The sequence below is a fragment of the Leucoraja erinacea genome, chromosome 30, assembly GCF_028641065.1.
Source record: "Leucoraja erinacea ecotype New England chromosome 30, Leri_hhj_1, whole genome shotgun sequence".
NCBI classification, from domain to species: Eukaryota; Metazoa; Chordata; class Chondrichthyes; order Rajiformes; family Rajidae; genus Leucoraja; species Leucoraja erinaceus.
Genome location: NC_073406.1, coordinates 21679306 through 22154277, shown reverse-complemented (window position 1 = coordinate 22154277; position 474972 = coordinate 21679306). Strand labels below are relative to the sequence as shown.

Sequence of the window (474972 nt, the reverse complement as noted above, 5' to 3'; positions counted from 1 at the left end):
GCTTCGCCCCCACATTCCAAAGCCTTGAAAATTCTTCCCCTTTAAGTACTTAATCGGCTCCATTTTCATCCACAGTTCATAAGTTATAGGAGCTGAATCTCAATTTATCTACTCTGCTGTAAAACTGCCATTCGTCCCATCAAGTCTACTCCCTTATCCAATCATGGCTGATCTATCTTTCCCTCTCAACCCCATTCTCCTGCCTTCTCCCCGTAACCCCTGGCACCCGTCCTAATCAAGAATCTCAACCTCCGCCTTAAAAATATCCATTAACTTAGGACGGCAACAAGGAAACACTTTTTCTCACAGAGAGTGATGAGTCTGTGGAATTCTCTGCCTCAGAGGGCGGTGGAGGCAGGTTCTCTGGATGCTTTCATGAGAGAGCTAGATAAGGCTCTTAAAAATAGCGGAGTCAGGATATATGGGGAGAAGGCAGGAATGGGGTACTGATTGGGGATGATCAGCCATGATCACAGTGAATGGCGGTGCTGGCTCAAAGGGCTGAATGGTCTACTCCTCCACCTATTGTCTATTGACTTGGCCTCCACAGTCATCTGTAGCAATGAATTCACTTAGAATCATCACCCTCTAGTTTTTCTTGGCATTTCTCATTCTTACTTCCAGAGGAGGTAGTAGAATCAGATAGAGTTTCCATGTTGAAGAAGCGTTTAGACAAACCCTCAAATAGGCAAGAGATGGAAGGATTACAGTTGTAATGTGGACCAATTGGTTTAGCGAGGATAGGCAGAGGCATGGTGAGCCAGGAAGCCCGTTTCTGTATGACTCTATAAAATTTCACAATATTAAATTTCAACTGCCTATTCCACTGATATCTGAAATACCCTTTAATTCTATTTCTGTTTTTTATTAGTTCATAAGTGATAGGAGCAGAATTCAGCCATTCGGTCTCTGAAATCGATTCGGCCATTCAATCATGGCTGATTTATCTTTCCCTCCTAACCCCATTCTCCTGCCTTCTCCCCATAACCCTTGACACCCGTACTAATCAAGAATCTATCTACCTCAGCCTTAAAGTTATCCATTGGCTTGGCCACCACTGCCTTCTGTGACAATGAATTCCCACAGATTCACCATCATCCCCCGACTAAAGAAATTCCTCCTCACCCCTTTCCTAAAGGGATGGCCTTTTATTCTGAGGCTGTGGTCTCTAATTCTAGACTCTCCCACTAAAATCAAACATCCTCTCCCCATCCACTCTATCCAGGCCTTTCTCACAATTGTCTATAACTCCAGGTTTTGTGGCATCTGCAGATTTGGAGATTATGCCTTTTATATCCAAATGGTTAATTTGTATTAAGATAAGTAGTGGGCTTGGTATTAATCCCCAGAGAATTTTACTAGACAATTTCCTTCAGGCTGAAAAACCACCTTTCAATATAACTGATCTGGTCAATTTTCTAATGACGTTACTCCAATCGCTTTTATTCCATGGTCCTCAATCTTGATGATAAACCCATGAACTGGCAATTAATGAAACGTCGTGTACAAGTTCATATATACATCAACCGTATTTACCTCATCGACCCCCACAGTTACATCATCTAAAGCTCCATCGGTGATATAATTTGGCTTTTACAGAACTGTACTAGATTTCTCTAATCAAACCACACTTGTCCAAGTGGCTGCTACATTGTCCCTGACAAACATTTCTTGATTTGTTCTCTCCACTCAGTTTGAATGGACCGGCCTGCAGTTACTAAGTTTAATCCTGCGCCCCTCTCGGAAGAAGTGCGTAACACCTGCAATTTACCTGTGTCCAAGCATCACTCCCGAATGTTTGGAGGATTGTGGCCAAATCCTCTGCAATTTCCTTCCTTCCATTCACCTTCACCAACTGGGGAGGAAGATGAACGTCAAAAACAGGAGCAGGGGTTGTCTACAAATCTCCTTGAGCCTCCTCTGCCATTCATGTCTGCTCTGATTGTACCCTCTGTTCCACACTCCCATCCACCCAGGGTGACCACCTGGTTTTACTCATCTCGATTTATCTGCTCTGCGCTAAAACTATTCAAATATACCACTTCCACTAGCCTTTGATGACGGGTTTTCCAGATAAACTTTGAGAGCATGAGATTACAAACCATGTTCTTGGGGTATCTATATCTAAATCTAAATGTTATTAGTTATTTATGTTATGACACCGGATGGAAGCTGCATACCAAATCTCGTTGCGCTTATGTGCAATGACAATAAAATATATTATTATATTATTATTATTATTATTATTATGCTCTTAAATAAAAAAAACATTTGCTGTTAAATACTGATCTTCTATTTGTGGATTCTCCCTCAAGTGTGGAAGCATCCTCTCCACATCCAGCGTGTCGAGATTTCTCAGGACTCGAAGGTCTGAGCTACAGGGAAAGTAGATCAGGCTGGGATTTTATTCCTTAGAGCGCAGAAGGATGAGGGTTGATCTTATAGAGATGTACAAAATCATGAGAGGAATAGATTGGGTAAATGCACATAGTCTTTTGCCCAGAGTAGGGGGAATCGAGAATCAGAGGACATAGGTTAAGGTGAGGGGAAAAGATTTACCTGAGGGGTAACTATTTTACACAAAGGGTGGTTTGGGTGTATGGAGCGAGCTGCCAGAGGAGGTAGTTGAGGCAGGTATGATCGCAATATTTAAGGAACATTTAGGCAGGTACAGGGATAGAATGGGTTTAGGGCCAAACGCAGGCAGGTGCGACTAGTGTTGGCCGGCGTGGGCAAGTTGGGCCCAAGGGCTGTTTCCACTCTGTATGTCTCTATAACTCTATCTCATTTCAACCATCCCATTTTAGACCAGGAGATTTAGCCACTTGAAGTACAGCTGGCTTTGCAGGTACTTTGCCATCCTGGATCTCAACCATGCCGTCCTTTGCCAAAACTCCAGCAGCATCTTCTTTGGTAAATGCCCAGCCATGTGCTCTTGCCCCACAAGCAGATTAAAAGACCATATGTGTAAGAAGGAACTGCAGATGCTGGTTTAAACCAAAGATAGACACAAAACGCTGGAGTAGCAGCGAGTCAGACAGCATCTCTGGAGAAAAGGAATATTCCTTTTCCTTTCTTATTCCTTCATCTATTCCTTTTCTCCAGCGATGCTATCTGACCCGATGTATTAAGCACATATGTTCCACTTACAAACTCCTGTCCTTCACCACACCACCACCACCACCGCCCCACCCTGCCCCAAGCGTGTACATCATTTGGGAGCGTATTCAAGTGAAGCTACAGACTGATAATGGAGTAAGGCCAAACCTACAGAGCAGGTGACGTATGCCCCTTCAAATGTGAACATTATTTATATACTAGACCAAGTGCAGACCCGTTGGGTCTGCTCCCCCAATGGTGTGATCCCCCAACCCAATATTCCACCATGCACCCGTCTCCTCCAATGGAACTGAAGCCGTTCCCAAAAATAAGATTCCAGCACTGCCCTGCCTCCCTCAGCAGTGGATTAAAAAAAAAAATCCAATGGCATCTTCCCTGCCTGCTGCAGCAGTGAAAAGTTCAGTGTTCCTGTCTTGCAACTTTGTTTCGAAGTGTGTTGGAAGCTGACATGTAAATGGAGAAGGCAGTTAATTTTGAAATATTTGGGTGTGGAGGGAGGAGGGGGGGGGGGAAGGATTTGATTAAAAACGTGCACTTCAACACGACGAAATGTAATGAGGAGCGGATACTTAGAAAGAAAAGCAAAATCTCTACCGAAATGGAAAAGATCTCGGAGATTGAGCGTCTGGATTGGGCGTGGCAATGAATCAAAGGAAGAAATGCAGCCGGCAGCCGTACATGCAAATGGATCCATTCTGATTGGACATCTGCGAGTATCAGGCACGAATCGAAAGGCAAGAAAGGCGCCGGACGGCAGTCGGTCGGATGGCCCCAGAGTTTTATAGATATACTAGACCAATTGCAGACCCGTTGGGTCTGCTCCCCCAATGGTGTGATTCCCCCAACCCAATATTCCACCATGCACCCGTCTCCTCCAATGGAACTGAAGCCGTTGCCAAATGTAAGTTTCCAGCACTCCCCTGCCTCCCTCAATTGCACCTCCCCTGCCTGCTGCAGCAGTGAAAAGTTCAGTGTTCCTGTCTTGCAACATTGTTTCGAAGTGTGTTGGAAGCTGATAGGAAGGAGCAGCCGTCAACGAATCAAAAGGCAGGAAGGGATCCGTACTGCAGGCGGACGTCGGATGGATTTGAGTTTTATATATATACTAGACCAAGTGCAGACCCGTTGGGTCTGCTCCCCCAATGGTGTGATTCCCCCAACCCAATATTCCACCATGCACCCGTCTCCTCCAATGGAATTGAAGCCGTTGCCAAATGTAAGTTTCCAGCACTCCCCTGACTCCCTCAATTGCACCTCCCCTGCCTGCTGCAGCAGTGAAAAGTTCAGTGTTCCTGTCTTGCAACTTTGTTTCGAAGTGTGTTGGAAGCTGATAGGAAGGAGCAGCCATCAACGAATCAAAAGGCAGGAAGGGATCCGTACTGCAGGCGGACGGCGGACGGATTTGAGTTTTATATATTAATAGATAGATAGATAGATAAACCTCTGTCCAACACTTCCTCCTAAATGGTAAATACAATGTACAAAGCTGCACAAACCAATGAATTCTTTCAATTTTACAGAATTTGTTTCCTAAAGCTTTGGGCATGACATTTTTTAATCCGGTGCCATGATATTCAAGATGGCGGACTGCGGGGGTGATGCGCCGTTGTGTATGGCCGCTCCTCCTGCAGTCCGTCCTTTCACCCTTATTTATTTTTATTTTTAGTCCTGTTGGAGGTCTTCTTTTATATGGTGGGTGGGGGTGGGGGAGGGGAAGGGGGAAATTATTTTTAACCCCAGTCCTACCTGGTCGGAGATGCGGTTTTTCTCCGAACCGCATCTTCGTCCTCTCTGTGCGGCCTACGAACGAACTGGAGCGGCGTTTCCTGCGGGGACTGCAGCTTCGACGGCGGTGTAGATGCTGGGACACCTACAAGGAGCGGGCGATGCCTTGCCGGGTCGCCTTGCGGTAATCTCCGGGGCACTGTTACCGCCGACAGCACCGCAGAGCCTGGGATCCGAGATCGCCAGAGTCGGAGGTTCGGCCGGCGCGGCCTGTGAACTTTGGTCGTTGCAGTCTTCGGGGGGGAAGCGGCCGCTTCAGTCCAGGCCGCTGATGGATGTTCACCGACGCCGATGGTCCAGCTTCACGGCAAGAGGGCCTGAAGACACCGGGCTGGCTGAGGAGGCCGGATATAGGCCCCGACCTCGGGTGGACTATGAGGGGGAGAACTGGTTATTTTTGGTGCCTTCCCTCACAGTGAATTCTGCTGTGGGGGGACGTTTCATGTTGATTTCTATAGTGTACTGTTTCTGTGTCTTTTTTCTTATTCTCTTTTTTCTCTTTTTTTGATTTGTATGGATTTATTGCATTGATCTGTTCAATTAATTTAATCAATCTTTGTAAAGCACTTTGGTTCAAATACTGGTTTTGTTGAAAAGTGCTATATAAATAAATATTATTATTATTATTATTATTATATGTTGCAGGAGGTTGTCCTCTTGACTAATAGAATCTTACAGCACTGAAACAGGTTCTTTGGCCCACACCGACCAACATGTCCCATCTACGCTAGTCCCACCCTGCATTTGGCCCATATCCCTCCAAACCTGCCCTATCCATGTAGCAGTCGAAATGTTTCTTAAGCATTGCAATAGTTCCTGCTTAAACGTTGCGATGGTACCTGCAAATCAGAGTTGTGATAGTGGAGATCAGCACAATCCCAGCATGGGAGGGGGGGGAGGGGGGGTGTTACCTAAATTTAATTACACAGTTAAATTCATCCCAGAATTGCACGTGAAGTAACTTGCAGAGAAACTAAAGTGAGAGGGAGTCTGAAGGATCACGCCACAAACATCACCCATTCCTTCTCTCCAGGGATGCTGCCTGTCCCGCTGAGTTACTCCAGCATTTTATATCTATCTTAAGAGAGAGAGAAAGTTAGAGATAGTGTCAGAGAGTGAGCGTCAGAGAGTAAAAGAGAGTAAAAGAAGGTGTCAGAGAGGGAGAGATAGAGTGTGTAAGTCAAAGAGAGAGAGAGAGAGAGGGAAACAGAGAGGGAGATATCACAGCCTTATCCAGCAAGGGACAACTGGGATGAAACAGTTTACAACATATTTTTAAACTTATGTGCGAGTCCATGGTTATAAAAGACTTAGAGTCACAAATGCTCAGGCCTTTTTCAAGCTATTCTGTTGCCATTTATAGAGCAACAGCTATGATTTCATCTGAGTCGGATGAAGGTTCGATTCCCACACTGGACAGACTGAAATGGATCACAGTTAGAATTGTTGCCACTAAATCCAGACCTCGGCTCAAAATTGAAGCATAATCCATAGCATTGATCGTCAGACAAACTGGGAAAGTGCCCCAGTTAATACTTATCCTTCAGAAAACCAAGATCATCTGGTCATTGTCACCCTGCTGATAGTCCCATCTTACTGTGTACTAATTGTATGTTGTCTTTCCTTCAGTGCAGCAGCTGTTTAGTTACCTAAAGTTAGAGAATTCAATGTTCATCCTCGTTATACTTTAAAAGTACCAGTGTACATGCACTCTGCTCTACAAGACCAAGGGATGAGATGCGGGAGAAGCAGGGATAGTTCTTGCTTGGCAAACACATACAATGGGAAATTGGAGCCACTCGAGTCTGTAGATCTTGGAACCTTGAGTTAAAAAAAAGTGCTGGAGGAACTCAGCAGGTCAGGCAGCATCTGTGGAGAAAACAGTGGGCGGCACGGTGGCGCAGCGGTAGAGCTACTGCCTTACAGCATCAGAGATCCGGGTTCGATCCTGACTACGGGTGCTGTCTGCACAGAGTTTGTACGTTCACCCCGTGACCTGTGCGTTTTTCTCCGAGATCTTCGGTTTCCTCCCACACACCAAAGCATAAATGTAAATTGTCCCTGGTGTGTGTAGGATAGTGTTAATGTGCAGGGATCGGTGGTTTGTGCAGACTCAGTGGGTCGAAAGGCCTATTTCCACGCTGTATTTCTATATTAAACTAAACTAAAAACCTTGTCTGTCAATTTCCCTCCATAGATGCTGCTTGATCCTCTGAATTCATCCAGCATTTTGTTTGTTTTATTCACAATGTGTCGTGGAAAGTATTTTATCAGGGTGCATCACAGCATGGTTTGGGAACAGCTCCAGGTTGAATGCAAACTTTAACTGACAAAATATTACCACGTACTATTTCAATAATTCTGCTCTGAAAACACCGTCTCCGCATGCCCACAAAGTGAATTCAGTTCAGTGGACTCTGCCTGAGAATTGATTTCCTGTTCTCCAAATGAGACTTCCTCCTGAAGAAACAAACTTCCATAAACAGTTAAGGGCCTGTCCCACTTCGCGATTTTTTTCGGCGAATGTGAACGTCAGCAACTGACGCCTGTGGTCGCCCTAAAAACCATCAAGTTGTACGACACTCGGCATCACCCGCCTTCACAACACAAGAAGGTGACACCGAAGTAAAATAATCACATTGGAAATGAACTTATCTACAATAACTAAGGACCAATAACTTTTTAAGAAGTAAATTGTTTATTTAACGTCAGCATCACCGGAGCAAGACATGATGAGACACCCGGATATCGGCTGAAGATTTTGAACATTCCAAAATCCAGGGGCGGCAGGGAGACACGGCGCGTCACTTCATGCGTCACCCCGCGTCACGCCCCGACCACACCGCGAAAACCTCTTTTCAGGTTGTCGCCGAAAATGTCGCCCAAGTAGGACAGGCCCTTTAATATTATAACAAAGTGGGTTTTAATTGACTAACTCATGAGGTGCATCAGTAACTGGAATTTCTACTCAAGTGCGCAAATAAAGACTGGATTTTGCATAGTGACAGAGACGGGAACGTCAAGTTCCTGGGCGTGTATGTCTCTGAAGATCTGTCCCGGACTCAGCACATTGATGTGATCATAAAGAAAACTCATCAACGCCTCTGCTTACTTGGAGGGTTAAGGAGATTCAGTATGTCGACAAACACTCTCTTGAACTTCTCCAGGTTCTGGTAGAGCTCATATTGAGTGGTTGCATCACGGACTGGTTCAGTAACTCAAATGCTCAGTAACAAGGGAGGTTGCACAAATGGTGAACGCTGCCCGGTCCTTCACAGGTATTGATCTTCCATCATCGAAGGGATCTACAGGACCTTCTTCAGTCTCGACCTGAAACATCAACGATTACTTCTCTCCTGCGATGCTGTCTGACCCGCTGAGTTACTCCAGCTTTTTGTGTTCATCTTTGGTTTAACCCAGCATCTGCAGTTCCTACCCACACATTTAATCTACTAGAGGAACTGAGTGTGTCAACAGCTCAACCTGCTGAGTTCCTCCAGCAGCTTGTTCACTGCTGTCACCTTCATGAATGAAGTGGTACAGGAATATACAATGATGCAGAGATCAATGCACCGAATGCTATAATTGAGGACAAGGGAACTGAATACACTGAACATTCTCAAGCAGAAAGCAAAATCTTGAAGTTAACAACCAGTCTGAAGAAACGTCTCGACCCGAAACGTCACCCATTCCTTCTCTCCATAGATGCTGCCTGTCCCGCTGAGTTACTCCAGCCTTTTGTGTCTATCTTCGGTTCAAACCAGCATCTGCAGCTCCTTCTCACACACCTGTCCTTATCAATGCAGTTTCTGCAGAAATGTTGGGTCCTTGGCATCCATACAACAGTAACCAAACTTCACACTGATGCAGCGATGAAGAGAGCAGTCATTCTTTCATCATCGTTGAAAACATTAGTGACGCAGTGGTGCTGGTTTCCAACCAGAATGGTGACGGACACACATCCACACATCTCTGTCCTCCAGTTCCTGCGGACTTCTGCCACTGGAAGTATAGGATTTGGGTGGGTGTGCTTTATCATCATTCCTTACAATGCTATTACGACAGTGACTGCAACTTCTTCAGAAGTGTGGATGGCCATTGGCTCGTTAAAAGTTCTTCCACCCTTTGACATCTGCCCTGGTCATGCTGGGGGTCCACAGCCCCCTCCTCACCTGGAAAACCAGGTTGGGGAGACAGTTTAGTCGGCAACTATCCAACCATGGAGCAGGTAGCACGGGATTACATGGTACCCGTGGCGGGGGGAACTCCCCCCCGACCTGAATATATTTACTTACTTAGTCATCTGAGGAGATCCAGCATGTCCACACGGATTCTCTAAAACATCTACAGAAAATATTCTGATTGGCTGCATCTCAGCTGGTGTGGCAACTGCTCTGCTCTTGACTGCCTAAACCTGCAGAGAGTGGTGAACACAACCCAGTCCACTACAGACTCATCATTCCCTTCCATCCAGTCCATCTTCACAGTTGTGTTGCATTAGGAAGGCTGGAAGTATCAGCAAGAATACCTGTCACAATCAAAACACCCTTGACTGTATCCACCTATCACTCGACAGGCTTTGTCCCTCCTCCCCACCTCTCTTTTCCAGCTTACCCCCCCCCCCCTCCCAACCGCGTTACTCATACAGTTATACGCCACAGCATCGGGTCTTTTGGCCTAACTTGCCCAATGTGACCAAGATGCCGCATCTATGTTCTTCCCACCTGCCCACTTCCGGGTCATTTTCCTCTAAACCTTTCCTATTCACGTACCCGTCCAAATATCTTTTAAATGTTGTTCTAGTGCCTGCCTGCCGCCTTCTCCGGCACCTCGTTCCATATACCCACCACCCTCTGGATGGAAAAGTTGCCCCTCAGGTCCCTATTGTATTGTCCCTCTCACTCCAATCAGTCTGAAGAGCCTCAAATGGAACCATCGCCTGTTGATACCCTCCCCAGATGATGCCTGACCTCCTGAGAACCTCCAGCACTTTGCTCAAGATTCCAGCATCTGCAGCCTCGTGTGTCTGCAAATTATTGACAAGGTTCAGGAATTAGCCTGGTGGTGGAACAAGGAGTGGTGGTCAATGGCCCAACACTCAAACTGACATGATTATTGGGATCCTACCATGGGGCCCCAAATGTTCATAACATTAATGTTAGCTTAGAAATGGAGGTCAGGACAAACTTGTACATGCCCAGCACAGCATAATGATAAGGAAATGGCTGGCGTGCAGTTTACCATACGAAGCTGCTGATGAGTAATGTAAACTACTTTCACTGCTATGTAGAAGTTGGTTGAGGAAGCCGAAATACACTACCCAAATTTGCAGATGACAGAGAAAAAAAAAGTTAGGACTTTGTTAACGGCGTAGTGCTGAATTTCAGAAATATTGATAGATTCAATAAATTTGCAAGGTTATGGCAAGAGTATTTCAAGTTAGGCAACTGAATCTACAAATGATTTAGTTTTTAGAGAACGTTTTATACGGTGACCAGCTGAAAGCAGCCCACACGTTTGAAGGCAGTCACTGGCATTGAATGAAGAGCGACGTTTTTGTTTGTTACTATTGTACAGTAAATCCTCACATTACACGGTGGGTGCATTCCCGGAGACCACGACATTACATAATAGTTTGTTATAGAAGTTAATTATGTGGTAACAAACATAGGGGCTCTCCAGCTAAAGCGGATAAGGTGGTTTCAGCATAGACTTATATCAGCCTGCTATTATTATATCAGCTTGCATTTATAGGGCTGTTAAGCTGCTGCAAGTAAGAATTTCATTGTTCTATTGTCGGTACAAATGACAATGAAACCCTCTTGACTTCTGTATACATAACAGGTATGGTTATGGAGAGAGCTGAGCAATATGGTGACTCCAACACTTGTTGCCTGACACTTGTCCAAAACTTCATCACGTGTGTGTGGCAAAGCAGAAGACCAAAAGCAAGTTAACTGGAGAGTTGAGACCTGCCTCCACTTTTCCTTTCCAGCTTCCCTCCCCTCCCCCACCGCACTTCTCTTCCAGCTTTCTGCCCCCCCCCCATCCCCCCCCCCCCCCCCCCCCCCCCCACCACCACAGTCAGTCTGTAGAAGGGCCCCGACCCAAAACATCGCCTATCTGCGTTCTCCAGAGATGCTGCCTGATCCGCTGAGATACTCCGTTCAGTTGAGTTTTTTCTGACCTGAAACATGAGCACCACTCAGTTGCCGCCTGCCCTGTCGATGTTTTCCAACATTTGCTGCTTCTATTACCGCGCTGATTAAGTGTTCAGATGCTGGAGCAGGCTTGAGGCCGTGAAACATTAAGTAATAATCATTATGGTTAAGCAGCCAGTTCTTGCAAAGTCTGTTCTTCAACAACACACACACACACACACACACAGCAAATACAATTACTGAACCAATGGCCAAATCACACAGCTGCATTCATTTAGATCGCTATTCAAGTGGAGTTGGCTTGTGCTAAGCTAATGAAGCAGGAAAGCTCGGGGGAATTTGGCTGTAAACATTTCTTCCCTTTTAAAACTTTGCACCATTAGGTAAGAGCAACAACAGGAACAAATTGAATAGTCAACAGGTTCAGTTGGCAAATCCCAGGTCAGGAAGTGTTTGTGACAGAGTGTCTGCATTGAACACACACTGCGAAACAGATTCACTTCAGCACGTACTGTGCTAGAAATACTCTACTGGGTCATTAGCTGTGGCAACTGTAAGGCAGCCAAGGTACTTTATAAGTGATCCCAGATCACAGTCAATAAATAGGCTGCACGCAGACTGATTTAAGAAATAAGCTTCCTCAAAAAAATTACCAGCATTTGACGGCAACAAAATATTGAAAGGAATTAGGATGGTATACTAGCATCCCTGCTGGGAATATAGGAACACATCCTTATTTTCCAATCTCTTTTCACCTTTAGTCAGAGGGTGGTGAATCTGAGGAACTCATTGCCACAGAAGGCTGTGGAGGCCAAGTCAATGGATACTGACTTCAGAATTAAGGGACAGAAGTTTAGGGGTAATATGAGGGGGAACTTCTTTACTCAGAGAGTGGGAGCGGTGTGGAATGAGCTTCCAGTGGAAGTGGTGGAGGCAGGTTCATTGGTATAATTTAAAAATAAATTGGATAGGCATATGGATGAGAAGGGAATGGAGGGTTATGGTATGAGTGCAGGCAGGTGGGACTAAGGGGAAAAACATTTGTTCGGCACGGACTTGTAGGGCCGAGATGGCCTGTTTCCGTGCTGTAATTGTTATATGGTTATATGGTTATATTTTTAAGGCAGAGATGAATGGATTCTTGCTTAGTACGGGTAGCAGGGCGTATGGGGAGAAGGCAGGAGAATGGGGCGATTGATCTGCCATGATTAAATGGTGGAGTAGACTTGATGGGCCGAATGTCCTGATTCTGGTCCTATAACTTATGACCTTAATAGAGGGATATGAATTATCAGACGGATAAGAGTTGGTCTTGTCATCATATTATTAAACAGTCATTGTGGGCAAAGGGCTTATTCTTGTGCTCTGCTGACTGACATTCTATGTTAATCAGTTGAATAGCAACTTGTGCGGAAATTGACACTTGTCCAAGGAATTGGATTTTAAAGGAGCATAAAGAACTAATTAATTAAATGATTCCTAATGAAAGTATTCCTAATACTGCAATTTTAACACACCCGCTTTTGGCCAAGTGATATTTACTTTAATTATAAACACAAAATGCTGGAGTAACTCAGCGGGACAGGCAGCATCTCTGGAGAGAAGGAATGTCCTGCTGAGTTACTCTAGCATTTTGTGTCTATCTTCAATGTAAAGCAGCATCTGCAGTTCCATCCTACACAATACTTTATTATGTTTGCAACTGCTCTTGAAAACAAATTATGAACATGTGAGCATGTCCGCTTACACATAAATAGAAGACTGGATTAAAATATGAACAAATAATTTAGTTTAGTACTTCTCTGATCAGCGGGTGCTTTGAGAATAAACCTGGCGACATTACAGCAGGCAAACTGGAACAGCAAACCTTGAAAAATCCCTAAGGATTTATTGTCACTAAAGGTAGAGTGCACTAACAAATACGGAGGAATTGTGAGAGGGATAGATAGGGTGAATGAACAGATTATTTTACCCGGGGCAGGGCGATAAACAGGGCACAGGTTTAAGGTGAGAGGGGGAAAGATTTAATAGGGACCTTGGGACAACCTTGTCAACTGGTGGTGGGTATATATGGAAGCCAGAGGAGGTCGCTGATGCAGGTATAGCAACAACATTTAAACAACATTTGGTCAGGTACATAGATAGAGAAGGTGTAGATTGATTAGGACCAAATGCGGGCAGGTGCGTAGATGGGGCATCTCGGTTTGCATGGACGAGCTTGGCCGAAGGGCCTGTTTCCGTGCTGAATGACTATGAACTGTGTAGGAAAGAACTGAAACGTCACCCATTCCTTCCCTCCGGAGATGCTGCCTGTCCCGCTGAGTTACTCTAGCATTTTGTGTCTGCCTCTATGAACTATGCATGTTTAGACATTTTGACTTAGAGATACAGCGCGGAAACAGGCCTTTCGGCCCAACCAAGTCTGCACCAATTAACCTCCAAACCTGCATGTCTTTGGAGTGTGGGAGGAAACTGGAACACCTGGAGAAAACACATGCGATCACAGGGAGAACGTACAAACTGTGTACAGACAGCACCTGTAGTCAGGATCTGTGATGCTAGTGAGGCAGCAACTCTACCACTGCGCCACTGTACTGCCCTGTGCAGTCCTTGTGCCATTTTATAATTTGTAAACTTTGTTCACAATGGCTTGATAATGCAGATTGCTAACAGACATTAAGAACATTCCAAGGATGAGAGTGGCTCAGCAGGAATGCCCCCCACCCCATTAACTCAAACACCTGATAACTATTTGTGCTGCTCACAAACTCAAACATCGAATCGTTGTGAGTGCCGTCTAATATAGTAATTAGTGGGAGTGTGGCTCACTAATAAAATACTGTTTCTGAAGCAATGCTGCCCAATGCTGCTCACTATCAAACATGGAGGCACAAGAGGCTGCAGATGCTGGAATCTGAAGCAACAAACTATCTGCAGGAGGAACTCAGAGGGTCGAGCAGCATCTGTGGAGGGAAGGAATGAGTCAAAGAGTCAGTCAGCTTGTAAACAATCTCTTCAGCCCAACTTGTCCGTGCCAACCAAGATGCCGCATCCACTATCTCACTCTAAGCCTTCCCCATCTGTATACTGTACCTGTCCAAATGTCTTGTAAATGTTATAGAACCTGCATCAAGTACCTCCTTTGGCAGCTCGTCCCATATACACTGCAAGGGCCAGGAAGCAAGCGGGTAAGATTATCTCTGACCCATCTCACCCTGGCCACAAACTCTTTGAATCACTTCCCTCTGGAAGGCGACTCCGGACTGTCAAAGCCGCCACAGCCAGATATAAACACAGCTTTTTTCCACGAGGAGTAGCCCTACTCAATGACCAAAAGTCTGTAGCCTAATTTGCTCTCTGGTATTTTATTTCATTCGCATGATTAAACTGTAATGTTTTATTATTAATGTTTAATGTTTTAGGTGTCATTCTTAATTGTTACTGTATGCCGTGTTGTTACTTGCGAGTGGAGCACCAAGGCAAATTCCTTGTATGTGTACATACTTGGCCAATAAACTTATTCTTTCATTCATTCAATCATATAACAGCTCACCTCCATGACACACTGGACAACCTGAGAAACAGGCTGGTTCCACCAAGATGCTGAACAAAACGCCACAGGAGATCCTTCTTCCGTGTGGCTATCAAAATGTACAACTCCTCCCCCTTCTGTCAATGGGGTAGACTAAGACCCCCCCCCCCCCCCTCCCGCCCCCCCCCCCCCCCCCCCCCCCCCCCCCCCCCCCCCCCCCCCCCCCCCCCCCACTCACCAATCTTTGCACATCCCCAATCCTTTCCACTCATCACTCAAATACATTTCATGTATTTTGTGTTTTATGACTGTTGGCCGATCAATTTCCCCCCTGGGCTAAATAAAGTTCTATCGTATCGTATTGTATTGTATACCCATCACCCTCGGTGTGGAAAAGATGCTCCTCAGGTTCCTATTAAATCTTTCCCCTCTCACCTTAAACCTATATCCTCTGGTTCTTGATTTATCCACTACCCTGGATAAAAGACTCTGATCTTATACGTCTCTATAATCGTATACATATACATCTCCTCATCCTCCATCACTCCATGGAATAGGCTGTCCAACCTCTCCACAAAGCTCATGCCATGTTGGTGCGTTTGGTCGATGCCCTGAGTCATTTTGGAGCTGGCTGCCCATGAAGGCAAACACTCGATTGAGAGTCAAGAGTGTTTAATATTCAAATGTCCCAGATAGAACAATGAAATTCTTATTTACAGCTGCTGCAAGTAAGAATTTCATATATATGACAATAAAACACTGTTGACACACACACACACACACACACACACACACACACACACACACACACACACACACACACACACACACACACACACACACACACACACACACACACACACACACACACACACACACACACACACACACACACACACACACACACACACACACACACACACACACACACACACACACACACACACACACACACACACACACACACACACACACACACATACACACACACATACACACACACACACACACACACACACACACACACACACATACACACACACACACACACACACACACACACACACACACACACACACACACACACACACACACACACACACACACACACACACACACACACACACACACACACACACACACACACAACAAACAATAATACTGCAATAAAACAATAATAATCACAATAACAATCTATGAAGTTCGGAGCATAGTTGCGGTTGTAGCGTTTAGTAGCTGAACATGCGACCACTGACCGCAACACTATTGCAACTTTTGCTGCTCACCAGTGCACTCACTCACATGCAGTGGTCCCCACACAGTGAGAGGGTCAATGCACACAGACTGAACGAACCCACCTCACTGTGCAGGGTCCCATGCATTACGGGGGGATTTTGCATGCCTCTGCAATGTGATTCTCTGCAGCATGAAGCCGCTGCAACTGCACACACATCAAGAAGAGAGTTGAACAATTATAGATTTTGTTGATTTATTTTGCAAAAGCAATTTTTTATTCTACAGTGCATTCAGGAAGTATTCAGCCCCTTCACTTTTTCCACATTTTGTTACGTTACAGCCTTATTCTAAAATGGATTAAATTCATTTTTTTTCATCAATCTACACACATTACCCCATAATAAAAAAGCGAAAACAGGTGATTAGAAATTTCTGCAAAGTAATTAAAAATAAATAACTGAAATATCACATTTATATAAGTATTCAGACCCTTTGCTATGACTCTCAAAATTGAGCTTAGGTTCATCCTGTTTCCATTGATTTGATAAGGTTCCACATAGGAGATTAGTGGGCAAAATTAGGGCACATGGTATTGGGGTTAGAGTGCTGACATGGATAGAGAAGTGGTTGGCAGACAGGAAACAAAGAGTAAGGATTAACGGTTACACAAAAAAGCTGGAGAAACTCAGCGGGTGCAGCAGCATCTATGGAGCGAAGGAAATAGGCAACGTTTCGGGCCGAAACCCTTCTTCAGACTGATCGGGGGCGGGGGTGGGGGGGGACAAGAAAGGGAAAAGGAGGAGTAGCCAGAAGGCTGGGGGATGGGAGGAGACAGCAGGGGGGCTGAGGAAGGGGAGGAGACAGCAAGGACTAACAAAATTGGGAGAATTCGATGTTCATGCCCCCGGGGGTGCAGACTCCCCAAACGGAATATGAGGTGCTGTTCCTCCAATTTCCGGTGCTGCTCGCTGTGGCCATGGAGGAGACCCAGGACAGAGAGGTCGGAGGCGGAGTGGGAGGGGGAGTTGAAGTGCTGAGCCACCGGGAGGTCAGCTTGGTTATTGCGGACCGAGCGGAGGTGTTCGGCGAAACGATCGCCCAACCTCCGCTTGGTCTCACCGATATAGATCTGCTGACATCTAGAGCAGCGGACGCAATAGATGAGGTTGGAAGAGATGCAGATAAACCTCTGTCGCACCTGGAACGATTGCTTGGGTCCTTGAACGGAGTTGAGGGGGGAGGTAAAGGGACAAGTGTTGCATCTCTTGCGGTTGCAAGGGAAAGTGCCCGGGGAGGGGGTGGACCGAGAGGGAAGGGAAGAATTGACAAGGGAGTTATGGAGGGAGCGGTCTTTGCGGAAGGCAGATATGGGGGGAGATGGGAAGATGTGGCGAGTAGTGGGGTCACGTTGGAGGTGGCGAAACTGACGGAGGATTACTTTTTGTATGTGACGGCTGGTGGGGTGAAAGGTGAGGACTAGGGGGACTCGGCCCTTGTTGCGAGTGCGGGGATGGGGAGAGAGAGCAGTGTTGCGGGGTATGGAAGAGACCCTGGTGCGAGCCTCATTTATGGTGGAGGAGGGGAACCCCCGTTCCCTGAATAGTGAGGACATTTCAGATGTCCTGGTGTGGAACGCCTCATCCGTGGAGCAGATGCGGCGTAGACGGAGGAATTGGGAGTAGGGGATGGAGTCCTTGCAGGAAGCAGGGTGGGAAGAAGTGTAGATTAACGTTGGGTGGCAGTGTGAACTGTGAGGAGGATGCTATGAGAATGCAGGGTGACTTGGACAGGTTGGGGGAGTGGGCAGATGCATGGCAGATGAAGTTTAATGCAGATAAATGTGAGGTTATCCACTTTGGTAACAAAAACAGGAAGGCAGATTACTATCTAAATGGCGTCAAGTTGGGAAAAGGGGAAGTACAACGGGATCTGGGGGTCCTTGTACATCAGTCTATGAAAGTAAGCATGCAGGTACAGCAGGCAGTGAAGAAAGCGAATGGCATGTTGGCCTTTATAACAAGAGGAATCGAATATAGGAGCAAAGAGGTCCTTCTGCAGTTGTACAGAGCCCTAGTGAGACCACACCTGGAGTATTGTATGCAGTTTTGGTCCCCTAATTTGAGGAAGGACATTCGTGCTATTGATTAGATTAGATTAGATTCAACTATATTGTCATTGCACGTAGTCCAAGTACAGGTCCAACGAAATGTAGTTTTGCATCGAACCAGAGTGCAAAGTAGCAAAGTGCTGATAAAGACAATATATACAAATGAGGATATATTGGTGTATGTACATAGGCATATACATATATACAGATAGTTGTTAAGGTGCAAAACATTGACATGTACTGTATTCTAGTGAGGGAGTGCAGTGCAGGTTTACAAGGTTAATTCCCGGGATGGCGGGGCTGTCATATGCTGAGAGAATGGAGTAGCTGGGCTTGTACACTCTAGCGTTTAGAAGGATGAGAGGTTATCTCATTGAAACATATAAGATTGTTAAATGTTTGGACACGCTAGAGGCAGGAAACATGTTCCCGATGTTGGGGGAGTCCAGAACCAGGGGCCACAATTTAAGAATAAGGAGTAAGCCATTTACAGCGGAGACGAGGAAACACTTTTTCTCACAGAGAGTGGCGAGTCTGTGGAATTCTCTGCCTCAGAGGGCGGTGGAGGCAGGTTCTCTGGATGCTTTCAAGAGAGAGCTAGATAGGGCTCTTAAAAATAGCGGAGTAAGGGGATATGGGGAGAAGGCAGGAACGGGGTACTGATTGGGGATGATCAGCCATGATCACATTGAATGGCGGTGCTGGCTTGAAGGGCCAAATGGCTTACTCCTGCACCTATTGTCTATTGATTATCCTTGAGATGTTTCTACAACTTGATTGGAGTCCACTAGTGGTAAATTAAATTGATTGGACATGATTTGGAAAGGCACACACCTGTCTATATAAGGTCCCTCAGTTGACAGTGCATGTCAGAGTAAAAACCAAGGCATGAAGGAATTGTCTGTAGACCTCAGAGACAGGATTGTATCGAGACGCAGATATGGGGAAGGGTATAAAACAATTTCTGCAGCATTGCAGGTCCCGAAGAGCACAGTGGCCTCCATTATTCCTAAATGGAAGAACTTTGGAACCACCAGGACTCTTCATAGAGCTGGCCGCCCGGCCAAACTGAGCAATCGGGGGAGAAGGGCCTTGGTCAGGGAGGTGACCAAGAACCCGATGGTCACTCTGACAGAGCTCCAGAGTTCCTCTGTGAAGATGGGAGAACATTCCAGAAGGACAACTATATCTGCAGCACTCCACCAATCAGGCCTTTGTGGTAGAGTGGCCAGACGGAAGCCACTCCTCAGTATAAGGCACATGACAGCCCGCTTGGAGTTTGCCAAAAGGCACCTACAGTACTCTCAGACCATGAGAAACAAGATTCTCTGGTCTGATGAAACCAAGATTGAACTCTTTGGCCTGAATGCCAAGCGTCACGTCTGGAGGAAACCAGGCACCGCTCATCACCTGGCCAATACAATACCTACGGTGAAGCATGGTGGTGGCAGCATCATGCTGTGGGGATGTCTTTCAGCGGCAGGAACTGGGAGACTAGTCAGGATCGAGGGAAAGATGAACAGAGCAAAGTACAGGGAGATCCTTGATGAAAACCTGCTCCAGAGCGTTCTGGACCTCAGACGGGGGCGGAGGTTCACCTTCCAACAGGACAACAACCCTAAGCACACAGCCACGACAACGCAGGAGTGGCTTTGTGACAAGTCTGTGAATGTCCTGGAGTGGCCCAGCCAGAGCCCAGACTTGAACCCGATCGAACATCTCTGGAGGGATCTGAAAATAGCTGTGCATCGACGCTCCCCATCCAACCTGACAGAGCTTGAGAGGATCTGCAGAGAAGAATGGGCGAAATTACCCAAATACAGGTGTACCAAGCTTGTAGCGTCATTCCCAAGAAGACTTGAGGCTGTAATCACTGCCAACGGTGCCTCAACAAAGTACTGAGTAAAGGGTCTGAATACTTATGTAAATGTGATAGTTCAGTTATTTCTTTTTAATTACTTTGCAAACATTTCTAAACACCTGTTTTTGCTTCTTCATTCCTGGGGTATTGTGTGTAGATTGATGATTAAAAAAAGAATTTAATCCATTTTAGAATAAGGCTGTAACGTAACAAAGTGTGGAAAAAGTGAAGGGGTCTGAATACGTTCTACACGCACTGTATGTTCTCCACCCCCCCCCCCCCCCCCCCCCCTCACTCATGGCGGTTCCCCCCACGCTGGCTCCACCTTTGTTCCCGGCGGCGTGACCTCTGAAAACCCGTGGCCCGTCCTCGACCGCCGGCGCGCTCATCGACCGCCATATTGATCTTCTCCACGAACGCCAACGGGTCCCTCCTGATGCCTCCGCGGCACCGACTCAGCCGCGACCTCCGCCTGCCGCCAGTCCCCGCCACCCCGCTTCTCTGCGGCCTCCTAGGGGGCATCTCAGGAGGTCGAGAGGTAACTCAGCGGGCCAGGCAGCATCTATGAAGTAAAAGGATAGGTGGCGTTCAGGGTCGTGACCCTTCTTCAGACTCACGATGGCCATGAGGATGAAAGTTTATCTGAATGTCTTTTGTTCAGAAAGATCTCTGAATGCTGGGACTTGTCGCTCTGCTGCGTCTGTTCACCATCTCTTCCTTTTGAACACAATATTATCTGGTACTCATCCAGATCTCCCATGCCCATGCCTCCCCACGTTCATGCCATCTTGAGCCCCCTCACCTAAATCTCCTCCATAAGTGTACTATGTACAACACTAACCTCATGATAATCCATCTCATTAAAGGATGGCTTTGATCACACACTCTACTCCAGCCCACACTGCCAATCCTCAAAACCCTCATCCCATCTGCTTTCAATGCCCATCTGCAAAGAATCTTGGAAAGTTCCTTACATTGAAACCTCTCTCTCTGTAAATACATTGCAGTTGAGAAGTTACAAAAGAGAAGCAGTTAGATAATTTCCCCCGTCCCATTACAAAAAATGAGCCTGTAAAACGGAAAGTACGTAAAACAACATTCACCTGGCGATTCTGCAGCGTAGCTTCCAATGTGCCTCAGTCTAAGAAAACTGGATGAAGATGAAACCCAAATATAAACTTGTTATATCAAATAAAACCATTACTTTATGTCTAAATATTTTTATTATGAAGTGATGAGTGCATTCATTTAGAAGCAGCCACATTGAGCAATAACCCTCAAACAACAGAAGCAATATCAGTATCTACACGCACCACACTATCACACACACACACCATTGATCCATTGTATGCTGTCAATATTCATCAAGTGTCACGTGGGAAGTACAAAGCAGGACACTCATGTAAAGTTGGGGCTCCAGAACCCCAACAGCTGCATTTCTAACATCTTGGATGACAAATAGTTACACTTAGTAGTTTAAACACAATGCTGGGAATCTCACTGGTCTAAGTGACTGCTCTGATTAAGAGTTGCCAGGCAAAGGGGAAAGTGACTCAGCAGCAACTTTGGTTTTGATCGCAGTTAAACGTTTCATTATTGTCACATACAATGCAAACGTTTTGTGAACATGTACACAATGGCACAAACTAAACTAATCAAGAATGAACTGTCCTTACGGAAATGAGGAAATTTTGTTTTGGGATTTTTCTTTTCTACTGCAATCAATGATTAAATCTCTGGATGACAATCAGCAGGTCGAAGTTCTGGGAAATAAAATGATTACGGTGGCAATTCCTAGCAATTCTGGTAATTTTGACTGTGGGATCAAAGTGGATAGGTGAGAAGTCGAAGTTTTTAAGGTTACTACGTGACCTTTCAGGCATAAAAGGTGATTCAACATGTTGAAAATTTAGCAGCGACCAGTAGAAGCTGACTCTTTGGACCTCTCACTAAATTGTTGGTCGTGAGAGGTCCAAAGAATTTAATCTTTCTGAATGCATTTTCTATTTGATTTTTCGGCGACTAAAGTGGCGGCAGTTTGCCTGTATGTTCAAAGTTTTACAGTACAAAGATAAGGTGGCACAGAAGCACGGTGGTAGAGTTGCTGACTTAAGGGCCTGTCCCACTTACGTGACCTTTACAGGCGACTGGCAGCACCCGACATAGGTCGCCGAAATGTTCAACACGTTGAAAATTCAGCGGCGACCAGAAAGAAGCTACGACTCTTTGGAGACCTCCCACGACCACAGGAGACCCCTCACGATCATACAGCCTTTGCAGTTCCTTCTTAAATATCTAGAACCTTGTTGTGGGTGCCTCTCTCTATTTCCTTCAGGTTCTTGAGTCATTAACAAAAATCAGAGTGAGTAGTTCTTGCTTAAGGGCCTGTCCCACTTGGTCGCCATTTGCGCATAATTTACGCGGCATCATTTACGCATCACGACGCACGACGTGATGCGCGCATGGTGCGCGATGACATAGGCAGTGACGCGCGGCCGTGCGTGGCGTCGCAGGATTTTGTGACGTACAATATCTTTGCGCGCTATCTGCGTGACGCGCAAATGATGGCCACGTGGGACAGGCCCTTTACTGTGCAAGTCCCTCTGATTTTTCTCACAGCTGTGCTTTCTATTTAGAGCCTGGACACCTATGGACTGTGTGCTCTTGAATACATTGGTGATTCACCTGGCACTCTCGAGTCCATCGCCAAACATTCTACACAACCTGGGCACCACGCACTTCCAAACATTGTTTCCTTTAAATTGTTCTTATATCAAATTGATGTGCCTGGCTATCTAACCCATGCAAAAAGGGGTCACAGGGTGGTGGCGGTGGTAGGAAGAGCTATCGATGTGAATGCTGAGAGCAAGCATATTAATGGGTCAAATAACCTCCTCCTATGTCAGATAAAAATAACTCACTTTTGACCCGAAAGTGTTCCTCAAGGGCCTGTCCCACTAGGGAATCATTTGCGCGCCACGCAGATGGAACACAAAGATTTTGTACATCCCAAAATCCTGGGGCGCCGTGCGTCGTGACACGTAAATGATGTTGCGTAAATGACGTCCAAGTGGGACAGGCCCTTCAACAACCTTCTCATCATTGACAATAACCAGAACCTTCTTGCAGATACTTCTCTCTATTTCCTTCAGGTTCTTAAGTCATTTAACAAAAAGCCACCATTCCATAAGTGAATCCCAACAACTTTCCTTTGATCCACTTTCTCCTCTGATCCCAAACAGAACCGTCAGAGAAGGTTCACTGTTGAACACTCCGTGAAACTGAGAATCGTAAAATACTTTCATTCTGAACAGTTACCTTCTCAAATGATGGAAAACTTTATTTTCGAATTGACTTGGATTTTCCTCAGATTGGTGGATGTAGAACGAGATAAAAGTTGGTCTTCTGACCTGTATCCATCTGAGCTGGCTCTCAGTGGCAACCCTTATACGTTTGATCAACGTCCGGTGGTGCAGCCGTTAGTGCTGCTGCCACACAGCTCGAGGGACTTGCGTCAAGAGTCAAGAAAGAGTCAAGAGTGTTTTATTGTCATATGTCCTGATCCCACCTCGGGTGCAGTCAGAGCAGAGCTACCAATAAGCCAGGGTACTGACATAATGAGAATCGATCACTCCCACAGGAGCTAGCATGGACATATGGGTTGAATGGCCTTCACTGCACTACTATAGTGCAGTGAAGTAGTTAACACTGCCCAGTCCATCATCGGCTCATATACCTTCCTTCCATCGAGGGGATTTATCGCAGTCGCTGCCTCAAAAAGGCTGGCAGTATCATCAAAGACCCACACCATCCTGGCCACACACTCATCTCCCTGCTACCTTCAGGTAGAAGGTACAGGAGCCTGAAGACTGCAACAACCAGGTTCAGGAATAGCTACTTCCCCACAGTCATCAGGCTATTAAACTTGGCTCGGACAAAACTCTGATTATTAATAACCCATTACCTGTTATTTGCACTTTATCAGTTTATTTATTCATGTGTGTATATATTTATATTATGGTATATGGACACACTGACCTGTTTTGTAGTAAATGCCTACTATGTTCTGTGTGCTGAAGCAAAGCAAGGATTTCATTGTCCTATACAGGGACACATGACAATAAACTCACGAACTTGAACTTATAGTTGAAATTTAGAAGCTTTTTCTAAAGCACCATATCTACCCTCCCTTTCCCACTTTCTCATTCCTTGGGATTCATGAGTTATTTGTACAATTACCCCCGTGTAATTGTTTCCTAGATATGTTTTACTTCTCTGAATCGAGCAGGAATTTAAATGCACACCTGGCCTCACCTAATTACAGCTACTGTTCCACTAAACTAATTACCCAATCTCTGCAGCCTTGTCGTCAAACAGCGCAGTTGTCCACTTTGACAAATTACACCCATGCCGTCTATCTGCGGATCCCGACATTTCACAAAAGTTGCTCAAAGAAAAACATAAAGTGTGAGAATACCACAGTAACTTTGAAGAGAAAATGATACGGGTCACGCAGGTTTGATGCTCAACCTGAGCCCAGCGGGAGTGGAACTAAAGCTGCCAGAACTAGTTGATTGTGGACAGGTTCTCTCTCATTAGTTGTTTACTCCTGAAACAAATGCTGTTGAACTACTGACCCAAAAGGGTCCTCTGAGAGTTAAGCTTCACACACACAGCTAGCCAAGTCACCCTCAGTCCTCCAAAGTGCCCACCACAAAGCTTTGTTGTGGGTGTCTACCCTTAAGTTGGCCTGTTTCTATCATCGTTACTTTTTTGCAAAATCTTTCATTCATTTGTTCTATATCTCTCTACATCAACATCTATACTTCTCGTATCCCTTTCCCGTGACTCTCAGTCTGAAGAAGAGTCTCGACTTGAAAAGTCACCTGTTCCTTTTCTCCAAAGATGCTGCATGACCCGCTGAGTTACTCCAGCTATTTGTGTCTTTATAAGGGAAATGAACAGAAAGTTTCAGGTCAGGACCCTCTTCAGATTGCAGAAGGGTCCTGACCCAAACTGTCATCTGTCCACTTCCCTCCACAGGTGCTGCCTGACCCGTTGAGTTCCTCCAGCGGTTTGTTTTTAACTGAGAACTTCAGCATCTGCAGTTTTTTTATGTCGCCGTATTCCTTTTGTTCTTTTCCCGAAATAAAAAACTTCTTCTGATTGATGGAGATTGCTGGTAGCGAAAAATTAATTCATCCATATTTTAATTAGTTATTCATGGCAATCAAAGAATTTGAAAAAAAACAGTCGACCAAATGTTTTATTTGGAGATGAAATGGTGACGTTAAAGTGGGAACCATCTGCAGAGAAATTGATGGTTTTCTCTGAAGTGGCGATTGTCAGATGGGTTGGAGCTGGTCCAGGGACACTTTGTTCAAGACACTGACATTGGGAACTTCAGTAACACAAGATCTAAGCACTGGCACTACTGAACGGATATAACATTTGGGGACACGAGAGCTGCAGATGCTGGAGCCAAATTGCTGAGCAAGGCACAGCTGGAGACACAAAGTGCTGGAGTAACTCAGTGGGTCCGGCAGCATCACTGGAGAGAAGGATGGGTGATGTTCGGTTCAGGATCCTTCTTTAGACTCTGAAGTCTGGACTGAGTTTGTACATTTTCCCCGCACCTGCTTGGGTTTTCTCTGGGATCTCTGGTTTCCTCCCACACACAAGGACGTACAGGTTTGTAGGTTAATTGGCTTGATATAATTATAAATTGCTCCTAGTGTGTGTTAGTGTCGCTGGTTGGCGTGGAATCGATGGGCTGAAGGGCCTATTTCCACGCTGTGCCTCTAAACTACACTAATGGGTCTGAAGAAGGGTCCCATCCCAAACGTCACCCATCCTTTTTCTTCAGAGATGCTGCCTGACCTGCTGAGTTACTCCGGCATTTTGAGTATCTTTGGGGCAAGAGTTGGCAAGTAATAGGCGGATACAGATAAGAAGGGGTGGGGGAGTTGATTGCCAGATGCGTCAGGTGGGGGAGAGAAGGGCGGAGAGAGTGACCGAGCTTGGAGGCGATATGTGAAGACCATTTACTGCTGGCTCCAGTCGCAAAGTGATCTGTGCAAGGCATTGATTGATGCTGGAATTCCACTGTGGAAATTGGAAAACAAATCTCTCAGAGGTTTTTTTAGAGAACTACACAGAGGAACATATACCAAGCGAGTCATCATTACGGAAAAATTATGTTGTCAGCAACTTCAACATTGTTGTGCAGAAAATTAGAGATGATGTTGCATGGAAGTAAATATGGATCTCAATAGATGAGACAACCGATGCTGTCGGGAGATATGTTGCCAATGTGGTAATCGGTAAACTGGAGGCAGGTCAACCATCAAAGGAGTATTTTTGACATCGGAAGTATTGAAGAAGTCAAACAGCTCAACTATTGTTCAGTTGTTTACATCTTCACTTGCTGTACTTTGGCCAGAAGGTAGAAAACATGTGAATGTTCTTCTGTTTGTGACTTAAAAGTTTTATTCCACAAAATGTTGCATTTGACATGTTTAGATCAAGGACTTCACAGAATTGCCAAGCACATACGTAGCTTGTTTCCAAATGTTGATCACGTAGTTTCCAATGTCAAGAAAATCTTCCTCAAAGCACCTCAAAGTATGCAGTTGTTCAAGGAAATGGCACCCGAGATTCCACTAACTCAGCCCGTTTTGACTAGGTGGGGTACATGGCTCTCTGCTGCACTCTACTATGCTGCAAATTTTGAAAAGATAAAATAAATTTTGCAAACTTCCCACAAGCTATCACTTCCCTGGAGAAACGTGGCGAAACATTCGTGAATAACTTGCAGGTTTTCAACAAAGTAACTGACGATATTCGTAAAGTTACTGGCGATGTAGGTAAAGACATACAAGGAAAATGTGAGTGGGTGATTTTAGCTAACAAAGATCTTGAAGATATACAAAACATAGCTAAAGTTCTCAAAGGTAGTTGTAATGCACAAGACATCGACATGAATATAGTCTGTAGCTTGTTTCGGGTATGCACTAGTGACCTCAGCTGAGGTAGAAAGACGTTTTTCACAACTGAAGCATATTCTGTCTGACAGACGGCAAAGTTTAACATCAGATAATTTGAAAACAATGCTCGTAATCATGTGCAACCAGGCAACTTTGGTCAATTCATGTAGTATACCTTTATATTATCATTTTCAACCATATTTTTGGTGGTGGAAAAAATACCTTTTTTGTGCCTTTTTTGTAATTTTATTATGACTTTTTGCCTGCCTATTTCAGAGTTTGTTAGTGCCTAAACACCCTGGTTCTAGTTATAGGCAAAACAAAGCATCTCACTGTACCTGGGTACATGTGACAATTAAGTAGCATCGATGTATATCTGCCGTAATGACTGGAAAGGAAGAGTGGTCGCAGAGGCAGTAAGGCTGACCGATGCTGGCTGGGACCTGCTAAGCCAGGTCCTCTTTCAGTGACAGTGAAGCAGGTGAATGGGATGGCCAGGTTTTGTACAAGGGAAGGTGGAGACAACCACCAACTGGCAGTGTGGGAGCCTGGTGTTTCTGATGAGCTGCCGTCCTGTTACACAAAACAATTAGACCGTTTATCATGCTTTCTTTAATGGCTTGATAAGGTCAATTGATTAAGCCGTGGACTGTTATTGTAACCATTACAGTAAATATTCATCTTATTTTGAAATAAAGCAGCTTAATCAAAATAAGCTTTGCATAACAGTTTAAGCCATGTCCATTTTTAGAGAAATTAATGATGCATATATCTTGTTTAAATGAGGCACGAAAAAAGTATTTTATTTCCACCACCAAAAATATGGTTGAAAATGATAATATAAAGGTATACTACATTAATTGACCAAAGTTGCCTGGTTGCACATGATTACGAGCATTGTTTTCAAATTATCTGATGTTAAACTATGCCGTCTGTCAGACAGAATATGCTTCAGTTGTGAAAAACGTCTTTCTACCTCAGCTGAGGTCACTAGTGCATACCCGAAACAAGCTACAGACTATATTCATGTCGATATCTTGTGCATTACAACTACCTTTGAGAACTTTAGCTATGTTTTGTATATCTTCAAGATCTTTGTTAGCTAAAATTACCCACTCACATTTTCCTTGTATGTCTTTACCTACATCGCCAGGAACTTTACGAATATCGTCAGTTACTTTGTTGAAATGACTAAAGGACGAGCTTACTTATATCGTCAGTTACTTTGTTTAAATGACTAGACGAGCTTTTGAACATAGGGCGACACAAAGACACAGCACTGGAGCTGCTGCCTTTCAGCGCCAGAGACCCGGGTTCGATCCTGACTGCGAGTGTTGTCTGTGTGGAGTTTGTTCGTTCTCCCTGTGGCCGATTGGGTTTCACCGGGTGCACCGGTTTCCACCAACACTCCAAAGGCATACAGATTTGTAGGTTAATTGTTTGCAGTTTAATTCGCTTCAGTAGAAACCAATTGCAAAATGCCGTTTGTATGTAGGATAGTGCTATTGTATCGTGGGTCTATGCGGACTCAGTGCTTCCGCACTGTATCTTTAAGGTCTAAAAGTAAATGTGCTTGTACAGATTCAAGGCAAATAATCGGTTGCTGGATATTAAGGGAACAAAGGGGTATGGAGTTAGCACAGAATAGTGCCATTGATGTAGGATTTCAACCTTGATCTTACCGGAAGACAGAGGTGCTCTAGGGATCAACAACCTACTCAGACTGTGACCCAACTCAATGTGCAACACCTCGAGTCATAGAGTGTGGAAACAGGCCCTTCAGCCCAACGTCCTCACCGACCAACATGTCCCATCTACACTAGTCCCACCTGCCTGCGTTTGACCCATATGCTTCTATACCTGTCTTATCCATGTAGCTGTCTAAATGTTCCCTAACCCTTGCAAAAGTACCTATTGCACTTTTCATCCTTTGAATCCCCGAGAGACACGGGTCTTTGGAATTCTCTTCCTCAATGGGTGGTGGACGCAAATTATTTTATTAAACGGCCAGAGGAAGGTGGGTTGTTGACAGAGGAGGGGGTGAAGAGATGCCAGGGAAAAGGAGAAATGCTGAGCTAAGTGTACAGGAAAATCAGCCATTAACACAGGGGAGTCTTGATCATACTGAATGGTGGAGCAGGTTCACAAGGTCAAGTGACCTTCTCCAGCTCTTCATCTGTCGTTCCTAATGTAACTATGTAATAAATATTATTGAGCTCAAAATAATGTACAAATAAGAAAAGGGTCATGAATTTAAAGTAAGAGAAAATCCGCAGGAACTCAAATTTGGTATTTAGGAAAGAGAAAACAATCAGTCTGAAGAAGGGTCTCGACCCGAAACGTCACTCATTCCTTCTTTCCAGAGATGCTGCCTGTCCAGCTGAGTTACTCCAGCTTTTTGTGTCTATCTTGCAGGAGTGCAGTAGAGGTTTACCAGGATGCTGCCTGGATTGGATGTATCAACAGAGGTTGCATAACTTGGGATTGTTTTCTCCGGTGCATCGGAGGTTGTGGGGTGACCTGATGGAGGTATATACAATTATGAGAGGCCACACAGGGTACAGAGAGAACCTTTTACCCAGGGTAGAATTGTTAAATACTAGAGTGTGTAGCCTTAAGATCAGAGGAGGGTGTACAGGAGAATGTGCAGGGCAAGTTTTTTTGATGCAGAGTGGTGGATGCCAGAAAGCAGCTACGATAGAGGCATCCAGAGATGCTGCCTGTCCTGCTGAGTTACTCCAGTATTTTGTGTCTATCTTTGGTGTAAACTAGCATTTCCCTACACACAAATTGTCACAAACTGCATCCAGTCCAAATTGCTGCCAGGGTTCTCCATGTTAATGAAGCAAGTTGCAGCAGTCAGCTGCTGATGAGATTTGATTTGGACCAAATCACCAGCCCCTCTACATCCCTGTCCCCAATGGTGTCATTACCATCCTCTGGAGAAACTAGGGAGCTTGAGCCGTGACTGGCCGAATCTCCGCAACGTCCATCAATCCCATTTGTTTCTGCTACCTTCATCTGAAAGTTTTTTTTGTTAATGTGCATCGTGACACGTTGGCAATAAATTAATACCATCTCTGAACTAGTGTCAAATAAATAAACAATAGAACTTCCTTCTTTCTTAAAGGTCAGTAGATGTGGCAATCAGAACATTTACTTGGGAGCTAACTTCACCACGACTGAAAATGTGTATAATTTAAAAGCTTGATTAATATAATTAACATTGAAGTAGTTACTATGCAATCAAAGCCCTCCTAACAAAATATACTGGCTCTCAAAATGTTTTTAAATAAATGCTTTCTTGCTCCAAATTCGTGATGATAATATTTTTTGGCAAATTATTAAAAGCAGGATGTAACATTGTTTTTCATTTGCAAAAGCAATATATTCAATTTATTTTGTTGAATATAACCAGCCCCTCTGCCCCCAAATGTCACTGAACCTTTAATGCAGATGCTGTCCCAGTACTTGGAACATAATAAATAACTTTTAAGAGACAGGAGCATTTTAATTGCCGACATCATAAACTGTATTTCTAAATTAATGAATACATCATGTATCAAACCATTTATGTGCTTTACTGTAAAGTTCAATTTTAAACACCACAAATGCAATACTGAAAAAAAAAAACATTCTTCACCACTCCCACCATATTTTGGCATTTTACATTAAAACCTTCCTTGGAATCAAACAGAATTAAAACATAGGTGTTTAAAATGCACATTCTGACTCAATCTCCAAACAAAAGAAAAATGCAATATAACAGCTTTTTGTTCAGCGAACTGCTTAAAGTCTCTCCCGCAGCTGGTAGTGAGTCTGGACACTCCCCTTGAAAGGACAGAAATAGCTGAAGTGAGTATGGTGCCGTTACCCTGAACATACACTTCATGTTCCACACCCTCACCCTGTAAGGAATTTGCTTGATCTATGGTGACCTGTACAGCACCCACCAACACAGCTTCAATAATCAGTGTGTGCTGGGAGTGGCCTTATTGTTGTTTCTCCAATACTTGATTTGACTTTACTTCACTTTATTTCCGTATATTGACCTTTTACAAGAAATGGTGCAACGGTAGAAAAAAGATTTCTTGCATTAGAGTGGCAAAATAGTTGGGGGGGGGTGTGAATATTTCAAGCAAGCCAAAATCAATGCTGACATGCACGTATTCTTCAGATCTACCCTGGTCTGCACTGCACCTAAAGTCATACCTAGAACAACACAAGCTGCAAGAACTCAGCGGGTCAGGCGGCATCTCTGGAGGAAATGGATGGCCAGATCTTTCGGGTCGTGATCTGAAACATCACCCATCCTTTTTCCCCAGAGATGCTGCCTGACCCACTGAGTTACTCCAGCACTTAGCGTCTATCTTTGGTATAAACCAGCATCTGCAGTCCCTTGTTTCTGCAAGTTATTCTAATGCAGATGTGATATTTTTAATGCACTATTTTCATTCATTGTCATTTTACAATGATAAAATCGACACTAACTTCAATTCCAGTTAGGTTTTTAGCAGGAGATAACGACACCATGTTTTGGAGCGGTTGCTATCGACGCGGACTGCTGACACGGAGAAGCTTTGTTGCTGCCACTACCTCTTTACACTGAAGTGGGGCCTGGGTTTCCTACTACGCTTTCTTGGTTGATTCTGCATCACATCAACAGCTGACTGAGTGCCGACAACACACATCGCAAGCAGGGTGTTGAATTCTGCTGGGTTGCAATCTATACAAATCAGGGAGATGGGAGCTGAGCGATGTGGGTTCAGAACCAGCGAGGCTGTACACTCTCCGTGCGATGAACCCTGACCTCGCCTGACCTGGTCAGACCTGCGATCATGTTGCCTCCACTGTGCGGTGGGGGGGTGTAACTGATCCTCACCTACGTTGCCTGGTGGTTACTTGTTTCACAGCATAATTTGTTGATTTGCAAAAACCCACTGCTCAGGATGCAATAAGCACATATTAACAGTAAATTAATGGAATTAGGGAAATTCTGTCCATGGAAGCCAAATACTGAATCACTTGTGACATTTAGTTAATGTCATTCTCATTACTGGCTCCTTCTGGACGGCGTAATTTATCCACTTGTTCATTTATCTGTCCATCGCCACCCCGCCTATCCTCTGTTTGCACGCCGAGACAATCGTCTTCATCCACGTGACTGACGTCATCATCTTCATCCTCGTCTTCATTGTCTTGTCTTCTCTCCTCTTCCCCTTGGACCTCCATCCTCACCTGACACTTCACATCCACGTCATTGCTGTTAGCAGCTACGTGGCCACTGAGACTTCCTACCTCCGGACTGTGGGTCTCGGTAGCTGGCGAGGACAAGGTCGAGGCCGACTCGATGCTGACCGGTGAGATGTCGCTGCTGCTGTTGTTGTGATTGACTGAGGTCGCAGAGGTGGCTATTGTAGACGGCTTGACAGGGATCTGCCACGGAGGAAGCTTCGGAGCTGAGGGGGAAGACGGAAACTGTCGCCTACAGTCAAAGAACAAGTTTTGAGCGTTAACGTTTGTTAGATGATTGCAACTCCATAAGCATTATTCAGGGTTTTGTACATGATTATTCCATGAGATAAAACGTTTATTTTGCCCAAAGTGACATCAGCTTTCTTCCCCATTGGGGGCCTACTGTGAATTTAAACACTACCGAGAGAGAACACATCCCTTCTAACGTCGGAAAGGTTACAATTGTGAACACTGTTTATTTCTCTCTATGGAGAACCTCCATCATAAATTATGGCGTTGAATGATTACTTTGCATCACTCACTTTTTGAGTAGGTAGAAAATGCTGAATTTTGCTGAGTCTGGAATATTTTATGTTGGATTAAAAGTTTCAGATTTTGCAAAGGCCTAATTTGACTACTATCATGAAGTTGCTTTGTGACAATTACTGGGGATAACTCTCAAAGGTGCAGCAACTACTCTAAAACCTTGGTATTGGGCTGCAGATTACTGACAAAGAACGGAGGAATGTGCTGGTGGACACATCCAGCAGGCAATAAGATAGTTATCTGGTTCAATAAGCAATTCATGACATTATTTTAGACTTCTGGAAGATATTCCTAACTGAGATGATATAAGAAAATCCATATGTGTATGCAGGATGACACTAACTAGAGTCACTTTATGTGCAAGTGACGAATAAAACTGATTGATTGATTGAATGATAGAGTGTAGAAACAGGCACTTTGGCCCAACTTGCCCACACCGGCCAACATGTCCTAGATACACTAGTTCCACCGACCTGCATTGGGGCCATATTCCTCCAAACCTGCCCTATCCATGTACCTGTCTAACTGTTTCTGAAATGTTGGGATAGTCCTTGTTCAATATTATCTAAATGGTGGCCGATTGGGAAAGGGGGAGATGCAGCGAGACCTGGGTGTCATGGTACACCAGTCATTGAAGGTAGGCATGCAGGTGCAGCAGGCAGTAAAGAAAGCGAATGGTATGTTAGCTTTCATTGCAAAAGGATTTGAGTATAGGAGCAGAGAGACCACACCTGGAGTATTGCGTACAGTTTTGGTCTCCAAATCTGAGGAAGGACATTATTGCCATAGAGGGAGTGCAGAGACGGTTCACCAGACTGATTCCTGGGATGTCAGGACTGTCTTATGAAGAAAGACTGGATAGACTTGGTTTATACTCTCTAGAATTTAGAAGATTGAGGGGGAAACTATAGAAACTTACAAAATTCTTAAGGGGTTGGACAGGCTAGATGCAGGAAGATTGTTCCCGATGTTAGGGAAGTCCAGGACAAGGGGTCACAGCTTAAGGATAAAGGGGAAATCCTTTAAAACCGAGATGAGAAGAACTTTTTTCACACAGAGAGTGGTGAATCTCTGGAATTCTCTGCCACAGAGGGTAGTTGAGGCCAGTTCATTGGCTATATTTAAGAGGGAGTTAGATGTGGCCCTTGTGGCTAAGGGGATCAGGGGGTATGGAGAGAAGGCAGGTACGGGATACTGAGTTGGATGATCAGCCATGATCATATTGAATGGCGGTGCAGGCTCGAAGGGCCGAATGGCCTACTCCTGCACCTAATTTCTATGTTTCTAACTACCTGCAGCTCGTTCCATACACCCCCAACTTTAGTGTGAAAACGTTACCCTCTCAGATTCCCATTAAATCTTTTCCCCTTCACCTTAAACCTATGTCGTCTGATCCTCGATTCCTCTACTCTGGGCAAGAGACTTTGTGCATCTACACGATCTATTCCTCTCATGATTTTGTGCACCTCTATAAGATCAGGAGGTATGTTCTTCTGAAGTTGAACCAATTGCTAGTTCTACTAGCCACACCCAAGATAAGGAAGGAAACCAAAATCAAAGTTGTAACCATTTGTGGAAAGAAGGCAAAATACAACAGTTAGTGATTTTGATGGAGAAACAGGCAGAACCTAGAGCTGTCGACTTAAGAAGAAAGCTATTCACTGGCTGATCAATACATTCACGTGGTTGTGCGATTGATTAGACGAGTTCACTAACTGGGGCTGGCGGCCCGGAGCTGATGCTGTGAGACGGCGTTCTGGCTTTCGGCGGCGGCGACATCACCACGGAGGTCCGCTGGACTGGAGGGCGGCATCTCCGGCCTGGATTGATCGCCTCAGCGCAGAGGGAGAACAAGGAGGGAAGAGACGGAGACTAAGACTTTGCCTCCATCACAGTGAGGATGTGCTTGGTGAACTCACTGTGGTGGATGTTTAATTTGTGTTTATTGTATGTTTTGTTATTATTGATTCTGTGTATGACGGCAGGCAACATAATTTCGTTCAGACCGAAAGGTCTGAATGACAATAAAGGATCTATCTATCTATCTACTAGTCCACATGTGCAAATAATATCCAACTATCATAATAAAGGAGACATGGATAGGACAGGTTTGGGGGGATATGGACCAAACGCAGGCAGGTGGGACTAGTGTAGCTGGAACATGTTGGCCGCTGTAGGCAAGTTGGGCCGAAGGGCCTGTTTCCACACTGTATCACACTATGACTCAATGTGTTGATTTATTTTGGTTCTATTGACTAACCTGCATAACATCTAGATTCTTTCTAGCTGAGAGTTACGGTAAAGGGACAGGCAAGTACCTGTGTACAGCTCTCCCACGACAGTAATTAGAAACCACTGGCATTTGCTTTGTTACAATAATGATTATCGTGTTTCCATGATGCGATAAGTTCATACAGAATAGGGGAATTACATCTTCTCAGAATCAGTCACAATATTAAAACCATCTGAGCTAGTTGGTTGAATACATTCGGGGCGGCACGGTGGTGCAGAGGTAGAGCGCTAGAGACCCTGGCTCGATCCTGACTACAGCTGCTAAATGTATGGAGCTTGTACGTTCTCCCCGTGGACGTGTGGTTTTTCTCCGGGATCTCCGGTTTTCCTCCCACACTCCAATGACGTACAGGTTTGTAGGTTAATGGGTTTTGGTTAGAATTGTAAAATTAGCTCTAGCGTGTAGGATAGTGCTAGTGTACGGGGATTGTCGGTAGGTGCAGACTAGGTGCGCCTAAAGGCCTGTTTCCCCGTTGTATCTCTAAAGATAAGATGGCAGCAATGTGTTATATCTGTGCCAGCAGATTTTTGATGGGCGGCACAGTGGCACAGCTGCTGCCTCTCAGAGACCCGGGTTCGATCCTGACCTCGGGTGCTGTCAGTGTGGTGTTTGCATGTTCTCCCTGTGACCATGTGGGTTTCTTCCTGCAGCTCTGGCTTCCTCCCCATCCCAAAAATGTTCGGGTTTGTAGGTTAAATTGGCATTTGTAAAATTGTCTCGAGGGAGTAGATGAGAAAGTAGGATAACCTAGCACTAGTGATCAATGGTTGGTGTGGACTTAGTGGGCTGAAGGGCCCGTTTCCATGCTGTATCGCTAAACTGAACTAAAAACATAGGAGTAAATTGTACGAGGGAAAGAGATTTAAGATCTCCAGTGGATTCATTTGAAAGACGGTGTCATTTTTAAATAAGTAGTCTTACACTTAATGCCGTATATTCTCCATTTCTATTTTATTTTGCGTTTACTCAATATGCTCTCTTTCCACAGTGGTCAACTTAATCCCAGTATCTTATCCGGGTTGCTACACGATGTGCAAGTCCTGATAGAGACCGTCAGGAAGATCACGTCACAACAAACAGACACCTGTGCTCTGCCGCTGTGGTCAGAGTGGAAATGTCCGAATCTTTCACTGGCCTGGACTAGTTGTGCTGTGTATGGCCAGAGTAGAGTAGGGGGCACACTGATCATTCAGGGAAGATCACCTTAAAGTTCCCCCACTTTTTCGTGCCTCCCCTTTCTTTGTGAAATAAGCACTCTCTGGACACAGTGCAAATACTAAGTATCCTCTCCCAACGCTTGCAGCCCAGTAGCAGCCCAAGGTCCACATTACCTGCTTAGGAGAAGTCCTTTCAACGAGGTGATCTCCGCTTTCAATTCATTAATGTTCTGAGTCTCCAGGAGCCAATTTGTAGACGAGGAAGCCTGAGGAAACCAAGCAGAAAGTAAGCAGAGAGCCAGGAATACATTGAAACATACTTCATTGAAAGCACAATGTATTTTCAACAGCTGTGGAATGTTAGAATTAATGCTGCTTCCTGGGATTCATGTGCAAACCTTTCTAATAGTTTACATATTTCAGCCAACACTTACGTTTTTTTTTAAATCACTTGCATCTCCTCCCAACTCACTATTGAATTTTTTATTGACCTTTGGCCTTTCTGGTCATACAATTTTCTGCCCCTCCCCCCTCCCCCCCTGCTTTCTTAGCTCAGAGATTTCTCACAATGGGGGTGGATTTACTGAGATGACCCTGCCTAATGAGGACCTGTCTGAGAGCCAGCACCTGAGAAGCTAAGAACGAGGCTCAAACTGCTGGAGTAACTCAGCGGGTCAGGCAGCATCTATGGAGAAAAAGGATGGGTCCATCTCAATGACCTGCTGCCTGACCCACCGAGTTACTCCAGCACTGTGTTTATCTTCGGTATAAAGCAACGTCTGCAGTTCCTTTCGACCTTAGAACTAAATAGCTGACCTGGCAGTGAGGGTGGGAACTGGAGGAACAAAATGGCCTTGTGTACAGTAGTCGCAACAGCAATGGGATTGACTTTTAAGTTTAATTTAGATACAACATGGAAACAGGCCCTTCGACCCACCAAGTCCACCCTAACCAACGAATACCTGTACACTAGTTCTGTCATCCCAATTTCACATCTTGCATACTAGGACCAATTTACAGAAGCTAATTAACCCACAAACCTGCACGTCTTTGGAGTGTAGGAGGAAACCGGAGCACCCGGAGAAAACCAGTACAGTCACAGGGAGAATGTACAAACTCCGTGCAGACAGCATCTGCTAGTCAGGATCGAACCCAAGTCTCTAACGCTGTGAGGCAGCAACTCTACCGCTGCACGCTGCACTCTTTGAACATGTCTCTCACATGGGGCAAGAGAGTTCGAGAGATTCTAAGCTTTGGTCGTATAAGACAGTGATCTGGCCGCGGGCAACCTGAGCCTTCAGTTGCAATTTGACTCGTGCCGTGGGAATCTCCAAAGTACAAATGTTTATCTAGTTTTGTTTTTGAAGTGTGTCTCTGTAAAATTAGAATGCGTATGCCTGACAGGTAAAATAGTTAAATCTGTGTAGCGATCATTGGCTGTTATACGCGTGTCACAGTGATGTTCCAGTTTCACGTCGATCAAAGGTGAGCTTTATACCTGCACGATATTGTTACCAGATGAATTTATTCAAGACCAGAAGATGCAGGAGGAATGGACCGCATCTTTACACTGATGTCCCAAGGGGCAACACTGTACTCCCTAGAGGAATGCAAGCGCCCAGCCTTTAATAAGAGCAAGCTTTATAAAATATAGACTGTAAGCGATTTAATAGACTAGTTATTCAATCATGTTAACTCGTCAGCTATCTAATGAGACTAATCCTAAATTAATCTCATTAATTTATCACAGTCAGATCCCAAATGTAAATTTATAATCAGCAAGCATTTAATATTAAATGACTGACAAATTAAGTTGCGTTTATAACCTCCCATTTATTTTGCAATTAACCCTATCTACTATTTAATCTAAAGTCCTGCTAACCAGGGTTCTCGAGTTAATAAACAATTGTTAGCTTATAACTTGGTTGTTTGACTTGTTTGTGCCCAGCCAGTATAGGTTAATACATTCATTTAATTAATGGCGCAGATCGCGATGTGAACTTGATACGTAGGTTTAACGCTTAGCTGATCAAAACCGGTTAAGGTCAAAGACTGCAGCTTGCCTAATGGAGGCACCAGGCAGAAGCGATGGAAACTCTGAATACGTGGTGCCACAGACAGAGTTTAGATACAGTTATACAGGAGCTGGGATTTATTATGTTATTTTTTATGAAGATTCTTCTCTTAATTCCAGTCTGTGTACTTCTAATTAGGGACTTTAGTGTAACAGTTCGCATGAGTTACTTATTACCAGTCACAAAAGCAGCATTTTGCAAATGGTGCTAATCTGAAATAAAAACAAAATGTGTTGGAAATACTCAAAGGCAGGCAGCTTCTTTGGAGAGAGAAATAGTTAGCATTAGAATTAGTTAGCATTTCAGGGCAATGACATTTCATCACAAGGGTGAGACGAGTAACAATCAAGTTTTAAGACACAGAGTAAAGGAAGGAAAGTGAAGAAAATGAAAGTGGGAGATCCAGAACAGGGTAGTGTGCATGAGAAGGTAAATGATGAGATGGACAAAAGGGGGGGCACATCACAAAATGATGTAATTCCAGAAACACATTAAAAAGAACTGCAAGAATGTCTGAATCTCATGCAATTCTTTTTTCAAGAGTTCCGACATTGAGAACGTTTTTTTATCAGATCCTGCTGTATCTATTTTCCTCTACGTTATTTTAACAGCGTACAAATTCGAAGAAACAGTTTATAGCTCATGCGATGGTTTGGGTGACACGTTCTTCCTTTCGAACGTGCCAGTAAAATGTGATGAGCATAATGTAGAAACAAGGAACTGCAGATGCTGGTTAATACACAAGAGCACTAAGTGCTGGAGTAAAATAGAAACAAAGAAACGTAGAAAATAGGTGCAGGAGGAGGCCATTCGGCCCTTCGAACCAGCACCGCCATTCTATGTTATCATGGCTGATCGTCCCCAATCAATAGCCCGTGCCTGCCTTCTCCCCAAATCCCTTGATTCCACCAGCCCCTAGAGCTCTATCTAACTCTCTCTTAAATCCATCCAATGACTTGGCCCCCACTGCCCTCTGTGGCAGGGAATTCCACAAATTTGCAACTCTCTGGGTGAAAACGTTTTTTCTCACCTCAGTCTTAAATGGCTTCCCCTTTATTCTAAGACTGTGGCCCCTGGTTCTGGACTCAGCGGGACAGGCAGCAACTCTGGAGAACATGGATAGGTGATATTTCGGTTCGAGACCCTTCTTTAGACAAGTAACGTTTTCAGTCTGAAGATGGGTCCCGACCCAAAACGTCACCTATCCACCTTCTCCTGTGAAAAGAAAGAGATTAGTTAAAACAAATGTAGGTCCCTTGCAGTCAGAAACAGGTGAGTTGATCATGGGGAACCAGGATATGGCGGACCAATTGAATAACTACTTTGGTTCCGTCTTCACTAAGGAAGACATAAATGATCTGCCGGAAATAGCAGGGGCCCGCGGGTCAAAGGAGGTGGAGGAATTGAGTGAAATCCAGGTTAGTCGGGAAGTGGTGTTGGGTAAATTGAATGGATTAAAGGCCGATAAATCCCCAGGGCCAGATAGGCTGCATCCCAGAGTACTTAAGGAAGTAGCTCCAGAAATAGTGGATGCATTAGTAATAATCTTTCAAAACTCCTTAGATTCTGGAGTAGTTCCAGAGGATTGGCGGGTAGCAAACGTAACCCCACTTTTTAAGAAGGGAGGGAGAGAGAAAACGGGGAATTACAGACCAGTTAGCCTAACATCGGTAGTGGGGAAACTGCTAGAGTCAGTTATTAAAGATGGGATAGCAGCACATTTAGAAAGTGGTGAAATCATTGGACAAAGTCAGCATGGATTTACGAAAGGTAAATCATGTCTGACGAATCTTATAGAATTTTTCGAGGATGTAACTAGTAGCGTGGATAGGGGAGAACCAGTGGATGTGGTGTATCTGGACTTCCAGAAGGCTTTCGACAAGGTCCCACATAAGAGATTAGTATACAAACTTAAAGCACATGGCATTGGGGGTTCAGTATTGATGTGGATAGAGAACTGGCTGGCAAACAGGAAGCAAAGAGTAGGAGTAAACGGGTCCTTTTCACAATGGCAGGCAGTGACTAGTGGGGTACCGCAAGGCTCAGTACTGGGACCCCAGCTATTTACAATATATATTAATGATCTGGATGAGGGAATTGAAGGCAATATCTCCAAGTTTGCGGATGACACTAAGCTGGGGGGCAGTGTTAGGTGTGAGGAGGATGCTAGGAGACTGCAAGGTGACTTGGATAGGCTGGGTGAGTGGGCAAATGTTTGGCAGATGCAGTTTAATGTGGATAAATGTGAGGTTATCCATTTTGGTGGCAAAAACGGGAAAGCAGATTATTATCTAAACGGTGGCCGATTGGGAAAGGGGGAGATGCAGCGAGACCTGGGTGTCATGGTACACCAGTCATTGAAGGTAGGCATGCAGGTGCAGCAGGCAGTAAAGAAAGCGAATGGCATGTTGGCTTTCATAGCAAGAGGATTTGAGTATAGGAGCAGGGAGGTTCTACTGCAGTTGTATAGGGTCTTGGTGAGACCACACCTGGAGTATTGCGTGCAGTTTTGGTCTCCAAATCTGAGGAAGGACATTATTGCCATAGAGGGAGTGCAGAGAAGGTTCACCAGACTGATTCCTGGGATGTCAGGACTGTCTTATGAAGAAAGACTGGATAGACTTGGTTTATACTCTCTAGAGTTTAGGAGATTGAGAGGGGATCTTATAGAAACTTACAAAATTCTTAAGGGGTTGGACAGGCTAGATGCAGGAAGATTGTTTCCGATGTTGGGGAAGTCCAGGACAAGGGGTCACAGCTTAAGGATAAGGGGGAAATCCTTAAAAACCGAGATGAGGAGAACTTTTTTCACACAGAGAGTGGTGAATCTCTGGAACTCTCTGCCACAGAGGGTAGTTGAGGCCAGTTCATTGGCTATATTTAAGAGGGAGTTAGATGTGGCCCTTGTGGCCAAGGGGATCAGAGGGTATGGAGAAAAGGCAGGTACGGGATACTGAGTTGGATGATCAGCCATGATCATATTAAATGGCGGTGCAGGCTCGAAGGGCTGAATGGCCTACTCCTGCACCTAATTTCTATGTTTCTATGCTACCTGACCCACTGAGTTGCTCCAGCACCTTATGTCAATTTGATGTGCATAATGTGTATTCCTCAGTGTAAACCGTCAAACCCATGCTACACCGATGAACATGATTACTGGTTCACTGAGGACTCAGCATGAAAAGCAGACAAACTGTTGGCAAGTCACAAACTTTCATTCAAAGGCAGCCACTCATCCTGAGCCACATTTTCACAATCACAAGGAACATGCCAGTACTTCAGCTTGTTGGCTTTCTCTACGTTCAAATTTGAGCTGAGCTTGCGTAAGTTCCGATGAAGGGTCACTGGCCTGCAGGATTGCTTCTAATTCCGTCTCCACAGCTTCTGCCTGATCTGCTGTGTATTTCCAGCATGCACACCGGCCGGCCGAGGATCGGAACTACCTGACGCCCATGGAACCAGCTTTTATCTTCAAATTTGGCAGGAGGAAAAGATGCACAACTACAGCTGAGCTTCCAAACCCACACAGTGCACAATTTCATCGGACCCAAGCGCAGGCAAGTGGGACTAGTGTAGCTGGGACATGCTGGCTGGTGTGGGCAAGTTGGGCCAAAGGGCCTGTTTCTATGACTCATAGAGTAATTGCCCCATAGAGTAAAACCAAGACCCACGGCAACTAGGTTGGTTGGATTCAGAATTGGCTCCCTCAGAGAAGACAGAGGGTTGTGGTGGAAGGGTGTTATTCTGGCTGGCGATCTGTGATCAGTAGAGATCTGCAGGTATCTGCGTTGGGACCTCCGTTGTTCGTGATATATATAAACGACTTGGACGTAAACTTAGATGGTTCAGTTAGTAAGTTTACAGACACCTCCACAAGTGCAGACATTGAGGAAGGCTGTTAAACCACACAGCAGGATATAGATCAGCTGGAGAAATGAGCGGAGAATTGGCAGACAGAGTTTAATCCGAGCAACCTTGAGGTGTTGCACTTTCGGAGGTCGAATGTAAGGGGGAAATCTACACTTAATGGCAAGATCTGTAGCAGCATTGTCATGCAGGTTTGTATGTTAATTGGCTTTGGTAAAAATTGTAAATTGTCCCTTGTGTGTAGGATAGTGTGGGGGATCACTGGTCTGGGCGGACACGGTGAGCCGAAGGGCCTGTTTCTACGCTGTCTCTCTAAGATAAACTAAAATGAAATATGTAAAATTATGAGAGGCATGCAAAGGAGAATAGTTTAACTTGGCATCATGTCTGGCCGGCGTGGGCACTTTGAGCTGAGAGACCTTTTCCTGTTCTGTACTGTTCTATGTTCCAAGGTTAATCGTTTTGACCTTCTAAACCACAACTTCAATTATACTACACAGATGATCACCAGCCAGAGTTTAAACACAACACCTGCTCAAAAACCAGGACCAAATATGCAAAGAACTTTTCCGTATTGTTGGACTGAAGTTTCGGAAGGAATTTTCAGTGCTATCACACACCCACTTGAAATGGAAATGTTAACATTCCTAGTTTAGGTAATGTTAAAACTAATAAAAGGATGGACATTCTTAACAGAATTAAATATATAGTTTGTGGAATCACTAATATCTTGGTCATATTTAAAAAAGCCACGTTTGGATTTGAATAACAAATATGAAACTGACGGGGGCACAATGAGTGTTATTGCTGGTGTAAACGATCAATAATTGTGCCATACTTTCCAAAGCGGCATGTTAAAGCTGACATCAATTTGGATTTTGACAACTGCGGTTAGGTGTTAAATGTCATTCTGCCTTCCTAATCAACATTTCCCACCTTAACCCACCCACAGTGTGACATGTATTGAACAATCTGTTTTAAACTAGAAACTGTCATGCATATTCAATGCTCATGAAATTGATTACATAAAGCCAAGCCATCCCTCTCTGCGATCCTCTTCATTGTCCAGGGAATTCAGAATATGTGTCTTTCTTTTATTGACATTTTCTATCTAAAATAAACTTAATGTCAACTTGTTTGGGTCTATATTGTGGGTGTATTGGACAAGTGAGACCCCTAAAGAAGTGTAGGAAGGAACTGCAGATGCTGGTTTAAACCGAAGATAGACACAAAAAGCTGGAGTAACTCAGCAGGGCAGGCAGCATCTCTGGAGAGAAGGAATGGGTGACGCTTTGAGTCTCGATATCACTGTCTATATCTCGTTTCCCTTTCTCCTGACTCTCAGTCTGAAGGGTCTCGACCCGAAACGTCACCTATTCCTTTTCTCCAGACATACTGCCTGTCCTGCTGAGTTACTCCAGCTTTTTGTGTCTATGCAAAAAGTAGTTCTATTTCAATTTATAACCGGAAATACATGAGGCAATTTATCAGACGAGTAGACACTCTGAATTTGATGTTGAAACTATTGGTCTTCATCATAACCAGCAGTAACCTTGGGATTTCTGTGCATCCATAATTTAACATGCAAATCCCCAAGTTCCTGTTATTGATTCAATAGACAATAGGTGCAGGAGCAGGCCATTCGGCCCTTCGAGCCAGCACCGCAACTATCCATTACAGACTGCACTATGGTTGGAAAGTTTACTTCACCACCAACTATCACGAAACATCAGTAACAACTCCAGATTGTTATAAACTTGTATCATTGTCAAGTACCTGGAAAATGTAACCATTGATTCACAATGGTGTACTGATCCAAAAAATAACCTGGTTCAAAAAATATAAATTTAAGGAGGTCGATTCTAATTCCTTCAGAGAAACACTTCAAAGCATAAGGGGAGAAAAGGAATAGGTGACGTTTCGGGTCCAGACCCTTTTTCAGACTGAAGAATTATTTAGAGATGTTTTATTTATATTTTTTAATCCATCATACTTTGTAGGGACGAACTGCTGGTTTAAACCGAGGACACACACAAAAAACTGGAATAACTCAGCGGGTCATCTCTGGAGAGAGAGATCTCCCAATCCTTTTCCTTTTCAACCTGTTCCTTTCCTCCAGGGATGCTGCCTGACCCGCTGAGTTATTCCAGTTTTTTGTGTCCATCTTTGGTTTAAACCAGCAGTTCCTCCCTACAAAGTATTATGGATTTAAAACATCTATAAATAATTTTTAGGTTAAAGCCTAATTTGTGACTATTGCTAAGGCTGTAGATTTAGACCTCATCTTTGGGAGATTTGGCAGCAATTACAATGTGAAGACTTTAGGCTGCTTTAAGTTGGACAGTAGTTTGTGAGGAAAGGGGGCTTATGAGGAGGAGTGAAATTGGTGATTATGGAATGGCACAGTTCACAGAGAGGAACATCCACTAACAGGCAGGCAGCAGAACAAGAGAGATGGGATCACAGGAGCAAGAACCGAGTCTCATGATTGAGTTTGAAGATGGTGGAATGTGGAGAAAATTAAAGCTCAGTAACAGGGAAGGAAGATTTAATTGTAGGGGGGGTTGGGAATCAAAATGAGGAACAGACATGATGATTGAGAAGAGAGTGTGAGTAAACAGATCAAGAGTTGTAGACATGATGATCAACGCTGAGGCGTTATTGGTTTAAAAGTACAACTAAGAAACACGTGGAAATGTTTTGCTCCCTGGGTACGTAGAATGAAGCAGAATTGGAAATGGTGATGTGGACCCACCAACAGGTGGTTGAAGACGGGTATCTGGGAATAGGGAAGCCTATAGGTGATGGAACATAAACCTGTAGGAGAGTTTACATTTACAATTTTTCCCAACATAACTCCCCAGTATATTTGTGTAGTTCCACACTGAACTATTTAGAAGTTTATCAATTCAGTGCATACTAATCCAGAATAACTGGATGTAAACCTTAGCTTTCCACCCCTAATGTACCATAATTACATCCGATTGAGATATATTCTTTCAGCGTAGAAGAATGGGATTGAGAGGGAAAGATAGATCATCCATGATTGAATGGCAGGGTAGATTTGATGGGCCAAATGCCAAATTCTGCTCCTATGACTTATGAACTTAAGAAACCAGAAAGGCCGGTTACTTAAATTTGTTGAAATTTGACTGCAGAATGTGCAGATGGATAAAGAACTGTTCTTCAATTTTTGCTTGGACCTTATGTTGGGTTTTATTAGAATAAAGCGAGAGGCAACAGACAGACAGGGGGGTCAGAGTAGGTGTGAGATGGAGAGATGACAGGTAGCTAGAAGCTCTGGGAAAGCCATGATATATAGAGTAATATATATATATATTTGTTCCTTTACATTATTTTAAGAGTTTGCGTGTGCTAAGAATGTGTTCGCCTCACTCAGCCAATTGTGATTGCTTAAGTAATGTTAACAGCTGAATTAGTCATAAGGCTCTAAGCCTCAGTAAGTGATTTTTCTAAATAAGAAACATGTGTTGCCGAACACTCATTGGGCACCTGGAAACCATTTCTCAGCTTTCCACAGTGGCTTTGAACTGCAAGGCCACATTTTGCAAAGGAAATTTGAATTTAATTCTGAGGACCATAATACCAGCCACCTGTTGCTCTGATGGCTTTGTTACAACTTTTGCTTTACATATGGTGAGTGTTCTCTCAGGATGGAAAATAATACTTGGCAACTTCCTACAGCATCTTCAGGAAAGGGAAATGTTCAACTTATGAATTAAATTCTGCCCAGTGCAGCTGTTCTGTTTGAAAAGTCTGATTATTCATATATCAGTTATGTTATGGCATGGGTAACCGGTTGGTATGATCTCTGGAATGCACAGACTTTGACTGCTCGTCATGTGACCGTGAATGAGTATAGTTTCATGTTTGCCTAAAACCCACAGCAAGGGTTATTTGACTGCCGGTGAAATAGTTAACACTGGAAAAGAAATAGATCTCGCCAGCTCTTTTCCTTCTTTTCAAAACTTAAAGCTGGTTTGCTGAACCGCACAAGCTCAGTTAAAATACATGTCTTGGACCATCTATGCTGGCAATGAAAATCAGCTGCCAGAAAACATACGTGTTATTCGAGATTACAACTTAATAATACAAATCCTTCATCAGTGGAACATATCTATGCAAGAATAATATGGAATAATTTCAGCACACAAGAGGAAGAATGTTCATGCTTACAGTACGATCTTTGAAGGGCGTTAACCTATAATCAGCATAATCATACTTTATTAGCCACGTTTGTTTTGCAAGATACGAGGAATTTGATTTGCCATACAGTCACACCATTAAATGCAAAACACACAAAATGCATTTTAACATGAACATTCACGACATGACTCCTCCACATTCCTCACTGTGATGGAAGGCGAAAAAAAAGTTCAATCTCTTCCCTTCTTTGTTCTCCCGCGGTCGGGGGCCTCGAGCCTTCCGTTGACGGGACAATCTTGGGTCCCGCAGCCGGCGTTCGGGCCCTCTGCGTCGGGGCGATCAAGCTCCTGCGTCAGGGGGATGTCAACTCTCTGCGCCGGGTGATTGACCCCACTTCGGAGCTGGTCGAAACCTTCTGTGACTGGAACTTCCCGACATCGGTCTCTACTCGAGACTTGAGCTCCTCGATGGTGAAATCCACAGGCCGTGGTTGGAGCGTTGATCCCTGGCAAGGGATCGGCTCCGATGGTAAGTCCACGGCCCCGCGGTGGGGCTCAAAGTCAGTGCCGAGCAAGGCCTCCAGCTCCATGATGTTAGGCTGCAGAACGACCAGAGATACGATCCTGAAAACAATAGCATCTCCGGCAAGATAAGAGATTGAAAAAAAAAAAAATTCTACTAAGCACATGCAAATAGGTGGAAGAATGAAAAGGGAAAAAAAAGTATAATATATTTATTTAGATTTTCAAATCTTTGGTATCACGTATTGCTTCTCACGTGAGCTGTGGAGAAATGCAGACATCTGTGGGTTCACAAACTATGGCAACACATCAGAGAAAATACGTGATGTTTTCTGATGATGTTGAAAAGAAGAGGGGGATACTTCCAATTCTGTAATACATTGGACTCACGAGGCTCTGAAGTTGTTTGAGTAACATACAAATAAAATGAGAGAGGCACATGTTAACCCACATCACTTTAAACAGTTTTCTAACATGGTTGTGTCCCACAGAATACTGGTTCCCATTTTCTCTGTACAAGACATTCATTGAGCGAAGCAGAACCTTTAGAAAACTTCCTCTAGTCATCCTATTTTTTTAAAGAGAAGTCAAACTATTGCTAAGCTAATCTATTTAGACACAAGCAAGGCTGTTGGCTTTATTATCAAATACTGTTCAGTATAAACTTGTTTCTTTAGGGTATCTTTTAAAAAATCATAACATCACAAGCTGCTTCATAGATTTATAATCTGTCGAGGACTGACAATGAGGAGACATCGTGAGGAGTGCCAGTCACGCTGATGCAAGCAGGATTTTCGTTACATCTGCACCACAACGTACATTGCATGTTGCAATAGACTCAAATGGACTTGACTTGTTCGCGAGGTGGATTTTAAGGAGGAATTTAAAGGGGGAGGGACATGATGAAGATGGTTTAGGCAGGGAATTCCAGACCTTAGAGTCTCAGCGAGACTTGAAGAGAGTGAAGAGAACACAATTGTGGGATCAATGCAGAGCTCAGAGGTCGTGGGGCATAAAGGAATGAGTCCGTGAAGCTGACAGTTTTCGACCTGATGGTTTCACTATGAGCAATGAACAGGCAAGACAGAGATTTGGTTCTGCTTAGCAAAGTGCTTTGGATGATTTTTGAAGGGGGATGGACTGAGTCTGATCAGGAACACAGTGAAATAGCCAAATCAGAATAGTGCTACATTTAATACAGTCTGAGGCTGAACTAAAGGTGAGCCATATGAAGGGTCCCGACCTATCCATGTCCTCCAGAGATGTTGCCTGATCCGCTGAGTTACTCCAGAACTTTGAGCCTGTTTGTCAACCGACATCTGCAGTTCCTGGTCTCTGACATCCGTATACTTGAGTTCGGCTATGTATTGTGGTGGCCACTAATTGAAGACTCCATGTCAGTCATTGACATTGGAGCATTATTTTTTTTAAAGATAAAAGTTAAAAAATGGTTGTGTCCCACAGAATACTGGTTCCCATTTTCTCTGTACAAGACATTCATTGAGCGAAGCAGAACCTTTAGAGAACTTCCTCTAGTCATCCTATTTTTTTAAAGAGAAGTCAAACTATTGCTAAGCTATTAAGATCTGTTAAGATCATTGAAAAACTAGATTAAAATTGTTTTTACAATTCTCTTTGCAATGCAAATCAGTAACTAAATTCCATTATGAATAATTTGTGACAGATCAGTGGAGTCTCTCGGGCAACTTATTCTAGTTGTGGATTTGGTATTCGCTCAGTGTGTCAGCCAACATCATTCAACATTATTTATAATCTCTAACGTCTAAACCCGTTGCTTTCATTAACTTCACCATGAACCCTGCCCTCCATTTCACCTGGACTATCTCAGACACCTCTCCCATTTTTGATCTCTGTCTCTATCACCAGGGGGACATCTACTACCCACCGACCCCCACAATTATCTGGTCTGCACCTCTGCATATCCTGTCCGTTGCCCCTAAGATGAGGCTTTTCATTCTAGGACATCTGAGATGCCCTCGTTCTTTAGTAGATATGGTTTTCTCCCTGCTGTCCCTCACCCACATCTCCTCTGTGTCCCTTAGTTCTGGTCTCACATCCCCTCAACCCAGACAGAATAAGCATAGAGTTCTCCTTGTCCTTACCTTTCACACCACCAGCCTCATCATCTGACATTTTCACTATCTTAAACCTGATCCCACTACCAGCCACATCTTCCCATTCCCACTCCTTTCTGCCTTCTGCAAGACTGCAACTTCTTGATTCACTCACCCCTTCTCACCCAACCACCCCCTCCCCAGGTACTTTCCCCAGCAACCACAAAAGATGTAACACCTGTCCTTATACCTCCTCCCTCACATCCATCCAAGATCCCCAGCAGTCCTTCCAGGAGAGACAAAGGTTCATGTACACCTCCTGTAACCTCATCTACATTATTGGTGTTCCTGGGGTGGCCTCCTTTCCATCGACGAGGCCAAGTGTAGACTCGGTGACCATTTCGCCGAACGCATGCTTGGTTTGCTAGAGCTTGCTGGGATCTCCGGGTTCCTAACCATTTTAACTCTCCTTCCCATTCTGATCTTTCTGTCCCGGGCCACCTCCATTGCCAGAGTGAGGCCACACACAAACTGGAGGAACAGCACCTAATATTCCACTTCGGTAGCTTATAACCTCATGGTGTGAATATAAAATTCTCCAATTTTTGGTAACTAACCCCCAAGCAACCACTTATTTTATCTTTTCATTCCCTCCACCCCCTCCCTCTTTCCATGTGCTTCATCTGGACAAAGGTATTTCTTCCCTTCCACCTATATTCCTTCCTCTGGCTTCACAATTCTCACCTCTTCTATTCTTACCTCACACCATTTGTCTTTTCATCTCTGGCCTTTGTCCAACTATCTGCCTATCAAAATGTCCTCACCTGTATCCATCTATCACTCACCAAGCTTTGTCCTGGCCCTCCTCTCTCCCCCCCCCCCCTCCCCCACTCAAATCAGATTTGAGGAGGATCACAAACTAAAATATCACCTGTCCATGTTCTCCAGAGATGGTGTCTGACCTGGTGTGTTACTCCAGCACTTTGTGCCTATTCAGTAACCAGCATCTACAGTTCCTTGTATCTCAGCAAAACATTCTAACTGTTATTTCTTGTCCAAAATCGAGCATAAATGCAAATAGATGTGAAATACCGAAATGCCCACTTTATTTAGCTTGTTCCCTAATTTGCCTGTCAAAACAACAGATATCACCCCACCGCTCAAGTGCCTGCAGGATCTTCCTACTTTAAAAAAAAGTTTATTAGCAAATGTCAATGTTTGCCAGAGTAGCCTGGAACCTTGAATTGGAGCTCTTCACATTCCAAGCAAGAGCCTATATTTAGTAGCAATACATTGAACACGCATCCACGATACAAAATGCCACGGTTCTTGCCTGGTCCTTGTAGTATTTTGCAAATCTTCTCTTCCTATTTCTCGTACTTCTCCCTATGTTATATGGTGGCCAATGGGAGCGGCATGGTGGCGCAGCGCTAGAGTTGCTGCCTTACAGCGCTAGAGACCCGGGTTCAATCCTGACTTCGAGTGCTGTCTGCACGGAGTTCGGACGTTCTCCCACACTCCAAAGATGTGCAGGTTTATAGGTCAAATAGCTTCTGTAAATTATCCCCAGTGTGCAGGATAGAACTAGTGTATGGGTTATTGATGGTCAGCGTGGACTCAATGGGCCCGTTTCCACGCTGTATATCTGCACGAACAACCTATTAATGCATGTCACTTCATTGACAAATGCTCTATTGGTGTGCCTTCAAACATTTTACTGAGTTAAAGGCGTTATATGTACACAAGCTGTTATCCTTTTGTTGACACTTCAAAAATAGAAAGCGATGGTGGAAATTCTTTGACATATTGAAAACCTTGGTAAAATGTGTCATGAAAACACTACCATCTACGGATTTGTCATGCATTTAGAGAGCAGAGAGAAACAAAGTTATTTTTTAATCTGTAGAACGGTCCTGAACTGAAATGTCACCAATCCATGTTCTCCAGAGATGCAGCCTGACCCGCTGAGTTACTCCAGCATTTTGTGTCTTAAATCATTTTAGTTTCCTTTGAAATATGTGGAAAGGAAAGAGCACAATGCATTATTCCCTAACCATAGCTCTTAAATGTTTAACTTGAGCTTCATTCCAGCAGAGTAAACCTGTTTGCAATCCAACAGCAAGATTAATGAAGATTAACTCATAAAATATATAGAGACAAGGAACTGCAGATGCTGGTTTACACAAAAGGAGATAAAATGCTGGAGTGACTCAGCAGGTCAGGCAGCATCCTAGAAAACATGGATCGGTGATGTTTATGGTCGGCCCCTGCTTCAGAAGTTCCACCATCGCTATCTATTTTTGAATAGTCAGCAGAAGGATGACAGCTTGTGTATATATAACGCCTTTAACTCAGCAGCAATGTCCGAAGGTACAACAGTAGAGCATTTGTCACCAAACTAAGTTGGCAACAGGAAAAATATATTGGTGCAAGGAAATTATGCAGTATCCATTGTTTGAATTTATTTCAAGGTAATAGCATTAATTCTGATGCTAGGTTCCATAGACATTTCTATAGTTTTCTGGAAACTCGTAAAATAATGTATTGCTTGCACTGGACTTTGTCTGTTAATCTTGTGATTTGAAACAATTTTAACATTTTACTGTTAACTAATAACAATACTTAGTCCTGCAAGAAACATCCATGAAGATATTGAAAGTAACTGAAAACTGTGCCCTTTTGTTGTTCCTTTCAATAAGTTTAATTGTAACTTCACTCTGTACAACAGGTTGAGGCAGGGGGTAACATGGCTAGGATAAGGCAATGGTGGCAGTGATTACCTTGGTACTAGACAGTTCTTGGGAGAGCTCCTGCAACCTCACTTGCTGCCGTTCCAGAAGCTCCTGCACCGTCACAAGATTTGTTTGTAGTTGTGCCACTATTCAAGAAAAGAAAATTAAGTTACTTGATTTTCACAGTAATTATAGTCATCACTAATTACTATGCTATGCAACAGGGCTTCCAATTTCCAACAGTAATGCAAAATCGTTTTTTCTGCATCGCTTAGCAGACGCTGAGCGCCAGTTCGCAGGCATACCACTGATACTAGCTTTCCTCCAAGCCAAGAGTTATTTTTGTTTGCAAACACATTCAGGCAGAAATACAAGTTGAAATGTAAATTCAGCAAATATTGCCGCAATTTCACACCACAAACAACAATGGGCTTGATTAGTACGGGCGTTAGGGGTTATGGGTAGAAGGCAGGAGAATGGGGTTGAGAGGGAAAGATAGATCAGACATGATTGAATGGCGAAGTAGTCTTAATGGGCCGAATGGCCTAATTGCTCCTGTCACGTATGAACATGAACTCAGCGTAGATCCCAGAGGTACTCTGTGCCTATGTGCCTATAAGAGCATTTAAAAGAAACTTGGAAAGGTACATGGATAGGAAAGGTTCAGAGGGATATATGGGCCAATGGGATGGGGCATCTCGGTTAGCATGGATGAGTTGGGCCGAAGGGCCTGGTTCTGGGCTGTTTGTCTCTGACTACCAAAACTACAGCACAAAAATAGTTATACAAGATGTCCCTCGTCAGATATAGCTGTCTACAATGGGAGTCAGCAAACAAGGATGGGGTTTAACTGCAAGGTCAGCACAGAATGTTGCTGCCATTGTCCAATACCTTAACCAAGAAATACTCACCCATCAAAACTAATATAAAGATGCTTCGCCAAAACCAACAACACACTCTGTTCACAATAAGATATTAAATTAGTTTTCTTCATTAAATCTTTGTGAAATTAGATTTTACTACATGGGATTCATCAGGAGCAGAACTCTGGACTCCTCTTAAACCAGCACACAGTGCAATTATCATAATGTTCTTATTTTAATTGCCATGGCCCGGCAATCTTGCATCTAATCAGAAGCTTTGAGGTTCAAATTTTACTCTGGTGCAGCAAAGAAACACAGGATAATGTCCCACTTATATCACTAACCATATAACCATATAACAATTACAGCACGGAAACAGGCCATCTCGGCCATACAAGTCCATGCCGAACAAATTTTTTTCCCCTTAGTCCCACCTGCCTGCACTTGTACCATAACCCCCCATTTCCTTCTCATCCATATGCCTATCCAATTTATTTTTAAATGATACCAATGAACCTGCCTACACCACTTCCACTGGGAGCTCATTCCACACCGCCACCACTCTCTGCGTAAAGAAGTTCCCCCTCATATTACCCCTAAACTTCTGTCCCTTAATTCTGAAGTCATGTCCTCTTGTTTGAATCTTCCCTATTCTCAAAGGGAAAAGCTTGTCCACATCAACTCTGTCTATCCCTCTCATCATTTTAAAGACCTCTATCAGGTCCCCCCTTAACCTTCTGCGCTCCAAAGAATAAAGCCCTAACTTGTTCAACCTTTCTCTGTAACTTAGTTGCTGAAACCCAGGCAACATTCTAGTAAATCTCCTCTGTACTCTCTCTATTTTGTTGACATCCTTCCTATAATTTGGCGACCAAAATTGTACACCATACTCCAGATTTGGCCTCACCAATGCCTTGTACAATTTTAACATTACATCCCAGCTTCTATACTCAATGCTCTGATTTATAAAGGCTAGCATACCAAAAGCTTTCTTTACCACCCTATCTATATGAGATTCCACCTTCAAGGAACTATGCACGGTTATACCCAGATCCCTCTGTTCAACTGTATTCTTCAATTCCCTACCATTTACCATGTACGTCCTATTTTGATTTGTCCTGCCAAGGTGTAGCACCTCACATTTATCAGCATTAAACTCCATCTGCCATCTTTCAGCCCATTTTTCCAAATGGCCTAAATCACTCTGTAGACTTTGGAAAACGTCTAAAAACGTCTCAAAAAGATGATCTCGTTATTTGTAATAACACAAAACTGCATATGCTGGTTCATAACAAAGTTAGACACAAGGTAGACAAAAATGCTGGAGAGACTCAGCGGGTGCAGCAGCATCTATGGAGCTAAGGAAATAGGCAACGTTTCGGGCCAAAACCCTTCTTCAAACGTCTGAGTTTCTCCAGCATTTTTGTCTACCTTCGATTTTCCAGCATCTGCAGTTCCTTCTTAAACAAAAGTTAGACACAACATGCTTCCCCCATCTAACGTGGCTGACCTCACACTCTCTCACTCTCACTCCCCCCCCCCCACGTGTTTTGTTTATAATGGATACACATTTCACAACTTATCTATTCCTGAGTTTAACAATTCACAATTCTTTATCCTATAACCATATAACCATATAATAATTACAGCACGGAAACAGGCCATCTCGACCCTTCTAGTCCGTGCCGAACACATAATCTCCCCTAGTCCCATATACCTGCGCTCAGACCATAACCCTCCATTCCCTTCCCATCCATATAACTATCCAATTTATTTTTAAATGATAAAAACGAACCTGCCTCCACCACCTTCACTTCCTTTCGATTCTTTATCCTAGCCCACGCCCGTCTCCTCATCCCTGGTCTTTGTCCACCAATCTGCCTCTCCAATAACCTCCTCACCTGCGCTCACCTATTACCGGTCATGCTTTGTCCTGTCCCTTCTCCCTCCCAGTTTTATTCCCAACTCTCCCCCCACAATACGTCTGAAGAAAGGTCCCGACCCAAAACTTTGCCTCTCCATGTTCTCCAGGGAGGTTGACTGGCCCTGCTCAGTTACTCCAGCACTTTGTGTCTATCTTATAATCATGAAAGCTTTCAGTTTATAAATTTTTAGCTTTATTTTCCATCACATCAAAGATTACACTTGAAAAAGTGTTTTATCGGCTGCAAAAAAAACAATCCCTCTAAATCCTTGATGGTGAAATATAAAATTGCTCACTGTATGATCGACGAGAGCTGAGAAATTTCACAATAGAATTTCAATGTAATGCCACAAAAATAAAACACAGCTGAACTGGCAATCGTACAGAAACAGCTTTGTTCCATAAATAGATATAATATAGATTTGAACCATTATCCATTCTGTGTTTTCCAATAAGAGGAAGTGTAACAAGGGTTCAATTGAAATTAGCTCATTTAAAATAAAATCCCATATTTTGTCATGATATTGAATGATGCTATCTAGCTATTTAACATTTCCTTAATAAAATAAATGGTCACCAAGATATAAGTTGGTAAATGTAGTGTTAAACAAAGCTTGTATCAACCACTTAACAACAAAGTGGTCTGGACCGCTAGTTTTTACCTTGACTACTTAAATATCCGGCTTAAATTGCCACATCAATTTTTGACCGTTTTATACTGACTTCAACTTGTATTGAGCATTTAGATTTGATTGTCAATTAATAATTAATGAAACTGAGAATCAAACACAGGGAACGTTCCGAATTAACGAAGATGAGTTGAAATGAGATGAGATGAGTTTATTGTCACGTATACCGAGGTGTTGTGAAAAACTTTTGTTGCATGCTAACCAGTCAGCGGAAAGACAATGCATGCTTACAGCCATCCGCAGCGTACACATGCATGATAACGGGATTAACATTTAATGCAAGATAAAGTCTGATCAAAGATAGTCCGATGGTCTCCAGTGAGGTAGATAGTAGCTCAGGACTGCTCTCCAGTTGCAGTGGGATGGTTCAGTTTCCTGATAACAGCTGGGAAGAATCTGTCCCTGAATTTGGAGGAGTGCGTTTTTACACTTCTATACCATTTGCCCGATTGGAGAGGGGAGAAGAGGGAGTGGCCAGGGTGCGACTTGTCCTTAATTATGCTGCTGGCCTTGCCGAGGCAGTGTGAGCGATAAATCGAATCCAGGGAAAAGAGGTTGGTTTGTGTGATGGTCTGGGCTGCATCCACCATTCTCTGAAATTCCTTGCAGTCTTGGATGGAGCTGTTCCCAAACCCTGCTGCGATGTATCCCGATAAAATGCTTTCTACGGCGCATCTGTAGAAATTGCGGAAAGTTGTTGGGGACATGCTGAACTGTTGGGGACATGCTGAACTTTCTAAGCCTTCTAAGGTGTGCTTTCTAGATCATTATTGCAATATGGATGGTCCAGGAGAAATAATTTGTGATATTGACTCCAGGGAATTTGAAGTTTTCAACTATTTCTACTTTGGCGGTGTCAATGCAAACTGGGTTACGTATGTGTACCCTTCACTTCCTGAATATGATCACCATCTCCGTTGTCTTGCTAACATTAAGAGAAAAGTTGTTGTTTCGACACCAGGACATGAGGTTTCTGTACTCCGTCTCATCATTATTTGATATCCGGAATCATTTGAAACTGGACGATCCACTACTGAATATTGCAGTCCATCAGCCATTCGGGGCTGACACAGCAGGTTGAGTTCCAGCAACCCGGGTACAATCGTGACCTCAGCTACCGTCTCTGCAGAGTTCTCCCTGCGACCACGAGGTCTTCCCCTGGAAGCTCCAGTTTCCTCCCAAATCCCAAAGATGCACAGGTTGGCAGGTTAATAGCTGTTGTAAATTGTTCCTGGTGTGTAGGGTGTTGGTTAGGGTAGTGGGGGGAATAACATCAGATTACTGTAAGATTAGTGTTAATGGGTGTTTGATGGACAGTGCGGATTTAATGGGCCATACTTCCGTCTGAAGAAGGGTCACGGCCCGAAACGTCACCCATTCCTTCTCTCCAGAGATGCTGCCTGACCGGCTGAGTTACTCCAGCATTTTGGGTCTATCTTCGGTGTAAACCAGCATCTGCCTTTCCTTCCTACACGTCCTGTTTATATGCTATGTAACTCTGACTCTGCACAAAAATATTTCTAGAAACGGAAGAAAACGGGATATTTTGAACATCTTTTAATCTAAGAACTGAGTTAAAATCGTTGATGATACAGTAGGTTAAAACCTGTCCATCATTTATGAATCTGCTCTAAAGCTGGTACAAATAGACATAGATTTTTTAACAGCTACTTAAAGGCCTGCATGGAAGAAGCTCGTCAGACAAATAGTTTGATGATGAGATCTCTACATGAGATGCACATTATTCGTCACTAACTGGTATCTAATTGAGTGATATCATTCAATAACTGTTAAATGAAAACAAACAGAGCCACTTGCATTCAGCTAAGGAGCAATTCTTCAAAAATGTTTTGTCATGAATTCAGTACATAAATCCTTTGAAGTAAATAGCAAGAAAATTATTTTGACAGTTGTGATATGTTTAAATCGAACTGCATACTTGATTATTTATTTATCTTGCTGCCTATGGAGATGCATTAATGAATGCAAAATCTAAATGAAGGAACACACAAGACGACTGCCAGTGAAATGCCGTGAGTTGGCCTGATTAAGACAATATACAATGCTCCACCCAACTATTCTATCACAAAATAGGATTAATGACATCTCATGAGTGTTGGGAGACTTGGGACTTGTGTGGAACAGGCACCGCTCATAAGAACTGGAGTGTGGACTTTGAAAATGGTGCCTCTTGCATGTGTGCTCAGTGAACTATATCCGTACACTTGCTAATCGGGGGTCAGGGGTGTAGCAATACTCCACTGACATGTTTCTAAGATAAATAATTTAACTATGTTAGCACTTTGCACATGTGACAATAAAACCAACATGGAACAATGATTCTTAACGGCGATATAAAGCACAGATAAACGATATAAATATATGGGTGACAGACTTCAGAAGGGAAAAGACTGATGATCAAGTGCACAGCAGTAGAAATGTAGCCGAGAGTCAGGGAAAGAATTGATGGAAGCTAGATATATCAAATGGTCCAATTTTAAAGCATTACAGAAACAGAGATAGCTGTCGATGTCTACACAATCTGTGAAGGCAGCTGAAAAACGTGTCAGGAAAGCATTTGGTATTCTTGGAATTCTAAACGCAGGCATAGAATGCAGTAGAAATGAAGTTACACTGAACTTTTATAAAATACTGATTGGAAACCAAGCTGGAGATCCGCAGCCAATTCTGGGCACGACACTTTAGTTTAGTTTATTTTAGAAATACAATGTGGAAACAGACCCTTCGTCCCATCTAGTCCACGCCAACCCCATACACTGGTACTATCCTACACACACTAGGGGCAATTTACAGAAGTCAATTAACCTACAAACCTGCATGTATTTGGAATTTGAGAGGAAACCAGAGAAAATTCATGTAGTCACAGGAAGAACGTACAAACTCTGAACAAACTGCACCCGTGGTTAGGATCAAACCCAGGTCTCTGGGGCTGTAAGACAGCAACTGTACCATTGCATCTCTGTGCTGCTTCAGGTAGAGAGTATGACAGATTGACTGGAGTAACACTAGGGATGAAACATCATCAACCTGAAACATTAATGTTGTTCCTCTCCTCGCGGAAGCTGCCAGAAACAATGACATTTCTGCCCAACAATGGAAAATTAGTCCATCCCAAGATACTTAGAAGATAAACTTCTATCGGTACAAATAAAGCTTGCACAACCAAGTAGAATCCAGAGATATTTGCTGCTAGCCACCATATTTGAGAAAGACAAGATAACAAATGTTGACTGAATATTCAATTATGGGCATCACCATGGACTTACCTGCAGGGAAATCATTAGGGAATTAAGTAAAATATGCCAACATTTCCATTCTCCTAATCCAGGCAATGACAAAGTAAACAGTACAAACCAAGATACCTGTATCATGAAACCAGATTGTTTAAGATTTCAAACCGTTAATGCGGTAGTCATTGGAGGATTAAAAGACTGTGATGTAAAGCATCAGATTATATTATTCCACCACATGCAGTTTCTTGTTACTACTTTCATGTTATTTTATTTGCAGGAATCTTCTTTAACAACTGCTTGGCACAGCAACACCTTGAAGTTGAAGGACGTATTTTTGTAGCAGTTCATACATTGTAGATTTATATCAGCCAAAGCAGGTGGGGCAATGAAGTGGAGAACGTTAGAACGTAAGAACATTTCTCAAAAAGGAGGCTAGTGCAGAAGGGATGAACAACAGGGCTGCATTCCACATCATTTACCAAACCAATTCCCCCTCATGAAAAATCCCAGTCAGGCAATTAAGATGGAAAGGAGAAGGAGATTAACTAGAAAGGGAAGTGGGGTGGAGAAGGTACAGGAAGTGCAAAGAAATGCTGTTAGGAAAACTAAAACGTTCTTGGTAAATTAGTTGAGAAGTATCCGAATTCAACTGTAACTAAAGTTCCAATGTAATCACCAAAAAATGTGTTTATAAAACCATATGTTAAGGATTTATTTTGAGGTCTGCAGCATTAAAATGTCATTGAATCCTTCATTCCACTTACTGTGATAATTAGGCCATTAATCACAAATACATCGAGAGTGTTGTCACTATTTTTGCTTTCAACGTGATTCTCCCATTTGAAATGAGAGCAAGTTGTGCATGAAATAAATGTAAGAGCTAACGTATTGCTTTATTGTTGGATTAATATTGAAAAATGTAGAAACGTATGAAAGTTCACTCCCCTTTTGATAGTTAAATAAATATTCATTTGCAATAGCCTATTAAACGCAATAATCAAAATGTCCAGAGAATTCTTGGATTTAAAATCTATGGATTGCTATATTCTTTGAATATAATTAATTGATGGTTGATCAATGTTGGTTGTGCCATCAGCCATTTTAGGTTCCAAAACCTGGATTTCCACTCGTAATTCACAATCCATCCATTAACCACTCCTCTCCATGAAGACCCCTTTTCCATAAAACCTAAATTTTAGTTAATTACATGTTATTTAATGCACATGACCCACTGAGTTACTCCAGCACTTTGTGACTTTTTTTGTAATCCAGCACCTGCTATTCATTGTTTCTATGTTTAAATTTCTAGTTGCAAGTCTTAACATCTCTGGGTTGGGTTTCAAATTTACGTTGAAATTGCTGCTACCAAGCCTTAGAAACGGGGCCTCACTTAGACTGCCCACTAAAGGCAAATTGTTCTTGTTGCAAATAGTCTTCAAAACTGCAACATCAGGGTAGCTGTCCTGTTTGATGCAAAAATAATGATGAATGATTTCAAGAAGAAAATGTTTCTATTACTTAGAGGCCAATGAATTTCTGTTTTGTTCCATGTGAAAGCTCTGTAAGCCATATTGTCCGCCTAATGCCATCATGTGCATGGAGCACCTCACCAACAGTCCACCCCAATCAGGCTGGGAAAAAGAGCTCTCATGATTTGGATGACTGGATGGAGGAAGACAATTATAATAATAATAATAATAATAATAAATTGAATTTATATAGCGCTTTTCAGGGACTCAAAGTCGCTTTACAAGGCAAGGCAAAAAACAAAAACAAAACAAACCAAAAAATGAGCAATAATTCAAACACAGATGAAATGGGAGGGGGACGTGGGGCTAAGGATAGGCAGAGGTGAAGAGATGGGTCTTGAGGCGGGACTGGAAGATGGTGAGGGACTCAGAATTGCTGATCAGTTGGGGGAGGGAGTTCCAGAGCCTGGGAGCTGCCCTGGAGAAGGCTCTGTCCCCAAAACTGCGGAGGTTGGATTTGTGGATGGAGAGGAGACCGGCTGATGTGGATCTGAGGAACCGTGAGGGTTGGTAGGGGGAGAGGAGGTCAGTGAGATATGGGGGGGCCAGATGGTGGAGGGTTTTGTAGGTGAGGACCAGGATTTTGTTGGTGATCCGGTGGGAGATGGGAAGCCAGTGAAGTTGTTTGAGGACTGGAGTGATGTGGTGCCAGGATTTGGTGTGAGTGATGAGTCGGGCGGCTGCGTTCTGGACCAGTTGGAGTCGGTTGATGTAGCTGGAGCGTGAGTTGCAGTAGTCCAGTCAGGAGGAGATGAAGGCATGGATGAGTCTTTCAGCAGTGGGGGGTGTGAGAGAGGGTCTGATTTTGATGCGGAGGTGAAAGATTTTAATGACATGGCGGATGTGAGGCTCAAGGGAGAGGGTGGAATCAAAGATCACGCCAAGGTTGCGGGCCTGGGGAGATGGGGAGACAATGGTGCCGTCGATGGTGAGAGTGGGATTATTGATTTTGCTGAGTGTGGATTTGGAGCCTATGAGGAGGAATTCTGTTTTATCGCTATTGAGTTTGAGGAAGTTATGTTGCATCCAGGTTTTTATAGCTGACAAACAGGGGTTGATATGGGAGAGGGAGGGGGGGGGGGGATTGTGGAGGGATTTGGTGCTGAGGTAGATCTGGGTGTCATCGGCATAACAGTGGAAGTCCAGGTTGAAGTGGCGGAGTATCTAACCAAGGGGGAGGATGTAGATGATGAAGAGGAGGGGGCCGAGTACGGAGCCTTGGGGAACGCCTTGAGTGACTGTGGCTGTAGCAGAGGTGTGGTTATGGAGAGAGATGAAGTGGGATCTGTTGGAAAGGTAGGAACGGAGCCAGCTGAGTGCAGTACCTTCGATACCGAGATCTTTTAGTCTGGTGAGCAGAATGTTATGGCTCACGGTATCGAAGGCTGCACTCAGGTCGAGGAGGATGAGGATGTTGAGGGAACCGGTGTCAGCAGAGGTGAGGAGGTCATTGAGGACTTTGAGGAGAGCGGTGTCTGTGCTGTGGAGAGGGCGAAAGCCAGATTGGAGGGGTTTGAATAGGCTATTGGCATGGAGATGGGCTTGAAGATGTGACGATACGCTCCAGGGTTTTAGAAAGAAAGGGGAGGTTTGAGATTGGGCGGTAGTTGTTGAGAGAGGAGGGATCCAGACCAGGTTTCTTTAAAATTGGGGTGACAGCAGCAGTTTTGAAGGCGGAGAGGACAGTTCCTTGGGACAGTGAGGAGTTGAAGAGGTTAGTGAGGTAGGGGCAGAGGACGGGGAGGCAGGACTTCAGCAGGGGAGTGGGGAGGGGGTCAAGGGAGCAGGTAGTGGGTTTGGAAGAGCTGATGAGTTTGGAGATTTCAGGAGGGGTGACCGGGTCAAACTGGGAGAGGAGGCAGTGTGGAGGAGGGGTCGGGAGGTCAGTAGAGATGGGGAGAAGAGGGGCCTTGGCAGGTGCTGGAGTAGATGCTGGGGGGGTCAGATACAGGGGATAAAGATTGATAAATGATGTTAATTTTATCAGCGAAAAAGTGGAGGAATGAGTTGCAGAGATCCGGAGTAGAGGTAGGGAGAGTGTTGGTCCGAGGCTTGAGGAGGTTGCCCACTGTGGAGAAGAGGGTTCTGGGGTTTTGGCAGGGGTCGGTGAAGATGGTGGAGAGGTAGGCAGACTTGGCAGCAATGAGGGCGTCTTTGTAGGCAGTGAGGTGGAGTTTGTAAGCTTCATGGTGGACTGTGAGAGATGATTTCTTTGTGAGTCGTTCAAGTTGGCGGCCAGTCTGTTTCAACTTACGGAGTGCAGGTGTGTACCAGGGTGAAGAGGTGTTAAAAGTTACGATTTTTGTTTTGAGGGGGGCCAGAGTGTTAAGGGAGGTAGACAAGGTGGAGTTGAGATGATTTGTGAGATCATCAGGTGAGATGGGGGTTGAGTCCAGGGGAAGAGTGGTGGAGAGCAGGTCAGAGAGATGGTGGGGATCGATGGATTTTAGATTACGGAAAGTGATTTCTCTGAGGAGGTGGGGGGTGGGGGGGGGGGGGGGGTGGGGAGAAGGGATGGTGAACCGTATGAGTTTATGATCAGAGAGGGGAAAGAGGCATGGATGGAGGTCGAGCACCAGTTGATTTGTGGAGCAGACCAGGTCGAGGATGTGTCCTTTATCATGGGTGGGGAAGGTGACATGTTGGGTGAGAGTGAAGTTGTCCAGTAAAATGGTGAATTCAGATGAGAGCTTGCAGGTGGGGGAGTCCATGTGGATATTTAAGTCACCGAGTAGCAGCAGACGTGGAGAGAGAGATGAGGCTAGTGTGAGGAGTTCAGTAAAATCGGAGAGGAAGGAGGGGTTTGGTTTAGGTGGCCGGTAAATGAGGATAACTGTCATGGAGGAAAGAGCTTTGAAAGCGAGGAATTCAAATGATGATACTGAGGGGAGGGTGAGTTCTGTGATCCGGAAGTTCTGATTGAAAATAACGGCGAGGCCACCTCCACGGCGGGAGGGGCGGGGTTTGGAGATGTAGTTAAAACCAGGGGGGGATGCTTGGTTGAGGGAGAAGAAGTCATTGGGTTGTTGCCAGGTTTCAGTGAGCAGAAGGAAGTCCAGAGTGTTGTCAAGGATTAGTTCATGGAGGGCAGGGGCTTTATTGTTGAGCGATCGGGTGTTGAGGAGGGCAAAGTTGGCATGGTGAGAGGGTGGTGGGATGGGGGCAGGCTGGAGAGATCTGAGGTTGTCCCGGTTAACAGTGCGTGTGGTCAGTGGGGAGGGGGGGTGCTGCAGTTGAGGGGGGGGCAGTGAGTGAATTTGCAAATGATTGGACAGCGGGTAGTTCAGTTTTGTTCAGAGGTGCGACAGAGTGTGCAGGTGACCAGATGGACGGAATGGATTGTCCGTGGTGGAAGTAAACAAACTTGCGGCGAGAGCCTCTGTGGGTGTAACGTAGTCGACGTAGAAGTCCGAGCTGTTTGATGACTGGGATGCAAGATGGGATGCAGTAGTAGAAGAGTTCAATCAGCTGCAAAGTTGAATATTTGAACATGATGCCTAGCGGAGGGACTGAGATCTCCGTGATAGCGGTTAGCCGTGGGCTAGGTGGAACTTGCTGCAAGATATCAGAATTCCATGTGCCAAATTGCTGTTATTGATATCCTTGTGTCAGAAAGTTTGGGGTTCTCAAGTAAACATACTGGCTGCTTTACACAACAATTATAGTCCAACAACAGAGCATAAACTTACTGAATTCCTCTGCAGCTATGCTGGGGAAAGCTGCCCGTTCAACCTACGCCAGGTTAGACATTCACTTGAATTCACAGCTATGGTTGCAAGGAAATAATGTAATACATCACTTCTTTTAAATTAGGTTGCGTTAATATTTTAAATTGTTTTAAGATAATTTTTAAATGTTTATGAATTTTGATTGCTTTTGAATATTCGGTACAAGGTTCGGTACAAGCATTGAGCACGGCGTAGTGTACTATAGTGTGCTGCAGTGTACTATGCTCTAGTATGCTTGCAGCAAGCCGACATAGGAGGACTATTAACGGCACTTCCAGGCTTCTGTGTCAATGGGGAACATGAGTGACTCACTGTTGGCAGCAAGCTCTGGCTCAACTACTGTAATGTGCAATGAAACAGCTCCTCTGTTCCTGCACCAAGCCAGCCCTCGTTATTTATTTAACCTGATGCCAAAAAGAACTAAATATCTTCCTGCCCTTCTGAAACAATGCCTTGGAAGTGTCCTTCTATAGGTTTAGGGCAGAGCTGCCACTTGGTTCTTCCAAAAAAAAAACCCACACCAAGCGCTGAAGTAACTCAGCGGATCAGGCAGCATGTCTGGAGAACATAGGTAGGTGACATTTTGGATTGGGATCCTTCCAGTCTGAAGCAAGGTCCAGACATGAAATGTTCGATAGGATAGGAGGTATACCCTTGAACTTTTCAATAGGATGTATACCCTTGAACGTTATAGGAAAGGGTACAGAGAAGTTTTACAAGAATGTTGCCAGGACTCGAGGGTCTGAGCTATGGGGAGAGGTTGTGTAGGCCGTGTGTGTAGAACATGTTACGAATGTTCTAGCTGCCAAACCCGCTGAGTTACTCCAGCACCTTTTCAAAATAAACCAGCACCTACAGTTCCTTGTGCCTATTTGGTTCTTCAATTCTCCTTCCCTTTAGCTTTAAAGAGCACTGAATGAGCATATCAACTCCTACAAGTTGAAAGAGAACCAGCGGACATAGGTTTAAGGTAAAAGATTTAATAGGAATCTGAAGGGTAACATATTCACACAAAGGGTTGTGGGTGTATGGAACAAGCTGCTAGAGGTGGGAGTTGAGGCTGGGACTATCCCAACGTTTAAGAAACAGTTAGACAAGTAGATGGATAGGACAGGTTTGGATGGATATGGACCAAGCGCAGACAAATGGGACTAGTGTAGCTGGGATATGTTGGCCGTTGTAGGCAAGTTGGGCCGAAGGGCCTGTTTCCACCCTGTATCACTCTTTGGCCTCGCAGAATGTATCAGAGGCAACCCATATCTGTTGTTGAATATTTTTAAATGAAAACTATATTTCTATGTGAATGTTCAATAATTATTTATTTTAAAGTTCACCTTGAAATGATGTAAAAAGAATCAATATTCAAACTTGCCAGAAATCAGCCTGAGAGTTAGAAAAATAAGAATGCTTCATTATAGTTAGAGGTTAAATATTAAATAAGATGCATCACTTTGGTGTGTTATTCCCAAATGTAAACTTTCCTCATCTACATTTATCCAAATCAATAATATCACATTTAGACTGCTATCACTTCAATCAATCAGAAAGAAAGGGTGGTTGTGCAGACACGGATGGGCTGTTCTTCTGTGATGTGAGCTTGCTCTGATTCTATCAGTGGCACAGCTGTTAGATCTGCTGCCTCACAGTGCATGAGACTAGGGTTCGATCCTGTCCTCCGCTGCTGGCTGTGTGGAGTTTGTCCGTTCTCCCTGTGACCGCGTGGGTTTCCTCCGAGTGCTTCAGTTTCCTCCCACATCCCCAAGACGCGCAGGTTTGTAGGTTATTCGGCTTCTGTAAATTGTCCCAAATGGGTAGGGAGCGGATGAGAAAGCGGATAACATGGAACAAGGTGAACGGGTGAAGGATAGTCGGCATGAACTCGGTGGGACACACGTCCTGACGGATGCGACCTCTGGTATCATCTCCCTTTGAGAAATGGTCGGACTTCCACTTAAATGGTGCAGAATGAGAATTCAAGTTCTAGTGCCGAGGCACTGTTCCTTCATGTTCCATCTAAAATAACACGTCCATGCTGTATCTCTAAACTAAACTTAGCATTAGATGTAAACCATAGCTCATTCAAAGTGGAGAAGCAATGCCCGTCTTTTTATAGAGGAGTAAATACACAGATGGATTTAATGGATTTAAAACAAATAGTTTTAATAAATTATCTGCTTATTTTAGATGGAACATGAAGGAACAGTGCCTCGGCACTAGAACTTGAATTCTCATTCTGCACCATTTAAGTGGAAGTCCGACCATTTCTCAAAGGGAGATGATACCAGAGGTCGCACCCGTCAGGGAACAAGGTGGGAGGAGCAGGGAAAATGTTAACTGGTGAATAAATAGAAAGGGCAGGTGGTGGAAGGTGATGTCAGAAGTACAAAGAAATGCAAATGAACACGGAAGCTAAAACTCAGTCAATTATTTGGAAGTTGAATAAGATTCAATAGTATCAAATGACGTTCCATGCCGTCCTTCAGTAAGTTCTGTTTCTATGTAATAGATGTTATGGTTTGAGCCGAATTACCAAACAGTCATATCAACAAATGTTTTTGAGTGGGGTTGTGGTGGGTTACCGACTGGTCAGCTAAAAGTGGAAACCTTTAACAATTAAATATAGGCATACACATATTTGCATAGGAGCACAAACTTCCAGATATATACGTAATGACAAGGCACTCTCGCCTGCAAGTAGCCCGACCACTTCCTATCAAAATCTTCGCAACCACAAGAGGATGAATGGTACAAATCAAGTAATAAACAGGAACCCCAGTCATTTAGTCTGTATTAAGAAATTACCGGTGAAATTTTAGGTAAATTCCAGCAACTAATCAATAAAGCTAAAACAAAGTGCAGAATCTTGAATCTCTTGCATTAGAAAGCCCTCACTTAAAATCCCCACATGCATTATAAAAATGCTTATTTTTATTCACTGCTATTGAAACCACTGCCAAATAACTACACGCAACTTCAATTTTAGTTAGCTTTTCAAGTACCTGAGGTCTTATTAGTCAAAACAAGAATTCAATAGAAATTCCCTTTTCCTTCATTAGATTTAACGCTTTGTCTCAGAGGTCTTGTATAAAATACATTTAACAGTCACTGCACCACAGTACTTGGATGACAAATATTCTAGCCTGAGCTAGCATCTGTTGCCAACTTCCATGCAGAGAATGATAGAAGATATTTTTAAACCTGTAAAATACCAAAACAGAATACCTAAACTTAATTTTTCTCATAGGCACCTTGTGTTAACAGGAGGAAATAATCTCAAATATCGGCCTGGAATCTTTACTAAGATCCAGAATAAGCTTTAAACTTGCCAACAATGGTGTGAAAGCACCTTGAGTGTACAGAGGGGAAACTTCATAAACAGGAAGGAAAAAAACCCCTCAGAAATGACACAAAATAAAAGCACACAATCACAGTATCAATACACCATGGCTCTCCATCTGGCTTCTACTATATTGTTTGAATCTCCCTTTCTAAAATTAGTCTCATTTTTAAATGTTCTCCCATCCAAGGGGCAAAAGAAATGCAAGGAAGTAAATGAGAGGCAGATCTGCACCTCCGTAGATGGCCGTGCTGGTATTAAATCCTGTTATTTGAAAATGGTCACAGGTAGCTATCGACTGAAGGAAGGAACACTTAAACCTCTAATCAAGAAGATTGGACAGAAGGTAACTGAATGCTGACAGTTAAGGTGCTACTTCACTACTGCAGCCCAGGTTTTACATTAATGAGCTTCATGGGTATCTACCTAGAATGCCAGAAACACAAAGAGCTGGTCTGTGTTTACTTCCAAGTGCATTAATTTAGTGAGGTTTAGAGATATGGCGTGGAAACAGGCCCTTCAGCCGACCGAGTCTGCACCAGCCAGCGATCACCCATACATGAGTTCTACCCGACAGACTAGGGATAATGTACAGAAGCCAATTAATCTACAAACCTGCACGTCTTTGGAATGTGAGAGAAAACCGGAGCACCCGGAGAAATCCCACGCGTTCACAGGGAGAACGTACAAACTCCGTGCAGACAGCACCCATAGTCAGGATCGAACCCGGGTCTTTGGCGATGCAAGCACTGTAAGGCAGCAGCTCTACCACTGTGCCACCATGCCGCCCCAGTAGAAATAGACTTCCTTCGAACTCAATTCCAAAACATTCAAAACTGCTATTAAAACTTTGCGTAGTCATTTCTGCCACACGGAATATTCTTAGCACCCTGAATACTTCAAAAAATCAGTTTTGCTAAACCTATATTTTGCAATGGATTTTATTCACTTCACCATGAAGGAAATTGATCAGGTGAATGTACTCAGTAGGGAAATCAAGAACCAGAGGACACAGGTGTTTTGTGAGAGGGGAAAGATTTAATAGAAACCTGAGGGGTAGGTTTTCCATTCAGAGGGTGGTGGGAATATGGAATGGGCTGCCAGACGAGGTAGTTGAGGCAGGTATAATAACAACATTTAATTGACACTTGGATAGATACATGGATTAGAAAGATTTAGAAGGATATGGACCAAATGTGACTGATGGGACCATCTTAGATGAGCATCTTGGTTGAGATAGACGAGTTGTGACGAAGGACCTGTTTCCGTGCCGTATGAATCTATGAATAAGATCAGGAAAAACAAAGTACATCTTCACAGCCAAAGGTTTAAGAAACCTGGCATGAGGCGTATCCCATGATATTGTGAATGATAGTCATTTAAGACAAGATTTATTTTGCAGAGATTTTGCAGTGGAGTTTTTAATTATTTCTACTCGCTCTAGCCATGGAATTATTTCATATTCCGCTTGGGGAGTCTGCATCCTAGGGGCATGAACATTGAATTCTCCCAATTTTGTTAGCCCTTGCTGTCTCCTCCCCTTCCTATCTCTCCCTCAGCCCTCGGGCTCCTCCTCCTCCTTTTTCCTTTCTTCTCTCCGCCCACCCCCCATCAGTCTGAAGAAGGGTTTCGGCCCAAAACGTTGCCTATTTCCTTCGTTCCATAGATGCTGCTGCACCCGCTGAGTTTCTCCAGCTTTTTTGTGTACCATTTATTTTGCAGACTTGCTTTATGACATATCCAATAGCAAGAACACCAAAGGCAAATCCTGTTAGTAAGCATTGATAACGCAAAACACAGAATTCTGTGGAAAACCGTCTTGAAGAGGGTTTGACTGACGTCTTCAAGTTCTGGTCTGCACTGAGTTTGGCCGCAGACAGGCAGTGACTCTGTAGAAACAGCTTTTGAGCCGAAGATTCCAGTTGCATTCTCAGTATAAGTGCAGATGATGACCAGTAACATTTGAGACTAAAAATCATATTATATTAACCAAATCTTTGAGTTAAAGTTGTTTGTATTATTCTGCAGATAAACATTATTATATGGGGGACAGATGGCTGACGTCATACGTCTAAGTGAAAGATCAAAAAACTACAAATGCTGAAAATCTGAAATAAAAATAGAAAATGCTGGTAAAATTCGGCATGTCAGCAAGCAAATGTGGAAAGAGAAAGCAGCAGAATGGTGTTGAGAGGGAAAGACAGATCACCTATGATTGAAATGGCAGAACACGCACACACGCACACATACACATATAGAATCATAGAGTGATACAGTGTGTAAACTGGCCCTTCGGCCCAACTTGCCCACACCGGCCTACATGTCCCAGCTACACTAGTCCCACCTGCCAGCAATTGGTCCATATCCCTCCAAACCTGTCCTATCCATGTACCTGTCTGTTTCTTAAATGTTGGGATAGTCCCAGCCTCAACTACCTCCTCTGGCAGCTTGTTCCATACATCCACCTTATGTGAACTTATGTGAAAAAGTTACCCCTCCGATTCCTATTCAATCTTTTCCCCTTCACCTTAAACCTATGTCTTCTGGTCCTCGATTCACCTACCCTAGGCAAGAGGCCCTGTGCATCTACCCAATCAATTCCTCAATTAATCGTATACACCTCTATAAGATCACCCCTCAGCCTCCTGCCCTCCAAGGAGTAGAGTCCCAGCCTACACAACCTACTTGATGGGCTGAATGGCCTAATATGGCCTGATGTCCTATAACATGAATTTATGAAAAAATCTGAAATAAAAATAGAATATGCTGGTAAAACTCAGCAGGCCAGACAGCATCTGTGGAAAGCAAAACAGTAAAAACTTTGGATGCCTGACCCTTAATTAAAACAGGAAGAAGTCGGCATAAATAAGGTTGACATTTAAATTATCGCCTCATAATATGAACAGGCTGCTGTAGTATGAGCCCATTGTTGCATGGTTCATATCATCATTCTATAATTTAAAGTATCATCTGTAATTGGCTAAATTGGAAAATAATGCCAGTTAGGCAGATTAAAATATTGCTCATTCACGACAAAGATTTTTTGACAAATAAAATGAGTACCTACAAGGTAAAAATTCCAATTTACATTAATTCCCTTTGCTAATAAAACACGATAGGAGCTTCCTTTGAGCATTTTTAATGTTACTGAGTCACCTGAGATGTGAGAAAAAATGACAAAGTCTCCAATTACTTCTGCTTTTTTTTGCCCCTTGACTGATTGAACATAATAAAGAGACTAAATTTAGAAAAAGTGATTCAAACAACATAGTAGAAGCCAGGTGGAGAGCTATGATGTCTTGATAGTGTGATGGTGTGGTTTTATTTTGTGTAATTCTGAGGGTTTTTATCCTTTCTGTTTTTGACATTTCAGCTGGTACGGCAACTGTTCTGCTCTTGGCCGCATTGAAGTTGCACTCTTTCCAGCTTAACAACATGGACATTCATTCATGGACATCACCAGTTGCTGGGTGTCTTCTCTGGCGATGCTCTGGCAGGCCTGTATTGTAGCCATCTTTAGCTTATGCTTGTTTTGTGTACTAGTCCCCTTCAGTTTTCTCTTGACCATATAAAAGGCATGCTCAAGTGGGATCAGATCAGATGAGTGACTTGACCACTCAAGAATTGTCCATTTTTTAGCTTTGAAAAACTCCTTTGTTGCTTTAGCAGTATTGTTGGGATCGTTGTCTTGCTGTAGAACTTGCTGTGTGGCTAACCAGTGGTTTGCATCTTGCAGTGTAGCCTCTGTATTTCTGTTGAAGTCTTCTGTGGACAGTGGTCATTGACAAATCCATACATGACTCCTGAAGAGTGTTTCTGATCTGTCGGACAGGTGTTTGGGGATATTTCTTTATTATAGAGAGAATTCTTCTGTCATCAGCTGTGGAGGTATTCCTTGGCCTGCCAGTCCCTTTGCAATTAGTAAGCTCACCAGTGCTCTCTTTCTTCTTAATGATGTTCCAAACAGTGGATTTTGGGAAGCATAAGGTTTGGCTGATGTCTCTGTAACAGTTTTATTCTTGTTTCTCAGTCTCATAATGGCTTCTTTGACTTTCATTCGCACAACTTTGGTCCTCATGTTGATAAACAGCAATAAAAGTTTCCAAAGGTGATGGAAAGACTGGAGGAAAGACTGGGAGCTGATAGGAGGCAATTAAACACACCTGAGCAATTACAAACACCTGTGAAGTCATGTGTCCCAAACATTATGATTGCCTGAAATGGGGGGACTATGTATAAACACAGCTGTAATTTCTACATGGTGAAACCAAAATGTATAAAAATGGCCTTTATTAAAATCTGACAATGTGCACTTTATTTTTTTTATTACAAATGTCAAATTGTGAAGTACAGAGGCAAATAAATAAATTATGTGTCTTTGTCCCAAACATTATGGAGGGCACTGCATTAGTTATGTTCCTCCAGGGCTGGATATCAGGTAACCAGTGTGATGAGTTAGAGACAAAAGGCAGGTAGTAATGTGGAGCTCAGCACCATTAGAAACACAGAAACATAGAAAATAGGTGCGGGAGTAGGCCATTCGGCCCTTCGAGCCTGCACCGCCATTCAATATGATCATGGCTGATCATCCAACTCAGTACCCTGTACCTGCCTTCTCTCCATACCCCCTGATCCCTTTAGCCACAAGGGCCACATCTAACTCCCTCTTAAATATAGCCAATGAACTGGCCTCAACTATCTTCTGTGGCAGAGAATTCCAGAGATTCACCACTCTCTGTGTGAAAAATGTTTTCCTCATCTCGGTCCTAAAAGATTTCCCCCTTATCCTTAAACTGTGACCCCTTGTTCTGGACTTCCCCAACATCAGGAACAATCTTCCTGCATCTAGCTTGTCCAACCCCTTAAAAATTTTGTAAGTTTCTATAAGATCCCCCCTCAATCTTCTAAATTCTCGCGAGTACAAGCCAAGTCTATCCAGTCTTTCTTCATGTGAAAGTCCTGACATCCCAGGAATCAGTCTGGTGAACCTTCTCTGTACTCCCTCTATGGCAAGAATGTCCTTCCTCAGATTAGGAGACCAAAACTGTACGCAATACTCCAGGTGTGGTCTCACCAAGACCCTGTACAACTGCAGTAGAACCTCCCTGCTCCTATACTCAAATCCTTTTGCTATGAATGCTAACATACCATTCGCCTTCTTCACTGCCTGCTGCACCTGCATGCCTACTTTTAATGACTGGTGTACCATGACACCCAGGTCTCGTTGCAGCTCCCCCTTTCCTAATCGACCACCATTCAGATAATAGTCTACTTTCCTGTTTTTGCCACCAAAGTGGATAACCTTACATTTATCCACATTATACTGCATCTGCCATGCATTTGCCCACTCACCTCATTAATATATATCGTAAATAGCTGGGGTCCCAGCACTGAGCCTTGCGGTACCCCACTAGTCACTATCTGCCATTGTGAAAAGGACCCGTTTACTCCTACTCTTTGCTTCCTGTCTGCCAGCCAGTTCTCTATCCACAACAATCCTGAACCCCCAATACCGTGTGCTTTAAGTTTGTATACTAATCTCTTATGTGGGACCTTGTCGAAAGCCTTCTGAAAGTCCAGATATAACACATCCATTGGTTCTCCCTTATCCACTCTACTAGATACATCCTCGAAAAATTCTATAAGATTCGCAGACATGATTTACCTTTCATAAATCCATGCTGACTTTGTCCAATGATTTCACCACTTTCCAAATGTGCTGCTATCCTACCTTTAATAACTGATTCTAGCAGTTTCCCCACTACCGACATTAGACTAACTGGTCTGTAATTCCCCGTTTTCTCTCTCCCTCCCTTTTTAAAAAGTGGGGTTACATTAGCTACCCTCCAATCCTCAGGAACTACTCCAGAATCTAAAGAGTTTTGAAAAATTATCACTAATGCATCCACTATTTCTGGGGCTACTTCCTTAAGTACTCTGGGATGCAGCCTATCTGGCCCTTGGGATTTATCAGCCTTTAATCCATTCAATTTACCTAACACCACTTCCCGGCTAACCTGGATTTCACTAAGTTCCTCCATCTCATTTGACCCCCGGTCCCCTGCTATTTCCGGCAGATTATTTATGGCTTCCTTAGTGAAGACAGAACCAAAGTAGTTATTCAATTGGTCTGCCATGTCCTTGTTCCCCATGATCAATTCACCTGTTTCTGACTGCAAGGGACCTACATTTGTTTTAACTAATCTTTTTATCTTCACATATCTATAAATTAGCATAAATGTGGGGCTGGACACGGTCTTCCAGTGGTATTACCCTGGGCTGCATCTAGGTCTAAAACAAGGGAATTCTTGGGTGTGGGATGAGGAGCCATTGCCAAAGATTCGTTGGCTGCAGCTGCATCTATAAACCAGACAAGGCAGTTCTTCCCAGCTGGAATATGGAGGAAAGGCATTGGATGTGGTCAGTTATGTTGGAGGCTCCAGATATACTGAGAAGAGCAAAGTGAGGTATTTACCATTGTGATATGTAACGTTATTTGTGGCTTCGAAAAGACTGTTTCAGAGATCAGAGGGCGAAGCCCGACCAGAAGGTTCAAACATGAAAATGCAGCAAGGAAACATATATTAGAAGGAATTGGAAGATAACACCATATTCAGGAATTGAGATGAAAGGAAATTTGGAGATAGGTGGTAGATTGCAAAAATAGGGAGAGATTTTTTATCAGGGGACACGATGGTACATAATGATTGAAGATTCAGAGCAGCTGATAGACCTACTGCCTCACAGCGGCAGAAACCCAGGCTTGATCTGTCTGTGCCTCCTGTGACTGCGTGGGTTTCCTCCGGTTGCTCCGATTTCCCCCCACATCCCAAAGATGCACGGGTTTGAAGGTCAATTGGCCTCTGTAAATTGCTCTTAGTGTGTAGGGAGTGAATGAGAAAGTTGGAGAACATAGAACTAGTGTGAATGGGTGGTCAATGGTTAAACTTAGACTCTGGTGGGCCAAAGGGACTGTTACCATGCTGTATTTTATTCAAATCGTTTGCTATGGCTCTTTAGGAAAATGGTTGTCTCTGTACTGAGAAATGACAATAGAATCTGAATCTCCAACCGGTGGGCCGAGGGCCTGTTACATGCTGTAGGGGTTAGGAAGGACTGAGAATAGACTCCAACAGAAGGTGGGTTTGAACAGAAGGTGGGTTTCAGCAGAAGATGATCTTGGGGAGACCATGAGGAGAGCTGGAATAGAAAAAGATGCGGGGTCAGGGGATACTTGGCTTGGAGAGGCCAGGAGAGCAGAGGAAAACAACAGAGGCAGTTGAGCGGGAATCTAAATGTCTGATGTGTGCCTGACTGGACTAGACTGCATGTGGGGAATTAAGCAGGTCCGATGTCAGATACTCTGGTAAACATTGGGGCTGTTTCAGGTCATGCCAGCCTGCTCAATGCATTAACAGGTCAGGCTGATTTGCTCAGTCTTACCACATGTGCTCTCTGAACTTCATTAATATAGTGTTTCATCCTCAAACAGATTAATGGCAGGTTTGATATTGTTATATTTATGATGGTTAGATCGGAGAGGGGTAAATTTATAAGCACTCAAGCTATGGCCAGGTTCAGGCTGGCTGCGGTCAGCTTGTTTTTTAATTTTAAACCCCAGCAGACCGCCAAGCTCGATAAAGGTTCTCGATCTCAGTGATAAAGAAGACCACAAGCTTCTACAGGGAAAGCTGAAGGTGGAGGCGCTAAGAGAGGTTTTAACTTGTACAGTAGAATGGTGGAGAGCACAATGTTGTTGTCTCTCAGCCCAATGGCCTGCGTTCAATCCCGACTTCCAGCACTGTATGTGATGAGTTTTCACATTCTCCCGCTCATTTAATGAGCTTCCCACAGTTTCTTCCAACAATGAAGTGAGGCATTGGGATAGAAGCCTGCATAGGCTTGACCAGCAGAATGGTTTCATTAAATATGAAATAAGAAGCCAGAGGTCATAGAGTCATACAGTGTGGAAACAGGCCCTTCGGCCGAACTCGCCCACACCGGCTAACAATGTCCCAGCTACCCTAGTCCCACTTGTCTGCGCTTGGTCCATATCCCTCCAAACCTGTACATGTACCTGTCCAACTGCTTCTTAAACGATGGGTTATTCCCAGCCTTAACTACCTCCTCTGGCAGTTTGTTCCATACACCCTTTGTGAGAAAAAGTTAATCCCTCGGATTCCTATTAAATCTTTTCCCCTTCACCTTGAACCTATGTCCTCTGGTCCTCGATTTCCCTACTCTGGGCAAAAGACTCTGTGCATCTACCTGATCTATTCCTCTCATGATTTTGTACACCTTTATAAGATCACGCATCATCCTCCTGCGCTCCATGGAATAGAGACTCAGCCTACTCAACCTCTCCCTATAGTTCACACCCTCTAGTCTTGGCAACATCCTCGTAAATCGTTTCTGAACCCTTTCCAGCTTGATAATATCTTTCTTATAACATGGAGCCCAGATCTGAACACAATATTCTAAATGTGGTCTCACCAACGTCTTTTACAACTGCAACATGACCTCCTCACATCTATACTCAATACTCTGACTGATGAAGGCCAAAATGCCAAAAGTCTTTTTGACCACCTTATCTACCTGCGACTCTACCTTCAAGGAACCATGCACGTGTACCCCTAGATCCCTCTGCTCTACAACACTACCCAGAGGCCTACCATTTACAGTGTAAGTCCTGCCCTTGTTCGACATCCCAAAATGCAACACCTCACACTTCTCTGTATCAAATTCCATCAACCATTCCTCCGCCCACCTGGCCAATCGATTCAGATCCTGCTGTAATTGTTCACAACCATCTTCACTATCTGCAAAACCACTAACTTTTGTATCATCAGCAAACTTGCTAATCTTGCCCTGTATGGGCTCATCCAAATCATTGATGAAGATGACAAACAGTAACGGGCCCAGCACCAAAACCTGAGGCACACCACTAGTTACAGGCCTCCAGTCTGAGAAGCAACCTTCCACCATCACCCACTGTTTCCTTCCATGGAGCCTATTTGCTATCCATTTGGCTATCTCTCCTTGGATCCCATGCGATCTAACCTTCCAGAGCAGCCTACAATGCAGAACCTTGTTGAATGCCTTACTGACGTCCATGTACACAACATCTACATCTCTATCTTTTACAGCAGCGAAGGATTTTAATTGACAATATACAGGTAGACCCGGATTAGGACAGGGCTATTCCTGTTCCTGAGGGCTACTCATGACGCAAACTGTTCAGAAGTCGGAAATGAATAAAAACAGTGTGTGGGAGAGGATCACAAAAACAGCTGTGACAGGAGAGAGCAGGCGAGGGAAGTGAACCACTAGCCAGCCTCACTGACTCTGAGTGACAGCCCATGATAGTTGTGACTCGGTTAGGATGGGGTGGGGGAGGGAAGGTGGGAGGAGGGAAGTGCCCTGTCCGCACCAGCAGAAGATGCCGATAGTCCCACAGCTGCTGGCAAATCCACTCCCACCCATTTCGATCATCTCTTCAATACTCGCTCGTATGTACAGGGTGTCCAAATGCGGGCACTCATAACCTGCAGGAGTAGGTGCTTTGGTGTTTTGAAATATGTAAATTTTACAAAAAAATATTTTCATAATCAAACATTCATCTAAGAGTCTGAAACCGTGTTCTTGAATTATACTCAAATTGACAATGACTGTATAAAGCATCTATTATTATAAAGTATTGTGAATAACGTTACCCACCTGACAAAACCATGTTATGCACTGAGAAAGAATGTAAAAGGAACGTTAACTTCTTTCTGCATCGCCAACTTTCACCACATCAAACATACCTAATTAGTTTAGTGGTGCTTCCAAACAAGACTCCACATGCCTCAAACATAAAGTCAAACAGCCAACCTAAACCCACATTTGTGAATTTAGAAACCTGTCAGAATTTTCTCTACCACTGAGGAGAATGTACTGTGGTGGAGGCTGGGGATTTACAAGACCCAGCCACAGCATGGCAGAGAGAGGTGGGGCCTCACTGCTCCTCGACATCCTGACCAACAGATCACAATTAGTGAGGATAGGGGACAAATCATCCTCTACGATAATCCTCAACACTGGTGCCTTGCAAAGGAAGCACCCTCAGCCCCCTTCTTTATTCCTTGTACACCCACGACTGGGCAGCCACGTACAAATCCAATTCAATCTACAAATTTGTGGATGACACCACCGTTGTGGGCCGGATATCAAATGACGAGGAGACGGAGTGCAGGAAGGAGATTGAGAACCTCGTTACCTGGTTACTCTGAATATCAGCAAGGCAAAGGAGATAGTCATCGACTACAGGAGGGGAAGTGATACACATACCACTAGTGACGAAGTGCTAGGCAGTGATGGCACTAAAGTAGAGATGGTTGGTTTCAAGTTCCTAGGAGTAAATATCACCAGCAACTTGTCCTGGACCATCCATATCCAAGCAGTAGCCAGTAAAGCACACCGACGCCTCTACTTCCTTCGAAGGCTTAGGAAGTGCAGCGTGTCCTCAACAACTCTCACCGACTTATACAGATGAGCTGTAGAAAGCATTTCATCGGGATGCATCACAGCATAGTTTGGGAATAGCTCCATCTAAGATGGCAAGCAATTGCAGAGAATTGTGGAAGCAGCCCAGTCTATCACACAAACCAACCTCTCTTCCATTGACTCCATCTACACATTACACTGCCTTGGCAAGGCCATCAGCATAATCAAGGACCAGTCTCACCCTGGTTTTAGATTAGATTAGATTAGATTAGATTCGTTTATTGTCATTCAGACCTTTCGGTCTGAACGAAATTCTGTTTCCCTGCAGTCATACATATAATTTAAAAAAATGACAAAAACACACAATCAACACAAATTTAACATCCACCACAGTGAGTTCACCAAACACCTCCTCACTGTGGTGGAAGGCAAAATCTTAAAGTCTCTGGCTCTTCCCTCTTTGTTCTCCCTCTGCGCCGAGGCGACGGTTCAAACTCCGCGGGTGGTCGCTGCCTCGCCACAGCTCAGAGGCCGAGTCAGGTCTCCGCTGCCGCCGCCGCCGCCACAGCTTCAGTGCCGAGTCAGGTCGCCGCCGCTGCTGCCGCCGAGCCAGGCCTCCGCCGCTGCCGCTCGCCACAGCTCGGTGCCGCCGCCACAGCCTCGGTGCCGGGTCAGGTCTCCGCCGCTGCTGCCGCCGCTACAGCTCCGTTGCCGCCAGCTCCGCCATTAGGCCTCGGCGCAGACGGAGACGGGGGATACGACCGAAGAAAAAGTCGCATCCCCCGAAGGAAGAGACCAAAGCATGTTTCTCCCACCCCACCCACATACATACACAACTTAATAAAACAAAATTAACTAAAACATGACAAGGAACAAAACGAAAGAAAAAAAAACAGACGGACTGCAGGTGGGCCGCAGCTGTTAAGCCAGCGCCGCCATCTTGAACGCCATCTACACATTACACTGCCTCGGCAAGGCCACCAGCATAATCAAGGACCAGTCTCACCCTGGTCACTTCCTCCTCCCCTCCTGCATCAGGCAAGAGGTACAGAAATGAGAAAACACACACCTCCAGATTCGGGGGCAGTTTCTTCCCAGCTGTTATCAGGCAACTGAACCATCCTATCAACAACTAGAGAGGGGTCCTGAGCTACTATTTACCTTATTGGAGTCTCTCAGAATATGTTTAATCGGTCTTTACTGGATTTTATCTTGCACTAAATGTTATCCCCACACTGTGGACAGCTCGATAGTAATCATGTATTGTCTTTCCGCTGACTGGTTAGCACGCAACAAAAGCTTTTCACTGTGCCTCAGTATAGGTGACAATAAACTAAACTGAACCAAACACATCCAATGTGTCTTCCATATGTCTGTCCTTTTGTTCTTTTACTATTACAAGTGGTACATAAATCAACCATATTTATCTGAATGAGCATAACTGTTACTGGAAAGGGTAATGCTCTATTCAATATTCCCATGAAAATAACATCAATAAATAATGAACCATCCTTTCTAGACCATCTCCACTGAAGCATAAATTAGATCCAAGGATCTGGAATCCTGACAAATTGTACCAACGGAAGCTGTTATTTTGACATTCATAAAACATTACATTTTGGCATTTTCACTGAAGGGGAGTTGTGAAACTGATTCATGGCCAGATTTTGTCATTCTGAAAACCTATGTGAAAAAGTATTACAATTCTTCAAAAAATAAATCTAACAGGATTGGAGTACTACAAGCAAACTGTATTTCCTGCAATCATTAACCGCGGTTAACTCGATCGTTCATCCGTTTGACTTGAACCCTATAATCAGCATTCTTTGTATTGAAGTTTTTTTTAAGGAATGTCGACTAACAATTTGTGAGCCTCAACGAGATTTTCTTTGAATTAGACATTATTTCAGAAATCTGCTACAATAGCCCCAGAACAAACTAGTTATGCCTTGTCACTTTTAGTTTCCCTGGCACAGCGAGCAAGATTGAAGTGACAAACATAACAATAATTATGTTTCACTCCAAGCAGCTTGCTACCTTGTTGAGGAAAACTTTCAAGTTGAATCAATTTCATGAAGGAGAACATCGTTTACTCAGACATTGACTGCATGCCTGCTCAAAGGGAACTGCAGGCTCTTACATTTATTTAGAAGGAGAATAAAATTACACATTCATGAAAATTATGTTAAAAGCAGCACAACAGGTGGAATTGGACAGAGTATGCCATTTTGTAGATGGCTTAAGTGTATTTTTTGCCTCAAGGACAAGGACCACAAACCTCAATACCACTATAGATCATTTCCAAGATAGCAGGATTGCTTTGACAAGGCTCTACGTACGTCAGTTTTGGCCAACTTTACACGTGAAGCTTAAGGAATAAAACATGGGAAACTCATTTTTCAGATTGATGAACATATCCAGCATTTTAACTGAGCCCTTTTTATGGATGACATTTCACAGTGACAAAGACACACCAAGTCACTGCACACAAAACGGCCTGTGTACAAAACGATGGCGCAGCGGTAGAGTTGCTGCCTTGCAGCGCCAGAGACCCGGGTTCGATCCTGACTACGGGTGGTGTCTATACAGAGTCTGTACGTTCTCTCCGTGACCTGCGTGGGTTTTCTCCGGGTGCTCCAGATTCCAATTATATTTACAAGTAAGGTATCCATGCCTGCACGTAACATGACCTGGACAACATTCAGTCACGGGGTAAAAGCCCTGTCCCACGGTACGAGTTCATTCCAAGAGCTCTCCCGAGTTTGCCCTGATTCGAACTCGGAGATTTACGGTAATGGCGCTCGTGGGTACTCGGGGCTCTCGTGGACATTTTTCAACATGTTGAAAAATCTTCACGAGTCTTCCCGTGCTTACCTGCCGTTAGCAAGTCTTCCCGAGTACCTGCCGTTAGCGTTACGAGCCTCTAAGAGACGTCCCCGAGCTCCGACGTGCCCTCTACGTTCATTCTCCTTGCTTACCACGAGTTTGATTTTTTTTAAATTCGGGAGAGCTCTTGGAATGAACTCGTACCGTGAGACAGGGCTTTTAGTAGCATGTAACATTTCTGCCACAAAAGTTCCAGATAAAAACCATCTTCAATAAGAGAGAGCCAGACTGCCTACCCTTGATAATAATAATAAATTTTATTTATGGGAGCCTTTCAAGAGTCTCAAGGACACCTTACAAAAATTTAGCAAGTAGAGGAAAAACATGTAAGCGGAATGAAATAAATAGTAGAGACATGACTAGTACACAAATTAAAGACAGAATTCAATTCAAAACATAATATGAGGCAATTCAAGCACAGATGAAAAAGGAGGGGGACGTGGGGCTAAGGATAGGCAGAGGTGAAGAGATGGGTCTTGAGGTGGGACTGGAAGATGGTGAGGGACATGGAATTGCGGATCAGTTGGGGGAGGGAGTTCCAGAGCCTGGGAGCTGCCCTGGAGAAGGCTCTGTCCCCAAAACTGCAGAGGTTGGATTTGTGGATGGAGAGGAGACCGGCTGATGTGGATCTGAGGGACCGTGAGGGTTGGTAGGGGGAGAGGAGGTCAGTGAGATATGGGGGGCCAGATGGTGGAGGGCTTTGTAGGTGAGGACCAGGGTATTGTAGGTGATCCGGTGGGAGATGGGAAGCCAGTGAAGTTGTTTGAGGACTGGAGTGATGTGATGCCAGGATTTGGTGTGAGTGATGAGTCGGGCGGCTGTGTTCTGGGCCAGTTGGTCCACTTAACACTTTCATGACTTAATCTCATTTTGGGGGAATCAACATTGACCAGAAATTCAACTGCCACAACACCACGGCTAGAGAACAGGTGAGAAGCTGGGTATTACAGTGACTGTCTCACTCTTCAAAGACCAAAGACCACCTACTAGAAATACACAAATCAGAGAGAGTACTCATTTATTTCTCATGGTACGGTACGTCCCCGAATATACTATCGAACTTCCATTGTTGTATACCAGAGACAATACCGCCTGGTTGGTGGTTTAGTAAGTCAAAAGCCCAGGAGCAAAGGGGGCTGCAGAAAGTGGTAGACAATGCCTGGCTTATAATGTGCACTGACCTCTCACCACTATAGGAGGCGCTACCTAAAGTGCCAGTTGATATCATCAAAGACCTACACCACCTTGGCCATGCTCGCATCTCGCCATTACCACCGGGAAAAAGATACATGAATCAGAGAAGTATGCCCTCAAGCTTCAAAACTGCTTCAGGCTGTTGATCTTTGCACAACACCAACTACCTCAGCAGTTATCATCTCTGATGAACTTGGCTTTGGTTACAAATGCTGGAGTAACTCAGTGGGTCAGGCAGCATCTCGGGAGAAAAGGAATAGGTGATGTTTCGTGTCGAGACCTTTCTTCAGACTATGTGCTTGGGTTTTGCACTGTTACAGTCTGGTTACCTAGTATTACTGATTATTAATTAATTGTGTGACTGGTTGTTTGTGTATAATTGCGTTAATGGGACTGTAATGCTGCAACAAGTAAGCATTTCATTGTTTGGTTGCCGGTACATGACTATTTCGCTTTCTCCCTCCCCATCCCCAGCTCTGACACAGGAGGTCATTCACCCATAGGGTCTAAGCCAGATTTTCGAGCATTCTCATCAGTCCATTCCCTCTCTCTCCCCCCATTATCTCCCTGCAACTATACATCATCTTGTCCTGATTGCCCTGTCACCTCCCTACACTAGTAGTAATTCACGGTAGTAGAACTCCACTGGCCTGGATGAGTGCAGCTCCAATTACTCTCAAGAGAGTCACATCCAGTCCACTTAATTAGCATCTCATCAACTATCCAAAACATTAATTCCATGCACTGTGGATGTAGAAGGTATCATCTGCAAACTGCTCTGCGATTATGTGCCTTCTCTACTCCACACCATCCTCAGTCTCCCACCCGCCTCCGCCCACCACTCCCAAATCCATGACATCTACTTCCAAGAAGCACAAGGGTCCAGGCATATGGGAACATCAACACATGCTGTTTCCCCAGGCTCCCCTCACCCATCAGGCAATAGGCACAGAAATGTAACAATACACGCCTCCAGATTCAGGAACAATTTCTTCCCAGCTGTAATCAGGCAACTGAATTACCCCATCACCAACTAGAATGCAGTCCTCAGATATAACCTACCTCATTGGAGACTCTGGGACTATATTTAATAAGACTTTACTGGACATTAAATGTTATTCTCTTTATCATTTATCTATACACTGTGGGTGGCTTGTTTGTAATCATGTATTGTCTTTCCACTGACTGCAACAAAAGCTTTTCATTTGCCTCAGTACACGTGACAATAAACTAAACTAAATTAAGACTTACACTTAAATTAAGTCTGAAGGAGGATTTTGACGCGAAACGTTGCCTATTTCCTTCGCTCCATAGATGCTGCCTCACCTGCTGAGTTTCTCCAGCATTTTTGTCTCAGGAAAATTCAATTGGCGAATGCTAGAAAAGGTAACCACAAAATAATGACATAGAACATGTGGCTGTAATGCTCACAACCTATCATAGTTTTCTGTCAGTGCTCTGCAGACTGTGAGTTCTAGTGTCCAAGCATGTATACATTTGAACGAGGATGTGTAAAAAGGTTGTGACCAATACCCTGCTTCTTTAGCTTTAGTTTTGGTTTTTGAGACACAGTGTGGAGACAGGCGCTTTGTCCGTGCCAACCAACATTCACCTGTACATTTGTTCTATCCTATACACTAGGGACAATTTACAGAAGCTAATTAAACTACAAACTTGCACATCTTTGGAGTGTGGGAGAACATCTGAAGAAAACCCACGCAGTCACAGGGAGAAGGTACAAACTCCGTACAGACACCACCCATAGTCAGGATTCAACCCGGGTCTCTAGCGCTGTAAGCCAGCAACTCAAACGCTCTGTGCCACCCTGTCCTCTGCAGACTCAGTCTTGGCTTTCTTAACTTAAGCAATCAATAGAGAAATCACTGATAACGTGAACTTCAACACGTTAGACACCATTCCCCCACTGTGAAAACAACTGAAAAATGTATCACAAGTGTAAATGAGTTTTTAAACAGCCTACCAATGCATAATAAATGCTGAACTGCCATGCTGAAATGGGCTGAAAGATCTTCTTGCACACTGTAAGGAAATAGATCAATAACCTCCCTGGGACAGAGAAACTCATGTTATGAGCAAGATCTATTATCTTCAAAACAATTGTTTTAAAATTCTGGGGGGTTTTTAATAGTAAGATTTAAACGAGTACTTACCAGTATGAAGTTTGATCTGTATTTTATGAGGAGTTACGGTGAGGTATTACGTGAAGATCCCAGCCCAGTGCGCAGGTGCGGCATACTTCGAAGCAGCGGTGTGAAATCACAGGATAGACACAATATTTGAAGTAAGATAGTAAAGATCATGAGACATCAGTTTATTAGTTTGATCTATATATTGAGGGTGGGAGCGGCGGGCACGTAATACCTCACCGTAACTCCTCATAAAATACAGATCAAACTTCATACTGGTAAGTACTCGTTTAATCTTACTATTTTACTTCGGAGTCACGTGAGTGATTCCGTGAAGACTTCAAAGGTCTGTGATTTCAAACCGTGTAACAGTTTTTATTTCACTCACTGCCGAAGTTTTTGAGGGAGGAAGTGTTATCGTAATCAACCAGTGGATCTGCTTTCACAAGAAACAGAAAGGTATTTGTTAACAATAACAACATAAAGAGCTCCCCTGAGCTTAAATTAATATTGCAGTTTGTAATATTCTTCCTGCAATTAAATCAGGTTTATCAACGGTTTATAATAAAAAATGTTCTGAACGTCGTTCCCTTGACCATTCTGCCGTATTGAGAATGTGGTCAACCGGGATGTCCATTCGTTCAGCCGCTGATACCAATGCTGCCCTAGTGGAATGGGATTAAAATGTATTATTGGTTGGCGGCGCGACTCACCCGTTGCAGCGGCCCCTACAGCCTGTCTGTCTTTTTTTTATTTTTTGTCTAGTTAAATGTAGTGCTTGGTGTTTTTTAATAGTATTTTTAAATGTGTGTAAATGTGGGGGGGCGGGGGGGGGGGGAGGGGGGGAACTATTTAAATCTCTTCCCTGTCCGGGAGACCCGACTTTTTCCCTGTCGGGTCTCGGCTGTCGTTGGGGCCTAGCACCATGGAGCAGCCTCCAACCTGAACGACCCGGGGGCTCCAGTCCCGGAGACTGCGGAGCTGCGGATCTGCGGACTCACCATCGTCGGGGCTGGCCGGCCTCGGAACGTGGGGAGCGGTGGTGACTCGCTGCTGCGACTCGACTCCTGGGGCTCGGAGGCTCCAGCAATGCAGCCGCAGGTCCGGTGGACTGTGACATCGGGAGCTCGCGGGTCTGGGAGGAGAGAGAGAGACCGCTTCCCGGAGCTCCCGCAACGCGACTTCTCCAGCCGGTGTCACGGGGTTGGAACAACCCGGACCGGGACAGTACACCACCTGGCACGGCTTCATGGCCGTGGGACTCACCATCGCCCGTGGGGGTTCCAACCTTGGACTTTCAGACCGGGAGCGGGGCCGTAAATCGCCCCGCGCGGCCTAAAATGGCCGTGGGACTCATCATCGCCCGCCTGGGGCTTGGACATCGGGAGAGACACGGAGAACAGGGGAGAGAAAAGACTTGCCTTCCATCACAGTGGCTTCACTGTGATGGATGTTTGTGTGAATTTAATTATGTGTATGTCTGTAAGACAGTGTCTTTGTTTGTATGGCTGTGGAAACAACATTTCGTTTGAGTCTCACTGGGGCTCAAATGATAATAAATTTGTATTGTATTGTATTGTATTGTATTATTATCTATTCCGGCAGCTTTCAGTACCTGTTTGAGCCACCTTGGAGTGGTTTGGCTCGTACCCCGTCTTGGGGTTTCTGTGGTTGACCCATAGGCTTTCCTCTCCCTCTAAGATTGTGGGTTGTGTCTATATATAGTAGTAGATGGATCACCACACTCAACCTGGACTCTGGTGAGTAGGCCCGGAATCCCACCAGTGAATTGGGCGTTCCTGGTCCATATAGCCATATAACGATTACAGCACGGAAAACACAGGCGATCTCGACCCTACTAGTCCGTGCCGAACTCATAATCTCGCCTAGTCCCATATACCTGCGAGTTAGATTTTACCAGACCTAGAATATGAACGTGATGCGTCTGGGGTAATCACCATGTTATCCAGTCTAGTCTTATGGAGTGACTGGACTCTGTGAGCGTGTACGAGAGCCATAAGCATGAGCGTTTTTAACATAGATTGAGCAAGCTGAGGGATCTGGCTGGTGCCATTCTCTGAGATATGGGATCCCATGCTCTGCTGACATGCTGTTTTAGATAAGCAGATAAGGCGCTCCATGCTGTATTTACGGCACTGTAACTCACCTTTTAGTCATGGTGTAGATGTTCCAGGAACTCCAATACGTCAGTGGTTGAATAGTTCGTTGTCCCTGCGTCGTGGCAGTATTTTACCCATGTTAGCTTTTAGTGACTGTTCGCAGGGATGCCGACATGGTGGTAATGGTTCCTTTGGATAATCCCAGTCCCTGGTAAGGTCTATTCAAAACCTGCACCCAGGAGTTTGATGTTTCCCTGACATGGGTGGCTTGTGCCTGATACTGGGTTGAATCAGCAACCATGGTCCACTAGGGAAATCCATAGGTGACTCGCCCACCATGTCGTGATGAACTGGGAACCATGGCAGTGTAGGCCGATCGGGCACGTTCAATATCCCGGAGACAGATCCCATCTGTATTGCGAAGTGCCCATCTGATGAGGCAGAAGGGAGGAAGGCAAAGCAGAAATTCCCCCTTCCAGCGTGTAGGCATCTATCGCTGCTGCCTCTAATCTGGTTCCTAAGTCACATACATAGGTTACTGGTGATTCCGTCTTGTGCAACCAAATTGATATCTGGCTTTCAAACTGCTTAATACCTTTAGCAGATATTTTGGGTTTGACATCTATTCAATGTAATCATAAATTTTACCCCGTGACATGGTGTCTCCCACTGTGTTCTAGCTTCCTAGGACATAGGCAGCTGATAGTTAAAATGTCTTTTGACACACCATTGCCAGATTTGTTTGACCAATTTGTTGCACAACAATGATTATTATGCTCCCCATATGGTTGATATAAGCCACCACCATAGTATTATCAATCCGTAACCACATATGTACGTGCTGCATTTGAAATGCATATGCTTTTTAGCCCAATAGGCGATCACCAATCCCAAGTAGTTGATGCCCGGTATGTGTAGTAACGATGTTTTGTGAATTGGTCCATCTGTTACCTGTGCTGGATATGGAGTTTAGTTGCTCCCCAGCCTAAAGTACTGGCATCGGTTTTTAATAACCAAGTTGGGATTGGTGATGATAATAGGGCTGAAAACTATGCCAAATATATGACTAGCCACCACCTTAATTGTGATATAGCTTCAGTGGGTACATTCATGATTTGATTATAGTGACCCAAGTACCTTGGCAAAGTAACAGTCATATGGACGGAATTATTATTGAAGCCCAGATAATCCTTGGTAGTTAACGCTTCAATTCTGGTTTATCTGGGCGTGGGATAAACCTCAGAGCTTTAGGGAGCTGTTTCGTAGCTAGAACTGCTGCCACAGCTAATTCCTTTGTTTCCCCAAATATGAGGATATCATCCAATATATGCCATGACTATGCTTGTTTTCTTAATATTTTCATGGCCATTTTTTAATATTTATAATAGTTTAGGGCTGAGGTTAGACCATAGGGAATGCTCTATGCTCCCATGGTTGCCCTAACCGGGATATCCATTATCCAGGTAAAAATGTTTAGGTATCTATAATGATCCTAGTGTATGGGTATAAGATAGTTAGCATCTTCCATATCAATGCTCCCCATAGGTATCCTTGGGAGATCAGATGTCTGGCAGTGACAAAAACCCGTCTCCATCTTAAAGTGTATATACTCAACAGATTTATTTAGTGATATTAGATCAATGATGATGCTACATTCACCATCTTTTGTAGTTTTGGTGAATATATTCGATACAAATTCCAATGGTTCATGTTTTACTCCCATGATCCGTTTAGTAATGAGCCTTTCTAGTTCAGCTTGACCTTCTCGCTTCTCTTTTCTTAGAGGGAGAAAATGCCCTTTGGGCGCATTGCTGAACTGGCGGTAATATGCCCAATTTGAATTCGTTTTTATCCTCTAATACTGTTGAGTATATTTTAGTTATTTGTGACAGCATCCCATGCTTTATCAACAAGTGTAAATGCCCCCCCCCCCCCGCAGTTAGTAGAACACCCTTGTTTAGTGTAAACTGGGAGGAACCAGACTACCTACCTCCATGTTTGTTGTTTTTTCATGAAGGCGTAGTTTGCTGGTATGCTGGTGCTGTCGGTGGGGCGGCGCATTTTCCCACGGCTCCGCTCTGGGCCCCTGTCTAAAAAGAACTTTGGGGGTAATGTGAAGCGGTCGCCAGGCTTTCACCAGTCCTTGTTTGATATTGCTGGTGGATGCCGAGGGGTGCTGCCAACTGGGTGTTGGATGCGATGTCCTGCTCGTTCCATGGCCTGCCCTCATGAGGCGCACAGGTTTAGCTGCCTCTCTTCCCGCAGCAACGGTTTGCATAGCCCCGTATATTTGGGGTTGCGGGCAGGTCTTATATGCACCATTGCCAGTCGAGTATCCCAAATTTGGGAACATCTTAGGCGTCAGCACCCTGGTAGTGCAACGGGATAGTCTCATTCTGGGAGAACCACCTTGGTGATCATGGCGTCTCGCCTGCCAGGTGAGTATGATCCGTGGAAAAAACGAGCAAAGGCGGTAACATCTTGACCCTTCTGTTAGGAGCTTCAGAATTCGCTGCTTGTCTGCGAGTCTGCTGACCCAGCTGCCTGCGGATTTGCCTCTAGAAAGGCCTGCTCCTGCAGGGCTTTGTTGGGAAGATGGTCGCGTGGAGGAGCCATGTAGTGGCCCACGACACCCAGTAGCTCTTCCTGATCCTGCTCCCCTGGCATACTGCTGTTCTCGTCCGCCTGCCCAGCGTTTAAGCCAGCCCAGCCCTGGCCTCCTTAGCTAGCCTCAAAAGAGGGAGCAAAAGGGTGTGCTATAAATTGGAGGAGGCATAGCTCAAACTCCGCTGTTGCATCAATCCCTCGACAAGGGAGATGGCTAGTGCAATAGCACTGGGGTAGGAGTGTCAGCTCCCTTGGCATTCAGCCAGTGCCCCTTTTTTCCTGGAGGTGAACTCCATGACTTCCTCTGGCTTGGGGAGACAGACATACTTATTTTTGCTGTCTCCAACCTGTTCCAGTTTTGGAGGAAGTTGGCTCCTGTAGAACCTGTTAAATTGGGAAGATTTTTGTCTTACCTGTATGTAGAGGCTGCCTGCCGTTTTTCAGGCGGCATTGTAGCGGTTCCCGGGCGGCGATTCTCCTTGTCAGGAGTCTGCAGGCTGCCGGTCGGGTTTTTAAATTTCCCGCCGGTCCGCTGCTGTTACCAAACAGCTGTTCAGCGGACCAGCATCAGCGCAGCTCCCTGCAGCGGTCCGCAGCCTGTGCGGTCCCGTTAGCGCCTTTCCCCCTCCACTGTCGGCTCCTTCGCTGGAGTCGAAACGGGGGCCGCTGCCTCTCTACTTTGCTCCCCCTGGAGCAAAAAACCACAAGGCCCGATTAAGGTAAGTACTTACCTCACGTCCTTGGATGCGGGAGCTGCCGACTCCCGCTGGCCGCGTTCTGCACAGCTGTGCGATTATGCCGCACATGCGCACTGGGCTGGGATCTTCACGGAATCACTCACGTGACTCCGAAGTAAAATTAAAGAACATGGTATTCCAAATGAATCCACATTGTATAACCCATTCTTTATTTCACTTCCTGAAAGATTTAAAAAAGCTTTTAACATTCTTGATTTGCAATCTGTGTGACTACTCGGCCAGCTCTGAGCCATCAGTGTTGTTGTCGAAAGCTGGAAATGAAATGAAACATCCACACCAAGCTTTGTATTCTGGTATCTTTCAGGTCTTTGGCACCAATCGGGAAACCCAACCCATTAAACTACAGGAGTTGAAATGAGTCCTTTAAGACACACAGCTAGAAATTCTCAATTGGTCTACATGTAAAATAAAGATGTTGACAGAGTTGTAGGAATAAAGATACTGAAACTATTTTTTTAAAACCCATAGAGAAAATAGTAATATTTCTGGATCCAAATGGAATGAATGGTCGTCATTCAGATTTTGGTAATCTTTCATTGATTTTCATTCCTCAATATTTGTCAATATAACAGTCAGCAAGAGATGTTAGCACACACCCCATATTGCATGTATAGAATAATGTACCATCTCTGACCTTGGTCCACCCATCTGCCAACCCTTCCCCCTCCCTTCACCTGTATCCACCTATCACTTGCCAGACTTTGTCCCGTTCTCCCTTCTCTTCCAACTTTCTTCCTCCCACTGAAATCAGTCTGAAAAAGGGTCCCGACCTGAAACGTCACCTATCCACGCTCTCCAGAGATGCTGCCTGACCGACTGAGTTACTCCAGCACTTTGTGGGTTCTTTTTTGTAAACCAGCATCTGCCATTCCTTATGTCTACAATGTACCATCTTCTGCAGGTGTACCATGAGACACACCGCTTCTCATGAGATATGGCTAATTGAAAATCAAAAAAACTGTCAAAAGGCCCATAAGAATTGAGCCAGCTTTCGAGTGAGTTAAACCTATTCGCAGACAGAGCTCCAACAATGACCTCGTTTGCACCTAGCCCACAACTTACTGTGGCCTGTTTCCTTTATCATTGTAAAGGGACTGTCCCCACGAGCATGCGACTGCATGTGGCAAGCGCGACCTAACGTGGTCGCTTGAGCCATACGGCCTTGCGGGGCCTGTCCCACTTCGATCACCAGAGCCGTATGGAGTTGTGCGGAGCTGGTCCTGACATCGCGCGGGGCTCCGAAAAACTGACCGTGTTAAAAAATTCCGCGCGGCAACGGCCTGCCGGCCCGCAGCAGCCATACGCACCGCCTCGACGGGCATACGCACCATCTCGACGCCGGACGCAGTGTCTTGACGGCATACGTCACGCGCGAACTTCCCGCGGACTTCGCTCGAACTTCACATCACTCACTCGACCTCCGCGCGGCCCCTGCTTCTGGTTTGGTCGCGCTCGCCGGATGCAGTCGCATGCTGGTGGGACCGGCCCTGTACGGGGATCACTCGACCGCGTATGCCGCATGCAGGTCGCATGCTCGTGGGACAGGCCCTTTACTTTTTTTCCTTTCTCTCATTCATTTGTTCTATATATCTCCATATCACCATCTATATCTCTCGTTTCCCTTTCCCCTGACTCTCAGTCAGAAGAAGAGTCTCGACCTAAAACGTCACCTGTTCCTTTTCTCCACAGATGCTGTCTGACTCGCTGAGTTACTCCGGCTTTTTACGTCTATCTTCACCGACAAGCTTTCCGTGTCTGATTCAAATAACAAATGAACAAGGTTCAAATAACATTGTCTCTGTATGCTGGCTCTTCCACTATAGAGACCAGCAATCAATCTTTGGTTTATATGAGCTCCAGAACGTCCCTACGTGCCAATCCAATTCCAAAGATAAATCGCATCTTAACTGATTGTTTTTCTTTTTGGAGTGAACCAAGATGATATTTTGATTCAACACCTTGTTAGCATTCTCATACATTTGATACCTGGCGATTCTTTCCACCTGTTTCCAACATTTCCCCAAAATAACCTTTGGGCTCTTGATATCGGAAAGAACGCAGGAAAGATGACTGGACACATATTGTGCTTTTGATCAAGTCCATTTGATCACCTCAAAAAAAATAGAAACCACAAAGGTAAAACCCCCTGGAGGGGCGAGGCATAATCTTGCATTACACGCATCATTATACATCCAGGTTTATCTTTGAGTGTATAAATGGTACCCAGATGGTGATATAGCTATAACTGCCCTCTACGATTTTTGAGGTACAAGAGAAGTTAAAAGTTTCCCATGGTTCTTATTCCTGGTATTATTGCTTGCTAAACGGTTCCACGTTTGACAGTTAGATGAGAACTGCATGAGGTTTAGTCAGTATGTCTTCTGAGCTCAATTAGCCTGCTAACAATTATCGCTGAGGCCCTCAGGTAAAGAGTAGTCACTTGGGCAATGTGTTGTAGAACTGGAGGTGCCCGCGGTACTGCATTGTAACGAGAAAGATACTGAGGAAATACTGCATCTGTTCACGGGTTAAACTTCTCTAACTTCCATTGGATTTTTCTTCAATGGCTATTTCGCTGCAGAACCAGAGATTGGCAATAACATGTCAGAAGCTAAGAGTTCAAAGACAATTCTCCTAGAACCAGGGAAGAAAATCTTGATTTCAGTTGCCGTTATGCTGCCTTGCTACATTCATTTTAGAACTGCTGTAAATTGATTGTTGGAAGCATAGATCTAATTTCATAAAATATCTACCCTCAAAGCAAAAACATCAATTTCTTAATATTTGCAGTAGTCTAAACAAAAAGAAAAAAATGGATGTAAAATCTTTAACAAGGCACATTCAAACTGCTCTGTGCAGAGAACACTGGTTGCTTATACGAGACAATTACTTTAAAAAGTCCAAAATAAAAGAAACTCCATTACAGAAACTGTAAACTTTTCTGCAAAATAGAAAGACTTTAAACAGTCAAGTTATCTTTTAGCAAAATAAAGAGCTACATAGTTAAATACTGCTGGAAAATTGATGGCGTGTAACATGAAACCAAAACGGAAGGAGAAGCATAGCCATAGTCAAATCATAGTTATCGAGCACGGAAACAGGCCCTTCGGCCCAACTCGTCTATGCCAACCAAGATGCTCCCTCTAAGCTAGTCCCATTTGCCCACATTTGGAGCATATCCCTCTAAACCTTTATGATCCAATTTAACTTTTGATGTAACCCTGACTTCACCAAGCTTACCTGGCAATCATGCTGCTGATTGGCAATTTCCAGATCTCAATAACCCAACACATCTGTTTTCCCACAAACATACTTTGATACCAAGAGCAATTCAACTTCCTGAGGACATGATCGTATCCAGCCCTCAAAACAGGTTTTGTGTGGAAAAAATGCTGATTGGAAATAAAAGTTAAACATTAAACCATGAATGCAACACGATTTGGTTGAACCAGTAACAAAACTTGTCATCCCCCAAAAAATCCATGGGATTGTAGGTAGAATTTGAGGGAAATTAATGGCAATGAGGGGGATACCAAGTATAATTAGTGGGGGGTGGTTGCTCTGAGAACTGGCATAGACTCGATGGGCCAAAACATCTGGTTTCAATGTGGACAAATGAAAAGTCATGAACAAGTACATCAAATCAGGGAGATACAACACAATTTGTCATTTTACCAAGATAAGGCATCGGTAGCTTTTTGTTAGAAGATAGTTGAGGCCGTGCAGACAGACGTATAGACCATTTAATTTCACAACATTTGAGTACGAGATTATTAAACATCTTTGACAGCTGAGGAAGTGTAAAGGTAAATTTATGATAGCGTTAATCTTCACCTGTCTGTGATATGGTCCCACTTAGTTCGGTTATACCCGACTCAATCCTCTGCAGATGTTTCTTGTCTTCCTTGCTGGATGCTAGAAGAGGCAAAATATATCTCTGGAATGAAACAAAAACAGGTAAAAAGATTAGCATTGGCAATATTGCAAGTATAAAACAGGAATAGGACATGCTATTTAAACAATTTAGTATATTGCATTTTCTTTTGTCTCACAAATTCAGGGGAAGACACAGTTGCACTGGAGAGTGTGCACAGTAGATTCACCAGGATGATGCCTTGGATGCAGTGTTTCATTTACGAGGAGAGAATCGATAGGCTGGGAAAAGAAGGAACTGCAGATGTTGGAATATTGAGTAAAACACACAGTGCTGGAGTTACTCAGCGGGTCAGGCAGCATCTATGGAAGGAATGGATAGGTGACATTTCAGGTTGACACCTTTCTTCAGAGCGAAGAAGGTTCCCAATCTGAAAAGCTGCTATCCAACTGATTCCACAGATGCTGACTGATTTACCGAGTTGGACAGGTGGGGATTGTTTTCCTTGCAGTGGTGCAGGCTGATGGGGATCTTGACCAAGATGTACACAATTATAAGGGGCATAGACAGGGTAGTTAGCACGAAAGCTGATGTGTCTAAAAGCTGAAGACACAGGTACCTTTTGAGGGATCTGAGGACGAGTTTCTTGTTTTTATCCAGAAGATGGCAAGAATCATGAGCACACTTCCTGAACTCTCACAACATTTGAGTATGGAGACAAGCAGTTGAACCACAAAGGCATAGAAGGCAAAAGGCCTAGTCTTTGATAGTCAGCATCAGTGAAAGGGCCTGTATGATGTCTTCATTTCCATTATCATATCTCAATTAGGACATAACATGAGAGGGGGTAAATTGGGCACAAACTGTAACAGGGCAAAATTCCAAAATTTAAACAGAAAGCGACAAACTTTCTCTCGAATCCACAATGAGTTGTCTCTCCATCTCAGTACAATTAATTGTATGCTTCCAATTTGACATTTCTACTAGGGCAGTGGCAGATACAAGCTATGCAAGAGAGGAAGGGAAGGGGGGGGTCATTTGAACTGGTTCCGCAAGGAATTACAGGATCATTCCACACTGCACACCTCTACAGCATTAACCTACAACTCCAGTGTTAGAAATGAGTGTCTGTCACAATGAATTAGACATTCCATCTAACAGACTGGAACTAAATCCTTTAAACATTAAAATAAAATTACATATTTCACAAAATGCCTCACTTTTGATATCTTCATGCAAAAATTGTAAGATCAAGTAATGCAACAATGATGAATTTAAATTATTTGAAGCTACAGAGCCAATGCACAGATGCTATATTCAGATGACTTTAACAGATCAGAGGGTTCAAGTTTAGGTTTGTTATTTGTACGTGCAGTGAAAAGCTTTGTTTTGCATGCTATCCAAGACAATCAGATAATACTATATATGCAAGTCAAACTAAAGTACAATAGATAGAGCAAAGTGCAAGGTACAACGTTCAGAATATATATAGTTCTATGCATTAATGTGCATCATTTTCATAGTCACAGACCAATGTCCACAATGGGTTTGAGATGAATCAGACATTATTCTTGTTTTTGGAAGGACCATTCAGAAGCCCGATAATAGAAGTTGATCCTGAATCTGGTGGGGCATGCTTTCAAGCTTCTGTACCTTCTGCCGGATGAGAGCAGGGAGAAGAAGGAATCAACGGGATGGGACAAGTCTTTGATCATGCTAGCTGCTTTTCGGAGGTAGAGCGAAGTGTAGATGGAGTCAATGGTGGGGAGTCTGGTCTGTGTGATGGACTGGGCTACATCTACAAATCCTCTGAAAGGTCTTGGGCAGTCTTGGGCAGTTGTTCCCAAACCATGAACAAGAACAAGAATGGGAGAAATTACCCAATACAGGTGTGCCAAGCTTGTAGCGTCATACCCAAGAAGACTTGAGGCTGTAATTGCTGCCAAAGGTGCCTCAACAAAGTGCTGAGTAAAGGGTCTGAATACTTATGTAAATGTGATATTTCAGTTATTTCTTTTTAATTACTTTACAAAAATTTCTAAACACCTGTTTTCGCTTTTTTTATTATGGGGTAATGTGTGCAGATTGATGATAAAAAAATGAATTTAATCCATTTTAGAATAAGGCTGTAATGTAACAAAATGTGGAAAAAGTGAAGGGGTCTGAATACTTTCTGAATGCATTGTAAGCAGTGACCATTTGAAACATGAGAGAATGCTCATTACACATCTGCCATGAACAACATATATCCCTGCATCACCAACACAAATTACCTGGTCATTGCACACCGTAAATTATTTTGATCTTGGATTACAGAACAATCTATTACCCACTTTTCTCTGGGGAAAGTTGAATTGCTTCTTTGCCTATTTCTGTGAATGTGTTTCTGAAAGTGATTTCACTGGACAGCGTTACGATGCAGACCCCTGTTGACTCTGTGATGTTCTTGCCTTCACACTCCAACTCCACCCTGACCTCCCATCCTAACCTAAGCTCCGTGCTGACAAATTTTAAAGCAGTGTAACAATCCCTCCAAATTCAGGGACACTTTGTCTCAGGCAATGAAAGCAAAGGGCACTTCCAACCCTTCTTCACGTTCACTGCTGCTAAGCACCCGTGTCTACTTCAAAGATGGTGCGCATTTTGCTGTAGCTTTTCAAAAATAAATAGGCATTAAATGACATTGGTGTAGGAGGATGTAGCAAACATGACTACTAATTTATAGATTTAATGGAAGAATGACGGAGTTGGTGAGCTGGATCCCTAAAATGCCAGAACAAATTCCAGAAAACCATTCAGTAAAGATGGAATGTGACTGCACGATCACTGTAAATCACTGAGCTTGATAATAGATTTTCTTATATGCACTGAAGCTATTTTATTATCAAACAATGCATCCCCTATTCACCATGTATTACACCACAGGGACATCATATGGTCTGCATCTTATGGGTCACTGTTCATGCTTTGAACAGCCAGAATCAAGGAGTTACAAGCACATTACAGTTTACAGAATTTCCTGAACAATTAGAATTAGGGTAAACCTTTGGGGCCAGACAGGAACGGAGCTCAAAAACAGACAGGCCAAATCCAATACAACATCAACCCAATATTTATGCCATGGGAAATGAGCTGGGCTTATTTTTCAAATGCAAAGACCGCAACAACACCAAATTATTTTTGTGAGGTCTTTATCGTTCCGTGAAATGTTGAAAATTTCCAATCCATTCTGTAATAATTATAGTAGTCTTACAGTTTACCTATAATATTTTAAGGTGGCCATTCCCAATTTTATAGAGCACGTAAGCTCGCAAAATGTCCCAAAGCACTTTGTAGGAATATCATCAAATTGACCTCGACATCAAACCACATAATGTCCACCTGTGAAGATGTAGGATCCAAGGCTATAGGAAGCAACCAAACATAGAGGTTTACGGAGAGAGTTCTTAGGCTTTAAGCCTCAGTAACTAAAGGCACAGCCAACAACGCTGGAGAGATGAAAACTGGGATTATAAGAATTACATTGCAGAGAAGCTGGAAAGTTGTAAGAAGTAATTCAGCTGAGAAGGACAAGGGTCGTAAATAAATTTGAAATCACGTATGAAGATTTTAAAAACAGGATGTTGCTTAACTGGCGTCTAGCATGAGGATGAAGCGGAACAGCTTCAGAGTTGGGTTCACGTGTACCTCCTCTAACCTCATCTACTGCATCCAGTGTTCCCAATGTGGGCTCCTGTACATCGGCAAGGCCAAACCTAGACTCGGTGACAGTTTCGCTGAACACTAGTGCTCAACCCCCCCCCATGGCCTACAGGATCTGCCAGTTGCCAACCATTTCAACTCTCTTTCCCATCCCCACACTGTCTTTTCTGTCCTGGGCATCTTCTATTTCCAGAGTGAGGCCAGTAGCAAATTGGAGGAACAGAACCTCATATTTTGCATGAGTAGCTTTCAACCTAGTCGAATGAACATCAAATGTTCTAATTTTAAGTAAGTTAATCTCATACTCCCCTCCTTTCCAAGCTCCCTCCTTGCTCCCTTTCTCCTCCTGGGTTGTTTTACCACAGTTCTCCACATTGCTTCTCTTGAGATCACACTGTCCCTAGCCAACAATGGACCTACCAGGCCCAGCCCTGCCTGAGGTCATTTGTGGCCGGCCCTGATTGATCCTGGTCTTTCCTCACTTCCAGCTCTTCAGCCCCCCCCCCTCCACCTTCAGTCTGAAGAGGGTCCCGACCTGAAACATCACTCATCCCTTTTCTCCAGGAATGTTGCCTGACCCGCTGAGTTACTCCAGCACTGTGTCTATCAGAGTTGGGACATGGGTAGCTGTATCTACAATAGCCTCAAGTTTATGGCGGTGTTGGATGGGAGACTGGACAGGAGTGGATTGTCCAGATACAACAGACACTGCCAGAAGCAGTTGAGCAGAGTAAGAGACAAAATTGAGCAAGATTACAGAGGTGGAAATAGGTAGTGTTACATAATTCATAAAGAAAACAGTTGTTTCATAATTTAGAGGATCAGATTCACACCATCATTGGTATTCTTCTCACATTTCTACTGCTACATCATTACAATACACTAAACATCACATCCTTTACAGGAAATAACACCCAGTTATTTTGCAGATGGTACTTCACATATTGCCTGTCCAGCAAGTGTAACCACATCTTTGCCTGTGCCATCTTTAGTACTCTTATTTCCAAAGACTCTTGACATGACTTGAGATGGTATCTTGAGACAGCGAAGATGGTTATCAAAAATTACAGCAGGATCTTGATCAGAAGAGCTGAAGAATGGCTAATGGAGTTTAATCCAGATAAGTGAGAGGTGTTCCATTTTGGGAAGTCAAACCAGGGTATGGTAGAGCCCTTGGAGTGTTTTAAATCAGGGGGTTCTGGGTACAGATACATAGTTCCTCGAAAGTGATGTCACAGGCAGATAGGCTGGTAAAGAAGGCTTTTGGTACATTGACCTTCATCAGTCAGGGCGTTTGATCTGCCTAGGCCTGCTGGATCTCCAGGTTGCTAACCATTTTAACTCCCTTTCCCATGCCATTACTGACCTTTCTGTTCCGGGCCTTCTGCATTGCAAGAATGAGAACACATGGAAATTGGAAGAACAGCATCTCATATTCCTCTAGGGTAGCTTACAAGCTAACAGTATGAATGTTGTATTTTAGATAACTACTAACTTACAAACAAACCCTCCCCTTCTCCCCTCACCTTCCCCCAAGCATTTTCTATCCTTATCACACTTTATGTCGCTTAATGTCTGGCCTTTGTCCAAGCTTCGACCAATCACCCCCCATTTCACCTGGATCTGCCAGTCATTTGCCAGACTTAGTCCTGCCCCTATCCCTCTTCAAGCTTTCCATCTCACCCTCCAACCTCAATCGGTCTCAAGAAAGGTCCTGGCCTGAAACGTCGCGCATCCATGTTCTCCAGAGATGCTGACTAACCTGCTGAGTTACTCCAGCAGATTGCGCCCTTATTGAGCATAGAAGTTGTGACATTACAGTTGTATAGTATGTTGTATAAGCATTTGGAAGACAGGATTCAGTTTTAGTCACCCGATATAGGAAAGATGCCATTTAGCTGGAAAGAGCGCAGATAACAATTACTAGGATGTTGCCATGGTTCGAGAGACTAAGCTATAGCGGAAGGATGTGCAGGCTAGGACTTTATTCCTTGGAATGCAAAATGCTGAAGGGTAATCTTGTAAAGGTCATGAGGGGAATAGATTAGGATGAAGGCACAGTCTTTTACCCAGGGTATGGCAATCAAGAACCAGAGGACATCGGTTTAAGATGAGAGGGGAAAGATTTAATAGGAACCTGATGGACAACCTTTTCACTAAACGGTGGTGGGTACATGGAACAATCTGCCAGAGTAGGTAGTTGAGGCAGCATTTTAAAGACACTTGAACAGAATATGGATAGGAAAGATTTAGAGGTACATGGGCCAAATGTAGGCAAATGGGACTAGTTTAAAAGGGACAACTTGGTTGGCATGGACTAGTTGAGCCGAAGGGCCTGTTTCCTGTTTTCTTGCTGGAGCTCCCCTTTCCTTCCATATTAGAAATTTATACCAACATCTAACCAGAACGACGACACGCCCCGGTAGGCCCAACTCGCCCCACAGCCCTCCCAGGGCACTGTGGTGAGGCCGGGTGGCAAGGCCCGTCTGGGCCGAAGGAGCCTCAGTGGTGGCGGCGATGGGAGACTCGGCAGCGGGAGCTTTAGTAGCAGTGGGGCCTCAGTGGGAATAGACAATAGGTGCAGGAGTAGGCCATTCGGCCCTTTGAGCCAGCACCGCCATTCAATGGGATCATGGCTGATCACCCCGAATCAGTACCCCGTTCCTATCCTCTCCCCATATCCCCTGACTCCGCTATCTTTTAGACCCCTATCAAGCTCTCTCTTGAAAGTATCCAGAGAACCGGCCTCCACCGCCTTCTGAGGCAGAGAATTCCACAGACTCACAACTCTCTGTGTGAAGAAGTGTTTCCTCGTCTCCGTTCTAAATGGCTTACTCCTTATTCTGAAACTATGGCTCCTGGTTCTGGACTCTCCCAACATCGGGAACATGTTTCCTGCATGTCCAAACCTTTAATAATCTTAAATGTTTCAATAAGATCTCCTCTCATCCTTCCAAACTCCAGAGTATACAAGTCCAGCTGCTCCATTCTCTCAGCATATGACAGTCCCGCCATCCCGGGAACTAACCTTGTAAACCTACGCTGCACTCCCTCAATAGCAAGAATGTCCTTCCTCAAATTAGGGGACCAAAACTGCACACAATACTCCAGGTGTGGTCTCACTAGGGCCCTATACATCTGCAGAAGGACCTCTTTGCTCCTACACTCAACTCCTCTTGTTATGAAGGCCAACATGTCATTCGCTTTCTTCACTGCCTGCTGCACCTGCATGCATGCACCTTTCATTGACTGATGAACAAGGACCCCCAGATCCCGTTGTACTTCCTCTTTTCCCAACCTGACACCATTTAGATAATAATCTGCCTTCCTGTTTTTGCTACCAAAGTGGATAACTTCACACTTATCCACATTAAACTGCATCTGCCATGCATCTTGCCCACTCACCCAACCTGCCCAAGTCACCCTGCATTCTCACAGCATCCTCCTCACAGTTCACACTGCAACCCAGCTTTGTGTCATCTGCAGATTTGTTAATGTTACTTTGATCCCTTCATCTAAATCATTGATGTATGAACGGGAGCCTCGGTGGCGGTGGGGCCTCACGGTCGATGACCATGAGGGGGGAGGGGAAGACAATGGGGACCCAGTGTAGGGGAGGGAGGCACTCTAGTTCAGAATCATCTCCCTAGGGAATAAGTCTGTGTTTGTTTGTTTGTTCGTTCATTTGTTCCGGTGAAGGCGCTGTGCTCACGGCAGCCGGCCAACAGTCGCTTGTCTTTTTCTTTTTTTGTTTTCACTTTGAATTTCAAGTTTTTGTGTACGTTGTGTGCTGTGACTGTCGGCAGACTAATTTCCCTCCGGAGATGAGTAAAGTTTTATCGTATTGTATCGTATCATAATCCCCTTTGATCCAGCCAACATCACTTAATTTATGCAGCTTTCTTTCCTGGAAAATTGGCTTTCACCCAACATTTGTAATTTGACCAAAGTGTTCATTAACCTTTGAAGTTGATCAATGCATGGCACACAACAACAAGCCGAAGGGCTATTTTTTCCACTTGCAGGTATTGCATTTGATGCCCACTCAAGTGCTGCAATTTCCTTTGGTGAAGTGATTGTGCACAATATCACTAAGGGACCTAAACAAGTCGTAAATTTGTAAACTGGTCAGCGTTAAGGCATCACAAATTCCAAATGACTCAGCAAGGTGAGAAGAATTACAGGGCACATTGTTCTCTTTGTTTTTTTACAAACACTGAGAGCAGAGGTGAGGAAGGTGGATCAACTCTTGCACATGCCTCATTCTGATCCACAAATGTTAAATAGAGACGTTAATTGCTTATATTGAAAAAATAATCTAAAAAGTGGAATAATCCCAACAACTGTTGATTTTGTCCTTTTGCTTTAAACATTGCATAACAATATAATCACAGCCATACAACACAGAAACAAGCTATTTGACCCAACCAATCCATGTCAACCAGGTTTTATCGTTGAGATAGTCCCATCTTCCTGAATTTGGCCCGTGCCCTGTCAAACATTTCCTATCCAAGCAGCACAAAGTAGCTTGTAAATTATCTGATGGTACTGAACTATTTTCTCTCTTCCTTGGTGTTAGCTTTCTTTGCTTTTCTATGCAGAAAGGCATCAAATGCCTTCTTCAATTTCCTTCCCTTGTCTATATTTCTATTGTGAAGGAAAGGGCTGCTTCCCTTCTTGTTTATTTTGCTCCCAATTCAATTCACGAGAGGCAACAGGTTAATGTCATGTCATGTGGAAGGTTGCTCCAGGCAATATTTCCAAGCTCTTTGGTGAATGCAGGGGAGGCAAGAGCAATAGTTACCACAAAGGTACCTCGGTGGCCACGGTGACTTTGATTTCCACTGAATTAGTTGAAAGATCACGGGGCGAAGAAGAGCAGTATTCGTAGCTGGACAAATTAGGTTGCCAGGAGAGAATGTGGAACAAAAGAGCAACAGAGAAACATACTGAAGGGCACAGCTGAGGGGCAGGTGCTTCATATAATTAGAACTTGTTCAGTAAACCATTGCTGCTTTGCACCATGTACCCTAACCACTTAAGGGCATTAGTAATAGAAATCAAATACTTTACTTAATGTCTGCTAAATCTCCAACGTCATTTCTCTTGGGATTTTAAATCCATTTACACACTTTAAGTATTTTTACATGGCTGTTTATACAATGAGTGCCAACAGCGTGCATAACTCAAGCAGAGTAAAACACGATGCCCCCAAAGGTACCCATGTCAAGGCAATCTCATCTTTTTATGGACGTGAAGGTTGAACAAGATGAGTGCCGTGGGTTGTGCGAATAGTGACGTGAATCAGGCTTGAGGTGCTACCTGAAGCAACACGTTCAGGTACGTGACCCTCCATCGTAGCCTGGAATGCTCCAAGATCGCATTTGATGGATGCATCAGAAACATAAGTCTGAATTCTTTCAAGTGCAACGCCAAACACTCGAAAGTGTAATATTGCAGCTCATATAGATTCTATTTTTACTCAGTTTGAAATCCAGTCTACCAGATCAAATGAAGCAGATCATCAAAGTAGAAGCATCTACCACAAACTATGAAGGGTAGAGTTTGCTTTCTGTATCTTGTTTCAGTGGAGAAATGTACAAAACAGAATTTATTTATTATGTAATATAAGGCTGATTACGACTTTAGTTGCAATAAAACATTTTGAACTCGGGTTAAATAACTGTTAACTCAGCTTAATTAATTAGCCGACAACGGGGTTATAGTGAGCACAAAACTGAGATGATAAAGTATTAAAACATAGTTTTCGTTTAGATGTAATTAGACCCTCAGAACCATTCATTGTTATTTGTGGCAATAACCTTCATTGTTTTTCCTCTTGGGTTTAAAGTACACTGTGCTTAAAAAGGAATCAGGCAATTAAATGTTCCAGCCATGAAGAGAGAAGGCATGGAATTACAGGTTTCACTACCCCTGTGATCACACAAAAGCTTGCCCCACAACAACTTCCATTTATAGAGTGTCTTCAGTGCAGCAAAATGTTCTTAGACGATTCGCAGAAGCATTTTTAAATAAGGGAGCAGGAATAGTCATTAGGCTTCTTGCGCTAATTGAGATCATAGTTGGTCGATGATCAAAATCCACACAACCCCATGTCCTTCAATATCTTTGGCTAACAAAAATCTGTCGGTCACAATTTTAGAATTACAATGGACTAGGCATGTTGCCATTTGCCGAAGTTTCCAAATTTCAACCACCTGATATGCATTTTCAACTTCATGCCCAAAAGGCTGAGCTCCAATTTAAGACAATGCTGACTGGCTCCACAATAGTTGTCCATCTATCTACCTGACCCGTTAACCTTCATACCTTGAAACCTTCAATCAAATCAAAGTTCTTGGATATTCGGCCCTTCGGTTATCTCTACATAATTTAACCCATGGTGATCAACTATCATGCTGATAAATCCAAAATGAACTCCTTCCAAGAATAATGTGTATCCTTCTTGTGTGTGATATCATATCCCTCTAAAGCTTTCCTAGTCATGTACCTGTCCAAGTGTCTTTGAAATGCTGTTATAGTAACTGCTTCAACCACCTCCTCTGGCAGCATGAAAAATGCATAGAGAGGTTGGGGATGAGAATTGAGGGGGGTGAGATTGTGAGGGTAGGAAAGGTAGTCAGGGGCAGGTAAAGGCAGAGAGGATCGTCTATTAGAGAGCTAGGGCTATAGGAAAGTGGTACAGGTAGTCCTGGAGTTAAATTACCTCTGGGGGTTGACAATTGGATTGATATTTGAGATTACCTGTCAAGGATTGATTGGGTGAGGTGCGGTGTATGTAAAAGATCTGGGCAAGTACAGACCATAAAGTGAATGGCCTTTAAGGCAGCTTCTCAGCATCTAACGCAGATCACTTTACTGTGTTAGAGAAAGCCTGCTCCTGCACGAGTGAGTGATCCACAAACAACACAGGCCATGCACACACCATTAAACATAATTCAAGGGCCTCCAACATGTATTACAATTGCAGGCCAATGGACACCAATGTGCTGTCTGGGGCTCCTCAATGCATTAGTGCATTAGAAGCACATTTGCGGCACAATGGCGCAGTGGTAGATTTGCTGCCACTGCGCCAGAGACCCGGGATCGATCCTGACTATGGGCGCTGTCTGTACAGAATTTGTACGTTCTCCCTGTGACCGTGTGGGTTTGCTCCGTGTGCTCCGGTATCCTCACACACTCCAAAGGCGTACAGGTTTGTAGGTATTCAAGAAAGAACTGCAGATGCTGGAAAATCGAAGGTACACAAAACAGCTGGAGAAGGGTTTCGGCCCGAAACGTTGCCCATTTCCTTCGCTCCATAGATGCTGCTGCACCCGCTGAGTTTCTCCAGCTGTTTTGTGTCCTCAGGTTTGTAGGTAAATTGGGCTCTGTAAATTATGAATTATCCCTAGTGTGTAGGTTAGTGTACGCGATGATCGCTGGTCAACATCGACCCGGTAAGCCAAAGGACCCGTTTCCATGCTCTATCTCTAAAGTCTAAAGAACCTGAACAAAAACAGTGGGTGTTGTACAACTTACATGCTTCTTGATTTTCAGTTTTTTTCTCCTTTTGTTGGGAGCCAGAGTGGATTATATAATGTTTAAGAAGGAACTGCAGATGCTGGAAAATATCTGCAGTTCTCGTAATCCTATTTTATAAGGGTTTCGGCCCGAAACGTTGCCTATTTCCTTTGGGTTTCGGCGCCAAATGTTGCCTATTTCCTTCACTCCATACATGCTGCCTCACCCGCTGAGGTTCTCCAGCATTTTTGTCCACCGTGGATTATATAATCTCTGGAGAACAGGCTTGATCTCAAGAGATGCTGACTGACCGGTTGACTTACTCCAGCACTTTGCGTTTTTTTTTGTTGTAAATCAGAACTTGCAGTTCTTTGAATGTATATTATATAATGCTGGGGCTGGGAACAACTATTTTAGGGAAGGATTCCCAAAGGTGAGTGTAAATCTGGGCAGGGTTTTGGAAGCTTCTCAATTCTGATGTTCACTTACATTTGATTGATCACATTGTGTGCAGAAAGTATCTCTCTCCTATCCCAACTCTCTACATCTGCTCAATTCTCTTTATGTCCAAGCGGAGACCTCACATCTGTCCGCGTTGAAATACAGTGGGTGATGGTAGCCACATGATTTTTCAGTATTCATTTCTTCAGGGAAAAGCACCAATTTATTTGGCAGTGAGAGGATGCCTTCACAACCCACGGGATTAATGAAAAGTGATATAGCAACATGCGCATGCTGTTTTGATGTTTATTTCTGTTTCACATTCAATTAGTTAAAAATAAATCTACACAGAATCGCATTGAGTGAGGGGAATATAACAAAGCCATACTGCCACGCAACAGGTGTATGGAATATAAAAGCAATAATTTACAGGGAGCCAAAGTTACAGGCAAACTATGCCGTACATCTGCAACGATTTTCACAAATCTTTCTTAATTTTCCCCCGCAAAGTAGAGTTACGGAAGATTAAAATCAGACAAAAAGTAGACACACAGAGATAGAATTGAAACTTATCAAAATGTGGAGTTAATATAAAATTCTGCAATCAGTGAATCACGGTAAAGCCATCGGGCTCAGACCCAGTTTCTTGTCTTTCTAAACGGCTCTGGTGGCAAGCAAACAGATTATTTTTTTTAGTCCAATTGCCTCATCTATGATGCCTTCAGCACAATCTGAGCCAGGCATTCTTCAATATTTGCAAGGTCATTATAACTGATAAATTAGGAGCCTTTCAGGTCCTGACAATTTGCTATCATTTCTTACAAAGAACGCTGGCTATGTTTCTTGTCCCACAGATGCTGCCTGACCTGTTGAGTATTCCCAGCAGCCTCTATTTTTATTTGATGCTATTTTGACTCTGCAACAAACCCACTGCCATAAAGGGTTTGAGAAACTGGGCGCAGGGAAGATACATTCTTCCCTGCTGAGGAATCTGGGACTGGATGCGGAGTTTCAAAATCAAGTGGAACAAAGAATCCACTGGAGGAACTCGCATCCAATAACTTGTTGCTGCCATTTGTCTCTTCAAAATAATATGTTGGGAATTTGGGATGGAAGTGGGAGAAATGTCTTCACTCAACTTTTGATATTCTCTAACACAGAGAGCTGTGGGGTCTCCGTTAACGAGTTTATTTAAAACAAAGATCAGTGGATCTTTGAATGTTACAGAAACCAAAGTGGTTTGATCAATGGTGCTGAGGTAAAAGATCAAACGTGATCTCAATGAACAGCAGTGCAGGTGTGATGATCTAGCTGGCCTACTTCTGGTCCTGTTTCTTGTGCTGTGTTGTGTTTAACCCCAAGCTATATGTGCAGCAATGCCTTTAATGCCCAGAACAAAGTGCAGGCAAGCAGCTTTATAGCCAATAACATGGTTGTACACGCACATTATTTTGGATGCCCATTGACTAAGCAGCAGGATCTCATAGATCAAAAGGAAAAATAATGCATTTAAGTAACGTTTTTCACCTCATTCAGAACACTCCAAAGCAGTGCGGCCAATCGAATTATGCAATTTCTGTTTGCACTTTAAAAGGCCTGTCCCACTTTCACAATCTTTTTTACTCCTGGACATTTTTCATCACGCTAGAAAAACGGCCCGACCTACTTGATGCCACGAGTACCTACGACCAGCATCACAACCTCCTACGAACGTAGACAAAAGTGCTGGAGAAACTCAGCGGGTGCAGCAGCATTTATGGAGCCCGAAACGTTGCCTATTTCCTTCGCTCCGTAGATGCTGCGGCACCCGCTGAGTTTCTCCAGCACTTTTGTCTACCTTTGATTTTCCAGCATCTGCAGTTCCTTCTTAAAAACCTCCTACGACCTACCTACGATTTCCTACGAGTCCGAGTCAAGGGCAAACTCGGCAGAGGTCATGAATTGGGTCGTGAAAGTGGGACAGGCCCTTAAGGAAATACAAAGACAATTTCGGCGCAGGACACTAGCACAAACAGTAATTTGATAATGACATGGTATTGTTCTTTAGCAATGTTTGGTTAACAGATAAATATAGGCCAGCACATTCGCAATAGCAATACAAGTAATTTGTCAGGCGGTGTTATTAGAGGGAGAAATGCAGGCCAGTTTATTGGGGGTTATCCAATTCCTCTTCAATGCTATGGGACCCTCGTGTTTGCATGGAAGTCATTGGGTTGGACTTTGCCACCTTTTGCCAATAATAATGCTGGGATTTCTTCCTGTTTCTCCACAGAAATCCTGGTTCTCAATGCCATTGAGGGTCGAAATGGACAGTAGCATCGTCCACCTGTTGTCTAGGCTGCCAGTTGCCCCCTCATGAAGTTTGATGCAGCAGCGTTAACATCTGCAAGCTTCTTGGCTCTCAGACTGGGAAGCCAGCCAACTGAGAAGCAAGCCAATTCCCTTTCAAATGAATGGGAGAAATCAACTGCTGGCACCATAGTGAGTGCAGCCTTTTAAACTAAAGGGCCTGTCACACTTACGTGTCCTTGGCACGCAAATTACGCGACCTCATCGTCGCGTTGAGGCGCACGGGCAATGGATGACGTTTCGGGTCAAGACCCTTCTTTCAGACTGAAGAGGGTCTCAACCCGAAACATCACCCATTGCTTCTCTCCAGAGATGCTGCCGGTCCCACTGAGTTACTACAGTATTTTGTGTCCATCTTCAAATGATGTCACGTGCTCCAGACAGCTGTGCGGACGCATGAAGTCGCGCGTGACCTCGCGGGACCGTAACGCCTCAACGCGACCACGACACCGTGTAATTAGCGTGCCAAGGACACGTAAGTGGGACAGGGGCTTAACCAAATTAAAAAATGTTTTAATTGTTTTCACTGTGTTCTCTGTCTTAATAATTAAGGTTCCTAAAAATAGTACTTTTATCCATATTTCCAAAGATTGACAGATACCAAATGTTTTGACAAAATGTTTTTCTCAACTCGGGGGGTGGTGGGTATGTGGAACGAACTGTCAGAGGAGATGGTTGAGGCAGGGACGACAACAACATTTAAAAGACACGTGGAGAGGTACATGGATAGGAGATGTTGCGAGGGATATGGACCAAATGCAGGCAAATGGAATGAAAAATAACACAAACACAATGCTGGAGTAATTCAGCGGGTTAGGCAGCATCTCTGGAGTAAATAGATGATTAAAATAAATAAATATAAAATAAAAACATTTTGGGTCAGGACTAGCTTAGATGGGTTGGCAAGGACGAGTTGGGCTGAGGGGCCTGTTTCCGTGCTGTATGAATGTCCATGAGTGCTGAAGATGTTCACAAATATTTAAGGGGACTGACTCCTTTGACAGTGTGCGAGGCTGGACGCAGAGCCTCATCAGCACATGAAGCCAATCTGGGAGTGCAACATCTGTACCAGTGCACCCTCCGTCGCGCACTTCACCACATCCAAGTGCTGGGAGCAAGGCACTTGGAAGACAACTGCACCCAGCATTACTTTGGCAGTAATCAGAGTCCCGGGACTGGAGTCCAGCAATCTCAGGTCGACAGACGTTCTGCCCCCTTGATGGGTAGAAGGAATCTTAGTGATAAAGTAGTACTCCTTAAGTATTATATATGGATGCTTGAAATCGTAAGTTAATAAATTGAACGATAAAAGCTAAAGCAGCTATGAAGTAGATGTAGCTGTCAGGAGATCACACAGCATCTGTTGAGAGAATTACAGATATGTCAGAAGGAAAGATTACAAATTAATTTTTGAGTATTTGTCATATGTTCAATATGCATGGAATTCCTTGTTGGAACAGTGACTACACAGTGTTTTGATGCCAATCTTACTTCCCAATCTCAAAATAAAAACAAATCACTGGACAAACATCCCCCAAGTACTATAGAGTTATTTGCATTTCTAATTTTTCCAATATTTCAACCTTACTTAGTTTAACATTAAAGAACACGAATGGAATTGGGAATTTAAAACTTTCAGGCAAGATCAACATTTAGTGTTTTATTTTCCTTTTTACTTCAATTAAAATTACTCAATGGCAAAGTGTTCTCAATAGAACAACAGGTCCTTTTTTAATTTAATTAAGAGATACAGCACGGAAACAGGCCCTTCGGCCCACCGAGTCCACGCCGACCAGCGATCCCCACACACTAACACAATCCTACACACACTGGGGACAATTTACAATAATACCAAGCCAATTAGCCAATAAACCTGCACGTCTTTGGAGTGTGGGAGAAAACTGGAGATCCCGGAGAAAACCCACGCAAGTCACGGGGAGAGCGTACAAACTCCACACAGACAGCACCCGTAGTCAGGATCGAATCCAGATCTCTGGCATTGTAAGGCAGCAACTCTAACGCTGTGCCACTAATATATATATTTTTTATTTTCAGCTTCATTCATATATTTAAAGATCATTGTAGCTATTTTGCAAAACAAAAACAAGGGGGCAGATTATTATCTCAATGGGGTTAGGTTAGGTAAGGGGGAGGTACAGCGAGACCTGGGTGTCCTTGTACACCAGTCACTGAAAGTTGGCGTGCAGGTACAGCAGGCAGTGAAGAAAGCTAATGGAATGTTGGCCTTCATAACAAGAGGATTTCAGTATTGGAGTAAAGAGGTTCTTCTGCAGTTGTATAGTGCTCTGGTAAGACCACATCTGGAGTATTGTGTACAGTTTTGGTTTCCCAATTTGAGGAAGGACATACTTGTGATTGAGGCAGTGCAGCGTAGGTTCACGAGATTGATCCCTGGGATGGCGGGAATGTCATATGAGGAAAGATTGAAAAGACTAGGCTTGTATTCACTGGAGTTTAGAAGGATGAGGGGTAAAGTCTTAAAGAAACATATAAAATTATAAAAGGACTGGACTAGCTAGATGCAGGAAAAATGTTTCCAATGTTGGGCGAGTCCAGAACCAGGAGCCACAGTCTTAGAATAAAGGGAGGCCATTTAAGACTGAGATGAGGAAAAACTTTTTCACCCAGAGTTGTGAATTTGTGCAATTCCCTGCCACAGAGGGCAGTGGAGGCCAAATCACTGGATGGATTTAAGAGAATGTTAGATAGAGCTCTTGGGGATAGTGGAATCAACGGATATGGGGAGAAGGCAGGCATGGGTTATTGATTGGGGACGATCAGCCATGATCACAATGAATGGTGGTGCTGGCTCGAAGGGCTGAATGGCCTCCTCCTGCACCTATTTTCTATGTTTCTATTTGGTTTTATAAAACAAGTATTGTGTTTTAGTTCCAGTGGTTGAGTTTGCTCACAGAATTGTAAGCATAAGATGACAACCTGGTGACATTAAGTGTGGTTACTAAGCGGCAGTTTACAACTAATATGACAACTGAAGCAACCAACTTCAAAAAGAAAAAGTGAAATCCAATTTAGCTGAAGTTTAATTTGCTGCACATTTGATCCACTTAATGACATCTCTGCACAGGTGCAAAAGTTAACAAATACCTTACCTCCACTTATTGAAGAACAAGCTGCATGCAAACACCTACTTGGATGAATCACAAAATATCGAATAGCTCTTCTGAACTTCATTAGTAGTCTGGTGCAGGCTTTATTTGACATCTTCAAGTCAAGTGTATTGTCATTTTCACAAGGACAGTCAGTTACAGACACAATGATATTCTTGCTTGCAGCAGCATCACAGACACATACACTCAATCAAACACACAAAGACATAACTCGTATATAAATTACAGGATGAAGCACAGCCCGGATGGTGGGGATCCTTGATGACAGATATGGCCGCCTTGTGGTGCTGCCTCACGTAGAGGCTTTCGACGGTGAGGAGGGCTTTGCTCATTATCGATCTGGCTGATTCCAACCCTCTCTGCAGCCCCCTGCATTGTTGCGCATTGGAATTGCCCTACCAGGCCATGATGCACTTGCGCCCAGAACACTTCCCACAGTACATCTGTAGAAGCTTCTGAGAGAATTCTGTGACTTGCTGAATCTCTTTAAACTTCTAAGCAAGTAGAGACGCTGGCATGCCTTCATCGTGATTACATCTATTGTGCTGGGTCACCCGAGGATTTAACACCAAGGAATTTGAAACGTCTGCTCTTCACTGCCAACCCACCAATAAAGACTGATGTGTCGTCCCAAGGTGTCCCCTTTCTGACATCAACAATTAGTTCTTTGGTCTTGTTGATGTTAAGCGAGAGGTTGTTGTTGGCGCACCGATCAATCAGATGTTCCATCTCTTCCCTGTAAGCTGTTCTTTCCAGGATGTGGCCACTTCTGGCAGAAATAATATTACTCTCAATGCTATATTATTCTTGAGTAACAGGAGTGAACAAACTTCGGCCGACTTCCTGGGGAAGGCACTCACATTGCACTATTAGACAGAATTCCAGGATGTTGGCTAGCACCATTGAAAGAACAGCCATATTTTCAGCTCGGGATGATGTGTGAACTGCAGATGTACCTGAAGTGAGCGACGTTCTCATCTGCCTCGTGCCCTGCTCCTACCAGCTGGTGGAGGCTGAGAGTTTGGGAGTTGACATCAAAGGGGTCATGGCAAGCTACACTTGCTTCCAAGATGGCACTGGAGCAAGGCGGCCCTTTGCATGCACTTTCCAGCAAAGGATCTACTACCAGCCGATATAAATAACTACTCTTTTTAAATCCTTTTCTATCTATTGTACATGGGTTTGACATGATTGTATTTATGCGTGGTATATCTAGTTTAGTTTTATTTATTGTCTTGTGTACCATGGTACAATGTAAAGTGTTAACCAGTCAGAGGAGAGTCTATACATGATTACAATCGAGCCATTCACAGTGTACAGATACACGATAAAGGGAATAGTGCTTAGTGCCAGATTTTATGGTATCATCCCCCATTGATGATAGGACCATTGAACTGGAAAATTCTCAGTTACAAGTTTCTTCGATTATTTACTGTGTTTAGTTACTATTTGGTCTTTCAGCAGATTACATTTTATCTGGTTCACCGCTACTACATCCAGTAAAGTCGACCCGAAACGTCACCCATTCCTTATCTCCAGAGATGCTGCCTGTCCTGCTGAGTTACTCCAGCTGTTTTTGCGTCTATCTCCGATTAAAGATAGTCTGAGGTAGATCGTAGCTCAGGACCCACTCTAGTTGTTGATAGGATGGTTCAGTTGCCTGAATATAGCTGGGAAGAAACTGTCCCTCGCTATGGAATCTAACCTACGTGGATAGCAGGCAAAATCAAAGCTTCTCTTGTTCTTGGTTTCTTGGTTCTTGGTTTTTTGGTCCTCCAAAATATTCCAAATGGAATTTAAACTGGAGGTGGTGAAGGGAGGGCACTGTATCTCAAAACATGTACCAATAATAATAAACCTAGAGCTGCAGCCAAGGTGTGCCATTGTTGAAAGTTCCATGTGGCAGATAAGTTCCAATCAAGGCTCTTCCTTAAAATGATGTTGAGTTTCTAGAATTACTCTCATCCAGATGAGTGGGCAGTATTTTACTGAGTTTTATTGATAGTGGAAGAGATGTATTGGTCAGGAAGCAAGACATTCATCCCATGATACCCATCCCGAGTTGTTTTTGTGTCTAGGTGATCCTTATCAATGTCTAGTTAATGGGGAAAACCCAGGAAATTGAAGGTGGGGGGTTGAGAAGTTGCAATGTTATTTGAATGCCAAGGGGAGGTACACTACCTAGCCCCTTGTTGGAGAGATTCATGGCATCATGGACATTACTGATCTCACATCCTAAAGTGTTTAAGAAGGAACTGCAGATGTTGGCAAATCGAAGGTACACAAAAAAAAGGCTGGAGAAACTCAGCGGGTGCAGCAGCATCTATGGAGCGAAGGAAATAGGCAACGTTTCGGGCGAAACATTGTCTAATTCCTTCGCTCCATAGATGCTGCTGCACCCGCTGAGTTTCTCCAGCTTTTTTTTTGTGTACCTTCACATCCTAGTGCTGCCCTCGTCCTGCTGGCATACTGCTTTATTTACTGAATTTCTGAACATTATGCCGGCATTTATAAATCAGGAATTCGGCGAACTCTAGCAATCAATCAATATCCATGACCATGAATTCCCTTAATTAGAAACATTTATGGTATCATCCCCATGCCCACAGTAGGACCATTGAACTGAGAAATTCTCCGTTACAAGTTTCTTCGACTCTATTTGCTGTGTTTAGTTACCATTTGGTTTTTCAGCATATTACATTTCATGTGGTTTTCCGCTGCTACATCCTTGCGCAAATTAATCGAATCAAACTTACACTCGGATATAACAAGTCAATATATATGTCACAGGGCTACCTTTTATCCATTATCATCGCGCCAATATGTCTTTGGTACATTATATGTCCACCACTGTTTAAGAAGGAACTGCAGATGCTGGAAAATCGAAGGTAGACATAAACGCTGGAGAAACTCAGCGGGTGCAGCAGCATCTATGGAGCAAAGGAAATAGACAACGTTTCGGGCCGATCGGGTTTCGTTTCTAAAGAAGGGTTTCGGCCTGAAATGTTGTCTATTTCCTTCGCTCCATGGATGCTGCCGCACCTGCTGAGTTTCTCCGGCATTTTTGTCTACCTTCGATATGTCCACCACTGTTCTTTATTAAGTCCTTGACAAGATATGCCATGGAATCAACCAGATTGTGACAATTTCCGAGGATTTTTCTTCTTCCCGATACCAGCTGAATTATGGTCTTGACGTGCTACATGGGCAACAGCCTGTCCTCCACATGACATCGCCCAGGCTTGCATCCGACCACACATCACCTGTAAACTAGGATGCATCACCCATGGTCAGTCATGACCGAAGGGGGCCTACCTACTCTAGCTATACAACCGACCTCAATGAGATGGTGGCCGAGCTTAGTGAGCCTCCTGCTGCCTAGAAATCATTCTTCAGGGCATCCATCGCCTGTCTTTTTTCGATCCTTCTTACTTTCCCAAATTAGCAAGGCCTCATCTCCTGGAGTCGTCTTCCTTCAGTGGCCACATCTAATTTAGTTTCTTTTATTTTATTGTCACATGTACCAAGGTGCAGTGAAAAGCTTTTGTTGCGTGCCAACCAACCAGCGGAACGACAATACACAGTTGTCATTCACAGTGTACAAATACATGATAACCGGAATTATGTGAATGACGTTTAGTGCAATATAAAGGCAGTAAAGTCCGATCAAAGATAGTCCAAGGGGGCTCCAACGAGGTAGATAGTTGTACAGGACTGCTCTCTAGTTGTGGTAGGATGGTTCAGTTGCCTGCCCATCTTCTTGTTCGATAATGATCCAGTTTCAGACCATGGCGTGACAATCCTGGATATAGATGCGAGGCTCACCCCTTTTCGTGAACTAGGTTTGTCTATTTCTGTTAGATTCGTCCATTCCCTGTCTTCTAGGTTGTTGCTGTCGAACACATACATTTTTTCTATGCAATTTTTGCATCATTCATCCAACTGAAGGCAAATTTCACAGAAATCACTGGAATTGAATACTCAAAGAATGAAAAATGAGGAGAAGACCTTTTTTCAAAGATTTATAGGGTGTCAGGAAAAATGTAAGAACAAATTGGGGGCATAAAATCGCATTGTATAACAAAAATAACAAAATCTGTTAATGATTCAATTAATTTGCACAAGGAAGTAAAGTCAATTGTACTCAACTTTCGCATGCCTTAAAGAAAATCAACGTTAAATAATTAAAATGTTTATGAAATATCTGCAGATGCTGGAAAAATCGAAGGTAGACAAAAAAAACTGGAGTAACTCAGCGGGCGAGGCAGCATCTATGGAGAGAAGGAATAGGCGACATTTCGGGTCGAGACCCTTCTTCAGACCCTTCTTCAGTCTGAAGAAGGGTCTCGACCCGAAACGTCGCCTATCTTTCTCTAGTTTCTCCAGCATTTTTTCTTCTACCTTAAATAATTAATACATATTAAATATAGTAAAAATGCACACTCTATTGTTTTCAGATGCGTTTTACTATCTGATACCCTTTACTACAAAATAAAGTTGGACGATATCAATATCAAAATAAAGTTGGACAAAGAGGGATTAAATGAGAATCAAGCTTGACATTCAACATAGTTTGGATGGGAATCAGGTCAATGCAACCACTGGTTGAGCCTCTTAAAATAATTGTATTTTGCTTAATCAGCTTAAAAAAAGTCTTGCTGGATTTCTGTTTCCAATTATATACAATGTGATTGTGAAGGGCATGCTGTCACAAGGATGCTTGTTGCACTGTTTAAAATAACAAATACAATTCATGGTGACTTACACAAATGGACAATGAAACTATTCAAAACAATTCAAATATATCGAACAGTGGCAACACAGTCATGATATTGCAAATGTTTTAATCCATTCTGTGTGGGTAAAGGTTTGTTCCAATAATAATATGTCAGAACAAATCGGGGCCAGCAACGGATAACGTCAGGAAGGGTGGAGCCCATAATGGCCCATTGTTGGCTGGTGAAGGTGTGAACAAGAGTAACTCCTGCATTCCCTCCCTCTGCTCCCCCACCCTAGTCGTCCTACCAGTTCCACGATTCTCATCCTTGTATCTCTCTTATTATCACGCATTCCCCAGCCAACAATGAACCATTATGCACTCCATCCTTCCAGGGATCATCTGTTGCCGGCCCCGAGTTAACCTAGCCTTTTCTCGCCTCCAGTTTATTCCCCCCACACCGCTTCTACTTTCAGTTAAGAAGGGTTCCGACCCAGATCGTCACCTATTTTTCCCCAGAGATGAGTTACTCCATAATCTGTGTCTATCTATAAACCAGCATCTGCAGTTCCTTCCTACACAATAATATAAGTCATTTTGAAATAATCATCCTGTTCGGCAGTCCCTTGGGAGTGAGGAGGACTTGTTTCAATGGGCTATAGGGTGACTAATGTTACCAATGTGGGATCTACACACTCTGCCACAGCTGGGGCAGGTTGGTCTCGGGCAGCATGGGTCAGTTTTGGCAGTGGTGTGCTCTTTCCACTGTTTGTGCTGCAGTTCTGTTTGTGCATTTCCCCTTGCTGGGGTTCAAGGTCCTCAATATCACCGTGAACCCAATGAATGGTCACAGGTGAAGGAGTTAGTGGGGACGTCACATTTTAAGGAGGTTTTGAGAACATCCTTGAAACTTTTCCTTTGTGCACTTGTAAATTTGTTGCTAGGAGACCTAGGAATAGAGAATCTGTTTCAGGAACCTGGTATTGAGTATTCTCTTTGGATCGTTTACCTTGTCGTGTTGAAGGGGCTTGCGTGTCCCAATGAATCCGAAAGCAATGCCGACAGAAGCACCAGTTTCTGGTAGGGTCACTATAGGTGGCCCCCATGGTGATAAGATCGAGGATGAGAGTCCAGACTAAGAACGATCCAACCTACAAGACCACAACGGCGGACCAGGCGAACAAAGTTATCTTGAACTCAACGGCTGTGAAGGCGGATGAAGGCTGCAACAGATCTATCAGCTCCAATCGTCTTGGTTCCCTTGCCACTGGAATAAGTTGATTGATTTGTGAAGGACGGTGTGCTTCTTGGAGTGCAACATCAAGTACACGTTAAACAAACACACGCACAGGCGACTTCGTTCTGTGAGGAGCTGAGAGTTCATAAAAACAACAGAAGGTAGACCATCATCCTCGATCTCGAGGGAAGGCGATGACTACGATTGAGTATTCAGATGGTTTGTATCGAACATAGACAAAATGCTGGAGTAACTCAGCGGGTTAGACATCATCTCTGGAGAATAGGAATAGATGACTTTTCGGCTCGAGACCCTTCTTCAGATGGTTTAATATGGCTGACAGGTAACAGAAGGTAAATGGGACCTTGCGGATGGTCAGGGAGACAACATTAATATTTGTTTATTCTGCTCATCCTGACTGTGAATTTAGAAAAGTTTGTGGCAAAATGTTGGTGGGCTCTCTCCAATACTTCGTTTTAAACAGATTTTAAAACAGCAGTGACCATGACAGTAATATCAAAGTGCCATCAAAGTTCAATACATAGTCAACACTGCGCCGTGTCATGCTGCAACCACCCTATGCTTCCTCCACACCAGTTCTAATCTGCTCACAGACGTAGAACTTTGCTGGGATTCTCGATCCTGGAAACACACGGCACAGCGGAGTGAAGCCTCAGTGGTGCGAGGGCATTGCCTGGTGTGCTGCAGAAGATGCATCCCTGAGAACGCACAGATAGTCTTAGACCAAAACAATAGCTGTGGCTAGAGCAGAGCTTATGTCAGAGTTGTCAAGGAACCCAACAGTTTTTAAATCTCTTTGGCATTTAGATATAGATATATATATTATATATATATATATATATATATAATATATATATACAAAACAAAGACACAACGAACTGCAGATGCCGGTTTACAAAAAAGACACAAAGTGCTGGAGTAACTCTGCGGGTCAGGCAGCATCTCTGGAAGGCACGGGTGGGTGAGGTTTCCAGTCGGGACAACTTCTTCAGCCTATTCATGTTCCCCAGAAACGTTGCCAGAGTTATTTAGGCACTTTGTGCCTTTTTTTGTAACCAGCATCTGCAGTTCCTTGTTCCTGAATCTCTGGAGAACATGGATAGACGATGTTTTAGACAATAGACAATAGGTGCAGGAGTAGGCCATTCGGCCCTTCGAGCCAGCACCGCCATTTAATGTGATCATAGGTTTTGGGTCGGGACCCTTCTTCAGACTGATTGGAGTGGGAAGGGTTAGAAAACTGGAAAGGAGTTGGGGGTAGGACAAAGCCAGGCAAGTAATAAGCAGAGAGAGAGACACAAAAAGCTGGAGTAACTCAGTGGGTCAGACAGCATCTTTGGAAAAATGGAATAGGTGATGTTTCTGGTCGAGACCCTTCTTCAGACTCAAATGGATACAGGTGAGTGCGGTTCGATTGTCAGGTGGCCAGATTTTAAAATAACACTGCTTTTTAAAGACTAATTACAGGACATGTAATTTTTTTTAAATCATTAATGTCAAAGTGAAATATGTATTATTTTAAAAATCACTTCATGTTCTAGGCTGAAAATTCTCATTGAAATTAACAGGGTCCCCAATCCTATGCCCCAGTCCACGTTATCTCTGGCCTTGATTCAGAGATTACCAGCTGATCTCTCATGACTCAGAGGCCAAAGTCAGCATGACGTGGCCCTTCAACAACTACAGCTATTGTACCTGTAAGTTTATCTATTTGCCAACTGTTTCCAGTTGCCAGTTCCAGCTCAGTACTTTTCTTAGAATGTTTGGCGCTGACAGTGGCACAGTGGGACACAGCAAGTGGAGATGCTGACTGACAACTCCGGCAATACGAGTTCAGTTCTGACCTCTGCTATTGTCTGTATGGAGGCATACAAAACTGTAAATGTTGTCATCTGGAGCAACTAACTACCTGCTGTAGAAATTCAACGGGTCGGGCAACAATTGTTGAGGGAAATGGACAGATTACCTTTGGGGTCAAGATCGCAAAGGGCGGCATGATGGTGCAGCTGGTACAGCTGCTACCTCACAGCGCCAGAGACCCAGAATCCAACCTGACCTCTGGTGGGTTACACAGAAAAGCTGGAGAAACTCAGCGGGTGCAGCAGCATCTATGGAGCGAAGGAAATAGGCAACGTTTCGGGCCGAAACCCTTCTTCAGACTGATCAGGGGTGGGGGTGGGTGGGGACAAGAAAGGGAAAAGGAGGAGTAGCCGGAAGGCTGGAGGGTGGGAGGAGACAGCAGGGGAGCTGAGGAAGGGGAGGAGACAGCAAGGACTAACAGAATTGGGAGAAGTCGATGTTCATGCCCCCGGGGTGCAGACTCCCCAAACGGAATATGAGGTGCTGTTCCTCCAATTTCCGGTGCTGCTCGCTGTGGCCATGGAGGAGACCCAGGACAGAGAGGTCGGAGACGGAGTGGGAGGGGGAGTTGAAGTGCTGAGCCACCGGGAGGTCAGCTAGGTTATTGCGGACCGAGCGGAGGTGTTCGGCGAAACGATCGCCCAACCTCCGCTTGGTCTCACCGATATAGATCTGCTGACATCTAGAGCAGCGGACGCAATAGATGAGGTTGGAAGAGATGCAGGTAAACCTCTGTCGCACCTGGAACGATTGCTTGGGTCCCTGAAAGGAGTTGAGGGGGGAGGTAAAGGGACAAGTGTTGCATCTGCTGCGGCCGCAAGGGAAAGTGCCCGGGGAGGGGGTGGACCGAGAGGGAAGGGAAGAATTGACAAGGGAGTTATGGAGGGAGCGGTCTTTGCGGAAGGCAGATATGGGGGGAGATGGGAAGATGTGGCCAGTAGTGGGGTCACGTTGGAGGTGGCGAAACTGACGGAGGATTATTTTTTGTATGTGATGGCTGGTGGGGTGAAAGGTGAGGACTAGGGGGACTCGGCCCTTGTTGCGAGTGCGGGGATGGGGAGAGAGAGCAGTGTTGCGGGGTATGGAAGAGACCCTGGTGCGAGCCTCATTTATGGTGGAGGAGGGGAACCCCCGTTCCCTGAATAGTGAGGACATTTCAGATGTCCTGGTGTGGAACGCCTCATCCGTGGAGCAGATACGGCGTAGACGGAGGAATTGGGAGTAGGGGATGGAGTCCTTACAGGAAGCAGGGTGGGAAGAAGTGTAGTCCAGATAGCCATGGGAGTCAGTGGGTTTATAGTGTATGTCGGTTAGAAGTCTATCACCTGCAATGGAGATAGTGAGGTCAAGGAATGGTAGGGAAGTGTCGGAGATGGTCCAGGTGTATTTCAGTGCCGGGTGGAAATTAGTGGTGAAGTGGATGAAGTCAGTCAGTTGTGTGCGGGTGCAGGAGGTGGCACCAAAGCAGTCGTCGATGTAGCGGAGGTAGAGGTTGGGGATGGGGCCCTGGTATGTATGGAACAAGGATTGTTCGACGTAACCTACAAATAGGCAGGCATAGCTGGGGCCCATGCGTGTGCCCATAGCTACGCCTTGTATTTGGAGGAAGTGGGAGGAGTCGAACTCGAAGTTATTGAGGGTAAGGACCAGCTCCGCTAGGCGGAGGAGAGTGTCAGTGGCTGGGTATGGGTTGCTTCTCTGGTCGAGGAAGAACCGGAGGGCTGTGAGACCATCGTGGTGGGGGATGGAGGTGTATAGTGATTGGACGTCCATGGTGAAGATGAGGGGGTGAGGGCCTAGAGAATTGAATGCGCGGAGACGACGGAGAGTGTCTGAGGTGTCTTGGACATAGGTAGGGAGGGATTTAACCAAGGGTGATAGGATGGAGTCTCTGGTGGAGTTTGCAAGTTCTACCTTTGACTGCTTGGGCTTCTTCCATGGGCTCCAGTTTCTTCCCACACTGCAAAAACATGTGGCGTTGTCTGGTACAAATTTCCCCAAGTGTGTAGGGGGTGGATGTGAAAGTGGGATAACATAGAACTGCTGTGAACAGGTGATCAATGGTACAGCAGGCAGTGAAGAAAGCTAATGGCATGTTGGCCTTCATAGCGAGAGGATTTGAGTATAGGAGCAAAGAGGTCCTTCTGCAGTTGTACAGGGCCCTGGTGAGATCACACCTGGAGTATTGTGTGCAGTTTTGGTCTTCTAATTTGGGAAAGGACATTCTTGCTATTGACGGAGTGCAGTGTAGGTTGACGAGGTTAATTCCTGGGATGGCGGGACTGCCACTAGGGGCGCCGCACTGAAGGCAGCCTCTGCCTACAGTCTGTTTGTTTTTCTATCTTTTTTAAAATTTTTAGTTAGTTTTAAGTCTGTTTCTTTAGTTTCTTTAACTTTTCTATGTGGGGGTGGGGGATAGGGTAAGGGGGAAACCGTTTCCCAGTCACTTCCTGGCGAGGACGCGACTATTCTCCAAGTTGCGTCCTCGCCTCCCTCCTCGCGGCCTACCACCTGGAGCGGCCTTTCCTGCCGGGGACCGGACTAAAGCTCCAGCAGCGGCGGCGCAGCGCTGGATTCTCCACAGAGCGGGCGATGCCTTACCTGGGATCGCCATGGAAGCTCCGGCATGTTGGGCCTGCTGCAACTACATCGGAGCTGTGGTCTGCAGAGCTTCCAGCGCAGCCGGCGCTGTCTTCAACATCGTGGAGACCTGGGACCCTTTGCCAAAGGTCGCCAGCGTTGAACCTCCGCCCGGCGCGGCTTGTGGACTTCTGGAGCCGCGGACTCTGGTAGTAGGTGTCCGTCTTTGGATGTCCAAGCCGCGGAGGATGTCCTCCAGTCCCGGGGTCGGATTTCCATCACCCCGGCGAGCGAGCCTGAACGTCGTGCCGCCCGTCGCGGCGACAACGGGGGGTTCGGGAGCCCCTCGACCACGGGAGGACAACGGAGGAGGATGACTGAATTTTGGAGTCTTCCCTCACAGTGGGAAACTTTGATCCCACTGTGTGGGGATGTCTGTGTTAAAGACTATTGTGTTCTGTGCTCTTTATTATTTGTATGGCTGTATGTTGACCACAGTGTATTTCACTGTACCAATTGGTACATGCGACAAATAAATGTATCTATCTATCTATCTATCTATCTATCTATCTATCTATCTATCTATCTATCTATCTATCTATCTATCTGTCTATCTATCTGTCTATCTGTCTATCTATCTATCTGTCTATCTGTCTATCTGTCTATCTGTCTGTCTATCTGTCTCATGATGAGAGAATGGAACGAATGAGCTTGATTTCACTGGAATTTAGGATGAGACGGGATGTTACAGAAATATATAAAATTATTAAGGGATTGGACATGCTAGATGCAGGAAACATGTTCCAGATGTTGGGGGAGTTCAGAACCAGGGGCCACAAGAATAAGGCCATTTAGAACTGAGATGAGGAAAAACATTTTCACCCAGAGAGTTGTGAAGTTGTGTAATTTTCTGCCTCAGAAGCAGTGGAGGCCGATTCACTCGATACATTCAAAAGATAGAGCACTTAGGGCTAGCGGGATCAAGGGAGCAGTGGGGGATGGGAGGAGATGAGCAGTGGGGGATGGGAGGTGGTTAGTGGTGGGAGGAGGGTGGGGACAATGGGCATATGAGGGGGAGGGGAAAGAAAGAGGATGATAGGGGCTTGGGTGGGGAGGTAATGTGAGAAGAACCTGGTAAATACAGAAACCCGGCAAAGTGTTTGGAGCAACAGCTGTATAATTATGGCTTTGATGCTAATCATGCTGGCAGTTACTGCAGTCTGCTATGGCAATTCATTTACTGTGACCTTGAAGATGCATTTTGGTGAAGCAACATTAAATATTATCTCCCACCATTCAAAATATCGATCAGAATGAACAGCCTCCAGTATATTTTTATTGGGAGGATGGTACAATTTCGTAAAGGACTGAATCTTCAAAGCATTACATTGTAAGCAGTACTGGTATGAGTGTAGTAGATGGGAGGTCATGTTGCAGTTGTACAAGACGTTGGAGAAGCCACATTTAGAATACTGTGTTCAGTTCTGGGCAACATGTTATAGGAAAGCTGTTGTCAAGCTAGAAAGGGTACAGCGAAGATTTACGAGGATGTTGCCAACACTCGGGGGCCTGAGCTATAGGGGGAGGTTGAGCAGGCTATTTCTTGGAGTGCAGCAGGATGAGGGGTGATCTTATAGAGGTGTACAAAATCATGAGTGGAATAGATCAAATAGATACAGAGTCTCTTGCCCAAAGTAGGGGAATTGAGAATCGAGGACATAGATGTAAGGGGAGCGGGGGAAAGATTTAACAGGACCTGAGGAGTAACTTTTTCACACAATGGGTGGTAGGTGTATGGACCGAGCAGCTAGAGGAGGTAGTTGAGGCAGGTACAATCTCAATGTTTAAGACTCTTTGACTATAGAAATCAGGTGCCGAGCAGAGAGTGAGTGAAGCACAGAGGGAGGGTCTGCATCATGGTGTGGATGTGGGAGGGGGGCTGTTGGGGCACAGCAGGGGGCCGGTGCAGCACAGAGAGAGATGCTAAGGCATAAACGTGGACCCTGACACAGAGGGATGGCTGTCTGACAAGGAAAGAGCGAGAGAGATAAATAAGTTGGAAAAGGAGGGAGAGAGACGGGAGCCAATTGATGGGATCCAACAACTGGTGTGGGAGACAGAAATGGTGAGGATTAACAAATGAACGAAACAGGATCAACACTAAGGGAGCGTGGAAACATGCCGGAGAAAGATGCACGTGAAAAGCAGAATAAAGGTGGATTGAGATGAGAGAGAAATGCTGAACAAGAAGATAATTCTATAAAGAAATGCAAGAGAATCCAAGAGAGAAATAAGAGGAACAAACAAGGGACGTATCAAAGCACTGAGTTAGTGAAATGTCCACGTTACAAATATTGAATTTCTGTCTTTAGACCTCCAAAGGGTCTGATTAAAATAATTGACAATCAAATATAAATGAACCTTTAAGAGTACTCATTTTTAATAAAGAACATTCCAGTGCATTTTCAAAATGGAATTTGAGGCAAAGCTGATAAAAGCACACAATACAGAGGAGCATTTTAATCAGCTCAAGGGTCCCTGTACCCCCATAAGGTAGACTGCAACGTTCATTATAATGATATCAGTAAATGAGACCTAAGCACAAGGCAGTAGCAGAAGTGCTACTTGCATGGTCATGCTTTTTGTAGCTATTGTAATTTTAGGAATGTAAGGGTGGAAAATGCATTGAAGTCTCGGTTGTTGGTCTCATTTACCCACTATAATAATTTTCTAAATGGTTACTTACAACTTAACAAATGTAAAATTAAAACTTAAATGCATAAGACACCTGTGGTTTTGGCCCCATCAAGTGAGACTAATTTTGTTCCGTCTGGTTCACAATTTGGTAATTTCTAACGTGGTTTGTAGTGGAAGTATATATTGGATCTGAAAGAAAAAAAATGTCTCACACTTCTAAACTGACCGTCTACTTTGATCCGTGTAACACACGTTCCTTTCATTGCAGCACAACAGTGTATGGCACAACAGCTGACACGGTTTACATTAATATCAGGGCATCAGTTGTCAAATAGATGAACAAAAAGCTTATAAGCTACTCAAGGGAGTTCCAAGAATTGATGTCATAGAAACTGTTCACCAAGTGTTCTCACCAGATATATTTAGTGGTTCGTACTCATACTCAAGTATTACAGAGTAAAATAATTCATTTGCTAAGCCAATACCCATTCACAGCACGTTATCTGGTTCTTGTGGATTACACTTGGGGTGTACTCACACTGCAACTGTAGCACAAAAACCTGCTCAGCACAAACACCAGGATCAAGATCCAACTGAACAGAATTGCCAGAGAAGGAATCTGCACCCACTTCAAAGCCAACCTGGACTTTGCAATGTTTCATTCATTATTTTTTAACTCAGTCATCGATCAAGTCAAAAGTGCAGCCGACAGTATTTCACCGACAGTAATACAGTTCAAAATGTTCAATAATCACAACTCAGGATTTGGCAGAGCCAACTCAATAATTGCAATATAACAATCTAATCTTACAGCTCAACTGAACACGATTTAAAATGTCTTGATTCTATGCTCAAAGCTTTGCAAAAATAAATAATTTATGTTCTTATTTCTGTGAGTTTTTTCTGTCAAAACTGGAACTGTACCTTGTAGAGTTGGTGAAAGCCAAATGCAATCCCAGCCATGATAATTGCCAAGGCACCATATTCCCGCCATCTGGAAGTGGGATCTAAAAGACATTAACATAATGCAATCAGCAGACGACAGGAAGGGCGATACACAAATGACAGAAAAAGCAAAACTCTGCTTGATTTTGAAGAATTGTTTGCATCTCACGATATCTATCTCACTTCAACGACCATCAGTCCCAAGCACAAGGTAGCATTATCTTTCAACAAGAGCAAATATATTTTTACAAACAAAAGTAGTTTGAAATGAGACTGAATTTCAATTTATTTTGTCCCATTGTCACATAGATTTAGAATTGGGAAAAGCAGCATCTCGAGTTAAATCAATCTGGGATGGCACAGTGGCCCTGCAGTAGAGTTGCTGCCGGGGACCCCGATTCGATCCTGACTATGGGTACTGTCCGTACGAAGTTTGTAAGTTCTCTTCGTGACCTGCATGGAATTTTTCTGGGAGCTCCGGTTTCCTCCCTAAGACGTACAGGTTTACAGGCTAATTGGCTTGGTGTAATTGTAAATTGTCCCTAGTATGTGTAGGATAGTGTTAGTGTGCAGGGATCACTGATCGGTATGGACTCGGTGGGCCAAAGGGACTGTTTCCGCACTGGATCTCTAAACTGAATTGAACTAAACTAAATTGCATTAACTTTGTAAAGATAAATTTTGCAAAATTTAGAAAAATGCTCAATTTGCCCAGGACCTCCTCAATAAAAGACCAACCTTTTATCACTGTCCATTTCATTGGTGGCCGAACCAACACATATGTGCAGACACACATGCAGTAACACAAAATTGAAATGTGTACCAATGTCAGCTGGATTATCTGTAATACAACTGGATTTATGCAAGGAAAAATATATTTCAGCTCTTGGACTATTACAAAATTTGCATTCTTCTATTGAAATAAAATCAGCAATGATTTTCAATGCAATGTGATAGTTAATATGTATCGTATGTTTTATTATAAAATCCTAACATTAAAATCAGTTACAATTCCAGTCAACAGTTGGTTCACCTGAAAGAAAAATATTTTCAGAAAAGCGGTATTTTCAGAGCTTTATCATTCATACGTGTTCAATTTTTATTATCAATGGCGCAGCAGTAGAGTTGCTGCCTTAAGGGCCTGTCCCACTTTCACGACCTAATTCACAACTTTTTTACTCGTGGACATTTTTCATCGAAAAAACGCCCGACCTACTTGATGCCACGAGTACCTACGACTAGCATCACGACCTGCCACGACCTACCTACGACCTCGTAACGACCATGCTGCGAGTATGAGTCACGGGCAAAATTAGGTTGTGAAAGTGGGACAGGCCCTTTACAGTGCCAGAGACCTGGGTTTGATCCTGACTACGGATGCTGTCGGTATAGAGTTTGTTTGTTTTCCCTGCGACCACGTGGGCTTTCTCCGGGTGCTCCGGTTTCATCCCACACTCCAAAGATGTGCAGGTTTGGCGATGGCAACGTGACCCACTGCCATTATTTAACAGCTGATGCTAATATTGAAGCGAGGGAACGGACGAGGCCTGTGGATTAGGAAAGGGTTTAAGGAGTGGGGATACCAGGGAAAGTGGCGGGATACCAGGGAAAGGGTTCAGGGGTTCACATGGGGATGGAGGTGTAGCAGGAATTCAGGGGGTAATGGGTTAAAGTACAGTGAAGTAAAGGTGAAGAGATGACTGTAAGGAACTGATGTAAGAGCTGGCCATGGCTACCGTGGTCCCCACAACGCAGCTCGACAGAGAACATGCCTCGCAGGTGAAGGGCACAGGAGTGTTGTACTCTGAGACATTTGCTCACATGTTCTTGGATTGGAGACAGAGCGATGAAGGGGGGACTCAGCCATGACATGTTCTCAGATTGGAGGCAACGTGGTGCAGAGGGGAATTCGGCTGTGATTGCCAACCCAATGGACACGGGACATCACAGCTGAATCTTATTGCCCCACAGTATTTAAGTGACTAACATTTGCTGATGCTTTTGCATTTCATGTTCATTTCTCTCCACTCAAAATCCTTGAGAGGGAATTTTATTCCGCATCTCTAATTTTTGGGTTGTGATTTGTGAATTCTATAAGGATGAATTTCTGTTACCCAAACTGCTGTTTTTGCACTTTTAATTTACGGTAATGCAGAGTAAAAGATTAGCACTTAGATAGAAAAAAGAATTCATCTTGTGGGTTACGGAAACGACTGAGACCTTGCATTTTTTAAAAATAAGACTTGTCTTAATTGACAAACCAGTACTTTTTGTTAGAATATGGTCTCCATTTATTGAATATTTGAAAAGGTAAACTGGTTTAACACAGAATCTGGGTTGAAACCTGAGTTTGGGACTGGATGAATAGTTACACTCCACATTTCCTGGATCTATCTCCATAATCTTGTCATTGGTTGTTTCTCTCTGCGTCTCCTTTTTTTTCTTTCTCTCTTCTTCTCTCTCTATTACTTTCTCTCATCTCTTTCTCCCTTTATCTTTACTCTTAAATAAAAAACTGAAGCCATGTAAGAAATCTGTAATTAAATTGTCACTTATTATTATTTGTACATATGCTTCTAATTAAAAAAAGAAAAATAATTCATCCAATTGAGATATTCAAATGACAGCAAAAATCAGCGCAGAATTAAAAGTTATCTGATACATTCGCCCATACACGTTGCAAACCTTACATTTCTTTAAGAATGAAGACGGAGGGTGACTCAGGGGACAGGGTGCTGCCTAAAGGGTCTGGCCCATTTATTCAGCAACAGTCACTGTCATGGCTTGACGCCGAGAAAACGGAGCCCTACGACAATGTCTACGACAGGCCACCACCTAGTCGATGTCAAGCTACAACAAGCTACGTCCCAATTCTTCACGACACGCGACGTCAACCCACGACAGCCTACAATGATATAGACGACAGCTTACGACAACCGAAGTCAACCTACGTCAGCCCGCGATAAGCTACGACAAGCTACGACCCTGACGGCATCAACTGAAGACAGGCGGAGCGATGCACTATTTTTCAAATGACACAAGGTGACTTCTTGTGACGCCGATACTGTCGCTGGTTGAGGTTGCATGATGTTGGCTGCCACCACTTGAACTCACCAAAGTCAGCACCCGGCGACAGCCAACATCAGATGGCATTAATCTGGCCTACGTCAGCCTACAACAGCACCTACACCAGGAGAAGTCACGCAAAACGTCAAGCTAACTGTCGCCGAGAGGTTTTGAACATTTCAAAACCAAGCGGCGACAAGAAAAAGGCCACGACACTTGAGGCAACAGCCCACGACAATACAGGCCTCACGCCACGTCACCCCGCCACCATGTTGCAGCAGCCTAATTTCCGGCTGTCCTCGAAAAAGTTGCCTAAGTGGGACAGGCCCTTTCCCCACTAAGTTACTCCAGCACTTTGTGTCCATCTCTGGTATAAACCAGCATCTGCAGTTCCTTTCTACACATTTCTTTAAGAATATTCATTGTCATCATGCTGCATGCTCAATTGACAGCCAAACATCAATAGCTGAAACAGGGCATGTGTGACACTGACAGGACCAAATAGATTTGTATATTGTTAAATATAATTATTTTCTGAACATAACAGTTTAAGCTATTTTATTGCAAAGCGAGTTCATATTTCTATGAGCCACAGATTAAAATTGTTTAAACAGACATTATAAGTAATTTATAACTCATTCCAAACCGAGAATTCAGTAACTGGTCAACTGCAATTATAATACAAGGCTAAATCAGACAAGATCACTTTTAGTCCTCCCAGAAAGTTTCTAGGATCTCACAATTTAGACACAGGAGATAGAGAGCTTAGCTTCGTAACGTGGTGAGTCGACACCAACCTCTCCCTTAACGTCAGCAACATGGAGGAGCTGGTCCACAACTTCAGGAGGCAGGGTGGAGGATACACCCCAGCTTCCACACCCCAGCCTACACCAATGGTGCTCGTGTGAAGATGTTCAAGAACGTCACGTTCTTACGTGTAAACATCATCGACAATTTGAACTGATCCTACCACATTGTCAATACAGCCAAAAAAAGGGGAATAGGAAAGATCTACAGATGCTGGTTTCAATCGAAGCTAGACACAAAATGCTGGAGTAACTCAATGGGAAAGCCAGCGTCTCTGGAGAGAAGGAATGGATGACGTTTCAGGTCAAGGTTTGAAAAAGGGTCTCGACCCGAAACCTCACACATTCCTTCTCTCCAGAGATACTGCCTGTCCTGCTGAGTTACTCCAGCATTTTGTGACTATCTTCAAAAAATAGGGTGATCAATAGCTCTACTACCTCAGAAGATGAAGGCAAATTGGCATGTACCCAATTACTCTTATGACTTTCTACAGATGCACAAAAGAAAGCAACCAAAGTGGACACATCATAGTTTGGTTTGGCAACTGCTCTGCCCAAGACTGCAAGACATTACAGAGTCATGGACACAGCCCAGTCCATCACTCAAACCAGCTCCCCCTGCCCCAGCCCCTCCCCATCATCACCATCTACACTTCACACCGCCTTGGAAAAGCAACCAACCGAATCAAGGACCATTCACGCCCTGGTCATTCTCTTCTTCCCTCTCCCATCGACTAGAAAATATAAAAATTTGAAAGCAGTTTGATAAAAATTTGAAGCACCAGCTTCAAGAACAGCTTCTTACTCGGTTATCATTCTTGAACGGACCTCTCATATATTTAGGATATATTTACGATCTTCCAATCTACCTCGTTAGAGTTAGGCTTTTGTTTAATCTGCACTTTCTTTGTAGATATACTGCTATATTCTGACTGTTTATTTTCTCTTTTGCACCACCTGTTGCCCTTATCTATGGAGTGATTTACCTGGATAACACACAACACAAAGTTTTTCCTCTGTAGGCGAGGACTACCAAACCAAACCAAATAATAGATTCCTTATTGGGCACAAGGAGATTTGCTCCTACTTATGATATGTTAATATTTTTTCGGAATTGATCAAAAATATAAAACATAAATGAGATCTAGAAGTGAAGAAGGGTCTCGACCCAAAATCACCAAATCCTTCTGTCCAGAGATGCTGCCTGTCCTTCTGAGTTACTCCAGCATTTTGTGTCTATCTTCAATGAAATCTAGAATTCAGTATTGGAGTCGAACACATGACAGTGTAGTACTTTTGATATGGAAATTCATTCAGAAGCATTAATGAAAGAATTGTGTAATGACAATTACACAAGCAGTTAATTTTATTTAACTGCAGAAATAAACTTCAGAAATCAAAAATAAATAGAAATTTTAAAGGAAACCAAACTATTTTTCTGAAGTAGGGATGGGAAAGCAGCACAAGGCTGGCCATCCGTAACGGACAGGCTGACAAATTGGTGTTGGTACAATGTGTTTAGATCACTGATACGCCAACAGACGGGTGTCCTTTGTCACAGATGCTGTGCTTGGTTCAGTTAACTTCAGTGGATTCTGTCTACCAGGCTACCTTTGGAAGCAATCCTGATAAATTACATCATTCCACACCACTATATTAACAGCCTGCTTTAAAACAGGCATCAAAGCTGTACTTTATTAAAAATACAGAGTACCTGAATCACCATGCTATTTCTTCAAGTGAAGATGTTAAGGCTCTTTGCCAGCTGCAATTACATAAACTTGAAACGTTGGTTTAACAAACCAAGATATGTTATTCCGCTTCTGATTCACTGCCCAGCACTGGAGGAGTTCTCTCCATAACTGTCTGCAGCCAACCAAAGGAATACTCGAGTGGCTCCTGCAGTTCCACTGAAAGCTTATTTTACATGAAGCATGGCTGAAAAATGTTTTTTTTCTCCGTTGAACTGGTCCCTGTTCATGAACAGATATGTAGAGGGAATAAAGTCTTAAGGGCACTCAGGGCTGTCAGTATCCTAGTAAGTCTGCACCCATAATGTACCTCTCTCCAAGGAGGAAGCCAACTGCACCTGAACCCATTCAGCACAGAATTTCTTTTGTTATCCATTTCTAAACACACATAGAACCAAAGATACGAGTATCTTTGCATAGAACACATTGCATCACCTATCACCCAATCCAGGTTCAATTTGTTTTGCAATTCAAATATTAGAGAGCCTTGCAAAATATACTCTCCTAAATATTCCAAATTTTACAGCAGATTGTCATGAATCCATTCAAAATCCTTACTACTTAAGCAAAAGTGCAAATATTTATTGAGAATACGCATCGGTAAACGGCCAGATTGTTCAATGTGATTTTCTGTAAAACAATTCTACACATCATAAGTTCCTTTAGATAAATAACCTAGACTAGGTGTGTTGTATTAACAGATCAGCCACTGACTTCAAAACCAATGACTTAACAATGAAGTCAATCTAATTTGCATGTAGTAAACCAAGTATTGCTACCTCTTCATACATCCGAAATGAAAAGTGGTTGGAATTTCATGGACAGATGAAGTAAAAAATTGATTAATAACAAAAGATTTTGCATAATCTTCGGGACTGTCACTACACAATTGATTCAATGGCTGGCATTTACCCTTATCATCAATTGTAAACCTGTTACCAATAGAATAATTACTTTAGATCATGGACAATTCCGGGATGCATTACTGCCAATCAAAACTGACATGTATACTTTTAATAGGGCTTCCTTATTAAGAATAACTGTTTGCAGTGTTTTGCTCACCATGGGAGGCGTTCAGTTAAGCGGCTTCTCCTCCATAACTGCCAAAATTATTTTCTGTAGGTTTCTAATTAGTAACACAAAGCAAATTAGCGAAAAAGGGTGAAACAACAGTGTTTCTTCATTTGCATCATTCGATGATCAACTGGAGAATCTTAACCCCATTGTATGTGTTTTATTCCGGCAGAAGGTTCTCCAGGGGTTAACACGGCACGGTAAGCATCCTCCAACAGTGGGCTATTACGTTAATTATGTTTTATGATTATCATAATATAACTACTTTCTTGATTAGAACCTGCAGCTTACAAAAAATCATAAATATTCATAATCATAAAGAGCTTGCATTGAGACTCTGAAAACTCCAAGTTCTAAATTCATTCACTCAAAGCCAAAAGTAATGCAGACTCCAAAGTAGTAACAACATTTTAGTTTTGATACCAAATTTTAGTGACCTACACTTAGATTTTTCAATATTTACTTGAATAAGACTTATTTTGTCACAAATATTCAACACATTATTGATTTATCAGATTTTAAGGGAGATTGTGGAACTGTTCAATTTAGTTTAGTTTAGAGACACAGCGCTGAAACAGGCCCTGCAGCCCACCGAGTCCACGCCGACCAGCGACCTTGCACACTAACGCTATCCTACACACAGTAGGGACCATTGACAATTTTACCAAGCCAATTAACCTACAAACCTGTACGTCTTTGGAGTGCGAGGGGAAACCGAAGCACCCGGAGAAAACCCATGTATGTAGTGGGGTGAACATATGAACTCTGTACAGCCAAGCATCCGTGGTCAGGATGGAACCCGGGTCTGGCAATGTAAGGCAGCAACTCTACCGCTGCGCCACCGTGTCAACTTCACAATTGAGGCACATTAATCTGGGAATTTGCACTGAGAGAGTTACACAATAAACACCATTTCCTGATGCTGTTTCCATTGTATTTCAATTGTTCAGTTGACTAACACTACATAGGGTTCTATTGAAATGGCTGTTTGATGATATTAATCTTCTGCAGTTCACTACTTAAACAATTAATTCAAATGCACCATCAGTACTTTGTATCCCCTCTGCGCTGGCTGGAGTATCACACCAATCAACAGATTGAAGGTAGATAAAAATGCTGGAGAAACTCAGCGGGTGAGGCAGCATCTATGGAGCGAAGGAATAGGTGATGTTCCAGCACCTGCAGTTCCTTCTTAAACAATCAACAGATTGATGTATCTGCTGTTTCTTTCCTTTGTTTTAGACTCCCACTTTCTGCTCCTCCCTGTACTTGGTTACTTGCAAGGTTTCACTCAAACATTTGTCAGTAAATTAATATGCTAGGCAAATGTATATCACTCAGCCAGTTGCTTTTACGCAAGATCTTCTTTTTGCTGCTTGCCTATCTAGGTAGCCACAACATTGAATGTTAACAAAGGCTTCCAATAATCCCTCAGAAACACTGAATGGCCAAGGATGGAGTGCTGCTCTTTCTCAAATACAAAACGATCAATAAATAAGTTGTAAACACCTGGCCTAGATAAATGAGAGCACTCTGTAGTGTGCTAAGCTTGCATTCACAAGAACCATTTCAACCTAATCCCGCTCTCTTTTAAATTACATCATTTTTTAGAATTATGAGTCAAAATGAACAGCACAACCATCAGTGGATGATATTATTACTCAAGTTGCCACATCAGTCAAGTCCAATCGAGTTTATTGTCGGTGCACAAGTACAGTAAGGTACAGATACCGTGAAAACCTTCATCAGTCTGAAGAAGGGTCTCGACCCGAAATGTCACCCATTCCTTCTCCCCAGAGATGTTGCCTGTCCCACTGAGTTACTCCAGCATTTTGTGCCTACCATGTAAACCTTGTTTGGAGCAGCACATAGATTCAGACAACGCACAAAAAACTAACTGTACATAAATTAGAGTGAAAAGACTGCGCAATAAACAAGACATCAGTGCAAAGCACAATTTAAAAAACGAGTCCATTGCAGTGCTAGGGGTGGCCTCTAGTGTTCGCTTGCCGAGGTAGGATTAAGGGCCTGTCAAACTTTCACAACCTAATTCACGACCATTGCCGAATTTGCATTTGACTCGTACTCGCAGCATGGTCGTCACGAGGTCGTAGGAGGTCGTAGGTAGGTCGTAGCAGGTCGTGATGCTAGTCGTAGGTACTCGTAGCATCAAGTAAGTTGGGGCATTTTTTCTAGCATGATGAAAAATATCCACGAGTAAAAAAGGTGGTGAATTAGGTCGAGAAAGTGGGACAGGCCCTTTAAGGTTGTGATGGTCAGTTGATGTAGGAAAATAGATGTTCCTAAACCCGGTGGTGTGAGATCTCAGATTTCTGTACCTCCTGTCTGACTGTAGCAGCAAGAAGAGGCATAGCCCAGAGAGTGGGCATTTTTGATGATAGATGCTACCTTCTGGAGGCAGCACCTCATGCAGATCCTTTCATTAATGGGGAGGACTTCACCATAATAACCATGCATGGAAAATTCAGGTATTCTAAACACACCTTTGTACTTTTAGTGAGTGGCATTTTTTTTTTTCCTCCACTACATTCTGTAAAGTTAATATGAAACACCACCCCATCCCCAACCCATCGGAAACACCATGTACAAACCAAATGGGTGAGCAAGCTACAACTCAGGAGACCTCAACACATATTTTCTCTTCATTTCTAGGCTAGGAGCAGAAGGGAAACTTGGTCATATCTTCTCATTCAAACATCTTAAACTTTAGTAAATGCTGCCCTGAAAGAATCAAGTTGAGGTAGGTAAATTCAAACTGGTTAAAGTGTTGAAGGTTAAAGTGTTGAAGGAAAATGTTAGGATTTGCTAAATATTTAATTTCTTTATAAAGTTCGATTAAGTACGTTTTTTGATCTCTGGCCCGAGACTGGCAAGTTTCCCCATGAATAATGTCGTGTCAAAAAGAAGGAAGGGTCCCAATCCTGTGCAGGACAAGGAACAACATGAAATACCTGCTATACAATGCTCTTGTGACACTGCGCCTTGAGTACTGTGTGCAGATCTGGTCTATTTCCTTAAGGATATTGTAGTAGCCATTTACCTTAACTCAGTATGTTATAACTATAACCAGTTACCTTTAAATGTTATCTGCCTGTAATTATGTGGGTGGGATTTATTACGTAGTCGGAGGCGTGGTTGAGGCTGGGATTTTCACACAGACGCTAGTAGTTTGAGTTTAGTCGAAGAAGCATGGGGAAGGCACAGCTTTCTACCATGCACGAGTTTGACTACGAGTAAGATCAAAATGTACTTAAACAAGAAAAAGTTTGGATCAATATTTTACTGTTTTTACTACGACAATAAAGAAACTATTAACCAAGAGACTGTGTTCTGAAGATTTATCTTTGGACGGCATTGAATGCCTCGTGGAGAGCTCGCATGCGTAACAAAACTATCTCCTTACCCCGGTCTTCAAACAGAGTGGCTAGAGGAAAAATTTCCTGAACGATATAATAATCTGCCACTACAGATATAACTTCCTTAAAGACACCACTGTAAACATTTATCAGACTGATTATAAATACAAGGGGTTGTCTCAAGAGAAATGATTGCATAGAATGAGATACTTTATATGAAGGCACACACACACACACACACGTTTCATTTCAGGACATATAACATTAAAACATTCTTGTCTCTGGATCGTGAGCCAGCCACTTGAGATGGAGATTGTGTGTATTTCTCCCACAGAGAACTGTAAATGTTTGCAATTCTATGTGAATGTGAATGTACAATTCTGTGAATGTACCTTTCAATAAGTTAAAGCCGGCACGGAAATCGCTAGCAAAACATGGAGGGGGGACACAATTTCGGGGGACAGGCAGAGTTGAACTAGATTTAGTGCTGCTTCTCTGCGCTGGCTGTGGGCCTGGGGGGCACCACTCCCGTCTGACTCCCGACGTCTCTAACCACCCCCGGGCGTGGGTGGGGCACTCGGGTGGGGACGGGGATGGTCCAGTGGCAGTTCGGTAGCGATTGCAGCGCCGGAGGCCCGGGGTCGATCCTGGCTGCGGATGAGGCGCGGGTCTGTGTCCAGGGCTGCCGAGAGTGTTTTTCACTTGTGACCCTATGACCTGGGCATGCAATTCAAGCTCCGCTCAATGATCTTTTCCCCACCAGGACGTCTCCCTCCTACAATCACCGCGCTCTATCCTCAGTCCCACCCCCTGACTTCTGCCTCTGAACGACACCTCTCTCCTCCAATTATCGTGCTGAATCATTATGTCCCGCCCCCATTGCCTGCTGACCGACGTCTCTCTCGTCCAATCGGCGCCCTCGACCATCAATCCCACTCCCACTGTCTCGCAGAAAGCGGAGATTTCACCGAGTTTTAAAACCCGGATTACAAAAAATGGGGGGGAATCGTCCCCCACCTCTCAAAACAAAGCCCACTGCAGCTCCTTTCCTTTCTATATTCTTTGCAGGGTATCGATTTCAGACCATTCAGAGAAAAATAAAGCTGGCATCCCACTTCATTGTTTAGTTTTTAGTTTAGAGATACATGTGGAAACAGGTCCTTTGGCCTACCGAGTCTACACCGACCAGCGACCCCCACACACAAACACTATCCTGCACACACTAGGCACAATTTACAATTTTACCAAGCCAATTAACCTACAAACGTCTTTGGAGTGTGGGAGGAAACAGGAGTAAAATATTGGGGAAAATTGGGTAAATTAGTTCCGAAATAATAGCCCACTTACATCCAATCAAATAAATTGGCAATCACAGCAAAAGACCATCCCGTGTCAATGACAGGCAAGTGGGTATAATTAGTCAGTTTATGAATTATACCAATTAAAGAAAAAGGTAACTAAATTGATTTTGAATCACAAGTATTTTACAAACTGCATTTTGAAATTTCTAATTTAGGACCCATGCTTTAGCTTAAAAAAAGTCTATCGACAAGCCATTCACAGCAGTTAGTAAATAATCGCATGCCAGAAAATAATCCCGCCTGTAATAAATTATAGCTACAAATAATCACAAGCTCTTCATCAATTTTATTTTCATTTCACGCAAAATGTTATTTTTTTAGGATTAATCACGAGGAAAAATCCTTTATAACATATTTCAAGCAATGCAACTCCAATAGAAAAGCCTCTCTTGTCAAAACGCAGCAATAAAAAGGAAGCAGTCAATTCAACTCCTGTCCAAAGAATCTCTTTGTCATTGTGCATTAAAATTATAACACATCTGCTTCGTCACTACCTGCCTGATGTTTACACTTTTCAGTATCTAGCATCTAAATCGTAACTAATGCAAACTGGAGAATGTATCAGCCTGGTTTCCAACACAGAAATATTGATCTTCGTCTGCCTAAAAATGTCTAAATTGCTCTTGTATGCCGCCTAGTTGTCAATTCCACATCAGCATTAGTAAATGTGATGCCGGCTCCCTGCTTTTTTTTTTATATGTTTTCGCGCCCAGAGGCCAGAAGTAGGTCAACCAAGGGAAAATTACCTTCCCACAACTGAATAAAATTTCAGGAATTCACGCAGCACTCTACAGCTCCAATCTTATTATCATAAAGGCATCGTTCAATAGATCTAAACAGCAAGTAGAAATGATGTAAAACACCGAGTCATCATTTTGAAATCAACAACCATGTAACAATCATGGGCACAGCACTCAAGTAGAATGCATCAATAACAGCAGGATTCCAGCACAGGTTCCCAGAGCCATGTTTTCTTATCTCTTCCCCTCAATTTGGATAAAGACATTCATAAATTTCAGTTCAATTCCAAACGTTAACAGTATCAGGAGCTAACATTTCCCTGTTTGCACTTTCAAGCTACCTGTCGAGTTTCTTGCCTGCTGAGAAGCCCACAGCGTGGGATGTGCTGATCATCATCGGTAGATGCTCACAATCATCTAAAGGTGAAAACTGTGTCAATGCCCGTCCCTGCACTGTCACTGAGGCTCTCAGAAATAATCCCCCAAAACACTCACCAGAGGTATAGTCCCTTGAAAAATTACAAAGTTTTACCTACAAAGTTTTACCTACAGCTGACAGCTGAACTTCCTTTGTCTATTTGGAAGTAGAATTGTTCTGTCTTGGAAAGAGACCGTGGTGCTAAACCAATGCTGGAGTAACTCAGCGGGAGAGGCAACATCTCTGGAGGGAAGGAATGGGTGACGTTTTGGGTCAAGACCCTTCTTCAGACCTTCTTCTTCAGACGTCTAGTAGTGCTAAACTGCGTTCCGTACAGTATTGCAAACTTATACAGTCAGTACATTATTGGACTGTATCAAAGACTCCACTTGGTCATAATGAACGACAACTACAGTTCAGCAGCAACTGCTTCGACTTTCTATACGTAGCTTCTTTCCTGATCCTCTTCCATGTTATTTTGGGATTTACCAATTTGCATCAAGGTCTGATCAGGCAAAGTACATTCCATGCAGCTTGAACCTTACCTTCACATGCCTCTCTTCAATCTTATTCCTGCTCCGCAGAATAATTAACTCTTAAACTTTTCTCAAGTTCCTCCTTTATTTGTCCAGTCAGTAAGATGTCATTTAGGTAAACAATAGTATCTCAGTCTGAAGAAGGATCTCAACCCGAAACGTCACCCATTCCTTCTATCCAGAGATGCTGTCTGTCCCACTGAGTTACTCCAGCATTTTGTGTCTATCTTTGATGTAAACCAGCATCTGCAGTTCTCTCCTACACAGTGTCTGGTAGACCTTGGTTGACAATGTCTATGTCCTCTGACGAGAGCCCAGAGTTGATGCTATCCCAAATAGATGTTGGTTGTACCACAGTCCAATGTGAGTATTTATCATTGAGTATCCTTCGAATCTTTCTTCTACTCAATTTGCTGATAAGCACAGGACATGTCAAAAGGTTGTGAGGATCTGTATACCTCCTAGCCGAGTAAACAAATATTAGCGATAGTTATCTAAGTTTGTTTTGTTATTGGTATTTAAGAATCTCTATAGATCCATACAGTATCATTTCATTTCACTACATGAACAGTTGCAGTTGGCCAAGCAGAAAACTCACCCAGTTTAGTGAAAGTACATCTCTTATCCAACCTCTTCCTTCATAAGGCAGGTAAAGATCATGTCTTCAAAGAACCCAATGTAACATTCAGGTAAACGTTGGCTTGCAAGACCTTGAGTGCATCATAGAACATTACAGCAAAAGAACAATGAACTTTGACCAACACTGTCTGACCATCATATGCCAAAACCATCACTGCACATAACCCATATCCCTCCATTCACTGCATAACCATGATGGTCCTATCCAAACGTATTTTAAATGCCACTAACATTTCTGCTTCAATCGCCACCCCTATGGAACACCATATGGTACTTGACAAGTGCAACTGGTCCCTCCAAAACTAGTTTTATTTTTGAAGGCCACTTCAACCAATATAACTGACTCCCTGAGATTCACAGTCCCATCTAACCAATGGTTAAATTCAGCTCACACATGATCCACATCATGGATGTGTCCATTTCCATTTGTAATTACGTTTATTTTCTCTGAGCAGCCTCCTTTGAGAGAGCACATCTTGGAATCCATGTGAAATCTGTGATAAAGTCCACAACAATTTATTCTGGATGGTAAACCAATCCATTAAAACTTACACCAGTGATCTACAGGACTGGAAGTGGGGCACTTGTGCCACCCAACTGATCCAGCCAACTCTTCAAATGCCTTATCAGATAATACAGAATCATTAAACGCAGAAATGGACCCAACCAAGTTCATATCGCATCCGTGATGCCTACCCACGCTAATGCTAATTGTCAGCATTAGGCCGTTATCCCTCTATGCCATTCTCATCTAGGTGTCTGCCCAAACATCATTTAAACATTGCAAATGAGTCTGCCTCTACCATTTCCTCAAGCAGCTCATAACACATAATCACCCCCTTCTGTGTGAAAAACCCACCTTTCAACTGTAAGTTTCTCCCTTCTTATCCTAAACTCGTGCCCTCTGGTTTAGTCATAGAGTGATACAGAGTGGAAACAGGCCCTTTGGCCCAACTTACCCATGCCAACCAATATGTCCCATCGACTAGTCTCAACTGTCAGTATTTGGCTCATATCCGTCTAAACCTATCATAGAAACATAGACATAGAAAATAGGTGCAGGATGAGGCCATTCGGCCCTTTGAGCCAGCACCGCCATTCATTGTGATCATGGCTGATCGTCCCAAATCAATAACCCGTGCCTGCCTTATCCCTGTATTTATGTAAATGTTTCTTGGTTCTCTTATTACGTGTTGGATTGCTTGTTTTAATTGTATTTATATATACACACACACACAAACACACACACACGTACACGCAAACACATATTATATATATGTATAAAATGTATATTATGCAGTGTACTATGTAGTGTAGTGTATTAGTGTAGCTACGACATGTTGGCCGGTGGGGGCAAGTTGGGCCGTAGGGCCTGATTCTACACTGTATCACTCTATGACTATATAACAAACAACCAAAAAAGTGCAGTATGTGAGTGTGTGGAAATATTATATAGAGTACTCTGTTTATGTTTGTGTTGTGCTGCTGCAAGTAAGAATTTCATTGTTCCATATTTCAGGACATATGACAATAAAACACTTTTGAATTATCTCTTGACTAGACTCCACTGCCCTGGGAAAAAGACTGGTTATCCATCCCATCTATCATCCTCATAATGTTATATCCTCTTCAGGTGTTGGAAGTTCCAATGGCACCCAAAATTGGACACAACACTCCAAATGCAATCTAATTAATAGACACAAGGTACGCAGATATTGAAATCTTGAGCAAAACACAAAGCGTAGGAGTAACTCAGAGGATCAAGCAACATCTGTGGAAAATATGGAGGGGCAATTTTTCGGGCTGGGACCCTGCTTCAAGGGACCCAAGCCAAAACGTCGCCTATGTATTTGCTCCACAAATGCTGCCTGACCCGATTAGTTACTCCAGCACTTTGTGTTTTGTGGTCTAATTAATGTTTTGTGCGTCTGCAATCTGGTGTCTCAACTCTTACACAACAATGCCTTAGCCTATGAAGGCAAGCATACCAAAATGCTGCCTTCATTATTCTAATCCACCAGTGTCACTATTTGAAGTGAGCTGGGGACTTGTACCGCAAGTTCTCTCTTTACATTCATGCTCTGAGGTCTCTGCCATTTATTCTATGTCCTTCATTGATTGAGTAAAAGAGCCACTAAGACATGTTGCAGCTTTACAGGACTTTGGTTAAGCTAGATTTGGAATACTGTATGCAGTTCTGGTCACCCCATTGCAAGAAGGATGTGAAGGCTTTTGAGATGGTGCAGGAGAGGATTACCGGAATGGTGCCTGGATTAGAGAGCATTAGCTGCAGGGAAAGGTTGGACGAACTTGGATTGTTTTCTCTGGAATGTCAAAGGTGGAGGGAAGACCTGAGAGAGGTGTATAAAATGATGAGAGGCACAGATGGAGTAGACAGTCAGAACTGTTCCCACAGGGTAGAAATGTCAAAGACTAGGGGGCTTAGCTTTAAGGAGAGAAGGGCACATTTTAAACATGATGTGAGGGGCAAGTTTTTTTTTAAAACAGAGAATCGTGGGAGCCTGACAATCTGCTGCCAAGTGATGGGTAAGCACATATGAAAAGCATTTTAATTTGGCATTATGTTCGGCAAGGACATTGGGGGCTGAAGGGCTTGTTCCTGTGCTGTACTGTTCTATGTTCTATTATCAAGATCAATGGAAAATTGCTATCTTGATCTCCCACTAATCCATGAACCAGCGTGGACCCAGGTTATACAATGCGTTTGGGTTATCGCACTTTTGAATTAAGGATTTAATCCTGTTATCTCACACACAAACTGGCCTGATATACTTCAGATCACTCTAAACTGAGAAGACGCTCAAATTTTACGTGCAATGGATCTGTAAGCTTGTGGGCATCACAAACTTGGAAAATTTGTAAATTAATCATTTTATAAATGTATTTTCCAAATACAAAACGTAGCTATGGGCACACGCATGGGCCCCAGCTATGCCTGCCTCTTTGTCGGTTACGTCGAGCAATCCTTGTTCAATACTTACCAGGGCCCCATCCCCGACCTCTACCTCCGCTACATCGACGACTGCTTTGGTGACACTTCCTGCACCCGCACACAACTGACTGACTTCATCCACTTCACCACTAACTTCCATCCGGCACTCAAATACACCTGGACCATTTCCAACACTTCCCTACCATTCCTTGACCTCACTATCTCCATCGCAGGTGATAGACTTCTGACCGACATCCACTATAAACCTACTGGCTCCCATGGCTATCTGGACTACGCTTCTTCCCACTCTACTTCCTGTAAGGACTCCATCCCCTACTCCCAATTCCTCAGTCTACGCTGCATCTGCTCCCAGGATGTTCCACACCAGGGCATCTGTTCCACACCAGGGCATCTGAAATGTCCTCATTCTTCAGGGAACGGGGTTTCCCCTCCTCCACCATAGATGAGGCTCGCACCAGGGTCTCTTCCATACCCTGCAACACTGCTCTCTCTCCGCATCCCCCCACTCGCAACAGGGCAGAGTCCCCCTAGTCCTCACCTTTCATCCCACCAGCGGTCACATACAACAAGTAATCCTCCGTCAGTTTCGCCACCTCCAACGTGACCCCACCACTCGCCACATAGAAACATAGAGAAACATAGAAATTAGGTGCAGGAGTAGGCCATTCGGCCCTTCGAGCCTGCACCGCCATTCAATATGATCATGGCTGATCATCCAACTCAGTATCCCGTACCTGCCTTCTCTCCATACCCCCTGATCCCCTTAGCCACAAGGGCCACATCTAACTCCCTCTTAAATATAGCCAATGAACTGGCCTCAACTACCCTCTGTGGCAGAGAGTTCCAGAGATTCACCACTCTCTGTGTGAAAAAAGTTCTTCTCATCTCGGTTTTTAAAGGATTTCCCCCTTATCCTTAAGCTGTGACCCCTTGTCCTGGACTTCCCCAACATCAGGAACAATCTTCCTGCATCTAGCCTGTCCAACCCCTTAAGAATTTTGTAAGTTTCTATAAGATCCCCTCTCAATCTCCTAAATTCTAGAGAGTATAAACCAAGTCTATCCAGTCTTTCTTCATAAGACAGTCCTGACATCCCAGGAATCAGTCTGGTGAACCTTCTCTGCACTACCTCTATGGCAATAATGTCCTTCCTCAGTTTTGGAGACCAAAACTGTACGCAATACTCCAGGTGTGGTCTCACCAAGACCCTGTACAACTGCAGTAGAACCTCCCTGCTCCTATACTCAAATCCTTTTGCAATGAAAGCTAACATACCATTCGCTTTCTTTACTGCCTGCTGCACCTGCATGCCTACCTTCAATGACTGGTGTACCATGACACCCAGGTCTCGCTGCATCTCCCCCTTTCCCAATCGGCCACCATTTAGATAATAGTCTGCTTTCCCGTTTTTGCCACCAAAATGGATAACCTCACATTTATCCACATTATACTGCATCTGCCAAACATTTGCCCACTCACCTAGCCTATCCAAGTCACCTTGCAGTCTCCTAGCATCCTCCTCACAGCTAACACTGCCCCCCAGCTTAGTGTCATCCGCAAACTTGGAGATATTGCCTTCAATTCCCTCATCCAGATCATTAATATATATTGTAAATAGCTGGGGTCCAGCACTGAGCCTTGCGGTACCCCACTAGTCACTGCCTGCCATTGTGAAAAGGACCCGTTTACTCCTACTCTTTGCTTCCTGTTTACCAGCCAGTTCTCTATCCACATCAATACTGAACCCCCAATGCCGTGTGCTTTAATCTTCCCATCTCCCCCCATATCTGCATTCCGCAAAGACTGATCCCTCCATAACTCCCTTGTCAATTCTTCCCTTCCCTCCCGTACCACCCCCTTCCCGGGCACTTTCCCTTGCATCCTCAAGAAATGCAACATTTGTCCCTTTACCTCCCCCCTCGACTCCATTCAAGGACCCAAGCAGTCGTTCCAGGTGCGACAGAGGTTTACCTGCATCTCCTCCAACCTCATCTATTGCATCCGCTGCTCTAGATGTCAGCAGATCTATTGGGAGAATTCAATGTTCAATGTGAGACCAAGCGGAGGTTAGGCGATCGTTTCGCCGAACACCTCCGCTCGGTCCGCAATAACCAACCTGACCTCCCGGTGGCTCAACACTTCAACTCCCCCTCCCACTCCGTATCCGACCTCTCTGTCCTGGGTCTCCTCCATGGCCAGAGCGAGCAACACCGGAAATTGGAGGAACAGCACCTCATATTCCGCTTGGAGAGTCTGCATCCTGGGGGCATGAACATTGAATTCTCCAAATTGTGTTAGTCCTTGCTGTCTCCTCCCCTTGCTCAGCCCTCCTGCTGTCTCTTCCCATCCCCCAGCCTTCGAGCTCCTCCTCCTTTTTCCTTTCTTCTCTCCGCCCCCCCACCCCTGATCAGTCTGAAGAAGGGTTTCGGCCCGAAACGTTGCCCTTTTCCTTCGCTCCATAGATGCTGCTGCACCCGCTGAATTTCTCCAACTTTTTTGTGTACAATCATTTTATAAAGATGTTTTTACAAAACCGCACACATTTACTAAAATCAAACTTTTCACGTCCACAACCTAAACCACTTATCTGCTGAAAGCACTCGTGCAAAGGGAATTATAAACTGCAATCACAATTAATGCAAAGAAATCCCATTAGTTCACCAGTCACCCTGACATCAGATTCTAGAATAGTTGAATGGTTACAGCACAAGTGACCATTCAGCCTTTGTGCCTGACTGCCACAGCATCTCACCAGCTGCCATTCACCAGTCTTTAATCTGATGTCCAAATAACTTTTCTTCGCCTATATTTATCCAACTCCCCTTTGAAGGCCACAATGGAACTTGTCTCAAAACATGTATAGAGAGTCGGCAAAATGCTGGAGTAACTCAGCAGGACAGGCAGCATCTCTGGAGAGAAGGAATGGGTGATATTTCGGGTCGAGACCTTTCTTCAGACTCAAGAGTCTCGACCAGAAACGTCTCCCATTCCTTCTCTCCAGAGATGCTGCCTGTCCCGCTGAGTTACTCCAGCATTTTGTGTCGATCTTCTATTTAAAACAGCATCTGCAGTTCTTTCCTACACATCTATGGAAAGTGCGCTTCATATTCTAACCACATGCTGGCACAAAACTCACTGCGCCAATATTTCTTTCAGAGCATTATCCTTCATTCTGCACTGCCTCTGCTCAATCTTCCTGCCAAAACACATCGACACATATTTCTCCCCATTAATTGGAACCGGCTATAGCCCACAAACCCATTCATATGCTTCTGCAACCTATCAATATCCTCACCGCAGTTCACAATACAGCCACGTTTTGTGCCACCTGCAAATTTAGAAATTGTGGTTTACACCCAAGTCCAACTCATTAATATAGATTAAAAAAAGGAAAACTACAGCTTCAACACCTACCCCTGCAGAATGTCACTATTCACCTTCCTTCAATCTAAGAACCATCATTCACCACAACTGTTGCCTGTCACAGGATTAACTTCATCCACATACTGTCAATGTCTCCCTTTTGCTTGGCACTTCAACTTTGCTGCTAAGCCCATCATATGAAACTGTATCAAAAGGTTTCTGAAATTCCACATCAACTGCATTACCCTCATCAATTCTGTCAAGGATAAGCCAAATTCCCCCAAAGCATATCCGTGCATGCCTCTCTTCACGACGTCATCTCAACTTTTGAAGTACTAAAATTGCTTTAATATAGGAAATATCGCAACCATCTGGAGCACATCAATACACAGAAATGTGACAACGGAACTAGATACGTAATCTGCCGTTACAAGTCAGACCATTGTATAAATGTTGACCCCGATATATCTACTGACAAAACTGTCCATTGAGTAAGTAGTGTTGATCTAACAATAATGGAAGCAGTTTAGCCATGTAATGGCACAGATAAGGTAGGCAGTCCGAATCTATTTCCAAGGATAGAAAAATCAATACTAGAGGGCACAGCTTTACAGTGAGAGGGGCAAAGTTTAAAGATGCTGTGCAGGGCCATTTTTGTTTACACACAGAGGGTGCTGACTGCCTGGAATGCACTGGTTGAAGCAGATACATTAGTGGAATTTAAAATATATTTAGATAGGCATATAGATATGCAGGGAATGGAGGGATATGTTATGTACAGGTAGATAAATGACGATGGGTCTCGACCCGAAACGTCATCTATTCCTTTTCACCAGAGATGCTCCCTGACCCACTGAGTTACTCCAGCTTTTTGTGTCTGTCTTCAGTAAGTGATCATCTTGACATCATGTTCAGCACAGACATTGTGGGCTGAAAAGCCGGTTCTTGTGCTGGACTGTTCTATGTTCCAAGTGGCTATTGCATGGCCAGCATTACAGCAGTGTGAATGTTTGCACCTACAAACATGGAATCACTGAATGAAACCGCTTGGGCCAAATAGCAAGACATTTCCTCAACAGAGCACATGGTAAATGTCAGTGAATGTCTCCTTCCAGCTCCCAAACGCTCATCCAATCAGTCTGGGCTGGAGTTAACTATTTCAAAGGTGAGAGGACAGTTAAATAATCCATCGTAAAACGAACATAAAGTCACTTTTCCACAGCTGTTCACAACAATAAAAATGTAAAACTCTATTTGAGTTGCTGACAAGAATAAAACAAGCTATTTTCTGTCTGTCAGATGTCTAATTAAAAGGATGACAGTTAGTAATTGCAGATAATGAACATATTAACAGGTATCTGCTGAAACAATGAAATTCATTGTATAATGAGCTAGAAAGAGTTTGGCATTAAATTAACAAGAATGTTTTGAACAAAGGCAAAGATGACAAATGGTAAAAAGTTTTATAGCTGTGAATAGGTTTCAAGAGGAATAGAATTGTAAGTCAATATCACATCAAACCATTGTTACAAATCAACAAATTAATATTAGTATTCTCACATCTTTTAGGTTTAATTAAATGCAATCTTGCCTCAAGGTCCAGAGGTTGTGAATCCTCTTAAGTTGCACATTCTGTTAGAGACATTGTCATTCAGGTGTGACATTAAGTCACGGTCCAGTTAGTGTTAACTAATATTCAATCTTCATTTATTGTAATCAACAAAAATCTAACCACGTCTCATTTCATCTCAATTGTTTGCTGATCGGAAAATTAGCTGCTTCATTTATCTCCACAAAAGGGACTTTTATTATATCTAATTGACTTCAAAGAGCATCAATACATACCTAACGCCTCCATGAGAACCAAGAGCCAGGAACTGGTCAAAAGTCCCTTAAACCAACTTCATCACCAAGGAGATTATGGATAATCTGATTTCTGGCCTTCGTCCTATGTTCCAGTTCAATTTCCAAAAGCTGTATTCCTGTATAGTCCAAACATCTATCTCAGCTTTTTCAATATCTAACTCAAACGCTAAAGCTATCTGGAACAGAAAACTGTAAAGATTTACAACTCAGAGAATAAATTCTTCCTCATTTCTCCACCAATCGCTAAATCTAAACTCTCCAACCAGAAGGAATATCTTTATAATATTCACCCTGACGAGTTCTTGCATAACCTTAAATGTTTCAATGAGATTTTGTTTCACAGCCCTAACATCCTTCATTAGTGTAATCTCATCACAGCCTATTTTAATCTGATTCAAAAACAATATCCGGGTGTCCTTACAAAATAGCAAGTTCTTCAGATTGTTCCAAAGTACTTTTCAACCAATGAACTACATATGGAAACAGGGTCAAATTGTAATGTACAAAATGTGGCATTGTACACAATAAAAACTGAAGGAAAAGCAGGAGAACACCATTCAGCCCCTTGTGACGGCTCTGCCATTCAACAAGACTATAGTTTAAATATTTACCTCAGTGCCACTGTCCTGTACTATTCCCACATCTCTCAATTCCCTTAATGCCTAACAATCCATCCATTTCTGTCTTGAATAAACTCAATGACTGAATTTCTACGGTGCTGTTGGAAAATTTGCAATTCTTTAGGTGAAAAGAAAGTTCTTCTCATCTCATTCCAAAATTCCAAACCCTTCTTTTGAAACTGTGATGTGTTGTTCAAATCGTCCCAGAGAAATCATCATCCTTTGATCCACCCTTTAAACGACTGTTAGAACTGGGAGCAAAATAATCAAAGTGCTGGAGGAACTTAGGCAGCATCCGTGGAGGGAAATGAATGAACAACGTTTTGGATCAGGACTGAAGAAGGGTACCAACATGAAACGTCATCTGTCCATATCCCTCAGCAGATGCTGCCTGGCTCACTAAGTTCCTCCAGCAGTTGTTTTTTTGGTCAAATTCCAGCATCTGTTGTCTCTTATGTCTCTGTAATACTTTAGTCTGGCTCAATGACAAAACTTCTAATTTTTCTATTTTCCACAGCATATGTTAAGTTTGCTTACACTCTCCTCATTGGACAAGCCCTCAAATTCCAGGAATCATTCCCTCCAATATAGACGGGGAATAAAATAACCCAAAACTAACAGGATTGAGACAGAAAGCCAAGTACCAGTGAGCATGTGAACGTCAGATTGTGGGAGGAGTGGTGGGGGCAGTAGAGCACTGGAGGTGCCTAGATCCCCACAGCTTCAAATCTCCATAAACAAATGATGCCACAATCAATTTTAAGCTTGTCAAATTTGTAGAAGACACTAAAATAGAAAGAGCAGCAGAGCGGAGAATACAGTTAATCATTTGCAGAAGCTTTTAGGTTATGCAAATGGTCAGGCAAATAGCTAATGAGATTCAATAATGAATGTAAAGTACTACACACAGAAGGGAAAAATGTGCAGTGGAAGTACCAGTGACTGGAATTAGCAGTGAGATTCAGATCGGACCCTGGGTGTAGAAATATACTATTGTCAATATCCAGACTAACTGGCAAGGCAGTTAAAAAAGTAAATAGATTGCTAGTATGGCATGTCAGAAGTTGAGTGGCGATTTGATAGAATATATTAAATGATGAGAGGCATCGATAGGGGAGACAGTCAGAATCTTTTTTCCCCAGGGTGGACATGTCCAACACTAAAGGGCATAGTTATAAGGTGAGAGGGGAGAAGTTTAAAGGTGGTACAGATATGGTAGTGGCATTGAAGAGGCTTTTAGGTAGGAACGTGGAAGTTCAAGGAATAGAGATCATGTACAGGCAGATGAGATCAGTTTAACTTGGCATCATGTTTTGGCGTAAACATTGTAGGCCGAAGCTGTACTGCTGTACTGTTCTACGTTCTATGTACAGTATGTGTGTGTGCATATACCGTTTATGGCAATAATCTATAATCCAGACATTACTCCCCATGTAGCATGGTGTTGTAGGTTAGTGTGGCATGAACGGCTTGCATGTACTGAGATGTCAGAGAAGGAACATGGAACCAGGAGGTGGGAGGAGAAGAACAATCATGTTCCTTGAGCCTGCTCCAGTGTTCAATGTGATCGGAGCTGCTGCAATTGTGGCTCAAAATCCACTTTTTTACTCTCCCTGCCAAGCCCCCACTCCTCTGTCGTGCAAATGCCTTGATCTCCATCGTGAGCCAACCTCAGCAGCTCTCTGACGTAGAGAAATCCAAAGAGGCAGGAGCCATGAACCTCAGGGAAGGAATTCTTCCCCACATCCACGAGCCCTTTTTCTAAAATTAACCCCTCGAGGTCTAGATACATCCAATGGGCAAAACATCATCGAAACATCAGGAAAAGCAAGAATAATTGTAAAAATTAAAGATTAAAGTATAAACAAAAGTTACTGGAGTCAAGAATATACTAAGAAGTTTGGGTGGTTCTTATGTATGCATGTAAAGTTTTAAAAAGTTTAGGTTGAGCATTTCTGAAATATTACATAAATAGAATGAGAGAATAGTTAAATAGCAATGTGAATTTGGGATGGAGGGGTGCCGAGTTAGAGGGTTAACTAAAATTTGAAAATGTAACATTCATACATTGTGTTGTAGTCTACTGAGATGAAATATGAGGTGCTGTTCCTCTAGTTTGCATATGACCTCACCCTGACAATGGAGGAAGCTGAGGACAGACAGGTAGGTGTGGGAATTGGAAGAGGAACTGAAATGACTATCAAGTGGGAACTCCAGGTGGCCATGGCAGAGGTGCTTGGCAAAGCAACCGCCTAGTCTAAGCTTAGTCTCACCAATTAGGGGCAGCACAGTTGCGCAGCGGTAGAGTTGCCGCCTTACAGCCCCAAAGACCCGAGTTTGATCCTGACTACCGGCGCTGTCTGTACGGAGTTTGTACGTTCTCCCTGTGACTGAGTAGGTTTCCTCCAGGAGCTCCGGTTTCCTCACATTCGCCAGGTTTGTACAGGTTTGTAGGTTAATTGGCTTTGGTTAAAAAAAAAATGGTAACTTATCCCTAGTATGTGGGATAGTGCTGATAGTACAGTGGTCACAAGTCGGTGCAGACTCGGTGGGCCAAAGGGACTGCTTCTGGGCTGTATCACTAAACACAAATGTAGAGGAGACCCTAGATGGTGGTGACGGCAGAAGTATATAAACAGGTGTTGCACCTCACAACAGAATCCAAAGGTATCTCAAGTCAGTGACATTTATGGTTCATATGCAGGTAGATGGCTTAACTTGAGTGTTTACTTTTTAATGAAAGTCTATATATAAACAGCAATACAGGTTAGATTATTTTCCCACTACCATTTTAGCTCGAAGCATCTTTCTAAGTAGACCCTCTATAAAGGCAATGAGAATGGGTATACAAGAGCATCAGTTTTCCAAATCAATTTTATTGCCAATATCATGAATAAATTAATAAACTCAGGTGGAGAAAAGTATCCTTTTAAATATGCAACAAAGTATGCAGACTTCAAATGCAAAGACATTTTTTTTTAAATCTTTGAATGTATTGACCTCTACTCCAGGAACTCACGTTCATCCAATGTAATTAAACAATCATTCAATCTCATACAAAGACGTTAGTTAACACTGAAACACAGAGCAGATCTCAAGGACATTCAGTTTCAGGACAACAATGTTTCAGTTCCGATTCAGATAAATTAGGAGAGATGCTTGAAAACATGGAATACAATATCTCCAATTGCTGCCGTATAATAAGACACAAAGTACTGGTTAGGCAGCATCTCTGGAGAACATGGATAAGTGACGTTTCGGGTCAGGACCCTTCTTTAGATTCCCTGTCGGAGAAGGGAAGAAAACTCTTTCAAAGTACACATACCTTGAAGAGATATCATGGTGGGTTCTGTGAGACCCTCTCTCACTGCCAGTTCTGTGAGACCCTCTCTCACTGTTCCCCCTCTATGACTCCTACTCCGACCAAAATATCACCTATCCATGTTCTCCAGAGATGCTGCCTGATCCGCTGAGTTACTCCAGCACTTGGGGATCTTTTAACCAGCATCTGCAGTTCCTTGTATCTACAACTGCCTTATAATCACCAGGAATACAATCACAAAGGAGAATTTTGCTCTCTGGTAACATTCTCAGACTACACGTTGATAAACTGTTACAAAAAAATTCACAGAACAGATTAGGCCATCCTGAATTTGGTTGAAGCCAAGTCAGGAAGATGCTGACCAGCATCACGGAAAATTCAGAATGGGCAGTAAATCCAATATCCTGTAAATTAACTTTAAAACAAAGTGATGCACTTCGTAGAAAGACGGTAGGCTTTAATTCTAAGAAGTCTAAATTCTTAAGATCACTCCCATTTTGGTATGCTGCTTTATAAAGGAAGGCAACTTTGCAGCCTGCGTCTTCAATTGCTACAGATGTTTTTGCACCTTTCGATGAGATCTTCCTACACAGAGTATCAATGCTATAACTGGATTGATGATGGCTGGAGGTTACCCTTTAGTCAGGGGAGTATTTTACTGTGTAGGAACTCTAAAATATACACAATGGAGATGAAGGCATATTTAATAAGGTTTCACACAGGTGGTTCATGGATCAATAACTAGCTTTAGGACTTGGTCATTTTAGGCATATGCTGACAAAAAGCTGAGTTTTAGTGCACTGTTCAAAGAAACCATGCAGGTTTTAACACCCAATTATCTGCTGACCAAAACGGACAGTTCTGAAGTGAACTCAAAGGTATTATTTGCTTTGAGAGGTTGATCATGGAGCAAATCAACTCCTACCTCGACAAAAACCTGGACCCACTGCAGTTCGCTTACCGCCACAACAGATGCGATCTCGCTGGCCCTCCACTCCGCTCTGGACCACTTGGACAACAAAAACTCATTTGTCAGGTCGTTATTCATCGATTACAGCTCGACATTTAATCATTGATATAATTGATATAATTTAATTGCCACACAACCAAGGTCGGTGGAATTTGGGTTGCCAGCAGCGGTACAGTAATAAAGAACACACAACCACAATAAAAATTTTACACAAACATCCACCACATTCATCACTGTGGTGGAAGGCACAGAACTTGGCCAGTCCTCCACCATTTTCCCCCGTGGTCGGGACCTCCACCCTCCACAGCCGTTGCTGCGGGCGTCCAGATGGTAAGGGACAAAGTCAAAGTCAAGGTGAGTCCAGGATCGGCTCTTTCCAACCAGAGACCGCGGCTTCAGGCTGGTGTAGGCCGCAGGCCGGCGGTCAAAGTTTTAAAGTACCTGCCGTGCCGCAGCCGGAAGCACCGCAGTCTGCAGGGCCGGCGGTCGAAGCTCCCCTCCAGGGGAGATGGTAAGTCTATACCGCGCTCGCGGTAGAACACGGCCGCGGGCCGGCGGTGGAAGCTTCTTCTTCCCCCAGGGTCCTCCACGAGGGATCCCGGGCTGTAGACGCCGCACCAGCTGGAGTTCTGCAGACCGCTGCTTCAGGCTGCCAGCTGCCGCGGGCCAGCGTAACGGAGCACTCCCCTCCGGCGAGCCCCAGCGAGGTCTCACCCGCTCCGCGTCGAGAGTCCACGCTGCGCCCACCGCTGAAGCTCCGGGCGCGTCTCCGGGAAAGGCCGCCCGATCCTCGATGTTATGCCACGGGGGAGGCGATCTGTAAAAAAGTCGCCTCTCCATGGAGGAGGCGGCCGAAACGGTTTCCCCCTCACCCCCCCCACACATAACACACAAAGAAACATCCCCTCCAAGCTGGTTACCAAACTCACAGAACTGGTTCTCTGCGCATCCCTCTGCAATTGGATCCTCGACTTCCTCATTCACAGACCACAGTGTGTTCGTATTGGTGGAAATGTGTCAGCCTCGATAACAATCAGCACGGGACCACCTCAAGGCTGCGTGCTCAGCCCCCTGCTGTACTCGCTCTATACTCATGACTGCGTAGCCGGTCACAGTGCAAACTCCATCATCAAGTTCGCTGAAGACACCACTGTTGTGGGACGTATCACTGATGGTATAGAAGAGAGATCGAGCAACTGTCCATATGGTGCCAGCGCATTAACCTGGCCCTCAACACCAGCAAAACCAAGGAACGGATTGTGGACTTTGGAAGGAGTAGAATAGGGACCCACAGCCCCGTTTATATCAACGGGTCGATGGTTGAAAGGGACAAGAGCTTCAGTTCCTGGGCGTGCACATCTCTGAAGATCTTTCCTGGTCCGAGAACACTAATGCGATTATCAAGAAAGCTCATCAGCGCCTCTACTTCCTGAGAAGATTACGGAGAGTCGGTTTGTCAAGGAGGACTCTCTCTAACTTCTACAGGTGCACAGTAGAGTTAGTTTCTACCACACAGTTTCTACCACTAGGGGCGCTGCACTACCAGCAGCCTCTACCTACAGCCTGTCTGTTATTTATATCTTTTTTTTAAATTTTCAGTTAGTCCAATGTCTGTTTTTGGGGGAAACTTTAACTTTTCTATGTGGGGGAGGGGGGCAGGGTAAGGGGGAAACCATTTCCCAGCCTCTTCCTGGCGGGGACGTGACTATTTCTCCAAGTCGCGTCCTCACCCCCCCACCTCGCGGCCTACCAGCTGGATCGGAGCGGCCTTTCCTGCCGGGGACCGAGAACCGGACCAGGGCTGCCACATCGGCGGCGCAGCGCTGGAGTCACCGCGGAGCGGGCGATGCCTACCTGGGTCGCCGTTTGGAGCTACAAAGGGTTGAGCCGTTGCTCCAACATCGTGGAGCTCTGGTGCGGAGAGCTTCCAACGCGGGCGGCGCTGACCGTCATCGTGGAGTCCTGGGGCGCCTTGCAGAGGGTCTACAGCAGCAGTCACCACCCGGCGCGGCCTGCGGACTTTGGAAGCCGCCGACTCCGGTAGGAGGGGGCCGACTCTGTGTCCACGCCGCTGAGGACGTCCCGCAGCCCCGACGTCGGACTTACAACACCCCTGCGAGCGGTCCTGAACATCGGGCCGCCCGTAGCGGTAACTGCGGAGGGCACGGGGAACAATGGAGGAAGAGACTGACTTCGGTGCCTTCCCGCACAGTGGGAAACTTTGATTCTGCTGAGTGGGGATGTTTTATGTCAAACCCTATAGTGTGTTGTGTCCCTTTTTTTATTGTATGGCTGTATGGGAATTTCATTTCCCTGTGCCATCTGGCACATGTGATGAATAAATCTATCTTGTATCTTGTATCTTGTAGAGAGCATGCTGACCGGTTGCATCGTGGCTTGGTTCAGCAACTTGAGCGCCCTGGAGAGGAAAAGACTACAAAAAGTAGTAAACACTGCCCAGTCCATCATCGGCTCTGACCTTCCTTCCTTCGAGGGGATTTATCGCAGTCGCTGCCTCAAAAAGGCTGGCAGTATCATCAAAGACCCACACCATCCTGGCCACACACTCATCTCCCTGCTACCTTCAGGTAGAAGGTACAGGAGCCTGAAGACTGCAACAACCAGGTTCAGGAATAGCTACTTCCCCACAGCCATCAGGCTATTAAACTTGGCTCAGACAAAACTCTGATTATTAATAACCCATTATCTGTTATTTGCACTTTATCAGTTTATTTATTCATGTGTGGATATATTTATATATTATAGTATATGGACACACTGATCTGTTTTGTAGTAAATGCCTACTATGTTCTGTGTGCTGAAGCAAAGCAAGAATTTCATTGTCCTATCAGGGACACATAATAATAATAATAATAAATTTTATTTGTGGGCGCCTTTCAAAAGTCTCAAGGACACCTTACAGAATTTAATAAGAGTAAAAAACATATAATCGGAGTAAAATAAATAATAAAGACATCACCAATACACAAATTAAAGACAGAATTCGATCCAAAGACAAAAAAATCAAAAACACAATGTGAAGAGAGAGCAGCGGCAGCTAAACCGCACCAGCGTACACTCTCCCTTCCGACAGCCATCTCGGACACAAACACATGACAATAAACTCACTTGAACTTGAACTATTAAGTATATAAATAACTGGTTCATACATCCAGCAACAATCTGTAGGGAAGTTTAAAAACAATTCTTCCTGAATGTCTGATGCTGATCACCACTGAAATACTTAGTATCAAGAATGCCATTGTGGAAGCCTAACCTGCACTGCACCTCTTTGACTGATTTTGACAATATTTCCATACATTTTAGAAACAGGACCTTCGGCTCATCGAGTCCGTGCTGACCGGTGACCCCCACACAACATTAACAATATCCTACACACACAAGGGACAATTTACAATTATACCAAGCTAATTAGCCTAAAAACCTGTACGCCTTTGGCATGTGGGAGGAAACAGGAGATCCTGGAGAAAACCCACACAGGTTACGGGGAGAATGTGCAAACTCAGTACAGACAAGCTCCCGTAGTCAAGATCGAACCCGGATCTCAGGCGCTGTAAGGAAGCAACTCTACCACTGTGCCACCGTGCCATCCCGTGTGAGTGTAAACACATCTACATTTTTCTAAAGCATTAATGATACTGGATATTTTAGATTTAGAGTTTACATGTATGTGTGTTCTATTCAGATAATAAATTAACCAAGCCACACTGATAATGATATAATATGGTTAGAAATTGTTAACAGCCAATTGTTTTCACCTTACTTCTTAGCCAGGTCTATGGGATGGCAGACAACTAGTTTCCATCGTGTCTCTGTGGATTTTAAGGTGACCAAGAAGGTAAATGTTCAACCACAACTCCACCAGATGCTGCATGAGAAGCTGAATCAGTTGGAGAGGCAGTAATTTATAGATGACATGTGGTTATTTACAATGGGTTTTATGTTTTCCCGTAACATGGATATGCCAACCTGAATGCCCTTCTCCATTTTGGGCCAGGAATTATAAGGAATCAATGGAGAATGTTTTTTTTTTCCCAGAATAGGTTTTCAAACAGGCAGCACAGTGACACAGCTAGTAGAGCTGCTGCCTCTCAGCTCCAGCGAGCCAGGTTTAATCTTGTCTGCAGTTTTGATCTTTTTCCTGTGTTGCATGGGAGCCACTGTAACAAAATCTGCTGTATAGAGGTCCGTTATTGCAAGGGTTTACTGTGTTGTATTTGTGGTATTTTTTCAATGCTTTGAGGTGCCTGCTACCGGTAGCCTAAGCCTTGTCTCAGAAGTATATATGAGGGTAGAGATTAATGCTGCCTGATCGACCACATGTTTGTGCCATGCGTGAGGTTTTTATCTTCAAACATCTTTATTCTCAATTGGCCAAAGGCTGCACTGGTGCACTGAAGGGGATGGTGACTATCTTCATCGATGTTCGCCTTGGCTGAGACGCGAGAGGCTTCTGTGATGTGGGGAAATAGCCCTAATTTTCCAGTTTTTCTCTGACTTTTCATGAATCATATACTTTTCTTCACTGATGTACATGAATAAGTGCGAAAATGAGCAGTAGATGATATATTAATTTAACGTCATTGGAATTTGAGATGGGCAAATGGAAATCTTATTCTATACATTATCAGTAATGTTACAGGAATAAATATTTCTAATGTTCCTTAAGTTGGCTACAGCTGTATAACGATTGGTAGCATAATTATGAGTGATACGAACAGCCTTAAGTTCCTGAATGTATATCTGAAAAATTAAATTATAAGACAACTGGCGGCATTCCATGGCTTTAAAATCAGTTGGTAGATAGGATTAAACTAGAGGAAAAATAAAACTCTTTAATATTTCAGTCCTGTTTGGACTTGTCAAGCACTTGGTCCCGACATGATCTTATTGAACAGGTGTAGTAACAGAAACCCCCGAACAACATTTGGGAACATATGTTAAGTAACTTTTTTTCTACATTGCCAAGAGAACATCTCCAACCCATTGGAGCCTCTTCAGGACAGAGGAAAAAATATAAATATTGCAGTGGTTCCTATGCAACAGACATTTAGCAGCATATGTCCTTGCTTATTGTTAAAAGAAGAATGTGGTGGGCATCAAGGCCTTAAAAAGGCATTGATAGGCAATGGTTTTATGACAAAAATAACCATGAATTAACATGGGAATTGGGACGGCAAAGTAGTATGGATACAATAAGGTACGGTTAAATAAACATTATGGGAGAATAGAATAGTGGGCAATGCAGAGAAGATTTACACGAGGAAAGGATGGAATGTGCTCCAAGCAGAGCATGTATGGATCCAAGGTAGACACAGGATGCTGGAGTCACTCAGCGGGAGAGACAGCATCTCTGGAGGGAAGGAATGTATGGATCCAAATGGGCTGCCTCTCAGCTGTGAATCCGATGAACCTGCCTTCACTCATTGTAAGCTGACCAGCTGAGTTCTAAGTGGTGAAGATGTTCTCATAGTGCGGTTGGGTTGGCAGCCTCAGTACTGCGACATAGTGATCAGGATGGATTAACTAAATGAAGACCCAATCAACTGCAGATGCTGGTTAACAAAAAAAAGCTACAAAGGACTAAAGTAACTCAGTGGGTCAGGCAGCAACTCTGGAGAAATTGGATAGGTGCATTTCGGGTCAGGACTCTTCTTCAGACAATACTCCAACACCGGAACGAAGAAGATATTTTAACGGATGACTTTGTCATTCTAGTTGATAATAATTGTGGATTTTTGTGGTGTTGATAAAAGTTTTTTGCCAACTTTGTGTGATGTTATTTATAAACGGCACACATTCTAGCCAAAATGCACACTGCCATGATATCAGTTAGACATACAAATAAGGACAGAGATGTAAGGGGGTGGAGAGAAGACAGGGGTACACAGGATGGTTGAAGTTTACATCCATTTTTGTCAGATACAACTTTACTTACCTCAAAGTTACACAGGTTTACTTTTAAAATGTAAAACATGGCATATTGAATGTCTTTGACTTAGTACAGCGCACAGCAAAAACATCATACATTGAGAAAATTACCAGGTTCCTTGTACAGAATTAGACATACCAGAAGACCTTCAAACTACTTGGAAGAAGCCGAGGGAAGACTTGATTGAAGTATATAAAACTATAATAGGGTGGACAGTCAGAGCCTTTTTACCCCCAGATTGGAATGGTCAAAGACTTAAGGGTATAGCTTTAAGATGAAAGGCGTGTGAAGTGTAAAGGAGATGTGCAGGGCCAGCTTTGTCTTTTTGCACAGAGGATGGTGGGTGCCTGGAACGTGTTGCCAGGGGTGGTGGAGGAGGCAGGTATGACAGTGGAGTACAAGATGCTTTTAGTTAGGCACATGAATATGGAGGGGTATGGAACCTGCGCAGGCCGATTAGATTAATTTAGCTTGGGGTCATGTTCGGCTCAGACATTGTGGGCCAGAGGGCCTGTTCCTGTGCTGTACTTTTCTATTATCTATTTACTCAACATAATTAGTGGAGCACTTGACCCAAACGGTAATATCATGAATTGTTTTCACACATTTGCAAGCTAGAAACTCAAACGTTAGGTGTAGGACATTTCATTGACTTGCTAGTTTAAAATCAAATAGGTGTGGAAAATATTAGCCATTGAATCTCAGTAGACTTTCTACTATTCATTTTACCAACACATTTCTATTCCAGGTTTTCTCTGGTAAACTTTCCACACCAAATTTAAGTTCATGTTCATAAGTGATAGGAGCAGAATTGGCCATTCGTCCCATCTAGTCTACTCCGCCATTCAATCATGGCTGATCTATCTCTCCCTCCTAAACCCATTCTCCTCCCTTCTCCCCATAACCCCATACCCCTACTAATCCAGAATCTGTCTATCTCTGCCGTAAAAATTTCCAATGACGTGGCCTCCACAGCCTCCCGTGAAAATGAATTCCACAGATTCACCACCCTCTGACTAAAGAAATTTCTCTTCATCTCCTCCTTGAAGGAACGTCCTTTAAATCTGAGGCAATGTCCTCTGGTCCTAAACTCTCCCATTTAAGCCGCATACATCTTGATAGCAGAGATAGACACAAAAAGCTGGGGTAACTCAGCGGGACAGGCAGCTGGAGAGAAGGAATGAGTGACATTTCGAGTTGACACCCTTCTTCAGACTTTGAGTCGGGGAAAGGGGAATGAGAGATATAGACGGCACTGAGGACAAATCGTCCCTCCCCCACCCTAGTTGTCGTACTAGTTTCACTGCCGTCCTGTTAAGATCCACTATCTGTATAACTGTGTTATCACCTATCCCATAGCCACCAATAGACCATTGTGGGCTCCACATTTCCTTGATTATCGTTGCTTTTTGCATTACTTCCATTCGACCAGAAACGTCGCCCATTCCTTTTCTCAAGAGATGCTGCCTGTCCCACTGAGTTACTCTAGCTTGTTGTGCCTATCTCCAGCTTAAACCAGCATCTGCAGTTCCTTCCTACACATCATGATAGCGTGTCTGTTCAATGTGTCTGAGAATACGTACGGTATGGCACAGCAGCAAGGTATGAAGGCTGTACCAGGTGTGGCTGGATGGCAGGTCCTATTTCCTCATCACTGCCAGTATTGGACTGCTGTAGCGCAATCTCCACTTCTTCATCTGTTAAGCCTATGGAGAAAATAAATAGAAAATTAACTTTGCACATATTCACTAATATATTTAGGCAAAGATTGAGAATTCTCACACGATTATAGAAACTAACATAAATAATTGTCTCCAAAGGAAGTTCAAGCCTATCATTGTGGGGAAATTGAAGTGAATGAACAGAGCTCGAACAATGTCACAACAACATATTTTGATTTAAACAACGATAAAAAAACCTGGCATCATTCTATTTGTTATCATAGAATTCAACTAAAGAGCAAGAGGTTCCTAATGTTTTGAAAATCCAAGCTGTTCTGAATATTCAAAAGCTAAAACAAGTTTAATCATTAAACATTCATTCCGATATTTCAGCTAATTTGTTCTATGCTGCTACCAATCATTTTTAAATTAGCTGTAACATTTCATTCCTCGAGATAAATAGAGGCAAGCAGCAGGAAATCAAATGGGTACTAAAATGGAAAGCTCACCAACCACTTATTCTAATTCATCCATATACAGTGCCCTCCATAATGTCTGGGACAAAGACACACCATTTATTTATTTGCCACTGTACTCCACAATTTTGAGATTTGTAATAGAAAAAAAATCACAGGTGGTTAAAGTGCACATTGTCAGATTTTAATAAAGGCCATTTTTATACATTTTGGTTTCACCATGTAGAAATTGCAGCAGTGTTTATACTTAGTCCCCCCCCCATTTCAGGGCACCATAATCTTTGGGACACAGCAATGTCATGTAAATGTAAGTAGTCATGTTTAGTATTTTGTTGCATATCCTCTGCATGCAATGAGACTGCTTGAAGTCTGCGATTCATGGACATCACCAGTTGCTGGGTGTCTTCTCTGGTGATGCCCTGCCAGGCCTGCATTGCAGCCAGCTTATGCTTGTTTTGGGGGCTAGTCCCCTTCAGTTTTCTCTTCAGCATATAAAAGGCATACACAATTATGTTCAGATCGGGAGATTGACTTAGCCACTCAAAAATTGACCATTTTTTTAGCTTTGAAAAATTGTTGCTTTAGCCAGTGAGTTTTGAGCCATTTGTTTGAACTTGAGCAGATAGGATGTGTCTATACACTTCAGAATTCATTACGCTGCTACCAATAGCAGTTGTATCATCAATGATGATAAGTGAGCCAGTACCTTCAGCCCAGGCCATAACACCCCCACCACCGTGTTTCACAGATGAGGTGGTATGCTTTGGATCTTGGGCAGTTCCTTCTCGACTCCATACTTTGCTCTTGCTATCACTCTGATATGTTAATCTTCATCTCATCTGTCCACAACACCTTTTTCTAGATATGTGGTTGCTCTTTTAAATTGTTCTTGGCAAACTGTAATCTGGCCATCCCATTTTTGTGGCTAACCAGTGGTTTCTATCTTGCAGTGTGGCCTCTGTATTTTTGTTCATGAAGTCTTTTGCAGACAGTGGTCATTGACAAATCCACACCTGAAGAGTGTTTCTGATCTGTCGGACAGGTGCTTGGGGATTTTTCTTTATTATAGAGGGAATTCATCTGTCAACAGCTGCTGTGATCTTCCTTGGCCTGCCAGTCCCTTTGTGATTAGTAAACTCACCAATGCTCTCTTTCTTCTTAATGATATTCCAAACAGTTGATTTTGGTAAAGTCTGGAGGAAAAACTAGGTGGAATATCATTAAGAATAGAGGGAATTCATCTGTCAACAGCTGCTGTGATCTTCCTTGGCCTGCCAGTCCCTTTGTGATTAGTAAACTCACCAATGCTCTCTTTCTTCTTAATGATATTCCAAACAGTTGATCCCAACCCGTGTTGATAACAGTTCAGAGAGTATAAACCAACTCTATCTGTGTGAAAAAGTTTCCCTTCTCTGCACCCCCTCTATGGCAATACTGTCCTTCCTCAGATTTGGAGACCAAAACTGCACGCAATACTCCAGCGTGTCCATGGAAAGTCAAATCCTCTTGCTATGAGAGGAAAAACTAGGTGCTGAGACAGCTCTCTTATACCTGCATCCCGCTGAAGGAGGCAATTTAGAAACACACCTGATTACAAACACCTGTGAAGCCATGTGTCCCAAACATTATAGTGCCCTGAAATGGGGTGGTGGGGGGCTATGTATAAACACTGCTGTAATTTCTACATGGTGAAACCAAAATGTATTAAAATGGTCTTTATTAAAATCTGACAACGTGCACTTTAACCACATGTGATTTTCTCTATTACAACTCTCAAATGGTGGAGTACAGAGACAAATAAATAGATGATGGGTGTTTGTCCCAAACATTATGGGCAATGTTTAAGGCTATAAGGCTAGGAGCAGCAGATTCACCAAGTAGCCCACATGAATGGGAGATACCTCAATGAAAACATTAAAATCATTTAAACAACAAAAATAAGAGCATTCAAGCTACAGAGTGCATTCAAGCTACAGAGTGGTAGAGGCATGGAAACAGGCCCTTTGGCCCAACTTATTCTTGCCGATCTAAGCTAGACCCATTTTTCCGTGTGGGGCACATATACTCTAAACCTTTCCTCTCCATGTGTCTTTTACATGCTGCCCACACGAATAATACTTGCACAAAACAAAATTGCAAAGTTTTAAATAAAGGAGATAAAAATATTAAAATCATGACTGTGAATTACAGCTTTATTCAATTGAAATGAAAACAGGGTGTGGGTGGGGGTGACACAGAAGAGTGTTGACTATCAATGTACTTGCAAGGGATGGACTATTGTAGATGGTTGCTACAATTTTAAGAATTTGTCTGCCTCAGTACTGTGTCTTTTCAAATTAAACCTTGCAGCTGAAGCTCCTGGCTGAGGTTTATCTTCTTTGTCCTCTCCCCGCTATTTTACACTTCTATATCCCACCATCACTCCCCCCAACCTACCTAACTTCCTCCCCGACCCACCTAACTCCCCCATTCCCCTCCCACATATTCGCCAAGTCTTTCCACGTTCCTTGCAGCCGCCCCACCCAGCACCAAGTGCAAGATTTTCCAATCAACACTGGAGCCAGGCTAACACCCTCAGAATTGTTAAGAGTGGGTTACCTCAGTCAGCGCGGCATTAAAATAAGCATGGCACATTACATTTCATGTATCTCATCACAACCTCAAATGGCAATTTGCATAAATAAACTGCAGAATTAAAATGGATACATAATTCTTAGAATAAATCAAAATGTTCCCAAATCTTTTAACAGAAGTAATAGATACCAAAGAGTAATTAGAGGACTGCAATCTCCTCAATAAGTACAGGAAGCACAACAGCTGTGATAGAAATTTATATTATACAAACAGCATAGAAAGCAAAAAAAATTGGATTTATATGGCAGTTTTCATAGGCAATGAAGTACTGTAATGTTAAATCAGTCATTGTCGCAATGTCAGAAACATAGCGACTAAATAGTGTGTATTGGCTTCCACGTGTAATAATCTGAGCACATCCGGGACATGTTTCGGAATGTCAACAAAAACTGGGCAAGAAACCGAGACTACTTTTGTGTTTTTCCAAAATAGTGCAAAATTATTCTGTGTGTTCACAGTCTAGTTAAAGTCCCTTATGGTCCAAATGTTTGCACCTCCAACACAGCAGCCCTCCCTCAGTGTCCCACTTCGAGTGCCCGCCTAGCTTTTTGCAGTCGGACCTTGCAGGGATGACAATTGAATGCATAGTCTTCTGTCACACGTCGAGGTACACCGAACATTCTGCACATGGAACATGATGAACTCATCCTAATTGTTTTCAGAAATCAAACATTTCTCAGAAATGGGAGATGATATCAGTCTTATAAAGCATTAGGTTTTTTTTTCCACTTAATTTGCAGAGCATTGCTGTTTTTTCCCTTCCCTCTCTGAGCTCAAATTTCATAGTATGCCCTGTGATCTATGTTCAACATCTCTATTGAAGGTACACCAATTGCGGCATAAACATTACAAATGCAGAGACTGATAAGTCAACCGATTACTGGGAAATAACTGCATTCGCATTACAATATAACAATGCACACTGGGAATTGAAAGAACATATAGAATTATAATTTATCCATATCTTACTTAGCACAAAGTTATCAAAATAAAAGTCCAATATAACAGTGTTATGTGACAGAAAGTAAACCCAAGGGAAAAAGCACAGGAAAGGAAGAGATCAGAAAGCAAGAAATAAGACTAGCTGAAAATCCCAAGTGGTAGTCTGAAATTTGCAACACAATATATTTTGCCATAGAAATAAATGTCATTTTGTCAAAAATCTAAATGCTCAAATTTCCAAACAGCTTTAACCTATTCACTTTAATTTATTTTTTTATACGAATTAATATAGAATTGATAGTTTATTAGCACTGGATAAAAATGTATCCATACGATTCTCATTATCCAATAACTATAAACATGTTCAACACTTACTTCAAAAAGGGAATTATTTTACATTTGTTTCATTAATTCTGTATTTTGTGCAAAATTCATTACAATGGACAATGAAATTTGATTTGTACATCACTTATCTACTGCAGCAATGATAAAATAATAACTCTTCCATCATAATCCTGCTACTTAAAGAGTCCAAGGAATATGTTACATATTTTTGGTCGTTTTGGAGCAAGGATCAGCAAAGAATCTGAATGCTCTACTTCAATCTGAATTATCCAAGCTGTGCAAAAAATGACCAGACCTTTGTAAAATGTGACGGGAATATTCATTTTTCTTAAGATATGAAAGAAAAGAGAAAAATCCTAAATTTGTGTTGTAAAAAGCATTGACCTTGCGTTAGATAATAATAGACATTTAAAGTTATTCAGCCTCCTCACACCTGCTCCGCATTAAGTAACATCAAGGCTGGTCTTTTACCTCAGTACCAGTGACGTCAATGAGTTTGCGGAAGCAGTCACGGACTTCATCGCAACAGTAACCGACAACATCGTCCCCACGGTAAGGGTAAGCACCTTTCCGAACCAAAAACCCTAGGTAGACAGGTCTATTCGTGTGGCCCTGAATGCTCGCACCACTGCCTACATCTCGGGCCTGGCATCAGGAAACATGGACGTCTACAAGGCAGAGTCCTACCGACTGCGAAGGGCGGTGAAGGACGCAAAGAGGAGGTACGGGCAGGTACGGGATACTGAGTTGGATGATCAGCCATGATCATATTGAATGGCGGTGCAGGCTCGAAGGGCCGAATGGCCTACTCCTGCACCTAATTTCTATGTACAGAGACAAGATGGAGTTACAGATGGAGCAGCAGGACACCAGAAGCCTGTGGCAGGGGCCACGGATTGTAATCAACTACCGGAGCACCCCTCCCCCATCCGCAAGTGCCGGCACCTCCCTAGCTGATGACCTGAACTCCTTTTACGCTCGTTTTGAGAGGGGCAACACCACCCCAGGTCTGCCGACTATCGACAATACCGCCAGCTACCGAAGCTGAAGGGAGGAATGTGCACACATTCTCGCTGTCCGAGCACGACGTGAGGAGGGCTCTGACACGGGTGAACACGAGAAAAGCTGCAGGCCCCGATGGCATCTCGGGGCGAGTACTCAAGTCCTGTGCTACGCAGCTAGCTCCAGTGCTCACTACATTATTCAACCTCTCCCTGGACAAGTCCGTGGTCCCTGCCTGCTTCAAAAAATCTATCATTGTACCGGTACCAAAAAATGCCTCCCCAGCCTGTCTGAATGACTACCGTCCGGTGGCCCTTACCTCGGTAGTCATGAAATGCTTTGAGAGGCTGGTGAAGAAACACATCTGCGCCTTCCTCCCTCGGAACATGGACCCGTTGCAGTTCGCATACCGTCCGAACAGATCCACGGACGATGCGGTCTCCCAGGTCTTGCACACCGCTCTCTCCCATCTGGACAGCCAGAAGGGGGGCTACGTGAGGATGCTGTTCATAGACTACAGTTCAGCCTTCAACACGATAGTCCCCACCAGACTGGCCGGGAAGCTAATGGAATTGGGGCTCAACACCTCCCTGTGTGCCTGGGTCCTGGACTTTCTCACCGCCAAGCCCCAGGTAGTCAAGATGGGAGGGAATACATCGAAGTCCCTCACCCTGAGCACAGGATCGCCCCAGGGTTGCGTCCTCAGCCCCCTATTGTACTCCCTGTACACACATGATTGTGTGGCTAGGTTCAGCTCCAACTCAATAATTAAGTTTGCTGATGACATTGTGGTGGTGGGCCTGATCTCAGACAACGATGAGAAGGCCTACCGGGAGGAGGTGGCTGGTCTAGCACTCTGGTGCCAGGATAACAGCCTCCTCTTGAACATCAAAAAAACGAAGGAGCTGATCATGGACTTTAGGAGGGCACACCATCCGAGGACGTACACTCCATTGAGGATAAATGGGGATCCTGTGGATAGGGTGAACTGTTTTAAATATCTGGGAGTCCACATCTCCGAGGATATGACATGGGCATCACACGCCTCAGCACTCGTGAGTAAGGCAAGACAGCGCCTTTACCACCTCAGGCAATTGAGGAAATTCAGAGTGTCTCCGAGGATCCTCCAGTGCTTCTACGCAGCGGCGGTGGAAAGCATCTTGTCCGGGAACATTACCATCTGGTTTGGGAATTGCTCTGCCAAGTACAAGAAGGCTCTGCAGAGAGTAGTGCGTTCGGCCGAACGCAATATGGGAACTTCACTTGCCCCCCTGCAGGAACTATACATCAGGAGGTGCAACTCCAGAGCCAACAATATCATGAGAGACCCCTTCCACCCCTGCAACGGACTGTTCCAGCTGCTACGGTCAGGCAAACGCCTCCGTTGCCATGCGGTGAGAACAGAGAGGTTGAGAAGGAGCTTCTTCCCAGAGGCCATTCGGACTGTAAATGCCTATCTCACCAGGGACTAACTCTACTGAACGTTTTTCCTTCCATTATTTATTATGTAAAGGTATATGTGTGTTATGATTGTGTTTATAGTTTGTTTGGTTGTTTGTCTTTTTGCACAAAAGTCCACGAGCATTGCCACTTTCATTTCACTGTACATCTCGTATGTGTATGTGACAAATAAACTTGACTTGACTTGACCTGCAGCAGTCACACCATACTCATAACTTCCCTTGATATTTAAAAACAAATCTACCATTACTGCTTTGAAAATATTCAGAGACTGAGCCTGCCCAGTGCTCTTGGGTTGAGAATTTCAAAATATTCATAACCCCTCAAGAAAGAGATTTCCTCTCATCTCATTCCTGAATGACCTGCCCCTTACCTTGAGACTATTCCACAGGGTCCCAACCCGAAACATCACCTAGCCATGTCCTCCAGAGATACTGCCTGACCTGCTGAGTTCCTGTAGCACGTTTTGTCTTTTTTGTTTACCACCTGCAGTTCCTTGTGTCGAATTTTTCGGATCGATTTTTTTTGTTCTGCTGCCATATCTAATGATCACTTAGACGAGTGGTTATTGTCGACCACTAATTGGGATGTTGGTGGTGAGCGACCTTCTCGAACTGTTGTAGTTCAGGTGGTGAGCGCCCTCTCTGAATCCTATTGGGGAGGGAATTCCCCAGTCGTAATTCAGTGGTGGTGAATAAGCGGGAAAATATTTCCAAGTTAGGGCAGTGTACGATTTGAAGGAAATCATGAGGTTTTGATGCACCTCCTGCTTTTGCGCTTGGAGATGACACAAGGTTTAAGTTTGGAGATGTGGTTAAAGATGTTTTGATGAGTTGCCGCAGTCATCATGAAGATTGCACATGGCTGCACCATGCCACACTAGTGGGTCTGCTGCTTCACAACTCCCACAACCTGGGTTCAATCCAGACTCACGATGCTGTGGAGTTTACATGCATCTCCTCTTCCTTCACATAGTTTCGAACCACATTCCACAGATGCGCGGGCTGGTAAATAATTTGGCCTGTATGAATTTCCCCTAATGTGTGGGCCAGTGGCAGAATCTGGATAGAAGTTGATGGATTATGGAGAGAATCAAACAGGATTAGCACAAATCATCAGTGTGGATTTGGTGAGCCAATGGGCCTGGTTCTACCCAGACTCTATGAGCGAGTCATGATGCCCCAACAATGGGTGGAGTGAATGCTGAAGGTAAAACAGAGATATCAAACGTACGACTGTTTTGCTCTGGATGCTGTCAAGCTCACTAAATATTGTTGGAGTTGTAGTAAATTAAACTAGATGTTCCGGGAAGGTTCTTCCAGGAATTTAACTCATCAATCAGACTGATGAGATGGTGTCAGTTTCCGAGTGCCGGAGAGGGGTTAACAAATCTGTCGCTGTTATTTATGAAAGCTATTCTCTGGATGAATATACATAGGAAGTTTCAGTACAAACCACTAGCCATCTATCTCCATTCAGTCTAGATCATTAGCTTGAGGTAAAATGTTTCTATTCTTACTCTGTTCAAAACACTGCTGATAGCCACTAATATAATGCAATAGATGCGTTTGTCAGCCTTCTGTCCAGCACAAATTGGACAAGAATGTTCTGAAAATGATACGCAATGACCCAAATCCTAAAGGGCCTGTCCCACTTTCACGACCTAATTCACAACCGCTGCCGAGTTTGCCCTTGATTCATACTCGCAGCATGGTCGTCACAAGGTCATAGGAGGTCGTAGGTAGGACGTAGGTAGTTCGTAGCAGGTCGTGATGCTAGTCGTAGGTACTTGTGGCATCAGGTAGGTTGGGCCGTTTTTTCAACATGATGAAAAAAGTCCACGAGTAAAAAAGGTCGTGAATTAGGTCGTGAAAGTGGGACAGCCCTTTACTTCTGTACTATGTCAGAGACAAAACCAATTTAACATGGAATATGCAGTCTGTTATTAGTGAAGCAGAATCTTTGCATTTTCCCAAAGATAAGGCCCCCATTAATTTTGCGGGTCAATGATGAACTAATACGATGCATAAACTTAGCTTGGGTCACTACTGCTCTGGCTCCCAGTCCCTGATGGAGAAGCTCACGACTGTATCTGCATTTGTTCTAGAACCAGCAACATCTTTTGCAACTCTTAATCGCTGTTTAAAGCACACTGCCCAGTTGCTGATGCTGTCGGTCCAGCAGTAAGAATTTAAAACGCAAACCTGTTTATCTTTGCATTTATCAGGGTTTGATAGTGTATTTGTGTTAGTAGGTCATGGAATCTTCAAATAAGTGAAGTTGGCCAGTATATAGTATACCCATTAAGCACTTACATTAGGGTAGAAATAATGGCCATGAACTTCATCACTATCGAGCCAATAATGACTTTGCTCTTTGCTGTTCTTTATGGGATAAACTCTACATCCCATTGCTACCTATCATGTATCACCTATTTATTCTGAAAATATTTATAATGCACTATAAACACTTAACTCACACAAATTCACTCAATAGCATCCATTAAAACTTCAACCTGAAGCACTAAGGCACTGCACCACTCAGAAAATTGACTTTCTCAATTCACTTTACAATTCATTTAAACTGATATGACAAAACCCGCCTTTCAGGCAGTGTTAACTAGAGCTGAATACTCTGTAATTTCCAGATTTATTGCCTCTAAAACGTCAAACTACCACAGATATTAATATTGTTAATTTGATGGTGGTTTTAGTTCTTTGCTACTTCTGGACAATCAGAGTAGCTATTTCTGAGTCTAGGAAATGCTATTGATAAGTTCCTCACAATGTTTCTCGTACAAACTGGATTACCTCACAAGGTGAAAACTTGAACATCCTATGCACCAAAACATCAGGGTTGGGGAAGACATGAAGCCTGCCTTTGTTCTGAAAGTCTAAGTAAACTATCTTGGTGATGGGCTAAACTGTGGTTTGAAGTTATGTTCAGGATTACACAAGGTAATGTGCGTAGCAGGAACTGCAGATGCTGGTTTAAACCGAAGACAGACAAAACTCTGGAGTAACTCAGCTGGTCAGGCAGCATCATTGGAGAGGAGGAATGGGTGACATTTCTGGTCGAGACCCTTCTTCATACTTTGAGTCAGGGTAACAAGAGATATATATAGACGGCACTCAGGACAAATCGTCCCTCCCCCACCCTAGTCGTCATACTAGTTTCACTGTGGTCCTGTTAAGATCCACTATCTGTATAACTCGTTATCACCTATCCCGCAGCCAACAATGGACCATTGTGGGCTCCACATTTCCTTGATTATTGTTGTTTGTTGCATAACTTACATTTATTTTGTTATAAGCACCATTTATATCTCTCATTCCCCTGACTCTGAATCTGAAGAAGGGTCTCAACCCGAAACGTCACCTATTCCTTTTCTCCAGAGATGCTGCTTGACCCACTGAGTTTCTCTGGCTTTTTGTGTCTGTTTTCGGTTTATACACGGTAATGCTTGATACTCTGTCCTTAAGGAAGAGCTCATAACACAGTGGAACCTTACCTTTGCATTCACAGCGGGAGAGCTGCCTCAATTAAAGTATTATACATTGGCCCCAAATATCTAGTCTTTTCATCTTCCAAGTATATTGATCTGTTTTTGGATAATGTTCTAACAAGAAACTGAATCTATCTTTCTAAAACTCCATCCTCTTTGCCACTGTATCTATTCCTCCCCATTCAAAACAAACAACTGCATCAAGAAGCACTCAACAGTTGAGTAAATATTTCAAGAATCAATGGGATGGAACGAAGCCTGCAGTGGCACAGAGTGGTGGACGGCACCAACATCGCCTGGCCAGGCCGATCCTGCAAGTCCAACACAGTGCTGCTGTCAGGCCAAGTTAGCACTACATTTTTTAACAACTTTGGACTTGAATTAAGTTGGAAACGTGGCAACTCTTGTGTATTGCCATAGTGTAAACTATGGAAATTCATCCACTCTATTCTTCCACTCTTGTACTTAAGTATCATTGTGCTTAGTATGATTTTTGCTGAACTGTTTGCAAAAAAGGAGTTTCACTGTACATGTGACATTAAAGTACCATTGAACTGTTAAAAACTTTCTGTTCACATGCTTGCATTTTGTTAAGTTTAATCACCTTATTGCTTTGACACTTTCACCAATTTGTTTAAAAGCATTTCTCGGCCCCAGCCTGTCCTGGCGTTTGACTCTGAGGGACATTGAGATGCATCTGAAGGAATCTTGACCAGGGGAATTTGTCTTCCCACTAATTCTGGTTCATAAAATTGCTGGGGGTTTCTGCCGCACTGCAGCGCGTCTGTTGATCGACAAGCATTGTTGTGAACAAATGACAAGCAACCAGGCTCTCAAATTGTCACAGTTCAAACACATGAAAGTAGATATTATTGTAGTTCAGGGCCTCATCCTGCCTATTGCACTACATCAGATACATCTTTCTACAGGGCCTGGAGAAAAAAATTGTTACTTTTTACTCGTACGAGCTGCTACGAGACATCCACGAACTCCTACGGACATCTACGAACGCTACGGACATTCTCCGAGTTCAAATCAGGGGAAAACTCGGGAGAACTCTTGAATTACCTTGTACAGTGGGACAGGCCCTTTAAACTAGCTGCTCTAATGGACATGCATATTATTTGTCCATTTTATCAATATCCTATGGCTTAACAATTAAAAGTAAACTATTCTCCCAGTGCTGTTGCATATCTTGCTCTGCTGTTGCTAAGTTAATCAATAGCACGCTGATTTATATCTAAGCATCCAGACGTTTAGAACTTCTGACAATCGAATGCAAATCCCAGTCTCGACTCGGGCTTCTGGATGAAAGTTGGGGTTGAGGAGAGAAGTTCTGTAGGCTCTTCAGGTTTAGTCGAATAATCTTCATTAGACAGGACCTGAAAAGTTCTAAATGCAGACGTTGCCACGCTCTTGTCAAACTCTCATGGCAACATCAGAGAAATGGCCTTGAGGCCGTATCGGTAAAATTATTCTCATCACGAAGATTGACATAGTTATGAGGGAGAAACCTGATAATTATTTTAAAGAGTTTCCTTTACAATGGAAATGGAGGAAATCTACCGACTGCCAGTCCACATACCTTGTGCAGCCAACAGCAACATCAAAGTGATTTACTAGAATTGAAAAACGCAGGCAGCCAAGAAAACCCTGACCTTTTAATAGAGAGGCTAAAGAAGTTGGGTTCGTATTCTTCGAAGTTTATCAGAATGTGGAAAGATTTCGTTGAAACATACAAGATCCCGAGGGCACACTGGAGGGTAGATGCTGAGACATTTTTATTAGTTGTATGAGTATCAAATGAGGGGACATCGTTTTAAGATCAGGAACAGTCATTTAAAACTAATTCATCATTCTCAAAGAGGATGGTGCATTTCTGGAATCCTATGTTGTTGTGGAGCGTTGCTCATCAGAAGCATTTAAAGTGGGGGTAAATACATTTTTGAAAGATTGGGGGGTTGAGGGCTATGGGAACCTGGCAGAGGAGGTGGTGAGGCCTGGGGTACAACAGTCCTGATCTTAAGAAATACTGGGGCAAGGTCTGGATCAGGTGATCTAAGCTTGCCTCAACTGCATTCCTGGAACTGCAGTCTAAAGAATTGTTTAAGACATATTAATAACAAATACATTTATATGATCATTAGTGCAAATATAAACTGGAATAAGCAAAAATGTCCTCAAAGTATTGAGGAAAAAATTCAACCACCATCCTGAAACATGCAGTCTTAAGGAACAGATTATGCAAACAAAGCACCATACAAAACTTTAACATTTGAAGACATGCAATATATATTTTTCAGTGCAAGTCTTTGCAGGCTTGAGAATCCAACAATTTTCAGCTTGTAACTTTCGGCATGTTGTAGCCGCATTAAGAAGCAACAGGTCACTAAACATTCAAGGAACAAAATATTTTTCATCTTATTTTCAGAAAGTTGCTGGTAATGATTTAATCCGTGGCATTATGTACCGTCAACCACGATCACATGGAAGAAATGCAACAAATGGAAATTCATCCACCCTCGTAAAATACACACTACCTAATTGGTTAGTTAAAGCACTCTTTTAAATACAGTTTAATATCCATCGGGTTAGCCTGATATGCACAACATCAAATCCAAACGCTGTGCATCCTGTAGCTCAGCCAACAGCAGGGACACTTGCTGCAATGCAAAAACAAAAGGTCAGGTTCTCCCCAAATGAGGAAAATCTATTCCACAAGGCATTCCGCATAGCAGTCTAACTAAAGACCGATGGAAAAATTACACACAAGGTTATCTAAGTGAAAGTGCCCATTAGCTAGGATTTAAAGAGCATGACGATAGTCCTCTAACCACTTCAACAGATTCCTTCAACAGAATAATTTAGTAGCTCACAGCCAGTAACGTACAATATAGAATTAAGCTTCAGTGAGAAACTGCTAGCAGACTGTGATATACTTAAGGGGCTCTGATGAGATTAAACTAATCAAAAACCCAAACCAGGAACACCCCGTCACTCATTTTATACTGAATCTTCTCATCATTTCCGAGTTCAGGTAGGCATTAACTACCATTTGTTTCACTTCCTGTTTATAGGATCTAGCTGTGCTGATTGCCCTGTCTACCTATAGAACAATGAACCAAGTTCAAATGTCAATTTATTGAAACTGAAGTACTTTGAGGAGGTGATCACTCCATGACAAAGAATATTCTGTTTAGCTGCTTCATTAGTTTGATCTAACATTCAGAAAGGTCTCGACCCAAAGCGTCACCCATTCCTTCTCTCCAGAGATGCTGCCTGTCCCGCTGAGTTACTCCAGCAGTTTGTGTCTACCTTTGATTTAAACCAGCATCTGCAGTTCTTTCCTACACATTCAAGGCTTTTCGTAAGGCGAGAAGAACCGTGACAAAATAAAGTTGTATAAAATGGGGTGGGGTGTTTTAACAGGGAGATAATCCATTGAAATTTGTTTGGAAACTCTACAGTTATTATTACCAGCTTAGCACCTCAGAAAGTCTTGAAAATAAATTGAGATATTGATTATTTTTCATGCTGGGTCCACGTTTCTAAAGGAAAATCAAAATGGGGACACAAGAGACTTATGGGCCTGTCCCACTGAGGCGACAGGAACGGTGACTGTCAGAGTGGAACACACACACCCACTCACACAAACACATCGCTTCCTTCGCCAGCCCGTTATGCAGGCGGGGGACAGGGCAAGCGGGGAGAGAGCTGTCTGAATGAAATTCGCACGGTGCAAAGCCAATGTAATACAGACACACACCTACGACGAACAGGAAGGTTGGCGCTGTAATTAATAAGCTAAAAAGCACAGTGTATGGTTTGTCCTTTAAAAGAGGAGGGGGGAGAGAGGGGGGGAGAAGGAGTGGAGATAACTTTTAAGAAGCCAGAGATACACGGCTGTGAAGCTCGGCGGACATTAACATTACCGGTCGGTATACTTGGCTCTGAAAACTACTGCTTACGTTTTTTTCCCAATGAGCCAATGAAATTTACAGGTCAGCACCGGCTACAACCTACGAGAACCTACGAGAACCTTCGACCTCCTGGCGACCCACCTATGGCACGAGAATTCTCGCTACTCTCCATGACGGCTTCATTCTAGTTGCCGCTAATTTTTCAACGTGTTGGAAAATGTGCGGCAACCATAATGAGGCCGCGACTAGTTCCCAGAATGCGGGAACTCCTCACGATCATGAAGGCGACTCCCCGGCAACCACCCATGAACATGTGGCAATCGCATAGTCTCCTGCAGTCGCCTAAAAAGTTGCCTAAGTGGGACAGGCCCATAAGGAGGGATCCTGATCTGAAACGTTGTCTGTCCATTTCCATCCTCGGATGCTACCTGACTAACTGAGTTCCTCCGACAGTTTGCGTTTTGCTCTCAAGGAAGAGAGCAGCTTGTAGGACACAGAATGATAATGCTTCTGAATTGGAAATTTTGCTTCAAGCTTTGCGTCACAACTCCATAAGTGAATACATTTTGAAGAATACTGAAAAAAAATTGATCAAATAGATGACAAAATACTTTGATTTACTTTATCAAGATGAAATAGTTATAGACATAAAAAAAACAAATGCAAGTGTCAGTTAGGTTAGTCTGAGAAATGATGGCAATAAATTGGACTTTCCTTCAAGGCCAAGACATAAAAAGATAATTTTACCAAAGGTATTAAATCTAACCAATACAGTCTAACAAAATGGATGCCATCTCTTTAATACAATGCAATTCTGCAGTTCATTATACTGCATTATTTTAGCTCTTGATATGTTAAAGGCTCTGTTTATGATCGCCTGGATCACCAAATGCAGAATCGAGGTATTCTGTGACCTTGTTCTTCTCACCGGGGCATGAAATTACAGTTGTGACACCTTGGTATTACAGTCATAAATACTGCAAACCGCATACCTAACAGCTATATATACACACTTTCTATTGTCTTCAAACATAAACCTGATCAGTATTTATTTAAAGGGGGGGGGGGGGGGGGGGGGGGGGGGGGAAAAAAACAAATTATTTATTGCCCTATTTTCTTACCTTATTCCATTCCCTCAAAAGTTATTTTTTAAATTAGCAGTGTGGTATTATACGATATCCTATTAACTCTATCCAATCCAGAATCCTAGTCACAAATATTATAATCTGCCTGAATTGTGTAAGATGCAAACCATATACTTAGGATAAATTAATTTAGGTATGAAAATTTACAACATTTGACAAATTAATTTTCTTGAAATTAATATTCTGCAAAATAACTTTTTTAATTATTGCATTTCAGAACAAGACCTCCTGCAAAGTTGAGAAATTTTCAGCTTCAGAGAACAATTTTGATAATACAGAATTATTTTGTAGAGAAGACTGATAGCACATGGAAGTCCCTACCACAAACATTGATATAAACAAAATCCATAATCCTTAAAAGGGATGCAGATAAATAATTAAAAGAGCAGGCATTCATATTTTGATAAAGGGGAGAGGCAAGCGTCTAAGGGGAAAGAGCAGAGTAACGGCATTATGTGGATAGCTCTTAAAAAGTGAACAGAGGCCCAATGGGCTAAACAGCCTTCTTTATTGTAAAATGCTAATTCAAATACTTCAGCTCAAAGGGTAATTAAACATTGAACATTAATGAGCACATTTATGCACAGACACAAATGCACACTGTATATTATTACTGAGCAAGTAAGGGGCATTACATTGTTAATTCAGTCATTACACTTGTTTTCCTGTGATATATATATGAAAGTTAAAGTCTAATCATTAACCAAAACTTTCTATTATTTGCATTTATACAGAGAAAACTCACCATTGTGCAAAAAGACTATCAACTGGTAAATTAACCAGTTGGGATATCAATGCTTGGCTGATTAAAACAAAAATTTCTTCCAATGATTTAAAATATTATTGAACCACAACTGTATATAATGCATCTTAAATCAATCTGAAGAATCGGTGTCCTATCCCAACCATTCTGGAATCCAGAATAGAATTTCTGTGCCAGAATTTACTTAGAAAAATATAAGCAGCATCCAAAAAAAGCAACTGCCATACTTTGTATATGAACCTTGTAAGGCATATCAGGAGAACTCCATCTGTGGAGCATTCATTAAAGCATAAACCCACCATTTCACAAATGTAACAACATTCACTTCTGCTGCTTTGAGGAAATAGGTAAAATGTAACAGTATTTACACCAGCCTTGTCATGCAAAAGATGACAAGTAAATTGGAACAAAACATCACAACATTGTAAACCATTTTCTTAACCAACTGATTTTTATGTTCACAAATAGAATCACTTAGTTAACATTGGAGAGTTGTTTTGAAACATATTTCAAACAATCTCTACTTAAATCTACCCAATTACTTAGAAACAAGGAACTGCAGAAGCTGGTTTACAAAAAAAAGGCACAAAGTGAAGAGTAGCTCAAGTCTGAGGATGTGAAGAAGTGTCCCTTCCCAAAATGTCTTCTTTGAGTTTATTGTCATGTGTACCGTGAAACAGGAAAAGCATTTGTTGCGTGCTACAAATATGCGACAATATGACTACAAAAATTGCAACAATATGATTACAATCGAGCCATTCAGTGTACAGATACACCATAAAGGGAATAACGTGAATAACGTTTAGTGCTAGCCATGTTTTCCAGAAACGCTCCCTGACCTGCTGAGTTACTCCAGCACTTTGTGTGTTTTTTCCCTATATATTGCACTTGCTATTTCTTTCTTATCATGCCATTTTTGCTTCTGATTGCTATTATTACATGATCTACCTCCTTAACCCGACCATTTTTTTTTAAATCTTGTGACTCGCATCATTAAAAGAAGTTACTTTGAATAGGGTAGACAATTTTTTTAATTTAAGGAAGAAAAGGACAATGTTAAGATAAAAATTATTTGGTTAGTTATTGATGTAACTGATGCTGTCCTGGCCTGGATATCTACCCTTGACCTACAACTTTAGGCTGTGCACGCCATACGCAATAAGTTATCAACGTATTGATGCATAGTATATTTATTTCAGATATGTACAGAATATCACATCACTTTAAAGTATCAATTGTAAAAAAGGGCTAAGGTGGATGTCGAGAGCTGCAAGCTCCTGGGCATAAATATCACCAAACATTTGTCTTGGTCTAACCACTCTGATGTGTAGTCAACAAAACATCAGTCTGAAGGAGGGTCTCGATCCTAAACATCACCCATTCCTTCTCTCCAGAGATGCTGCCTGTCCCACTGAGTTACTCCAGCATTTTATGCCTACCTTCAACAAAGCATGCCAATACCTCTACTTCCTCAGAAGATGAAGGAAATTCAGCATGTTTCCGACAATTCCAACCAATAAATATAGATGCGCCGCAGAAAGCATCCTGGAAGGACATTACAACTTGGTTTGGCAACTACTCTGCTCAAGACCGCAAGAAATTGCAGTGTTGTGGATGTAGCTCAATCCAGAACACAGATCACCATGAACACATCCCGCCAGTGTGAAAAAGCAGCCACTTACACCTCCCTCGTTCTCTCTCTTCCATCGGGCAGAAGATACAAAAGTTTGAAAGCATGCACTCCTAGTTTCAGGAACAGCCTTTTCTCCTCCTGTGATCAGAGTGTCTTTCATAAGCTAAGGGACCAGTCCCACTTTCCCAACCTACGTCATTGCAGCACTTTTTATTTGTTTGCCTGCACTTGTTCTCTTTTCAGGATGGCAGGCATCTTTCAGATCAACACAATGTGCTCTATGGAGTGAAATTAAAATTGCGGTGATATGGACAGAAGGGTGAGGGAATATTTGAAGTTACCATTAAGAAGACTTTCTAAAAGAAACAACTATTTTGCATAGCACCTTGCAGAATGCTGAGATTGATTTACAGTCTGTGAACTGATTTAATGGAGGAGAGGGGAACTGCAGGTGATGCTGTTCCCGTTTACACAAGGGGTCAAAAGGATAAGGGGGAAATCAGACACGAAAACTGCTGAGAGTAACTCAGTGGGGCCAGACAGCATCTGTGGCTATAGAAGGAATTAGGTGACGTTTCGGGCGGTCGAGATTGGCTTCTTAATTTCATGATTTTTTTCAGACTTTTTGCAGATTCAGAATGCTGAGATATTTTGTGAACTGATTTAATAGACAAAGGTGCTGGTTTACACCGCAACCAAAATTTGCCACAGCATTATAGAACAAACAGCAGAAATATATGGCCAGTTAATGTATTGTTAGAGTAATAAGTGCTAGCCATCAAATACTGCACTAGAATTTGATTCCAGATTGCTGGCTGGCTTCTTGAAGTTAGTTTTGAATCGTGAGGGTGAGGATAGGCCATCACCTGTGGGGTGAAACGGGGAGCTAATACACAGAGCAGAGATGAAGGACAAGAACGGTTTCCACGGTAGTGTGGGGCAATGTCATGAATCAACCTTGCAAACTGCATACAACAAAACAAACATTTAATTACATATCCTGCACCAAGTAATCAAACAATAATTGAATGGGACAAAACAAATTCTACATTATTGAACTCTAGACTGGTACGATACTAGTGTGGGTGTCAGGGGTTATGGCGAATGGGCAGAAGAATGGGGTTGAGAGGGAAAGACAGATCAGTCATGATTGAATGGCCGCATGGACTTGATGGGGCGAATGGCCTAATTTTGCTCCTATAACTTGTGAATTTATGGAACGCTTATGTCAATGAAGGAACTTGCTAATCAATAAGCCTTTGTCCCTTCAGCCTGAGAACGTACAACTGTGTACTTCATCCTCTTTCCTTATGCATTTAATTGTGGAAACAAGTGAATGTAAAATATCCTTTATGCAAAGGGAGGTGTCTTGCATTTTATTGCATGGAAAATGTGAATGTGCTTGATGCTGTATCTATATCTTTGTTCCTACTACATACATCTGCTGACTTAGAAAATGAGCCTTGAACATGTAGCTAAATTAGTGAACCAACACTGTACCCTGTTGGTCGGCAACAATGGATTTACTGACAAGATGTTAAACCACTTTATACAATGCACAATCATTTCTACTGGGGCATTCTGCAAGTAAAGCAAAACTGGTTCACGACACTTCAGCTTGCAATTTTCCGGATACATCGCTAGAGCAATTTGCTTTTATTAAAAAATTCGATTAATTTTTTTCTTTAAAGTCATCTTTACTTTGTTACTGGTGTGAGACGTAACTGACACCCATGGAGAGATTGGTTGACATCAGGTTGTTTATTTAACTAAAGGTTCGTTCGTCAAATTTGAGAGAGCGCACAAAAGGTGGACATTTGCTTTGCGGTTCAGATTTAAGTTCTCCATATTTATTATAAGATGACACCAGTATTTTCTGGTGCTCAATAGCTACATATTGGGAATGTCTTTAATGCTTTGAAAATTAACAAGAGCAGCATTCAGCTTAAAGCCAAAAGCTGTCAGTACTGATTTAAGGTTTCATGAAAGTAAATTTGATGTGAATTAGAAAAGTCTAGCCTTGTTATACGGTTAGTCACATTAGCATGGGAAGGACACAAATGTCATTTGCTGGATTTTATGAAGATTAAAAGACTGCGTGGAAATGATGCATTTAAGGCAAATATATCATAAAGGAGTCTCAAAAAAATAATTCTGTCTAATGTGCTACACTTAATTACATAGTTTCAAATACCAAAATATAATATATTCCAAAATGTTAGTTTCTAAACATTACTGTTGGGCTCTGAGCAATCTACTTTAGCCATGAATTCAAGGAGGTTTGTGCAATGCTGGATCGGTCAGCTTGGGACACAAGGGATGAAATCATATTGTTCATTGTACAATTCAGCTTTTCCCATCCTTCCAAGCTTCTTCCAACTCTGGCTCCTTGCATTCTTCATTTTCTTCATCCTATCTATGGTAACTACACTTTAGCTACTTAAATCCCAAACTGTTGAAATGATTCCCAGTAACCCTCTCTCATCCTGCCAGACATCCCCTGAAATCTCCCTCAGCTGTCTGTCTTCAGCTCAGTTCATTTTGTTCTATTACCTTGAGGAGAAGCATTTAGGGATGTTTTAATACATTAAAAGTGCCATTTAAGTTGTGGGAGTGGTTGTTATTGATTATCCTTGAGGGGAACGTCCCAGGGAGAAACTACATCATCATTTCTTCTTGGAGGTCAATGCTTGACAGGCTAGGCGTTGCTGCATGGCAAAGTTGATTGAACAAACTGCAAGAGCTTTTCTGTTAGCCCATTATAAAAGTTCAGCTAAGATTGGAGTGGAATAAGCTATTTGTAACAAATGATATAATACAAAGTCCTAATTTGATATGGCCTATTTTACCTCCTCCAGCAATTTGTTTTATGCTCCAGATTCTAGCATCTGCAGTCTCTGGCGTCCACTGATTACAATTATAATTCTTGATTACTGAAGTTGTGTTTATTTTTTTCAGTTTTAGTGGAAAATTGCCACCAACATTTCAAAAGGGATCTGATATTCTAGAGCACAGAGACGAAATAGGAGGCAGAGATTATTTACATTCTCATGATTGAAAGGAAGCCTGTAGTTTATAATTCAAGTACGAATGAGTCCAGTCCCCTCAGGTACATCAATTATCACCAATTCTCATTAAGCCAATGTGCAATTTGTTTCCAACACATTGTCTATAGTTTTCGTTATATTTAACAAAATGCTACGTCATATTGCACTAACATTTTCACGCCACTGGGCCATAGTTGTACATTTCCGGGCAGGATGCAGTATGGAAGAAAAAGAGAAATGAGTCACAAATTTTACAGGAATTATCCCAGGATTGAGTAGGAATGAGTAGGAAGAGTATGATGAGTGATTGCCGGCACTAGGCCTGAACTCACTGGAGTTTTGTAGAATGAGGGGGGACCTTATTGAAACATAGAGAATAGTGAAAGGCTTGGATAGAGTGGATGTGGAGAGGATGTTTCCACTAGTGGGAGACTCTAGGACTAGAGGTCATAGCCTCAGAATTTAAAGACGTTCTTTTAGGAAGGAGAGGAGGAGAAATGTCTTTAGTAAGAGGGTGGTGAATCTGTGGAATTCTTTGCCACGAAAGGCTGTGGAGGTCAAGTCACTGGATATTTTTAAGGCAGAGATAGGTGGATTCTTGATTAGTACAAGTGTCAGAGGCTATGGGAAGAAGGCAGGAGAATGGGGTTAGGAGAGAGAGATAGATCAGCCACGATTGAATGGTGGAGTAGACTTGATGGGCTGAATGGCCTAATTCTACTCTCATCACTTACAAAATGGATTCTGTAGTTCAGATGCTGGAGTAATTCAGCGGGTCAGACAGCATCTCTGGAGAAAAGGAATAGGTGACGTTTTGGGTCAGAACCGTTCTTCAGACTTCAGATGACTGTGAGAGCTGTTCAAATAACAACTAAAACAAAATGAACAGTTGGGTCTGCTTTGTGTTATTACTGTCCTAGAATTTAAGATGCAAGACAAAAGAAATCTTCCTGAAGTAGATACCTGTTTTGAACACAGTCCTTTTAACCCTTCCATAGACAGGTCAGTCTGACCACATGCATCAAGTTGACATTGTTAGTGCATCAATCTCTTTTGGACACTACCTTAAATGGCTATCGTGCATTCATGCTAGTTGGGAGAAATACTTTCTTTAAAGACAGTGTTAGTTTGTTAATGGGCAGCTCACGGCAGTCTATTATGACATGAAGCGTGTGGTTTCAGCCACAGCTTTATACCCCAGGTTTCCCTACACTGCAAACGCAACTCTGCCCCTGTTTACGTTGCTTCACTGCTTCAGCGATGCAATGAAGCCCACAAGCTTTAATGATTAATTAGACCCTACATACAAGCTTTTCTTCAGTAAAAGATTGTTCCGATTATTTAATTGTGCAGCTGCAAAATTAGTTGGGCCGAACACAAGACTTCAATGTCTGCTTCCGAGCTAAGTTATTAACCGTAAAAAAGGGCGATATCAAAAAGCATTTAAAAAAGGTTGTGAAGTGGCAATCAATCCCAGTTCTTATGCCCTCATGCCCTCAGTGTGGATAGTAGTTCATTTCAGCTATCTCCAGCTCTTCAACACAGAAGCTTACGGTCAGTTATGGACCTCAAGTTTGGCCTACGAAAAATAACTGCGCTATATTACAGCAGAATTTATTATAACAACAAACGATATACGTAAATAGAGCACTAAAGAGCAAGATTTGAACTGTGTCACACACATAGGGAATTTAATTGAACTGCATAACCTATCAGAAATGATTAGAGTCAAAGAAACCATAATAAACTGATGGCCTAAAGAACCCGTCTGCACAGCAAGTAATACACAAGTAGTCATTTTAGTCAATTAAAAGACTATAATTCCATTCATCTAACTTAATGTCCAGAGAACTGTATAAGCCGATTTATATGATGCTTTATAAAAATTAGATACTGTAATAAATACTGCCTCAAAAAGACAAATTTATTATGTCTACTTCGAAATATTAGGCAGAAAAAAATGCAAATGTCAAGAAAGTCAAGAGTATTTTATTGTCATATGTCCCGAAAAGGAACAATCAAATTCTTACTTGCAACAGCACAGAAGGTTTGTAAACACAGTACTAAGTGGATCCCATAATAAGCAACAGAAAGTCCAATCAATTAAAAATGACAATATAGAGCAAAATCAAAAATAAAGCTTGAGGTCCGAGTGCAAACAAGGCAGCTCGTAGTTCGGAGTTTAGTTGTAGTTCGTAGTGTTCCTAACAACGGGTCTGTCTGTACAGAGTTTGTATGTTTTCCCCATGACTGTGTGGCTTTTATCCGACTGCTCCAGTTTTCTCCCTCACTCCGAAGGCATGCAGGTTTGTAGGTGGTTTGGTTTCAGTAAAAACTGTAAATTGTCCCTACAGTATTGGATAGTGCTAGTGTGCAGGGATCGGAGGTCGGCACAGACTCGGTGGACCGAATAGCTCGTTTCCACACTGTATCTCTAAACTAAACTGAACTAATCAAAGTGCTGGCGGAACTCAGGGGGTTGGGAAGCATCTGTGGACGGAAACGAGAGATAACATTTCTGATCGGGATCCTTCTTCAGATTGATTAGAGGAGAGAAAGCTGGAAAAGATGTGGGAGAAGAACAAACCTTGGCAATTGTCTGGTGGATAAGGTGAGGAGGGTTTGATCGGCAGATGTGTGGACAAAGGCTTGAAATGAAAAGGAGACAAAAGGGTGAGGTAAGGAGAAGGTGAGTGAAATCTAAAATCAGCGGGAGGGATATAGTTGGAAGGGGATGGGCTGAGGGGGAGGAAATGAGAAACAGGATTGCAGGAGAAAATGTGTGGGCATTGGGGTGGGGTGGACACAGGAAAGTGGAGGAAGAGGGCTGATAATTAAAGTTGCCAAATTCAATGATCATACCATTGAGTTACAAGCTACCCAAACATAACATGAGGAGTGGTTCCTCTAGTTTGCTTGTGACCTCACTCTGCCAATGGGGGAAATTGGCTATTGGTAGCAAACTTTTAAATTTCATTCCCTAAATTGTTTAGCAAGGTATTAAATACTACACATTAACAGAAGCAAAACCAGTAAGGAGTGCAAGTTCTATTTAGTGAAATATGAAAGACCAATTATATCTTCAAACCTCTGATAAATTGTATTATGAGAGGCAAGAATGGGAACAGTGGCATGAGGCAAGCGCTGAGGCAAACTTCAGGCATTTCTCTGTCCACTTTAAAGAAACGGCCCTAAAGCATCAAAGGGGATGTTTTACCTCCATATGGAAAGAAATCTTTCTGAAACGCACCATGTTTTTGAAATGTGCCCCAAAGAAAGAGCAATGAGGATTGAAGAGTATCTTCAGCTCTTTAAGAAAGCGAAAGGGAGTTAACACCTATTGGAGAGAGAGAGAGAGAGCGAGGGCGAGAGAGAGAGAGAGAGAGAGAGAGAGAGAGAGAGAGAGACACACACACACACACACTAGTGAAATGACAGACAAATTCCTGACGCATTTAGTGCAGGTAAGTGTGAAGTAGTGCACTTTGGGGAAAAAACACGGAGAGGCATTCAAAGTTGTGTGAGTTATGTGAAAGAGCAGAAGAAAGTATTAGACAATTAAGAAAGCACTTTGGATAAACAGCTTTGTAAACAGATTACCAGAAAGTCACACTGAAGTTTTGCAAATCACTGCAGCGTTGTGTAAACTTCTAGGCCTCAACTTAGTAAGGATGTTAGAGGCTGAATAGGGCGCAGAGGTAGTTTGCCAGAACGATTCAAGAGATTAGTGGGTTAGTTATATGGAATCAGTGGAGGAGGTAGGATTGTTCTCTTTGGAGCAATTAGGTTAAAAGGAAAATCTAATTGGATATTTAAAGTTATGAAGAAGTTTGATATCAAGTGTAGGAAGGTGTAAAACACCTTCTCTGTTAACAACTGTGTGTCAGCTAATGAGTTTGATTCATACTGGTGCATGGCACTATAACTGTAAACTATAAATAAACAATTTGATTGTACAGTTAACATCATCAATTTACTCAAAAAATCAGTTAACTTACGAGCAGTGAAAACACAACCTATGTTTAACAATTGCAGCAATCTCCTCTATATTAAACAAGGCATTTTGACCAGATAAGCAGGGCAGTCGCAGTGGCGCAGCGGTAGAGTTGCTGCCTCAGAGCAAAATGTAGCACCGGAGATCCGGGTTTGATCCCGACCACGGATGCTGTCTGTACGGAGTTTGTACGTTCTCCCCGTGACCTGCGTGGGATTTTTCTCCGAGATCTTCGGTATCCTCCCACATTCCAAAGACATACAGGTTTGTAGCTTAATTGGCTCGATTAATTGGCTTGATAATTGAAAACATTATCCAGTATAAAATTGTCCACCGTCCAGTATCGTCCCTGGTGGACTTTTCGGAAGGTACAAGGTACAAGAGTGGAGGATAGTAATATTCACATTATGTGTTTTCATTTAATCTCAGTTATTTGCTGCAGGCTCAACAACCATGGAATTATCCATTCCCTCCTTAATGTAACCTCAAAAAAGGTTTACAAATAATTTTGAAAATCCTCAAGCACAAATTTTTGATGATCCAGGAAACATATCTGAAATCAGATTTCATTTTGACTTTCAAAAGACCTAAAGAGATCAATCCCAACCTCCACCATCCTTCTACACTCAACTCACTCATCCCTGCTTACATTCTGCAGAAGATGCCTGGATCTTGACATTCCTACCAAAATGTGGAGCCTGAATTTCAAGAGGACCCACCCACCGTTGCAAAGTATGGAGGAAAACCTAGCTGTACAAATTACACTGGACTGATTTCAGAGATCTGGAATAGACAAGACAGGCCAAATAAGTCATTTCTTATTCTAAGATGCCTTGTTGCTATTATATAGCAAATACTGTGTACTATGACTCATCAAGCTGTGAACTACATTTATGGATAGTATTTTTCCAAGGTTAATTACATGCAAATACAGTCGTTATGAATTACATGCAAATATAATTATCTACATCTTTGATGCAGATCTATGGATTTACAAAACAGTCACATAACATAATTTCGTGCTGTTCAGTTTGAGCTAAACACAGCAATGTTGGTTAAAAAAAGGTCCTCAGACTGAAGCCATGATCGCATCATTTATAAATAGCCTGCGCCATTCATATAATCTATTGCTAGAAGTTAGATAATTATCTTATATTTTTGTTAAATATCATAGGTTTGGCTGTACGGGTTGCTTGTGGAATACAAAATGTTTTCCTAATTTACAATGCAACACACGAGGGGCAATTTTCACTCAGCGGCAAAACTGGTTTATCCAGCTTTTGACATAAGATGTCGCTTTAATATGGAGGCATCAGACTAAGAAGGTTGGAAGCACGAGGAACTCAGCGGGGCAGGCAGCATCTGTGCAGGGAGATGGACAGACAACGTCTCAGGTCAGAACCCTTCTTCATACTGATTGAGTAGAGGGGAGAAACCTGGTAAAGAGAGGGGAGAGGAAAGGTTGGGGGCAGTGATAGGTGGCTACCGGTGAGGAGGGGGTGATTGGTAGATGTTGGAGATAGTAACCTTGACTGGAGGTAAAGTGGAGACAAAAAGGCACACATGTGGAATCTGATAAGGAAAGGAGATGGGCGTGAAATGGAGAACTAGAGGGAGAGATTGTGGATGAAAGAGAACTGGGGAATGGGGGGCGAGGAAAATCAGGGAATCTGGGTGGGAACAGATAAGCAAATGGAGGAGGAGAAAGAAATTGGATGATGGAGCAGGAGGAGAGGCGGGTGAGGAGAACCAGGGGAGATGGGAAGTTGATTGGGATGGGACGTTGACTTGCAAAAGGAGAATTCAATGTTCATGCGGCAGGATGTAGGCCGCCCGAGCAAAATACGAGGGGATGTTCTTCCAGTTTGCATGTGGCTTCAGTCTGGTGGTGGATGAGGCCGAGGATGGAAATGTTGGTATGGGAATGGGAAGGGAAATTAAAATGGCGAGTAACCAGGAGTTCCAGCAGGCTCTGGCAGGTGTGCGACAAAACGGTCACCTAGTTAGTATACACTTAGTCACGCCGATGTAATGGAGGCCACATCAAGAGCACTGAATACAAAAGACGAGGCTGCAGCAGGTAAATGTAAACCTCTGTCTCACCTGGAAGCCATGTTGAATAGAGGCGAGAGAGGCGGTGAAGGGACAGGTGCTACATCTCCTGCGATTGCAGAGGAAAGCGCTTGGGGGGTGAGGAAGATTGCTTGGGCTAGGATGAGTTAACAGAGCAGTTTCGGTGAGGTGACTGTGGCAAGCAGAAAGGAGTGGGGTAAGGAAGATGTGACGAGTTGTGGAATCGTGTTGAAAGTGGTGAAAATGTACTACACAATTCTACTGAACAACCCGTTGGAGTCACCAGCAGATGAAGAGTACTTGGTCAATGGCATCGTGTTAGACATCTTCTTGGGGTGGAGGAGGAATTAAGTGAAGAGACAGAGAGAGCAACTGTTGCTGAAGTGAGGATAGGAGGATGAACTGGACACCATCTCCATTATAGATTAAAGACATGTCCAGGAACCTTCATGACCTACACCATGAAATCTGGTACCATGTCCAGGAACCTTCCTTTGGTCCACTGCGCGCCTCTGTACATCAGTGGGCGTTCTCAAGGCCATTTGTAGAGCTGAATGCGCATCAAAAAACAAAAGTGTTTTTTTTAAATCAGATACCTAAACTGATAGAAGTATTGACAAACTGATAGAAGACCTGCTAAGTATTAATTCTGCAAGTATCACTTCTATCTATTTTAACCGTTTGATTCATTATGATCAAAATGTAGCCACAACACTGCATGTCCTTCAGGCAGGTATTTGAGAGCATTTAAAAAAACATCACCTTTCACAGTTTTCAGTCTTGCGCCAAATAACAATTCTAATTGTAATACTGTTGTGAATTAAAGTGTCCTCTCCCTGTAAATCACTAGTGCTATTGATGTAGTTAATTACAAACTGATGTCTCTCTGAATTTAGAGGTTGCTTGGTATGAAGCAGTGAGATTTCACATGCACTTTCAAACTTTTGAACATTGCAGCGTATAGAAATAACACGGATTTTAAGACTATTTTAACTCTTTACTAAGGCATTATGTGTAACCTGTTATTTAATACATGACCAAAGGACTCTGTACAACTGACACTCGATCTAGATTATAGAGCTTGATACAAACGTGTGAAAACGCACACCTTCAGATTCAGGAACAGTTTCTTCCCACCTGTTATCAACTGTTGGCAAGTGAATTATCCTATAAACACACCTGAGACACTATCACCTCCTTGGGGCTTTACTGGACTTTATCTTGCACTGAACATTATTCATGTCATTCCTTTTATCGTGTATCTGTGCATTGTGGATGGCTCGATTGTAATCGTGTACTGTTTTCCACTGGTTGGGTCGCACGCGACAAAAGCTTTGCACTGTACCTTGGTATACGTGACAATAAACTAAACCAAGACAAGAATGGATGTTTAATTGCAGTGTAACGTTCATCTGTATTGTTTTATTTTATATTACTACAATCAGCAGGTTGCGAAGGAAAAGGAGGCAAATCACATTACATATATTTCGAAAAGATGTTGGGAGTCAGGTGCAATCTTATTGAGTTCAAGAAGGAACTGCAGATGCTGGGAGATCGAAGGTACACAAAAAACTCAGCAGTTGCAGCAGCATCTATGGAGCGAAGGAAATAGGCGACGTTTCGGGCCGAAACCCTTCTTCAGACTGATGCAATCTTATTTATATGGAATGAAAGGAGGGCTTTAGTCATAAATGTAAATGTGGGTGATTTTATTAAAGTATTCAATGAATATTGCTGACATTACTGGGCATGACTAATGATACTAATGGAAGTGGAAATCATTTGATAATATAGCAAAAGTTGGCTGACATCAACTGAAGCCTTATTTTTGCTTCTTGAAGAACCCGATGCACACTCCCCTCTCCTGCTGGTGTTGTATGTTTCCAATAGAGTAGTGCTATTTAAAGAGTGGCTAATCTGAGTGGCTAATCTGAGGTGCAGGAAGGAACTGCAGATGCTGGTTTAATCCGATGCTGGTTTCATCCGAAGATAGACACAAAGAGCTGGTGTAACTCAGCGGGCCAGACAGCATCTCAGGAGAAAGGGAATAGGTGGCGAACAAGAGAGAATAGGAAGATGTGGTGATTCTGGCACTTCCTCCGGAAGTGGCGGCGCTGGGAACGGCTGCGGCTCGCCTGCAGTCCGTTTGTCTTTTACTTTTTTGTGTTGTTTTTTTTTTTTGTTTTGTCTAGTTATGTTTTTGGTTTTTAGGCTGTGTTTATGTGGGGAGGGGGGTCGGGGGTGAAACGGGGGCTGCTGTCACTCCCTTCGGGGGAATACGACCTTTTTGTCGTATCCCCCTTCTCTGCCTCCGTCTACGCTGAGGCCTAGCGGAGCCGGCGACCTCGGGACTCTGGAGGCAGCTGACAGGACTCGTCCTGGGCTCGCTCCCGGCCCAGCCCGGGATGGAACGTTGCTCCCGTGAGAGTGGCCTGGTGAGGGGCTGGAGTGGCCCAGCCCGAGGGAGGAATGGCACTCCCGTCGGAGTGGCCCAGTCCGAGGGAGGAACGGCATTCCCGCTGGAGTGGCCCAGCCCGAGGGTGGAACGGCACTCCCGCTGGAGAGGCCCAGCCCGAGGGAGGAACGGCACTCCCGCTGGAGTGGCCCAGCCCGAGGGTGGAACGGCACTCCCGCTGGAGTGGCCCAGCCCGAGGGTGGAACGGTACTCCCGTGAGGGCGATCCGGTACGGGGGCGATCCGGGGGGGCTGGGACGGTGCTCCAGTGGCTGGGACGGCGTTCTGGCTGCGGTGTCCAGAGTCCTGGGTTCAGCCGCGGGCCGGCGGCTGCGTGTGCTGGACTGGAGGTGCGGCGGCTTCGACCACCCCGGGCCGCAGTGTTTGAACCGGCCCGTTCGCGGGGTTCGGTGAGCTGCGGGACTGTTTGTACCATCGCCCGGTGGGGAATCGCCTCAGCGCAGAGGGAGAAGAGAGAAGAGACTGCAGCCCTAAGATTTTTGCCTCCACCACAGTGAGGAGGTGTTTGGAGGACTCACTGTGGTGGATGTTAATTTGTGTTTATTGTTGTTTATTATTGTATCATTGTATGTATGACTGCAGGCACGAAATTTCGTTCAGACCGTAAGGTCTGAATGACAATAAAGGAAATTCAATTCAATTCAGGAAAGAAATAAGCAAGAGAAAAAAATAATTTTGACCAACTGGATGAAAAAATCTGATGCGGGCTAAAAAGGAAAGTGTGACAGGCAGTGAAGAATTTAAATCCTTTGCAGGGAATGTGAAGGAAGGAAGGTGCACAGCTCTGGCTGATATTGAAAATGATGACATGTGTAAAGAGTTGCCAGAAGTTGCTGGAGGAGTTGAAGACTCAATTATAAATTAACAATGGTCAAACAATGGGCAATGAAGAAGAAAGCTGGTAGGCTATTTGGTTAGCTTTTAATATTTTTATTCTTGCTTTCAAATCCTTTCACGGTCTCGCTCCCATCTCTACAACCTCCATATGCGTTTCCATTCTCTAGGGCATATGCACTCCTATTCTGACTTTTTGAACATGTTTGAATCTAGATATATCAATGTGGACTGTGGCTTCTGTTACCATGGCTCTAAGCACTTCAGTGATTTCATGCAGCAGTTTTAACATTTCTTATGCCTTAAAGCTTTACTCTATGGTAATCTTATAGTCATCCACCCTGATGTCTTCATAAGGGTTACGTGGTATCAATTTTTTTTTTTGACACCACTCTTGTAAAGTTTTGATCCATTAAGGATACTCTCCTCATAAATGTCTTAAATGATAAGAGTAAAGTTACCCATTGCGGGCAAAATCATCTCTGACCCCTCTCACCCTGGCCACAAACTCTTTGAATCACTTCCCTCTGGAAGGCGACTCCGGACTGTCAAAGCTGCCACAGCTAGACATTTAAAACAGTTTTTATCCACGAGTAGTTGCTCTACTCAACTGTTGAAAATCTTTGGCTACCTGCTGCGATTATGACGGTTTCGGCAGTCGCCGAAAGAATCGGGTATGTGGGACAGGCCCGTAAGATTTGTTACAAACGGATGGGGGCAGCAACTAAATTGATACTTTGAAATCAATGCCTAAGTAAGAGTGACATGGTGTAGGCCAAAATCTTCTTCAGTTTACAAACTTTGGTATGCTGAATGCACAAGAAGAAAAAAATTAAAAACTTTAATTCAGATGCTCATAATTTTGGGCTGTACTGCCCAAAGGCCAAGAATAAAACGATTAAACATGTGTTGCCAAAATGTGTTTTATTAGCTTCTCAGAAAAGTTTGCAATGCAAACCTGCCCTAAAAATAATATTTTAAGCCAGTTTAAAAAGACTGACCGATTAACTTGACATTGACTGTTCAGCAGGACCATTAAATACATAACTCTCTCTGGATATGTAGCCAGTGGAGAAAAGGACATACCTTTCTTTTTTAAGAAGGACTTTCTTGTTGCTACCGGACTCTGACGAACTCTTGAGTTTTGCAAAAATTTCACTGCAGTGGCAATCTGCGGACAAAGAGAAATACAGACACTCCAGTCAGTTAGTGAAACTAAGACATGACTGTAGTTTAACATACCTATTGTTAGCAACAAACGATACAAAGTGCTGGAGTACCTCAGAGGGTCAGGCAGCATCCCTGGACAACGTGGATAGATTTGGTGTAGGAAGGAACTGCAGATGCTGGTTTAATCCGAAGATAGACACAAAGAGATGGAGTAACTCAGCGGGCCAGACAGCATCTCAGGAGAAAGGGAATAGGTGATGTTTTGGGTCGAGACCTTTCTTCAGGTTTGGCCCGTTTTGGCTCAGTATGCTTCTTCAGACTGATTGTGGTCGGGTGGAGGGGGAAGGGGAGGAACAAAGCTGGAAAAGAGGAGGGGCAAGACAAAGCCTGGTGAGTGACAGGTGGATACAGGTAAGGGGGCGGGGCTTGATAAGTAGATAGACACAAAATCCTGGAGTAATTCAGTGGGTCAGGCAGCATCTCTGGGGAACATAGGTGACGTTTCATGTCAGGGCCCTTCTTCAGTCTGAACATTTTGTGTCTATCTGTGATATGAACCCGCATCTGCAATTCCTTTTTATTACATTGACATGTAGATGGTTGGAAAAAGGCCAGAGATGAAGAGACAAAAGAATGTGTGGTTAGAATATAAGAGGTGCGAATTACTGTTCGCAACTTCATTAACAATCCAAAGCAGTAAAATAAAATGGACATTAGACAGGGCATTTTTTAATTCAAAATAAATTTGCTGTGTGCAAAACTTCTATGAGAGCATCTGCAATATCAGAATAAATTCATAGAATCAATAGAATCTTGAAGAAACAGAAAGCTATGGTGTCCTTTTGTAACAATAAATGCAGTTTATCCAATGCATCGAAGGTAGACAAAAATGCTGGAGAAACTCAACGGGTGAGGCAGCATCTACGGAGCGAAGGAAATAGACAACGTTTCGGGCCGAAACCCTTCTTCAGACCGTTTCCATATAGCCAACCTTTTATTTCTCTCTTGGCAATTTTTTTTCCAATGAATTGGAAAGGGTGGTGGGTGTATGGAACAAACTGCCAGAGGAGGTAGTTGAGGCTGGGACTATCCCATCGTTTACGAAACAGTTAGACAGGTACATGGATAGGACAGGTTTGGAGGGATATGGACCAATCACTGGCAAGTGGGGCTAGTGTAGCTGGGACATTGTTGGCCGGTGTTTGAATTGGGGGGGGGGGGGTGTGGGCGTGTTGGGCCGAAGGGCCTGTTTCCCCACTCTATGAATGTCTACCAATGAGAGGTGGGGCCGTTTATATCAAGCAGGTACCAAACCAGGGCTTTGTTCCACAGACTGAGAAGCCATCGCAATCAATTTCATGGATCTTAGATTGTGGATTGGAGGGGAAGAAAAGATGAGGTTCTGCATCCAGACCAGGCAACTATTGTGTGTTAGTCACAAAAGTGGATCTGCAATCACCTTTACAATCGCAGCAACATTTCTTACTTTATCTTGCGCTAAACATATTCATGTTATTCCCTTTATCCTGTATCTGTACACCGTGGATGGCTCGATTGTAATCGTATATTGTCTTTCTGCTGACTGGTTAGCACGGAACAAAGGCTTTTCACTGTATCTCGGTACCCGGGACAATGAACTCAACTAAAGCTCAATGCAACATCACCCCTTTGTATGTCCCATTAATAATTTTCTGTGTGGAACAATACCCTAGAATCAGTCTGGGCTCAGCTTTGATGTGTTTCTCGGAAAAATATTCAGGCATCACTTTGCCACCGTCTATCTACTTATTGTGCAACTCCAACAACAGACTTGCATTTGAAGTCTCTTTTTTTGAAAAAAAAGTCCACTTAGAGCCATATAGAATCTTTCTGACAAAGTAGATATGAGGAACTGCAGATGCTGGATAACAAAAAAAGACACAAAGTGCTGGAGTAATGCAGTGGGTCAGGCAGCATCTGTGGAGAACATGGATAGGCAATATTTTTGGTCAGAACCATTCTTCTGACTGAAGAAGGATCCTGACCTGAAACTTTGCCTATCCACGTTCTCCACAGTAGTTGCCTGACCAACTGAGTTACTTCAGCACTGTCTCTGTCTTTCTGATATGGTTAACTGTTACAGCTCATAACAGTTTTTGTTTCAACATTTTATTTTATAGTGACATTTAAATTGCCTGTGCAGTCTCTAAACTTACATCTCTCCTGTCCTGATTTATCCAAAACTCTTCACAGATTTAGCATCATGGCCTCTTTCATTAGCTTAACTCCTTAGTAAAGGGTAGCACGGTGACGCAGCGATAGAGTAGCTGCCTTACAGCGATTACAGCACCGGAGACCCGGGTTCGATCCCGACTGCGGGTTCTGTCTGCACGGAGTTTGTTCGTTCTCCCAGTGACCTGCGTGGATCTTCGGTTTCCTCCCACACTCCAAAGACGTACAGGTTTGTTGGTTTATTGGCTTAGTAAATGTAAAAATTGTCCCTAGTGGATGTAGGATAGTGTGGCCGAAAGGGCCTGTTTCCACGATGTACCTCTAAACTAAAGTAACGATCTTTAAAGGTAGACAAAAAATGCTGGAGAAACTCAGCGGTTGAGGCAGCATCTATGGAGCACATGGCGTAGACTGAAGAAGGGTCCTGACCCGAAACATCGCCTATTTCCTTCTCTCCATAGATGCTGCCTCACCCACTGTGTTTCTCCAGCATTTTTTTGTCTACCTTCGATATTTCCAGCATCTGCAGTTCTTTCTTAAAGATCTTTAAATTTCTCCAGAAAACTCCAAGCAGTTCCTTCTCTGCTCTATGTGCTTTATTGTAAAGAAAAATAGTACAATATAATATTAACACCCGTGAAATGCAGTCTAAATGTAGTTTACTTGTTTTATTGTTAAACAGCTGATAATGTCAGCATTAAACAAAGATCTGGTAGTCAAATTGGAGTGCATTGTGACATTTGACTTGCATCTCAATGAGATAGAGAGTGTATATTGACTTGATCTGACGTGATTTTTAAAGTAAGGTTTATATTACACAGTTTTGGTCAAATAACAACGAGGCATCATTTAGGATAAGTCGTCTTTGCATTAAAAGCGTTTCTCATATCCAAAAATCATTACAGCAACATGTTCAAATCTGACACCTGTGGTCAGGTGGTTCAATTGTAAAAAAATATTCTATAATTGGTTGATTCTTTGATCAGCAATATTTTTTAGAAATAGTAGATTTTTTTTTTAATGTCAAGTTTTCATTTGAAAATTCACAGTAAAGAGAAATGCATAGATAAAGGGTCTGGTTTAACTATTAATAATCAGGAACATGATCACTCTTCTTTGGAAAGAGTACCTTGCACTGAATAGTACCTTCATGTGTGTTGCAATCAATAGGTTACTCCATAATAGTGTTTCAAAATAAAATTATTTCACCACAATGATATTTAAGATGTCAAGCTTCTGGTCAGAGTCTGCCATTCATTTTTTTATTATTGTATACTTAAAATTCAAAGTCTCTAAATTCCACCCTCCCCCCCACCATTTCCCCAAACATTCTATCCCATTTAATCCACATTTGAACAAGTTTACAGATCTACTATTTGCATAGAGTTGCAGAATACTGCAGAAACAAAAGCAAGTGCAGTAACGAAGAGCATTCATGTAAATACTGTTCGGTCACCCAATCCTAAAGAAATCTCATCACGTGCATCTATCTGGGGAGAATGATTTCAGCTGATGCTTAAGTTAACAGATTCATCTGCGGTTGCATACAATTTTCTGAAGATATCATATGTCTCATCTCCAAATGTTATTGTGCAATAATTTTCTATTTGTATCATAACAAAGTACATATAAAGGCAACTGATGATGGGCTACATCCCATGAGTAATAGAAGGAAGACGTTAAGCTTTTACTTATTGTGGTGTACCATGTACTTGTCATTTTTTACTTGTTTTAAAATCAGGAGCCAGAAAAATATCATACATAAAATTCTGAATGCTTGCAGCAACAAAAAACGATCCCTAATATGCTTTGTTTCTCACAATGACATCATCCCTGACAATATGCAAACGTGTCACACTTGCATCTGATTAGTTCAAATTTCCTATTCATAAAACATCAGAAAATTACAACCAAACACTCCACACGCAAAGCCATTAACAAATAGCCAATCGGAATGAAACCTTCTTGTCACCAAGGTCAACAAATGACAAACAATTTAGGGACAACCAACTGTGGACACTAATGAACAAATGACTAAATAATTAAACTGCTATATTTGTTTTGATTAAACTAACCATTGCAGCAGCATTTGAAACGTTAGAAATGGCTCTAGAAAAGATCAATTCCTACATGAAAACATAAGCCAGCTCTCCTGGTAGAATCTGAAGAACATTAAATACCAAAAAGTTCTACTGATATACCCTGCTGTAGATAGTACTTAGTAAAGTACGATAGATGCAAGCAAAATTAAACCAACATCATATGTGTTTCTTTGCTTTCATTATACAATGGTGCACCACAAAACAGATGGGCAATAAAGGTAAAACAGCTGGTCCTTGTGTTACAAGCTCGCATCTATTTATTTATGGAGTACCAATATACAAAAATAAATGTATTAATCAACCTGCAAGGAAAACAGAATTTCTTGGATCTATTATTAAAAAAAGCTGTTTTCCCTCATTCAGCCACTTCAACTTCCCAGTATAGCAATATCCTACTCATTGGGAGAATTGTAATCATCCATACTGGTAAAATATATACCCAAATCTACATGGAGAGACGGGTGAAGGCACTATTCTAAGAGTCATTTCTTGTGGATTTGATTACGTCATCTTCATGGGAGAGACAGAATGGATCCCATCTCTTAAAGAATATTTTCTAAACTAATGGAAGAATTATTTCAAAATGAAACTTTATACTTTACACAAGTAGGAACGCAAAAGTACTTGAGAGTTTAAGAAGGAACTGCAGATGCTGGAAGATCGAAGGTACACAAAAATGCTGGAGAAACTCAGCGGGTGCAGCAGCATCCATAGATGCTGCTGCACCCGCTGAGTTTCTCCAGCATTTTTGTGAACCTACGCAAGAGTACTTAATCTTCTGCCCTCAAATGAAAAATGTGTTCACTTTTCTGAACACAGTTTCACTAAAAAATGGTATATATTCAATTTAACCATCTAGGTTCCATCAAGAATTTTACCGTAGGTAAAAGGTAATTAATTAAATTATACTTCATTTTTATATACTCTAAAGCAAGCATATAGATAATTAAAAGCTGAAATAGGTTCAATTAGCATGTCTTCATGAAGCACACTTTTATTTTTGTTCAAATCATTTAGAAACATTGGACTTACCCAGAGGGGAAAACCAACTGGTGGAACTTTAAACTATAAAAGAAGTTTAATTACTTACAATGGTCATGGTTGACAAACACAGATCTGCCCCAGGTTATTGTGCCGACATGGAAGGATATTGACCTTTGTTCATCTCTCCAGGTGCTGCTTGCTCTATTGTGTATTACCACCAATGTGTGTTATTTTTAATTTGGGATTTCCAGAATCCAGCAAGATTCTAGTACTTTACTGGTGTAATACATGACAGATTTATTTACTGCATGCTACAATAATTCATCAATACGATCCTTTAGTTAAACTAAGGCGGTTGGTTTATTCAATATCATTTTATTGACAGCAGCACCTCCAGCGTACATTAAATTAAAAAACGCTGAATGTTCGTAAGTGTTATAGTGGTGCACTGATTTTTATTTTATTTTAAAGCAGTGCACTGGGACGGCCACTTCACAAATCTACAGGAGCTTTGCCCTCATGGAGAACTACATCATCAAAACAAATTGAAGTAGCCGTTAAAAGTGATCCTTTGTATAGAATTTGCAGTGTGCAGGTTGTTAAAAAAATACACCCTCGCGTCCAAAGCACGTTCATTTAAGCTACAAATTAGTTGTAGTGGGTAAATTTAAAATAAAGATGGAATGACATAACCCCTAAATGTCCATCTGTTTGCAAATTAACAACCAAGACACACAGGGAAATGGCAAGCATTGTGCGCCCTCTAGCTGAGGTATAAGTTATTTCAAAGGAAAACATGCCAGGTGCTTTGAATCTATTGCAGCTATCAAGTTATCTTATGAAAGTGCTACTTTTTCCACTAATGGTAATGCTGCTGCAAGCCAATAATCCTGTATCACCTCAATCAATTATAACCTAATTCAGTTGTTTTTAGCTGCCTCTAGCAATGCTGCTTTAACATCCTCCTTCCTCTAAAGGGACAAGATAAGTTAACTCCCTACTAGGTTAACCCTTCATTTGCCACCTAGTTTTTATAACTTCCCAAAAATGACCTTGTCGTCAGCAGACCGCATTAATGCACAGAGCCTTTTACTTAAAGTAGTCAAGAACCAGAGGACACAGGCTTAGAGTAGAGGGGAGAGATTTAATCGGAACCAGAGGGGCAACCTTTTCACACAGAGGGTGGTGGTATATAGAATGAGCTGCTCGGGGAGGAAGTTGAGACAGGTACTATAAAAACATTTAAATAACATTTGGACGGGTACACGAATAGGACATATTTAGAGGGATATGGGGCAAATGTAGGCAGGTGGGCTGGTGTAAATGAGGTATAGGCAAGTTAGGCCGAAGGGCATGTTTCCATGTTGTAAGACCCTGATTCTAGTTTTATCCAATATCAGTTGCTCAAATGAGAAACTTAATGAACTTGTTGCCGCATTTACATAAAAAAAATTAAACAAACGTTTTTCTTAGTGTCGATTTTATGTATTTCCTTGCATTGCTTTCATCTTTAGTTTGATACAAACATGCCCATATTATATTTTCCATTACAATAGAGAAGAAATACAAGCCTCCATAACGAAGCGGGCTATCATAAAATCTCACAAAACCATGTTTAAATGGATAATTCTGGCTGCATTTCACTTCACTGGCACGCTGGTATGTCAGGATGCTTTATGAAGGCTTCTTCCTTTATTTCTTTCATACACAGAAAAAAAGTTGCTTTACTTAACGTGAACATTGGACATTCATTTGTAAATGAAACCCATATCTCATGTTCAGGCCCAATTTCACACTGGAGTAACAATCCTTGGAGATGGAATTTAAAGATCAATCCTTATTCCACTTAATATCAGGTTTGAGCTGTTACATCCTGATTACACAATATAAATGTGAAGTGGCTTCACAGTAATAGAAAACTTGTATAAATTATATATCTTGCAAAGGTGCATACAAAATATTTTCATCATAAGCAGATTTGAACAAAAAATCTCATTTATAGATTCCACATCTTTCAAAATAAAACTATTCTTTTGTCAATCTTCCATACTTGCAGTGTGGAAATAATGACAGGATGCAATGGAACTGTAACAGTTCTATTATAGAGCACAATTCACAAAACAAAGCCAACCGCATTCTTAGATCTCACTAAAGAAATGCGACCACCAAGCCTTTGAAGTAATTAGGGTCTATATTCAACTCTTCCCGACGCAAATTCTGGAAGTGATTGTGAGTGCTGTGTGGTAAATAGAGAAAAGGATGTGAAAAGTTCCAGTGCCAAAAGTACTAAGATAGAACACAACTAGGCATTTTGTACATTCTGTCTTTGTTCCCCTTTAATAAGTACAAGCAATGACTGCAAGCTTGAATCAAATCTTTATTTAGAGTTGATAGAATAGCAATACTTCCCCAAAAGTATTAACTATTAATTCAAATCTCTGCGCTTTAGGAAAAATGTTTACGACATGAAAGGATTTTCCAGAGAGAATTCAGTCACATAGAAAGACTGGAGAAGCTGTGAGAGCATGCCTTACAGCAGGTACGGTTTGGGGAGATTATGGGGAGGCAGTCACTGTGGTGCAGCAGTAGAGTGCAGCAGTAGAGTTGCTGCCTTGCAGCGAATACAGCGCTGGAGACCCAGGTTCGATCCTGACTACGGGTGCTGTCTGTATGGAGTTTGTTTGTACTTTCTCTTCATGACCTGCATGGTTTTCTCCGAGATCTTCGGTGTCCTCCCACACTCCAAAGACGTACAGGTTTGTTGGTTAATTGGCTTGGTAAATGTAAACCTTGTCCCTAGTGTGTGTAGGATAGTGTTGATGTGCGGGGATCGCTGGTTGGCGCGGACCCAGTGGGCTGAAGGGCCTGTTTCCACACTGTATCTCTAAACTAAACTGATAGAGGTGGTCATGAATGATTTTGCTAGTCAGTATGAAATTAGCAGGAAGGTCAGTAACCGGATAAGGCAGTGGTAAATGAAGCAGAGGGACGACAAGGAGAAATGATTTTATCCAATAAGATAGAACAAAATGCAGACTAGTAGATTCCACAGTAACATTCAAAAGGGAATTGGATGTTTATTTGAAATATGAAACAATGCGGAGCTAATTTTGGGCAGGGATGAAGTCAGGAGTGGGACTAATTGGATTGCTTTTTCAAATACCTGGCATCGGCACAATAAGCTAAAGAAGCTCCTTCTGTTCAACCATAAAGCTTATCTAAGTTTAACACTGGAAGTTCTTCAATCAATCCAAGTATGAGAGCACTCGGCAAGTTAAAACTTCAGTTACAATTTTCAAACATCACGATTTTAATGTTTGCCCAACATTGTATTCTACGACCTGTAGTTTCTGATAGCCAATTCCAACATTGCATTTTTAAAAATTAATCTTCCAGTTGATTTCAATTGCATTTTTGACTTACAGCACGGATGTTTGAAAATGCTATATAAATGACATTTCCAAAGCTGCAGGCTGTTTGATATATTCATTAATCAAAAAAAAATCACTTTAGATGCTATTACATAGCTGCTTCAAGTAAAAAGATAAAATCATTAACAAGAACCAAATTCAGCCTGCAGATCAATTCACTTTACACATTCATGTAAAAAATATATTTTATGCAGTAAAGGTTCATAACATGTCTAAACCTTGTTATGCCAGTCTCAGGTTCCTGTCAAACAGCGGTTTTAAAAAAATGAAGCTCTATTTTAATTAGCAAGATTCATGAGTGATTTGATAACAGCAGTAGTTGCTTGAATGCTTTCAGCTTGATGGGATATGGATACACGGAGTCTGCAGCTAGAATAGATTTGATGTAACCAGATATTTCTCTTTACTCTTCCTTGTGACATCTGATTATTGTCTATTCTACACTTCAACCTTTCTGCCCCAGGCCTATCACAATACACAGAAGATTTGTGGAGAACATTTCAACCTCCAAACAAACCTAAATGATTCTTGAAACAATTATCCAATAAAAGGCAATTCAAACGCTTTTTGTTGTTGAAAACTGTAGGTTTTTGCAATGAAATATAGACACACCATTTGAGGTACTAATATATTGACAGTGCCATATTTCAAAGGTGCAATTTGGAATAACCCAAAGATACCTGTACATTTGTGTATTACAGCGTGTACTAAGCAAGATTCCTTATCTTACCCCCACGATATTCACAACAAGAGTCCTTTGGCTATCAAACACTCCAGCTCATCTGCTCCAGGATAAAGCTGAGAGCTTCTTGGGCAACTGTTTGATCGCTGGCATTCTATTAACAATATTATAGGCCACAAAGTAGGTAACTATTTTTTATCTTGGGGATAAAGAGAGGGGGCTGGGAAGAGGAAGACACAAATGTATAAAAGCAAAAGTCAGAAAACAAAGTCACTGGCTCCATAGCAGCTCCACAAAAGAACGGGAGAATATGCCACAGATAAACTACCATCTGCTTTGATCTGAATTCAGTAAAACGCTTGCACAATTTGGTCATGTTATGGCCGATTGAAAAAAATGTGACAAATCAAAACTCGCAAACCATGACCAGCAGGTCGATTACACAATTAACACAGAAAACAAGCATACTTCTGGAAATATTCATATCCTCCCCATAGCCAGAAATATGGTTTGTATCATAAATAATGTAGGAAGAACGCGATCAATTAGTTACTTTTTTGTAGAAATGCAACATGTAAACAGGCCCTTCGGCCCACCGAGTCCGCGCCGACCATCGATCATCCATTCACACCAGTTTTATTATATTCCACCATCTCATCCACTCCCTCCACATTTGGGAAATATTTTCCAGGGGCCTACTGTCCAGCATGTCTTTGGGATGTAGGAGTAAACCTGAGCAACCAGAGGAAACCCCCACGGTCACAATGAGAACATCCAAACTCCACACAGGCAGCATCCAAGGTCAGGATCGAACCTGGGTCCCTGGAGTTGTGAGGCAACTGCTCTACCTGCTGCAACACTGTGCCAGCATTTTTTTTTTTCATATAAAAAAAACACTTAATAATCTCATCTTTTAATGCCAATTATGCACAACCCCAATAATCAATGCTCTCACTGAGAGGCCTGGGCCTGACAAGTTGGGCCTGCAAGCTATTTCCCTGTTTACATCTTACATCTATTTTACATCTATGAATTTTACATCCATGGATTGACCATCTGATCCAATAATCCACATGCAACTAATCCATCCTTGTACAGCAATTGCCACAGATCCAAGACAATGGGATTAAGGGCTCTACTGCATTAACTAATATCTTCTAGCCGCAAAGGTGATCACTGTAAATAAGTTGCCAGGATACAGGGTGAGGTAGAAACTGATTAAGACTGAGTACTGTACTAGAACAGTGGAAGTACTTAACTAAAACTAGATACGCCATTTCAGACAAAATGCATTCTAAGCCTCAAACAGAAGAAGAAATTATATTGGACTTTTGATACACAATTGTTCAGTAACAGGGGAGACATTTGTGGGCAACCGTTTAGAAATAATATCAGAGAAAATAATTCACAGCCGCTTTCAAAGTATAGACTTTCAACCCGAAATATCGCCCATTCCTTCTGTCCAGAGATGCTGCCTGACCCACTGAGCTACACCAGCATTTTGTGTCGATCTTCAGTGTAAACCAGCATCTGTAGTTCCTTGTTTAAGAAGGAACTGCAGATGCTGGAGAATCGAAGGTACACAAAAAAGCTGGAGAAACTCAGCGGGTGCAGCAGCATCTATGGAGCGAAGGAAATAGGCAATGTTTCGGGCTGAAGAAGGGTTTCGGCCCGAAACGTTGCCTACTTCCTTCGCTCCATAGATGCTGCTGCACCCGCTGAGTTTCTCCAGCTTTTTTGTGTACCATCTGTAGTTCCTTGGTTAGTAAGTAAGTAAATAAGTTTTATTTATATATCACGTTTTAAGTCAACTCGCATTGACACCAAAGTGCTTTACATAAATTAAATAATAAGTTTCCATACAAACCATAGAAAAAGGTTAAAAATAAATAAAGAAAGAAAATGGACACAACATATTATAGAGTTCCACACAAACATTCCCCCACAGCAGAATCAAAAATTTCCACTGTGGGGAAAGGCACCAGAAAGTTAGTCCTCTTCCTCTGTTCTATAAGATGGCATACTAGGGTAGCACCATTTCCCTACACGTGGCCCATAGCCCTCTCAACACTTCCGATCTATTTATCTGTCCAAATGTCTTTATGTCATAATTCTATCTTTCCTGGAAGTTCTTCCCCAACAACACTGTAGGAATACTTTCACCAGGATTCGCCACCCTCAAGGGCAAATGGGGATAGGCAATAAATGCACTGTAACACAATGACCTTGGCAACTGAATAAAACAAAGCTTTCAATACAAACTGAGGAAGCTTTTTTTTTTAATGGCTGATTATCCAGTGTCTCAAGGACCACGCTTACTAAATTACAGTGTAACGTATACACATTCAAAATTTTAAATAAATCGGTTCATTTGATGCTTGTTCCCACCTTTCAAATCAGACTGCCAAGCTAAACAGGACTGGGCTTCTTGAAGACAAAATGCCTAAATCTTCAAATAAAATCAATAGATTTCTGCAGCAATGTGGAAGAAAGCAGGATGAAGGGTTAATTTTCAGCTATGCAAGGATAACTCGTAGCATATCACATCACAAGGAAAGATAATGCAAGTTGACAGTGTCACCATTCTCATCCATCACTGAATCTTAGTCATCCCGTAATTCAGTGTGTAGTTTCTGCCACCAGTAATTCGTTAATCCATCAGATTTCCATAGAATTTCCTGCTCAATCCACAGCAAGGACTATTACCTTCATGGATTCCTACTTTAAAGAATACAGACACGCGGGTGATTGATTTGCGGGTGACAGTGGTGGATTTGCTACCTTTACAAAACCAGAGACCCAGGTTCGATCCTGACTGGGAGTGCTGCCAGTACGGAGTTTGTACATTTTTCCCCTGACCTGCGTGGCTTTTCTCCAGGTGCTCCGGTTTCCTCCCATATTCCAAAGACGTACAGGTTTGGAGGTTAATTGGCTCGGTAAAATTGGCCGGCCGAAACGACTGTTTCCGTGCTGTATCCCAAAAGTAAACTTAAACGTAGTCTGCGCAAATATCTCCATGTATGGCAAACATGAACCAGTCAGGTGAAATCAGCTCTCTGAGGTGGAGAATGCCAAAGGTTCACAAACCTCTGCGAGAAGAAGTTCCTTCTTATTTCCACCTGAAATGGGCACCATCTTGTTCGGAAACAATGACTCCTAGTTCCAGTCATTCTCAGCAGGGAAAGCATCCTGTCAGGAACCATCCAGTCAATACCTCTTGGAGTATTATATGCTTCAATAAGATCACCTCTGACTTTGCTACACTCCAAACCTGCTCAACCTCTCTTCATTCAACATCTCCTTCAGACCTGGGATCAATTTAGTTCACCGTCTCTGCAATGCATCCAATGCAAGCAAATGATTCCTTAAGCAATGAGATCAAAGTTGCCTGCATTACTTCAGGTTCAGTTTCTCTAGTAGCTTGTCAATCTGCATCAAAGCCTCTCTCCCTGTTTATTTATACCCTTATTGCAATAAACCCAAAATTTAATTTCCCATCCTAATTGCTTGATTTTTTTCAAGTTGTATGTAATGCAAGCACAAGATCGCCTTGCAACACAACTTCCTTGTGCCTTATTCTATTTTGACAATAATATGCTTTTTCATTTCTCCTTCTAAACTGGCTAAGGTCACATTTTCTTGCATTATATTCCATCTGATAAGCAGTGGATATTCCTTTGCAGGCTCTCTTGGTCCACCTCAGTTTGCTAACCCACCTATTTTTGTATCGGCAACAAATCTGGTCACAGTTCTCAGTCCTTCATTCGAAGCATCAGCTTAGCAGGAAGAGCTGCTGCCTCAGAGCCCCAGAGACCCAAGTCCAATCCTGACCTCCATCCTTCACCTTCTCAAGATTCAAGATTCAATTTAACTGTCACCAATTAAGGTACAGCAAAATATGAGTTACCATACAGCCATTCGAGTAAACAGCAAAAATACACACAGCACATGAAATAAAGTTTAACATAAACATCCACCACAGTGGAATCAACATTCTTCACTGTGATGGGAGGGAATAAAGTTCAGTCATCTTCCTCCTTTGTTTCCCCCTTGGTCGGGGCCTTTGAACGGGGCCGTTGCCGACGGTCCCTGGTTCAAGCCCTCTTGTCAGGATGATCGAAACTCCGGCGTGGGGACGGATCGGAACACTCAGGGAGCATGGAGTGACCGGAGACCACTGCTTCACAGTTTTAAAGTCCACAGGCCCCGCGGTCGGAGCTCCAACACTGGCGATCCTCGGCAAAAGTTCCCAGGCTCCGCGATGGTAAGTCCGTCTGCAGGAAAGGCCGCAGGATGGGATGGAGATGCGACACGGAGAAAATCTGCTTCTCCATCGAGGTAGGTGACTGGAAAAAGTTTCCCCCGATTTCCACCTTCTCTCCACACATACAGAAATGTGTTCTATCTCCTCCTCTCTGTACTCACTTACATGCGGAATTGGTATTAATTCAGAAATCACTACCTTTGAGGTCCTGGTTTTTAACTCTAAGGATCAAATTATAATCTAATTTCACATTTTTTACCACTCAGTGGGAAAGAAAAGTGCTCAGGTTTGTAACTGGTTGCTTGAGATCAGGAACTTCCAGGTGGAGAGACAGTGCCCCCCATAATGTTTGGGACAAAGACCCATCATTTATTTATTTGCCACTGTACTCCACAATTTGAGATTTGTAATAGAGAAAAAATCACATGTGGTTAAAGTGCACATTGTCAGATTTTATTAAAGTGTATTTTTATACATTTTGGTTTCACCATGTAGAAATTACAGCTGTGTTTATACATAGTTCCTGGCAGTCGCCTAAAGAGTCGCCTAAGTGGGACAGGCCCATTGAAAGCCATTATGAGACTGGGAAACAAGAATAAAACTGTAAGAGACATCAGTCAAACCTTAGGCTTACCAAAATCAACTGTTTGGAACATTATTAAGAAGAAAGAGAGCACTGGTGAGCTTACTAATCACAAAGGGACTGGCAGGCCAAGGAAGACCTCCACAGCTGATGACAGAAGAATTCTCTCTGTAATAAAGATAAAACTCCAAACACCTGTGCGACAGATCAGAGACACTCTCAGGTGTGGATTTGTCAATGACCACTGTCCACAGAAGACTTCATGAACAGAAATACAGAGGCTACACTGCAAGATGCAAACCACTGGTTAGCTGCAAAAATAGGATGGCCGGGATACAGTTTGCCAAGAAGAACTTAAAAGAGCAACCACAGTTCTGGAAAAAGGTCTTGTGGACAGATGAGACAAAGATTGACATATCCAAGTGTTGGCAAGAGCAAAGTATGGAGGAGAGAAGTATCTTCCCAAGATCCAAAGCATACCACCTCATCTGTGAAACATGGTGGTGGGGGTGGTATGGCTTGGGCATGTATGGCTGCTGTAGGTACTGGCTCACCTATCTTCATTGATGATACAACTGCTGATGGTAGTGGCATCATTAATTCTGAAGTGTATAGACACACCCTATCTGCTCAAGTTCAAACAAATGCCTCAAACTCATTGGCCAGCAGTTCATTCTACAGCAAGACAATGATCCCAAAACATACTGCTAAAGCATCAAAGGATTTTTTCAAATCTAAAAAATGGTCAATTCTTGAGTGGTTAAGTCAATCACCCGATCTGAACCCAACTAAGCATGCCTTTTATTTGCTAAAGAAAAAACTGAAGGGGACTCGTCCCCAAAACAAGCATAAGCTAAAGATGGCTACAATACAGGCCTGGTAGAGCATCACCAGAGAAGACACCCAGCAACTGTTGATGTCCATGAATCGTAGACTTCAAGAAGTCATTGCATGCAAAGGATATGCAACAAAATACTAAACATGACTACTTACATTTACATGACATTGCTGTGTCCCAAACATTAAGGTGCCATGAAATGGGGGGGACTAAATATAAACACTGCTGTAATTTCTACATGGTGAAACAAAAATGTGTAAAAATGGTCTTTATTTAAATCTGACAATGGAGGACACTGTAGAAGCTTCTTTGAATCTGTGTCCCCAAGCCTGTGGCATCAGATCAAACGGCAACAGATACTCAATCGCTCCGAAGAAAGCAACATTTATTGCACAATTTACGTTCCACGGGCATTTAAAAGTGAACCCTTCGTTAGTTCTGTTCAAGAAGAACAGCCAGTAAAGGGTCTCGTAGCTCAAACTGAGCAATGATAGATGAAAGGTCATCAACCTGATACATCAAATTTGTTTCATTCCCCACAGATGAGTATTGCCAATGTTTTCAATTTTAGTCCAGATTCCCAGCATCTGGAATTTTTTTGCTCTTCAAACATAAGGAAAAAAATTGAGATGCAAAGATAATATACCAATACGCATTTATTCTTTATTGCTCAGTACCAGAGGCTAAGGAGGCAAAGTGACTTGGCTGGTAGAGTTTAGCTGGTTTTCCGCGGGTGCTCTGTTTTTTTCCGATATACCAAAGACATCCATATTTATAGAATACTGTTTTACTATTGTAAGTTACTCCTACCATGTATATGTATGATAAAATCTAAGTGGGGCAGTTGATAGGAATGTGTGGAGAGAAAAATGTGTTAGGGTAGGATTAGTGTAAAATAAACGGGTGGTTAATTTTCAGAGTAGACTCGATAGGCCATAGGGCACTGATTATATGCCATGTTACTTGACAAGTCCACGGCTGTCCAATGGCTGCCTAGACTTCAGCACAAGAGAAAGGTAGAGTGAAAAGGTAAGGACACATTTAAGTGAAACCGCTATAGACACGTTATAATGAAAAGATAAAGACACATTTTAGTCTTAACATAAAACTGGGTGATTCAATCTTTAGGGAAAGTTTATATCAAGATCCAGCAACATTTTTAACTGGACTCTTAAAATAAATTCATTCCTCAATTCCTTTGTTCGGGATCCCCAATGGATTTTCATAGAATTAGAACCACTGTTAAAGAAAATTGCGTGATTTGCCTCTCAAATTCTTGTAGAGGACATAAAATTCCCAGTAAAATCAGAAAACAACTGATTTAAATGCTTTAAATGGGTTCAACCTTAATATGTGGTGAAATATTGTATACTTAACAAGGAGAGGTTCTTTTGATGGTATGCCAAATCCTTCACTAAGAGCTCAGAGGGTTTTCTACATATTTGCACATAAACATATGTGCAATAGTTACACCACTTGCATTTTCCTCGTCTTCAATATAAACCACATAAAAAGTCACCAATACATTCATAATGAAATTAGACATTTTCAAACGTTTCTTTGGGCTTCTTCCCTCAATGTTTTACTAAACATTGCATACCCAAAAATTATGATTGAGTTTCCAAATGCACGCAATGCAAAAAAATTTAACAAGTAATATTATCGAATTAACATGTCAATGCTCTTTACGCACTTCATGCAATCCTTTTATATTTGCTAATAGGTAAATTTTACGTAACTTACAAATTAAAAAGGGAAGGCCATCAAGCCCGCTCCTTCCAAACTCATTGCAGCAACACAACATGTTATGTCGATGGTGGACCAACATGCATCGACTTAAAGTGATGAATTAGAAAGGGTATGTGAAAATCTAAGAAAATATACCCTTATCCTTGCGCATTAGTGCAAAAGGATCCATCATTCTCTCATATTTCTGATCCATAATTCTTTGTATTTTGCTCAATAATCTATCAGTCATTGATCAAACTTATCATTCATTTGTGTGGTGCTTCTGACCTTGACTGAATGCCAGCTTCCAGACACTAGACGCACCTGTCTCCACATCTTTGGGATGTGCAAGGAAACCAGAGAAAACCCTCGAAGTCACAGGGCTAATATATACACTCCACACAGACACCACCTAGAGTCAGGATTGAACCAAGGTCTCTGGCATTGAGAGGCAGCAGCTCCACGAGTTACACCAGTGTGCTACCCTCTTTTTGGCGCACAGAAATATGGCCTCATATTTAAACGTTTCACAATGTGGCCATTCCATTAACACAGGGGCCTCCAAACTTTTAAGTTTGAGGGCCACATAATATATTAGGCAAATCTCGTGGCGGGCCGGATGTGGCCATAGTTTGGAGGCCCCTGCATTAACACAACACCACTGAAATCAATGAGAGAACATTGGAAAGGATGAAGATGACAGAGATGATATCCTAGAGCCAAATCTCAACTACAGAAGAGTACCAATTCAGTCAGTCCAATAGTAACTCTGAGATCCATAGATCAAATCATTAATTCAAGATACTTTCATATCTATATTACTAAAAGTCTGATCTTGACCACTTCCTGTTGTTCTGTATATTGATTTCTTAAAAAACGCTGCCACTTACTGCTGTGATTTTTGGCCATCTAACTCAGAGTCCCCCTCCGCTGCACAGGACAAGAGGATTTTTCCCATCGATGAAAAATAAAATAGTTATTAGTGTTTAAAAAATGTTGAAATTCTCTCTCCTGAAGGCCAAGCCCCTTCCAGAGGGACTATAAAACCCGGAAGTGTTGAGTGCCTCAGTCAGTCTCTGCAAGATGGGGGAGCGAGTGTGTCACATCTCTCAGTCTGAGCTGTGAATAACACTGAACACATTACTACTAAACTGTGAGTGGCTTTACTGACCTGTCAGTGCCCTTAATTGTGGTTTGAAAATATAGTTTGGAAATGCTAAAGCTGTGTTGCCTTTGGTTTGGAAATGTTAAAGCTGTGTTGCCTTTGATTTTGAAATGCTAAAGCTGTGTTGCCTAATTAAAGTTGCCTTGCTTACTAAAAGTTCCCTTGCCTTTAAAGTAGTTAAAAGTCTAATCTTGACCACTTCCTGTTTGCGCTTTATATTGATTTTAGAAAAAACGCTACCACTTACGGCTGTAATTTTTGGCCATCTTACTCATCAGGTGCCGAGGATTGTTCCCATTGATGAAAAATAAGAGTTATTAATGTTTAAAAAATGTTGAGATTCTCTCTCCTATCAATCATGCCACAAAGACCACGCCCCTTCTGGTGGGTGGGGGGGAAGGGACTATAAAACCCAGAAGTGTGGGCGTGTCTCAGTCTCTGCAACGTGGAAGAAGGAGAGGACACGACTTGCTGTCTTTAGTGGCCTTGCACCCTGCTTGAAATGGTATGAAACAGCACTTGAATTTGGTGGCCTTGCACTCTGCTGGAAGTGGTAAGAAACTGCATTTGAATTTGATGGCCTTGCACCCAATAGCCGTGAGTCAACTGCCAGCCCACCAGCCATTAGTGAGTGACTGAGCCGCCAGCCCCAAGAATCCAATATTGGAATTGGTGGAGAGGTGGAAATTGGTGGAGAGGTGGAATATTGCGTTGGGGGACCTGCCTTCCCGTGTGATGCTGGGACCCAACGGGTCCCACTTAGTCTAGTAATAATTTAAAATTCATTTGAAAAGATGTGATGGCCATCGTTTTGCCATATGCCAGAGGCATATTCTGGAGTTTAGAAGGATGAGAGGATATCTTAATGAAACATATAAGATTATTTAGGGTTTGGACATGCTAAAGGAAGGAAACCTGTTCCCGATGTTGGGAGAGTCCAGACGCAGGGGCCACAGTTTAAAAATAAGGGTGAAGCCATTTAGAACGGGGATGAGGAAACACTTTTTCACACAGGGAGTTGTGAGTATGGAATTCTCTGCCTCAGAGTGTGGTGGAGGCCAGTTCTCTGGATACTTTCAAGAGAGAGCTAAATAGGGCCCTTAAAGATAGGAGTCAGGGGATATGGGGAGAAGGCAGGAACAGGGTACTGATTGGGGATGATCAGCCATGATCACATTGAATGGCGGTCGGTGCTGGCTTGATGGGCCGAATGGCCTACTCCTGCACCCATTGTCGTAATTAATTTAATGTTATTGCAAGGCCCCGTTATTAAATACACTTTGTATTTTACAGGTCATATTAGATTCTGGCATTGTAGGAGTTGTGTTGATGGCTAATGTGACTCTGTGGGCAGCCAGCATCTGCAGTTCCTTCTTAAACAACTGTGGGCAGTTAAACAACTGTGTTTGTTTCCATGTAATTTCGAACCGTGATTCAATTATGTTCTGAGGCAGAGAATTCCATAGACTCACAACTCTCTGTGTGAAAAAGTGTTTCCTCATCTCCGTTCTAAATGGCTTACCCCTTATTTTTAAACAGTGGCCCCTGGTTCTGGACTCCCCAACATCGGAAACATGTTTCCTCCCTGTAGCGTGTCCAATCAAATAAATGAAAAGGAGAGAGAGATAAAGTGGGCGAAAGAGAATGAGCAGGTCTTGGGGAGGAAGATTAATAGTTGGAGATGTGGTGAAAATGGTTCAGGGAGTGAATCCAGGGGCAGAGAGAGCTGGTGGTCCATACGGAGAGAAATGGGAATGAATGTCACGGAGAGAAAGGAGGAGGAAGAGAAAGACAGGACCAGGCAGGGAGGTACTGAGAGAAGGCCAAAGAATGTGGAAGAGAGAGAAAGAATGGGGTGGGGGAGAAGATGGAGAGGAATTAAAAGGCCTCAGGACTTACCATCGCCCGCCGGGGGCTTTAACATCGGAGCCCCAGTTCGCCTCGACACTGCAGTTGGACTGCTGAACCACGGGAGAAGGAACAAAGGGAAGAGATAAAGACTTTGCCTTCCATCACAGTGAGGAGATGTTGGAGACTCACTGAGATGGATGTTTATGTAAACTGTGTTAAGTGTGGGTCTTGGATTGTTTTGTAATGTAAAAAAAAAACTGTAGAAATTATATTTCGTTCAAACCTAGGTTTGAATGACAATAAATTGCATTCTATTCCTATTCTATTAAAAGAGGAATGGATTGGAGAATGCTACTGTTGTAGAGAAAACGGGAAATAGACAAACTAATATATTGGAGACGGCATGTCCAACAAATCCACTTTGACTGGAATTCTGGAAAATAGTTGACATTTGGACACAAAATGTTGGAGTAACTCAGCGAGTCAAGCAGTATCTCTGTAGAGCAGGGGTCGGCAACCTACGGCCCCCGGGCCGAAATCGGCCCTTAACCCGAAATCATCCAGCCCGAAGACCGATTTTTTTCCCGGCGTAATCATCCGACCCGCCGAGCTCCCGCCTCGAACGTAGCTGAACTCTGGCTGTACCGCTTCCTGCGCAAAGCCAGCCGGCATGGCCGCGCACCTTCTGTGAACATGTTTAAGAAAGAACTGCAGATGCTGGAAAAATCAAAGGTAGACAAAAATGCTGAAGAAACTCAGCAGGTGAGACATGCAAGGATTGCATGAGGCTGCCTCACCCGCGGAGTTTCCTCAACATTTTTGTCGACCTTCTGTGAACACGTGATTTGATGCCTGCCATCCAGGGCGGGACCCATGTGTACACGTGATAGATGTGACCCAGCATCCGCTCACAGACATGCGTCCCGGCCCCTATGCAGAACAAGGTTGTCGACCCCTGCTGTAGAACATGGATAGGTGACGCTTCAGGTTGGGAACCTTCTGAAGAAGGGGCGGCACGGTGGCGAAGTGGTAGAGTTGCTGCCTCACAGCGCTGGACACCAGGGTTCGATCCCGACTACGGGTGCTTTCTGTACAGAGTTTGTACGTTCTCCCCATGGCCGCGTGGGTTTTCTCCGAGATCTTCGGTTTCCTCCTACACTCCAAAGACGTACAGGTTTGTAGGTTAATTGGCTTGCTCTAAGTGTAAATTGTCCCCAGTGTGTGTAGTGTTAACGTATGTGGGGATCGCTGATCAGCGCCGACTCATTGGGCCGAAGGGCCTAGTATCGCATTGTATCTCTCAACTAAACTAAAGGGTCCCGTCTGAGAAGAGGCCCGACCTGAAACGTCACCTATCCATGTTCTCCAGAGAAGCTGCCTGACCCGCTGAGTTATTCAGCATTTTGTGTCCTTTTGGGCCAAACCATCTGCTGTTCCTTATTTCTACATCGTATACATTTACTTCCTTCAAGCCTCCAGTAGTTTAGTTAGATCGTGGTCAACCAGTAACTCACCTCCGTCTACTCCCTTGATTTAGATTTCAGGATAACAAAATCCCACTTATCACAGTACGGATTATTCCAATTGACATAACATTCACAGACTTTTTGAAAAATTCCACCATGCTTCAAAAAAAGGGTTTCTTGATTCATCTGTCGTAGAATGGTTTTAACATGAGATGCCATGTTATCCTGACTTTGTAATCCTCACCTAAAACAGTCCAGTAGCTGTATAAACTATACATGTATGTATAAACTAAATGCACTATATCATGCATTCATGTATACATGAGGATTTATGTAGCATTGCTGAGCAAGTTCTTGTTCTTATCATTTCATGTAACCAACCTGACTAAAGTAAATGTTAAGAAATGAATATCATCATTCACTTTAATTTTCCAAAACTGCCTATCATTTAGTTTGCAGATATGATGGTTTTATGGTCAGTTTCATTAAATCATTGACAAGCTGGTCAAGTCAATTATTATTTTTTTAATAAATTGGCTTTTTGTAAGTTTGGTGGTGGCTGGTAAAACGTTCCAGCTCCTCAGCCACTTCTTGCTCCGTCAGGCATTTTAACCCAACCAATTTATAATAACTTCTCTCATCTGAGCTACTTTAAACATTTTTAATCTACAGAGATTTAACACACATTGGTAAGTGTCTTTGACGTTGTATAATTTAAACCAACATGTTTGGCAACCTAGTTCTGGCAGCAGGAGCCTCCACGTTGACACTAGTCACAACTAACAGCTGCAGAACAACCAATCCAGAACTGTTTTGTTTTTTTTGGAAGAAGAATCACAAACTTGAACCTCTCAGGATGTTAAGTTACTTTTGGGCAGACAGGTTTACTTGACTTGAGAGAAGGAATGGGTGACGTTTCGGGTCTGAAGATAGGTCTTGACCTGAAACGGCACCCTTTCCTTCTGACCAGAGATGGTGCCAGTCTCGCTGAGTTACTCCAGCATTTTTGTGTCTATCTTCGGTGTAAACCAGCATCTGCAGTTCCTTCCTACACAGCCTTAACTGGTCCTGTCATTTTTTGGTCCCAAGCTCATATGTGTCTTTTCAGCTAATGTTTTCAGTTCTTGGCTCTTCAATAGGATAGCAAATGAACTCCAGAAGCAACAAGTGAGCATAAATATTCAAGTGGCCATTTTTTTACAAGAGAACCAGGAGTAGGTAAAGGTATCATGACCATAAAAATAGAAATGCAATTAATCTAAACTGTTATATTGATTAGGAAAAAGTGAATTTAACTCTTATCTAAAAAGGGAGGGGGGAGCCAGCAAGGACGGACTACAGGACAATTAACATTTATTATCAGGATAATGTTGTAAGTATAATTACTTTATGGCAGTGTATTTGGGGGGAAATGAATCAAGGTAATCTGATAAAGTCAACATGGTTTAGTGAAAAGGAAAACATGTTTGAAGAATTTATTGGAGTTCTTTGAAATGATATGTGCTGTGGATTCCAGAAGTTTTTTTTTGATAAGGTGCAATGTCAAAGGTTATAGTGAAAAATAAATGCTTTTATTGTGCAGGAGGTGATATCTTTACATATAGAAATGATTGGCTGGCTAACAGGAAACAGGAGCCATAAATGGGTGTTATTCTGCTTGGCAAGTTTACAGACTGGTGTGCCTTGGGGATTAGTGCTGAAGTCTCACTTTATACTATTTATATCAATTACTTGGATTAATGCGCCAAGGATAAATTTGCGCTTAGCATATAGATAGGTAATACCCCACCCCGTCCTCTATTTCCTCTGCCCTCCTCACCCTCTAATTAGCGCACACCATCTCCTACCACACGTCACCTTGTCCTTTTCCCCTCCTCCGTATGCTCCTCTCCCATCGCACAGTATAATGTTCCTTTTAACTCTTCTTTCCACCCGCCAACTTTACATTTCACTCTTCTTACTTTATCTGATGCCCTTTAGTTTCTACATCTCCAGCATTTCTCACTTACTCTGCACATCTGCCAATCGCTGTCTCCGACTACATTTTATCTCTGTACTGCCCACTCCCCTGACATCAGTCTGCAGTTCTTTCTTCCTACTCTCCCTGGAGGTAAGCCCCTCAACTCTTGGCAACATCCTCATGAATCTTCTTGGCACTCTTCCTAACTTAACAACATCCCTCCTATAGAAGTGCGAACAAAAATGAACACAATACTCCAAATGATTCCCACCAACCTATTGTGCAACTGCAACGTAACATCCCAACTTCTAAATATAACACCCTGTTTGAAGAAGACCAAAACCCTTCTTTACTACCCTTTCTACCTGTGACATCACGTTCAGGGAACTATGTACCTGAATTCATGGATCCCTCTGCTCTAAAACACTTCCCATGGCCCTACCATTCACTGTCATGGTCCTGCCCTGGTTTAACTTCCCAAATTTCTATGGAGTTTAGAACAGTGAGTGGAAACATGGATGAAATGGAAGATCCTGAAAGGTCTTAGTTGGATGGCTGTGGTGAGGATGTTTCCTCCTGGGAGAATCTAGAAACTAGTTTAAAAATAAGGGATCACCCATCTGAGACAAGATCTTTTTTTTCTCTTTGAGGGTCTTAAGTCTATGGAATGGACATCCTCAATGGACAGTAAAAACAGAGTCCTTGTATTTCTTTAAGGCCAAGCTAGAGAGATACTCGGTGAGCAAGGTTAGGCAGAATACAGGTTTGAGGTTATAGTCAAATAAACCTTGCTCTTGTTGAATGGTGGAGAAAGCACAAGGGCCAAGTGACCTACTCCCACTCCTAATTCATAAATGTGTATGATTGCTGGGGACCTGTTCTCCTCTAATGATGTTGCAATAATCTGATGTACTGAAATACTCTTTTACGCCACCTGATGGTAAACAATATGGAGTATGTGTCACAAGCAGTTCAATGCTGCAAAGCACTATGTTGTGAGAAGCCTGGTAGCCATAGTTCAATTGGTTGCATTCTCATCTCTTGGTGACAATTTCACATTCACATCCCATGCTAGAAACTATAGCACAAAAATCTAAGCTAACACTCTGAGCCGAGTTTTCAGAAGTGCCGTCCTTTATAAAGCACGTGAGACTGCTGTCCCCTCTGTTCTCCAGACAGACGTACAAAAAACATGGCACAACTTTGAAGAGTGGGAGTTATCCGCAGTGTCTGGGCCAATACTCGTCTCTCAAATTAACAGAAAACCATTGGTAGATTGGCGTTTGTGAGAATTTACTGTGCATAATTTACAACCTGCATCTCCTGTATTACAACAGTTCCTACACTTTAAGATACTGCAATGGATGTGAAAGAGCTTTGGTTTCCAATGAAATTTGTAGGTGTAGGTGTGGACCATTCATTGTCATTCCAACAGAAGTAGCCAGAAAGTGAGAAGCAATACAAACTTTCTCCCTAAATCAGTAGCCAATTTAGCAGCTCTATCACCTGTTAGACAAGATTGTTGTTGTCTTCCCTAACAATCCTTCTTAGAATATTATTACATACTTCAATATAAAACATGATTAAGCATATATTAGCTGCCGGACATCCTGTTTGTTTAGAATCAATTAAAACCAATAAATCTTGGCATTGAAAGTTAATCTCAATAGAAGTGGAGACTCTTTGATCGCAGCTAAATTAAAAAAAGCTATTTTCATCAAACTTATTTTTATATTTAGCCTTCAGCCATACAGCGCAGGAACAGCCTCTCAGCCCACCTAGTCTGCGTCACACCAGCAATCACCCCGTACACTATCCTACACACTAGGGACAATTTACAATTTTTTTTACAGAAGCCAATTAACGTACAAACCTGTACGTCTTTGGAATGTGGGAGGAAACTGTAGCACCCTGGAGAAAACCCACTCGGTCGCAGGGAGAACGTACAAACTCCATGCATACAGCACCCGTCTCAGGATGGAACCCGGGCCTCTGCTGATGTAAGGCAGCAACTCTACCGTAGCGCCACTGTTACACTCTATCTTTCCCCGTTTTTGAAAGCAAATGCATACATTCCATTTCAAACACAAACTTTGTGTTAACCTTACAGTCGTTTAAACCAATAAGGGCACAGACAGTACAGTCGATGGGTTTCCCTCATTGTCACAATATCAGTTCAGTACAAAACAAAATATAGGCACTCAAAACAAGCAAGGATGTCTAACAGGAGAGTTGTTCAATGGTATGATGTCCCAATACATCCACCTAATGCTCCTACATATTAATACAGCAACGGGTGGAACATGATGCTAATGTACAGTAGGCCACTCGGAAGACAAGTTAACAATGCAGAACTGACATTATGACAAGTGGTGTAGAACAAGACTTTTAACTGGAGAGCACTGTAGTTCAAATATTATTACAACTTTATGAGCAGATTGGAATTATAGACGAACAGAAACTAATAATCTATTATCATGAGTAAAACAGTAATATACTATTTGCACTGGGAGCATTCTGTAGTCATTACTTGCAAAAACAACAAGGCTTAAAAATCTTTTATTCTGTCAACTCAGCTGAAACAGCTTATATTAAACACCGCCATAAACAGTGATGGAGAAAACAGAACACTGTGATAATAAATAATTATACTAATGAAGAACTATGTTCAAAGTTATTTCCCTCCACCCCCCCCCCCCCCCCCCCCCCCCCTTTAGCATTCCCAATCCACCTCCCTTTCCTCAGATATGTCCAGCTTTTAGTAGGCCAGGCCCATTTCTACACTGGTTTCATTGCTGCAGTCTGTGCAAGAAACAACAGCAGTTACAAAAAAGCTGGTCCACAAACCTGATATGTTTAGTTTAGTTTAGAGATACAGCATGGAAACAAGCCCTTCGACCCATCGGGTCCACGCCTAATAGCGATCCCCGAACACTATCCTACACACACAAGGGACAATTTTTACTATTATACCAAGCCTACAAACCTGTACGTCTTTGGAGTGTGGGGGGAAACCAGAGATCCCGGGAAAAACGCACATAGGTCACGGGGAGAACGTACAAAACTCCATAGACAAGCACCTGTAGTCAGGATCGAACCCGGGTGTCTGGCATTGTAGGGCAGCAACTCTACCGCTGTGCCACCGTTGCACATCCTTCCTTATGTAATCATCAGAAAGTGAAGGGCTCAAAATGCATGTTAAGACAGTTTTAAATTATTGTTCCGAGCCAGGTGACGATTGCTATCTAAATTGCAAAAATGTTTCGAGATTAATTATTTCCTATCACTTCTGTGTACCACTAACAAAATAAAACTCTGGATTCTTATTCTGAGAATGGCAGTAAAATCAAAAAAACAAATCTGAAAACAGCAGCAATTCTGGTGTTAGTACAGCCGCAAAGATTTCCCATTATAGCACAAAGCAATATCTACATATTAATTCATTGTACCGCAGGAAATGAAAAGAAAAAGAAAATCCCCAAATCACAAACTGAAAAGAGGATTTCAAAACTAAATTAAGACAAAAAAAAAGGTAATACAGGTGCACAACCTTTTATCCGAAGATCCAAATAACGAAAACATCCGAATAGCGGACTTTTTTTCGGTCCTTGAAGATAGGTCCTTGAAAACGTTCACCGAGGGCGGCCCGCAGAGGTGACAGCGGAACCTTCGGTCGGTCCTCGAAGAAAGGGGAACTAAATCCCCATTCATAAAAGAGGTGAGGGTATATTGCGCGGGAGGGTTAATAATTGACAATATGCTGCTTCCTGCCAGCTGAGTTAAAAAGTTCCCACGGTAGACTCACGATACACAGTGTATCGTGAGTCTTGCGTGGGAACTTTTTAACTCAGCGGGCAGGGAGCAGCAGATTGTCGCTCCCTTCAGTTTCACCCCACCTACACCCCTCTGCTTCCCGGCCATGTGTGTGACCCCTTCCCTCCCCTCTCCAGCTCCCCGCCCATTGCACCGGCGTGGGGGCTTTGCACTGTCTTCACGTCGGCGATGCCAGCATACAATGCCAGTGCCAGTCACCGGAGACGTCAGGACCAACGGGACACCGACCCCCAGGCCCACTGCAAGCACGGAGATCCCAGAGACCCACAGCCAGCAGCAGCCCAGCCACGTTCCAACTTCAGAGGAAAACTGCAAACTGGCCGGAGACATCAGGACCACCAGAAGCCGCTCCCCGATGGGCCGCTACGGCGACAAGTGGCAGTTCGCCCACAGCCCGAGCTGTGCCCACTCATCGGAACACCGACCCCCAGGCCCACTGCAAGCACGGAGATCCCAGATCAGCAACTCCAACCCAGCCCCGCTCCAACTCCAGAGGAACACGCCCCCCGTATGGGCAGAAGCTGATGGTGTGCAAGGTACGTCTTGTTCTTGGGGTCGCGCAGCTCGGGCTGTGGGCGAACTGCCACTTGTCGCCGTAGCGGCCCATCGGGGAGCGGATTCCTCTGGAGTTGGAGGGCGAGGGGGGTATTGTGCTGTTTGATCGCCCCCTGCTATCCCAGGGACAGGGAGACAGGACGTTCACCGAGGGCGGCCCGCAGAGGTGACAGCGGAACCTCCGGTCGGTCCTCGACGAAAGGGGAACTAAATCCCCTTCATAAAAGAGAAGTGGAGGGTATATTGCCCGGGAGGGTATATCGCCTACCTGGAAGAAACCGGACATTTTTTCCAGGATGTTGTCTGCACACCAAAGCGCACCAAAGCTCACGTTTGGCGCCAAACGCACGTCGCCTCTGCTGCACACGGATATAAGAGTGTGAAAATGTCGCCATAGGCCGCCTAAGGGCATGTAGCCCCGCTAGGGTGACATGAGTGTGAGAGGTGATTCAATGCTGCGGTCACATTTACAAATTCAGGAATTCATTCAACACACTACATTTCATACAGACATTTATTCTGCAAGAAAAAACGACATTGAAGACTCAAACTCACGACTGAGGAACTGCCGGGATCGAGGCGCAAACTCGCGACCTTGCGGATATGAGCCGAGCACTCTACCACTGAGCCAGCCATTAAAATCTACGCTAAAAAATTTCCATTCCGAAGGCCGACAAATTCCGAATTACGAAAAGTGTCTGGCCCCAAGGCTTTCGGATAAAAAGGTTGTGCACCTGTACAGAAAATCCATACCAGAGCTTCCCCCAGGGACTTTAAGGGTCTGTCCCACTAATGTGATTTTTTTCTGAGACTTGCCGGCACCCGTCATAGTCGCAGCAGGCCGCTGAAAATGTTCAACATGTTGAAAATCCAGCGGCGACCAGAAAAAGGTACAACTCCTTGGGCCACTACTCACAACCATACAGGCTTTGCGTGTTGACATGACGAGTCGCCGAACAATTTGTGTAAGTGCGACAGGCCCTTTACATTTAAAGTTGGCGTGTGAAGGAAAAGCAACATGGAATATCTTCAAACATTTTCAACGACAAAATCAAAAAGAAACAAAAATTGTAAAAACAGCCGCACCACAGTCTAGTTATGAGATTTGCTGACACACAATGTAGAGTCGATGGCTAAATAAGTATCATTATGCAAAACTTTTATAAAATGATTAACCAAGTAAACTACTGAAACCATCCCATGTGCTTTTAGTTACGCCTAACAGCTTTTTATTTTGTCAATTAGATTGCAATTCTAAGACTTTACACACCATATATTGCAAAATTAGCAGCAACACAGTCTAGTTATGAGATCTGCTGATGCACAACTGTAGGTGTGATTGCTAAATAACTATCATTATGCATCATGCACCAAACACATGAACATTAATCAGAGGCATCCCACTCACTCCATCTACACTTCATCATACTGCCTCAGGAAAGCAACCAACAGAATCAAAGATCTTCGCCCCAGCTATTCCCTCTCTTCTCCCCTTTACTGGCAGGCAGGCCACCCATAGCGGCGACTACCGAGGGCTGAGGAGGCCCCGGACCACAGGTGAACAACAGAGGAGTTGGTCTGAACTTTGGTGCCTTCCCTCACAGTGGGAAACTTTGATACCGCTGTGTGGGGATGTTTATGTTAAAGACTATCGTGTTTTGTGTTCTTTATTTTATTCATATGTCTGTATGGTGACCACAAATTTCACTGTACCAATTGGTGCATGTGACAATAAATGTCTCTTGTCTTGTCTTGAGATACAAAAGCCTGAAAGCATAGACCGCCAGATTCAGGGACAGTTTCTTCTTCCTGTTGAAACATATGCTGATAAGCAAGAGTGTAGTCCTGATCTTCCAACCTACCTCATTGCGAACCTTGGACTTTTTCCTCTGTAATTTGTAACACTCTAATGGTGCAACACGCCATTCTGCACCCTGGTATTTTTCTCTTCACACCACTTGTTGTACTTGGGTATAGCTTGATTGGACTCATGTACAGTATGGTTTGACTGGATAGCATACAAAGCTTTTCACTCTACGCAGGAATACATGGCAATAATAAATCAATACCAATACCATACTTAAAAAGTGAAATAACAACTAAGCTGTCGAAATGTTGCAAGATCACAGGAACTTTACCACTGAAGATACAGGATGCTTATTGAACATATACTTGTGCCGATCTTCAACCAGCAAATAGAATATAGAATGCAGAAAGTAGAGCAGTACAGCAAAAGAGCAGGCCCTTCGGCCCACAATGTCTGTGCCGAACATGATGCCAAGACCACCTCTCTTATCTATCTGCACATAATCCATATCCCTCCATATCCATGTGCCTATAAAAAGTGTCAAATGCCACTATCATATCTGCCTCAACTATCACCCTCTCCTCCCCCTCGATAACACATTCCAGGCACTCACCACCCTGTGTTTAAAATAAAACTTGCCCCGTGCATATCCGTTTATGATTTTTCCATCCTGAGAAAAGGTTCTAATTGTCTAGAAATATCAAAATAACACTGAAGGAAAGATCAACTTTGATTAAAATATGATACTCTTTTATAGTAAGAACAGAAAATGCTGTAAATACTCAAGTGTCTGTGGGGAAAGAAACAGTTCATGTTTCAGGTTGATCATGTTTCATCAGAGAAGGGTGTAGGGATGAAATCTGTGATCAGCTGTTCTTCTGTTCTCTCTAACCCTCACCCTTGCCTGTAATTTAAAACCTGTTTGATTTCTAATTTAATGTCGGGAGGAACTGCAGATACTGATTTAAACCTGAGACACTCACAAAAGACTGGGGTAATTCAGCGGGTCAGGCAGCATCTCTGGAGAAAAGGAATGGATGACGTTTCAGATCGAGACCCTTCTTCAGACCAAGAGTCAGGGGAAAGGGGAACAAGAGATATAGATGGTACTTAAGAGAAAAAGTACCCAAGTACCGTCTATATCTCTCGTTCCCCTTTCTCCTGACTTGGTCCGAAGATGGGTCTCGACCTGAAATGTCACGTATTCCTTTTCTCCAGAGATGCTGCCTGACCCGCTGAGTTATTCCAGCCTTTTGTGTCTATCTTTGATTTCTAAAGGGCCTGTCCCACTTGGGCGACCTAATCTGTGAGTTCTGGCGAGTTTGCCCTCGACTCATACTTGCAGCATGGTCGACACGAAGTCGTAGGAGGTCTTTGTAACTCTCCTTCATGCTCGAGAGTAGTCCCCCGTGTACTCGAGGCTCAGCTAGGTTGCGGAGGTCTTCAACATGTCATTTTTTCAAACTCTTCTAAACTCGCCAATTAGGTCGCCCAAGTGGGACAGCCCCTTAACTTTTGTCAGTTCCTTATTTCCCTCTGCACAGGTGCTGCCCAACCTGCTGATTTTGCTTTTATTTCACATTTCTAGGGCCTGCAGTTTTAGCAGATTTAATGGTATGCGGGTTAAAAAATACATTTAAAATCTAAAAAATGCTAATATATGTATTAAATATATCAAAATGCTCACTTTTAATTATGCACATTGCTATATACCCTCTTAAGACACTTATTTGCTTTTCAAGTGCAGCAGTCCAAATGTTGAAAAAAAAATGTTGTGATATAAATAGAAACAAAGGAGGAGGATGTGCAAAAAGACACACTTTTAATACGTTCACAAAGGCCTTTTCAATTTATTATAACAATAAAGATCAAATTCATTGTACTGTTAATACAACAATGGCATGAGCAACCCTTAAAAAAATTAATCACTGCTGTTCATTACAATGGGACATGCAGCTAATGCAAAATTCCAGTTCTGGGTAGTTGTGGCCACTGATTACTGTTGCACAGACTCTAGAGAGACAAGGCAGCAATAACCTACTGAAATGATTTAAAAGCAGGTAGATCCTTAAAACACTCTACCTCATTTAGTGGAACTGGGTCTGATGGGAGATGGGAGGCTACATTTCAGCGCAGATTGTAAATCTTGGCAGATTGTAAATTCTTACAGAGAAACTCGAGAACATAAGAAAATACATAGCACCCAAAGATTACAATTTCAAGCTCAATACGACATAAACTAAAATAAATGTATTTTATTTGCAAGTGCTAAGGTACTCATTTACCCAAGTTACTTTACAACTTGTCGAAAACTAAACAACTCAGGAGAGCTCCCATTGGAGTTTCAAGCTCAAATCAACAATGGTGCTCTGTGCCCAAGATGGTTCCTCATGAGACACTTTGATAACATGCCCTTGACAGAAGATCAGAAGAAATCAAGAATGACAACCAGCATGTCGTTTTAAATTACGTTGATTCATATGTGTACTGTCAATCTGAAAGCATAACATTATGAGAAAACATAACACTTCCATGCATTTTTAAAATGGGCCTACTTATTTTCACTCTGTCATCAGCAAGTGAACAAAATAACTCTGGTCTAGATGTATCAATGAGCTAATTAATTATTGCTCTATCACTTTGTCCTTATTATTTTCCAATGCTTCCGTTCAGCTCATCTCTTCTCCATCCTTAGAATGTACAGGGCTTGGAGAGCTCTGGGGGAGGGGAGGGGAGGGGGAGAAGGAGAACTTGTGGTGGATTGCTACCTAGAATGGGAGAATTTAATGTCACACCATTGCGATGTATGCTACTACTTCCACCAGTTTGTGTATGGCCCTGAATAGACAGGTCAGTATGGGAATGGGAAGTTGAAAGAGTTAGCAATGGGAGATCCAGCAGGCCTTGACGGGCTGAACATAATTGTTTGGCGAAACAGTCGCCGAGTCTAGAGTTGGTTCTCCGATGTGAAGGAGGCCATATCAGGAGCATCAAATACAGGACAGGCTGTATGTGCACCCCTCATCCTCCCCTCTCTTCCTTGTCCCTCATCTGAATGTACGCCCATTTCTCCTGCTAGCCCGTCCCCTTTCTCCTTCGACCTATATTCCTTCCTCTGGCTTCACATTTTCACCCCTCTTCTCTCCTTATCATAAGATCATAAGCGATAGGAGCAGAATTAGGCCATTTGGCCTATCAAGTCTACTCCGCCATTCAATCACGAGTGATCTATCTCTCCCTCCTAACCCCATTCTCCTGCCTTCTCCCCATAACCTCCGACACCCGTACTAATCAAGAATCTATCTATCACTGCCATACATGTATCCACTGACTTGGCCTCCACAGCCTTCTGTGGCAAAGAATTCCACAGATTCACCACCTCTGACTAAAGAAATTCTTCCTCATCTCATTTACTAAAAGAACATCCTTTAATTCTGAGATTATGACCTCTAGTCCTAGACTCTTCCACTTGTGGAAACATCCTCTCCACATCCACTCTATTCACTAAGCCTTTCACTATTCTGTACGTTTCAATGAGGGTCCCCTCTCATTCTTCTAAACTCCAGCGTGTACAGGCCCAGTGACGTCAAACACTCATCATATGTTAACCTACTCATTCCTGGGATCCTTCTTATCTCACAACGTTTTGTCTTTTCATCTCTGGCCTATTTTCCACCCATCTGCTAATCAAAACCCCTCCTTCATCTGTATCCACCTATCGTTTGCCAGGCCTTATCCCATCCCCACCTCTGTTCCAGCTTCCTCCCCCCTATTACAATTGGGCTGAAGAAGGGTCCTAACACAAAACATCACCTATCCATGATTTCCAGAGATGCTACCCGACCCACTGAGTTACTCCAACATTCTGTGTCATTCGTTTTCCACATTGTACAGTATTATTGTGATATTATTCAAGTTTTTTTTTAATTAGCCATGGGTTTTTACAAATTCCCTAAGATTTACCCTTTATTGTCCTGGAAATGACAAAATAAACAAAAGCAATACCAACATTTTATTTTGCATGGATTACAGTAAAGTTTCAATGTCATTTCAGTTTTTAATGGTGAAAAAAGGAAACTTAGTCACAAGCCTAAAATGGAGTATAGTAAGAATCTGCTTTCAGATATTAACATTATGTATAGCCCTGCCCTACTAAATGTATAGGTTGTGTATATTAATTCAGCATGTACTTAAAAGTAAATTTCCCGTTAATTCCAGTCTTAGTTAGTATTTGAGTCAATGAGCTGTATTTCTAAGATACATTTGAAAACCTCAGATTCAGAGTAGTTTATTGTTATATAAAGCAGGGTGCAATGAAATTCCTTGATTACAGGAAGCCCACCGAACACAGTTATCATAATAATGAAAACAATGATAGTGCAAAGATTGCAGTGGAGAAACTATTCAAGTGTGGCAGTCCCTGGATATTAGGCCACTCCTTGGGTCATCCCCCTCGGCACTTGAGAGACAGGGACGAGGGACTGCCCACAGGCTTCCGGTTTCTGCTCAGGGGTTTTCTGGGAGTTTTTCATCCCTTCAATAGAACTCGTTGTGAGTGGATGCTCACAACCTTCATTAACGAACCTTTGAACCTGCCTGGCATCCAACCTTTTTCTGAACTCATCCAGGCCACTACATTGGTGACCCCGACGTCAATCACGCGTCATGATCGACCAGAACGATGTTACAACCCGGTCCCGCCGACCACCACGCCATCGCGCTGAAGCTCCCGACTTTGTGGATCAAAGAGCCCGATATCTGGTTCTAGCAGGCAGAGGCACAGTTTGCTGTGCGTGGTGTGATGGTGGATGTAACTAAATACTATTACGTCATCAGCGCTCTTGACCAGGCGACTGCGAGGCGAGTAAAACCTTACCTCCGCGCCCCCCCGGCAGATAACAAATATGCGGGCCTCAAGGCCCTGCTCATCAGGAGGTTTGGCCTTAGTGAGTCCGAGCGGACAACTCTGGATTCTGCGCATGGACGGCCTCAGTGACCACTGCCCGTCGGCCCTCCTGGAGGACATGCTTGCCCTTATGGGCGACCACAGGCCCTGTTTTTTGTTTAAGCAGCTCCCACCCGACATCCGCCTGCAGCTCGTCATGAACCCCTCACAGACATGCAATAACCAAATTAATGAGGTGGAGTGAAGTGTGGGCGTATGTGGCAGGAAGGTGGTGGGAAAGAGATCTTGGTTCAGAAATCTGATAGCAGTCAGGAAGGTGTTCTCAACTCTGGACACCCAGGCTTTCAAGCACCTGTACCTTCTCCCAGAAGGTAAAAGAGAGGAAAGGGATGGCTGGTATACTTGATCTGAACTTTATAAATCAGTTGAGTGTCAAAATGCTCGATTTAGATCTGTCACTTTGTGACTGAAATATGAGATTCTGGCTGCATGTGCCAGTTGCAATGGGATGCAAACTGGGTAACTTGAAGAGGAAGGAGTTCTCCGAGTATCTTGACTTCCCTCAATCAAGGCCGCCAAAAATGATCAACTGATTTCACTCCTTTGGTGTGCTGCATCTGGCTGTTTGCCTACATAAACAGCAATGGCACTATAAATATAAATGCATTGGCTGTGAAGTGCTTTGGAATATGAAAGGCACAATATAAATGCAAACTCATTATTTATTCAAACCCCACAAGATTTCATTTAATACAAGGTTGTTACTCTGTAACTGGCTGGCATCCGACATTCTACCTTCCATGAATTTTGAGGTCAACCAACACTCCACTGCCTCTATTTTGCTTGGTCAATGATACTTGGTGCAAGCTAAAATAGAGATGGTGGAGTCTCGGTTGACTTCGAATTTATGGAAACCACCATTTTAGAAATACAGTGCGGAAACAGGCCCTTCGGCTCACCGAGCCCGCACCGACCAATGATCCCTGCACATTAACACTGTCCCACACATACTAGGGACAATTTATATTTATACCAAGCCAATTAACCTACAAACCTGTACGCCTTTGGATTGCGGGAGGAAACCGAAGATCTGCGAAAACCCACATAGGTCACGGGGAGAACTCTACCGTAATGCAGGAACTCGACCACTGCACCACCGTGCTGCTGTACAGATCCATATTCACCGCCTGCTAAACTATTGAAATTTGCATCCTTGTTTTCAAACCGCCTCTATCTCCTCCTCCCCTACAACATTCAAGATTATTGTGTTCTGATTCTGGCCTCTTAAACATTCCTTAATTTAATTACTTTCTTACTAGTGGCTGAGTTTTTTAATTGCCGAGTCACAAGCCTTGGAATTCTCTTCCTATTCCTTACCACCTCTCCTTCCTCCATTAAAATGGTTTATTAAATCTCCCACTTCTTGCCTAATCTCTCCAGTCATATTTGACAAAGCTTTTGCAGAATGCTTTTTGCCAAAAAAAACCCTACCTGGTATCCACCCCCAACAATAAAGCTGAAAATAGAGATTTGGTTTCCAGAATCTGTTCTCAGACATGCAATGCCCAACGAGCCATCCATCAGTGCATTTAAAGTCTCCAAACTGCAAAGGGTGGCCTGCTATAGGTGGCCCAGGTTTAAGAAGTATATATACGTTACTCATAAAATATATATTGACATGATATAGGAGGACACTGCACTGTTTTATGCCTTAAGCATATTATATTCACTTACTATATTTATATGTCAACAAGGCATCAATTTTCCTTTCCAACATCGATAAGCCTAAGAGGTTATTACACTGAGCCCAGCCCTCACTTTTCAGCGTTCAGTGGTATGAGGATCCTATACCGTGGCCTTTCCCCATAATGCCTTTGTGGAGGCTACACCAAGCTTCAGTGTAGAGGCTGTATGTACCAAGCTCTCAGCACGTACTCCTGCATCTTGCAAATGTGGTCGTCTGCAGCATCCCATATGGGCAGAGAGACTGCTTGGTAATGCAGACCAAAGCTCGCCTTTCATCAACCTGATGATCTTCCAGCAGCGGTCAAGGTTTGTCTCAGCGTGTGCCAGTGGGGATAGCCTACAGCCCAGTGCTATGTAGTTGCGTGGAGCAATCATCGACAAAGTCCACTATATACCTTTCCAGATCTTCCTGGTAAACACACACCAGAAGGCAATAAATGATTGCCTCATATGCACCGCAGCCACCTCAAGACAGCATGCAGTGGGAAGGAGACTACTCCTCCCGAAGATTTAAGCAGTCTTGTTGCTTGCTTGAAACTGATGGTGATAAGACATTCTGCCAAGTGACTTTAGGGTCTGGTCAGGGAAAAATCCAACAGGATCCTCCATACAATACAAAGATAGACAGAAAATGCTGGAGTAACTCAGCGGGTCAGGCAGTATCTCTTAGAGAAAAGGAATAGGTGACGTTTCGAGTCTTGGTTTTGGGTCTATTCCTTTTCTCCAGAGATACTGCCTGACCCGCTGAGTTACTCAAGTATTTTGTGTATCTTTGTGTATCTTTTTGGTATAAATCAGCATCTGCAGTTTCTTCGAACACATCCTCGGTACATGCATCCACCGACTGGTTGACTTGCAGTCAAAAGGTATTTCCCTGCAGAAACATTTCCACAAGGTGCAGGTGATAATGGAATACTCCACAACATGATCTCCAGCCTGTTATTTGCACAAACAAGGACAACAAAACACCAGCACCCAATGACCGAGTGTTTGCCCTGGGTAAATACACAGATTGCTGCAGCCACGCACATCGGGATTAAGCCCATTATCTTCATCCCCGTGGATGTGATCCATTCTGAATCTCCAGATGAATGGAAAGATGCTGGGGTAATTCTTCCCAATTACAGGAATGGTACAAGAGTCACAGCTGTGTCACGTTTAGTGACACCAAGAGCACGGTTCTTCCTTGCTATCGAGAGGGACTGCCTTGGCTACCTCTTTCAATCTGTTCCTGGTTCATTCCGATTCCATCAAACCAGGGCGGCACAGTGGCCCAGCGCCAGAGACCCGGTTTCGATCCCGACTATGGGTGCTGTCTGTATGGAGTTTATACGTTCTCCCTGCGACCACGTGGGTTTTCTCTGGGCGCTCCGGTTTTCTCCACATTCCAAAGACGTGCAGATTTGTAAATTGCCGCTAGTGTGTAGGACTAGAACTAGTGAATGGGTGATCGCTGGTCAGCGCAGACTCGGTGGGCCGAAGTGAAAAGGTTAAATGCTTTTAAATATATAAAAGACACACAGTGGAATACTCGACTAGGTTGAAGCTTATATTTCGTCTCAAGCTGGCCTTCATCCCCTTCACTTCCACCGGCAGATGATCAGTAAAGCTTGAGTTGGTCTACCGAACGTTTTTGTGACTTGTCTGTTTGCTAAGAAGTGAACCTTATCAGAAGGAACTGCTTCCACACTGTATCTCTAAACTAAACTATATTCGCAGATCCTTCAGGTCATCAGACACAATGGAACTTGTGATCCTTTCACCAGTTTCAAAAGGACACAATTGAATTTTCTGTTATGGACTCTGGCCCTGAAAGCAGTTCAAGCTCACCAATCCACAGACAAACAGCGAGATGAAGCAGAAGTCAGCTACTTCGTCCCTGAACTGGGGGGTTTTGGCTCAAGTGCCGCTGCCACCTTGGGTCACCTCGCTTATACTCGTATCCATCTTGATTGACATTGCTATTGGTTTATGGGTTTGGCACAATACACAAACAAGACAGAGGAGTCAGGCAGCCTTGCCTGACTCTACATTTGTTGGGGAAACTTTCCATATCGCACCCATTAATTTGGAATATGTTACCGACGTCTGTGTAGAGCATTTGAATCCAATTGCAGATTCCTTCCCCAAATCGCACTTTGAAGAACACACCCATCGTGGATGCGTGTAATACTTTTTTCCCAAAACCTTTCCCGATCCAATCCAAGACCAGCTGATTGTGTAGAAGCTGGAAACTCACAGTTCTGAGGAAACATCATTGAACCGTTGAATATTTCTAGCAAATGTATCAAGGTCAGTTATCTCACATCGACCCGCTGAAATATCTGGCAGCAACCCTGATTTAGCAACTGCTGCTTAACTCTCTACTAACAAATGCCTAACAGAGAAAGGAGACAAGGGTAAGCTAAGCTATTCAAACCATGTGGCATTTCAAATTGTCGTTAAGAAAATATATTACTTCTGAAGTGCAATCCCTATTAGTCTGTAGACAAAGGGCAGTCGTCAAAGTGTGCAACGATGTGTTAATGCTTGAAGCTTTCATAAGGTGAATGGGTTAAACACAGGCAAGTTATGTAGTACTGCTCCACAATTGTGTTCTAGAGACAGAACTGATACTCTATCCAAATGTATCTGACTTAAGTAGAAAGGGGACAATTCATCCAAATGAATTGCTTCTTGGGCCAATTTCACCAATGGAAGATGAATTGTATATTTTCCAATACCCGTCACAGTGCTGCTATCTTCTGACTAAAACACATTTGGTCTCATCATTTTGACTCGCTTTACAGGCACTTTTGATAACTGCTCTAGCAGCAGAGTTAAGTCGGGGTTATTGCCAGATATTTCTCTGGGTCGATGCGAGATAAGTGACCTTGATACATTTGTTATTACATCTTGTTTGCTCCAGCTTTGATCAGATGTAGCTTCAAATTAATTGTATTGGAACAAACCTTCAAAATCTTAAACCTGAAGTCACGAGGCCAGGATTTTTTAATGTTTAATCATCGGTGAGCACAATGATATTCACCACGAAACATGATAGAGTTTAGCCTCGTCTATTTTCTTCAGAAAACGCTACATTAAGACAATGAATACATATAATCCTTGACAGCTGAGAAAAAGAATGCATTCATTTTTGCAGCTAACTACAGACAAACTTCACAATCAAATTGCATTTTCTTAAATTATCATTCAATTGAACACTAAGGCACATTATGATCAAGGCTTACAGTAGAGCCCACTCATTTAAAGGTAGGATGAATTACCTTGTATACATTGTAGCATAGATGGCAAGACAATAATGAAGCTTTACAATTTTACAGAAAGTAAAGTCTGTTAGAATTTAACCCTGCAACAGCAAATGCTGCATTGGATGCATTACCCAATCATAGGAATCACTAAACTTCTAATCAATAAACTTCCAACAAAAGAATGGTCTCACAGTTTGAGAGTTGAAGTGAGCACATTGTGCTGTCATTCTTTACATTTTAGTGTTGAGACTTGAGCAATCAGTGAGAGAATAAACATCTTTATTTAGACATTATAGCACCACCAGCTGTTTCTCAACATTTTTTCCGTTAAAAATACAAAAATCGCATGCTTACAGCAGATGTCATTGTTCCTCAAATATCCAACATAAACTGGAAAAACTTTAGCAAGCAGACTTTTGATTGTGCCTTCCGATTGTGAGACACCTCGCTTACTCTTCAACAACTTTCAATTTCTCGGTCCCCATTGCCACATTTTCCCCATGGATGTCCAGTCTCTTTAAACCTCCATCCCACCCCACCAGGAAGGTCTCTAGGCTTTCTGGTTCTTTCGTGAAAAGAGACCCAATCAGTTTCTCTACACTAACATTCCTCCACCTGACGGAACTTGTCCTCACCTCACATTACTTCACCTTTGACTCATCTCACATTCTCCAAGTTAAAGGGGTAGCCATGTGCACTTGCATGGGTACCAGCTATGCCCGTCTTTTTGGTTGGTTTTGTTAAACAGTCTTTATTCCAAATGCATGCTGGCACTTTATGTTTAAGAAGGAACTGCAGATGCTGGAAAATCGAAGGTAGACAAAATTACTGGAGAAACTCAGCGGGTGAGGCAGCATCTATGGAGCGATGGAAATAGGCAACGTTTCGGGCCAAAGATTCGGGGGTGGAAGATTGCAACCTTCACGTGGTCCACCCTGTTTCGACGAATACAATCAACCCGCCGTGCACAATCAAATAGAATAAGTTGTCCTACAACATTAGGCTGTGCACGGCCATACGCAAGAAGAAGAAGAAAATAGGAAGAATTTGACATGGAAGCTCTGGCATTTTGCCTTGTAATTGCAATTATATTTTGTGACTGCTTTCATTCATATATTAGCTAACCGTCTTTCCCTCAAATGTATATTACGACTTAATCGGCAGTTCTGACATCTAGTCTTAATGACTGTTAAGGGCATGTCCCACTTGGCAATTTTTTCGCCAACATCATATCAGTGTCGCCAAAAGATTTTGAACATTTCAAAATCCAGTGGCGGCAAAATGTTGCGACACTTGAAAAAACACCGCGCGTCATAGGTCATCACGCCGCAAATTTTTCGGTGGCCTGATACATCAGTCAATGATGCCGGCAGTTGCTGGAAAAAATCACCAGTAGGACAGGCCCTTTAATCTTCCATTAGGCCCCTTACTCATTCAAGAGGCTGGCATCATCTCCGAATCTTAAGAGTCAAATTGGTAACAAGATCACACAGTATACTGCCGTGATGTTAATATAAAAACAGTCTAATTCACATAACAGAATCATTACTACATCGACAAAAGAGATGCAGCATACAAAAACTGACATGATGTAAAACGGCATGATGTTGGTAACATTTGTATTTTTCACTTTATAAAAATTCTCCACAGTACTTTTTTCATCTATCCTCTATCTCACCTCCAGCTCTTCACCCCCACCCCCTACTTTCAGTCTAAAGAAGGGTCCCGACCCAAAACATCACCTATCCTTGTCCTCCAGGGATGCTGCCTGACCCGCTGTGTTATTCCAGGACTTTGTGTCTATCTTTGGTGTAAGATTGCATCTGCAGTTCTTTGTTTCTACATATGGCAAAATCTGCTCAAGGTATGCCTAAATGAAGGTTATCTTCCTCTCTCTGATGGGAGTTCTGCAAGACCCTCTCTCACAGCTCTTTCTCACCTCTTGCTCTTCACAGCCCCCCTACTTTCAATCTGAAGAAGGGTCCCAACCCGAAACGTCACCTATCCTTTTCCTCGAGTTACTCCAGCACTTTGTGTCTATCTTTACCATAAAATACATTTTGCTAAAAATTTATATTGGTATTGGTTTGTTTAGCATTAAGGCAGTAATTTTAGAATGATGTAGATGTCAAGTGGACCGTATGACTCCAGTTCCACTTTACGTGGTTAATTCTTTGCATCCTGTTAAGCAGCTCTTCAAATAACGTACGCAATAATTGTGACAACATTCGAGGGAGAAGATATTGTAAGCAGCTTTGTTCAGCCACATGCACGTTTCTTTTTTAAAGCTTGTGGGAGAATAGAAAATCTGCCAAGAGGCGAGAGTTGGGAGTGCTTTATTATCATATGTACCAAAACGGACCAATTACATTTTAACTTGCAGCAGCACAACAGGTTTGTAACCAGTATTCAATAGACTAGAAACTGAAAAAGTTCAATAAATTAAAAAAACAATCTAGTGCAAATACAAAACAAAGCCAAGTCCCCAATACATCCCGGGCAATTTATAGTTCATGGGATTAGTTGGAGTTTGTAATGTTTAATAGCATGATGGTTGTTGGGAAGCTGCTGAACCTGAACATTAGTTTTCAGACTCCTGCACCTTCTTCCGAATGGCTGGACTGAAATGAGAGCATGGCCAGAGTGGTGTGGGTCCTTGATGACGCTGGCTGCCCTTTTGAGGCAGCACCTCCTATGGATCCCTTCAATGGTGGGGAGGTCAGAACCCATGATAAACCGGGCAGCATCCACCACTTTGTGTAATCCCCTGCTGTCCTGGGCGTTCGAGTTGCTGAACCAGGCCATGATACAAAATACCAATGTATTGATGCAAAAAAGCTGCTAAATGCGTGGAGGAGCATGTCATTCCCCACTATTCCAAATATTCTTCTACACTGTTCATATCAATTACTTTTTAGTTAGCATATTTCCTGCCTTACCGGGAAGCTAATGTGGAAGAACTAATACAGGATTATGGTCACTCAAAAAAGGCCCGTTAATCAGCATTTCAAGGGACGTTAGGATGGACAATGTAGCAGACTTGCATGCATCTTACAACTTCTGAGAACAAAGGAGCGGAACATTTGTATAATTAAATAATTTACAAGTAAACTGCTCAGGACACTGAGCAGTTTAGCTCCAGAACCCAGACACAAACCCAGCCCACGCCAAATGGATGAAAATCACTTCTATACGTTGAGGGTCAGAAATGAAAACCTATGTTACAACGATATCAACATGACAGCTTAAACTGATCAGGAAAGATTGAACAGGCTAGAATCTCTGCTGCAGGAAACAGAAAACGGTACTGAGTGAAAGCATTTGGTAGAATGCAAAAAGACAGCTACCAATTACAGATAAGGCTCAATGTGGAAGCTGTTACATTTTATGATTTATAATTAGTAACTTGGGAGAAAGTTGAGCAGAGCTTGGCTAGAATATGGATCTCACTACCCCAAAGTGAATAGTGTGGATGCATTTCTAGGGAATCTCTACTGACACACCAACAAGAAATGCAAGCCCACATTAATATGAAGAACAGCAATATGCTTATATTGAAGAAGGGTCAAGTCAAGTCAAGCATTTATTTGTCACATAGGGAATGCAGTGACTGAAAGTGGCAATGCTCGCGGAACAACAAAACAACAAACAAATGCAAGCACCATCATTAACACATATTATGAAGATAATAACAATAATATGCTTATTATCCCCTGGTGAGAAAGGCGTCAACAGTCCGAATTGCCTCTGGGAAGAAACTCCTTCTCAACCTCTCCGTCCTCACTGCATGGCAACGGAGGCGTTTGCCTGACCGTAGTGGCTGGAACAGTCCGTTGCAGGGGTGGAAGAGGTCTCTCATGATTTTGTTAAGACCCGAAACGTCACCCATTCCTTCTTTCCAGAGATGTTGCCTGTCCTGCTGAGTTACTCCAACATTTTGTGTCTGTCTTCAGTTTAAACCAGCATCTGCAGTTCGTTCCAACACCACATTAAACTTTTTAAGAAGGAACTGCAGATGCTGGAAAATCGAAGGTAGACAAAAGTGCTGGCGAAACTCAGCGGGTGCAGCAGCATCTATGGAGCGAAGGAAATAGACAACGTTTCGGGCAGAAAACCAAGGGTTGCGGCCCGAAACGTTGCCTATTTCCTTCGCTCCATAGATGCTGCTGCGCCCGCTGAGTTTCGCCAGCACTTTTGTCTACCACATTAAACTGTTGGGTTAAAAATTGTTTGTGCTGAATATACTTCAGAAGTTCAACTGAAAAGTGCGTGGACAGTTTCAATGCATTTCCATCCGCACCCGAGCATATGTCAGCATAGTGGCCAACATACTGTATTAACATCCAGAAATCTGAAGTATTAATACTGAAGCAGAAATTTAATTCCACCATGGCAGCTGAGAATTTAAATTCAAGTAATTAAATAACAGCGATGGTAGCCATGAAACTACAAAATCATTTTAAAAGCCTAAGTCACAGGAGACTACAGATATTGGAATCTCTTGCAAAAATAACAGGAGAGAAGCACGAGGGACTCAGCGGATCAAGCAGCATCTGTGGAGAGAAATGGACAGTCGATGTCTTGAGTCGGGACATTTCATCTTGACTGAAAGTGTAGAGGGGAAGGAGCCACCATAATTAGGTGGGTGGGAAGGTTAGGTGGATAAGTGTTAGGTGGATGAGGAGGAATTGAATCACAGATGGGCAGACAAGTGGGGAGAAAAAGGATAGAGACATATACAAAGGCTGGGAGGTGAGTTGGTGGCACCGTTGGTACAGTGCCAGAGACCCAGGTTCATTCCTAACCTTCGCCTCTGTCTGTACAGAGTTAGCATATTTTCCCTGGGACTGTGTGGGCTTCCTCTGGGTGTGCTGGTTTCCACCCACATTCCAAAGTCGTGCCTGTTTGTAAGATAATTGGCTTCTGTAAGTTGCCCATAATGCGTAAGGTAGAACTAGTGAACGGGTGATTGTTGGTTGCCACCGACTCTGTGGGCTGAAAGGGCTGGCTCCACACTGCATCTCTAAACTAAACCAAGTGGAAAACACAAGGCTGCGGATTCATGAATCTCGTAGGAAAGGAAGGTGAAGAATGGAACTGAATGAGGAGTTGTGTTGAAGGCAGAAGGTGATGGATGGGAAGCTGGGTGGAAGTGCGAGACAGATGAGACAGAGATTTTCCAGCCTCTCCTCCAATCTCCGATTGCACTGGGTGCTCTAATTACGGCCCTCGGTGAAACCAAAGGCAACAAAGTGTCCAAGAGTCCGTGCATCATCCGTTGTGGCCATCTGGTTCTCCTGGTTGCCAGCATTTTAATTCCCCTCCTTATTCCCCCACCAACTTGACTGCCCTCAGCTTCTTCTACTGCCGATCTAGTTTTAGGTAAACTAGAGAAACATTATCTCATGGGTAGACAAAAATGCTGGAGAAACTCAGCGGGTGAGGCATCATCTATGGAGCGAAGGAAATAGGCAACGTTTCAGGTCGAAACCCTTCTTCAGATGCCAGAAGAAAGGTCTTGATCCGAAACATTGCCTATTTCCTTCGCTCCATAGATGCTGCCTCACCCGTTGAGTTTCTCCAGCATTTCTGTCTACCTTCTATTTTCCTGCATCTGCAGTTCCTTCTTAATCATTATCTCATATCTGCCTGGGTAGGTGATAACTCGATCATTGAATTCTCCTATTTCAGGTAACCCACACCCTCTGTCCCCTTCTCTCTCCTCCCATCTACCCTGGTTCTCTCACACCCCTCCAGTCCCCTAACACCCTGTTTCTTCACCCCTTCCCACTCTCACTCTTCCCACTGGACCCCCTTCCTTCCCTTTGTTGTTCCATTCTCCCACCACCCCTCATTCAATTCCATTCTTCACCTTCCATTCATATCAGATTCCAGGATCTGCAACAATCTATTCTCCATTCACCTTCCAGCCTCTGTTACTATCTCCACTCTGCCTGACTGTTTTCTGCTGATCAATCACTCTTCATCTATATTCACCCATCATTTAATAGCTCTCAGCCCACCCAGCACCCACTTCTTTACACCGACTATTTTCCTTCTACCCTTTCACTGGGTCGCAAGCCAACGATGACTGCCCAACGATGACGTGCCGAGTTACTCCAGCTGCTCTCTTTCTTCATAAAAACCCATCTTGTTTACTGCTTTAAGGTGAGAAGGGCAAAGTTAAAGAGATGTGGGGGGCAAGTTTTTTTTTAACACAAAGGGAATAGAATTCCTGGAATGCGCTGCTGGGGGTGGTACTGGAGGCAGATATGATATTGGCACTTGAGACTTTTGATTATGCAAGGAATGGATGGATAAGTATTACATTCGCCGAGAACGAAGAGGGACTCTGGCCGGGGGGGGGGGGGGGGGGGGGCGCCTGCTGCCATGTACGGCGGCGGACAGAAGATCGGACTGTTCGGTAAACGTTCGTAACTTTGTCGGCGTCAGAAATATGACAACACGCCTACTGCCTATGTGAGGTCTCCTGCATGATTTTACCGGGTTGGATGCAAAACAGAGCATTTCACTGTACCTCAGTACATGTAACAATAAAGTATCATTGTTTCCATGCAGGCAATTTAGTATTGATCGTGGCATCATGTTCAGCACGGACATTATGGGCCGAAAGGCCTGTTCCTGTGCTGTTTTATGTTCAATGATATCACTCAGGAAGAAAATCTGCCATTCTCACCCTATGGGGCTTACATGAATCCAGAGGCTTTGCCCTGGAAACAGGCAAGCAAGGCAAACGGTTCAAGGACAAATTAGAGATAAATAATAAATACTGGCCTTGTCAGCAATGCCCACATCCTATGAATGAATAAGTAAAGCTCTGATCTATCAGATGCCAGAAAAAATTCTGGCTGCAAAAGGGACAAAATAAAGCATGTCACTAATTTTAAAGATGCAAAACTAATTAGCTCCTTGAAGCATTTACTCAATTTATGCCCCAGATTAAACCCAATCACCCTCCACAGTTCTGTGGGCATTCCTAATTTCCAATGACAATACAGGTCAAATTCACTGCAGAGTGAATTTTCAGGATTACACAGGAAATAAAAGTACTGGCAACTCACAATAGATTTTCCAATAATGTATTTCAATGGCTAGGATATCAGCCAGACTCTGACACAGATATATGATTCTCACTGTAGATTCAAGTGCTGGAAGAGAAAGTTCTGCCTAATCACACTGCTATCTTATATAGCCAGTATAGTAGCACATTGATAAGACACAAAGTGTTCGAGTAATGCCCGTCCCACTAAGGAAACCTGAACGGAAACCTCTGGAGACTTTGCGCCCCACCCAAGGTTTCCGTGCGGTTCCCGGAGGTTTTTGTCAGTCTCCCTACCTGCTTCCACTACCTGCAACCTCCGGCAACCACCTGCAACCTCCGGGAACCGCACGGAAACCTTGGGTGGGGCACAAAGTCTCCAGAGGATTCCAATCAGGTTTCTTAAGTGGGACAGGGGCATAACTCAGCGGATCAGGAAGCATCTCTGGAGAGAAAGGGTGGATGAGGTTTCGGGTCGGAACCCTTCTTCAGACTCAGACCTGAAACGTCACCCATCCTTTCTCTCCAGAGATGCTGCCTGACCCGCTGAGTTTTTCCAGCATTTTGCATCTATCTTCGGTGTAAATCAGCATCTACAGTTCCTTCCTACACAAATGAGTAGCACGTTCACCCAGTCTAAGATAATTCAGTGCCACGGTTATTTTGTTCAAAGGCAGCCTTCATGAATCGCAGAGAATGTTACCTATCAAATTCAGGAAGGATGCAAGAAAATAATTTAGATCAGAAAAGCTGTGAAGCTGGTTTTGGTTCTTTCTCCAACTTTGCAGAAGTAGTTTGCACAATATCATCTATTTGATAACCTTTTTATAACAACTAGCTGGGAGATCCATGTTTACCACATAAAACAACAGTTCTGGAAAATAACTTGCCTTTGAATTCGTACACTATGAATTGTTGCCATGACTACCTCAGTTAAAACATTCTTATTCGTATACACTTCTCCAATATCCAAAAGAGTCAAGTCAAAATTGTTTATTTGTCAGGTGGACAAAAGTGCTGGAGAAACTCAGCGGGTGCAGCAGCATCTAGGAAATAGGCAACGTTTCGGGCCGAAACCCAAAGGGTTTCGGCCCAAAACGTTGCCTATTTCCTTCACTCCATAGATGCTGCTGCACCCGCTGAGTTTCTCCAGCACTTTTGTCTACCTTCTATTTTCCAGCATCTGCAGTTCCTTCTTAAACAAGTGTTATTTGTCATATGTACCAACAACGAAACAATGACATTTTATACTTAAGTAAATATAACGCATATAAATATTCAATAAACACAAATCAACAAAAGAATAATCTCAATTCTACAGGGCAATGCAAAACAAAACCCCAAAGTCCTTAGTGCAACAAATACAGTTGACACTTTCTAGTGGAGGTTCGTGTTGTGTACTGATGCTCCCTGTTTTACGATGCTTCGACTGACTATATCTCGACTCTACGATAGTGCTAACGCTGGGCAATGGCAGCGAGCCGCACGTCACTTCCTGTCATGCAATCAAATTGTATTAAATGCGTTTTCAGCCTACGATATTTTTGATTTACAATGGGTTTAATCGGAACGTAACCCCATCGCAGGTCGAGGAGCAGCTGTAGCATTCAAGAGCCTAATGGTTGTTGGGAAAAAGCTATTCTTGAACCTGGTAGTCTTGGTTTTCAACTCCTATACCTTCTTCCCACTGATGATTGCAAAAGGAGTGTGTGGCCAGGGTGGGCGGCGTGGATCTTTGGTGGGACTGGCTGCCTTTTGGAGATCCCTTCGATGGTGTGGAGGTCAATACCTGCATTGTACCGGGCAGTGTCGTTATTATGCAAACTTACTTCTCAATATACATGCCATGTGTAGGGCAGCTCCTAAAGTTTGAAAAACATCAAAAAGATTGTTATTCCCATGAAAATAAATTTTAATATTTTTTCTTCCAGCTCCCCTTTCCCTCATCCCTTGCCATTAGTCTAATTCGCACAACTGAATTCAAAATACAGAAAACCAGGCTAGCACGCCTACCCCACCCCAAACTTCACCCCCAGCGAAATGTGTTGTGAAATTACTGGATTCCAACTCCATTTCCACATCAAATTAGATCAGTGGTCCCCAAAGTATTCCAACCCGATGGAGTTCCTCTAGCTCAGTTATCAACTACTTGGTGGATATTGATTTCCACGACGAGTCAACAACTCCATTATCATTGCACCGTGGCAACTATCAGGATAATAAAAGGCAAATTACATGGGCATTGGATTTTTTTTTGTGCCTAGTAAATCTACCTGCAACAGCATACGTAGCAAAAAGCACTTTGCTGCCAAACTGAAGTTGGAAGAGTACTTCACCTCCAGAGTATACTTACCCGGCAGTAGCTAACTCAAGGCTCCTGATGAACAAAATGCTGTTCAAATCTTAGGCACGAGAAGCCTTTTGGCTTGCAAGTCTATACCAGCCTTTTGTAGACTATCCCATTAAATCCCACTCTTTCCCCAACGCCCGTCAAATTAGTTTCAGACACTTATCCAATTTACTTTCAAAAGTTTAGATGACGTTATTAACCTGTTCTCTCAACATTTAAATTAACAATTGTCCAGTAGATCCTTTGAAAACAGCGGCAGAGACTCTGGTTCGATCCTGACTTTGGGTGCTGTGTGTATGGAGTTAGGACGTTCTCCCTGTGACCTCGTGGGTTTTCTCTGGGTGATATGGTTTCCTCCCACACTCCAAAGACGTATCGGTCTGTAGGTTAATTTGGCTGCGGTAAAAATTGTAAATTGGCCCTAGTGTGTAGGATAGTGTTAGTGTGCAGGGATCACTGATCGCGCGGACTCCGATGGGCAGAAGTGCCCGATTCCATGCAGTATCTCTAAACTAAATTAAACTAGGATATACAATAGCTAATATTATCACTCCCCTTGCGAAATACACTGCGTTTTATTCCAGAATCAGCTGTGCAACCTTAATTCAAAATTTACTTTGCCAATACAGTGCAAGTGAAATTTACTGCACCATGAATAACCTTGCAGAACAAACATGCCTTCTATTAAAATAAGTAGTCTCCGGTAGCTTGTACCAAATTCACTGTGCCAAATTAGAAACGGGTCCTAAAGTCAATGTTAAATATGAACCTGCAAGTAACTTGTTTTTGTTTGCAAGAAGTGTTCGAGTCAAAGAGTTATACAGCACAGAAGCGGCCCCTTCAATGTCCTTGCCAACCTTTTTTCCCCAGCTACCTAATCTCATTGCTCGCATTAGGCCATCCTTCTATGCCTTGCCTATTGAAGTGTGCGGCTAAATGCCTCTTAAACGTAGTCATTATATCCAATTCCGCCACCTCCTCTGGCAGCGCATTCCTGATCTGTTAATGTGAAATTCTTATCAATCGGAATTGTTCTTCACATTCCAGCTAGATAACTGCCCCAGAAATACCTAATGTGACCACTTTATTTTACCACTTATGGGATTGTTATTTTGCGAACCATATCAGTGTCCTAGAAATGTGCTTTCAGATTCAAGAACTTATTCAGACAGTGAAATAAATTAATGATAGACACAAAAAGCTGGAGTAACTCAGCATCTCTGGAGCGAAGGAAAGGGTGATTTTTCGGGACGAGACCCTTCTTCAGACATTTGAACGAGGGTCTCGACCCAAAACGTCACACATTCCTTCGCTCCAGAGATGCTGGCTGTCCCACTGAGCTACTCCAGCTTCTTGGATCTATCTTCAATTTAAATCAGCATCTGCAGTTCCTTCTTACACAAAATAAATTAATGATTCAGAGCCAGATTCATTGATTAATATGAACCTTCCTCCAAACAAAAAAAAAAATAAGAGGTCATTCTACTTTTTCATTTGAATGGTTTGGCCTTGAGTGGAGGGGAAAATCCAATATTTAAAATGGTTTAAAATTAAAGTACACAAGATTTAAATTAGCTATTTCAAATCATGCTTTATCAGCTTACCTGCAAACTTCCAAATAATCAATACCATTCAATTTGTTTTACACATGGTGCAGATGTGACCAGAGAGAGGGAGGGGGGGGGGGGGGGGGGGGGGGGGGGGGGGGGGGGGGGGGGGGGGGGGGGGGGGGGGGGTGGGGGGGGGGGGGGGGGGGGGGGGGGGGGGGGGGGGGTGGGGGGGGTGGGGGGGGGGGGGGGGGGGGGGGGGGGGGTGTGATGGTGCACCATTGCAGCTTGGAAAAGTGTGATGTGCAAACTCAACGAGTTGCATAATTTCTAGAAAAGAGCCGCCGTGGCTGTTATGAACTTCATTTTAAGTGGATATTCCCAAGCAGAGACTAACATTTTATGGCAAACAGGTCATTAATTACCATAGCAGCAAAAGAATGCACTAGGCACTGCTGAGGTCTGCATTGGCTCATGCAGCACAGTTGAAACATTAATACTGAATAAGCTTCAATTCTTTTAGGAAATATCAATTTGCTTTTAGAACTGTCTTGGGGGGATAAGAAAGAAAAACTATTTTTCTTTCACTAACTGCATAGCTTTTAAAAGATTTACTGGCAAAATAATTGGATTAATTTCCTTCACATATATCTCTGTCAATGTTCGCCTGCAACCATACGGCTGCGTCTCAACCTCGGATTTGCAACTGCAGACGCAAGTGCCAAATGCATGAAGTAAAAAACTTGCGGTATTATTTCTCATTTACAGTAATTGAACAACTAAAAGTCTTATGAGGGACCTAATGTTTGTCAAAAGGATCATATTATAAGTAATGGTCAACATGTTCTCAAGTACGCATGGTCTACTGTCCTCATTCCCAGCTCTTTCAATCACTCAAAAAATACTTGGTACTGCAACATCAACAAATGTGTTCACCCTTTTTGCAACCTCCTCTTCCAGCAGGCAACATCTAACGAGGCAAACGGTAAAGATGGAGGCATAAATAATGCGTTGAACATCATTGTGATTGACATGCTTATTTGCTTTAAGCAATTTTATAGCTCACATTTGAAATAAAATTCACGATATTCAAAACCTATACATCCATGTTCTTAGGAACAGTTTACAACACAAATCTTTAATAATAAGAACTGCGTTCACGCTTTACATTCTAAAGGGCCTGTCCGACTTTTTTTCGGCAACTGCCGGCACCCGTCATAGTCGCAAGCAGATCGCTGAAAATTTTCAACATGTTGAAAATCCAGCGGTGACCAGAAAAAGGTACGACTCTTTGGGCGACTGCTCACGACCATACAGGCGGCACCCCGCAACGCGGTATAATCAGATGCTCTGCTTCTACGAATGTTCATGGGCCTCTCAGAAGTAACAACCAAACCTACATTTTGTTTTTGCAGAATATGAGAAAGGGGTAGAAAGCGTTCTTCGTTTCCAGAGTCAAATGGTCAAAAAGGTGCAATTAATATGCACATTTCATTAGAACAGGCAAGAGAATTTTATTACCAGCTGCAGCCCTATTGACAATTATTAATTAATTACATAATATTATAATTCTCTGTTATCTTTTGAACTTTACACGTTAGGGAATTCATATTTGTTTAAATGTGACAAACTGCTTCAATGGTTTACCTATCACATATATTAATACTGACAGTTAAAATACATTAGTGCAAACCCAACCAGATTACTGATAGCTGATCTAAGGCATTTTTTTAAATTTACTGATCAATTCTGGGCACTTCTACAGTATTTATGTGCAACCAATATGGTCATATCATATTTTAAGCTGTAAGAAAAGAAATTATTCCATTCAGTACTGTAGAGTGTTTAAATTGGTTTAAAAATGCTTTCAGATTTAGTTGAATTTATTAACATATTAAAGTCATCAAATTTTTATTTTTGCCTAAATATTTAATGTTTATTTTATAAATTAGTAATTACCGTTTAAAAAGGAAATCCTTTTCAATTTAGCTGAGCAGATAAACTGGTTTTAAAACCAACCTCAGTGTGATTATCTTCTTTAACAAAATTAGCAAGATTCCTCGGGAAGTTGATTCCAAACCGTGTGATCAACAAGCATGACATAATGGGATAGAATCGGTCAGGGTATTCTTATGCTGCACATAGTTCAAGTGATCATTTCCCTCTCCCCACCCCCCCAAATAAAGGAAACACAAACTGACTATTTAACAATAAAAATCAAGCTTAGATGTCAGAGACAGTTGCTAAAACTTATAGATTATATTATTATAAAGCCATTAGATAGCAGCTTTCCAAAGAATCAACATTGAAAATTTTAACTGACAGCAAACTAAATATTTGACCATCTGAATCATCTAATGCAGGCATTTCATTGTGCTGCACACTAATTATTTCAGAGAATAATACCTTCAGCAGGGAAAAAAAGTCCAGAACCCAGGGTATTAGCAATTGGACTGATGCAGGCATGCAGTCACTCAATGCCCTACTATCTCAAGGGCAATTAAGGAAAGGCAATAAGTATTAAATCTTGTCTACAATGTTTAGAACCGCTTCCCCCCAAAAAAATAATTCCAAAAAATAATCTTTACACAAGAATTCTAAATCTGCATTCAATAACAAAGCATCAATTTGATGTTTACAAGCGTACAGTTTAGGAGATGGCCACATACCCAATTGCAAAATAAAATAAAATGATGCCGCAAATGATCCTGGGGATTAACGTATGATGAACGTTATGGCTCTGGGCCATAACTTGCAGAAGTTTAGATGGATGATGGGGGGGGGGGGGGGGGGGGGGGGGGGGGGGGGGGGGGGGGGGATTGAAACTTCCCGAATAATGAAAGGCCTGGATAGAATGGATATGGAGAGCATATTTACACTAGTGGGAGAGTTCAGGACCAGAGGGCACAGCCTCCGATTAAAAGGATGTACCTTTAAAAAGACGAGGAGGAATTTATTTAGAGGTTGGTTAGTTAGTTAGAGGATGGTGAACCAGTGGAATTTATTGCCAAGTCTTTGGGTATTTTTAAAGCAGAGACTGATAGGTTCTTGATCTGTAAATGTGTCAAAGATTATGGGGAGAAGGCAGGATGGGGTTGAGAGGGAAAGATAGATCAGCCATGATTGAATGGCAGTGTAGGCTAAATGGGGCAAATGGCCTAATTCTGCTCCTATGACTTATCAACCTGCTGAGCACATTACCCTTTTGCATTGGTTTTGACCCAAAATATCAACCATCCTTTCTTCCAGCATGGATGCCACTCGGCCCACAAATAGAAGACTGTTTGTTCTCACGTGTTCCCCTTCTGGTTTTTACGACTCAACCATTTTCCTGTCTATGTTCTCATCCTCCAATTGCTCCCAATAACTCATTGGCCAGATAACAGTGTTTTCAGTTTATACCCTTGGTCATCCTAGTTTTGCCCCATCAATGGTGTTTCCCCTACTCCCACCTTCTCAGCACTCTCTCAGCAGTCCCCTCCCCCCCCCCCCCCCCCCCCCCCCCCCCCCCCCCCCCCCCCGCCCCCCCCCCCCCCCCCCCCCCCCCCCCCCCACAATAGAGAAAAGTATCAGCGTATAGTGTTACAGAATGGTAGCATTATAGTTAGAGAAAAGTGCAAGGTCCACAATGAGGTAGATTGGAAGATCAGGACTGTACCCTGGCTTATGGGAGAACTGTTCAGTGGTCTGATAACAGCAGAGAAGAAGCTCTTCCTGAATGTAGTTGTTCATTCTTTCATGCTTTAGTACCTTCAGCCCAATATGAGAGGTGAAAACTGAGATGAGCAACACACTTGATTATGTCGCCGTCTTTTCCAAAGCAGTGCGAAGTACAGGTGGAGCCAATGATGAGGTGCGAATACTAGACTTCAAGCATCTGCAATTTTTCGATTACCAGCACCATTCCTAATTTTCACCAATAGTTGCCCAAGTCAACCCAACTCAAAGATTGCCAGTACGTTGCCATATATAATGGTTGAAGCATTCTGCCAATATTAGCATTGAAGTGAAAGATCTGCAGACAAACTAGTGTATGGTTGGTTATATTGCCAAATCCCTAAAAGCCATTGTTCAAGGCCAACAGCACTAGATCTGGAGGCATTTTTTTGTTGCAATGCTTGAATTTCTGAAATGTCACCTGGTTACATGGAAGATTTTTGTACATCGCAAAACAATCACAAACAAGTTGTTACTAAAATTATTCAAAACAAGGTCATATTTACATTGCTGAGCCTTTGCAGCACAAATGCTTTACCTTGAGGCCTCAGAAATATATCCCACAAAACTGGGCATAGATGAACTGCCCAGCAGCACAATGCAACAGATGAGAATTTAAATGGCCCCTCCAAACATCGACCATAAGGAAGAATTACTTATAGCGATTGAGCCACGTCCAAAAATGGGGAACACATTCAACCAGCTAAACCTTTCCAATAACACAGCACATTTAGTACAGAGCTACATTTTCTCGACTAGTTTTCAAATTCCCCAAATATTACTATGTATACATCAATGCAAAATGAGTACAGTAGCAAATAAGCTTATAAATTCAGGACTAATTTCACTCAGAAGATTTGGCAATATGATATATGAATAATGAAGTCAGCCTGCAGACCAATTCTAGCGGATAGTTTCCAGCTTAATACGCCCAGGCAGTTCACTGGGCTGCACGGGATATTTAATCATTCAATCCACCTATTCCACTACAGATTCAAATATTTACTGTTCATATAATTCCCCACAGAGCTCTCACAGGAACAAGATTCTATCTACCTCAATATCGTTTAGATAATGTTACGTGCAATATATTCCACCATGCAACTGTTCCCACATGTTTTGCAGCAAAAGTCTGCACTGTGTATTCAGTAATTGGTCAGGGTTTGCGAAACAATTGACATTAGGGTGGAGGATGCAGATTCAATACTAGCCTTAAGGATAGCTGGATAAATATCTGAAAAAGAAAAAAGTTATCAATATGATGAAACTGGGGAAATTAGACTAAATTAATTGCACTTTGTCTCCGCTTCACACACCCAATAACCTCCCTCAGTGCCATGTCATTCCATAATTCTTCCATCTTGGTTGATCTCACCCAGTCCATTTTATATTCAATTAAAACCCTTACACTTGTCTTTTCATATTTGTTTTATTATTTTTGTTTATTTTTTTTAAAACAGGGACAATGCATATTGATAAACATTTACATGTAAATATGCAAGATTATAGCCAGTAGCTAATTTCCATCTTTAGTCCCTTTGGCAGGTTGATGTTAAATAAACAAGTTAAACTTTGGTTTCTGCAGCCATACAACAAAAATAAACAATTTTACAAGACACACAACCAACTCAATTCACACAGACATCCATCACAGTGAATCTCCTCGTCACTTTGATGGAAGGCAAAGTCATGTCTCTACCCTGCTCGCCAACCTCAACCGATGTTAAAGCCCCCGGCGGGCGATGGTAAGTCCCGCGGCCGTTAACGCCGCGCCTGGCGATGCCAGGCCATGCTCCGGGTTTTAATGTTGGAGCCACCTGCGGGCGATGGCAAGTCCGGCGGACGTTAAAGCCGCGCCGGGTGATGTCAGGCCACACTCCGGGTCATTTTCACCCCCGCAACTCGGGCGGGAGAAGCTGCCGCCTCGGGAGCTCCGAAAAGTGGTCTCCCACTGTATATGTTAAATTATTTCCTTATTTTGGAATAAAACAGGACAGGAGATGACATCATTATGTTTAGAGCGCAATAACTGCATTATTAGTCTCCTGATGCTGTACCCTTTTCACCAACTAAAACATTGTTGGATTGAACAATGTATTCCATTGTGAAATGCATACATTGTTACACCATCTGGAATCAATGACAACAGCCTAATGGATTTAGTTAACAATGTTAAATCCATTCATGGTACTATGTTTCCAGGTGCAACTGCCCAAGCTTTTGAAAACACAATCTTAACTTGCAATTGGTATTCCTAATATCCTGGTTTTATATCGCTCTTTTTAATGTCATTCATTTGTAAAACGCAAGTAGTAAAGTACAATGCGATGGTTGGTTTTGCTCTGCATTTAACTTGTTGATTCCCTGGAGCATTGTAGCTGGCTTGCTTGGGCTTCGTTGGTCTCAAGAGTCACTTTGCATGTACCTAAATATCTTCATGGTTTATTCTATTGGAGAGACATTTTTACACAGTGCTTGCCAACTCCTGGCAGGCAACTAGAAATAGGACCATGTTTCAAAAATTCCATTGCTCTTTTTGATCTGCTAATTGAACCACGGGATATCAAATGCAAATCTGTCAGATATTGGTGCTGTTCTCTGACTAGCTCAATATAGATTTTTGTTTAAAAGCCACATTAGAACACAATCCAACTTCAATAATGAATAAGCAAGTTTCACTTTAAAAGCAGTGAAAAGTCAAAGTAATACGAAAATCATTAATTTCTTAAGCTGTAACTCTAGTTACATTTACTTGGAAAATGGCTCATAATATTCGGAAAGAAACATGAAGCACATAAAGAAAATCCATGTACCAAAATAAAGAACGATAAAGCCAAATTGTAAAGCACAACGGGAAAGAAATGGAGGGTTATGGTCTGAGTGCAGGTGGATGGGACTAGGGGAGAATAAGTGTTCGGCACGGACTAGAAGGGCCGAGATGGCCTGTTTCCGTGCTATAATTGTTGTATGGTAATATGGTTAACTGAACACAATTCACCGAGTAGATAATGTCAGAGTAAACTATTGTATGATGGTCCCGACGCATGTCACATAAGTTCCTTAAGAGGTGAAAATTTGTTACGATCTTAAATCTGAAAGGAATGGATAGGAACGGTTTGGAGAGATACGAGCCACATGCCAGGGCTAGTTTGGATGGGGCATCTTGGTTAGCATGGACAAGTTGGGCCAAAGGGCCCATTTACATGCTGAATGACTATGATTCTATCTATTACATCAGATTACTCTCTCCATCACGGAGCCCGAACACAATGCCACTAGCATAAGCACAAAGCAATGAATCAAAGATAGACACTAAATGCTGGAGGAACTCAGCGGGTCAGGCAGCATCTCTGGAGAAAAAGGATAGGTGATGTTTCGGGTCGAGAACCTTGTTCAGACTGAGAGGCAGGGAAGAGGGAAATTAGCCTGACACTCAGTCTGAAGAAGGGTCTCGCGCCAAAACATCACCTATTCCCTTTCTCCAGAGATGCTGCCTGTCTCGCTGAGTTCCTCCAGCATTTTGAGTCTATCCTCCTTGTAAACCAGCATCTGCAGTTCCTTCCTGCACAAGCAATGCCTCAACCCTGAGGCGATGGAAAAAAACTGGACGATTCCAAAGTTAGTTGGTAAACATGCATAAAAATAGAAAATAATATTTGTTTTTTTAATTTGTTGTTAATTATTGAGTTACTGTGGTTTTGTTTAAGTGATTTTATTCCTTTTGGACACGAAAGCATAACTTATTGAATAGATATCATTAACACAGCCTTCCCAGCCTTAATCATTTTTTGCTCTCACTAATAACCACCCAGGTAGTTGTTGCCATTCAAGTCAACATCTGATATGAAATAATTACAGAGTGGAGTGTTTCTGCAGCATGGTTCTAATTCACCATGGGAATCTCCAGGTATAAACAGATATCATCTACTGCAGGAGAGCATGTAAATAAATTAACATCAAAAAACTTAAGAGGCTGCCAAAACAACTTCACAACCATATCTTCCAGCCAAACACTGACTATGTCAGCAGGCACAATGATTTAAAGAAACAATTCAAAACATAAACCAAACAAGCGATCATATAATTTAAGGTTATGATTATAAAGCATCACAATAGACGAGACAAGGGAAAGATAGACGCAAAAAGTTGGTGTAACAGCGCGTCAGACAGGATCTCTAGAGAAAAGGAACAGGTGATGTTTTGGGTGGAGACCCTTCTTCAGATTGTGTGTGTCTTTGGTTTAAACCAGCATCTGCAGTTCCTTCCAACACAGAGACAGGAGGAACCCTCTTTATTAGGTATCACCAGTCATGTGAAATTTTGCCTTCCATCACAGTGGTGGATGTTTATGTTAAGTTCTATTGTGTATTGTGTCCTTTTAATTGTATGGCTGCATGGTAACTCAAATATCACTGTACCTTAATTGGTGCATGTGACAATAAATGTGAACTTGAACTTATTTTTAACTGGAAATTGGCAAAGTGGACAACCATAAACTGGGAGCTGGTTTAGCTTTTTGCCATCTCAATGGTTACCAGGAATTAAAGGAAGCATGTGGGATAAGATTTAGCTTATAAATGATAACACAAATGAAGCTCAAACCTCAAGCACCCGATTAAACATTTCTTGTTTACTATGAAATATTTATGCTGGAATCTTTGTTTATGTAAATATACTCAGAATCTATCTACAGTTGGTGGCTAATTCCAATATTTTGCAACTATCAAAAAAATAATATATTGAGAACATCAATCTACGGGCGCATGTTCGATCTTATTATTCAAAACAAATTGTAAGCCGTCATCAATTTTCTTTAATATAAATATCAAACTAAATTGAATACAGTTACATTTCTGGCTCTGCTATGCTATTGAAGTTTTACAGTACATAGCCTTCAAACGAATCACAGAAAAGTGTTCTATATCCATTAAGCTTCTGTATTTACATGTCAGGGAAAAATAATTTTGGGCTCAGAACTGAAGCATAGCGCATTTTAGATTGTTTTTTTTTATATCACATCACATCTGCTAGGATTTTACACTTGACATCATGTGTTGAAGTAAATATGCTGCTATCAAGATCCAAGTTATCACTGAATTTTAAAAGTTTATAATTTCACCCTTTCACTTTAACTGCCAGTTGCCACAGTATAGGATTCACATGGTACAACAGCAGCATCTAGTGGCAGCATTAGCACAACACGAGCTCAGGAAGACACAAGTGGAATCACGTTAGAAAGACACAAAATGCTGGAGTAACTCAGCGGGACAGGCAGCATCTCTGGATAGAAGGAATGGGTGACGTTTTGGGTCGAGACCCTTCTTCAGACTGTCAGGAGAGAGGGAAATACAGAGATAAGGAACTGTAAGGTGTGAAAACGAGATAAAGGGGATGGATAACAAGGAACATGTCAGGACAGGTGGGGAACTTGAAGGAAAAAAAACTTGTGTCCGTAATTTTATGATAAAAATATCATTAAAAATTGCAATGCATCCCAAATCAAAAGTTTGGCATAGAACAGGGAGAATATCCAAAGCAGATGGTCATTTAAAAGAAGTTTCTACCAATGCCTGCAGCTCGAGCAAAATGCTAAACAAACAAATACTGCATGTTAACAAAAGGCACAAAGTGCTGGAGTGAGTCAGGCAGCATCCTTGGAGGACATGGATAGGTGACATTTCAGGTCAGCGCCCTTCTTCAGACTAGCAAATACTACATGTTGACAGAATCTACTCAGTCCGAAATACAATTACATTCCAATTCACCAAGTAATCGTTCTGACCTATGCTTAAACTCTTCCCCCTGCTGCCAAGTCTGTCCTTTAGAAATGTTGTTCTTAACGTTGAGATGTTAATGTCATTCCTGATATGGAGCACGAGGTTATAGATAATCATAAAAATAACACTGCTTTAGTCACAGCAAAGGTCATCACAAAAGTTACATTTTAATGACATTCTAAAACTTCAGTTATCGTTAACAATGCACAAATATACATTCCACTGCACCAGTTTTGATCACATTTGCAACTCTTGCCATTTTCAAGCTCACACATGAAAGTGGTAAAGGACGTTTCACGTGGCACCTGGATTGTGGTAGACTAGGCATGAGTTATCGGATGTTAGAGAACTCAGCAAATTATTGATTAAGAAAGGAGGAACCCATCCAATTTAAGATTATGTTTACACCTAGTGAAAAGTATAGCCCAAAGCTTTAGCCAAAATTTGTTCCCTCCAGTAAGTTATCAAATTGCCATTTTAATCAATTGAGTGACGCATGTGACATCCTAATAAATAAAGCAGCAGATTTCTGCTTCCACCCTTGCCCCTCCAGCTACAAACATCCACACTGGACTGTGGCACCACGAGAAACATTTATGCAGTTCTAGCGGTGTTCAATTTATTACTATGTTGTCTGCACCACACAAGCTTTAGATGGCACTTGGCCTTGCAGCGCCAGCGACCCAGGTTTGACCCTTACTACTGTGCTGCCTGTACGAGTTTGTACATTCGCTCTGGGACCGCGTGGGTTTTCTCCAGGTGCTCTGGTTTCCTCCCACATTCCAAAGACGTACAGGTTTGTAGGTTAATTGGCTTCTGTTAATTGTAAATATTCCTTAGTGTGTAGGATAGTGCTAGTTTACGGGGTAATCGCTGGTCGGCGCAGACCCAGTGGTGCTGCAGGGCCTGTTTCCACACTATCTCTAAAATAAAATAAAATCACTTTATTTAATTTGTGATTGGCTAGAAGATGTAGTAAAACCTGTAAAACAAGTCATCTTATGCTCAATATTGTGTTTCTGAATTCAACCCACCCATCAGTTTTACACTGGTTCAGTAGCACCAGTCTAAGTTGAACACAATTCCATATAAGGGGATAAAATTCAAACAGCTATGTATTCAAACCCTAGCCCTTTGACTGGATACATAGTTAATTTGGAAAATCAAGGAACTACTCTTACCACTTTTTTAATAAACCTAATATTTATAATCCATCCACAGGGAAACTCTAAAGAAAGGCACAGTGACGCAGCTGGTAGAGTTGCTGCCTCACGGTGCCAGAGATAAGGGCTCCTGGAACAGAGAGAGGGCAGGATAAAGCCAGGCAGGTACCAGGTGAACACGGGTCAGAGGGGAATTTTGATCGGTAGATGGTTAGACAAAGTCAGAGAAGATGAAAAATCAAAAGGTGTGAATTAAGGATAAAAGAAATGAGAATGCAAAGCTAGAGGATGATATGTAGGTGAAAGAGATGGAGGAGAGGAGAAAGGGGGTGCACATCCAGGTGGCACACAGGGATTTGTGGGAGGGAGGTTTGGTTAGTTGCCTAAAATGGGAGAATTCAATGTTCACACCGTTAAGTTGTAAGATACTCAAGTGGAATATAAGGTGCTGTTCCCCCAGTTTATGTCTGGCCTCACTCTGGCAACGGTGAAGGTGCAGGACAGAAAGGTCAGCAGGGTTAGCAACCAGGAGGTCCAGCATGCCTTGGTGGACAGAGCATAAGCATTCAGGGAAACCGCTTCCGAGTATACACTTGGTCTTGCCGATGTACAAGAGGCCACATTGCGAACACAGGTGTAGTAAATGAGGTTAGAGGAGGTACACGCGGACCTCTGTCTCACGTGGAAGAACTGCTAAGTCCCTGGATTCATGCGAGTGGGAAGGGGACAGATTTTACATCTCTTGTGGTTGCAAGGGAAAGTACCTAGTGGGGGTGATTTGGGTGGGAAGGGACGAGTGAACCAAGAATTTTTGGAAGGCAGAAAGGGGTGGGGATGAGGAGGTGTGGCTGATGGTGTGATCACGTTAAAGGCGATGGAAATGTCACAGAATGATGCGTTGGATGCGGAGGCTGGTGGGGTGAAAGGTGGCGAAAGGGGAAACAATTATATTGTTCCGTCTATTGGAGAGGGGTGGGGGAGATGCGGATGAGGGATCCGTCAATGAGAGCAGGGACGAAACTATATTTACTAAAGAAAGAGAACATCTCGGATGTCCTAGAATGGGTAGCCTAATCTTGGAGGCAGATGCGGCAGAGACAGAGAAATTGAGAGTAGGGGATAGTTTCTTTAAAACTAAAAAGCATTTTTAATAAAGTATTTCATTTCGCTATAGGAGATATTTGTGCCTTCCTTCAGACACTTTATCTAGGCTTTAAAAACGTGATACTCTTGTTCAGATTGCATGCTCAACATCACAGGGTAGCTACCTTATCCATGTTTCTTCATGTTTTTGTAACAGATTTTCAATGAATTATTTTTTATGGCATTCTGCACAAACCATAATATAGTTAAATCAGTGTGGAAAACTATTAAATGCATAATAGTTATTCAAAATAATTTTGTATAGTTACCAGATAATCCTTCCACTGGCTAATTGGGATTATAGAAAACTCCTTAGTATAACATGACATTGAGGTTTCTCATGATATTACTGTTGAATACTGCTTTGGTCTGTGAATTACAGATGGTATTTTGCTCGAGTAACTTATTGAATCACATCTGCTTCACATTCATTCCTTTCACAGGATGCCAGACATTTGTGAAATATCCTATCCAAAGAAATATATAAAACTATGTGAACAGAAATATAGAGGTTGCGAATGGGTTACAATGATGAGTTCATAACATTGGTAAATTAACCAACATGCAACAAATATTTTTGTGATAACTGTGTGAAAATAAAATCTGTGAGATAATTTGCTTCAGACAAATACGACAATGGAACAAAAATATTTTTGATGAAATGCAACCTATGAAAAATGCCTCCACTATGGCGTACTGTTGCAGGAAACTGAGAATGCAAACTGCAAAATCTAGAAGGGATCAGATAGAAGCGGACCCATTATGTACCTACACTTAGGAATTCAACTGATGAGAGTAGCAGGGAGTAACTGGCTTTCAGGAGCTGATTGGGGAAGATTTGAGTGAATTTGTTGCATGTCAAATATCTGTGTAGAGGTGTTTCTCGATTTATTTACCCAGCAGCATCTCATGAGTCAGATGTAGCAGAATAATGAGTAAGGTTGGCACAACTCTTCCCTAACCCTAGGTTTGGAAATGGCCGCACAGATGTCATCACAACTTAACTGAATGGGAGCTCCTGTGCAGCTTACATTCAAAGGAACCAGAGGTAAAGTGTTATTTTATTTAGTTTAGACATACAGCATGGAAACAGGCCCTTTGCCCCACCGGGTCCACAACAATCAACACACTAGTTCCACATTATCCCACTTTAACATCCACTCCCTGTACACTTGGAGCAATTTGTAGAGACCGATTAACCCACAAACCCGCACGTCTTTGGGATGTGTTTCCTTTGGGAGGAAACCGGAGTACCCGGTGGAAACTCATGCGGTCACAGGGAGAACGTTCAAACTCCACACACACACAATTGGTAACCGCGGTCAGGATCGAACCCGGGTCTCTGGCTCTGTAAGGCAACAGCTTTACCAGCTGCGCCACCGTGCCGCTCATTCTTGTTCATTGATCAATAGACTTTCGTGGTCATAGACGAGTGCCTGTCATCCTGAATTAGTCTTGAATCCAAGTTTCAACAGGCAAAAAGACAGGGTTTAATCAATGAATCAATCATTACCTGCTCCAAACTCATTAAGACCATTACATACAATTTGCCTCGTTTGCTCCTGCCAGCCAACATAGCCAGTCAGGCAAACTGATGACATTACAGTCCCACATCATAGTCCCAATTGCAAATTCACAACTTTAATTTCAGCAGGCATTCACTAAGAAGTCTTAAAGGAGACTTACTTGAAAAAATAAATAATCGGGTTAAAATAAAATATTGCAGCGTACATTAAAATTGTTTTAGGGAAAAAGCTTCTTACAAGGATGCCAAGTATTATTGTAGGGCTGACTTCTATTTTTAGTATAGATCAGCACATATGGATCATTTGAACTTAGACAGAAGGAACATAATTTCAACATCTTGACAGGAAGAAAGAAATAAATTTGTTAAATAGCAAGAAGAGGTCTCAAAGAATTCAGAAAAACGGATGTGGTACAAATAAGTGAAAAATTAAATGGATGAGAGTTAGGGTATAATTATAAGGGGGGGGGGGGGGGGGGGGGGGGGGGGGGGGAAGAAAATAGAATACACGACCCAACCAGATCATCTAATCATTCTTACATTTGTGGGAGCCAACTTCTTTTACAAATTCACTGCTGCATTTCATTACTGCGATAACACTTTAAAAGGAACCACGCTGCTGTAAAGCAGTTTGAACAACCTGAAAGGAAAATGACATGTGCTGCTTAAATGCACTTCTATCTTTATTTATTCTGTCTTGAAATGGCAAAAGCAGGTAGATAAAGCCAACAGGTCAACAGCATTGAGTTTTATAAACTCGATTGAGTGAGGCAGCAACGACTTAAACACCAATTACACCGCTGCGCATTTCTGGCACACTTATAGAAAAGCTGTTAAAGTCGTGGGCAACTTATGTTTTAGATTTACCTCAATAATCCATCGCCGTTACCAAGAATCATGGAGTGAAAACTTATGGAGTCAAAAACCTGTCTCAATTGCACAAGAGAAGGCCAAGAAAAATGTTTACTTTTTTTTTCTATTCTCTCTGTGTGAGCAGTCCATGATAAGAGGTTTATTACAATCAAGGGAGTGAAGGGAGGGGGCTCTTTATTCAAGGATCATGACATGTTAAAAAGATTAACATTTTGAGGAAGACAAAAGGTGATCCAGGGAGATTGTGGGGCAGTGGGATAAGCATTGGTCAGTGCTCAGGAAGAGCCAAAGATGCAATATGGCAAATAGCCAACTTTTGTTTTCATTTATAATGGCTCTAGAGCATGAACAGGGTCAACGAGAAAGTTCTCCAAGCCAAATGCCAAATGAATTCGAAATTCAACAACAAATAAGAGCACAGTAGCACCAGTCAAAGCTCCTCAGGAGGTCCTAAAGGTTTAAATGGACAGCAATCACCAACTCCAAACTCACAAAGTGATTTGCTTTTACAAATAGTTATTGGAGCATTCTTTAAGTGACAAGATCTTTCTGGTAGGTTTAAAATGACGAAACAATAAAGATTTCAATAGCAGCAATTTTTATGCTGCTGTCTCAGACAGAACATTATTACTTGGCATCCATCATATAAATATACTACTCTCAGCCTCAAAGGAGGTGGTGATGATAAAAATAACTTTCACTAGTCCTGTGGCAGCTTCTTTGTAACTGTGCAAATGTGCATTACAAGATCAATTAACACCCTGCCAGCAAAATGATCTATTGCCACCTTGTCAGCCAAGTCAGTAGTAATGGCCTGGATTCTACCATTTTAATGATAGCGAACTGCCAGTGTTTGCCATCATTACTCCTTCAAATTGACAACAACATCTGGAGGATGCTCATGCGCAGTTAACCAGAAATCCAGAGGCGGCTCTCAGGAATTCCCAGCTTCCCTACGGGGTTCACTGTTTTCCAGCTTCCTCCAACATGATGAATGAACTAATGAGAACTTCAGGTGTTTACGAACTACTCTTGCAGTAAAATTAAACCGTATAAGTTTCACTTTGTGGCATTTGGTGTTAATTGGGTTTCAAAGTGTACTAAGCCAGGATAACTGGTACAGGGTGGCACAGTGGCGCAGCAGGTAGCTCTGCTGCCTCATCGCGCCGGAGATCCGGGTTTGATCCTGACATCGGGTACTTTCTGCGTAGAGTCAGCACAAAAGGAGGAAAGAAGGCATCATTTATTTGACTTCCATCACAGTGGGGAAAGAGAGGTCGCCGAAAAAACAAGATGGACCTTGCTGCCTGCACTGGTGAGGACTCGGGGAGAGTGCCGAGAGTGTAGTCTCGGTGTTTGCGGAGACATCGCTCTATGAGGACATCCCGGAGGCTGGTGCGAGTGCGGACGGCTTTCTGAATGTTCAGGCGGACAGAGACTGCAGAGAGAGTGACAGCAGTCAGTACAACTCTGGTCACATCATGGTGAAGGAGCTTGGTGTGTGGCCCGGACATTGAACTGATGGCTGTGGGTCTCCGCTTATGATGTGTGCCCTGGGGATTCTCACACGCTGCTGTGGTGCTGTTTAAGTCTAGGTTTAATCTTTATGTAGTTATGTATCTAATTGCTTTTTGAAAAATGTATGGCTATGGCAAATCAAATTTCACTGTACCTCGGTACACGCAACAATAAAGAACCATTGAACCATTAAATATTCTTGTGACCGTGTGGGTTTCCTCCAGGTGTCCGAGTGTAACTCCTACATCACAAAGTGGTGTTTGTACATTTAGTCTATGTAAATTGCCCCTCATGTGCAGGGAGTGAATGCGAAAGTTGGATAACATGGAATTAGTATGAATGGGTAATCAATGATCGGAATTGACTTGATGGGCCAAAGGGCATGTTTCCATGTATCTCTAAACTAAACTTCTTAGCAAACTTCGCTGAACACCAAAAATTGAGAGTTGGATGTTACATGTTGATTCCCTCAATTCTTTCAACAGTTGTGTTTTCTTTGATAAAACACAATTCATTTACTTAAATGATATTTCAGCTTCTACCAATCTTTTACGTATAATCCTAGTTTTTTTATTCTCACCTTGTGAAATCTGATTTTAAAATGTGCTGTTTACTTCCTGGTTTGTGGCCTGAGAATTCTGAAATGCCATTTGTTGTTTGGCCATCTCATCATCCATGCCTGCTGCTAAATATCAAGAGATTTTATCCCTTTCACTTTGCACCAGAACAATCACATTGGAAATAGACACAAAATGCTGGAGTAACTCAGCAGGGCAGGCAGTATCTCTGGATAGGAGGAATGGGTGACGTTTAGGGTCGAGACCCTTCTTCAGACTGAGAGTCCGGGGAGAAGGAGACACAGAGAGAAGGAAGTGTCAGGTGTGACAATGAGATCAAGGTGGATGCTGGTTAAGGAAAATATAGAATAGATCCGTGTTAGCTGGGAGAAGATGACAACGAAGCATACAGAGATAAAATGTAATCAGAGGGACAGTCAGACTGCTCAGAGAACTAGGGAGGGGGAGGGATGGAGCGAGAGAGAGAGAGAGAGAGAGGGAATTGGAAATTCATACCTCATCTTCAAAATCAACAACAAATGTGCTGGCTTCACAATTAACCGGCAATGTCCAAGCCAATAAATTGCAGTCACGACTTATTCAGTTTGCAAAGTTCAGCATCACATTACTGGATGTTTAATCACAAAATAAAACATCCAGGACAACAAATGAATGAACATTAAATGCTGGCCTTGATTGTGATACCTGCATCCACTGAATGTACTGTACTAAGGACTTTGAAGTTTCATAGAAAGGTATGTCAGGCAAATTCAGCGTGCTTCCTAGAATATGCCATATTTTTCAATGGATATGTTACATATGTGAAATCTAAAACCTGCAACGTAAAAAGAATGTCCAAAACAAATTAGATTGCCAGTACGTGTGGTGCTGACTCAAAGAAATGTGAGCTGTACACAGTGAACCACTTGACTGCATATTTTACAGGTTACTAAAATCTATTTCATACACTTCTTCTCAGCCACCCTCTCTGCCAGAGCAAGAGAACCTCACCTTCCACCCCATCAGTCTCCATACTCAATGAATTATCTTTTGTAACCTTTGCCAACTCCAATGCGATTCTACCACTAGACACTCTTCCTCTTCACTTTCAGTGGAACTATTCCTTCATAACTTCCTAATTCCACTCTTGCATCTCTACAAACTACCCTCCTTGTCATGACATCTTCACTCCAACTACAGGAGATGCAAGATGTGCTCTTTTATTTCATGCCATCCCATCATCCAGGTACCCAACCAGTCCTCCTCAGTGAAGCAGCAATTGACTTGCACGTTTAGTTTAGTTTAGAGATACAGAGCGGAAACAGGCCCTTCGGCCCACTGAGTTCGCACTGACCAGCGATCCCTGCGCATTAACGCAAGCCTACACACACGAGGGACAATTTACACTTATACCAAGTATACAAACTCAAGCCGATTATCCCACAAACTGTACGTCTTTGGAGCGTGGGAGGAAACCGAAGATCTCTGAGAAAACCCACGCAGTCACGGGGAGAACGTACAAACTCCATACACTTCTTCCAATTTCAATTCCAGTTTTCTCTACAATGCAAATACCTAATGCAATTTAAGCGACTGCTCTGCAGAAAGCCTCCAACAACCAGTTTACAAGGGTGGCCCTGTGCTTCCACTTGCGTCACTTAATCTCTTCAGCCCGCTCTCACTCTGACCCCTCCTTCTGTGGCATTCTGCACTGTTGCAATAAAGTCCTTTCGAAGCCCAAGGAACAGTATTTCATCTACTATCTGCGCTTATTCCAGCATTTGAGACTCAACATCAAACTGAATAATTTTAGATAACTCACTTTTCTTAATTTGTGACAAAACTGGCCATTTTAGCTGTAAATTTCTTTACCTGTAATATTACCAATTTTTCTTTTTGTACAGAACATACCCGATTATCTGGACATTGGGGTAGGCGATTGCAACCTTCACGTGGTCCACCCTGTTTCGACTAATGCAATCAACCTGACGTGCATAATCAAATAGATCAAATAGAACAAATTGACCAACAACTTTAGGCTGTGCACGCCATACGCAAGAAGATCTGGGCATTTCCAGTGTTTGCCTTTTGGTTTTAGGTTTCGGCATCACCTCGGGCTCAGACTGACATTTCAGTACATCAATATATCCCCACTCAATTTCTCTCTCTCCCCCCTAGACCCCACAGCCCCCTTCCTCATCCTGAAGCCCCCTCCCTGTACCCTCACAGCAAGCCCCCCCCCCCCCCCCCCCCCCCCCCCCCCGACTCTCTTCCTCACCCTCCCCCTGCCTTCCCCTCCCCTCTGCCCCAGTTTCACCTCCACCCGGCCCCACCCCCACCTGGCCTCTGCCACCCACTCCCCCTCCCCCACCTACTCAACTCTACTGTCCTAATCCTTCTATCACCCTCCCCAACCTATCTTCTCACTTTGTTTAAGAAGGAACTGCTGATGCTGGAAAATCCAAGATAGACAAAAATGCTGGAGAAACTCAGCGGGTGCAGCAGCATCTATGGAGCAAAGGAAATAGGCAACGTCACCTATTTCCTTCGCTCCATAGATGCTGCTGCACCCGCTGAGTTTCTCCAGCATTTTTGTCTATCTTCTCAATTTCCTATTTCTACTGAAGGGGTTTGACCAAAGACATTAACTTCTCTCTCTGCGAACGCTATTTCACCTGCTAAATGTTTCCAGCATTAGAGGTGGAATGGAGGGATGTTGAGGCTATGCGGGAGTTTAGAGAAAACAACATTAGCTGCTGTGTATAACCAAAGCCTTTTTTCATGGCATTTCAATAAAAGGGTTTTACAGCCTGGTAAGCAATTTAAACTTTTTGTGAGAGTTACTAGATTGGACTAATAAAAACTGTTCCTTCACCAAAGCCAATTATGGATTGAAGAATAAATTAGTAACGTTGTCACAGGCCTAATATTTGATATTTATGATAGCTATATTTTAAAAGGGTGACTGACCCCATGGATGAAATCACCATTTTAATCACAAGTGCCCAAATGTACTGGTTGAAATGCCTGAGCATTGCCAATGTCACATTATCCAAAGATTGGATTATACACTGGGTAACGTGATACATGAACAAAATAATCCATATGAACTTGGCCTGAACATTTCGGAAAAATATTTCCAGCCTTTTTTGTTAAGATATTTATAGAATTGTCTTTTTATGCCTCTCCTAGGACTGGTGATGAGTTGGTTGCTCACAAGATCATGGTGCTCTGTTGAATGACGATTGTATGGGCCAGCCTCAATGAACCAGCTGGTCTTCCTGCATCCATCATTAGTCTTTTAAAGTGCTTTCGAGTGGCATCTTTCAATAATAAATTTTCTTAATTGCACAAATACATGATGTTGGACAGGAAGCCGCCATATGGTTCATTCAAATACATTTCCCCCTACACTATAGGTCTGGTTTCACTTCACTGAGCACCACACTCTGCTGCTGCAAGCATTGTTCTAATTAAACTTTGTAAAATGCCACCATTTCAAGTCACCAAGGAGCATGATTAAATCTACACCAATCCACAATTGATGTTTAAAACCTCCACCTGCACTTGACGCTTTTATGGGATCAAAAACTTACTTTCAGACTCAAAACATTAATCTGAAATGTGGCCTTATATTCATATACGTAATAGTAACATGAACTGATTCTGATAACTGAAAACATATTAAGCTTGCATTCCACAAACAGTGTCACATGGCTGAGATTTATTTGCTGATCACTAAACATGTCTACAGTGATGTTATTTTCACTCCTGCCTGCAGCAAGTCACATACAGTTGCGAGAACCAGGTTTAATTAAAGTAAAACCTCAACAGGTCCCTCACATGCTTTATTTTCCCCCATCCACTATTTGCACCGGGATCCCTAGTTAATCTGAATAACAAATAAATCTTAGAAAATCCTGTCCTTTTGTTGAAGGGTATTTAAGTTAATGGGAAAATCCACACTCTTGATATCTTAACACCATGCCTCCATCAACCAGGTCATTAGTGAAACCAACAGAACGTTTTACAGTTAGAATCCAACAACTGTTACAAAATAAAGGTGATATAACCATAATTGGCACTTGCTGCTGCATAACACACAGAATCCTTTTATTTCTATTTATGGACATCAATTCAGAATTTGCAGTGAAGAAAATCATTCAGCACATGATGTGAATGACAGTCATAGCTCTTCACATGGAAGTGACTCTTCATTTCCCCTTGCCTGGATCCTTTTTATATCTGCCATTTTCAAATGTTTCTCCAATTCAAACAACATCACCATACTGGTACTTATTCAACGTGCTTCTTTGAAAGTTAGGTCCAGCATATCAATATATTTCTCTCAGTTCCCTGGCGGTGAGTCTGCACTCTAAGCATTCTTGCAAAGCATGGTCTAAAGAAAAGTGCAAAAAGTTTGCCTTTTTTTTCCCCATGTGTTTTTAACCTGATCACCAGCAAAACACAAAGTGCTGGGAGTAACAGCAAGTTTGGCAGCATCTGTGGAAGAAAATGGATAGGCAGCATTTCACACTGAAGGACAGTCCCAATCTGAAACATCGCCTATCCATTTCCTCCTGCCTTACTCGAGCACTGTGTTTTGCGCAGCATCTGCAGCTCCTTATGCCTCCATACATTCACCAACTGGTTCCGCTATCTATTCGTAGCAAAGGTGTCGTTTTTTAAATTTCCAATAACACTAGTTTTTCACATCCTCATACAAAACTTTGCAGTGCATAGTACCACTGGCACTTCCAGTCCTACTACCAGCAACAATATCATGTTCCACCTCTTACATATTACCACATTTCTCCATTTTGCATCCTCAAAGACTTCGGCAATATTATTAGCTCTCCACAACATTTCCACTCATTCTAAATACAAGGTAGACAGATAAACACATTCAAACTCTTCAGCTTCCTGATGTATCAGACATGTCCATTCCTTGCCAACATTAATACTTTGAGAAACCTATTCACGTTGTTACATGATCTAGATCATTGTCCTTCTACTCCTTCAAGGTGCAACATTTAAAACATAACACCAATGTAAGCAAAAAATTATGGTTGAGCTATCAACAGAACATCCTTTGTTAAAGACAGCAACTCTCAACTGAAATAGTCATTGTTCAATTAATGAATAGGATGTCCTCCAGGAAATGGTTTTGTTAAGCAAAATGTTGTTAATCAAAAAGACTGCACGAAATGCATTATAGACATTTGCTCTGGTGTATTTCTGTGGTTGAAAAGTGCATTCAACCCATTATTGTACATAAAAGGCTCAATGGTGTTATAACAAAAGTTCATGTCAAACTCCTAAATTAAGAAATAAGTCAAGTCAAGACCAAGTCAAGAGGGTTTATTGTCATGTGTCCCAGATAGGACAATTAATGTGTCCCAGATAGGACAGAAACGGGAATAGTCCCCGAGGATTGGCGTACTGCGCATGTTGTTCCATTGTTTAAAAAGGGTTCTAAGAGTAAACCTAGCAATTATAGACCTGTTAGTTTGACTTCAGTGGTGGGCAAATTAATGGAAAAGATACTTAGAGATAATATATATAAGCATCTAGATAAACAGGGTCTGATTAGGAACAGTCAACATGGATTTGTGCCTGGAAGGTCATGTTTGACTAATCTTCTTGAATTTTTTGAAGAGGTTACTAGGGAAATTGACGAGGGTAAAGCAGTGGATGTTGTCTATATGGACTTTAGTAAGGCCTTTGACAAGGTTCCTCATGGAAGGTTGGTTAAGAAGGTTCAACTGTTGGGTATAAATGCAGGAGTAGCAAGATGGATTCAACAGTGGCTGAATGCGAGAAGCCAGTGGGTAATGGTGGATGGCTGTTTATCGGGTTGGAGGCAGGTGACTAGTGGGGTGCCTCAGGGCTGTGTTGGGTCCTTTGTTGTTTGTCATGTACATCAATGATCTGGATGAAGGTGTGGTAAATTGGATTAGTAAGTATGCAGATGATACCAAGATAGGGGGTGTTGTGGATAATGAAGAGGATTTCCAAAGTCTACAGAGTGATTTAGGCCATTTGGAAAAATGGGCTGAAAGATGGCAGATGGAGTTTAATGCTGATAAATGTGAGGTGCTACACCTTGGCAGGACAAATCAAAATAGGACGTACATGGTAAATGGTAGGGAATTGAAGAATACAGTTGAACAGAGGGATCTGGGTATAACCGTGCATAGTTCCTTGAAGGTGGAATCTCATATAGATAGGGTGGTAAAGAAAGCTTTTGGTATGCTAGCCTTTATAAATCAGAGCATTGAGTATAGAAGCTGGGAGTAATGTTAAAATTGTACAAGGCATTGGCGAGACCAAATCTGGAGTATGGTGTACAATTTTGGGTCGCCCAATTATAGGAAGGATGTCAACAAAATAGAGAGAGTACAGAGGAGATTTACTAGAATGTTGACTGGGTTTCAACAACTAAGTTACAGAGATAGGTTGAATAAGTTAGGTCTTTATTCTCTGGAGCGCAGAAGGTTAAGGGGGGACCTGATAGAGGTCTTTAAAATGATGAGAGTGATAGACAGAGTTGATGTGGACAAGCTTTTCCCTTTGAGAATAGGGAAGATTCAAACAAGAGGACATGACTTCAGAATTAAGGGACACGTTCGGCACGGACTTGTAGGGCCGAGATGGCCTGTTTCCGTGCTGTAATTGTTATATGGTTATATGGTTAAATTCTTGCTTTGCTTCAGCACAACAGAATAAAGTAGGCATGAATACAGAACATATCAGTGGGTCCATATACCATTATATAAACATATGTGCACCTCAATAAATAGGCAGATAAAGTGCAAATAAACAGATGATGGTCTATTAATGTTCAGAGATTTGTTGCAGTTGTGTTTAATAGCCTGATGGCTGTTGGGAAGCAGCTATTCTGAACCTGGACGTTGCAGTCTTCAGGCTCCCGTACCTTCCATAGATCCCCTCGATGGTAATAATAATAATAATACATTTTATTTATGGGCGCCTTTCAAGAGTCTCAAGGACACCTTACAAAAATTTAGCAGGTAGAGGAAAAATATGTAAGGGGAATGAAATAAATAGTAGAGACATGACTAGTACACAAAGTAAATACAGAATTCAATACAAAACACAGTATGAGGCAATTAATGCACAGATGAAAAGGGACGGCACGTGGGGCTAAGGATAGGTAGAGGTGAAGAGATGGGTCTTGAGGTGGGACTGGAAGATGGTGAGGGACACGGAATTGCGGATCAGTTGGGGGAGGGAGTTCCAGAGCCTGGGAGCTGCCCTGGAGAAGGCTCTGTCCCCAAAACTGCGGAGGTTGGACTTGTGGATGGAGAGGGAGGTCAGAGCCAATGATGGACTAGGCAGTGTTTACTTCTTTTTGGAGTCTTTTCCGCTCGATGCAACCGGTCAGCACGCTCTCTACTGTGCACCTGTAGATATTAGAGAGAGTCCTCCTTGACATAACGACTCTCCGTAATCTTCTCAGGAAGTAGAGGTGTTGATGTGCTCTCTTAATAATTGCATCAGTGTTCTCGGACCAGGAGAGATCTTCAGAAATATGCACACCCAGGAATTTGAAGCTCTTGACCCTCTCCACCGCTGATATAAACAGGACTGTGGGTCCCCATCCTACCCCTTCCAAAGTCCACAATCAGTTCCCTGGTTTTGCTGGTGTTGAGGGCCAGGTTATTGTGCTGGCACCATTTGGTCAGTCGGTAGATCTCTCTTCTATACTCCGACTCGTCCCCATCAGTGATACGTCCCACAACAGTGGTGTCGGCAGCGAACTTGATGATGGAGTTCGCACTATGACCGGCTACGCAGTCATGAGTAAAGAGCGAGTACAGCAGGGGGCTGAGCACGCAGCCTTGAATAAACGAATAAACTTGACTTGACTTGACTTGGGCTGAACACGCAGCCTTGAGGTGCTCCCGTGCTGATTGTTATCGAGGCTGACACATTTCCACCAATGCGAACAGTCTGTGGTCTTTGAATGAGGAAGTCAAGGATCCAATTCATCACCATCGACGTTAGTGCCATTGGTCGATAGTCATTGAGGCACATCACCTTGCTCTTCTTGGGCACCGGTATAATTGATGCCCTTTTAAAGCAGGTGGGAACCTCAGACCTCAGAAGTGAGAGGTTGAAACATTCCGCAAAAACTCCAGCCAGTTGGTCCGCACAGGTTTTTAGAGCACAACCAGGTATACCATCAGGTCCAGGCGCTTTTCGAGGGTTCACCCCTCTGAAGGATTTTCTGACGTCGGCCTCTGTGACCGAGACTGAAACACCATCACAGCGAATGGGGGCTCAAGAAGGCTCATCGGTGTTCTCCCTATCAAAGCGTGCGTAAAACGCATTGAGCTCATCAGGGAGTGATGTTTTGCCGACATTCGAGCTACCTCCTGGTTTCGCCTTGTAGGAGGTGATTGCATTCAGGCCGAACTTCTGTCTCATCCTCCAGCTTGGAGCAGAAGGCCCTTTTGGCCTTTTTGATGGCCTTACCAAGGTTGTATCTGGACTTCTTGAAGACCACTGTATCATCAGACATGAATGCCCGGTGTCTGGTCTTCAGAAGAGTGCGGATCTCAGAGTTCATCCAAGCAAGATTGGGAAACACTCGGAAGGTTTTTGTAGGGATGCAGTCCTCCACACATTTCTTTATGAAGTCTGTAACGACTGTGGCGTATTCGTGCAGGTCCGTTGCAGAGTTCCTGAACATTGACCCCACCCCCCCCCCCCCCCCCCCCCCCCCCCCCCCCCCCCCCCCCCCCCCCCCCCCCCCCCCCCCCCCCCCCCCCCCCCCCCCCACCCACCACCCCCCCCCCCCCCCCCCCCCCCCCCCCCCCCCCCCCCCCCCCACCAGCTCTGTACAGTCCTCACCTCTGGGGGTGCGCTCTTCAATTGCACGGTGTGGTTGGATTTACCGAAGTGAGAGCGACCCAGATGCACAGTTTGATACATTTACATACTGCCTGTACTGCATCTATTTTAGGCTTTCCTTGAGCAGTTTCAAAATAACTAACCTCTGAGTGCATTGCCCTTTGCTATATTTTAGACCCAGTGCCATTAGTTCAAATGTTAATCAGTTGTCAAGTAATCAAGTAAACAAAACCACAATGTGACATTTGTTTTTGAATACTCCCAAAATAAGCTGGTTCCGTTCAAAATCTGAATTGAAATACAAAAAAGAGGAATTAAATATTAACAGGAAGTGCTTGCAAATGACTTAAGGTGGCTCCTCCCATTGTGAAAGCTGTCTAGTTTACAAAGGAGGTGACTTCACTAGTCCCACATGGTTAACATTGTAACTGCACAGGTATCCAAACTTATTTATGATTTGTGTAGGAAGGAACTTAGTTTAAAACAAAGATGGAGTAACTCAGCAGGTCAGACAGCATCTCTGGAGAAAAGGAATAGGTGATGTTTCAGGTCAAGACCCTTTTCTTGGACAGTGAGTAAGAGGAAAGGGAAACGAGAGATAGAGACGGTGATGTATTTGCTGCCCGGAGATGATGCTGTGGCGGGCCGTCTCGGAGCGGGGACGGCGTTCTGGCTTTCGGCGGCGGCGACATCACCACGGAGGTCCGCTGGACTGGAGGGCGGCATCTCCGTCTTGGATCGATCGCCTCAGCGCAGAGGGAGAACAAGGAGGGAAGAGACGGAGACTAAGACTTTGCCTCCATCACAGTGAGGATGTGCTTGGTGAACTCACTGTGGTGGATGTTTAATTTGTGTTTATTGTATGTTTTGTTTTTATTGGTTCTGTGTATGACTGCAGGCAACATAATTTCGTTCAGACCGAAAGGTCTGAATGACAATAAAGGAATCTAATTCTAATTCTTTCAATCGGCTATAATTTCCTCAATCCTGCTGTCTTCCCCACAAGTTCAAAAGGGCTGTGTAAGTTAGTAATACAAATAATCCTCCATGGCTATCTGAAGGAAGGGTGCACTTCAGCATCTAAAACAATGCCAGCTCCACCTACAAGCCAATTTGCATTAAACTGTTTTAAATTAACTGACATAGCAAGGGGCAAAACCAGTTTAGTTTAGAGATACAGTGCAGGAACAGGCCCTTTCGCCCACCGAGCCCGCGCCAACCACCTATCCACGTACACTAGCACTATCCTTCATACTAGGGACAATTTACAATATTTACTGGTCAATTAACCTACAAACCCGCACGTCTTTGGAGTTTGGGAAGCAACAGGAGAATCCGGGGGAAACCCAGTCACGGGGAGAACGTACAAACTCCGGACTGACAGCACCCGTAGTCAGGATCTCATCAGGGTCTCTGGTGCTGTAAGGCAGCAACCCCACTGTGCCGCCACAGTTCTATTATGGTGTGTAGCAATTCCTTTATATGGACATTTCAACACAGATGGTAACTCCTCAGTGTAAAGGCATTATAAGTGGATTCAAGTGGATTTAAATTCAAGGAGATCCACCCAACAAAATGATGATGTTAATGTCTAGTCGTTTAATTATTTCAACATTCAAAGCATATAATACAAAAATTATTCCCAACAATAGTTACACACCAGGACCTCTGAAACAATCACCTGCCCAAACTACAGGATGTAAATTTGTCTTGTACTTTGATTAGTAATAACCATTGTTAAATGGGCAATTATTCAATTGCAGAATCAATACTTGTGTTCCTTCCTCAATTCACTCATCACCCCAGTATAAGCAACCCACTCGACTGGCATGTCATCCACCTATGTGAATAGTCCATCAATTTCCAGCACATCATAGCTGCATTGTGCACTCTTCAAAATACACCATATTAACTTACAATCGCTATTCCATGAGTGCATAGAACATAGAACAGAACAGCACGGGAGCGGACCAGTCAGCCCACAATGTCTGTGCCGAACACTGACGTCACCTGCCTGTACATGATCCATATCCCTCTATTTTGCTGCACTTCCCTGTGCGTATCCAAAAGCCTCTCAAACGCCACATCGTAATGAGTTTTGAGGCCTCCACAATCACCCCAGGCAATGTGTTCCAGGCCTCCATCACACTGAGTAAAAAAAAACTTGCCCCACACATCTCCGTTAAACGCTTCACCTCTCACCTTACAGCTATGCCCTCGAGTGTTGGACACTTCCACCCTGGGAGAAAGGTTCCTTCTGCCGACCCTTTCTATGTCTCTTATAATTTTATATACTTGTATTGTCTTCCCACAACCTCCGTCGTAACTCTATTAGACGGGGCATTGAACATCATTTGCTGGTTCATCTCCCATGTGTATGTCATGTGAACATGGAAATCTCTCATTTTCTCTCATCTTTGCCAGGACTAAAAGTTGCAAGTTCTGGCCATGAGCACAGTGGGAGCAACTTCAGGACTTGCTACATTAATTTGATTGTTAAAGGTGGCAGCTCATCACCACATCATCTTCAAGGGGAACCAACGAAGGAACGTAAATGCTGGCCTTGCCAGCGGCAACCGCGTCCTTAGAATTAATTTAAAAGCCCCCCCAGGCCTTTCAATATCCTTGGAGCAGCACACTAATCATCAAAATGGTTGCTAAACAAATCTTAGCTTCTATCAATGTCTTGCCCTCAAAACCCATTAGGAGGCAGAATTAAATACCAGTAATTAATTATTTAATCTGTACCCACCTCCAGGCAAAATGCAAATCCATCCTTTCCGGCAGAAGAACAATCTTTAAGCTAATGAATGAGAATTAGCCAATTCAAAAATTACAATCATGAACTACATCCTGTTATTTCAGTACATCCGTGAAGAACAATATAACCTCAAACCTATAATTTTATCTTCAAATTTTTATTAATGTAATTTTATTTATAAAAATACAATTGCAGTGAGCAGTTATTTGCTTGGACTGAAACACAAGGTAGTGTCAATAAGAGGGCGGCACAGTGGTAGATTTGCTGCCTTACAGCGCCTGTGCTGACTGTACGAAGTTTGGTCGTTCTTCCCGTGACATGCGTGAGTTTTCTCTGGATGCTCCAGTTTCCTACCACACTCCAAAGACATACAGGTTTGTAGGTTAATTGGCTTGGTAAAACTGTCCCTGGTGTGTGTTAGTATTAGTGTGCGGGAATCGCTGGTCGGCACAGACTCAGGTGAATTGGACAGTACCCTAACTTATGAAAGTACCATTCAGAAACCTGATAACTGAGGGGACGAAGCTGCTCCTGAAGGACAAATACCAGAAATTTATAGAATTCTACTGTGACAGTACCTTCATCATCACAATTCTTTTAACTACTCAGGGCAGCAGCTCCACCACCTTCAAGAACATTTACAGTAGTCAGAAAATACAGCCAGTGGCAGACATTTCTTGTGCAGATAAAAAAAAAGGAAATTCAGTGGGGCTACAATAAAGTCACAACTTGTTTTTGCAGGGAAAGCCAACAGTGCCTATTTAGGTCCCCTGCAACTGCATAACACAATCCTCCCCAGATTGGCACAGAGTAAACAAAGACTTAAAGTTCTGTGGAATTTTCGAGAAAGCAATTTCTCATCTAAAACATTATGTTTATGAGGAGGCTATTGTCATGAAAACTTTCCATAAACACAGTTTCGAGAATGTTTGACGACTTACCAGCTGTTCCCTCGGCACACCTTCCTCCCTCCCCGGAGGCGAGTCTGACTGCAAACAGAATAAATATTAGGTTAGAGCATCATCTACTGGATGGCTTCTTAACTGAACTGCATCCGCCTAATTGACACCATATAGATAGCAATGCAATTCTGGGAAAACTGGAAATAGTGCGTGATGAGAAATTACATGTATTTTTCAACTGGGAACACTTTCTCTCGATATTGAATCTTCCCATTTTACTCAGTTTCTTTCCTTTTTGTGAAGTGTTGGCATTTTCAACAATATTGACAGTATCTGTCAGCATCATTCCATTCAGCTCTGCAAGTAACTTGGGACTGGATCTGGCTGATTCATCTTAGAAGTTCCTTTGCAGGGAAATGGAAGAGGTTTTCAGTAATTCACTGAAGGCAAGCCAGAAACAACTGAGAGTGCGGCCTAGGGAAATGTGTGGCAAATTTGCACCTCACCACTACTGTAACATAACACATTAAGACATCAACATGTTCGTCTGAATAGTCTGTGACAATTTGAACTCCACGCTAACGCCACTCTCTGGCTACTAATCGTTCTTCTTGCACAAAGTAGTAACTGGGGGAATAAGCATTCTTGTACATGGCACAGTGACATCACCGCCTCTTCCAACACCAAAGTACAGTCCAAATACAAGTGAGAACTCATCTCTACATTACCCAGACACAGTAAGAATAAACACGTTGGGCTTGTACATTTTGATACTAAACGAGAATTAATTCTACTTTAATGGCAATTCCAAGAGGCTTCACATTATTTATTTTAAACAGAATGTTATGCCTTAATAAGGAAACAAAGAGTTGCTTGGAAAACTACGGCAGGTCTAATTTTCCTTCTGCCTTTTTGTGTTTAGCACATCTAAGACCAAGGGAGAAAGTGAAAATAACTGAAGCAGATATGGCTACACTTTTGAATCCAGTATCATCAACAAGTAGGTGTGGACAAGTATGGGTCAAATGAAGCAGATAACCTTCTCCAAACTCCATGCACTCACCCTGAATGGGAAACTACAATCTTTAAAAAAGCCACACAAAACAATGTAGTTTCCCATGGTTATTTGCAATCTAGCTTGATGTTAAAATCAATATCAAAGATATTCAAAAGTTGCTCACACAGGTTAACAATCAGAAATACGCACATTAATAGAAACATTATTAGTCCAGCTTTTAGGGACAGTTTCTTCCCAGTTGTTATCAGGCAACAGAACTATTCTACCACAACTAGAGAACAGTCCTGAACTACTATCAATCTCATTGGAGATCCTCGGACTATCTTTCATCGGACTTTACTGGCTTAATCTTGCACTAAGCGTTATTTATGTTCTTCCCTTTATCATGCACACTGTGGACAGCTCAATTGTAATCATGGATTGTCTTTCCACTGACTGGTTAGCACACAACAAACGCTTTTCACTGTACCTCAGTACACATGACAATAAACTAAACTCAAACTACAGCAACACACAAGTGCTGGTACTGAAGATGGGCCCTGACCTGAAACTTCACCTATCCATGTTCTCCTCCAGCCTGACCTGGTGATTTAAACTTTTTTTTGCAAACCACCATCTGCAGTTCTTTGTATCTTCACACTCACATTACTTAGATTTACAAGTTGCTCAACTTGTTAATTAAACTGCTTACTAGAACAGAGTAGAGGATATATTTTGTGCAGCTTCCCTCTCCCCTAGTTCCCTTCCCGGCACTCCAGTCAGTCTGCAGCCAGTAACTTTTGAAGAAAAAGGTATGCTAATCCATTTGCCCAATGGATAAACTTTGTAAAGATTTTCTTTTTCTTTTTCCTATTTATGTGAAACCGTACTTTTTTCTATTATATTGTTTACCTAGATATATTTTTATAAATTGTGGTTTAAGTCTTTGAAACATCAACTTATAAGAGTAATTACTCACGTGATATGTTGTAATTAAAAGTTTTAAATGCTTCAGATTTTCAGAGTTGTTCAGGCTTGTACACTCTGGAGTTTGGAAGGATGAGAGGGATCTCATTGAAATATATAAGATTGTTAAGGGTTTAGACACGCTAGAGGCAGGAAACATGTTCCCGATGTTGGGGTAGTCCAGAACCAGGGGCCACAGTTTAAGAATAAGGAGTAAGCCAGTAAGAACGGAGACGAGGAAACACTTTTTCTCACAGAGAGTGGTGGGTCTGTGGAATTCTCTGCCTCAGAGGGCGGTGGAGGAGAGTTCTCTGGATGCTTTCAAGAGAGAGCTAGATTGAAGGGCGGTGCTGGCTCGAAGGGCCTACTCCTGCACCTATTGTCTATTGTTGGGATCTAGAACACAATCTGAGGTGGTCGGTGAAACCAACTCGATAATTACCAACACCATCTCTGCAAATGCCTGCAAAGTCAAAGAGGATAGCAAACCAAGCAGCATCCCCTCCTCAACCAACACCCGTGATGGAGGCCATGGTTGGGCTCGGTAGGTTCTGCAGGGTGGCCACATCTTTTGCACGTTCAACACCAGTCTCCCAAAACAGTGGGAGGATATTGTCAGGTCAGGAAAATAAAGATTCAAGGATGTGCTCAATGCTACCCAAAGGAACAATAAGATCCCCAATAACTCCTGGGTACCTCCAACTCATGACGTCCAAAGTGAAAAGAAATAATTCAGGAATGGTATTGTGGCCATGCATTGGCAGCACATGGAAGCCCTGTGTAAGCAGCAGCAGCAGCAGCAGCAGCAGCAGCAGACCACTTCAGAAGCTGCCCGCCCACCCATCCCATCATCCACCTCCTCCATACCTGGCAAACAATCTGTGGTACCCTCACCAGCCTGCTAGCCACGTATCCACCCACAATATCAGAATGAAAAGCAAGCTATCCTCGAACCCAAGGGACCATCTACTGTCTGAAAAGAAAGATGTCCAAAGGGATCCCTAATCCTTGTCACTTCTGGGTAGTTCTGTTCCTACTCTCCACCCACCCCGCCCCACCCTCCACCCCCAGATGGAACAAGGATAGAGCCCCCAGGTCCTCGCCCTCCACCCCATCGGCCACCCCATCCAACACATCATCTTCCAACATTTCCACCACCTCCAACGTGATCTCGCCATCAGCCACATCTTCCCAAGGCCACACTTTCTGCCATCCGCAGAGACCGCTCGCTACACAACTCCTTGTTTCATTCATCCCTTCAGTTCAGTTTAGTTTATTGTCACGTGTACCGAGGTACAGTGAAAAGCTTTGGTTACCCTGGATGCTTTCCCTCCAAACTTCATCACAGGATTACATATATGACCAATTTATAACTTAAACATTCTAGATTCTTGAACAGACTCTTACAAACCTTGCCCAAAAATGGCTCTAAAACATATCATTTGCACTGTAAGGTTTTGATCACACTATGTATATTTAATAATTTGAGAAACTATACAGACTTGGGTTGCTATGTAACAAAACAGAAACATTGCTCTACTTAAAGGTTACCCCTTTCAGAGCTCCTATGAGACTCATAAAATTTCAACTGGCGCTCTGCTAAGAAAAACAAAAGTAATGAGGAATAAAAATAAAATTCACAGTGATAAATACTACAAAAGGAGAAATTCAGGGCAATGTATATATATCTTCCAGAAAATCAAACATCTGTCTCTTCAAGCACAAAAATAATTGCAAATTTGTGTTCATTGTTTTGAAAACCTTGTTCTGAGAGGTCATCCATGCCATGGAAATAATATTACTTATAATTAATTCTTAATAAGTACAGCAGTACATCAGGAGATCCCAGTTCCCGTTTGCAGGCAGAGGATAAGAAAATAATATGCATCCAAGTATAAGAAGCAAATGCAAAACAAAGTAACAGCTTTGGTCCCATCAAAGCCATTCGAACTATTGTCCGGTGGAATTATTTCAACGTGAGCATGTTCCTCCGCTCAGTCCGTCTTCACCCATCTGATCTCCCAGTTGCTCAGCACTTCAACTCCCCTTCCCATTCCCAATCTGATCTTTCTATCCTGGGCCTCCTCCATTGTCAGAGTGAGGCCCAGCTCAAATTGGAGGAACAGCACCTCATATTTCACTTGGGCACCTTACACCCCAGCGGTAGACAATAGACAATAGGTGCAGGAGTAGGCCATTCGGCCTTTTGAGCCAGCACCGCAATTCAATGTGATCATGGCTGATCATCCCCAATCAGTACCCCGTCCCTGCCTTCTCCCCATATCCCCTGACTCTGATATTTTTAAGAGCCCTATTTAGCTCTCTCTTGAAAGCATCCAGAGAACCTGCCTCCACATTGAACAATGTGACTTCTCTAACTTCAGATAGACCTTTGCTTTCTCTCTCCATCCCCTCCCCCTTCCCAGTTCTCCCACTGGTCTTACTGTCTCCAACTACATTCTATCTTTGTCCCGCCCCCTCCCCTTACATCAGTCTGAAGAAGGATCTCGACCCGAAACGTCACCCATTCTTTCCCTCCAGAGACGCTGCCTGACCCGCTGTGTCTACCTTCGGTTTAAACCAGCATCTGCAGTTCTTTCCCACACATGTTCCCAATCTCACCGTCAACGGCTGGTCTTCAACATAAACTCAATGCTGTCCCACCTGGTTAATCTTTTAGAGAACTTCCAAACAAAAGAACCAACAGTGAGTCTTCAGGATGCTTTTCCCTCTCATGGAAATGTGGTCATCACAGCAATGGAAGGAAATCCAGCTGTCAATATATGCGTAGCAAGGACCTTCCGACCATAAAGATAGAAACAACAGGAAAATCAGCTTTTGGTAGCTTTGCTTGAAGTATACGCACTGTCCAGAATATCAGAGCTCTCTCTTCATCTGCCAAATGTACAATAAGATCTTCTGTCAACTTGAAATGGTAGACGGGTACAACACAAAAAATGAATTGTGTAGGAAAGAACTGCAGATGTTGGTTTAAACCGAAGAGATACACAAAATGCTGGAGGAACTTAGTGGTGCAGGCAACACCATTGGAGAGAAGGAATGGGTCGAGACGTTTCGGGGCGAGACCCTCCTTCAGACTAAGGGTCAGGGAAAAGGGGATACAAAATGCTGGAGGAACTTTACTTTCCCCTGACCCCGTCTGAAGAAGGGTCCCCACCCGAAACATCACCCATTCCTTCTCTCCAGACATGCTGCCTGTCCCGCTGAGTTCCGCCAGCATTTTGTGTCTGTCTTCACACAAAATAAATCAACAGAAATGAACAAACTGGAACATTTAGTTTAGTTTAATGTCACGTGTGGATGAAAGCTATTTTTGTTGCGTGCTATCCAGTCAGTGGAAAGACTATATATGACTACAATCGAGCCATCCACAGCGTAGAGATACAGGAAAAGGGAATAACATTTAATGCAAGATATAGCCCAGCAAAGTAGGTTAAAGTCAGTCCGAAGGTCTCCAATGTGGTAGATGGTAGCTTAGGACTCTCTAACTATTGATAGGATGGTTGCCTGATAACAGCCGGGAAGAAACTGTCCCTGAATCTGAAGATTCCCAATTCCTTTCTGAAGGAGCACATTGTCAAATGTACAATCTATCCGCTAGATAGATTCAAGATTTACCACGGACAATAACCACAGGGCAATAGATGCAGATTAATGTATTGTAATATACACCAGAATGGCCTGCCTCTGTATTGTGTGACAGCAGTGTCAGTTGCTTCACCAAATCAACTTTAAACTCAGAGAATACATTATAGGAGACCAACGTTTATTGAAAAATAAATTAAACAGTAACCTCAGGTGTTTCTCTCACAGGTGTTTTGTTTTTTCCGTAAGTCCGTCGTGTATATGTGTTTATACCACACATGTTGGCTGATTGTTCCCACACAACTCCCCAGCTACAATATTTAACAGACTGGGACACCTCATCCTTACTCCTAGGGGACTGCTAGAGTACCTTGAGGTGACGTGGCAGTCAGCAAACTCAGAACAGAGACTATTGGTGTGCACACCACGCAGTGAAAGAAAACAGTCAAAATTTCCAGTGTTTATAACATAAATCCTCAAAGAGAAGGTTGCAGCAAAGACTTAGAAACATAGAAACATAGAAATTAGGTGCAGGAGTAGGCCATTCGGCCCTTCGAGCCTGCACCGCCAATCAATATGATCATGGCTGATCATCCAACTCAGTATCCCGTACCTGCCTTCTCTTCATACCCCCTGATCCCCTTAGCCACAAGGGCCACATCTAACTCCCTCTTAAATATAGCCAATGAACTGGCCTCAACTACTTAATTTAAAAACTGGCACCAAAAGAAAGCGAGGACAGTTTTCTCGCCTTTTTGATGCCCACGTGTGGTTGATGGAACAACATAACTACAATGATCTAATAATGCAAATTTCAGAATGAATTCACAAATTTACAATTACGGTGAAAAGCTTTTGTTGCGTGCTAACCAGTCATCAGAAAGACAATACATGATTACAACCGATCCATTTACAGCGTATAGATACATGGTAGATGATATTTTGTGCAACAAATATTCGGTAAAATGCGGTTTCACAATCCAAAAATAAAAATAAAGTGCAGTTGCAAACAAGGTTGCCTAGTATCAAGCTTTGAGAGGCAATTTTAAGTGAGATAACGCAGTTCAGGGGATACAAAATGGATTAGACTGTTTGATCACAGGTGGTTCATTTGTCATAATTGTTTGTGCCACGTGTTCAAGTTTCCTTTGTACAAACAGAAAATTGTGTATTGTTTGTGCCACGTGTTCAAGTTTCCTTTGTACAAACAGAAAAATGCTCCCTTCATCATTTGACGATGCTGATATAACACAAATAAGAAATTGGCCAGATATAATGAAGCATGCATTTAATTAAAATAATGTGTATTCTTTATCTTCTAGAGACGTCCATTTTACACAAAAACAATGGGAAATGGTGCCGAATCAATTTGTCCTGGCAAACAGCATTATTGCTTCAATCAATGGTCAATGCAAATCCTATTTGACTTAGGGGTAAAAATAATATTGAAATAAAGTGCTGAAAGTATGGTTGGACACCCTCTGTGCAATAAGATCAAGTCTTTGTATGTGAGTTAACATTCCAGTATTGGTGTTGTGAAGTGATTTCAGTTTAGTTTAGTATGGGCCCCAAGTTTGTGCAACTCAAAAATAATTGCTACGGGTGCTGTGCTGGGTAAATGTATCACAATACTGTCTAATACTCCCAGTCACCTGTCTCAAAACGACAACAGCACTGTTTGAGCACTGCACCCCTGTGCCAGTAGATAGGCACACGCTCTATCACATTTCTTGTTCCGATTTGAGGGGAGGGGGTGCAAGTTTCAAACTAAATCACAGATTTGCTCAGTGGGCAGATTACAATTAGAGACATCACTGCACCCATGAACAATTCCACTGCAAAAGGTGCCACCTGCAGGACAGGAGGAGGAAAATGCAGAAGAGAAAGTGTCTGGAGTAACTTAGCGAGTCAGGAAGCATATCTGGAGAACATGGATAGTGACGTTACAGGTTGGGACCCTTCTTCCCCGACCTCTCACATCACCTACCCATGTTCTCCAGATGTTGCCTGACCCACTGAGATACTCAAGTACTTTGTAGTTTTTTTTTTGTAAACCAGCATCTGAAGATCCTAGCTTTTTTTTTTAAATATCCCATTATACAACTGAAACAGAATGGATGAGTGATAACTATTGAATAGTTTCCCCCCCCCCCTCCTCAAAATCCCCATTTGCCCATGATTTGTAAGCTGCAAGAGCTCAAATTGATGCCTGTTGTTGCACTGGGGTTCTGGTAAGATTAACAATCCCTTCAGTTTCACCTTTCTCATATAACAAGCAATACCCCACTATCCGTTCTACATCAGCTTTTGCAAGCATTCAGATCGCAATTATTTACAACCATTTGACGTTTCTTGTGCAGCGGGATGGTGCAAACAAGATTTCACAACACATTTATTTCTTACGGAACAAATTTCAATGGAAATTTGTCATGCTACCACAATTTTTCATTATTAAATTTATCCTTCCAACCTTCTGGAGATAATTTAAAAACTGAGCAGATTTTTTCACACCTTTTGGATAAGGCACGGACTTGCCCATCTTCCTTAGGTGAGCAGGAAAGTGTCATGGCACTGTTTCAAAGTAAAGGGGAGTTATCCCTGGCACCCTGGGCAACATTTCTCACCTGGTTTATACAAGGATCATCAAGTTATTATCACAATGCAGCTTCGCTGTGCACAAAATAAACATATTTCTTGTATCTCAACAGTGAATACTCGCAATAACAAATCTCGAAAGCAGATTTAGGTTAAAGCAGCCCGTTCCACAACCCCTCCACCTCCGCAAGTCACCCAATGAGATGGTACCATGTGGTGGGAGCTTCCGGTTGCGGCAGTGGAGAGAGCGAGCAGCATGAAGCACGAAGGCAATGCGAGTACCCGGCCTGTTCCTGGCGCACCGCATGTAGGACTGGGAGCTCAGCTGCTCTCCGTCCTGTGAATTCCCGCATTTAACTCCCCCAATCACCGTGTTTCAACCCTCCCGGCCTTGGGTAAAACTTGGGACGACACAGTGGCACAAGTGGAGTTGCTGCCTTACAGTGCCAGAGGCACAGGTTCATTCAATACTGACCATAGTCGCTGTACATACAGAGATTTACGTATGAACGCGTGGATTTTCTCCGGGTGTTCCGGCTTTCCTCCCACTCCAAAGACGTGGGTTAATTGGCTTTGGTAAAATTGTAAAATGTCCCTAGTGTGTGTAGGATAATGCTAATGTACATGATGATCGATGGTTGGTGCGGACTCGGTGGGCCGAAGGGCCTGTTTCTGCGCTGTATCTCGAAAGTCTAAATTATGATACAGCATATTGCTATCTCCTCTATGAATAGATTTTCATCCAAATTAGAGAACAGGGATTGGGGGCAGATGTTAATCTACAGATTACTCCAAAAATATATCCATAAAGAAATAGAAAAATATAAATTATTACAATTCAATCTAACTTTTAAACCTTCTGGCTAGTTAACAGCATTGAAAAGTCAAGTGGGTGTGGCGAAAGTAAAATGGAGGTATCATTCACTTTCAATCCATAATGAACATTAGACCAGACTACGAGAGTTTTATATTCATCACCAGATGTTTGCCAGATGCAAAGACTGGCAAAATGCCAACACTATTGACGTTGCGGGCAGCGCAGTGGTGAGCAATACAGGATGCTTGCACACAGCCCAGGCCAAGAGAGTTCAATCCTGACCTTGGGCTGCAGTGTCCAGAGACTACACGTTCTCCCCGTGACCCGACAGGCTTCCCCCAAACGCCTGTTTCCTACGCTCTGGTTTCTTCCCACATCCCAAAGCACGTTGGTCGGTAGGTTAATTGGCTGCTGTAACTTACTCCTAGTACAGGTGGGTGGCTGGAGTATTGGAATGAGTTAAAGAATGCGCAAAAAAACAAAAAATTACAAGATAGTGAAGGGAGTGGGATTGCTTTGTTAACTTGGAGTCTCACTAGGCCAGCATTCCCGTATGTTGTAAGAAAATATGAGGAATATGTTAGACGTGAACATGAGAATACAGGCAAATAATTCATGAACTGCATTTTTCTAAAAGTCTTGGACACCCAGGACTGAGGTGTATGAAACAGAGGTGTTTCAATTAGACAAGATGAACCTCCCTTAGATAAGAGATTAATAATTAGAACACAGATTTGAGGTACTTTATATAAAAGCTTGGAGGTCAGGGCAACACATTTCATCCAAGGAACAGTGAAGGTAGAGGCAGAGACATTCACCAAACGTCAAAAGTATTAGGATGGATCTTTGAAGAGCTGTATGCTGCAAGGCTGCACTTTGCAACCTAGTAGAGGAATTAAGTAGCTCAAACTTTGGCCACTGGAACTCCATCAGCCAAAAAATTGGAGTAGTTTGACTGGAGGAACAGCACCTCATATTCAGCTTGTGCAGCTTACAGCCAGATGCTGTGAACATAGAATTCTCCAGTTTTAGGTAACCAACCAACAGCATCCTCTCCCCTATTTGGGATAGTGGGAGAAATGGGTACACATCCATGTGTGGCTTCCCCTTGCCCCACCTGGATGCATGCCCATTTCTCCCACTCTTTTCCCCTTCCACTTATATCCCTTCCTACGACTTCACATTTCACATCCCTTCTCTCCTCATCTCAGAGCCTTTTGGCCTTTGTCCACTCATCTGTCAATCAGCACCCACCCCCCTCACCTATATCCACCTGGCAAGTGCCTAGTTTTGTTCTGTTCCCACCTCTCTTCCAACTTCCTCTCCCCTACTACAGTCAGTCTGAAGAAAGGCCCAAGCCCAAAACATTGCCAATCCACATACTGCCGATGAGTTACTCCAGCACGTTGTATCTTTTTTTGCTGCATTATAAGTTGGTGGCAACAAAAGACTACATACCATTTTTTGCACTACAGTGGACTTTTTTCTTCTTGTGTGTTTGCCCCAATGTCTTGATTTTTTTTTACTGCAGTTTTTTTTACTGTCTTGCAGAGTTCTGTGTAATTATGGATTATTTATGGTTTTGCGTGTTAGCTTGTGTCTATATGTCTGTGACGCTGTCACAAGCAAGATTTTCTCTGTACGTTTTCCTCACACTACTTTGTGCATGTGGCAATAAATTCAACTTGACATGAGGATCAGAGAAGGTTAATGAGTATGAGATAAAAGGTTGCAGAAAAGTGGGGAAGTGGACTGATATGAATCGTCAGCGAACCTGCAGTCACAACAGGCCGAACACTTTCTGTAAGATATCACGCTTCAGCATGTAGGTAGAAACAAGCACAGGTTTTCAGTACACGCTGTTGCCAGTGTGGGTCTTCTTTATTTTTCAAAAGTACACTGGGCATACTCACACATAGTCACGAGACTGATAAGATATAGAATATATCGCATGACACAAACCACACCATTCTAGTGTTTAAGAAAGAACTGCAGATGCTGAAAAATCAAAGGTAGACAAAAAACGCTGGAGAAACTCAGCGGGTGAGGCAGCATCTATGGAGAGAAGGAATTAGCGACGTTTCAGTACCCGAAACGTCACCAATTCCTTCTCTCCATAGATGCTGCCTCACCCGCTGAGTTTCTCCAGCATATTTTGTCACACCATTCTAGTACTCATTAGTTACCATTCTATACACTACACTGCTCTCCCCTTAGAAAGTAAAATAACTTGTTAATTAGACAAACAAGAATAATTTTATAAATTTAATCTTACGCATTCTTTCTGATCTCCTGAGTGTTTAGGCGGAGTGTCAGGATGTGGTTCTAAAGAGTTCTAAAGTTCAGGATCATTTACCTTTGTCTCTACTTTGTTTGGAGATTCTGCTCTTACATCTGAACTTGGAATAATACCAAAGTCTGACAGATGTACTTCTTCATTCTATGCTTTGCTCTTGAACCAGTTCATCCCTTGCTGGGATCATATGGTTTATGTGCACACTTCTAAAACATCCTCCAATTTCTACCAAGTACCTCCTGGTACCACACACTTCAACGACTGTTCGCACCTCCCATTTGTTTGCTTTGTAAGGGATGCTGAGAACACGAGCCTGATCAAGGGTACTGAACCTACGTTCTTTTTGACTTCCACCATAATGACGTTTCTAATCAGTTTGTTTGCGTTCAACCTTAGGAGATAGGTTAGGTAGAACCAAACTCAATCTAGTTCTGAGCCTTCTTCTCATGGGAAGTTCAGTTGGGGTATACCCTGTGGTAGATTGTGGCGTGGATGATATTTCAGTAAGAAACTAGCTAGCCGCTGTGACATACTGAATTCCTTACAAGAGCTTGTTTCTTGAGAGCTTCTTTGACTATCCTGACTGACCTTTCGGCTGCGCCATTAGATGCTGGATGGTAAGTTGGCACTAGAGTATGCTTGAAACCATTTAGCTTCATGAAAGTTTGGAACAGTGCAGCATGAAATTGGGGGCCGTTGTCAGAGACAAGCTCTTCAGGTAATCCATGACACACAAAGATAGACCACAATGTGTATATTGCTCTTTCTGTTGTGTTTGTACTCACATGTAGCACCTCAATCCACTTCGAGTAGCTATCTACCAAAACAAGAACATTATTATTCCCATGTTCACAAAAATCCACATGAACCCTCTGTAAAGATCTAGTAGGCCTAGACCATGTTTGCAAAGGGGTTTGGGCAGGCCTACTGCTACAACTCTGACAGGTGCTACATTTGCTTGCCATTGCTTCTATGTAATTGTCCAATCCTGGCCAATAAATGCAACCTCTGGCTGTAGACTTTATTCCCACAATACCTGTGTGGTCACTATGGAGTTCTTCAAGTAATCTTTGTCTTAAACAATTGGGTGCTACTACTCTGTGATACCAATTAATGCACCCTTGCTCACATGACAGTTCATGTCATCTATTGTGATAAGGTTTTAGTTCATTAGTACATGGCTTTATTTCTGAGCATCCACACAAAATGTGTTTGTATACTTGTTTAAGCACTGTGTTCTTTTGTTTGAAAGTTGATCAACAAGTGGATCAACACACCAACACCACAGAATGTGTCTCATCTCCGCTCCTTCCTGGGTATGGTACAGTATTACGCACAAGTTGTTGAACAAGGATAAAAAATGGAACTGGTCCAAAGAGCAACAAAACGCTGAAGATGCAGGTAAGAAGAGCTTGACCAGTGATGCACTACTTGTTTACAACTATACAAATTGCGAGTTAAAGTTAGCTTGTGATGCGGCTAGTTGTGGGGTAGGAGCTGTGATTTCATATGTAATGGAACATGGACAAGAAAAGCCCTTAGCATTTGCATCACGCACACTTACCAAGCGTGAGCGTAATTATGCACAAATCGAGAAAGAAGCCCTTTCGGGATCAAGAAATTCCGTCATTATCTGTTATGTAGGAAATTCACCCTGGTTACAGATCATAAGCCACTTCTTGCTGTTCTTGATCCTCGGTCAGCAATACCTACAATGGCAGCCTGGAGGACGTAGCCCTGGATAGTTCTCCTGTCACAGTATGACTACAGCATTGAGTATCGCAGCTCAAAAGAAAATGCTATCGCTGATGCATTGTCACGTTTGACTCACAAAGAATCAGATGTGGGCACTGAAGGTGCTATCTACGTCACAGAAGCAATGGGCAATTACTTTCCAGTCACAGCAGCTGAAACTCAAAAGTACAGGAAGGAGCAGAGTTGGACACATTCTGTGGTGTTGGTGGGTTTACCAGAGCTTCAATCTTTTCCTTCACTGGTTGTATTCCACACTGATCCACTTTCAAACCAACATACACTCTGTACGAATGCACATTTGCTTCTTTTCAACTTTTATTGTGAGCATCAAGCCGTTTTAACATTTCGCTGAGTATCTCCGGATTCTCCTCCTCAGTAACAGTCGCAATCAGCAAGTCATCTTGATTGCTCAAACAACGTGATGTTCCTTGCAGAATCTCGTCCATTGTAGCTTGGAAGATTTTTGGTGCTGACCACACCATAAGAATGAGCAGGTTAGCCTATGATGAGCGTTTATCGGCAATGGGCCTGTACTCGCTGAAGTTCAGAAGAATGAGGAGGGACTTCATTGAAACATAGAGAATAATGAAAGGCTTGGATAGAGTGGATGTGGAGAGGATGTTTTCACTAGTGAGTGTCTAGGACTAGAGGTCATAGTGTCAGAATTAAAAGACGTTCTTTTAGGAAGATGAGGAGAAATTTATTTTGTCAGAGGGTGGTGAATCTGTGGAATTCTCTGCCACAGAAGGCTGCGGAGGCCAAATCAGCAGATATTTTTACGGCGGTTTCTTGATTAGTACAGGTGTCAGGGGTTATGGGAAGAAGGCAGGAAAATGGGCTAGGAAGGAGAGATAGATCAGCCATGATTGAATGGTGGAGTAGACTTGATGGGCAAAATGACCTAATTCTACTCCTATCACTTCTGACCTTGTATGAACATACTAACAGGGTGTATCTTCACCTGTTATTATGTGGGGTTTATTTGGGGAAGTCATCGTTTTTCATGAATGCCTGATAAGGACACAGATTCTACTAATCTACCAATTTTCACCGAGATTAATTTTCAAGATGTGACTACCAACTATGCTTGTAGATCAATATAAATATTAGACATTTATCCACGAAGATTTAATGTGGTCTGACAACTAAAATAATTGATTTTGTCAAAATATCCAGTTTGAAATCTTTCCACTTCTCTTGGTTACTTCCTTTAAAATATTTTTTTTTTTTTAAATTAATGATAAAGTGTGTAATAGGCTGAAAACCAGTGGCTTTCACTGGGCAATATAGTGAACTCCCATTGTGATCCCATGGCGAGGCCTTCTGCAAACTTTGACAGTCCTAGCCTACAATCTAAAATAGTGTTGGTTACAAAAAGGACAATTCTCATCTTTACAGAAGACAATTGTATAAGTACACGTTCACAAGTTATAGGAGTAGAATTACGCCATTTGGCCCATCGAGTCTACTGCGCTATTCAATTATGGCTCATCTCTGCCTCCTAATCCCATTTTCCTGCGTTCTCCACATAATCCTTGACATCTGTTCTTATCAAGAATTTGTCTATCTCTGCCTTAAAAATATCCACCGACTGCCTCCACAGCCCTCTGTGGCAATGAGTTCCACAGATTAACGACCATCTGACTATAGCAGTTCCTGCTCACCACCTTTCTAAAAGAGCGCACTTTAATTCTGAGGCCTTGACCTCTGCTCCTAGACTCCCCCTCCAGTGGAATCCTTTCCACGTCCACTCTATGCATGCCTTTCATTATTCAGTAAGTTTCAATGAGGTCCCCCTCAACCTAAACTCCAGCAAGTAGAGGCCCAATACATACATACATACCATCAAAAAGATACATGTTCAAGAAAGAACTGCAAATGCTGGAAAAATCGAAGGTAGACAAAAAAGCAGGAGAAACTCCATCAAAAAAGATACGTCAGTTTTCCAATAGCAAAAAGTCTACAACCTATATCATCTGAAAAATATTTAATAATCTTGTCAAATTTGGCTTCCGTTCTCCACACACACACGTCAAATAAGATGCTGGGTTCAAGAAGGAACTGCAGATGCTGGAAAATCGAAGGTACACAAAAATGCTGGAGAAACTCAGCGGGTGCAGCAGCATCTATGGAGCGAAGGAAATAGGTAACGTTTCGGGCCAAAACCCTTCTGAAGAAGGGTTTCGGGTCGAAACGTTACCTATTTCCTTTGCTCCATAGATGCTGCTGCACCCGCTGAGTTTCTCCAGCATTGTTGTGTACCTTCAAATAAGATTCTGCCTGGTTCTTTTTAAGTTTGCAAGTTGTTGATTGTACCACATGGTGGCACCAAACAACAGTTTAACTCACCAAGAACATTCTGAATGTTAGCAGCGTGTGCAGGAAAGAACTGCAGATGATGGTCAACACCGAAGATTTCCTTTTCCTATTCCGTTTCTCCAGTGATGCTGCCCAACCCACTGAGTTACTCTAGCATCTTGTGTCTACTCTGTGAATGCCAGCGATTGTTATTGCATTTGTCGCCTGCAATTTCGATTGATCTAGGCCAGTATGACCGGGTCAAACCCCAACTGTTCTAACAAGGTGTACATCCAACACAAACCCAGCGCCTGGCTCAGACAATTTGCAGCCTTCTCCACAGACCATCGGAGCGCAAATTAAAGCGGTTAGCCAAAAAAGCCTTGAAAAACACAATCAGCTGGAAGTCTCATATAATTATTTCACATGTGATGGATTTTACATAAAATGTTAACTTTTTAAACAAATGATGTACTTCTTCATCTCCTGGTTACCATATGCAGCACAGTGGTAGAGCCACCTGGTAGAGCCACCACCCACAGCTTGCATTCAATCCTGACCTCCAGTATTGTCTGTGCCCAGTTTGCAGCTTCTCCCCGTGACCACGCGGGTCACCTCCAGGTGCTTGTTCGTCTCCTACATCACAAAACGTGCGGGATGATAGGATAATTGGTCATCGTAAGATGTGTAGAATCTTAGTGGAGTGGGGAGTTGATGGGAATGTCGGGTGAATAAAATCGATGAGGGGAAGACTGATGTACTGATGAGTGGGCTGTTTTTGTGCTGCATCTCTATGTCTTTATACCATCATATTCAAAGGTGATGTTCATGAAGTTTAAGTTAGTTAAAAATTATGCTTTTACTTTCCTGTCTACATACAATGAGAATCCCAGAATGCAACTGGCTGCTCAGACAACTTGGTAGCATCACTATTGCTGGCCGTCAGGGCTCTCCTGAGAATTGCAGCCCGTATTGGAAAAGGGAAAGCTTCCACCAGACCTTTTGTGGCCCGTTTTCTTCCAACACGAGTGGCAAGTGGCCTTGCTTCACCATTGACCCCAAATTCTGACTCTTTGCAACTAGGTACAATTGGCACAATTCCTTCATAATATTAATATCAGGTGGGAAAAATCTACTATGCTTGATTGATATTTCTCTTCCGTTATTACAAATGCTGTCTCTCTCCCTCGAGCATGCCATTGTGCCGGTGAATACCAATATTTAGTCAAAACTATGTGGGAAGGAGGGGGAAACGAACTAATTTGCATCTACTAATGCATGGTTACAGTAACACCATGCGCCAGAGAGGGGCAGCATTTGTAATGACAAAAGAAAAATATCAATCAAGCACAGTATATTTTCCCTACCTAATATTAACATCAATGAGCAATTATACTGTGCCAATTTTACAACGTAATTGCGTAGGAAGGGACTGCAGATGTTGATCTAAACCAAAGATAGACACAAAATACAAGAGAAACAGCAGGACAGACAGCATCTCTGGAGAGAAGGAATAGACGATGTTTCGGATCTAGACGCTTCTTCAGATTATGACAGGGAAAAGGGATACAAGAAACATAGACAGTGATGTAGAGAGAAATGAATGAAAGATGTGCAAAAAAAGTTACGATAATCAGGGAAACAGGCCATTGTTAGCTGTTTGTTTGGTGAGAAACATAATTGCACAGTTAAGCTCAGTCAAAAGGCAAACTAGGCTTAATTTAGGCACACAGCTTGCAAACAGAGCCAAAACAGAAATGTCGACTGAAATTACTCTTTGCTTGCAAAGAAAGACCATTTAGCCTTTGTATAGCGACAAACAGATAATTAAATCAGAAATCCCACTATCATTACAAAGCCCCAAAGAGAGGGTAGAACAATAATTGTTGAATGGTCCGTGAATTTGGCAGAAGTATGATAAATAGATATTAACCCAGTGGGGGGGGGGGGGTGGTCTGGAGGAGGGGGGGGGGGTGTGTGAGGGGGGGGGGGGGCGTTTGGGGGAGGGGAGGGGCGGTTTGGGGAGTGGTGGTGGGGGGAGGCGGTGCGTGTGGGGGAGGCGGTGTGTGCGGGGGAAGGGGGGGGGTTTCGGGGAGCTGCGGGGGAGGGGGAACCTTCAAAACCTTCATAACTTTTGTATTATTTCATCGATCAGAACAAAACTTATTTGACTTGCAGCAGAGGAGAATGGTGAGTAAGGTGGAGAAAAATCCTAGCGCTATGGGGGATTGTTTTTGCGCAAATTTAATTACAACGCAGACAGGAAGTGGTCAAGATGAGAGTTTTGGTAATATATAGATATCATACAAATATTTGTACTCTTGAACAAACTTTAATGTAAGTGTCGAAAACCAATATTTAGTCAAGTACGAAGGAGGGGGAAACTGACTAATTTGCAACTGCTGGTGCCTGATTACAATTCAACATTATTGTTGTTCAAGAAATAAAGCATTTGTTTCCAATTAGTTCACCTTGTCTGTTGAACAATATTTGACTTTTTTGGAAGCATTTCCTTTTGAGGTGTTTGGTTTGCCTAAATATTTCTTAAAGATTGCTTCCACCACTCCACAAATCTCCTTTAAACTTCCACCCCCTTACCTTACACCTATGTCCCGTACTATTAAACATATCACCCAGGATAAAAAAAACTCAACTACCTACCCTATCAATGCTTTTCATAATTTTATATACTTCTATCAGGTGGCCCCTCAGCCTTGAACACTCCAGAGACAACAATCCAACTCTGCCCTACCTGCCCTTACAGTTAATGCTCGATTGCAGACAGCATCCTAGTGGGGGGAAAAAACGTGCTGGAGGAACTCAGGGGGGGTCAGGCATCATCTGTGGGGAGAAATGGACAGACAACGTTTTGAGTCGAGGCCTTTCTACAGATTGGTCGTGAAGGCAAGTGCCAAAGGAAGACACATGACAGTGGTTGCAACATCAGTAAGACCAAGGAACTGATTGTGGACTTTGGTAGGGGAAGGATGAGAACCCACAATCCTGTTCGCATCAATGGGACGATGGTGGAGAGGGTCAAAAACTTCAAATTCCTGGGCATGCATATTTCCAAAGATCTTTCCTGGACCCAGCACACCGATGCAATTATAAAGAAGGCACATCAGCGATTATACTTCCTGAGAAGATTACTGAGATTCGGCATGTCGAAGAGGTTTCTTCTAAACTTATACAGGTGCACGGTAGAGAGCATTTTGACTGGCTGCATCGTGGCCTGGTTCGGCAACTTGAACGTCCAGGAGTTGAAAGACTACAAAACGTGACCACTGCCCAGTCCATCACCGGCTTTGACCTCCCCAGCGTCGTAGGGATCTATCGAAGACGCTGCCTCAAAACGGCAGCCAAAATCATCAAAGACCCACACCATCATTTCACCATAGCCATCAAGAAGAAGGTACAGGAGCCTGAAAACTGTAACGTCCAGGTTCAGGAACAGCTTCTTCCCTACAGCCATCAGGCTATTAAACACAACAACAAATAAGCTCTGAATATTATTATTGCACTATATTTGTTATTTATTGAACTTTTATTTTTCTCTTCCCCTGTTATGTATTATGTTTACATATTCACATATTCTGTTGTGCTGCAGCAAGTAAAAATGTCATTGGCCCATCCGGGACACATGGCAATACAACACTCATGACTCTTGGGTCAGAACACGGTATGGTTTAGCAGCAGGAGAGGAGCAGGAACCACAGAGGGGGAGCAGTGAGAGAGGGGTTCACAAAACGCCCGTTGGTTAGAGGTGAACATCTTCAAAGTTGGCACGCTGGGGAGATTTTGCAATGGAGTATTAAATAGAGACAGAAGGTACAGAAGATGATGGAAACTTGAGCAGTGCACAAGGAACTCATCAGGTCAGACAGCATGGGGGTGGTGGGGGGGGGAAAGAATTCAGACAGAAGGGTCCTGACCCAAATCTTTGTCTGCCCATTTCCTTCCACAGATGCTGTCTGACCCATTAAGTTCCTCCGGCGGTTTTTGTTTTGCTCAAGATTCCAGCAACTGCAGTCCCTTGCATTGCAAATTCCTTGTGAATGTTTTCTGGATCAACGACAAAGCCTTACATGCTTCGTGACATGTAGTGACAAGAACTGCACGTAATATTCCAAATACATCCTAATCAAAGTCTTATGCTTATTCAACATGGTCTCCCAACTTTTATATTCAATGCCCCGACATATAAAGGCAAGTATACCATACACGTCTTTACCATACATCCTACCTTCAGGGCACCACAGGTCTGTAAATCCATGCTCCATACGGCCCTACCATTTACTGTACTCTTTCCTCTCACTAGATCACCCAAAGTGCAACAGCTCACTATTGTTCAGATTAAACTCCACCTGCCCATATTTCCAACTGGTCTACATCCTGCTGTATCCTTTGACATCCTTCTTTATCCAATTTTTGTGTCAGTGCAAACTTATTTATCAGCCCTTCTAAACCCTAGTGCAAATCATTTATGTTTCATCAATAGAGGCCCCATCACTAATCCCTGCAGAACACCACTGGTCACACGACTGCAGTCAAAATAAGACAGACACAAAAAGCTGGAGTAACTCAGCGGGACAGGAAGCATTTCTGGAGAGGAGGAATGGGAGATGTTTCGAGTTAAGACCCTTCTTCAAACTAACACCATTTCACTACTATCCTGTCTTCTTTGGCCAAGCCAATTTTTAATCCAATCTACAATGCAACATCCACTGCCCCACCCTCAATCACCTTCATCACCTCCTCAAAAAACTCCATCAAGTTTGCAAGACATGACCTCCCCCCACTAAAGCCATGCTAACTGTCCCCAATAAATCAGTTATAACAGGTTCAAGCAGATCCTATCCCTAAGAATCTTCTTAAATAATTTTCCTCTCACTAATGCAAGGCTCCTCTATAATTTCCTGGTTTATCCCTACTGTCTTTCTCAAACAGAGGATTAACATTGGCTTCTCTGTGTGGAGTTTGCATGGTCACCCTGTGGCAATGTGTGTTTCCTCCAGGTGCTCTGGTCTCCTCCCACATCCAAAAGAAGTGCGTTTGTAGGTTAATTAGCCTCTGTAAAATTGCCCCTGCGCGAAGAGTGGATGGGAAAGTGAGATAACATAGGACTAGTGTGAACGGGAGATTAATGGTCAGCTTGGATTCAGTGGGCAGAAGAGCCTGTTTTCATGCTGTATCTCTAAACTAAACTAAACTAAATCGCCTCTCTTGCCACTTTGGGCGGTCATGTTGCAGTTGTTGCAAGGTCATGTTGCAGTTGTATAAGATGTTAGTGAGTCCGCATTTAGTATTGTGTTCCGTTCTGGGCACCATGTTATAGGAAAGATGTTGTCCAGCTGGAGACGGTACAGAGAAGATTTATGAGGATGTTGCCGGGATTAGAGGGTCTGAGCTATAGGGAGAGGTTGAGTAGGCTGGAACTCTATTCCTTGGAGTGCAGGAGGATGAGGAGTGATCTTATAGAGGTGTATAACATCATGGCAGGAATAGATCAGGTAGAAGCACAGAGTCTCTTGCCCAGTGTAGGTGAATCAAGGGCCAGAGGACTTAGGTTTAAGGTGAAGGGGAAAAGATTTAATAGGAATCTGAGAGGTACCTTTTTCACACAAAGGGTGGTGGGTGTATGAAACAAGCTGCCAGAGGAGGTAGTTGAGACTGTGCTATCCCAACGTTCAAGAAACAGTTAGACAGGTACATGGGTTGCACATGTTTTGTGGGATATGGACCAAGCACAGCGCAGTGTAACTGGGACATGTTGGGCAGTGTAGGCAAGTTGGGCCAAAGGGCCTGTTTCCACGCTGTATCACTCTATGTCTAATAAACTAGGATAAATCCCATCAAGCCTTGGGTATTCCTCCACCATAAATGTTTTTTTCAAGTGATCGAACACCTCCTCCTTCTTGATATCAATGCCCTATAGTATATACATACCCCTCCCTGTCATCGCTATTCTGTATATTCTTCTCCTTGGTGAATACCGCGGGAAAAGTACACATTTAGTACATTGTTCACTTCCTCTGGCTCCAGTCACAAATCCCCTCCTTTGTCCTTGAATACCTACCCTTATGTATGTATAAAATGCCTTGGAATTATCCTTAATCTTTCATGCCAAGGAAATTTCACACCCTTTTAAGCCCTCCTAATTAATTTAAGTTATTTTCAGCTTTCTTTATATTCTGCAAGGGCCCTGTCTGAATTCAGATTCCTAAAGCTTACATTTGCTTCTTTTTTTCATTTTGATTAAATTTGCATCAACCAAGGCCCACATCAGATGTGGACACCCAATAAAAGCCAGTCCTTGCCTAACACTGCTATAATTAGTTATTCTTCAGTTTAGCTCTCCCTCCTCCCCTACCCCCATCCCCGAAGTCCACTCTTATCCGCACCCACAAGTATCTGAAAACTTTGTTATAACCCCTTTTCCCGAAATGCTCCCTCACCATTGAAACTCCAATCTCCTATCCAGCCTCTTTCCCAATGCTACGTCCAGAATGGTCCCTTCTCTTGTTAAATATGAACATACTGTGTAAGAAACCCACCTGGATGCTCCCAACAAATTCTTTCCCATCTAAAGAATCTGAAGAAGGGTCTCGACCCACAACGTCACCCTTCCTTCTCTCCAGAGATGCTGCCTAACCCGCTGAGTTACTCCAGCATTTTGTGTCTGTCTTTCCCATCTAAGTTGGACTTTAGTACTATGAAGAGAGTTCCAGTCAATATTGGGGGCATTAAAAAGTAGAACAAGGAAGTACAGGTGCTGATTTACAACAAAACAAAAAGAAAACGTTGTGGTGTAACTCAGCAGGTCAGGCAGCATTTCTGGAGAACAATGATTGGTGACGTTTCAGGTTGGAACCGTCACCTATCCACGTCCTCCAGAGATGCTGCCTGACTCACTGAGTTACTCCCGCACTTTGTGGGCCATGTGTACAAACATACAACTGTGACAGTATTGGGCATGACAAGAAGCACGTTTCCACCAAACAAAGCTTCAGAAGAAAATCTTGCTGCTTTCGAATACATTTCATCACTAACAAACAGAGCTTAGATAACTCTGTGACCTGGAGAAGTAACAATTGACTAAAACCAGTGACTAAGTACTAGATGAAAAGCTGCATAGCGGCAGAACATAAAAGAAGAAATTGAGAAGAAGAAATAATGAACGGGCCAAGAGAAGGAAGCACTAAATGCTGGTTAGAGAAGGGTTAAGTGGTCCCAACAAATCAATGTTGACTCTCACTAAATTTCAATTGCATTAAACAGCTGGAGAAGGGGCCTGACCCAAAACATCACCTATCCTTGTTCTCCAGATATGCTGCCTGACCCAGAGTTACTCCAGCACTGTCTTATTTTTTTTTAGCTCTTATTCAAAAGCAGATGATCCACATTGCCAGTCCAAATTTATAGTGGGAAAGATTATGGGGTATTAGGAGGGCACAAACAAGACGGACAAATGTAAACTGGCAGGCATTGAAAATTAGAAGAAATGTACATTTTCTGTGTTTATATTACAAAAAAATCAAGACAGATCTGAATCAGAACAACTTATGACATCCTTCTTGTGATTAGTGGCAAAAAACTGCACAATGTACACCAGATAACTGTGTTACACTGTAACTAAACTCTGTTGAACCCCAATGGCTCATTCAATCCAATGCTTCGTGGCTAATTCAATCCAATGATCTACTGACTTCATAAAATAAACTGCAGCTAATTACTGAAGATGATTTCACACAGTGATTCATTGTGCCCACAAGAATCATTGCCATGCTGTATCATTGTTCATTTGATTCATATGCTCCCTTATGATTGTCACTAAATTATTTCAATGATTTGCACATTTATTGCCGTTTCTATCCCAATAAGCCGAAACATTAAAGTCCGTCCAAATCTGATTATTTGTACTCGAGCAAGAGTCTGAAAAATTGGCAATATTGCCTAGTAGATTTATTTACAAATTTGAAATTGGTAAGGTCCCTGCTGTACCTTCTTTCTAATCTGAAAATCTTATTATCTGGTCTTAAATGAATTTAATTCCCAGCAGTCTCCGATCCTGCAACCTATTACCATCATTAAATCATCCTGATTATCCATATTTCTAAAACCTTTAGGTCTCCACTGCTCCATTAATTAAATATGATCCTACTGTCCTCCAGATCCGAAGATTAATCCAAAGTCCATACTGCAACCCAGGATAATCTACTTTGACTGTTTAACATTTAAAATAGTTATAAAACAAAAGTTTGGCCAATAATATTCACAAGATTAAAATAAACTGACATGGATCACATCAGCCTGTGAGGTATATGCCAGTCATGAATTAATTACACTGTTCTCTCAAAACAGTGGGCGGCACAGTGGCACAACAGTACAGATCCAGGTTCAATCCCGACTACGGGTGCTGTTGGTATGGAGTGTGTACATTCTCCCTGTGACTACGTGGGGTTTCTCCCAATGCTCCTGTTTCCTCCAACATCCCAAAAACATGCAGGTTAAGTGGCCTCTGTAAATTGTCCTGAGAGTGTAGGATAGAACTAGTGTACGGGTAATTGCTAGTTGGCACAGAGTCAGTGAACCAAAGGGCTTGTTTCCACACTATATCTTTAAACTAAACAATTGTTGTCACTTTTCTCGGTAGAACATAGGACTTTTATTGTCACATGTGCCGAGGTACAGTGAAAAGCTTTTGTTTGCATTCTAGCCAATCAAATACTATACATTAATGTAATCACACAATACAAACAAATGTATAAAGGGGAGAGTGAAGAGAATGACAGACTGCAGAATATAGCTCTCAGTATATTGCATAACATGAACCAAAATCTGCAATGGGGTAAATTGGGGAATCAGAACTGTATCCTAACTAATGGAACGTCCATTCAGAAGTCTGATAACAGAGGGGAAGAGTTGGTCCTTAATCCAGTGCAGATGACACAAAGCTGGGTGGCAGTGTGAACTGTGAGGAGGATGCTAGAAGAATGCAGGGTGACTTGGACAGGTTGGGGGAGTGGGCAGATGAGGTTTAGTGTGGATAAATGTGAGGTTATCCACTTTGGTATCAAAACCAGGAAGGCAGATTACTATCTAAATGGCGTCAAGTTGGGAAAAGGGGAAGTACAATGGGATCTGGGGGTCCTTGTTCATCAGTCTCTGAAAGTAAACATGCAGGTACAGCAGGCAGAGAAGAAAGCGAATGGCATGTTGGCCTTTATAACAAGAGGAGTCGAGAATAGGAGCAAATAGGTCCTTCTGCAGTTGTACAGGGCCCACACCTGGAGTGAGACCACACCCGCAGTATTGTGTGCAGTTTTGGTCCCCTAATTTGAGGAAGGACATTCTTGCTATTGATGGAGTGCAGCATAGGTTTACAAGGTTAATTCCCAGGATGGCGGGACTGTCATATGCTGAGAGAATGGAGCAGCAGGGCTTGTACACTCTGGAGTTTAGAAGGATGAGAGGATATCTTAGAAGCATAGAAACATAGACATAGAAAATAGGTGTAGGAGTAGGCCATTCGGCCCTTCGAGCCTGCATCGCCATTCAATATGATCATAGCTGATCATCCAACTCAGTATCCTGTACCGTATTGAAACAGTATCTGATTGAAACATATAAGATTGTTAAGGGTTTGGAAATGCTAGAGGCAGGAAACATGTTCCCGATGTTGGGGGAGTCCAGAACCAGGGGCCACAGTTTAAGAATTAAGGGGTAAGCCGTTTAGAACGGAGGCGAGGAAACACTTTTTCTCACAGAGAGTTGTGAGTCTGTGGAATTCTCTGCCTCAGAGGTCGGTGGAGGCCGGTTCTCTGGATACTTTCAAGAGAGAGCTAGATAGGGCTCTTAAAAATAGCGGAGTCAGGGGATATGGGGAGATGGCAGGAACGGGGTACTGATTGGGGATGATCAGCCATGATCACATTGAATGGTGGTGCTGGCTCGAAGGGCCGAACGGCCTACTCCTGCACCTATTGTCTAAAATGCACTTTCAAGTTTCTGCATTTTCAGTTGATGGGAGCAGGGAGGAGTAAAGACCGGGGTGGGAAAGGTCCTCGATGATGCTTGTGCCTTTCCTGAGGCAGCGTGAAGTACAGATGGAGTCAATAGTGGAGAGTCAGGTCTGTATGATGGACAGGAACGGGTCCTTTGGCCCAACATTAACTACCGCTACCGTTGAGCCAAATAACCTACGAGATAATTAGGATGAACTGAACGACAATGGGTAACTTTACAATTTCCTTAACAGAGCACATTAGTTTGGAGAGTTTATAACATTTCCCTTCGGCTGTTTGTGGTCCCACAAATAATGGATTAATATTAACCAGGAGATGTCTAGGCGTACTCGCTGGTTCATGTTGTCACATTTCTCGCAATGATCTAGGGAGATGCACCATATTTTGACTGCAAAGCTTATAAGAATAAAATTCCATCAGGATTCTTGATCCCAATTTCCTGTTCCCTGCTGGAATTGCACCTATGGGTTATCACCTGTTTTAATTGTGGTAACTCCCGCATTTAGTTGACGAGCTTGCAGAGGATAAAATACACATTATGGAATTGATTGTAGCTCTTATTATCACCCCAAAGATCGGGAGCAGAAAATAAATGTTCCCAACGAGCTTTCAAATGCACTAAAATATTAAAATTTTTGAAGTTTAGTTTAGAGATACAGCGCGGACGCGGCCCTTCGGCCCACCGAATTCGCGCCGACCAGCAATCCCCGCACATTAACACCATCATACACACATACTAGGGACAATTTACATTTATACTAGGCCAATTTACCTACATACCTGTACATCTTTAGAGTGTGGGAGGAAACCGAAGATCTCAGAGAAAAGTCACACGGGTCATGGGGAGAACGTACAAACTCCATACAGACAGCACCGTAGTCAGGATCGAACCGGGGTCTCTGGCGCTGCAAGCACTGTCAGGCAGTAACTCTACCGCTGCACCACCATCCAGTCTAATGTACCAACTGAATGTTTAGTCCATCAATTGTGCCGAGAAGGCATATATATCCGAAAAACTGCCCAGTACTCCAAATAAGATTCACCTCCTGCATTATATGTTTCCTTTAAATGCAATTAATAGATTTCATCACATGGACCATAAATGGAAAGATTCAATAAGGCGTTGTGAATAATTAAAAAAAAAATTAATTGTCCCGATTTGGAAAGGTTATTGTACAAAGTGTCCAAAGTAAATAATATGAACAAAAAAGTGTGATTTAGAAATTGTTTGATTTTCCACAGATGCTAACATTTTCCAACATTTTTGTAGGCATCGATTATGTGACCAACCTTCATCATATCTCTCAACCTCCTTGAATAATGCTAAACAGAGCTTTCCAAAGCAATTGTTTGACGAGAAAATAACAATGAAACCAGTCCTACAAGCACAGCTAATTTAATTGTTCTGCCTTACAATCCCTATTTGCAGATCTGTTCAATTTTCAAAGGGCTTCTTAACAACAAAGTTATTTTGTCTCACTGGCAGACAATTCACAACTCTTCAAATAAGAAGAAAACAGAAAACGCAAGATGCATAGATGAAGAAGATGATGAATTGAAATATAGGGACAAGAGAATGGGGATTCTGGAATCTGAAGCAAAAAGAAGAGAACTGCTGGAGGAACAGTGGGTCAAGCAGCATCTGTGGAGTGAAATGAACAATCAATGTTTCAGGTCAAGACCATCATCTAGATTCCTTGCTACCTTCCTACACCATTCTTCCTACACCCTTCATCTGATTGTTCTTCGACTTCCAGTAGTGCAAATTAATCACTTCATGAATTCAAATGTCATGACTTCCAGCACTCCACAACATACAGCTGTATGACCCAGACAAACAACAATGTGAAGGTTAATGATTTGGACATTGCTGAAGTTTAACCATCAATCTGTCATTTGGAATAAACAATTTTACAGCCTTTGTTATATTTACAATGGGCAACACACAGATATATTGCATCCAAATGAAAAGCATTTCACAATTCTCTTTGAAACATTAATGCACATTCCCCTACCTATATCCTGTTAAAGATGAACTTTATATTAGTAAGGCGTGTAGAGCAGTTACATTACCGAGTGCGTAGACACACACGCTGGATTAATGCATGACTGAGAGTTTTTATTCAGTTACAATTGTAATAGAAGCCTCAACATTGGTTCACCACAGTCTAGACCTCTGTAATTAAAACACCTGAAGTAAAGCACCTGTCAAATTTGTAAAATCAAGATTTCATACAGTGCTAGGTGCAATAGGATGACAAAAAAACTGCTGGCAGCTTCAATCTTCAGCACCTGACCAACTTGCCAGGATTATATTACAACTGATTTGCGTTGCCATCTCACTACCAGCCTCTGCATCCATCACTGGAAGGGATGCACTATAACACTTTCAGATCAAAACTATTTTAGCTCTTAAATATTTGTAATAAATTTCCAGGGAATGCCTGTCATTAGGCAAGTAAGTATTTCAAAATGCAATTCTGGTACAAACAATAAAGTCAGCTAATGATCGGAAAGCAGGAGTCAAACCAGTTGTAAATTGAGATGCTAAGCAAATGAATCTAGGGATATACACAACATAAGCACCAAGAAGAAACGCAGGTTACCACAGTCATTTTATAAAAAGCAAACAGCACGAGGCTGTTTCTCTAGAAGGATGGTACTGAAAAAGAAAAGCCTATTAGAAACATCCAAGAACTTACCTGCAATACCCTAGACCCGCTGCAACCACCTCCAAAATCTAGAACAGAGACCCAGCGAGTCTTTGCTTCACCCTTTCCAGCTTTATTGACACCCTTCCTGTAATTCAATGATTAGAATGGCCCATAATACTCCAAGTGTGGTTGAACCAACAACTTGTACCGTTGTTCCACCTCGTTCTGACCAATGAAGACAAAATGCAAATGCATTCTTCATCACGTGGTCTGTGTCGCCTTTTTAGGGAACTATATCCATGGGTATCTATAATACTCTCCAGAACCCTGACATTTTTTGTGTACGTACTGTCCTGGTTCTTCCCAAAATGCAGTACTTTGCATTTGTCCAGGTTCAATATCATCTGCCATTCTTTGGCCCACTATCTCAGTTGATCTAAATCTTGTTATAATATTAGACACACATTTTCACTGTCCATTATACCATTATTGTTGGTGTCATCTGCAAACATACTAACCATGTTTACTTTTTAGTCAAAATCATTGAAATAGATGAGGAAAAATAGTGGTCCCAACACAGATCCCTGTGGCGCATCGCTGGCCATAGGTCTCCAACCTGAAAAAGAACACTTCACGACATTTGTCCGAACCCAGATATTCCTCATTCTCCCTCTTATCATCTGACAAAAGATACAGAAACTTGAAGGCGCGCAACATCACACTCAGAAACAGCTCATTTCCTTCTTATCAGTCTCCTGAATGATAGAAACCATAGAAACTAGGAATTAGGTGCAGGAGTAGGCCATTGTGGCCCTTCGAGCCTGCACCGCCATTCAATATGATCATGGCTGAATACTAACTCAGTATCCCGTACCTGCCTCTCTCTCCATACCCTCTGATCCCCTTAGCCACAAGGGCCACAATCTAACTTGATTGCTTAAATATAAAAATGAACTGGCCTCAACTGATGTGATGTGGCAGAGAGTTCCAGAGATTTCACCACTAGCTGTGTGAAAAAAAGTTCTTCTCATCTCGGTTTTAAAGGATTTCCCCTTTATCCTTAAGCTGTGACCCCTTGTCCTGGACTTCCCTAACATCGGGAACAATCTTCCTGCATCTAGCCTGTCCAACCCCTTAAGAATTTTGAAAGTTTCTATAAGATCCCCTAATAAATTCTAGAGAGTATAAACCAACTCTATCCAGTCTTTCTTCATAAGACAGTCCTGACATCCCAGGAATCAGTCTGGTGAACCGTCTCTGCACTCCCTCTATGGCAATAATGTCCTTCCTCAGATTTGGAGACCAAAACTGTACGCAATACTCCAGGTGTGGTCTCATCAAGACCCTGTACAACTGCAGTAGAACCTCCCTGCTCCTATACTCAAATCCTTTTGCTATGAAAGCCAACACACCATTCGCTTTCTTTACTGCCTGCTGCACCTGCATACCTACCTTCAATGACTGGTGTACCATGACACCCAGGTCTCGCTGCATCTCCCCCTTTCCCAATCGGCCACCATCAACTATTGTGGACATTGGGCCTTGTCAATGGAAATGATGTGCTGTAATACTAAAAACTATATTCTGCACTCTGTATCTTCCCCTGTGTTCCACCCATTGTACTTGAATATAAATTGAAGGATTTATTAAAATTCATTATCTGATCTGATTGTCAGTGCGTGCAAAATAAGTATTAGTCTCCTTGCTTTGTGCACAATGTTCTTCCAAACACCTCCCTCGAAGGGCCGAATGGCCAATATTCGCCGTTGCGATGTTTCTCCAAACAGTTACCTCTGACTCCACTCTCAAGCCTTTGGCCAGGCGGGGAGGGGAGAGGGGAGGAAAAGGGCGCATGATGGGCAAAAACAGGCGAGGTGGACGAGAGGGAGAGGGCAAACCAGAAGTGGGAGAGGGTGCAGGACGGGGAACAGACGTTGGAGGGGGAGGTATGAAGATGAGCGGCAAAAATCGGGGTTGGTGGGGACAATGATTGGGTCGGGGGGGAGCGCAGGCGCACCTCCACCCGCAGGCTTTCGATGCCGTGCAGTGGCGCATGCGGGCACGGTGCCGGCGTAGGGATGGCGCGGGGAGGGGATGGGGCGAGGGGAGGGGTGATGGGGGTCATGGGGGGGAGTAAGGAGGGTGGGCGGGGAGCATGAGGGAAACAGTCGCGGACAGCCTCACAGCAGCAATGCTCGATCCCTGAGACGAGGGTCCACCATCTCGGCTGACTCGACCAATCGAGCGCTCCTTTCCCGCTCAAAGCGCGGCCAATCGATCACCCACCTCGCTCGCCGATTGAAGTAAATCTTTCATTTAATGAAACCGCTCCTGCGCGACTGTAGCGCGAGTGCGCGGGGATCTGATCGAGATTTTGTTCTTCAAATTGAAGGAAGATTGTAATTCAGGAACTGAGCCAGTGGAGCATTGTGGGAGTTGTAGTCTCCCACTGCTTTGTGCACAATGTTCTTCCAATCACCTCCCTGTGTGGATGATTGATCAATATGTTCGCCGTTGCGAGTTGCTCCAGCAGTTTGTTTGTTGACTCTCAATGACTTTGGCGGCGGTGAGAAGGGGAGGAAAAGGGCGCATGCGCAGCTGCAGCCGCCTTGACGGCTTGCTGGGCAAGGCGCATGCGCGTCATCTAGGGCGGCGCCGGCAGTGCGCATGCGTATCTGCAACGGTGTATGATTGCCGACAATGATTGGTGCCGGGCGGAGCGCATGCGCACCTCCAGCCGCAATGACTTCGGCGCCGTGCATGGCGCATGCGTATCTGCACGGTGCCGGCGCAGATTATTGCGCCGGGCAGGGCGCATGCGCGTTTGCATCCGTCATGGTTGTGATGTCGGGCGGGACGCATGCGCGCCAACACTCGCGGAAGCTGCAGCAGCAATGGCGGCGATGATGGAGACGAGGGTCAGCAGTCGGCTGAAGGATAAGTCTGACGATATCGGTGTTCAGCCTTTCCCCATGATGGGCAGCCGCCCGTGTAAGGTTATCGGCTCCAGCCGCAAGGAGACCTTCGGTGTGGTCGCAGCGTCGCTGAGGGAACTGAGGGACACAGGTAGGGACTGAGGCCTCCACCGCGCCTTCCGCATAACGGGTAAACAGACACCAAATGCTGGAATAACTCAGCGGGACTGGCAGCATCTGGAGAGAAGGAATGGGTGACGTTTCTGGTCCAGACCCTTCTTCAGACTGAGTCAGGGAAGAGAAAGATACAGAGATAAGGATGTATGGTGTGAGAACGAGACACCAAAGAGGATGGAGATCAAGGGAATTGTGGAATAGATCGTTGTGAGGATCAGACGCTAACAAAACAAAACAGATTAAATGTAAACTAGGACAGCCAGATTGGTCGGAAACAAAAAAGCTGGGATGGTGGAGAGTCAAAAGCCCATAGGGTTCTTGAAAATAGAGAAGAAAAGTTTTATAGGGTGATTTCACCAAAGGTCAAATGAGCGTAGATCCCCCCTCACATGACCGAAAATTTTAACTGGAGGACATCTCTCAGTTTGGTACATGTAAGTGAATGGGGAAACACGCACTTTCCCACCCGTTAAAAACATGGAAAACGGCCGATTTTTGAGCTGAAATTTTCCGCGTTTGCTCGCTGAATTTCATCAAAAGTAAGGCGTTATTAACTTTTGATGAAATTCAGCGAGCAAACGATTCCCGATATTTTGGATCTTAAAATCACCACGGCAATTGTCAGCTGTTCACAATCCGCCATGCTTTCTACCTTCATTTACCCTCAATTAATTACCCAAATTTCTATCTTTTGTTCATTTGCCTGTAAATTTAAATCGGCTTTCTAGTGGGTTTCACGGTCACCCGCGCTGGTTTAGAAAATTCACATTGCTCAAAAATTGTGCCGTTTTGCCATGTTTTTAACTGCGGGAAAGTGCGTGTTTCCCCAATGAGCTTACATGCTATAGAAAACTGAGAGATGTCCTCCAGTTAAAATTTTCGGTCAATGTAAAAATAAGGTACATACTTGAAGTTAGGTGAAGTCAAAAGTTTTATACTGCTGAGGTGTAAGTTGAGCAACCGAAATGGGATGTCCTCATTTTTTAGCGAACGTGTGTTCCCTTCTTATAGAAGATGAAATAGCCACGCATTTGCATAGTAGTAACAGGATCGGTCCTAGTCAGCATGGATTTACGATGGGGAAATCATGCTTGACTAATCTTCTGGAATTTTTTGAGTTGCATCAACTAGGGAAATGAGCAAGGGAGAGCCAGTGGATGTAGTGTACCTGGACTATCAGAAGCATTTGATAAGGTCCCACATAGGAGATTAGTGGGCAAAATTAGGGCACATGGTATTGGGGGTAGAGTGCTGACATGGATATCAAATTGGTTGGCAGGCAGGAAACAAAGAGTAGGGATTAGTGGGTCCCTTTCAGCATGGCAGGCAGTGACTAGTGCTCGGTGCTGGGACCGCAGCTATTTACAATATACATCAATGATTTGGATGAAGGGATTCAAAGTAACATTAGCAAATTTGCAGATGACGCAAAGCTGGGTGGCAGTGTGAACTGTGAGGAGGATGCTATGAGAATGCAGGGTGACATGGACAGGTTGGGTGAGTGGGCAGATGCATGGCAGATGAAGATTAATGTGGATAAATGTGAGGTTATCCACTTTGGTATCAAAAACAGGAAGGCAGATTACTATCTAAGAAGTTGGGAAAAGGGAAAGTACAATGGGATCTGGAGGTCCTTGTTTATCAGTCTATGAAAGTAAGCATGCAAGTACAGCAGGCAGTGAAGAAAGCGAATGGCATGTTGGCCTTTATAACAAGAGGAGTCGAGTATAGGAGCAAAGAGGTCCTTCTGCAGTTGCACAGAGCCCTAGTGAGACCACACCTGGAGTATTGTGTGCAGTTTTGGTCCCCTAATTTGAGGATGGACAATCTTGCTATTGAGGGAGTTCAGTGTAGGTTTACAAGGTTAATTCCCGGGATGGCGGGACTGTCAAATGCTGAGAGAATGGAGTGTTTGGGCTTGTACACTCTGGAGTTTAGAAGGATGAGAGAGGATCTTATTGAAATATATAAGATTGTTAAGGGTTTGGACATGCTAGAGGCAGGTAACATGTTCCTGAAGTTGGGGGAGTCCAGAACCAGGGGCCACAGTTTAAGAATAAGGGGTAAGCCATTTAGAACGGAGATGAGGAAACACTTTTTCTCACAGAGTTGTGAGTCTGGAATTCTCTGTCTCAGTTGGAGGCCGGTTCTCTGGATATTTCAGGAGAGAGCTGGATAGGGCTCTTAAAGATAGTGGAGTCAGGGGATATGGGGAGAAGGCAGGAACGGGGTACTGATCGGGGATGATCAACCATGCTCACATTAAATGGCTGTGCTGGCTCGAAGGGCCGAATGGCCTACTCCTGCAACTATTGTCTATTGTTTTCTATTATAGATCAGGTTCTCGTCAGAGTCTCCTCTATATCTTGCAGCTCCGCTCTTACTCCCCATCCCCCTACTCGTATGAAGGACAGAGTCCCCCTTGTCCTCGCCTTCCACCCCATCAGCCGTCGCATACAACATATAATCCTCTGACATTTTCGCCAACTGCAATAGGATCCTACCACTGGCCACATCTTCCCATCTCCTCCCCTCTCTGCTTTCTGCAGAGACCGTTCCCTCCATAACTTCCTGGTCAATTGGTCCCTTCCCACCCAAACCTGTGGTACTTTCCCTTGCAACCGCAGGAAATGCTACACTTGTCGCTTTACCTCCCCCCTTGACTCCATCCAAGGACACAAGCAGTCTTTCCAGGTGAGGCAGAGGTTCACCTGCACCTCCTCCAACCATATCTACTGCATCAGCTGTTCCAGGTATCAACTTCTCTACATCGGTGAGACCATGTGTAGGCTCAATGATCGCTTCGCCCAACACCTCCACTTAGTTTGCACGAACCAACCTGATCTCCCGGTGGCTCAGCGCTTCAATTCCCCCTCCCATTCCGAATCCGACCTTTCTGTCTTGGGCCTCCTCCATTGCCAGAGTGAGGCCCAGCACAAATTGGGGGAACAGCACCTCGTATTTTGCTTGGGTAGTTTACAACCCAGCAAAATACGCCAGCGAGCCCTTCTTCACCAACCGCGCGGGTGATTGTTGTGGCTCACATTGTAGCTCCTGGGGACAGCGCTTTCTCCGGTTTGCCGATGCTTCTTCCCTCTGAGTCGTTGACATTGTTCACCTTGGTGACAGCAGGTGAGGGGAGACGAAGCCACAAAGGTGAACGAGGGTGTTCTATCGGTGGGGGCACACTGAAGACAGTGCGTCCTTTCGGGGAGCTGCAACGCAACAACAGCCATGGGAACCAATGAAGAACGGCAATGTGAGCAGACCAGTGGCATCATCAGTGCCTAGCTTTAAACTGAAATGATACAAAGTTCTGAAGTGACAGCTGATTGAATCAGTCTGAGGAAGAGTCCTGATGTCACCTATCTGTGTTCTCCAGAGACCCTGAGCCACTGAATTACTCCAGCATTTTGTATGCTTTCAGTGGGTGAAGATGGGCTTGACGGTCGGTGGACCTCGCGAGGAGTCAGCAGTGGGGCCGGAAACCGGGGCTCTAATCGGCCAGGGAGGTGTAGATGGGTTTGCAGGTCCATCCACTATATCCGTCATCTGTTATAAGGGGGTCGTAAAAACGATGGTTTACTGTATTGTCTTTGCTAAACAGTTAGGAGAGAAGATTGAGAGCACAGTTAATTCATTCACAACCGAGGGACCCGACTGGAAAGAGCACTCGCAATGCCACCTGTAACCGCTCAGGGTATTTCAACTGAGCTCTTGCAATTTATAGAAGGTAGGCAAAAAAGCTGGAGAAACTCAGCGGGTGAGGCAGCATTTATGGAGCGAAGGAATAGGCGAAGTTTCGGGTCAAGACTCTTCTTCAAACAATTTATAATAGGTCAGCACGTTTTGTTTTGGTGGTTGTAAGGCTCAGCATTAGGTCCTTTCTCAATTTATTATGGACCAGGATTTAAGTTTATAACCATGGGTAAGAGATTTGCTGACCATACTAATATTGGCAGTACAGTTGATTATAACATTTTATCCTGCACAAATCTGGTTTGACATGGAATGAGAATTGTAAAGGTCATAAGGTCATGTAGGAGCAAAATTAGGCCATTCGGCCCATCACGTCCACTCCGTCATTTAATCATGGCTGATCTATCTCTCCCTCCTAACCCCATTCTCCTACCTTCTCCCCATTACCCCTGACACCCGTACTAATCAAGGATCAATGTATCGCTGCCATTAAAATATCCATTGACTTGGCCTCCACAGCCTTTATCATAAGTAAAAGAGTCTATTGATTCTTTGACAACTCCCATTTCATTTCTCTTTACATAAATCCCAGCAAATTAATTTCAAAAGTGCCTATCCAATTATTTTTTTAAGGCCTTGATTGATTGTTTCCACCACCTCCGTAGGCAGTGAAATACAGACACCAACCACTCTCTGCATCCTTGCATCTCTTACCTCTTGGTCAAAATTTTTAATTAGTGCACCCACCTTGATCCGTCTACCAATGATTTTACTTCGGAGTCACGTGAGTGACTACGTGAAGAACCCTGCCAGGAAGCATGCATGTCATATCGCTACACGCATTGCGAAACAGTCATGTGGAACGACGTTCCCCCTCAGCGGCAGAATTTAAAAGCCGGGAACTGCAGGTAAGAAATATTCTGCGTTCTTTTTTGTTCCACTTACTGTGTTACAGGTGGAGCCAATGGACAGGACAAAGAAAAATAAGAAGGCTGTGACAAAGCTGGCGGGGGAGGACCGCAGAGTTGCGGGCAGCCAGCAGCGGCCAATGGCACACGAATCGCCCATAATGGGAACAGCTGTGCCCGACTTCGCCCCCGAACCGGCCAGATCTACACCGCGGCCGGGCGGTAAGGCAAATCAAAAATCTGATAGTTGTTGACTCCGATGAGTCCGACTTTCAGCAGCCGCGAGCGGCCAGTGACCGAGAGCATTGGAGCCGGTTGGAGCGGCTTAGGGAGCAGCCGCGAGCGGCCAGTGACCGAGAGCATTGGAGCCGGTTTGAGAGGCTGATGGAGCAAATGCTCCAACGTGACGGGCTCCGGGAGATGGAGGCTAGTCACTGTGGGCAATTTGTAAGTCCTACAGCAGTACCTCTTGTAGGGCTGCACAGTGCTTCTCCCTCGTCAGAGAGGAGTACTGGGGGTCAATTCTGGGCTGACCCTGAAGAGGGGTTTGCAGAACAATCACCATGTGTGCGAGGGGTGCAAGAAAACGAAAATTTACTGGACATGGTGTCCCAATTCATACAACCAGACCTAACTGGCCAAAACTTGGAACCAAAACTAGCTGCCAGTATTGACTATATGTTATTAAAGCAGCTACAAGGACAGGCATTAATGGACACCATGGCAAGACACTTACCACCAGGGAACTGTACATCATTGAATGTTCCCATTGTAAACCAGTGCATATGGAAACATGTCGGAGTAGCAATTAGAGCCAGGGACTTAAAAACTCCAAAAAGTACTGATGGTCCTAACAGCGGGAATTACAGCTTTCGCCCGCACAATAGACGAAAAAGACATGTCACAGGATCAACAGGATGCACTTGCTTTATTCTGTAACACCCAATACGAAATAAACAGTATTAGGCAGAGTGCCATCCAACCCGCTTTAGACCCTAAATTTGCAGGTCTGTGCAAACCTGGAACCCCTAAACCACCAATTTTGCTATTTGGAGGTAATCTATCCAAACAAGTGAAAGAACTCGATGAGTGGGCAAAACTTTGGAATTGGCTAAACAAACGGTAACAGCCACAAAACAATTATTTGAAAAACTGGGTTTTATCATCCATCCAGTTAAATCTAAATTAACGCCTTCTACCACAATGGATTATCTGGGGTTCACCATTAACTCAGTTCACATGTCAGTGACTTTGCCTAAGGAAAAGGTTACAGCCTTAACAGAGGCTTGCAGTAACCTCATTGACATCAGCAAACCATCCATCAGATTGGTAGCAAGAATAATTGGCAAAATAGTGGCTGCCTTTCCAGCCACACAATTCGGACCTTTACATTATCAAAATTTACAGAGGGCAAAAATACGAGCACTCAAAATTAATGGTGGTCATTTTGACAGACCAATGAAGCTACCAACCGAGGCCATAATCGAACTAAAATGGTGGAAAGATAACATTCGGCATTGTTCCAACCCAATCATTATCAGCAACCCGTCTACAGTACTATAAACTGATGCCAGTGCACTTGGTTTGGGGTGCTACCAATTCCATCTCCAGCTGTGGAGGTAGATGGAATGCACAGGAGGCATCATTATTACAAACATTGGGCATAAACTACCTGGAAATGTTGGGTGCATTCCATGGCCTTAAGTCATATTGTTCTGGGTTATATCACCAGCATGTTAGACTACAAATTGACAATACCACCGTGGTAGCATATATCAACTACATGGGTGGAAACAAATCGACATCATGTGACAATCTGGCCAACACAATTTGGCAATGGTGTATCCAGAAAAATATTTGGATATCAGCTACCTACCTACCAGGTAAACTAAATTTAGTGGCAGACACCAGGTCACACAAATTTAATTAAAACACCGAATGGATGTTGGATAAAAAAGTATTTGCTTATATTCCAGCACGGTATGGAACACCAGATATCGATCTATTCGCATCCAGGCTTAATCACCAGTTATCAAACTATGTTTCATGGGAACCAGACCCTGGGGCAGCGGCGACAGATGCATTTTCGCTGCATTGGTGGAGATTGTTTATCTATGCATTCCCTTTCTGCCTCATCAGTCGGTATTAAGGAAAATACAGCAAGATTCTGCGTCTGGTATTTTGGTAGTACCCGATTGGCCTACTCAACCATGGTTCCCTGTGATACTCGACATGGTATTAGAACCATGCATCGCCATCCGGAATAGACCAAATTTACTGGTTCATCCCGTAACAAGGGAAAGCCACCCATGTCATAACCATATGAACTTATTAATTTGTAGAGTTTAAAAGCACCTCTACTGCATCTGGGACTAACGGACCGAACAGTGGACATTATTTCAGCGGCCCACAGACAGTCCACCAAAAAACTGTACCTGGTGTACATCAGGAAATGGGAAATGTACTGTCACAACAACAACATCAACCACAGATCAATGAACACCCCGTCTGTTCTGGAATTCCTGGCAGGCCTCCATTACGATGAGGGGCTCAGTTATAGTGCCATCAACTGCGCCAGAAGTGCTCTGCCAACATACCTGTGGCAAGGAACAGAGCAGCATTCTGTTGGGACGCACCCCCTGGTAACTAAACTTATGAGGGGAATTTTTAATGTCAATCCCCCGAGAACCAGGTACTCCCAAATATGGGATGTGAGCATTGTACTGACCATGCTAAGGAACTAGTCTCCAGCTACAACTCTGTCCCTACAGAAACTGACACTGAAAACCGATGGCTTTGGTCACGGCACAAAGGGCACAGTCGCTACATAAATTAAGACTGGACAACATGACTTCTTCATCGGGAAACTTAACTTTTCACATCAATGAATTAGTCAAGCAGAACAGACAGGGGTCAGCAGGCCTAAAAATAGAATTTAGGGCCTACCCGACAGATGATCGTCTCTGTATAGTAAGACACTTACTATTATATATGGAGTATACAAAAATCATCAGATGCAAAGAAATGGCACTTTTAATCAGCCACAAACAACCACACAAAAAAGTGACAGTCCAGACCATCTCGAGATGGCTGAAACAGGTCCTAATAAAGGCTGGAGTGGATACTAACATTTTTAAATCTCACTCCACCAGGGCCGCAGCTACATCGGCAGCTATGAAGTTGGATGTTACGATGGACCAAATCCTCAAGACAGCAGGATGGTCAACGGAGAAAACTTTCCAACGATTTTATCACAAACCAGTAATTAAACCTGGAACGTTTGCAGAAACAATTTTAAGTTCTGTAATATAATTTTACCCCATAAATAGGGGCTATAATTTGGTGTTAATAAATTTATCGTTGATTTCAACGTCGAATTCATGTCTAATAGTGTTAACACTATTCTTCCCATAATCATCAAGGCAGATGTGATGCATGGACTCGTTTCCACGGCATGAAATCACAGAGCTTTAAAATCTTCACGTAGTCACTCACGTGACTCCGAAGTAAAATAGTAAGATTAAACGAGAACTTACCAGTTCGAAGTTTGATCGTTATTTTATGAGGAGTACGTTGAGGGAATACGTGCCCTCCGCTCCCACCCTTGATCATATACTCAACTGGTATCTTCTCTAATCTTACTATGTTTAGTCATTACAGTTATCTGTGATTTCACACCGCTGCTTTGAAGAATGACACGCATGCGTCCTGGCAGTTCTTCACGTATTCCCTCAACGTACTCCTCATAAAATAACGATCAAACTTCGAACTGGTAAGTTCTCGTTTAATCTTACTATTTTCTGTTTACCCAATTTATACATAAGAATACAACTGATATTCTTCAATCCCCGCAAAGTCCAGCAAATCTCTTCTCTCTTTCTTTAGGCCTTACTGATCCTTCCAAAAGAGCAGTGAAAGTAATTAAATGGAATACTCCACATGTTACCTCACCATAGTTTTGTAAAGGGGTAGCATTTGGTTTATAGTGCTAAACGGGCCAAAACGTTGTCTATTTCCTTCTCTCCATAGATGCTGCCTCACCCGCTGAGTTTCTCCAGCACTTTTATCTACCTTAGATTTTCCAGCATCTGCAGTTCCTTCTTAAGCATTTGGTTTATGATCCTTTTAACTGTAAACATCAGTAGCATTGTAAATATGAATGGCGTGAATAATGATTGATCTCGTATGGGTCCAAAGGTACTGGAACACCGTGGTTGTGTAACCAGAGTAAGGGAATAGACAAATGAGACATGTTCTGAAATCCTAATGTGGCAGCTGGGAAATTTAAATTTAAGTAAACAAATCTGAAATGATAAAAGAACAACAGATAAAGGTGGGCATGAACTTGCAATTTAAAGACTATCAGGTTCACTGATTTTCTTCCGGAGAGAAATCTCCAGTCCTTTTCAAGTCTGGCATGCAGGTCATTCCTATCCCTACAGTAGACTCAAGAGTGAATAAAATATAAAGGTGCGTAAGAGTTTTATCAGAGGTCCCATTATTTGGGGCATAAAGACTAGTAAAGTAATATTGTTGCTGATGCTTTATTTTTCCAGAATGAGATTGACAGTGTAATGACATTGCTTTTTAACATATAGATATATCACATTTTGTATGTATGCAGAATGATTTAGAATGAATAAAATATTGGATTAAGTAATATCCTTGGAAAAGAAGTATCATGAAACTGCCATGTTAACAGATTATTAAAACATATTTTCTCATAGAGTACACAAGGCATTTCTAGCAAAGCCTAGGAAAATACATTAAATACATTTACTCGGCTTGTACTCGCTAGAATTTAGACGATTGAGGGGGGATCTTATAGAAACTTACAAAATTCTTAAAGGGTTGGACAGGCTAGATACAGGAAGATTATTCCCGATATTGGGGAAGTCCAGAACAAGGGGTCACAGTTTAAGGATAATGGGGAAGTCTTTTAGGACCAAGATGAGAAAAACATTTTTTACACAGAGAGTGGTGAATCTGTGGAATTCTCTGCCGCAGAAGGTAGTTGAGGCCAGTTCATTGGCTAAATTTAAGAGGGAGTTAGATGTGGCCCTTGTGGCTAAAGGGATCGGGGGTATGGAGAGAAGGCAGGTACAGGATACCGAGTTGGATGATCAGCAATGATCATATTGAATGGCGGTGCAGACTCGAAGGGCCGAAGGGCCTACTCCTGCACCAATTTTCTATGTAATCACTTATTCTGAATGCTTCAGTGTGATATCTGTAATTCATTTTGATAATTGTTCAATGTTTAGGATCAAAAAAATTAAACTTGGGCAAAGCTACACAGACACACTGTACAGTTGTGCTGGAAGAAGATGGAACCATTATTGATGATGAGAAATATTTTGCCCACATGCCAAAAGACACAAAGTTCATGATCCTTGGAGCTGGTGAAAAATGGGTTCCAGATGTCAGTAAGTTGCTCTTTAGATTGATTATGTAGTGTATCATTGCACAGAATTATATTGATAAAAATTATGATATACGCATAGTGAATCTGAAAGGGCCTGCAAATGGTCAGTTCTGTCTATTCATTTCAATGGTTCTTTGAATTGTTCAGTGCGCGGAATTGAACGTTGTAAGACTTAAGGTCCAGATTTTAGACTGTAACGACGTGTAAAGTGCATCCAAAATTATTAATGTGCATGTCATTCAGCGAGTTGTGGTGAAGAAGGGTTATCCAGTAAAAGTCCTGTCCCACGGTACGATTTCATTCCAAGAGCTCTCCCGAGGTTAAAAATAATCAAGCTCGTGGTAAGCACGGAGAATGAACGTAGCTTGTACGTCGGAGCTTGGGGACGTCACTTAGCGGCTCGTAGCGGCAGGTACTAGGGAAGACTCACTAACGGAAGGTAAGCACGGGAAGACGCGTGAAGATTTTTCAACGAGAGCCCCGAGTACCGACGAGTGGCCAATACCGTAAAGGTCCTAGTTCGAATCAGGGCAAACTCGGGAGAGCTCTTGGAATGAACTCGTACCGTGGGACAGGGCTATTAGAAAGACTGCATTTTTTTTTTAAGGCACAGTCTGTGTCACTTTCAGGATATGCCAAGCAGTTTATAATACTTTACAGTCACTGCTATGATACTTCAGTGAACAAAGTAGAAAATGTACTCACAAACAAACTGATGTTATCAAGCAGCTGAATGGTCGTCTCATCAGCTGGAGTGCAGTCCTGACCTCCCATCTACCTCTTTGGAAGCTTGTGAACTATCTTTTATCAGGTTTTATCAGACTTCAATGTTATATCTTTGCACTAAACTAAATGTCCTTTATCATATATTTGTGTACTGTGATTGATTGTTTTTTCATGTACAGTCATCTTTGACTGGATAACGGACCAACAAAAACTTTTCACTGTACCACGGTACATGTGACAATCATAAAATAAAGTCAAACCAAACAAATAACCAATTAAATAATCTGAATAATTGTTTTGTGGATTGAGGGATAAATATTTGCCAGATCATAACTGCATCTCTTCAAAAATGCTTCCGTGCAATCTGACCATGTTAAATAATTCACCGACAATACAACTTGTCCATCTATGCAGCTCTCCTTCGAGGCCACACTGAAACGTCAGCCTGGTATTTTGCATGAATCCCTCAAGTCAGACTGGAACTCCATAGATTCCAACTCGGGACACGCGTGCAGAGATTGATCCTGGCCTGCAAATTCCCACTAGTAGGTTGATGTCCATGATTAGCTTCACCAAAATGCACATTGAGTTCCAGGGTTCCTTGTTCACACGACAGGTTTCACCTTTTTGTAGTTATAGGCCATGAGGAGACGCAGCATGGATATAGACTTTTAGCCGACCAAATCCATGCCATCGAGCAATTTACAATAATCTTACATTGATCCGTTTCATATTTTCATTCTCATCAACTCCCACCACTCATAGGGTTAATTTACAATGCACAACCCACACATCCTTGGGACGTAAGGAGGAAACCCATGCAATCTCGGCGAGAATGTGCGAACTCCACACTGTCCGTGCCCATGGCTTGGATTCGAGCACGGACAGAGCACACTCATATCATTGAGGGACTGGGGCAGACCACACTCACTTCTTTGCGCAATTCCAGCTATTAGAAAAAGCTTGGGATAAAATTTATGTACAAATCAGCTAGGCATAACAGAAAAGCTGATGAACTGGAAAAATATAGCTAGCCAAAGGCCATTTTACATTCCAATCCATATTGTGTCTATGGATTGTTTGGATCTTCTTCACAGGTACCAACATCATTTTGGCTTCGGCCTGTTCTACACCACTGTGTGCATGTTAGATTGCCTCCCATTTTGAATGTTAACACAATCTGTCAGTAATCATTCTGTTCTTTGCCCGCAGAAATTACGTCTGGCTCGAGTAAATGGTTAGACTGTGTGGATTCCGCACAGAGTTCCAGTAATTGGAAAACTCTTGCCAATCAACTCGTAAATAACTTTGCCCATATTATTACAATGTCTGATGGTAACTTGCAGGTAAGAGGTAAAAGATTAGTAAATTTATTTTAGCATAAAATGTTTTTTAACTCTTGATTGGTTTCTTTGCGTTTTCCACAATTATGTCTGGTACAGTTGTCTTAGTTAAGCATGTATAGAAGCTAACATTTTCAAATTATTTACAGTAATCAAAGGGATTGGATATTTTGAAGATGGTTTCATTCTGATCAAAATCAACTAGACGTGGTCAATATCTGGAAGCCTACTGCGAATTGTCTAAAAGCTAGAAATGACATGCAGTATGGGAAGGGTTAGTGTCAAACAGCGTAGAAACAGGCCGTTCGGCCCAACCTGTCCATGCCGACCATCATGTCCCATCTACACTACACCTGCCTGCTTTTGACCACATCCCTCTAAACCCACCCTATCCATGTACTTGTCAAAATGTTTCTTAAACATTGCCTCAACTACCTCCTCCGACAGCTCGTTCCATACCATCATGTTCCATACTATGTGTAAAAAAAAAAAAAAAAGTTTCTCCTTTGGCTCGCGTTAAATCACACACCCCCCCCCCACCTCAGCTTAAACCTATGTCCTCTGGTTCCCGATTCCCCAACTCTGGGCAACCCCACATTCTAACGTAATTTTTTTCCTTACAAGTTTTACTGCCTGGAAGGAGTATGTTATGTGAAAGGGATAATTGAACATAGGAACAGGCCCCTCAGCCCAAGAGGTTTTCTACGTTCAAGAAATATAATATCCAGAATGCTGGGATCCAGTGAGGAAATTAAATATATCCATCCAGGCAGTGTGTGCCATAGTGTAATTTATTTCCATTAGCAATCCACCTGCCTTTAAACAATGCCCAGAGAGGCCCTTTATATGAAGCAAAACTGTTTAAAGAAGTTGAGTGTTGTTTTTCCCCTCAGTAAAGAAATGTATCTGGAACTTTATTAGCTGACGAGTCATTGACCTCATTATCCGCATATACTTAGAACCTTATAACCATATAACAATTACAGCACGGAAACAGGCTATCTCGACCCTTCTAGTCCGTGCCGAACACATAATCTCCCCTAGTCCCATATACCTGCGCTCAGACCATAACCCTCCATTCCCTTCCCATCCATATAACTATCCAATTTATTTTTAAATGATAAAAACGAACCTGCCTCCACCACCTTCACTGGAAGCTCATTCCACACAGCTACCACTCTCTGAGTAAAGAAGTTCCCCCTCCCAACTTCAGTCCCTTAATTCTCATGTCATGTCCCCTTGTTTGAATCTTCCCTACTCTCAGTGGGAAAAGCTTTTCCACGTCAACTCTGTCTATCCCTCTCATCATTTTAAAAACCTCTATCAAGTCCCCCCTTAACCTTCTGCGCTCCAAAGAATAAAGCCCTAACTTGTTCAACCTTTCTCTGTAACTTAGTTGCTGAAACCCATGCAACATTCTAGTAAATCTCCTCTGTACTCTCTCTATTTTGTTGACATCCTTCCTATAATTAGGCGACCAAAATTGTACACCATACTCCAGAATTGGCCTCACCAATGCCTTGTGCAATTTTAACATTACATCCCAACTTCTATACTCAATGCTCTGATTTATTCAACATACCTTCTACAGCTAAGTTAATTTGCCGAAGGTCTCTAGGAAATCTTTCTTCACGGATCTTGTGGTCCATTCTAGTGATTAACTCTCTGAAGGGGAAAGGAATCCTGCCATTGAACTTAACTTTTTTTTCTGCTCTATGCTCAGTTCTTGGAGAGCAGCTTCAGTTTCATGACCCAGTTTTTGCAGTTAAGGATGATTATGTTGGATTTGGTGCTGATAATTGGGACAGAACTTGATCTCAGTGCGGTTCTAGTTTCTAATTGCTTTGGCCTGGAGTCATGAATTTTAAGTAGGTTACGTAGAAAATCAGTAGCTTTCATCGTATCTTTTCATTGTACACTAGGCACTGATAGATGTGAAAACTACGGATCTGGCAAAGGAATTGAAGGTGACTGAAAAACACGCTGAAAAATTACAGGACTCCATACAATGTGCTCTTGATGCCAGAGAGGAACGTCACCAAGCATTGGAAGCACTCCAGCTGTTTGGGAACGTTTGTAAGCGGCATGGTTATTCTGATCTGTGACTAATATTTAACAGACTTTTTTTAAGGTCATATGGTCATAAATGATAGGAATAGAATTAGGCCATTCGGCACATCGTGTCTACTCCGCCATGCAATCATGGCTGATCTATCTCTCCCTCCTAACCCCATTCTCCCGCCTTATCTCCATAACCTCTGACACCTGTACTAATCAAAAATCTATCTATCTCTGCCTTGGCACTGACAGCCTTCTGTGGCAAATAATTCCACAGATTCAACACCCTCTGACTACCTAAAATTCTGATGTTTCTTCTGGTATTTTTATTCATAAAGTTTTCTTATCATTCCACATTTTTGCTTTGAGTAAGATTAGATGCCCATTGTTTGAATTAAATTATATTTTTAGATATTCATTCTTAACTGATTTAACATTTGCATCAATGTATTATTTAAACTTTATTAAACAAAATAAGAAGACAGACACAAATAGCTGAAGTAACTCAGCAGGACAGGCAACCTGTGTCTTAAACAAAATAAGAATTGTTTAACTTTCTTGCCGTAAAACTGTGCTACAGATTTTTTTTTTCTACATTTGAGAATTAAAATGCAAAAGGGCTCAATGGGTTGAGCTGGTGCCTCACAGCACCAGCGGCCCATGTTCAATCCTCAATCTGAGTGCTGTCGTGTGTGGAGTTTGCATGTTATCCCGGTGACCGCGTGATTTTCCTCCGGGTGCTCCAGTTTTCTCACACATCTCAAAGATATATAGGTTTGTAGGTAATTGCCCCCCTGTTCAGTTGCCCATAATGTGTAGGGAGTTGATACGAAAGTGGGATAACATGTAGTTAGTGTGAATGTGTGATGGATGGTCAGCATGGTGGGCCGAAGGGTCTGTTTCCATGCTGTATCTCTAAACTCATTCAGCATAAGATGTTGGTATTGTTGAATATTTAGGACAGCTTGCTGCTGGGTTAAGTATTGTCCCAGGAAAAATAGCAGAGTAGAAGTAAATAGCGGGTAGAGTGCGTGACACCAAATGCACTGTTTACTGTAATCCTCAAAGCAGGCCGAAGCATCAAATGCAGCCAAAAACATTTCAAATAATTGATTTTGTTTTTGCTTTAGCAACCAAATTAAATTCCTTCCCTCAAGTTCTCTCCAAGTTAGCTGTCCAACCTAGGGCAGATGATTGGTCTGAATATAATTTATGGTAAAGCTAAGATATTCTGTTTAGCTTGATACCTATCTCTGCTTTGGGATACAGGCTTAAAATGCAAGCTATTTCAGTTCTGAATCTCGTGTTGAGTGGACGGCTGAGTAGTACTTTCAAGAAAGGAACTATCTTTCCTTGTAACCAATTTGTTGTAGTTTAGTTTAATTGTAATTTACAGCATGAAAACAGCCCACCGAGTCCACGCCAACCATCGATCACCTATATACTAGTTCTATGTCTTATACACTAGGGCAATTTACAATAGCCAATTCACTTACAAACCTGCAGGTATTGTGGCACTTATTGAAACGTGAATGCTACCTCTTTTCTAGATCCAACGGAGGCCCAGAAAACTGAAGTTGATAGTGTAAGTGCCGGGGCCGCTCGCACTGACCAGCTGAGTCAACATGTAATTAAAGTCCTGAAACCTAAGTTTTCACCAGAGCTTGCTTTATCAATCAACGAACTACAGGTACAATAATTTCGCTCACTACATACCTGCCAACATTTGAAAATGAAAAATCTTACTCTGAGTGCGCAGGTTGACGGAGTCCTCGCCCATTACGGGTGGGGTCCAGGAGCCCGCCTTAGCTCGTGGATTTTAAGGGATTTTTTTTGTAGTTGGCCGATATCGCAATATATTCAGAGCTGCCAAGTTTTGTCAGAGCATTTCAGTATTCTCGTACCTGAAAATCTGTATTTTGCTGAGGAAATCATTATTTTTACGCGGTGCCATTTTGCTGAAATTTTTTTTGTGTGTGGTCATACCCATGTAAGAGTACAAGAATGTATAACTTATTTATTGTGTATTTATAATATGGTTTATTGTGTATTATATGTATTGCTGCTTTCTTGCATTGTCCAGAAGTTTATCATTGAAAGTAATTTGCTAGCAACGTTCCCCATGGTCTGGGGAAACATTAAGGGGCTGGATGGAAGGAAGGTCTCTCACTCCCCCAGTCTTCCCCCCCCCCCCCCCTCTCTACACCCCACCTATTTACAATCTTCTTAGATCTGGATGAGGGAATTGAAGGTAATATCCTCCTCCCCAGATGACACTCCTCTACACACACATGCACCTACACCTGAAATGTCTCTTTGCCTAGCACTGTGTGCAAACAGCAGATAAAAGGTGTTGGCTGCAGCCATCTTCTGCTTCAGTAAGGGAAGCTGGTCGGTGATTGGCTGCAATGCCCCTCGGAGACAGCGTCAGATTGGCCGCCGAGTGACCAGCGCATTATGTGATTGGACACAATGCCCTTGGAGACGCGGCTGATTGGACGGAAATTTTATGGGAAGCTGGTCAATGATTGGACGCAACCCCCTTAGAGACGGCGGTTGATTGTACTGTTCCAGTTTTTCACACTTTTTTAAGTGAAAAATCGGAACAAATTCGATAAAATCGGACAAGTTGGCAGGTATGTCACTGGTTTATTTAAATGCACATGGTCCATTAAATTTATATCTCTCAAGCCTCACTGCGATGTTTGATGTGTTTTTATAAGATTTTCAGTGCTTTTACATGAAACACAGTTGTTGGAAATGGCAGGATATTCATTTCGGTCAACAACAGATTTATTCTAGTCATCGAGGCTGATTAACAACACTTTGGCATTTTCATTTTGTGTGGAAAAGCTGGAGTTATGGGAGTATAAGTTGGACGGCTGTTTTGACCAGTTGGCATTATCATTGAGTTTGATAGGGTAGACTCGTATATGTCAGCGAGACCAAGCGCAGGCTCGGCTATCGTTTCGCTGAACAACACCTAAACCTACCTGATCTTCCGGTTACTAAACACTTTAACTCCCACTCCCATTCCCACGCTGACCTTTCTCGTCCTGGACCTCCTCCGTTGTCAGAGTGATGTCCAGCGTAAATTGGAGGAACAGCATCTCATATTTCACATTGGCATCTTACACCCCAGCAATATGAATATTGACTTTAATTTAAAGTAACCCTTGCTTTCCCTATCTCTCCACCCCCCCCCCCCCTTCCTAGTTCTCTAACCAGTCCCTCTGATTAAATTTTTACCTCTGTATGCTTTATTGTGACCTTCTAGCTAACAATCTATTCTACATTTTCCATGATTACCATCTCCTTGGATGTCTCGTTTTCACACCTTGCCCTTCCTTATCTCCGCCTCTCTCTCCCCTGACTCTCAGTCTGAAGGAGGGCCTCGACCCAACAGGTCGCCCATTCTTTCTATCCAGAGATGCTGCCTGTCCCTCTGAGTTACTCCTGCAGTTTGTGTCTTTCTTTGGTAGAGTATTGGTTTGATCGAATGACAGGGTCCAGCAAAACTCTGTTTTACATTCTATTTGATCAGTGAATGGTCAATACATTTTTCATGTGGCATGACTGTAGAGTGTGCTGTACAGGTATATAATTCCCTGATTAAGCCAGTATTACTGTACCGCGCTTACAGATATGATAAGAGAGAGAACACTAGGTCTTGGTTTAGCAAATGTTCAGGCTAAAGAATTCAGAGTTGCTAATCAAGCTCCGCATGACATGGTGATTAAATGTTGCATTTCTTCCATTTATCATATAATCTCCAAGATAAGAAGTTTGGTAGCAACTTTAATGTCGTCACTAGCTTCCACTTACAGATCATACGGATCCACTTACACTTATAGATGAATAGAATAGGTTTGAAGTGATACGAGCCGAATGTGGACAGGTGGGACGAATGTAGCTGGGACATGTTGGCCGGTTTAAGAAGTTGGGCCGAACGACCTGTATGACTCTGACTATGATCAAGCTTTATTAATTTAACTGCATCATTGAGATTTCTAAATGAATGCACGTTGTTTATTGGTTGATTCATTCATTATGATATCTTCTTCAGATGGTTTTTGCAAGTAAGGAAGGGAATTTGGCAACGGATTTGAATTGTTCCACTCAAGAAGCTAAGAAGTTGCAACAAGCCTGTAAGAGGGAATTTGACAAGCGCTCGGGAATGGCAGGCAGTGTTGAGCAGTTGGAGAACCTTTCTTCAAGGAAAAGAAAGATGTGAAGCCTTGTGTAACACGCAGCCAAGAGTGCATCTCAATCCAGCAATTTAAAATTATTTCCTCTTTGCCAGGAAATGCTGATTTTCATTCATCTTTCTTTGCCATCCTTGAAGATTGCTTGCATAGAAAATCAACCTATTATGTAAATGTCTGTATGGTAATTGTGATCATTGAAAATATAAGCTATATTTTGTGTAGATGATTCTCTGCATAATCAATCAGATGTCCCTTATCTCATTGTGTTGACCTTTATTTTATAAACAGTTTGTGCCTTAGTCTACTAATTAAACCAGTGATTCTTCTACTAATTTCTCTGGATTGGTGCCTAAATGTATGAATTATCTAGGCTGGATTACTGTAACGCGCTCTATTTTGTAATTGTAAATCTTTATTGTCATTTCCTGAGTATTCGCATACCCAGAGGAAACAAAAAAACGTTGCTCAACCAGTGTCCATTCAGTTTGCATTAAAAAATAAATAGGAATTAAAATTAAAAAATACATGTCATGAACAAATTTAACACTCTACTAAACATTCAACAGCCGTTCCGACCGGCAGCGGCACAACAGTGGCTCTGCTGCAGTGTGGGGGTTTGTGCGCGATACTTGGCAGGGGGCAAAGTCCATTTAACAGTCTTATAGTCTGTGGGAAGAAGCTGAGGAGCATCCTGCTGGTTTTGCAGCTAATGCTCCTGTACCTCTTCCCAGATGGGAGGATGGAGAAAAGGTTGGAGCTGTTGGGGGTTGATGCTGGCACATGTAGCTGGGTCCTGAACTTTCTGTCGCAACGGCAGCAGACAGTCAGGGTGGGCAGTAGGACATCAAAAACCATAGCCGTGAGCACTGGCTCACCCCAAGGCTGTGTCCTAAGCCCCCTTCTGTTTAGTCTGCTGACACACGACTGTACTGCCAGACTCAATAACAACTTCATCAACAAGTTCGCTGATGACACAACAGTAGTGGGTCTCATCAGTGACAATGATGAATCGGCGTACAGGATGGAGGTGGAGCTGCTCACAGGTTGGTGCAAATCCCACAACCTCATTCTTAACGTGGGAAAAACTAAGGAGATGGTGGTTGACTTCAGGAGGGCGGGGAAACAACACCATACACCTCTGCACATCGACGGAGCTGATGTGGAAAGGGTCAGCAGCATAAAGTTCTTAGGACTACATCTGTCTGATGACCTGACGTCCACGGCCAACACCACAGCTCTGGTCAAGAGAGCCCAGCAGCGACTTCACCCTCTCCGAAGATAATGTAAAGCAGGCCTCCCCACCACACACCTACGGACTTTTTATAGGGGGACTGTCGAGAGCACACTGACATACGGCATCACTTCCTGGTTCGGGAGCTGCAAGGCGTACGAACGGCACCAACTGGACAGGATAGTGAAGACCGCAAGCAGGATTATTGGTGCTCCACTCCCCTTCCTGCTGGACATATACAAGAAGAGATGTATCAACAGAGCCATCTCCATCATCAAAGACCCTTACCACCCATCGCATGACATTTTCTCCATCCTTGGTGTTGCTCGTTCTTCACTGGCTCGTCTCCAGTTGGTTCAGAATGCTGCTGCTCGCCTTTTAACTGGGACTCGAAAGAGGGAGCACATATCGCCAATTCTGGCCTCCCTACACTGGCTCCCGGTGCACTTTCGAGTTCATTTTAAGATACTGTTATTTGTTTTTAAATCTCTGAATGGGCTTGCCCCGCCTTACCTCTCTGAGCTGCTCCACCCATACGCTCCTGCCCGGTCCCTCAGGTCAGCTGGTCAGCTGCTCCTGGAGGTACCGAGGTCTAGTCGGAGGCTCAGAGGGGATAGAGCCTTCTCTGTTGCTGCTCCGGCACTCTGGAACACCCTGCCGTTGCACATCAGACAGGCCCCCTCACTGTCCATCTTCAAATCCAGTGTTAAAACACATTTGTACTCCCTGGCTTTTGACCATGCCTGAGGCTTTGCTTCTGTTTGTGGTGTTTTTGATGTTTCTTTACTTTGCATGTCTTTTCCTACTATTTCTTTTGATTGTTATTTTTGGTGTGTATTAACTTTTTTGTCAATGATTAGTGATGTACAGCACTTTGTTGCAGCTATGTTTGTTTTTAAAGTGCTCTATAAATACAATTATTATTATTATTAACAGAACAAATTGGTAGGTTTTTGTTTCGATGGTGGTAACTGGATTGTTTTCAATCCCCCCCTCCATCTTGCTTTTATAGGATCCTTCAAGGCTCTCCACCTCTCTTTCACCATCTTGTATTACTTTCCGATATATAGAAATGTGTGGAAAAGCTTAAGCAAAAATTGTGTAAGCAGCAGAAGATGATAGCTCAGCAAATCATTTACAGACTGCAGTTAAAGTTTCTATTTGCTTTATAGATTGATTGAAAGATACAGGTCACCCAGCTGACCGTCAGTCTCTTGCACTCCAAGGGATATAGCCCTAGCCTGCCCAACCTCTCCCTATAGCTCAGGCCCTCGGGTCCAGGCAACATCCTCGTATATCTCTGCACTTTTCCCATCTGATCAACATCCTTCCTGTAGCAGGGGATCAGTCTGAAGAAGAGTTTCGGCCCAAAAACGTCGCCTATTTTCTTCGCTCCATAGATGCTGCTGCACCCGCTGAGTTTCTCCAGCAATTTTGTGTACCTTCCTTCCTGTGGCAGACTGGCCAAAATGATCGCTATACTCCAAATGCGGCCTCGCCCGCGTCCTTCCAGGTCAAAGAATGATACAGTGTGAAAACAGGCCCTTCGACCCAACTTGCCCACTAACTGTGTTATCTGCAGTTCTCACTATTTAGTGTTATGTTTTCACTGCTCACTGGAGATATGTCCTAGCCAGTGGAGAAACCAAACACTGAATCTGTCACTCCTTGGCAGAACATTTAAATTTAATGGGCATGATGGCCCTGAGTTGCCCGTCATTTTAATTCTCCCAGGGCACAGAATCTCAGCTTCTGCCCGGCACGGTGTAGCCCTTGGGACCTCATATTGAATTCAACAGTTGCAAATAATGATCTTACCTTTTTGTGTCAGAACTGGCTATTTCTGATGTAAAGGGAGTCGCCTGTTAATTTGATCAGTTTCCACGAATGCTGTCCGATCCACTGTTTTTTTTCTATCCCCCATCCTCCCCAATGTGCTCTTTTATTTCAGTACATCAGAAACTGCTGTGTTCTGCTTCTCTGTGCTCTCTTTCTTTCTCCAATGCTCCCATCCATCTATATATATTTATATATTTTATAGATGAACCAGATTACACTCGAGGACATTATTTGTAAAAGACAAATATTATTTTCCTTTTGACTGAATCAACCCAGCTTAGCAACAAGTTGTGTAAGAAGGAACTGCAGATGCTGGAAAAATCGAAGGTTGACAAAGATGCTGGAGAAACTCGGCGGGTGAGGCAGATGCTGATCCAGCATTTTTGTCAACCCCAGCTTAGCAACAAAATGAAACCCTGACATTAGGGGGAGCTATTGGATTCCTCAATACCTTTAATCACCAAATCATAGCACAAATTCTGTTCCCTCCAGCAACCTGTTCAATGCGATTGTCTTCCTCCTTTGCAGAACTTGTTTCTTGATTTCATCAGGGCAGCATAGTGGTTCTCCATTGCAGCTCCAGAGTTTTCACCGTCCCTCCTTGATTGTCCGAGTTTCCTCTGGGTGCGGTGCTTCCGTCTCCTCCCACGTCCCAAAGGGGTGCTGGTAGGTTAATCGCTACACTCAGTCCCCCGCTATGGTGGGTAAGCAGTTTGTGAGAGAATAAATTGCAGGGTAGGAAGGAAAGGGGAGGGAGGACGGGACTGCTGTGCAGGGAGCTGGCATACCTGGGCTCTCTAGAGCGGATTGAGCTTCATGACCTAGAGGACAAGGTGTTGTGATGTCAGCCAGTGCTGGCATGTAGCCAGAGGGGATACGTTTTATGGGTACAATGTTGAGAGAATATAACCCTGAAAGAAGGTGGGGCTATTCTTCCTAAGGCAGGAGGGGGAAAATAATAGAGGTATTTAAAATGATGTAGATAAAGTGTTCCTACTGGCTGAAGGGTCAAGGACCAGAGGGCATAGATGGAAGTTGAATGGATGAAGTGACATGTGGAAGAATTTATTTGGTGAAAGTTAGAATCTGCTGTGCTCTCAAAAGGAGAATGTGGAGCCAGATTCCACACTGCTTTCATAAGGAGGATGGGTAAAGTACTTGACGAGGTGGTGGAATTGAAGCACCTGGATTGCTCAGATTCTGGTCGACATGGCCGCGATCCGTACTGCAACCTGACAATTATGAAAGGTCATAAGTGATAGGAGTAGAATTAGGCCACTCGGCCCATCAAGTCCCTCCACCATTCAATCTCTCCCTCCTCACCGCATTCTCCTGCCTTCTTCCCATAACCTCTGATACCCGTGCTAATCGGAGCAATCTGGAAGTACACTCAGTCTGTATGTTCTCCTGGAAGTACACTTTTCCTAAACACACCCATTTACAAATAGCAGTTTGTCTAGTGCTCTTTAAAATTCATCAGAACCTAATGGGTTAACAGCAGAGATTGCCAAGAGGGAATACTGCAATTATCTATAATCAAGGGTTGTTTTTAATTCCACTTAAATCGATTAATGTTGGAAGGTGCTTTCAACAAGGTTCTGAGTAAGCTGATGATGCAGCTCCAGGTCCACATTAGCCACTGCTTTCAAAGACCAAGCCTCGTGTAATTACTTGTGAATTAAGGCTGCTTAATAAACAGTAGCAAAATTATTTTTAATAGCTTTTTGCAGAATGGAAGGAGTAAAATAAACTACAGTTCTGAAAATGTTCTCCATGTTGTGAATTTCTTTGGAAATATTAATGTGCCTTCAGAAAGTGAAGCACTAACTATAATTACTAAAATGCATGTGTTATGTATAATTACTAGCTGATGCATTAAATTTAAAGCGATGAAGGGTTCTTACAGTGTTTTGACATTTTAACATAATTAAATTAACAGATGAAAAGTTTGAAAGAAAGTCTGTGCCTAAGAGATTTAGCAGGCGGTTTCCGTAAGAAAGACATATTCCCGCTGCGCTTGGTTCCCTGTTGTGGGGACAAAGGGATGGATGGTGGTTATATTATCGATGGTGAATGGATTCCTTTCTGATCGCCAGCAGTGACCACGTGTAACAATCACCAGTTTGGTTTAGTTTAGAGATACAACGCAGAAATGGTGAATGGTGTTACGTTTGCTACACTCCAGAAATAGTGGATGCATTAGTAATAATCTTTCAAAACTCTTTAGATTCTGGAGTAGTTCCTGAAGATTGGCGGGTAGCAAACGTAACCCCACTTTTTAAGAAGGGAGGGAGAGAGAAAATGGGGAATTACAGTACCAGTTAGTCTAACATCGGTAGTGGGGAAACTGCTAGAGTCAGTTATTAAAGATGGGATAGCAGCACATTTGGAAAGTGGTGAAATCATTTGACAAAGTCAGCATGGATTTACGAAAGGTAAATCATGTCTGACGAATCTTATAGAATTTGTCGAGGATGTAACTAGTAGCGTGGATAGGGGAGAACCAGTGGATGTGGTGTATCTGGACTTCCAGAAGGCTTTCGACAAGGTCCCACATAAGAGATTAGTATACAAACTTAAAGCACAAGGCATTGGGGGTTCAGTATTGATATGGATAGAGAACTGGCTGGCAAACAGGAAGCAAAGAGTAGGAGTAAACGGGTCCTTTTCACAATGGCAGGCAGTGACTAGTGGGGTACCGCAAGGCTCAGTGCTGGGACCCCAGCTATTTACAATATATATTAATGATCTGGATGAGGGAATTGAAGGCAATATCTCCAAGTTTGCAGATGACACTAAGCTGGGGGGCAGTGTTAGCTGTGAGGAGGATGCTAGGAGACTGCAAGGTGACTTGGATAGGCTGGGTGAGTGGGCAAATGTTTGGCAGATGCAGTATAATGTGGATAAATGTGAGGTTATCCATTTTGGTGGCAAAAACGGGAAAGCAGACTATTATCTAAATGGTGGCCGATTGGGAAAGGGGGAGATGCAGCGAGACCTGGGTGTCATGGTACACCAGTCATTGAAGGTAGGCATGCAGGTGCAGCAGGCAGTAAAGAAAGCGAATGGTATGTTAGCTTTCATTGCAAAAGGATTTGAGTATAGGAGCAGGGAGGTTCTACTGCAGTTGTACAGGGTCTTGGTGAGACCACACCTGGAGTATTGCGTACAGTTTTGGTCTCCAAATCTGAGAAGGACGTTATTGCCATAGAGGGAGTGCAGAGACGGTTCACCAGACTGATTCCTGGGATGTCAGGACTGTCTTATGAAGAAAGACTGGATAGACTTGGTTTATACTCTCTAGAATTTAGGAGATTGAGAGGGGATCTTATAGAAACTTACAAAATTCTTAAGGGGTTGGACAGGCTAGATGCAGGAAGATTGTTCCCGATGTTAGGGAAGTCCAGGACAAGGGGTCACAGCTTAAGGATAAGGGGGAAATCCTTTAAAACCGAGATGAGAAGAACTTTTTTCACACAGAGAGTGGTGAATCTCTGGAACTCTCTGCCACAGAGGGTAGTTGAGGCCAGTTCATTGGCTATATTTAAGAGGGAGTTAGATGTGGCCATTGTGGCTAAGGGGATCAGGGGGTATGGAGAGAAGGCAGGTACAGGATACTGAGTTGGATGATCAGCCATGATCATATTGAATGGCGGTGCAGGCTCGAAGGGCCGAATGGCCTACTCCTGCACCTAATTTCTATGTTTCTATGTTTCTAAATCTCATCTGCCTGCATGTATTTAATATCTGTGCATTCTCCGCATGTTAACATAGAACAGTCTACAGCAACACCAGAACAGACCCTTCGGCCCACAACGACTGTGACAAACATGAACTTCATGCATTCTCTGTACAGTCCAACCTTCTAATATTGGCATAATTCTGCTAAACCTCCTCCACAAGTGCTTTCTAAAGCTTCCGCATCCTGTAATGGGTAAGCAGAACTGCAAAATATACTCTAACTCCATTTCAGGTAGTTATGGACTTGTATCCCTAGATCTATCTGTACATCGATGCTCTCAAGGGTCATGCCTTAAGTGTATACTTTTCTCCTGCATTCAACTTCCCAAAGTACAACACTCCCATTTCTCAGATTAAACTCCATCTGCCATTTCTTTTCCCCTTTATTACACTCTATCTCTTTGTGTTGCTACTGTCGGGGAGCTATGGAGCTGGAGTAATTCAGTGGATCAGGCAGTATATCTGGAGAACTTGGAGAGGTGGCATTACAAGTCGGGACCCTTCTTCAGACTGATTTTGGTGTGGAAGGGGAGAGGGAAAAAATGCTGGAAAAGAGGAGGGGGAAGGACAAAGCCTAGCAAGGGATTGGATACAGGTGGGGGGGGGGGGGGAAGTGATAGGTCAGTGTGGGACAAGGTAGGAGAGTAAAAATGGTTGGCAACTGGGAAATCAAGGCCTTTGTGGCCTGAGCACAGGTATTCAACAAAACAATTGCTGAGTCTATGCTTGGTCTTACTGATGAACATTGGATGTAGTAGTCTGCCGTGTTCCATTTGTGTATCTTACAACCCAATGGTATGAAGATTGAATTCTCCAATTTTAGGAAACTAACCAACCCACTCCTCTGTCCCCAGTGCCCCATCTGGGCTCATACCCATTTCCACCCTCCCCCTTCCATTTACATTCCTATCTTTAGTTTCACAATTCACAGCTGGTCAATCCTTTTGTCTTTTCATCTCCTCACCATTTTAACTCCCCTTCCCATTCCCACACTGACCTTTCCGTCCTGGGCCTCCTCCATTGCCGGAGTGATGCCCAGCGCAAGCTAGAGGAACAGCAGCTCGTATTCCTCTTGGGTAGCTTCAAACCAAACCGTATGATAATTGAATTATCCAATTTTAGGTAACTAATCAATCCCCTCCCCCTTCCCCTCCTATCTTCCTTGTGTCCCACCTGGACTTGCACCATATTTCCTTCTCCCCTTCGACCTCAATTCCTTACAATGGCCTCACAATTTGCAACCCCTCCATCATAGATACATAAACGATAGGTGCAGGAGTAGGCCATTTGGCCCTTCGAGCCAGCACCGCCATTTAATGTGATCATGACTGATCATCCACAATCAGTACCCCGTTCCTGCCTTCCCCCATATCCCTTGATTCCGCTAGCCCTAAGAGCTCTAACTCTTTTGAATGCATTCAGTGAATCGGCCTCTAAGGCAGAGAATTTCCCAAATTCACACCTCTGAGGAAACTCTGTTTCCTCATCTCCACTCTAAATGGCCTACCCCTTATTCTTAAACTGTGGCCTCTGGTTCTGGACTCCCCCAACATCGGGAACCTTTCGCCTTTTCATCTATGTTGTTTGTCCAACCATCTGCCTTTCAAAAACTCCCCTCGCCTGTATCCACGTATCTAATCCCTTGCCAGGCTTTGTCCTGCACCTCGTCTCTTCCAGCTTTCTCCCCTCATTCCACCCCCATAATCAGTCTGAAAAAAGGACCCGACCCAAAAGTTTGATTGGTATGATTAGCAAACTTACTCACCAACTACATTTACTGTACGGTCAAGTCAATTATATTTACCACAAGCAACAGACTTTCCAATACTGATCCCTGCAGAATTCCACTGGTCACAGACCTCCAGCCGGGATAACTATTCCTGGCGTGGGAAGGTCGCTGTGAGTGACGGTGGAAAACAAAGGGGGACCCGGTGGTGGTGGTGGTGGGGTGTGGGTGGGTGGTGGTGGTGGGTGGGTGGGTGGGTGGCTGGGGGGGCACATATTTTAGAACCCTCTGCCCAGGGGATAAGTCTGTGTTTGCTTGTTCATTTGTTCCGGTGAAGGCGCTGTGTACACGGCAGCCGGACAACAGTCGCTTGCCCTTTTCTTTTTGTTTTCACTTTTAATTTCAACCTTTTGTGTACCTTGTGTGTTGTGACTGTCGGCAGACCAATTTCCCTCCGGGGATGAATAAAGTTTATCGTATTCTCTGTATTCTGAATCCAAACTACTCAGCACTAAGTGGATTCAATACATCTCACTGTTCTTGATCAGCCCGTCTTATAAAATAACTTTCTTACTAAACTCCATGTAGACAATGGAGGCGCAATGAACTGCAGATGCTGGTTTACAAAAAATGACACAAGGTGCTGGAGTAATGTAGCGTGTCAAGCAGCAACTCTTGGTTCCTTTATTCCCTTACAGACAGTCCACTGCCCAACCTCATCAATTACCGTAATTCCCGCTATTTTTTACCCTAAAATAAGGCACGAAAATTTACCTGCGTCTTGGAGGCCGAGACTAGATCGTTAGCCAAGAAAGATAGAGGGCCAAATCAGTTTTAAAATATGCATAGGGGATGGGATGGTGGGGAAGGGGGGGGGGTGGGGTCCACAATGAGGCCAAACACAGGGGTCGGCAATCTACGGCACGGATCCGGCCCGTAACCCAAACTCATCCAGCCCGCAGGTGGGGTTTTTTCCAATTGGTTTTCGCGATCTGGAAACTGGTGAACTGGGGCTACAGCCAGACCTGGGGCAAGCGAGCCGACCTGGGTGTCACAGCCAGACCAGTGACTGCTGCTCCCATTTTACTGTCTCCAATTCCTGCCCGATAATGTTGGAATTCCCCTCACCCAATGTAGTACTTTCCCCCCAGCTTACAACCCAGCGATATGAAGATTAACCTCCAACTTCAAGTATCCCTTGCTTCCCTCTCTCCCCATCCTAGCTCTCCGACTAGTGTGACGGTCCTCCTGATTAAATTTTACTTTGTATGTCTCGATGTCACCTTCCCATAGCCATCAATGATCTAATCTACATTTTTCTTGATCTTCGACCCTTTTGTCTCTCGTTTTCACACCTTACCCTTCCATATCTCTCATTTCCCTCTCACCTGACTGTTTAAAGAAGAATCTCGACCCGAAACGTCGCCCATTCCTTCCATCCAGAGATGCTGCCTATCCCGCTGAGTTACTCCAGCATTTTGTGTCTATCCCAGGTGTTGACCCTCCCCACTGCTGTCCTGTCAATGAAGACGGATTCATAGATCCTCAACTTTCTCTTCCTTAAATCAACAACCAGCTCCATGGTTTTGCAAACATTGAGAGCAAGATTGTTATTCTACTACGATTCTATCAGATTATAAATCTCTCCTGTACTTGGATTCATTGTTCCTATTAATCATCCAACAACAGTGGTATTGTTGGTGAGGTTAGAGATGGTGCTGGGGCTGTGTCTGGCAAATGTCACAGCTATAGAGAAGGAGTAGAGAAGGAGACTGAACACACAGCCCCGGTGCTCCAGCTTTGATGATGATCGAGGAGGAAGTGTTATTACCAACCTGTGCTGAGTGTGGTCTGCTAACAAGGAAGTCAAAGATCCATAGAGACAAGCAGAGACCTAGTTGGAGAATTCAATGGTCATAATGTTGGTTTGTAAGTGACCCAAGCCTCTAAACCTTTCCTATTTACGTACCTGTCCCAAGCATCGTTTAAATGTTGTAAATGTATCTGCCTTAGCCACTTCCCCAGGCAGCTCTTCTACACTTCCATCACCCTCTGTATGAAAAAGCTCTAGGGGCTAGTGGAGTCAAGGGATATGGGGAGAAGGCAGGCACGGGTTATTGATAGAGACAAGAGAGTCAATTTAATTGTCATTTGGACCCCTGGAGGTCCAAACGAAATGCCGTTTCTGCAGCCATACATTACACACAAATAGACCCCAGACACAACATAATTACATTTTACATAAACATCCATCACATAACTGTGATGGAAGGCCAAAAAAACTTATCTCTCCACTGCACTCTTCCCCCCCCCCCCGATGTCAGAGTCAAAGTCAAAGCCCCCGGCTGGCGATGGCGATTGTCCCGCGGCCATTAAAGCCACGCCGGGTGGTGCGAGGTCGCACACCGGTTTCTTGGTGTTGGAGCCCCCGGTGTGTGCTCGCAAAGTCCCGCGGCCGTTCCAGCCGCGCGGGGCAATGGTGTTAGGCCCCGCTCCAGGAGCTCTTCGACCCCGCAACACGGGCGGGAGAATTCGCCGTTGCAGGAGCCCCGAAAAGCAGTCTCCCTCCAGGGAGCCGCGCGGGGGTCGTCCGAGGGGACGATCAGCCATGATCACAATGAATGGCGGTGCTGGCTCAAAGGGCCGAATGGCCGAATGGCCTCCTCCTGCACCTAGTTTCTATGTTTCATGTCCCCTTTAAATCTTTCCCCAATCACCTTAAATCTATTCCCTCTAATTTTGGTATCCCCGACTTTGGAACAAAGACTGTGACCATTCACACTATCTATAGCCCTCTTGATTTTATATGCTATCTAAGGTCACTCCTCAGCTTCCTACTCTCCGGGGGGGGGGGGGGGGGGAGAATCTCAGTCTATCGAGTCTCTTCATATAATTGCAGCCCTCCAGTTCCAGTAACATCCTTGTGAATCTTTTCTGTACCCTTTCCAGTTCAATGACATCCTTATTATAGGTGGCCAACTGAAACTGCACCCAATGCTCCAAGTGGGAGCATCCCAACTCTTGTACTCAACGCCATGGCCCATGCATGCAGGCATCCTTCACCGTAACCTCCCATCATCTTCAAACAGGTCTCATAATTTAACTCTGTGTTTAATCTCTGGCCGTTGCAACAAAATTCACTGACAAGGCACACGGGTCAAATACGTACTGCCAAACAAATCAACAGTTGGTGCGAAAGTTTTCTTCCAAATTAAACAGAGGTGTGGAAGATATTTGGGATAGAGAAGGTGGAAATGAAAGGCAAAGCTGTGTCAACAGAGGACATAGAAAGGAGATGAGGAGGAATTTCTTCAGTCAGAGGGTGGTGAATCTGTGGAATTCATTGCCACAGTCAATGGATATTCTTAGTTCCGTTTATTGTCAGTGTACCGGGGAACAGTAATAAGCTTTTGTTGCGTGCTAACCAGTCAGCAGAAGGCAGTACATGGTCACAATCGATCCATTTACAGTGTATAGATAGATACATGATAAGGGAATAATGTTTAGTGCAAGGAAAAGCCATCAAAGGCCGATCAAGGATAGTTTGAGGGTCACCAAAGGGGTAGATAGTAGTTCAGCACCGCTCTCTGGTTGTGGTTTAAAGATGGAGATTGATAGATTCTTGATTAGTACGGGTGTCAGGCGTTATGGGGAGAAGGCAAGAGAATGGGGTTCAGAGGGATAGACCAGCCGTGATTGACTGGCAGAGTAGACCTGATTGGCCGAATGGCCTAATTCTGTTCCTACAACTTATGAAAAGGAAAATGTGTTTTCTAGTTAAAAAAAGAACAGAAGTACTTAATACGCTGTTGTATATGATAGCTTTTATTTTTCAATGTTATTCATAAGATATCTCAAGATAAATAAACATGAAGAATGTCCAAAGCATCGTTGTATTAACATAATCACAATCTGCAACATCATAACCAAGTCAAACTGTTGGGTTATCTGTTTTACACAAATTCTACCGCTGATTTAAGGATTGTCTTCTTGTATCAAGGAGGGGGGTTGTGATGAGTTTATGACTGCAATACCTCGCAAATGGATCTCAGAAACATTACAAGAGATGGAGGGTAACAAGTCACGGACCTCCCCACAAGAAGGGATGAATCTCATCATGATTCATGGCCAACATGGCAGCAAGATAAAGGTGGACACAAAATGCTGGAGTATCTCAGCGGGTCAGGCAGAACATGGATATGTGACATTTCGGGTCAGCATCTAAGGGTCCCGACCCAAAACATCACCTAATCCACATTCTCCCGAGATGCTGCCCGACCCTCTGAGTTACTCCAGCATTTTGGGTCATTCATTGTAAACCGACATCTACAGTTCCCTATTTCTCTACAAGATATTCCACTATAAATAATCAGGAAAGTAAACAAAATCAACATTAAAAAAAATACCCTTTAAAAGACAGATTATTCAATCAGGATTTCAACACGTCCTGATGTAATAAATGTATATACTTTAAAAGGCTGGCAAAATGCAGAGGATCAAGTTTAATGCATCACAAACACTTCATTGTAAATGGTTGGAATATACACAAACGATGACAGTTTTAATGTACATGCTTGACATAACAAGAAGAAACTAGCTAATATTTATTTTGTTACATCAGCTTAGAAAGAGCCAACAGCCCGCATTTAACAGTGCGAGAACGTTTTCCAGAAGAACAGTTTACAGGGAGCTTTCTGTTCTCTCCGAGGGATCCCCGCAACCACCGCTCTCTCCTCGAGTGACCGCTCTCCTGCCTCTTCTGTGTTTGAATACGTGTAGCCACTCTCACCAAGGTGATCATCGACATCCAACAAACCAGCCAGCAGCTTCAGTATCAGAGACTTCCTGTTTTTGGTCAACTCCTGAAGGAAAGGGAAGGATATTTTTTTTATCCATTCATCTCGAGAGAAAATAGGTGCTGTCAAGTCACAAGCAGGCAATTTCCCCACAGCTCTGTGCAAATGCTGTTTCTTGGTCATTCATTCTTTCCTAATCACAGATCTTTGAACATTGAGCTTATTTTAGTTTACAAGGATTTTACTTTTCTTTACAGTTTCACTTAAGTAATAAGTAATAAGTAATAATAAGTAATAAGTAATAAGTAATAATATTCAATTTTCCTCACTGCCATCCAGCTTTACTAACACCAACTTAGGTTCCCAATATTAAAATAAAAACTAATTTAAATTCTACAACTAAAGTGAGATTTGAATTCAAATTCTCTGGATTATTGTTTTAGGAGCTAACTTTACTAATCCTGTAACACAGCCAATGCACTCTCATAGATCTGAATCACTTGTTCATTGATGCTGGTTCAGCTGAGTATTAAATACTAAGCTCAAAGAATCATGTCCTTAAAACTCAAAGAGAGACCTTTCGGTTCATCTTATTTTTTTTTTTGTTGCGGCTCTGTCAAAAGAATGTTCTAATTAGTTCCACTCCCTTCTCTTCCTATAGCTCTGTAATTTTCTACATTTGAAATACCTCATTTTGAGAGCAACTATTAAATCTGCTCCCCCTCCATTTTCACCAGCGATTCTCATAATAATGTTGCAATTAATTTAACTCACCAGACCTGAGTATTTTGCCATTCAGCTTCATTGCGTGCCACCCACTTCACCTACTGCAACCAGAACTCATTCATCCTTACCTACCCTTAACAAAATACGCAGAACGGTCTCGACCTGAAACGTCACCCATTCCTTCTCTCCTGAGATGCTGCCTATCCCTTTGAGTTACTCCAGCATTTTGTGTCTATTCACAATTTTTAATGCCTGATTTACATCTCCAATTAAGATTTTTTTTAAGCTCTCTCCATTTAATATTTCCAGCAATTTTAATCAAATTCTCTCTCCCCTTCTCACCATTTCTCACCCCTGCCTTTTCTATTCAACCCTCGTGGGTTTACCAGCTCTCTGCTCTGCACTCTTCTCACCTGAAGTGTTGTTCTCTCTTCCATGAGGTCAGCACCATCTACCTCCACAAGCAGCAGCAGTAGCAGGCACATCACGCTGATCGTCATTAGCCCCCTCATGCCCGAAACTCACTCCACCGAAATGCTAAATGTGTTCTGCGTTCCCTCACTCAATCTACTCCACCGAAGTACGTTGCATCTCTTTTATAGCACCACAGGACCAATACACTGATGCACAAAATTTAATGATACAATTAAAGCCTAATAGCCAACGTGCATCATTAACCCAATAAAAGCCTGGAAGCTCTACGTATATAAAGAATGACAGCTTCATCTAATTGTAAATGGAAAAATGGTAATTTAGGGACATCATAACTGACTAATTATATTACACTTTTCACTTTTAGTTTCTGTAAATTTATGGTAGAAGTAGATAACAGTTTACAATATAGATCATTAAAATTGCAGTCCATTTCTAACGAACTGGCCATTAAGGATGTTTATTGCTTCCGATCTGGGAAATTTCTAATCATGTACACACAAATATATTTTTAAATGTCATAAACCTGGGATTAGTTGTTGTTGGAACAGTTGATTATCCAACTGCAGTAGAAGTGAACTCAATTATAAAACTGAAAAACCACAAATATCCTAAAGGTCATTATCAGTATGTGTGGTCCTTGAGTGTAGACTTTGATCTCTTCAAAATGCAACTCAATGTTTCTCAGATGGTCTTATCCTATTTCTTAAATAGAATATATTCTTCTATGCATTGCACTTTAAAATCAATTTCTTAAATATCAAGATACCTTTATGGATGTACCTTTAGAAAGATGAGAAGGAATTTCATTAGTCCGAGGGTGATGAATCTGTGGAATTCATTGCCACGGACAGCTGTGGAGGCCACCTCATTGGGTATTTTTAAGGCAGAGATAGACAGATACTTGTTTGCAAGGGTGTCAAGGGTTATGGGGAAAAGGCAGGTGAATGGAGTTGATAGGGAAAGATAGATCAGTCATGATTGAATGGTAGAGTAGTCTCGATGGGCCGAATGGTCTACCTCTGCTCCTATGACGAATGAAAATGAATTTTGCGAATTGATAGACAATAGACAATAGGTGCAGGAGTAGATCATTCGGCCCCTCGAGTAGGGCCGGATTTACGTATAAGCTTCACAAGCTTAAGCTTTGGGCTTCGAGGTCTAGGGGGCCGGATTTGCCTATAGGCGTCATAGGTTGATGCCCACAGCCTCAAAATCTAGGGGCCTCCAGCCAAGGTGTTATTTTCCCAGAGTAAAAAAAATTCAGAGAAAAAAATTGGAGCGCTATCAGCGTTTCCGCTTTGACGGAAATTACCCAAAATTCTGGTTCCGGTCCACTGGAAGTTTCGGGGGGGAAATTGCAACCACCCGAACCTGCGCAGTTGGGGGAAGCTGGTGACGCCGGGGGGGTGGGCTGGGGTGGCTGCGTTGTCTACGGCGCGGAGTCGTAGCCTCGCTGCGGTAGAGGGAGAGAGAGGGAGAGATAGAGGGGATGTGAGATGGGGAAAGGGGGGTTGAGACAGCGGGGGAGAGGGAGGGGAGGGGGAGAGAGAGAGGGGGGAGGGGGAGAGAGAGGGGGGAGGGGGAGAGAGGGAGAGAGGAGGGGGAGGGGGGATGGGGAGAGCGAGATGGGGAGGGAGGAGAGGTGGAGGGGGAGGGGGGGGGGGGAGGAGGGGGGGGAGGGGGAGAGGGATTATGTTTAGTGAGATTGCAAAATTACGGTAGGTTTCAGAGCAATTATATTTTCTCCTCCATATATCAAACAATTGGAACTGGTTTCTTTTCCTTGATAACAATACTGAAAAATATGAATTGCATAGTTTGCGCCTTTCATTTTGTAGCATATTTTTAATCTGCACACACTAACACAGTCCAACAGTTACAGGCAGCCAAATCAACACACAAAACATTTTCTAATGTTTGCATGCTTCTTGATAACATTTTACATAACATTTTACAGTACAACTTGGTTATTAAAACAAGGACAGCTTCAAGTTTTGATTTAAAAAATGTGGACAACAATGACCCCAATCATCCCATTCCAACCACTCATTACTCTTGGCTCAACCAAAATTATATCTGAAAATTGTTCATATATTTGGTGCAAAAATGCTCCAAAATAAGGATTAGAATGCACCAGAGAGCATCTAAAACCCCAGAGCTTCCAGGGCCCTTAAGTGGGCCCTGTACCCCAGCCAGAAGGGTCTTTCAGCTTCGCGCTTGTGATATGCACTGCATGCACTTATTTCACATACATTTTTTGTAATCCTGCCATGCCACCGCCCTTTTTGAAAAGCTACGTACGGGCCTGATGTATAATAATTTTGCACTATCATTATATAACTTTGGTACATATGCTGTCACAACGCACTGTAGTCTCTGAACAACATGTCAGTAATTTTCCTTGCCCTCCATTTCAGAATAATAGTGTTTTAAGCTGATAACTCGACACTAGCACTGGCAATAAATAAAAAATCCCAGCTTTCCAGCCCTTATCTCATTAGCTACGCTCAGCTGCACATCGGTGTCAATATGGTGGACACTTCCATCTTCCTCTTGTCGTGATGGTGGGGGATTGGGAGGGGCCTCACAAGTGGAATAGCCTAGGGCCTCTCTTCATCTAAATCCAGCCCTGCCCTCAAGCCAGCACCGGCATTCAATGCGATCATGGCTGATCATTCACAATCAGTACCTCGTTCCAGTCTTCTCCCCATATCCCCTGAGTCCGCTATCTTTAAGAGCCCTATCTAGCTCTCTCTTTAAAGTATTCAGAGAACCAGCCTCCACCGCTCTCTGAGGCAGAGAATTCCACAGACTCACCGCTCTCTGAGGTAGAGAATTCCACAGACTCGCCACTCTCTGTGTGAGGATTGATATCACAGAATTAACCACTCATTTCATTGAAGGTAGATAAAAATGCTGGAGAAACTCAGCGGGTGAGGCAGCATCAATGGAGCATTGGAAAAGGTAATGTTTCGGGTCGGGACCCTTCTTCAGACCTGCTTTAGACCTTTTTATTTTAAACTGCCGGCGGGACATCAACTGCCTCAACTTCTCCACTCCCCTTTCTCACTCTAACCTCTCCCCCCCTGAACGTATATCCCTCCACTCACTCTGCAATTGGTCCACTCATTTCATTGTCTTGCATTTACGAACCTCAAATCCCTACTGTGCTGTTATTAAAAAATAAACACACCTGATTCATAAAATGAACTCCCTCTTTGAGCATTTATCCAGAATACAAAACAGTCTGCTTTCAAACGAGATGTTTAACCAAAGCCATGTCATAGAGTTATACAGAATGGAAACACTCCCTTCAACTCTACTTGTCCACGCTGACCAGGATGCCCCATCTACACTGGACCCATTTGCCCCTGATCCCTCTCAACCATTCCTATCTATGTACCTGCCCAAATGTCTTTTAATGGTGTGCAGGAGTTTAGAGACACTGTAAAAACAGAACAAATATGGAAGATTAAAATCTATTAAAATAATTTAGTCCAGGATCTGGTGGAAGGATTGTCCAACAAATTCCACAACAGCTTGGTGTTTAGCCGGCCAAACTGTAGAGTTAGGTCAGGTTTTCTTGTGTACTTGTTCATGTACTCACAATGAAATCAAGAACAGGGCCACACGGTGGCGCGTCTGTAGAGCTGCTGATTTACGGAACCCATCCGAGTTCAATCCCGACTACGGGTGCTGTTGGTACAAAATTTGTACGTTCTCCTTGTGACTGCGTGGGTTTTCTCTGGGTGCTCCGGATTTCTCCAACACTCCAAAGACGTGCAGGTTTGTATGTTAAGTGGCTTTGGTAAGTTGTAAAATTATCTTTAGTCTGTAGGATTGGTAGAGCATGGGATGATCGTTGGACAGCATGGACATGATGGGCCAAAGGGCCTGTTTTTGTGCTGTATCTCTAATATGAAGATCGGACAAGATCACCACCTTCCCATTGAGCCGCTCACAGTGGAATATGCTGTATGAACATTTAAACATGATAAGAGTCTATCCCATTAACACCCAGTGCACCTGTGAACAGAAGCACATGGTCTTTTAAAAAAAAATCCTTTACAGGATCTGAGTGTCACCACGAACTATTGACTGGCAAGTTAATTTCAGAAGATAGCAAATAATTAGTAGAATTGCTATAGGTCTGGAGTCACATGTAAACTAGATTGGATGAGGATGGAACATTTAAATGGGGTGGGAGATTGCAACCTTCATGTTGTTCACCCTGTTTCAACGAATGCAATCAACCTGCCGTGCACAATCAAATAGAACAAGTTGTCTTACAACTTTAGGCTGTGCACGCCATACGCAAGAAGAAGAAGGAGATTTAAATCTCTGAAAGGCAGGAATGAAGTGGATATGTTTTATATAATAATGATCTCCATTCAATTTCTTGTAAAATTCCAGATTTAGCTAGATTAATTTAAATGGTCTATCCGGGTGTCTGGGTCAGTCCGGGTGTCTGGGTCAGTCCGGGTGTCTGGGTCAGTCCGGGTGGCTGGGTCAGTCCGGGTGTCTGGGTCAGTCCGGGTGTCTGGGTCTATCCGGGTGTCTGGGTCAGTCCGGGTGTCTGGGTCAGTCCGGGTGTCTGGGAGAGTTCGGGTGTTTGGGTCAGTCCGGGTGTCTGGGTCAGTCCGGGTGTCTGGGTCAGTCCGGGTGTCTGGGTCAGTCCGGGTGTCTGGGTCAGTCCGGGTGTCTGGGTCAGTCCGGGTGTCTGGGTCAGTCCGGGTGTCTGGGTCAGTCCGAGTGTCTGGGTCAGTCTGGGTCAGGGTCCGGGTGTCTGGGTCAGTCCGGGTGTCTGGGTCTGTCCGGGGGTCGGGTCAGTCCGAGTGTCTGGGTCAGACCGGGTGTCTGGGTCAGTCCGGGTGTCTGGGTCAGTCCGGGTGTCTGGGTCAGTCCGAGATGTGTCTGGGTCAGTCTGGGTCAGTCCGGGTGTCTGGGTCAGTCCGGGTGTCTGGGTCAGTCCGGGTGTCTGGGTCAGTCCGGGTGTCTGGGTCAGTCCGGGTGTCTGGGTCAGTCCGGGTGGCTGGGTCAGTCCGGGTGTCTGGGTCAGTCCCCTGTCTGGGTCAGTCCGGGTGTCTGGGTCAGTCCGGGTGTCTGGGTCAGTCCGGGTGTCTGGGTCAGTCCGGGTGTCTGGGTCAGTCCGGGTGTCTGGGTCAGTCCGGGTGTCTGGGTCAGTCCGGGTGTCTGGGTCAGTCCGGGTGTCTGGGTCAGTCGGGTGTCTGGGTCAGTCCGGGTGTCTGGGTCAGTCCGGGTGTTGGGTCAGTCCGAGTGTCTGGGTCAGTCCGGGTGTCTGGGTCAGTCCGGGTGTCTGGGTCAGTGGGTGTCTGGGTCAGTCCGGGTGTCTGGGTCAGTGCTAGTGTCTGGGTCAGTCTGGGTCAGTCCGGGTGTCTGGGTCAGTCCGGGTGTCTGGGTCTGTCCGGGTGTCTGGGTCAGTCCGGGTGTCTGGGTCAGTCCGAGTGTCTGGGTCAGTCCGGGTGTCTGGGTCAGTCCGGGTGTCTGGGTCAGTCCGGGTGTCTGGGTCAGTCCGGGTGTCTGGGTCAGTCCGAGTGTCTGGGTCAGTCTGGGTCAGTCCGGGTGTCTGGGTCAGTCCGGGTGTCTGGGTCAGTCTGGGAGTCTGGGTCAGTCCGGGTGTCTGGGTCAGTCCGGGTGTCTGGGTCAGTCCGGGTGGCTGGGTCAGTCCGGGTGTGTCTGGGTCAGTCCGGGTGTCTGGGTCAGTCCGGGTGTCTGGGTCAGTCCGGGTGTCTGGGTCAGTCCGGGTGTCTGGGTCAGTCCGGGTGTCTGGGTCAGTCCGGGTGTCTGGGTCAGTCTGGGTGTCTGGGTCAGTCCGAGTGTCTGGGTCAGTCTGGGTCTGTCCGGGTGTCTGGGTCAGTCCGGGTGTCTGGGTCAGTCCGGGTGCATCCCTAAGTCTACGTTGATTTATTCCTGTTGCACGTAAATGCAGCTAGAAACAGCGTCAAATAAATCTGCATTTTTTAAATATTTGTTTCCTATATTTATTTTAAACCCCTACTTAACTAACACCTGGCATTAGAACTATAAAGGCAGAAGCAGGGTTGATGGTGTTGGACCACTGAGTGGGGTGGGGGGAGATGGAGAGTGAAGTGGAGAGTGGGTGGTGGTCGGAGGCCAAGGGTTTGTCGATGCGAATGTGAGAGAATAGTAACGTGCAGCTCAGAAACATGCACTTAGGCCCAACTCATCAATGCAGAATACGATGTCCCATCTAATCTAGTCCAACTTGCTCACAGTTGGCCCATATCCCTCCAAACCTTTTCTATTCATGTCCCTGTCCAAATGTATTTTAAATGGTGTCATAGTACCTACATCAACTAGTTTATTTAACAGCTCTTGCCATATACTCACCACTCTATGTGAAAAGGTCGCCCAGCAGGTTCCTATTAAATCTTTCCCTATTCAGCTTAAACCTCTGCCCCCTAATTCTTGATTCCCCTCTCCTAGGAAAAGGATTATGGGATTTCACCGTATCTTTTCTTCTATTAGATTATCCTTCAACATCTTGCCCACCAAGGAATAAAGTCTTATCCTGTTCAATCTCTCCTTGAGCTCAGCCCCTCGAGTTCTGGCGATATCATCTCTGCACCGTTTCCAGTTGCACTGTATCTCTCCAAGAGCAGGGTGACCAAAACACAATACTCCAGGTGCGGGCTCACCAACGTCTTGTATAACTGTAATATTACGTTCTGACTTCTACAGTGCATTCAGAAAGTATTCAGACCCCATCACTTTTTCCACATTTTGTTACGTTACAGCCTTATTTTACAGCCTCATCAATCTACACACAATACCCCAGAATGAAGAAGCGAAAACAGCTGTTTAGAAAATTTTGCAAACTAATTAAAAAGAAATAACTGAAATATCACATTTACATAAATATTCAGACACTTTGCAATGACACTCAAAATTGAGCTTAGGTTTATCCTGTTTCCATTGATTATCCTCAAGATGTTTCTACAACATGTTTGGAGTCCACCAGTGGTAAATTAAATTGATTGGACATGATTTGGAAAGGCACACACCTGTCTATATAAGGTCCCACAGTTGACAGTGCATGTCAGAGCAAAAACCAAGCAATGAAGACGAAGGAATTGTCTATAGACCTCCGTGACAGGATTGTGTCGAGACACAGATCTGGGGAAGGGTATAAAACAATTTCTGCAGCATTGCAGGTCCCGAAGAGCAAAGTGGTCTCTGTCATTCTTAAATGGAAGAACTTTGGAACTACCAGGACTCTTCATAGAGCTGGCCGCTGCCCGACCAAACTGAGCAATCGGGGGAGAAGGGCCTTGGTCAGGGAGATGACCAAGAACCCGATGGTCACTCTGTGGAGATGGGAGAACCTTCCAGAAGGAATATGCAACACTCCACCTATTAGGCCTTATGATAGAGTGGCCAGACGGAAGCCACTCCTCAGTAAAAGGCTCCTCCAGTCTTATGGTATCTCACCTGCGTCTAATGATGTTTGATATTTATCAGCCAGGACTCCTGCAATGTTTTCTCTATCTTTTCTCAACACTTCCCAACATTTTATTTTACATCTCATCTCTAAATTTGGTAGGGAAGGATTAGTTTATTAATTATAAATAATCTAATAAAAGTTTATTAGTTATAAATATGTTATTGATGGTGAAGCTCGACATATCTTGATGGTGAACATCTTGGTAAACTCTACCAAACCAATGGATCAGGGTGGTCTCTTTGCTCAACCCTCAAGCCTGATCCCTGGTTGTAATAGCTAATTTAATATTGAAGGAGTTAAATTCACACCTTAAGTTAAAGACCACACCTGGAGTATTGCGTACAGTTTTGGTCTCCGAATCTGAGGAAAGACATTCTTGCCATAGAGGGAGTACAGAGAAGGTTCACCAGACTGATTCCTGGGATGGCAGGACCTTCATATGAAGAAAGACTGGATAGACTCGGCTTGTACTTGCTAGAATTTAGAAGATTGAGGGGGGATCTTATAGGAACTTACAAAATTCTTAAGGGATTGGACAGGCTAGATGCAGGAAGATTGTTCCCAATGTTGGGGAAGTCCAGAACAAGGGGTCACAGTTTAAGGATAAGGGGGAAGTCTTTTAGGACCGAGATGAGAAAAACATTTTTCACACAGAGAGTGGTGAATCTGTGGAATTCTCTGCCACAGAAAGTAGTGGAGGCCAGTTCATTGGCTATATTTAAGAGGGTTAGACGTGGCCCTTGTGGCTAAAGGGATCAGGGGGTAAGGAGAGAAGGCAGGTACAGGATACTGAGTTGGATCATCAGCCATAATCATATTGAATCGAAGGGCCGAATGGCCGAATGACCTACTCCTGCACCTATTTTCTATGTTTCTATGTTTCAAAATAAGCGGAGCAACAATTGAAGCAGTATGAGCATCCGGCATAGCAAGTCAGGGATGATCAAAAAAAGGATCCATTATACAGGAGTTGAGGGAGCAAGACATCAGAGTTGGAACTGTTATAGCAAATATTTGCACTTAATCATTTAGGGTAATTAAACAGTGACTGATTGCGATGCCTATCCGAATCAAAAATAGTACAAGTGCGCTTGATAAAAGTTGCATTAGAAATACATTATGGTGTACACTCACCTCTTTAATTGACATAGGTAAAAGGCTGGAAATATGGCATAAAATTAAATCATCTGCACTCACATTAAAAATATTTAGCACTATAACACATCATTGGCACTGCTAAGGAAATTATCTTAAACGATGAGTCACTTGAATTCTCTGAGATGTGTTAGCGTTCAATCTCCGAGTACATTCAAGACAAAGATAATTAGTTTTCGGGCTCAGTGGAAATGAAGTTCAGTTCAGTTTAGTTTATTGTCACGTGTTCTGCGGTACCGTGGAAAGCTTTTGTGTGTGGTAACCAGTCAGCAGAAAGACAATACATGATTACAATTGATCCATTTACAGTGTATAGATACATGATAAGGGAATAACGTTTAGTGCAAGGTAAAGCCAGCAAGGTCCGATCAAGGATAGTCCGAGGGTCATCAAAGAGGCAGATAGTAGTTGAGCACTGTTATATTCTGCACGGCAGAATGAATAACAACTTACACGTAGGTTGCCTGGATCATGAGAGAGAGGTTTATTACCCAACATTCCCTGTTTATATACAACACCAACTCATTAACATATACATGAATATGCATGAATACATTACATTGCTCTCCTTTTTTTAAAGGATTAAATCTAAGTACACAGTTGTTGTTGTGATACTTGATTTAAACCAGTAGTCAAGAAATCTTAAATGATAAACATAATATATTTATTTTACATATCAACACATTTTTGTTTTACTTGTGGAGTGAGTTATTTAACTTCCTAATCCTAATCTGACTACTGGTTTATGGATCCTGCCTGATCGTCTAACAGTAACAGGTGTAACAGGTTTAAGTGTTGACTCAACTTTTGGCTTGTTTGGCTCTGTTTTAGTACCCTGACTTTGATCAGAGGAATCTGTTTCTTTGTCTGTACTAACTGAACTTTGTATTTCAATCACAGTGGTCTCTTCCAACTCACTTTCAGATTGAAACTCAGGGATTAGGACTTCATGCTCAGTTTTTGGTTCATTTTTGGCTGGAATCATTTGATCAACGCTTTTCATCCTATCTCCACCTTCAGATTCAGATTCAATCTTTATCTTTATTGTCATTGTGCAGTGTACAGTACAGAGACAACGAAATGCAGTTAGCATCTCACCCAGAAGAGTGAACATAGAATAATGGAACAGTAAAATATATATCCAACTCAGTATCCTATACCTGCCTTCTCTCCATACCCCCTGACCCCTTTAGCCACAAGGGCCACATCTAACTCCCTCTTAAATATAGCCAATGAATTGGCCTCAACTACCTTCTGTGGCCGAGAATTCCACAGATTCACCACTCTCTGTGTGAAAAATGTTTTTCTCATCTCGGTCCTAAAAGACTTCCCCCTTGTTCTGGACTTTCCCAACAACGGGAACAATCTTCCTGCATCTACCCTGTCCAACCCCTTAATGTCATTGAATGGCACGTCTATTGCCTTTAAGGGCGCAAGGAGATTCACGAGTGTGCCGTACACTTCAGGACCGATCTCCGTGAGCAGAATCGCTTTCATGCGTTCGCAAACGGCCTTATTTGTTTCAGTCACTTTCTCTCCTTCACCACTAATCTCCATTATGTTGTTTGCCCTGAAAAACATGTTTGCTCTCTCCATGTAGGAGCTGAACGGCTCTCTTCTCTTGTCAAAAGTGCCAAGGTTTCCGATGTACACTGCCATTGTGTCGTTCTCTTTTTTTTTAAGGCCGTTCATAACCCCTGATTTCCTGTCTGTTCTGGTGTAACAATTCACCTCAAACATAGTTGTATAAAGGCTATTCAACTTAAGGAACTTGACAAAAAAAACTCAGTCTAAAATGTTATACAATCCCAAGGACGACATCTTGCCATTAGACACAACATAGAGATAGCCTGACAAACTCTCGACAATATGTACAGCTGCTGTTTTAAACTACAGTCCCCTGCATAGAAGGATCTGCGACCTATCATGTCCAGCTCGCAAACAACTGCGACACAACTCTGTATTTAAAATGTTAAACAATACTGCATGTTGCAACACAGTCCTGCACTGTATTTAAAGGATGAGCTCACAAACTATGTCCCTTCCTCGTCGCCAATTTTGTTATATTCCGGATGGCAGAATGAATAACAACTTACATGCAGGTTGCCTGGATCACGAGAGAGAGGTTTATTACCCAACATTCCCTGCTTATATACAACACTAACTCATTAATATATACATGAATATGCATGAATACATTATAAGCACTGCTCTCTGGTTGTGGTAGGATGATTCAATTGCCTGATAACAGCTGGGAAGAAACTGTTCCCGAATCCGGATGTGTGCGTTTTCACACTTCTATAGACCTTTTCCCTGATGGGAGAGGGGAGAAGAGGGAGTGACCAGGGTGCGACTCATCCTTGATTATGCAGTTGGCCTTGCCAAGGCAGCGTGAGGTATGAAAATCAATTGAAAGGAGGTTGGTTTGTGAGATGGTCTGCGTCCACAATTCGCTGCAATTTCTTGTGGTCTTGGAAGGAGCTGTTCCCAAACCAAGCTGTGATGCATTCTGATAAAGTGCTTTCTATGGTGCATCTGTAGAGGTTGGTGAGAGTTGTAGGGGACATGCTGAACTTCCGAAGCCTTCTAAGGAAGTGGAGGTGTTGGTGTGCGGGGATATGGGGATCAGGTGTGAAAGTGAAAAGGGTGGAAAATCAGCCCTTAGCCTACAGACTGTCATAACTGGCTCAAGAGGCCACGTGGTCTACTTCCATTTCTAATGGTTTATGTTCACATGTGTAATTGTGTTTAATATTCAAGATTGTGATTACCAGTTGCCATATCTGAGTTATCTCCTGATTTGGTCTGGTCTCCAGACACCTAATCCCTGGGCTCTGCATGTGCGTTTGGTGTCTGTAACTTGATTAAAATTCCCAGGTACAGAAGACTCCTGATCAATAATGTCACTTTATTCACGTTCTCCAGGGATGCTGCCTGACCTGTGAGTTACTCCCGCACTTTGTGTCCTTTTGTGTAAACCAACATCTGCAATACCTTCTTTATACACTATGCATCAACTTATTCAGGAGGCTTTGCACTGTGTATGAAGCACTTTGGCCCACAGTCCAGAAAGACCAAAACAGTTCTTAACTAGATTGGTATTTGTTATGTTAAAATACTTGGTCTTAGATTCAAAAAAGAATTAGCTCGATTCCTGATCAAAATTATTCCCCTGAAAAAGTTTTGGTCTCTTGATTCAGATGTCTTTGTTGGTATAGACTTGTCCTCAAAAATGGCCACTGCACAAACTAACGGAAGCTTCCTCCATGCTGTGAAGAGTACAGCAAGACTTACACATTCAGACAAGGGAGAAAATAAAATCAGGGCATTAGTATGCTCTGATATCATCCACTTTGGTAGTGGATGATCCACAAATGAGAGTACTTTCAAGACTCTCAACAATATTTATTTCTCATCCACCACTGCCGGAACAGATTTAGTGATTCATTTACCCCATTTGCTGATTGAGTGTATTTGCCTTGTGCAAATTAGCAGTTTAATTCCCCATGTGACTACATATCACAAAGTAATTCACTGACTGTGAAGTTTGTTGGAACAAGACGAGACTGAAATGCGCAAAATATGCAAATATTTCATAAGTTCTGCCTAGTCAACAACAGTCCATGAAACATCTACAGTCTGCAGTGATTGCAACTACGCAGTAACAAGGGCACATCTATCAATCATTGGAGCTATGTGAAGTTCGTTGATATTTTAAATTAACCAGTAGATTGACCTCGACCAGAGCTGTGCAATTACTTTCATAAAAAAACATGAGGGATTATGATTGTTTAATCCAAATAAATATTAGGTTCAGATCAAAATTATAATTTAAATTTGTTGGTTCCCATCTCAAACTAATTAAAGTAAATCCACACATTCTCTCTGTGGATCTTCTGGTCATTGTCATGAAATCACAACCAGATAATTTTTATAATAATCATTTGGCATTATTTAGCAGGAAATGGTGTTTATGAAAACAGTGACATAAATAGCAACAGGGCAGAATCCCCCCCCCACCCACCCACCCCCACCCCCTCGCAACCTATTTTCTCCTCATAATTATTTTCCACATCAGGCCAGAGTCTTAGTAGTGCAGTTCTGAAACAAGACAACCAATGAACAATTTAGCTTCAACTTAATAGAAACAAGGAACTGCAAATGCTGCTTTGTACAAATAAACACAAAATGCTGGAGTAAGTCTGCGGGCCAGGCAGCATCTCCTGAAAACGTGGATGGGTGACAATTCGGGTTGGGTCCCTGCACCTATTTTCTATGTTTCAGCTTTAACTTACATCATGTTTATATGGAACCATCTGCAGAACAAGAGATTTAAACCCAAGGCCCCATTGCTATATGGTGCATAGCGACACACCTCTGGGAATGTGGTAATCATCCATTCATTAAATCTTTAAATGAAAGCTCATTTTCTCAGGTAGCAAAATGACATTTGCCAAATAATTCAATTTATTTTTCCATTAAAGAATAACTTGATTCAAAATAAATCATTTCACAGTAGCAAGGTAATTGTCCCTTTGAGCTGTAACTGTAGCCATTAATAATAAAAAATGTCTTAAAAGTAGAATGTCATTTTTAATCTTGTACCATTGAAATATGATGCAATGGTTTGCTGCCTATGCATCTACCACACTTCTATTATCTCGAGTTGGCCTCATGGTACAAACTTCCTCAAATAAACCAGCTTCTAACTTAATAGTGACGCCCCAAGCAGTGAGGGCCTTATTGATCATAAATCCCACAGAAATGCCTGAAAGAATCTGTCGTGGTGTGTATATTTGTCGTGGTGTGTATAATTCACATTACATTTAATATATTTCTAGCAGATCTTATTGAAGGGTTCTCACGGTATTTTGAAGTATCATGATGTTGCAACGAAAGTGTTATATTGTACCCCTATCATTCTATTGCATTGTGTTCCACTTGGCTCATCCATTTGAAGCACAAAGTTTAATTTAACATCAATTCGAAGCAAATGAATGCTGCCGTTGGCAATCTGGAGGGGTGGGAGATTGCAACCTTCACGAGGTCCGCACTGTTTCGACTAATGCAATCAACCTGGCGTGCACAATCGAATGAGATCAAATAGAACAAGTTGTCCTACAACGTTAGGCTGTGCACGCTATACGCAAGACAAACTGGAAATTGGCAATTCTCTGCATAGCCCTAACTGCTTTATTTGTAATGAGGGTAGATCAACTCTTTTGCTTATTCATTTTTTATTTGTGGTTCTATTCTCTTGTTACTCATTAGATTTGATCCACATACAAAAGCAACACTGACTTTTCAAATTCAGGTTAGGTATTGCACTTTGGGGGGTTTAGTGTAAGGGGAGAATATAGAGTTAATGACAAGACCCTTAAACGCATAAATGTACAGAGAAATCTTGGGTTCCAAGTTCATAGCCCACTGAAGGTGGCAGCACAAGTAAATAGGGTGGTAAAGAAAGCGTACCTTCATTGCTAGGGGCATTGAATGTAAGAGTCAGGAAGTCATGAAGCAATTCTGTCAGACCACATTTAGGACGCATTTGGAGTATTCTGTGCAGTTCTAGTCACCCCATTACTGGAAGGATGTGGAAGCTACGGAGAGGGTGCTTTCTGTTGTGCTAGTATGGATGTTGTGGGCCAAAGGTACTGGTTTCCAGAGGGCTAGTATAGACATTGTGGGCCGAATGGAGTCTTGGGCTGGCAGCCAACTGTTGCAATGATTTAAAAAGCCAAGTCAAGGCAAACAATTTGGCTGCAGCCACCCGACAACCAAAATTCATTTTGTGAACACAAACATTTTTAAAAAGGCAAGGCAAACAATTGGGCAGCTGCCACCTGACAACTAATATTCATTTTGTGAACACAAACTTTAAATAAAAAGGCAAACAATTTGGCAGCAGCCACATTGAGGGGACTTACCATAGAGTCGACATGCGTTCAGTGTTATTCACAGCTCAGAGAGCCATGACCCCCTCGCTTCCTGGGTCTGGCAGACTGAGTGAGGCACGACACTTCCGGGTTTTATAGTCCCTCCCCCTTGCCGCCAGCGAGGGCAGCAGAGAGAATGGGGATTTTTTTTAAAACATTAATATCTCTCTGATTTTTCATCGATGTGAAAATTCCTCTGGTCCCGGAAGGCGGAGGAGGGCTCTGAGCGAGGTGGCCAAAAATAACGGCCATAGGTGGCGGTGTTCTCTCGGAAATCGCAGCACAGTGGGCCAAAAGCCAAGTCAAGTCAAGTGAGTCAAGTCAAGTGAGTTTATTGTCATGTGTCCCTGTATAGGACAATGACATTTTTGCTTTGCTTAAGCACACAGAAAATAGTAGGCATTTACTACAAAACAGATAAATGTGTCCATATACTATGATATAAATATACACACACATGAATAAATAAACTGATAAAAGTGCAAATAGCAGAAAGTGGTTATTAATCATCAGAGTTTTGTCCGAGCCAGGTTTAATAGCCTGATGGCTGTGGGGAAGTAGCTATTCCTGAACCTGGTTGTTGCAGTCTTCAGGCTCCTGTAGCTTCTACCTGAAGGTAGCAGGGAGATGCGTGTGTGGCCAGGATGGTGTGGGTCTTTGATGATACTGCCAGCCTTTTTGAGGCAGCGACTGCGATAAATCCCCTCGATGGAAGGAAGGTCAGAGCCGATGATGGACTGGGCATTTTTTACTACTTTTTGTAGTCTTTTCCTCTCCAGGGCGCTCAAATTGCCGAACCAAGCCACGATGCAACCGGTCAGCATGCTCTCGACTGTGCACCTGTAGAAGTTAGAGAGAATCTTCCTTGACAAACCGCCTCTCCGTAATCTTCTCAGGAAGTAGAGGTGCTGATGAGCTTTTTGATAATTGCGTTGGTGTTCTTGGACCAGGAAAGATCTTCAGAGATGTGCACGCCCAGGAATTTGAAGTTCAAAAGCGGTCTAGATCAGACTTTTAGTAATATAGATGGATCATGTACAGGCAGATAAGATCAGTTTAACTTGGCATCTTGTTCGGCACAAATCAGGTGGCCCGAAGGGTTCATTCTGTGCTGTTCTATGTTAACACTGATTTTCCAAATGCAAATTTAACTGTGATTGCAAATGCAACACCCTGACAGATCTGGAAGATAAATTCTCCCACGTGGTTAGATAATTGTATCTTTTGACATTTGTATTCAAGTTGAAGGATATTTCAGGTGAGCACACAGGCGGGTTGCAAGTTAAGTGCCAGGCATCTCTCCAAGGAACCATTATCATATTACCATTTCCTACACCAGATGCCGTGAGTGTGCCAATTAGTGCTGAATTATGGGAAACTGTATTGTGATTTATGCCTACCAAGTATTGGGTCAACATCTTTCAAACTCGCTTCCTTCACATGGTCCTTTATTGCTGCTAACGAACAGAAAGACTCTCAACTGTCTCAGCTGAATTTGAACAAGGATGTATTAATGCAAGAACAGGGTTCCAGCTCACAACTACTATTATATTTATAATAAATGTTCAAATCCTATTAAAGTGTCAATATTCCTAGTTTTTTTTTAAATATCTGGTCATCTGAGACATCACTCAGTAATAAATCTCTATCATTGTGTCAAATTAATTGAACCTTTGCTTGAGGTTGAACAGACTACCAGATGTAACAACACCAATGTAAAGTTCCCCACTGTCAATCCAAAGCTTCATTTCTCAATATATAATTAATACATTGAGGTTTAAAATTCTGTTGTTCAACTATAAAAAAACCCACCTTAACACAATAAAACGGCAAGCTTCAGGTTCTTAAAATTCTGTTCATCCACACACAACATGACCAGCCAGCAATGAGCAGTAATATATTCAGTGCAATTTAAAAATATTTAACTAATTATACGGCTTGATACATATTCACAGCATGGTTCAGATTATCTCAGAACCATAAAAAAAAAACCCTTAGCTTTGAGGTCCTGGGGAATTGTAGATTTACCTTTGCGTAACAATTTCACATTAAGTGCTATCTAATTGAAGTCTCTCACTTTGCCTAGCATGCAATAAGACTGGAAGCTTATAGAACTTATGGAACAAATACCAAACTATTTTGATTGTACTTGGTCCATTTTGATTTTGTTTATAACTAACTTTAACCTTTCAATCAAAAGAAGGTCAAACACAAATACAAAATTATTGAGAGGGCAATTTCAATTGTCCTACATCCAGAAAATAGTTAATTAAGGCACCTGTAAATGCTATGATCTACATCTGTTATGTTCTTACATCTTCACCTACTTTGTAGCAGGAGATGAAATCCATGAGCAATTGCCACCATCTCAAATAATACATTTCTAACAAATTGCCATTGTCACACTGTTTTAAATATAGCAGTGTAGCATGGAATATTATGAAAACAATGATTAGAGATTAATTGTATTTACATTTAGTTTCAAGCAGCAGGTTTAAAAAGAAGTTATCAATGTATTACAAATAACTTTGAAACTTACAGGATTAAAAACAGAAAATGTGTTTACTGAATATACCGGACAACATATATGGTTAAGGAAACGTTGGGTTAACGTTTTAGGTTGTCAGAAATTGGACTTATTAACTGTATGTCAAAGGAGGAGGGGGGGAGAGGTGGGGTGTGAACCAGTGATGTCTGCAGAAGGGTCTCGACCCGAAACGTCACCCATTCCTTCTCTCCAGGGATGCAGCCTGTCCCGCTGAGTTACTCCAGCATTTCGTGCCTATCTTTTTTTTAAACTGCAGAGTTTGACTGTTGCTAGTGGAAATCTAGGAACATAAATGCAGTTTAAAATTAAGGTGCACGGACTCTTTATAGGATTAATGCCTCGAGTTGCGAGGAATATCAAATATTGATTTTACCTCAGAGGTATCAAATCTGATTCTGACGAGCATTTAATCTAGCGTGATATTTCATTGAATTAATGAAGGTGGGTCGCAGCCTTTCAGAGCAGATTTTGAAGTGAAGTTCTGTCTGCCAGTTTACATGCATCCAAGAGATCCCACAGCACTGCTGTCACGGCAGCACAGGCTCCTCGAATATATAAAGACAGCAATTATTTTCTAATGGGACATTGCTCTCTATATATTAGTTGCCAGGTATTCCTGTGGAATGACTGTACTGAGAAAGGCACTACATAATTGTGAGTTTGTTCTTTATTTCCCAAGTCCTTTGGAAATAAGCAGATATTAACTGCAGCAATTATGTGAGGAATTACAATTTAGTTTAGAATGGAAATGAAGAATTCAAGTTCCTCACGATTTGTACACGCGCAGCTGGACATTTTACAAAATGAACCACTGAGACTCAATCATCCAAGAGTAAAAGTTTAGTTCAGTTTGGAAATACAGTGTGGAAACAGGCCATATAGACTACCGAGTCCGTGCCAACCAGCAATCACCCCGTACACCAGCACTATCCTACGTACTAGGGACAATTTGTATCGAAGCCAATTAACCTACAAGCCCGTACGTCTATGGAGTGTGGGTGGTAACCGGAGCAACCAGGGAAAACCAACGTTGTCACAGGGAGAACGTACAAACTCCGTACAGACAGCATCCATAGTCAGGATTGAACTGGCACTGTAAGGCAACTCTACCTGCCCCACTATGCCGCCCTAAAGAGGATGATTGAGTACATATTTATTTTAAAGGGTATGGTTTGGAGATGCAAATAATTTATACTCCTCTAATGCTGTTTTCAATCACTGGCCATTTTTTTTTCAAGAGGAACCAGATTTAAAAAAAACATAAGAACCTCCAAGAATTGCTGAAGAATGATTAAAAAAGTGAGTCATTGCTACCAATGCCACAGCTGGATGAGCAAAATTGGTATCACTTGATTCTTGCATTCACTTATTTTCCCACAGTTTCCACTATAGCCCAGTCCCCCACATCTAGAAATGAATAGTTTGACAATAATAGAAAAGCCATTAGATTCAGCGTGCTGCCCAACTGAAGGATGTATTGCTAGCCGATGCTATCTCATTAGTAGCCAAGTAAAAAAATAAACTGACATTGTTTAATTCATAATTTGTGCTTTTTTTGGTTTCCATAACACCTTAAATTTATTTTAATTTGTGTGCTGATGACGCTTCATACACCCCCATTCCACAACCCCCAAAAGAAAGACAAGAGCATTTCTCATATCAAAGGTATATGAATCTAAGTGGTCTTATGATAAGTCCCAAGGTCAAAATAAGCTTTCAATTTGCAGATTAGTCATTGGTAATCTCATCATCTTCAGTTACTGTGGGTTCTATATGGCCGTCAGATTTCTTCTTTCCTTTTCCAGCAGTGCCCGTTTTCTTCCCTTTTTGCTCAGCATTGTTGGTAGCAAGTTCATCACATTTATTCTTAATGAAGTTTTGCTGGAAAAGAGACATTGTACGTTAATTATGAGCTTCATGGTGATAAAAAAAACATATTGCAGTGGTCAAGTTTGCTGGGTAAGTTAACTGTCTCTCAGAGCTGAGATGTCAATATAGTTTGGAAATGCTAAAGCTGTGTTGCTTATAGTTTGGAAATGCTAAAGCTGTGTTGCCGATGGTTTGGAAATGCTAAAGCTGTGTTGCCTTATTAAAGTTGCCTTGTCTAATTAAAGTTGCCTTGCCTAATTAAAGTTGCCTTGCCTAATTCAAGTTGCCTTGCCTAATTCAAGTTGCCTTGCCTTCTATATAATTAAAAGTCTAATCTTGACCACTTCCTGTTTGCGTTTTATATTGATTTTAGAAAAAACGCTACCGCGTACGGCTGTGATTTTTGGCCACCTTCTCAGTCCCCCTCCACTCATCAGGTGCCGAGTATTTTTCCCATCGATGAAAAATAAAAGAGTTATTAGTGTTTAAAAAATGTTGAGATTCTCTCTCCTTTCAATCATGCCATGAAGGCCATGCCCCTTCTGGTGGATGGGGGGGAGGGACTATAAAACCCAGAAGTGTGGGCGTGGCTCAGTCTCGGCAAGATGGAGGGAGAGGTCACGACTCGCTGTCTTTAGTGGCCTTGCACCCTGCTTGAAGTGGAATGAAACTGCAACTGAATTTGGTGGCCTTACACCCTGCTTGAAGTGGTAAGAAACTACACTTGAATTTAGAAACATAGAAAATAGGTGCAGGAGTAGGCCATTCGGCCCTTCGAGCCTGCACCGCCATTCAATATGATCATGGCTGATCATCCAACTCAGTATCCCATCCCTGCCTCTCCATACCCCCTGATCCCTTTAGCCACAAGGGCCACATCTAACTCCCTCTTAAATATAGCCAATGAACTGGCCTCAACTACCTTCTGTGGCACATAATTCCACAGATTCACCACTCTGTGTAAAAAATGATTTTCTCATCTCGGTCCTAAAAGACTTCCCTCTTATCCTTAAACTGTGACCCCTAGTTCTGGTGGCCTTGCACCCTGCTTGAAATGGAATTTCAAGGAATAGCCGTGAGTCAACTGCCAGCCCACCAGCTGTAAGTGAGCTGCCAGCACAACAGGCTTGTGTGACTGAGCCGCCAGCCCAAGAAAACATTCGGCCCACAATGTCCATACTAGTCCTATGGAAACTAGTCCCTTCAACCCACAACACCCATACTAGCGCTCCAGAAAGCTCCCCCTCCTCCCCCCCACTGGCCACCAATATTGGAATTGGTGGAGAGGTGGAATAATGCGTTGGGGGACCGGCCCTTCCGTGTGATGATGAGACCCAACGGGTCCACTTAGTCTAGTCTATATAATTAAAAGTCTCATCTTGACCACTTCCTGTCTGTGCTGCATATTGAGTTTAGAAAAAATGCTACACTGTGTCGCTGTGATTTTTGGCCATCTTACTCACAGTCCTCCTCCGCTAAGCCAGCCCTGAGGATTTTTCCTATCGATGAAAAATAAAAAAATTATGAGTGGTTGAGATCAGCTGGTTGGTCCTCTCGCCTGTCAATAACCACAATGAGGGGGGGGGGGGGGGGGGGGGGGGGGGGGGGGGGGGGGGGGGGGGGGGGGGCAGGACTATAAAACCCCGGATGCCTGGACATGAGTCAGTCACTCTGCAAGATCGCGAGGGAGAGACCACGACTGTCATTCTAAGTTGTGAATCAACTGAGTCTGCAATGTACTTGCAATAAATGATTTGTTAGTCCTTAATGACAATGCCATGAATTGTTTGGCCTGCTGCCCTGCCTGTGCTTGAAGGTGCAATGCTTATTTGGAAATGAAATGAAATGACAATGCCATGAGTTGTTTGGCCTGTTGCCTTGCCAGTGTTTGAAACTGCAATGCTTTATTAGGTCCGACTGTGTTTGGAAGGAATAACTGCTTTATTAGGTCTGACTGTTTCGAAGGAATAAATGCTGTATTAGGTCCGACTGTGTTTGAAAGGAATAAATGCTTTATTAGGTCCGACTGTGTTTAGTCCAAAAGTCCCGCTCATTTTGTGACTGCGTGGTGGACAGGTCGCGCTGATTGCGTAATTTCCGGTGAGTGCAGAGGTCGTGCTGAAGTGCGTAATTTCCGGTAAGGGCAGAGGTCACGCTGATTGCGGAAGTGCCGCTGACTGCGGAAGCCCCACAGTGGAGAAGCCACGCTTAGCCGTGTGAGTAGATTCAAGAAAGTATACTGTCACATATATGGTGTGTGAGTGAGTGTGTGAGTGTGAGTTTGTGTGTGTGAGTTTGTGTGTGTGTGAGTGTGTGAGTTCGTGTGTGTATATTGGAATTGGTGGAGAGGTGGAATATTGCATTGGGGGATCAGCCCTCCAGTGTGAAACTCGGACCCAACGGGTCCCACTTAGTCTAGTATCATTTTATTAGTGTACTGGGACATGTGACAAAGGGAGTTTCCCAAGGGTCTGTACTTTAGGTTGTATACCATCATTGACTTGGAGGAAGGATTGCAGTATAATGTATTTGGTAGTATAGTAGAGACCATTCTATCAGCAAAGTACATTTTAAAAATACCTGATAAAAGAATAATGTAAAAGTTATACACAAAGTGCTGGAGTAACTCAGTGGGTCAGGCAGCAAAGTTATACATGAATATCACTTTAAAAATCTTATTACGAGCAGGACTGTGTTGTAAGTTGTGGAGGATGTGGAGTGTGTTACATCCGTCACTGTGCATTCATTACTGAGACAACAATGTGTCCAGTGGACTGGCCTTGTTAACTGAATGGAAAATAGCCTCATTCCCATGGACTTCAATGGTGAACAATCCGTAGGCGAGGACCTGCCAGATCTGCTACAGAGGCCAATGTAAACGAGATAAAGTGATGGCAGATGAGATGCTTATGGCCAACTGTCCAAATAAATTCAGGTGGCTGAGAAGAGGCTCAATGCCTTTACCTGCAGTAAACGCAGCAAAGACTGCCATCGTAGAATGGAGTTCTTTGTGCATGACCTTGAGACCAATGTTGACCACGTCAAATCAACATTCTGAAGGATAGATGGCAGCCTCACTCTGAATGTGACACCACTATCAAGATGTATGAAAAGATTCAGAACAGTGTGCTGGAGAATGCGAATGATTTAAATCTTTAACAATGCATCAATGCCATAATGTAACCAAGATGTCTGATGTAAAACTTTGATTTTAGTATTAAAGAATTAACAAATTACACAATGAGACTGCAATGAAATACCCAGGAAGACCTTAGTAGTAGTAAATATCCACAAGGGAATCCAACTTGAATAACAAAGTTAAGTTGATTGGCAATATAAAGGCCATAATGTCTTTCTTCTTTGCAGAAAAAATATTTAGATAGCAAAAATCAATTACTTTGAACAAACAGCAGCAGGAGAAGAAAGAGGAATGATGATGGTAAGCATAATTTATATAGATAATTAAACAATATATTTAACACTGATGCTTCAATCCTGCTCAGAGGGTCTGAAAGAGCTCCAGTAATATTTAACTAGTCAGATTTTAAATGTCCTTAGATCCGTCACAGTTTAGCTTGGATTTTTTCCTTAAGAAATTCAATAAAATCCAGGCAAGACCAGCTTGCAATCTTAAGGAGTTTTGATATTCTAAATACCCTATCTTCATTGGAAGGGAATTCTATTAAAAACTGTTTTGAGTACTTTTAATGGTAAAGTTTTAACATAATTATAACATTTATTGCAAATATGAAGAAAGGTGCAACTTCACCAGCGCTTTGCTCCTCCTTGCTAGCAGTTTCACATCATCAGCATTAATGGTGGTCCGCTTGCCATGTCTGTTGGAAGATATTAAAGTTAACTGCCTCCATCAGTTTTACATTAAATCTTAAAATTAAAATGAGTGTGTCATTCAGGGAGAAGATGTTCAAAGCATTTGCAATCTGCATGAGCAACTTTATGACTTGTTTCACATTATGCTTCAAGTAGATAATCTAGGTTCCTGTACAGTACTGAGGGTTGCAATGTTCACAGTTCTCTTTCAGAGGAAATGCTACAAGGCTCTGGCTTGCTCCAGTGCTTCAAATTGATATGGAATCATAGATAGATACAAGAAGCACTCGTAATGTTCTACGCATTCCCTCAATTAATCAATAACACTAGAAAATGTTTTTTTTGTTTCATTTTATGAAAAATGTGTCTACATACTCAAAAGTAATTCTGATGTAAAATACATATGATTAATATTATAATACAAGATAGTAATTACCCACACCTGCTGTGGTAGCAGCAATAAAGATCCAAATGGTAACAGAAGCACCAATTAAATCCCATGATACATTCAAATGTTAAGTTACCAAGCTACCAAACTGTTGCTTACTATTTTTAGCTTAGTTTAGTTTAGAGATATGACGCGGAAACAGTTCCTTCGGCCCACTGAGTCCACGCCGACCAGCGATCCCCGCACACTAACACTATCCTACACACTAGGAACAATTTACAATTCAACAAAGCTAATTATCATCAACCCTGGGGTGTGGGAGGAAACCAGCGCACCCGGAAAAACCCCACAGGGTCACGGGGAGAACGTACAAATTCCATAAAGACAGCACCCGTCCTCAGGTTCGAACCAGGGTCTCTGGCACTGTAAGAGAAACTTGCGCCTCTTGCTGCCCATTTTCATCGGTCCATCTAAGGCAGAGCTTAATTTCTGGACTCTGGTATTGGGAATATGAACAACATAGCTTGCCCAATGGAGGCAGCAGAGGGGGCGGCACTGTGGCACAAAGGTAGAGTTGCTACCTCACATCGCTAGAAACCCGCGTTCGATCCTGGCTATGGGTTCTGTCTGTAAGGAGTTTGTACGTTCTCCCTGTGACCACCGGGTGGCGCCAGCAATGGCTGCCTCGCCAACAGTCTGTCTCGTCCCTCCTTCCTTGTTATTTTTTTAGTATGTTTTAAATGTAAGTTTTAGTGTTCTTTAGCTTGTTTTATGTGGGGGGGGTGGTTAGGGGAAAAATTCCATCTCTAGCGATGCTGGGCATGTTAATCTAAAAGCTGGGCATGTTAATCTGGGCATGTTAATCTATAAGTAATCAGCTCACTTATTCTGCAGTGATTTTGACTGGTTACAATAAAGCTGGCAGCATGGTTGTGCAGGTTGCATACCCTGAGCCGTTTCCATTGTCACTTTGGAAATTTTGTGGAAAGAAAAATGAAAAATAATTGCCATCTGACAAAGGAGATACTGAGGGCTTTGTTGGTATTATTATGGGCAGTGCCTCTCAGCTTCAGGGACTTTGGTTCAATCCTGACCCTGGGCGTTGTTTGTGCAATGTTAGCACATTCTTTCTGTGGGTTTCCTGCAGGTTCTCCAGGGGGGGGGGGGGGGGGGGGGGGGGGTGGGGGGGGGGGTGATTGGCAGTCACCGAGGTACGTTGTTTAGTAGAGTGACAGCCGCCGGAAAGAAGGTAGTATTGTACTTCCGGTGGCGCTGGTGCCAGCAGCCTCCACCTACAGCCCGGTATCTTTTTGTTTTTTTGTTTATTTAGTTATGTTAAAGTGTATTTTTTTGTGTTTTTTGGTGTTTTTTATGTGGGGGAAGAGGGCACGGTGCGGGGGATACCGTCCTTCAGCCGCTTCCTGGTGAGGACGCGACTATTATTCGAGTCGCGTCCTCGCCCCCCCCCCTCCCCCCACAGCGGCCTACCTACCTGGATTGGCGCGGCCTTTCCTGCCGGGATCGACCGGAGCTCCAGCAGCGGCGGGACAGCGTTGAAACATCGCGGGCTGGCGATGCCTTACCGGGGGTCGCCGTCTGGAGCCCTGAGTGCTGGACCTGCTGCACCAACATCATGGAGCTGCGGTTTGCGGAGCTCCCAACGCGGGCGGCGCTGATGGACAGCGCGGGGTCCTGCGACTCTGCCCGGCTTGGCCTGTGGACTCAGGAGCTGCAGACTCCGGCAGCGGGAGGCGGCTGATCAGGAGGTCCGGGCCGCTGAGGAGGAGACTGCTCACCGTCGGGGTTCGGCGTCGGCGTTCCACCAGCCCGGCGTGAGGGCCTGAACATCGGGCCACCCGGGGCGGCGACTGCGGGTGCTCGGAGGCCCCGACCACGGATGAACATGGAGGGGAGGCTGGCTGGACTATGGTGCCTTCCTCACCTGGGTGCCATTTATGTTATGTTATGTTGTGGACTTTCTGTGTTTGTGCTTTTTTTAAAAAATTTTAATTCAATTTCAATTTTATTTTTAATATGTTTTATTATTTATTTATTATTTATTTTTATTATTTTTCTTGTGATTTTTTTTAACGATACTGCCTGTACGGGAAATTCATTTCGTTGTCTCAAATTGAGACAATGACAATAAATTTGAATACAATACAATACAATACAATACAATATCACAAAGATGTACTTAGTAGATGAATCCGCTACCATAAATTACCCCTTGGTGCAAGTTAACGGCCAGAACAAAGGAATAAAAGGGAGCTGGTAAAGATAATAGTTTGCTGGGTGCAGGGAAACGACAAGAGGGTGAATGGGATTGCTCCCTCAGAGCTGGCATTGATTAAATGGGCAAATGGTCACTTTCTGTGTTGTTATATGTCGTACAGGCTTAATGTTCTAAGGGAAAACAAAGATTGGAAAGGGAACAAAAACAAGGTACCTGTATAGGGATAGCTGAGTAAGAAAACATCTTGTTTATTTTCCATACATTTACTGAGATATTGAGTACATCTGGAGTTGGTTAAGTACAAATAAATGCAGAATGCTGTACACACATATTTGATGTTAAAAAACAAACTGTTAACTTTCATTACATCAATATTACTTACTTTGCAAATAGTTCAAGATCCTTTGCAAAATTCTCTGAAAATCAATAAGAGGCAAAGTAGAAATAAGCAACACTGGGTCTTATGCAGATCATGTAATACAAATTTAGATGTTTCTGTGTTGAGCATTCCATGCAATTATATGTAAAGTTAATTTTACCTTCTTTCCCAGCAATTAAAACCAAATTCAAGCACTATTCAATTCACATTAGTAAATGTAGAACTTAAAAAAATAAAAATAATCGGCACTGTCTGTCCTCCTGTCATGCATGAAACTTGTGTCACACAGTACGTGCATACGTATACTAAAACTATCAGGTTGCCACCAAAGTTAGTTCTTTACATTCTTGTAACTTCTTACAATTGTTCTATGCTCTTACAATATTGTTCTTACAATGCTTTCTGCCCAATGGTTAGACCACTTCTTTCTTCTTACCAAATTGCTGATATTTTAAATGATTCCTTTATGCCAATTAAATTTAGTATTCTTTATAAATTAGTGCTGAACTTTTTTTCACACAAATTATCCAACAGTTTTAATTTACAAGCAACATGACAAAATTACTGTTAAATAGGATTAATAAATATCCACTGATTGAAAATATAAATAATGGATCCTCTATTTACGAGCGTATCAAAATTCAAACCAGATTTCAACAAAGTAATCCATGATTATAAACTATTAATTAAATTAATTAAATCAAACGAAAACTTGATTTTCCTTTGTGGCTTTTGCTTTATGGCCATTAAGGAGCTAGAAAGACATAAACTGGTTGAATTGAATAACAATATCCACTCATTTTCTCACACTGACCAGGAAAGGAAAGCACAATTAGACAATCCAGGGCACTGTACACCAGAAAGTAGGAGCAGGATCTAACCATCAAGCCTTGCAAGCATGCCCCAGCATTCGATGTTCGATCTATGCTGGCCTCTTTTCTTCGAACTTTCAATTATTAATCTATCACATCTTATTCATCTATCTGGCCTATCCACTACCCTCAAAGAGAAAGAATGTCTATCCATCTCAGTGATCTGCCCATTATTTTGTAGCTATGTCCCCTTTTTCATGACCTTCCCATTAGTGAAAACATCTTAACATAAAGTCAAATATACTGTGCCCTCCATTATGTTTGGGACAAAGACCCATCATGTATTAATTTGCCTCTGTACTTCACAATTTGAGATTTATAATAGAAAAAAATTACATGTGGTTAAAGTGCACATTGTCATATTTTATTAAAGGCCACTTTTATGCATTTTAGTTTCACCATGTAGCTGTGTTTATACTTAGGTGACGTTTTGGGTCGGGACTCATCTTTATTCTCATTTTCATTTCTGATTTTGAAAACCTTCAAAATAGTTGATCTGTCAAATTAATTCCAAGACTAGCAAAAAAGGTGATTATGAACTCATTATGGTGCATTAAGATTTTATCACTTCCTGAAATGCCATGGGTGGTCAGCTTGCACGCTCCACTTTCTGTAAATTAATTATTTTTTGGTGTTACTGAATTGATTCAACGGCTTCCAAAGTAAAATCCTTATAGTTGTGATTAATCTTTGAAACTGAAATGATTACAACAATATCAATGAGAAATTACAAGTTTACATTACATGAGTAAATTTAACCCCACAAAGCAGTAGTTAATAGAAATAAAATAATTGCTATATTCTTCAGAAAAACAGCTTGAAATAGGCACTGAAACTTGGAGCAAGATATGAAGATCTTCAAGAATAAAATAAAATGTGATGTTAAATAGTGAATAGATCAGTTTAAGAGAGAACAATGACAACTAATGTTAATTAATAGCGATGAAAGATATAAATGAAGATAACTTTGATCCAGATGCTCTTCTAAAGGTATATAAATCATCAGAATAAAATCTGATATAAATAAAGCAAGCGATTTGAGGAAGGTTGATACAAAATGCTGGAGTAATTCAGTGGGGCAGGCAGCAAGTGATTTAAGTAAATGGTTAGAAATACTTTATTCAAACATTTTTCTTTATAGAAGGGGAAAAGCATTTTAAAAAAGGAAATCAGCAGGATGGGTTGGGAGCAATTACTTTACAAGGAAATCTAGAATTAATCCACCAACATATCTAAACTTTTTCAACTCTGGTATCAACATAACTGCACCACCAACTGTATTTTCAGTTGCCAAGTACATAAACTCTGCAGTTCCTCTTGATAAGATCTTCACTTAAGGCAATGTTCATCTGGTGGGCGGCGCGACTCTCGTCAGCAGCGGCCTCTGCAGTCTGTCCGCGGTTTATTATTTTTTGTCTGTGTTTTAATGTAGTTTTTGTTATTTTTTGTTGGGGTGTGTGTGTGTGGGGGGGGGGGGGGGAGGGGGGGGAAAACTTTTTAAATCTCTCCCTGCACTGGAGACCCGACCTTTTTTCGTCGGGTTTCCGTTGTCGTTGGGGCCGCAACGAGGAGCGGCCTCCAACAGGAAGAAGCCGGGGACTCTGGTGCTACGACTCACCGTCGCCGTCGCGGGGCTGGCCAAGTCCGGAGCGGGTGGAGCGGTGGAGGAGCGCTGATGCTGCTGCTGCTACCGGAGAGTCGGAGGCTCCAACGGCAGGTCTGTGGACGGCGGCACCGGGAGCCCGCGGCTCCCTGGAGGGAGACCGCTTTTCAGGGCTCTCGCAACGGCGACTTCCCCCGCCCGAGTTGCGGGGTTGAAGAGCTCCTGGAGCGGGGCCTGACATCACCACCCCGCGAGGCTTGGAATGGCCTCGGGACTCTGCGAGCGCACGCCGGGGGCTCTAACAACAAGACCTCGCATCACCCGGCGTGGCTTTAATGGCCGCGGGACAATCGCCATCGCCAGCCGGGGGCTTTGACTTTGACTCTGACATCGTGGGGGGGGAGAGTGCAGTGGAGAGATAAGTGTTTTTGGCCTTCCATCACAATGATGTGATGGATGTTTATGTAAATTATGTTGTGTTGTTGTGTCTTGGGTCTATTTGTTTGTAATGTATGGCTGCAGAAACGGCATTTCGTTTGGACCTCAAGGGGTCCAAATGACAATTAAATGTATCTTGTATCTTGTATCTTTCTTGTATCTGTTAACATTATGAAATGTTTTATTTTGTGTTTTATGTCTCCTGATCTTAACCCCCCACTCCTCAGATTTCAAACAACTTTCCTAACCACACTTCAGAATATTCCCCGATTAGTACAAGGCTTTTCCCATATTCATGGATATGACAACCATTCCCAATGTTCCGGAACCCCAAGACTTTTTTCAATACTGCCCCAGCACCTCAAGATTCACTGGGATGTGCCTCAGAATTTGCATATTTACCCAAAATGTCAAAAGACTGGTTTGAAGTCCCATGCCTCTGGCAGTCAAGGCACAACATGTGGTCTGTGGCCAATTCGACTTCAGGGATGGGACCAAAGATCCTATAGCAGAGCTATAGGATCTTTGGATGGGACTGTCAGCCTACAGTCAACATCCTAGATTCAGATTAGTTTACCGTCATACACACTGGAATGTAATTAAATTCCTTCTTCATGTCAGAGTAAACAGTATAGATAGAAATGATAATTACAATACTATGACAATTGCAAAATAGCAGAATGGTCAAGGTTGCAGTGTAATATGAAGTAGTATAAAAATATTAAAGTACAATGACAGGATAACTGAAATGAGGTTGAAATAAGAGTAAAGCCCCTGTTCCACTTATGTGTCCTTGGCACGCTAATTACGAGACCTCGTGGTCGCGTTGAGGCTCGACGGTCCTGCGAAGGTCGCGCGCGATTTCATGCACCCGCACAGCCGTCTGGAGCTCGTGACGTCTTTTGAAGATGGACACAAAATGCAGGAGTAACTCAGCGGGACAGGCAGCATCTCTGGAGAGAAGGTATGGGTGAAGTTTCGGGTTAAGACCCTTCTTCAGTCTGAAAGAAGGATCTTGACCCGAAACGTCATCCATTCCTTCTCTCCAGAGATGCTGCCGGTACCGCTGAGTTACTCCAGCATTTTGTGTCCATCTTCAATTTTCTTGGCCCCACTCTGGGAGTAGAAGTGGGGGCGGATCCGGACCGCAACGGCCGTGAGCCCCAGGCCGAATTCGGTGATCGTTTGCCTGCTTCTGCTGCTGTTGGAGGTGAGACGTTGCGTCGCGCCAGGGTCTTGGGCCTGTCCCACTTTGGCCAACAGTTATGCGACAGGCCGTTGGCGCGCGAAGATTTCGTTCGCTACAAAAATTTCAGATCCCCGCGCGATGTCGCGCACAACTACATATCCCTCCGCGCTTCTCAGAGGGACCGGCCCCGTGCGGCCATAGGATGCCCGTGCGCCTCAATGCGATGACGAGGTCGTGTAATTTGCGTGCCAAGGACACTTAAGTGGGACAGGCCCTTTAGAGTACATGCCAGCATCTTTACAAATGGGGTGTGAAATAGGTGATTGCATCAGGAACCTGATAACAGTAGGAAAGATGATATAAGATGATATAAGGAACTACAGAGGCTAGTTTACAAAAATAAACACAAATAAACTCAGCATGTTAGACAGCATGTCAGGAGAACATGGATACATGATTTTTCGAGCCGGGAACCTTCTTTACACTGATTTTGGGAAGGGGGGGAGTTGTAAGAAAAGTGGGAAGGACAAAGCCTGGCAAATGATTTGTGAATACAAGTGAGGGGCATTGATAGGCATAGTTGGACAAAGGCCAGAGATTAAAGAAAGAGTTGCAAATTGTGCAGCCTGAGGAAGGAATATAGGTGGAAGGAGAGGGGGCTGGAGTGAAATGGATGTGGGTCTAGGTGTGGCACAGGGAAGAGAGGGGGGTGGAATGAAGGAAGGAAAGTAGAAGAAAGAAAAGGATTGTTTGGAGGTTAATTACCTAAATTTGAAGAATTAAAAGTTTATACCGTTAGGTTGCAAGCTACCCAGGTGCTGTTCCTCCAGTTTACATGTAGCCTCAATCTGGCAATGGAGGAGGCCCAGGATAGAAAGGTCAGTATGGGAATAGGACAAGCCGTTAAAATGGTTAGCAATCGGGAGATCCAGCAAGCCATGGCGGAGCAAGCGCAAGTGTAGACCAAGTGTACACTTGGTCTCGCTGATGTAAGAAAGCTGATTTTAAGTCTAGACATCCGAGCTTTCAAGCCTCTGTATCCTCTTCCAGAAGTGAAAAAAAAAGAGTAGGTTTACCAAAAAACATTTCCTTTTCATGCACCTATGCTTATCTTGTCTGACCACACTGATATTTTCTAAGCGTACTGTTAGCATTTTCTCTACTATTTATATTTGCCTCGTTGCAATTTGCAGTTCCCCGTTTTCTCCTAACAGTGGGTTACATTTGCCACCCTCAAATCTGCAGGACCTATTCAAAAATCTATAGAATCCTGGGAGATGACAACCAGTGTTTTCAATAGTTCAATGGCTACTTTTTTCAATGCTCAGGGATGCAGATTATCAGGCCCGAGGGATTTATCAGCTCTCAATCCCAATGATTTGTCCAACAGTATATTTTTAAAATAAAGCTAATTTCCTTTAATTCCTCCTTTTCATTAGACCCAGTTCGCCACCATTTCTGGGGAATAATTTGCATCCTATTCCATGAGGACAGAAACAAAACATTTGTTTAATTGTTCTGCCAATTTTTGTTCCCCATAAATTCTGAAAGCAATGTTGCTGTCATTGGGAAAATGCTGTAATCTAACAACAATCCAAGGCTGGGAAGTAACAGCAGGACATTTAGAAAATCAGAACCCAGCCCGAGGGTAATGGCGCTCCCGTCGGGGCGGCCCAGCTCGAGGGTGGAACGGCGCTCCCGTCGGGGCGGCCCAGCTCAAGGGTAACGGCGCTCCCGTGAGGGCGGCCTGGCGCGGGGCTGAGACGCTTACGTGAGGGCGACCCGGCTCGGGGCTGGAACGGTGCTCCGGTGGCTGAGACGGCGTTCTGGTGGCGGCGGCCTGAGTCCGGGGTTCAGCCGCGGGCCAGTGGACGACGTCGTCAACAGCTGCGTCCGCTGGACTGGAGGGCGGCAGCTTCGACCACCCCGGGCTTGAACCGTGTTTGGTCCGTGTTTGGACCGGCCGTGTTTGAACCGGCCCGTTCGCGGAGCTCGGTGAGCCGCGGGACTGATTTACCATTGCCCGGTGGGGTATCGCCTCAGCGCAGAGGGAGAAGAGGAGGGAAGAGACTGCAGCCCTCAGATTTTTGCCTCCATCACAGTGAGGAGGTGCTTGGTGGACTCACTGTGGTGGATGTTAATTTGTGTTTACTGTCTGTTCTGTTGTCTATTATTGTATTATTGTATGTATGACTGCAGGCACGAAATTTCATTCAGACTGAAAGGTCTGAATGGCAATAAAGGAAATTAAATTAAATTAAATTAAATTCAATTCCTACTATCTACTCGTGATGCCACTTTCAGGAAGCTATGGATTTGAACTCAAAGATCCCTCTATGTCAAAGCTAGTAAGGGTCTTGTCACTAACTGTGTACTTTCCCGTACATTCGACCCTAAATGCAACACCTCAAACTTAGTTTAGTTTAGAAATACGGCATGGAAACAGGCCCTGTCTCCCACCGAGTCCGCGATGACCAGTGATCACCCATACTTGCTCAGATTAAACTGCAACTGCCATTTCTCCATCCATATCTGTAACTGATCTAAATCTCACGGTATTCTTTGACAGCCTTCCTCACTGTACACAATTCTGCTAATTTTGGTGATGTCTACAAACTTACAGACCAAGTAATCTACATATGCGTCAAAGTCATTAATATATATCACAAACACCAGTTCCTAACACTGATACCTGCAAAACACCACTGGTCACAGATTTTCAGCCAGAACAATATTCTTCCACCACTGCCCTCTGTCTTCTTTCGGTAAGCCAGTTCTGAATCCAAAATAACACCGTAGATCCCATGCATTTTAATCTTCTGGATCAGCCTACCATGGGGGATTTTTATTAAATGCCTTCCTAGTATGCCTCCCAGGTATTAGTTTAGTAAAGCTTCTCTGAACTGAGTAAAGAAAACCAATGCAATACATAGTAATCTAGATGCAATCTTACAAATGTCCTAGAAAATTGAGACAAAACCACCCTTTGATTATCATAGGTACACAAAAATGCTGGAGAAACTGAGCGGGTGCAGCAGCATCTATGGAGCGAAGGAAATAGGTGACGTTTTGGGCCGAAACACTTCTTCAGATTTTGATTATCATATCCCTGGCCATCCATGTTCCCCAGGCATACTGCCAGACCCATGTTACTCCAGCGTTCAGTGTCTTATTTTATCGTAATGTTCTATTTGCTTCCCTAATTAGTTACAGTAGTTGTATGCCAGCTTTTTGCAAATTAGGGGTGGTACGGTTGCACAGCGGTAGAGTTGCTGCCTTACAGCAACAAGGCTGATGTTTTCCCACATTATTCTCTATTCCCTTTTCCCACTCACTTAAGTTTACCATGCGTTTTTGTAGCCTCCTTACAGCCTCTTCACAATTCACTTTCCTAGCTATGTGTATGTCATTATCAAATTAAGCAACCATTCTCTTAGTGCCTTGTTTTGATATGTGTCTGCTTACGATATAGGTAAAACTAGCCCGTATTAAACGGAGAAAGATGGCTCTACACACACTCGTATTGGTATCAAAAGCAAGAATGATTTATTTCCAGGTCAAAAGTCACTGATCTCATTTACATAATTATATGCGTGCATATGAGCATGCGCGAGTATGAGTACAGCTCCTATGCTCAAATTACAAGGACATTGATACATGCCTTCATCTCAATTATTTCTATGAATTGCGAAAAGTTGAAGCTCCAGCAATGATCTCTGTGACATCACTCGTTACATTTTAAAACTCGTCAACCAGAAAAATAAATATTTTTGCCAACTCTCCATTTCTACTAAATTAGTAAACTGTTTATAATGTTTCCAAATGCCATTTTTGGTAAAACTAACGCCCGTTGTTTCCTAGTTTATCTCCCCTCCTTTTAGACAAAAGACAATAGGTGCAGGAGTAGGCCATTAAGCCATTCAATGTGATCATGGCTGATCATCCACAATCAATACCGTGTAATTTGTGTAGTTTGAGCATACGAGCTGTGCTCATACTCGCGCATGCTCATACAAGCTCGTATAATTATGTAAATGAGGTCCGTGACTTTTGACCTGGATATAAATCATTCTTGCTTTTGATACCAACAGCAATTCTGAGAGATTGCTATGCACAAACTGATTGCTATATTTTGCTCATTATGGCAACGATAATATTTGAAAAATACAATTTGTTGAATAATTTGAGGTATTCATGTTGTGAAAAGTGCTACTGAAATCCAAGCTTGTTTTTGTTCTTATTATACATACATAGCATACTAGGTTCTGTGTAGTGTTCTGATATCTCATCCCATGGCAGCACGGTGGCGCAGCAATAGGGTTGCTGCCTTGCAGCTCCAGAAACCCGGGCTAGCTCCCGACAACGGGTGCTGTCTTTATGGAATTTGTATGTTCTCCCCTTGACTGTGGGTTTTCTCCAAGATCTTTGGTTTCCTCCCACATTCTAAAGACGTACAGGTGAATTGGCTTGGTATAAATGTAAACTGTCTCTAGTGTGTGTAGGTTTGTGTTAATGTGTGGGGATCGCTGGTTGGTGTGATCTCGGTGGGCTGAAGGGCCTGTTTCCGCACTGTATCTCTAAACTATACTAAACAATCATGGCAGTCTTCAGGCCCTATTAGTGCAACTAAACCAAAGCGCTAAATGCAGTTTTTAACTTAAATTCTCTGTATGGGTGCTGTGCTAGCAATGTTGCCACTAAAGGGGCTGTCCCACTGCGGCGACCTTATCTGCGAGTTTAGAAGAGTTTGCCCTCGACTCAAACTTGCAGCATGGTCGACACGTGGTCCTAGGAGGTCCTATGAGGTCACTGGAACTCTCCTTCATGCTCGAGGGAAGTTCCCGCATACTCGCTGCCTCAGTTAGGTCGCAGAAATTTTTTCAGCATGGTGAAAAATTCTCCTCGAGTAAAAATTGGTCGGCAAGGTTCTTTTTAACTCGTAGTGCAGTGGAGTGGGGTCGCTATTTAGTTACAGGCAGTCGAGGGCAGCCGTAGGTAATCTCCTTCGCTGACCAAGCATTGGCTCATTGGAGTTTCAGGACCAAGGAAAACCGACCGGTGGGCTAAATCCCCGCTAAACTTTATTAAACATTGTCTGACTTCTTAAAAGTGTCTCCATTCCTTCTCCCCCCCTTCTCACACGCTCTCTAAAGGGCTTACCGTAATTGTGTCAGCCGTCTTTTACCTTCGTCTTCATCACGGGTGTGAATTTCAGACAGCGCTCCCCCGCTTTCCCTGGCCCCCGCCTTTGCGATGTGTGTGTGTGTGTGTGGTCGGTCGATCCAGTTCGCGGTTTCATCGCTGACGGCCGATCCAGCTCGAGGTTTTCCAAGCGAGTGCCCTCTCGCTTGAAGGTCGAAGACATTCATCTGAACTCGCGGATTAGGTCACCGCAGAGGGATAACCCCTTAACTAGCTCTGGTTTGATCCATTCCTGTGGCTTTAATTTAGAATCAACTATTGAAACTGAAGTTTTATAATCACTTCTACAAATACTTGCAAATTGTATTGTAAAACTGAAACCAAACCACCACAGTGGAATCTGAACTCACATTCCCCAGTAAAACCTAAACTGACTGGGAAGTACATGGGGAAATGGCACATGGGGAAATGGCGTATTTTATGAGCTGGCATAGATTTGGTGGACAAAATATTTATTTGTCTTGGTAAGATTCAAAGTATGTCTCTGGATTAATTGCCCATACTTCTTATCCCTTTGGTAATCTGCCATAAGTATGAAAAAAAACATTTAGCACAAAAGTGCTGATTGAATGTTACTGCAGAGTTCTTCATGAGATAATTAGGTGGTAACGTGATTTTTATCTGTTTTGTCATAACATCATTTCCCCGCAAAGACCTTTGATAAAATCTCTTTGCGTTAATTTATAACATTTCTATTTAGCATAGTTGGATGCACATAACATTGCTAAACCAGAAAAGAACATGTTAATTCGTTTTATAAACCAGCTTTATCAAATGTTAAAATCAGATATAAGTGCACGCAGCACAGATTTGAAATGAATCCCTACACACCATAACATCTTACTTCTTAAATTAATTCAACAGCAATTTAAAAGCATGAAAACATTTGATTTTGAAAATGTAGCTGATAACATCAAAAATCATTTCCGTACAGCTACAACTAATAGATTATTAAACTCACAATAAAAAACACAAATGTTCTTTCTGATATTTGGAACATTTTGGATATCATTTATTTGAAGACTGACATCTCTTTGCACCAACCCTTTCAGTAAAAATGGCATTACACTCAATTGATTGCATCACAGCCATTATTGATTTTTCTTAACTAGAAGACTTCGAAAAGGAAATGTGTTGTCTGAGTCAGACTGGTAGTCCTGAGGCACAAGCTAATGATCTGGGAAATTATTTCAAGTTCTTCCACAGTTGTTGGCTAATTTACTTTATTATTACTTCATGGGATACGAACACCTACGGATTTACATTCATCCTTTGCTCCCTTAACTCAGTCGAACCATTTCAAACAGTTAGCAGTCAGCCATTGTGCTCGGTCTAAGACTACATGTAATCCAGATTCCTAAAGTGAGAGAGAACACAGAAACATGCTCAAGCCTGCACCAACTATAAACCACCCATAATAGATACATAGAAAATAGGTGCATTCAGCCCTTCGAGCCAGCACCGCCATTCAATATGATCATGGCTGATCATCCAGAATCAGTACCCCAATCCTGCTTTCTCCCCATATCCCTTGATTCCGTTAGACCAAAGAGCTACATTCAACTCTCTCTTGAATACATCCAGTGAATTGGCCTCCTCTGCCTTCTGTGGCAGAGAATTCCACAGATTCACAACTCTCTGGGTGAAAAGGTTTTTTCTCGTCTCAGTCTTAAATGGCCTACCCCTTACTCTTAAACTGTGACCCCTGGTTCTGGACTCCCCCAACATCGGGAACATTTTTCCTGCATCTAGCCTGTCCAATAGACAATAGGTGCAGGAGTAGGCCATTTGGCCCTTCAAGCCAGCACCGCCATTCAATGTGATCATGACTGATCATCCACAATCAGTACCCCGTTCCTGCCTTTTCCCCATATCCCTTAACACCGCTACCTCTAAGAGCTCTATCTAACTCTCTCTTGAAAGCATCCAGAGAACCAGCCGCCACCACCCTCTGAGGCAGAGAATTACACACACTCACAACTCTCTGTGTGAAAAAGTTTTTCCTCATCTCCATTCTAAATGACTTACCACTTATTCTTAAACTGTGGCCCCAGGTTCTGGACTCCCCCAACATTGGGAACATGTTATCTGCCTCTAGCGTGTCCAAACCCTTAATCTTATCTATCTGTCTGTCTGTCTGTCTGTCTGTCTGTCTATCTATCTATCTATCATTATATAAAACTCTGTGGCTGCCGCTTGCCGTCCGTCCGTCCGGCTGCCTTTTGATTCGTTGACGGCTGCTCCTTCCTATCAGTTTCCAACACACTTCAATACAAAGTTGCAAGACAGGAACACTCTGAACTTTTCACCTCAATGGGATATCACACCAAGTGCTTCAACAGGAGGGGGAGGGCCAATTGGTATTGGAATTGGAACTGCTGCAGCAGGCAGGGTAGGTGCAATTGGAATTTTTTTTCAATCCACTGCTGAGGGAGGCAGGGGAGTGCTGGAATCTTACATTTGGGAACGGCTTCAATTCCGTTGGAGGAGACGGGTGCATGGTGGAATATTGGGTTGGGGGATCACACCATTGGGGGAGCAGACCCAACGGGTCTGCACTTGGTCTAGTATATCTATAAAACTCTGGGGCAATCCGACCGACTGCCGTCCGGCGCCCTTCCTGCCTTTCGATTCGTGCCCGATACTCGCAGATGTCCAATCGGAATGGCCGGTGCTCGCAGATGTCCAATCGGAACGGATCCATTTGCATGTACGGCTGCCGGCTGCATTTCTTCCTTTGATTCATTGCCACGCCCAATCCAGACGCTCAATCTCCGAGATCTTTTCCATTTCGGTAGAGATTTCGCTTTTCTTTCTAAGTATCCGCTCCTCATTACATTTCGTCGTGCTGAAGTGCACGTTTTTAATCAAATCCTTCTCCCCCCCCCCCTCCACACCCAAGTATTTCAAAATTAACTGGCTTCTCCATTTACATGTCAGCTTCCAACACACTTCGAAACAAAGTTGCAAGACAGGAACACTCTGAACTTTTCACTGCTGCAGCAGGCAGGGAGGTGCCATTGGATTTTTTTTTTAAATCCACTGCTGAGGGAGGCAGGGCAGTGCTGGAATCTTACTTTTGGGAACGGCTTCAGTTCCATTGGAAGAGACGGGTGCATGGTGGAATATTGGGTTGGGGGATCACACCATTGGGGGAGCAGACCCAACGGGTCTGCACTTGGTCTAGTATATCTATAAAACTCTGGGGCCATCCGACCGACTGCCGTCCGGCGCCCTTCCTGCTTTTCAATTCGTTGCCGATACTCGCAGATGTCCAATCGGAATGGCCGATGCTCGCAGATGTCCAATCGGAACGGATCCATTTGCATGTACGGCTGCCGGCTGCATTTCTTCCTTTGGTTCATTGCCACGCCCAATCCAGACGCTCAATCTCCGAGATCTTTTCCATTTCGGTAGAGATTTCGCTTTTCTTTCTAAGTATCCGCTCCTCATTACATTTCGTCGTGCTGAAGTGCACGTTTTTAATCAAATCCTTCTCCCCCCCCCCCCCCCCCCCTCCACACCCAAGTATTTCAAAATTAACTGGCTTCTCCATTTACATATCAGCTTCCAACACACTTCGAAACAAAGTTGCAAGACAGGAACACTCTGAACTTTTCACTGCTGCAGCAGGCAGGGAGGTGCCATTGGATTTTTTTTTTAATCCACTGCTGAGGGAGGCAGGGCAGTGCTGGAATCTTACTTTTGGGAACGGCTTCAGTTCCATTGGAGGAGACGGGTGCATGGTGGAATATTGGGTTGGGGGATCACACCATTGGGGGAGCAGACCCAACGGGTCTGCACTTGGTCTAGTCTCTCTATCTATTAATATATAAAACTCAAATCCATCCGACGTCCGCCTGCAGTACGGATCCCTTCCTGCCTTTTGATTCGTTGACGGCTGCTCCTTCCTATCAGCTTTCAACACACTTCGAAACAAAGTTGCAAGACAGGAACACTGAACCAGCTTCAAAAAACACTTCGAAACAAAGTTGCAAGACAGGAACACTGAACTTTTCACTGCTGCAGCAGGCAGGGGAGGTGCAATTGAGGGAGGCAGGGGAGTGCTGGAAACTTACATTTGGCAACGGCTTCAGTTCCGTTGGAGGAGACGGGTGCATGGTGGAATATTGGGTTGGGGGATCACACCATTGGGGGAGCAGACCCAACGGGTCTGCACTTGGTCTAGTATATCTATAAAACTCTGGGGCCATCCGACCGACTGCCGTCCGGCGCCCCTCCTGCCTTTCAATTCGTTGCCGATACTCGCAGATGTCCAATCGGAATGGCCGATGCTCGCAGATGTCCAATCGGAATGGATCCATTTGCATGTACGGCCCAACGGGTCTGCACTTGGTCTAGTTATTATATAAAAGTCTGTGGCTGCCGCCTGCCGTCCGTCCGTCCGGCTGCCTTTCTTCCTTTTGATTCGTTCCATCGTGTGATGTCACAATGCCCAATGTTCACATATGTCCAACTGGAATGGATCCATTTACATATGCCTTTGCAGGAGCCCCAGCCCATGGTGAATGTTCCATTGTGTGATGTCACAATGCCCAATGCTCAAAGACATTCTTGCCATAGAGGGAGTACAGAGAAGGTTCACCAGACTGATTCCTGGGATGTCAGGACTTTCATATGAAGAAAGACTGGATAGACTCGGCTTGTACTCGCTAGATTTTAGAAGATTGAGGGGGGATCTTATAGAAACCGATGTTGGGGAAGTCCAGAACAAGGGGTCACAGTTTAATGATAAGGGGGAAATCTTTTAGGACCGAGATGAGAAAAACATTTTTCACACAGAGTGGTTAATCTCTGGAATTCACTGCCACAGAAGGTAGTTGAGGCCTGTTCATTGGCTATTTTTAAGAGGGAGTTAGATGTGGCCCTTGTGGCTAAAGGGATCAGGGGGTGTGGAGAGAAGGCAGGTACAGGATACTGAGTTGGATGATCAGCCATGATCATATTGACTGGAGGAGCAGGCACGAAGGGCCGAATGGCCTACTCCTGAACCTAATTTCTATGTTCTACGTTTCCCTCGTTTCACCCCTCTCCCTCTACCACACATCCATCTCTCCCCCTCCCTCCTTCACTCCATACCCTATCCCCTTCCCTCTCTCCCCCCCCCCCCCCCCCACCCCCCTGTCCCTCTTCCACCACTCCCCCTACCCCTCTCTCCCCCACCTCTTCCACTTCTCTCCCTCACCCCACCCCTTTCCGTCCCCCACCCCTCTCCCCCTCCATTCCCTCTCCCTCCCCTCTCCCCCCCCCCTTCCCCCTACCCCTCTGACCCTCCCCACTCCCCATCCCTCCCCACTCTTTTCCCCCCTCCCCCCCCCCCCCTCTCCCCCTCCCTCCACACTCTTACCCCTCTCTCCTCTCCTCTCCGTCCCCATCCCTCCCCCCCACATCTCTCTCCTCCCTCTCTTCCACTTCACTTCTCTCCCTCCTTCCCCCCTCCGCTCTCCCTCCCCACTCTTTCCCCTCTCCACCCACCCCCTCTCCCCTTCCCTCCCTCCTCCCCCCCCTCTACCCATCCCCCCCCACATCTCTCTCCCCATCCCCCTCTCACCCCCTCCCCCGCTCTCCTTTCCCTCCCAAATCTGTCCCGTTTCCTCCTCCTCCTCCTCCTCTCCCCTCCCTCCCCTCTTCTCACTCCCCCTCCTGTGTGTTTGAGGGGTGGTTAATGTGAGTGTGATGCCGCAGCCCCCCCCCCGCAAATGCCGTTGGGGAAACAGGCCCAACGGGTCTGCACTTGGCCTAGTTATTATATAAACGTCTGTGACTGCCGCCTGCCGTCCGTCCGTCCGGCTGCCGGCTGCCTTTCTTCCTTTTGATTCGTTTCCATCGTGTGATGTCACAATGCCCAATACTCGCAGATCTCCAATCGGAATGGATCCATTTACATGGACGGCTGCCAGCCGCCTTTCTTCCTTTGATTCCCTGCAACTCAGAAACCAGACGCAGAATCGCCGACATCTTTTCCATTTCGGTAGAGATTTCACTTTTCTTTATAAGTAACCGCTGCTCATTACATTTCGTCGTGTTTAAGTACACATTTGTAATCAAATCCTTCTCCCACCCCCCCCAATATTTCAAAAATAAACTGGCTTCTCACCCATAGAAGCAGCCCCAGCCCCTGGTGAACGTTCCATCGTGTGATGTCACAATGCCCGATGCTCACAGATGTCCAATCGGAATGGATTCATTTACATATGCCTTTGCAGGAGCCCCAGCCAATGGTGAACGTTCCATTGTGTGATGTCACAATGCCCAATGTTCACATATGTCCAATCGGAATGGATTCATTTACATATGCCTTTGCAGGAGCACAAGCACTTGGTGAACGTTCCATCGTGTGATGTCACAATGCCCAATGCTCAAAGACATTGTTGCCATAGAGGGATTACAGAGAAGGTTCACCACACTGATTCCTGGGATGTCAGGACTTTAATATGAAGAAAGACTGGATAGGCTCGGCTTGTACTCGCTAGAATTTAGAAGATTGAGGGGTGATCTTATAGAATCTTATGTTTCTATGTTTCCCTCTCACGCCTCTCCCTCTCCCACCCATGCCTCTCTCCCCCACCCCCCCCCCCACTCTCTACCCCCCCCCCCTTTCCCTCTCCCCCCACACCCCCTTCCCCCACCCCTCCCTCCCCACTCTTCCACTTCTCTCCCCCCTTCCCCCTCCACTCTCCCTCCCCTCTCCCCCCCCCCCCTCCCTCCCCTCCCCCCCTCCCCCCCCCCCACTCCCTCCCCATCCCCCCCCCCCCCCCACATCTCTCTCCCCATCCCCCTCTCTCACCCCCCCCCCCCCGCTCTACTTTCCCTCCCAAATCTGTCCCGTTTCCTCCTCCTCCGCTCCCCTCCCTCCCCTCTTCTCACCCCCCTACCCCCACCTGTGTGTTTGGGGGGTGGTTAATGTGAGTGTGATGCCGCAGCGCCCCCCCCCCCCCTCCGGAAACACCGTTGGGGAAACAGACCCAACGGGTCTGCACTTTGTCTAGTATATTACTAAATCTCTTGACCGCTTTTGGCCCACTGTGCTGCGATTTCCGACAGAATGCCACCACCTACAGCCGTCATTTTTGGCCACCTCGCTCAAAGCCCCCGTCGATGACAAATCAGAGAGATATTAATGTTTTTTAAAAATTCACCATTCTCTCTGCTGCCCCTGCTCGAGGGAGGGGGAGGGACTATAAAACCAGGAAGTGGTGTGCCTCACTCCCTCTCTGCAAGATGGATGAAGCCAAGGGTCATGTCTTTCTGAGCTCTGAATAACACTGAACAAATGTCTACACAACTGTGAGTACCCTTAATTTGGTTTGAAAATCAAAATATGCTTTGTTTGAAGTAAAAAGGCACTGACTGCAAATGGTTGTTTGGGTGCTTTGGCTTGAATTTGAAAGGCAGTACTTACTGCAAATGGTGGCTTGGGTGCTTTGCTTGAAATTGAAAGGCACTACTTACTGCAAATGGTGGCATGCAGTTGAATGGCACTACTTACTGCAAATGTTGGCTTTGGTTCTTTGGCTTGAAGATGAAAGGCACTACTTACTGCAAATGGTGGCTTGTGTGCTTTGGCGAGGTTGAAAGGCACTACGTACTGCACATGGTGGCTTGGGTGCTTTGGCTTGAAGTTGAAAGGCACTATTTACTGCAAATGGTGGCTTGGGTGCTTTGGCTTGAAGTTGAAAGGCACTACTTACTGCAAATGGTGGCATGAAGTTGAAAGGCACTACATACTGCAAATGGTGGCTTGGATGCTTTGGCTTGGAGTTGAAATGCACTATTTACTGCAAATGGTGGTTTGGGAGCTTTGGTTTGAAGTTGAAATGCATTACTTACTTCTGATGGTGGCCTGGGAGCTTTGGCTTGAAGTTTTAAAAAATCACCATACTCTCTGCTGCACGTGCTGGAGGGAGGGGAGGGACTATAAAACCAGGTTGAAATGCACTCTTTACTACAAATGGTGGCTTGAGAGCTTTGGTTTAAAGTTGAAATGCATTACTTACTGCTAATGGTGGCTTGGGAGCTTTGGCTTGAAGTTTAAAAAAAATCACCATTCTCTCTGCTTCACCTGCTGGAGGGAGGGGGAGGGACTATAAAACCAGGAAGTGGTGTGCCTCACAGTCTCTGCAAGATGGATTAAGCAAAGGGTCGCGTCTCTCTGAGCTCTGAATAACACTGAACAAATGTCTACACAACTGTGAGTACCCTTAATGTGGTTTGAAAATGAAAATATGGTTTGTTTGAAGTAAAAAGGCACTGCCTGCAAATGGTTGTTTGGGTGCTTTGGCTTGAAGTTGAAAGGCACTACTTACTGCAAATGGTGGCATGCAGTTGAATGACACTAACTGCAAATGTTGGCTTGGGTTCTTTGGCTTGAAGATGAAAGGCACTACTTACTGCAAATGGTGGCTTGGGTGCTTCGGCTTGAGGTTGAAAGGCACTACTTACTGCAAATGGTGGCTTGGGTGCTTTGGCTTGAGGTTGAAAGGCACTACTTACTGCAAATGGTGGCTTGGGTGCTTTGCTTGAAATTGAAAGGCACTACTTACTGCAAATGGTGGCTTGGGTGCTTTGGCTTGAAGTTGAAAGGCACTTCTTACTGCAAATGGTGGCTTGGGTGCTTTGGCTAGAAGTTGAAAGGCACTACTTACTGCAAATGGTGGAATGCAGTTGAATGGCACTACTTACTGCAAATGTTGGCTTGGGTTCTTTGGCTTGAAGATGAAAGGCACTACTCACTGCAAATGGTGGCTTGGGTGCTTTGGCTTAAGGTTGAAAGGCACTACTTACTGCAAATGGTGGCTTGGGTGCTTTGGCTTGAAGTTGAAAGGCACTACTTACTGCAAATGGTGGCTTGGGTGCTTTGCTTGAAGTTGAAAGTCACTACTTACTGCAAATGGTGGCTTGGGTGCTTTGCTTGAAGTTGAAAGGCACTACTTACTGCAAATGGTGGCTTGGGTGATTTGGCTTGAGGTTGAAAACACTACTTACTGCGAATGGTGGCTTGAGTGCTTTAGCTTGAAGTTGCACTACTTACTGCAAATGGTGGCTTGGGTGCTTTGGCTTGAAGTTGAAAGGCACTACTTACTGCAAATGGTGGCTTGGGTGCTTTGGCTTGAAGTTGAAAGGCACTACTTACTGCAAATGATGGCTTGGGTGATTTGGCTTTAAATTGAAAGGCACTTCATACTGCAAATGGTGGCTTGGGTGCTCTGGCTTGAAGTTGAAAGGCACTACTTACTGCAAATGGTGGCTTGAAGTTGAAAGTCACTACTTACTGCAAATGGTGGCTTGGGTGCTTTGCTTGAAGTTGAAAGGCACTGCCTACTGCAAATGGCGGCTTGGGTGCTTTGGCTTGAAGTTACAAGGCACTACTACAAATGCACTTACTTCCTGTTTGCACTCTATATTGATTTTAGATAAAACGCTATCATTTACAGCTCTGATTTTTGGCCATCTTACTCAGTTCCCCCTCCGCTGAGCAGTTGCAGAGAATTCTTCCCATCAATGAAAAATAAGTGTTATTAGTGTTTAAAAAATGTTGAGAATCTCTCTCCTGTCAATCACGCCCTGAAAGCCACACCTTTTCCAGGGGGGGGGGGGGGTTAGAATACCCGGAAGTGTGGGTGTGGCTCAGCCTCTGCATGATGGGGGAGGGAGAGGTCATGACTCGGTCTGAGCTGTGAATAAACTGAACACACTGAATGTCTACTGAACTGTGGGTTTGGTGTTTTGTGCGGTTTTATGGTGGTTTCACCCTGCATGAAATGGTATGAAGCTGCATTTGAATTTGGTGGCCTTGCACCCTGCTTGAAGTGGTTGTAAACTGCACTTGAATTTGGTGGCCCTGCACCCTGCTTGAAATGGTAGAAACATGGATTTGAATTTGGTGGCCTTGCACCCTGCTTGAAATGGAATTTCAAGGAATAGTCATGAGTCCACTGCCAGCCCACCAGCCATGAGTGAACTGCCAGCAGATCAGGCTTGAAGGACTGAGCTGCCATCCCAAGAACCCATACCAGCACTCCAGAAAGCTGGCCACCAATATTGGAATTCGTGGAGAGGTGGAATATTGCGTCGGGGGACCAGCCCTCCCTTGTGAACATGGGACCCAACGGGTCCCACTTAGTCTAGTAATCTTATGTGTTTCAATAAGATCCCCTCTTATCCTTCTAAATTTCCGAGTATACAAGCCCAGCCGCTCCAATCTATCAACATATGATTGTCCCGCCATCCCGGGAATTAACCTCGTGAACCTACGCTGCACTTCTTCAACAGCAAGAATGTCCTTCCTCAAGTTTGAAGACCAAATCTGCAGACAATACTCCAGGTGTGGTCTCACTAGGGCCCTGTGCTTCTTTGGAGCAAAGAGGAGGACCTCTTTGCTCCTATACTCCTCTTGTTATGAAGGCCAACATGCCATTCGCTTTCTTCACTGCCTGCTGTACCTGCATGCGTAGTTTCAGTGACTGATGAACAAGGACCCCCAAATCCCGTTGTACTTCCCCTTTTCCCAACTTGACACCATTTAGATAATAATCTGCCATCCTGTTTTTGACACCAAAGTGGTTAACCTCAAATTTATCCACATTAAACTGCATCTGCTCACTCACCCAACCTGTCCAAGTCACCCACATCCTCATAGCATCCACCTCACAGTTCACACTGCCACCCAGCTTTGTGTCATCTGCAAATTTGCTAAAGTTATTTTTAATCCCTTCATCCAAATCATTAAGAGATATTGTAAATAACTGCTGTCCCAGCACTGAACCTTGCGGTATCCTGCTAGTCACTGCCTGCCATTCTGAAATGGACCTGTTAATTCCTACCCTTTGTTTCCTGTCTGTCAACCAATTTTCTATCCATGTCAGCACCATGTTCTCTAATTTTGCCCACTGATGTCCTTTGTGGGACCTTATCAAATGCTTTCTGAAAGTCCAGGTACAGTACATCCACTGGCTCTCCCTTGTCCATTATCCTGGTTACATCCTCAAAAAATTCCAGAAGATTAGTCAAGCATGATTTCCCCTTTGTAAATCCATGCTGAGAATCCCTTAAGAATTTTATATGTTTCTATAAGATTTTTCTCTATCATTCTCCACCTTAAAGATTGCAATCTATTTAAGTCATGGAAATGATTGCTTGGTTTCAGTTAAATTAAGGTTAAATTCACTTTCTTTAGTTTCCAGATCAAAGGACAGAGGTTTGAAAACATCTTGTCTGCTTTCTTTTCTCTCAACTGAAAAACGACACAAAGCATATGGATAGAGAGAATCGAAATAGAAAGTTTCTTGTCCAAAGAGCAAACTTTTAAAATTAACATTCTGAAAGGTACATACCACACTGTCTGAAGGTTGTTTCTGATATGGCTGCAATGGTTTGTTTACTGAACTCCATCTGCTTATCTTCCCCAACCTCCTCACAAAGGCATCCAACAGTGAAGTGAACAGCAGCACGCAGCCTCTATGAGAGAATTTTTTTTTTAACAAGCCTATTTTGAACAGACGTGATTTCGTTAATTTGTGTTTCTTTATTCTGTCGATCAGATATATTTGCATATAAATTGCAAACAAAAGAGGACGGGCAAATAAACAATGCAAGTAAGGCAATCAGGACAATACAACATGTGATGTGGAAAAAGTCATGAGGAAAGAAGGATCTGCACATGGAGTCGGCACGAGTGGGCAAAGGCTGAAGCTGACAGAAACTAGTGGAGTGAGGAATGTTTATGAATGTTATTTGTAATGAGTTCCAGAATATGTTTATACCTGTGCACCCATTCTTACTGTACACCACCGATTACATACATCCAATCAGATCAGATTCAGATTCAGATTCAATTTTAATTGTCATTGTCAGTGTACAGTACAGAGACAACGAAATGCATTACAGAGACAACGAAATCAGAATACCACTCTCAACCTCTACCCTCCACCTATTACCAAGCCAATTTTGAATCTATCTGGTTTGCCACACATCTTGGATCCCATGTGCTTTAACCTTCTCATCTAGCCTACTGTACCAGCCTTGCTAAAGTCCATGTAAGCCACCTCCACGGCATTGTCTTCATCAATATTTCCTTAAAAAAACCCAATCAAATTTGTGAAATACGATTTGTGCTGCACAAAATTATGCAGATTCCTCCTAATGTCCACGGCTTTCCAAGTGAACAGAAATCCAGTTCCTTAGAAGATTTTCCAAAAATTTCTCAACTATTAATTTAAAGCTCACCAGCTTGGAATATCCAAGCTAGCTAATTGCTAGAGTCCTTTTGGAATAAGGGAATAGTTACGATCCTCCAGTCATCTGGGTACCTCACCTGTGGCTGACAGAGGAAAAATATCCTCCCTTGTTTCCCATTTGATGATAGGGGACTCGGAGTAGGGAGGGGTGGAAGATGGGCAGATGAATAAGGTGACAATGGAGAAACAAGGAACTCGGATAATGGTTTACAAAAAAAGACACAAAGTGACGAAGTAACTCAGCGGGTCAGGCAGCATCTCTGGAGAGCATGGATCGATGACCCTTTGAGTCGGAACACTTCTTCAGACTGATTTGAGGGGGGGTTGGGGAGAAGAACATTGTAAGAGGTTTGAAGAAGGGTCTCGACCTGAAACATCACCCATTCCTTCTCTGCAGAGATGCTGCCTGTCCCACTGAGTTACTCCAGCTTTCTGTGTGTATCTAGGGGCAGGACAAAATCTGGCAGGTTATATATAGGTGGATAAACCTGGATAGAGTGAAGAGAGTAGGTATAGGAGGGACAGGTGTTGCATTTCCTGCAGTTGCAAGAAAATGTACCTGGGGAGGGGTTGGTTTGGGTGGGAAGGGATGAGTTAACCAGGGAGTTGCGGAGGAAATGCTCTCCGTGGAAAGCGCAATGGGGTGGATGGGAAGATGTGGCTAGTGGTTGGAGGTGGCGAAAATGTCAAGAGGATTACGTTACACAAAAAAGCTGGAGAAACTCAGCGGGTGCAGCAGCATCTATGGAGCGAAGGAAATAGGCAACGTTTTGGGCCGAAACCCTTCTTCAGACTGATCGGGGGCGGGGGTGGGTGGGGACAAGAAAGGGAAAAGGAGGAGTAGCCAGAAGGCTGGGGGATGGGAGGAGACAGCAGGGGAGTTGGAGGGCAGGAGGGATCACAGATGGGGGACAGTTAGAGAGGAGGTTGTGAAACTGTCTCCGGAGAGAAGAGGAGAACTTCTTCAAGGTGGGCATATCTTGAAGAGATAACGCAGTAGAGTATACACAGTGTTTAATCCTCTTAAACAAGAGGATTACGTTGTTGCATGCAACGGATGATGGGGTAAAAGGTGAGGACCAAAGATCCTCTGCAATAGGATCTTTGGTGAGGACTAGGGAGACTCTGTACATGTTGTGACTGGGGGGAGGGGGAACAAGGGGGTTACTGGTGAGGGGCGGTAACTTGATAGGCCGATGGTTGGACAACAGCAAGAGACCAAGAGACAAAAAAGTGAGGTGAGGATAGAAGAGTTGTGAAGTCACAGGAAGGAATGCGGGTAGAAGGGAGAGGGGGCAAACGGGGCACAGGGAAGAGGAGAGGAGGACATTTGGGGCACAGGGAAGAGGAGAGGGGGCACCAATAAAGTGGTAATGCTTATTTCCTGCTTTAGCCTGGCGACCTGTTCGCGTTCAAACTGCAAAGTTTGACCGGGACGCCAATGAAAAGTTTGAGCTTCTCCACGGCATTTCTAGTAGCACCACAGACATTGCTTTGTCGGGTGCCCTAACTATAGCCATCAGACTTTTCAGGGGGAAGGGGAAGTGGTGGGTCAGCCACTACCTGAGTGTAAGCGGTGCGCTGCTCGGCTTCGGCTCCAGCTTCATCCCCGGCCTCCGCCATGTCCGGTCCCCGGTCTCAGCCTCTCCGCGCTGCCCGATCCCGGCCTCAGCCACGGGTCTCTGGTCCCGGCCTCGGCTTCACTCAGTCACCCGTCCCCGGCCTCTCGGCGCCAAAGCTGCCCCGGCCCCGGCCCTGTCCCGCGCTCTCCTCTTCCCGCCACCGCGCTCGAGCGCCTCCTGTGTTTCTCCCGCCGGCGCGCGGACATGGCGGCGGCCCCGCGCTGACGAACGGTTCCCTGGCGGCGAGCACTCGGGCTCTGGAAAGCTGCTTTCCTTCACAAATGTAACTCAAGGTTTATGAGACAAGGTACTCCTCAGTCACAATTCTTATCACTAACGAGTTCATCTTAAGTTGAGAGGAATAGTCTCTTGCGCCCAGAGTAGGGGAATCGAGGACCAGATGACACATAGGTTCAAGGTGAAGGGAGAAAGATTTAATAGGAATCTGAGACATAGAAACATAGAAAACAGGTGCAGGAGTAGGCCATTCGGCCCTTCGGCCCTGGACCGCCATTCAATATGATCATGGCTGATCATCTAACTCAGTATCCTGTACCTACCTAAGGGGTACCTTTTTCACACAAAAGGTGGTGGGTGTATGGAACAAGCTGCCAGTGGAGGTAGTTGAGGCTGGGACTATCCCAACGTTTAAGAATTAGACATGTACATGGTTCGGACACTTTGGAGAGATATGGACCAAACGCAGGCAGGTGGGACTAGTGTAGCTGGGACTTGTAGGCTGGTGTGGGCAAGTTGGGCCGAAGGACCTGTTTCCACACTGTATCACTATAACTCCTATATAATCAAGTTGTTTTAAAATCCCATCCTCTTGAAAATAAATCTAAATTGGCAGGGGGGGGGGGGGGATGAATCCTGAGGAGACAATTAACCTTATGTAAAGGGATTGTTAACTCTAGTTGGGGGTGATCACTGCTGGTTGGTAACCACAAGCTGGGTTCAAGGTCTTTTAAGCAGCTTTTTCCTTCGTTGAACAGAGGCTCCTATCAAGCACCATAGGCAATAGTGAATTCCAACATCAATGTCTGCTCTGAGAGTGGATCCCAGGATCTGAAAAATATCTATTTTTCCAGTATCTAGTCAATTAACTTGGTCAGGAGTAGTTGGTAGAGGACCATTGTCTTTCCGATGTTTAGAGCAAGTCACTTGGACACTTCAGTGAAAGAGTCATCAATGGTGTGGATAGACACAAAAAGCTGGAGTAACTCAGCAGGTCAGACAGCATCTCAGGAGAAAAGGAATAGGTGGCATTTCAGGTTGTGTAACCTATTACTTTTCTCCAATGATGCAGTTTGACCCGTTGAGTTACACCAGCTTTTTGTGTCTATCTTTGGTTTAAACTAGCATCTGCAGTTCTTTCCTACACATCAACGGCGTGGAACGTTCTTCAAATGGGCACTGGCAATTAGCGTCATCTACATAGTTTCCTTTCCCTGCCATCCTGAATTGTTCACTTGGATTACCTACAGGAGACATATTAAAGCAATGAAAAAATATTATTAACACTGGCTTCACAAAATCTCCCATATCCTCTGACAGGACATACAAACCAAAGTTGGCGTGCTCACCGAGGTCAACATCTCAAATATCAAGGCTCTGATTTTGCTCAACCACGACTGATGGGTGGTCACATGACACCAGATTCCATGCGAAAAGTCTCAATACGTAACATCTTCAACTCATGAGAATCCCTCATTTATGATCCACCAAAATAGAAGAGACACCAAATGGCATGAAACGCCTCAAATCTCTTCATTGGGAGCCTGCAGAGCCATTTACAATCTGTGGCAGGTACACACAAGATCCCAGCAAACCACCTGTCTCTGCCATCAAGTACTGTTTGCCTAACCCCTGGTGGAGTTTGTACAGCCTAAACAGGACCCTTCAGTCGCCCCAGACCCTCGGATCTGGAATGATGCAAGTGATATTCCTGAGACTGCCTAGGAACATTTGATTTCTGGAGGCAACAATATTTGTTTTGGTACCTTCTTAATGTAACAAAATGCCATAACGTGTTCTTAATGACTTCATAAATAAAACAGGATCGGCCCTATAATTTTATTTTTTTATCTTTCAAATATTTAGCCATCTTTTTTATGAAAACAACCAAATCTTTTTACACTGCCCTTTTGGCAAGCATACTGTATCCAGATCTTAATAACCGCCTGCTTAATTGTTTTTTAATCCTTAAATCGATGCGTTGTAATAACTGACATTTTTTCCACCTTTCTCAAATTAAGTTTTATTGGGCTGAAGTCTCCCACCCCCAGACCTCTGTGTGATATTCGCTGGCTGTAGAATCTTGACGAGGGATATTTTTGTGCATTCATTCCTTACTAAGTGAAATTTCTCTGTTTGAGGTTGATAAATTATAACAATCCTAATGCTGATATTAACATCCCCTTTATGCTAAAAATAAAACTTTGTTTTATATTCACTGTTCCAGCAATTAATTTACCAACATTCCCACAGGAAACAACTTTCCATGAATGACCAGTGTACTTGCTTGACTGAAGCCTGTTCTTACCGCAGACTTTGACATGACCAGAAATAGGTCCTTCAGACCAACTTATCCTTGCTGACCATAATGGCCCATTATGTTTGTTTCATTTTCCTGCATTTTGCCCTTATCCCGCTAACTCTTTCCCATCCATGTACCTGTCCAAATGTATATTAAATGTTAATATTATACCCCCCTCACCGATTTCCTCTGGCAGGATCTTTCCCTCTTTCCGCTCTCATTTATGCCACCTAGTTCTTGATTCCTCTATGCTGGGGAAAAAAGACTATGCATTCACCCTATTATTGGCCTCGTGATTTTATACTCCCCTCTGTAATATCACCTCTAGCCTGCCTAATTTCTTCCTATAGCTGATATATTAATTTATTAATATTAATTTAGCCCACTTGCCCAGCTAATCAAGATCCCACAGTAATTCTTGATAACTATCTTCACTGAGTATGATACCACTTCTTTCAGTGTCATTTGCAAACTTACTCATCATGCCTTCTCATTCAAATCATTGATATAGATGACAAAACAATGGGCCAAGCACTGATCCATGAGGCAAATCACTAGTCAAAGGCCTCCAGTCCAAAAAACGAATTTCCACCACCACCACTGCTTCCTACCATGAAGCCAATTCTATATCCATTCACTAGGTCTCCCTGAATCCCACATAATCTAACCTTCCAGAGCAGCCGACTCCCGGAACCTTATCAAAGGCCATGCTAAAGGCCATATGGACTACGTCTACAACCCTGCCCTTGTCGACCTTATTGGTACTTCTTCAAAAATCTCAAATCAAATTTGCTTTAATCACATCTGTGATTGGATTGGTGGGGCTGTCAGTTTAATTAATTATTCAGTGCAGGTGTTGCAGCAAAATCTAGTCTCAGTGCATAGTACATGGTGGTGGGAACTCTGAGATGTGTCACCACATGTGGTGTGGCGGCGCCTAACGGCAGCGCCTCGACTGCAGTCCGTCTGTCTTTTTAAAAAAAAAAAGTCATTAAACGTATGTCTTGACTAGTTTTTATTTTTTTTTTTTAGCTGTGTATATGTGGACGGTAGGCCTCTGGACGGTAGCATCGGGAGCTCGCAGGTCCCTGGTGGGAAACTGCATTTCGGGGCTCCTGCAACAGCAACTTCCCCTGCTGAAATTTGTTAAATGACTTGGAGCGGGGCCTAACCTTGCCCCGCGTGGCTTAACGTCTGCGGAATTTACCATAACGTCGGGAGCCCCAGTCGCCTTGACACTGCAGTTGGACTGCTGGACCACTGGAGAAGAACAAAGGAAAGATATAAGACTTTTGCCTTCCATCACAGTGAGGAGGTGTTGGATATTCACTGTGATGGATGTTTGTGTAAACGCGTTAAGTGTGGGTCTACGACCCGACTTCATAGATGCAGAGGCTCTGACCACAGGCCTCTGGACGGTAGCATCGGGAGCTCGCAGGTCCCTGGTGGGAAACTGCATTTCGGAGCTCCTGCAACAGCAACTTCCCCTGCTGAAATTTGTTAAATGACTTGGAGCGGGGCCTAACCTTGCCCCGCGTGGCTTAACGTCTGCGGAATTTACCATAACGTCGGGAGCCCCAGTCGCCTTGACACTGCAGTTGGACTGCTGGACCACTGGAGAAGAACAAAGGAAAGATATAAGACTTTTGCCTTCCATCACAGTGAGGAGGTGTTGGATATTCACTGTGATGGATGTTTGTGTAAACTGTGTTAAGTGTGGGTCTTGGGGATTTTTTTTTTGTAATGTTAAGACTAGAAAATGCAATTTTGTTCAGACCAAGCTGTTTGAATGACAATAAAGGGCATTCTATTCTATCCTATTCTACATATACAACTGCCTGCTCAGCACTTAGAGCATCAGGCAATTTCAAGGCTATTTATTTCTCCTGGGCTTCACTCTGACATTTTATTTCTCGCTGGAGAAAAAGGATAGGTGACGTTTCAGGTCAGGACCCTTCTTCAGACTTAAAGTCTGAGGTGCGGGGAGGGGGTGAAGGGCTGGAGGCAAGAAACGGCCATCGCCAATCGAGGCTAGCCATAAATGACCTCTGGCAGGGTGGTGCCCTGGTAAGCCCATTGTTGGCTAGGGAAAGTGATCTCAAGAGGGATACAATGCAGTGAACAGTGGAACTGGCTATGGTGGAGGAAGGGGGCAAGGAGGGAGGGGAGGGGAGGGGAAGGGAGTGTAGGTTGAAGTTACGTAAAATCAGATAATTCAACATTCATACCGAAGATAGACATAAAATGCTGGAGTAAGTCAGCGGGACAGGCACATCTCTGGAGAGAAGGAATGGGTGAAGTTTTGGGTTGAGATCATTCTTCAGACTGATGTCATGGGAGAGGGAAATACATAGATAAGGAAGTGTGGGGTGTGAAAATGGGACAAAGGGAATGGAGATCAAGAAAAAAGTAGAATAGATCATTGTTAGCTGGGAGAAGCTAACAACAAAGCAAACAGATAAAATGTAGTCGGAGACAATAAGACTGGTTGGAGAACTAGGAAGGGGGAGGGATGGAGAGAGAGGGAAAGCATGGATTACTTGAAGTTAGAGAATTCAATATTCATACTGCTGATTATTGTAAGCTGCCCAAGCGAAATGTGAGGTGCTGTTCCTCCAATTTGCGCTGGACCTCACTGGAGAGAGGCACTGACAGAAAGGTCAGTGTGGGAATGGGAGGGGGTTCAAAGTGTTTAGCAACCAGGACATCAGGTAGGTTTAGGTGGACTGAGCGGAGGTGTTCAGTGAAACGATCGTTGAGCCTGCGCTTGGTCTCGCTGATATATAGGAGTCCATGCATGGAAAAGCAGATACAATAGATGGGGTTGGAGGAGGTGCAAGTGAACTTCTGTGTGGCTAGTGGTGGGATCCCGTTGGGTATGGTGAAAATGTGGGAGGATTATGTGCTGTATGGGGTGGAAAGTGAGGACTAGGACTGGGGGGAGGGGGAGCAAGAGCAGAGTTGTGGGATATCAAGGAGACCCTAGATCTATGAGATCTAGTTCACATGTGAAGATGTGATAATGGTGGGTTTCTGTAGGAGGTGACGAAAATGTCGGATGCGGAGGCTGGTGCGGAGACTAGTGAGGACGAGGGGATCTGTGTCCTTGTTGCATCTGGGGGGACGAGGACCGAGAGCAGAATTATGAGACACTGAGGAGACGCATATGAGGGCCCCATCTAGTCTACGGGGGCCATGGAACTGAAAGTTATGAAAGAGTTGAATGGCATGTGAGGTGTTTTAGATTGGTACCATTCCAGCACTGTGAATACATACAAAATAGGCGTGATAACCCAAGCCGTAAGCAGTCTATTGAGAATCTGTGGAACATATATTGATTTTATCATGCAACGGCTGACCTCCCAAGCCACAGCCTTACCCAGCAAGTTACGTTTAAAATAACCATATAAGATTGCATTATTATTATTTCCGACAAATCGGGAATCAAATTGCATAGGCCAATTCTACAGCTGGAACCTAAAGCTGCTTTTGATGACTTTATTTCAAGACCTGACTCGTAAAGCAAATTGGAGGAAGACATAAAAGACCATTCCTCATGCTTGTAGCAAGAATGTATCTTTCGCCACTATTATGCAACACATTTTTACAACCTTTGAATTAGCATGAAAACAACATATCCATATTCGGTGTTGCATTGAATCAGAATTTCATAAATACTGTGTGGTCCAACACCCATTCTGTATTGTCATTGATCTGTACTTAATGATACTCCAGTGGCAAAAGAGATTATGTACCTTTTAGCAGATCTTTTACCTGATTGCACCCTCGTGCTTATCATATGCCACATCATAGTGTATCAACATGAAGTTGAGCATGCACCTATGCATATTCACTCAATCACTCTTTAACCCATAAAATGCACTTAGGACCTATAGATAGTTGATACCAATACTGAAGAGTTAATAACTCATTGCAAATCTCCTGCACCTCCAACTGGAGATGACATTCGCATGTTCCCACCTTAAGCCATAGCATCTTTCTGCAATATAATGACATATTTATTGGTCAACTACTGGAGCAATGCTGAATACTGTTTGTCCATCATAGTGACTTTATTAGCTTCAGCTGGTAATAGCAAAGTTGTATTATCAATGACCTTCATGATCCTTATAGTTTGCCATTAACCCACTTGCACAGCTGCATCACATATATTACATTGCCAGTTAGTCTAATGAATAGAAACTGCTTTATAATAACAAGGCTGTTCCAGGTTTCTATTGACTCCAATCTGTTGCCCAGGGCGGAGTCACAGGCCAACAACCTAATTTACTGGATAGGAGAGAACAATTTCTCAAGTAGCTTGAGACTGAGTGGATTTTAGCCAAATACAGCATCAAAATATAGTCCATACAATACATCACAAGTGTTTTTGAACTCTGAGTAGTCCTTTGAATGATTTATTGTTATCATACTGTTAAATTGCCTCATCATAGCAATGCCTTCAAATATCTCTGATGATCATTGTACATGGAAAACCCTATGAAATCAGTTTGATCACCCTTCTTTCATAATGAACAGGCCACACCTGCCATCATTTCGAGTTTGCCCTGAACGGCAACTCTGGCCCGGTTCCGATAATTCTCACATGACCCAAGACAACTCTTGCCATAATTCTGACCTTGCCTTGAAAGACAATTCCCCATATCTCCGAGCCTGTCTCAAAGGCAACCTGGCTAAAATACTGGACCTGGTTCAACACTCTTCTGGCCAAATTCCAACCTTCAAGTTCAAGTTCAAGTGAGTTTATTGTCATGTGTCCCTGTATAGGACAATGAAATTCTTGCTTTGCTTCAGCACACAGAACATAGTAGGCATTTACTACAAAACAGATAAGTGTGTCCTTATACCATAATATAAATATATACACACATGAATGAATAAATAAACAGATCAAGTGCAAATAACAGAAAATGGGTTATTAATAATCAGAGTTTTGTCCGCCAGGTTTAATAGCCTGATGGCTTTGGGGAAGTAGCTATTCCTGAACCTGGTTGTTGCAGTCTTCAGGCTCCTGTATTTTCTACATGAAGGTAGCAGGGAGATGAATGCATGGCCAGGATGGTGTGGGTCTTTGATGATGCTGCCAGCCTTTTTGAGACAGCGACTGCGATAAATCCCCTCGATGGAAGGAAGGTCAGAGCCGATGATGGACTGGGCAGTGTTTACTACTTTTTGTAGTCTTTTCCTCTCCAGGGCGCTCAAATTGCCGAACCAAGCCACGATGCAACCGGTCAGCATGCTCTCTACTGTGCACCTGTAAATGTTAGAGAGAGTCTTCCTTGACAAACCGACTCTCCGTAATCTTCTCAGGAAGTAGAGGCGCTGATGAGCTTTCTTGATAATTGCCTTAGTGTTCTCGGACTAGGAGGGATATTCAAAGATGTGCACGCCCAGGAATTTGAAGCTCTTGACCCTTTCAACCATCGACCCGTTGATATAGATGGGGCTCTGGGTCCCCCTCCTACTCCTTCCAAAGTCCACAATCAGTTCCTTGGTTTTGCTGGTGTTGAGGGCCAGGTTATTGCGCTGGCACCATATGGACAGTTGCTCGATCTCTCTTCTGTACTCTGACTCATCCCCATCAGTGATACGTTCCACAACTGTGGTGTCATCAGCGAACTTGATGATGGAGTTCGCACTGTGACTGGCCACGCAGTCATGAGTATAGAGTGAGTACAGCAGGGGGCTGAGCACGCAGCCTTGAGGTGCTCCCATGCTGATTGTTATCGAGGCCGACACATTTCCACCAATACGAACAGACTGTGGTCTGTGAATGAGGAAGTCGTGGATCCAATTGCAGAGGGATGCGCGGAGACCAAGTTCTGCGAGTTTGGTAACCAGCTTGGAGGGGATGATTGTGTTAAATGCCGAGCTGTAATCAATGAATAACAGCCTGGCATATGAGTTTTTGTTGTCCAAGTGGTCCAGAGCGGAGTGGAGGGCCAGCGAGATCGCATCCACCGGCATCAAGTTGATCAGTTGTGGCGGTAAGCAAACTGCAGTGGGTCCAGGTTTTTGTCGAGGTAGGAGTTGATTTGCTCCATGATCAACCTCTCAATGCACTTCATCACCATCGGCGTTAGTGCCACTGGTCGATAGTCATTGAGGCACGTCACCTTACTCTTCTTGGGCACTGGTATAATTGATGCCCTCTTAAAGCAGGTGGGGACCTCAGACCTCAGAAGTGAGAGGTTGAAAATGTTCGTAAAACTCCAACCAGTTGGTCCGCACAAGTTTTTAGAACACGACCGGGTTTACCATCAGGTCCAGGTGCGTTTCGGGGGCTCACCCCTCTGAAGGATTTCCTGACGTCGGCCTCTATGACTGAGACTGAAATACCATCACAGCAAATGGGGGCATGGGAAGGCACATCAGTATTCTCCCTATCAAAGCGTGCGTAAAACGCATTGAGCTCGTCAGGGAGTGATGTTTCACCGACATTCGAGCTGCCTCCTGGTTTCGCCTTGTAGGAGGTGATTGCATTCAGGCCCCACCACAGCTGCCGAACATCTGTCTCATCCTCCAGTTTGGAGCAGAAGTCACATTTGGCCTTTTTGATGGCCTTACCAAGGGCGTATCTGGTCTTCATGCAGGCCACTGTATCATCGGAAGTGAATGCGCTGTGTCTGGACTTCAGAAGAGTGCGGATCTCAAAGTTAATTCAAGGTTTCTGATTGGGAAACACTCGGAAGGTTTCTGTAGGGATGCAGTCCTCCACACATTTCTTTACGAAGTCTGTAACGACTGTGGCGTATTCGTTCAAGTCCGTTGCCGAGTCCGAACATTGCCCAGTCTACAGACTCCAAACAGTCCTGGAGTTGTTCCTCTGCCCCCTTCTTGGAATGCTAGTATTGTCCTGTTTACCTGGTTAAAATGCCTCTGAGTAGATGACAATGTCTCAATCATTTGTGTATTGCGCAACCAATTGTCAATCTTACCAACTTGTTCGTGGTCACTTAGTTGTAGAGTAACTCTGGTCAGTTTTAATGCTGCTGCTACCAGCTTCAGTGAACCGCTTCCTGCCGATTAAGCTGTGGGGTGCATTTTCCCCTAAACTATGAATCCTTAATCGTCGTTGGCCTAATTGGTCCAACAGTTTATGCTTCGCCCTTCAGGTTTTGCCTGTGGAATAGGTCTTACCTGAATAGAATATTCGGCAAGTGGCTCTAACGTCCCCTAACGTTCACTGCATTGTGTTGGGATGGCAACCTTGCTGCCAGGAATCGTACCTGTGACATGTGCCCTTCATCCCTTGAGGTATGCTCCACGCTATACCCTCAGCGTCGGCATCAGAGTACACTGACCCGGCATGTTCTCCTCTTCCATAAGGGAGACATTAAGCAGCCCTGTTACAAGGCGCTGCTGGCATGGCCTCTCCAACAGACCCACCCTTCAGGGTCAGAAAATGCCCCGGTAAGCACACCTCCTCCATGAGGGAGACATCATGCAGCCCTTCTACAGGTGCTGCTGCCATACATTTAAGTAGCCCTATTGTAAGGCGCTGCTGACACGGCCTAGAGCAATAGGCCGGCACTGCCATAGACTCGGCATCCCCATTATGCAGCCCTGTTACAAGGGGCTTCTGGCAAGGGCTCTCCCATCTGCCAAACACTGCCATATCTCCTGATGTTCGGGTGTATCTATCTTGAGCCTCCTCTCAATGAGGCTTCATCCTGGTCAACTTCCACATTATTAATTTTACCGGAAGGGAACCCACCCGGCACCAGGACTGACCACTTGGGTCGATTTACCCCATATCTTGGGGACCTTTGCGGTCTGGGCACAGCATAGCTGGTGGATTTCCCCTCCCCCGGGAATTCCAGCACCCTTATATATTACTGGAGGGAAAACCCCAACCGGCATCAGGGCTGACCGTTCCGGTACGTTTAACCCCTTTCCTGGGGACCCCTGCGGTCTGAAAGCTGCATAATTACTGGTTTCCCCTACCAAGGAACCCCAGTATCTGTGTATATATCGGGGAACAACCTCCCGACACCTGGCATCTATATTATATCGGGGGAAACCCTCCCGACACCCAGTCTACTGGAGGTGCCCTCCACGGGAACCCCAGCCTAAATATCTATCTTGGAGGGAAAACCCCTCCCAGTCTACTGGAGGACCCTTCCCCGGGAAACCCCAGCATTAATATTCATATCGAGGGGAAGCCCTCCCGGCACCCAGCCTACTGGAGGTTCCCTTCCCCGGGACACCCCCGCATAAATCTTTATTGTTGGAGGGAAAAACCCTCCAGGCACCCGGCCTACTGGAGGTCTCCTCCCTGGGAACCCCAGCGTCTCTGTGCCTGTCGGAGGGAAACCCTCCCGGCACCCGGAGCGCCTGGAAGTCACTGACCCCTGTCAGCGACCGAATTCCACGACACCCGACAACCCAGCTACCCGCTCTTGGCGGCAAGAACCGGGGTTTCCCCACAGCCCATAGCTGGTTCCCTCGTCAGGATCCTCTCGAATCCTCCAGCAGGAAGCCTCTGGAACAAGAGGTTCCTGCAAGGAATAAAACAGGTAAGAAAACAAGCTTACCTGAAGTTTAAACTTACCAGGCTGGGGAGCTCCTGCCACCCCAACTGTCGCCTGCACCAATGCGTCTGACATAATGACGCACATGCGGCTGAAGGGGCCTTCTTAACGTAGTCACTCATGTGACTCCGAAGTAAAATCATACATAAGCTTCCACACAGGCTCAGACAAATCTCATTCCACCAATTTCCTGCCAATCTCAATGAGGCTGCGATAGTAGTTTCATGGTCTTCCATAAACTCCCTGCAGTGTCCTGTCTACCCAGAAATAATCTCAAGCTTGGGAAGCTCCTGCAGAATCTTATACTTAACATCATTTATGCCATACTCCCCTCCTGGCAGGAAATTGGTGGATTGGACACTAAATCTCTCCCTGACCTATCTGTGTCTTTTTCTTTGGCAATAAGTAACTGCAGTTGCTGTTTTACAAATGAAGACACAAGTGCTGGAGTAGCTCAGCCAATCAGGCAGCATCTCAAGAGGTCATGGGTAGGCGATAATTTGGGTTGGGACCCTTCTTGAGACTAGTTGTGGGGTGGGGGAAAGAAAAAAGCTGGAAGAGAGGAGGGGCAGGTCAAAATCTGTCAGGTAATAGGTAACATAACCCTACCAAAGATGGTGAATATTTTTTTCAGGGATCACTGAAGCGATTCCATAGATATAAAGACACCAGTTAACTAGATACAAGGGAGCAAACGACCATTGCAGCCTCCAATCTAAATGAATTTACTAACTAAGCCATCAAGATACTATAAGGATCAGTGCTTTCGTTTGTGGCGCTGTATTCTTTACTTTCTGTAAATTTGAAACTGATGGTGCTATTTTACAAAAATGGTAACAAGCACTTTGTTATTTTCACATAACACCTTCCAAGATTTCTCTAACATAATGTTGCAAGTCTAAACTGGAAATCTATAGTTTTTATCTTAGCAGTCATATTATGAAATGGTTCCTCTGAAAGAATGTTGAAGTATCTCGAACACTATTTTCCAGGAATCACAGAGCATGTATTTTGCAGTCATGTTAAATAAAATTACTCTCAGCAAAGCCATTAAAATTCAATACAGAATAATGATAGGCTGAATGACACATGAAAGTTAATGCATTGAAAAGGTTAGATCTCACCAGGAGATGACTGACTTCCTCTTTGTTTGCATTTATCAGCAAAGTGCAAATCTCTAGCCTCGAGGCTGATCAAGTTTCAGTGGCAGTATTTATGCACACAAATTTTCTAAGCTATGGAGTGTTATGAAAGTCTGTCAATTGTAACTGTGTTTTTAATGTTAATAGTTCTGGGCTCAACCGGGACCATTCAACCATCCCTAAAGTCTCCTGACTATCAATATTCAACCGTAAGTGCTTTTCTTCATCTATGTTTTCTCTAACAGCTTCACTGTTATTACTGAACAGTGATTGGCAAAATTAACCACTAAGAGTTTAATAACTAAGAAAAGCAAAGTTAAATTAGTACAATTGTAAGTGAGTTGCTTTTTTCCTAGTTTCAGTGTGCAGATTGTTTGGAGGTATAACCGTACCTTTGGAATTGTTAGAATATAAGAGACAGAAATATCAGTCCAGATCATCTTCCAGCATCCTAGAAATTACATGACATGATGATAAAGGGGTTGTTGATGAATCATTGTTATCAAACATTATCAAGTAGTTTGCTTTGGACTCAGATGTGACACAAGGAATTTAACACACGCTGGAATGCTTTGGGAGTCATGTACTCAAAGTATTCTGTTTCTCCTAAGCAGTCAACTTTAACTTTTCAAGTCACCAATTATTGTTATACTAAACCTCAAAATGTAATTTTCTGAAAAAAATCTATACAGCATATATGTATCTATCTAGCAATGGACCAAAACCAAATTAAAGGCAGATGCAGTCAGAGGAAATATTGCAAACTACAGGCTCTATTACAAATAATTATCAGTAACTGGAAATTCCTGGCTGCGTAACACCAGACATGAATTAGTTTAGTTTAGTTTAATTTGTTTCGAGATACAGTGTGGAAATAGGGTCCACCGAATCTATGCCGACCAACGTTCACCTCTATCTCGTTCACGACCACGCTCTATCTTACATGCTAGGGACAATTTACAGAAGCCAATTAACCAACAAGCTTGCACATCTTTGGAATGTGAGAGGAAACCAGAGCACTCTGAGAAAACCCACGCGGTCACAGAGAGAATGTACAATCTGTACAGACAGCACCCGTAGTCAAGATTGAACCTGGGTTGCTGGCACTGTATGGAAGCAAACCTACCGCTGTGCCACTGTGCTGCAATATTGGACTTGGAAGCAATACTTTGACAATAATATAATTGTAGATATTACGACAAATTTTTGGTCACAAATCCATTGTTATGTGTATTCAAGTGTGCGACAATTAAGTTATACGTTTATCAGTTTTGTGATCATTTTGCACAAATGCATTTGACAATCTAATCTTTTCAATCAACACAGTTAGTGACAGTTGGAAGGTACAATTCTCCTCAACGTTTCTGGCAATATGTAAAACATACTCTCAACTGTTAACTTATTCGAGTCATGCAGCTTGGAAACAGGCCCTTTGGCCCAACTTGCTCACGCCGACCAACATGCTCCATCTACACGAGTCCCACCTGTCTGATTTGGCCTATATCCCTCTAACCCTATCCTGTCCATGTACCTGTCCAAATGTTTTTTAAACATTGTGATAGTATCTGCCTCAACTATCTACTCTGTAGGCACAATCCATATACCTATCACCCTTTGTGTAAATAAGTTGCACCTTCTTCCTATTTGTTCCTTTCAATCTGTCGCCTCCTCATCTTAAACCCATGTCCTTAGGTTCTTGATTCCCCTACTCTGGGTGAAAGACTCTGTGCATTTACCCTCTCTATTCCTCTCTTGATCTTAGACACAAATTATTATTTTAAGGAAACCTTATGATAATATAATTTGCAATGATGCTTAGATGCAAACATGAACCTGAATATTTGGAATATTAAAATAAAGAAAATGGATCTGGAGGGTCAAAAATTACTTCAAATACCCAGGTTAATTAGTGGTTGAGAGAAAAGAGGGAAAAATATTCTGATGAAGAGGCATACCCTAAATAATACGTAACCTGTATCTGTGTTTGTTTCAGATACAGGTTACGAGTCTGTGTCGTTAACTTTTGTTCTGCTTCAGTACCTTGATGCCGTGACGCTGAATAAAAAGAGCAGCTAAACAACCCTTGAATTCTTCAACCTTGAAAGGAAGAAACGAACATAGGAACACAACAAAATAAGAGCAGGGGTTGACCACTTAGCAATATGTTCTTGGCTGATGTATGCTGGCCTCAACTTCTGCCACAGATCCCCATAACCCCCAATTCCTCAATCTTTCAAATATTTATCTACCGCATATATGCCTTCTGTGTGATTCTTGCAAACAAAATGGATGAGGAAAATTCAAACCAGAATTTTCAGTTAAACCACTTTTTCTTCTTCTTTTTGCACAGCCTAAAATTGTAGGGCAACTTGTTTTTGATCTTATTTGATTGTGCACGCCAGGTTGATTGCATTTTATTGTGCACGCCAGGTTGATTGCATTTGTTGAAACAGGGCGGACCACGTGAAGGTTGCAATCTCCTACCCCAAACCACATCTGCAATACATGTAGCCTTTGTTATCAGTTGATTATCATGAAGTACATCTCTGTGGGAAGTGTTATTGCAAGCTGAGGGGGTTTTCTAGTTGAAACACAAGCAACGGAAGAGGTTATTGAGCCCCTCGAGCATGTGCTGTTGCTCTTCTCAGCATTTTCAGATCTGTACCTCACTTTCATATACACTTGCTTTTGTTCAATATTCCCAGATACTCTCACCTAACAAAAATCGTTGTTGTTAGTTTGAACAATTGACCTAAACCTACACCTAATTTCCATTTCGGGGAGCAAGTTTAAGATTTCCATCATTGTTTTAAAGGACGCTGCCAATTTGTCTGCCAAATGCCCTCAATTTTAAGGACATAATCTCTTTATTTTCTGTATTAACACCATTGAATCCTACAGTCATTTTAAAAACCGGTAACTGGATTGTCATCCCGTACCTAATCACAAAGGGATTCACATAGCTTTGCAAATTTGGTCTCAAATTAGGGCCTGCTTTCATTCAAATGAATCTGTGTTCTATGCTACTACTTCCAAAGATGAGATGAGAGAGACTAAAAATGATGTTAAGACTTCAGATTGCGTTTGGCCAAGTCTCTACAATAGAGATTTGAGAGAAGGATCATCGTGGGCAAATGCCCACCCTAATCTTAATATATTCTTGTGCATTTGCTAAATTTCTGGCCTTCACCCTTAAATTAATGATAAAGAAGACAGAAAAATTAAGAATACATTCATTGCAGTATTGTTGCATTGCATAATATTAGAAATTTATTGATATATTTGAATCACCTTTAAAACTAGGAGAAGTTATTAAAGTTGGATAGCTTACTCATTATAAATTCACTGCAGAAAATGATTTTGGATGATTAATCATGATCATATCAGAATCACTGGCTCGAAGGGCCGAATGACCTTTCCCTACACCTATGTTTCTAAATGGCAGCATTTTGAGTTATGTGGAATGAGTGCAATGTGTGCTCACAGATCGTTAAAGGTAGCAGGATATGTTGACTTTTTGATTGCTTTTGATAATTAGCTGAACCATAGACCATAAGAACAGGAAGGTTGTGTTAGAATTATATGCTCTACTGTACCAATCAGACTAGAGTTTGAGTACAGCATACAGATCTGGACTGATTACAGTGTATCAGCCAGTCTGAAGAAGGGTCCCAAACCAAAACGTCACCTATCTATATTCTCCAGACATGCTGCATGACCCCCTGAGTTACTCCAGAACTTTGTGCCTTTTTTGTACAGGAAAGATTTAAAGACCTGACTTGAAGACTGTTGTTGTAAGGAGAACTGAAGAGGCTGGGTTTACTATAATTGGAATGTAGGGCACTGAGAGGTAATCAAGAGGTACTTGCCAGGGGAACTAAAGGGGAATCCCATATCTCAACCACTGAATAATGGGCCTGTCCCACTTAGGCAATTTTTTAGGCAACTACAGGTGACTAGTTTGTCGCCACATGTTCACCAGTGGTCGCCGGGAGTAGTCTCGTCGGTCGCGCAAAAAGTCGTAGTGTCTTTCTGGTCACCGCTAAATTTTCAACATGTTGAAAATTTTGTGGCGACAGTAGGTTTGATGCCAATGAGCGTAGCTTGACTTCTCCTGACGTAGGTACTGTCGTAGGTTGCCGCCAGAATGACGTAGGTTGTCGCCGGTTTTTGGTCTCGGAGTCTACACCTGGATCAGCTGATACAGTAGATGAGGTTGGAAGAAGTGTAAGTGAACCTCTGCCTCATCTGAAAAGAACCTGGTGATCCTTATTCACAATTGGAGCCAGCAGGGTTGGCAGCATCTATGGAGAGAGGAACACCAGAGCTAATTTATCAGTAGAGAATCTTGCATCAGAAATTGTAATAGAAACTGAGTTAAGCTTTAGGATGAACTCAATATTTATAAAAAGTTAAAAAGCAGATGTTTCTGATCCTTTGTTTATCAGTGGCTCCAAAAGCATTCTTCTGGTGCCTCATCTTTTGCTACAGTTGAAATCTGTTCTCATAAAATGCTTCCTCTTCTAATTCGTCTCATTTCAGACATCCTAAATCTCAGGGCGTGAAAAATATACATCTTCTAGATATGCTGGGACGCATCCTCAGCGATGTGACCTGGGGTCATTGGGTGTTTCGGGTCTCACAACATCAGACACCCTTGCCCAGGCGACCCAGCCGGGGTTGATCAGGCCCCAACTTGCGTCCCAGCAGCAACCGCCCACGGATCAGCCATCTTAATAACTACTCTGCAGGGGTTGGGAGACTCAAGTTCAAGAGTTCAAGAGAGTTTATTGTCATGTGTCCCTGATAGGACAATGAAATTCTTGCTTTGCTTTAGCACACCAGAACATAGTAGGCACGAATACAGAACAGATCAGTGTGTCCACATACCATTGTATAAATGCATGGAGGGGCTGGGCTCTGTGGGGTGAGTCCTGGCCGGCTCCTACTGCGTCTCACCAGGTTCAAGGCCGGTGCCTGCACCCTTTTCTCCTTCTCCGAGCATTTCATTCTCGGCTAATGGATTTTTTGGCCACGGTGGTTCATTAGGCCTTTCCGTAGCTTTGTTGGGTGTCTTTCTCACGAAAGACACAGCCTGTCCCGGGTGCCGTCTTTCTGTGCCGTCAACTGTCTCTCCAGTAGTCACCAAACTATTCTTAGTTGTCACCCAGTCTATTCCTAGCTGCCACTGGCTGAGCCAGACTTCAGTGTGAAAAATATACATCTTCTAGATGCGCTGGGACACATCCTCAGGTATGTGACCTGGGGTTATCGGGTGTTTCAGGTCTCACAACATCAGACACCCTCGCCCAGGTGACCCAGCCAGGGTTGATCAAGCCCCAACTTGCGTCCCAGCAGCAACCGCCCATGGATCAGCCATCTTAATAACTACTCTGCAGGGGTTGGGAGACTCTAGTGCGTGGAGGAACTTTGGCTCTGTGGGGTGAGTCTTGGTTGGGCTCCTCCTACTTCTCACCAGGTTCAAGGCCTGTGCGCTGCACCTCTTTCTCCTTCTCCGAGCATTTCATTCTCGCCTGATGGATTTTTAGGCCATGGTGGTTCATTAGGCCTTTCCGCAGCAGGTACAGAAATGTCCCAGATAATAAACATTCACTCAACATCACTAAATCAAATTATCTGATCATTGACCTGTTTTACTACGAGTATTCTGTGCGCAAATTAGCTTCTAAGTTTCCTACGTTGCATCTGTACTGCACTCCAAAACTATGTAATTGATGCATCCTAAAAGATACACAAAATGGCTAGAGATATCTAAGTTTATTTTGTTCACTAACCATTATTTGCTCACTTGCATCCCCACTGCTGTTATTAATTTTAACACTTCCCAGTTAAATAAATTCTATCTTTCACTTGGACCCTCACTTTATAAAGGCTGGTGAAAATGCTACTCACAGATAAAATCTGGCTTCAGGTGCAAAGTTGAGATACTAGCAACTGCAGATCCTGGAATCTTGAGCAAAACACAAAGTGCTGGAGTAACTCAGTGGGGTTCATCCCAGTACATATTAATTGTGGTGATCATTTCTGCCTTCACCAATTTTTAGGTAATTTCCTTACCCCACCATCCTTTCAATGTAAAGATTTGATCTTGTCTTTTCTCAAACCCGTCTAACAATAACCTTAATTTGAAAAGCAAAAACCAGCAGATGCTAGCAATTGGAAACAGAAACAGAACGTGCAGAATCAGGCAGTCTTTAAGCAAAGATTTTTTAACCTGAAATGTTACCTGATTTTCTATTCATAGATGCTGCCTGACATGCTGCATGTTACCAGTATTTTGTGTTTTTCCCTTAAATGTACACCCTTGTTGAAGGGAGTTTGTATTTTCCATGTCTCAGTGGCAGATGGAATATAATGTTAGGTCATGTTTTGTCATTCATAAGTCGTCCTCGAGTAATGCCTTTCCATCTCGGCTTTAGTGTTGTGATGAGTACAGAGATGGCTGATTAGACTAATTTGGGATCAAAAGTTTCTTCCGCACAGGTGACAGAAGTGTAGGGATCCTGTAGCAGCAGTAGTTCTAGATTCTTGAGATTCTCTTCCCTTTTCATCTTTTTTTCTAACTTCCCAAATATGAATAAGCACTGCTCTGTATGCAGATACACCAAACAGGACAAACATGTGCTTGAAATCAATGTTGAATTTCTTCACGACTGTTCATAGAAAGTCTTTGAGGTTTTTTTTCTGTCCACCACATGATCGTTTGCCCTCATTCACCGCTCCATAAAGTAGCTGCTTTGGTGATCTGTGATCAGACATTCTTCTGACATGTCCTCATCATGACGACCACATCATGCCGACCACTCAGGATGTTTTGTCTAAAGTTCTTTGGCTTTTCCTGAAATTCAAAAAAATGCACCAATGTCAATTTGATTGTTGCAACCTTCTCTTTGATTGCATATTCACCCTGTTTATCCTGTTGCAAAAACATCCCACATTGATGTTCAAACTACAGCAAAGTGGAGGAAGGGGCTAATCTGTAATCTAAAAGTTATTTCTGCAAACTCTGCTTACATGTGCCTGTTGAGGACAAACATAGGACATAAAACAGTACAGCACAAGAACAGGCCCACTGGCCCACAATATCTGTGCTGAACACCATCTCTTATCTCTTGCACATAATCCATATCCCCTAAGTGAAACATAATAGGACATAAAACAGTACAGCACAAGAACAGGCCCACTGGCCCACAATATCTGTGCTGAACACCATCTCTTATCTCTTGCACATAATCCATATCCCCTAAATTCTCTGTGTATCGATGTGCCTATCCGAAAGCCTCTTAAATACTACTATCGTGTCTACTTCAACCACCCACCCATGCAACACATTCTAGGCACTCACCACCCTCCACAAACTAGGCACTCTAGGCACTCACCACCCTCCACACACTAGGCACTCTAGGCACTCACCATACCTCCTTTAAACTTTTCCCTTCTCACCTTAAAGCTTTGTCCTCTACTATTACTGAAGACCTAACCATACTGGAGCTGTATTGTTATTCATGCATTGACTTGTTATTTTGGTGACATGGTCAAATGGCAGGGAACCGGAAGAAAATATTCTGGTAGTATGAACAAATGCTGAAGGATTTATTTTTCACTTACAAACTGTTCCAAATTTCAATACTGATTCTGGGTTCTCCATAGCATGTTGTAAAATAGGAATCTTAGCCAACCTTTGGTCATATTTGGTTCACAATGAATTATGCATTCTTGCTGACGGCAGGACTACACGCTCCTACTTATATTTCTTCCCAATATTATTTACATCAGTTAATTTTTCTTCACTGTTTGAAACAGAAAAAAGACAATACATAATTACAATCGAACCATCCACAGTGTACAGGTACACGATAAAGGGAATAACGTGAATAGAGGAGATTAAGAAGTGCATGGTTTAAGTAAGAAATGTTGCTGTTGGAGTAGAGATTTAAAAGAGTGGAACGATTGTAAAGTGTGATTGCAGATCCATTTCTGTGACTAGCACACAAAGAGTGATCTGGTTTAGGCGCCATAATGTTCCAAAGCCACTCATTCTCTATTTTAAGTAGTCATGAGCCAGGGATTATCGTGAGACAGTAAGCATGTGTCATTTGCTCACTCTTGCAGTGGTGGATCTGAGAATAGATGCTTAGTTTAGTTTAGTTTAGTTTAGTTTTGTTTAGTTTAGTTTAGTTTAGTTTAGTTTAGTTTATTGTCAAGCGTGGAAAGTGGTACTGGTACTTTTCCAGGTACTGTGGAAAGCTTTTGTTGCGTACTAACCAGTCAGCAGAAAGACTGTACATGATTATAATCAAACCACCGCATAATGGGAATAACATTTAGTGTAAAATAAAGTTCAGTATAATCTGATGAAAGATAGTCCAAGGGTCACCAGTGAGTATAGATAATAGCTCAGGACCACTCTAGTTGTGTTCATATATCTTTGCAATTTCTTGTGGTCATGGATGGAGCTGTTCCCAATCCATGCATCCCAATAAAATGCAGAAGTTGGTGAGATTTGTTGGGGATATGCCAAACTTCCTAAGCCTGCTAAGGAAGTAGAGGCATGGTGTGCCTTCTTTGGCATTGCGTCGATATGGGTTGTCCAGGAGAAGTTGTTGGTGATATTTACACCTCACAATTTAGAGCTTTCACCAATCTCTACTTCGGCATCATCAATGCATACCGCTTTGCTTCTTGAAGTCGATCACTATCTCTTGCAGACATTGAGAGAAAAGTTGTTGTCTTGACACCAGGTCACGAGATTCTCAATCCCGTTCCTGTACCCCATCTCGTTATTATTTGATATCCGGCCCACAACAGTGGTGTCATCCGCAAATTTGTAGATTGAATTGGATTTTCTATTTGGCTGCAGAGTCGTGGATGTTTAAGGAGTAGTGAAAACACATCCTTGCTGAGCACCAGTGTTGTATTATTGTAGAGGATGATTTGTACCCTATACTCACTGATTGTGGTTGGTCAGGAAATCCAGGACGAGTTTGGTGATGAGCTTGGATGGGTTAATGAAGTTAAAAGCATTGCTCTAGTCTATGAATAGAAGTCTGATGTAGGTGTCTCTCTTATCCAGGTGTTCCAGAGATGAGTGTAGGGCCAAGGAGATGGCATCAGCCCGGGACCTGTTGTGGCGGTGGGTCAAGGCTGCTTGGTAAACTGAATTTAATGCGTTCTATAACTAGCTGCTCAAAGCACTTCATGATGGTGGATGCGTAGGCCACTGGATGGTAGTCATGAGATCTTGCATTTCTTCGGCACCAGTGGTTTTCTCGAAGGAGGTGTGTACCTCAGAGCAGAGTACGGAGAGATTAAAGATGTCTGTGAATACTCCCACAAGCTGGTCCACGCATCCTCTAAGGACGCAGCCAGGGACTCTGTCCAGGCCAGTTGCTTTCCACGGGTTCACCTTCAGGAAGGCTAATCTAACTTTTGCAACAGTGACCCTAGGAAGAGGCACACTTGAGTCTGATGGGATAGATGTGATCGCCCTGTTGGCCTTCTGTTCAATGCGAGCATAGAATAGCATAGAAGCGAGCATTAAATTCATCAGGTAGAGCCACACTATCACCAGTGATGTTGCCTGACCACTTTGCAGCCAAATGTGTGTGGTCAAATGATTATACTGGGACTCATGTTTGTGCCAATAATATTCCGCCTGGGGACCTTGCGTCTGGATGGCATTAACATTGAATTCTCCCAATTTTGCTAGCCCTTGCTGTCTCCTCCCCTTCCTTAACCCTCTAGCTATCTCCTCCCACCCTCCTATCCGCCCGCCCTCGGGCTCCTCCCCCTCCCCTTTTCCTTCCTTCTCCCCCCCCACCCCCCATCAGTCTGAAGAAGGGTTTTGGCCCGAAACGTCACCTATTTCCTTCGCTCCATAGATACTGCTGCACCCGCTGAGTTTCTCCAGCATTTTTGTGTACCTTCAATCTTCCAGCATCTGCAGTTCCTTCTTGAACACAATGTCTCGTGGTATCCTTGCGAAGATCATAATGAGCTTTCTTGTACTTGTTTGCAACTGATTTGGCCTTCAGCAGTGAATGTACCTCACAGTTCATCCATGGATTGTCTTCGTCAGCATACACTTCTCTACATACTTGCTGATGAAATCAGTCAGGGCAGTGACGTATTCATTCGAGTTAGCTGCAGAATAACTGAATATGGACTAATCCACTGACTCAAAGCAGTCGGGTCGGATGTCATCTGTATCCGCCGACCAAATTTGAACAACTCTCTCTCCTGAATCCTCCTGCTTTAGTTTTTGTTTGCAGGCATGGAGTAGAAGCTCAGCTAGGTAATCAGATTCCACAAAGTGTGGCCGAGGGACAGAGCGCTAGGTGTTTTTTATTGATGTGTAGCAGTGGTCAATGGTGTTTATGGCATCTGGTGGGACAAGAGACGCGCTGATAGTACTTTGGTAGTACGCCGCTGAGGTTGGCTTGATTGAAGTCTCCGGCTACAACGACCAAGGCTTTGGGGTGTTTTGTCACTTTAGGCTGTTGATAGTGGAGTACAGTTCAGTCAGAGCAAGCTTGACATCCACTTGGGGAGGGATGTAGACTGCTGTCAGGATAGCAAGATTGATAGGGTGGAAGATTGCAACCTTCACGTGGTCCGCCCTGTTTTGACTAATGCAATCAAATCGACGTGCATAAATGGAAGATCAAATAGAACAAATTGTCCAACAACTTTAGGCTGTGCACGCCACACGAAAGAAGAAGAAGCAGGATTGATTTGTTTTGCAAGTCTATGGCAGGTGGAAGATGGACTTGATCATTATTACAGCCTAAGGAAGTTGGCCTGGGAAGTTTCTGATATTGTTTGGTGTTCCCGATCCGAAGTCGTTTGATAATTTTCTGGAGACAACATTGGTGGTACCTTTCCTGTGCTTTGAGATGTCTGCTAACGGTTGTGCATGTTTTTGAAACATTTAAAGGAGGGCAGAATTAATGTTGCTCAGTAGACATGATCCATTTTATTCTCCCCTTGACTCTCCCGGGATTCTACTTGCCCCGGCCAATTAGCTGATAAATGTAAGGTAGATACAAGATGCTGGAGTAACTCAGCGGGACAGGCAGCATCTCTGGAGAGAAGAAATGGGTGATGTTCTGGGTCGAGACCCATCTTCAGATATCAGCTGATAAATGTCTTTGGTAAGACCTTATGCAGAGGTTGATATTGCACCCTGCATTATTCTTGGAGTTGCTGCATGCTGAAGATCATTCCCATTGTACCTTTTGACATGTTGAATCCATATTGTGGTTTGGGGAGTGGTTCTACCGCCACCAGGAGATGGTCCTGGCAATAACTTTCCCTTTGGAAGGCAGTGGAAAGATCTCCCTGGGTAATTACTGCTATCAGATTCGTCTCCTGATTGGAAGATAACTATGATGTTCCCTGTAATTCCCTCATCTTCCCTGACCAGAGAAATTAAGATATGAATTTGGCAGAAAGGTTTGTCACCACCAGGTTTTAGAACTTTGACAGAGATGCCAACCTTTCCAGTCTCTCCTCATAACAGAGACGCTCCATCCCAGGCAACATCCTGGTGAAGGTCCTCCGCACACTCACAAATGCTATCACGTCCTCGAGCAGGCTCGAAGGGCCGAATGGCCTACTCCTGCACCTATTTTCTATGTTTCTATCATATCTATAGCATTGTGACCAAAACTGCATGCAGTACTCTAGATGTTTTATACGGTTGGAGCTTAACATCTCTGCTGTTGTATTTAATGCCCTGACTAATTAAAACCAGTCTCCTATATCTTTTCTTAACCATGTTATTTCCCTGTGCTGTAACACCATTAAGGAACTTTGGACTTGAACACCAAGTTCCCTCTGTTATTGTCCTTTAGCATAAGTATGAATAGTAGTTTAGATACTACTTTGGCATTGGACTTGGTTTTCTTGGTTGAACGCTTATCCTGTGTATAGCACAAGTACTTTCTGTTTTAACGGTAATTGTTTACCAGTACTCCCTAACACCTGACCATTCAGTTGACCATTCACCTAACCTCACTGATACTCCCAAAGCTCATCACCATCCCATTTATCTGGATTAAATCCCATTAACCATTTCCCAGCCAATTTTAAAAACACAACAACATCACCCTGCAGCCTCAATCTACTCTCCCTGTCAACAACTTCACCATCCTCTGTGCCATCTGCGAATGTGATGATCATGCCTACGAAGTCCACGTCCAAATCATTCACATGTTTTACTAACAGCAAGGGTCCTGACAACAATGCCTCTAGATCACCACTAATCATGGGCATCCAGTCACAAAAAAAACAGCTCTCTCTATTACATCTATTACAACATCCCTTGTCAATTCTTCCCTTCCCTCCCGCACCACCCCCTCCCCGGGCACTTTCTGTTGCAACCGCAAGAAATGCAACACCTGTCCTTCACCTCCCCCCTCGACTCCATTCAAGGACCCAAGCAGTCGTTCCAGGTGCGACAAAGGTTCACCTGCATCTCCTCCAACCTCATCTACTGCATCCGCTGCTCTAGGTGTCAGCTGATTTACATCGGGGAGATTAAGCGTAGGTTGGGCGATCGTTTCGCCGAACACCTCCGCTCAGTCCGCAATAACCAACCTGACCTCCCGGTGGCTCAGCACTTCAACTCCCCCTCCTATTCCCAATCCGACCTCTCTGTCCTGGGTCTCCTCCATTGCCAGAGTGAGCAACAGCGGAAATTGGAGGAACAGCACCTCATATTCCACCTGGGGACCTTGCGTTCGGATGGCATTAACATTGAATTCTCCCAATTTTGCTAGCCCTTGCTGTCTCCTCCCCTTCCTTAACCCTCTAGCTGTCTCCTCCCACCCATCCATCCGCCCGCCCTCGGGCTCCTCCTCCTCCCCTTTTCCTTCCTTCTTCCCCCCCCACCCCCCTTCAGTCTGAAGAAGGGTTTTGGCCCAAAACGTCGCCTATTTCCTTCGCTCCATAGATGCTGCTGCACCCGCTGAGTTTCTCCAGCAATTTTGTGTACCTTCGATCTTCCAGCATCTGCAGTTCCTTCTTGAACAGCTCTCTATTATTGTCCTCCGATTCCAATTTTGGATCCAATTTACTGGATCTATAGTTCCCTGGATCTATAGACCCTAAGCTTGTGGGACCTTGTCAAAACTTCATGTAAACCAATTCTACTGCAATGCCCTTATCAATATACTTTGTTACCTATTCAGAAAATTCAATCAGATAGGACAGACAGGATTTGACCTTGAGAAGTCATGCTGGTTAACTCTAAGTAGTCTTTGGCCTTCCAAGTTATCAATAATGCTGTCCACAAAATGTTGTGTTATAAGTTGTACATTTCTGATGTACTGATTTTTTTGTCCTCAAATGAGATACTGCTTCAAAGTAACAGAAAATATTGCATAATTATAGCACCAAAGCAACATATGAAGGAAATATTCCCTTTTTATTTATTGGTGATGTTAAAAGCTAAAGCTTGTGATCTGTCATAATATTATTGTACAATGTTGCCCTCTAGTGTATGTTGTTAAAATACTGTAAAGATCTAATAAATGGCGATTTAGAGATTGATTGTATTCTGTAAAAACTCCCACGCATGACTTTTCTGCTATTGAGACTCTGCTCAACTGTACCATTCTTTGACAAAGCCTTCTGGCATGGGACCATTCCCTCAGTGAAGGCAACAGATTCATCCCGTTGGTGAATTATGGCCTAAGTGGATGTTATACTGCTTTTGCAACTGTGACAATAGCTTGCAATGTGATGCTTAGGGAACTAATTTCACTTCCAATAAAAACCTTCAGGACAATTTTGCATTTGAAATGACAATATTAATTTGTTACTGTAAGTATGCAGTTAGTGAAAGGAGAACATGGCATCTATCCTACTTGCTGCCCTGCTTGCTGCCTGCTATTACAAAGAGAGACTGACTAAGCTGGGATGTAGAAACAAGGAACTGCAGATGCTGGTTAGCACACAAAAGGACAGAAAGTGCTGGAGTAACTCAACAGGTCGGGAGACATCTCTGGAGAACATGGATAGATGATGTTTCGGGTCAAAACCTCGACCCAAAAAGTGACGCATCCATGTTCTCCAGAGATGCTGCCTGACCACTGAGTTACTCAAGCACTTTGTGCCATTTTCTGACTAGACTGGGGTTGGTCTCTTTGAAACAAAGGAGACCAAGCGGACATTTGATTCACCCCTGCTCTGAGGCAAGTATGAGCTGATAACAACTGGTCGAATTTGTTAATTGGTGGAAAGACTGGAGTGCAGAAATAAATCCAAGCTATGTTTAGAAATTGCTGTCTGTAACAGGGCTGGGGGTAGAAAGCATGACATTTAACAGTTAATGCTGTGGCTCACAGCTGCAGCAACCTGAGGTAGGACCTTCAGGTGTTATCTAGGTGAAGTTCCCACATTCTCCCTTTGGCTCCATGGGATTTATTGGGGTCCTCAATTTCCTCCAACATTACAAAGGCAGACATATAGATGGATTAATTGGCTGCCATAAATTGCTCTTTAATGGAAAAATAATCAAAAGGTTAATTGATGGACATGTAAGAGAGAATAAGAGAGCATGGCTACAAGGAAATCAAGGTTGAATTCTATTGAGAGCTGGCACAGACCTGATGGGCCAAATGCTTCCTCTTTATTGTGATGAATTAATAAATTAGAAGCTACCTGGATGAGCACATGAAGAGCTAGAACCTGCAAGGCCACAGGCCAAAAGCTAAGAAGTGAGAGTGACCTGATTAGTTCAATTTATTCTGCACATGCACAAACTTGTTGGGACAAATGGTCTCCAGCGCTGTACATTTATACAACATCTGGCATTTAAACCACACCATCTAACCAAGGAGTCTAATGTGCTCCACAGAAGGATTATCGAACACAGAGCCACAGGTAGATATTAGAGAAGAGAACCAAAGGCTATACGAAGGGACTGAATGCAACCCATAGGCATGTAAACAAAGCAATGTCTTTTCCGTCCCCATTGCATGCGAAAGGAAATGCAATAATAAAATTATCAAAACTGCAGCTAATATAGGAGCTAATTCTCACACGGATTATCAGATAAGTCTTGTGGTCCGAGAGCCACTCATTATCTTCATGGTGAGTCATTTTCAGAAGCTTAGAGACAAGGCTGGGTTAGGATTATAATCACCATTTTAAAGGGCATGCAACGGGGGAGGTTCCCGGCAACAATAACTGGCTTGGAGCCAGGAAAATCTTTCATCATCTGAATGGGCGGCGCAGTTGTGTAGCTGTTGAGTTGCTGGTGTACAGCGCCAGAGACCCAGGTTCGATCCTGACCACGGGTGCTGTCTGCGCGGAGTCTGAAGAAGGGTCTCGACCCGAAACGTCACCCATTCCTTCTCTACAGAGATGCTGCCTGTCCCGCTGAGTTACTCCAGCATTTTGTGTCTACCTTTGTACATTCTTCCTGTGACTTTCTCCAAGATCTTTGCTTTCCTCCCACACTCCAAAGATGTCCAGGTTTGTAGGTTAATTGGCTTGGTATAAACGTAAACATGTCCTTCATGTGTGTAGGGTAGTGTAGGATAGTGGTCAGTGCGGACTCGATGGGCCGAACTGCCTGTTTCCACGCTGTATCTCTGAAACTAAATAAAACTGAATGTTCTCCATCTTCTGAAAGTCTTTTTTTTCCAAAAGTTATATTTTCTCTTCATTCATTGTGTTACAATCAGAAGTTATAATTGTACCATTTTATTTTTTATTTTTTAGGTTTCTCCGTCAATGTGCCCTCCAGGTAAAATAACCATTCTTTCCTACAACTGTCAGTCGATTTTGTGTGCTTTATCTATCTTTACAGGTGGTTGGTGAAAGATAAGCTGTGATACATTGTCAGTATCTGAGATTGTGAAAAGAAGGTCAAATAGAAGACTGCGACTATTTATTCGGCCACATTGTCAGGAAGCCAATGATGAAGAGATTGTGAATTAATTATTTCAAGAGACTTAGCTCATTGGTGGAACCCTTATTTCAGAAGGTTGTGGGTTGAAGCATGCGCTGGAACGTTGAACATATGATTTATGTCCCTGTCCCACTCAAGAAAGCTGAACAGAAACCTCTGGAGACTTTGCGCCCCACCCAAGGTTTCGTTGCGGTTCCCGGAGGTTTTTGTCAGTTTCCCTACCTGCTTCCACTACCTGCAACCTCCGGCAAACACCTGCAACCTCCGAGAACTGCATGGAAACCTTGGGTGGGGCGCAAAGTCTCTAAAGGTTTCCGTTCAGGTTTCCTAAGTGGGACAGGGGCTTTAGATCACTGATTCAATCCTGTTGATGTACTAGGATAGAATTAGGAAAGAACTAGGAAAGTTTAGAAAGAAAACTAGGAAGAAGGGTTTCGACCCGAAACGTCACCCATTCCTTCTCCCCAGAAATGCTGCCTGTCCCGCTAAGTTACTCCAGCATTTTGTGTATCTTCTGTTGATGAGATATCAAACTGTATCATGTGGATTCAAAGCTATGGACAGGAATCTATATTGAACAGCTATGTAATGAATAGGTAAATTAATGGTCTTTTAAGAAGGAACTGCAGATGCTAGAAAATCGAAGGTAGACAAAAGTGCTGGAGAAACTCAACGGGTGCAGCAGCATCTATGGACCGAAGGGAAAAAAAATGATGTCAATAATTTTGCATGTTTTTAGGTGACTGTTACAGGGTTGGAGGGTGAGGAAGGCTGTGACCTACTTGTGTAATCTCTCAGTAGATTTAAAATATCCTGTGAGATTAGAAACATAGAAACATAGGTGCAGGATTAGGCCATTCGAGCCAGCACCACCTTTCAATATGATCATGGCGGATCATCTAAAATCAGTACCCCGTCCCGACTGTTTTCCCCATATCCCTTGATTTCTTTAGCCCTAAGAGCTAAATCTAACTGTTATGCAGTCAACTGTTAGGTGACGACAAGCCCTGGCCAATATTTATCCTCCCACCATCTCACATAAAAACTGGTTAAATTACTATTTATCACATTGTTATTTTCTGGGTTTTTCCTCAGCACCAATGGTAACCCTTTTGTTACAGAAGAAACAGACTTTCTAAATACACAATTTGTAAGGAAGACTTTTAAGATGCTTTCTGTATAAATATTGATGCCTTTTTAAACTATCCACAATGAACATTGAATTAGATCTTTACTCAGAAGCCCATTACAAGTCCGGTTTGCTCATACCTGTACTATGTTCAAAATGATACATTTTATTAGTTTGTATTCCCATACCTTAGTCACACAGTTTGATTCAACTCAATTTTACAGATTAAATGTTAAAAAATTGTTTTAAAGGGGCACGTAGGCACATGATTACATTACTGGACCAGTAATTCAGAATAGGCATGCCAACCAAGATATCCCATCTAAGCTAGTCTCATTTGCTCGCAACTGGCCTATATAGGTTTAGTAGGTAGGACAGGGATAGAGATCTGATAGGATAAACTATGTTTACTTTAATACAAGAAGCCTCAAGGTAAGGCAGATGGATTGACATAGGGGGTTACGATATTGTAGTTACCGGTATTTCAGAACATGGTTGAGGGACGGGCAAGAGAGGCAGCTCAGTGATCCAGGTATCAACTCTTCCGGTGTAGTAGGGTCTCAACCCGAAAAGCCACCCATTCCTTCTATTCAGAGATGCTGCCTGTCCCGCTGACTTACTCCAGCATTTTGTGTCTATCTTTGGTGTAAACCAATATCTGCAGTTCCTTCCTGCACATTTTGTATGAAAATCTCCTCAAGGTATGTCTACTTTGAAGAAGTTCTCCTCCTCTCTCCGATGAGGGTTCTGTAACATTCTCTCTCACTGCTCCCCCTCTGTGATTCCTCCTGCTCACAGCTTACCCATCCTTATCTCTATGTTTCCCTCTCCCCTGACTCAGTCTGAAGAAGGGTCTCAACCCGAAACATCTCCTATTCCTTCTATCCAGAGATGCGACCTGAGTTCCTCCAACATTTTGTGTCTATCTTCCGGTGTGACCGAAGTGGAGGCAATATCTAAGAGGAGGGGAAGTTGTACTATTGATTAGGAAGAGCATCATGACAATATTTTGGAGATGATATATTGGGGGTGTGTTTGGTGAGCCTTCTAATTTACTTTAGAGATACAGCGCGAAAACAGGCTCTTTATCCCAGAGTCTGCACCGACTGGCGATCATCCCATACACTATCACTATCCGACACACGAGGAACAATTTTCAATTTTACCAAAGACACAAACCTGTACGTACCTGAGGCAGGTTGTCTAGCGGGATATTGATCAACTGAGAACATGAGCCGGAAAACGCAGAGGGAATTTAACTTGGGAAAGAATGAACTGGTGCATTTTGGGAAGTTAAGCTGGGGTGTGACATATATGGCGGATAGCAGGGCCTTTGGGAGTGTTGTTAAATGGAGAGACATTAGGGTACAAGAGCATAGTTCCTTGAAAGTGCAGCACAGATAGACTGGGTAGTGAGGAAGGCATATAAAATGCTTGCCTTGTTCAGCCAGTATGAAGTAGCAGCAGCTGCACTGCCGTACCAGTGCACCATATTAACTTGTCTCAATCGTTTCATAGGACCTCACTGCGTATAAACTACTGCAGTGATTGATGTGGGGTATGTCAAGACATTTCACTGTCCATAAGAAATATGAAATACTTACCATTTTATATATTTTAATTTCTATTGAAAGGTTCATTTCAAAACAGAACAATTTGTTCCCCTTGCAAGGACGGAACTTACACAGAGGTGAAGAATTCTCTGCAGAAGTGTCGCAAGTGTTATGGGCCCTGCATGGGTAAAGTCTTCAAATACCTTCTTTAATTCTCCAGTAAACGTTAACAATTCCACCAGCACATTATCCTCTTGAAGACTGCGTGCACTTTGAACACCAACCTGTGTTCAAAGGCACAGGCGGTCTTCCCGCAAAGGGAATATATAAATGCTTGAGGCAAAGTCCACAATTTCTATTAAAATTGAATTAGATTGAATCTGAGCCAGAGCTTTCAGGTTTAAAGTTTGGAAATACTTCTACAGGCAGAGAAGGAAATTTGGCCTGAGCATCTGTACCAGAATTTTGATAAGTAAAGTTTCCCATGACAGCATTATCAATGATTCTCTCTGTACTGAGCAAATGATTACGAATAGACACTTGAGCAAGGCTATTTTACTTTGATCTTGGTGCCAACCTAATCTAGCAACCAGCTGAAAAGGCCTTCCGATACCTGAAAAACAACAAGGCCTCTGGTGCAGACAATATCCCTAAAATCTCTAAAACATGTCAGAGAAGTTCTTCTGGCCTGTATTATTGACTGTATCTCCCTCAGAGAAGAGTGTACCATAGGATTCTTGAGATGCTGGATTCATGATCATCTTCAAGTGTTAAAGATAAATTCTCTGGAGCAGCCTGAGAAGCCAAGTGTTTTACTCTTACTACAAATTTGACTGAACGATGAGGAGAAGTCACAGGAAAAGTATTTTTAAATTCATTTTCAGGGTCAGGGGATCGTTGACCATACCAGAAGCTATTCCCCATCCCTAATAGGTTGTAGTGAGCCAGCTTCTTGAACCACTATAGTCATTCAAGTAAAGATTGGGTGGCACGGTGGCACAGCAGTAGAGTTGATTCCCTACAGCACCAGAGACCCAGGTTCGATCCTGACTACGGGTGCTGTATATATAGAGTTTGTATGTTCTCCTGTGACCTGTGTTGGTTTTCCCTGGGAGCTTCAGTTTCCTCCCACTCTCCAAAGACATACAGGTTTTGTAGGCCGATTGTCTTGATATAATTGTAATGTGTGTAGGATAGTGTAAAAGGCCTGTCCCACTATACAAGTTTACCCAACAGCTTTCCCGAGTTTAAAAAAAAATCGAACTCGTGGTAAGTACGTAGAATGTACGTAACGGGTACGTCGGAGCTCGGGACATCTCTTAGTGGCTCGTAACGCTAACGGCAGGTACGTGGGAAACGCGGTAAGTTCGTGAAGTTTTTTCAACATGTTGAAAAATGTCCACGAGAGCCCAGAGTACCTACGAGTGGCTATAACCGTAATTCTCCGAGTTCGAATCAGAGGAAACTCGGGAGAACTCTTGAATTACCTCGTACAGTGGGGCAGGCCCTTTAGTGTATGGGGATCACTGGTCGGCACAGATTCGGTGGGCCGAAGGGCCTGTTTCTGTGCTGTATCTCTAAGGCTAAACAAAAAAACTATGTACCCACAGTGCTCTTTGGAGGAGGCAGTTCCAGGAGATCAACGCAGCAACAATGAAATGTTAATTATAAATTTCTAAGGCGGGATGTTGTGGGACTTGAAGATGAACTGGCTGCTGGTGATGTTCCACACCCCTTTTACATCTACTCTTCTTGGTGGTTGTTGTTGCAGGTGGCAGTGTCGAATCAGTTCCATGCAGCACAACATCAAATCGAAAATGTGAATGCCCTCTCCATTATTACTGTGCTACAGAGGATGCAACAAAATGTGAATACTGTAAAAGGTGCGATGCCACAAAGGGACCCCACAAAGGTACGGACTTCACCAAACTTAATTCTTTCTTTAAAAGAATACATTTCTTTTCATTCACATAATTAATACACTAAGAATGACAAACCATTTACATTGTGATCAACACTTGCTGATGATGTTGATGACAATGTAAATGCTTTGTCATTCTTACTGTACTATTTACCTGCCGCGTGGTTTATCGAAACACAAATAACTTTCTTCTGATGATAGAATTATTTTCTGTACATTCCATAGACTGTAATTTACAATAGTGACACAGCTTTGAGCATTATCTAAATGCAGGCAGCTTAAGATTCTTGGGTGACATTATTATGTAATGACATTGGGTTGTCATTATTGTACTGAGAGAGTACAGAGGAGATTTACTAGAATGCCACGTGGGTTTCATCGACTAAGTTACAGAATAGGTAATAAGTTAGGTTTTATTCTCTGGAGCGCAGAAGGTTGACTTGATAGAGGTCTTTTTTGATGAGAGGGATAGACAGAGTTCCATTTTCCCTTTGAGAATAGGGAAGATTCAAACAAGAGGACATGACTTCAGAATTAAGGGACAGAAGTTTAGGGGTAATATGAGGGGGAACATCTTTACTCAGAGAGTGGTAGCGGTGTGGAATGAGCTTCCAGTGGAAGTGGTGGAGGCAGGTTCATTGGTATCATTTAAAAATAAATTGGATAGGCATATGGATGAGAAGGGAATGGAGGGTTATGGTATGAGTGCAGGCAGGTGGGACTAAGGGAAAAAAAGTTGTTCGAGCACGGACTTTTTTGGGCCATTGGCAAACTGACAGCAATTGTTATATGGTTATATGGTTATTACATATCTTTCAGCACAGGATTTAGCCTGCAGCTACAAAGAGAATGATTGATTAACCAGTGCAGTGGTTTCGAGCACGATTATTTTTGTCATTACTGACAGTTTAAAAGTTTGTTTCTTGTTCAAAGTATCCACTCTGGTGGGGATTTTTGTTTAACTCATCGCAAGTTAGTATATTCACTGAAAGGAAATACAGTTGGTAAAGGATGTAAACTGGGTGTAGTCTCTTGTGAAGGGAGGGGAGAGTTATGGGCCTGTCCCACTTAGGTGATTTTTCAGGCGACTGGAACGGCGACGGTCAGAGTGGAACACACACACACATCGCTTCCTTCACCAGCCCTTTATGCAGGCGGGGGACAGGGCAAGCGGGGGGAATGCTGTCTGAGTAAAATTCACACGGTGCAAAGCCAATGTGATACAGATACACACCGTGATGAACAGCAAGGCTGGCGCTGTAATTAAGACGGTGAAAGCACAGTGTTCGGGAAGGGTCACGTGTCCTTTAAAAGAGGGGAGGGAGAGGGGGGGAGAAGGGGGGGAAGGAGGGGAAGGAGTGGAGCCAACTTTTAAGAAGCCAGAGATACACGGCTGTGAAGCTCGGCGGACATTAACATTACCGGTCGGTTATCCTTGGTTTTTCCCAATGAGCCAATGAAATTCACCGGTCAGCACCGGCTACAACCTACAAGAACCTTTGACCTCTTGGCAACCCACTAGGACCTCCTGGCGACTCACCTACAGCACGAGAATTCTCACTACTCTACATGGCGGCTTCATTCTGGTCGCCGCTAATTTTTCAACATGGACTAATCCCCAGAATGCGGGAACTCCTCACGACCATGAAGCCGACTCCCCGGCAACCACCCGCGAACATGTGGCGACTGCATAGTCTCCTTAAGATATTTTCTGGTGGCAAAGCAGAAGCTCTTATTCTGCACTTGACATACAGTTTAACTAAGGTGGAGTCAGAAGAGAGGAGAACTGCCTGTTTTATAAAATTGATATTAAATTATATTTTTAAGGTAATGAGGATCACTACGGACAGGCATGTTCCTGTGCTTCAGGAACATTTCTGAATACCACGAACAGCCAGAAATGCCAGCCTCACACTAAGTAAGTCCTTCTTTTAGAATCAGGGTATTAAGGCACATGCCCAGATTTTTCCAATAAGAATGATATGTGCTCACATTGCTCTGTGGAATAACCTGCAAATTAAAGATTTTTGCATGGGTTTAACTCTACTGTCTTAGAGCTTTCCTCATGCAATGAGGGTAAATTAGTTAATGGATATGAAGTCTGTTCTCTCTCCCTATCGCAGTCTCTTGCTATGTGTTCCTTGCATTTAGCGTTTTCATTTCAGATTTCCAGAACCTATTGTATTTTGATTTTGCATCACTGAGCTTGCAGCAGCTGGGAATAATACATTGATTAATATTATTTTTGCAGCTGCGCAGCTTTGAATATGACCATTCGTGTTAAAGGCAACAGCACTGCTGACAACCAGTGTCATTCAGCGATTAATTCTTCACAGATAAATAAAAGTAGGTATTGCATTCAGTTTTTCACAAACCTAAACTACTGTATATCTGAATTTCTATTCTGTGTACATTGGGTGGTGATGTTATTGGTACAGGGGTATGTGATTATTATTATCATATGTACTGAGATATAGTGAAAAACTTTGCTTTGCTTGCTATCAGGTAAATCTCAGCATACATGAAAGCAACCAAAATGTCATCCATTCCTTCTCTCCAGAGATGCTGCCTGACCCGCTGAGTTACTCCAGCATTTTGTGTCCACTTTTGATTTAAACCTGCATCTGCAGTTCCTTCTTACACACAGTGCAGAATGTAGTGTTACAACTACAGAAAAAGTGTAGATAAAAGAAGTGCAAGGGCTGCTGCAAGGTAGATTGCGAGATTGAGAATACATCCTCAGTTTGTGAGAGGTCCACACACTAGTCCTGATACAACAGGGTAAAAGCTGTTTGAATCTGTCTGATGAGACGTACTTATTATCCAAAATAATTATTTCTACCAACACAAATGTGGAACATAGAATGTGGACTAAAGCCATCAAAATAGATTTATTTCAATATTTGTTATAATATTGGAATAAATTGCATAGACTCCAGGTTGGGGGTGCATTTTAATGTATTAGGGGCATAATATGTTCTTTGTGACTTTACAGTATTCAGAATTTCTTAAAATTCCTGAAATTGGGCTTTCCCCTCACACCTTAAACCTATGTCTTCTGATTCTCAATTCCCCTACTCAAGGTAAATGATCCTATCTATTCCCCTCATGACCTTATGCACCTCAATAAGATCGCCCCTCATCCTGATGTGCTCCAAGGAATAAAGTCCTAGCCTGCCCAACCTCTCCCTACAGCTCAGGCCTTCAATTTCTGACAACATCCACGTAAATCCTCTCTGCACTGCTTTCAGTGACCAAGTTATTTTAATGTTTAATTACCATTGTAACAGAGAAATCATGCATCCAATCCATGCAAAGCGAGCATCTACAAATATAACTGAGATAACAATTAGATAATCTATCTTTTTGATGTGGAGATGAGGTATAAATAATGAATAGGAAATGTGGGTTCTCTTTTCAAGACACTGCCATAGGAACATTTATATTTTCCAGAGGGATAACGGCTTAATGTTTCACTCAAAGGATGGTATCTCCAACAGTGCAAATATCCATCAGTACTTGTTTATAAATAGTGATTATGTCTTCAAATCTCTGGAGGAGAATTTGAACCCACAACACTATGGCCAGGAGATGAGGTGCCAGTTAATGGAACTCAGTTGATAGTTGAACATAGGCCACCATAGAGGAACCAAGGGACATTTGCATCTACTAACCTTCTTTAATGAAAATCCCAAGAACTTCACCATTAATGGAGAGCTGTAAGAGATGACAAATAGCAGACAAAGAGGGAACATTAGGCCTTCCTGAACATCTTGGCTAATTCATATTAAAGCTTGTTGTTAACAAGCAGATTACCAGAGGAGAAGTCTTACGCAAGTGCTTAAGTGTCACAGGTAACCTGTTGGCTTCAGTAGCTTTGCGTCAAGGCAATCTAAGTCAGGAAAACATGTCACAATGATTCAGTTGTTTAACAATATTGTTGCATACAAATTTTATTTCAGGAAGTTCCTTTACCTCTTACATGATGTGGATAATATCGATCTTGTGCATTCTGTGTGTCATTGTAATGATAAAATCAACACGATGCAGGACATCTAACAGGCGAGGTAAGGAGTCACACTGATGGTCCTTCTCTCTATTTTATGGTCACACTAGGATTTCAGAAAACTGCCATTCAGGAAGACTCCTAGTATAGAATGGGTGACCAGTGACTCTGCATGTTAGATTCGATTATTTTCATATAAACAAGGGTATAATGGATTTCCTGATTCACATGAAGCTCACAATGTGTACAGTAACTGTACAGTAATGACAAATATAATAAATACAATGATGAGGGCAAAACAGCAGAATGGCACAAGATTGCAGAGCAAAATATGAGTTATACAAAAGCATATTAAAACACAATAATCTGAGTAATGCTAAAGAATGTTAAAATACAACAATGGATTAACTGATGAAGTAGTGGTAAAAGTGAGAGTATGTGGCACCACGTCCGGAAAGGGGTGTGCATGAGATGATTGGTTCAGAGTTTGTTAACAATGGGGAAGAAGCTGTTCTTAAGTCTGGATGTCCGAGCTTTCCGACTCGAAGAGTGAAAAGGGAATGGCTAGTGTGACAGGCATCCTTGGTTATACTTTCATCTTTCTCTCGGCAATGCACCACGAAGATGGAGTGGATGGAAGGAAAGAAGGGGGTCAGCCTGTGATGAATGGACTGCAGTCACCACTCTCTGTAGGTGCAGGTGGACAATAGGAAGAGTTGCCATACCAGGCTAACATGCATCCTGTCAGAATACTTTCTACAGTCCATCTGTGGAAATTTGAGAGAGTTCTCATGGACCTGCTGAATCTTCTCAGAAGCCTCAGAAAGTAAATATGCTGATGTGTTTTCTTGATCAACGCAGCAGTGTTAAGGGACTAGGTTAGGTTGCTGGTGATGTGAATGCCTTGGAACTTGAAACTAGTCGACCATTTCTACAGCAGCTCGATTGGTGAGGCCAGGCTGGTGTTCACCTTTCTTTGTTGGGCCAACTACCAACCCTTTTGTCTTGCTGATGTAAACAACTGAGTTATTGTACTGACAGCACAACACTAGGTTCTTGATCTCTTTCCTGTAATTCATCACGTTGCTGTTATAGTTTTGGCTGATATCAGTGGTATCAGCAGAATTAAAGATTGAGTCGGTGTTGAACTTAGGCCAGTTAGTTATGGATGTACAGGGTGTAGAGCTAGAGTAGACAAAAATACTGGAGAAACTCAGCGGGTGCAGCAGCATCTATGCAGCAAAGGAAATAGGCAACGTTTCAGAGCGAAACCCTTCTTCACACTGTTGTAGGGTGGGGGGGGGGGGGGGGGCAGGGAGAAGAAAGGAGAAAGGAAGAGGAGGAGCCCAATGGCTGAGGGAGAGCTGAGAAGGGGAGGAGACAGCAAGGGCTACCGGGAATTGGAGAAGTCAATGTTTATGCCGCTAGGGTGCAAACTGCCTAAGTTTGAGGTGCTGCTCCTCCAATTTCCGGTGGTGCTCACTCTGGCCATGGTGGAGGCCCAGGACAGAAAGGTCGGATTCGAAATGGGAGGGGGAGTTGAAGTGCTGAGTCACCAGGAGAGCAGGTTGGTTAATGCGGACCGAGCTGAGGTGTTCGGCGAAACTAGGGACTGGACACACAACTCCGAAGGGCACCTATGTTGAGAGTCAGATGGAGGGAAGATGACCATTTCTAACCAACTGAAGTTCGCCAGTCAAGAAGTCCAGAAGCTATTTGCTGATGTAGGCACCAAGGCCAAGGTCCAGATGTTGAGGGATGAGCTTACTTGGGAATATGATGTTTGATGCTGAGCTAGTCAATGATCGCATTCTGACATAGATGGACTTATTGTCATGGTGATCCAGATCTGAATGCGGGGCAAGAGAAATGGCCTCCTCCAAATACCTACTTTTCCAGTGCACAAATTGCAGGGGGTCAGGATTGTCCAGAAGGCTGATGCAGATATGGGTGATCACCAATTTTTAAAACCGCTTCATTGTAGTTAGTGTTAGAGGTAGTGGCTGGTAGTCATTGAGTAGTATAGTGCGAAAAACAAATAAGCTTTTTTTCAAATTATTTTAAATGGATCTTATTTAATATATAGTCAAAGATCTTGATTTCTGTATTGATTCTGCTTATGTCTGTCTTACAGAAATGGGAACATTGGTCAAACTGAGAGTGAGTATTATTTTGGTGAACTAAGATAATGTAGATGAGTTGAAAGTGGTCATGTAACTTGTTGAGCCTGCTCCACCATTGGATAAAATTGCAGTTGATCTCTTCCTTTTTCATTTCCACTTCCTTGCTTCATTCTCACAACCCTTGTCTCCTTTGTATCACAGATTATGAATATTCAATAATTAAGCCTAGACAGTTCTCTGCAATAGTGAGCACCAAAGGTACATTGAGCCTAAAACAAACTGCTGGAAGAACCTTTGTTCAAGATTCCAGAATCCAGTCACGAGTGTCTCCAAAGATTAATTACTGTTTCAGAGAGAAAATTCTTCATTTGTATGGTAGAGGGCAACCACTTATTCTGAAACTATGTACTTTAGTTCTAGAATTCCCCACAAAGAGAAACATCCCTCACAAGCTGACATATTTCATCGAGCTCTCCTCTGATTCGTCTAATTTCCTACTAATTTCAGATTAAAACCACTCCTTCATCCTAGGAATTGACCCAATGCACCTTCCCCAATCTGTCCTCAATGTAGTTCATATCATTCCTTAAGTGAGATGACCAAAGATGTACGCAGTGTTCCATGTATGGTCTCCCCAGAATTACACATGCTACAGGAAGACTTCTCAATTCGTTTATGCTCCATTCAATTTGCAATCGTGAACAACATTCAAATTGTCTTCCCAATTATTTGCTATTCATGCCTGCAAACGTTGTTTGTTTTATATACCTGGGCATCCAGATACTGCTATATAACAACATTCTGTGGATGTTGTCCAATTAACTGAGATTCTGGTTTTCTATACCCATCATCGTGGATAACCACACGTTTTATAGCAATACGTATTACGCAGCTGTTAGCTGTTTGCTCAATTGCTTAATCCATCTCTATCCCTCTGCAGAGTCTTTGTATCCTCCTTGCAACTTTCTTCTCCATCTAACATGCTGTCTTCTCTCAAACCTTCAGGGCAGAAGTTTCATAGTGCTGACTGTAATAAGGTGAAGATTGCAGTCAAGGAACTGAACAGGACAACATTTTGGGTTGAATGTAAAATAAACTTTACTAAAACCAAAGACTCAGCAATACAAGATGTTTAGGAAATCACCGTCAGAAAGCAAAAGGCAATTTGGGGAGCAAGATGACACGGCTAATATTGCTCCTGCATTACAGATCCAGTGACCCAGTTTGATTCTGACCTCCAGTACCATCTGCATAGAGTTTGTATGTTCACCCTGTGACTCCCCACCTCCTCAGTTCCCCGCTGATATTCTAAAGCCTTACTGCATGTTAGTCTTATTGGTTGCTTAATTTCTCCTTGATATACAGTATGTAGGAGCGAATGTTGTACTTTACCCGTACCCTATATCTGACGTTACTCAGATAGGCACAGACACAGGATAAAACAATTCATAGATCAGTGGTGAGTCTATCGCACAAGTCAGTTTATTAATAGGTCTTATCGATGCACTTCGGGAACAGTCTGAGGAGACCCAAACTGCTTCAACAAGCCATAGTAACTATACCATTTTTATAACCTCATGACACAGTGGTTACTTGTGGAGTTGACATAAGCCATCACTAAACGGAGTCTCTGTAACTTTCTATCTTTGTCTTTCCCCAGTTAACTTGAACCTTACATCTCTTGGTGTTTTGAAAATCTCTCGCCCATATATCTAATAAATAGATACCATAAATGTCAATGCCCCTGTAGGGAGAATTGATTTGAGAGTCGGCATAGACTTGATGGGTTGAATGGCTCCTATGTCACAAGGAAATATGAAATACGTTCTTGTGTTACTAATATTTGAATTGTTTTCATACTTCAATTGCAATATAGTCACTCATTTGCTAAAGCAGTCAGCATAGAAGAGATTGTTTCCCCAGATGTTCTCAAAAAATAGATGGTGGGTATATGGAACGAGCTGCCAGAGGAGGTAGTTGAGGCAGATACTGTAACAGAATTTAAAGGATATGGGCATGTACATCGATTGGAAAGATTTAGCAGGATATGGACCAAATGCAGGCAAATAGGTTCAGTTTTGAATGGGCATCTTGGTCAGCATGGACAAGTTGGGCCAAAGGGCCTGTTTCCGTGCTGTATGATTCTAACTGTAAGGCAATGGATTAAAACGGATATAATTTTTAAAAAAAAAAGAAAATACGCAGATTAAGATGAACCCAATGCATTTTCTCAACAGTTTATATGCATCTGTGGCACGGAAAGTACTCAAGGTAAAGATGGTGATAATGAAGAAGAAATTCAACTAAAAACACAGCCGGAGACAGGGGAACCTGTGGACTCCAAACCCAGGATATTGATTGTACCAATAAGCACCAATGAGGCTGAAGCTCCAAGACTGGAATACAGACCTGAAATGTTAGACATTGAGACCGTGTCAGGAGTTGGTGAGTGAATGTTTTTCCCTGGAGTCATAGAATCCTACAGTTTAGAGAATATAAATAAGTTATGGTATTAAGATCACGTTTCGATTATTTGCAACTGAGATGAGGAAAAATCGCAAAGGACTGTAAGCAATCAGAGTTCTCTACCCCCCATTACATGCTCAAGATAGACTTTCATGCACTACATATATCAAATAAGGTGGGGATTAGAGGAGAGCCTAATTATCCTCACCATCCAGGCCATGTTCTCTTCTCACTGCTACCATAGGGCAGGAGATATGGAAGCCTAATGTCCCACACTAGCAGGTACAAGAACAGCTACTTTCCGCCAACTATCAGTTCTCAAACTGACCTGCACAACCCTAATCCCACTTCAGTGACGTAACGCTACCGACCAACTCTTGCCTTATCATGGACTAGATCTCTAATTGTCTATTTTGCACTCTAATGTCGTGCTATTTTTGCACAATATCTGTCTTGCAGAACTTATGTGTAAAATATTTTGTATTATTATGTTCTTGTGTGTTCTCTGAGTCTATGTGCCCATGATGCTACTGCAAACAAGTTTTAAATCAGGGGTTGGCAACCTTGTTCTGCATAGGGACCAGGATCCATGTCTGCGAGCGGATGGCAGGCCACATCTATCGCCACAGTGTTGTTTTTCGCATTAGTTTTCACATGTTTTTCCAATTAGTTTTCTGCAGCACCCAGGTCCCTTGCGTGCCCCGGGACTGGCTGCAGTTCCCAGTTCGGCTCGCCTGCCCTGGGACTGGCTGTAGCGCCCAGGTCGCCTGCATGCCCCGGGATGAGCTGCAGTTCCCAGATCAGCTCTCATCCCCTGGACTGGCTGCAGATCCCAGGTCGCGAAAACGAATTGAAAAAAAAATACGCCTGCGGGCCGGATGTTTTCGGGTTATGGGCTGAATCCGGCCCGCAGGCGTTCTTTTGGGTTTTTTTTACGGGGGCCATAGGTTGCTGACCACTGTTTTAAATTGAACCTGTACCTCGACTCACTGATACATATGACAATAATCGCACCTTGATTTGAGTTGAGGGGCATGGTCTGATTACAATATTGTTGAATCCAGAGGGCAGGGTTGTATGGCCTAGTGCCATCTGTATTCCGTTCTTAAGTAAATCGTTCATCTCTCTATTTCACCAAACCCCAGCTGTGTGCTGCAGGTTAATTAATTCATAATGATGGTTATAAAAGGGAGTGAGGTAACAATGGTGCCCTGGAGCTTCTGATGTACTTTGCAGCTCTGTAATCTAAAATCTAAGATTTAAATGAATCCTCTGCACAATTTGAGCAATGAGCCTAATTGTAACGTTCATTTGTTTCTATTTGCCTCACACTAAAGGCAGTACAGAAGACAACATCCCATTCCCAGTGCAGGAAAATGGAAGAAATTCAAACACATATTACCCCATAGAGGAGCAGAATAAAAAACAGTACTACCAGCCTGTAATGACTGAAGCCAAATCTGGAATACAAGCAAGACCATATTTGCACAGCAGTAAGTATTGACTGGATTGAATTTTCGTATGAAATGAGCCTCTTGCTGGGCAATATATTGTAATTTGATGACAATATTCAGCAGACAGCAGGTGGATATCTGCATTGACCTTATTAACTTCCTAATCATTCGAAATTATTTTTTCAGGCAGCTAAGAGGTGTCGAAGGACTGTCGAAAACTGGAACTCCATTATATGAAAGCAACTGATTTAACATGAACGTGGATCATGCATCAGACTTTCTCCATCTACATCCTCTCAGCCCTCGAGTAAATTATCCTTTCAAAATATGGGCCAAAAGCTTAATCCCAGGGAGAAAGCCTCAAGGAGTGAAATCTCCTTTAATTGAGTGCTAATAAGATAGTTCGGCCTTGAAATTAAATATCAAGCCTGCTGATTTCAAGTTTTACTTAAAAATGTCGCAGCATTTTGTGGGGATTAGCTGTAAGACCATCATAATTAAACAGTTTGAGCATCCTTTTTCTGAAAAGATAGGGTTTATAGAAAAGAAAAGCAGAAGCTCTCCAATTGTACTTGTCCCTCCAGCATGAGTGTTAGAAGCTTGTTGGAATAACATCCTCACTAACTGACTTTAGCAGCTAACCCCGTAATGCATCAGTGTTGTCAGATCTCCTCCACATCCTGGCAACTCTCTCCATCTCCTCTACATTGGCAGAGGCATCTTTGATCGACATGTCAAAGAAAGAGGTTTTGCTGGTAGTTTACCGATTTCCGATGAGATGAGTGGAGAGTTCCTCCAGCATCTTCAGGACACAAACGTAAGCCAACACCCACTGCCAGAGGTACAGTTTTTCACTCAAGACGTTTTTACTCCATCAGTTTGATGAAATAGCACCAATTGAAGTGCAGCGGTGTTCAACCTCATGTTGTGGCCCACATCTATCACTCAGTCAATATCCACAACACAGATTACTTGATCAGTGCCACATTATAGACAATAGGTGCAGGAGTAGGCCATTCGGCCCTTCACTGTGATCATGGCTGATCATCCACAATCAGTACCCCGTTCCTGCCTTCTCCCCATATCTCCAGACTCTCCTATCTTTAAGAGCTCTATCTAACTCTCTTTGCACTTTGTGTGAGCTCGATGGTGTTGTTTCCTTTCATACAACCGAGACTACACTTCAGAAGTTCCAATTGCTATAAAACTGTGGTTCATCATGAAGTGACGGAAGATGGTGGAGGTTTAATTTTCATTTTTCATCTGATCACCGTTGACTCAGCTGTCATTTCCCAGTCTGCAGAGGTCTGCGTCTGAGTTAGTCGTCGTGGTCGGATGCATCGTCACAACTGACACACTGGCAAATAAATCCATGTCTGTAAAGATCTCTGAGGCTTTGCCAAGTGCCATGATGAGTGTTGACATCAGTATAAATTCATTCCTTTGTACATAGGCTATGTATATTGATTGAGCTTGTAGGTTTACCATTTTATACACATTGATTGAAAATTTGTTTCTGTATGATATATATGTAAGTAAAAGGAGCTACGGTCGATATCTTTTAAGTTTCAAATCTGTACTAAGCTAATATTTGGAACAACAGCGTCTTTGCTACACTATGCTCTTCCTTTACAGTAAATATTTCCCTTCACAGAATCCATTTCCTTGCTCTCTGGACCAGGCACTTTGTGACCTTGAAGCTCACCTTGGGATCAAATCCAGCAGAGTTTTTATCTGCACTATCAATGGTCTCCATTATTTCCACTTCCTTGGGATCATCCAACTCAGTCCCTGCCTTAGTACAGCCATTGTAATCTCATCCATTCCTTGGTGACCTTCAGGGATGATCATTCCAACACTTTACTGGCCAGCTTTCCTCATTCTACCCTCTAAAAACTCGAGACCCAGCAGAAGAATGCCACCTGTGTCTTAGCTTGCACACATCTCACTTGACCCTCGCCATTGTCTCGCTGATCTATTCCGACTCTCTGTTAAGTAACATAATTCTTATTTCCAAAACCCTCCCCAGTCTGAAACCTTCCTTCTCTCTGTCTATCATTCAAGAGTCAGGAGTCATTAATTGTCGTATGTGCGGAAACACAACAATGAAATTCTTACTTGTCGCAGCACAACACCATCCTGCAACCTCTGTAATATTTGCATTCCTTAAATTCTGCCATCTTGATCAACCACAAATTTAATTTTGTCACCAAAGTTGACCTTGCCTTCAGCTACTGAAACTAAGGTCTGGCATCCCCTCCCTCAGTATCCCTGTCTCTCTTTTCATTGTTAAAATGTTTGTTAAAACCTAACTCTCCGACCGCATCTTTGATCATCCTTATCTTTGGATGCACTTTGGTAAAACGTGAAGCAGTTTTGAAGCAGTTTTAGTAAACGCACTGTTAAATAGAGGTTATTACAAGCAGTTTTTTTTAAACAAACCTAACACATCCCAGATGTGTTCCTTTCGCTTATAAAGCTCCTAGGTTTTAATGTTTACTTAGTGTTTTATTTTTGTACATTAGATACAAATAAATTCAACCATATACTTTAACTGGAATAATTCTGTTTGGTGATAGTTCTCTTCACTGGATAGTTGACATGGAATTCTGATCATTTGACAGGAAAACTGGCTCATCACAATCTGAATTGACAGGAATATCTCATGTTCATAAGTGACAGCAGAATTAGGCCAATAGGACTACTCCACCATTCAATCATGGCTGATCTATCTTTCCCTCTTAACCCTATTCGCCTGCCTTCTCCCTAAAAGCCCTGAAACCCATACTAATCAAAAATCTATCTCTGCTTTAAAAATATCCATTGACTTGGCATCCAGTCTCCTGTGGCAATGAGTTCCACAGACTCACCTCCCTCTGCAGTTGTACAGGGCCCTAGTGAGACCACACCTGGAGTATTGTGTGAGTTTTGGTCTCCAAATTTGAGGAAGGACATTCTTGCTATTGAGGGAATGCAGCATAGGTTCACGAGGTTAATTCCCAAGATGGCAGGACTGTCATATGTTGATAGAATGGAGCGGATGGGCTTGTATACTCTGGAAATTAGAAGAATGAGAGGATATTTTATTGAAACATATAAGATTATTAAAGGTTTGATGCGCTAGAGGCAGGAAACATGTTCCCGATGTTGGGGGAGCCCAGAACCAGGGGCCACAGTTTAAGAATAAGGTGTAAGCCAATTAGAACGGAGATGAGGGAAAACATTTTCACACAGAGGGTTGTGAATCTATGGAATTCTCTGCCTCAGAGGGTAGTAGAGGCCAATTCTCTGGATGCTTTCAAGAGAGAGTTAGATAGGGCTCTGAAAGATTGCAGTGTCAGTGGATATGGGGAGAAGGCAGGAACTCCTGCACCTATTGTCGATTGTCTTGTTCAGAGTGCATTAGGATGACTCATGGAAGTGAAAGGCGCTCTGTAAATGCATTAATTTCTTGCTGGTAAAGATTTAGAGAAAATCAGGATATTTTAAAGAGCACAACACCAGTGATAGTTATTGATACAGAACATAACTGGATACAAGGGCAGTTGACAGAGAGGAAATGAAAACTCAGTGAGCCTGTGAGATTCTGGGCTCAGATTATATGGAGAATCAACAGCATAAACTAGCTGGACAATCACTGGGATTTCCATGTTGCATAATTTAAAACAAAATTTGTTTTTGGTTTAATTTGTAATACAGCACAGAAGCAGGCCCTTCAGCCCAACTTGTCCATGTAATCCAAGATGTCCCATTTAAACTAGTCCCATTTGCCCATATTTATACGTGTCCAAATGTCTAGGTTGAATAGTGATATTGCCTTGTCTGTTTGAATAACAATAAAAGGTATTCTATTATGTCCTTTACTTTAAATCCACTCAAGGTGGTTATCAACCTGTCAGTCACCAAGAGCAGTTTCTCAATTTTGTTTACCCTTTTTGTAAAACTTCACTTGGCTTCATTTACTTTGTGAAAACAATCCCAGCCTATCAATATAACAACTGTAGGTAGACACAAATGCTGGGGAAACTCAGCGGGTGAGGCAGCATCTATGGAGCGAAGGAATAGGCGACGTTTCGGGTTGCGACTGTAGGTATGCCGACTTTGAAGAAGTTGTCCTCCTCTCACCGAAATCTCCTCAAAGAACCAACTGTAATCACTCAGACCAGGAAACATTCCAGTCAATTTTGCTGAAAAATATCACCGAGCCCAGTCTCCCAGGTTTTACAACAGGGAGACACCAAATACTTACATTGTATCATGGATTGTTCATTTAGATGACAGGTATTTATATGACAGCTATTTGTACACATTGATTGCACCACATATTACTGACTATTGCTCTTAAACCTGGACAAAAGGAATAATCTTGAGTTAAATGTATTTGCGCCAATGTACTACTCCCCAATCCCTTGTCCCTCTGACTGCACCGTCTGCCCACCCAGAAGGAAATTCACCCACCATCCCCAAATTACTAGAACATATTTTCTTCTTGCTGTTTTAATCAAAATATGATCAGCAATTAGCAAGTTAATATGATCTCAAATGGAATTTGCATTATTAGATCATGTATTCCAAATCACAACCATCTGAGTCTGAAGAAAGGTTCCGACCCAAAACGTCACCTATTCCTTTTCTCCAGAGATGCTGCCTGACCCACTGAGTAACCCCAGCACTTTGTGTCTATCTTCGGTATAAACCAGCCTCTGCAGTTCCTTCCCTCACAACCATCCTGTTGCACCAAGATGATTTATACCCATCATGCTGCCTCGGATTCTTTTGTCCTTTACTTTAAATCCACCCAAGATGGTTATCAGCCTTTCAGTCACTATGAACTGTTTGCACTTGTACACCAGCAAATTTAAAATAAAACAGCCTGCTGCATTGATAATATTTACTATTGAATGAATCATCATGCCACATGGAAAGCTATTGAGGGCCGAATGGCCAGCTTTCTTAAAGATTCAGGGACGGCCGCAGGATCTCTTTCCACTGTATTTATTAGGTTTCAACCATATAGGTAATCAATAATCATAGGTAAAATCAATGTTGCTGCATTCGCCCTTAGCGTTGGTGGCGCGACTCATGTTGCAGCGGCCCCTACTGTTTTTTTTTTTTCTCTAGTAAAATGTAGTTGTCATGTTTTTTTATACTGTTTTTAACTGTATATGTGGGGGGCGGGGGAAACTTTTAAAATCTCTTCCCTGCACGGGAAACCCGGCCTTTACCCTGTCGGGTCTCCGTTGTCGTAGGGGCCTAGCACCGTGGAGCGGCCTTGAACCGGAACGACCTGGGGGCTCCAGTCGCGGAGCTGCGGACTTACCATCATGGAGCTGGCCGGCCTCAGAGCGTGGGGAGCGGTGGTGGCTCGCTGTTGCGGCCCGACTCCGGAGCTCGGAGGCTCCAGCTGCAACATCGGGAGCTCGCGGGTCCGGGTGGGAGACCGGTTTTCGGAGCTCCCACATCGCAACTTCTCCAGCCCGTGTCGCGGGGTTGGAATGACCCGGAGCGGGGCCGTACATCGCCCGGCGCGGCTTTAATGGGCGCGGGATATTCCAACGCCCGCTGGGGGCTCCAACTTTGTGACATTTAGACCTGGAGCGGGGCCGTACATCGCCCCGTGCGGCCTTAAATGACCGTGGGACTTACCATCGCCCGCCTAGGGCTTCAACATCGGGAGAAAAAATGGTGCAGGGGAGAGAAAAGACTTTGCCTTCTATCACAGTGAGGAGCAGATTCACTGTGATGGATGTTTGTGTGAATTGAATTGTTTGTGTGTCTTGTAGGAATTGTTTTGTTTGTATGGCTGTTGGAACGGAGTTTCGTTTGAGCCTCACTGAGGTTCAAATGACAGGGAATAAATATTGAATTGAATTGAATTGAATTGAATTGAGAGAGGTGGAGTTGGAGAATGGAATGAACGCACATGGAACAGCAGTGGGAAAAATGGGCCAAACTATACATTTGATCCCCACGTTTGGGAAACAAGGGCAGTACAAAATATTTGCCTAGAAAACTGCTGTATCCAGTTACATCCACACACTGCAACAAGAGTGTTGGTGAGATCCACCAGTGTCATTCAAGGCCTTGCTTCCAGAGAAAGCCTTGAAGGCTTAGACTGACCGCTCAATCAGGATATGCCAAATCTTCTTTAAGACGCCAGACTGGTTAATCGAGTCGTTCCTCAAAGTTTCATGGTTCACAAAACTAGCTTAAACCTGGGAGTAATATTAATGCATCAACTAATTCTTCGGTACATATGATATTACAGAACTACAGTAGTGCCGTCATCAAATTAGCGGACCAACACTCCAGAAACTTGAGCCGCAGACTTGGGGAAACTCACCACGACAGATGAAATACTGGGATTGCTCCGTTACTGTCCTCTCAGGGAGCAAGACCCACTGCCTTTTTGCAACCCAAGATTCTACGCACCATGATCGACCATTTCTGAAAGGGCCCATCCAGCAAACAACAGAGTAAAAGCCAGCAATGACATCTCCTATGAATAACTTAAAAAACATTAGACCATGCAAAGCATTTAGGAAAATATACCAGATTTAGCTTGTAGCAATTTATGTTTGTGCAAGTAATTCCATTGTTTACTGTTAGACTGTGATCAAAATGGCTGGTTTTCTCTGTGAGTAGAACAGCTAGACATGGGCTCCCCCATTGCCCCACCACAAGATGGCAGTGCTGGGCTTGGTGCAATAATCCAGGCAGCAGCTTCACTGATTTTACTGAGTCACACATCAAAGAGCCATCACAATGGCTCAGGAAGTGTGTAGCATTCAGGTTCGTCACACCAGAAAAAATCCTTGCCATTCTCCATTGCCCCCCCCCCCCCCCCCCCCCCCCACACCGCAAACACTGGCTCTTTTGGAAAATTTAGCAGGCAGAACATTGAGGTGTGGGGGGGGGGGACACACCAAGTCATACTAACCATCAACTCAAAGGTGGAAAAAAGATACTAGGTAGGTGCTGGAGTAACTTAGTGAGTCCGACAGCATTTCTAAGGGACATGGATAAGTGACATTTCAGGTTGCCTGCCCACTCCCTCCACAGATGCTGCCTGACCTACTGAATTACTCCAACACTTTGTGTCTTATTTGACAAAAGAGCATCTGCAGTTCCTTGTGTCTACAAGTCAAACATGGTGTACCGACTCAAAACTTCTCTTGAGCTCTACTGTTCCAGTCATCGTCATCGGGTGGCGCCGCGAGCGGCAGCCTCGCCAGCAGTCTGTCTGTCTGTCATTTTGACTTTTTTGTTTTTTGAGTATGTCTAAATGTATATGTTAATGTTTCTCGGTAAACTTTTATGTGGGGGCTGGTGGGTGGGGGGGGGGGGGCTGGTAGGGGGGGGGGGGGGGTAATAGGGGGAAACCGTTTCCAGTCACTTACCTCAGCAGAGATGCGACTTTCTCCTAGTCGCATTGTCCCCATCCCCGCGGCATAACAACGTGGATTGGTGCGGCCTTTACCGGAGACGGCCCAGAGATTCAGCAGCAGGCGCGGCGCGGACTTTAATATCATGGAGCCAGAAGGCTACGACCACTTTAACATCACGGAGCTTCTAGCCGCGGGAGTGCAGCAGACTTTACCATCCCAGAGCCAGGGATCGTCAGAGAAGAGCTCCAACCGCTGGCCTGCCTGCAACCCATAACATCGAGATGCCGCAGTCTCCAGTAAGAAAGTGGCCGTTTCGGGCACTCCAAGAGTGTGTTCCATCCCTCCCGATGTCGGAGTTTCGATCATTCCGACGAGAGGGCCTGTACATCGGGCCATCCGTAGCGGCGACTATGGAGGGTCAAGGCCCCAAACGCGGGTGAACAAAAGGAGGAAGACTGACTGAACTTTATTGCCTTCCATCACAGTGATCTCAGTGGTGGATGTTTATGTTACGTTCTATCGTTCTTTTAATTGTGTTGTGTTTGTTTCATTGTTTGGCTGCATGGTAACTCAAATATCACTGTACCATAATTGGTGCATGCGACAATAAATGTGAATCTGAATCTGAAAATTCAAACATTTCCCCAACACCAAATCAAGTTGCACAAAAGAGACACCAATCTTTGGCCCATCAGTCTATGTTTTCCATTAACTTGGATTCAGGAACAAAGCAATAATAATTGCATTGGGCGGCTGGGCTTGTATACTCTGGAATTTAGAAAGATGAGAGGGGATCTTATTGAAACAAAGGACAAGGGCATTTATTGTCACTTACACCAAATTGGTGCAGTGAAATTTGAGTTTACGAGTTCATTCCAAGAGCTCTCCCGAGTTTAAAAAAAAATCAAACTCGTGGCAAGCACGGAGAATGAACGTAGCGGGTACGTCGGAGCTCGGGGACGTCTCTTAGCGGCTCGTAACGCTAACAGCAGGTACCCGCGAAGACTCGTTAATGGCAGGTAAGCACGGGAAAAATGTCCACGAGAGCCCTGAGTACCGACGAGTGGCCATTACCGTAAATCTCCGAGTTCAAATCAGGGCAAACTCGGGAGAGCTCTTTAAATGAACTCATACCGTGTGACAGGGCTTTTACCATGCAGCACACAAATACGATAAACACAACACTATAGAATTTAACATTAAACATAAAAACATCCCCCCACAGCGGAATTAACGTTTCCCACTGAGGGGGAAGGCAACAAAGTTCAGTCCTCGTCCTCTTCATATAAGATTATTAAGGGTTTGAACACGCTAGAGGCAGGAAACATGTTCCCGATGTTGGGGGGAGTCCAGAACCAGGGGCCACACACAGTTTAAGAATAAGGAGTAAGCCATTTAGAACGGAGATGAGGAAACACTTTTTCACACAGAGAGTTGTGAGTCTGTGGAATTCTCTGCCAAGGGCTGCGGAGGCCGGTTCTCTGGATACTTTCAAGAGAGAACTAGATATGGCTCTTAAAGATAGCGGAGTCAGGGGATATGGGGAGAAGGCAGGAATGGGGTACTGATTGTGGATGATCAGCCGTGATCACATTGAATGGTGGTGCTGGCTCGAAGTGCCGAATGGCCTACTCCTGCACCTATTGTATATTATCTAATATATATTGAAAGAAAAAGCGCCACGGAGGCACAGTGGTAGAGTTGCTGCCTTACAGCGCCAGGGACCCGGGTTCGATCCCGACTACGGGTGCTGTCTGCACGGAGTTTGTATGTTCTCTGCATGACCTGCATGGGTTTTCCTGCATCTCCGGTTTCCTCCCAAACTCCAAAGCCACACAGGTTTGTCGGTTAATTGGCTTGGTATAAATTGGCCATAGTGTGTTTAGGATAGTATTGGTGTAATGGGATCGCTGGTCGGCGTGGTCTCGGTGGGCGGAAAGTCCCGTTTCTGTGCTGTATCTCGAGGATAAATGAAACTAAAAAGCCATCAGTACTCCAACATGCTCAAAACTAACATAAGTTTTATTATTCATGAAAATTTCAGTTAGCTTCAAGTTTAGTTGATCATTTGAGTTTACAGTAAGTTTATCTTCTGCGATTCTAAACCAGACACCAGTGCAGAATGTTTAAAATATCTACGTGGAATGTTATTTCACCAGTATTTTGCCAGCGCTGACGGTTTAGGCATTGTACGCAGTTGACGCCACATTTCCACCGTGACCTGTCCAATTGGTGTGGACAAAAGTCCCGGGGTTGTTCTGCATTTCATACGTGTGAGCGCCAAAGTAATCCCTTTGTGCCTGTGGGAGAGAGAAGGATCAATTAACAACCACCCATAGAAACAAAAGCTCAAGCCGACATCTACACTTCACACGGTGGTGGAAAAGCAGCCAACATTCCTCCTTCTCCCTGCTCCCTTCGGATAGAAGGTATAGAAGTTGCAAAGCGTACAACAAAAGACAGAGGAACAGCATCTTCCCCTCTGTTATCAGGCTTCTGAATGGTCCTTCCGTAAGCTAGGGTGCTGTCCGATTCACCTCTACCCCATTGGGGACATCGGACTGTGTCTCTGGAGCTGGTGCACTGCAATGCTGAGAACTATATTCTGCACTCTGGATATTTTCCTTTATTCTACCCATTGTACTCGAGTTTGGCTTGATTGTATTTATGTATAGTATTATCTAATTGGATAGCATGCAAAACAAAGCGTTCCAGTCCTCATGACAATAATAAACTAAAATGGGTTCAATTCAATTTAAATCATCCGCTCTGGGCGATCAAATGTGTGATTCTGAAGATACTATTGGTCACATTAATGTTCCTTGGAAGGTCTGGTGGGGTACTGATGGCAAAGCAGTCGGGCAGAAAGGTCTCCGGAAAGATTTCAGGACAATGGCTTCATTTAAGTCAGTAAGTTGGGTGTATTTCTACTTGGAAATACGTCATTCCTCCAATGTAACTGTGTCTAACTTCTCGACAGCCGTGGGAGTATTTTCACATGGACTGCCACAGCTACATGGAAGGGCAATTAACCTGATGACATGATAAAGAACACCAAGTTTACTACCATTGTTGCAGAGAGCAGGGGAGGCGAGGCAACTTAATAGGTGGCGTGGTGGCGCAGCGGGAGAGTTGCTGCTATCAATGCCTGGGACCCGGATTCCATCCTAACTATGGGTGCTTTCTGTAAGGAGTTTGCACGTTCTCCCTGTGACCAAATGCATTTTATATGAGTGCTCTGGTTTCCTTCCACATTCCAAAGATGCACAGGTCAGTAGGCCTGTAGGTAGGTAGTGAATCGGTCAACAAGATCGACAAACTCAGACTGAGGCTTCACTCAAACAGGATAAGTAGCTGTGCTTTCTTCTTCACCGAAACCTGGCTGAATCCGAACATCCCTGACGCTGCTATTGAGCTAGCAGGCCGGACTGTTTATCGAGCAGACCGAACAGCTGACTCCGGTAAGGATAAAGGCGGTGGTGTGTGCATATATGTGGGTAACTCATGGTGCGCCACCACTGACATTGTTGAGACTTTTTGCTCCCCGGACTTGGAGTTTATTACAGTGAAATGCGGACCGTTTTATCTGCCAAGGGAGTTTACAGTGGTGTTCCTCACTGCTGTTTACATACCACCACAAGCTAACGCTAAGCTAGCACTGGCTAGTCTGCATGATGCTATCCACCAGCTGAAAAACAACCACCCAGACGGCGTGTTTTTAATAGCAGGAGACTTCAATCACGCCAAGCTGAAGACTGTAATGCCAACATTTCACCAGTTTATTGATTTTCCGACCAGAGGAAACAATATCTTGGACCAGGTCTACTGCAACATTGCCAAGGGCTACAAAGCGTCCCCCTGCCCCCATCTTGGCCGATCCGATCACATCAGTCTGTACTTAACACCTGCATACAGACCCCTCATTGCAAGGACAAAACCAACAGTTTGCACCATCATGGTCTGGCCAGAAGGAGCCATGGACAGGCTACAGAACTGCTTTGAGTACACTGATTGGGACATCTTTAAACAGGCTACCACTCACAACAACCACACACACCTCAACACCTACACCTTATCAGTATTGGATTACGTCACCTTCTGTATGAACAGTGTCACCACACAGAGGACAATACTGACACTCCCCAACCATAAGCCATGGATGAATGGCGCTGTAACTGGTCTGCTGAAGGCCCGGGATGCATCTTTCCACTCAGGTGATGCAGAGGCCTACAGAACAGCAAGGTCCAGTTTGAGGAAGGGCATCAGGGAAGCAAAGCACCGCTACACGAAGCGTATCGAGGGGCATTTTAACAGCTCAGACTATCGACGCGTGTGGCAGGGCATCAGAACCATCACCGGCTACAACAGCTCCACACACGCACATAGCTCATCCCTCCCCGACGACCTGAACTGTTTTTTTGCCAGGTTTGATTGCGCCGACAACATACGGGCACAGCAGGGACCCTCCCTCACCACCGGTGCTGACTCTGAGCCCCCACGATGTGAGACGGACCCTGCAGCACATCAACCCCAACAAGGCCACCGGACCTGACGGAGTACCAGGGCGGGTTCTGAAGCACTGCGCAGGGGAGCTGACTGCGGTGCTCACGGACCTGTTTAACACCTCCCTGCTGCAGGCCTCCGTCCCAACATGCCTCAAGACAGCCACAATCATCCCTGTGCCAAAACAATCAGCCATCAGGTCCCTCAACGACTATAGGCCAGTGGCGCTGACACCGGTGGTGATGAAGTGCTTCGAACGTCTGGTACTGGGACACTTGAAGAACAGCATCCCCCCCTCCTTAGACCACCACCAATTTGCCTATAGGGCAAACAGGTCGACGGAGGACGCAATGTCACTGGCCCTCCACTTCACCCTGACACACCTTGACCAGCGGGACAGTTATGTGCGGATGCTATTCATAGATTATAGCTCCGCCTTTAACACCATCCCCCCCCATAAACTAGTCACCAAGCTGGACCACCTGGGCCTCAACACACACCTGAGCAGCTGGGTCCTGGACTTTCTCACCGGCCGACCACAGACTGTGCGCATGGGGAGGCAGGTCTCCTCCAGCATCACCCTGAACATCGGTGCACCACAGGGCTGTGTGTTGAGCCCCTTCCTCTTCTCCCTCTACACTCTCGACTGCAAACCCACCCACGAGGCCAACACCATATTAAAGTTTGCAGATGACACCATCGTGGTAGGCAGGATCACGAGTAACAACGAGGCCGCCTACAGGACAGAGGTAGAGAACCTGGTGAGCTGGAGCCGTGAGAACAACCTGATCCTCAACGCAGCAAAAACAAAGGAGATGATCCTGGACTTCAGGAGGAGACCGAAGACCTTCGTCCATCAGCCCATCACCATTAACGGCGAGACGGTGGAGGCTGTGCAGAACATCAGGTACCTCGGGGCCAACATCAGCCACGACCTGACCTGGACCTTCAACATCACGGTGACGGCCAAGAAAGGACTTCAAAGGCTTCACTTCCTGAGGTGCTTAAAGAGGGCACGTCTCCCACAACAGCTGCTGGTGAGCTACAGGTCAGCCATCGAGTCAGTTCCCACATACTGCATCACAGTATGGTACTCTGGCTGCACCGCAGAGAACAGGAAAGCTCTCTGTCATTAACGCGTCATTAAGACTGCTGAGAGGATCACTGGCACCCAGCTCCCCAGACTGGAGGACATCTACCGGACCCTGCTGCATCCGGAGGGTCAAGGGCATCATTAGAGACAGCACACACCCTGGACACTGCGTCTTCACCCCCCTGCCCTCAGGAAGACGATACAGGACACTGAGCGCCCGCATGACAAGACTAAAAAACAGCTTCTACCATAGAGCTGTGACACTACTGAACTCTATCCCCCTCCCACACTGATTCCCCCCTCTCTCTCTCACCCACCCGCCCATACTCCTATATGTTTATAGTCTAATTTTTTAATAGTTCTTTTTTAAACGTATTTTTATACTCATATTCCTGTGCAGCTGGAGGACTGCTCCAACAAAATTTCGTTGTCTTGTACAATGACAATAAAGATTATTATTATTATTATTATTATTATTATTAATTGGCTTCTGTAAATTGTCCCTCGTGTGTGTGGGACAGGACTAATGTACAGGCGATGGTTGTTCAGCGCAGACTCAATGGACCGAAGGGCATATTTCCACGCTGTATCTCTACGCTTAACTAAACTAATGAAGAAGCTGCCGAGGCCCTTCTCCGCCGAAGGTTAGTCAGCGTCTCAGTGTCAGACTGGTTGAGGTGGTCATACTGGATTAGTGGCATACACTGTAGCTGTGCTCTCTGGTACACGCATGGCTTCACTTGGGGAGCTGATAATTCCTGTTGAACTGGAGCTGGGGAATGTCAGTAGCTCCAGGGAGAAGGAAGTAATCAGACCGAATGCCATTTGCAGGTGCACAAGCTCTCAAAACACTATCACAACATAAACCATTGACAGGAACTGCAGTGGCCGCGACAAACAATGATTCTGCCAGAAAGGTATTAGCTGACACCAGTGTATTCACACAGCACAGCAAATCGATTTGAAGACTGCTCTAATTAAACACTTGTGGCAATGAGCAAAGCAGCAGAACATTTGGTTGTTTTATTCAAGGCAAAGAACAGTAGCTCATTCTTCTGAAGAAGATGAACAGCAGTTTTTAAGAGCAAGGTCCCGAGACCTGAAATGTCCCCTATCCTTGTCCTCCAGAGATGCTGCCTGACCCGCTGGTTCTGGTTGGTAATTGCGCAGACACCTCATAAGTGGTTATCTCGCGCAGGTCGGAGTGAGTAGAGTAGCCATTAAATTTTGAAGTGGGCCTTTTTGACCAAGTTGAGGAGATCTAGTTGCTCAATGATCGGGAGCAGCGCGTGTGTTGGGCGGTAACAGATGCCATTCCCTTATCGTCCTTGGGTAAAGGGCAGGGGTGGGGAACCTTTTCATGTTGGAATGCCGCATTAAGTTAGCTGTAATCTAATAAGGCCGCATCCAAGAAACTTCAATTAGATATACTTCAAAATGTACATTATTTTGTTAAAATAGCCCTCATGACTTACTAATGTTTTAATTGTGGCCGTCAGTCGGGGAGGATTATTTTGTTGAATCTTCTTTTACTCTTTGGTATTTTAAATACGTTCATTTTAAGATTAAAATAAAAATAATAAAAGATGAACAAAAACATATTAATAACAATAAAAAGATTTGTTCTACAATATTTGGATTCATTCAAAAGGCCGCACATAATGGCTTAGAAGGCCGCAGGTTCCCCACCCCTGGGTAAAGGGAATAAAGCGCTGAATTACTCCAGCACTTTGTGTCTTTTTTTTCCACAGTTTTTAAGATGGGTTGCTCCAAGGTGATACCACACTATAACATTGTGCAATTGTTTCACTTTGTTACGCTGAAAGATTGAGCAGTACACTAAGTTACAGACTTCTTTTGTTGATTAAAAAAACAGGCTGCCAATCTTTGAAGCTTTGAGTTTAATCAACTCAGGGTTAAAACCGAGTATCAAATATCTATGGTTTCTCAGGGAAACAAAGTCTTGGCAGATGCCCAAGAGCGACACTTGTAGAGCCCTGCCAAGATGCAGCTTAGTTCAGTTTAGAGATACAGCGGGGAAACTGGCCCTTTGGCTCATCGAGTCTGCACTAACCAGCGATCCCTGCACAATAACACTATTCTACACACACTAGAGACAATTTACGATTATACCAAGCCATTTAGTCTACAAGCCTGTATGACTTTGGAGTGTGGGTGGAAACCGGAGCACCTGAAGAAAACCCACGCAGGCCACAGAAAGAACGGACAAACTCCATATAGACAGCACCCATAGTCAGGATCAAACCCAGCTCTATGGTGCTGTAAGGCAGCAGCTCTACTGCTGTGCCACCGTGACAATAGACAATAGGTGCTGGAGCAGGCCATTCGGCCCTTCGAGCCAGCACCGCCATTCAATGTAATCATGGCTGATCATCTCCAATCAGTATCCCGTTCCTGCCTTCTCCCCATATCCCCCTCTATTTTTAAGAGCCCTATCTAGCTCTCTCTTGAAGGCATCCAGAGAACCTGCCTCCACCGCCATCTGAGGCAGAGAATTCCACATACTCACCACTCTCTGTGAGAAAAAGTGTTTCCTCGTCTCCGTTCTAAATGGCTTACTCCTTATTCTTAAAAATGTGGCCCCTGGTTCTGGACTCCCCCAACATCGGGAACATGTTTCCTGCCTCTAGCGTGTCCAAACCCTTAACAATCTTATATGTTTCAATGAGATCCCCCCTCTCATCCTTTTAAACTCCAGAGTGTACAAGCCCAGCTGCTCCATTCCCTCAGCATATGACAGTCCCCCCCATCCCGGGAATTAACCTTGTAAACCTACGCTGCACTCTCTCAATAGCAAGAATGTCCTTCCTCAAATTAGTGCCGCCTTTTGAAGACATTGTGGTAGGGGATCCAGTTAACAGCTAAAGGCCATCAACAGTGTGCAGGTCTAAAAGACGGGTATAAGATAAGATCAGATGCTTCTAATCAGTTTAGTTAGCTGCGGTACCTGTATAAGGTTGGCTGGAAGCACGCCATGCCTGTAACCATCATAGAAGGACAGGGCTGTACTGAAGCAGGGCATTGGAATCCCCATCTTCACCCCAGTGCTGACCACATTACGCCAGGAATCCTGTGGGAGGCAAATGCAGAGTTAACCCAGCAACACCTTCAGGGCATTCGCCGACGACCAAAGTGGCTTTGACATCCATCCAATTTACGTGAAACAAAACAAAAAAAATCCACTAGGACTTACATTTTAAAACCAGAGCACGAATTTGAATTGAGTTTTTCTTTTGACCGGGTGGCAAAGAAGATTGACAAGACTAGGCCGGCGGATGTAGTGAAGAAGGGTCTTGACCCCAAATGTCATCTGTACATTCTCTCCAGAGATGTTCAAGAAGGAACTGCAGATCCTGGAGAATCGAAGGTAGACAAAATTGCTGGAGAAACTCAGCGGGTGCAGCAGCATCTATGGAGCGACGGAAATAGGCAACGTTTCGGGACGAAACGTTGCCTATTTCCTTCGCTCCATAGATGCTGCCGCACCCGCTGAGTTTCTCCAGCAATTTTCTCTCCAGGGATGCTCTTCTGTCCCACTGAGTTACCCCGGCTTTTTGTGTCTATCTTAGGCCGGTAGATGCTATCTACTTAGATTGCTGACAAGGCGCTACATGTTAGGCTGGTCCAGAGGGTTAAATCGCATGAGCTAGCCCATCGGATACAAAACTGCGTGTGGGCAGAGTACCAGTGGAGGGTTGCTGGTTTTTCTTTCAGATTGGTGGCCCGTAACCAGATGTTGATCATACGAGAGAACATGGTGAAGGAAATAAAGAGATGGGTTTGGCGCGCTGGGAGCTAGCATGTGGCACAATGGGCTGAATAGCCTCCTTCTGCATCGTGAAAACCGGCAAACATTTGTTGTGAGAACGGTCAAACCTCATTGACCATTGCACCAAACCCGGATCATCATTCGATTCAATAAATCAGTTGGATTGATTAAGGAATAACATACTTGAAACTCAAAAAAGGCAGGAAAGATGAGGTTATGTACAGATTCCAGCAGGGACACACTTCAATGAATCCAACGCATAAGATGGAATGGTTAAGCATTCAATTTCAACACCCAAGCAACTAGTGAATTGTAGCAATGATCCTGCTTGAATCAAAGAGCATGGGAGATTGCAACATCGCTGTACAACTGTTAGATTACAAATGTTGAAACGGTACAATCCTTTCTCAAATATTAATTTAGCAAACGGGTTTGCGGACATACCTGACATTCGTGAATCGCCTTCTTGAAAAATCCGTCAAGTAGCAGGTTCTGCAGATCGGGGTTTGCATCGAATGCATCTTTAATCTTTCCTAGAAAGACACTGGCAGGGGAGAAACGCAGAGAAAACATTTGGTGGAGATCTCATCTGTAATTGCCTGCTTTTTACAAGTGATATTATCCTCGCGATCAGGAGCTCAGACTCCTGAAATAGGGTCAGCAACCCCGAAAACAACTGCACAACTTTACACGACCTGCTCTGCTTTGTTCCCTACAGTCTGATGAAGGGTCTCGACCCAAACATCACCTATTCCTTCCTCCAGAGATACTGCCTGTCCCGCTGAGTTACTCCAGTACTTTGTGTCTATCTTCGTTCTGCTTTAGCAGGTTGTTGACGAGACCCTACATGTTAGGCTGGTCCAGAAGGTTAAGGCCACAGCTAAGGTTGCGGATGCCAACAGAATTAGCAAGCTCATCAGGAAGGCTGGCTCTGTCCTGGGGGAGTAGTGTTGGACTCACTTGAGCCGATCTTGGAGGGGAGGATGCTCCTCAAACTGCAGAGCATCTTGGACAATACAGCTCACCCCATCCATGACACACTGGTCAACCTGAGGAGCACCTTCAGCAACAGATAAGCCACAAAATCCGAATTGTCTGAAGGGCCTCGACCCGAAACGCCACCCATTCTTTCTCTCCAGAGATGCTGCCTGTCCAGCTGAGTTACTCCAGCACATTGCATCTATCTTTGCGCTGCTTAACAGCAGTGGGATGCTCCCGACATTCTCAGAACTGTGAGCTAATGAAGATCAATGGTTTCATATAAAACCAAGTCCTTTCCACAGATTTATCACTGTGAAGAAAATGTAACACTTGCAAACCTTACGCTCGATTTATTATTTGTTTCCAGCTTACGTACAACTGCAGTCCCTGAGGAGTTTAGGTTTAAGGTGAGGGGGTGAAAGATTTAATGGGATCCTGGGGATACACACACACACACATTTTTTACACAGAGTGGGTATGTGGAATAAGCTGCCAGAGAAGGTAGTTGAGGCGGGGCTATCGCAATGTTTAAGAAACATTTGGACAGGTACATGGTCTAGAGCAGGGGTTCCTAACCTTTGTCGTCCCTGTTTACTTCTGGCAACTTTAGTAGCGCATAACAATGTTACTTCACTTATTTATGAACAACTAATGATGAACAGATGCCAGTAAACCAGAACCAGTCAGTCAATGAGTAAAAATATGTACAAATCCAGTATCAACAAATTCACCCCCCTGGGTCGGCGAAATTTACCTCCTGGGGAATCCTTGCTTTGAGGGATATGGGCCCATGCAGGCAGGTGGGATCAGTGTAGATGGGGCACGTTGGCAAGGGCAAGTTGGGCCGAAGGGCCTTTTTCCATGCTGTATGACTCTATGAGCCCTCTCCCTAAACGTCCCTCTCCATCATGGACACCCTTTAAACCCCACCTTTGTGACGGTCTCATCCCCCGATATTTCACAGGACCAAGTAGAGTTCTGCTCTCTGGACACTGTGACGAGTGAATACCTACCTCCGGATGATGCAGCCACCTCTCCACATCAGTGCAATCCCACCGTAATTCAAATACCAGTTAAACTCTTTAGCCGCTTGTCTCAGGAGCATGAACCCCTGGGTGTAGGAGATGATCTTTGAAGCATAGAGAGCCTGCAAAGTGGGGCAAAGAAAAGATCACTGTCACATCAACACTACAGGGAGATATTTAACCAAGTTGATTCAGCACCTTGTACATTAATCAGCTTAAAATAAAGACACAAGGTGGTGCAGTAGCTCTGCAGGGTCTGGCAGCAGCTCTGGAGAAGATTCAGATTCAGATTCAATTTTAATTGTCATTGTCAGTGTACAGTACAGAGATATTTGTATAGAGATATTTACAGAGATACACGGAAATTGTACAGAGATATTTACAGAGATACACAGAAAAGGTGATGTTTTGAGTTGACACCCTTCTTCAGACCCGATACATCACCTACCCATGTTCTTCAGAGATGCTGTCTGACCTGCTGAGTCACTCCAGATCTCTGTGTTTGTTTTGTAAACCAGCATCTGCAGAGGTCCTTGTTTCGACATTCAGACTTCGTAACGTTACTGCATCCAAATCCTGGCTTGTCCTCCACAACAGAAATAAAAGCAGAAAATGCTGAAAATACTCAGTGGGTCTGGCAGCATCTGGGGGGGGGGGGGTCGCCTTCCATCGCAGTGAGGAATGTGGAGGAGTCACTGTGATGGATGTTTATGTTAAAATGTGTTTTGTGTGTTAGGTTGCTTTTTATTTGTATGACTGACTTGGCAAATGAAATTCTTCGTATGTTGCAAAATAAAGTATGATTGTGATTGTGGTCACGTATATTGAGATACTGACGAGAAACAAAACTAATGTTTCAGGTCAAAGACCCTTCGCTAGCACTGGGAAAGATGAAACAGAAGCTTAGCTTTTCCTACCACAGATGCTGCACGACCCGCTCAGCTCTTCCTGCATGTACTGTATTTTAGCATCTCCAACATCTGCAACTTTTTTTTCCCCCGCTCCTACACATCTGTAGTGCAAGCACGATCAGAACTGTACTGAGTACTGAGGGCAGCACGGTGGCGCAACTGGTAGAGTTGCTGCCTTACAGCGCTTGCAGCTCCGGAGACCCGGGTTCGATCCCGACTACGCGTGCTGCCTGCATGGAGGTTGTACGTTCTCCAGGTGACCACGTGGGTTTTATCCGAGATAGAAACATAGAAACATAGAAATTAGGTGCAGGAGTAGGCCATTCGGCCCTTCGAGCCTGCACCGCCATTCAATATGATCATGGCTGATCATCCAACTCAGTATCCCATACCTGCCTTCTCTCCATACCCTCTGATCCCCTTAGCCACAAGGGCCACATCTAACTCCTTAAATATAGCCAATGAACTGGCCTCGAGTACCCTCTGCGGCAGAGAGTTCCAGAGATTCACCACTCTCTGTGTGAAAAAAGTTCTTCTCATCTCGGTTTTAAAGGATTTCCCCCTTATCCTTAAGCTGTGACCCCTTGTCCTGGACTTCCCCAACATCGGGAGCAATCTTCCTGCATCTAGCCTGTCCAACCCCTTGAGAATTTTGTAAGTTTGTAAGTTTGAGATCTTTGATTTCCACCCGCACATCAAAGGTGTACAGGTTTGTAGGTAAATTGGCTTGATATGTGCCAATTATCCCTAGTGTGTGTAGGATTCTGCTAATGTGCGGGGATCACTGGTCGGTGAGGACTTGGTGCTGTCTGTACGGAGTTTGAACCTTCTCCCTATGACGGCGTGGGATTTCTCCGGGTGCTCCGGTTACCTTCCACAGTCCAAAGACATGCAGGTTTGTAGGTTAATTGGCTTCAGTAAAAATTGCAAATTGTCCCTCGTGTGTTGGACTGTCCTTGTGCACAGGGTTGGCGTAGACTCGAAGGGCCTAGTTTCCATGCTGTATCTCTAGAGCCTAATACAAAGTCTATCACATGCAGGCTTTGCCCATTGTTGGACCTCTGGCGATGCCAGTCACAACTTGGCTGCCACCACATGACTTTGTAGTCTAATCCACCATGTTTACTTATTGAACTTTTTCCATTTTTCCCCCCTGTTATATACAATGTTCACATATTCACATATTCTGTTGTGCTGCAGCAAGTAAGAATTTCATTGTCCCGTCCGGGACACATGACAATAACACAATCTTGACTTGACTTGAAAGTCACAAGCAGAGTCCAATCTGGTGTGAACTACATCAGGCAGCGTTCACCAGATGAACTGCAGGAGTTCATTGCTCTGCTTTTACTCTACTTGTTCGTTGATGGGTTCAACTCCTGGACTACCCATCCAACAGACCTGTAGGAGCTCCCTCACTAGAAGTACCGCAGCAGATGGAGGCAACATCATCTGGGTTTGGGTTGACTTTGCCACAGGAGCGCACTTGCCCAAAACCGACTACGAGAAAGAAAGGGAAAGCAGAAACTGGTGCTGACCCAAGGCCAAATGCCCAGCTGGTCGCAGGAGATCTGGGTTAGGCTCATTGACACATGTACCGAGCGAGGTACAGTGACAAGCTTTGTCTTGCATGCTTTCCACTCAGATCAGATACAACGATACATAAATGTAATCACATCACACTCATGAAGAATATAGTTATCCACTGTCCGCAATGGGGTAGAGGTGAATCAGATAGTACCTTAGCTTATGGACCATCCCTTGTGCATCTACTCAAAACATTGACAATTTCCTGCAGATTTCTTTCAGCAGACCTACCTTGCGTATATTCTCCAGGAATGACTTCTCACTCCCAGAGAGTTTCGATCCTTTGGGTCCACACAGTTGCTTGCAGGCTATCACACGCTCATCTTTCAGGGAAGACAGGCATCTCGCAAAGACAGCTTCACCTGAGACGATACAGGGGACAGTTTTAATGCACACGGGAACTGCAGATGCTGGAATCCTGCATAGAACCCCTGCAAAGTGCTGGAGCAACTCAGCGGGTCAGGCAACATCTCTGGAGAACATGGATAGGCAATGGTTTAGGTTGGGACCCTTCTTCAGACCGACACGAGGAAATGCAGGTGCTGGAATGGTCTGAAGAAGGGTCCTGACCCAAAATATCACCCCATCGTGTCCTTCAAAGATGCTGCCTGACCCGCTGAGTTACTCCAGCACTATTAGAGTCCAGTTCATAGCTGGATATTTGATCGATCGATACATGATCAATGCGTACATTTGAGGTTTCTGCAATGCAGTCATGCTCTCCAAGTCCACCCTTTGAAATCTCTTGATTTAATCCCTGGAGCGCAGGAGGGTGAGGGGTGATCTGATGGGGTAGTGAAGATGCTGATGAGCCTTCCGTACCATGGGCGGACAGCGGTAGAGTTGCAGCCTTACAGCGCCCGAGACCCGGGTCCGATTCTGATCTCGGGTGCAGTCTGTACGGAGTTTGTACATTCTCCCCGTGAGTTTTCTCCAAGATCTTCAGTTTCCTCCCACACTCCAAAGACGTACAGGTTTGCGAGTTAATTGGCTTGGTGTAAAAAAAATGTAAATTGTTCCTAGTGTAGGATAGTGTTTATGTGCGGGGATGACTGGTCGGTGCGGACTCGACGGGCCGAAGGGCCTGTTTCCAGGCTGTATCTCTAAACTAAACTACAACTAAGATCAAGTGGCCATCAGCTGGTGGGTGAATGTCTCATCTCGTACTCTTGGGATGTTTTACCTCCCGACCCGTAGCTACTCAGCGTAAACCGTGGGCATTGACGGCAGGCGTACCTATCAGGGTGACGGGCATTCCAAACTCCAGCGCGGAGACGGCCGTCCACTTCCCCGTTCCCTTCTGTCCCGCCGAGTCTCTGATCTGCGGCAGCAGGTGCTTCCCGCTGGGGTCCTTGAACTTGAGAATGTCGGCTGTGATTTCCATCAGGAATGAGTCGAGCTCCGTCTTGTTCCACTCCAGGAACACCTGAAGGCGGAACAAACACAAGGTGTGAGAATCAAAGCAGCACCACTCCTCCTAGTTACTCACACAACAATGGCCAAAGACCAGGTCGCAACTCACATCTTACAAGCTAGAAGATGCTGGTCTCAGATCATATGGTGAAATAACTGTCTCACACTCGACTCCAGCAGCACGTACACCATGACCAACAGTCACAATGTCATGGTTGAACAGTTTGGTGACTATCCTCATACTGACCATGCATAGGTTCATAAGTCAAAGGAGCAGAATTAGGCCATTCGGCCCATCAAGTCTACAGCGCCATTCAATTGTGGCTGATCTATCTTTCCCTCTCAACCTCATTCTCCCGCCTTCTCCACATAACCCCTGACACATGTGCAAATTCTGTCAATCTTCACCTTAAAAATACCCATTGACTTGGCCTCCATGGCCATCTGTGGCAATGAATTCCGCCATACATAGAATTGTATCACACAGGAACTTCAGCCCACCATATCTGTGCAGGCCATGATGCCAATCTAACACGTGCCATCTGCCAGCACGTGGCCCTATCCTGCGTGTTCAAGGCCAGGTCCGGCAACTCGAATGTCCAGGAAGAAAGGAGATTCCAAAATGTTGGGGAAGTCAGTGCCTGTGGTGGACGGTGCCTGGTCCATCACAGGCACCGACTTCCCCAACATCAAAGTGATCGATAAGAGTCGCTGCAACAAAAAGGCAGCCAGCACGATCAAGGACCCACACCACCCTGACCACGGTCCCACTCCCGACCCGAAACGTCACCTATCAATGTTCTCCAGAGATGCTGCCTAACCCGCTGAGTTACTCCAGCATTTAGTGTCCTCTTGTGTAAAATCGACTCTTGTTTCAATGCCTCTTCAAAGTTGCTATGGTGTCTCCTCTCACCTGCTCTGGCAGTGTGTTCCAGGCATCCCCTACTCTCTGCCTAAAAGAACTTGCCTCACGCATCTCCTTCAAACTTTCCCCCTCTCATCTCAAAGCCATGCCCCTTCAGTACTTGACACCTCCACCCTGACAAAGACTAGTTGTCCACCTCATCCATGCCACTCATTATTTTATACCCTTCTATCAGATCATGTATTAAACGCCAACGTTTCAGCAAAAACAGTCCAAGCCTGTCTAACCTCTCCTGTCCAGAAAACAGCACCAATTAACTTCCTCTGCACCCTCTCCAAAGGCTCCAGATCCTTCCTGTAATGCGATGACCAGAACTGCACACTACACTCCAAATATGGCCGAAGATTTATACATTTGCAACATGACTTGCCAACTTTCATTCTTGATGTCCTGACCAACGAGGCAAGCATGCCATATACCAACTTCTCTACCCTAGCCACTTGTGTTACCAGCTTCAGGGAGCTATAGACTCACACCCCGAAGTCTCTCGTACATCCCCTGTATCTCTACTGTATATTCTCCTCTTGCATTTGACCCCCAGACAGCATCACCTCGAACTTGACCAAATTAAACACTAGCTGCCATTTCTCTGCCCATATTCCAAACAAGGTCTATCCACCTTCATATCCGCATCTCCACTCATGTTTGTGTTGTCCGCACACCGACTGATCAGATGTTGTACCGCGCCGGCTGCCACGTCTAACCTTGGCCATTTTATCGTGGTCCATGCGTAGAATGTCCTTCATCAGGTGGTAGGCTTCACAGATCAACTGCATGTCCCCGTACTCAATGCCGTTGTGGACCATCTTCACAAAGTGGCCCGCTCCCTCATCTCCCACCTGGTGGCAAAGCAGTGATCATCTGAGCTTATTCTCAAAGCCTTTCAGGAGCACAGGCAAGCAGTTACTTCAGGGCAACCCACCAGCAGGGCAGCAAGCACAGCTGCTGCCTGAAGGCCCTGTCCCACTTTCCTGAGTTACTCACGAACTTTCCCAAGTTTTCCCCTTGATTCAAACTCGGGGAATGTCGAGTAATGCCGGTAGCGAGCTCGTAGGAGTCCGTAGATGTTTTTTGTAGCGGCTAGTAATGCCAGCTGTAGGAACTCTGGGCATCAGGTAAGTCGGGACGTTTTTTCAACATGTTAAAAAATGTCCACGAGTAAAAAAAATAGCCCTGAGTGCCTACGAACGGCTATTCCCGTAATTCTCCGAGTTCGAATGAAGGGGAAAACTCGGGAGAGATCGTGAGTAACTCGGGAAAGTGGGACAGGGGCTTTTACAGCGCCAGAGACCCAGGTTCGAACCTGACCTCGGGTGCTGCCTGCGTGCAGCATTTGCACCTTCTCCCTGTGACCGGGTTTCTCCTGGGTGCTCTGGTTTGTGCAGCTTGATAGGTTAAGTGGAACCTGTACACTGTCCCTCGCGTGTAAACAGGGGTAACATTTGGTGGGTGCGGATATTGATATGACTGGGGGTAGAACAGATGGCAGGAAAATTCAATGGGGGCCGTGGGATTGTACTATGGGCTGCAGAGACTCGATGGGCTGAATTCCTTCAAATAATGTCATCAGAAAATAGGGAAATGCAGGATATTTTGCACGCAACATGTCCACCAACGTAATAATGAGCAGATAATCCACCTCAGTATTGGCTGAAGAGATAAATAATAACAATTGAATATCCAGTGAATAACGCCTTTGTTCTGCAAATAGACTGACAACAATTGACAGCACTCTCACTCCTGAAGAGCGGGTACAGCCGTCCCTGGAGCTCAAAACATACGGTTTACAAAGAGAAACGAGAGATTCACAACTGCAGATGTAATAGCCCTGTCCCACTGTACGTGTTAATTCAAAGAGTTCGCCCGAGTTTGCCCTGATTCGAACTCGGGGGTTTACGGTAATGGTCGCCCGTCGGTACTCGGGGCTCCCGTGGACATTTTTCAACACGTTGAAAAATCTTCACGAGTCTTCCCGTGCTTACCTGCCATTAGCGAGTCTTCCCGAGTACCTGCCGTTAGCGTTACGGGCCGCTAAGAGACGTCCCCGAGCTCCAACGTACCCACTACGTTCATTCTCCGTGCTTACCACGAGTTTGATTTTTTTTTTAAACTCGGGAGAGCTCTTGGAATGAACTTGTACCTTGGGACAGGGGCTTTGACCCTGCAATCTCTAAATGTAGGAAATATATGAAAAAATAAAATTCTTAAAAGCATTATGGGTGGCACAATGGCGCAGATGCTAGTGTTGCTGCCTTGCAGCGTCAGAGACCTGGGTTCGATCCAGACCTCGGCTGCTGTCTGTGTGGAGTTTGCACGTTCTCCCCGTGACCGTGCGGGTTTCCTCCCACATCCCAACGACATTAAGGTTCTTTGGGCAGCCAGGATGGCAGACGCCACCCAGAGCCTTGGTCTCCAACACACAGCCATGGCCAGTTAGGCTCCAGCCTCGGTTACTGCAACCTGGTCAGTAACGTGTCCAAGCTCAGCCGCAGGAAACAGTTGCAAGACTTACCCAGTCACAGCACGGTTCACCAGTGCCAACCTTGGCAGCAATACTCTGGAAGACATCCTTGATGTAAGGCCTGTGGGGGCAAGTAGAAAGCAAAACTTATCCCAGACTCACAACGTCACCATCGGTTGGTGTTTCGATGCCAGCCTCGCCTACCGTCTGTCTGTCCTTTTCGGTTTTTGTTTGGTTATTTTTTGGGTGTAAAAAGCCCGTGTTAATGTTCCACGGTTTGTTTTATGTGAGGGGTGGGGTGGGCTGGGGGGGGTCGGGGAAGCTTTTTTTCAATCTCTTACCTTGCCGGAGATGAGATTGTTTTCAGGATAGTATCTCCGGTCGCTCTGCAGCCTAACATCGTGAGCTAGCAGCCTTGCTCCGGGACTGACTTTGAGCCCCACCATGTGGCGTAGACTCACCATCGGAGCCAAATCGTTGCCTGGGCTCCAACCGTGGCCTGTGGACTTTAATATCAAGGAGCTCGCAGTCTCGGGAGAGACCAAGTCGGGAAGCTCCAAAACCGCATGGGAGCTGAGATCCCCCCCCACCCCGGTGCAGGAGCTTGATCGCCCCGACGAGGAGGCCTGCCGCCGGCTACGGGAATAAGATCGTCCCGTCAACGGAAGGTTAGGGGCCCCCGACCGCTGGAGAACAAAGACGGGAAGAGATTGAACTTTTTTTTGTCTTCCATCACAGTGAGGAATGCGGAGTCATTGTGGTGGACGTTTATGTGAAAATGTGTTTTGTGTGTTCTGTTGCTTTTTACTAGTATGACTGTATGGCAAAACATACTTGGCTAATAAAGTCAGTATGAGTATGAGTATCAAAGAGGCCTTTGGATGTGCAGGGAATGGAGGGACATGAGTTATGTGCCAGCAGATCAGAGATGGTCTTGCCAACATGTTCAGCACAGACATTGTGGGCCAAATGGAGCTGGCCCTGTACAGTACTGTTCTGTGTTCTGTTACCAAGGAGCAGACAAATGAAGCAGTAAATTGCTTTGAAATGTTCACACACCAATTGTGCAGGACACTTTAACTGGGATGTTCTGTACGCACTCTGGGCTTGACCACAAAGAACTAGTTAGCAGGCGGCTTTTTCTTATTCCACGCACATTATTACCCCTCTCGCCTTGTCAAGATCAGACAGAATCTTCTTTTCCACAAATACAACTTTGTTTTGAAGTTAGTTTTTTTCTCTCCTTGATCCCAACTCCAGCCCCATGAATCTCACACCCTTACGACCAGCAAGACAGATGGTTGATTGCCGATAGACACAAATTCGTGGAGTAACTCTGCTCCCAACTCCACCCCTCTCTGCCCCGGCCCTCTCCACTCGCTCTCTTTCTCTCTCCACCCTCTTTCTCTCCCTCTCCACTCTCTCTCTCCACCCTCTCTCTCGCTCTCCCACTCTCTCTCTCTTCACTCTCTCCCTCTCCACCCTCTCTCTCTCCACTCTCTCTACCCACTCAGCTTTTGTTGCACTTTAATCATAAGTGCAAAGTATACAGGGAATATTTGCAGTGATCATACTGAAGGATGGGGACCTGTAGTAATGTGAGTTACACCAGTGTGAGCGGGAGCGGTTGGGGACATACCAAGCCTCCTTGTGTCCTCCCGGCATCAGGGACGGTCCGTATCTGGCCCCATCCTCGCCGCCACTGACACCGCTCCCCACAAAGAGCAAACCCTTGGCTTTCAGCTCCTTGCATCTCCGCTGTAGAGGGAGGGAAACAAAGTGTTGACAGCGCGCACACACACACACAGCAGAAGAACATGTTAAACAAAACAAAGCAGTGGTGGAGTTGCTGCCTCACAGCACCAGAGACATGGGTTCAATCCTGACTATGGGTGCTGTCCATATAACCATATAACAATTACAGCACGGAAACAGGCCATCTCGACCCTTCTAGTCCGTGCCGAACACATAATTTCCCCTAGTCCCATATACCTGCGCTCAGACCATAACCCTCCATTCCCTTCCCATCCAAACCTCTGTCTATACAGAGTTTGTACATTCTCCCAGTAGCCTGCGTTAGTTTTTTCTGGGTGCTCCGGTTTCCTCCCACACTCCAAAGACATATAGGTTTGTAGGTTAATTGGCTTCTGGAAATTGTCCCTAGTGTGTAGGATACATCTAGTGTACGGGGTGATCGCTGGTCGTCATGGTAGGCCGAAGGGCCTGTTTCCACACTGTATCTCTAAACTACACACTAAACCTCCACTGCGATACTGCAGTGTAAAGGCTCTTAGCAAGGGGTTTGATTAGGACTTTATTTAATTACAATGTCTGGTAAAAGATGCAAAGAGGTTCAACGTTAACTCTATATTTGCAGTGTACAACCCATTTGTCTGGGGGCATTGGCTAAACTCGGTTGGAAGGGCATTCAAGCTTGAAGACTCTGTCAATGGTTTCTTTACAAAGGAGGAAACTAGTCATTAAACTCATTCACATGACGCCAGAGAACCAGTGGTCATTCACCGGCCTGCCCACTCATCATGGGCAGCACAGTGGCTCAACTAGTAAAGCCACTGCCTAACAGGGCCAGCGACCCGGGTTCAATCCTGACCTCGGCTGCTGTCTGTGTGGAGATTGCACGTTCTCCCTGTGGCCAGAATGGGTTTCCTCCCACATCCCAAAGAAGGGTTTGTAGGTTTACTTAGCCTCTGTAAATTGGCCCCTATCGTGCAGGGAATCGATGCAAAAGTGGGATAACATAACATCGCTGGTCGGCGTGGACTCGCTGGGCCGAAGAACATGTTTCCCGTGCTGTATCTCCAAACTAAAGAACCTAAACAGCAGGGGTTGCACAGTCATGACATTTCACACAGGATGGCAAATCTCAGGAATTCCCGACTTTAGAAATCGATGATCGGTTGCTGGATCAACGGAACTGGTCAGAGCGGAGCTAGACACACCTTTGAAAGGATGAGATAACTGGGGGCTGTGGGGAACCGCTGGAGAAGACAAGGTGAATGAGTCCAGCCAAGACCACATTGAGCCCGACCCCTGCCTCTAGTTGCTAGTGAGCTTGTCGAACAAATTTCAATGCAATCTTGAAAATAACCCAAACATTCTTCCTGGATACAGAGCATTACTCGTTACAGCTCCACCACTGGTTTTCCAGCCTCCCCTGGTTCCAGATCCTTGCCGGATTAACCGCTTTGCCAGACCAACAGAGGTCACGTAATAATAATTCAACAATATACCTTCGACTCACTAATTACACCGCTCCCATGTCTCTGAAGCACCATGGGCTGCGAGAAACTTAAATCATTCTAAACAATTAACTCAGAAACGCAAGTAATTCTAACAATTAACAATTATAATAATTAAAACAATGAACTCTTTCGGGATGGAGGCGCACCAAAGTTGCGGGAATTTCAAGTGAGCGACTTTCGTAATTTTGTCCGGATCAGTTGCTGAAAAAACAAAATCAGTGGTGAACCTGTACCTTGTTTCGATAACACTTCACTGTCAGTTCCCTACACATATCCATTAGAAACAGTGGGATGCACACTCTCTGGATACTTTCAAGGGAGAGCAGGATAGGGCTCTTAAAGATAGCGGAGTCAGGGGATATGGGGAGAAGGCAGGAATGGGGTACTGATTGTGGATGATCAGCCATGGTCACATTGAATGGCGGTGCTGGCTCAAAGGGCCGAATGGCCAACTCCTGCACCTATTGTCCATTGTCATTACAGGGACTATTATAGACTATAACGTGGTGTCACGCACGGCTGGGACAACCATTTCCAGGTTCATCACCGTGAATAAATCTCCTTCATTGTGAGTGGAGGTAGTGGGGGAGCAATGCTAAGATGGACCACTCATCCCACACTGGTCCAATACTTCTGCCCCAGCGTGGGTTACACACCGTGCAGCCTGTGGGAGATCTATCCCACACGGAAACCTCTCGCCAAAGGCACAACACTTACCGTGGTGTCACTGTATTCGGAATTCCCACCGTCAATAATGATGTCACCCTTTTCCAAAAGAGGAATCTGTCAAGGGAAGAATGACAACGTATTTCAGAAAAAAAGACAAATTGTTGGAGGAACTCAGAGGGTCAGGCGGCACCTGTGGAGGGAGTAGACAGGGGTGGGGGTGGTGGGGATGGGGGTGAGGGGTGGGGGGGGGGGGGATGGGGTGGGGGTGGGGGTGAGGGGTGGGGGTGGCAGTGGGACACCTCTGCGATGTCAACAACATACACATACAATTTGACTCGCTGGTTTTTGAGCGATGTTGTCCAGAATCAGCTCAGATTGTGGGAGAGATGACCAGCTGGCAACGCCCAGCTCACGAGGCTGAGAGGCGTCCAGCCATGGCCCATGGAAGAATCCAAGGGAGGAGGGAGTTTTAAGAGGTCGGCCGACTCATCCACACCAGGGTGGAGTCACCATGGAAGGAAGAGCCAAGGAAGAGGGTGGACCTCTCTGGGAAGGCAAAGGAGGGCAGGAGAGATTGGGGGCTTCATCAATCCCCCTACACCCTTGGTCCTAACATAAGACACAAGAAAGGTCCCCAAACAAAATCATGAGAGACCTCTTCCACCCCTGCAACGGACTGTTCCAGCCGCTACGGTCAGGCAAACGCCTCCGTTGCCATGCAGTGAGAACGGAGAGGTTGAGAAGGAGTTTCTTCCCAGAGGCAATTCGGACTGTAAACGCCTTTCTCACCAGGGACTAACTCTACAGAACGTTTTTTCCTTCTATTATTTATTATGTAAAATAATATGTGTGTTATGGTTGTGTTTATAATTTGTTTGGTTGTTTTGTTGTTCCGCGAGCATTGCCACTTTCATTTCACTGCACATCTCGTATGTGTATGTGACAAATAAACTTGACTTGACTCTGACTCTCCCCCCCCCCCCCCCCCCCTCGGGAACCCAGTCTTACATAGTCTCTGCCACTGAGGTCGACCACTCGCCACTGAGGCGGTCACCTGGACAACGTACCAGCTTCTGGATGAAGTCATCGACAGCCTCGCCGGCCTTCACCAGCATCACGATGCGGCGAGGCTTCTTCAGTGTCTTCACCATCTCCTCCAGGGAGTGGGCACCGATCACCTTGGTCCCTTTGGCCTCGTTCTGCAGGAAGCTGTCCACTTTGGCAACCGTTCTGTTGTAGGCACAAACCTGGCGCACAAACGGAGAGAGTTCTGACCGCACCATCACCATGGAGCAGCACCCCTGTGGCATGCAGCCGTGTCTAAAGCACTTTCACCGCAGTGGCCAGGTCAAAACAGCGAGAGCAGAGAACAAGACCATACACACATGTCTACAATAAACCCCAATGGGACATATCTCCACCCCTCTCAGAGATCAGCCCCTGACATACACACGTTCCAAGCTGATAACAAGCATTACTTAACTCTCCCTTGATACAAATCCTCCCCCCCCCCTTCTCCCCATGAGAAAATCATCCAGACAACAAAATAATCACTTTCCTCAAACATTATTAAGGGTGATTATTCAGTGACTAGGCCATTCAGCCCATCAATACTCTGCCATTCAATCATGGCTGCTCTATCTCTCCCTCCTAACCCCATTCTCCTGCCTTCTCCACATAACCCCTGACACCCATACTAATCAATAATCTATCTATCGCTGCCTTAAAAATATCCATTGACTAAACAAGGGGGCATGACATGAGAATTAAGGGACTGAAGTTTAGGGGTAACATGAGGGGGAACTTCTTTACTCAAGAGAGTGGTAGCTGTGTGGAATGTGCTTCCAGTGAAGGTGGTGGAGGCAGGTTCGTTTTTATCATTTAAAAATAAATTGGATAGTTATATGGATGGGAAGGGAATGGAGGGTTATGGTCTGAGCGCAGGTATATGGGACTAGGGGAGATTATGTGTTCGGCACGGACTAGAAGGGTCGAGATGGCCTGTTTCCGTGCTGTAATTGTTATATGGTTATATGGTTATATGACTTGGCCTCCACAGCCCTCTGCGGCAGTGAATTCCACAGATTCGCTATCCAAACTATATGTAGAGGGTTTGTATCACCGATGCCTGCAAACATTGACCAGTGATTTGGTTGCGGAAGCAGCAAAGGGCAAACCAGAGCGACTGCCACAGTCAGAACTTACGGGGAGAGGTAGCGGAGTCCATAGTGTTCAGTCTCAGCTCCCCAGCAACTGTTCCCTGCTTCCGCTAATGTTACAGAGTCCAGGAAGGAGGCCAACATTAATTTGGAGCATGATAGCACCAAGAGGCAAGAAACACCTCCCACTCAGTCAGAGGCCGCAGAAAGTGCTGGTGAAGCTAGCCTGGTCCATCACTGGCACAGTCCACCCCACTATCAAAAGCATCAACACCAGGCGCCGCCTCCAGAACAGTACCATCCATCACCAAGGACCCCCACCATCCGGGCCGTGCCCTCTTCTCATTCCTACCATCAGGCAGGAGCTACAGAAGCCCTATGTCTCACACCACCAGCTTCAGCAACCGCTGTTTTCCTGTAACCATCAGGTTCTTCAACCAACCTGCACGACCCTAAAGGGCCTGTCCCATTTTCACAACGTAATTCACAACCTTTTTTACTCATGCACATTTTTCATCATGTTGAAAAAACGCCCTGACCTACTTGATGCCACGAGTACCCACGACTAGCATCATGACCTGCCTACGACCTTGTGACGACCATGCTGCGAGTATGAGTCAAGGGAAAACTCGGCAGAGGTCGTGAATTGGGTCGTGAAAGTGGGACAGGCCCTTTATCCTACCTCAGCCAACTCTTGGCACTATTGTGTTTGATCCTAAAGTCCTGTTATTTTGTGCACATTTTCTTGCAGAATTTGTGTGACTTGCGTATAACTGACATGACAGTGTTGTCTGAGCCTGTGATGCTGCTGCAGGCCTGCACCTCACTGTACCCGTGCATGCAACAATAAACTCGACTTGACTTGACCACCACCTGGTCCAACAGAACTCCCTGGAAGGAGGTACAGGCTCGGCTCCGGGGCAGTGTGACCTTTAACCAGCCCCCAAAATCTTCCAGCGTGCCCCCCTCTTGTATCATGGGCCCCCTCGCCACCCGAACAGCAATGTTCAAGGCACGCGGCTCACTGCCCGGGATTCATCACCAAAGTCCACAACCTCCCTCCTCTCTCTGCATCAGGGCCGGCCGTTTCTGCTGTTGTTTTCCACCAGTGACAATGGCTCAGTGTGGCTCGAAGCTGTCGCACACCCTGACTGACCCACAGCCCCTGCATTCTCACCACTTTTCACAATTCTTTAGTCTGTATTCTCACTCTCTCTGACTGCTCGCACTCCCCAGTGTTCATTCGACCTCTCTACCTGCCCTCACTAAACCATTGATCAATTACCTCTGCAACCCCCTCTGTGGCAGCCTTGTCCTCACTACAGACCTTGCCCCTTTGTCCTACCCGTTCACGTCTATCTTCCCTACAACTTGTTTCCTCTTGTGACCAGTTCTGATCTAAAATGTTAACTCTTCCCCTTTCCGCAGAGGCTGCCCGACCTGTTGAACGATTCCACCACTTTGTTTTTTCTGATTCATCACTAGTCTCCCAGCAGCAGTTTGAGGTGTGCATTCAATGTTGGCCATCACTATGATGCCCATGCTCAATGAATGGATAAACAAAAAGTATAATGGGGTTATTTAACATTAACGCTGCCTCACAGCGCATAGACTTTGTTTTTGCCTGTGTGGAGTTTGCTGATTCATCACTAGTCTCCTCCCAGCAAAGCAGCGGGTTTGGAGGTGTGGCATGTGAAGTGTGTAGGCCATCAGAATGATGCCCACAACTAGTATCAATGTGTGTGAGGGTCGGTGTTGACTGGACCAAGGGGCCTATTTCCCTGATGTATATTTCAAAGCCAAGCAACACACAGCAAGATCCCATTAACAGTGAATGAGGTGAACCACCAAGAAACTTGCCACAAAGTGAGAAGTAACAAGAGACTTACTTACCACAAAGCCATGATCGTTCATGTTCAGGATGAGGTTTTGGCCCATTACAGCCAGCCCGATGAGTGCAATATCAGCTCTGTGGAGGAGGACAGAAAGCATTTTAATACCCGAGCCCAGTACCATTACATTCACACCTTAGTTCCCGAGGAGTGGGGATGGGGGGGAAGAGCATCAGAACGTTAACATCACAGATAGAGTTGCTGTCAGCTCCTACAATGGAGTGTCTGCGGTCACACGAGTCAGCAGAGTGGGACGTCATCCTTGGGCACGGCCCTGAAACTACTGGTCGCTCATCATTTTCACCATCGTTCCCCCGTGTTTCTACTTCAGCCATCCTGTCCAGTCACCTTGCAGAGAAAGGAAGGAACGCTGTGTGCTGAGGGCGCCAAAGGTTATGGGGAGAACATGGGGTTGGGATGTTCCGTTTGGTTCATTGTCACGTGTGTGCCGAGGTACAGTGAGAAGCTTTTGTTGCGTGCCAACCATTCAGCGGAACGACAATACATGATTACAATCGCGCCATTCACAGTGTACAGCATAAAGGAAATAATGTTTACTGCAAAAATAAAGGGAAAAAACATGAATTTACTGAAAGACGAATAACGTCCAGTGCAAGGGGGAAAATAGATCAGCCATGATTGAGTGGCGGAGCAGACTCGATGGGCCGAATGGCCTAATTCTGCTGCCATGAGATAAGTTTTTTTGGCCTTCCATCACAGCAATGTGATGGATGTTTATCTAAATTATGTTGTGTCTTGGGTCTATTTCTTTGTAATGTATGGCTGCAGAAACGTCATTTCGTTTGGACCTCAAGGGGTCCAAATGACAAATAAATTGAATTGAATTGAATTGAATGTCTTATGGTACTCTAAAACTGAGAGAAATTGACAGGTGAACTGAAATGAGTGTATTAAATTACGAGAGGATAGACAGTCATAGAAACATAGAAACATAGAAATTAGGTGCAGGAGTAGGCCATTCGGCCCTTCGAGCCTGCACCGCCATTCAATATGATCATGGCTGATCATCCAACTCAGTATCCCGTACCTGCCTTCTCTCCATACCTGAAGAAGGGTTTCGGCCCGAAACATTGCCTATTTCCTTCGCTCCATAGATGCTGCTGCACCCGCTGAGTTTCTCCAGCTTTTTTGTGTAACCTTCTCTCCATACCCCCTGATCCCCTTAGCCACAAGGGCCACATCTAACTCCCTCTTAAATATAGCCAATGAACTGGCCTCAACTACCCTCTGTGGCAGAGAGTTCCAGAGATTCACCACTCTCTGTGTGAAAAAAGTTCTTCACATCTCGGTTTTAAAGGATTTCCCCTTTATCCTTAAGCTGTGACCCCTTGTCCTGGACTTCCCTAACATCGGGAACAATCTTCCTGCATCTAGCCTGTCCAACCCCTTAAGAATTTTGTAAGTTTCTATAAGATCCCCCTCTCAATCTTCTAAATTCTAGAGAGTATAAACCAAGTCTATCCAGTCTTTCTTCATAAGACAGTCCTGACATCCCAGGAATCAGTCTGGTGAACCGTCTCTGCACTCCCTCTATGGCAATAATGTCCTTCCTCAGATTTGGAGACCAAAACTGTACGCAATACTCCAGGTGTGGTCTCACCAAGACCCTGTACAACTGCAGTAGAACCTCTCTGCTCCTATACTCAAATCCTTTTGCAATGAAAGCTAACATACCATTCGCTTTCTTTACTGCCTGCTGCACCTGCATGCCTACCTTCAATGACTGGTGTACCATGACACCCAGGTCTCGCTGCATCTCCCCCTTTCCCAATCGGCCACCATTTAGATAATAGTCTGCTTTCCTGTTTTTGCCACCAAAATGGATAACCTCACATTTATCCACATTATACTGCAACTGCCAAACATTTGCCCACTCACCCAGCCTATCCAAGTCACCCTGCAGTCTCCTAGCATCCTCCTCACAGCTAACACTGCCCCCCAGCTTAGTGTCATCCGCAAACTTGGAGATATTGCCTTCAATTCCCTCATCCAGATCATTAATATATATTGTAAATAGCTGGGGTCCCAGTACTGAGCCTTGGGGTACCCCACTAGTCACTGCCTGCCATTGTGAAAAGGACCCGTTTACTCCTACTCTTTGCTTCCTGTTTGCCAGCCAGTTCTCTATCCACATCAATACTGAACCCCCAATGCCTTGTGCTTTAAGTTTGTATACTAATCTCTTATGTGGGACCTTGTCGAAAGCCTTCTGGAAGTCCAGATACACCACATCCACTGGTTCTCCCCTATCCACGCTACTAGTTACATCCTCGAAAAATTCTATAAGATTCGTCAGACATGATTTACCTTTCGTAAATCCATGCTGACTTTGTCCAATGATTTCACCACTTTCCAAATGTGCTGCTATCCCATCTTTAATAACTGACTCTAGCAGTTTCCCCACTACCGATGTTAGACTAACTGGTCTGTAATTCCCCATTTTCTCTCTCCCTCCCTTCTTAAAAAGTGGGGTTACGTTTGCTACCCGCCAATCTTCAGGAACTACTCCAGAATCTAAAGAGTTTTGAAAGATTATTACTAATGCATCCACTATTTCTGGAGCTACTTCCTTAAGTACTCTGGGATGCAGCCTATCTGGCCCTGGGGATTTATCGGCCTTCAATCCATTCAATTTACCCAACACCACCTCCCGGCTAACCTGGATTTCACTCAATTCCTCCAACTCCTTTGACCCGCGGTCCCCTGCTATTTCCGGCAAATTATTTATGTCTTCCTTAGTTCTCGATCGCCTAGATTGGGGTCGGAGAGGAATTTCCCGGATTTTTTTCCCGAATTGGATCTGGGTTTTTATCCGGTTTTTTGCCTCCTCCAGGAGATCACGAGGTTCTTGGGGTGGAGAGGGGTGATAGCGGTATACAGGGGAGGGTAGTGTCTTGTGTTCTGTGTCTTGTGTCTACTGTTTGTGGGTAAGTGTGTCTGTTTAGTGTTCAGCCATGAGCGAATGGCGGTGCGGGCTCGATGGACCTGGTGGTCTGCTCTCGCACCTACTTTCTATGTTTCTATGTCTATGAAGACGGAACCAAAGTAGTTATTCAATTGGTCCGCCATATCCTTGTTCCCCATGATCAACTCACCTGTTTCTGACTGCAAGGGACCTACATTTGTTTTAACTAATCTCTTTCTTTTCACATATCTATAAAAACTTTTGCAGTCACTTTTTATGTTCCCTGCCAGTTTTCTTTCATAATCTATTTTTCCTTTCCTAATTAAGCCCTTTGTCCTCCTCTGCTGGTCTTTGAATTTCTCCCAGTCCTCCGGTATGCTGCTTTTTCTGGCTAATTTGTACGCATCATCCTTCGCTTTGATACTATCCCTGATTTCCCTTGTTATCCATGGATGTACTACCTTCCCTGATTTATTCTTTTGTCAAACTGGGATGAACAATTTTTGTAGTTCATCCATGCAGTCTTTAAATGTCTTCCATTGCATATCCACCGTCAACCCTTTTAGAATTAATTGCCAGTCAATCTTGGCCAATTCACGTCTCATACCCTCAAAGTTACCTTTCTTTAAGTTCAGAACCATTGTTTCTGAATTAACAATGTCACTCTCCATCCTAATGAAGAACTCAACCATATTATGGTCACTCTTGCCCAAGGGGGCACGTACAACAAGATTGCTAACTAACCCTTCCTCATTACTCAATACCCAGTCTAAAATAGCCTGCTCTCTCGTTGGTTCCTCTACATGTTGATTTAGATAACTATCCCGCATACATTCCAAGAAATCCTCTTCCTCAGCACCCCTGCCAATTTGATTCACCCAATCTATATGTAGATTGAAGTCACCCATTATAACTTTGTCGTTTTTTTCCTTTGTACGCATGCATTTCTAACTTCCACTGACAATGTTTGAATACCATCTGATCAATCTCAACTTCACTACTACTGTTAGGTGGCCTGTACACAACACCCACCAGCGTTTTCTGCCCCTTAGTGTTTTGCAGCTCTACCCATACCGATTCCACATCCTCCAAACTAATGTCCTTCCTTTCCATTGCATTAATCCCCTCTCTAATCAGTAACGCTACCCCACCTCCTTTTCCTTTCTGTCTATCCCTCCTGAATATTGAATATCCCTGGATGTTCAGCTCCCAGCCTTGGTCACCCTGGAGCCATGTCTCCGTGATCCCAACTATATCATAGTCATTAATAGCTATCTGCACATTCAACTCATCCACCTTATTACGAATGCTCCTTGCATTGAGACACAAAGCCTTCAGGCTTGTTTTTACAACACTCTTACCCCTTATACAATTATGTTGAAAAGTGGCCCTTTTTGATTTTTGCCCTGGTTTTGTCTGCCTGCCACTTTTACTTTTCACCTTGCTACCTATTTCTTCTACCCTCATTTTACACCCTTCGGTCTCTACGCTCACACATTTAAGAAACCCTTTCCCTTTAACTCCATCCTCCACTGTCCCATTCAACACCCCCCCCCCCTTATTCAGTTTAAAGCCACCCGTGTAGCAGTGGCAAACCTGCCTGCCAGAATGCTGGTCCCACACCTGTTAAGATGCAATCCGTCCCTTTTGTACAGTTCCCCCTTACCCCAAAACAGATCCCAGTGATCTAAGAATCTAAATCCCTGCCCCGTGCACCAGTTCCTCAGCCACACGTTCAGGTCCCGTATCTCCCTGTTCCTGCTCTCGCCAGCACGGGAAACTGGAAGCAAACCGGAGATAACAACCCTGGAGGTCCTGCTTTTCAACATTTTTCCGAGCTCTCTAAAGTCACGCTGCAGAATATTCATCCCCTTCTTTCCGACATCGTTTGTGCCGACATGCACTACCACTTCCGGATGTTCACCTTCGCCCTTGAGGATTTTCTGCACTCTGTCCGTGACATCCTGGATCCTGGCACCGGGAAGGCAGCACACCATCCTCGCATCCCGTCTGTTGCCGCAGAAACCCCTGTCCGTACCTCTCACGATGGAGTCTCCCCACTACAATGGCCTTGCCTGCCTTAGGCCTTTTTGGTTTTGGCTCAACAGCCCTATTCGCATCACAGGCCAGTCCGCCGCTCACGTCTTCTGTCCCAACAGCTTCTAAGCGGATGAACCTGTTTACAAGAGGTACATCACCCGGGGACGTTGGCATTCCATGCTTCCCTCCCTTTCTCACTGTCTCCCACCTTCTCTCTTCCAGTACCTTAGGTGTAACAATCGTACTGTAGGACTTGTCGAGGAACGACTCCGTTTCTCGTACGAACCGGAGGTCATCCACTTGCTTCTCCAGTTCCCCAACACGGCCCTTCAGGAGCTCTACCTGGATGCATTTTTCGCATTTGTAGCAGCCAGAGGCACCAGCGGTGTCCTTGACCTCCCACATACTGCAAGCATCGCACTGAATCAGCTTGCCTGACATCTCCTTCTTTGGTCTCTACCTCTCAAGCGTATTGCGTGGTCTCCTCTCCTCAGCCGAAGACTCTCGAGCCAAAGACTCACACTTTTCTCACAGGGCACTTCCCTCACTAGGCACTCACTCACTGCCGCTCGCAAAGAGCTGTCCTGCTTAAATTGACTGATAAATTGCCTGATTTACCAATTTACAGAGCAAATTCCTCAGTTTTCAACTGTTTCCACCCCTCTCCTCACACTTGGGCTAGAGCCAATCAGTCGTATCTCTTGCTAATCTGTTGCTGCTGTTGTTCCTCCCAAATCTACAGCAGTTCGGATCTTTTTTCAGGATCTTCGGATCTTTACAGTCAGATCTTTTTTCCACCCAGGTGGAAATGACAAAGATTAGGGGCCAAAGCTTTAAGGTGAGAGGGTTTAAAGGAGATGTGCAGGGCAAGTTTTTAGTTTTGTTTATTGTCATGTTCACTACACAGTGGGAGGAGGGTGCCTGGAACGCACTGCCAGAGGTAGTGGTAGTCGAGGCAGATACGATAGTGGCATTCAAGACAGGTCTGTGGGGTTTAACTTCACATCATGTTCGGCACAGACATTGTGGGCTGAAGGGCCAGCTCCTATACTGTTATAGACTATGTTCTTTGATGGTTGGTCAATAATATCTTAAGTACAGACACAAAGTGTTGAAGTAACTCAGCGGGTCAGGCAACATTTCCGGAGACAAAGGATGGGTGACCTTTTGGGTTTGGAACCTTCTCTTCAATATCTCAAAACTGGCGGACTGGTGCGCACGTAACAACTTGTCACTAAACACCTCCAAGACCAAGGAGCTGATTATTGACTTCAGGAGGACCCATAATGGAGAATACGCCCCAATCTCCATTTACGGGGAAAGTGTGGAAAGAGTGTCCAGCTTTAATTTCAGAGGACCTCACATGGTCCACCAACACCGCTGCGCTGGTCAAGAAGGCACAGCAACGACTGTTCTTCCTGAGGACTTTAAAAAAGACTGGTCTGCCCCAACAGCTGCTGACAACGTTCTACCGCTGCACCACAGAGAGCATATTAACGTATGGCATCTCTGTGTGGTATCTCAGCTGCACGGAGGCGGATAGGAGTGCAGAGGATTATTGGGACACAGCTACCAGCCTTGGAGGGAATCTACTACACACGGTGCCTCAGGAAGGCCGTCAGCATCCATAAAGACTCCACACACCCTTGTAACGGACTGTTCGGACTACTTCCCTCCGGCAGACGTTACAAGGCCTTCTACGCCCGAACCTCCAGGCTCAGAAACAGCTTTATTCCCAGAGCTATAGCGGCTCTGAACCGGCCCTGCTGAGTGCCCCCCATCCCCCCTGGACTGTCTCCCTCAGATGGTCATGTCACACAGCTTATTTATTTATTTTACTTTTCTTTACATCGGTTGGAAGCTGCATACTAAATCTCGTTGCACTGATGTGCAATGACAATAAAAGATATTATTATTATTATTATTCTGCACCCGTTATCCCACAGCAGATAATGGCAGGATTCCTATAAAACCGATAGTCACCGGCACAGCGTTTAGCCGACAGCCATGATCATGGAGGCTTTATAGACGTCACAGTGGCTGTTGAAAATGGCTAAGGGGAAGTGGCAAAATGTGCGTCCAAACCATTAATGGTGTCGAAACAAGGAATCGCAGATGCTGGTTTGCTTAAAAAGTCACAAAGTGCTGGAGTAACTCAGCGGGTCAGACAGCATCCCTGGAGTACATGTATAGGTGACATTTCTAATTGGAATCCTGCATCAGACTTGGGGAAAAAAAGTCCTGACCCAAACTATCACCAATCCACGTTCTCCAGGGATGTTGCCTGAGCTGCTGAATTACTCTAGGACTTTATGACTTTCTTCATTCCCCCATTAATGCCGTATTTTAGTTTTGTTTATTGTCACGTGTGCCGAGTCAGGGTGGAAAAGCTTTTGTTGTGTGCTAACCAGTCAATGGAAAGAGAACAAGTCACTCAACAAAAAGCTGGAGTAACTCAGCGGGACAGGCAGCATCTCTGGAGAGGAGGAATGGGTCGAGACACTCGACCCGAAACGTCACCCATTCCTTCTCTCCACAGTTGCTGCCTGTCCCGCTGAGTTACTCCAGCTTTTTGTGTCTATCTTCGGTTTAAACCAGCTTCTGCCGTTCTTTCTTACACAAGTCACTCAGCTGGAACTGTGGCAAATTCTTCCCACCCCCTAACCCTCACCTTACAGTAGGTTTACAAGAATGATCCCAGGAATGATTGGGTTAACATATGATGAGCTTTAGACAGCACTGGGCCTGGATTCGCTGGAGTTTAGAAGGATGAGGGCGGGGGGGACCTCATTGAAACTTGCCGAATAGTGAAAGGCCTGGATAAAGTGGATGTGGAGACAATGTTTCCACTAGTAGGAGAGTCTAGTACCAGAGGCCATAGCCTCAGAATAAAAGGATGTATCTTTAGGAAGGAGATGAGGAGGAATATCTTTAGTCAGAGGGTGGTGAATCTGTGGAATTCATTGTCCCAGAAGGCTGTGGAGGCCAAGTCAGTGGATATTTTTAAGGCAGAGATTGATAGATTCTTGATTAGTACGGGTGTCCGGGGTTATGGGGAGAAGGCAGGAGAATGGGGCTGAGAGAGAAAGATAGATCATAGAGAATGATGATTGAATGGTGGATTAGACTTGATGGGCCGAATGGCCTAATTCTGCTCTGAGAAATTATGGACAAAATAGACCCACTCCCTGAGGCAGATTGACAGAAGTAAAGTACAAGGAGGCCTATAAGAGCCACAGAGTAATATCAGGTACAGGAGAAAAGTCATTGTAAAAACATTTGCGGAAAGGCGCAGCAATCTCCATTAAAGAAAGGGATCAATGCTGCGATTGCAAAAGGTTATTTTAACTCAGGACCAGGTTAGGCATTGTGAAATCTGCATTGTATCATCCGCACAGCAAGTTTAGTTTGATAGCAATTACAAATATCAATCCTGATAGTTCTCTTCTTGCACAACTTCCCCTTGGCAGTGTGACGCGATTCTTAATTCAATACTTGCTGCAAAAATCTTAACTGCGGTATTGCAAAACAGGACAGACACTCCCAGCAGGATTCTTGTGAAGTGGAGCAATAGATGTTCACAGTAACTCATGGTGGAACTTCCTGATACCAACCCACCTGTGCAATGAGGAAATATCAGCCTTCCAGTTTGCTGCACAGCCAAAAAAGTAAAAGGACTCAAAAGGACTGTGCAGGGGATAGTAATCCAAATATTATCCATTTAAAACACACTTGGACAGCTACACAGATAGGAGAGGTGTACAGGCATATGGACCAAACGTGGGCAAACATGGCACCTTGATCAGCAAGAATGAGTTGGGCCGAAGGGCCTGTTTCCTTGCTGTATGAGTCTAAACTAAAGTGTCGTGATAACACTAGGGACTTCTGGCTTTGCTTTGTATTTTTGCACTATTTTGGATTTTTTTTAAATCGAACTTTTTTTCAATGTTTATTATATATCTACTGCGTACTGTTTTACAAACCTGTTATGCTGCTGCAAATAAGAATATCATTGCTCTGTGTCAGTACATATGACAATAAAACACTCTTGACTACGACTCAATGCCTATGATTGATGGCCTCCCATTTCTGCACCCCCACCATCACATCTGCATCCTTTATTGCAATACTCTCTGTCTAGCTAATGACCAAACACCTTTCAAAGTTACGGTTTAATCCATTAAAAGTTAGGGCTGTCACTGGATCTTAGTTTATGGGGAGGATTTACTCCTTATGAAAAATACATCTGAGGGTAGAATTACATACGTTTTCTTCAAAATCAGCTTGTACTTTGAATCAGAGAAGTTTTGACTTGAGATAGACACAAAGTGCTGGAGTAACTCAGCAGGTCAGGCAGCATCCCAGGAGAATAAGGATAGGTGACTTTTTCGATCGGGACCTTTCTTCAGATTTAAAACAGTCTTAATACAAACAAACAATACAGACTGCAGAAGGGGCCTGACCTGAAATGTCTTTTATCCTTTTTCCAGAGATGTTGCCTGATTTGCTGAGTTATTCAATGATACATTATTGTCACATGTACCTGGGTACAGTGAAATGCTTTGTTTTACCTCAACCTGGTAACATCATGCAGGAGACCTCACCCAGGCAGAACACAAATAGCCCCATGTTTCTGTTGCCGACAAAGCTACAAAAGTTCCCCAAACAGCACTTTAGTTCCTCCAGCACCTTGTGTCTATCTTTGGTAGAAACCAACATCTGCAGTTCTTTGTTTCCCAGCATTGACGAGCTTGATAAGAGCCGAGTGCAGGTTGGGCCAGGTATAGAGGCTGATAAAACATTATGTCACAATTTAAAGGTCGACAGGTCAGGCCACACCGACCCAATACAGGATGATTTGCTAATTAAGAAAGTGACTTTCAGCAAGCTTCAGGTGCAATTATTCGGCATTGCCTCCTCAGTTCAATAGTGGATCCGATATTGTTATACTTGAAGTGATGAGGGGAAAATGAAGTGAAGTGACGAGAAAACATGAGAAATATTTGGGCTTGGGTAGGGTTCAGGATGTCCACGGTGGGGTCAGGTTTTAACTTGACACCCAAGCAGCCATCTCGCTCCACTCCTCACTCAAAGACACATGCACAGAAGCCAATCAGGCAGATGAGGCTTGACTAATATAGGTTACTCTGGCTCTTTTAAATTAAAAATAACTCTTTTAACTACAATTTTAAGACTATATTGTACATTGGATGTCAATTCCCACTCCGCCTCTCTGTGTTTTTCTGTCATTGGGTGGTCCTGGTATGTGGAGACAGCTGCAGGAGGAGGTGGTTGAGGCAGGTACACCTCATATTTAAAAGATATTGGGGGACCCCGGTACGTGGATAGAAAAGGATTTCTCCCAATTCTGTTAGGTAAATGCTGTCTACATAGATGGGGCATTCTGTCGGCTCCCACAAGTCGGCAGTAGGGCCTGTTCCTTTGCTGTTTCTTGTCCCCAGAAAAGAAACTCACTTCAGTGGGAAGATAGGTTTTCGGCCCGAAACGTTGCCTATTTCCTTCGCTGATAGATGAAGCTGCTCCCCAAAAGGATCTCGATACTATGGTTGAGTGGTCCACAACAATGGGGCTGCAGTTCAACACCTTGCACAGAAGCCAATGAAACTATGAGGCTGTCACCAGAAAGAGGTTACTCAGGCGAGACAAATTACAATATACTTGGTTTAACACCTTGATGAAGACCATAACAAACCAAGTATCTTTTGCATCAAATCTGCAGAATTCTAGCATCTGTGGTGGAATGGTCAGAGTCATCATGCAACGGTGGAGGTGGTTGAGGCAGGTACTGTCACACTTTCTGAGGCGCAACTTTCATCATTGGTTCAACTTCTGTCAAGGAGAAGCTATACTTCACCCTCGTTAATGCCTCATTTGGACTACGCAGTAGCATAGATGGGGCCCATACTGGGACAAATAAAAACATTTCTTCCATCGAACTGTGTCCAAGCGACAGGTAGCTCAATTTGTTACTAACACTTAAGAGAGGGAAGATAGAGTGTCCGTCCAAACTTCAATTTTCTGGGAAGACCCTCTCCAAAACAGACATGAAGCTCACTGTTTGATCTGTTTTTACAAAAATGGGGCATGCAGTTCAATTCGACATAGAAACAATGCGTGTCACCAAACCCAAAGGAATCCAGGCGCAGACAGGGCATTCGATCTAATATACTTGATGCCACCTACAATGAATCCAATGTGTACAGCAATCTTGGCATCAAATTGCACAATTAAAGCATGGAATAATCAGACCCAACATAGGTTACCCAACCAGAGGTGTCAACTAAACTTTAAAGGCGCTCTTTCTTCCCATTAACAACTTTCTGGCTTAAGCCCCTCCCTTCACCACCGCGTTAGAATTCATTTGGAATATTTTGGAGTTGCAGCATGGGAACCCATACACAAATAAAAAAATTTCTTCCATCGAACGTTCTCCAAAGACAGGCGGCCAGCTCAATTTGTTACTCCAGCACACCTATTAGAGAGAAGCCCTATGTCACCAAACTTCCCAATCAATCGGGGTGGAACCCACTCCCTCAGACAAAAGCTCACACAGAGATCTGTTTTTACAAAACACTCCAAAATGTTCACAACCGATACAGTGGACTACAAGACCTACACCAAACCCAAACCAATTAGGAAGCAGACGAGTTATATTAGGTATACAAAAGTGCTCCCAGCTACAAAGACAGGCGGGTGCAGCAGCATCTATGGAGCCCCCGGCACAATTAAACCCTGAAATAATTCTCCACCCAACGTTGCCTATTTCCTTCGCTCAACTAAATTTAAAGTAGCCGCTTTCTTCCCAGCAACCCTTTCTGTCTACCCCTCCCTTTCCAGCCTCCAGCAGTTCCTTCCATTTGGAAAGATTTTGGCGGACCAAGAAACCAAGATGAACAAAATATCGCCTATCCACATTCTCCAGAGATGCGGCCTGATCCGCTGAGTTACTCCAGCACATTGTTACCTTTACTTCCCTATTCACTCACACTTCCCATTCAATAGGCTATGGATTAAAGACCTCCCCAAAACCTCACACAGAGAAATCACACAGTAAATATCACGGAACAGTACCAGAAATACAACTGGAAGCAAGAAATACTCCACAAGTACCATTCCTAAGAGAAGCAGAAGAGTTATATGGTATACAAAAGTGCTGGAGAAACTCGGCGGGTGCAGCAGCATCTATGGAGCGAAGGAAATACGCAACGTTGCTGGCCGAAACCCTTGTTTCGGTCCGAAACGTCACCCATTCCATCTCTCCGCCTGTTCCGCTGAATTACTCCAGCATTTTGTGTATATCTTCGGTTTAAACAAGCATCTGCAGTTCCTTCCTAACTCTTTTTTTAAACGAAAAAGAGTTCCTTCCTAACTCTTTTTTTAAACGTTCTTTGTTTCTGGATCAATAGTTGATCTGACATTGTTGTGGCTGAAAGTTAACCGAGGAAGCATTCACACAGTGAACATGAGGGGCAGTCGGAGTGCAGTGTTGTGGCGGTGGTGTGTGTGTGTGTGTGTGTGTGTGTGTGTGTGTGTGTGTGTGTGTGTGTGTGTGTGTGTGTGTGTGTGATGGTGGTGATGGTGTGTGTGTGTGGTGTGTGTGGTGATGTGTGTGTGGTGTGTGTTTGTGTGAGTGTGTGTGATGGTGTGTGTGTGTGTGTGAGATGGTGTGTGATGGTGTGGGGGTGTGGTGTGTGATGGTGTGGTGTGGTGTGGTGTTGTGTGTGTGTGTGGTGTGTGTGTGTGTGATGGTGTGTGGCGGTGGGTGTGTGTGATGGTGTGCGTGTGTGTGTGAGATGGTGTGTGTGTGTGAGATGGTGTGTGTGTGTGATGGTGTGTGTGTGTGATGGTGTGTGTGTGATGGTGTGTGTATGCGGCGGGGTTGAAACTCACTGAGCCATGGTGGCGATGTCCCCTTGTGCCGCCCGTGTATGTTTCACCCAAAGATCACCCGGCTTGTATCACTTCACCCTCCGCCTCCAATTGGCCAGCGCCGCATTGTTACACCGCGATCCACGCAGCGATGCCTTGTGATTGGCCGCGCCGTGTATCAGCATTTTGTGTATATCTTCGGTTTAAACCAACATCTGCAGTTCCTTCCTAACCCCTTTTAAAAAAAATATTTGGTATAAACCAGCACCTGCAGTTCTTTCTTTCTGGATCAATAGTTGATCGGACATTGGTGTGGTTGAAAGTAACCGTGGAGGCATTCACACAGTGAACATGAGGGGCAGTCTGAGTGCAGTGTTGTGGCGGCGGTGGTGTGTGTGATGGTCTGTGTGTGTGTGGGGTGGGGTGATGGTGGGTGAGATGGTGAGTGTGTGTGATGGTGAGTGTGTGTGGCGCTGGTGTGTGTGTGTATGCGGCGGGGTTAAAACTCACTGAGCCATGATGGAGATGTCGCCTTGTGCCGCCCGTGTAGTTTCACCCAAAGGATCACCCGGCTTGTATCACTTCACCCTCCGCCTCCCATTGGCCAGCGCCGCATTGTTACACCGCGTTCCACGCAGCGACGCCCTGTGATTGGCCGCGCCGTGTATCAGTCCCGGCCGCGCGGGAACGCATCGATTGGTGGTCGAGGCCCAGACATACATGGTCCACTCCAAACATTATCGAGCGGATCTTTGGGGCGGCCGGCGAGGGGCAATGAAAGAGGTGCCTGAGCGGAGAGGGGCCGGCTCCGGCGGCGTAGGGGAGACCCACCGAGGCCTGGTTTAGGGCCGCCCATCGACTCCATCTCTGCTCCATTGCTTCGGACGGATAGCCCGAGCTCAACCAATGAGGTCAGCTGAGCGGAGGCTGAATCAATTTCCTGCAAGTCAACATGACTTAACACTTTGGCCAGGAACAAAGATTATAGAGGAGCCAGGAAGGAACTGCAGATGCTGCTTTAGACACAATAGGTTTAAGAAGGACGTCTGAATGTAGACAAAAATGTTGGAGAAACTCAGCGGGTGAGGCAGCATCTATGTAGCGAAGGAAATAGGCAACGTTTCGGGTCGAAATCCTTCTTCGGGGTTTCCTTCGCTCCATAGATGCAGCTGCACCCGCTGAGTTTCTCCAGCATTTTTGTCTACCTTCGATTTTCCAGCATCTGCAGTTCCTTCTTAAACAAGTGACGTCTGAAGAAGGGTCTCGTCCCGAAACGTCATATTTTCCTTTTCTCCAGAGATGCTGCCTGCCCCGCTGAGTTACTCGTGCTTTTTATAACACTTTGGGCAGGCTGTGTGAACCTTACTGGACACCTCAAAACAACGCTTCCCGTTGTAGAGTAGGAGAGTAGCTAAAGCGCAGACAGAGGTACAAACACCAATGAAACTTATCTCAGAACAAGACCTTTGCAAGTGCTGTCTGAAGAAGGGTCTCGACCCGAAACGTCACCCATTCCTTCTCCAGAGATGCTGCCTGTCAAGCTGAATTACTCCAGAATTCGGTGTAAACCAGCATCTGCAGTTCCTTCCGCCACATCTCTGGAAGTGCTGCACTGGAGCGTCACCTTAGGTTTTTCAGCCCAATTTTCAATCAAAAATAAATTTTATTCAGAATAAAAATAAATATAAAACAAAAACTCTTCATACATTATCTGTGTCTGTGCATTCAGTAGATTCACACTCAGTAGTATTCACACCTATCTTTAAACAAAACACCCTTACCTCTCACGTGGCCAACAGGGGTGATATCCCTTCCCTTGTTTGAGGGGTGCCCTCACCAGACTCGGCCCTCAATGTCCAGTAGTGGAAGGACCTTAAACTGTGATTCCTCCCTCACAGAACCTTTGCACGATAAACAAGTTTGGTATTCCGACTGCGCATGCCCAGGTCAAAGGTCACTCGCGATAAACATTCTCGGCAGCTGTGCTGCTGCATGTATACAGACCAGCGTTTCATCCGTATTCAGGATCGAACCCGGGACTGCAAGCACTGTTGAATCGCTACTGGACCATCCCCGTCCCCTCCTGAGCCTCCCATCCCTGTCCGGGGATGACCGGAGATATCCGGGGTGACCCTGGACTGACAGGACATCGGCCCAGAGCAGTGGCGGCCCAGGCTTACAGCCAGCGCGGAGAAGAAGTGCTAGCACCAGCTCAATTCTGCCTGTCCCGCTGGGTTAACCGACAGCCCTGGACTGACGGGACACCAGCCCGGAGCAGTAGAGTTAGCGCTTCTTCTCTGCGCTGGCTGTAAATCTGGGCCACCACTGGTCCGGGCCGGTGTCCTTTGACAAATCCCATGATTCCTTGTGTTTTTCGGAATACTGAACTCGCTTATTATTTAGCATGCTCCACCCAATTAAAATAGCTAAGCAAAGAAGCACGGCCTACGTTTCTAGGGAAATATTAATCTGTTGCAAAATTAACCTTCTGGAACTTCTTACCTGTAATGACTGCACTTAACGATTTTAGAGGTTTAAATCGATGATTCCATTCACAGGATTTACGAGATATAGACAAGGGAGATAACAGGAATCTTTTTCTGAAAATGGTGGTGTCAAATCGAAAGGGCATCTAAGATGTTCAGAAGGGATTTGAGGAAGACTTTCTTCAACCAAAGGGTGGTTGGCGTCTGGAACACACTGGATGATGAAGGCCGGTACTCTCACAACATTTAAGCGGCATGCAGAGGTACACCTGAACTGCCAAGGTTTAGAAAGCTACAGGCCAAGCGTTGGTGTATGGGATTAATGTGGATGGGCGACTGATGGTCGGCTTCGACACAATGGGCTGAAGAGTCTTTACTCAATGATTCATTGAGAATTTGGATAGTGATGGAAAGGCAAGTTTTCTTTATTCAACACCAGAACTGATTTAAATACAGAATGATGAGCGGATGCAGCGGGTCAGGCAGCATCTGGAGTGGGAATGGACCAAGATGACACTTTGGGTCAGGATCCTACTTCAGATTAGACCCATCGGACCTAATTTTAAAAAGGGTCCTCAGATGATGTCTGACTTGCTGAGTTCCTCCAGCACTTTGTATTTTGCTCAAGATTCCATCATCT

The 474972-nt window shown here is 43.6% G+C and overlaps 5 protein-coding genes and 1 long non-coding RNA gene across 8 annotated transcripts; 2 read left to right on the top strand and 4 right to left on the bottom strand.

The window, feature by feature from the left end:
• Positions 1-30151: 30151 nt before the first annotated feature.
• Positions 30152-269219, bottom strand: pex14 (peroxisomal biogenesis factor 14; the record flags this gene model as incomplete). The annotated part of the gene is made up of 8 exons (XM_055659021.1): positions 30152-32273; positions 36194-36285; positions 51505-51602; positions 92812-92914; positions 124053-124135; positions 158493-158615; positions 189906-189990; positions 269166-269219. Coding segments are annotated over 8 exons (1089 nt in total), but the record flags the coding sequence as incomplete, so codon positions are not given.
• Positions 269220-299936: 30717 nt separating this feature from the next.
• On the top strand, positions 299937-318926 carry dffa (DNA fragmentation factor, alpha polypeptide). 2 transcript variants are annotated; one of them, XM_055659668.1, is made up of 6 exons: positions 299937-300201; positions 310099-310260; positions 312198-312331; positions 314251-314404; positions 315937-316076; positions 318453-318926. In XM_055659668.1, exons 1-6 carry the CDS (start codon positions 299952-299954, stop codon positions 318618-318620), a joined length of 1008 nt encoding a protein of 335 aa, XP_055515643.1. In that variant the 5' UTR covers positions 299937-299951; the 3' UTR covers positions 318621-318926. The 2 variants fall into 2 exon arrangements, with proteins under 2 accessions (XP_055515643.1, XP_055515642.1); XM_055659667.1 differs by having other exon boundaries at positions 314251-314416.
• Positions 318927-330400: 11474 nt separating this feature from the next.
• On the bottom strand, positions 330401-333467 carry sst7 (somatostatin family member 7). Its single transcript, XM_055659665.1, has 2 exons — positions 333067-333467; positions 330401-331993 (listed from the first exon to the last, which is right to left on the bottom strand). Exons 1-2 carry the CDS (start codon positions 333163-333165, stop codon positions 331778-331780), a joined length of 315 nt encoding a protein of 104 aa, XP_055515640.1. The 5' UTR covers positions 333166-333467; the 3' UTR covers positions 330401-331777.
• An 18274-nt stretch (positions 333468-351741) lies between these two features.
• On the bottom strand, positions 351742-382270 carry cenps (centromere protein S). Its single transcript, XM_055659664.1, has 5 exons — positions 382041-382270; positions 379575-379698; positions 358920-358953; positions 355852-355918; positions 351742-352094 (listed from the first exon to the last, which is right to left on the bottom strand). The coding sequence occupies exons 1-5, from the start codon at positions 382098-382100 to the stop codon at positions 351942-351944; spliced, it is 438 nt and encodes a 145-aa protein (XP_055515639.1). The 5' UTR covers positions 382101-382270; the 3' UTR covers positions 351742-351941.
• Positions 382271-411521: 29251 nt separating this feature from the next.
• Positions 411522-417225, top strand: LOC129711742 (uncharacterized). The gene is made up of 3 exons (XR_008725915.1): positions 411522-414872; positions 416709-416799; positions 417133-417225. It is a non-coding gene; the product is annotated as an uncharacterized LOC129711742 (long non-coding RNA).
• A 17094-nt stretch (positions 417226-434319) lies between these two features.
• Positions 434320-472490, bottom strand: pgd (phosphogluconate dehydrogenase). 2 transcript variants are annotated; one of them, XM_055659662.1, is made up of 13 exons: positions 472357-472490; positions 458992-459067; positions 456007-456186; positions 454988-455053; positions 452647-452765; positions 451059-451128; positions 449251-449385; positions 447445-447634; positions 446440-446570; positions 443699-443832; positions 442149-442248; positions 440883-441005; positions 434320-434618 (listed from the first exon to the last, which is right to left on the bottom strand). In XM_055659662.1, the coding sequence occupies exons 1-13, from the start codon at positions 472362-472364 to the stop codon at positions 434499-434501; spliced, it is 1452 nt and encodes a 483-aa protein (XP_055515637.1). In that variant the 5' UTR covers positions 472365-472490; the 3' UTR covers positions 434320-434498. The 2 variants fall into 2 exon arrangements, with proteins under 2 accessions (XP_055515637.1, XP_055515638.1); XM_055659663.1 differs by lacking the exon at positions 472357-472490 and adding an exon at positions 471868-471932.
• Positions 472491-474972: the final 2482 nt, after the last annotated feature.

What these genes read in the sequence shown, in the direction of transcription:
- dffa (XM_055659667.1), top strand. Translation starts at nt 299,952, where the DNA reads ATGCGCGTTTGCATCCGTCATGGTTGTGATGTCGGGCGGGACGCATGC. An exon ending in AAAATGGGTTCCAGATGTCA is followed by an intron (nt 310,261 to 312,197) that starts GTAAGTTGCTCT and finishes CTTTGCCCGCAG; the next exon opens with AAATTACGTCTGGCTCGAGT. An exon ending in GAACGTTTGTAAGCGGCATG is followed by an intron (nt 314,417 to 315,936) that starts GTTATTCTGATC and finishes CCTCTTTTCTAG; the next exon opens with ATCCAACGGAGGCCCAGAAA.
- sst7 (XM_055659665.1), bottom strand. Translation starts at nt 333,165, where the DNA reads ATGAGGGGGCTAATGACGATCAGCGTGATGTGCCTGCTACTGCTGCTG. An exon ending in AAGAGAGAACAACACTTCAG is followed by an intron (nt 331,994 to 333,066) that starts GTGAGAAGAGTG and finishes CCTTTCCTTCAG; the next exon opens with GAGTTGACCAAAAACAGGAA.
- cenps (XM_055659664.1), bottom strand. Translation starts at nt 382,100, where the DNA reads ATGGCGGAGGCCGGGGATGAAGCTGGAGCCGAAGCCGAGCAGCGCACC. An exon ending in AGCGCACCGCTTACACTCAG is followed by an intron (nt 379,699 to 382,040) that starts GTAGTGGCTGAC and finishes ATTCTCTCATAG; the next exon opens with AGGCTGCGTGCTGCTGTTCA. An exon ending in GATCTTGAACTATTTGCAAA is followed by an intron (nt 355,919 to 358,919) that starts GTAAGTAATATT and finishes ATCTTCCAACAG; the next exon opens with ACATGGCAAGCGGACCACCA.
- pgd (XM_055659662.1), bottom strand. An exon ending in GGTGGCTGCATCATCCGGAG is followed by an intron (nt 442,249 to 443,698) that starts GTAGGTATTCAC and finishes CTCCCCTGCCAG; the next exon opens with TGTCTTTCTAGGAAAGATTA. An exon ending in TTCCAGCCAACCTTATACAG is followed by an intron (nt 434,619 to 440,882) that starts GTACCGCAGCTA and finishes TCTCTCCCACAG; the next exon opens with GCACAAAGGGATTACTTTGG.